The 433,262-nt window shown below is 28.9% G+C and overlaps 16 protein-coding genes, 4 long non-coding RNA genes, 1 other non-coding gene and 1 pseudogene across 40 annotated transcripts; 9 read left to right on the top strand and 13 right to left on the bottom strand.

Annotated features, from left to right (window-relative positions):
* The first annotated feature begins 6,390 nt into the window (after positions 1 to 6,390).
* LOC114939664 (octopamine receptor beta-2R) lies at positions 6,391 to 23,408 on the top strand. Of its 2 annotated transcripts, none has more exons than XM_085487588.1 (4): positions 6,391 to 6,675; positions 9,765 to 11,085; positions 16,298 to 16,553; positions 22,640 to 22,684. In XM_085487588.1, the coding sequence occupies exons 2-3, from the start codon at positions 10,091 to 10,093 to the stop codon at positions 16,542 to 16,544; spliced, it is 1,242 nt and encodes a 413-aa protein (XP_085343714.1). In that variant the 5' UTR covers positions 6,391 to 6,675; positions 9,765 to 10,090; the 3' UTR covers positions 16,545 to 16,553; positions 22,640 to 22,684. The 2 variants fall into 2 exon arrangements, with proteins under 2 accessions (XP_085343714.1, XP_085343713.1); XM_085487587.1 differs by having other exon boundaries at positions 6,392 to 6,675; positions 16,298 to 16,528; positions 22,640 to 23,408.
* LOC146720954 (uncharacterized) lies at positions 7,971 to 9,308 on the bottom strand. Its single transcript, XR_014925840.1, has 3 exons — positions 8,867 to 9,308; positions 8,718 to 8,777; positions 7,971 to 8,102 (listed from the first exon to the last, which is right to left on the bottom strand). It is a non-coding gene; the product is annotated as an uncharacterized LOC146720954 (long non-coding RNA).
* A 20,723-nt stretch (positions 23,409 to 44,131) lies between the features above and the next one.
* Positions 44,132 to 52,685, bottom strand: LOC114931330 (venom serine protease 34-like). Of its 3 annotated transcripts, XM_085487582.1 has the most exons (9): positions 52,584 to 52,685; positions 49,932 to 49,967; positions 48,332 to 48,546; positions 46,903 to 47,112; positions 46,610 to 46,808; positions 44,845 to 45,039; positions 44,623 to 44,774; positions 44,348 to 44,504; positions 44,132 to 44,255 (listed from the first exon to the last, which is right to left on the bottom strand). In XM_085487582.1, exons 1-9 carry the CDS (start codon positions 52,591 to 52,593, stop codon positions 44,230 to 44,232), a joined length of 1,200 nt encoding a protein of 399 aa, XP_085343708.1. In that variant the 5' UTR covers positions 52,594 to 52,685; the 3' UTR covers positions 44,132 to 44,229. The 3 variants fall into 3 exon arrangements, with proteins under 3 accessions (XP_085343708.1, XP_029159143.1, XP_029159144.1); XM_029303310.1 differs by lacking the exon at positions 49,932 to 49,967; XM_029303311.1 differs by lacking the exons at positions 49,932 to 49,967; positions 52,584 to 52,685 and adding an exon at positions 52,497 to 52,571.
* Positions 52,686 to 56,323: 3,638 nt separating this feature from the next.
* LOC146720953 (uncharacterized) lies at positions 56,324 to 58,327 on the bottom strand. The gene is made up of 2 exons (XR_014925837.1): positions 58,121 to 58,327; positions 56,324 to 56,639 (listed from the first exon to the last, which is right to left on the bottom strand). It is a non-coding gene; the product is annotated as an uncharacterized LOC146720953 (long non-coding RNA).
* Positions 58,328 to 63,749: 5,422 nt separating this feature from the next.
* Positions 63,750 to 65,056, bottom strand: LOC114939665 (DNA endonuclease RBBP8-like). The gene is made up of 5 exons (XM_085487603.1): positions 64,926 to 65,056; positions 64,546 to 64,747; positions 64,346 to 64,451; positions 64,134 to 64,233; positions 63,750 to 63,861 (listed from the first exon to the last, which is right to left on the bottom strand). Exons 3-5 carry the CDS (start codon positions 64,403 to 64,405, stop codon positions 63,800 to 63,802), a joined length of 222 nt encoding a protein of 73 aa, XP_085343729.1. The 5' UTR covers positions 64,406 to 64,451; positions 64,546 to 64,747; positions 64,926 to 65,056; the 3' UTR covers positions 63,750 to 63,799.
* Positions 65,057 to 65,980: 924 nt separating this feature from the next.
* LOC146720951 (uncharacterized) lies at positions 65,981 to 72,119 on the top strand. Of its 2 annotated transcripts, XM_085487586.1 has the most exons (5): positions 65,981 to 66,085; positions 69,618 to 70,226; positions 70,431 to 70,581; positions 71,357 to 71,519; positions 71,617 to 72,119. In XM_085487586.1, exons 1-5 carry the CDS (start codon positions 66,078 to 66,080, stop codon positions 71,901 to 71,903), a joined length of 1,218 nt encoding a protein of 405 aa, XP_085343712.1. In that variant the 5' UTR covers positions 65,981 to 66,077; the 3' UTR covers positions 71,904 to 72,119. The 2 variants fall into 2 exon arrangements, with proteins under 2 accessions (XP_085343712.1, XP_085343711.1); XM_085487585.1 differs by lacking the exon at positions 65,981 to 66,085 and having other exon boundaries at positions 69,407 to 70,226.
* On the top strand, positions 68,257 to 69,407 carry LOC146720952 (uncharacterized; annotated as a pseudogene).
* Positions 72,120 to 76,733: 4,614 nt separating the features above from the next.
* Positions 76,734 to 100,591, bottom strand: LOC114939095 (uncharacterized). Its single transcript, XM_029313333.2, is given in 17 exon segments — positions 76,734 to 77,750; positions 77,932 to 78,148; positions 79,323 to 79,486; positions 80,514 to 80,666; positions 81,404 to 81,604; positions 81,679 to 81,818; positions 82,421 to 82,556; positions 82,635 to 82,746; positions 85,717 to 86,054; positions 88,128 to 88,288; positions 97,244 to 97,402; positions 97,595 to 97,770; positions 99,095 to 99,246; positions 99,249 to 99,265; positions 99,409 to 99,607; positions 100,339 to 100,388; positions 100,504 to 100,591. Coding segments are annotated over 16 exon segments (2,505 nt in total). The 5' UTR covers positions 100,379 to 100,388; positions 100,504 to 100,591; the 3' UTR covers positions 76,734 to 77,610.
* A 1,229-nt stretch (positions 100,592 to 101,820) lies between these two features.
* Nup133 (nuclear pore complex protein Nup133) lies at positions 101,821 to 107,856 on the bottom strand. Its single transcript, XM_085487600.1, has 4 exons — positions 107,392 to 107,856; positions 106,849 to 107,188; positions 103,435 to 106,273; positions 101,821 to 102,796 (listed from the first exon to the last, which is right to left on the bottom strand). The coding sequence occupies exons 1-4, from the start codon at positions 107,484 to 107,486 to the stop codon at positions 102,663 to 102,665; spliced, it is 3,408 nt and encodes a 1,135-aa protein (XP_085343726.1). The 5' UTR covers positions 107,487 to 107,856; the 3' UTR covers positions 101,821 to 102,662.
* A 2,454-nt stretch (positions 107,857 to 110,310) lies between these two features.
* LOC114939099 (uncharacterized) lies at positions 110,311 to 114,461 on the bottom strand. The gene is given in 4 exon segments (XM_029313336.2): positions 110,311 to 110,465; positions 110,835 to 111,212; positions 111,214 to 112,269; positions 114,366 to 114,461. Coding segments are annotated over 2 exon segments (1,419 nt in total). The 5' UTR covers positions 112,267 to 112,269; positions 114,366 to 114,461; the 3' UTR covers positions 110,311 to 110,465; positions 110,835 to 110,846.
* A 305-nt stretch (positions 114,462 to 114,766) lies between these two features.
* Positions 114,767 to 115,437, top strand: LOC146720949 (uncharacterized). The gene is made up of 2 exons (XR_014925839.1): positions 114,767 to 115,099; positions 115,245 to 115,437. It is a non-coding gene; the product is annotated as an uncharacterized LOC146720949 (long non-coding RNA).
* Positions 115,438 to 127,906: 12,469 nt separating this feature from the next.
* Positions 127,907 to 132,467, top strand: LOC114939093 (uncharacterized). Of its 2 annotated transcripts, XM_029313330.2 has the most exons (4): positions 127,907 to 130,352; positions 131,321 to 131,372; positions 131,563 to 131,766; positions 131,976 to 132,467. In XM_029313330.2, the coding sequence occupies exons 1-3, from the start codon at positions 128,560 to 128,562 to the stop codon at positions 131,764 to 131,766; spliced, it is 2,049 nt and encodes a 682-aa protein (XP_029169163.1). In that variant the 5' UTR covers positions 127,907 to 128,559; the 3' UTR covers positions 131,976 to 132,467. The 2 variants fall into 2 exon arrangements, with proteins under 2 accessions (XP_029169163.1, XP_029169162.1); XM_029313329.2 differs by having other exon boundaries at positions 131,563 to 132,061.
* A 486-nt stretch (positions 132,468 to 132,953) lies between these two features.
* Positions 132,954 to 163,804, bottom strand: hyd (E3 ubiquitin-protein ligase hyd). Its single transcript, XM_029313327.2, has 37 exons — positions 163,565 to 163,804; positions 162,470 to 162,670; positions 160,552 to 160,873; positions 160,069 to 160,277; positions 159,745 to 159,911; positions 159,287 to 159,486; positions 158,916 to 159,184; positions 158,692 to 158,846; positions 157,514 to 157,783; positions 156,718 to 156,831; positions 156,434 to 156,609; positions 154,192 to 154,309; positions 153,907 to 154,061; positions 153,203 to 153,488; positions 152,185 to 152,319; positions 151,911 to 152,078; positions 151,662 to 151,794; positions 151,346 to 151,568; positions 150,612 to 150,850; positions 149,830 to 149,954; positions 148,143 to 148,378; positions 147,294 to 147,460; positions 146,168 to 146,502; positions 145,410 to 145,818; positions 143,625 to 143,973; positions 143,048 to 143,387; positions 141,659 to 141,891; positions 141,035 to 141,547; positions 139,464 to 139,640; positions 138,837 to 139,205; positions 138,011 to 138,196; positions 137,819 to 137,941; positions 137,394 to 137,603; positions 136,018 to 136,373; positions 135,719 to 135,925; positions 134,394 to 134,772; positions 132,954 to 133,479 (listed from the first exon to the last, which is right to left on the bottom strand). The coding sequence occupies exons 1-37, from the start codon at positions 163,624 to 163,626 to the stop codon at positions 133,267 to 133,269; spliced, it is 8,529 nt and encodes a 2,842-aa protein (XP_029169160.2). The 5' UTR covers positions 163,627 to 163,804; the 3' UTR covers positions 132,954 to 133,266.
* Positions 163,805 to 166,501: 2,697 nt separating this feature from the next.
* Positions 166,502 to 173,543, top strand: LOC114939097 (leucine-rich repeat flightless-interacting protein 2). Of its 4 annotated transcripts, none has more exons than XM_029313335.2 (10): positions 166,502 to 166,579; positions 166,714 to 167,235; positions 167,783 to 167,943; positions 168,799 to 168,925; positions 169,073 to 169,212; positions 169,980 to 170,243; positions 170,362 to 170,506; positions 171,522 to 171,647; positions 171,782 to 171,999; positions 172,202 to 173,543. In XM_029313335.2, exons 3-10 carry the CDS (start codon positions 167,860 to 167,862, stop codon positions 172,310 to 172,312), a joined length of 1,215 nt encoding a protein of 404 aa, XP_029169168.2. In that variant the 5' UTR covers positions 166,502 to 166,579; positions 166,714 to 167,235; positions 167,783 to 167,859; the 3' UTR covers positions 172,313 to 173,543. The 4 variants fall into 4 exon arrangements, with proteins under 4 accessions (XP_029169168.2, XP_085343723.1, XP_085343721.1 ...); XM_085487597.1 differs by having other exon boundaries at positions 166,714 to 167,290; XM_085487595.1 differs by lacking the exons at positions 166,502 to 166,579; positions 166,714 to 167,235 and adding an exon at positions 167,300 to 167,361.
* Positions 173,544 to 173,950: 407 nt separating this feature from the next.
* On the bottom strand, positions 173,951 to 305,965 carry LOC114939094 (TOX high mobility group box family member 4). 5 transcript variants are annotated; one of them, XM_085487577.1, is made up of 12 exons: positions 305,111 to 305,965; positions 304,948 to 305,045; positions 200,405 to 200,491; positions 192,573 to 192,704; positions 190,051 to 190,166; positions 182,728 to 183,061; positions 181,651 to 181,769; positions 181,319 to 181,454; positions 180,613 to 180,930; positions 179,788 to 179,865; positions 178,349 to 178,626; positions 173,951 to 178,022 (listed from the first exon to the last, which is right to left on the bottom strand). In XM_085487577.1, the coding sequence occupies exons 1-12, from the start codon at positions 305,151 to 305,153 to the stop codon at positions 177,956 to 177,958; spliced, it is 1,806 nt and encodes a 601-aa protein (XP_085343703.1). In that variant the 5' UTR covers positions 305,154 to 305,965; the 3' UTR covers positions 173,951 to 177,955. The 5 variants fall into 5 exon arrangements, with proteins under 5 accessions (XP_085343703.1, XP_085343704.1, XP_085343707.1 ...); XM_085487578.1 differs by having other exon boundaries at positions 178,355 to 178,626; XM_085487581.1 differs by lacking the exon at positions 305,111 to 305,965 and adding an exon at positions 265,796 to 265,987 and having other exon boundaries at positions 304,948 to 304,965.
* LOC146720948 (uncharacterized) lies at positions 256,125 to 256,689 on the bottom strand. Its single transcript, XR_014925838.1, has 2 exons — positions 256,451 to 256,689; positions 256,125 to 256,388 (listed from the first exon to the last, which is right to left on the bottom strand). It is a non-coding gene; the product is annotated as an uncharacterized LOC146720948 (long non-coding RNA).
* A 33,080-nt stretch (positions 305,966 to 339,045) lies between the features above and the next one.
* LOC114941276 (bifunctional FAD diphosphatase/FAD synthase) lies at positions 339,046 to 342,942 on the bottom strand. Its single transcript, XM_085487594.1, is given in 10 exon segments — positions 339,046 to 339,504; positions 339,596 to 339,781; positions 339,853 to 340,056; positions 340,676 to 340,818; positions 340,884 to 341,140; positions 341,207 to 341,330; positions 341,439 to 341,533; positions 341,613 to 341,694; positions 341,697 to 341,848; positions 342,809 to 342,942. Coding segments are annotated over 9 exon segments (1,374 nt in total). The 5' UTR covers positions 341,730 to 341,848; positions 342,809 to 342,942; the 3' UTR covers positions 339,046 to 339,254.
* Positions 342,943 to 346,308: 3,366 nt separating this feature from the next.
* On the bottom strand, positions 346,309 to 349,135 carry slv (sugar transporter SWEET1). The gene is made up of 4 exons (XM_029316200.2): positions 348,894 to 349,135; positions 348,383 to 348,460; positions 348,001 to 348,283; positions 346,309 to 347,826 (listed from the first exon to the last, which is right to left on the bottom strand). Exons 1-4 carry the CDS (start codon positions 348,968 to 348,970, stop codon positions 347,611 to 347,613), a joined length of 654 nt encoding a protein of 217 aa, XP_029172033.1. The 5' UTR covers positions 348,971 to 349,135; the 3' UTR covers positions 346,309 to 347,610.
* Positions 349,136 to 349,685: 550 nt separating this feature from the next.
* LOC114941274 (uncharacterized) lies at positions 349,686 to 351,446 on the top strand. The gene is made up of 2 exons (XM_029316199.2): positions 349,686 to 350,225; positions 350,347 to 351,446. The coding sequence occupies exons 1-2, from the start codon at positions 350,167 to 350,169 to the stop codon at positions 351,311 to 351,313; spliced, it is 1,026 nt and encodes a 341-aa protein (XP_029172032.2). The 5' UTR covers positions 349,686 to 350,166; the 3' UTR covers positions 351,314 to 351,446.
* A 17,300-nt stretch (positions 351,447 to 368,746) lies between these two features.
* Positions 368,747 to 374,768, top strand: ari-2 (E3 ubiquitin-protein ligase ari-2). 2 transcript variants are annotated; one of them, XM_029303707.2, is made up of 8 exons: positions 368,747 to 368,960; positions 369,653 to 370,166; positions 370,253 to 370,484; positions 370,917 to 371,034; positions 371,430 to 371,654; positions 372,303 to 372,515; positions 373,015 to 373,164; positions 373,780 to 374,768. In XM_029303707.2, exons 2-8 carry the CDS (start codon positions 369,653 to 369,655, stop codon positions 373,810 to 373,812), a joined length of 1,485 nt encoding a protein of 494 aa, XP_029159540.1. In that variant the 5' UTR covers positions 368,747 to 368,960; the 3' UTR covers positions 373,813 to 374,768. The 2 variants fall into 2 exon arrangements, with proteins under 2 accessions (XP_029159540.1, XP_085343719.1); XM_085487593.1 differs by having other exon boundaries at positions 368,748 to 368,960; positions 373,015 to 374,768.
* A 6,901-nt stretch (positions 374,769 to 381,669) lies between these two features.
* Positions 381,670 to 415,902, bottom strand: Trpm (transient receptor potential cation channel, subfamily M). 7 transcript variants are annotated; one of them, XM_029303711.2, is made up of 22 exons: positions 415,767 to 415,902; positions 413,619 to 414,483; positions 411,916 to 412,117; positions 410,811 to 410,963; positions 410,413 to 410,521; positions 410,040 to 410,122; positions 409,455 to 409,641; positions 409,052 to 409,265; positions 408,123 to 408,282; positions 407,776 to 407,912; positions 407,535 to 407,691; positions 406,931 to 407,084; positions 406,530 to 406,838; positions 401,726 to 402,275; positions 401,185 to 401,396; positions 400,939 to 401,106; positions 400,253 to 400,312; positions 398,681 to 398,893; positions 397,374 to 397,722; positions 397,107 to 397,252; positions 392,477 to 393,067; positions 381,670 to 391,208 (listed from the first exon to the last, which is right to left on the bottom strand). In XM_029303711.2, exons 5-22 carry the CDS (start codon positions 410,473 to 410,475, stop codon positions 389,943 to 389,945), a joined length of 5,019 nt encoding a protein of 1,672 aa, XP_029159544.1. In that variant the 5' UTR covers positions 410,476 to 410,521; positions 410,811 to 410,963; positions 411,916 to 412,117; positions 413,619 to 414,483; positions 415,767 to 415,902; the 3' UTR covers positions 381,670 to 389,942. The 7 variants fall into 7 exon arrangements, with proteins under 7 accessions (XP_029159544.1, XP_085343740.1, XP_029159545.1 ...); XM_085487614.1 differs by lacking the exon at positions 411,916 to 412,117 and having other exon boundaries at positions 413,619 to 414,870; XM_029303712.2 differs by lacking the exon at positions 411,916 to 412,117 and having other exon boundaries at positions 410,811 to 410,976.
* Positions 415,903 to 421,422: 5,520 nt separating this feature from the next.
* On the top strand, positions 421,423 to 421,495 carry TRNAA-GGC (transfer RNA alanine (anticodon GGC)). The gene has a single exon. It is a non-coding gene; the product is annotated as a tRNA-Ala (tRNA).
* The last annotated feature ends 11,767 nt before the right edge of the window (positions 421,496 to 433,262 follow it).

Genomic DNA, 433,262 nt, shown 5'->3' with positions numbered 1-433,262 from the left:
TTTGCAATGGATAATTTTTAATACAATTCTACATGGGTTTGCAATGGTTAATTTTTCATAGGATTCTACATGAGTTTGCAATGGTTAATTTTTCATAGGATTCTACATAGGTTTGCAATGGGTACGATTCTACATGGGTTTGCAATGGTTAATTTTGCCTAGGATTCTACATGGGTTTGCAATGATTAATTTTTCATAGGATTCTACATGGGTTTGCAATGGATAATTTTTGTTAATGGTGTGCCCTTAACTGGTCGCCTTTTTTTACCTTTTTTTAAAGGTGTTAAGAGAGACACGGCATATCGACTTCTGTTTAATTAAATATGGCTGCTCTTACATCACATTTCACCATATGAAAGCCTTATAAATGTTAGCGATCTAGTATATTATATATATATATATATACATATATGTGTGTATATACATATGTATAGAAATCTATAGCATATACATGTATGATTACACTTGTATACATGTACATACATAGCATATGATATACATATGTAAAATTTTTTATATTATATATGTACATGTAGAGGGTGTCCCAGACTTACCGTATCACACGTTAATAAGAGATTTCTGAGGCGATTTGGAGATGATTTCTCCTCAGCGAAAATGTCCAGGCACCAATAATTTTCGAGTTATAAACGATTGAAAATAAAAGCTTTTTTAACTATATTTTAAACTAAGTCTTTTAAACTAAGCCTTGTAAAAATAAATTATTAACCAAACTACATTTTTTAGTTAATTTCAAGTAAAGTTTATTTTAATAGAATTTTAATTTAATGATTAAATTACAAAGATACATAATTTCAAAAATTAGGAACATTAAAAAAATGATGACCTTTCTCGACATTTTCGCTAAGTAAAAGTCGTCTCTAAATCGCTTCAGGAATCTTCTATTAACGTATGATACGGTAGGTCTGGGACGCCCTGTATATATGTATATACGTATATACGTATATATGTATATGTATGTATATATGTATATATGTATATACAGAGTGTCCCATTTTAAAGGACGCATCTCGATAATTTTTCAACGAAGCATTTTCAGCAAAAATTTTTCAGAGAAAAGTTGCAGAGAAAAGCACAATATATATATGTATATGTATATGTATGTAAATTTTTGATAGATATATTATGAAAGATAGCATTTAATTTTTTTAATTTTATCTCTACCTCTAATTTTTAATCTAACATTTTTAATCAAATTTTATTGGTTCTTTTACGCAGGAAAGTAAATGCACTTTTTTATATATACAAAAGTTGTGTAATGTATATTATATGAAAACTCGTATGATTAAAAGCAACGGAAATATCTCAAATGACAAATTCCTGCATGCACATATTAGAAAAATAAGCATTAAAACAAAATTAAAAATAAATCTACTTTAGAAGTTTAATAGACACAAACAGCATTATTATTTAATATAATTTATTAATTTTAATCAAAAAAATTTTCTTTTAAATTAGAAAAGATTTAATAACATATTGTTTTAACCATTGCTTTCTCTTTCATTATTAAATATTATTAAAAGTTATAACTAATTAAATTATTTATTACAAGTTATAATAAAGAACTTTAAATGTGTTTGAAAATTCTTTAGCAAATAGTAAACTGATAAAGAAGAATTTAAACCTAGTTTTAACATGATTCTAATTTAATCTAATATTAGGCAAACAATGGATGATCTAACGTACACATTTACTTTTTACCTTCAATGAAAGATAGATTTTGTTCGAGAAATTGTTCACTCACATACGCAACCTTTGTTCCGCAATTACTTTCTACTTTCTGATATTTTTTAACATTTCATATAAAAATTGTGCTTATTTAAGTGTATATAAAATAATATTCATATAAACTTAATTTAATATTTACTCTTTCTTATTCTTAGTTTACAAGAGTTTGAATCTTTTTTGTTTTACATAAATTTTTATTTGTTAATAATTTTTTAAATTAATTTAAGAGATGATTACAAATCTTTTTGCAATTATTTAAAATCATAATTTAACAACAAATGTACGTCAAAATCAAGGTTATTGAGAGTTGCTCCGATAATCAAAATATTGATTTTTTTATATTATACGTATATACATATACAGCACATTTAATTTAAAAAAAATATAAAAAAGAAAGAAAATCATACGCATATGATCGCTTATACATGATATACATATGTACATATTGTAATATGCATGCAAAATATAACATTTTAAATTAATAGATTTTTTATTAAAAAAATTAAATATTTGCGATAAATTAAATATCTCAGTAAAATAATAGTTTCGTTTGTAAAATTAACGTTACAAAATAAAATTCCAATATGAAAATGTAATTTCGCACAAATCAATTTTAACATCTTTTACCCTTTATTTTTGATTTTTAAAAAAAAATATACGTTTTTTGTACTTTTGAATTTTTTTCAACTGTAATTATCAAATTCAATATTACTATATTGTTATTATATCGTTGTTATATAGTTGATTATATAATTAATATACAATTATATATAGTTAATATATACACTCCTCACAACAATTAGAGGGTCACTTAAATTTCCTTAAAAAATTGGCAAATTTCAGTCAGCTGTAACTTTGTTCCAAATAAATCAAATTTAAATTTAAAAAAAGATTTTTAAAGCTTGAAATCTCTACCTTCGACAATTTACTGCTTTCTTTAAGTTTTTGTAAGTTTGATAATTTTTACATGTAGAAAACTACGAACTGGACAAAATTAGAAATTTTCTTCTTACTTTGCGGACCTGTTCCGTGTGTAAGAAAAATCTACATTTGTCAACTCTCCGGTGTGAAAACTTGAAGTTTTCTTAATGAAATCGTTTTCTAAAAATGTTTTTCCGATTTTTTATTACTGAGTTATCGCCGATTAAATGAAAAATAAGCATGTTGACTTTACCACAATTTTAAAAAAAGGTTATTAAAGCTGAAACTTTGCTCTATCAAATGCAATAATTACCAGAATTTTTATGAAAACATATAGACTGGTTACAAATGAATGAAAATAACGTAAAAATTATCAATTTTTTTTCTTTATTTATTTTGACCTAAAAAAACAATTGTATAGAACAACAAAAATTTGTTCTTTACGTTTTATTCTACTTTTCAGTACCCTGAATTTGACACAAAATCGGCGAATAGTTACAAGATTTTTTCATGGTGGCCACTATGTTTTTATGCTGGAAGAAGTTAAATTACTTAATTTCAATAAAAAAATAGAACGTAAAGTCAATAAAAATTTGATTTCCAATGACATTACATTGTCAGTACCTACAGTTGTTACTAAGTGTAAGTGTACAACTGACAGATTCAAAACAATTAGGGGAGCGTCTAAAATTTGCAAAATTTGATAATTTAAAAAAAGCCATATCTCCGCTTAATAAAGGTCATAAAACAATGTTTCTGGGCTGATTTTAACAGGTAAATCCTTTAAAGAGAGTTAGATTTCATTATTTGTCTCGTCAAAATGTTTTCGTATGAGGCCCAAAATCGTCAAAACATTCTGGAAATTTCATGACCTTCGTAGATTCCCACTTCAAAACCAATCATAGTAGCATTTTTGGTTTTATCCCTGTTTTTTTGTGTACGGCTACGAAGTCATGAAATTTCCAGAATGTTTTGATGATTTTAGGTTTTACACGAAAAACATTTTGATGAGACAAATAATGAAACCTATCTCTCTTTAAATGATTTATCCGTTAAGATCAGCTCATAAACATTGTTCTATGACCTTTTTAAGCGGAGATATGGCTTTTTAAAAATTATCAAATTTTGCAAACTTTAGAGCGTTTCCCTAATTATTTTGATTCTGTCAGTTATACACTTACATTTACAAGAGAACAATCAGAAGTGACTCTCACCGATTTTAATGAACTTGGAATATGTATTAGAGCATTGAAAAATATTAAACCCGTATTTTTTTAGCTGCGTATCTCGACATTTATGGGGTAAAACACTCCCTTGAAAATATCAGTTTTTTTTATTTTTGAGCTAATAACGTCGAAACGGTATAAGATATAAAAAATGTTTTAAATATTGTAAAAATTTTATGGTTTTTAATGTCCTTTAAAACAGTACAATCCAAATTATCGAGAGGGGGGGGGGAATTTGACATTTTTGAAAAATTTGATTACACTGTTTTAAAGAACATTAAAAACCATAAAATTTATTTGAAACATATTTTTATATATTTTACCGTTTCGACGGTATTAGCTCAGAAATAAAAAAAATCGATTTTCTAAATGTCGAGATACGCAGCTTAAAAAAATACGGGTTTAATATTTTTCAATACTCTGAAACATATTCCAAGTTCATTAAAATCGATGAGAGTCACTTCCGATCGTTCCTTTGTTAGTAACAACTTTAGATACTGACAATGTAGTGTCATTGGAAATCAATTTTTTATTGACTTTATTTTTCACTTTTTTCAAAGTAATTTTACAACTTCTTACAGCATAAAAACATAGTGACCACCATAAAAAAATTTTGTAGCTATTCGCTGAATTTTTGTCAAATTCAGGGTACTGAAAAATAGAATAAAACGTGAAGCACAAATTTTTGTTGTTGTTCTATACAATTGTTTTTAGGTCAAAATAAAAAAGAAAAATTGGTAATTTTTACGTTATTTTTATTCATTTGTAACCAGCCTATGTTTTCGTAAAAATTTTGGCAATTATTGCGTTTGATAGAGCAAAGTTTCAGCTTTAATAATCTTTTTTTCAAATTGTGGTACGATTACTTTTAACAGAGTTATAAACAATTAAAGTCAACATGCTCATTTTTCATTTAATCGGCGATAAGAAAACGATTTCGTTAAGAAAATTTTAAGCTTTCATACCGGAGAGTTGACAAATGTCGTAGATTTTTTTACACACGGAACAGGTCCGCAAAGTGAGAAAGAAATTTTCTAATTTTGTCCAGTTCGTAGTTTTCTAAATGTAAAAATTACCAAACTTACAGAAACTTTAAAACAGTAGTGATCTTTCGAAAGTAGAGATTTCAAGCTTGAAAAATCTCTTTTTAAATTTAAATTTGGTTCATTTTCAACGAAGTTACAGCTGACTGAATTTTGTCAATTTTTTAAGGAAATTTAAGTGATCCTCTAAGGCCGGCGTCCTATGGGGCGGATTATGCGGAAGCGGAACCAGCGGATCGCCAATCACGGAATCGTTCCGATAGAACTTATCGATGAGCTCCATCGGAACGATTCCGTGATTGGCGATCCGCTAGTTCCGCTTCCGCGTAATCCGCTTCATGGGACGCCGGCCTAATTGTTGTGAGGAGTGTATAATTATATTATACAGTTACATATACGACGTGTGATGAAAAAGTACAGAATGTCTGAATAAAAATAGATTTAAAATAAAAAATACAAACTGCAATTAGTCCTCAAAATATTTACCTAAAATATTTTCACTCATTTATTTCAACGTTCTGGCTACTTTTTAAAATAGTATTAGTAATTTTTTTTTTTTGTGTCTTTAATTGCGCTGTCATGGCTGCGTCGATCTTAGAAATTGACTAAAACGCTTCCCTCTCTTTTATTATTATTTTTACTTTGGGAAAGAGCCAACAGAAGTCGCATGGTGCCAAATATGACGAAGACGAATAATCACATACAGTAATTTTGCTATCTATGTTAACGTAGTTTGTGATTTAATATTTACAACAAATTTAAAAAAGAATCGATAAAACTCAACTACTAACTGATCAAATGAAACAAGTTAAAACTTGTCACATACTATTAGGAGAAGGAAGAGGAATTTAATTAAATTGTAAGAAGGAAAACAGAAGTTTCCTCTCATTTTATTATATGGCGACATTCACTGATTATTTTGATACTTTATATTTAAAATAAGAATCAAATACATAGGATTATATTTTTCACCATGTAAAATTAGATTATTTAATTTTATGCAGACAAATATTAAATAATGTAGAAATTTAATTTAATAATTATTATCTCCAACTAAATCAACTTTTTGTATACTTATAAATAATATAATTTATTAGAATAATTATGTTATATTTTATACAGAGAATGTCTCTCATTCTCTCTCTCTCTCTTTCGCTCTCTCTCTCTCTCTCTCTCTCTCTCTCTCTCTCTCTTTCTCTCGACAGAAAGAAAAATATTTGACAGAATAAAATAATCGTTGGTTTAACAAAATATTCATATTCAAATCTCTCATTACGTATAAATTAGCTTTTTTATTCTACTTGTGTGTGTTGTTAAGTAAGATAAATTTTATCAAAAATATATTAGAATAAAGTATAAAAATAATATCTTCTCACACAAATAACGACAGGTTTTCTTCCGTTGTCTTCTTCAGGGTTGACCAATGCTACCGTCAGACTAATTGACCCAAATGTACTGCAAAAATAGTGGATCATAAATTACACGGTCTTGACGAGAGTGCACTTGACACAGCATTGTCGCTATACATGATTACTGTACAGAGAAAGAGACAGAGAAACACAGAGAGGAGAGAAACAGAATGACAAAGAGGAATGGTGGGCAGGAGGAAAAAAAGAGGACATTTCATTGAAGATTGCCAGCTCTCTTCCGACGTGTCCCCATTTTGTGTAGAAACGAATGGAAAACTGCCGTACCCCAGCTGATATTGCGAATCTTGAAGAAATTACAACAAAGTTGAAGTGGTTATATGTCAAATTGTATTATCACATAAATTTGTTGCATCTCAGACCATTTAAATTGATTCATAAGTTGTGCAATATGTCAACTTTTTATATTATAAATGTAGATAAATATTATACTTAAAGGGAAAAAACTGCAGCAATAAAAATTTTATAATATTCACATTTTGTTTTAGATTTTAACAAAATAAAAATTTTTAATAATAAAAATTTTTAATAATTTTTACAATACTTAATAATACTAATTTACACTTTTAATAATAAATATGTAAACTTTCAATTCGTCTAAATATATTTAAAATTTGATTATTTTATTTATTAATAATATTCTATTAATTTATTATTTCATTATTTTATATATCCGCGATTATATATGATATAAAAATATGAAGATGTTATAATTTTTTAATTTACTTTTTTTCCATCTATATTTTTTGTTTTTTAAATTATTTTCTGTTTGAAGTAATATTGTTACAATATTAAATGAGTTAGACTCTTTCTCTTACATAGAAATACATATACAAAAGCTAGATTTAACTATAAAGTTCTAATGAAGATTATTTAAACAAATTTGAAAAATTCAATAACAATATATCTAAAATTCAATCCAGTAAAAGAATCAAATTATTCATCAGTTTACAATTTATCAAATATATAAATAATTAATTTGTAAAACACTAAAAGAAATTAATTATTTTGTACATAAAACACTTTATCATAAAATTATATAGCGCTAAATATGTATGATAACAATAAATTTAAATAAGAAAAATTATATAATAAACAACAGACTTTATTTATGTGTGATTATTTCCAACTTTTACAAGCTTATTTTTTATACTTATAATTTTTTGTTTTTTTATTATTTTTAATTTTTGTTTTGTTTTTTATTTTTTTATTTATTTCTAATTGTTTTTTATTTTTTATTTTTTATTTTCTAATTTTTTTATTATTTTTTTTTTATTTATTTTCTAATTTAAACATTATTTTCTAATTTAAACATTAAAACTTTGTTGGCAGCAGTCGGGAGTTTTTTTTTTGTAAAAAATTTTATTATTATTTTCTAATTTTTTTATTTTCTAATTTATTTTTTATTTTCTAATTTTTTTTTTTTCTAATTTATTTTTATTATTTATTTTCTAATTGTTTTTTATTTTTAATTTTTTTTTTGTTTTTTATTTTTTATTTTTTATTTTCTAATTTTTTTATTATTTTTTTTTTTTATTTATTTTCTAATTTATTGCTGTTCTTATGCTGTTTCTTCATTCTTTTGTCTCTCTGCTTCTTCTTCCTACACATGTAAAAGTTTTTATTATGTAATATATATATTACAATGTATATAATATAATAATAATAATAATAATAAAGACACACATACACTCACCATGTGACTGCAATGTTCTATATTCTTTCCAAATATTTTTCTGCTACAATTTTTTAAATTAATATAATATAATATAAATAGAGAGATAAATAAAAAAAAATAGCTAGATAGATAGATTGATAGATAGAGAGAGACAGATGACAAAGACAGATGACAACAATATCTTATATCAAATACATAAACTTGTACGCATAATTATGGCTTTGACAAATATATTAACTTTCTTATGGCTATATAAGTTTATACATTATGTAATCACAAGTAAGTTTATATATTTGTATAGCCTTAATTATTATTACATATGTGAATAATCTTTTGTAGTAGATAATTGGCTATGTAAGTTAATATATTTGTCTGCATTGCCATAATTATTGGTGCGCTAATATCTTTGTATAACTATAAATATATTTGTATACATATTTTTAATTAATTATATAATTATTATATAATATACAAATAAGAGAAAAAATAACTATATACATTTATACAATTATATATGTGGATATTTATAGCAATGTGGCTACGTAGCAAATTTAATAGCAAATAAGTGGCTACGCAGACAAATATAAATTCATATAGCCATGTTATGACTACAACAGATTAATTATATTATTAATTATATTATATATTTTTATTAATTATTAATAACAAGACTTACTCGTTTTCTATTATTAATAATGTTTTCTTCTTCAGATATCTTCAAGCGAGTATCTTCTTCCTACATATAAATAAAGAAACAATAAATAAATAATAATAACAATATTCTAAATAAAGAAAAAAACAATAAATATAAAAGAAGAAACTTACTCCTTTATTTATATCTTCTTGAGATATATCCATAATAATACACTTCACTTAATATTGTTGTTGACAATAACACGCAACAGGTGACAGCTAACCTATCCTATCAGTCCCGTCATTATTACTTCGAGATGTATATACCAATGTCACCAACATTCCCTATCCGGATACTACAACGAATCTCATTGGTGAATCATTTTTCCTCTTAGGTTCACACAGCAGCCAATGAGAGACCGTATTGACGAAATAATACTCATTTTTCACTTTTTATTAATAGAATAAATAACGATAATAATACGCTTTAAACCTTCCTTGATTAATAAGAAACTTATGTTCCAAAGTTGATATAAAACTATGCAGTAGTTATCGAGAATTAAGGTCACGACCGATCCGGGCTCGATGAAACGCATACTTCCTCTCTTTTCGCCAACCTACGGTTGGCAGCAGTCGGGAGAATAAATAGAAAATTATGAAATGATTTCATAAAGCTTTCGAAATTTTAATTAATGCAGATTTTAATTACAGTAATTAAATCAAACAACTACAACTCAAACATTAATATAATATCAAATGTAACGTTGAAAAAAAGTAATTTTATATGTATATCGTAAAATTAAAAATATTTGATAATGAAATATTATATTCATAATAATAAAATATTTCTCGAATATTTTTCAAAAACATTTTCATGTTTACCGTTATATGATTTTATACTTTCTTATGATTCCTTTGTGTCACATTTAAATTAAATATACCTTGCAGCTGGTACACTTTAATAAAAAATGCTTTTTTGAATAATGCAATACTCATCTACTTGCTTGCATCACAATATTTGTCGTAGATTAAAAAGAATTCCTTTTTTGACTTTCCTTTTATACAAAATGCTTTCTTTTCTCATTTGCAGATACAGAAGGATGCATGTGCGCACAACAAAATAAAATTGTACCAGAAGTGAGCCGAAGCTTTTTTTACGAGGCGCCTCTAATAAGTTGATTTCGTGAATCTCGTAAAGCCAATTACGTTGACAAGTAAGGCTGAGAAAAATAAATGTGTAAGAAAGGATCGTTCTTTCTCTCGAATCAAAAATGAACGTCTGCCTCGCGCGTCGATTGATCGGGACTTCCGTCACCTAGGATCTAAAATCGCTTATCTCAAAATCACCTTCTGATTGAAGAAAAATCAACGAGTGGTCTACGCTCGGTGACGACTGGGACCCGTCATTGAGCGAAGATGACCGCAAAAACGACGTTCAACCCAACGGAGATCTCTTCGTTCGATATGACATCGATACTGGATGTTACTTCGACCGAGGAAAGTTCCTATGCCAATAACACCGAAGTGAACGCGGTGGAAATCGACTGGCCGGACGTGTCGTCAGTCATTATGAAGGTCTGCATCCTCGGCTCGATCATCACCACGGCTCTGTTTGGTAATCTCCTCGTGATGGTGTCTGTGATACGACACAGAAAGCTACGGATCATAACAAACTACTTCGTGGTCTCACTAGCACTGGCAGACATGCTTGTAGCGATGTTCGCGATGACCTTCAATGCTAGTGTCCAGATAACTGGCAGGTGGCTCTTCGGCTACTTCATGTGTGACGTTTGGAACTCCCTGGATGTATATTTCAGCACCAGTTCGATACTTCATCTGATGTGTATCTCGGTGGATCGATATTATGCTATCGTGAAGCCACTTAAGTATCCCATTAACATGACGAAGAAAGTGGTGGCGTTCATGCTGCTCGCTTGCTGGCTGGCGCCAGCCATCATCTCTTTTGTGCCAATCTTCTATGGTTGGTATACCACGGAAGAGAACAGTGTGCACAGGCACAAGCATCCGGAACTGTGTGAATTCAAGGTCAACAGAATATACGCCATACTTTCTTCGAGTATTTCCTTCTGGATACCCTGCACCATCATGATGGTCACATACTTTGCGATATTCAAAGAGGCTAACAAGCAGGAGAAGCAGATGCACAGCAGACTGGGTAATGCTATGTTACTCAGTCACAGACCAAGCAAGGATCTTAATAATTTAAACGGAGAATTGAATAGCGGCGGATCATCGAAAACCCTAACGCTGAATGAGATTAACACCGAACATTTGCATACACCCACGAAAGATAAGCACATGATGAAAATGAAGAGAGAGCATAAAGCGGCAAGAACGCTAAGTATTATTATGGGTACCTTCATCCTCTGTTGGCTGCCATTTTTCCTTTGGTACGTGGATCCAAGTGTTTGTTGGTGATCAATTTTCATATGTTGAATTAATCTTCCCTTCCTTTTAATTCCTTTCTATTATTACGGATTATTTTATGTAAAATTTATAATGGGAAAACAAAGATAATTAAAATTTTTTTTTATTTTAAAAAGGACACAAAACTAATAGTTTCTAGACATGCAGATGGCGCCACTTTCGAAAATTCACTAATCATTACTTTTTTAAATAGAAACCGATATTTTTTAAACAAAAGTTATAAGTATGTCGAGAAATATTCAACCATATGTATTAGTTAAGAGTTTTATTTATTTTTCTCTGTATTCATAAATCATCATTCTTTCATGAGTTACACAATTTTTTAATTTTGTAATATCAATGATCCGCAAACATACCTAGCCAAAAATGATATCAAATCGACGTCGATTTGACGACGAATTGACGTCGATTCATCGTTGAATCAACGTCGATTCATCGTTGAATCAACGTCGATTAGATAAATCGATGTCGAATCGACATCGATTCGACATCAATTTGATCATTCATTTCTGGCTGGGTATCGGAAGATATTTTCTGCTCAAAATAAATTTTCTTTTGTGTTTTTTAATAGTGATATTCAATAATTATTATATAATATTAAATCACTCTATAACGAGATCAAAATAGATTATCTGCCGTGAGATATAGTATAAATATGATTAAAGTGAAGGAATAATGTGAGAGCTATTGGAAAAGAATATGTTCGTGTATCTAAGAAAGTGCTTCTAGAGAGACCATACATTTGTTTTATAAGTACTTTTCGGCATCGGGATACTAATATTCCAAAAAATTAAAAAATTATATAATTCATGGAAAAATAAAAAAAACATATATATATAATACATATGGTCAGATGTTTCTATAATTATTGTTAAAGAAATATCGATTTCTATTTAAGAAAGTTATAATTGGTGAATTTTTCGAAAATGGTGCCATCTGTGAACAAATTGATATCCCTAGTTTGTATCCCCTTTAAAGTCAAACAACTTTGTACAAAATATTTTTCTGTACAAGACGTAGAAGAAAAGATATTTAAGATAGAACAGAAAAATGATTGCATGTAAAGCAACTCAGCGCAAATTTCAATAAATACTTATTGTAGTCAATTGATTTTATTATCAATTATATTAGATTGATTTTAAAGTATCATTGTGTCTGATCCCGAATATGGTATTAGTTTTCTTAGATTGGCTCTAATTTTTTAGATAATGGGTGTTCTATAAAAAACAAAAAATATAAAAAGTGTAATGATCAGACGTAGCCTATTCCCAAATCATAAGAAAATCGTCTCAAATTATACAAATATATTGTTACGTCCCTGGTATTTATGCCACGACTGAGTGTACATTGAAACGAAGGAACATCCCGTTGTCATGGAGCTGTTGTCAACGATCAGCTGTCATCAAGTCCAAGTATCGTTGTCATTGTGCGCGGATGTTTCTCTCGGCTAGATATTTCTTATTCTCCGATTCTTATTATCATTGTTCTATTTTCGCTTTCTTTAGTAAAGCATTTCTTTCCTAAACTTGTTTTATTATTTCCCGGCGCGAGTGTCTGAGTGTTTGCGTGTCACGGCAATTCGTTAATTCGCGAATTTGGACCACGGACGTAACATTTTGGGGGCTCAGCCAGAACCGAATGGCAGCGAGCCAGCGGATCGAACGGCAGCGAGTCAACGGATCGAACGGCAGTGACCCAATGGATCGAACGGCAAAGAGTCATCGAAGAAAATATTACAAAGACGACGTTAGAAGCGATGATGATGCAGATAGCGAAGCGTAAGACTGAGAAGCTTTGCAAGGAACGAGCGTAGTTAAGTCTTTTAAATAATTAAGATCGGTTATTAGAATCGCAAAAATTGTAGTCTAGCTGTCGTAGGAATGCGGAAATAAATTGTGTTAAGATTTTTGTGAATGCCCTCACGTTTCATTTCCTTTTCATGTAGGAAAATATTTGTTTAAATTGGAAGTGCTGTCATTCGGAAGAGGGTCTTGGGGAGTTCCTTCGAGGATGACGGATTCATGGAAAACCTCTTCCCCCCTCTTGTCCGAAGACCTTCAAAATACCGGGAATTGTGATAAAGGATACTAGGACATTAGTAGAATACTGGAAATCGATTGGGTTCAAGATGGCGAATCGCTCGGTAACTTGTAGCAGCAGCTCGGGGTAGAGCAGGAATATTCATCAGAGCCTTAGAGTCGACGTTGGAATGTGCGGATAATCGATGGGTTTCAGGATGGCAATTTGCTCAGAAACCTGGGCAGGAGCTTAAAATAGAGCATGGATATTCGTCGGAATCCTGGAATCGATAGTAATGCACATAGATCTGAAGTAGTCCCACGTTGGACGCCAAATGTTTTGTCCCTAGACTTCATCCCATAAGCATCCCCGGGAAATCATCGTCAAAGGAATTGACATTGCGAGCAGCGAGTTGTCAGGATGGAAAAAATGAGCAAATGGACCTTCTACGAATTTCGGATTGTGTTGAACGACTGCGAGAACGCGATGATGAGATTCGCAGGATGCAGCAGAGAGAGAGAGAGAGAGAGAGAGAGAGAGAGAGAGAGAGAGAGAGAAAGAGAGAGCTTTGCAGGATGCAGCAAAGAGTTCAACATCAATTAATACAGCTAAGTCCCTCAATAATAGAGCACTATATATCCGAATTAAGTTATGAATTTAAATCCGATGGTTGTTCCCTTGCGAAAATTCTTGTCTCCATCTGATCTGTTAGCGCAGGCTAACGTAAGGATTCTTGCAAGACTATAGCTTTAGCAGCTTGCTTAAAAGGGAAAGCGCGGTCAGTTTTAGTTGGAACTTTTAAAAAAGAACGATCAATTTGGAATGATCTTCTTGTGAAAAGGCATTTCAGAAATTGAAACAGAGATTAATCTCTTCGCCAATTTTATCTTTCCCAAAGGAACAAGGCCAATTAATTTTGGATACAGCTCGGTAAGAAATAATGGTCGAATCGACGTCGATTCGTTGTCGAATTGATGTCGAATCGATGACAATTTGACCAATCATTTCTCACTGGGAGATGCTTCGAATCATGGAATAGGTGCAGTTTTATCACAAGTTCAGGATGGAATGGAGAAGGTCATCGCTTATTTCAGTCGAGTCTTAAGTAAGGTAGAGAAGAATTATTGTATAACACGTCGGGGATTATGGTATCTGTGAAGTCTTTCCATCATTATTTATATGGAAGAAGTTCCAGATTCGGACGGAATTCATATTTCTTTGAAATGGCTCTTATTGTTTAGAAATTTGGAAAGATAATTGGCTCGTTGGTTAGAAAGATTACAACAATACGAAGTTCGAAATAATTCATCGGAAGAGACAACTACATCAGAATGCTGATGGTTTGTCAAGACGCTTTTGTTCAGAACTTGGTTGTGTTTATTGTGCAAAAGTGGAATTAAAAGAGAATTTTATTGTTCAAATAATTCTGGGAGAAGATAGCTTAGAAGAATAGCGTAGTAGGCAAATGGAAGATCCCGTTATTTTAATGTTTCTACGAGGGAAAGAGATAAATGAACGTCCTAATTTACAGGAAATTAATAGAGATATTTCCGCAAAAATCTGTTGGTCTTCTTCAAAAAATGAAGCTACAGCTGCTTCCCCTGCTGAATTGTATTTCGCACGAGACTTAAGACTACCTTTGAATTTGCTATGAGAGAGTCCTTCAGTAGATGAAAGGGATAGTTTTTTCAAAGGATATGTGCAGAAATTGAGGGGGAAGTCAGTATTCGCAGAAGTGTTAGGCAGCGTTTGAATTTTCAATCTCTTTGTTCTAAAATTCGATATGACCAGAAGGCTAGGAAAATTAATTTTGATGTTGTTTAGGATGTTTGGTTGTACAATCCTCGTAGAATAAAGGATAAATTTCCTAAATTGCAAAGCAATTGGGAGAGATCCTATAAAATAATTAAGCAGCTTAATGAAAATTTCTCAGACCCCATTATTCATTTACGGTAATAGGCAATTATTTTGTTCGGATTTCTGCTGTACAATTCGTTTCAGAGAAATCCCGTTTGACAACAAAGAAAGAAGAAAGACAAGTACAGAATAAAGGAAAGGGACGAAGATTGCCTCACCCCGCGGTTTTTGATTCGTGGTTTTCCGGGGGTCGTTGGGCAAATGCCGAGGCAGAGGCTTGAGATTCTTCTTGAAGGAATAAAGGGTCTACGGAAAGATACCTCTTTCTTGCCTGAAGATTTTGAAGAAATTTCTGGAATCAGAAGTCGTTTGGACCCAGATGTGCAGTTCGTTTACCTGGAACAGCAGTTCGGGGAGACTAAGAAGACACATCGGGGACTGTAATTCGACAGAATTCGCAGAAGAATTATTTTTTTGCCCTTCCATTGATTGTTGGGACGACAATCTTTTGAATAGGGGAACAAGTGTTACGTCCCTGGTGTTTATGCCATGACCAAGTGTGTATTGAAACGACGAGACATCCCGTTGTCATGGAGTTGTTGTCATCGATCAGCTGTCATCGAGTTCAAGTATCGCTGTCATCGCACGCGGACGTTCGGACAATTTTCTCGGCTAGATAGTATTTTTCTGATTCTTATTATCATTGTACTATTTTCGCTTTCTTTAGTAAAGCATTTCTTTCTTAAACTTGTCTTATTATTTCCCGACGCGAGTGTGTGAATGTTTGCGTGTCGCGGTAATTCGTTAATTCGCGAATCCAGACCGCGGACGTAACAATATATATATGAAATACCTGATGGCGTTGTATTCTGTAAAATAATATAAACACAAGAGAATTGATTTGATAATCACACAATTAACATATATATAGAAAAATGCTATTTGTAAATTCTATGTGAATTATTAGGATTACGTTGAAGATAAAACCAATATTAAATAATAAGTCAGATCAAATCTTGCTGCATATGTCAGTAACTATAGGTCAGATTTTTAGGGTAAAATCGTAATTTGGGCATCTATTTAGCAAAATTGTTATTATTTTTGGATTCAGCATTCTTAAAATACTTTAATTTCGTTCAAACATCCTTGGCAACTAAACAACAGTTTTGTTTTGCTGACCAATGTTATCTCTTATATTGCTTTCGAGATTTTAACTAGACTTTAAGTCTAGAAGTTGATCGATTTCCGTATTTTCAAAATTTGCATAAATAAATAATTATAATTTTATACACTTGTCAGGTATGTCACTACGGCGCTATGCGGCAATTCCTGTCCATGTCCTGACATCGTAATCGCGATTCTCTTTTGGATTGGATATACGAATTCGGCATTGAATCCATTGATCTATGCGTACTTTAATCGTGACTTTCGAGAAGCGTTCAAGAACACTCTGCAGTGCGCTTTCTGTTCGCTCTGTAAGCGAGAACCGTCGGACCTTGAAGCACTGGATTTCCGTCGGCCATCTCTCAGGTACGATCTGGTCTAACAGCTGAAGGTATGCAGTCATTTCATTGCTTTTTCTTTTTAAACTTGATTTTGCTCGTTATGCTATTGTTTATCATTCGATACACCAAAAAAAATATTTTTATGAAATTACATGATTATGCTGTATTTTTTCGACCTACCATAATTATGCAACATTGCTACTCATATGAAAGATTACAGATTATATGTAATTTCATATGAAATATATCCTTATATATTTTCAAGGTTAAAATATTCCACTGAACATAGAATTACACATAGGAAATGCTAGTAATGTATAAATACAATAAAATAATGTTATAAATAAAATAGATAAATGTATATAAAATATAGTGCTAATATAATAAAAATACTAAATTTAAAATTACAAGTTATTTTTACATAAAAATAATAATTTTATCTATATTTTACATATATTTTTACATTAATATGTATTTTTATTTTAAAAAACATGGAGAAAATAACAGTGATTTAAGTAATTTTTCCAGTTTTGAACAAATAATTTTCATATAAAAGTACATGGATTTTTTTCAGTATAGTTTAAAATCTTTCTCGATACATCAGAAATTAATTATCATTTATAATCGATGAGGATATTATTCCGGATTCTGATCAGCAATTGTACAAGTATACAAAACTTAAATTATTTATGTACATTTATATATATAATTTTTTCTTTTGTAATATTTATTTTGATTCAATCTTCAACTTGTTTTATCTTATATAATCTGTTTTAGCATAGAAGCTTTTGTCTTTCATTGTCTTACAACTTTTTGTATATAAAGATAACATATTTTTAGATTTTTAAAAACTTTATATAAATTATATTTGCATATTTTTTTACAAGTATAATACAATGTATAAAAATAATTTTTGTACTTTATATTGCATTTTATTGAAATTATTTGTATTAATTAATAAAGTATGAACGTAGAAATTTTTATCAACATTATTATATATATATCAGAGAAAAGTATAGAATTGAAAGGATCTGAATAGCTCAGATGGAAGAACAGTCGCCCGGCAAGCGAAAGGTCTCGGGTTCGATTCCCGATTCAGCGACTTTCGGATCTATATTTTTCTCTTGCATTTATTTATTTCCGTAGAGAGGTTAAAGGATTATTGAAATTAAATCTCAAATATGTGAGATTATTTCATATTTTAAAATCTTGGCAGTGACCAAGTAAAATTTGGTGTCTTGTGCACAGATATTTAATTCTAACGAAAAAATTTAGTTTCGTTGGGATAACGCACTGTCTTCCGCGATCGGCTCTTATCACCTGTCTTATACTTTAAATTTATATTTATATGACAGATATTGTTAAACTCTTAATAAAAGTATGTTAATTTCGTAAAAATTATTATTAGTTTTTATAGTTTGAATATTAATATTCATCATATATAAAAGTTATATAAAATGTTAAATGTGTGAAAACATCTCTTTATAAATGCATCAGAGTTACTTTGTTAGCTTGTTATAATTACATTCATCATATTTTATGTTCATTCAACTATTATACGATGTTTCATGGCTAATAATGAGAGATTTACATACTTAATAATAGAATGGCAAGTGCAGGACAATTATCATGAACACAAATTTATCTCAAGCATTCGCAATTCAGAGAAACGATATCATTAAACTCATAAATTAAACCTATTTCATCCGCATGAATGTACGGCATCATATATCACCATTTTCATTCTCTGCGCCAATTACTTCATTATTCTGTTCAATTACATACACTGCGTATATCTCGCACGAACTGCATTCGTAATAATCCACGATATGATGATTGAACTGACAATAAACACAAGAATAAAGTAACAATATGTGATAATTTATTTCAATCATCATATCGTGGATCATTAATTAATTATAATTAACGAATGTTACAATAAATTTTTAAATATGAATTTAATGTTAAATTTAATTATGAATGTTTTTAATATATATATTTTTCTTTAAAGCATATAATATATGTATGTAATAATAAAATATATTGTATTTAAAAAGAATTAATGTTTAATAAAAATTTTTTTATTTTAAACAACTTGCTTCATTAAATTTAATTAAATTTGACAACTTGCTTTATTTTTAATTATCGGTTGATTATCTCCTCCTCCTCTCTCTCTCTCTCTCTCTCTCTCTCTCTCTCTCTCTCTCTCTCTCCTTTTTTAAATATCATTATAATATAACAATAAACAATAATTTAATCTCACATTCCAAGATTTGTGATACATATATAAAAAATTAAATTAGTGATATTTTAACTGTAATACGAACATACAAAATTTATGATGTTGTTTCTATTGTTTATAATTTATGATTTTGTTTGTATTCTGTTTGGATTTTATTTGTATTTTGTTAACAAATAAATTAAAAATTTTACAAAACAGTATATGCAATTCTATAAGGGCAATATATTTCTATTTATATTAAAATACTGAATAAAATATAAATTATTTTATTAATTAATGGTATTACTTCTTTTTTTGAAACTAATATTAAAATTTTCTATTTTTGCACATGTGAAATTATTTAAAAAATGTAATATACACAAATATTATTTATTTATTAATTTTTATTTATTTATTATATTATATTGCATACATTATTGTATATGTATGTACATATACAGGGTGTCCGGTAACTAACGGACCAACGATCACAAATGGATTCTTTGGTCAATTTGGGAACGATTTTTCCTCAGCGAAAATGTCGAAAAAGGTCATCATTTTTTACAACTTTCCAATATTTGTCATTATGTATCTTTATAACTAAGCCTCAAATTAAAATTTTATTATAGTAAACTCTACCTGAAATTAACTGAAGAATGTAATTATGTTAGAATTTTAACTCCAAAACGTTTAGTTTTCAAAAAACCCATTTTTTTCAATCGCTTATAACTCGAAAATTATTGACTTCTCAACATTTCTGCTAAGGAAAAATCGTCTCCAAATTGGCCAGAGAATCCGCCCTTAATGATTGGTCCGTTAGTTACCGGACACCCTGTATATTATAACTTTAAAATATCTTTCTCTCGACCAAACTGGCAAATTTCTTTTATTGTCTCTCTCTATCCGTTTGACATATTTGACGTGATGTCTATTAGACACTATTCTTCTAAAACATTTTTGGATTGTAACAATTCTTTCTTTTTTTTTTTACAATTGACCACTTGATAAGGACTAAAAATATAGTCGAAACGTTGTGATTGTAAAGTAATAAAAAAAATTTGCCAGTTTGGTCGAGAGAAAGGTGTTTTAAAGTTATATATATTATATGTATATAGAGTGTTTCTAAATAAGTGCAAAAACTTTAGAAAATATTTAAAAAAAACGACAGAGGAACCAACGCAGTAATTAGAGCGCAAATATTTATTAAAATATATTTTGAAAAAACCAAACGGTTACATTAATAACAGCGAACGTTTCTGTCCTTTCTTTGGACTCTCTCTTCAGCGCAAACAAATAACTAATATATTATAAATAAAGTTAATCTACCAACAATGGAGGGATACAACCTGTCGATGACGTATATTCTTACGATTTGATTTTATAAGATTTTAATATAACTGACTTGTGTATAATTTTAGATTTCCCCTATTAATAGTACATTATGTAGCGATACTGTTTTAGATTAATTACTACGCTGGTTTCTTTACCGTTTTTTAATATTTTTAATTTTACGGAATCTTTATCTACTTATTCTTTAGAAAATGATTCTTTATCGAAATTAAAGAAGAGTTTTCTATATAAACATGTATTCCTTCGTATATAAACTCCTTCCTGAAGAGAATGTTACTTTAAAGGGAAAAATAAAAAATAGGATCTTACTTTTTTTCTTAAATTTTAGACATTTAAAAAAAATTAAATTTGATGGATCTTTTTCCCTACAAAAAAGTATATTTATAAATATTTTTTATATTTTCCTGTATTATTATAAGAGGATAAAACTAACAACCTCTATTAAATTTTTTATTAGAACTTTTCAACCGAACCGGAATGTGATCATCTACAAATATGCGTTAAAACGTTTGATTCTTTTGAAAACTTTTTTTTTCGTAAAATCAATAGATTTTCAAAAAAAACCTAATTTTTACTTTCCTTTTTGGAGAAGTGTAACTCCTCAAGGAGAGATGTAGGAATATATGTTTATATGAAAAACTTTTCTTAATTTTTAACAAAGAATTATCTTCTAAAATTTTTCGCTCATATTTGGAAACACTCTACATATACATTATATATAATAAGATGTGTCAGAGTTCAACTTTGTTTCTATCTTATATTTCATATAAATTGATACAAAGTTTTGCTCGTATATTGAAAAACAAAAAGTGATAAATGCAAGGCCAACTAATCGAGCAATTATTCGAGTTGTTCAATCAAATAACATTTATTTTATGTATAAATTATTAAGCTACAATCATTGAATATTAAAACTAACGCAAAAATACAGTCATTCTAAAATAAACGTTTCAACCGCACGCGGTCTTCTTCAGTATATTATTAAAATATAAAATCATAAAAAAATTCATATAATGTCGAAAATTAATTTTAGTTCTTTAGAGTCGAGAGTTTATGAGCAGTTAACGCGTGTTTCAATCCATCATGTGTAGGAAAAATGTCGAACCAATGTTCGCCTCGATATGATCTTTGATTTTATTCAGATCTCGAAAAGTTTCGTCGTTAATAAGCGAGAAATTAAAACGTTCCGTAGGCACTAACATCGTCCTTCTTGACAATTTTAATCACGTCTTAAAAAAGTTATTGAAGATGACACACGACAAAACCAACAATATAAAAAGACAGCTCATTTTAAACACTGAAGTTTTGCGTTAGTTTTAATATTCAATGATTGTAGCTTAATAATTTATACATGAAATAAATGTTATTTGTTTGAACAACTCGAATAATTGCTCGATTAGTTGGCCTTGCATTTATCACTTTTTATATTTCATATATTATTCTAGTAAAAATAAGAAAAAATATATTATACAATATATGAATTATAATAGTATATTAGCTAACAAGTGCGGGGGATCGTAAATCGGCCGAGAGTGCGGAAGTTTGGCGCACGAGGCGAAGCCGAGTGTGACAATCCGCACGATCGGCCGATTTATGACCCGCCCATGTTGGCTACGATATTTTGTGTGACTGGTGCGTGGAAAGGGAGCCCTTTCTAAACTCCCATCATGTGCGGAAAGGACGACTTTTCGCGCGCCAGTTTTACAATATTAATTTAAAAATGTTTTTATTATTGCATATATATATATTATCTTTTATCAACGTAATTACTAAGAAATTATTCTCTCTTGTGTTTAATGTTAATTTTGCTGGAAAAGAAATTATTATCAAATATAATTGTAGGCAAAATGAGAGAGAAATATTGAAGATGAAATGTCTGAATATAGCTCGGTGATAAAAGCAATCGCCCGGAAAGCAAAAGACTTGAGTTCGATTTCCGATTCAGCAACTTCGCCCCCACTTTCTTCTAGCCTATTCTTCTTTAAAGGGTACGGGAAGTATTTAAAATAAATCTTAAACTTTCGAGATTACTTAAACCCTTGGTATCGCGCATGTAAATTCGTGCCCTGTGCACAATCACTTAATTTCAAGAAAAATAATTTTTCTTGAAACACTATCATCTGCGTTTAAATCTTAACAGTTCGAGTAATTTAAGTTGTATTCTTTACAAAAGAGTCGTTGGAATCTTTTAGTAAAACTTTTATATATTTAATGTATTCCCTCTTTCTCAGTTTGTCACAAATAAATGTCGAGCTATAATTAAAAAAATGTAATTAAAATAAACAATTAATAGATAAAAATTGATTAGATTAATACGAAATGTTATTGGTTTTTTTGTTATGCATTATTCCGCAATTTGTTTATGTGTTTAATATTTTATTATCATTTTCTAATAAAATAGTTTGGAACAACATTTGCATATAACATTTTTTTCTATCCATTAAAAGTATTAGTAAAGTGCAATTATTTAACTTTAAACCATTCTATGTATGTGTACGTGTGTTTAAAAACTAAACGGATATTACACAAAATCTCATATGACTTAAAAAAAACATTTGTTTTCAGATACGACGATCGTACTAAGAGCATATATTCGGAGACATACATGAAGCACATCGACCGACGAAGATCGAGTGAATTTGGAAGCAGTCTTTGAGACAAAACTACGTGTTAGTGGTAAAAACAGCGTCTCTAAACATACAGTATGTAAACACACTTAACATATGTATCATATATATACATACGTACACTAATAAAAACGTAATAATATATATATATATAATTTATATATATATATATATATATATATATATATATATATAAGTTAACGTACAACAAACTTATCCCGCCTAAATCTTCCGTCACTATGCTAAATGGATGAACATGAAGAGGATAAAGAGATTCATCGTTTTTTTAACGATTGCCGGTGATAATTATGCGCGATATAACATTGCACGAAACCTCGAAATACGTATGTACATACATTACACAATTATGTCATATTGCCAAAGTTAGTTTTTTTAAGCAAGCTTTTGTAGCCAATGAGGAGTATGTCGTGTTTCGCGGGGATCAATAAAATCGTGCTCGCGGAGGAAGGAAGGAGGTTCTGACTGAATGACTGAACGTTGCTGAGCACTTTGCGAAAAGAGGCGTTCCGCTTCTATGGATATACTCTCTAGGTAGAATACCTAAAACGAATATAACTTTGAGAAGCTCGAAAACGTAAACCTGGTTGGTCCCGTATATTTCTTTAATGTATTTCTTGCAAATCGAAACTGAAGATGTATCTCTTTGAGGATATCTTTTTCTGATATAAATGGGTTTCTTCGACAAAGTTAAGTCTTTTTTATATAACATCAAATCTTGTACCTATTAAATCCGTTCTATTTTTTCAAAAATTGTCTAATTTACTGATTATTTAATATTGAGATAAATACTGTAGAATGTTTTGTAATTCTATGTTTACGACAGTAAAGAAAACTTAATTGTGTGTATGTGTAAGTGTGCATGTATGTATGAACATATATAATATAGTTAAATCAAAGATAATAAATTTTAAATTAATGTAAATGCTCATTTATAAATATAAGACTAATGATTTAAAGTAGTATAATATAAATTTTAATTTTCACACACATACACACGTATATACACATACATACATGAGGTGTTTCATAACATTGAGGATGAATTTAAAAAATACATTTTAAGACTTTTAAAAAATGATAAAAATTATTGAGCAAATTTATGTATGTCAAAAATCGCTTCATTTTTCTCAATAACAATTACTTTTATATTTTAACAACCATTATTTGAAGAAAGTATTCAAAATGATCTTATAAAGCCAAAATATAAGCTTAGCAATGTTTCATCATAGATTCTTCATCCTAGAAATATTCCAGATGTTTATTAAATTAATAAATTTGTTTAATTCGTTGGAACATTTAAACGTTGTCAAAAATATTGAATGAACTTAAATTTAAGATGATTCCTATACGGAATCCAATATACGTTTTGTATCCAATATACGTTTATTAATTTTTGTCTTCTGTATAACAAGAAGTCGTTGCACATCAAAGTTTTTAATAGAAAACTTGAAGTATAGCAAGATTACCATCTCTCCATCTTTTCTACGGAGTCTCTCGTGGAAAAAGAAACCGCGCGACATAGAAAATGTTCATTGAAAGTTTATAATTATTTTTGAATAACTTTTATTCCCTCTTTACGAAAACATGAAAATATTAGGTATCGTAAAAAGAGATAAGTAATGCAAAACAATTTTACCCTTAGAACTTGCCTCATTCATAGGCAAGATAATATACGAAGTTAGCAATACAGGACTCATTAGACTCATTCATTCTGCATGTGCATAATTCCACCTAAAAAGTTGATTTATTTTTATTCATGGTATCATTGTACATACATGATTACTGGCTTTTATAATAATATATTTTCAAGATTTTTTTCTGCCACACTTTAAATGGTACACATATAAGTCAGAGTGAGTTTAGAATTGTTACGCCCATACGAATATATTGACCATCATATGTAGAAATAATTCATTTACTATATATACGTCAAACCATTGTCAAATTTCTTTCCTTTTACAGGATTTTTAAATTTTGGATACAGCCAGAAATTTTACAAGGATCATACTGATAATTTCCAAACATAGTTTGTATATGTATATGCGCAGAATAAGATATATATTTATATTTTCTGAGGAAGGTTTACATAATTAAAATTGAAAGAGTTTAACAATATACAAAAAATCTGAAAAATTCAGTGATGACATTGTTCTAACCATACAACAGTATGATATTTTAATGAATTTTATTAGGTAATATGATCAATCGGTTTATAAAGCAATTCGCAGATGCTTTCATAAATTCCACAATTTCAAAGATAAAAATTGAATAAAATTACATATTTCCGAAGAGCGTGGAAACAATATATCCTGTAACTTCATTTTTTAGTGAATTATTTATTTAAAAAGCTTTTCACAACATTAAAATGCTTCGACAACGAGTTTAACAGAACTAACAACGAATCTGATAAATACCTGGAACTTTTGAATTAATAAAAAGGTCTGTAAAAAGTGTTGCTTATATTTGGGTATACAAATTATTTGAAATACTTTCTTTAAAGAGATAGACAGATTATTGGAACAAAAAAAAACAACTGCAACTTTAAAACAAAGCGATTTTGTTGATAAAATTTTATACATTAATTTTATTAGAGGTGTATATTAATTTTATTGTTTTTACGTTCTAAATGCGTTAAAATGAAATAAATCTCAATGTTATAAAATATTTTTTGTGTATATAGAATGTCTCATTTTAAACTTTACACTATTATATTTCGCAAACTAATAATTTTATTGAAAAATGTTTCAAACAAAAGTTGTATGGTTTCAAGGGAGACGTAAGATGTGGCAAAGATTTGACCTTGGATATTTGTTTAAAGATTACATGAAGGTCACTTTGAATTTCTTAAATGGAACCTATTATTTTTTGTTACATATTCTTGTAGCTTGTCTCTAGAGCTTTCTAAAACACTTGGTTTGCGAGATATAACTAAATTTTAAAATAGGACACCCTGTATATATATATATTTAAAATTTTCAGTTTAGATACATAATTGTTAATATCAAATTTAATTCAAGTATTGGACCCATTACTTTGTAAAATTAATATAAAAAATAAACAATTTAATGGAAAAAGCACAGTAAAAAATATAATTCTTTAGTGTTCAATATAATTTGATTCAGAAATACTTATTATTTTGAGAAAATTAAGATTAAAACTATGAAAGACTTAACATAATTTGTAATGTAATTACTGTATGTGACGTATTAGAAAAAATTTTATTTCTGTCAAAAATTAAATCTTTTTTTTATTTTTAGCTTTTATAGAAAATTTTTTGTAAATATTAAACTTAACACATAGTAAGATTAATAAATTTTTATTATTAAATGTTGGGCCTATTACATAAAAAGTGACTATAATAGTGACGAAATATATAATAAATTATATATTTTGTCTGCAAGATAGATTATTATCAATAAATCATATATCGCAATATTATATATTAATTTACTTTAATCGGATTATTTAATAATGTATGTGTGTATACGTATGTAGAAAAGAAACTTTTACTTATAAATTTTTACAATATTTGTCTTGTTTTTAATTTTTGTCTATTATTACTTTTATTAATATTTTGAATTTGTTGTAATATTCAATATTTACTAATTTAAAAATTTTTTAATTTAAAGAAATAACTAAAATTCAATAGATTGCCTGCAATATTCAATAATTTAATTTATAATTTACCCGTAAAATTTTTATCTAATATTTAATTATAAAAATCATAACTAATTTTATAATAATTATAATAAATATTTTGAAGTACTAAAAGTTCCGAGAATACAATTAATTTTAAACGCAAAATAAAATTTATTTAGCATGTCACTCAATAATATTATTAATTAATATTTATATTAAAGAGGTACTAAAATTTTCATTAAGATAATCTTTTTCGCAAAAATTTAATTTTAAATTTCTCAAAATTGTAACGTAATAGGTATAATATTTAAGCAGTTCTCAGGATTCGTAGTTGTCGTAAGTAAAATTTTTGCATGTTAAGGGAATTTTTATAGGAATTATTGCGCTTACGTATTTAGTATAACAACAAGTCATGACAGTATTATTACAGTATCGCTAATATATTATACGAGGATAAATTATCACTGTGTTATCCTCAATATATTCGTACGATTCAGCGATCTTAGAGAGACCGCTCTCTCTAACTTATTATCTAATCATTATCTATAGAATCTATTCTGTAGATAATGACAAGATTAAGTTTTAATCAACGCGCTCTATCGTCGAATAAAATGGTGCTGAATGCAATAATTATGATTCTTAGTTCCTACAAATATGTATAACTATGTAAATACTTTACTTTTTTTTTCTCATTGTGATGGCCAAACCAATTATTTTCCTGGTTAAAATATTATCCAAAAATCATACAAATTGTTTGTTTTGCAAATTCGCCACTCTTCGCGATAGCAAAATTTACAAGTAATTCATTGTTATTTATATATGTTAAATAAAAAATACTAATTCTCTTTTTTTATTTCTTCTTTCGCTTTTCCAACAAAACATGTAAATTTATTTTATTGCTAGAGTGCAGGGCAGTTACTTTACTATCCTATATAAAATAACTGTCCTGCAGTCTGGCGATAAAATAAAAAAACTAAAAAATGTTCCAGCTGCAAATCGACAGTATAACACTGTGTCACATAGTGTATGACTGTGTTCCGTTGCTGACAACTGACAATTGTCAGTTATTCTTATAGACAATTGTCAAATATTCTTATTGTTAATATAAAGTAACACGCAAGCATCAATTTTTTATCAGCCAAGTCTAGCCATCAACAAGGCACGATGAAAAAGCTTGCTTTTAAAAATGATGAACAAAACTATGAAAAAAATTGTTTTCATTATTTTAAACAAACATGGTGTTTCTTATGGATTTTTGGATGCTAATTTTGCAAGTCAATTTTCACTAGTACGTCAGATTTCCGAAATAATTAAGGTTTAATATGTAAAAAATGACTTTTTTGTGAAATAAGAGATTTTTTTATGAAAAAGGTTAACATTATCTAGAAACATGAATTATTCTCTATGAAATTTATTTTTTAATGTAGGAAGGATTTAAATACAGAGTTTTGCTTGAAAGAGCAAATATTTCCTATGATGATGAAATCATATAATTATACTCATAATTTGTAGTTCAGAGTTATCAATAGACACACATAGTATGCATGCTGTAACTTATTGTGATAGATTCCACTAAATGTATATATATTTATATATTTATATATAGCATGTCTTACATTTTAATTTAATTACCAATCTTGAATTTTTTGAAACAAATGCATTTTCGAAAAAATGTTCCAGACGAAGTTGCATGATATAAAGGGCAAATTATGATAAAATCAATAAAATGTTTTTTTATAATTTTTTCATCAAGAGCATCTTCATATGAGAAATAGTTCCTAATTATTTATAGCTCAAAAGAGAGATATTTAAATAAAAAATGTGCATTTTATAGGGAATAAATAATAATCATGATAATAATCGTGATATTTAATCAAACTTTTTAGATGACCTGTTTAAAAAAAATTCAAATATCGCAAAAAAGCCATTTTTTACGTATTAAACATCAATTATTTTTGAAATCTGACGTGCTAGTGAAATTTGACTTGGCATTGTTTTGCAAGAAATATCCAAAAATTTATAAAAAACATTTTATCTAATTTAAAATAATTTTTGACTGTACTAAACTAGTATAATTATTGTAATCTTATCTGAATCCTCCCCAAAAAATAAGCACGCGTTTTATTTATATTTTCGCTGCGTTAAACAAAAATCATTTGCACACATTTTGTTTCCATGATATTCGAAATCCCAATCTAAAATCTAGTCATGCAAATCTACAATATAATGCGATCTTTACTAATCGTTTATTAACATCGATCGTTTGCACCGATTGTTAAGTGATAGTAAATAATTAAGATTAATTATCGTTTAAAATACATATGTGCAAATATATAATTATTACAAAAAATTAACGACTGCGATAAATTAAACATTATTATAGCGTTTCTGTCAAGTTTTTACTTTATGCGATGGTACATATTTGCACTCAAACGCATAGTATAACGCAATCGAATAATATTATGTTAAATAATTAAATAAAAGAAATTGTATTTATGATATATGTTATGTACAATACACTATGGTATAAATAATGAAACGATCAAAAATGTTATTATTTTAGTTGTTTCCGGTAAGCGTAAATTTTAATTAGACGGTCTGATTTCGGTCAAAAATAAGCAATTGTAAAATAACATTGAACTCAAGCTATTGAGTTCTTAAACGTAAATATTATTGATTATAATAGTAAAATTTTTAAAATATTCTCTATATATTCGTATAACTAATCAAAAATTGTACATAACGTATCTCATCTCGTTATATTTTATTGTCATCTCGTTATATTTTATTATATTAAAATATTTATTATATTAAAAACGATTTTTTTCACTTTTAATTATCGAATATAACAATTATAACAATTGCTCATCTCTATTACTGATATTGTAAAAAAACGAACATGTTTGTTATTTCGAATTTAAATAAAAAAAAGTAAAACATCGCATCATCGGAAAAAAACCGAATCAATATGTTCGTAATATTGTTAACAAAAAATTCTTCGCAAGAGTAACTTTACAGTCTATACAAGTTTTTTTACTAATATTTGACTTGTAAAGCGTAATTATTATTATATATTAGAAAATAAAGTTTCTCTTGTGCCGGAGAAAAAACTGCTGAATTGATGCAATAATGTTTTTATGTTAAATCGTTTTCTATATCAATATAATAGAATTTGTGTAACAAATATTGTTATTACAATTTCTTTTAAAGAGATAATACGTAGTGTTTAAACTTAATTGATTCAATTCTAAATTTATTTCAATGTCAATATTGTATTTTTTATACATTTTTTATTAGAAAATACACACATAATACAATATGCTACTTTAAATTTATTTTATAAAAGTTTGTTTTAATTATTTTATATTAATAATATAAAATAACTTTTATATTAATTTATATTGTGCGTAACTATAATGTAATGATTTTAAAAGAAAAAAAGATAATATTAATTTATTATAAAAATAATAATAAGTTTATTAATTACATAGATATGTTAAATGAAACGATGATATGTTATTTGGTTTCTTTCTGTGATAAAAATTAAAAATTATCGGAATTTATAATTCATTATATGTATACAATTTGTAAATATACAGGATATCCTATGGACGAAACTGTAATTTTAAAACAGTTGAATATAAAAAATTTATAAAAATAATTAAATATTTATAGACACGTTACATTTCTATATTACTTTTATAAATTTTTATATATAAATAAAGTTGCGACTTGCATTTCCTTTTTTAAATAAAACTGCATATTTTTGCATTAATGGATGCAGATTTTCAATCTATAAAAAAACCTTAAATTAAAATATTATGCCTAAAAATTGTCAATTTATAAATTATTTTAATTTTAAGTTTGCGAATTAATTATACTATTACCTCTCTATCAACAGTTAAAATATTTTCAAAAATTGTTATGCTCGATATACATATATCAATATAAAAATATAATATAAAAAATATTTAAACTAAAAAAAAAAGAAACAAACTAACGACATATTAAAAATGTATTGAAATATACTAAAAATATATTAAATATTAATAAAATAAAATAGATGATATAAAGCTATGAAGTCACCAGATAATAATTAAAAAATGGTAATAATTCAATCGACCAATTCTGGCAAATAATTAAATTTATTGAATTTTCACAACGTTTCGGCCGTGGGTTTCGGCCCTTATCAAGTGCTATAATATAATATTAATTATTAGAAAAATAAATATAAAAATAATAAAATATATAAAAATATTCACACGTTAATACGCAACCATACCTATGTTCTTAAATCAAAGTAAATCACAACTTTTTTTAAAAAACAAAAATTCGATCTTAAAATATGACATCATATAATAACATGATAGTATAAAACGAAATAACTATGTTATCGTGTCGATTTCGAGCTCCTTATATACTCACTATTTTGATCAAACTAAACGATCTTTATTAGTTTTTCGTAAACATTATTTAGATTATCCTTGTCTTTTTGTAAATTAATTGTGTTGTCAAATTTTTTGATAAAAAACATCTCCGCGATTTCTCGTTTACTTACGTATTTCTCATGATGTAAAATTTCTGGAGTAGACCAATCGAAATCATGACCATTATCCAATTTATGATTACTTATGACTGAGTAATTACTATTGTGTAATTTAAAATTATTAGAATGTTCTTTTATACGTGTGCCTAATTGTCGTTTAGTTTGACCAATATATGATGAGGAACAATTTGCACAATTAATTTTATATACTACTCCTGTTTTTTCTTCTAAAGGTAAAGGATCTTTGACGCGTCTAATTAATGTATTTAATTTTTTCGGTATGCAGTAAACGCTTTGCAAGCCAGTAAATCGTAATAATCTCGAAACATCCTCACTAAGTTCTTTGACATACGGTAATTGTATAATACAGTCAAATTTTTTACTAACTGAATTGTCATTATCCACATTGCGATCGTCATTATTTCGTGTCTTAAGCAATTTTAACCTATTATTCACAAATTTATTAATAATATCCGACGGAAAACAATTGTTCGTCAATATCGATTTTACTTTAGAGATGTTCCTTTGATGAAAACAGTCGTCCGATAATAAAATTGCATGATCAACGAGACTAAAAATGGTATTCTTTTTGTATTTAAAAGGATGATTAGAATGATAATTAATATATCTACCCGAGCAAGTGGGTTTCATAAACCAATCAGTTAACAATCTACCATTATGTCTGATCACAGTGGTGTTCAAAAAATTAATCGCGTTATTACTTTCAATTTCATGCATAAATTTTAATCTCGGATGGTAATCATTAAAAGACGACACAATTTTATCAACACCCTTTAATGGGATGATCGTGAAAATATCATCCACATATCTGTAAAACAGCGAAGTTTTGAAAATAGACTAATGTTGAAAATATGGCATAATTATGATGACTATATTTTTTTAAGAGAAAATAAGGATAATCTTGAAAATTTTAGGGCTCATACTTCAAAATTAGTTTGCGGCTAAAGTTGAAATCGACGAGCGAAAACAATAATTTTTTGCCTATTAGAAGTTTATATTTTTATCCCAGCAAACACCAAGTAACTATTATATAACTGTTAGTTGTAATTTCCCACTCAACAATGTGAATGCAATATAACACACGTGTTATATAGCATTTACATTGTTGAGTGGAAAATTACAACTAACAGTTATATGTATAATAGTTACTTGGTATTTGCTGGAATAGTTTGAAACTGATTCGATTATTAATATGTTATTACAAGTCTTTGGTTTCTTAAAACAATAGGTTTCGGTAAGAGATTCCATTGTTTTTATACAAATTCTTGCGTCTATGACACATTAGAGGTTAAAACGCTAAATAAAAAGTAAAAGACAAATTATAAAGATTATTTTAAAAATAAAAGACAAAATTGAGTTTTGGAAAAATGAATAATTTTAAACGACAGTTACTTAAAATAAAGGACTGTCCTTTAAAATAAAGGGCGAATGGTCTTCGTAGGCATAATAAATCGTTTAAATATTTTTTTATAATATAATAAATGTACAAAAAAATTCAATGAAGAATCAACTTAATAATTCTTTTTCAAATAAATTTTCTTGAAGAAAAATTGTTTGACAGAAAACTATGAATAAAAAATTCTTAACTGATGAATTAATCGCTTTTTTGATATCCTATTCAAAAAGTAATAGAAATAAGCAATTGACATTTTCAAATATAATAAAACTATATGTTGATAAGCAGTACGTAAGTAAAAAAAAAGAGAAGACAATTTAATTTATGTAGTTACAAATACGACTTTATAAACTTAAAATAACTTTTTCTAAAATTAAAATGTTTTGTATTAAGTTTTAAAAAACTTTATTGTAGAAAATAAAAATCTATTGATACTATTAGAGTACATCCGACAGTATAAGATTTTATTTAAAAAGAAATAGAATTGTACTTTGCAACTATATTTGTGCACAAAAATGCGTTAAAGTAATGTATAGAAATGTGATGCGTCTAAAAGTTGTTAAAAATTTTATCTTGTATTTTTTTCTACATTTAGATTACATTTTATCGTCTTAAATCGTTTTAAAAATACAGTTCTCTGTTTTGTTTTGCTTACATAGAATAACTTGTATATATGTATATATACAATACATATATATATATGTATATACATATGTATATACATATATGTATATATGTATATATACATATATGTATATACATGTGTGCATGCGTGTTGTGTGTGTGTATGTATGTATGTCTGTATGTGTGTGTACTATTTCATAAGAAAAATAATTACCAAAAAGACTAGATGTGCAATAATTATATTAAAAACTTTGTTTTGTTTTGTTTTCGTAATATATTTAATAATAATGCGTATTAACAATCAAATAATATACAGTGTAGTGATAGAAGAAAATATAAGTTATAGATTAATGATGTAAAAAGAAATTAACGCATTTTTGCAATAGTCTTTTTTTATTATGTCACAACATAGTATCAACTACTATCAAGATAATACATCATGTCATTATAATTTTTCTTTAATATTTTACTTGTTTCTAATTTTCTTCTCAATTTTTTTGAAAATAATATTGCAAAAAGAGAAACGATGAATAATAAGATATTTTGTCTGTGACTGCTTAACTCTAAAAGAAATATTATTAATTTAATATTAAATCGACAATACATTTCTAGAGAAATATACTAATATTATTTGACAAAAATATATCAACGCTACGTTACGACAGACACTTTATAGGATATATAATAGAAAAATGTCACGATTTCTTGTTCGTATTTTAAAACCTGTGTCACTAAAATTTTGACAAACATATTGAATGTATCACAAGTTAACTGTAAAACAGAAACATATATATAATAATTAAAAATATGAATCTTACATTCACATACCTTTTATTACATCTTATTCCTTCATTATTTTATCTTTATCATATCATTTTGTCTTTATCACTATAAGATATTACTATTCAACTCAAGTTTAGTAATCTTCCACTAATGTAAATATAAAAATATAAGTTTTTCGAGACTTAGAATCAAAAATGCAACAGAAAAAATATTAAGAATAGAAATAAATATTAAGCATTAGGCATTGCAATACTAGGAAGACGACTTCATTAGAGGTTCCTCACTCTACAGAAGTACTTATAAAACTTTCTTCCTTTCTTTTCTTCTAATGCCTCCAACATTTTAATGTCCTAAAGATTTCAATCTCTCAAAACTCGGTAATAATAAAAAATAAAGATTTGGAAATATACATATACCAATACTAATTTTATCAACCCTTTTCTAATTATATATATGTATATATATATACACAATATGTCATAGCTCGATAGCGAAATTAGCTATTTAGCTAAAAGTCTAGGCATTTAGCTAAATGCCGCCCGTTAGGCTAATCGACGACGATATAGTCTAATGGCCTGGAAAATTCAGCCTGTTAGACGAAAAGTCGGCTTTTCGCCTAACGGTCTGGTGCTTTAGGCGATTAGAGAAATACTTGTTTTGGAGCTCGATGCGTTGTCAATTTATTGTTTGTAAATATCCCAATAGGGATATTACATTTTCTAAAGATGAAGTAAATCATCACAGAGCTCGTTGTATATTCAATTTCTCTCGTTAGTTCGCGATCAATCACAGCCATGGCAAGTTATACGCCAGTAAACCGCGATGAGTTTAACGAAAAATTAAATAAATTCTATTCAAATCGTCCAGTCAGTAATCGAACAGTGTAGAGGCAAAATCAGATGATCAACGTTATGAAAGTTCTGCAAGAAATTCAGGTTCCAAGTACGAAAAAGACAGTGTCTCATTATCATTACGCGAAGACGTATGAACTAATAGCAAAAATTGAAACGGAATCGTATGTAATATTAAAACGGAAAACTTCGAATAAACCAGTTATTTATGTAACAGCGATGGAAGATTACTACGATAATTGTTAAAAGCTCATATTTAAACAGGCCATGACGGAAGGGATAAGATGCAGTATTATATTAAAGAAAAGTACAGGATAACAAAAGTGGCTTGTGAGATATTTGTATCTTGCTGCGAGACATGTAACAGAAAAAAGGTTGCTCCAAAACGAGGAGTTGTGATAAAACCAATACTGAGCGATGGATTTAATGTTCGTAGACAGGTGAAATTAATTGATTTCCAATTATGTCGCAATGGTGAGTTCAATTGGCTACTGAATTACCAAGATCACGCTACCAAGTTGTACCTTCGACTTGAGATCCAAGCACGCAGTTAACGTTGCTAAAGAATTGTCGAAAAACTTCTTTACATGGGGAGCCCCGACTATTTTACAGAGCAATAACGGTCGAGAATTCATGGCTGCAGCAATATTAGATTGTTTGGAAAGTTTGTTTCAATATAAATTTGAACAATATTTTACACAAAGAGAAACTTTATTTAAGCAAATATGTACCGTTTTGTTCAATCATCTTGGCCCATCTTTCAGGAAGTGACATAATGCCTTTCTTCCAAAATAAAGGTTACTTACTGCCGAAGAATTGATCGAGATAATTTTTGAGGATTTCGAATGACTCGAATTTCTTGTCCCGAAGAAAATTTTTCAAAGAAAGAAATAGGCAGATAGGACAAGATCGGGAGAATATGGAGGATGAGGAAAAACGTCCCATTTTACGTCTAATATAGTTTTCTACGAATGGACATCGCGATGTGAGGTCTGGCGTTATTATGGTGGAAGACAACTCTTGTTGGCCTGTTGGCCAGTTCAAGGTGCTTTCGTGCGATAGCAGTCTTTAATTCATTCCAGCTGAAGGCTATACTATCTATGTTAGCTTATAAGCAGAAAATCGTCTGCAATGCCCTTGCATGTATACTAAGTTAGCTTATAAGCAGAAAATCATCTGCCCTTGCATGTACTGATTACGTAGAAATGCGTTGAAACGAACTTTCCGAATCACCTAATAAAAACACAAAAAATTTTACTATAGTCTTCAGATATCTTTAAACATCCATGTATGGCTCTTTACGCCTTCCTTGTGATTTTAGATTTATATTTATATTACAGAGCCGTTATTAAATCTTAGTTGTTTATACACATGCCGGCGAATAGGCGTTATAGGGTATATATATAAGCAGAAAAAGGTATAGAATCGAAGGGTCTGAATAGCTCAGATGGAAGAGCAGTCGCCCGGCAAGCGAAAGGTCTCGGGTTCAATTTCCGATTCAGCGACTTTTGGATCTATATTTTTCTCTTGCATTTATTTAATTATTTCCGCAGGAGGGTTAGGGGTTTGTGAAATTAAATCTCAAGTAAGAGATTATTTCAATTTTTAAAGTCTTGGTTAGTACACCGAGAATAACACGTGCCTTGCGCACGCTTTGTTTCCAACGAAAATTTAGTTTCGTTGTAAATGTACGTAAAAAACATTCGCGTATGGCTCTTTACGCCTTCCTTGTGATTTTAGATTTATATTTAAACTTTAAACTCTCCTCCCTAGAAATCCTCAATATGTGAATCTTTGCTAAAACAAATTTGCATTAATAAAATTACAACCATAATGTTCTTATAGAAATAGAACACATTTTCAACAAAAGTACAATGTGCACATAAATATTCTCAAGTTTTCCAATACCTGTCCGTGAATATTCTCCAACTTCTTGCTTGATATATCTTGCGAACAAAAGATTTAGAATCTTGATATTATTGAATAATTATATTGAGCAAGTATATATATATATATATATATATATATATATATATATACATATATATGTAACACAAATAAAATAGAATTCCTTATAAAAAAAATTTCGACTAATAAAATACTTCTATGTTTGCTTTCTATATAGTCTTTTTCGTGACAATACCGTGTATTATTACAACATATACTTGATAAAATATTACAATACTGTTTCTGATCCAGTAATCATCTGCGGAGAAAACGTAAATGTGAAAAAGTCCTCTCTGGTCTCCTTAAATCCAGTAATCTGACGGTAAGAAAAAAGATTGATCGAACAGCATTTAAACACAAGATGGCAATTTCTATTGAAGAAGTTTCTGTGCAAAGTCAAGATTTGTCAATTACACCCATTCAATGTAATTCTGAAATCCCTAAGCCTACTTCCTAAAGGTTAAAGACCTTGCAGGGGATGCCGGATGCCTGTTTTATCGATCGGATGATTATAGATTTTTCTGCACCGAAATCTTTTTATTAGTTTAATAAAATAATAAATGCTTTTCCACAATTAAAACACGTACAGAAACAAAGTGGGAACCTACTGATTTTATGTTAAAAACAAGAAAAAATTTAAAAACTAAAATTTCTTTATCGACTTCTATCGTCAAATCATAAAAGTTCTGCTGTTTGTACGTACAAAATAAGATAGGTTCCAACTAGAAATTGAATAAAGAAATATTAGTATACTTTAAGATATAAGTTTAAAAGCCTAATAAATAAGAAAACGGTGCAGAAAATTTTCACGCATATGTGTTGTATACGTGCATATATTTAGACATGTGTGATGCTAATCTATCGGAGTTCGGCCGTCTCTCCGGCATCCCCTGCCGGACAAGGGTGAAAGGACAATGACAATCATGTTGTAATTTTATTTATTAAAAATAGAATCTAATAACGGAAAGTAAGAAGAATCTAAATATTCGCTATCTTCTGTTGCATTTAGACTATTATGTAGATAGTCTCCGAGATCAACCTTCTATAATAATTTTTTCGTGATCTAAAATCTTAGGATTATTTCAGTCAAAATTATGATTAGTTTCCGTGATATGTTGAGACACTACCGTGTTTTGTCTCATATTGTTTTATATTCGTCCTGTGTTCTCTTATCCTAGTATGTAACTGTCGCTTAGTCTGTCCAACATATGATGCTGAACAATTTTTGCATTCTATCTTATATATAACATTGTTATTATACTCTTTTGGAGTGGTATCCCTATGAACCTTAATAATGTTATCAAGCCTATTTAAGCATTTATATCCCGCTGCAAATTCTGTATTCCGAAAGGAGTTGCAAATATGTTCAGTTAAATTTTTAATGTAAAGAATTGCTACTTTCGCATCTGGTTTTTTATTAAGTTAGTTATAGATAGTATTATTTTGACATAATTTCGTAAACATTAATTTTTTTATTCTGACCTCAAGCTTAAAGATAAAAGATAGAGGGTATTCATTTTCCAACAACGTGTCTATTACATAATTCAAGTTTTTATTATGATATTGAGAATAACAATAATACGGCTCTATCCATTAAATTATAAATTGTGCCTATTTTATAACACAAAGAATGATTAAAAAAATACGATAAATATATGTCTAAATGTGTTTTTTTTTATGGAACCAACTGTGACAACTTTATTATTTTCATTAATCATAGTCTTTAAATCTAAAAAGTTTATGGATTTATTCTCCTCTATTTCAATCGTGAACTGAATCCTATCATGATATGAATTGAAAACTTCCACGATTTTTTTAGTCAGATGTTTCGGTGCTGCCAATAATATGTCATCCACATATCTATAATAAAATGATAATTTTTCACCCAATTTAAAAAGAGCTTTATTCTCAATGTTCTGCATTACTATATCTGCGATTATTGGGGATAGTGGTTACTCCATGGGAGTTCCGAAAAACTGTTTGTAAAAAACATCATCAAAACTAAAACATGTCAAGGTCGAAACAAATTTTAACATACGATATACATCTCCTTCTTCTCGGCCACAGAGCCAAACGCGATGTTATTGCGAAAATTAAGCAAGAAAATTAAGGAATCTGAGATTTTGTATCCTATGGTTGGGATCTCAAGAATTCTCCTTGTTCCTCTTTTTAACTTTCCCTGTAAAGAAATAGGCGAGAAAAATATTGGTCCGAAAGTTGGCTAAATCGAGAATCGAACCCGTTCGCCTGGCAAGCAGAAGGTCTCGGGTTCGATTCCCGATTTAGCCAACTTTCGGACCAATATTTCTCGCCTATTTCTTTACAGGGAAAGTTAAAAGAGGAACAAGGAAAATTCTTGAGATCCTAACCATAGGATACAAATTCTTAGATTCCTTAATTTTCTTGCTTAATTTTCACAATAATCGCGTTTGGCTCTATGGCCGAGAAGAAAGAGGTGTATATCGTGTTTTATATATATTAAAAAAGCCGATCTAATATTTTTATTAAATTTCGTCATGTCCAAAAATTCCATTCTGGGGATATCCGTTGAGTTTTTAATATACGACCATCTGTTATCAATTTCTGTTAATGCTAATTCTATGGGAACGTTCGTAAACATGAGACAATAACATGAGACAAAACACACGGTAGTGTCTCAACATATCATAATTAATCATAATTTCGACTGAAATAATCCCAAGATTTTAGATCACGAAAAAATTATTATAAAAGATTGATCTCAGAGACCATCTACATAAAAGAACAACATAATGGTCTAAATGCAACAGAAGATAGCGAATATTTAGATTCTTCTTACTTTCCGTTATTAAATTCTATTTTTAATAAACAAAATTATACAACATGATTGTCATTGTCCTTTCACCCTTGTCACTCTTTGCTTAAATATATAATACCGGCGCTTTAAGATTGATGTCATTGTCTGTTTATAACTCAATAGTTATTGTCAAGGAAACGTGTTTATTATACACCGAATAATTTTGACACTTACATAAAATAATTTTTTATCATTTGACACACTGTAAAATTTATTTATTTAAACTTGGACAAACGATTGATGAGTTTGGTTTAATTATGTAGACAACACCTACATAACATTTTTAAAAAATCTGTGAATTGTTAAAGTCAATTTTTATATTATATTTATAGTTTTTGTATATTGCGGCTGAAGAAGTCTTAAGTGAAAGTACGAAACGTTCCGCTTCTAATAAATGTTACATCTGATATTTATGTCTATTTAATTTATTCTAATTTCATGCTTGAAGAAGGCTGTTGTAGGTATTATATTAATACCAGAACTTCTTATTTAATAGAATAAGACTTTATTCTGTAACACTTTCTTACTGCGTACGTTACATGAACAAAAGAGAGCTTGAACTGAATACATAATATAGATATTGTCTTTAGTTGAAAATAAAAACGAACAAATATATCTAGAGAGAAAACATGTTTGCCAACGCAAGACAGAACAGAAAAATAGTTAGTTTCTCCTAGAGTTTCTCCAAAATATAATAGTGACTAACTAATAAAATGAGTACAAAAAGTGACTAGTGATTACAAATACTCAAAAAGTAACTAAGTCTTTAATTACCAACAAAGGCCTAATAAAAATTAAATTGAATTAATTTTACACTTTGTACTAACGATTCCAGAGCATGCGTGGGCTCTGAAAGAATTGGCTACACGGTTACATCTCCGAATATTGACTTAATAATCGAAAGCGCATTTATAAAATTATTTCCTAATCTTGATACTGAAAACTCTGGTCATTGAGAAAACTGAATTGAATTTTGTCTTTAAAAATAAAATCCCTAAATCTAAGCTAATACGAGTAATAATTCTTTCAGGTTTGCTTAAGGGTCGGCAGTACACCCAGGCAAACTCCGAATTGATATTGGAGACCTCGTGCGGTGACAACGCGAAACTCCGGTTTCAGTGTTGCCAACGCCGAGAAACCAATTCTCGGGTTTTATGTAGTGGTGTATGTCTGTACACGTACATACACCAACTGCATCGCTCACGCGGACACACGTAAGAGAGACAAGGACCGATAATCACGTGTTCTCCTTGTTCATCTACCGTGCCGGTATACGCGAGATGCCGCCTGAAAATGCTTTCTGGCCTTCCGTAGCAGAAAGCAGTAACGTAGCAAAACTAATAAGCACCCACTTTTTGGAAGTATATATGGTTATGCACATATGTGCATAACGTATATATATATAACATATATATATATATATATATATATATATATATATTATATAAGGGATATGTTGATTATATTCTTGATTTCTTTTTGATTATTGATGCTATTGTATAATTTGCTCCAAATACTTATAACGTGAAAGAACGTTGAGTAATGTATAATCAATGCAAGGATGTTCAGTATATCATCCAGTATATAAATTAGAGTTCAAATATATCAATATCAATTTTTTTATAATATATATATATATATATTAGAATATAGAAAAATGATAAAAAAATATATTTCGGCGATTTAAAAATTTTTTAATATATTGAAAATATTTTTACTACATACACTATATATAAGTGTAAAATAATTCAGAAAATAAATTTAATAAAAATCTACATACCAGCTGTGTGCATGTGTGCAATTGATTTATTACTTGAAATTTATTTACGGAATTATTTTGCATTTATATATTTATAGTATGTGTAGTTGTAAAATGATTAAAATATTTTCAATATCAAATTTTTAAGTTTATCGCCTATATAAAAAATATATTTCTATGATTTTCTATATTCCAATATATTATAAAAAAATTGATATTGATATATTTGAACTCAAGTTTTTTACGTGATTAAATATTCTTGCATTGAGCCATCATACGTTACTCGTAAGTTCTTTCACGTCATAAGTACTTATGTAGCAGAGAGAAAGAAATGAGAGTTATACAATGTAACATCAATAATCTTATATATTATAATCTTATATATTATATATATATAATATTTCATTTATTTATAAAAAACATTTTATAAATAAGTAAAATATTATACAGACAATGTACAAGATGTTCAGTTTGTGCCATAACAAGCTTCAATCAATAATTATTACTCCAATGAGTATAATTCACAATAATTTTTATATAATATAATAAATATTTGAATATATAAAAATATTTTTAAAAATTTGTTTTAAAAATTAATTGAAAAAAAATATTTAAAATATTTTTTTATATTTAAAATATTCTTTTCCTCAATTAATCTTAAAAAAAATATTTTTAAATATTTAAAAATATTTAAAAATACTATATATTATATAAAAATAATTGTTGATTATTATATTGGATTATTAATTGAATGAAGCTAGAGCTTTTAATATGGCTTTTAATACTGCTTGACAAGGAGAGAGCATCATTCCATCTTTGTCTCTCTTACATCGCATATGTAGTAGCGTCCATGTAGGTACAAACACTAAAAAATATTAAATTTAATTTTTTTATTGTTTTGAATAATTTTATCATTAATATACTTATTTTCAGAACTATTTCAATTTTTATTTCATACTTATGTTTATATAAATTATAAATTAAAAACATATCAAAAATGTAATACATATTAATAAAATGCAAATACATATAGAAAATTAATTATAAAATGTCATCTTAAAATAGTTTTTATTTTTGTTCTTTATTTACATATGCATACATATACAAAAAAATAAAAATAATATGATAGCCTTTTTGCTGACATTATCTCTCAATATTTGCATCCGTGTGCTCACGTATTAGTGTTTGTACCTACATGGACGCTACTACATATGCGATGTAAGAGAGACAAAGATGGAATGATGCTCTCTCCTTGTCAAGCAGTCAGCATGTTACCACAGAAATTTCCCCTGCTCCTTATGAATCTAGTGAGAATCTTATCGTCCAGATATTTCATAAAATAAGTGACATAACTTCGTGAATTTTTTTTTAATATATTCTTTATATAATAAAGCAGTCCTCTAAAAGGCCGGATTTTACATTTTCGCTCTTAAAAATTTATAATAAATAAAATACGGACTCGCGGCTAACCCAACCTTACCCGTTCCTAGCTGTGCATTCCCCCAAGTTTATTAAAAATTTTTATTTTTATCTTTTTTTCATATAATAGCTCTTTAGAGGACTACAAATGAGCTTACTGATTAAGAATATCCTAAATTTAATAAGATTCATTCAATATTTTCGCTAATATCTGGAAAATAAGAATCCGTAATTCCCGGCCGGCCGATAGGCCTCTCCACCATGTCGCCTGCCGACCCTTAACTAATATATAATATACGATGCTTATTTCACCATATTACAGATCAAGAATCTTCTTCTATAAGAATGTAGATCTTACGTTAATGTAGATCCTCGATATTCCAGGTAAGTTGATTCTCTGGCAAAGGAATCCTTGCATTTTCCTAATTCCTTCTTTAGGTATAAATTACCAATCTAGGTAACATCTAAGTAAACTGCAGCAATCTTTATTCAAGAAACAACTATATATTGATGCAGATATTTTACATACAGAAAGTCTTCACAAAGATTTACAGAAAGATACTTTACAAAGATTGAAACTTCTTTTTTCCCTCAATGATACACTGAAATTAAAGAAGGCTTAACACGATCGATCACGATATCAAGGCTTAATCTCATCATATCACGATTTATTTTCATCTTTGGGAGAAAAACATTGTTAACTCTTTTGAATGTTCTTGTAGCTTTGCATATCAAGACCTTAATCACATACCCAGCCTGAAATGATATTGAATCAACGTCAATTCGTCGTTGAATCGATGTCAATTCATCGTTGAATCGACGTCGATCGGGTAAATCGCCGTCCAATCGATGTTGATTCGACGTCGATTTGATCATTCATTTCTGGCTGGGTATTCTTTCATTGTCCAAATCATAAAAACCAATCAAATACTCTCATTTCCTCCTTATTCTGAGTAAATCTTTTGATATAATTAAATATTAAAAACATTGTGTTTCACAACTGCACTAAAATCTTTAAAGTATTTTATACTTTTACAAAAAAACTAATATATGTAATCTTTAATTTACTAATATTTTAAATAACATTAACTGGTGTATAGGCAAATTCTGCGTAGAAGCCTAATCAAGTTAATAAAAAAGAAGAAGACAATTATTAGTTGTAATTAATAAAATAAATATTTTTAAATCAAATAATTTTTAACGACCTAACTGGCATAAAAAATATCTTTATTGTTGGTTAAACATCAAATAAAATTAAGGACGACGTTTCGACCCTTGTTTTGGGTCCTTATCAAGTCTAAAAAATACAAACAAAAATGTTTTGTTTGTAATTTTTAGACTTTACAAACAAAAATTTTTTGTTTGTAATTTTTAGACTTGATAATGACCCAAAACAAAGGTCAAAACGTCGTCCTTAATTTTATTTGATGTCTAACCAACAATAAAGATATTTTTTATGCCAATTGGGTTGTTAAAAATTATTTGATTAATTTTATTAATCACTGACGGAAAAAAGGAATTACTACTTATTATAAATATTTTACCATAATTTTTTTTTGAATATACATACATTATTAATATTTACAAATATATTTCAAAATATTTATTTTGCAAAACTCGCGAACAAAAAACGGTGATACAAATCCAAAATTTTATAAATCTTTCTTTTTCAGTATCATGCAAAACTCATTCTGCTGTGCAATATTGTACACCTACAATAAAAGTACAATAAATAAATTACAATTTTGTTCTAGTAATAAAATTATCATATTACTCTAATTCATCTTTTTCTGCCAATTCTTACCAGGTGTTACAGATACTATCCAATCAACAAAAGCTCCTGTACGTGTTTCAATACCAGGTACATTTGAACCACAACCAATACCAGCAGATATAATACCGACTAATACAAGCTTATGTGTGATAGGATTTTCCCATAAGGCAGGTCCGCCACTGTCCATCTGTGGTAAAAGAAAGGAATCATTATATCTTTGAAATACTTTTACTATTGTTCTTGAATAAATACTACAGTTTTGCACTTTTATATTATAATAATTATTTAAAAAATTGTTTTTTTACCTGACAAGAATCCTTCCCCGAAGCATAAGTACATATATTGTTATCAGTTATTTTAGGATAATAGTATTTGCATTGCATGAGATTTATTACATTTAATTTTACTTTTTGTAACGTAGTCGATTTGACGCCGGCAAATCCTAATAAACCCCAGCCTGGCGGTTGAAAATAGAATTAGAAAATAGTTAATAATAATCCATAATTGTAAAAATAACAAATACTAACCCAACACATCAACAATAGCACCTCCAAATGTGTCTCGTTTACGTTGAAATGGTAAGCAGACTGGGCCAACTTCAGCACTATATTCTATAGTACCAATAATCTTACAAACAGCTATGTCGTTATGAATTTCATTGTAATAAGAATGCATTATGCATTTGCTAACACGGAACAATTTAGTTGCCTTGGTCTCGCTACCTATTCATAAATTGATATTGTTCAAGTTTATTAATTTATAAAATTAATTTATGTAAAATTAATTTTTAAAAGTTTTATTAATTTTTAATGAAATTTTAATAACATATTTTTAAAAGACAATGTGTCGATTTTTACAATGATTGTATCTAATAGATCTTGCATTCCTGGAAAAATATATAATTCCGCAGAATTTATATGTACAAGAAGACTAATAAATATGCATAGATTCAATTACTTTGATCTTTTTCTCATAGACGAAAAAAATACATACTTTATAATAAACACCTTACCTTATATATGTATATAAAATAGAAAACAAAATAAAATATCACAAAATTGATATAACAAACTCGTAGAGAGTGGAGAATTACGCATTAATGTGTTTTTTCTAAAGAAAACAAAGTTTTCAAGAAAATATGTAGCTGTTAGTTACAATTTTGACATCATACTTTTCTTGAAAACTATGTGTTTTCTTTACACCAATCGATTCCTCTCATTATTTTATATGTAAAAGTTTTGAAGTAAGATCACATCGAAAAAGAAATATTTTGCGATATTATTTCATAGTTTATGTAAGATTATGTCAAATTAAGGTACAAAATATCTTCTAAATTATTCACATTTTAATACTATTTTTATAACTTTTTGTGCAAAATAGTGGGAGGAATTGATTTATATAAAAAAATTTTAAATAATCTCGCCTTAGCAACGTCATCCAAGATCAAAGTGATAAGATATGTTAAATAGATATTTTTAAACTCTACAACTTTTATTTGGAACATCTTTTCCAAACTGCATTGTTTATGAGATATTCGACCGTTTCCAAACTTTTAAACCACTCTACGTATTGTTGAATATGGCTCAATCAAGAAATCAAAACGTACGCCATTTATCTAATTAATTTCATTAGCAGAAAAGAACTGCGCAAACTTTTTATCGCATCTGCATCTTAATTAACCAGTTTTCTTGATTTTATAGATTTTATAGAAATTTTGATTGCAAATTTAAAATATTAAAAGCCTAAAAAATTGTAATGTTTAAAATTTCAGCTATTTATAAGTCATAATTAAATTTTTTTTAAAAGCAGTCGTATTAAAGGAGCCATATTTCCATTTTAAATTTTTAAATTTTGACTTCAGATTTGTTTTTTAATTAGCGATCGCAAAAACCCTTAATTTATATTAAATTTTAGCAAAATATGTTTTTAAAAATTGTATCACAAAAGATTAAACAATAATGCTAAGACATTTTAAATAAAAAATGAAGCATCGCATTTGCAAAAAAAATACATTTTTTGTAATAAAAAATGAATACGCGAGTATATAATGATTTAATATAATACAATATATAAAAAAAGTCATTTTTCTCCTTCTCTTTACAGATATGCATTATAGCAAATATTTTATTACGTTAAGTTATAATTATGTTGTATCTGTTATAAATTAATTTATAACAGATACAAGAAAAATTATAATTTTTTAAAGCGATATTATATTGTAATCATATGTGAATATTTGTCTGATAAATTTGACTTATTTTAAATATATTAATTAGTTATTTTAATAATTACCTATTGTTACATCGTGTTCGCCAACAACAACGCCGATTCTAGAGGTATCTCTATCTTCTACACAATGAGCTGCTGTTACTACGTATTGTTGAGATATTATAGTACAACCACAATATATCATTTTCATAGTACTATCAACGAGTCCACACATCATAGGATATTCATTTATCCCAGTTTCCGTTCCGCCTACTATTTTAGTCTAAATAATAATATGAATTATATAAAATAAATAATACTTATAAATAACTAATCTATTAATAAATATTATTTTGCGAGGTACATTATTTACTTACTACTTTTTTCCAACCACATTTGCAATTGTTTTTATCAAACGGTTTTTCTGTTCGAATTTCGCATAAAAATGTGCCTCCTTGCGTGTAATATGATGGATTTAATTTTATAATTGGATTTATTCCTTCAAGAACGAGTGTACCGTAACCACAATATTTCTGTGCATTTCCTCCACTAAATTGGATAGAAAGACTATCTTGAGTACAATCATTCTATAAAATAAAATAATAATTTATATTACAATAATTAGTAAAATATTAATAAAAATATATTAATTTTTTTCGTCTTATTTCTAGTAAGTATAATATTGTAATTATTTATATATTGTATTTGTGTATTTTAATTAAATTGATACGTTATATAGTTTTATATTTATTTTCTATTAAAAAAAAGCAAAAAGAAAAAGAACTATTTCTTGTATTTTATAATACTATAAATACAGGTTTTAATGCTAATATATATAATAAGTTTGATTTTGATGTTAAATAGTAAAAAACAACATTTAATATTTTATTATATTATTACAACTTATGATGCATTGGAAAAGTTTTATAACATTCCAAATTAAATACATTAAATTTTTTAGTCTTTAAATGGAACTTTCTGAAAATATTAAAATTAATAAGATTTTCATTATTAAATATTACCTACTACAGAAAAATTGTATTAAGCCATTGGAAATCACAAAGACAATCTGTCAAATATATTTCAATAATTTATTTAAACTAAAAAATTTTTTTATATTATTAAATGAAAAAAAATATAATTATAAAATAAATTATATTTAAAATAACGACATTAATATGAGAAATATCAACATTTTCAAATTTTTGTAAAAATTTATATATTAAATAAGTTGCTAACAATAAGTGTAAATTATTGAATATTATACAGTGGACCCAATATGGCGGGCATATAGTAAATAATTAATATCAAATAAAATAATAATCACAATTGGTGTAAAAAATAAAAAACATATTTGATGATAAAAATTTTATTAAAATATATATTAATCTTTGTAACAAAACTCTTCAGTGCTAAAAGTTTCAAAAGTTTTTAATTTAAAACAGGAAATATATGTAAAATTGTTCTAAGACGTTACATATTGTATTTAATATATATTATATAATATATACTATATAATTTAATAACATGTCTTAGTAACAATAAAGATATTTTTATGCCAGTTGGGTCGTGAAGATTTGTTTATTTATATACTATATAGTTATATTTTGTAGTTAAATATAAAATTATTTTTTTATAATTTTACAAATTTGTAAATTGTGACATTAATGAAAATATTTTTGAGGCCAAAATCATATTAAATATGGCCAAAAATTATTTTCTGTTAAATTGTGTTATGCTTGAAAATAATTTATTCCAAGTACATAGAATAAATTTTGAACAAAGTATTTATTATTTATAACTTACATTAAACGCTGGCATATTAACACTGCAATTTATTTTAGTAACATAGCGACTTTGCATTGTCCACGTGCAATGACTTTCCCTTTCATATTTATAAGGAAAACCAGGATTATATACATAATATGTTTGCCCAGCTTCTAAATTTTGAAAGTAGTTGCAGGCGGATATAATCACATTTAGCATTGAGAGAGACAGCAGGAAGCCAAATAAATCCTTGACTAATCGTAAGATAATTAAGATTTTTTATTACACTATATAACATATAAAATACTATATAATATATATATATATATATATAAATATATATATATATATATATATATATATAATATTTCATTTGCTACTTAAAACATATTTGAAGTTTATTGACATTATGTTAATAAACTTTAAATATGTATTAAAAGTAGCATATGAAATATTTTATATAGAAATTATTGTCAGAATATTATATTTTTTGACAAAATATAATATTCTAGTATTTCCTTCTATAAAAATAGCATAATTTATTTATAATATTCGAAATTTTTATCTTTCGATTTTTAGAAAACAATAACAAAATAGTATAAAAAAGATATATAAGAATATCTGATTTTTTTTAATAATACATGATAATAAATATTTTATATAAATAATGAAAAGGTTAGATATATAAAATATTTTAGGTTAGATATATAAATAAAATAAACAAATTAATATAAAGTATACATTAATTATATGTATAGTATATAATTTGTAATATACATATAGTATATATTCAAATATATAATATAAAATATATTGAAAAAATGTAAATATATTAAATATGTCACGTAATAATATAGATATAATTTTAATTTTTGTAAATTGTGCAAATTTATATAAAAAGAACATTGAAAATCTATATAATAGATCAAACATTGAAACATTGAAAATCTATATAATAGATCTATATAATAGATCAAACATTGAAACATTGAAAATCTATATAATAGATCTACAATATATAATAGATCATTCTTAAAGCTATTTGTAAAACATATTAATAACAAATAAAGATAGAATTTATTATATAATATTATAGTTTATTGGCATGCATTTTTTATTTAAGACAAATTTTTAGAAAGGATTTTTTTTGTTAATTCAGTGTAGACACAAAATATTATCTATATATATAAGCACCGTCTGTCTGTATGTATGTACGCGAACTACTTCCGCATTTGTGGACCGATATTCGTGAAACTGTTACCAAAATGTTGCAAATTTTTTGGGGGTGGCTGCTGTGGGGTTTTTTTTTTAATTTTTTAATTTTTTTTTTTTCTACAGAGGAGGGTATGTTTAATCTTTTTTTGCAATATTTCTGAACACATGGTATCAAAATGTTGCAAATTTTTTTGGAGATAACGACGATGCGGTTTTTTTAAGTGTTACACCCCCACCCACGCACCCACCCACGCATCCACCCACGCGCATGCGCATTTATGGACCAATTTTCACGAAATTAGTACCAAAATGTTGCAAATTTTTTTGAGAAAACTACTGGTTTATTTTTTTAAGTTTACCCCTCCACCCACGCACCCACCCACGCAATCGTATATTTATGAACCGATTTTTTTTAAATTGGTACCTCTTCCGGCTCTTGCCCATCGAGCTTTCTGTTTTACTGCAAAAAATGATTATATTATATAATATTTATTTATAATATTATATTATTATATATAATATTGAGGAGGGAGAGGGAGAGAGAGAGAGAGAGAGAGAGAGAGAAAGAGAGAGAGGGATTAATTTAATCTATATATATAAGCACCGTCCGTCTGTCTGTCTGTCTGTCTGTGCCCGAACTACTTCCGCATTTGTGGACCGATTGTCTCGAAATTGGTACCAAAATGTTGCAAATTTTTCGGGGGTGGCTGCTGTGGGTTTTTTTTTTAATTTTTTTATTTTTATTTTTTTTCTTCAGAGGAGGGTATGTTTTTGCGAAAAAATTTTTTTTTTGCAATATTTCTGAACACATGGTATCAAAATGTTGCAAAATTTTTGGAGATAGCGACGATGCGGTTTTTTTAAGTGTAACACCTCCACCCACGCATCCACCCACGCATCCACCCACACGCATGCGCATTTATGGACCAATTTTCACGAAATTAGTACCAAAATGTTGCAAATTTTTCTGAGGAAACTGGTGTTTTATTTTTTTAAGTTTACGCCTCCACCCACGCAATCATCCACGCGCGTGCGCATTGATGGACCAATATTTTTACGAAATTGGTACAAAAATGTTGCAAATTTTTTGGAGATGGCGACGATGCGGTTTTTTCAAGTGTTACACCTCCACCCACGCACCCACCCACGCGCATGCGCATTTATGACCAATTTTCACGAAATTAGTACCAAAATGTTGCAAATTTTTCTGACAAAGCTGGTGTTTTATTTTTTTAAGTTTACGCCTCCACCCACGCACCCACCCACGCAATCGTATATTTATAAACCGATTTTTTTAAAATTGGTACCAAAATGTTGCAAATTTTTTGAAGATGGCGACGATGTGATTTTTTCAATTGTTACACCTCCACCCACGCATTCATCCACGCGCGTGCGCATTTATGGACCAATATTTTTACGAAATTGGTACAAAAATGTTGCAAATTTTTTTGAGAAAGCTGCTGTGTGGTTTTTTAAAGTTTTATCCCACCCACGCATTCACCCACGCATTCACACATTTATTCACAGACTTTTTCGAAATTTGTACTCAAATTTTGTTGGGGATGGCTACTATGATTTTAACAAATTTTTATCATCCTATTCATCCACCCACGCACCCATGCACCCATGTGCATACGCATTTATTGACTTGGTCACACCAATAAGTAATTTTAAATAAATTTGTGTACATGTTTGTGATTGCAAAAATTTGCAACATTTTGGTACTAATTTCGTGAAAATTGCATACAAATTAAAGGTTTATTTACACGAATTGCACACATAATCACAAATACGTACACAAATTTTTTAAAAATTACTTCTTGGTGTGACCAAGTCAATAAATGCGTATGCAAATGGGTGCATGGGTGCGTGGGTGGATGAATAGGATGATAAAAATTTGTTAAAATCATAGTAGCCATCTCCAACAAAATTTAACTACAAACTTTTCAAAAAAGTATGTGAATAAATGTGTGAATGCGTGGATGCATGCGTGGGTGGGATAAAACTTAAAAAAACCACACAGCAGCTTTCTCAGAAAAATTTGCAACATTTTGGTACTAATTTCGTGAAAATTGGTCCATAAATGCGCATGCGTGTGGGTGGAGGTGTAACACTTGAAAAAACCACATCGTCGCCAAAAATTTGCAACATTTTGGTACCAATTTTTTAAAAAATCCGTTCATAAATATGCGATTGTGTGGGTGGATGCGTAGGTGAAAGCGTAAACTTAAAAAACCCCACACACATACACACAGAGAGAGAGAGAGAGAGAGAGAGAGAGAGAGAGAGAGAGAGAGAGAGAGAGCGTGTGTCTTAAAGAAAGAGGGAGGGAGAGAGATAAGGAGAGAGAGAGCATGTGTCTTAAAGAGAGAGAGAGGGAGCGCGTGTGTTTTAGAGTGAGAGAGAGAGAAAGCGTGTCTTAAAAAAAGAAAATAAAATATCTGGGAGAAAGAAATAGATAACATAGTAGTCATCCACAAAAAAATTTAAACATTTATTTTGGTATAAATTTCGTGAAAGTCGAACAACAAATGTAGAAGTAGTTCGCGGTAATACAAAAAAAGAATTAATTTTTTGTGTTAAAACGGATTTAATATAGACTATATGAGGACCGCGCAAAGCGCGGTCCGAAAAGCTAGTATAACAATAATTAGAATAAATTTACGAATAAATTTTAAATTTTTTATAAATTGTTTATAAATTCTTAAATTTACATTAGAGCAATTAGTTATAGACAAATTGATTACACATATTATACTTTTATGCTAGTTAAATTTTTCTTTACATATAATAATTTTATTGTTATAGTTGCTATCAATTTCAGCTATTATATAGTTTACTAATAGTTTATTATTATTTTTATAACTAATATTTTACATTAAATTTCAAGATTTCTAATATTTTTTTAAAAATTTATTTAAAAGTTTACTTACAAATTGTAAAAAGAATTGATTAATTGCTTAATTATTGACTTATTGTTAGTACGTACTTGTAATTTTTTCTGTAATTACTTAAATGCAATTATTTCGAGATATACTATGTATATGCACATTTTCTTATACACAGTTTGTATTACCTGCTTGCATGGTATATCTGTCAAAATATTCTGGCACTTTAAAAATTTAACTTGTTTAACTTATTTCTGACAGACAACTACGCGCTACATAGTAGAAGTGTCTGCTTTTATTCCAACACAAAGATAAAATACACCTAAATCCTGATATCTCAGGTACCTTATCTTACAGTTAATTATACTTTGCAAAGCAGATTTATTTCAAAGGCGAATATTTTCAAAATGGCATTAATGTAATCCTAAATTTGATAAAACATGTATATTCAAAATATTTTAAGTGGTTTAGTTGTTAATATATTAAAAATTAAAATTTAAAAAACTTAAAGCATAATTACATATTATTAAATTAATGCTATATTATTGAAATTATTGACATATACTTTGACGATTAATTTAAAATCCTTTTTTTATAATAAAAAAATGTAATTATTGCAATTTTTTACTATGAATCAAAAAACTTACAATTCAAGATCTCATTCTTTATTTAATCTGAAATAGACGTTAATTGATGTTTAATATTAGATTTAATTATTAACATATATATAATGTATTAGAAAATATAAAGTTATAATAAAAATAAAATAAAACAAAATTTTCTAAAACAAGCAAAAATTAACTTAATTCATTTAATCTCAAAGGATATGTCAATAATTAGTTCGCTAATTTATAGGATGGCTGTTTCTTAAAAAAATTATAAAATATATTCTTGTTCTTAATTAAATAAAGTAGAGTTGATTTATTGTAATTAATATTGAAATGAATTATTGTTGAAACACATTAAAAAGTCAATAATGATATCTTATCTCGCAGATGTGACATAAAAATAGAGCACATACTTTTTTTACATATACTTTGACATATATGATAAAATTGATGAGGTAATAACTAAAAAAATATATTTTTATTATATGTAAAGAAAAATTTAACTAGCATAAAAGTATAATATGTGTAATCAATTTGTCTATAACTAATTGCTCTAATGTAAATTTAAGAATTTATAAACAATTTATAAAAAATTTAAAATTTATTCGTAAATTTATTCTAATTATTGTTATATAATATTTTGTGTCTACACTGAATTAACAAAAAAAATCCTTTCTAAAAATTTGTCTTAAATAAAAAATGCATGCCAAATATATAAAAAAATGACAAACCTTGTATATAACAATCAATACAAAATTATATAAGAAAACAAGCAAAACTATTAAACATTATTCAATAATTATTTATTCGAAAATATAAATTAGATTAATGCCATATATGTATCTAAATATAAGTACTTATTTATTAATAAATTTATTTATACACCTAAATAATTTGCTCGTTTTTAAGTTGGCCTGTTTATGTACGTTCTACTTTATTTAATTTTATACGAGCCGTAAAAAAAATTCAAAATAATACTGAGACAAATTATTTCGACCAAAAACTGGCTAATTCTTTTATTACATGTAAATGAACACTACGTTTCGACCAACATTGTGGTTTTTTCAAGTGTTATACTTATTCTGCAATTACATTAATTCGAAACGGAGACATGAAATTATCACCTGTCATGTTAACAATCTGTCAGTAACTAACAGTAAGATTGTTAACATGACAGGTGATAATTTCACGTCTCCGTTTTGAATTAATGTAATTGCGGAATAAGTATAACACTTGAAAAGGACCACAATGTTGGTCGAAACATAGTGTTCATTTACTTTTAATAAAAGAATTAGCCAGTTTTTGGTTGAAGTAATTTGTCTCATTGTCAGTATTATTTTTAAATTGTCACTAGCGATCAACATTTATTTAAAAAAATTTCATTTACTAATTTTTTATTTTTTATTAATTTAATAAATTTAACAACTGTGTTTTTTTACGTCAGATTCTCCCCAGAAAACATTTTGCGTGCAAATACCTAGCTATTGCATACAAAAGCGGCTTATACTGCGCAAGCAAAACCTTAGCCTAGTGCGTCCTCGTAGTGATAGTAAATGCTAACACACTTTGCGCGCGATCTCATCTCGTTATAAGCATGCAAGATGAGCACTATTCAACAAACATATTGCTGTCACTATCACATCACTGGCATATTTTTGGCAATTTGATATCTATTTGCACGTGATTTGTTGGTGTATCAAATAATACATAAGCTAACCATTTGCGTGCAATATGTACGATTGAACATATCCCACAAGCAAAACTCAGGCAAATCTCGTACACAATTTATATGTATAAGACGCGCAAATTTTGTACGCAAAAATTGTTATCTGGGTCTTTATTATTTTATGTATAAAGTATTGGGGTAAAAAAATCAATATTTTACAAGATATTTCATAGATTAGGTAAAATTAGTGTCTTTAAGTAGAAAATATGTTGTAAATTTTTTTACCAACTTATCCTTATAATTTTTATGTCAAAAATTGCGAGAAATCGATCTATATTAAAAAGTTATAATAAATCCACTTAAAAAACATAAATGACTGTTAAATGAACTTAAAAAGTGCCCTTCAGAAAAAAGTCAATAGTATCATCTTCTGTTCCTCTTCAAATCAAACAACTTTTGTCTGAAACATTTTGTTGTACAATCAAAAATAAAAAAAAGTTATTTTCTATGTATTTGACAAACATATTCGTGAAATATGAAAAACCAATATAATATTCGAGTATAAACGCAACATAAAAATGTGCATTTTGAATTTAAGAGTGCAGATAATGCTTTTATTTTCCACGTGACTTATAACAAAAAATTATTGTTTAATATGAACATAAATATTTTATATTGCATCATATTTTATATTTGATATATTTCTTAATATCCTAAATATACCTATGTATGTGTTCGCTACTACTGAATAATTTTAAAACAGAAATTTTATCTTAAATCTGAAAATAAAAATGTTGAGATAAAATAACATAAAGTTACAATAAAGTTTAAAATTTTTCGGATTATGTTTATAACATTTTTTTTATTCTAACTTTTGTATAAATTGAAGAGTATCATAATACTTCAAAATATAATACGTAATTAAAATTTTAGTTATTTAGTAGTAAAAGAAAATTGGATGGTAATATAAAAAATACATATAGTTGTATAGAGAATTGTTATATCATACACTTTACTTTATTTTCCAATAATAATTATATGATATATAATTATGATCAAATAAAAATTTTCTTGAATATACAGGTATATATATATATATATATATATATATATATTAATAAATATTTTAAACATATTAATATATATAGATATTCATATATATATATATATATATATGAATAATAATTATATGATATATAATTATGATCAAATAAAAATTTTCTTGAATATACAGGTATATATATATATATATATATATATATATATATATACCTGTATATTCAAGAAATTTTTATTTGATCATAATTATATATCATATAATTATTATTCATATATATATATATATATATATATATATATGAATATCTATATATATTAATATGTTTAAAATATTTATTAATATATATATATTTATATATGTATGTATATATTATACATATATTAATATTTAATATATATTATATTAATAATTATCAGTTTTGATAAAATATATATACTTAAAACAATTTAAAACATTTTATCAATATATAAATAATAATTTATATCATTGAAAAATATAATGTTACAAAATTTGTATTTTAAGAGGATAGTAAGTGATTTATATAAATTATATAACATATTTATGTAGTAATTGATTATTATACTATAATACTGATTTATTAGTATAAGATATTTTATTTTAATATAACAGAAAGATGATTGTACAAGTTGTATTTGTATTTCTGTTGATTATACATATTATACTTTACATAATTTCGATACGAAAAATACTGTTTGAAAAATGTATAATTCTTCACAGCATCGAATGATATATTATCATACAATGGTTACAGAATATTTGCATTAATTTAAAAAAATCTGCTGATTGTATTGTATTAGTATTAATATAGCCATCATTACATTACTTCCCAGTAAACGTCATGTAAAACTTTCCACCATGCTTCCCAAACCAACGCTAAGGATTCTGTACCCTGAAAAAGAAAATAATTAACATTTAATTCCTAATTTGATATATATATATATATATATATATATATATATATGTATACATTGGTCAAAAGAATTATTGCAACACGCAATTAATATCAAAATTTCGCGTAAATTCAAATAAGCATATTTTTGCAAAAAATTATTATATTTAAAAAATTTTTTTTTGTGTTTTAAAGGGTGAAGTCTCTACTTTAAGAGTTCATTCGATTTTGATTTTATCCTCTCCCCTCTCTCCACCCCTTTAAAAAGTAAGGTGTTTTTTTTTCAAAATTTGACGAACTCTACGAGGTAAAATAAATTTTTTTTGCAAATCTTATTCAAATTTTCGTAAAATATGGACTTTTTCCTACAAATTAAAAAAAGTAAAATTTGTACGATTTTTTTGGGTTAAAGTTGGGGTAGAGTTACGGCATATCAAAGTTATTTATGCATTTTTGTGCAATTATCACCAGCATTAGCGATATCCGGCACGCATCAACGATGATTGCGCGACAAATTGCTAATGAAGATCTCCCTCACAGAATCAATGATCAAACAATTAGAAGACGTTTACGTGAACGTAATTTAAGATCGCGAGTTCGACATTTTCCTCTTTTAATGTATAGAAAAAATGTATGATCCATACATTTGGAGAGAAAAATGTCGAACTCGCGATCTTAAACGCGTTCACGTAAATGTTTTTTAATTGTTTAATCGCTGATTCTGTGAGAGAGATCTTCATTAGCAATTTGTCGCGTAACCATCATTGGTGCGCGTCGAGTATCGCTAATGCTGATGGTAAATGGAAAAAATGTGTAGGTAACTTGATATGCCGTAACTTCGCGAAAAAATATTGTACGAACTTTGCTTTTTTTTAATTTCTAAGAAAAAGTCCATATTTTACGAAAATTTGGATAAGAAAAAAATTTATTTCACCCCGTAGAGTTTGTCAAATGTTGCAATTTTTTTAAACAAAAACACACCTTTCTAAAGGGATGGAAAAAGGGGGAGAGGATAAAATCAAAATTGAACCAAAGTTTCTTAAAGTAGAGACTTCACCCTTTGAAACAAAGAAAAATTTGTTCAAATACGATAATTTTTTGCGGAGATACGCTTATTTAAATTTACGCGAAATTTTAATATTAATTACGTGTTGCGATAATTTTTTGACCAGTGTATATATATAATATATATATATGTATATATATATATATGTATATATATATATATATATATATATATATATATTTATAAAATAATTTTTTCTTGATTTTCTATTTTACATATATTTTTTAGAAATTACTCTATAATACATACATATATACACAAATTATATAATAATTGATTAATTAATAATTTAAATAAAACGCGCATTTTGAATTATTAAAAAATTGTCAAACATTGATGATTGATACAATCTCTAAAGTGAATATTAAAAAATACAAGTTATATCATTACATGCACACACAGAAAGCTTTTATACCAGTTCATCCTGATGGAGTGCAATTTTTTCGGCAGTTTTCGTATATTGCTCCTCTTCTTTTTCAGCCTCAGTTTTATTAATTTCTTGAGCCATACTAGAGATCGTGACGATCAAAACAACTAACAAAGTTAGATACATTAACTTCATTGTTGCAAACTTAAATATCCAACTAAAATATTCAACATCTAAACTTTACCTATCACATCTTCACCTCTATTTATACTATAAAAATCGTGACCAAAATACCATAAACATTATCTAATCCAAAGAATTATAAAATTTATCACGACTTTATATAACTTTGAATATATTTTTTTATTCTAGATAAAACAGTGTTTTAGTATCACTTTAATAATAGCAAACAGTATCACTGATCATAAAATTGCTTAAAGGAAATGAACACGATGTTTTATGTATTTAGATATTCACATATACATTTATGATATAAAACACGTTTCTATATTATTTATTGCGTATAATATAATGAAATAATATATTAAAGTGTATGAGAAGAATTATTTTACTAAATTTAAGAAAAAAAATGTCAATTAATTATATTATTTCTTAATTTTAATCTCTAGATATAATGAACTGTCTTTATTTTTCGATGATACGATCTATCAATGTTACTGTATGTAATATTATCACTAGAACTATTAATAATTGTTACAATAATTAAAGATGCTGTTATGTTAAGAAATATGATTGTCGGTGAATAAATTTCAAAGTAAATATAAATGATAAAGAGGAACCCAATTCCGATGATTTCGATTATAAAGTTTCATGCAAAGCAAGTAAACTGACAATGAAAAATTTGATATTGAGCACTATTTATACGGGTATCACTGTCTATTGTGACGTAACGCTTTTGCGTGCGTCCGTCAAAAGGATGATAGCCCACCGGGAGAGAGAGAGAGAGAGAGAGAGAGAGAGAGAGAGAGAGTCTGGGGATTGCACCTCTCTTAAAGAGAGAATGCGAGAGCCTCCGTTTGGCAGATTTCTGTCCGGTATCTTTCGCGTTTTGTCTTTATAACTTAACAAAATATGTTCTTATAACTTAAAAATTATTTTAAAAAATATAATTTAAATAATAGCATTAGAAAATTAAGAGTTTAACAAGGCTCTGTAATATAAATATAAATTTAACGTGTAAGTCAGGCAATAAGAGCCAAATCGCAGATGACAGTGCGTTATCCCAACGAAACTAAATTTTTTCGTTACAATTTAAAAACCTGTGCACAAGGCACTAAATTTTACTTGGTCACGGCCAAGATTTAAAATTGGAATAATCTCTATAAGAGATTTAATTCCATACATCCCCTGTTCCCCCCTTAAGGAAATAAATGCGAGAGAAAAATATAGATCCGAAAGTCGCTGAATCGGGAATCGAACCCGAGACCTTTCGCTTGCCGGGCGACTGCTCTTCCAACTGAGCTATTCAGATCCCTTCGATTCTATACTTTTCTCTGCTATATACAGGGTGTCTGTCCATAGATGTCTGAGCAAATATCTCGCAATTGGTTGAAGTTACAAGAAAGTTTAATAAGAAGAATTTGCACGGCTCTAAGTCAGCTACAAAGTGCGCGTAATAATTTTTGTTCTACTCGTGGTCCTTTCGAGTTATGCAGATTAACATAGTTTTTTTAAATGGATACCTATAATTTTTTATGCATATTTGTATAGTAGGGATCATTTGCGACAAAAATCATATGTAGTAAAAAATTCCTACTATGCATCGTTTACGAGATAATTGACATTTTATGTATGAAAGTAGTAAGTTGGATTCTAAGTATTTTTGAACGGTTTGAAATGTCAAAGAGAGTTCGGAGAAGAAAACATACAATGTTTGTTTATAGAACATTTATTAACACATAAATTGCTCGAAATTTTGACCATCATGTTCAATACAATATTCAACGCGTTTTATAATATTCCTCATTGTTAACTGCAGCATTTCTGCTGTAATGCCTTTAACAGCTCTAGTGATTTTGTGTCGTAACGCGTTGAATATTGTATTGAACATGATGGTCAAAATTTCGAGCAATTTATGTGTTAATAAATGTTCTATAAACAAACATTGTATGTTTTCTTCTCCAAACTCTCTTTGACATTTCAAACCGTTCAAAAATACTTATAATCCAACTTACTCCTTTCATACATCAAATGTCAATTATCTCGTAAACGATGCATAGTAGGAATTTTTACTACATATGATTTTTGTTGCAAATGATCCCTACTATACAAATATGCATAAAAAATTATAGGTATCCATTTAAAAAAACTATGTTAATCTGCATAACTCGAAAGGACCACGAGTAGAACAAAAATTATTACGCGCACTTTGTAGCTGACTTAGAGCCGTGCAAATTCTTCTTATTAAACTTTCTTGTAACTTCAACCAATTGCGAGATATTTGCTCAGACATCTATGGACAGACACCCTGTATATAATAATGTTGATAAACAAACGCCTTTAAGTCAGCGTGTACAAATTAAGAATTTAACAAGGCTCTGGAATATAAATATAAATATAAATTGAGAGTGTCAAACAGGCAATAAGAGCCAAATCGCGGATGACAGTGCACAGTATTGATAATGACAGTGAACAGTATTACAGAGCCTTGTTAAATTCTTAATTTGTACACGCTGGCTTAAAGGCGTTTGTTTATCAACATTATTATATATATAGCAGAGAAAAGTATAGAATCTGAATAGCTCAGTTAGAAGAGCAGTCGCCCGGCAAGCGAAAGATCTCGGGTTCGATTCCCGATTCAGCGACTTTCGGATCTATATTTTTCTCTCGCATTTATTTCCTTAAGGGGGGAACAGGGGATGTATGAAATGAAATCTCTTTTAGAGATTATTCCAATTTTAAATCTTGGCCGTGACCAAATAAAATTTAGTGCCTTGTGCACAGGTTTTTAATTTTAACGAAAAAATTTAGTTTCGTTGGGATAACGCACTGTCATCCGCGATTTGGCTCTTATTGCCTGTTTGACACTCTCAATTTATATTTATATTTATATTACAGAGCCTTGTTAAATTCTTAATTAATTTTCGATATTATGTGAAATTTTTATATGATTTTGTATTTTTTAATAATTACTGTAATATAATACTGAGGAAGACCGCGTGCGGTTGAAACGTTTATTTTATAATGATTGTAATTTTCGCTTAAGTTTGAGTATAGAATGTTTGTAGCTTTTACATAATGTTTTATGTTTAGTTTATACATGGAATAAATTTTATTAGACAGAACAACTCTAATAATTGCTCGATAAGTTGGCCTTTTTATCTATCACTAGTTGTATTTACAATATACGAGCGAAACTTTGTATCAATTGATTTTTAAGTATAAATTGTTTTATACTTAATAGGATGACTCGAAAGAAAATTGATGTATCTGCCAGAACATGTAGGTTTCCTAAACCAATTAGTTGTCAATTCAATCCCATTGCGGATATATAACTGTAGTATTTAAAAAATTAATAGAAGAATTAGTCTCTATTTCATGCGTAAATTTTAATCGTTTATGATAATTATTAAATGTACTTAAAATTTCATTTATTTATATTAGAGTTAAGTAAAATAACAAAAATGTCATCCACATATCTATAAAAAGGTCTGAACTTTAAAACTTAAAAGATTTAAACAATTTGTTTCTAAGTCATCCATTACTAAGTCAGCTAATATCGGTGATAGAGGGGATCCCATAGGGCTTCCATAAATCTGTTCATAGTACTGCTCATTAAATTGAAAACTAGTTGAAGTAAGTATTACATCAATAGCGTATAGAAACTGTTGCAAATTAAATTTAGTTTTTAAACTTATGTCACTCCAACGATTTTCAATTGCAAAAAAAAAACTAAATCTTTTGGAATATTCGTAAACAACGAACAAACATCCAAGGAAATCATTACGTCATCGTCATTAACTCTTGTATTCCTAATAATATTCACAAACGTCCAACCATCTTTAATATTTGAATCCGGTTTCTTAACAGATTTAACTAATATATCATGAATGTAACTGGCAATATTAAAGGGACTGCCCAACTATGACACAATGATTCTCAATGGATAACCGTTCTTATGAAACTTTGAGAATCCATAACACCATGGTAAATTACCATTCGTACAATTCAAAAATGTATATGTTTGATCATCAATGATCTCATTATTATGCCATGACTTTACTAACGTGTGAAGTTTATTCTTCAGACGTTTAATCGGATTTTTATTTAATTTTTTGTATGTCATCGAATCATTTAACAATAATTCCATATTAGTCACGTAGTCATTTCTATTCATAACCACTGTAACTTGTCCTTTATCAGCTTTGGTAACAATCAAATCTTTATTATTCTGCAAATATTTATTAGAAGTATTAAAAGTATTCTGAATAAATCTGTCACAATAATTAATATGCTTACTTTTAGATAGAAATTTTTGTAGTGAATTGGCAATAGATATTCCGCAGCAAAAACCGATATGTAATTGTTACATTGCTGTAATAAAATGGAATATAACAGGTAATATAACGTGTACATTACATGTAACATTCATGTTAGTTGTAATTTCCAACTCATAGATGTAACATTTTAATATAACATATTACATTGTAGTTATATTGTAATTATATACCAAATAGCACATCGATGTATTGATAAGTCAGTGCTATCTTGGGATATAATGACAATATAACTACAATATAATATATGTAATATTAAAAATGTTACATCTATGAATGGGAAATTACAACTAACATATACGTTACATGTAACATGCTTGAGTATATAACATTTATATACTGTGTTTGCTGGGTCTAGTTGTTTCCAAAGCATCCTCCGGAACATAACGACAATTCGATTCGAAATTCTTTATAACTTCAACAATATAATTTAGTCGGTCGTCCTTATCTGAGCAATGAATCGGCAATGCAAACATGTCACCTAAACTTAAGAGTTTAGATACAGTATCAGGTAACACTTTAGAGCTGATATTTATTAACCAGTTAGAATTGTCAATGCTTTCCAACAGATTTGAAAATACAATATGTTTCTGTTTCATCCTATTAAACTTTTTTATCATCCTACTTTTTGTTCTACAATTAAAATTATTTAATCGTTGTTTACTTAAACAAAAAAACTGATTTACCACCCCAGATAGCCAAACGTTCCTTGGCATAATAAGGAAAATGATTGCTTGACATACATTTCCTTTAAGTTGTCATAATGTTGCTATCACCAAAACAATGCTCATTTTGTTTCGACCAATGTAAGAGCATTATATAGACAACAGTTGCTTTCGTAAACAAACACAATGTTGTAGCATATTTATTGTTATAAAAGTTGCTACAATATGTTGGAAACTATTGTTGCAAAATATTTAGTCATATGTTTCCATCAACTTAATGGAAATATATAATTTAAAATAATACATATATATAATAATGTACTTATAATTATATATATTTTATATATTTGCGCACGTGTAATATTTAAATCTGTGTCTGATGATTTATTTTTTTTATTAAGAAAGTTTACACACATAAAATTGTTGTAATCGCAAATTATGGAATAGTAATATAAAATATTACAATAATAATTTGAAAATATAAGAATACGACCACATTAAAATGATATTTAAAATGAGAATTGAATAAAAATATAGCGGAGTAATTATATTTTTTTGTTGTTGTGCATGGTTAATGGTGTCTCAGGAATTTCTGGTTCCCAAAATCCTAAAACAAAATTATTATATATTTTACATAATTAATGTATTAATGTTTCAATGTCCTACTCTTAACAGTTACACTATTGAGTAGGACATTGAAACTAATGTTATATCTACTGTTACTTTGGTTTGCTAGGTATACACACACACACGCACGCACGCACGCACGCACGCACGCACACACGCACACACGCGCGCATACGCGCACACACACACACATATATACCAATATATATATATTAGAAACATATATATTAAATATATCTACATTATATATACCTTTTGGTGTATGTGGTCTCTCATATTTCTTCCTATGTCTTGAGCATTTATTTTTTTGCTTCTGTAACTCTGTTTTAGACAAAGATAGACTCTTGTAATACTAGAAATTATATATAAAAATAAATATTATAAAGAGATTTATAATATATATAAAAAAATGTATAAAGTAAGAGGGAACTATTTAGATTTTATTATGTAATATTAATATTTACTTTTTCACATTTCCAACAATCCCAACCATTTAACGCTGATCTCTGAGCTTTGGATCGCATGTTAATATTAATCTGCTCGTTAATGTTCTTCTTTTTCTTTTGCAATCTGTAAATATAAGATACTTTAATGAGATATTTATGTAACAGAAATTTACATTATTACCAAATATTAAATAAATAAATATTCACACATATCATACCTAGCCAGTGATGCAGTAGGTGGCTTGTTTTCTATATTGTTATCTAAATCTATTGAATTTGTTTTAACATTTTTGTTTACTGCATGCTTTTTTCGTGACTTTTTAATCCTTTCTTCGATTTTTTTATCAGTCGTGGAAATAAAAGGCTCGGACTAATCACATCATCACGTTTATTATCTTGTACTGCAGTCTGTATCTCGTTCTAAAAAAATATTAAACAAAATATTAGTAAAACAATCATGTGTATCCTCCAGTAAAAGAAAATTTCTCATAGGGAGAAAGAGATAACCTTTGAATTAGTGCAGCCTAGAGTTAAGGTAGTGCAGGAATAAAAAGCAGATCCTAAGATCTAATAATAAGTAATAATTTTATAAGTATACCTTTTTCTTTATGTGCATTTTTTAGTCGTTTATTCCTCTTGTGGCAAGATGTAACTATACTATCAATTACTTGACTTTCCACTTAAAACTGCGACGTAACTAATGTAAAACGTACTTTATGCCGCAGCCGTCTTGCGTCTTGTCGTATAAAATAGAAACACGCCTTAAACGTAGATAAAACGGCCAGTGATGCCATACTTGGGAGAGGCAACAGCACGCACACACAAGCGCGATCGTCGTATGTGTAATACACGTATGACGATCGCACTTGTGTGCGCGTATACTGTTGCCTCTCGGCCTCTCCCGAGTGGCATCACTAAAAACGGCGCTCGAGTGCTTGTAAGCAACACGTTCTGTACGACGCACACGGCACACGTGCTTGAATTGATCGAAGGGCAATTTATATCTGGGAGAAGCGAGAAAACACGAAAAATTTTCAAAAAATATAGAGGAAAGGAGAAACCACACACACACACAAATCTTCGGCAGTATAGTGTTCATTATCGAGCCTGAAAAGTTCGTTCGCGCGTGCTGTGTTTATAACCTGCCATGGGCGGATCGAATTTCCGAAGCGGAGGATACAATAGCTGCTTTTAAGAATATACAGGTAATGTAAGTAAATGACACATATATATTATTCAATATTATATTTATCAAATAATAGATAATGTACGTGTTCATATTGCTTGAACTTCTGTTTTGCTGTAGCCAGTGTATGAATAACCTCACAAAAATAGTAGTAAAATTCACATTTTTGTCACGTGGGTTTTATATAAAAATTCGTAGAATCCACGTGACAATAATGTGGATTTGACGAATTGTTTTTGTAGAAAATAAAATAAAATGCATCTGCAATTAACCTTTATTCTTGGCATTGGCTGCATAAGATTACTATTTCAGAAGCTATCTTTTCATTTTATACTAGAAAAAAAAAGATAAACTCTGAATTAATACAGCCTAGTGAAGCTAGTGCAGGAATAAAAAATAAACCCAAAGAATCTAGATGCTAGAAGTGCAAGCAATGCGAGTAAACTGAATATTGTATATGCTAATTGTGTACTTTTTATAATTGTAGAAATATGTGAAATAAGCGTAATCAAGAGTGTATCAGAAATTGTGTATCAGAAACTATTAGAAGAGATTTACTGTACGATGTCGCAGTAAGTTATTTACATTGTTGCTTTTATTGCTATACGAGCTACACTAGATTGTATTAGTTGACATAAGCTCTGCTGTTTTTTATTGCTGTGCTGAATGCACTTTGATAGGCAAGACTAGATTATCTTTTTCTCTTTATATTGAAAAGAGAAAAATAAACTCTGAACTAATAGTTCAGCCAGTGCAACAATAAAAATAATTTGTGATGAACAAATAATAAACTTTTTTTGAGTTTGAAATATATATAACTTAACAATTTCAAACAATTTAAATAAAATGACTGTTAATTTAACTTTAAATTATTTGTTTTAATTTTTATTGTATATTGTAACGCCAAATTTTTAAACAGCTACTGCAGATATATGTTTTTGTACGCATATATATGTGTGTGTTATTAAAAAATATATATAAATATATTATATATATATAACCATGTCTATAGAAATATATGTTTATAGTAAAAGCTGTTTAAAAATTTGATGTTACAATAAAATAAAAATCAAAACAAATAATTTAAAGTTAAGTTAACAGTCATTTTATTTACATTGTTTGAATACTGATTATTTATAACAGATTTCTGTATTTTTTGACATAGAAAATTTAGAGTTCATATTTTTTTATATATTAATAATTTCTTTATTAGCTTCTTTAAAAAGACAGAAATTTATTACGTTACTATTTATTTACATTTATAGAAGTTTATAGTTTTTTTATAAAAATTTATTATAGTCTTTTTTAGCATAAAACACGTAGGATAAAGAAATTAATTCTATGTGTAGCTTTTTTTCCTTAAAAAGTTAATATTTACGTATTTTATGTAATTCTATATACTTGAAAGGTAAAACAAAAGCATATATCGTTATTATATTCCTTTGTTATATATATTTTATGAATTTTACTAACACTTCTAAAATTTTTATAACAAAGAAATATGATAATAATGTATGTTTTACTTTATGTGCTTTAATTCAGTATAATCAGTATAATTTAATGCATAAAAATTTAAAACAATTATTTAAAATAATTAATTTAGAAACAATTTTAAAATATTTGCTGAATAAGGCTAGATTGTAATAATTACATGTAATAAGTCATTTTATATCTGTTTTGTATAATAGATCTGGATTTAATATAAAAATGAAAAATTTTCAATTGGAAGCTGGTCAGTCGCGTTACTATAAGCCTCTTCATATGGTATCGAGAAGGCAACAAAGATTAAGATTAGCTCGTCGAAAACAAATAATAAAAAAAACAAAATCACTTTTGATGGAGAATGATTGTTCTGAAAATATCTATGCTAAAAATAAAGTTCAACATTTTAATGACTGCAACGTAAATCATCTTATACAAGACACTCATTTTAATTCAATTGTGCAACTTTCTACAAAGGAACAATCTTCTCATTTATATACAGACAATATAGACGGGGTTAAAGTTAGAAATACTTGTAATACGGTAATATTTCAGAAGAATTTAGCAGCTGTTCTAGTTGACGCAAATCATGTTCTCGGCAATCGTATTTTAAAACTTCTAAGAACTCATGATTGCTTTACATTTTTACCTGCAGATATTAGATCATTACTTTTGACGCCACGGTACTCCTCAATTTTATATAAAGTTGAGCCAGGAGAATATTTACATATTGGGGTAAAAAAATGTTTAGCCCAAATTCTTGAAGAAACACATTTTTTATCAATTCCCGAAGTTCTCGAAATTGACATTAGTACGGATGGAGCACAATTATATAGAAATGGAAAACATGATATTTGGCCAATTCAATGCAGAATTGTTAATATTCCAAAATCTATTCCAAAAACTATAGGAGTGTATAAAGGTTCACAAAAACCTAAGAGTGCAGAAGAGTTTTTCCAATATTGTAACTCAGATTTTCATGAAATTTTTAATGAAGGTGGTATCATTTTTAAAGATAAAAAGTTCTCAATAAAACTGCGATGTTTTATCGGAGATGCACCAGCTAGAGCATTTATTTTAGGACATAAGAGTCACCGTTCTTTTAATCCATGCTCAAAATGTACAATTAACGGATTTAGTATTGGAAGATGTACGGCATTGAGAGGAATTAAGCATAGGCAACGTATACATGAAGAGTATAGACAACAAATTGATGAGGAACAATAAATGTTCAAGTCCATTATCTCATTTACCTTTTGATATGGTTAAAGATGTTGTATTTGAATATATGCATATGTGTTGTCTAGGAGTTATGAAAAAATTAATCGTGACATGGATACGTGGGGATTGTACAAAAAACGTCAAATTATCGGGAATCCAAATTAAAATTATTTCAAATCGATTAAAGATTCTCTCAAAACACTGTCCACGAGAATTTGCACGCCGCGTTGAATCACTTAACGACTATGATCAATTTAAAGCCACTCAATGGCGTCAAATTATGTTATATATTGGAATAGTATGCTTTAAAGAAGTTGTTAAGGATTACATATATGATCATTTTTTACTTTTCCATACATCCATGCGCATTCTTGTTTCATCGGTATATAATACGAATAGAAATCTAGTTTTTTCTGAAATGGCTATCGAAAAATTTGTTACTCTGTGAACACATTTATGGCTTAACTTTTTTGTCATATAATATACACGGAATTCTCCATTTGGTCGAAGATGTACTCCGATTTGGCCCTTTAGACAGTTATTCAGCATTTCCATACGAAAACAGCATGGCTTTTTTCAGAAAAATGTGTAGAAAACCACATCTTTCCTTGCAGCAAATTGCTGCAAGACATGCAGAGAAAGAGCAGTGCAAAAAGAAATTTATTGTACAGAATAATTGTATGAAAGTGTGGAAAAAACACGAGGAAGGTCCATTACCTTTTGCTGACGCTGATTCTAGAATATATGATCAATATAAATTTTTGAAAACTCCGGATATGACAATTGGTGTTTGTGCACGCGATGATTGTTGCATTTTATCAGATTCAAGTATATGTTGCGTAAAAAATATTTTGCATTATAAAAATGATTATTTTATTGTTGTTAAAAAATTTCAGCAAGTAGTAGATTTTTTCAATATTGGCATTAGTTCATCTTTTGCCGGTATTTATAAATGCTCTGAATTAACTTATAATTATGATATTATCTTATTACAAGATGTAAAAGCAAAATGTTTTAGAATGCCTCATTTTACTTGTCTCCCTAGTAATGAATTAATGCAAGATAAAATAGTACAAGATGAATTTATCGTTGCAGTAATGCAATAATAATGAATAAAACAATCTATTTTTTTATATTATTATTAATAATATTAATAATTTATTAATATACTAGAAAATATGTATATTAAAAATATGCTCTCTATAATATAATTATATATATGTAAATAATAATAAATTTGTGTACCTATCGAAAGTGATCATAAACTTTTGCCTTAAAGAATTGTTAGATATGACCTACTATATCTCATAAATCATCTTAAAATATCTGCAGGTTTGTTACACATACTTGTTACTTTATGCTAATTATCGCAATAACATTCTTATTATTCTTATCTTTTAGATCCACACGATTTTCAAAAAGGTCTTTGAAAAAGCCACCTCGATATAGAACTACTTCGAGCGAAGAGGAAATAAGAGCTAAAAAGACTAAGCGTATTAATGAAGAAACAGCGAAGAACAAAGTTTCATCTGTTATGCAGAATATCCGTACTACGTTTCAAAATGTTTCAAATAATACTGAAGAAAACACAGTATGCAATTTTGCACAAGCTATGCACCGAAAAACTGTTAATAACTTTCATTCAGTTAATGCGAATAATACAAGTATTCCGTCACGACAATTCAGCATTAATAGAAATAGTTCTCAACGTAAAATCCTGCAAGAATCAAACATTATAACAGAAAACATTAGACAACCAGCTGTTCAGCTAGGTAATATTCAAAATTTAAGAAATGATAATAGACAGCTCTTAAACAATGTACAACCACGTTGTCAGCAATCTTCTCAAAATATTACATTCAACAATCCATCAGAAGACTCAAATCATACACAAGAGGTGGAAAATACAGTATCAGTTGAACCACTTCAAGAGGAAAACAATGCACCATTACTGAGACAAGGAAATGATGTACAAATTGAAATACTTTGCGACATACAGCAGAAAATACAGTACGTTATATATATTTTTATTATTAATTATTAACAAGTAGATAATAATTCTGATTTAAATGATATATATTTATTTTTTTCTGATAGTTTGTAATAGTTTATGAAGGTTTTCAAAAATTACAAGTTTTTTTTTTAAGAAAAGATTTATATCTTGATTTTTAAACTTGACATGATATATTATTAATTATAATTTATTAATTTCAGAGGAATAAATAGGCGATTGGATTGGCTAGAAGAAAAAATCGATGGCAATATTATAAATGCAATGCTCATGAAACCGCGAATCCTCCCATTTTCAAGTATAGATACGATAAAAAGGTTCACAAAGGAAGACAGGGTTCTTTACAATGAAGTCGTAAGTTAAATTAATATTTTACAATTTTACACACACGCACATACATGCACACATATACAATATATGCATTAGGGTGGAGCGTTTTTAAGTTATTTTCGAAATTGCGAATGCCAGGGTGTGGAATGAATGCTTTTTTAGAATAATATAAAGTCCACAAAAGCTCAGTTGTCATGTGCGACTTCATTGTTAGCTTCCTAGATGAAAAAAAGTTTTTGTAAAATAATGCTTTTGAATGTTATTAAATCAATAAATTAGGATTTAAATTAATTGTTGCATTACAATTAGTGCTAATTTAGGTTAATAACGGCGGTAAAAAATTTTAGTTATCTCAGACTTGATCTTCAGATATCTAAAATAAACGATTTTGAGAAAAAAGCAAGGAAAACTACACTAGTTAAATTCGCTCCACTTTAATATGCATATATGTATGTATGGTACTCGTCATTAATTCGTTTCAAGTCCTTAGCGAGTCGATATAGGATATGTAACATATTCTATATCAACTATAGAGATCGGGAACTAATTAATGGTGTGTACGTGTATTTTATTAATTTCTTTTTATGTTTATTTTCTATAAATCATATTTATTTTCTATAAATCACCGTGATTCTATTATTACATAGAAAATTATTTTTATTACAAATCGAAGCATTTACGGAATTATTGCGTTTTATAATTATATCAAAATATATTAGACAGCATATATATATATATATATATATATATATATATAACTAGCTTAAGTTTTTATTTTTGTAATAATTAGGTTTTGTAGGTAAACTACTTCAAATTTTTAAATTGTATGACGTTAAAAGACAGCGTGCATCAATGTGTAAAAGAATCTATAACAATGCAAGTAGCAACGAAACTGACATGGTGGGGTGTTCCTGATGTTAAATTCCCATTTTACAATACAGTTTTATGTCAAGCGATTTACCGTATGTATACAGCATATATGTATATTTGTTATTCCGTTGTCATTATTATACAATATTGATTGTGATACCAAAAAATATTATATCTATTATTTTTCAGAAGCCGTAGGATCGAATCGGTACTACCTTAAACCAACCAGAAAAGAATTTCAAAAAGAAGTTGTGGCATCTATAAAAGTTGCAAAACAACGTTTGCGAAATGCCAGAGAAAGACATCCTGGAATTCAAGGGAGGCGAAGAAACTTGCAGGCTGCTGCAGATGCATTGTATAATGATGAAAACGTTAGCAATCACGAAGATGATGGAAATCAAAGCAAAGATAGCGGCGAGCACATTACATACGCAGAAAATGAAAACGATAGCGACGAGCACTCTGATGAATTATAAATTTTTCTACGTTTTGTCTAGTATATACGTATAATCTCTAAAAACTCACCTTTAAAAAAAGGTAAAAAAAGGCGACCAGTTAAGGGCACGCCATTAACAAAAATTATCCATTGCAAACCCATGTAGAATCCTATCCTATTGCAAACCCATGTAGAATCCTATGAAAAATTAATCATTGCAAACCCATGTAGAATCCTAGGCAAAATTAACCATTGCAAACTCATGTAGAATTGTATTAAAAATGATCCATTGCAAACTTATGTAGAATCCTACATTGCAAACCCATGTACAATAGAATTGTATGAAAAATTATCGATTATAAATTCATGTACAATCGTAACAAAAGTAATGAAATAAAAAAAAAATTGCGCCAAGTGAAAGTAGAAACTTGTACCAGTGGAAAATTAAAGTTGCAGACATATATAGAGTCGTATAATGAATCAGTAAAAATTTAAATTTGCAAATGTAGAATCGTACCATAAAAAAACTTATCTTTTAAAAAAAAAGATAAACAAGATGCCAAGTCCATGCGCCATGTAAAAAAGAAATAAAAAAATTTTAGTTAAAAAAACTGGGCGCGCTGCTAAGTTTCAAAATTACAATGCACCTTAAAGTAACATTAATTAATTTAAACACAAAACATATTTTAACTGTAATGAGTTTAAAAGTAACAATTTAATTTTAATATTGTTAGAATATTATTTAGCAGCGCTCCCAGTTTTTTTAACTAAAATTTTTTTATTTTTTTTTACATGGCGCATGGACTTGGCATCTTGTTTATCTTTTTTTTTAAAAGATAAGTTTTTTTATGGTACGATTCTACATTTGCAAATTTAAATTTTTACTGATTCATTATACGACTCTATATATGTCTGCAACTTTAATTTTCCACTGGTACAAGTTTCTACTTTCACTTGGCGCAATTTTTTTTTATTTCATTACTTTTGTTACGATTGTACATGAATTTATAATCGATAATTTTTCATACAATTCTATTGTACATGGGTTTGCAATGTAGGATTCTACATAAGTTTGCAATGGATCATTTTTAATACAATTCTACATGAGTTTGCAATGGTTAATTTTGCCTAGGATTCTACATGGGTTTGCAATGATTAATTTTTTATAGGATTCTACATGGGTTTGCAATAGGATAGGATTCTACATGGGTTTGCAATGGATAATTTTTGTTAATGGCGTGCCCTTAACTGGTCGCCTTTTTTTACCTTTTTTTAAAGGTGAGTTTTTAGAGATTATATCATTCATTTTTGTATATTTTTATGACCGGAATAAAACAATTATTAAACATGTTTATCTAAACTTCTTTGCTTAAAATGATGTGTACAATCATATCCTAGAATCCTGATCATTCCTCCAAAGCACCCTATTTATATAAATTTACCCATATGTGTGTGTGTGTGTGTGTGTGTACTAATGTCGAGCATTTTTTATACATTTTCTATTAAATTTAGATAAAAGTTGCAGGATTTCGAAAAAGAAAAAGTTGACACAGACTTTTTCCTGAACAGCGATTTTCAAGGTTATTTAAAGGTCACTTATATTTTCAAAATAGAATTACCTTAATTTTTCTCATATAAATCGATTCCTCGCAATATTTACTATAAAAAGTTGTAAAGGTATAATTTTTACATAATCTTACATAAACTTCGAAATATTACAAATATTTTATTCTATGAAATATTTCAGTTTATGTAAAATTATGTTAACTATCTTTTAAATTATTCACTTTTAGCCATCTTACCCTTACAACCTTTTATAGTGAATATTGCAACAAATTGGTTTATATATATAATATATATATAACATCAGTTATTATTAATTGATGTTTACATTTATTTTTAGACTTACTAGAGCTCTAATGCTCCACATTTTTTGCAAAAACTGTTTATTCTACAGATTTCAAATATGCTTTTAAATGATGATTGAATATTTCCTTTTTTTAATTATTTTTATTATTATTTTTCAATCTCAATCAACTTTTATAACTTTATGCCAGCACGATACAAATACATGTGTCTTTATTTTTTTTATTATTTTCATTATTATTTTTCAATCTCAATCAACTTCTATAACCTTATGCCAGCAGGATACAAATACATGTATGTCTTTATTATTGTATCAACTCTTGTCTTTTCCATGTAACCATGTCTTCATAGTTTGAATTATCCCTTCATCTTCTCAATCTTTCGCAGAGATTTAATTAATTAAATACACTTCACACGAAATAAAGTTTGCTGGAAGATATACAGCAAACGATAACTGTAAAAACATGATTACGTGGAAAGAACAAGAGTTGGTACAGTAAAGGACAAGTAAGTAAGTACATGTAATGTATCGTATTGGCATAACGCTATATCCGCGGAGCAGATAATGTGGCTGTAGAGGTAGTCTGCAGTGCAGCTAATGTGGACGTAGATGTTGATTGAGATAATTGTCTAATATAAAATAGAATTTAAAAATTTAGTTTAAAAAGCTGTTGCATATATAAATAAAGTTTATTTTTTCTAAATTTGGAATATGTTTAATTAATTAATTTTTTAAGTTTATGTTTAATAAATTTTTTAAGTCTGTATTCAATAATTTTATTCATTTGATAAATACATGTATGTCTTTATTTTGATATGTTTAATATAATTAGAAATTCATTATTAATTAGATATGTGTGTGTGTGAGAAAGAGAGAGAGAGAGAGAGAGAGAGAGAGAAAGAGAGAGAGAGAGAGAGAGAGAGTTAGCCAACATAACCCCGCACGCTGCCGATCATGAATGTACTAAATAAGTACACAAGACGAACAGTGAGTGAGTGAGTGAGAATGAGAGAGTTGTGTGTGTGTGCGTGTGTGTGTGAGAAAGAGAGAGAGAGAGAGAGAGAGAGAGAGGGAGAGAGGGAGAGAGGGAGAGAGAGAGAGAGAGAGAGAGAGAGAGAGAGAGAGAGACAGAGTTAGCCAACATAACCCCGCACGCTGCCGATATGGCGGAGCGCCACTATCGCCATCTGTTGTAAAACGTGCGAGATGGACAAAATTACCACTACATGCATCTTGCATGTGTTGTGTACGTGTGATATATGTGTGCGCATGTGTTGTATACGTGTGAATACGTGTAGCACGATACTACTATGTATGCGTGGTCGATGATGATAATGATGATGATAATGATGATGATAATGATGACGGGGACGTTTCTTAATAGAAATTTTTCATATTTCGACTTTGCATTTATATATCTCTGCTTACAAATCACGTAGAGCAGAAATAAAGACACTTTTATTATATAATTCGAACTCAATCTATCGATTAAGTCTAGTATAAACTCGATTGCTTCAGCCATTATTGAGGATTCGAAATATTATAAAGACTCAAATGTCCGACTCGCGTTAAGATACACGGTGTCTCCGCTACGCCCTTAACTGGTCGCGAGACACTACCGTGTCTCTTGATATATATTAGATTGCTATTAATAAGTTTGATTCTTTATTTTAAAAATTTTTTTTATTAGACATTAATAATTGATATTTTTAATAGCAATATAATATATAAATATTAATAGCAATATTATTATTAATAGCAATATAATATATGAATACCTATATGTACCTAAAAGAGGCTGCTTACAAACTTACAATTAGTGTTAGTACAATATAAAAACCAAAGCAAATATTTTATGATGCTAATACATATTTATAATACAGATTTAGAATTTATATTTTTTTAATACAAGTTTTTTTTTAGTTTTTTTTACATACGAAGTGTTAGCAACAAACATTTATTAAATAAATATATATATATATATAATTATAAACATATTGCGTATACACTTTTTTTGTTTTAAATTTATAATAAAATATATGTAAAATATATATACACAGAAATTTAATAAATTATATATGGCTTTTAAATATTTGTAGTAGTAACAATGTAATTGTAATGTCACTTCTCTTCTTTGACATTACAATTACATTGTTACGAGTATTTAAAAGCCTTATATAATTTATTAAATTTTTGTGAAAGCGAATAACCTATTAAAATCCTTAGTCTTTTATTAACGGCAACGGTTTCCTTTAAAATGTCATCAAAGTACTAGTAAATGTTTTGAAGACGGAAATTGTTTTTATGTTTTTATGTATTTCATGTTGTCCATTAGTTTCCACCAATTTTCGTATAATTCATTTTTAAAAAGCAACTGTTGCCATCAAATTGCTTTCAACTGTTGGTGCCAATAAAAAGACAGCAATTCAATAGGCAAAATCGGAAGCCGCTTTCCTCAATATGGAAAACAACTTAAGCAAATAAATTCGAGCAATTTGACAGCAACCTGTGGGCAACTGGCTATCTGGGACCTCATTAGGCAAGAAATCAAACAATTTTTTCTCTATATTAGCGATCTTATACCAAATGAAATTTAGGTTCGTGTTCAAATCTTTAATCTCCAAATTTAACAATCTAACTTGATTATTCTTAACTATAATTTTAACCTTTCGTTTCGCATAGTCACTATAAAAACTATTCTATAATATCTATAAAAAGATTTATTATATAATTTCAGTCTTTAGGTTCTTGATGTGTGACGGCACAAGGTCATATCTTCGACATCGAAGTAAAAATTTTCAGTTGATAGTTACAAGTATAAAACTTCTTCTTGTAGTTAATCCATGACTTAAATAAATAAGCAATCTCGTTGTTATATTGTTCAGAGATGTGTTGGAAAAAACAATCCTTCCGTACGTGCTCCATATTTCAGTCCAAGAGCAAAAATAAGATCAATCAAAATTAATATTGGACGCTAGTGGTGAAAATAAACTTGGCAAAACATTTCGACATAACTAGCAATTTTATTCAATACTTTCACGACGTTTCGACCATTTGGTTGTGGTCCTTATCAAGTGAAAATTCTATAACACAATATTACACAATAGTTATTAACAATGTTGAGACATACAAGAACATATTCAAATGTTAAGTTATGACCACAAACATACCCATCAATTAAAATGAGATTAACGCAACATAAAACCGATCTTATTTAAAATTAATAGTTAAAAGAGGAACACGTCCCATCGCTATGATGTTTCGTCAACGACTAAGTTTGAAACACACCACTAAACAATCTTTATTATTTTGTCGTAAATATTTGTCAAATTCTCAGTGTCTTTCTGTAGATTAACAGTATTATCATAGTTAATAAACAATGTATTCAATTGAGTCTTTCTTTTAAATAGAAATGTATATATTTATATACATACAAACCATTTTGTAATGGTCGTGAATCGATTAATCATTATTGATTAAATATCGAAAGTATGATAAAAAAAGGGATCAAAACAATTTTAAATATAAAAACCATGGATCAACGAGGTTTTGTTACTTTGTAAATCTTAATTATTTAAAATTTTTAATAACACTTTATATTATATATCCTGATTTATTTATGTGAACAAGGTTTAAGTGTAATTTCTTGTTTTAACATATTTACTTTCATCAATACACATACACACATACGCACAAATAATATAATGATTACAAAATGTTTTATACACTAATTGCAAAAGTGTAATATTCTTATTCTGAAATATATATATGATATGATTTACTATATTAATTTAGCGTTTGACTAATGTGTTGAACGTATACTTATATGTTAACTTTAATTATGCTTATTATAGAAGTTAATTTATGTAATACTTTGATATTATGTAGTAAAATACATATAAATCATACTTATGATTAGAACAGAAATGTTCAGCGTATTTATATGTGCACTACTGACACATACCAGATTTTCATAAGAAACGGTATATTTTATCATGTGAGGGAATCTGCATTCTTTTTCTATAAAAAAACGAACATTATAATTAGAAAGCACATAAAAAAATAAATATACCCGATTGAATAATATTGACGTAATAATATAATAAAACTATACATATATCTTTAAGAAAGTTACAACTTTTAAAATAATTGTTACAATTAATTCTTCAAATTTAAATTAGCATAGTTTTCCCTGTTTTACCTGTGCACTGATAATTTGTGAGTGAAGAATTGGCAGTGATTGATAGATATAACGGGCTACAAAGATGGATTAAATTAGCTTCACCGCAAGCAAATGTAATAGTGCGCACATTATTACTTATCGATTCACACGATATACTTGTATCTTCTGTAGAATTAAAATTCATGAAGCGTCGCGATGTGCATACTTTAAGATTACCCGAGCCAGATACTTCAATCTGAAAGTATATTTATTTATAATACATGTATATAGAATATACATGTATATATAATATATATGTATACATATATATATATATATATATATATGTATACATATATATATATACATACATATATGTATATATAAAATATATAAAAAATATTTATGTACAATTAAATTAGAGATAATGTATATAAAAATATATATGTATATACAGGGTGTCCAATTTTAATCGACTTTCCTAAACATTTTTTTATTTTTGTTGTTTCGTTTGCAGGAAAACAAAAAATGGAGCTACCGACTTTTTTTGAAGGACGCTTTTATTTGAAGATCATTTGTTTTTTTTTTTTTTTTTAATAGAACTACTTTTGTATAAACTAATAAGAATATGTCGTAAAATATTCACACAAAAAAATATATATCACGGCTCTGTAATATTAAATATTAAATACAAATAAGATTCCCGATTCAGTGACTTTCGGATCTATATTTTTCTCTCGCGTTTATTTCTTTATTTTATTAGGGGGATATAGAGGTTTATGAAATTAAATCTCAAGTATGAGATATTTCATATTTAAAGTCTTGGTAGAGTAAACCAAGAATAATATGTGACTTGTGCACATTTTCGTTTATTTCCAATGCAAAATTAATTTTCGTTGGAAATGTACGCAAAAACATCCGCGTATGGCTCTTAGGTCTTTCTTATTTGTATTTAATGTAAAATATTTATTTTTATTTAATAACCTTATCTCAATACTTTTATACACAAAATAATGAGAGAAATCAATTGATGTAAAGATAACACATATAGTTGTTTTCAAGGAAATGTCTGTAAATTACAACTAACATAGTTTCATAGTTTTCATTGCCCTTATAATTTGTTATGCCTGAAAATTGCGAGAAATTGATTAATATATTTAAAAAATTATTATAATTATATTTAAAAACGTAAATGACCTTTAAATGACCTTAAAAAGCGCTCTTTAGAAAAAAAAATCAGTAGCGCCATCTTATTCTGTCCTTCTTCCAATCAAACTACTTTTGTTTGAAACATTTTGTCGTATACACAATAAAAAATAAAAAAATTTTTGAAAATAATTAATTAAAAATTGAATACTTTGTATATGCATATTATGTATAATATTTTCTCTATATTATGTGAATAAAAGGTAACTTGAAAAACCTTTTACCTTTATCGTAGAAAAATGATCGCTATCGGTAGAAAAGAAATAGTTAGGATGCATTTTATAAAAAACAGTCGTATCTGGTTCAATATAATCATTGAATGAAATGGATGAAGATCCAGCAACAGTATAATCAGCTCCACATTGCGAATTGATTAAGCGCTGCGGAACTACAAATAAAATCAAAAATTGTGTAGCAAAATTATATTATGTAAAAAGTTTGAAAGAAATATTAAAACCGTACGACATATTAAAGTAAATGTGCATATTAAAAACCCCCTTTCCAATAATCTTGAACTTAACAATATACGTCAAAATCATTAGTTTAAGTAACATCCAATAGTATATTGTGTATCAAGTGCGGAAAGTTGACAATTGGTCACGAGTGCGGGAGATGGACGCACGAGCCGAAGGCGAGTACGACCACCCCACACGAGTGAACAATTGTCAATCCGCACTTTATACACATACTATTTTGTATTGCAAGTGCAGGCAAAGTGGCTGTTTTGGCGCGTTTTCTGTGCGCGAGGCGGCCGATCGCACGCCGCCATCTTGCCGCGGCACGGTGGGGGAATAGTCGGTTTCAATACATTTCCTACGGCTTGAGCCGTATACAATGACTTTTAACGCGGCTCAGCCGTAGATAATGGCTTTGAAACCGGCTTATTCACTCACCGCGTCGCCGCTAGATGGCGGCGGGGGGAATCGGCCGCTTTCGGCACAGAAAACATGCACCGAAAGTGCCACATTGCCTGCACGTGTAATACAAAAAATTTTAACCATCGCTTATTATTTATTAAAAAGTTATATATATATATATATATATATATATATAATTAATATTAATTATATAATGTACATAATTAATTAATAATAAAATTATATATACATACATATATATATATATAATAAGTTAATTATATAAATGTACAATATATAATTAATATATTAATAATTAAATTAATATGAAAAATACAATTAGTATAAAATTCATACTCAGAGAAGTCCAGATTATTGTATTTAATATTTGTTTTTCTCGTACAATTTAATAACTGTTAATAATTTTTTAATAAGCGACGACTGAAACTTTTAATTCAGACTCATGACCTTGACATATGTTATTAAAGTCAAGCAAGTTATTGAGAGTTTTAGTTTCCTAATATGAATATTTATCCAAATTAGTTCGTATATATCTACCTTTTTTTATTCTCGAAATTAAATCGACAATTGCTGTTGGAATTTCTTGCATATTATCCGTAGGAGTAATAGAAAATAAATCAGTTGCTGGCTCATTTACAAGCTCTGACCATCTGTCCTTCGATCCATGAGTTAATATAAGTAATGTAGTATCTGCAAAAATAATATCAATCGCAAATTATAATTATGTAACTGATTAAATTTGTAATAATTTGAAAAATTAATAAAATATATTGAAGATCGATAATAGTATATTGTGTATCAAGTGCGGAAAGTTGACAATTGGTCACGAGTGCGGAGGATGGACGCACGAGCCAAAGGCGAGTGCGAGCACCCCACACGAGTGAACAATTGTCAACTTTCCGCACTTGATACACAATATACTATTATCGATCTTCAATATATTTTATTAATTTTTCAAATTATTACAAATTTAATCAGTTGACAATTGGTCACGAGTGCGGAGGATGGACGCACGAGCCAAAGGCGAGTGCGAGCACCCCACACGAGTGAACAATTGTCAATCCGCACGTGATACACATACTATTTTGTATTACAAGTGCAGGCAAAGTGGCTTTTTCTGCGCGTTTTCTGTGCGCGAGGCGGCCGATCGCACGCCGCCATCTTGCCGCAGCACGGTGGGGGAATAGCCGTGTTCAATACATTTCCTACGGCTTCAGCCGTATACAATGACTTTTAACGCGGCTGAGCCGTAGATAATGGCTTTGAACGCGGCTTATTCACTCACCGCGTCGCCGCTAGATGGCGGCGGGGGAAATCGGCCGCTTTCCGCACAGAAAACATGCGCCGAAAGTGCCACTTTGCCTGCACGTGTAATACAAAATAAATTTTAGCTTTTGTAGTTTTCTTATATAAATATAGGAATTTACCTGGTACTTGCTCCATCATCTTCCTTATCTGTTCTATACAATATTCCTTATCGGCATTATTGACAATAGATGATGTATATGGAATAATCAAAATTACATCAGATTTTGCATTTCCAAAATTGTAACGTTCTTTGTTTAATTTCGCTTTTTGTAAAGACATTAATTTCTCAAGTAATTTAGGGAAATCAAAACCGCTAGTGACTGAAAAAAAAAATTTCCAATGCATACACAATATAGTGTACATTTAACATAAATTTAATTGCAAATATACATACTATTTTTATAATTTGTTATATTATAATAATTGAAATTTAAAATAGTGTCGGTAGTATTGATCATGATACTACTGTCATAACCATTAATAATTGTAAATCGACTATTATATCGACTTATTATCACATTATCCAATATATTTCTGTGAAAAAGAAGATATACATAAAATGTATATATTTGTACATTATATAATATTCTATTTCTATCTTTTTCTCTATTTTACATATTTGCATATAAACAGGATTAGGTAAGTTAATGATTTTTTTTAATTAAGTTAAGTTAGTTGCTTATAAAATTAATTTAGTTAAGTTAAAAGTTGCATAAACAAAATATTAATTTAGTTAAAGTTAAGTTAAGATTAAGATAACTGAAATTAAATCAAAAGTTAATTTTGAAAAAACATTATTTATATTAAATTAAAATTGTCAATTCTTTTAAAATTTATAATAACAAAGAATTTTTTATTTTTATATAAAAATATATTTTTTTATAATTACGATTTGTGACAAATAAACATAAAAATTAATAATACTTTAATTTAAAAATAATACGTTTGTAACTTATAAAAAAAACAATAATAGTATTCACAGATAAAAAAATTTAATTTTTGAAAAAAGTTAATAAGTTTAAGATCAAAAATAACTAGTTAAAATTAAAAATTAAGCTATTGTAAGTTAAAAGTTATTAACTCTTTGAACTAATTAACTAGTATTATCCAATCCTGTATATAAATTATATACTTACGCAATGATTGGTTGTATCAACTCGAAAGGCCATGATGTATCGAGAATAATTGTTAAATCAACAGCCATTTGAATAACACTATTGAAGATTTTTGTTTCTTCATCTTGACAGGATAAATCTTTGTTCATTGAAGACTCTGGGACAAAAATTATATGCTTTATATCTTGTGCAAAAGTATTTAATTTTACAAAATATTAGCACAATATATACTTACTAACGTATAAAGATAATTCGTCCGCCGCTTGCAATGCAAATCTTTCGATTACATTGTCGTCCATTGTAGCTTTATGTAAATATTCCTCTAAGACTAAAGAAGCGCTATATGCCTATAAATATAAAATATTAATTTATTAATATTATTATATATAATATTATTTATATTAATATGACTCTAGAATTATTAATATTATTATGTAATGTCTATTAATATTATTTTTATTTAATTTTACCCAGACAGCACAGAATATTTATAAAATATTTATAGAATATTTATAATAATTATTTTAATATTTTATAAATATTTATCATAAATATTTTATAAATGTTTTTGGAGTCTTAGATAGTGGAGTCTTCAATAGATCATAAATATTTATCATAAATATCAGAAAATATTTACGATAATTATTATGGTAAATATTATAAATATATTTATTAAATCATTGATACAGATTTTTTTTAATTTATATTTTATTTATAATAAATACTCAGTAAGAAATGAGTTAAAAAAACATAATCAACGATTTTTTAATCAAAACGATCGATTGATATAGTCTAATCTAAAATTTGGTCGATTAGATGTTTTTGTGGTTTTTTAACTCATTTATTAGCCATTTATAAAAAGTTAAAAATGTGTAAAAAATGTTTATAAGTATAACTTATATTTTAAACATATATTTTAAAATAGAATATAAAATTATAATATACACTGAATATACTTAGGCAACAGAGTAATTTAACAAATTTTACGCACACATCGATATATACATGAATTTATTTGTTAAACGACATTCTGTTGCAGAATGTAGCTCAAAAATAATTTTATGACATTTTTAATTTTAAGAAATAATTTTATGACATTTTTAATTTTATTAATTTCCGTTTTTGCCAGCCTTATACAATTCTTACGACAAAAATCAAATACAAGAAAGATATATCACATATAGCGGTAAATGAAAGAACTAACAATTTAGTTAAAAAATATTTATAAAATAATTACTATAAATATCTAAATATTTAGAAAATAAAGGCTCGCATAAATTCAAAATTAATAAAAGGAAATTACTAGGCCAACTAACGAGCAGAAAAATAGGTGTTAATAAAAAGAACTCTTCTTTATTATTAATATAATTCGTAAACGTTTCGACCTCACTAAGGTCTTTATCAATACAAAATCTAAACAAATTAATAAAAAACTTGACATTAAAACATAATATAAAAAATGTGATTTAAAAACATATGGTGTGATATCGTAAATATTTCAATGGAGAAAGCTATGTCAATTCGAAACACAGTTACCGCCGATACAATAAAATGTTCTAACGCAATTATGTACAAGTCGTTCATAAAAACTTTTTGCATAATTCCTCGTTGATAAGCGAAGGAAAAGATGGTTAAAGTTTCTTTATGAGTCATTATCTTGAAACATCCGTACAGTCAAAATTTAGAATTCAACGATTTTCGTAGTAATCTGTATTCTGTATTCATATGTTAAAAATAGTTAATCGGTATCATAGGAATCACCAACTTTCTATATAATTGTTGTTATAATATTAAAAGTCAAAGTTAAATTTTTAACTTAATCATAATATCACACCATATTTTAGTTTTTAGATCACATTTTTTATATTGTTTTAATGTTAGGTTTTTTATTAATTTGTTTAGATTTTGTATTGATAAAGACCTTAGTGAAGTCGAAACGTTTACAAATGATATTAATAATAAAGAAGTGTTCTTTTTATTAACACCTATTTTTCTGCTCGTTAGTTGGTAGTAATTTCCTTTTATTAATTATAAATATTCATTTTTACATACCATAAATATTATATGAAATATTGAATCTATGTTTTAATAATATGTTAAAGAAAGGTTTTTATAAAACATTTTAAAAATATTTATATAATATTTGAAAAAATATATATATTCATAAATATTTATGAATCTTTATCATAAATATTGTGTGCTGTCTAGGTAAATATCATTTATATTAACACTAATAATTTACAAAAAAATATTTTTTGTTTATTATTTTAAACCAGACAAAGTGTTTCTTATAGATTTTTTATTCTAAAAACAATGCCGCAAGCTAATTTTCATCAGCATGTTAAATTTTCGAAATAATTGAAATTTAATATGCAAAAAAAATAATTATTTTGCAATATTTTAGATTTTTTAGTGCAAAAGATTAAAATTATCTAGAAATTTATAGATTCCACTAAATGTGTATTTATACATATGGTAGAGGACTTTTCTACTCAGTTTGACCTGCTCTACTTGTACCTGAGGAGTAGGGCGCGAATTACCGGATACACTGTATATATGTATACACACACACACACACACACACACACACACATATATATATATATATATATATATATATATATATACAGAGTGTCCGGTAATTCGCGCCCTATCCATCAGGTACAGGTAGAGCAGGTAAATTTAAGGTACGGTCAATAAAAATGAGACATCCTATATATATAGGATGTCTCATTTTCATTGCCCATCTTAAAATTTTCGAAACAAATGCATTTTCAAAAAAATGTTCCTGATAAAAGTTGTATGATCTAAAAAGGGACAAATAAAATGATAAAATCAATTTTGGAAAAAATAATTTTTTTCCAAAACCTTTTTTTCGTGAACATCTTCATATAAGTAGTTCCCAGCTTTAATCTTTCATAACATAGCTAAAAAGTCAGATATTGAAATTTAAAAAATTAATTTTATAGAGGATAAATAATATATTCATGATATTTGATCAGATTTTTTTCAAATAAAACGTTAACTCTCACAAAAAATCTCAAATATCGCAAAAAAGCCATTTTTTACAAATTAATAAAGTTCAGTTATTTTGGAAATCTTACATGCTAGTAAAATTGATTTACTGCATCATTTTTAGTATCCAAAAATCTATAAGAAACACTTTGTCTGGTTTAAAATAATTATTGGCTGTAAACTAGTGTAATTCTTAAAAATAATTGTGTACTAAAAATGTGCACATATGTACACTACATTTTTACTGATTTGTTTCTCTGATTAATTAACTCTAAAATTTATAGTATTTTATAATATATTACCTGTTCAAACATCGTTGAATTTTCTGCAAGTTTGGTAAACAAAGTTTTTCGATTACACGCCCTAAGTGATGGATTAAACAATCCGCGAGCATTATAATACATATCTAAAACTTGCGATAGTCTTAAAGTAGATGCTTTGGAATATAAAGATTCAATTTCTTTAGCGAGAATCAATCCATCGAGATCTCCTCTGATTTCGGCTGTCGTAAATTGTAATTTTTCATTAGATTTAAGAAAATACCAACGAGGCATCGATGATGAATTCCAATTTCCATTTACACCCACACTAAGTCTTTCGTTTGTAGGGCCCTGTATTAAAGTAACCTCAGCCAAATCACCTATAGTATATACATATACTTTTTAGAATGTCATCTCGATCATATAATATTCAATATTAAAAAATTATAATATAAAATATGAGTATTATAAAAGAAAAATATACAAACAGAAAAATTATACAATTAAGAGTCGCTCTGTTTTATCAACCGAGCGATTATTTCTTTTTAGACAAGATTTTCTTTTTTAGCAGTTTGTATGTACAAAATAAGACCAGCACGAACTTGAAATTGAATAAAGAAATATAAGTGAATATTTAAATATCAATTTGGAAACCTAGTAAAAGAAAATAGCTTGTTTAAGAGGATGCTGCAGGTATGTTTTTACCGATCAAACTGATTATATTTTTCCACAATCGAGAAGTTTTTATTGCGTTAATAGAATAACAAATGCTTTACCACGATTAAAGTACATACAGAAACAAAGTGGGCACCTAACGATTTTATGTTAAAAACAAGAAAAAATTTAAAAACTAAAATTTCTTTATCGACTTCTGTCAGGTCAAAAAAATAATTGTTTAATATAAAAATTCTGAGTTCTGCTATTTGTACGTACAAAATAAGATAGGTTCCGACTAGAAATTGAATGAAAAAGTATTTAGTAAACTTTTAGATATAATCAAATGATAAATATTTTTATCGGCTCTCAATATTAAGAATAATATATGATATTTTAAATCGGCTAATAGAGCCCAAGCGCGAAAAATTAATTCTTCGGAACTGTATCTCTTGGTTTGAGATTACTAAGTTCCATATATAAATTAATCTCGAACTTTACATATAAGATACAGTTCTGAAGAATTAATTTTTCGCGCTTGGGCTCTATTGGCCGATTTAAAATATCATATATTATGTTTAGATATAAGTTTAGAAGCCTAATTGTTAGAATAATATTCAGAGATTCTCAGATCCAAATATTGAAGGTTGCGCCCTTGGGCAGTCATCTGCCTCGCTCCGGCGACGGCTCGACGAAAACAATTTTTCTTCTCAGTACGAACGAAGACGTTGAGCGAAGCACAACACCTCGGTTACTGTGTATTATACCGAATAAATATATATATACTCATACAGGAAAATTGAACTAAATTTATTCGCCAGAAATAACCAACACTAATATATAAGAAAACGGTGCAGAAAATTTTCACGCATATGTGTTGTATACGTGCATATGTTTAGATATGTGTGGTGCTAACCTATCAGAGTTCGGTCGTCATTCCAGCATCCCCTTAAAATTTTCGTGCATATATGTGTGCACATACACGTATGCACAAAAATTTTAGACAAACTATTCTCTTTTACTAGGCTTCCAAATTGATATCTAAACGTTCACTTATATTTCTTAATTCAATTCTAAGTTCGCGCTGGTCTTATTTTGTATATATAAATTGCCAATAAAAAGAATAACTTGTCTAAAAAGAAATAATTGTTCAATCGATAAAACAGAACGACAGCATTACCTTAAGGGAATGCTGACTAGGTCTGTTTTATCGACAAATATTATTTTCATTTAATTCTTTATTGGCTTTATATATAAAATGAAAAATCCTTACTAAAATTAAAGTATTTAAAATAACAAATCTAGGCTACTACATATGTATATAAAAAAACAAGAAAGTTAATCACAGTTTTTCTATCGATCTTTTACATTGGATCAACCTAATCTAAACCTGAGCAATAAGAAAACTGTAATTATTTAATTTTCTTGTTTTTTTTTTAAATACACATATAGTAGTCCAAATTTGTTATTATGAATACTTTAATATGCTAATAAAGGATTTATCATTTTGTAAAGCTAATTAAGTATGTCTTATCGACAAATATTATTTTTATTATTTAAATAAAAATAATATTTGTCGATAAGACAGACTTAATCAGCATCCCCTTAAGACACGTATATGAGACATTTTTGAGTAAATGTTGCGAAGATCTCTGAAAGATTTTATGCTATGTGGGTATTCAATCAATTCATATATTTATATAGTGTTTCAACAATATTTGACTTTAACATTAACTAAAATGGAACAACTTATATTACAAAAGCATAGAACACGAGAAAAGATATAAATATATCATTACCAGCCACGGTCGCAATCCATCTATTATCCAATGTCAATCTTGATAGATTTGCTCTTCTCTCTGTCGATTCATTAGGGAACACTTCTGAGAGTTTTACTGTCTCAGGTTGTAATCCAGCAGCTATACCAGCGATTACTGCCCCAGCAGACACTGCACCCCAGCTGTAAAAACGATGGAATTAATTATCTTATAACGTAGTTTCCAATTCGTTTGTGTGATTTCAAAGTCTCTATGATTATTTAAAAAAAAAGTAAACTCGAATCTGGACGAGATAGATTCGATGTTCCTATAAATATCTCGAAAAAACAAGAGCAATATACATATACTTCCAAGTACATTCAAATCTGAATCGAATGTAGATTCAAATGTAAATACTTATGAGAAATTTTACTTTATACATACAGATTATCCTAGGATTTAAGCTACAAATATAGAAAAATATATATGAGAAAACCAGCTAACTTTCAAGATCCAATGTCTTATATAGAATTAAGTGCAGGGTTTTTGTATTCAAACTCTGTATTATAAAGCATTTCTAGCAAACTTTATATAACATTATTTTCTTCATCAATCCTCTGGAATATTTCAGAGCTTTTAAATTTAGGACAAAATATTTCAAACAAAAATTATGGTATTGAGAGAGTCATCTCTGTTGTCTTTGAGTCTCTGTTGGTCTTTTATAATTGATCAAATATAAGTCCAAAAGGTTATTTCAAGATTAACTTTATTTTGTTTAATAGATACTATAATTTTTGTATATAAATCAATTCCTTGCAATATTTGGTGATTTGACATGAAAAATTATAAAGATAGTAGAAATACAAAAAGTGAATAACTTTATAAGATATTTTGTATTTTAAGAGGATCTTAAAGCCGTTCTGTTTTATCATCAAAACAATCATTTTTGTGTACACTTTTCTTTTTATTGATTAAATAGAATATAATATAATAAATACTTTTCTACGATTAAAGGACAAAGTAGAAACAAAGCCTGACTACTAATTTTATATTAAAATTTTTTTAATTTTTTATTTTCTTTTGTTTTTGTTTTTAATATAAAATCGGTAAATTCCGATTTTTTTTGTATTTTTTTGATTATAGACTTGACAAGGACCTGAACTAAGGTCGAAACGTCTGAATTTTGAATAAATAACTAAAGAATAACATTGCCAGTTGTGGTCGGTTTATTAACACATTTTATATTTTTATTTCTATATATTTACTTTAATTACGGACAAGCATTTATTATTCTATTTTAGAATCCTCTTATAATATAATGTAATTTTACACAAACTATATAAAATATCTTGTACAATATTCATTTTTTGATTATCTTACTTCAATATTTTTTATGCATAAAATAAATAAGAAATCAATTAGTATAAATAAAGAAACAGTTCTTTTTAAAAAAACATAATTTTGCCGCTAACAGCTAACATATTCTTTTCTTAAAAGTAAAACTGTTTTCTTTACATGGTTTCTCTTATTATTTTGTGTTTAAAAATATTAAGATAAAATCAACGAAAAATATGATCAGTTCACGAAATATATGTTATGTAAAATTATGTAACATATTAAAGTACAAAATATCTCTAAGCTAATCATTTTTTGATCATTGTACCTTTATAATTTTTTATACCAAATATTGCAAGAAAATTGATTGATATAAAAAAAAGAGTAATTTTAAAAAAATTATGTTTATCTTGAAATATAATCCTTTAAACTTTGATCCAAAGTCAAATAAAGATTATCATCAGCTAATAAAATTCAAATATATTAACTATTCTAGATTCAATATATTTCTCAAGTACAACATATGAAATATTATGTTTTATGAATTTCGAATCCTAAAAAATAAAACTTGATTATTGGATTCAAGTAAAATTTTGAAATCATATACGTACATATAGATCTTAATATTATTCCTAATTACTACAGAGATTAAAAATTGTATAATAGACTAACATTTTGTGAAAATGTACATATTTCTATATACAGGGTGTATCTGATAAAGTGCAAAAAATTTTAGGATAATTTTTTTTTAAATAAAGGAAGTTTCTTATATATAAACATATACTCTTATATTCCTCCCTGAGGAGTTACACTTTTTTAAAAAAGGAAATAAAAATTAAAAATATAAAAATGATTCTAATTATTTTAATTTTTAAAGCATAAGAGACTGTTAGTTTTAATCTTATTTATTTTAAAAACAAAACTTAGTGGATATTTTCCATTAATAAAAAGGATATTTATTAATATTTTAAAAAAATAAAAATTTATTAATTTTTATTTATTATATATATTAATATTAAGATATTTATTAATATTTTAAAAAAATAAAAATTTATTAATTTTTATTTTTTTTAATATTAATAAATATCCTTTTTATTAGCGGAAAATATCCACCAATAAGTTTCATTTTTTTAATTTACCTGAAATTTGAGAAAAAAATAAGAACTTAATTTTTTACCTTCCTCTTTAAAAAAGTTTTAGATTTCAGATACACAGCAGATACACAGACAGATACATAACAGATACATAAAATTTGAAATGTTGCTATATAGCAGATACATAGCAATACATATAAATTATGTATTAAATACATATTTAATACCGATAAATGTCCGCGCTATGGATACATAATTTACGTTACATATCAGATACATATGATAATAATATAATAATATATGTAAATATTTGATACGTATCTGTACATAATATTGCAAATACGCGTTTAAAATGTATTATATAAGTTATTTATTCATATATATACATACAGAGCGTTTTCCAGCAAGCGATACAAACATAATATGTTACATAGAGTATTATTCTATTTTTTTTCAATACCAATGAATAACAATAAGATGAAACAATTCTCAGTGTAACACTGTGTCGCTTGCTGGAAAATGCTCTGTACGCGTTTATGAATAAATGACATTTTTTTATACATTCGCCCAATGGTCCAAAATCAATCACACCACTGCTTGACGATTCTAGCAAGAAATAATCTTTTTTCGTTTCTTTTTATACTAATCGTCTCTTATGCCTTGAAAAAATATCACGGTTACTTATTTTTTATCCATAATACAGAAAATTATTTATCATGTAACTTGCTATAGAAAAATAACACATAATCATAATCAAATATGCATTAATATTGTACAATTACAACCGTATGGAAATTCTAATCATTACAAATATAAAAAAACTTTTATCTTTCACTCACTAAATTATTTTTCACATATATACCCAGCAAACACAATATATAAATGTTATATACTCAAGCATGTTACATGTAACGTATATGTTAGTTGTAATTTCCCACTCATAGATGTAACATTTTTAATATTACATATATTACATTGTAGTTATATTGTCATTATATCCCAAGATAGCACTGCCTTATCAATACATCAATGTGCTATTTGGTATATAATTACAATATAACTACAACGTAATATGTTATATTAAAATGTTACATCTATGAGTGGGAAATTACAACTAACATGGATGTTACATGTAACGTACACGTTATATTACCTGTTATATTCCGTTTTATTATAGCAATGTAACAATTATATATCGGTGTTTGCTGGGTAATTATATTTATAATATTTTAAACATCAGATCACCGCAATTACAGAAACATGCTCAACTTCTCATTTAATTTTTTTAGATTAATGGTGCTACTACGATAATACGTATCAACTACGTATTTAATACATAAATATATTTATATAGTATGCGCAGTATACCTGCTACGTATTACATATAATCTCTAAAAACTCACCTTTAAAAAAAGGTAAAAAAAGGCGACCAGTTAAGGGCACACCATTAACAAAAATTATCCATTGCAAACCCATGTAGAATCCTATCCTATTGCAAACCCATGTAGAATCCTATGAAAAATTAATCATTGCAAACCCATGTAGAATCCTAGGCAAAATTAACCATTGCAAACCCATGTAGAATCGTACCCATTGCAAACCTATGTAGAATCCTATGAAAAATTAACCATTGCAAACTCATGTAGAATCCTATGAAAAATTAACTATTGCAAACCCATGTAGAATTGTATTAAAAATTATCCATTGCAAACTTATGTAGAATCCTACATTGCAAACCCATGTACAATAGAATTGTATGAAAAATTATCGATTATAAACCCATGTACAATCGTAACAAAAGTAATGAAATAAAAAAAAAATTGCGCCAAGTGAAAGTAGAAACTTGTACCAGTGGAAAATTAAAGTTGCAGACATATATAGAGTCGTATAATGAATCAGTAAAAATTTAAATTTGTAAATGTAGAATCGTACCATAAAAAAACTTATCTTTTAAAAAAAAAGATAAACAAGATGCCAAGTCCATGCGCCATGTGAAAAAGAAATAAAAAAATTTTAGTTAAAAAAACTGGGCGCGCTGCTAAGTTTCAAAATTACAATGCACCTTAAAGTAACATTAATTAATTTAAACACAAAACATATTTTAACTGTAATGAGTTTAAAAGTAACAATTTAATTTTAATATTGTTAGAATATTATTTAGCAGCGCTCCCAGTTTTTTTAACTAAAATTTTTTTATTTCTTTTTCACATGGCGCATGGACTTGGCATCTTGTTTATCTTTTTTTTTAAAAGATAAGTTTTTTTATGGTACAATTCTACATTTGCAAATTTAAATTTTTACTGATTCATTATACGACTCTATATATGTCTGCAACTTTAATTTTTCGCTGGTACAAGTTTCTACTTTCACTTGGCGCAATTTTTTTTTTATTTCATTACTTTTGTTACGATTGTACATGGGTTTATAATCGATAATTTTTCATACAATTCTATTGTACATGGGTTTGCAATGTAGGATTCTACATAAGTTTGCAATGGATAATTTTTAATACAATTCTACATGGGTTTGCAATGGTTAATTTTTCATAGGATTCTACATGAGTTTGCAATGGTTAATTTTTCATAGGATTCTACATAGGTTTGCAATGGGTACGATTCTACATGGGTTTGCAATGGTTAATTTTGCCTAGGATTCTACATGGGTTTGCAATGATTAATTTTTCATAGGATTCTACATGGGTTTGCAATAGGATAGGATTCTACATGGGTTTGCAATGGATAATTTTTGTTAATGGTGTGCCCTTAACTGGTCGCCTTTTTTTACCTTTTTTTAAAGGTGAGTTTTTAGAGATTATATCATTCATTTTTGTATATTTTTATGACCGGAATAGAACAATTATTAAACATGTTTATCTAAACTTCTTTGCTTAAAATGATGTGTACAATCATATCCTAGAATCCTGATCATTCCTCCTAAAGCACCCTATTTATATAAATTTACCCATATGTGTGTGTGTGTGTGTGTGTACTAATGTCGAGCATTTTTTATACATTTTCTATTAAATTTAGATAAAAATTGCAGGATTTCGAAAAAGAAAAAGTTGACACAGACTTTTTCCTAAACGGCGATTTTCAAGGTTATTTAAAGGTCACTTATATTTTCAAAATAGAATTACCTTAATTTTTCTCATATAAATCGATTCCTCGCAATATTTACTATAAAAAGTTGTAAAGGTATAATTTTTACATAATCTTACATAAACTTCGAAATATTACAAATATTTTATTTTATGAAATATTTCAGTTTATGTAAAATTATGTTAACTATCTTTTAAATTATTCACTTTTAGCCATCTTACCCTTACAACCTTTTATAGTGAATATTGCAACAAATTGGTTTATATATATAATATATATATAACATCAGTTATTATTAATTGATGTTTACATTTATTTTTAGTCTTACTACTAGAGCTCAAATGCTCCACATTTTTTACAAAAACTGTTTATTCTACAGATTTCAAATATGCTTTTAAATGATGATTGAATATTTCCTTTTTTTAATTATTTTTATTATTATTTTTCAATCTCAATCAACTTTTATAACTTTATGCCAGCACGATACAAATACATGTGTCTTTATTTTTTTTATTATTTTCATTATTATTTTTCAATCTGAATCAACTTCTATAACCTTATGCCAACAGGATACAAATACATGTATGTCTTTATTATTGTATCAACTCTTGTCTTTTCCATGTAACCATGTCTTCATAGTTTGAATTATCCCTTCATCTTCTCAATCTTTCGCAGAGATTTAATTAATTAAATACACTTCACACGAAATAAAGTTTGCTGGAAGATATACAGCAAACGATAACTGTAAAAACATGATTACGTGGAAAGAACAAGAGTTGGTACAGTAAAGGCAAGTAAGTAAGTACATGTAATGTATCGTATTGGCATAACGCTATATCCGCGGAGCAGATAATGTGGCTGTAGAGGTAGTCTGCAGTGCAGCTAATGTGGACGTAGATGTTGATTGAGATAATTGTCTAATATAAAATAGAATTTAAAAATTTAGTTTAAAAAGCTGTTGCATATATAAATAAAGTTTATTTTTTCTAAATTTGGAATATGTTTAATTAATTAATTTTTTAAGTCTATGTTTAATAAATTTTTTAAGTCTGTATTCAATAATTTTATTCATTTGATAAATACATGTATGTCTTTATTTTGATATGTTTAATATAATTAGAAATTCATTATTAATTAGATATGTAAACTATAAATTCATATATAATATTTGAAAATATATGTGAATATTTAAATTTTTATCTTCTCCTTCCTCTCCTTCAATCTCTTTAATATCAATATGTGTATGTGTGTACACGCGCGCACATTTGTACGTATTTATTTAATTTATTGGATAGTTGAGAGTACTTAATTGATAAAAAATTATGACAATAATAATCCTTGTTTTTTTTTCTTATTATTTACTCAGATTTTTTTGTCTATCTTATAAGATAAACACTTTAGAGATTGAATATTTCAAGTAAACTAATTGTAAGTAAATTTCACATTATAGCATATAGATGTTTAATCATGAATGTACTAAATAAGTACACAAGACGAACAGTGAGTGAGTGAGTGAGAATGAGAGAGTGTGTGTGTGTGTGCGTGTGTGTGTGAGAAAGAGAGAGAGAGAGAGAGAGAGAGAGAGAGAGAGAGAGTAAGCCAACATAACCCCGCACGCTGCCGATCATGAATGTACTAAATAAGTACACAAGACGAACAGTGAGTGAGTGAGTGAGAATGAGAGAGTGTGTGTGTGTGTGCGTGTGTGTGTGAGAAAGAGAGAGAGAGAGAGAGAGAGAGAGAGAGAGAGAGAGAGAGAGAGAGTTAGCCAACATAACCCCGCACGCTGCCGATATGGCGGAGCGCCACTATCGCCATCTGTTGTAAAACGTGCGAGATGGACAAAATTACCACTACATGCATCTTGCATGTGTTGTGTACGTGTGATATATGTGTGCGCATGTGTTGTATACGTGTGAATACGTGTAGCACGATACTACTATGTATGCGTGGTCGATGATGATAATGATGATAATGATGACGAGGACGTTTCTTAATAGAAATTTTTCATATTTCGACTTTGCATTTATATATCTCTGCTTACAAATCACGTAGAGCAGAAATAAAGACACTTTTATTATATAATTCGAACTCAATCTATCGATTAAGTCTAGTATAAACTCGATTGCTTCAGCCATTATTGAGGATTCGAAATATTATAAAGACTCAAATGTCCGACTCGCGTTAAGATACACGGTGTCTCCGCTACGCCCTTAACTGGTCGCGAGACACTACCGTGTCTCTTGATGTATTTTCACTTGGATATATCAAACATAGGTATTGTATAAATTACTCAGCAAACACCGATATATAATTGTTACATTGCTATAATAAAACGGAATATAACAGGTAATATAACGTGTACGTTACATGTAACATCCATGGTAGTTGTAATTTCCCACTCATAGATGTAACATTTTAATAGAACATATATTACATTGTAGTTATATTGTAATTATATACCAAATAGCACATTGATATATTAATAAGTCAGTGCTATCTTGGGATATAATGACAATATAACTACAATGTAATATATGTAATATTAAAAATGTTACATCTATGAGTGGGAAATTACAACTAACATATACGTTACATGTAACATGCTTGAGTATATAACATTTATATACTGTGTTTGCTGGGTACGTATTTAATACGTCATATTTCATATATAATAAAATGTAATGTAAACGCAATATTATTACTTATTACGTATTTAATATATATTTGCAATCGGAAGATGTCGTAAATGGGTGTAACTCCTCAGGGAGAAATATAAGAAAGTATATGTATGTTTATAAGAAGCCTCCCTTCCCAGCAAACACAGTATATAAATGTTACATACTTAAGCATGTTACATGTAACGTATATGTTAGTTGTAATTTCCCACTCATAGATGTAACATTTTTAATATTACATATATTACATTGTAGTTATATTGTTATTATATCCCAAGATAGCACTGACTTATTAACCCAGCAAACACCGATATATAATTGTTACATTGCTATAATAAAACTGAATATAACAGGTAATATAACGTGTATGTTACATGTTACATCCATGTTAGTTGTAATTTCTCACTCATAGATGTAACATTTTATTATAACATATATTACATTGTAGTCATATTGTAATTATATACCAAATAGCACATTAATGTATTGATAAGTCAGTGCTATCTTGGGATATAATAGCAATATAACTACAATGTAATATATGTAATATTAAAAATGTTACATCTATGAGTGGGAAATTACAACTAACATATACGTTACATGTAACATGCTTAAGTATATAACATTTATATACTGTGTTTGCTGGGTAATATATCAATGTGCTATTTGGTATATAATTACAATATAACTACAATGTAATATATGTTATATTAAAATGTTACATTTATGAGTGGGTAATTACAACTAACATGGATGTTACATGTAACGTACACGTTATATTACCTGTTATATCCCGTTTTATTATAGCAATGTAACAATTATATATATCGGTGTTTGCTGGGTTAATTTTCGACAAAGAATCATCTCCTAAAATTTTTCGCACTTATTTATAGATACATCCTCCTGTATATACACACACACACACACAAAAATTAAACATAAAATCTACATACTTAGTTTTTATAACACCATTTTCCACAGGACATCTGCTTCTCGGTGGATATGCGAAAATCCGAGCACTTTTTGGATGATTTGGGGGTAATTCTGGATAAAACGTATTTGGATCAACCGTATCTTCTGTAATCCCATTTTTGTGATTCGTAATAATGTCGCTATATATGTATAAAAAAATTTTTTAAATAAGTACATATACTATTATTGTATATATCTGTAGATAATATTCCTATAATTACATAATAATAATAATAATAAATAATAATAATAATAATATATTAATAATATATTATTATTATTATTGTTGTTGTTGTTGTTGTTGTTATTATTATTATATTATAGGTATTTACATTTGTTCAGGCGTTAAGGTTTCTACTTCATCGTCAATATTGAATTTTGTATTAATAGAATGTTTGTTGTTTATACTTCTCGCATTTCTATATAAGTCAGCATATCTACATACTGTCCCTTCGTCACCTCTTTCAAAGATTTCGATACTGCTGGATAGCATAAAATGAAGGGTGCACTATAAAATAATATAGATCCGTTATAAATAAAAATCTATAATATATATATATAATTTTCGAAAATCATACTTTTAAAAATATAATTTTTATAAATAAAAATTATGAAAGACCAACTTACGAGCATACGAGCTTAAGTATAATATAATAAATTAAATTTTATTTATAAATCGTAAACTTAAATTCTCTTACATAAACTTAGGATTTGAACTTAAATTCTTTACATAATCTTAAAGTAAACGTTTCAATTTACTACTTATTGTTAGTCTTCCTCAGTATAATAATCTAAATTAAACCCCTACATAAAATAACATAATTATTACGTGGTATATCAAAAATAGCAATCATGACGAGCAAACTATCCATAAATATTCTAACAATAGTGTAATTTCTAAGAAGCCATAGCAAATGTAAACAATTTTAAATCTAACATTATGGAACGCTTATGTTAGTAATGAGAGAGATTTTAAACCCCTTATTCTTCGTTGGAAGGCGAGAAAAGATTTGTCCAAATTTCGTCAGTTTGAAAGCAGCAGTTGTCAATCAAATCAAATATATATGCGAGTTCCATATAGTAATCAGATGGATGAATTTCTAATAATAAAAATATGTCTTGATAATAAAAGTTCTGTCATTAGCTTCTTATTTACAGCGTGTCTCAAACGTGACTGTGGGACAAAAAATTCGATATTACACTATTGTTAGATATTAGAAATTATATTATACTATTGTTAGAACATTTATGGATAGTTCGCTCGTCATATGATCGCTATTTTTGATATATCCTAATAATTGTTATTTTATGTGGGGGTTTAATTTAGATTATTGTACTAAAGAAGACTATAAGTCGAAACTTTAAGATTATGTAAAAAATTTAAGTTCAAACTCTAAGTTTATGTAAGAATTTAAGTTCATAATTTATAAATAAAATTTATTATATTACACCTATTCGTATGCTCGTTGGTCTTTCATTATTTTTATTTATTGCGTTGCATAATACGAGCCTCTTTGCTTTTTGATAATTTTTATACTTTTATATTAATATTAATAATAATATTATTAATGTACTACTAATTGATTAATTTAATTAATATTAATATTATTAATAATAATAAATGTTAATAATATTAATAATAATAGAATTAACATATATTTTTATATTTATAGTATATTTTTATTATATGTTTTATTATAAATACGTATATATATATAATATATATATATATATGTATATATATATATATGTATATATATATATTTTATTATATTTTTAATAATATATATTGATAATTAAATAGTGAAGTACGAATTTTTATTAAGCCTTACTCTTTCAATATCACTGATTATATTGTAGGGAAGGCTATCGTCTGGAATCGTCTTTTCTGGTACAAAGCGAGCTATTTGCAAATATTTTTGACCTTGTCCAGTTGCTCTATATGGTAATATACCGGATTGCTGTTGGACAGCTGGATTTTTTCTATTCCATCTTGGCGAAATCTATATATGGATTTTTTATAAATAAATCCTCCAATGTGTATTTTTGTAACTTTAATAAATATTTTATAACCGCGAGATATATAAGTATATTTTTCTAATTTATAATTTTTGTCTTATTCTAATATTATTACAAAAAAAATTACCTATGCATAATTCCGACGGCCAATTTTCGTAAATTCCAGCCATTTTGCATGTTCTCTGTTTCAATCTTATCGAGAATTGCAATTAATGTATTTAATGTATGGGGTAATTTATTATCCTTCTCTAAAAGATATCTATTTTCGTAACATTCTCGAAGCGTCGGTGCAACATTTCGATAGGCATTATCTTGTGCGAAAGTGCCTAAAATAATTGATAATACAATTGGAAAAAGGCAATATAATATTATTATATAATTATATGAAAAAATAAATTAAAACTATAAAGTATTTTTTATAAAGAGTTCGTTTTCGTGAAAATTTAGTTTAAAGTTTAAAAAATTAATTCCATAACTTTTTTTTAATTTTGAATAATCTCTAATTATTTTATGCTGTATTTTTATTTCTATAAGAATTTTTATGACATAAAATATATATAAAATTATACATTTTATTTAGTAAAATAATTATAAATAATTTAAATAATACGGAATTAAATAATGATATAAAATTATAAAATATTTATATGTATTAGATATAAATTATTTTTTTATAAAGAAAAAATGTATTTGTTATATACATAATGTAGTACAATACAAGATATTAGAGATTATTCAAGCATAAATAAGTATAAAATGTACTATCATTTTCACAATTTTCAAAATTAAATTTTATACAAAAAATTTTGTGAAAAATGAAAAATTATTCTACACATTTTCGACTTATTTTTTATGTAGAATTCTTTCCTGATTGTATCATCAGTGTATTAATATATAAATATAAAACAAAATATATATAATATATGCCCACATATACATATATACATGCACACAAGAAGAATATCATATCATCTTATAATAACTTTTCATTATTTCTTTTTAACAACCACATTACACTGAAATTAATCACAAACACTTGAAATAATATATTTCTTACCAAGAACAAATAAAATAATCCAGGAGTATAATCTGATCATTTTGCGACCGCTGAAAATTGAAAATATAAAATGTATTCTATTGCACTGTATTTTGAATCGATATTTTTCTTGAAATCAATAACGCGGAACGAAATATTTCGTAAAATAAAGAACTTATTCAGCACCTTTGCCTCTTTTATGTAAGAAAGATCTTATCCCTTTGGTTTTACTTAACGATACTACACCACACCTTTCAAGAGACATAGTAACCATCACTATCAAAAGATAAGATACGATACGTTGTATGAGTAATAATTTACTCCCACTCACGTTTGCAGAGATGATCTTTATTAAAGAATATATCGATTTCAATTATTTGATAAATACATATATTATAAAATTGATATCATTAGTTGTTATAATTAATTATTATATAAAAAACTTATTATTTCATATTTATGATATTCATATATATATATATATATACATACGTTGCTTCAATATGTGTAAGATCAGATTAAAATTTTTTGTTTATAAAATAAATTAAAGAATTGTAATATACATTATAATATAGGTAATATTGAACAGATATTTTATTTTAAAATATAAAAAATAGTGTATATATGTAAAAATATTTTTGTTCAAAATATATAAAAGCATTTGTACAAAATATATATAAATTGTGTTCAGTCGGTTATCTCTTATCAGTATTAAAAAATAAAACATATCTTACTATATCTTAGCCAATAATGTGTGAATCATTGAATAGTATAGGAATCGAGGAGCAATAATATTCAAGTAGCAATTGAATTAAGATGACCTTTTTTCATATTATTAATAATTAGATGAATTTAGGATTAATGTCATGTGAATTACATGCAAGATTTTTATCTTTTTTTAGGATTTTTTTCTATTAGAAAATCAAAACGTGAAAAATCTATTAAAATGCTAATTTTCTAACTTAATTATTTAATGATACAATCTGTTGATATATCTTTATCTTTTAAAATAATGATTTGACATTTATATATATTATTCATTAATATTTATGTTTATATCTTCGGATATAGAATACTAAAAAGTTGTTCTTGAAATTGATTTGATGAATAAGAATGTATTATATACATATATATATACATATATATATATACACACACATATATATATATATATATATATATATATATATAAATTAATGTATACATGTATAAATGTGTATAATTGATAATTTTAAATGCATCAATACACATGTGCCTTGCATCATTTTCATATATAATATAAAATGCCACTTTTTAATATAAACGTGCAGGTAAAATTCTTCATTTTCTCTTAGAATAAAGTCTTTTCTTTATATTATGTATATATTTAATTACATTTTCATTTATATTTTACCGCATTTTACATTTCAGAAATGGAATGGAAATATTGCTAAATCAAGCAAGAATGTAAAATATACATTATGAAAATTTTTCTTAAAAAAATTTATTCATTTTATTTATTTATAAACCTATTTATATTTTATTTACAAACTAAGTCTTTAACATGTAAGAGAATTTGTTCATAATAAACTTAAAGTATCTAATTATATTGTGCATTTCATAGATGCAACATTTTATAATGTCAATTTGATATATACATATATATATATATATATATATATATGTGCAGGGTGTCCGAGAATTCGCGACCCACTTTTCATGGTCAGACAGAGCATGTTAAACTGAATAAGAAAAGTCCCGTATCATTTTGCGATGTTCGCAATAATTATTGAATTATTTATTAAAATATCTAAGCGAATAAGTGGAAAGCATCTGATCGAGAGGCGGCGTCATGCAGCGAACGGCGAGCAATGTAGCGGCGCCGAAAAGTAAGATGATACGTTTGATACTCAACGACATATAACAAATAAGCCATCCGGCATGCCCACCAAGTCCGGCCTACCCACTTTCCATCCGCTCATTCGCTTAGATGTTTTAATAAATAACTCAATAATTATTGAGAATTTAGTAAAAAGATTGTTCTATTCAATTTAACGTGCTCTACCTGGCCACGAAAGGTGGTCCGCGAATTATCGGACACCCTGTGTATGTATATATGTGTATGTATATATATATATATATATATATATATATATATATATATATATATCTAGTTTTATATATATATATATATATATATAAAACTAGATATAAAAATAATTGACATTATAATATAAATAACTATAAATGAATTTAATGTGAGAAAAGCTAAAATATATCACATAATACTGCCGCTTCGCTATTCAACATCGTTACTTTGTTATACAAAATACAAATTATTATCCTCATGAATAGCTTTTCCTCATTTAATAATTTCGATAAGCGTACTCGTATATCAATTTTATAAGAAACTGAAAGTTGTTCGAGGTAGCGAGTTCTCCAAGCTCCGATTCTTTCAGAAGCATGTCGATGCATGGTAGAAATTCATCCGCTTTTCCACCTGTAAAAGCAAAAATACGCAATATGAAATATATAGGATGTCCCATTTTAAATAATATTCTAAAATATATTAAAAAAACGTCGCATTTTATTATTAGAAAAAAATGTTTCGAACAAAAGTTATTTGATTTTGAGGAGGAAAAAAGTTGACGTTACTGATTTTTCCTGAAGGACGATTTTCAAGGTCATTTATATTTTTTTAAATAAAACTAATTTTTTATATATATAAATCGACCTCGCAGTATTCACTGTAAAAATTTATAAGGGTAAGATGGCCAAAAAATGAGAATAGATTTTTATATTTTTTAATATAATTTACATAAATTATGAAATATATCATAAAATATTCATTTTTCGACGATCTTACTTCAATATTTTCATGCACAAAATAATGAGAAGAATTAATTGATATAAAGAAAATACATAATTGTTTATAAAAAAAAGATTCCATTTAAAAAAACAAAAGACCTTTAAATGATCTTGAAAATCGCCCTTTAGAAAAAAGCCAGTAAGGCCAACTTCTTTCCCCTCAAAACCAATCAACTTGTATACAAAACATTTTTTTTCTGAAACGCGACATTTTTTTATAAAACATCTCTTCTGAATATTTCAAGAATATTTCCATATCATCGCGCTCACCCATGAAATACGTAAGATCCATCAGTTTGAAGAAAAGCGTTTCTTGCACCTGTTGCTCGGGATTATTCTCTATGGTGTCCCACTGATTTCGCCGAGCGGCGCGCGCCCAGATTTGCAATCTTAAGGACAATCTATCCTCCTCATTTTCCACGTAGTCGAGCAAGTCCAAAGCCTTCTTGAAATCGTACTCGTTGGCTATAGCGTTGTCGCTCGAAGTGTACAGCATAATCAGTTCCCTGGGTGCGAGCACCCGCAGATTCTTGATGTCGTAACCGTACATGGCGAGTACCTGCGCCGGCAGATCCTCCTGGTAAGCCACGAGAGTCAGCTCGTTATTGATGGTCCTCGTGCATTCCGCTACCTTGTCTTCCAGCTCATCCGACGCGAGCAGAGCCAGCTTGGCCAGCGACAGCATCGACTTCTTACGTACTATCAGCTCGTACTCCTGAGCCGCCAGGACCAGAAGTGTATTCGCGGCCAGCTGCAGTTCGTCGGTCAACGCCGCTTGTACCCAGGACAAGGTGGGATGTTCCGACAGCTTCTCGGTCAGTTCCGCAGTCCCACCGCGTCTGCATCTCTCGATCAGCTGTCCCTGACGTCCGTTCTTTATGTACCAAGAGAACAGGAAACCGGCGAAGTCCTGAGCCGCGAATTTCTCCACGTAGCCGTCGAGCCGATTCTTGTTGCCGGTCAACTCGCAGATCTGCACGAGCGAGGGAAAGTCGCAGTATTTCTCGGCCAGCATCGCGGCGTTGTCGTACTGCTCCTCCTTGATCAGCGGCTGTATAAGATTAGCGCGTTCCGCCTCGTACTGCTTCAAGAGCACCTCGAACTTCTCCGTACCGCGAATGCTCTCCAAATGACATTTCTTCCCGTCCAGGATCAGGTCGATCAAGCTGACCAGTTGCTCGTACAGTTCGTTCTTGATGGCGGAATCGCCGGTGCCGGTTATGCCGTACTTAAGAGTGATACCCTGCATCGTGTTAAGACAATTTCTCAAGCCATCCTTGCCCGGCGCCGCCGTCCAAGGTAGATACTCGGTCTCGTTGGAGAACTTCGCGGGAACGAAGCGCTCGGCGTTATACTGACGATATTTCACCACCTCGTACAGTACAGTCAACAGGATAGTGTTGATCTGGACGATGTACTGCCCGACTTGTTGCAGGGGTCTCTCGGATTGCGCGATCTCGCACGCGTTCTCCACCAAAGTCAGCAGGAACAGGTGTACCGTGCTCACTTCGCGGTAGAAGATATCCCGCGCCGTGAGCTCGTCGGATAAACGGGCTTCCTTCTGCTTCAATGTCTGATCCATGACCGGGTCTATGACCTCGGGGTATCTGTTTTGTAAATTGTACAAGGTCAACGCCGCGACCACCTTCTCCGAGTATTCGCCGAGCACGTAAGAGGTGGACATGATAGTCCCTCTGCAGGTGACCGCGCAGAACTTGCTCCACAAGTTGCACTTCTTCAGGAACATGTCGAAGAGATCCAACGCGTCCTGCTTACCCTCCAGTTGATGAGGTATCTGCATAGAGGTGATCGCGTTAATCGTCACAGACAGATCCCTGTGATTCGTCCATCTCGGATCGTTCGCCGGATAATCGTCGATCAGATCCCTCGCGACCTTGAGAACGAGGGTGTCAAGGGTGGGATCGACGTCCATCACCGGGTCCTCTTGCAAAGAGAAGAGCTGAGACAGAATCTCATTGCACTGTACTTTATTCTGGCGCAGACTCAGAAGGAACGCGGCACGCAGCTGCATAGTCGCATCAGAGCTGCAGTACATATCTTGAAGTTCGTCATTGCTTATGAGAGTAGAGAAGTTCTGCGCCGTATGATGCGTCTGATTCACCTTGTAACTATAATCCATACTCATGGTAGTACTGGCGTCCGCATAACTAAAATCCTGCATCGCAAAGTCCACCGGGACGATGGAGACGAGGCCGACGCTCTTTGTAAACAGCACCGGAGTCGCCGAGCAAATCGCGCCACCTAATATACTGTCCTCGCCTCCTCTCACCAGATCGATCTTATCCTGCTCGATCTCGGACGCGGTGTTGATGACGAGTACGTTGTGCTGGTTGTATATAATTGCCTCCCAGCCACATAGCACAAAGTGATAGGACATCAGCGTAAACTCTATATCGTTGTGATAGAACAATAACGGATCTATCTTGATCGGTATGAACCATTTGAATGAATGCGACAGCGTCGTGTCGACCAAAGGTAACAATCCAAGAGCAAATTGAATGACGAATGTGTCGGCAAAAGCTGCCATTAAAAGGACTATTCCTTCGTCGCACGTTTGCATATCGATGAACCACGTGTCCATACTTTGAGGGCTGGATTCCCAAATCTTTCTCTGGAACGCCTGTTGAACGATGTGAGTGATGTCTTCGTCGAACTCCATCTTTTCCTGCTCGTTGGGAGAAAAGAACCAATATTGCAAAGAAGATCCAGCGAGGATAAGGACTCTGGAGCCTCCCTCGCTTAGCGACGTGCAGGTGACCTTCACCAATTTTGTTTCTGCAACGGGTGATTGTGGCATCGCGCCAAAGATAAGGGAGGTCATTCTACGACCTATGCCACCGAACCATCCTTGGCTTGTTCGAAGTACCTGGCAGGTGATATTGTTCTTTCCATTACTATACTGCGGCTGTAATAACGCCACTGTACACGTGGTCGTGGCCAGAATACACCCATGACCTGGTACATGTATAAGACAACCCACTTCTTGTCCTGCGAGCTCAGCACTGGTCTCTACGGAAGATCCTTCGTGTGCTATACTAGCCCAGAAACGTACCACTCCTTCTGGAGAGACTGCCATGCAGCTAGGTACCTATTAAATGAAAATATAACATATATAGGGTGTCCTATTTTAACTTAGACACTTAAATATCTTGAAAAATATGAAGTATACGGAAAAACGTTTTGAACAAAAGTTGTTCGATTCAAAGGAGAACATAAGATAGTTCCATTGATTTGACCTTGAATATTCATTTGAAGCTCACGTGAAAGTCACTTTCAATTTCTTTATCATAAACCCCCATTTTTTATTGCATATTCTTGTACTTATTTCAAGAGCTTTCCAAAACACTATAATAAAGTATTTGTTCATGGAGTACTTTTTTATAATTTGAATATAACAATTTTTTGACATAAAACGTAAAATATCTTATATCTCCCTTCGAATCAGACTTTTGTTCGAAACGTTTTTCTGTATACTTTTCGAGATATTTGAGTGTAAGTTAAAATAAGACACCCTGTATATAATATTTTTTACAAAACTTTTGTGTCCTCTTTTCATTACTTAATTATCTTATTCCAAAATATATCATTATATTAAGAATACATAAGAATATAGATTCCAAGACTTAACAGCTCTCTTGCAAGGGTTTACTTTTTGTCAAGTACCTGTTGATTAGAAGGTACCCAAACTGCGATACAATTCGCTTTATGTGCCAAATCACTTTGAGGCAACAACAGTTCACGACACTGTGTTTTGAAGGTTCTTCTCTGCTTAGGATCATGAATATTGACTTTGCATTGCCATACAAGTAGTTTGCGACCATACACCAGCCAAGCCCAACCATCTTCGGACACATTAACACTGACAGTTGTGTTCCGATCCACAAATGTTAATGCCTCAGTAACTAAAACTGGCAGTGGAGAGCCAAAACTTTCTACTGTATGACTCTGTGTTCTGCATATTACTTGTATAGACTGATTTGTACGCCCTGATACACTTGTGGAACTAAAATCAATTAGAATTATATGAATAACTAGTATTAATTATATATATATAAGAAGTTTAATTTCACATATATCAATAAAATTTAAATTTTAAAAATATTAAATGTTTTTTCTCTAAAATTTTTTATTTATTATTCTTACATATAATAAAAACACATAATGTTCATATAATTATATACTATAGTATCATACTAAAAAACTTACGAACTGTTTTTCTTCAATGAATGAACCATCGAAATTCGTTTTCTAGGAGAGGATATCATCCTTCCTAATGAACTTCCTACACTGGTACGATCCATTTATTTAAGCTCGAGCTAATTATAATTAATTTTAACTTTACTTTAAAGATCAGCAAGACTCTTCTCTTCCTCTTCGTCGCTTTGAATGGCACCGGGTATTCGAGGTTAGGATCAGCAGATCTCCGACCTCTTGTGAAAAGCCGGTAAATAACGAATTAAGCGGAGAGCACACACTTTTGCATAGGCGCATAAGCGTAAACATGAGAATCTTGATTGGTCTATAAACGCATATATGCATAAGAAATTTAACCAATCGAATTTCTTACACGCAGTTTTCATTGACGCTAGAAACCAGCATCAAACGGAGATCACGTGACTAAATTGTCGCTTGTCTAATGGAGGGAGAAGTAGTGGCAAAATATGCGCGTCGTGAACCGTCGATAAAATTGAGAATATAATGGCTTACAGGCAGAAATATCGTGCATGGATAACAGAACGTGCAAGGCAGGTGAATAATGTTCAAAAAGAACAACTCTTTCTTCTTCTTCGTTCATTTTTAATTACAATTATTATTGAATTTGCGGCACGCTGAAAAAATTGAAACGGTCTGAACTTTATTCCCCACTATATTTTCTTAACGCCGAATCTAGAGAAAATCTAGTAATTTTAATTTGACGCTGGTTTCTAGCGTCCATGAAATTGCACCTTTATGCATATGCTTATGCGCTTATGCAAGAGTGTGTGCTCCCCGCTTTAGAATTTCGAAAACTTCGAACATAATTCATATAAATGTATTAAAAATTTTTATATTTATGTATATGTATATTTGTTGTATTTGTCTTTATTTTAAAATGGTTATATTATTTTCAAGGTTGGGTATAATAATTATGGTTAATTAATTAAAAATTAAAATATCTTAATATATCGCTAGTAGAATATAATTAAAAAATCAATTTTTAATCATCCAAAACTAGCCAAAATTTTGTTTATTAAATATTACAACGTTTTGATTATATGGTTGTGGTTCTTTTCAAATAAACTGAAATAAATACAATTAATACATATAACTATCGATTATTTAAATAAAAAACGTCGTAATATTTATTAATAAATAAACAACATTTTAGCTAGTTTTGGTCGATTAATTAAAAATCCTTTAATTAATTAAAATTTAAGTTATATTTAAGTCCGTGATTATGAGAGAAAAATAATATTTATTGTATTTAAAAAAAATCAATTTTTATAACTTTATGATGGAATAATTATTTGTAAGTTCAACTGTAAGGCCGGATCTACAATAGGTGTAGTAAGCTCTAAGCTTTAAGAAATTTACCAATCACAGTCAAGAATGAGGGGAATAATCGACTGTGATTGATCAATTTCTTAAGGCTTAAAGTTTATTACATTTATTGTAGACCCGGCCTAAGCCCTGGTCTACAATAGATGATTTAAGCCTTAAGAAATTGACCATTAACACATCCTAAAGATATCCAGAGGACATCCGAAATCTTCAGAATGTATTCAGGATGCTCCCCGAATATTCCCGAAATACATGTAATGTTAAAGAATTGACTAATCACAGTCGAGTATTCTCCTTATACTTAATTGTGATTGGTCGGACTTAAATTACCTATTAGACCGAGTCCACAATAGGTGATTTAAGCTTTAAGCCTTAAGAAATTGACTAATCACAGTTGATATTTTTTTCATATTCGAGTCGAGTATTTTCCTCATATTCGAGTCAAGTATTTTCCTCATACTTGATTGTAATTAGTCAATTTCTTAAGGCCAAGTTCACAACAGATGATTTAAGTAAGCTTAAGACCGGATCCATAATAAATGATTGAAGCCTTAGGCCGGATCTACAATAGATGTAGTAAGCTCTAAGCCTTAAGAAATTGATCAATCACAGTCAATTACTCCCCTCATTCTTGACTGTGATTAGTGAATTTTTTAAAGCTTAGAGTTTACTACATCTGTTGTAGATCCGGCCTTAAGGTCGAGTTGACAATAAATTATTTAAGTCCTAAACTTGAAAAATTGACCAATCACAGTCAAGTACGAAGAAAATAACTCGACTGTAAGGCCGGATCTACAATAGATATAGTAAACTCTAAGGCCTGGTCTACAATAATAAGTCGTATGTCGCAGTGGGATGTTGGAACGTAAGCAATGGTCCAATGAAGAAATTTTGTTTTCCAAAAAGAAATGTTCTCATTGGACCATCGCTTACGTTCCGACATCCGACTGCGACATACGACATATAAGCGGGGAGCACACACTTTTGCATAAGCGCATAAGCGTAAGCATAAGAATCTTGATTGGTCTATAAACGTATGCACAAGAAATTCAACCAATCGAATTTCTTATGCATATGCTTATGCGCTTATGCAAGAGTGTGTGCTCCCCGCTTTAGGGTGCATTCGTTTATGCAGCGATTAGCGCATCCACTGCGTCTATTATCTGCGAGTCACGTGACATCATTTATCGAACGATCACCTGCGTGAATTGACTGCTCAGATTGTAATTGGAGTGCGTAAATAAAGAAATTTTAAATAAATATGAATTATTATTTGAATAAATATAATAAAATTTTTAAATAGGCTGAAGGTTCTGACATATGACGTGTGCACATATAACATTTTCAGACAGTGATGACGGTAGGATTGAAATGTTACTGAATGTAGACTTCTCAGATTTTTCCAAACTAACTGGGGACGAAGTAGCTTGATAGCTAGGAATGACTGTAACAGAATTGCATCTTTATACAAAGCACATTTTTTTTTAACAGATTACTTTAAGGGGGGAGTCTGATTTAGGAGCCCAAGAAAAAGCGTTTTTTCAGCAATTTTTTTGAAAGGGAAGGAAATGATTACTGTAAGCGTAAGTTTGAGAACATATTGTACTGTATTTTAGCTTTAAAAAACAATTTTTGTTATTAAAAAGATATTAAAATTCCTCAAGTTATGATAATTTTGCCCGAGCGCCTGGAGTCTGCACTTGCTAATCGGTGCCGGTGATGGAGGTCGTGCGGTGCGTCTGAAACAGTCGAGACAAAATTTTTTTTAATTTTTATAAGTTTCTTTTCTATATGAACTAAGAAAATACCAAAGAAGTTGTCAAATTCCAAATTTTTTCGAAGTTTAAAGAAAAAATTCACTTTTTTGAAAAAAAAAATTCACTTTAAGTTGCAAAAAAAGTAGTTTAAATAATACTTTTGTCCAACTTTTTTAGTTCAAATAGAAGATAATTTAATACTGAAGCTAGATCACTTTGATTTTTTTCGATCGGACGTATATTCTTTTTGCTATCGCCGGCACCGTTTTCTACAAATCGTAAAAATAAAAACTCGAGAAAACGCGCTTTAAAGTTTTCGGTCCCAAAAAATATAAGTTTTTGGGTACTTACAGTAATTAGAGGTTACTCAGCTATCCCTGGGCCATACAGTAGTCCTTCCTCTTCTTCAAAAAACTCGTTCTGATTCAGGGTTTCCAATCTTCGGGCTGTACGAGTCTCCTTGGTAGAAACTGATGCGCGCCGGTTCTCCCGCGTTATGCGCTCGGCATCGACGGCGTCAGCAAAATTTTTGCATCGCTGACCGATGATGATATCAAGCAGCTGCATAGTGGAGAGTACAGCAAAGTAGCCCTCGTTGAAAATGCCTGCAGCTATATATGCTGCAATTTCGACGATTTTATGGCCGGAATTCAGATGTTTCGGACTTAGGCGCCACACAAGCGAATTGAACGATTCGTTGGAATTTTGAGTGTGGCCGCCTAAGCACCGCAGTCATTAAATCGTCATTAGAGAGCTCTTCGTAAATCGGACGAATGTGGTTCTCCACGGTTTCATCGATTAATCTCGTCGGATGTTTATAAGATGCAAGACTATTCGCCGCTTGAGCCTTGCGCCATTCACACCAACTCTCGGCGCCTTCTGGACAATTTTCATGCTGAGGATTTTTATCCGTGGAACAGTAGTGATCTAATGTCGCTATAATAGCTTTCTTCATGCCTTCCACTGAATCAATATTTCGGCGAATTGCCAGACCGTAGTATATTGTCAATTTCTTGATTACGCTCTCCGTTAGCCGCTTCTTTCCTCCGAGTTTCTCGGTTTTTCTTTTATTTCGTAAACGAGTACACATGCGCTTTTGCACGTGTCCAACACACTCATTTTTAGTCACTGTGCACTCGTCCCCGTAAGGATTGCTATTTAAGATACTAGTAGAAGTTTTCGAGTCGCCATCGCCGATATAATTAGTATACATAACTCCGAATTTCTCGACGGATCTGGAAAATATCTCCATTATGGAATCCACCTCCATCTTCCCTGCCGAACCTGCATGATTTGAGGAGCATGAGTCTTTATGATTCTCATACCACTCCTCAAATGCGTCTTCGTCCAAAGTATTTTTACTCATGGCACACGAATGACAATATCCACTTTTTACAATGAGATCGATTACTTTGCCACTGTAGTATCCGATGAGCGTTGTTACACCGTACAAGGAAGTATAACCGCGCTTTTTCCACGATCCATCGCCCGAAACCTTCAAATGATTCGCAGGTCTTTCATGTTCAACGTTTCTTTCTTTTTCTTCCTTGACGGCTTTTTCGCAGGTGCTCTCAAACATTGTCTTCGACGCTGCGTACAAATGCTCAACGATATTTTGGTAAGTAGATTTTGCTAAACCTGCAGAAATATCCATAAGGCCGCAGAATACGTTTATCCCTTCTCGTGCGATACCAAGAAGCCTCATAACAAAAACAATTCGTCTGTTGATTTCGTAGCCGGTATTTATCAATGGTCCTGACTGGATTTCGCGTCGACCACACATACACTGGACAATAATTTTAAATAAATAATAATCCTTAAGGTTGCCAGTAATAATTAATAAAAAACCACTCCTCAACGTTTAAAGTCGACCAGACTGGCGATAATTTATTATAAATAATTATTTGAAATACAACGTTTCGGCTGTCATTGCAGCCCTTTTCAAGTACATCTATAAAAAGTTCAATCAAAATAATTATAATTTAATACACTTATTCGCAACAAATAATTATACATTTAAAAACAAAAATGTGTTACATACCAAATTTAAAACAGTAAATCAACTTCTATGCAAACAACCGACAATGTTAACGCTTGTTTTGATAAACAATGCAAGACTGACAGAAGTAAGCACATAATAAATAGATGTTAACTGTTCGCAAGAATCTTAGTCACTAAGCGTTAAGAAAATAGAGACGAAACTAAATGTGTCTTTCGTAATTTAAATCGTCATAATAAAGTCAAATAAATAAAAATAAATAAATAGGTGGATATAAAAATAAAAATAAAAGTAAAAATAAAAACGACTTAAATAACGTCAAGAACACGATCGTAAATCCCACTAAAATTCTCCGTATCTTTCTGTAAATTAATACTTTTTCCTTGTTTTTTTATGTAAAACATTTCTGCAATTTCTCTTTTTCTTGTTTGTTTTTCTTCAGTGCAGAATCACCGGAGAATCCCAACGGAACTCATGATCGTTGCAAGTCCGATGCAAACTAACGACAGAATGCAATGTCTTGTCTTTTTTTATGTTATTTCTATGTTCTTTAATGCGCGTTTCTAAATATCTCTTTGTCTGTCCAATATAAGCCGAATCGCAATTCGCACATTCAATTTTATAAACCACATCAGTTCTTTTTAAGTTTTCGATCCCATCTTTACCTCTTTATAAACAAAAACATTAATAAAAGACTTCGAGCGATTAAATTTGGCGGTAATCTTAACTCGCCCAATCGAAATAAATTTGATACGCAAAATTGCATTGTGTTACCTTATATTAAAGATCTGAGCGAGAATATTACGCGTTGCATTAATAAAAGTGGAATTGATGCTTTATATACTGTCCCAAAAAAATTGGACACATTGATAAAAAGAGGTAAAGATGGGATCGAAAACTTAAAAAGAACTGATGTGGTTTATAAAATTGAATGTGCGAATTGCGATTCGGCTTATATTGGACAGACAAAGAGACATTTAGAAACGCGCATTAAAGAACATAGAAATAACATAAAAAAAGACAAGACATTGCATTCTGTCGTTAGTTTGCATCGGACTTGCAACGATCATGAGTTCCGTTGGGATTCTCCGGTGATTCTGCATGAAGAAAAACAAACAAGAAAAAGAGAAATTGCAGAAATGTTTTACATAAAAAAACAAGGAAAAAGTATTAATTTACAGAAAGATACGGAGAATTTTAGTGGGATTTACGATCGTGTTCTTGACGTTATTTAAGTCGTTTTTATTTTTACTTTTATTTTTATTTTTATATCCACCTATTTATTTATTTTTATTTATTTGACTTTATTATGACGATTTAAATTACGAAAGACACATTTAGTTTCGTCTCTATTTTCTTAACGCTTAGTGACTAAGATTCTTGCGAACAGTTAACATCTATTTATTATGTGCTTACTTCTGTCAGTCTTGCATTGTTCATCAAAACAAGCGTTAACATTGTCGGTTGTTTGCATAGAAGTTGATTTACTGTTTTAAATTTGGTATGTAACACATTTTTGTTTTTAAATGTATAATTATTTGTTGCGAATAAGTGTATTAAATTATAATTATTTTGATTGAACTTTTTATAGATGTACTTGAAAAGGGCTGCAATGACAGCCGAAACGTTGTATTTCAAATAATTATTTATAATAAATTATCGCCAGTCTGGTCGACTTTAAACGTTGAGGAATGGTTTTTTAATAATTTTAAATCCTAGGCCTCGATGCCCGCTTTCTTGAAACGTTAGTTTTTGCTTGCACGATCGGCAAATTGCGATTTCCGAAATGGCGAGAAACACAGATATAAATTCAATAATGCGGTAGCAGTGCGCAGAATGAATAATGACGTCATCGCAGCTTGCTATCGTTAACTTCTGCTTACTGCGGCTCGTGTCTAAGTCTCCGTCGTCCGATGAAACACTTGCAAAACGATTGCCGTGAAATTTCCGCTTTCGCGAGCAAAGCATCCTGAGCAGGACCTCCGAGATGGCTGCGCAGATAGGCAGCAGCTTTGTTTAAACGAACAACAAACTGCGCTGCAGTCGGTTGCGCAGGTGGAGTAAACGAACGACATCTACGGCATTCTGCGGCAGTCACTGCATAAACGAATGCACCCATAGCGTTTTCGAGTGAAGCAGTTTTTGAGCGATTCGGGGTCGATTAATGACGTCATTGACCAATCACAGCTATTTATTCTTCAGAGAAATGGCTGTGATTGGTTAATGACGTCATTAATCGACCCCGGATCGCTCAAAAACTGCTTCACTCGAAAACGCTATGGGTGCATTCGTTTATGCAGTGACTGCCGCAGAATGCCGCAAATGTCGTTCGTTTACTCCACCTGCGCAACCGACTGCAGCGCAGTTTGTTGTTCGTTTAAGCAGAGCTGCTGCCTATCTGCGCAGCCATCTCGGAGGTCCTGCTTAGGATGCTTTGCTCGCAGTACTGCGGACTACTGCGTAAACGAATGTAGTCTTCTCCATTGTTAAGCCAATTGAACTTGGAAACGTTGCCTGAAAATTATTTCAATTATGAGTTATGTTATAAAAGTTCAGAACAAAGAAGGTGGAGAATAACTCCTCCAAATAGATCCTACAAAACTAAAAGTAATGCAAGGTAAGTAATACAATAAAATTATGAAGTCTGTTAATTTATATTTACGATCCAATTAACTTAAAAATGCACTTTTATCAAGAATATAAATTTAAAGTAATCTGTTTAAAAAAAATGTGCTTTGTATAAAGATGCAATTCTGTTACAGTCATTCCTAGCTATCAAGCTACTTCGTCCCCAGTAAGTTTGGAAAAATCTGAGAAGTCTACATTCAGCAACATTTCAATCCTACCGTCATCAATGTCTAAAAATGTTATGTGCACACGTCATATGTCAGAACCTTCAACCTATTTAAAAATTTTATTATATTTATTCAAATAATAATTCATATTTAATATAAATATGATGGTTTCTAAATCGGCCTAAGAGCCATAGCACGAAAAATTACGAAAATTAATTATTCGGAACTGTATCTCTTGGTACGAGATTACTAAAGTTCCATATATTAATTAACCTTGAACTTACATATGGAGAAATAGGCGCAAAAAATATAGGTCCGAAAAGTCGCTGAAGCGGGAATCGAACCCGCGTCTTTCACTTTCCGGGCGACTACTCTTACCACTAAGCTATTCAGACTCTTTCGATCCTATATTTTTCATTTGACTTTTTAGTAGATGTTAGTAAATAACGCCGTGATTAGGCCAGGCGTGAATAAACTCAGAAATAAATATTTTTTATCGGCTCTCAATATAAACAATATAAATATGATGGTTTCTAAATCGACCTAAAAGCCATATAGCACGAAAAATTACAAAAATTAATTATTCGGAACTGTATATCTTGGTACGAGATTACTAAATATAAGAGTTTTAACAAGGCTCTGTAATATAAATATAAATTTAACGTATAAGACGGGCAACAAGAGCCAAATCGCGGATGACAATGCGTTGTTCTAAACAAACTAAATTTTTTTGGGGGCCGCAATTAAATTTAAAAAGCAACAAATTTCCCTTTTTTTTTCCCCTTTTTTAAAATTTTAAAATTTAAAAAAATTTTTAAATTTTTAAATTTTTTTAGGGGATTTTAATAAAATTTTTTTACTTTTTTGGGGAATTAAATTTTTTTAATTTTTTTTAAAAATAATTTTTTTAAAAACCCTAAAAAAAAAATTTAATTTTTACTTTTTTTGGGAATTAAAAAAGGGGGAAAACTTTTTTTTTTTTGGGGTTTAGGAAAAATTTTTTAAAGGGGGGCAAAAAAATAAAGGGGGTAAAAAAGGACAACCTTTTTCCCCGGAAATTTTAAAAAAAAAATTTTTAAAAATTTTTTTTTTTAGGGGGTTAAATTTTTTAAAAAATAAAAGGGGAAAACAAAAAAATGAAAGACCCTTGGGGGTTTTGGTTAAAATTAAAAAGGGGGTTTTTAAATAATTAGGGGGGAAAAAAAGGGAAAGTAAATTTTTTTAAAATTTAAAATTTAAAAAAAAAGGGGAAAAAAGGGAGAAAAATTTTTAAAAATAAAAAAGGGGGGTTTTTAAATGGGAAAAAAATTTTTTTTAAAAAAAAAAGGGGGAAAAAACCCCGGGGGGTTTGGTTTGAAAAAGGGGTTTTTTAAAAAGGGGGAAAAATTTTTAAAAGGATTTTTTTTTTTTAAAAAAAGGGGGAATTAATAAATTTTTCGGGCCCCCGGGGGGTTTTTTTTTGGGTTTTTTTTTTTTTTAACAAAATTTTTGGGGGGGAAAGGGGTTTTTTTTAAATTTTTTTTAAAAAATTTTTTTTAAAAATTTTTTTGGGGTTTTTTTAAAAAAAAACGGGATATTTTGGGGGGGGCAAAAAAAAAAAATTTGGGGAAAACAAAATTTTTTAAAGAGGGGAAAACAGGGAAAATTTTCCCGGGGGGGGGTTTTAAAAAAAGGGGTAAACGAAGGGGGGTTGAATGCAAAAAGGGAAAAGGGGGGGAAAAGGGGGGTTTTAAAAAAAATTTTTAATTTTTGGTTTTTTTTTGGGGGAAAAAAATTTTAAAATTTTCCAAAAAAAAAAAATTTTGGGGTTTTTTTGGGGTTTTTAAATAAAAATTTTATTAGAAAAAAATTTAAAAAAGGGTTTTGGAAAAATTTTATTTTTTTAAAATTTTTTAAAAATTTTGGGGGTAAAGGGGGTTTTTTAAAAAATTTTTTAAGGGGGAAAAAAAAAGGGAAAAAAATTTTTTTTTAAAAAAAAGGGGGAAAAGGGGGGGGGAAACCCTTTTGGGGTTTTTAAAAATTTTTTAAAAAAAAGGGGTAAAATGGGTTGATGGAAAGGGGGGGAAAAAAGGGAGGAGGTAAGGGGAGTAAAAAAGGGGGGGGGGGGAAATTTTGGGGGGGGGGTTTTGGGGGGTTTGGGGTTTTCAGGGGAAATTTTGGGGGGAAAAAATTTGGCCCTTTGCACCCGGGGGGGGGGCCCCGCAGGGGGGGGAAAAAAGGGGGTAAAAAGGGGGGGAAAAAAAGGGGGGGGGGGAAAAGGGGCCCTTTGGGGAAGGGGGGGGAAAAGGGTGAGGACCCCCCCGGGGTTGGTTTAAAGGGAAAAAACCCCCCCCAAAAAGGGTGAAAAAAACCAAAAAAAAAAAGGAAAAAGGGGGGTTTTGGGTAAAAAATGGGGGGGGATTAAGGGGGCCCAAAGGGATGGGAAAAATCCCCCCCGGGGTTTTAAAATTTTTGGGGGGCCCGGAAAGGAAATGAAAGGAAAAGGCAAACACAAATGGTTGAAAAATTTTTTGGGAAAAAAAGGGGGGAAAAAAAAAGGGGGGGAAAAAGAAAAAGGGGGAAAAAATTAAAATTTGGCAAAAAAAGGTAAAAAAGGGGGTCAAAAAAACGGAAAAAAAAAAAAAGTTTGGCCTGGGAGGGGGGGAAAAAATGAAAAAGGGGGGGAAAAAAATAAAAAAGGGGGGGGGAAAAAAAAAAAAAAGGGGAAAAGAATTTTAAAAAAAATTTTAAAAGGGGGGGAAAAGGAGGGGGGGGAAAAAAAAAACAAAATGGGGGGGAGGGGGGGTTTTTTCCCCGGGGAAGTTGGGGGGGGGCAAAAGGGGTTATTGGGGGAAAACCCCCCAAAAGTGTTTTTTGAAAAACTTTGGGGAAAAATACTTTTTTTGGAAAAAAAGGGGGTAAAAAAAAGGGGGTTGGGGATGTAAGAAAAACTTCTTTTTTTTTAAATTTCGAAAAACCCCCAGTTTAATTTTTGGGAATTTTTTTTTTATTTCTTTTTAAAAGGGTAAAAAAAAAAATTTTTTTGGGTTTTTCCCCTTTTACTTTTCCCTAAAAAAATAGGGAAAGGAATTCCAAATTTTAAAATTTTTTAAAAAATTTTGGGTTACGGGGTTTTAAAAGGGGTTTTTTAAAAAAAAAATTAAAATCTCTTTTTTTTTTTAAAAAAAGTTTTTTGGGGGGGGAAAAGAGATTTTAAATTTTTTTTAAAAAAAGGGGTGAAAAAAAAAGGGAAAACCCCGGGAAAAAGTGAAAATTTAGAAAAAACCCAAAAACCCCAAAAAAACCCCCCCCCCCCCCTGGGCAAAAAAAAAAAAAAAAAAAAAAAAAAAGGGGGAAAAAAATTTCCCCATTTTTTAAAAAATTTTTTTTTAAAATTTTTTAAATTTTTCAAAAATTCTTTGTTTTTTTAAAAAGAAATAAAAAATAATTTAAAAAAAATAGCCCCCAAAAAACCTTTTTTTTTTTTTAAAATTTTCCCCAAAAACCCCTTTCCCTTCCCCTTTTTGGTTTGCCCGGTTTTTTTTTTCCCCCTTTTTTTTGGGCCCCCTTTTTTTTTCCCCCCTTTTCCCCTTGGGCCGTTTTTCCCCTTTTTAAAACCCTTTTGGGTTTTTTTTTTTTTTCCCTTTTTAAACCCCCCCCCTTTTTTTTTTCCCCCCCTTTTTTTTTTTTTTTTTAAAACCCCCTTTCCCCAAACCTTTCCCCCGGGGTTTTTTTTTTTTAAAAATTTGCCCCGCCCGGGTTTTTTTTTTTTTTTTCCTTTTCCCAAAAAATAAAACCCCCCCTTTTTGGGAAAACAAAAAACAAAAAATGATACGTGGAAAAAAAGGGAAAAAGCGGGGGAAGGTTTGAAGGGGGGAAAGAAAGGGTAGGATTCGCAGCAAAGGGGGGGAGGGAAACCCATAAAAATTTTAAAAAAAAACGGAATTTAAAAAAATTTTTTTTTAAAAAGAAAAAATTTTTTTTTTAAAAAAATTTTTTTTTTTAAATTTTTTTTTTTAAAAAAACCCCCCTTTTTTTTTTAAAAAAAAAAATTTTTTTTAAAATTTTAAAACCCCAAATTAAAAATTTTTTGAAAAAGTAAATAAAAAACCCCCCCCCAATCTTTTTTAAAAATTTTTTCCGCCCTTTTTGGAATTTAAAATTGGGGGGAAAGGTTTAAAAAAAAATTTTAAAAAAAACCCTTTTTTTTTTTTTTTATTTTTTTTTTCCTTTTTAAAAAACCTTTGTTTTTTTAAAAAACCGGGAAAAAAACACTTAAACCCCATATTTTTTAAAGGTTTAAATTAAAGACAACTTTGGGGGTAAAGGGGTGTTGGTGGGCGGGGGAGGGGGGGGAAAAAAAGGGAGAAGAGGAGGGGGGGAAAAAGGGAGGGATTTGACCCAAGGGGGTGCCCCATGAATGAAAAAGTCCAAGAAAAGATAGGGGGAAAAGGGAAGAGGGGGTGGGGGGGGAAAAAAGGGGGAGAGGGAGAAGAGAAAAAGAGAGGGGGGAAGGGAGAAGAGAGAGGGGAAAGGGGGGGGGGAAGAAAAAAGGGGTTTTCCAAAAAACCCCGCACCTGCCGATATGGGGGGGCCACTCGCCATCTTTGTAAAACGTCGGGGGGGGAAAAAATTCCCAAATTTCCCTTTGCAGTGTTTGTTTGTTATTGTCGCATGTTTTTTTTTAAAAAGGGGGAATCCCTTATGTATTTCCCGATTGATAATAGATGATAATGTGATAAGAGGAAATGATGAGGGGGAGTTTTTTAAATAAAATTTTTTTCATTTTTCCCTTTTGCTTTTATATCTCTGCTTAAAATCACAAGAAAATAAACCCTTTTTATAAATTCGAACTCAATCTAATTGTCTAGATCACTCGATTGCTTTGCCATTATTTAGGTTTGAAATATTATAAAGACTCAAATGTCCGACTCGCGTTAAGATACACGGTGTCTCCGCTACGCCCTTAACTGGTCGCGAGACACTACCGTGTCTCTTGATATGGAACTTTAGTAATCTCGTACCAAGAGATACAGTACCGAATAATTAATTTTTGTAATTTTTCGTGCTATGGGTCTTAGGCCGATTTAGAAACCATCATATTTATATTGTTTATATTGAGAGCCGATAAAAAATATTTATTTCTAAGTTAATTCATATTTATTTAAAATTTCTTTACTTACGCACTCCAATTACAATCTGAGCAGTCAATTCACGCAGGTGATCGTTCGGTAAATGATGTCACGTGACTCGCAGATAATAGACGCAGTGGATGCGCAGTGGATGCGCTAATCACTGCATAAACAAATGCACCCTATTATTGTCACAGATTAATAGACAGATCGCCAAAGGCCTGCCTAAAGAAGAGACCGCCATCTTCGTGCGATAGACTTTGCCCCTTACCGACACACTTTGCCCCTGGTTCGAGTCCGTGCTAAATTTCGTAGACTTGAACCAAAGACTTTGCCCCTGGTTCGAGTCCGTGCTAAATTTCGTAGACTCGACCAAAAGACTTTGCCCCTGGTGCAAGTCCAGGCTAAATTCGTTTGACATTACCAACAGACTTTGCCCCTGGTGCGAATCCAGCTAATTGATCATGAGACCAATTTGAGAGATTTGGCCCCCGTTGTGTGTGTGTGTGTGTGTGTGTGAGAGGAGAGAGAGAGAGAGAGAGAGAGAGAGAGAGAGAATATTTTACATATATGCATATATATATATAAAATTTATTAAATATAAAAATATATTTTTTACACATAAAATGTTTTTTATTGAAATAATCACAATTTTAAATGTGATATACACTGTTCAAAAATTTTTTAATTAAATTTTTTAATTAAATTTTATTAAAGAAAATTACTTGAAATTTTTTACATTAAGAATTTAAAGGCTCCTTATTCTCTTGTAGAAATTTATCACTACGCCAATTAATCACTTATTTTGAGTATTTAAAATACTATAATATACAGTAATTTAAGTATTCGAAATAAAAGTGATTAATTACTCGAAATAAGTGATAAATTGGCGTTACTAGTAATAAATTTCTATAAGGGTTGAAATAAAGTATAAGAGATAAATAGGCTATATGTGAGCCGTATGCGAAATGTGAGATGTAAGACGCATATTGAAATTTAATTTTTCGATATAACTTTCAAAAATGTACACGAGGTACAAAAAATTAGCTTGGACATTTGTAAGACTTAAAATTGGGATTAATTCTCAATTCTATTAATTAAATTTCGATATAACACACCTTACAATCCGCGCACGGCTCACATATAGCCCATTTATTAGTGCAATTTTTAAGTTCCTTATTTTCAAAGTTCACCTTTTACGTTATCAAATATTTTTGGTACGTTTTCAAGAATTTATATTTTTACTTACCGCAGTTTCTTATCCAAATGTAAAATCTTTTATCGCAGTCTATAAAAAAATTGAAACAATTTACAATTTTATGATATAATATTATTATTATTACAATTTCTATATATATGCACATATCTGTCAAATATCGTGATTTATTTCACATTATTATTATCTATTTTAATAAAAAAAAAAACAAAAACACTTGCAACAATCAAAAATAAACCGCCTGCCGCGAACGGAAAATGCCAAGAAAGCACGCAATTTCCGCGAATCTCGTAATTTTTTTGAAAAAATCAACAATTTCAACGAAATTGTAAATTCTTCAAATCACTGCACAAGTATAATTCACAATAATAATTTGCAGTAACTACGATAAAAAATCGTATACTGAAAACCGCAAACGAAAGTGCAATGGGAGTAAGAGTAAAGTCTGTGATAAAAATTAATTTGCAATAGAAAATTAATAATTTGCAAATAGAAAAATTTTGAAATTACCGAGGATTTACAAATAATAAAGTAAAAATATTAAATAATTTATGTTTTCGAATTTGCTCGCGGAGAGGATCTTTAAAACAAGATTTTTAGAAGAGAGGACCTTTAAAATATAAACAGGCAAAAACGTTGGAAAAATTAAAGCGCGTTTAAACAGATAAACGCAATGAAATAAATACGCAATTGTTTTTACTTATCGCTGTAAGCTCACAAGCTTCTGACGTGCTATACACTTTTATATAATATATACAAGGTGTCCGGTAACTAACGGACCAATGATTAAGGGCGGATTCTCTGGCCAATTTGGAGACGATTTTTCCTTAGCAAAATGTTGAGAAGTCAATAATTTTCGAGTTATAAGCGATTGAAAAAAAATAGGTTTTTTGAAAACTAAACGTTTTGGAGTTAAAAGTCTAACATAATTACATTCTTCAGTTAATTTCAGGTAGAGTTTACTATAATAAAATTTTAATTTAAGGCTTAGTTATAAAGATACATAATGATAAAGATTGGAAAGTTGTAAAAAATGATGACCTTTTTCGACATTTTCGCTGAGGAAAAATCGTTCCCAAATTGACCAAAGAATCCATTTGTAATCATTGGTCTGTTAGTTACCGGACACCCTGTATATTGGACACGAGTTTCGTTTGTTTCAGATTCTCGAGAGTTGAAGTAGGAACATACGAGTATCATATATCGTTTGTGACTTGCCGAATGAAAGCAAGACAGAGAGCGAACAAGATGATGAGCTTAATAGCTCATAATGTTATAAATAAATAAATAAAAAATTATAACCTGACCTACTAGTTATTGAATCTTTTTTTAATAAAATATTTCATTATTATTATCATCTAAGTCTAAGTCGTTTAATTACTTTTTAGTTTTTTAATAATTAATTTAATTTATTCTAGTCATTTTTATATGAGAAAAATAATATCACGTATACGTTTTATAATGAATTAATATATTTCGGGAACCGAATTATATATTCTTAATAATATAAAAGTGTTCAAAAATTATATTTGACTTTTAATTTTAATTATTTTATAGCAAAGAGTTCCGAAATCTCTTACACACATAATGGGGATTTTTTTCATCCATATAATTCGCAATTAAGTATATATGTTAATTATTAATTTTAATAAAATAAAAATTAAAATTAAAGGTCAAATATAATTTTTAAACACAAATATATTAAATTAATTATAAAACGTATACCCATGATAGTATTTTTCTCGTACAAAAATAATTAGAGTAAATTAAATTAATCATAAAAGATTAAAAATTAATTAAAGAATTTAAACTTATATTTTATATAATAATAATAAAACATTTTATTACGTCAAACCGTCGTGAAATAATTAAATAAAATTTGCTAGTTACGTCAAAGTCAAGTTTTCTAAGCTTATAAAACATTTTATTAAAAAACAGATTCAATAAATATAAGTACATGTTATATATATACTTATATTTATTGAATCTGTTTTTTTTATAAAATGTTTTATTATTATCATATATAATATAAATTATTTAATTATTTTTTATTTTTTTATGAGTAATTTAATTTGTTCTAGTTATTTTTGTACGAGAAAAATACTATCACGGGTATACGTTTTATAACGAATTAAATATATTTATGTTCAAAAATTATATTTGACCTTTAATTTTAATTTTGTATTTTATTAAAATTAATAATTAACATATATACTTAATTGCGAATTATATGGATGAACAAAATCCCTATTATGTGTGTAAGAGATTTCGGAACTCTTTGCTAAAATAATTAAAATTAAAAGTCAAATATAATTTTTGAACACTTTTATATTATTAAAAATATATAATTCGACTCTCGAAATATATTAATTCATTATAAAACGTATACGTATTAGTATTTTTCACATATTAAAATGATTAGAATAAATTAAATTAATTATTAAAAAACTAAAAATTAATTAAACGACTTAGACTTAGATGATAATAATAATGAAACATTTATTAAAAAATAATTATAATAGGTCAGGTAAATATTTTATTTATTTATTTATTTATTTATTTATAACATCATAAAATTCTGTCCTTTCCGAAATACGCGAACGCTACGAAAAGATAAATCTCGTACATGCCGCCGGACGAGTTCATGAGCATGAGACGCTCTATCTTAGGAACGTATTAATAGTTACTGCATTGACCACTACTACGATATGGCGCTGAAATCAGTGAGAAATGCTGGTCTCTCCTTCATCCAGACCTTTGGCGATCTGTCTATTAAGGGTCGGCAGTACACCCAGGCAAACTCCGAATTGATATTGGAGACCTCGTGCGGTGACAACGCGAAACTCCGGTTTCAGTGTTGCCAACGCCGAGAAACCAATTCTCGGGTTTTATGTAGTGGTGTATGTCTGTACACGTACATACACCAACTGCATCGCTCACGCGGACGCACGTAAGAGAGACAAGGACCGATAATCACGTGTTCTCCTTGTTCATCTACCGTGCCGGTATACGCGAGATGCCGCCTGAAAATGCTTTCTGGCCTTCCGTAGCAGAAAGCAGTAACGTAGCAAGACTAATAAGCACCCACTTTTTGGAAATTGTATATATGGTTATGCACATATGTGCATAACGTATATATATAACATATATATATATATATATATATATATATATATATATATATATATTATATAAGGGATATGTTGATTATATTCTTGATTTCTTTTTGATTATTGATACTATTGTATAATTTGCTCCAAATACTTATAACGTGAAAGAACGTTGAGTAATGTATAATCAATGCAAGGATGTTCAGTATATCATCCAGTATATAAATTAGAGTTCAAATATATCAATATCAATTTTTTTATAATATATATATATATATATATATTAGAATATAGAAAAATGATAAAAAAATATATTTCGGCGATTTAAAAATTTTTTAATATATTGAAAATATTTTTACTACATACACTATATATAAGTGTAAAATAATTCAGAAAATAAATTTAATAAAAATCTACATACCAGCTGTGTGCATGTGTGCAATTGATTTATTACTTGAAATTTATTTACGGAATTATTTTGCATTTATATATTTATAGTATGTGTAGTTGTAAAATGATTAAAATATTTTCAATATCAAATTTTTAAGTTTATCGCCTATATAAAAAATATATTTCTATGATTTTCTATATTCCAATATATTATAAAAAAATTGATATTGATATATTTGAACTCAAGTTTTTTACGTGATTAAATATTCTTGCATTGAGCCATCATACGTTACTCGTAAGTTCTTTCACGTCATAAGTACTTATGTAGCAGAGAGGAAGAAATGAGAGTTATACAATGTAACATCAATAATCTTATATATTATAATCTTATATATTATATATATATAATATTTCATTTATTTATAAAAAACATTTTATAAATAAGTAAAATATTATACAGACAATGTACAAGATGTTCAGTTTGTGCCATAACAAGCTTCAATCAATAATTATTACTCCAATGAGTATAATTCACAATAATTTTTATATAATATAATAAGTATTTGAATATATAAAAATATTTTTAAAAATTTGTTTTAAAAATTAATTGAAAAAGAATATTTAAAATATTTTTTTATATTTAAAATATTCTTTTCCTCAATTAATCTTAAAAAAAATATTTTTAAATATTTAAAAATATTTAAAAATACTATATATTATATAAAAATAATTGTTGATTATTATATTGGATTATTAATTGAATGAAGCTAGAGCTTTTAATATGGCTTTTAATACTGCTTGACAAGGAGAGAGCATCATTCCATCTTTGTCTCTCTTACATCGCATATGTAGTAGCGTCCATGTAGGTACAAACACTAAAAAATATTAAATTTAATTTTTTTATTGTTTTGAATAATTTTATCATTAATATACTTATTTTCAGAACTATTTCAATTTTTATTTCATACTTATGTTTATATAAATTATAAATTAAAAACATATCAAAAATGTAATACATATTAATAAAATGCAAATACATATAGAAAATTAATTATAAAATGTCATCTTAAAATAGTTTTTATTTTTGTTCTTTATTTACATATGCATACATATACAAAAAAATAAAAATAATATGATAGCCTTTTTGCTAACATTATCTCTCAATATTTGCATCCGTGTGCTCACGTATTAGTGTTTGTACCTACATGGACGCTACTACATATGCGATGTAAGAGAGACAAAGATGGAATGATGCTCTCTCCTTGTCAAGCAGTCAGCATGTTACCACAGAAATTTCCCCTGCTCCTTATGAATCTAGTGAGAATCTTATCGTCCAGATATTTCATAAAATAAGTGACATAACTTCGTGAATTTTTTTTTAATATATTCTTTATATAATAAAGCAGTCCTCTAAAAGGCCGGATTTTACATTTTCGCTCTTAAAAATTTATAATAAATAAAATACGGACTAGCGGCTAACCCAACCTTACCCGTTCCTAGCTGTGCATTCCCCCAAGTTTATTAAAAATTTTTATTTTTATCTTTTTTTCATAAAATAGCTCTTTAGAGGACTACAAATGAGCTTACTGATTAAGAATATCCTAAATTTAATAAGATTCATTCAATATTTTCGCTAATATCTGGAAAATAAGAATCCGTAATTCCCGGCCGGCCGATAGGCGTCTCCACCATGTCGCCTGCCGACCCTTAATCTGTGTTATTGTAGACCAGGTCTAAGAGAGGATTCACACCTTGGCAGAAAACCAACCCTTGCCTTTTCGGCCAAGGTATGAATCCTCCCTAAGCTTTAAGAAATTCACCAATAACAGTCGATTATTCCTTTCATTTTTGACTATAATTGGTGAATATCTTAACGCTTAAAGTATTACACCTATTGTAGACCCGGTCTAATTAGTCAATTTCTTTAGGGCTTAAATCGCCTATTGTGAATCCGGCCTAAACTTTGAGACTAATCACAGTCAAATATTTTCCTCATATTCGAGTCTAGTATAGTATTTTCCTCATACTTGACTTATATGATTATAGTCAATTTTTTAAGGCCAGGTTCACAATAGGTGATTTAAGTAAGCTTAAGGCTGGGTTCATAAAATGAGCCCTAAAGCAAAGAATATAGACAAGTATAGAAGCACGGTTCTCGGTACCCCGCGGATCGCACAAGCTGGGGTACTTTGCTATAGTTTACGTCACGTATACTGTACTGAAATGCTCTAGATAGTACAGTATATGTGACGTAAACTATAACAAGTACACCAGCTTGTGCGACCCGCGAGGTACCGAGAATCGTGCTTCTATACTCGTTTATATATTCTTTGCCTAAACTTTATATAGATAATAATTTTTAAGACTGCTTATGTAAATACAGTTATAAAAAATGTAAATTATAAAAAAGATATAAAAATATATGTATTTATATTTTTATTTATAAATTTTGATTCTTTACTGCTTTAATTCTATTATTTAAGTATTTTTATGTGCTTTGATTCTAAACCAAAATTATCTGAAAATTATTCTAGATTTTATAGATCAAGATAATACCTTTTTTTATTTAATTTTTTCATCTAAATCTAAAATGCAGATATAGATAATATACATATTTGTATTATAAAAAGGCTAAAAAAGGCTAAAAATAAGAAGCTATAAAAAGACTAAAAATGAACAAACCCGATATTTTCGCTTTGAAGAAGCGATGAACCAATCAAAATGCAGAATCATCTCTCGCCTCTCGCGAAAATAGCGTGAAGCGGAGCAAGCCATAAAGTCGGCAGCCATTTTTAAACTGCCCGCTTATACATTATACAGTGTATAACAGAGCGTACACACATGTATAAAAAGAACATGAATAATATACATATTTTACTCCCGAGATAGAGATAATTTCGAACGAACGGGAGCCTAAATGGGACTATCGCATGACTGTCGGAGAAAACGAGAGAGGATCTAATAAGGGCGCGTAGAGGTGGAAGAAAATAATTTTCGCGATATCGCCAAGTCAAACGGAGCCCACAGTCGCGGTCGGCACCTTCGGGGAGAGGACCCATACCTCCCGCAAATTTTCATGCGAGTGCGCTGCGAAAAAACAAAAAACCGACGGACAGTGCTCGAGCGAAGAAACTCCTCCCGTAAAAAAAAATTAACAATAATGCACTAGAAGAAACTCGTTCGAAGCTGTCAAACTCTACGAAGAAGCTGAATATGTCTTCGACTCGTTATCTCATACTATTTTCGACAAGAGAGTGAGAAAGAGAGAGAGTGAGAGAGGGAGAACGAAATAGAGTGAGAGAGAAAGAGACAGCAAACTAGAACTTAAAAAATTAGCGAGAACTTCCTCTGGGTTTCAGAGAGGAATTAAAAAAAAAAAAGCGTATGCCAGGACGATGTCGGGTCTACCATGCTCGAGGACGGGTGCATCCCTCGAATGCTAAGTCCCCATAATAATGGCAGATAATGTCCACAGAAAGTCGCACAAGCTGTCGTCCGATGGTACCAGCAGGAAGGTCGCGAACCCGGTGCACCGCACCACCACGGAGACGATCCGTCTCGGGGAGATCGACAGGCCGCACCAGCCGGTCGGCCTGATCAACGCGCAGGTGACAGGGGGTGGAGGAGGCGGTCAGTGCAACCGCAAGAAGACGTCCTCCTTCCAGATCACCAGCGTCACCGTAGGCTGCCGCATGAGCAATGATGCCGGCGAGGACTCGAACGACGACCTGGACGAGTCCCACACGGAGGACAACTCCGTGGAGCACTCCCGGATTACGGACCTCGACCTGGAGACTCCGAGCTACAGCGAGGACACCTTCTCCAAGGAGGACGTCTTCTTCAACACCAGCAACGCGGCTCTCAGCACCGCCCCGGTGATCCCCACCAGCTCCCAGTATGGCCTGGCGATTGTACCTTCTGAGGGAGGCAGCGTGAACAACTCAGTCAACGATAGCAATATCAGTACCCTGGACATCACCTCTGTCACGGACAACAACATCATCAATTTGTTATCCAGTAATGTCAAGCAGGACTCGGACCTAAGAGAGGTCCACTCTCATGGGAGGAACGAGAGATTCAAGGTGGTAAAGATTGAGAGCACAGAGCCTTTCAAGAGGGGACGGTGGACATGCATGGACTACCTGGATCATACTTCGGTCAATCAGCCAACTGCGATTGGTACTCCCAAAGTGTCCGATCCCAACGAGGTGTGCATATCCTACGGAGTGACGGACAGCGGGATTGTTGTACCAGAGGCTGCAAAGCAATCTGTAGTGACTGACGATAAGGGAATTAGCATCGATGCTAATGGACCGGTGTCCTCCCATCCGGACAAAGTGCACAGCAACTCCGCACAGTCGGTTACAAGTGCGAATTATGCGGTGAACAACTCGATATCCCCCAATGTACAGCATAATCCTGCGCAGAGTCAAGCCAAGCAACAACAGCAGCCACCTGCGCAGCAGATTCCCCAATACTTTCCAGCCCAGACCCAGCCGATAGTCACCCAGCAGCAGCAACAACCACCGCCGCAGGCTGGTCAAGGGTCCACGTTACCTTCCAGCCTGCAGGCTACTCATCCCAGTAACCTGGGGCAGAGTATCCCTATCATAACTCAGACTAGTAATAGCGCAGTGACCTCCCAGCAAAATATACCTCATTCAAATGAGGAAACCTATGTGACGGTGAGCGCCCAGAATCAATCCTTGCCGGTGCAGAGTATCTGTCAACCTACCACGGTTCCTCCGACCTCCCAGACGCCAAACATCCTCGTCACGCAGCATCAGACATCGGAGGCAGCTGCCAGTGGCTGTCAGCAGCCCCTGCAGACGCAGAAACCGCAGATCGCCCAGATCACCGAGCCGCTTACTGCCATACAGGGAATCCAGGGCATGCAGAATATTCATAAAGTTCCTCAGACGGCGCAGCAGGCCTCGTCGACGATTCATCCTGCTGGTGCAACCCAAGTGATTGCGCCCACGAGCCAGCAAATACCACCCCAGACGTCCAACAGCACCGCTCCAGTGCAGATCACCCAGGTGACGACGGGCTGTCAGAATGTTGTCAGCGGACAGCTGCAACAAGGGAATATTGCATTTCATCAATCCGATCCGGAGCAGGAATCTATCTCTGGTATCGTTGCTAATGCTGCTACTATACAGTCTGCAGACGCGACTCTTCTGGAATCCTCATTGGCTGAAGTCACACAGGGCAGCGATGAACATCGTACCCTTGAGGATAATGAAAGGTATCTTCTTTCGCAAAGATATCACAAACCAACAATTATTTTATATATATATTCAATATATATAATTATTTAGTACATTATATTTTATTATATAATATATTTTTAATTTATGTGTATAATTAATATACATTATATATAGATATTCATTTTAATTATTTAATATATATTGTATATATATAATATTTAATATACATTATATATATATATATATATATATATATATATATATGTATATATATATATATATATATATACACAACAGGGTTGGGTAATAGTTAATTAGTTAAAAGTTAAAAAGTTAATAACTTAGCTTAGTTAATTTAAAATGTATTAATTTTTAACTTTAACTAGTTATTTTTTACCTTAAACTTATTAACTTTTTTTCTAAGTTAAATTTCTTTTATCTCTGAATACTATTATCGTTTTTTTATAAGTTATAAACGTATTATTTTTAAAATAAAGTATTATTAATGTTTATGTTTATTTGTCATTAATTGTAAATATCAAAATATATTTCTATATAAAAATCAAAAGTTCTTTGTTATTTGTTATTATAAATTTTAAAAGAATTGACAAACAAAATTCTAATTTAATATAAATAATTTTAAAAATTAACTTTTGATTTAACTTCAGTTAATTTAATCTTAACTTAACTTTAACTGTGAGTTAATTTTTTGTTCATGCAACTTTTAATTTAACTAATTATTAACTAAATTAATTTAAGCAATTAATTTTAACTTAACTTAGTTTACAAAAAATTATTAACTTGCCCACACACATATATATATGTGTGTGTGGGCAAGTTAATGATTTTTATATTTATATTCATTTTTATATTTAATATATATATGTATAATTATTCAATATATTTAATATAATATTTAATATACATTATATATATATATATATATATATATATATAATTTAAAAACTATACATATATTTATATTAATAAATTTATATTGTAGTATGTCAGGGACAAGCGCTGTGGCAATTGATAACAAGATCGAACAAGCTATGGTAAGAGGCTTTTAATAATCAAGCTAACCCAAGTAGTAAATTGACATCATTATACATCAAAATGACGTTATTCGATGTCTAATGACATTATTTTAACGTTTATGGCGTCAGTTTGTTACCTGGGACTATAATCAATCTTGTTAACTTAAAGTATGATAACAGTTGGAATATATAATATAATCTTTTCTAGGATCTGGTGAAGAGTCATTTAATGTTCGCGGTACGTGAAGAAGTGGAGGTGCTGAAAGAAAAAATAGCGGAACTTATGGATCGCATCAATCAATTGGAGGCGGAAAATTCGATATTAAAAGCGCACGCAACTCCAGAAACTTTGGCCCAATTAAGCCAAGCGACAGCAAAATTACCCCAAAACAGTTCAGGAAGTGGTCAATAGGTAACCATACATTGTACATAAGTTTCTATCTCTCTCTCGATACTTTTGTCAAGTAAATAATTGATAATATAATTATTGTATATAACTCTTTACGAGATTTTTAGAAATTTATAAATAATGAGATTTATTATATTATATATAAATATATATTAGCATTAGACTTTTTTTTAAGTAAATTAAAGATAATGGATTATTTTTTACTATTTCAGTTTACCATATAGGAAAAAATATATTTAAACTATAAAAAAAACTTGAATTTTTTTCTTTTTTAAAATAATAAATCATTTCGAAAATATATATTGTTATAACACTCTGTGCGAAAAAAAGAAACATATACCAAAACTAAGCAGCGCTACAAACAGAGTTTATATAATTTTATATTAGAAACATGATTTCAATGCTAAAGGAAAAATAACAGTACAGCGAAATAAGCAGCTTGACATTCCTAGATTATTTTTCTTATTGTTTTAACGTTTAGTTAATTTAAATTACAAATATCAAATAAAAACACATGTGTACACATACACACAATGTAATTAACAAGATAAAGAGATTAATATTTAATAATATTTTGCGGTATTATTTATATACAACTGTTTACTTGTTAATAATTCTCTAGCTTCTGTGTTGAGACTGAAATACATATTGGTCGAAAATCTTGTCATCCTGTTGAATATTAAATCTCACATTTTATAATCTGACATTCATTTGTAGTCTTTTAAGTTTTACATACATACATGTATGCATTTCATATATATGTATATACAATACATAAATTTTATATATATATATATATATATATATATATATATATATACATACATATATGACACACATGTATATATGTAACTATATGTTAACTTTATTCAAAAAACTTACTATTAATATACATAAAAAATTCAGTTTCTCAAAAAAACGTTGTCATTATTTTATGTTACATTTTAAAACTGCATAATAAAAATATTTTTATCACAATGTGAAAATTATTAGCGAAATGAAATAACTTTTATGTGAAAACATTAAATAGAATACATGAAATAATATAAAGACATAATTAAAATTACGTAACATAACAATTTGTTAGATTATTATTATTATTATTATTAAATCTGCTTTGAGTAGAAAATGCGAAACGTATATAAAGTAATATACATGTATATAAGGTAAGTAATTAAAAAGTCCTCGTATAATTTTAGAGAAAACTTTATTTGTTCACTATAAAGAGAGAAAGAGAGAGAGAAGAGAGAGACTAAATAAGACATTTTATATAATATAAAGTTCTCTCCCTATTTACGAAGATAACTATTTCTTTCAGGAACAAAAAAAATCATACGCATAATTACACCTTTTATAAATTTATAAATGTTAAAAATTTTTTTCTAGAGGGGAAAAAAATAACAACATATACAACTCCGGTATCTTGTATCATCTCATCAACAACTGTCTGAATCTCCGTCTTGCATTATATATAACACATAGTCGACGCAAGATATTATAAATTCATACGAATCCGAAATTTTTTGATTTAATAGCGAGAAGCAGCTTGTGCCGTAACACATGACGAGAGCTGTACAGCGGAACATATAATCGGGAAATACATGTATTCGCGGTTGGCAGATGCGCGTCGTCCGCCGGCCGAATTGTTACGGTCGGCATCGGCTGGAAACCGTCCTCGCTTGCGGGCAGCGCGGGAGAACCAGTCCAAAAATATACCTATGGACATACATATGAAGATATAAATTATATTATACAATGACAATTTATTTAATTACATCAGTTTACAAAAATTCTCATTATTTTAACCATGTTAGGAAGGTTTTAAAAAACTTCTGGCTTCTCGCCAATCATATTGAAATTGTGACGTCAGAGGTGAAAAAACACGCGCTAAAAATTCTTAGATGCCATTTCGAAATAAAAAAATATTTTACACCGAATACTGCGAGAAATCCATATACATATGTAAAAAATGGAAGTTTAAAAAAAATAGATTGACTTTTAAATGACCTTGACAGATAGGATCTTTAAAAGACTTTGAAAAATGCACAAGATCAAATCAATCTTATATCTCTCTCGAAGTCGGAAAACTTTTACACGAAACATTTTTTTCTAAAATTCCATGATTTCTAAACATTTAAGGCTTCTGAATCCTCATCCACCATTGAAATTGTGACGTCAGAGGCGAGAAAATTCGGGAAAAATTTTTAGATGCCATAATAATAATCCAAATATCTTTTCATTTAAAATTGGCATTTAAGAATTTTCAACGTGTGCTTTCTCAACTCTGACGTCACAATCTATAACATAGTCGGGGCGAGAAAATCGAAAAGATAACAAAATAAAAAAAAATACATTTTATAGAAGATGAACAATACATGACATCTGATCCAAATTTCCAGATAACGTTAATATTTTTCACAAAAAAAGAAAAAAAAGCCTTTTTTTAAATTAAACCTCGATTATTTCGAAAACCTGACGTGGTGTTGAAAAATTGGTTTGCAGCAGTTTTTTTAGCACCCAAAAATCTATAAGAAACGCCTTGTCTGCTTTAAAATAATGAAAAAAAAAAATATATAAATATATAATATATTTGTAAACTAGTGTAATTAACAGTGCACAAAAATTCTCACCAAGTCCTGCCTCTCTACGTGCGACATTTTCTCAACGATGGACCATAACCAACGTTTAAACTTCACCAATCGTTCCGTCGACTCGCCAGATTCGTCATTGAATGACGTATACGATATCAGAACCGACACGTTGATATCCCCGACTCCGTTCAGGAGGAGTCTCAGGTCTTCGGACGTCAGACCATCGAACGCGCCGTCGGGGAGGACGTCGAACACCCCGTCGCGCATAGCATGCAGAGCCTTCTCCTGCACCTTGATCATGCGAACTTCGGCGTATTTTCGCACATAATCGTACACATTGTTCGCAGTCACTTCAATGTCGCGGCCGTTGGATATCAGCTCGATTGAACCGCCGCCTTCCTCGGGACACAAATCAATACTGGAATGCAAAAAAGAACATTTAAATTACATATAAAATTACTTGTAATTCTCTGACACAATTGATTTTATGTTTGCTAATTTGGGGGATCCCTCTCGATTTCTGTTTTATCGACGCAGTCGTATATTTTCGTAATTCTATAGTATATCTTTTTTTTAATTTGATAGAATTCTCTACAATTGCAATACATGCATAAAAAATCCCAGGAAAATTCGATTTGATATAAAAAATGAGAAATAACAGTTTTTTTTAATCTATTTTCATCTCGATTTGACATCTCGAATTGCAGACGAACTGTCAACCTCATCACAATATGTGCTTTATACTTGTACGACTAAAAATGCACATTCCCTGAGATTAGAGGACACGAAAGAAAGCACTGTTATCCTCTAAACCTAGATTAGAAGTCTAATAAAAATTTGTAATTAGAAATACGATTCGTACGTATGTATGCATGCGTTGTGTATACGTGCACATGTTTTGGATATGTGTGTTGCTACTTTGTCGGAGTTTGTTATTTGCTGAAATCTTATAAATAAATTCCACGATTTTTTACTTTTCTTCAAAATTCCAAGTAAAATTAAAGTATTTAAAAAAATGTTTAATACAATTTTGAATTAAGTATATTTTTGTTATACATAATTTTTGTAACAAATAAAATATTTTTAATGATAATAATATATTATATTTTATAATAAAATATATTTTTTAATATACTTTATACAAACCTAATAAATTTTATATTCGTTAAAGATATCTTTGAAAATAAAATCAAAGGGGCAATTTTTAAAAAAATTTCCTTTTAAAATAAATTCTATGAGTATTCCAGAAGTTTTCCAGGTAGAAAAAATTCCCTGAGAATTCTAGGTTTCCCAGGTTTTTCGCGGGAGTATACACCCTGTATAATTTTCAAAAATGTTTGATACTAGAATATATAAAATTATACCTGAATGTAAGATCCAACGCCGAGAACAAACTATTACTGTCCTTCGTTTCAGCATCGATGACCAGTTGTCGCAGACTTTCATAAATAACAGAATCGAAAAATGCAAGATCGTGAAAACGTATAGGCCTTCCTAGGATATATTTAATTACATGACGATTTAAAAATAGTGGGCAAAGCTCATTTTGTAAGAGGCACAATCCTATAAGTCTGAAACGAAAAAATATAAAACGAATTTCAATTTATTATATGCGTCACAATATATTTTTTCAATATATTGAATCGAGCACTTGAAAACTCACCTTCCTACATTCCTGAACGCGTTTAATCGTTCGTAGCTGCCTCTGCCCTGTCTTGGTGTATAAAAGCCGCGTTTACCGGGGGAATAAAAAAGCGGAGCATTGTCCTCGGTGTCGTCTAAAATGCTATTTTCCATTTTCTTCTTATTCGCTGCGCAACGCTCGGTTAAGCTGAATACATCGAGATCTAGCATTTCACTGGTCAGGTCTTGAGTATGACTGTGAATCAATTCAAATGCCTCTTCCACTTTCAGCCGGAGAGCGTCCTCCGAAGCCAAAAGCATCAGCAGTTGGGCCGGTGACAATTCCAACAACATACCGGTTATCTTTTCAGCTAATGCTGGCCGTAAAGCGTGTACCTGTTAATAGACAAAAAAAATTATAAAATGAATATTACTAAACAAAAAGTTTTTAACATAGAAGAAATGTTCCCTATTCTTTTCTAATAATTTTATAAATTATTTTTATAAATTTTTAAAATTACAAACAATAAAATAGTTCGTGTTTTTACAATGCAAATAGTAATATCAAATACAGGACCAATGTACGAGCAAAGAATCGAGTGTCATATATTAACACTGAGGAAGACTAAGTAAGTCGAAACGTATGTATATGTATTTTATATTTAGTAGACATTATTAAATAGTCAAACACTTCTTAGTAACATCATTTTTATGACACCCAATTCTTTGCTCGTACATTGATCCTGTGTTTGATATTACTATTTTTATAAATTATTTATAAAAAAATTTATAAATAATTTTACTTTTTATACATTTTAAATATTTTTAAGAACGTAGATATTTGAGAATCGCCAGACAGAATTTAAAAAAGGTAAAAATCTTCTCTCGACCGTACTGGCAAATATTATTTATTCAATCACAACGTTTCGACCCTTTTTTGAGTCCTTATCAAGTAATTTGTAAAATTAAAAATAAAATTATAATTCTAAGATGTCAAGAACGAACATAGTGTCGATTTGACAACACGTCAAGACTCTTAGACGAGTTATTGGAGACTGTCTCTAATAACTCGTCTAATAAGAGTCTTGACGTGTTGTCAAATCGACACTATGTTCGTTCTTGACATCTTAGAATTATAATTTTATTTTTAATTTTACAAATTACTTGATAAGGACTCAAAAAAGGGTCGAAACGTTGGAGACTGTCTCCAATAACTCGTCTAAGAGTCTTGACGTGTTGTCAAATCGACACTATGTTCGTTCTTGACATCTTAGAATTATAATTTTATTTTTAATTTTACAAATTACTTGATAAGGACTTAAAAAAGGGTCGAAACGTTGTGATTGAATAAATAATATTTGCCAGTACGGTCGAGAGAAAATTTTTACCTTTTTTAAATATTTTTAATATAAAAACCTTAGGATACAATCTGTCGCCGAGCTGCTGTTGATGCATGGTCAAATGATCGTTATTAGGATGATTGATTGGCAAGGGGTGAGTGCTGGACGACGAGCTACCAGGTGTGGAACTGTTGTTTCCTTCAATCGTGTTGGATGGATGGAAGGAACGAGCGTCGAAGGATAAAGTGCGGCGCGTCTCGCGACATTTTCCAGAAGAACGCGTATTCTGAAATAAAATTGCGTATGTAAAGATTAATTAACAAAACACCTTGCATATACAATTTTTATAAAAAATTATATAAAATTACATAAAAAATTATATAAAATTTTATTTAAAAAAATCTAAAAAATTATAAAAAATTATAAAAAATATTTTAAAATTATATAAAATTATATAAAAAATTTATAGAAAAAAATTAGAGACTAGTCTTTTCGACATACTTGTCGTCTGAGATCGCGATCGCGATCCCTGCTTTTCAGTTTCTGCAAAACATTGTATTGCGTGTATTTCGATCCCACTTGTGCCGGTTCAAGATTCGGAAGTTTTTCATTTGCTAGTAATGCCTAAAAAATAATAATAATATAAATCCTGATTAAGAACTTGTCTTACGCTAATTTCATCTTTTTATAAACCTCAGCAATTGCGGTATAAAAGCTTCGAGTGACACCGGCTCCTTCGCCAGGTTCGTCCTTGAAAAAGACCTTCACTCGATTCACTGCCAAAGGCGGAGTGTTTGAAGCTCTTCTATTATATATATTATACTGCGTATTCAACTCCTTCATTGTCTGCATCAATAATTGCGTTCTGTCTCGTTCCACCTGGCAAACGATGATGATAATTGGTATTCGATAGTGTACACAGGATGTCCAATTTTAATCGATCCCCAAAAACTTTTTTATTTTTTATTGTACAACAAAAGTTGCTTAATTCGAAGAGACAAAAGATAGTGCTACTGACTTTTTTTCTAAAGAGCACTTCAAGGTCATTTGAAGATCATTTACTTTTTTTAAACGAAACTACTATAATTTTTTTTAATGTAAAATCGATTCCTTGCAATTTTTGACATAAAAAGTTATAAAAAAACGTGACCGCAACGAGAATAAAATATAATATAAAATATAATATTTTATAAACTATTCAATTTTTGGCAATCTTATCCTTACAACTTTTTATGCCAAAAATTACAAAGAATCGATTTATATAAAAAGTTATATAAAATAATTTATATAAAAAAAATAGTAGTTCCATTAAAAAAACAATGACTTTTAAATGACCTTGAAAAGTGCTCTTTAAAAAAAATCAGTAGCGTCATCTTTTATCCTTTAAATCAAATTCAAAAAAATTTTTGATGGTCGATTAAAATTGATGACACTGTATAATACAGTTACATAAAGTTTAAATTTATACGTGGCATAACTATACATATATACTATGTGTGTTCACCAGACAAATCGTTACCTTGATAGTGATATCCTTTTGCTGGGAATTTCTCAATTTCTCCATATCTCTACGGAATTTGGCCTCCTTCACGGGAAAGCCTCCCAATTCGGACACAACGGAACCAGCCTCCAGGCCTACATCCTCCATAAAGACTCGTCCGAAGAGATCCAATGCCAATCGCCATCGTCCCAGTAAGATGTTGTGCGAGATATTCGTCCCGATCGACGACACCGCTTTCGCGGAATCCACCGGACTCGTCTCGACGGTCTCGTGAGCCGATATCTCGTGACTCGTCGCGGCCGGGTCGACCTCCTCGGAGACGTTTTGACTGTCGATGGTTGGGACAACCAATATCTCGGGCGCGCCGATTTTACTCGTATTCGATTCCTTCGAAGAATAAATTTCCAATTAATATTAGACATAATAAAAAATAGGAAATGGGATAAAAAATGACAATGTATTGACTTTTTATGTCAATAATTGCAAGGAATCGATTTTATATTAAAAAAATTATAGTAATTTTGTTTAAAAAAGCAAACGACTTTGAAAAGTGCTTTTTAGAAAAAAGCCAGTAGCGCCATTTGTCCTCCTTTAAATCAAACAATTTTTATTGTACAATCAAAAATAAAATTATAATGTCCTTACCGAGACTGTTCCAGCTCTGACTATGACGCTTCTATTATTTTTGCATACATCTTTGCCTTTGACGCTCGCTGTTGCGTCACTTTGATTATTCGTAGACACTATAATAGGCGCTCTATCAATTTGTTCCGCTACGAGAAGGTGTCCCTCATTAGGATGATTACAGGATTTTAACTTATCCTGAAATTTTATTGTATTAATTTTATTAATTCACACACATACACACACACATATATCGGATGTCCGATGACCCGCGTTTTACACGTTAATGGGAGATTCCTGAGGCGATTTGGAGACTATTTTTCCTCCTCAGTGAAAATGATGAGAAAGGTCATCATTTTTTTAATGTTCCTAATTTTTTAAATCATGTATCTATGTAACTAAGCCTTAAATTAAAATTCTATTATAGTAAACTTTACCTGAAATTAACTAAAAAATGTAGTTTTGTTAATAATTAATTTTTACAAGGCTTAGTTTACAAAAAAAACTTTTATTTCCAATCATTTATAACTAAAAAATTATTGGTGCATGGACATTTTTGCTGAGGAAAAATCGTCTCCAAATCGCCTCAGAAATCTCTCATTAACGTGTTAAACGCAAGTCACCAGACATCCTGTATATATATATATATATATATATATTGGGTGATTTATTTCAATCTTAATAGGCAAAAAAAATCGTTGAATTTTAAGAAAAATATATCAGGCAAAAGTAAGGGAATATAATATTGTGACTTTAATTGCCTCTTTTGATGTTTTTCAAAATTATTAACTATTATTATTAATTATTATAACTGTTATTATGAATTAAAACTATTATCATTAACTATTAATTATTATTAAGATTAACCTAGTTTTTTAAATAAAATCACCCTATCTTTTTTTATATTCGACATAGAGTAATAAGAGTAGGATAGTCAAAAAATAAATAGTTTACGAGATATTTTATACTTTATACTTTATTTTGATATAATTTTAGAAAAATTATAAAATATTCATTTTTCGATGATTTTACCTCAATATCTTTACGCGTACAATAATGAGGAATTAATTGTTGTAAAGAAAACACATAGTTGTTTTTATGAAAAAATATAACTATTAATTGCAATTTATATATTTTTCTTAAAAGCACTTGTGTTTTCTTTACAATAATTGATTCCTCTTATTATTTTATGCATGAAAATTATTGAGGTAAAATGATCGAAAAATGAATATATTGTACGATATTTTATAATTTGTTTAAATTAAAATTATCGAATTGTATAAAATATCTGATAAACTATTTATTTTTTGGTCATCTTACTTTTATAACTTTTTACACCAAATATTGCGAGAAATCCATATATATATATATATATATATATATATATATATATATATATATATAACGGATCAGTTCCTTTTAAAAAAACCTAGGTTGACCTTTAAATAACCTTGAAAAAATCTAAGAATTTTCAGCGTGTGCTTTCTCGTCTCTGATGTCACAATCTAACATAACCGAGGATTCAAGAGCTTTAATTATTCAAAATAAAACCTGATATACTTTTCCTAAAGCTCTCGTTCGTAAGATATTACCATATATTTGGTAGGATTTAATTCTCCAGTGGAGTTTCTTCTCGATTCTAAAGTAGCAGAAGCGGAAAGCGGTCCCTGCACAACCTGACTGAATGTCGGAGCTGTCAGGTTGTTACGATTATCGGTACCCCTTGCGGAAAGACCCAGTCTCGTTGGCAGACCTTCCAAGGAATTCTGACCGCATCCACCTGCGGCGGAACAAGCTGGCTGCCTCGGGATGCCGAAGAGATCTTCGCGTCTCGAGTGCGGCTGCAATAAATGCGGCTGATCGGCTAACGGAAGCGCTTCGCCTATCACGGTGTCGAATGGATCTAGAGGCGGGCAACCAAGGCACAAGGTAGAATCTGATCTTTGTAAGAAGGGATGTTTCCTTCCTTTCGGCGGCGAGTTGCCGTGATTTCCAGATCCGCATATGGGTACTTGAAGTAAATCCGGATAATCTACAGAGTCTGTTTCCATGGCAGTCGGTGCTGGAGAGTTGTATTCCTCGCCCTCGTCATTATCATTTTCATCCTGCGAATAAAGAATTGATATATCATTATCAGAATTTTTTATTTATTCGAATCTAATAAAAAAAATTAAATTAAATTAAAAAAAAATGGCCATAAAACTACTTTAACACACCTGATCATTCCAACTGGAATAAGTGGACGATTCTTTCTGAGTCTCGCTTCTGGAAGAAAGAGGCTCCGAAAGAGAGCGCATATAATATACAAGCGCATCAAATACATAAGCGACGTGTCTTAAAGCCGAGACGTCCAAAACCGGTAAACTGTCTCTGTGTTCGCTGTTGTGAGCGCGCATTAAAGATAGGCAATATGATAAGAATTCACGCCTCGCCGAGTGCGCATCGCCACCTAAAATATATTGTAAAAAAAGAAAATATATATATATACATATATATGTCGGAACACCCCCAGTTATTTTGAAAACATGACATTTTATAAAAAAATATTTCAGAAAAGTTGTATGGTTTCAAGTAAGATAGCGGCAAAATTTTGACCTTGGATAGTCGTTTGAAAATTATACAAAGGTCACTTTTAATTTCTTAAATGGAACCTACTAGTTTTCACTGCATGTTCTTATAGTTTATCTCGAGAGCTTCTAAAACATTGTAATAAAATATTTTTCTCATTTTATGTAAAAAATTGTTGGCTTCAAGCCTTATAACTTAAAAAGTACTTAAGAGAAAAGTATTTTATTATAGTGTTTTAGGAAGCTCTCGAAATAAGCTACAAGAATAATTAAAAATGTAATTAAAAAATAGGGGTTTCATTTAAGAAATTAAAGTAACCTTCAAATAATTATACAAGGTCAAACCAATGACACCATCTTATGTCCTCCTAATATAAAAAAAAACTTTTGTTTGAAACATTTTTTCGTATCTCAGTTTTCGAAATATTTGCCTAGAGCAATTAAAATGAATCACCTTGTATATGTCCTATTTTAATGTCCCACCCCATATACATTTTTATTTTCGTAGGAAAAAATGATTATAGAAAAAAATGTTTTAGACAAAAAAATTATATTTTGTCAAAAAATGATTAACTTCGAACCTTTATAATTCAAAAAGTACTTAATGAAAAAAATTTATTATAAGGTTTTAGAAAGCTTTTCAGATAAGCTACAAAAATATGCAATGTGAAGTAGGTGGTTTCATTTAAGAAATTGAAGATGGCCTTCGCATGACCTCCAAGCAACTATTCAAGGTCAAATTAATGGCACCATCTTGTCCCCCTTGAAACCATACTACAATTTTTGTCTGAAACATTTTCTTCTACAATAAAAAATAAAAAAAGTTATTTGGAGTGGGACATTAAAATGGAACACCCTGTATAGGTGTACAAAAAGTGCTGAAACCTCTTAATTTACAAAAACTATGCATTTTTAGGCATCTCAAGGGATCTCTTTTCAACACTTTTTGTACATCCAACACCCTGTATATCTTTAGTCTGATATATAAAAAAATATATAGCGATGTTAAAGACACTTATAACTAATTACAAAGCGAACCTTCGCGTTCCCTACTGCTCCTCGGAGGCTCGCCAACGCCTGCAAAACCAACGGTGAGTCGCGTTGAAGCTTGAGGAGTGGAGATATTCGAGCTTGTAGAGATATTGCCACGGGGGTTCCGACCTGTATTTCCTTGCAGAGTCAACGAGAGCGCGGCTGTGTTCAATAAACCGCTAAAATTACCACCGGACAACGACGGGGTGTTATTGAGAGGGTGTTCGGGATGAGTCGGATCCGCGCTACGTGTCAGAGATACTCCAAATCTCAATTGCGCCTCTGTAGCGTCCATTACCGTGAGCAACCAGTCCCAAGTAGGCTTCAAGTGCGCTTCTAAATACGACTGTGGACGAGAGAAAAAACAATTTGCGTCACAAGGCCAAACCAAGGTCACACTTTATGACTTGGCTCTCTTTCTCGTCAAAGGCTACTGATAAACTTAGGGATCGAAAAAAATAGATTTAAGTCTACTTGAAAGTAATTCTAAAGGATTCAAAACCATGTAACATACGAGCCTCTTCATGACACTTAATTTCATCGCTAGTGAGAACTGAAATATAAATTGGAGCTTATGGAATACCTGTAAACTTAGAGCGTCCTGAAAGGTGATGTCTATCAATCGTGGCAGGGTGGGCGCTAGATTCTTATAATCCTGCATAATGACTAACAGATCGGCGATTTGTCGAATAACAATTCCGAATGCTCGCGCCAGACAACTTGCGGTGGTCCCCATGGTTATAGGTTCTTGCGCAGTTGCGACGGCCGATGTGGCAGTGGTACGTCTTAAAGATGCGGGGTCAATGAAGACCAGATTACTCCCACCTGTTACGCGTAAACCCGCTGTGCGCGTATTCGACTCGCGATTGCGTATCGCCCATTGCATGTACACAGGTGCAAGATTGTTACGATGCAAATGACCGGACGATCCGCTGAAATAATGTATGCAAGCCATTATTATACATACAAAGTATGCATCTCATTTTAAAAGAACCAGGCAAATGTCTCAAGAAATATTAAGGATACGGAAAGACGTTTCAGCGAAAAATCGTTTGGTTCGAAAAGAAACATAAGATGGTGCCATTGATGTCACCTTGGATAATCGTCACCTTCAATTTCTTAAATAAAAAGCCTTATTTTTCAATGCATATTCTTGTAGCTTATTTTAAGAGCTTTTTAAAACATTATAAAAAGATGATGTCATATTGATATGACCTAGAATAATCATTTGAAGGACACATAAAAATCACCTTCAATTTATTAAATTGAAAGCCCTGTTTTTCAATGCCTATTCTTGTAGCTTATCTTAAGAGGTCTTCAAAACACTATGCTAAAGTTTTTTTCCGATAAGTATTTTTCGAGTTATAAAAATTGAAAAAGATACACTATTTTTTGACGTAAAATACAAAATATCTTGTAAAACATTCTGTTTTCGGTAATCTTACCTTAATAGTTTTATGCACAGAATAATGACACCAATCAATTGGTATAAAGAAAACGGCATAAATGTTTTTTTAAGAAAAAATATGTTGCAAATTGTATACATTTTCTTAAAAATGTATAGAATTAGCGTTTTTTTTACACCAATTGATTTGTCTAATTATTTTATATATAAAAGTATTAAGGTAAGATTAACGAAAATTAAATAGAGAATTTTTGTAATATTGTCTTTCACATGCGCAATTTTGTCTTTCGATCCAATAACGAAATTTTAGCGTTTGCTGTATCCGAAAGACGGCATTTGTTGCAAAGCGAATAATAATATAGCAATTTCAAGAGGAGACGTTTCTGCCGTAGATGAAACGGAAGGTGGAGAAGGTACAAGGAATTTTTTTATTTATAAAAAATACTAAAAAATATTAATAATAAGATGGTATCATTGATGTGACTTTGGATAATTATTTACAGGTCACATGAAGATTAGAACTCTAATATTTTACAAGATTATTTATATTTTATGTGAAAAAAATACTGTAAACTTCAAGCACTATAATTTGAAAAATACAGAATAAAAAAAAAATACTTTATTATAGTATTTTCATTTAAGAAATTGAAAGTGACTTCATGTGACCTCCAAATAATTATCTCGAGTCACATCAATAGCATCTTATCGTACTTCAAACAACAACTTTTGTCTGAATGGTTTTTCCGGATCTTTCATATTTTTTGAGATATTTGTCTAGCTCAAAATTTAAAATGAGACATCTTGTATACTTTTTCCCTTCCCCATATTCAGGATACATCATTCTTTCGTTCCGATTGTTCACGAATCATCTTATATGGTACCGTTATTATATCGATATACATATATGTATAGTAAATGTATAGTAAGAGATGCTTGATAAAAGATATTGGGAATAGTTTTTACCTTCTGCGTTCTAACTGTTCATCACCAATTTGGAATTCCTCGTTATCTTGCTCGTCCGTTTCTCCGGCTTCGCTTTCATCGTCCTCCTGTTGACTCGACTCTCCCGATTCGTCTTCGGGAAACAATAATATCGAGCCCATTCCGCCGTCGGAGCCAGCAGTCGCACCAGTCTGAACGCTACGTTGCGCGGACGCTGCGTCCTGATTGCTGTGATTGTCGTCCGAATCGGATTCAGTTTCCGCTTCCGCCAAGAGATCCAGTTCCGTATCCGATTCACCATCTCCGGCCTGTTCCTCACCTACACCGCCGACATTCGAATCTACCTCGCCAAGTGGTTGACCAGCAGTGGTTCCGGAAACACCTGATTCCTCGTGTTCACTAATATCGCCATCCATATCCATGGGCATTTCTATAAAATAAGCATAATAAGTTTCGAGAGAAAAAGTAATTATCTTGTTGATTGTGTTAAAATTTAATCTTGAATTTAACTCAGGTCATTTTTTCAAGGTCATTTAAAGGTTAACTTAGTTTTTAATTGGAATGATTCTAATTTTTATCAAAAAAATTATGATATATATATATCATTATAATTTTATATATATATATATTAAAACGCATTGAAAAATAGGGCTTTCTATTTAGGAAATTGAAGGTAATCTTCATGTGACCTTCAAATAATTATCCAAAGTCACATCAATGATACCATCTTATTATTAATATTTTTTAGTATTTTTTATAAATAAAAAAATTCCTTGTACCTTCTCCACCTTCCGTTTCATCTACGGCAGAAACGTCTCCTCTTGAAATTGCTATATTATTATTCGCTTGTTGCGTTTGTAACGCTGCGTCTAATGATTGTGAACTAACACCGCTGTGAGGTATCAGAGGCTCTATGGAGAATAATTCCTCCGAGCCATTTATCACTTCGATGTGGGAACTTGTTAACGTAAACGGCGCGGTTGGACGTGCTACGCCTAATCTGACTGGTGCTATTAATGAATCTGCTGTCTCGCATAGTTCCTCCACAGCCAATTTGATCAGTGCTTGGAAAACTTTTCGACACTTCATTAAAGGCTGCGAGGCTTGATTCGTGCTGTAAAAAATATTAAGCAATTTTTTCAATATATTTTTATACATATACACACGCATTAATTATAAAAAATCTTAATCTTTAAAAATATTTGAAGAAAAGAGAAAAATTTATATGTACATAGATATATAAGTCTTAAAAGAAATACGATAAAATATACAAACTGTCCCTTTTTTAATTAATATAATCAAAAATCTCTGAATTATAACTGTTTGTGTAACAAGAAAATATTTCATACAAAAATTAAAGAATTTCGAGAGAGAAAAAATAATTATCTTGTCTTGAAATTTAATCTTGAATTTTAGCTCAGGTTATTTCTTTCAAGATCATTTAAAGCTCAGCTTAGCTTTTTTTTAATTAATTCCTTGCATAAAAATATTATAAGGCAGGATGGCCAACAGTGAGTTTGAGATATTTCGTATTTTAATTTGACATAATTTTACATAAACTACAAAATATAACTACATAAATATAAAATATTTAATTTTTCTTGATGATTTTAATGTCACTACTTTTATGTATAAAATAATGAAAGGAATCAATTGATATAAAGAAAACAAATAATTATTTTTAAAAAAAAATATTATAGCTACTAGTGTCAAATGATATACATACTTGAATTGTGTAAACTTATATTAAAAAATAAGTTACAATTCAAGAATATCAATTTTTTTCAAAATTTTTAATTTTTATCAAATATTTTCTTGTTATATAATCGTAGTTTGAGATATTCAACTATATTAAAATTAAACCGAGACATCATGTATAAAAGCATAAATATTAAAATATTTTACCTTCGTCTTTTCGTCGTGTTCGGTGCCATTTCTATAGTGAAAATAACAAATATACGTGCTACAGATCTCACAAATCGACGCGCTACGTTATTTGCCTCTTCCTGTCGTCCAGGCACAGACTCATCTTGCAATTCCCTGATCAGAGTAGTGAGCAACGTATCCAGCATCTGTCAATATTATAAGATTCGTTAAGATATTCTGCATAACATCTACACAAATAAAATACCTATACTAAAAAAAAATTGCAAGTTGCTCGATTTCGCTTTATACATATAGGGTGTCTCAAAGGAAATTGCTGAAACTAATCAGCTGTCATTTTTTAATGCATGCAGTTATTGAGAAAACAAAAAATGTGTTGGAAGAGGAAAGTCTGTAAATTTTAATGGATGTAAATAAAATTTTTGTATACTAGTTTATTTTATTGATAAAAAGTAATGGAAAAAGTGCTAATAATTACATAAACTAATGATAAATGTTTTCAACAGTGCCAGATTTAATAGCAGCTATTAAAAGGATCGTCAATAACATTAAAAATGACATATTAGAAAAAGTTTTTACGAGTTTTCGTAAAAGAACAGAATTTTGTACAAATTCAAATAGTGCGCACTTCGAAAATATTTATCATTAGCTTACTTATGTGATTATAAGAACTTTTTTTCAATAAAATAAACTAGTATACAAACATTTTATTTATATCCATTAAAAACTGTAGACTTTCTTCTTTTCAACGCACTTTGTTTTCTCACACACACACACACACACACACACAAAAACTATATGCTATATTAAAAAATAACTGATTATTTTCAGCAATTTCCTATGGGACACCCTATATATCGTTTCACTTACTTCGGCGCTACATTTAATAAGTAAGGAATGCGTAAATTTGTCCAGCAATGCAGTACCACTTTGCCGGCATAATTGTCCCTGATCGCCGAATAACTGATTGGTTCCATTTTCAGAAACACCTGACATAATCATACATTGAACGGCTGGCCAGTCGTTCAATAATCTCTCAAGTGCCTTTCGACTAAATCGAGGAGGCTCTAAATCGTGATCCGGCATATCTGAATCCGTACCTAAACCTGTTGAAAAAGTTATATGTGTTTTTTTTAAGTTCATCGATTACATGTATTCTACAAAAATAAGACAATTTTAAACAGATATATTGTTCGTCAAAATTTATGTACACTGTTTTAAATTTTTATTATACAAAGTATCCCACTTTAATTAATAACATGATCAAATATTGAAATTACTGGCTGCAATGAAAAAATATGTCATACAAAAATTAAATTTTGAAGGAGAAAAAGTGGATAATCTTGTATTTTAACTGAAGAACTAAAGATTATTTCTCAAGATTATTTGAAGGACAACCTAATTTTTTTTTTTAATGAAACCATCCTAATTTTTCTTCATATAAATCGATTCCTCGCAATCTTTGGCATAAAAGTTATAAGGGTCAAAAAGTAAATAGTTTAAGAAATATTTTATATTTTTTAATGACAATTTTTCATGAACTATAAAATATCTCGTAAGATACTCTTCTTCAATGATTTTGCCTTAATACTTTTACATATATAAAATATGAGGAATTAATTGGAAGAAAATGTTTGTTATAGCCATAGTTTCATCAATATTTGATTATATTAATTAAAATGGAATATTCTGTATATTATGAACATTAAACAAGGATAATCATTTAAAAATGTTTTTCATGGAAAAAAATTGTTATACAGGATGTCCAATTTTAATTTTACAAGGAATCCAATTTATATAAAGAAATTGAGGTAGTGCCATTGAAAAAAACCTAAACGACCTTCAAATGATCTTAAAAAGTGCTCTTTAGAAAAATGTAGCGCCATCTTCTCCCTTCTAATCAAACAACTTTTGTACGAAACATTTTGTACAATTAATCAAAAACAAAAAAAAACTTTCTGAGAGTCAATTTAAAATTGGATACTCTGTATAAAATTTAAAAAAATACATATGATTTTAAATATTTTTACTTTAAAAATATTATTATAAATATGTATATAATAACACACAAGGTATCCCCCCATTTTAATGTCCCATCCTAAATAAATTTTATTTTTGATTGTAAAAAAAAATGTTTTAGACAAAAGTTGTATGGTTTCGAGAGGGACATAAGGTATGATTACCGAAAAATTAATATTTTACAAGATATTTTATATTTTATGTCAAAAAATTATTAACCTTTATGACTCAAAAAGTATTTAATGAAATAATACTTTATAGTTTTAAAGCTAGGGAGGGAAAGCTCTTGAAATAAGCTACAAGAATGTGCAATGAAAAATAGAAGGTTCTATTTAAGAAATTGAAGGTGACCTTTATGTGACCTTCAAACAACTATTCAAGATCAAACTAATGGCACCATTTTATATCCCCCTCGAAACCATACAACTTTTGTCTGAAACATTTTCTTCTATAATCAAAAAAGTTATTTGGGATGGGAGATTAAAATAGGACTTCCCCCCCCCCCCCCCCTGTATAATGAAAGTTGTAAAAAATATACCGTCTGACGTCGGTGCTTTACGACTAGCCGAGGTTGATCTTTGTCTAGGCGCTGATCTAAATTGGCGTTGTTCGACCAATTGTCTTCCGACCGTTTGCACCAGGAATAACAAAATACTCTCACCTCTGATGCAATATGAAACATAATTTATTATTTAAGTAAATTATGTAACATTTATGCACCATGTACAAGGTTCCCATAGAAAATTGCTGAAACTAATCAGTTGTCATTTCTTAATGCATGCAGTTATTGAGGAAACAAAAATTGTGTTGAAAAGAGGAAAGTCTGCAGTTCCTCTAATAGATATAAATAAAATATTTATATATCAGTTTATTTTATTGATAAAAAGTAATGAGAAAAGTGCCAATAATCACATAAACTAATGATAAATATTTTCAATAGTGCTAGATTTAATAGCAGTTATTAAAAGAATCGTCAATAACATTAAAAATAACATTAAAAATGACATGTTAGAAAAAGTTTTTACGAGTTTTCATAAAAGAACAGAATTTTGTACAAACTCAAATGGTGCACATTTCGAAAATATTTATCATTAGTTTACATATGTGATTACTAGCATTTTTTTTCATTTTCTTTTTTCAATAAAATAAACTGGTATACAAACATTTTATTTATAGCTATTGAAAACTGCAGACTTTCTTTTTTTCAACACAATTTTTTCTCAATAATTGCATGCATTAAAAAATGACAGCTGATTAGTTTCAGCAATTTTCTATGGAACACCTTGTATATATAATTCATCAAGGATGAATAAATTTTACCGTGAATTAATTTTCGTGGCGAGATCGGTGCTGTTTACGAGACGACACAACAAATCGTATCTCGCACCTTGATGACCGGCGATCAGAGCGCGACATTTACATTTTTCCCAACAATCACAATACGCTGTGGGAGATGTTATCTTGAGCTTGCAATCGTGGCCTCGGTGGCAGACACGAGCACATTCGGTGCAACAACACAAGGATCCCGTCAAACCGCAAGTTCTACATTCGAAGATGTCCTTAAGTAAAAAAAGTTTAATTTAATTAATAAAAAGATTTTTCAATAACAGGGTGTATACTCTCAAATCTTATAAATAAATTCCATGATTTTCCAGGTGTATTTTTCTTAAAAATTCCAAGATTAAAATAAGATTAAAGTATTTTAGTTCAATTAAGTTTATTTTTGTTATACATAATTTTTTACCATAAATAAAATATTTTTAATATAATAATATAATATTATATTTTGTAATAACATTTTTTAATATACTTTATATAAACCTAATAAATGTTATATTCTTTAAAGATATATATATATATATATATAAAATAAAATCAAAGGGGCAATTTTTTAAAAAATTCCCCGAGTTCAAAATAAATTCCATGAGTATTCCAGGATTTTTCAAGGTAGAAAAAAAATTTCCTGAGAATTCCAGATTTTCCAGGTTTTTCCCGGGAGTATACACCCTGAATAATTATAATTTCTTTTTTTTTACATGTAATATTTAAAATACCTGATTAATATGTTCAGCTCCGGTCCATGTAAAACTACACGTGTCATTGCAACAGGTAACAAACAGCGGAGACAGATCCGGACTGGCATCAGCTGGCAGTATCATGGCTGAAGTATCTTTTGCGTCTTTGCCTACTTTTTGTATAGTGTCCAATAAAATAAGAGCTGCATGATATGCACGAACAGATACAGCAAGCATGAGCGGAGTTTGTCCTTGAGCATCCCTTTATACAAAAAAAAATATGTATTTATATATTAAAAAAATCGTTGATATGAAATGAATAAATATATTTTTCCTTGAAACTTTAATCACATACTTTGCTGTTAACAATTCCTTCAAGTATGGTACTAAAATATTATTTTCACACATATATTTTAATATAAGGAGTGCATTATGTCTCCTTTCAACAGAATCTATAATGTATGTATTATTTGACGTAGTCCCGATATCTAAAATAATAACAGAGAGATTAGAAAAATTTAATTAATTGATTATAATAATAGAAAATAAATTATTATAATGCAAAACATTAAAATTATAATGCAAAATAAATTTAATTACTTACTAGATTTATTCATCATAGATATGCTAGCAGCACCTATGCTTAACAAACTGTCCTCTTCTCCAGATGTGTTATCAAATGCTTCAGGTGGCCAACTTAATGTTGGAATTGGCTCTTCTATAGGTGCAGAAGTGTTGTCCACAGTGTTCGATACTAACTCACGTTCAATGACTTCAAGAAAATGAAATAAAATATTAAATCAAATGTGCAACATGTCGAAAAAAATACGATTCTTATTGTACACAGGTAGTATTAAAATTATTGTTAAATCTTTTACCTTGTTCAGTTTCTTTATTGGAAGTTGGCGAACACTTGTTGACGCAAGCATGAAGTATATTTCTATTGCCATCACAGCGTTCTTTTAATATCACTTGGATTTGTGAATTTGCATTCGAATATGTCAAATTGTTCTCTATAAAATAAAAAATCTCATATTACACATATACACATTTTTCTATGGAAAATGTTCATTGCACAGAGAACGTAAAAAATAAATTACACTACTTAAAAAAAGGGGGGGCACTCTTTCTATCCTAAAAATTATGTTATTTTTCAAATCAACAAATTAAAGTAAACTAAAAATTAAATATGCATTTTTACACATTTTTAAAAATCTTTCCGTCCTATGCTTTAAAAAAAAGAATACGTTCTTTAAAATTATGTATTTTTAACACACTAAATTTCAATAAAATATTTTTTTTTCGAAATTTCTGCTCCAATTTTATAAACTACTATATTTTTCCTACAAAATCCTATTTAAAAATTTTTCTGATTTTTTTAAAAATCAAGTCACACAATTTTGTAACTAAATTTCTATTTTTCAGAAAAAGATAAATATAAAAATTTTGTAAAATCGACAGCGCGTTAAAGTTACGTTAAGCTTCAAAATGCTTTAATTTTTTTATTATAATCATTTTTCGCTGAGTATTAGCATCATTCCTAAAAACAGGTTTACTTTCAAAATTATGTAACTCAGTCAAAAACAAAATCGTAAGAAAATTTAAAAAATACAACGTTTTGTAGTTAAAATGTTGTAGTTTATGAAATTTGAATAGAATTTTTCGAGAAAAATTTTTGTATCAAAGTGTCAAAAGTACGTAATTTTAAGGAACAAAACAATGTGTCCTTTTATAGAGCAGGAAAAATAAAAAAATTTTTTCAAGCTTTAAAATACTTTTTTAATTTTTAATCTACGATGATTTTTCGAATTTCAGAATTTGAAAATAGCATAAATTTTGGGATAGAAGTTTTTTAAATATTGTATATATAAAATCATATCTATTTATTCTACTTACTTAGATCCTGTTCCAAATTACAAAATACTTGCTTTACACTCTCGTAATCGCATCGCAAGATACGTGGCATGAGCAAAAGATTGTCGAATGCTAACGCAATAACTGCAACCTGGTTCTTCAAGTTAGACGAATTGGAGCAGCTAGAAATGGGAATGGTTGCTGCACCTATACAATTTACTGGCACCAAATCCAGCCAGTTTGGGTCACGTATGGCATCAGCGCAATCTTTTGCGATGGGGTAAATGGTGTTATTACCATCTCGTAAAATCATGGAACACTCGATATTCTGAAGTAGAAAAGTAATTATTTTTTTGCAAAAAATAAAATATAAAAATAAAATATTAAAAAAAAATTAAAAAAGAATATTGAAATTATTCTAGCAAAATATTAGACTTATATTATTTTAATCGCAAAGTACTAATTGTCAACATATTTCTCCTCTAGAATAAGAGAATATTATTCTAGTAGAATATTCTTCTATTATTTTAATCACAAAGTATTAATTATCAACATACTTCTCCTATTCTAGAAAAAGTATGTTGACAATTCTACTATAGAATAATATCTTTGTGATTAAAATAATATAAATTTAATATTTTGCTAGAATAATTTCAATAATATTCTTTTCTTATTTTTTTATATTTTATTATTCTATAGTAGAATAATATTCTACGTTTTAATCGCAAGTACTATTATCAACATACTTCTCCTGCACTTGTAAGATTGATATTTTGAGGTTGCAGTCCCAAAAATGACGAAATATCGGATGGAATATAGCGATCTTGAACATATCTTCCTGTACTTAAATTATATACGACATAACTCAGTTTATTTCCACTTTTCAATATAGCATGAATGCCTGTAAATAGATTTTTTTTATTAATCTATATTTCTATACATTTTATTTTAAGGATCCTCGCCGCGATCATGACGTCACAATTCCACGTCGCGCGGTGAGGAGTCAAGAGCCTTAATAGCAATAATAGTACCTTGTCCATCGACAGATATAGTCAACAAACTATCATTTGAACTCTCCATTATGTTAACCCTTCTGGGTGTTCTCTGGAAACAATCTGGAGCCCGTGGATTTAACGATGATTTAATTACCTGTAAAAATACGTATTTAAACGTATTTAAATATATATATATATACACCCACACACACACACACACACACACACACACACATATATATATATACACTGGTCAAAAAAATTATCGCAACACGCAATTAATATCAAAATTTTGCGTAAATTCAAATAAGCGTATCTCCGCGAAAAATTATCGTATGTAAAAAAAAATTTTTTTCTTTTTAAAGAGTGAAGTCTCTACTTTAAGAAACTTTCCTTCGATTTTGATTTTATCCTCTCCCCCCCTCTCCACTCCTTTAAAAAGTAAGGTGTTTTTTTCAAAAAAATTGCAAAATTTGATGAACTCTATGAGGTAAAATAAATTTTTTTCGTAAATCTTATCTAAATTTTCGTAAAATATGGTCTTTTTTCTACAAATTAAAAAAAGGAAAGTTTGTATGATTCTTTTTGGTAGAGTTACAGCATATCAAAGTTATCTATGCATTTTTGTGCAATTATCACCAGCATTAGCGATACCCGACGCGCACCAACGATGATTGCGTGACAAATTGTTCATAAAGATCTTTCTTACAGAATCAGTGATCAAACAATTAGAAGACGTTAAAACGTGAACGTGGTTTAAGATCGCGAGTTCGACATTTGCCTCTTCTAATGTATGAAAAAAATGTATGATCCATACATTTGGAAAGAAAAATGTCGAATTCGCAATCTTAAACCACGTTCATGTAAACATCTTCTAATTGTTTGATCACTGATTCTGTGAGGGAGATCTTCATTAGCATTTTGTCGCGCAATCATCGTTGGTGCGCGTCGGGTATCGCTAATGATGGTGATAATTGCACAAAAATGCATAGATAACTTTGATATGCCGTAACTCTGCCAAAAAAATTGTACAAACTTTGCTTTTTTTTAATTTGTAAGAAAAGTAAATATTTTACAAAAATTTGGATAAGATTTGTGAAAAAAATTTATTTCATCCCGTAGAGATCGTCAAATTTTGCAATTTTTTGAAAAAAAAAAACACCTTATTTTTAAAGGGATGGAGAAGGAGAGAGGATAAAATCAAAATCGAACGAAAGTGTTTTAAAATAGAGACTTCACCCTTTAAAACAAAAAAAAATGTTTTCAATTACGATAATTTTTCGCGGAGATACGCTTTTTTAAATTTACGTGAAATTTTGATATTAATTGCGTGTTGCGATAATTTTTTTTACCAGTGTATATATATATATATATGTGTATATGTATGTATATATAGGGTAATATTCATTTTAATCACCCTAGGAAAACTACGAGAGATACAAAAAATTAAACAAATTTTTAAACAAAAGTTTTTTGACTTTGAGGGGGACATAAGATGGTGTCATTAGTTTGACCTTGTATATTCATTTGAAGGTCATGTAAAGGTCACCTTCAATTTCTTAAATGTAACCTATTTTTTATTACATATTCTTGTAGCTTATCTCGAGAGCTTTCCAAAACACTATAATAAAATATTTTTTTCTTAAGTACTTTTTGGTTTAATTTAAAATAATTAAATAATTATTTTTAAAAAAGTATGTAATTTACAACAATGCAGCTGCGTGCTTTTTGTAAAAGTAACTATGTTTTCTTTACACCAATTGATTGGTCTCATTATTCTGTACATAAAAGTATTACGATATGATTACTGAATATTTTACAAGATATTTTACATTTTATGTCAAAATTGTTAACTTCAAACTTTAATAACTTGGGATAACGCACTGTCATCCGCGATTTGGCTCTTATTGCCTATCTTACACTTTAAATTTATATTTATATTACAGAGCCTTGTTAAACTCTTAATTTAATAACTCAAAAAGTACTTACATAAGAGGAAAATTCTTTATTATAATGTTTTGGAAAGCTCTTGAGATAAGCTAAAAGAATATGTAATTAAAAATTGTCTGTTCCATTTAAGAAATTAAAATTGACCTTTACGTGACCTTTAAATGATTTTACAAGGTCAAATTAATATATCCTTCTCAAAGTCAAAAAACTTTTGTTTGAATCATTTTTTCGTATCTCTCATAGTTTTCAAAATATTTGCCTGGGACAATTAAAATGAATCACCCTGTATATATGTATATGTATAAATAAATAGGCATTAGATTATTACCTGTAGCTCGTCTTTACGTAAAAGTCTACAATCTGCTAATAATTTCATTGGCTCTTCTGTTGTAAAATCTTTAAAATCTGATGGACTGAAATCCTTTTCCTTAATTTCCTTCTCTTTTGAATCTCTCGAAAAGAATTTAACCGCTACGTAGCAACCATCAACCTTTATAACTTTCCCTATTAATATAAAATAATATGAAATATATTATATGCAATTTACATTAAACTTTCAATTTTTTTTAAATATTAATATTTTATTGATAGCTGCAAACGAAATAATCATACCAATAGGTACGGTTTTCACATCTTCGACAAAGACAACATCTTTCAATTGCCAATCCTCTTCATCCTTTCTCTCAAATTCACCTTCACTTCGAGGTGTTATACGTTTCTGCCGTTCTAAAGAGATTGCAAAAGAATTTATTGCTAGATACATAAAATTTATTTAAATATTAAATATTTATTTATTTATTTAAAAATTTATTTTTCTGGGCTTAATAACCGAGACGATGGATACAAGATTTGTATTACTATGTGGCATCTCTTGTATGAAATTTTGGCGAATGCATTCGTTCTTTTACTTCTATTTTTAGGCTTACAACACGGGGTGTTATTTAAACATAATGTTAAACGTCGTGACTTCTTTTACCTATATATTAATTTTTTATTTGTATGATTCACATTATTGACATTGTTTCATTATAGTTATAAGCGTTATATAATTAAATATCGCGCTGAAGGTCCGAAATATTGGACCAAAACGTTCGCGAAAAATTTTTACTTAATAAAGGATAAGTGCGAATTACTTCGCTTTGCTCTTTTGGCCTTTTACTCTTCCTTGTTTATTTAAATATATATATATATTTTAAATACATAAAATTATATTTAAATATTAATTTAAGATATAAAATTATTATTTAAGTATTATTTAAAATATAAAATTATTTAAATATACTTATATTAATTTATTTAAATTATTAAATTAATAATTTAAATAAATTAAATAAATTTCCGCAGCTTCTTTTACAATATTTACAAAATTATCTAATTTTCTGACATTTAAATAAATGGAATATCTTACTGTGACTTGTTGTAATGCTGCCAGTATCGCTGCAAGTACTCGAAGCTGGTGACGGTGGTGGAGGCATATCAAGTCTGTCAGCAGTTTCTTTATGATTCGGTTTGTTCACAACTGTTGTGCTTCCGTTTCCATTGGACTCGCGTTTATCAGTGTTTGCGTTAGAGACATGCGAACCAGCAGGTAATATTTTAAATCTACAAGTAGCATCTACATTCCACGCTGCTGATAACAACTGTCCCACTTTTGGTACACCATTAGCTATTGTGAATCCTTAAAAATAATTATTAAAAAATGAATTATATCTTTAAAAATGAAATTATTATAATGTATAAAAAATTGTTTAAAATTAATAAATACATATATTTTGTTCATGAAATTGATAGATCATTTATAAAATTGATATATATTCATATAAAATTTTTAAATATATTTTTAGATTCAATTTTAATCAATCACCCCAAAAACTTTTTTATTGTACAGCAAAATGTTTCAAAGAAAATTGTTGATTTAAAGGAGACAGCAGATAACGCTATTACTTTTTCTGAAGAACGTTTTTCAAGATTATTTGAAGGTCATTTCTTCTTTTTTAATGGAACTACTATAATTTTTTTTATATAAATCGATTTCTCGTAATTTTTAACATAAAAGATAATAAAGGTAAGATTAAAGCCAAAAATGAATAGTTTACGAGATATTTTATACTTTAATCTGACATTAAAGTACATAAACTATAAATATCTCGTAAAACATTTATTTTTTTGACAATTTTATTATACAATACTTTCATACATAAAATAATTAAAGATATCTACGAGTGCAAAAAAAATTGTTTGTAAGAAAAAGTGTGTAGTTACTAGTTGCAAATAACATATTTTTCTTATAAACAACTTGTTTTTACATTAATTGATTCCTTCCAATTTTATGCATGAAAGTATTGTGATAAGATTGAATAGATTTATATAAAACAAAATTATAGTAGTTCCATTTAAAGAAACAAATGACCTTGAAAATTGCTCTTCAGAAAAGTCAGTAACGCCATCTTCTGTCCCACTTCTGTTTATAAAAAATAAACTCGTTTTTGGGAGTGATCCATTAAAACTGGATACTCTGTATATAATACTTAAATTATATATGTACATTTGAATTGTTTGTAAAATATATACGGAAGTTTTTTTTACCAATAGCTCCTGGTTGATAAACTGGACTATTTTTCATGCATACATGTGTCCCGTAACTGATGTCGCTTGATAAAACAGTAGATGGCCTGTGCTTACGCGATTTTGCTTTGTATTTTTCCCAGAGTTTCTTACGTTGTGCAAATGGTAAAACGCCCCTGAAAGGAAGACATTTAAAAATCTTTATAAAAATAAATAAATAAATAAATAAATAAAGTTATACGGACCACCAATACAATGCACCACTTTCGAGTCTCGCGACAGTGTACAAAGCACATGTATAAAGCGATGCAATTTTATCCAAAGTAAATTCAGTGAAAGCCTGTGCTGGATGCTCAAGACGAGAAGCAACATGGCCTAAGAGTTCATCAAGCCAAGTCGCTACTTTGCCAGTCTCTGTACTAACGGAACATCGAATTGCCGTAGCGGATACATTAACCACTTTTTCTGTTGCCAATGCCAATGAAATAGTTTTCGGATGGTGCACATTCGGATTCTGTAAAAAATATCAATAATACATATTTTGCAAAATATGTAAAAAAAAATATATATATATAAAAGAAGATATAATCGCATTGTTAAGAATTCGACAAGTTACATCTGCATTTTTATACGGCTCCGATTCTGTCCATTTCCATTGATATAACTGTCCCGATGCAGAAACTGCAATTAGTTCGCTATAAAGTGATGCGATTTGTACAAAACGAGGTACCGGATCGCTGCTGCGATCATGCCACCACTCTAATTCTTCAGATATCCACAGAGGGCTCTGCGAAGCTAATTCCTTCTTCTTATTATCTACAATATAATCAAAATACAAAATTACTAGTCCCATTTGATAGTATGTACACACAATACTAATGACTCAAATAGCAAACTAAAACGTCATTAAATGTCAAAATAACGCCATTTCTACGTTTAATGACGTCATTTTATCGTTTAATGACGTTATTCGATGTCTAATAATGTCATTTTGCCGTTTAATGACGTCATTTGACGTCAAAATAATGTACATTTGCTAACTGGATAATAATTTTGTACAATTTTTTTAAATACCTGAATCCTTTTCCCACGAATCTTTCAGAGCAGTTTCCAACCAACGTCGCGGTCCATAATATTGACGATCTCGCCATCTGCTAAAGCTATCGCGATCTCTGTCTCTTTCATGGGATGAACGCTCGCTTTCTCTGTCGTTGCCTAAACGTCTCGAAGAACTTCCACGACTGAAAATAATAGAATTTTTAAAAATATGTATATATGAGATTTTTAATATTAAAAAATTGTATTCTATATTTTCATGTAAAATCATCTTCCTAGTTGTATCATTAATTATGACAGCCATTTAAGTCTCATCAAGATAAATGTGAAAAAATTAATTACTGTCTTATTCCCGTGTATCCAAACATATCTTCGGAAAACATAGAATCAGCATCGATTATAACTGAGTGCTCATTGCTAAAGCCACCATCCAGTAATGATATAAGGTCTTCTGGAACATAACTGTCTGCTGCATCTTCTGCATCATCACCTTCCTCATCCTCTCGTGACAGAAGGTTATTTACTGCTAAGTTAACATCTAAATTTGTACGCTATAACAATAATATCATGATTAGTTCATTATCTCCTTTGTTACCATCTCATCTTCTTTTGTATAACAATAAGTGTAACAATTTTGTAAGATTTGTATAACAATAACAATAAGTGTAACAGTTTTGTATAACAATAATAAGTGTAACAATTTTGTATAACAATAAGTAACGATTTTGTAACAGTTTTGTATAACAATAATGTAACAATTTTGTATAACAATAACAATAAATGTAACGATTTTGTAAGTTTTGTATAACAATAGCAGTGTAATACCTGTAATTCTCTGATAATCAAGTTACGACTTTTTCCTTGCAGTACTACTTGTGCCTGAGATATCAGATCTTCCGGTACAAATGGCGCTGGCACAGATGGAATCGGGCGTGAACTGCCGCTGCCTCCCCCGCCCATAATTACTCCTGGCGGTCCTATGCGACTACCAGCACTGCTCCCTCCGGCGCTGCTGCCTCCACGAATCGCAGAACTGTTACGCATTATCCGTGCTCGGGAACGTGACATTCCTGTTCTACTACTACTGCTACTATTTCCATTTCCGTTTGGTGTAGAATTTGAATTTCCAACATGATTTTTACTTGTACTGCAACAAAAACATATATATTATATGTATTAAAATGGGACACCCTAATATATAATATATATATAATACATATTATACATATATCATACATGTAGAATTTTTTTATTTTTGATTGTAGAAGAAAATGTTTCAGACAAAAGTTGTATGGTTTCAAGGGGAACATAAGACATATGATTACTGAAATCTGAAATTTTACAAGATTTTTTACATTTTATGTCAGAAAATTGTTAACTTTGAACCTTTATAACTCAAAAAATACTTAATGAAAAAATATATTTATTATAGGATTTTGTATATTATAGGATTTGTAACTTAAAATAAGCTACAAGAATATGCAATGAAAAATAGATGGTTCCATTTAAGAAATTGAAGGTAATCTTTATGTGACCTTCAAGCAACTATTCAAGGTCAAACTAATGGCATTATCTTATAAGATATATATATATATATAGTACATAACATTAGATATTAAACAATATACTTTTATATGTTTCATGTTTTATATACATTATATACAAATACATATACATGTATATAGATGTTTTTCAATAGCTGCAATAAACTTAAAAAGATGATAGCTCTTGTTAAATTGAATAACTCAAAGTGTCTACTCAAATTTAGTAAAAATTTCCCTGAGAATTTTATTATCTTCCAAGTATTTTTGTTTAAAATTCCAAATAAAGTGAGAAAAATTGTATATATTTTGAAAATTATACATATTTTTTGCAGTATTTTAAAATAAGTTTCTCTATTGTATGCATTTTCTATTAATATTATAAAGAAAGTACCAAGAATACATTTAATATTAATTTATTAACTGTAAATAATTAATTTGAACAATATATAAAATATGCAAAATATTACGAATTTATATATAAATAAACACTAAGTATATATATGTAGAAATATAAAATAAAAATATAAAACAAGAAATAATTTATTATAAACATCTTAAGAAACACTAATATATTTAAATATTAATAAAAAATTGAATTTCTATAAAACTTACATGAGACATTGATACTAAAAAAAATTTTTTTCAATAAAATCACAAGGAATTAAAAAAAACACTGAAATATTGCAAGGATATGTTAGACATATGTATTTCTTAAGTACTATTAAAAATATTTAATATACAAGGCCTTAAAAAAACTAACCTTAAATCCTTTATAAAAAATTCTATTTGTAATTTAGTAATAAATGCATTATTTTCTATTTTAAAAAACGGAAAAAAGCTAAGTGACATTGTAAAAAATAAAACATCTTAAAGAACACAAAATATTTAATATCTATTCTTTTAATGTACACATACAATGTTGCAATACAAGAATAAACAAATCAGACACAATTTTAGAAAAAATTCTCCGAGTCTCAATAAAATTCCAATAAAAAAATATCCAGATTTTTTAATGTAAAAAAATTAATCCCTAACAATTCGCGGTTTTTCTTAAAAATAGACACCCTGATCATTTTTGTTACATAAGCAAGTATAGTAACACTGTAAAATTTTCCAGAAACATCCTGCATATATATATAGATTTTTCAATTAAACTACTTTTATTTGTTTTTAAATATTATGTTTCTTTCTTTACTTACTTTCTATTAGGTTCATTTTTACTCAAGTCCAATCTATCAGATAACACTGTAAATGCAACTCGACATACTCTATTGTCCTCTGTAAGAAGAGCGATATGCGTTGGTCCTACCACAACACGCTTTATCGATACTTTTAAGCCATTGAAAGCTGATGGTGTTACAAATCCATATCTATTGATTTTATCTGCTACTTCTCTCAGCCTAAAACAATAGAAGTATAAAATATATAATAAATATGTAAATTGAATAGAATATATGCAAAAATGTTAATTTTAAAATATAATTATTTTCAAACTAGAGAACTAGAAAAAAAAAAATATATATATATATAAGTATATAAATATGTATAAATTATTTTGATCTGTATAATTTAGACATATTAAAATAGAAACATAAAATGTAATAAAAATGAGTTTTAAATTATTTTCTTAAACTAGATAATTAAAATATATATATATATATAATATATAAATTATTAATTTTGATCTGTATAATTAATACACATTAAAATAAAAACATAAAATGTAATAAGAATGTCAATTCTAAAATAAAATTATTTTTTTTTTTTAACTGAAGTCCTAAAATAAACTAGATATAATTTTGATTGGTGTAATACAATTAAAGCTAAATTTTTTTTATAAAATATATACTTTCTTCGCTTTTTTCTCTTTTATAATAATATATGACAATGTATCTCAGTCATTAAATTTTCAATAGGAGCATTAATTATTCATTAATTGCCATTACATAGATTATAATCCTAAATTAATAGCCATATAGCTTCGTTAAAAAAGTATTTAATATGCAAGCATTAAAACAAATTACATCACATTTATAGATTGCCATGAGAAAGTATAGCATTATTTAGTGATCGAAGACGATGATGTACGTTCATATACGTGCATATATGTAAATATAAACGCGATAAAGTGAGAAATAGAAGTAATTGAATACACGCGTACGGTGTAATTATTATAATATATGTAAAAGGAAATATCTCTCGAAACGCTGAAAAGGAGAGAATGTACATACACGATATATATGAAAGAGATACGCTTAATGGAAAACCGATAACGGACGGATTATTTCTCCTACCTATCGATAAGTTGGTCGTCCGTTCCCGGCAAAGGATGAACAACGAAGTGTATCGAAGTCATAATGCCTTAAAATTCATATGTGCCGAGCCGACTGATCGCCCCGATAATTGTCCTTTTTACTGTACACAAAATTTCACTAAACGACAGCAGAATTGATATTCGGCCATGTTTTTGCTCTGTTGTTCCGTGTTCTCAAACGTAGATTTGTAGCACGAGACACTTTACGCGATCCTAAAGGCAGCTTTTCGCGCTTGGCGGAGTTAGTGTCCTTTCTAGGGACACTAGGCGGAGTATTTTCATGGCGGCATTAAGTCTGGCTCACAGTAAGCGATTTAAGATCCTGTACATAATAGAGAAAATATTAGGAATAAATAGGTGCGTTTTGGTAAAACCAAGGTCCGTAAATGGACGACAGGAGGGGAAGGAAGGTCGTCGCATGAGCCGCTATTTTGGGACCACTAAGTTATGTGTGTTGTATGTCGGTGTGTGTCATACGAAGTGTTAATGAAAAAAAAAACTATAATTGAACAGCTGTCTGGTGGCTGGATTGGGGCGTCATTTTGGGGCCCATGCTGAAACATCTTCTTCTCTATTATAGCTGCTTAGGCTTCCAGAGAAATAGACCTATACACCATTAATTGTTCATATATATCGGTTAAAAGTCAAATCGTGTTCACAGTACGGAACACAAAGAAACAAAAATTTTTTTTCAGACAAAACACGTCTAAACGCGTCAAAGGGCGAACTCCTTTATAATGCTGAAACCTTAGAACATATATACCTGGAAGGGGAATTGCTATTGTTCTCCATGGTAAAAATCTGTGTCCAAGTTGGGTGCGAGAGAGAAAGATAGCTTTTAACCTATGCTCGCAATGCGCAAACGTAGATGACGTCACGGTGACGTCACGCTCACCGCGCCGTTTGAAACTGGAAATGTAATTGGTGCTTTCGCTAATTCGCGTTTGCGCATTGCGAACGGAGGTAACAATCTACCCTTCTCTTTCCTTAAAAACATGGTTCTCTCTCGCACCCAACTTGGACACAGTTTTGCGTTCCTATTCCCCTTCCATATCTATATGTTCTAAGGCTGAAACAATGAATGCGACCATAGACATATAGAATAGACTGCGCCATCCGCTCTTAAAAAATGGTCGTCCAGAGTGAGAGAGATAGAACGCGAAGACGGCCATCTCTATCCTTTTCTATTCAGTACCAATCACAACACTAAAAAGAAATGGAGATTGGCCGTCTTCACGCTCTGTCTCTCTTTTTGACTATTACATTTGGTGCACGGATGGCGCAGTCCATACTATATGTCTATGAATGCGACGACCTTACTTCCCCTCCCGTCATTTATCTACGGACCTTGGGTAAAGCTACGTCTACATTAGTCGTAGAATCGTAGATCGTAGAAAATTGATCCAATTTGTCGATTATTCTCCTCACATTCAACTGTGATTGGATCAATTTTCTATGTATGATATACAGGGCAGGCCATTTTAATCTTCGGGCTAAAATTTCTCAAAATCCAAAAGTTTAAGACAAAAATGTTTCAGATAAAAGTTGTATGGTTTCAAGGGGGACATGAGATGGTGTCATTGATTTGACCTTGAATAACCATTTGAAGGTTACGTGAAGGTCAACTTCAATTTCTTAAATAGAACACTATATTTTTTCTTGCATACTTTTGTAGCTGACTTCGAGATCTTTCCAAAACATTATAATCAAATGTTTTTTCATGAAGTACTTTTCGAGTTATAAAGCTTCAAAGCAGTATTTTGAAATACGATATACGATAAAAAACAAACTTTAAATAGTACCTTAAAGGCCGTTCTACAATGGAGTATCATAGGTGGTAATCGTAAGAAATTGACAAACCACAGTCGATTATTTCAAAAATAATCGATTGTAATAGGTCAATTTCTTACGACTACAGCTTACGATACTCCATTATAGAACGGCCTTAAAGCGGGATCTACAATGGCCTTAATTACACGGCACCCTTAATCGTGTTTAATAACATCCGTAGTTGTAAGACTGGCCAATCACAGCCGTTCCCCTGAAGAATGGAACGGCTGTGATTGGTCAGTCTTACAACTACGGATGTTATTAAACCCGATTAAGGGTGCCGTGTAAAAGGCCTTATTGTAGAAAAGCACTTGTGTCGTACACAGTGTGAGTATAGGTTTGTTCGCGTCGCATGCCCCAACATGCTCCTTCTTACTCCAATGCGCTCGTATTGGTGCGCTCCTCGAATTAGACCAATACGAGCGCATTGAAATAAAAAGGAGCAAGTTGGAGCATGCGACGCGAACAAACCTTTTGTGTCGCCTGTGTTGCTTGTTGAAAAGCACCCATTGTAGACCCCGTTTAACACGATACAGGCCGCGCGGCAAAGCGGAGGGAGGAGCGAACGATGACTGTGTACGAATCATGTTCGAAAAATGTTCGTGTATCGTGTTACAGTAGGACGTCTCTTCTCGTCGCACGCTTCTATTCGCGTAGATTGGCCGATCTTTTTTAATAACTCAATAATTATTGCGTAAACCGTAAAACGGTAGAAGACTTTCCTATTCGGTTTAATTCACTTTACCTGCACATGACGGTTGAGGCGACAATTACTGGACATCCTGTACTACTGTACTATCTATAGCATTTCAGTACAGTATACGTGACGTAAACTATAGCAAAGTACTCCAGCTCGTGCGACCCGTGGGGTGCCGAGAACCTTGCTTCTATACTCGTCTATATTCTTGTATTTTATACTTTTGGGCGTCGATTGTGTAACTTTTTCTAAAGTGAAAATGTGAAAAATTTCTTCAAATCACACATCGATTTTCTTTTAAAATCAATGCGTGATTGGCGAAAATTTTTCACTTTTCACGTTTCCACTTTAAAAAAAAATCACACAATTGATCCCCTGCTGCCATTGTAGACCCCGCTACTGTGAATACCGGCCTATGAATACGGGCCTATGTAGACAAGCCTTTAACGGAGCTGCATAGCATGACGGGTGAGACGCCGTGGTGGGGAGCCGAGAGAGCTATCTTAACCTTCTCATATATATATATATATATATATATATATGTATATATATATATATATATATATATATAAAGTTATATATATATATATATATAACTTTAGATAGACGTAGGCGCGGCGAGACGAGGAAACGCGGCGCGGAAGGAAGAGAGTGGTTGTGGGCTTTTGCGTGTGTTCTCCTCGTTTCGCGTATATTCCCGCAACACGGGGAAATAGCGCAGACATACGCGAGCGAGGGGTGTACCTCGCAACCTTGCGCTAAATTCGAACGCGGAAGAAGAGGAAGAAGAAGCGCTTAACAAGAGCCTCTACCCGTGTCACCTGCGTGTCAGATCCCGCCGGTTGCCGCGAAATTCCGAACGAATACGCCTATACATCTAGAGGAAGAGTCTCGTGTCTCCCTCGCGACTCGCAATTGACAGTATTTAGGGCCTCTCGCCAGATATGGTTCCAGCGGATTAACACGTTCCGTGATTACGCAGATGGTCACACGGTGACGTCGAGCGAATAAGTTGCCCGTGATTATTTCTGTTGTATTTATAGAGCGTACTCGGGTATTTATTTGTTTCCTCGTTCGAGTCCGAAGAAATTATGTACGTCCACGTTGGCTGACATGTCCTAACCGTAAGTGACTCATCTGTAGCGGATGACAGGAAGGCGATGAAATAACGATGAAATGGTAGTTGTAAAAATTGGAAAAAAAACAAGAAAGTTTAACATATTCGCGAAATTCCGCCTAACGAAGAAAAAGTATCTATATATATTATTCTATTATATTCATATTTTTTATACATAATTTTATATATATTTATTTAGTATGTTTTTAATATATTTTTTATTTTGATATACTTTTATATCAACAATTATTGCATTTGATTTTTCATTCTTGCAAAAATATATAAATATATGCATGAAAAAAAATCAGATTTTATTTCTATGCAAAAATAAAGTTTAAAGGAAATAATTATTTTAAATTATTATATGTTAATATTTTTTATCAAAAAAATATAAAAATATATAAGTTAAAATTGTTTTAAATTTAAAACAAAATTATTAAATTTAGCATGGATTTATGATATCAACAACTATTATTTGTAATCATTGTATACAAATATATTTAGAATTTATATATTTATATAAAATTGTTTAGCTAATTATTTTTATCTGTTAGTGTGTCATTGCGTATCGATTTTCCTGATTAAATTCGTTACAATTGGAACACAAGTTGTAAGGAAAAAGCAACTCAGAATGGAATCAACTATAGCTGGTCGAAGGAGGACTGCCACAAGGCATTCTGCGGAGGATCAAGCATTGGATCAAATAGCTAAGGAGGTATGATTTTAAAATTAAAATACAGGGTGTCTCATAGGAAAGTGCTGAAACTAGTCAGCTGTCATTTTATAATGCACGCAGTTATTGAGAAAACAAAAATTGTGTTAAAAAGAGGAAAGTTTACAGTTTTTAATGCATATAAATAAAATGTTTGTATATCAGTTTATTTTATTAAAAAAAGTAATGAGAAAAAGTACTGGTAATCACATATGTAAACTAATGATAAATATTTTTGAAGTGCACTATTTATACAAAATTCTGTTCTTTACAAAAACTTGTAAAAACTTTGTCTAACATGTCATTTTGAATGTTATTGACGATCCTTTTAATAGCTGCTATTAGATCTGGCACTGTTGAAAACATTTCTCATTAGTTTATGTGATTATTGACATTTTTTCATTACTTTTTATCAATAAAATGAACTGGTATACAAACATTTTATTTATATTTATTAAAAACTGCAGATTTTTATCTTACCAATATATTTTTTACTTTCTCAATAACTGTTTGCATTAAAAAATGACAGTTGATTAGTTTCAGCAATTTCCTTTACAACACCCTGTATATGAAACTGTAAGTAACAAAAATATATATAACTTTGTAAAGTGTAATATGCATGAGTATATATAAGATTATATTAAAACATATAAAGAGTATTGGTTTAAATAATAATTAAATATTTTCCAGTAAGAATAGCTAACAAATTATTTTAATATAAAAAATTCATGATTAATTTGTTTTATTTATATTCTAATGAATATACGAATAAAGAGAAGCTTTAATAATATGGTGATGTATAAATAATGAACGTATATATTTTTAATAACTGGCTGGATTTTTTATATATACTTTTAGGCAGAAGCAAGACTTGCTGCTAGGAGACAGGCAAGAGCAGAAGCCAGAGAAATCCGAATGCGTGAATTAGAGAGACAGCAAAAGGAAGCGGAGGAGAATGCTGACAGGGTTTACGACATGTGTGCAGGTAGATTTAACATGATGAATAAAAAATTAGTTTCATATTTTAAATTTTTTATTAATTATTTACAGACTTACAGAACTACTTTCTTTACACATACACATATTAATCTTTTATATAATAATTTATTTGCAAATATTTATCTAATTATAGCTGATGTGAATAGAACCATGAGAATAACTCCAGATCCAGTACGTACATCACGACTTCTTACAAATTCCAATAATTTTCAATCAAGTCGTAGATCTTCAGAAGATTCATTAGAAGATGCAGGATTAAGTAGAGATATTAGGGTATGCTTATAAGTTTTATTAAAGGCTCTAATAATCAGGGTGGAGAAAGTGATTTTGTGAAAGTATCTAGTTACAGTTTTTTCACTGAAAATATAACTAGCTAACAGTTACTGACTCTGAAAAATAACATGTTACAGTTATTACAACTCAAAAAGTAATGAATCGTTACTTTTCAGTTACTTTTTTTGCAATGACTATTATATTTTAAATATAATAATTAATCATATATATATATATATATGTATATATATATATATTTCAAGCTTTACTTAATTATATATTATATACTTAATTATATGCTATATTATTTTATATGCAATAAATTACAACTGTTTTAAATTTAAAATGAAAATATATTTAATATATTAAATTAATAATTTGTAGTAAATTAACTTTTTCTTATACAATAATTAATATTATTTACTTAGAATAAAAATTATAGGATTCAGATATTTCAGTTAACAAATTCATAAAATTTTAGACAGTCATAACTTTTCGATAAAATTGTTAGCCTACATTTTAAATAAACTAACTATTAAAACGTAACTATTAAATTAGTTACTAGTTATCAAAAAATGTAACTTATTTAATTACAGTTATTAAATTACAGTTATAGATGCAGAAAAAGGAACAAAATTAAGTTATAGTTACTAAAAAAATTTAACTGTAACTTTGTTACAATTAACGAGTTACTTTTCAACCCTGCTAACAATAATAATGTGATAATGATAACAATAATAATAATATACATTTCTTCATTACAATAGCTGGAATTAAAAGAATTTGAAGAAAAATTCAGGAAGGCAATGATAGCTAATGCTCAATTAGACAACGAAAAATCATCTTATGTCTATCAAGTTGATTTATTAAAAGACAAATTAGAAGAATTAGAAGAAACAACTGTACAATTACGTAGAGAATTGAGGGAAAAGAATCGAGATGCGGAGCAATTAAAACGAGTCAATCAGAAAATAAAAGACGATTTAAATATTTGTCGGGCACAATTATTAGAAAGAGATACACTTATACAAGTATGTATAATTATTGAATATTACTGAAATAGCACATGTAATATCGTTTATGAAAAAATTTCTTATGTATAATACTTATATCTCGTCTAAGAAACTTAAAATATACTTTATAATTTAGGAAAATGGCTTAATTATTGTTGACAATGAAGAAAGTGAAGATGAAGATAATGAAAATATGGAAAATAGATCATATTGTAAAAAAAGGGTACTAGTCAGTACAGAAGCTGCAGAATTATTGGAAACAGCTGGCAGAGGTTCCCTAGGTATATTGAGTTATTTATTGTTAAATAAGATGTAATATTAAATATAATATAATAATTTCTGGTTAGAGAGAGTTTTCATTTGAAGGTAATTTTTTTTAATGGAACTACTATAATTTTTTTATATAAATCAGGTCTCCTACTTTTTGACATAAAAAGTGAGGATAAAATAGCTAAAAAGTGAATAGTTTACGAGATATTTTATACTTCAGTTTTACAATTTTTCAATTATGAAATATTGTAAAATATTGATTTTTTAACAATCTTCAACACTTTCATGCACAAATAACGAGAGAAATTTGGTGTAAAGAAAATATATGTATAGTTGTTTAAAAAAAGTATGTAATTTCCAACTAGCAAATATTATGTACTTTATAAAATTCTTATCTCTGATTGTCATAAAATAAATAAAAATAAATAAAGATAAAGTCTTACAAACCGATATTTGCAATCTTTTATCTCGAGAATATTTCATATAAAAACAACAGAGAGATAAAAAGAATCTAAATCAGGATCAGAGATATTTTAAAATTGCTATATTTTTATTATTGAAAAAATAGTGGAATAAAATAATTTTGATTCTTGATAAAAACCGGAATTTTTATAAGCGCAACAGCTTAAAAATAGAAACATTCATAATAATTATTTCTGGAGAAAAAATGTTTCATGTAAGTCTATAAAAAATAATTTATGTGAAATTGCTAAAAATAGTTTGAATGATCTATTTACCGTTTTATTAAAGAGAATCTAAGTAAAAATAAAAATTATTTTCTAAATTCTAAAGAGATGAAAGAATTTTTTTCTATCTGGATTTTTTAGCAGGAAATAATATTAGAAAAATAATAAAAGAAGTGAGACTGAATACTTTCTAATGCATACAAAGCTCTTGTATTTGCTTATCATATCTGATCTAATAAAATAAGATTAATTTCTATATAATGTTTATATCTATAACTAAGATTAATTTCTATATAATATTTATATCTATATAATGTTTATATCTACAACTTTGTTTTAGATGTTCGATTAAGGAAATTTGCTTTTGAAAAAAAGGAATTGCAAGATGAAATTCGACATTTAAGATTGGAATTGGAAGACACTAGAAATCGCGTGAGATCCGAAAGATCATCTGGCTCAGTATTAGGTTACTATTTGTTTATATCTGTTTTAAATAGATTATATATAATTGTTCATATGTGTATTTTCCTATGAATCATAATATTTTATTTCTATTATTTGAATTTTTGTAATTTATATTGATTAATGTACCTGTTGCAGCAGGTTGCTTATCAGAAAACGATGATATTCAGCGTGAAGCAAACAAATTGTTAGCAGATTATAAATTTAAATTACAAAAAGCAGAGCAAGATATGTCCACACTACAAGCAACAGTAGCTAGATTGGAAAGTCAAGTAATTCGTTACAAATCAGCTGCAGAAGCATCTGAAAAAGCAGAAGATGAATTGAAAGTGGAGAAAAGAAAGTTGCAAAGAGAAGTATGAATATTGATTTTTATTATGAATAAAAGATCTGTACATATATCAAAGTAAAGACAATTTACATATATTAGATACATAAATCAAAAATCATAAATTAAAAATTTTTAATAATAATTTTAATATTTATTTTATTTTAATAATTTTCATAATTTATTTTAATTATTTTATTTTAATAATAATTAAACATTTTTATTTTCAGGTAAGAGAAACGCAAGCTCGTGTAGAAGAATTGGAGACTGCAAACACACATCTTCAAAAACGATTAGACAAACTTAAAAATGCAAAATCGGCCCTTTTGAAGGAGCTTTGACAGAGTGATGTTTGCAGAGATGTACAATGAATGTCGTTTTACTTATATCTTGATTACATGTGCCGTTGTTGCCTCGATATTAATACTACTTAACATTTTGAATTGTAGTTTACAAAGGCAAAGATTGTGTATTATCGTTAACATTTCACATTTGCAATGAACGTCATTCGGACATAGAAAATTGCTACGAGAAAAAGATTCTTTTTACAGTCAAATTTTTGATACCAACTTTATTACTCTCGCATTATAGGAATAGTCTTGCTTTAGTGAAATAACAAGAGGACTTTTTAATGCAATTTATATGTTAAATTTTTCTATAAATTTACAAGGAGTTATGAAGCTAATTCACAACTTTTATATAAATGATAAATAATATAAATAGTGTATTTGTTCCTGTTTTGTTGCAATAAATTTATGAAAATTACTTAAAATTACTTAAAATTATATTTATATATATTTATATATATATATATATATATATATATATATAAAATGTGTGTGTATTATCTTCAAGTATAAAATATTTATATAATGAACACAAAATGACCAATAATGCAAAATGCTTTTTGCCAGTATTTCAGTGCGATCTATATATTTGTGAAGGAAATATGATATACACACGTTTAGGATAAGAGTATGAAATTCCAATTTCTAAACTAATGTAATTTGTATATTAAATCGAATTACATCTCTAAATTTCAAATGTACCATATGTTAATTGCCATATTTTCAATGTAAAGAATGGTAAGGGTCAGTTAGAACTGCGCAGTGTTGAGCGAGTCGAGCAATTCGCGCATGTGCAGTATAAAGTATTTAATATAATTGGATGTTTTCCATTTTAGTGACACAAATTTGAAGGTATCACTTCATGTACAGCGGGCTACCTAGCAGTTTGCTGCTATTGGTTGAAGATTTCTTACCAGATGATGCAAAGAAAGATTTATATGTGATACAATTCGGTTATTGATATGCTGAAGAATTCAAATTCGAACTGAAATGATGTCATTTTGATATCTATAACGGCATTTTGACATCTATGATGCTATTTTAATGTCTAATGACGTCATTTTGACATCTATGACGCTATTAATGTCTAATGACGTCATTTTGACATCTATGACGTCACTTTGACGCTAATGACATCAGTTTGACATCTATGACGTCATTGTGACATCTATGATGGCGTACGCTTACTACCAAGGATAATAAACGAGAATAATCTTAAAAGATATTTGTGTGCAATTCCTACCGCATTTTTGTCTTATTTTTATTTTATTTATTGGTTTTATTATTATTCTTTTATTAGAAACTTAAGTTTGAATCAATAATTAATAATATTTTAATATATAGTCATCGATAATTTTTTTTTAAGTAATAATACATTTCAATATATAAAAATAGATAATATACTATTTAAATACATTTTTGTATATAAAAGCTATTAATTTAAAAAGAATATTTAAAATATTAATTTTTTTAGAGTTGCTATTATTAATTAAATTTATTACAAGATATATTAATTTATTCATGAAATAAATTTCTTATGCATATGTATGTACATAATATGTGTATAGTTAAAAAATGACATTTGTTAAATATGAAAATGGAAGGATAATAAATATTTCCATAAACATAATGTTGGGACTGAAATTGTTTAATCATATCTTTGTACATAAAACAATAAAAATTTTACATAAATTTATTGGAAATTACTGTGATATATATATATATATATATATATATAAAACACAGTATATGATGTATAATCTAGCGCTATAATATATGCTTGATACTTTCTAAATTTATTTTTTCTGATACAGATTTATATGATTATGATCAATATTGCAAAAGTTGCATTGTTATTTTTTATGTCAAAATTTGAGCTCCTTGCATACAAATTTACATAGAAACATAAAATATAAGACATGAGATAAATGTATATGTATTACAAATAAATGACCTAACAAATCATATAAATTCTGTTGAATTATGGTGAATTATATCAAAGTTTTCTAGAACCAAAACACTCCAATATGTATTCCAAATTTATATTTCTATGCAAATTTCTGTGCTTTATGCATAAACAATTAAGGATTTTTCTATATTTCTCAACGTTTATTCGCTAATTAACGCAATAAACATATTTTACAATCTTATTATCTAAATTTTAGGACTGTTTGAGTAATTAATATTTTCTATCTTATTGAAGCGATTAATTAAGTGTACTTATCTGTTCAACCCTATATGTGTACATACATACAAACGACATACATGTATGCATACACACTATACACACGCACACACGTTTTATAATAATAATATACCACAAGATGTATTATTAATATAATACAATATCTATATTATTTTTACATTGTAACTTACAAGTCTATAGAATATATTTGTATATTTACAAGAATTTTAAACAATATAACTAAGAATATAAAAAAAAAACATTTATTAGATCATATAAAAAAATCAGATATATTGTCTAATAGGCATATATATATTCGCGTGAAAAATTATTGTAAAATTACTGTTGAATTTAATATATGGAAGAATATATATATATTTTCTGCTTTATACATAAAAATGTTTCATATCGGTTTATTTCAAGGCCTGCATTACAAATGCATTTTAACCAGAGAGATTATACACTTGTAATTATTAATTTTGATGTTCGAATTCAAGAACAGTAAATGGATATAGTTAGCGTAATGCTTAGTTGTTTCATTGCAACTGACCAAATCCCTGTATCCATCAAAGTAATTTCGAAATTTCGAGGAGATTCTTGACAACAAGATATTCTATTTTTTGTATATTTAAAAACTTACAAATCTAATTTTTTTCTTTTTTTTATTTGTAATAAACCATTACAATAGTAATCAACTATATATCTAATGTAAGCAGCAGTATTTTTTTAGCAAATAACGCACAGACATTAATAAAATAAATATATGTAATGATGCTATTAAAATGATCAAAATTATTTCACATAATGTAACATTAATATATGAATTTGCACTTATGTGTTGTCTGCAGTTGTTTTGATATTACATTTTTTTGCTATATGAAATGTATATATGAATAGATATGAAAATGGGTGCATTATTGATTGGTTCTTTATAATCAATATAAAAATAAATTGTGTAATAAAATTCTGTTTTACAGATTTGTATAGGTCTAAAAATGCACAGTACTCCAAGTAAAAAAGTATAGTCAGTTTGAATTTGATGTAATAATTGTAACATCATTTGATATCAACATCAAAAAATGACTTTTGTTACTCAGGACTAAATTTTTATAATTGTGAGAATTTTAATAGTATTACAATAGTATATTTATCTGTAAGAATGTTATATTATATGATTGTAGATGCTTTGTGTGTTTATCAGTTAATTTGTATTTCATGAAATAAAACAATAAATTTGCTCAAGTGAGAACACAAATGTAAAATAAAGCAATTTCTTATACTGGCAGAAAAAAATATGTAATGCAACACACAAAATATGGGAATCTAAAATTTTTCTCTCAAAAATTACACATGTCAAACACAATGAATTTTCAAGTTATACTACAAAAATGGTATATTGTTAATTATCAGATAATCAAGAAAATTTGTATGATTTTTACAGAAAACAACAAAAAGCCACATAAATTTACAGTTAATATAGTTAATAAACAAATAATCATTACAAGTGAGATATGTGTAATAAAAAAATGTATATTTTTGTATGCGCAATATCTGTTTAAACACCATATAAATTAAGACTCCTAGATTCTTGGATTTAAGAATTTTTAGTGTTTTATTTCTGATGAGGAACCAGCCTTGAAATTTTACTGCTGCTTTCATTTGCTTGTACTGCGTTATATGTTAATTATATATTATTATGATTTTTAAAAACTTAGAAACACAGTTAATTATATTTAAAAAATTATGTCTTGTGTGTTTATTTTTCGCCAATAAATTATAAAAGAAAAATTATAATATTACCCAGAAAACATTTTGCACGCAAATACTGTCATTGTATACAAAAGCGACTCATACTACGCAAGCAAAACCTTATCCTGGTGCGTCGTTATAATGATAGCAAATGTTAGCACACTTTGCGCGCGATCTCATCTCGTTAATAAGCATGCAAGATGAGCATATTCAACAAGTATTTTGCTGTCATTATCACATCACTGGCATATTTTTGGCAATTTGATATCCATTAATCCATTTGCACGTGATTTGCTGGTGTATCAAATAATACATAAGTTAACCATTTGCGTGTAATATGTACGACTAAACATATCCCACATGCAAAACTCAGGCAAATCTCGTGCACAGTTTATATGCATAAGACGCGCAAATTTTGTACGCAAAAATTGTTATCTGGGTATCTTTTTAATTATAAAAGAAACATTTGTACAATTGGCACATCTTGGTTATATAGTAAGGAATATCTGAAAGTATAAAAAATGATGGTTATCACTGACTTATAAGTGTTGTGCGTATACATACGTGTGTGTGTGTGTGTGTGTGTATGTGTGTGTATAAACGCACTTGTTTCTTTTATTCATAATTATTCAAGTTGCAATATATACTTCTTACAAATGAAGACCAGAGAAATTGGCCAGAGTAATGCGTTTCTGAATAAGGCTTTTCAATAATATACATCCCAAGTTTTCTTTCTAGAAGAAACAATTTTATTTTTACTTCATATATATTTCTCTGTCTCTCTCTCTCTCTCTCTCTCTCACTCTTTATTTTTCTTCAGCTATATCCTTTTTTCTCTCTTTTTCACTCGTCTTGCTCATTGGCACGCATGTACAGCACAAAACATCTGTATATTATTACTATATATTTGTATATTATTATCTATCAATCTCTTTTAGTGTTGTATTTGTATTCCACAAATAGCTTTGACACTCGAAAAAGTTGTCATTTACTAACTAACTTATATATATATACATGTGTGCATATACTTACATACATATACAAACATATATACATATATATATACATATAAAAAATATGCACTTTTCTGTATAAGATCTAAATTATCTTGTTCTGTCTGCAATTAACGAAACTATTTTTCCTCAGGCGAAGGAATATAATGCATGTAACAGATTTCTCACATTACAATATGCATATCTTATATTTTACCATTTATTTCCATTTTTTAAATGAGATCATATATTTTTTCTTCTATTATATATGCATTTACATACATACATACATACATACATACATACATACATACATATATATATATATATATATATATATATATATACACACATATATAAGAATGTATAATTTTATTAAAAAATGGAGATAGTGTTGAAATATCAAAAAAATATACACATAAAAAATCTATTACATACTATCATATGTTTTTCTTTTAAAATTATGAAACTGTTTTGAAAACATTTTTTTGGTAACTGCACACATATATAATAGATAATTTAAATCACCAAGTGCCTACTTGTATACATGTTTACATATATATGTGTATGTATATGTGTGTGCATATATGTGTATGTTTAAATATCTATTTCTATATATCTTTTGTTTAAATATCTTACTTTACAAATTAATAGTAGGCCATTATTGTTGTCAGGCCATTTATTAGTTATGTGCCATCTTTTGCAAAACACTTATTTAACTGTAGAATAGTTCTGCTGAGGATTTTGATTTGAAGATACCCATGTGTTAAATACATCTCTGAAATAGATAATAAAATATATATGAATATGAAATATAAAGAAAAAAAAATTATAGATCAGAAGTATGCAAATAATCTATAGATCAGAAATATATTGCAATTACTCTGAATTTATCATAAATAATATATAGAATAATATATAGAATAAAAATATATGTATAATATATTATATATATATAATATGTAATAATAATATATATATATATATATATATATATATATATATATAATATATTATTAAAACTGTTCATAACAAAATGATATTTTCCAAAGACAAAAAGTACAAAAATTAATCTAAAGTAGATAAATTGAATGCAATGCTCACGCAAACCTGCAATGGCTGACCACACATTCGTTACTGCAGTATTCATCTTCCCATTCATTATTAGATATAGCAGGATTGGGGCATCCTTGATGTATACAAGGTGGTGGTCCTTGCCCTGTCATAGCTACCTGTGAAGGATTTACTGGCGACGAACAACTCGATAAAGTTTCAGATTTCATTGATAGATCCTCTTTTATAAATTCTGCTCTAGATGGACTCATATGTATTATTTGTTGCTGTTGCTGTTGTTGCACTTGCTGTACTTGTTGTTGAGGTACCTATAATTACCATTATAGAATATTATAAAATTATATAAGTATATTAATTGTTTTATCAATATACATCTAAGTAATAATATTATTTATTATTTATGTAGATATATAAATATTAAATATTTTAATATAATCTTAACTAATGTTCCATAATTTTATTTTTCTTTGATTGAATTTAGGGTATCATCGATTTCAAAACTTTTAAAATGAAAAAATGTTTCTTTAGAAAATATATATAAAATATCTATACATTTTTTTTAACCAAAATCTATTTACATTGAAAAATTACTTTGAATTATGATTTCGTGAATTTCTTATAATTTTTGGTCAATTAGAATTTATGTTCTGTTCAATTTTAGCCTTTTGATGTTTCGCATTAATGTTGGAATTGTGACGTCAGAGGCAAAAACAAATACACGCTAAAAATTCTTAGATGTAATTTCGAAATAAAAAGAAATTAAAAAAGCCATCCGAAGTAGGTGTTCCATCAAAATATCTTGTTACTTTAAATGGCATCTAAAATTTTTCAACGTGTTTTTTCTTCTGATATCACAATCTAACATGGCCGCAGCGAGGATGTCAAAAGTCTTAACATGAGTTTTATTTTAATTATAAACATTAACATAACATTAATTATAAACAATTATGAACATTTTAATTATAAAATTTTCGAAGATATATAAAAACAGGCTATCTTTGTATTTAAACTCTGTTTTTTTTTATTATGTCTTTCGAAAATAATATTATTCATATAATATATAAAAGTTTGTAGACACATTACATTTTAAAATCATTGCACATTTTAAAATCATTAACAAAATTTTAATCGTAATCGTAAGCATAAATTGACTAATTACAATCAAGCATTCTAGTAAAAGTTAGGTATATTTTTCAACAAGTTTCCCAGGTAGCAAACTTAAATGACGTCAGTTTGCTACCTAGGTTCACAGTGTCACATTACTCGACACAATAAAAACTTAAGGCTATTGTGAAAGAGTTTCTATAGTAATAACCATAAGGCCATAAGCAATAAATCAACTAATCATAGTCATATTATGTTGATAAATGCTCGACTGTGATTGATCGATTTGCTTAGCGACAATACAAAAGTACAAATAAGAGGAACATGGAATAAAAAATATCCATCAATAAAGCAAATATACTAACCTGCATGTATTGTTGTTGCATGTGCTGCTGTTGTTGCTGTGCCATGTGTGATGGTACCATTACATTGCCCATTAAAGCCTATAAAAAAAATAAAAATATTGATAAAATATTACAAAAAATATCTCGTAAAATATTCATTTTTTAATGATTCTTATTTTAATATTTTTTTTTACAAAATAATGAGTAAAATCAATCGTGTACAGAAAACATTTTTTTTAAGTATGTAATTTGCAAGCACTTATTATATATTGAAGATCACGGATAGACGTATATAAACAAATATTGTGTTTTTTATTTATATATACATAATAACAAGTACAAGTGATTTGCGACTCAATTCAAATCGCGATTGTTCGATTTCGATAACCAATAGGAATCGATACTAGTTTATCATAAATTGGACTTTCTGATACAAAATAAATTTAGAAAAAAATTTTTTTAAACTAAAATATTTATTAAAATAAAACTTCTCATTCTTAAAAACGTTCGAGAAACTAAAATAATCACAGATCTTAACAGATTTATGCTTTCTTTACAAACTATTCTAACAATTTGAAAAACAAAATTAACGCAAGTTTCTATATATAAATAAAAAAAGAAAAAAAGCGTGAAAAAAAGTTTTATACATATTATGCATAATTGTAATGACGATTGCTTTATTTACAAAATGAATAATATGCTAATAAGAATATTTATGTAGTAGAATTTTTGCCTGCAATATTTCTTCTACAAAAAAGTGTATAATCTTATGGAACATATATTTTTGTGTCTTTGTGATACATGTTTTTCTTTCGGAAATTCTATTCTACATTTGTTAAAAAATACCTGTTGTTGAGGATTTCCTTGCATCGCCAAATGATGAGGTGATTTTTTATTAATAGCCATCTGCTGCTGCTGCTGCTGCTGTTGAGGCGACGAAGGTTGATGTTGGGGACTATAAATTTGATACGTGACATTTCCTGGCGCATTGTTACCGGCATAGCCTGGGTATCCGCTATATTGCATTTGCTGCTGCGGCTGTTGTTGCACTTGTTGTTGCTTCTGTTCATTTTCACCCGCGCCTTTGCTCACCAAAGACGCTCTGTATGCTGCGAGAGCTTTCAGGTATTCCTTCTTAGCTGCTTCTGTTTTTTTCTTGTAATACTAGACAAAGATTTAATAATGTTAACTTTATGAAAAATAAAAAAAAACATATTGTTTCTTTTTCTATTTACATCCCTAATAGTACAACATATTCGAAAGATATTCAGAAGATATCCAGAGGACATTCGAACATCCTCAGGATGTTCTCTGAACGTCTTCGGGGCGATATGTGCGCTGTTAGGGATCTCTATCAGTGATACATAAAAACATGAGGGAGGGAGAAAGGGAGGGAGAGAGAGAGAGAGAGAGAGAGAGAGGGAGGAGGGAGGGAGGGAGGGAGGGAGGGAGGGAGGGAGGAGAGAGAGAGAGAGAGAGAGAGAGAGAGAGAGAGAGAGAGAGAGAGAGAGAGAGAGAGAGAGAGAGAGAGAGTTAAAATTGTAATACTTACATTTTTATGCTCAACTTCCAATGCGTCCCACATTGATGCAACGATCTTAGATACTTCACCAAAACTGGCATTTGGATGTTTTCCTTTAATCACTGCTTGAGTGTCTCTGAAGAAAAGGGCGTATGCCGATACTGGTCTAAAAATTATAAATGTCGATATATTAAATTTAGAGAAATAATTGTATTTAAAAGCTCCTAAATTTTAATACTATGTTGTTTTAATTAATATATAATTATAACAATACAAGAAAAAAATGACGTCAGTTTGCTGCTTGGGCGATTACAAAACAAAGTATATCAATTGTATAAGAACCAGAGAATTTTGTTACTTACTTTTGTGGTTCGTTAGGATCTCTTTTCTTTTTTTTCTTTTGCGTTTTCGCTTTTCTTTGATTTTTAGCTCCAGCATCAGCCGTTTCTGGCGACGGTGGCTCACGCTTGACTACCGTAATCTGGAAAACAAAATATATTTAACAGGCTACATTTAAGAGAACACGTATTATTCAACGCATTTCTTTTAGCAAAATGCTAAAAAACTCTTGAAATAGTTATTTATCATTTATTCCATATTCAACTATGGATATTTTATGAATCATGACCGACACCAAAAATTCCTATTGAGGATTTTGAAAGTCCTAACAATATACTTTATTTTGGTGACAAGAAAACTTCTTTAGCACGTTGCATATTATAGCTAAATATAATGACAAAGTTCGTGAAAATAGTTTTTTCTTGCAAATTTAATTGCATGTCTCTTAAAATTGTGACGTGATGGAGTAATATTGAAGACAGATTCGTGTTCAGTGTCCAAAACACTATAAAATACGATTAATTTTGTGCCGGTGTTTGTTTTGTTCAATAGTGTTATATGAGTGAATAATAATACTCAGTGTTGTGCTTAGATGATTTTAAAATTAGCTAGATGAAGATGAGATAAAAATATGTAAATTCATCTTAAATAAGATGAAGATGATTTTGTTTTAAATATATCTAGATTAAAGATAAAATTATATGGCGTTTCATCTAGATAATTTTCTAGATAATAATTTTTAACATTGTTTGTGCAAATACAGTTATAAAAAGATATAAATTATAAAAGGAATATAAAAATATATGTATTTATATTTTTATTTATAAATCTGTATCGCTTACTGTTTGAGTTCTACTATTTAAGTATTTTTATGTGCTATGATTCCAAACCAAAATTATCTGAAATGTATTTTAGATAATTTAGTAAAAATAATATTTTTTTCATCTAAGGTGCACACACAAATATAGATAATATATATTTTTATTATCTATATAAAGATAAAATGACGCCAAAGTTTCATCTAGATGATCATCTATATAATTTTATTTAGATAACAGCAAACACTGATAATTTTTAATATTATGTCTAATTTGATTTACCATTCCGGAATGCGGAGTGCTGTCATCGCTATCTTCACTGGTTGTAGTATTGTTATTCGTTTCTGATATATTATTCACTTGCATAGCACTTGGGCTACCTCCGGTCGGACTTCTATATTGCATTTGTTGCTGCTGCTGTTGCTGCTGCTGCTGTTGTTGCTGTTGCAGTTGCTGCTGGGAATGCATGTATTGCATGTGTTGCATCTGAACTTGCTGCTGTTGTTGTTGTTGTTGTTGCTGCTGCTGCAGCATCAACAATTGCTGACCGCTATGTTGCTGTTGACGCGAGGAATTTATTGTTGCGTATGAATCTTGGGAGGTGCCATATGCTGAACTGTGAACAGAAAAATAAGAGAAATTTTGCATTTTAAATATTTTTTCCAAATGCAAAAAATTTTTATGCGTTTTTATGCAGAATATTAAGAGGAATCGATTTATATGTATAATAGTATATTGTGTATCAAGTGCGGAAAGTTGACAATTGGTCACAAGTGCGGGGGATGGACGCACGAGCCGAAGGCGAGTCAATCCGCACTTGATACACACGATATTTTGTATTACAAGTGCAGGCAAAATGGCTTTGTGCGCGTTTTCTATGTGCGAGGTGGCCGATCGCACGCCGCCATCTTGCGACGGCACGGTGCGGGAATAGCCGCGTTCAAAGTCATTGTCCACGGCTTCAGCCGTGGACAATGACTTTGAATGCGGCTCAGCCGTAGGCAATTGCTTTGAATGCGGCTTATTCACTCACCGCGTCGCCGCTAGATGGCAGCGTGGGAAATCGGCCGCTTTCCGCACAGAAAACACGCACACAAAGTGCCACTTTGCTTGCACGTGTAATACAAAAAAACATGGTAGTGATATTAAAAAATTCAAGGTGATCTTGTCCTAATTGTACGTCACTCAAGGTCCAAGTAATAATATTTGTAAATAGATATTTTTATAAACCCTACCAATTTTTATTTGATACATTTTTTTCTAAACTATATTGTTTATGAGATATTCGATTTCTAAACTTTCAAAATGCATATATTTATATATAATAATTATGATGGCAAAAAGTAATTTACACATATGAAAAAATGTGTTTTTATGGACTAAAAATAGAGCTAGCCGAACAAGGAAAAAACTCTTTGATGAAGTATCAATAGGTTAATAGATACAACGATACGATGCAATAAATAAACAAATGTACTTATGTAATCGCAAATCGATAAGGTGACATTGAAGAAGTAGCATAATTTTATTCATAACTGCGTGCAACGTAATACGTTTTATTATAAAAGCATTCAATGTTAACACGCATTATTATAAAAACATTTTATCATTGTAAATCGAAATTAAATTCAATATAAAATTTCATTTTGTCAATAGTTATGGTTTAATGCGAGTAACATATATATGTATTAAATATATATTAATTTTCAAAAACTTATGTTATTATTTATGTTATTACGTACTTGTATGTTCTTTAAAAAAATTGAAATGTCTTTTTTAATTAAATTATATGTATGAATTATTCGCGATGAAATAGTGTGTTAATTTTCAAATTTGAAAAATATTTGTAATAAAGAAATATTAATATCTTACAAATTTATCATATATTTTTATTTTTCAATAACTTTTTTCATATTTTTCTTTAAATAAAGTGTAGAATGCTTATTAATAGAATTTTTAAACAAAATGTCTAAATTTTTCAAAATTTTTCTAATATTTTTAAGTAAAGTATGTTAAGTTAAACGTGCCAGATCCAAGAATTCATTATTGTAAACTCCAAATGGGTTCATTATAATTAAAAAAAAAACAACGAAATATAAGTTAATAGAATGAAAAAAATGTTAAAATCACCGAAGAGTTCAAGCATGTTTAAAACTTTACAAAAAAAATGGCAGAAAAATATGTTAGTCAAAATAAGTTTCTTTTTCACAAACAAAATTTAAGAAAAATAATTTGAGAAAAAAATATAAATGTTTAAATATTCTTTTTTTGTTAGCGGCAGGCCGTAAGTTATAAAATTTGGACATGAATTCGGAATGTCTAGTATTAGCATATTCAGTCCATTTTCCGGATAATATAATTTATAGACAATCGAATATATTAATTATGCAAAACTATATTAATGTATTCAATTATTAATTAATTATTAATTCAAATTGATGTTATTACAGTGGTATCTAAATAAATAAAAATGTCTTTTGGATATGGTGTGCTATTAGGAATACTTATTAAATCATTGTTTATTAATGTGTATGTGTGTCAATTCTTTAAAGTTTATATATCGTATAACTATAAAAATAAAATTAAACCGTTTTATTAATAGAATATTCAGAATAATGGAATATTCAGTGGTTTATAAAGCTGTTTCTTTACATGCTATTTCATTCTATAAGAACGTGATTATTAGTAGTCTATGAGTCATGTTGTGCTTAAGATAATTGCAGATAACTCTCGGCAATATATTCGCTTCGATTCATGGCCTTGACGATAGAGTACGTATAAATCAAATATTTTTATTTGATATATTTTCCTCTCTCTCATCGATTACAGCATATAAAATGCAGTATAATGAATAATTCGACAAGCATAGTATATGCACACTTGGTAATATAGTAAAGTTAGCACCTCATTTTTGAAATTTTAAATTTGTTTTAATACTATGTAAAGATATCTCTGAAAAAAACGCGAAAAGTTAAAAAGCCTTTCTGCCATCTTTTATCTCGGAATGTACGTTAGTTTGCTAAGAAAAGAAAATAGATGTCGATGATGACTGAAATTGCAGTCATAAGACTATGTAATGATATGATTTTCATGAACGTTACTCGGTTAAGCTTAAATTAATGTATGGTAAATTATAACCTTTTGCATAGATATGAGCATGCGCGTCTAAAGCACATATCTGCTATTCATTTTGTTTATACAGGGTGTCCCATTTTAATGTCCTACTCCGAATAACTTTTTTATTTTAAAAGTTGTATGGTTTCGAGGGAGGCATAAGAGGTATAATTACCAAAAACTGAATATTTCACAAGACATTTTACATTTTATGTCAAAAAATTGTTAACTTCAAACCTTTTATAATTTAAAAAGTACTTAATGAAAAAATACTTTATTATAGAGTTTTATAATGTTCTTGAAATAAGCCACAAGAATGTGCAATGAAAAATAAGTGGTTCCATTTAAGAATTTTTAGATGACCTTCAAACAACTATTCAAAGTCAAACTAATGGCGCCATCTTAGATCCCCCTTGAAACCAGACAACTTTTGTTTGAAACATTTTCTACTATACAATCAAAAATAAAAAAGTTATTTGGGTGGGACATTAAAATAGGATACTCTGTATAACCAATGATTTTCCTTCATTTGTTTGGAACAAGGAAAGGTGACTCTTTGTATCGCGACAAATCAATAAAACAGTAATTAAAGATATAATTAAGAAATTAAAATTCTAGATAGGACACTTTTCAAGTAGAACAGAATAGTTAAAATGATGTCATTTGGACTCTAAATATGATCAATATGACGTCAAATTGACATTTTGACTTTTTTTCTACTTGAATTTTACAATAATTGTGTAAAAATAATTCTGCAAAACGTACATCTTTTGCTAAAGTAGAATTTTGTAATTATAAGTTATGTTGCACATTTCATGTATTCTATCTTACATTTTTTTTGTGAAATTTTAGATTTAAAAATGTTTAAATAATAATTATATAATTTTTTATACTGTAATGATTTTCATAATAATTATAAAATTAGTTTCTAAAATGTATTTAGCAATAATTATGCTAAAATAATTCTCACTAATACCACAGTTATGTTAGCATTTTTTTTAGAGAGAGAGAGGTGTCAATTTTATATATGAAGATTGCTACATATTACAAAAATTAAATTTAGAATCAATAACTTCAAAATTTGAATTTAAAATAATAACACAACATTATATTACATTTTAAAATTAAAATAACGCTGAAATTTTTCTGTATGTTTTCCTATCTAGGATTCTCAAATAAAAAAAAATTATTATTAAGAAAATAAAAAAGAAACACATCGAGTTCTTCGAACTCTCGTTATTTAAGTTTTAATGTATTTATGGAATAATATAGTTTGTTAACGCTTAATGTAATAAATTTCTATTGAGGTCACGTATATCGTATATTACGATATTAACTTTATCGAATTTCTTCTTCACTTTGTGTTACAGCGAAATGAACATTTTGACTTTTTTATATAATGTCCAATTTTTTCGAATATAACGAAATTAAACGAAAATACTTTTTGCGAAAAAGATATAACATGGGCAAACAAAATGTCAAGTTTCGTATGTAACAAAAAAACCAGACGGAACTGTTTCTCACAGATTTTAATGACCTTTGGATATGTTATAGAGCAGCTAAAATAAGAAAATCTATTTTTCTATATAGCTATTCTCGTATGTTTTGAGAAGTTGAAAGCAATATTTAAAAAAAGGATAATAAGATTACAACATAAAAGTTTGTAAAAAATTAAATAATAATAATGCCATTTTTTATTCCGAGACAGTTTTCGAGGTATAAAGGGCTAATCACAGAGACTATATTTAGATTGTTATCTGTTCGTAAGTCGCGTGTGTTCTAGATTAGTATATGATTCATTCATGAACAAACGAGTAATTAAACGTAGCCTTGTGATTGTTTAAACTTCATAACTCATTTTAAATGCTTATATCTCAAAAACTAGTGCTTATAATAAAAAATCATAAATATTTTTCTCAATTCATTTTTTGCAAACTTATACATATATTACGCGCAGTGATCCAAAAATGAACTAAAACATTTTTGTGATTATTTTTGTCTCATTTTATATATGTGACTAAAGATTAAACATATTTCCTGTTCGAAATAAATTTATTGTGCTCCATCTATTGTGTCCTCTGGCTTTATTATTTGTCTTTTTTATTTTATAAAAAAAAATAATTTTATATTTCAATATGAAAACAATTTTATAAAATATTAATTTGGTTTTCGGTCACCTTTATGCGTATGTATTATTAATAAGAACCTTTTACAAGAAGCAAAATGTATACTAGGATCTATCGGATTATAAGTTAATTATTGTTTACAGTGTATTTTAATGCTGAAGATGGCCAAATGTAGGCCGAAACGTCCAATCAATTTTAATAAATGCATGAATCTTTCGCACGACCATCTTGTGTTGGCTCTTAGCCCCTTTTTTCTCCTTATTTTATAATTTCAAATTTTCTGTCACGCTAGTCAATTTCTTAAATCAATTCTATATATATAAAATAAAAAATTAAAAGTTTTTATCGCTTATTATATCTGTGATTGCATATTCACCAATTATAGCCACTTGTTCAAATTCCATTTAAACTCTATTCAAACTTAAGAAATAAGACAAGACGGCTTTTTTTGATTGTCAAAATGTCGCGGATATCTTCTGTTTCACCTAATTCATAAAGTTACGAGCTGAAATTTAATTAATAAAAAAAGTAAATTTCTTTTTGTTCCTTTTACACATTTTTTTGTATTAATAACCCCAATTTTAATATTATATCAATATAGATATATTAAAAAATACACGTAAAAATTTAATGCGCACAATCGAGATTTAATATATTAAGTCCTTTTATAAAAAAGACTTGTAAAGTCGATTCTCCCATGTATTGCCGCTTTTTCGTGTTGCTGATTGGTTGTCTCGATTCGCATTGTGTGTTATATTCATATCAAACAGTTGTCATTGCGAAGGTTAATAGTTTGACAGTTGCTCAAAATAATATATATCAAATCAAAGCACATAAAAGGATTTGATGTATATAATAGTTAAAATCTGATAAATAAGTGTTTATTAATTTTGTGATTGAGTAGTTTCGATTACAGTTTCTCAGTTAGAAAGGGAAATAGAAATTTGGTAAATTAAAATTATGTATACATAGAAATTTAGTTAATTTAGATTATGTACATAATGGAAATTCAAGAATTAAAGTTATGTACATAATAGAAACGCAACGAATTAAAATTATTTATATAATAGAAATTCGGCGAATTAAAATTATATACGCATAATAAAAAAAAAGAATTAATTTTATGTACAAAATAAAAATTCATTGAATTTCCATTATGTACATAATTTTAATGCTTGAATTTTCAATATGTACATAATTTTGATTCGCCGAATTTCTATGATGTACTTAATTTCGATTCACCGAATTTCTATTTCCCTTATGTGTATAATTATTATTCTTTTTCTACTATATGTTTTAATTCTCGAATTTCTATTATATACATAATTTTAATTAACCAAAATTTTATTATGTACATAATTTTAATTCTATATTTTCACTATGTACAATTTTAATTCGCCGAATTTCTGTAATGTATATAATTTTAATTCACCGAATTTCTATTATGTACATAATTTTAATTCATTTATTTCTATTATATACACAATTTTTATTCGTGAATTTCCATTATGTTTATAATTTTAATTTGTTGAATTTCTATTATGTACATAATTTTAATTTCCGAATTTTTATTATGTACTTAATTTTAATTTCCAAGTTTCTATTATGAACATAATTTTAATTCATTGAATATCTAATTTCTATTAAGTACATAATTTTAATTCACCGTATTTCTTTTACGTAAATAATTTTAATTTGCCCAATTTTTATTATGTATATAATTTTAATTTGTCGTATTTCTTTTATGTAAATAATTTTAATTTGCTTTCTATTATGTACATATAATTTTATTCTTGAATTTTCATTGTGTTTTAAATTTTAATTCGCTGAATTTATACTATACACAATACATAATTAAATCTCTTGTAGAGATTATTCTAATTTTAAATCTTGGCCGTGACCAAGTAAAATTTGGTGCCTTGTGCACAGGCATTTAATTCTAACGGAAAAAATTTTAGTTTCGTTAGGATAACGCGCTGTCATCCGCGATTTGGCTCTTATTGCCTGTCTTACACTTTAAATTTATATTTATATTACAGAGCTTTGTTAAACTCTTAACAATACATAAGTATTCTTGAATTTCTATTACGCGTTATAATTTCAATTCGTCAAATTCCTATTGTGTATATAAATTCAACTGGCCGAATTTTTAAGGTACAATTTCACTTATTTACATAAAAGAAATACGGCGAATTAATTATGTATATGTATAATAGAAATTCGGGAATTAAAGTTATATACATAATTGAAATTCAGCGAATTAAAATTATGTACACTCGCGGAATAAAAGTTTGTTTAGTGCGCGCGAAACACGCGCTTGTGTTATCTAGTAATAATAAATTGGAGAATTTGGAATTATATTTACCTGACATTTATCGATTGCATCGAATGATCTTGCTGTAAATAGAGTTGTTGCTGATATCCACTAGTATCCAAATTTAGATTATCCGGCGATTGCTGCATAGCATTACCCTGCATTATCTAAAATGATTTAATATATATAAAATGTTAATATTTTTTTATAATAACATTAAAAAACTAGAACATACTTTATAAAAAAAACTTTTAATTATAATTCGATCTTTAATTTTTAACTTAAATATTCTGTATATAATATATAAATAACTAATATAATTATTTAAAATAAAAGTTTTTCTGATTAATATAAATATCATAATTAAAAAATCAGAAAATCTAAGGAATGAAAAATCATTTCTTGCCGCAAAAAAATATCACGAGAATTAATTTCCTCCAAGTTTTTCTTACCGATAAAGATCATAAAAATTTCTACCGTGTTTGAATATTTCTTTATCTCTTCATCTCGAAGTTAAAAGGAAAGAGAAAAGATCGTCGCGGACGATGCATATATCTAAAAATAATGTCTTGAATGTTACATGAATAATGCCCGAACGCGGAAGTTGTTAAACAGCCGATACATCATTCCGACATTCGTTTTTTCCAACGCAATGGCGCATGCATATGCGTAGACATTATTATACAGGGTGTCTTTTTTAATTTAAAATTCCTATTTTTCATTACATGTTCTTGTAACTTTTATTTCAAGAGCTTTCCAAAACACTATAATAAAATATTTTTATTCAGTATTTTCCGAGTTACAAGGCTTGAATTTTAATTTTTATATTGATCTTCAAATGATCAAATTTGACCCTAAGGTCAAGATCAAGCGTCATCATCAGATAACCATCTCTAAACCGTGCAACTTTTGTCTGAAACATTTTCTTTCTTCTAAAGATAGATTAAAATGGAACACCCGGTATATGCGTTTTTAAACTTAGTACACATCTACACACATTGTCTACATGATGTTCACAATCCACGAACTGTGTACTGACAATGTTTTCCATTTACATTTACTCGTCCTGTGCTTTCAGTCAAAATTTAAACTCGTCTGATTTGAGAATATCAAAATTTGACGTCATACTGATTAAATTTAGAATTCACAGAAGTCCGTCCATTTTAATAGGTGTTTCTGGGCTTTCCTCAGAGATGAGATATGTATATAGGGCATTGTAAGAGAATTGAAAATTTATATGTGCTAGTGTCCAAAACACCCGCCGATCAAAGTTATGACGTCATCAATGTTGGCGTAAAATGTATCCATTTATGTCTGTTTACACAATGTTCTCCCGCTTGCAATAAACTGATGATTTTTTTATTTTATGAATATGACTCCCAGAATTCTTGCTTTTGTATTCATCCTTTTCTAAAGATTTTTTTTACATTCAAAGTATTTATCTCGTAAAGAAGGTTTTGGGGTCGGTAGGTTATTGTTTGGGATCTAGGATATGTTAAATACCTTTCAGAAGATATATTATATATAGATATACTTTCTGAACATAATAATGTGACGTATTTGTTATTTTGGACAGCTCTGATGGTGAGCCACTAAACTATTTTTTTTTTTAATTACTACTATTATATTATCTACAAAATTATATATGTTTGATGACTGGATCTGGGGGGCCCAAAACGGGTTAACTTCTTTGGTCAATTTGACATCAAATTGATATCATTTTGACTTTCTTGGGTCTTTACTACTGACCTTTGTGTGGTCTGGATGAAGCCTGGATGGAATCAAAATGACGTTCCTTTAATTTCACTTTAGGGAATAGAAAATAATCAACAGATGCTAAATCGGGCATAAATAAGGATGGTTGAGAACAGTAACATGTTTCTTTGCAAGAAATTGCCTGACAATCATCGAATTGTAACAAGTTGTCATGCAGTTTTTTGTAAAGAAACACGTTACTGTTTTTAGCTACTCCTCTTATTCGTCAGATTGGACACCTATTGATTATTTTCTGTTCCCTAAAGCAAAATTGAAGGGACATTTCGATTCCATTTCAGCCAGAAAAGCATGACAAGTAAATTACACACAGTGTATTTCAAGACAAGAATTTCATAGAAGCATCCAAAATCGATGTACAACAGGATGTGATCAACTATATAAAGACTAGATAAGAATAGGTACTTTTTGAAATTTATTAATTAATGTAGTCCTAAATTTTTTTGGCGCGTAAGTGCATTTTTTTTGGTGTGTAAGTGCATACTAGGTTTAAACTTATTATTCGTTAAAAAAATATCTTGTATGAGAAAATTTGTTTGTACATCTCAACTATAAGAATACATCTTAACCTACAAACTTTCCCAGACAATAAAAACATCTAAAACTGAGACGTCTTAAAGGCATCATTAAGATGTCTTTTAGATATGATATTATAATATGTTTTAGGATATTTTTTAGACGTTTTATGTCCCGTTTTTAGAATTGATGTTGTTTGATTGTGAGTGTTGCATACAAGAATGCATGTAGATATGTGTACTGAGCTGTTTGGCTGACTTTAACAATTATTGACTCGAATATACCTGTGGCTGACCATACGCTTGCATGGAATCGTGTTGTTGATGTTGTTGTTGCTGTTGTTGTTGCTGATGTGAATGAGGATGAATAGTTGGTATATCAAAGTCCTCGTCACCAAAACTCGGTGTATGAAACGTCTGAAACAAATAAATAAATATATATATAGCACAATTTTCCTTCTTTAGTGATACTTAGAGATACTATTAACGAAAATATATTCCTTTTAGTTCTTTCTTCTTAACGTTTCTATGTATAAAACAACCTCATCTATGATTGAAAGAGAGATAAAAATAAGAATTCCAAGAAAATATATTTCCTTTTCAATTAAAAAAAACTCAACGTAAAAAAATAGAATCAAAAAATCAACTGTGTGACTATCCTTTAACGAATAATAAATAGCATTATATCCTTCAGAATCTCTTTTAGCAATTTATTCTCTTTCACAAAAAGGAAGAAAAATTAATTTATTACAACGCACGCGTGGTAGAAAGAATAAAAGTTTTAAAATAAATTTAATAGCATGAGGAAGACAATTTTCCTTTGTGAAGAAACATGCTTGTATCTCGATTGTCGTAGTTATTGTACAAGAGAAATAGAAATAAGATGCGTCATAACTTTAAAATTCTAATTTTTATGATAAAGTAAAAATAATATATATTTTTCAAATTTATAGTCTTATCATATTCGTAAAAATTTTAAAATTAATAAACAAATTAAAATTTTATAAAAATTTTGGTTTTTTAAAAACATTTCAATTTTGTCATCTTGTTTCCACACATATGTGATTACTTTTAATAATAAGTAAGATAATGAGAAAAATAAGTCAAATTAAGTTAAAAATAATTTTCTTTATATTATAAAGAGAAGAATTTATGATAACCTTGTCGTATTATGTTGACATAATATTTAAACACATAAGTAAAATACAAATAAAAATAAAATAAAAAATATTATTTATATGCCTTAGAAAAAAAATTACTAAAACATTAAAACAAAAACAATTAATTACATAAGTATATAATATAAAATTAAATTAAAGATTTAGAAAACAGAAATAATTATTAGTTAAATAGGAATATTTAAAACTAATTTAAAATCAAATATTATATTGGAATCAAATATTGCATTAAAAAATATTTAATTTTTATATGGAGTGAGCTTAAAGATTACATTATATAGGTACGTATTAATTTTTACATATCTAAGTAAGATACATATCTATAGAATTTAAGATATATATTTTTTTACATATTGGATAACAAAATCCACAATTATTTTATTTTAAAAATAAAAAAATCGATAAATTGTATATGATAAGATTTATCTACACAGATGATCACAGAATATTACGCATTAAATAATCATGAGTAATCACATTAACAATGCATATCAGCAAATTAACAAATATATAATCTATAATCTGCAAGTATGAATGCGTCACCTTATTGTCAATACATACATATATGATTCACCAGCTTACTCTACACTACAGTGATTGTAATCATATTTATTTTTCCATATCAAAAATATCATAATATAAAAAATATGGAAAATACGTTATTAAATGCGTTTTTTAGTTATAGAGTGACTTTGTAAAGATAATAAAAATATTTACTATAATTTTCTATGAACAAACAAAAAATTACATACAGGTACATTTAAAAAATATTTTTCTATTTATTAAAATGTACTCTATTTTCATCGACAAATCAAACTACAAGAAATTATTTATTATTATTAAGTTTCTAATAAGTATCGACTTCCCATCTGTTAACTTCAAGAAATAAAAAAAGCAATTTGTTAATTTATTTACTTGATCATCTTACTCTCTTTTCATCTATTCCATCTGTGGCCTCATTTTATTTTATTAAACATCCACATTATTAGAGTATTGTGCCTGTAAATGACGATTCAATAACGTTGATTTAGAATCTGAGTAATTATATCATGTAATTCACGTGATCATGTGATGCAATAGAACGAAACAAGTCGTTGTTGTGCATAAACTGGATTTATAGATGCCATTAACTATTTTATTACAACCTATTCCGACGATCGTTTATCGCGAAATTCATTTTATGTTTACGTGCTCGTGACACTATTATACTCGCAATACTAAAACAATAGTGAACATTATGATCCAATTCGTGTACACAGTGTTCTAATCATTATGTCAAAATTGCAATAATCGCAAAGATCGAGCATTCTTGATTATTTCAACAAAAAATTACACTAGTTTATAAAAAATTGTTTCTTTTTCATTATTTTAAATCAAATAAGGTTTCTTATTATAGATTTTTAGATCCTGAAAATGATATCGCAAGCCAATTTTCACCACAGCACGTCAGATTCCAAAATAATTGAGATTTAATATACAAAAAATAACTTTTTTACAATATTTGAAATTTTTAAATGAAAAACGTTATCTGAAAATTCTGATCAGTTGCCATGAATTATTTGTTCATCTCTTATAAAATGTATATTTGATCAGACTTTCTAGATAACGTCAACTTCTTTTACAAAAAAATCTTAAATATAGCAAAAAAGTCATTTTTTATACATTTAACTTTAATTATTTTGGAAATCTTACATATACTCATGAAGAAATGCATATACTAGTGAAATTTGGTTAGTTTAGTTGGTTTGGTGTTTCTTATGGATTTTTGGTATTCAGCTCACTCAAAAATTCATAAGAACACTTTGTCTGCTTTAAAATAATTTTTGTCTGTAAAACTAGTGTTATTGTTAATGAAACATCTAGGGGTATTTTATTATGTTTTTCATTATGTCAAAGTCATTTTTTACACAGTTAGGATCAGTTTCATTATTTCCGGTTAACTTAATCGGCTGATTAAATTTAAGAATTGGCCCAATTTAAAACTGTTCAACTTTATCTACATTTATAATAAGATGTCTGTGCAGTTGACAATTCTTAAATTTAATCAGTCAATTAAGTTAACCGATTAAAATTAAGATAATAGAAGATGGCGAAACTGGACTCTATCCCAATTATTTTGGAAATCTTAATATTAGTGAAATTTTGATTATTTAAGAACATTTTGTCTGCTTTAAAATAATTTTTGGCTGTAAACTAGCGTTATCGTTAATTGTCTAGGGACATTTCATTGTGTCTAATATCGTTCGACACACTTTATGCTTTATCGTCGCCTGTTTTTTGCTTCGGCTTCTAGAATGACATTGAATTTGTAAAGCATATTAAACGCACAGGTAAATGTAGCAAAAAAAGGATTGCGATAGTTCGGGACTATTGGTTAGGAGTACGAAAGACGAAGAAATATCATCTTTCGTTGTCGTTGTCATCCTTGTCATCGTCGTTTTTCTTTTCTACGCTGTGAACTAAACTCGTTCCGCCATCTCGTTAAAACTTGTGCGCGACTCTCACAACTTGGCTCTTCTTCTTCTTCTTGAAGAAATATTATTTAGATGGTTTCCTAGTTATACAACTCACGATGTCTCAGCCTCCTCTTCTATATAAATTACATATTATTTCAATACAGATTGCGCGATGAATTTTTTTCTCTGTATATACAATGTTCGAATAAAAGTAATATTAAACTAAAACAAAACTTTAGTTTACCTAATACTAATAATATTGATCTAATTGTACATTTTATCAAAAATATCGAAAATAATCTGAAAAAACTTCCAGTCGTTGATCGCAAGACCATCATTAAAAGGTCTAATAACATCCTTAAATCTATTGGTACATATTCGTATCCTAAAAGCAAAACCAACAAAAAATTAACATATTTAATTATTCCATGATTTACTTACTAGATGGAAAAATAACAATTACATTTTAGTACAGACATATCGTTCATTGTCATTTAGTGAGGGAACATTACCGAGAGCTTACGGTTTACCTAAAATCCACAAAGAAAATTGTCCGTTTAGACTAATTGTATCCTCTATAAATACTCCTTTATATCAGTTAGCACTTCACTTACACCAAATTATGAACAATTGTTTCCCTGTCTGTAATAGCCACATAGAAAATAATTTCGAAATGGTTAACAAAATTTCAGATATTTACATCCATAATGACTACAAATTATTATCTCTTGATGTTATTTCACTTTTTACTAACGTACCTATCGATTTAGCTCTCGAGTGTTTCCAATAAATGGCAATATATTGAAAATAATTGCAATCTCCCTAAGTCTGAATTTTTAATTGGAGTAAGCCTCGTATTAAATTCTACATATTTTACATTTAACAATGTTTTTTATCGACAATCCTTCGGCACACCAATGGGTTCTCTTTTATCTCCTATCATAGCTGATATTGTACTGCAAGATTTAGAAAATAAAGTTCAACTACTCTTCAACTACTAAAGGTTTGTCCACCCATATACATCAGATACGTAGATGATATAATAATGGCTGCTCCATCGGATTCCATAGATCACACATTAAATTTATTTAATTCTTTTCACAAAAGAATCCAGTTTACTCTTGAAATTCAAGATATTAATAAAATTAATGTTCTCAACTTAACATTGATATTAAAAAAATAACATCATATATGATTGGTATCATAAAAAAACGTTTTCTGGTAGATATCTGAACTTCCTTTCTCAACAGAGTCAAAAACGAGGTACGATAATGGGGTTGGTGGATCGAGCCTTATCAAATCCAGAATTTCACAAAGAAAATTTAGAGTTAGTAATCAAAATATTACTCGAAAATAACTATCCTCTGAAATTGATTTTTGACATCATGAACCAAAGACTAAAACATTTAATAGAACAACGGAATATTCTTACAAACAAGAATGACCAAAATTTAAAGGTCTCGTATTTCTGCATTCCATTCTTACCGACACTCACTGAACAATATAGAAACATCATTAAAGATATGAATGTTAAACTCTCTTTTTATAGTCTTAACAAATTGAATAAATATATTAAAGTACATAAAGATCCTATTCCTAAGTGTTCAAATACCAATGTTATATATAAGATAGACTGTAAAGATTGTAATGCATCGTATGTTGGTCAGACTAGTAGGAAATTATCTACTAGAATATCAGAACATCGATCTAATATACATAGAAACGTAAAAAAATATGTAATCACTGACCATAGATTAAAACATAATCATGAATTTAGTTGGGACGATGTAGAAATACTTGACAAAGAATCACAATATAACAAAAGATTGATTTCAGAGATGATATTCATAAAAAGGCAAAATAACAGTCTTAATTTAAAAACAGATATTGATGGCTTGCCAGTAATTTATGACGATATAATACATAGACTACCTAAGATATGAAAGTTAAAAAACATAAACTAACTATTTTCTCCGTTGTGTGGTCGTCTCTCTGAGAGATAAAAATCATTCGTTATTGTAACCTCGAGCAATCAACATCTGAAAGCCTTCACGTCACAATATAATATCTTACTCGATTTAATTGTAAGTCTATTTTTATTAATTTACTTATCTTTCAATGTTAATATTTCGTATACAATGATTTTATAGACATATTAACAATTGCTGTTATCGAGATTCGCAACCGACCTCCTAACCGAACAATTAGCGAGAGATCTGTTTCGCGACAATTACATAGAATGACGATTCAAGGAATAGAATATATAAAGATGCTCATGCTTTAAAAATGCGTTGATTTCGTTAAAAAAAAAAAAATAGCTTGACGTAGTTTTATGCGAATAACTGTGTTTCTGTATAGTTTTATTATATTGACAGTTATGAATAATTGATTGTTAATTTCTATTAATCTTTAATTTTAAATGATGCACTGAAGAAGGTTGAAAAAGGCAACCAAAACGTTCGAATTTATTTCTGTCTAATATTTTATGTTATAAATCTTTTTCCACAAATAAATATTAATGAAAGAACTTAATTAGCTCTTATTGCCTTTTATATGTATATTAAAACAAAACATTTTGCAATATTTAAAAAAATTTTTAGAAATAAAAATTAATTATTATAGCTATTAGAGTATCGACCACTGTTATTATTAAAAAATGCAACTAATAGTTGCACAAATTTTATATTTCTTAAAAAATAGCTACATGTATGTTTTCTTTATACCAAATGATTTCTTTCATTTTATGCAAAGTATTGAGGTAAAGTGATCGAAAAATTAATAATTTATGAGATATTTCATAGTTTATATAAAATTTTGTCAAATTAAAGTATAAGATATCTTGTAAACTATTAACTTTTTGGCCATCTGAATATTGCGAGAAATTTATTTATATTAAACAATTAGGGGTAGTTCTGCTAAAAAAACTAGATTCACTTTCAAATAATTTTGAAAAATTGGTTAAAATTCAAGATTATCAACTTTTTCCCATATCAAAATTTTTCAATTTTTAAAATATTTTCTCGTGAAAATTTCTAATTTCAGAGATATTCAACTAGAGAGAATATTCATTATCTCAAAAATTAGAGTCAATTAGTTACCCTAAAATCGATCTAATATAATTGACAATAAAATCAGTGTTGATCTGTGTAATCAATTCTCTTGCTATTAATTATTCTTGGGAATATTAAGATACTTCGATCAATCTTTGCTATGTGTTTAATATCGCGCAAAATTAAAACGTAATTTATTAAACAACACTAAACAACAAAATTGCAATTTGATAGTTATTTATCGCAGATTGGCCATTACCGGACGCTTAGATTGGATTAGACGACAGGCAACTGATTGAATGCGTTTCTATATTCACTAGGTCTCTATATATGTATGCTATTCTATTCTCATATCTATTTTTTACACAAAGATATATTTTTTCTATCTGCAGACCTAATTCTAAAGTTATCGTAAAAAATTTGCACTATGAGAGCAGATTATTTCCCATGACATAAATCGCGGAACCAGTCATTAAATTAAATTGTAATGCTAATCTGGCTATGTTTAATCAGACTAGTTTAATAACTAGTTTAAACGAGAAGAGAAATCAGAGAGTGTATATAGATAATAATAGAGAAACACTTTATCTGAATTTTTTTAAATTATAATGGCACCTCTATGTTATTAAATTTTAAAGGCGCATTATTGCCATTGGAGCGGTTTTTGAAGGAACTAAAGTGCATATCATTAAAAAAATCAGTTCATATATATGTGTGTGTATATATATATATATATATATATATATATATATATATATATATATATAACTCAAATATAATACAGATAATAATTCTTAAGGTTCGCCAGTAATAATTAATAAAAATCTCTCCTCAAAATTAAAAGTCGACCAAACTGGCAATCATTTATTATAATTAGTTAAAATACAACGTTTCGACTGTCATTGCAGCCCTTTTCAAGTAAATCTATAATAAATTACATAAAAATAATTTTAATTTTAATACACTTTATCGCAACAAATAATTATACATTCAAATACAAAAATATGCTACATACCAAATTAATACAGTAAATCAAATTCACTGCAAACCACCGACAATATTCACCATTGTTTTGATGAACAATGTAGAACTGACAGAAGTAAGCAAGAAATAAATAGATGTTAACAGTTAGCAAGAATCTTAGTCACTACGCGTTAAGAAAATAGAGACAAAACTAATGTGTCTTTCGCAATCTAAAACCTCATAATAAAGTCAAATAAATAAATAAATAGGTAAAAATATGCAATGACAGCCAAAACGTTGTATTGTAACTAATTATAATAAATAATTGCCAGTTTGGTCGACTTTTAACTTTGAGGAGAGATTTTTATCAAATATAATAAACAAAAAAAGAAAATAATTAATATAAAGTTTAATTATGTTAAAATAAATAAAATTGCCAACTCTTATAGATAGATAAGCGATTAACTTACTTGGTCAGACATGTTGTAGTTGTCGTGATGGTATGATGCTTGATGATGCTGTGAAATGTTCAAGGATATGTCGAGATTGTCGTTTCTCTGCAACAAACAGAAATCAGAATTATTTAATTAACTATGTTTATAGTTTATTTTTATATATTTAATATTCTTTGCATACACGTCGTATTTTTATATAACACATTAAAAATTTTCTTCTACAAATCATATTTATCATATTATATATAATCATGTATAAAATAAGGAAAGTAAATGAAAAAAGATAGCATATTTTTACAGTTTTATTTTATGCACGCTTAATGCTATCAAATAGAATTAAGAGTAACAAAATTGCACATTGTTCCTATGTGATAAGAGTACAATAGAGATGCATCCTTTCCTTAAAATGTGCATGTTAAGTCTATTACTCGAATATATCGAAATGTTGAAGCCTCTTTATTCCGATGCTGATTGGATGCTGGCGCGTTGCGATATATTCGTGGTTAGGGTAGATGCGTAGCGTTCGAGCGCCTTGTAATGTAAAAATGATGTGTTCTATTATGTACATAATTTGAATTCCCAAATTTCCATTCTATACAATTCGATAAATTAAAATTATTAAAAATCTTTCCTCAATGGTAAAAATCGACCAAACTGGCAATCATTTATTATAAATAATTAGTTAAAATACAACGTTTTGGCTGTCATTGCAGCCCTTTTCAAGTAAATCTATAAAAAGTTACATAAAAATAATTATAATTTTAATACATTTCATCGCAACAAATAATTATAAATTCATATACAAAAATATGTTACATACCAAACGTAAATGCATAATAAATTAATACAGTAAATCAAATTCACTGCATACCACCGACAATATTCACCATTGTTTTAATGAACAATGTAGACTTGACAGAAGTAAGCAAGAAATAAATAGATGTTAACAGTTAGCAAGAATCTTAGTCACTACGCGTTAAGAAAATCGAGACAAACTAATGTGTCTTTCGCAATTTAAAACCTCATAACAAAGTCAAATAAATAAATAAATAGGTAAAAATAAAAATAATTTAAATAGCATCAAGAACACGATCATAAATCCCACTAAAATTCTCCGTATCTTTCTGTAAATTAATGCCTTTACTTTGTTTTTTTTATATAAAACATTTCTGCAATTTCTGTTTTTCTTAAGGTAGTAGATATTAAACTGACTACACTGGCTGTCTATTAGATTTGTTAAACTATATTTATTGACGTTTCGACCATACGGGCTGTGGTCCTTTTCAAAATTACAATAGAAGCATTAATGAGTTACTGCATATCGTTATTGACATTTAAAAGTACGCTCCGGTGAGACTTAACTTAAGATCGGATGGTAAATTAACTGCGTTTCACTTGTGTCATCTTGCCACGACTGAACACACTGTACTTATTTAACAAATCTAATAGACAGCCAGTGTAGTCAGTTTAATATCTACTACCTTAGTATTTCATTCCTGGCGAACGAAATTTAATATTTTATTTTCTGTTTTTCTTGTTTGTTTTTCTTGATGTAAGATTACCGGAGAATCCCAACGGAACTCATGATCGTTGCAAGTCCGATGCAAACTAACGATTGAATGCAATGTAGTGTCTTTTGATATTATTTCTATGTTCTTTGATGCGCGTTTCCAAATGTCTCTTTGTCTATCCAACATACGTAGAATTACAATTCGCACATTCAATTTTATACACGACATCGGTTCTTTTTAAGTTGTCTATCCTATCTTTTCCTCTTTTTATCAGTGTGTCTAATTTTTTTGGAACGGTATATAATACATCAATTCCATTTTTATTAATGCAACGCGTAATATTCTCGCTCAAATCTCTAATGTAAGGCACCATACAAGTTCGCGTATCAAATTTATTTCGGTTTAATGAGCTTAGATTACCGCCAAATTTAATCGCCCTATGTCTTTTGTTAATATTTTTGTTTATAACCATTAACGGGTAACAATTATTACGAAGAATTCTTCTGACTATATTAATGTTTTCTTCGTGAAACATAAGGTCAGCGAGTACAATAACCCTATCCACTAGGCTTGTGATCACACTGAGTTTATCTCATCGGATGATTCGATAGAAAATTTATATATCGATCTAAAAACGTAGGTTTACGGAACCAATTAGTCATTAATCTGCCACCAATACGTATAACATTCGTGTCCAAAAAACTCAGAGAACAATTGTTCTCTAATTCAGATGTAAATTTAAGTCGAGTGTGAAAACCATTGAAAATCCTAAGCATATCCTCCATTTTTCCTTTCGGAATAATATGAAAAAATATCATCGACGTACCTAAAATAACAAGAGGATTCGAAATCCAATTGACGCAAACAATATGATTTCAAATCGTCCATAACCATGTCGGATAAAATTGGAGACAAAGGAGACCCCATAGGAGAACCGAAAATCTGTTCGTAAAATTTACTGTCAAAACGAAACTAGTTGACCGCATAACAGTGTCGATCGCGTGTAAAAACTGTGCAAGGTTAAATGAAGTAAATTGTGAGATGTCCTCCCATCAGTTTTCTATTGCTATCTTAATTAATTCCCACGGAGTGTTGGTAAAAAGTGAAGTCACGTCCAACAAAATCATAACCTGACTATCGTCAATGTTTTTATCTTTAATAATTTCCACAAAGGACCAACTATCCTTGATATGAGATCGAGGTTTCTTGACTGCATTTTGCAGTATCTCACTCAAAAAGGTTGCAATGTTATAAACAGGACTTCCTACCGTTGAAATTATGATACGGAGAGGGTAACCTGCTTTATGGATCTTTGGTAAGCCATAGCCCCGAGGCAAATTACCATTCGTACACCTCAAATGTTTGTATGTGGTCTCATCTATGAGTTTATTGTCTAACCAAGATTTTAACAAAGAAGTAATTCTTGCGTTCAGTGCATTTAATGAGAGGTGTTGCCTTACATTAGAGATTTGAGCGAGAATATTACGCGTTGCATTAATAAAAATGGAACAGTCTCTCATAACTCGTCTAAGAGTCTTGACGTGTGGTCAAACCGAGACTATGTTCGTTCTTGACATCTTAAAATTATAATTTTATTTTTATTTTCACAAATCACTTGATAAGGATTCAAAGAAGGGTCGAAACGTTGTGATTTAATTAATAATATTTGCCAGTACAGTCGAGAGAAGTCTTACTTTCTTTAAAAATGGAATTGATGTATTATATACCGTTCCAAAAAAATTAGACACACTGATAAAAAGAGGAAAAGATAGGATAGACAACTTAAAAAGAACCGATGTCGTGTATAAAATTGAATGTGCGAATTGTGATTCTACGTATGTTGGATAGACAAAGAGACATTTGGAAACGCGCATCAAAGAACATAGAAATAATATCAAAAAAGATACTACATTGCATTTAGTCGTTAGTTTGCATCGGACTTGCAACGATCATGAGTTCCGTTGGGATTCTCCGGTAATCTTACATCAAGAAAAACAAACAAGAAAAACAGAAATTGCAGAAATGTTTTATATAAAAAAACAAAGTAAAGGTATTAATTTACAGAAAGATACGGAGAATTTTAGTGGGATTTATGATCGTGTTCTTGATGCTATTTAAATTATTTTTATTTTTACCTATTTATTTATTTATTTGACTTTGTTATGAGGTTTTAGATTGCGAAAGACACATTAGTTTGTCTCGATTTTCTTAACGCGTAGTGACTAAGATTCTTGCTAACTGTTAACATCTATTTATTTCTTGCTTACTTCTGTCAAGTCTACATTGTTCATTAAAACAATGGTGAATATTGTCGGTGGTATGCAGTAAATTTGATTTACTGTATTAATTTATTATGCATTTACGTTTGGTATGTAACATATTTTTGTATATAAATTTATAATTATTTGTTGCGATGAAATGTATTAAAATTATAATTATTTTTATGTAACTTTTTATAGATTTACTTGAAAAGGGCTACAATGACAGCCGAAACATTGTATTTTAACTAATTATTTATAATAAATGATTGCCAGTTTGGTCGACTTTTACCATTGAGGAAAGATTTTTATTAATTATTACTGGCGAACCTTAAGGATTATTATCAATTAAAATTATGTATATAATAAAAATTCGAGAATTAAAGTTATGTACATAATTGAAATTCAGCAAATTAAAATGATGTACCCTCGCGGAGAAAAAGTTTATTTGGCGCACGCGAAGCGTGCGCTTGTGTTATCTAGTATATATTAAAATTGCAATAATATAATACAATTATTAATATAATTAGGGGTAACATGTGGCTTCGCATTGGAAGTAGCGAATTGCTAGGCGAAAGGTCCCACGTTCGATCCTAAACACTCCATATGCCTCATAAAAGGTTTTTTTTTTAAAAAAAAGGATTGTGGAGAAGGTAGTTAAGGAGAAAGAAGAGAAGATGGGGAAGAGAGGAGGAAAAAGGGATTATAGTTGTAAGGTTAAAAGGCCTATAGCCAGGTTAAAAGGAGTTAAAGAAATATTGTAAAAGCTTCAGATTCGTTCTCTTGTAAAAAACCGCCTTTGTAGATTCAAGGGGGGATCGAATAAGCATTATATTATTATAATTATTGCGCAATAATTAATAAGAAATTAATTTAAAAAATACATAATTGTGGGCGTATTTACTCCATCGAATTATCATCTGTCGAGCACCTCAGCGTAATGCGACATTGATAACCAGAGAATGCACGATGGAATTTCAGAAAAGCATTTATTCGTAATCAAGATAGTTGCAAGTGAGTTATGCCGAAGGGTAATGTTTGACATTTCATAATAACAGCCAGATGTTAGGAAGGCGTTACCGCGTTTCACCGAATACAGCAGCCACGGAACGAGAACAATGCAATGGACATAGTTATGTCCGTTCCACTCGAGGAATTTAACATGATGTGTGTGTGTGTGTGTGTGTGTGTCGTATATAGAATTTTAAAAAATATATCTCTTTAAGCCAAAGGAATATGTCGGAGCAAAATAGTAATCAATATAACTCTCATTAGTTTTGAATTTTATTTGAATAATTTATCGCTTGCTTCTGCTTTTATGTTTATAACTAAAATAATACAAAACAACGAAAATAACTGAATCATCAATTATCATTTGTATTGGTGTTAAGTATGGTATAAGAGAATATGAGTCATTGAATCAAGAGAAAGTTACATGTTTTAAACATGTCTCTCTCATAAGGTTTTCATATTATGTTACGTAACAACAGAACATATAGAGAATATATAATCTTTATTAATTTAAAGATGTTAAATTCTGTTTTTTTGTACATCGCTATGCAATAATGAATGTGAAAGTGCGAATTACATGATAAACTTCAAGACATCATAAATAGTGCTTAAACTATTAATATGAAATATAATGTACTCTGAAATAATTTACTTCAGTTTTTGTTGTTATATAAAATAATGCAGCATAACAGTATATTTAACGTTGAATTATTAATATTTTATTGATTATTAGTTTATTATTAGTGCATAACAATTATAAACAAAACAAGTCAAAATTGCAACATTTAGTTAAGGCTCTGATGTTGCTAACTTATTTATCATTATTGTAATTCGCTATCGTTTCATGCGAAATATTTCTTATCCTTTGTTTCTTTTATAAAATTACTTCTTATTTCTTAATTGGGTAATAGATTATTAATGATTAAAATTTATTTTTATTTCGTTTTAATCATCAATTTAAAAATAATTATCAATATTAAATCAAGTATAATAACTTATTGTTAGTAAAAACGTAATAAAAATAATAACGAATTGTTGTTACAACGCGACTCAACCTTAAATAACAATAATGGGAACAATGAAAAAAAATAGAAAAAATATTTGTGACTTTGTAAAATGCAAAATTATACCAAATTATACAATAAAGAATGCATTTATGCAGTGACGTTTGAAAAGTATGTGTCATGCCGTATTGAACAGTGGAAAATATATGCACACCCAAACGACTGTGCACATGAACGGCAATAAACAAATAACAAATAAATATTGTTTCCTACTACTAAGAAAAAAATGTATATATACTAATAGCGGCCATTTTGGTATTTCTTTTATAAGTCAAGTACTTGTACCTACAATTATTTAATAATAACGTTTATTATTAAATAAAAACATAATATTATTTATAAAATAAACAGCAAATTGGGTACCCTATAGAATAACTCTGCTGGGTTAACCGATTTCTTAATACATTCGAACCTCTTAATAATACATGGTTCGGGGCTGTAAATGTGATAGTGAGGTTGGATTAGGTTATATTCCACTTCGCTCGCAACCATGAAATTCCGTAATGCGGTATCATTTTGTCCACACATTATTACATAAGTACATTGCCGGGAGAGAACTTATGATAACATTAACAATGCGTCCACAGATTCGTGTTGTTATACCGCTGTCCCCACTTATCCTATTTATGTTCTTGTATCTAGCATGTACGAAAAGGATTTTGCGCGCTATTTTGAAGTTCACTATTAGAGGTTTCAATGTAGACTTAATATAAGTTTAGTTTAATTGTTTCATGCAAATGTCTTATTATTCCTCATTATGTATTATACATATATATAAACGAAGATATTATCCAGTCTCAATTACACACACATATACATAGATATTTTTTTGTTGTTATAATTTCTGTCACAAGATTGCGCGAGTGTTTTGTGAACAGTTAGATTAAATAATTACTTCGTGAAACCTTTTTTTTTCTATCAAAATAATAGTTATTTATCGATCAATCATCAGTGCAATATTTCTCTCTGAGTTTTTACTATTTTTATTATTTAAAAAATCAATCTATTCCGTAAATGGATCTTGCGTACGTAGAATTTTTTCTATTTTATAAAGGAACAATTTATTTTGTAAATAAATCTTGTTAAGAGTCAGTTTTATAAAAAGACATCAAAGGTATAATTAATTTCATAAATAAACTTTTCATACAGATCAGAGTTAAAACACTTCTGAGAGACGATATTGATTTTTATTACATTAAAGTTATCTTGCATTTAAGAGTAGGTTCTATTTATAAAGATATATAATATGATTAATTAATTTAAGTTTATTTTTATCTTCTCTATAGTCATATAATATAATCATTTTATAATAACACAATGTTTTCTTGCTGCTTTTAAACAAATATTCTATTGTGCAAAAGTTTATTCTGTAAAAAAAAATCTTGCGTACAGTTTGTATTGCTTCTAGAGAAATATTTTCTGCATATGAATCCTGCGTACAGATTAGCAAGAGAAAGAAAAAGAGAAAAGAATGAAAAATAGAAAAACAAAAAGAGGGAGAGAGAAAAGAAGATGGAAAAGGAGAAGGGATGAGAGGAAAAAGAGGGAAAGAGAGAGAGAGGGGGAGGGAGGGAGGGAGAGAGACAGAGAGAGGAATGGAGGGAGAGGAAGAGAGAGAGCGAAGGGAGGGGGAGAGAGGGAAAAGAGGGGGGAAACGGAAAGAGATAGAGAGGGGATGAGGGGGTGGAGAAGAAGCAATAAAAGGGAAGGAAGGAAAGAGGGGGAGAGAAAAGAGAGAGGGATTGAAAAGAAAAGAGAAGAGATTCTTAAATAAACTTTGCGTACAAATCAGCAAAAACATTTCTAAGTGATGCAATCTAATTTCATTCTTTCTTATCGATTTTATGTTTTTCTAATTTGTCTTCAAAATAAAGTACTTAAATGTATAAAATGTATTACTAAAATTACATTTAACTGATTTATATAAATGATTTATATAAATATGTCTACAACATATTTGTTTACAAATAATATTATAATTATTATTTTATAAATCACATTATTTAGATTATAGCAATTATATATGCAATTTACAAAGTAGATTTTTCTTTTATAACAACAAGAAATTGTACATAAGATTCATTTATAAAATAGATTGTTATTTTACAAGCAGTAACTACATAGAATTTAGTACAAAGAAATATTCAACAACTGATATTTCTGTAAACAATATTTTAAGTTAATTGATTTTCTACTGATCTACACAACATTTGTTCACAGAATAGATTATTCCTTTGAAAGTACCGAGATCAGTATATATACAATTTGTTTATAGAATAAACTTCACAAAATAGTCTGTTCTTTCAAAAGCAGCAAGAAAACATTATTACAAAATAATTTTATTGGCAGTACAAATATATAATCTGCTATTATGTATGAGATAACTCGTGCGATATATGCAGGCTATGTTTACGAAATAAACTGGTCCTCTAAAAATAACAAGGACTGTACAGGATGTATTTATAAATATTATATGTTTAGCAGCAAGATTATACATAGGATTATACATAGGATTTGTTTATATAACAAAATAGTCCCCTAGAAATAAGACTTATATGCAAATAGATGCATTTAATATTTCAGTTTTATCTGCATTATATTCATAATTAGAATTTTCTTAGAATTTTGATAAGATATTTTGCATTTTTTATCTTTGCAACAAAAATGTTGATATTTATATAAAATAAATCGGCTGCAGACTAAAAAAATTAATACTGTCATAAAACTTTTATTAAAATATATTTTCATACATACATATTTTATATCATATAGTTTCCATGATATTTACTCAAAATCAAGTATACTTCGAATTAATTTTGAAGAATTGTTTTAACTCTTAAATGTACGAAAATGTTTATATAAAAAATACGTATTTTTTATTTTTAGTTGCCCTACATTCATAGTAGCTTATCAAAATCGATAAGGAACAATTGCAACTGTTTCTTTATTAATTTAGTGAATTTTCTTTGAATTCTTCATTTAACAATAACTTTTGAATCTTTTTTAATGTATTACACAGAAAAAACATGTTCTCAATTTTTGTCATCATATATCTTTTGTAATTAAGCCTTAAATTAAAATGCTATTATACTTTAAACTCTATATAAAATTAATTGAAAATTATATTTTTGTTAATATTTTAACTCTACAAAGTTTAATTTTGCAAATAGTTTTTTTCAATCATTTATAAAATCATTGGTGCATTGACATTTTCACTGAAGTAAAATTGTCTCTAAATTAGCTAGAGAATTTGATGATGTGCTTCAGATATGTTTTTTTTTATTATACTCTGTATATAATAAGATAATGTATTGCTTTATTTGATTTCTTATATAAAAAATACTCTAAAACTCACCAAATATAACATTATAGTAAAAAATTTTCTCGAAAAAATAGATATTAAAAATATTTATGGTCTTTAGTGCAATTAGTTTTTGAGATATATATGTATGTATATAAGGGGCTATAAAATGCATCAGCAAGTATGCACGAATGCGAGCCTGAATGTGTATGCATGTATGAAATGTGTAACATGAGATAAAAAGGCTCCAAATAAAATAAAGCGAAGTTGAGAAAAAAAGTAATCGCAGAGAGTCGATCAAGCTCGGGCAACGTAAAATCCGAATATGCCACATTAGAGTTTATTCTTATGAAATAAATAAAGTTCATAATAAAGTAAGTTACAATTCTAATCGCATATAAATGATTTTACATTGTGAGGATTCGTCTGGAATTAATTCAAGTTTATAACTTTTGGGTTTACACCGAAACGATGTTGGTAACAAAAAGTGAACGAAGAAAAAAGTTATGAACAGAAAATAATAATCAAATAGGACATTTTAAACAACGCGTAGTTGAAATGATATGTAATAGAGGATTAACATTGTTTTTGAAAGATGTAACAATGAGTGAAACAACAATCATGAGGAAAGAAGTTGATTTAATGTTCATGAACGATAAATAAAACAAAATCTCGAAGGAATAGGACTTCAGATTACCGGAAGTAAAGCAATATTGAAGGAAATATTGCGGATAGCATTAGTGAGAAATGATTCAAAGAGTACGCCATGTGCCGACGGAAAGCAGACCAACGGAAACGCAACTTAGATCATTAAAGAAAAGAAAAATAGGAATATGACGCTGATAAAGACGAAGAAATAACGTAAAAGAAAAATGAAGATAAAGACAACGAAGAAGACAAAGACGAGGCAAGATGCTAACGTAAATGCATTATTTAAAGATGAAATATAAGCATTAGCATTAAGGATTCCGTTTACGGAAATTAGGCCTTAAGGTGATTGATGCTAAAGCGATATTACGAGCTAAACTTAAACAAGTGTTGAAGAAAGGCGACAATAAAACGCAAGAGAAAGTAATGGTTAAAAAAAAACGAAAACAGAAATAGCATGTAGTGCCCAGAGGCAAACCTGGGTGGGCGCAGAATATCTGATCCTTCGGAGACGGTAACCCGATATTATAGACAACCGACGCTTATGTTTAAAGAAATTGAGAATGTTCTTGAAATCTTCAGCGGAGACAGTGGCAAACAATGTAAAGACGATGGATTATAGTTTTGAAAAAGCAACGAAATGTGCAGTTAAACGGAAAATAATTTGTGAAGTAAAAAGATTTTTACATGAATTTGCAAAAGTATTTGCCAATCAACTTTAAAATAAAAGCAGTAAATTAAAAAAATTAAGAAGGAACCTGATCTATGAATTTTCAGAAATTTTTAATAGCAAGTAAATTCATCGGACACTTTTACTAACAGAGAAAGCCAGATGAAATATACCAGGTATTTATCGAAAGCTAAAGATAGCCAGTCATACAAATATTGGAATTGGATACAATATATGTATAATAGATGGTGTATTAGATGACGAATCAAGTAAATCGGTTCTGTATGATGTAACAATTAAATATTTCAGTATTACGAGACACAAAAAAATAGCAACACCAAATCAAAGATGACGACTACAAAAATATAGCTGAATAATAAAGCCAAGCACCCTAGCTAAATGTGAAGAAGGAAAAAGCTGAAAGATATTTTAACTGTCAAAACAAAGACCATTTAAGTATAGACTAACCGAACAAAGCAAAAGGAACCAGATGTTTCAAGTACGGAAATTTCGGTAATGTGGCATTTAAGTGTATCTGGCACTGACAAAAATAACGGAAACAAAAGTTTGCTTTGATGCGACAAAAGAATACTATGCTCAGTTTCATAAAAGAAAATCGAGCCTCTGGTGAACAGTAATGAGACATAGCTAGAATTGTAGGGCATCAAAAAAATATTAAAAAGTTCCATAAGCAGAACCTTGTAACAAGTCCCCTGCTATCCGAATTCTCTGTCGAATTGTACCAAAGATATTGAATAATATGTCTAGAATGTATTTGGTACAATTTATTAATCCGGCTGAGTCCCTAGACGCGATCTATGCCATCATATTACTGAACATCAGAAACTGAAATTTTATTTTTGTGAAGGCGATGCCTCTGAAGGAAAGAAAATAAAACTTCAATTAGACAATTAAAATCTTCTGTTTCGTACTTCGTGAGTGCCCCCCTATTAATTAATATAGTATGACTCATAATTTTTCATCCTGGATCTAAGCTGGGCATAGTCCTTTGAGCGCTAAGAAGATGTATAAGATGGTTACGATTTGCGGTAAAGATGAAGATCTTTGCCGCATGTGATGGCTGTTAGATTTATATTTAATTCATTTTAGATTACACGAGACGCTTCTAGACATTTCCAAGTTAGATCGAATTTCGGTTCTGTTCGACAATATCAGTTCAATAAATAATCAAATATTGGGACGATTCAAAATATATGGCATATATTATTGATATAGCCTTTTCAATCGTCTCCTTATTAATATGTCTATCTATACTACTTTATTGTAATAATACCTAATATCAAAATATTTAAAATGATTGATTCTACTTTCTCTATCATTGTTTCCTTCCAGAGCTATTGTTCCTTTTTTCTTCTCTGTTCTTATCCCTTTATCTATTTCATGTCTTTCCTCCTACTATCATAACATAAATTTTATGCTGTGTTGAGAAAGTTTATATTGCAATATAATTTGAAGCCATTTTTGTTTCTTTTTATAATGTATTGGTACAATTATACCTCTCCTTCAGCTTCTCGAAAAAACTTTATTATTTTCTTATTATATTCATATCTTCCTCCATCGTTTTTTCTTCTTCTTCTAGAATTTTCTTTATTTCTGGGCTAGATTTTGTTTCTACAGATGTTGTTTTCTTTCTTGTAAGTGGTCTGATGATTTTTCTTGTTTTTTCAAAGTTTTCCAAAAATTCTCTTCCTGCTTCCAATCTATCCTTTTCTTCTCTTTTTCTCTGAATTAATGTCTCGGCTGTTCCGACCATTTCCTGCTCTCACAATTACATAATCTAAAATTGTCTCTCTGCTTTTCTTGCTTCCTTCTTTTTCCTCTTTCGTCGACATTCGTTTTTTACCCCTTTTTCTGCTCGCTTGCGTTATTCATTTTTTGAATTATCGATTTATCGACTGTCTATACATGTCTTTTATTAAAATACTACTTTATTTCTTGTTTCAAAACATGAAAGAAAAATAACAATGGAAAATCATGAAGATGTCGCTTCTTTTCTTATCTCCTATCTTTTTTTACAGTATTAATAAATGTCATTGATAATTTTCAATCATCTGGTAGTCTTTCCCCTCTTTCCTACCTATTCTCTTTGTCATTATTTCTGACAGAAATTTGAATTACTTAATAACTTTATACTCGCGTATTTTATATCGTGTATCTTACCCCTCTTGTATTTCTTCCTTTCCTTTTCATATTTATTCGCTGTTATTTCTCCATCTATGATTTTTCTCTTTGACTACTTCTTTTTTTGTAGTTCTGTTTCTTTCTGCGGCCTTTCAAGGAATACTTTCAGAAAATACGTGGCACTACTAGTTTCCGTATTTAATTTTACCGTACAATATTATATATATATATATATATATATATATATATATAAATTAGTAAATCTTACGTAATATCTCTGTTTATGAATTAAAGAGATGAAGATACTTCTATTGTAATATAAATTCAAATTATCCAAAACTATTACAAATTATATCGTTTCATGCGTTATGAGATCCGATAATTTTAAGATATTTTTATCCGACAATTCGTGTATTTTTCGTAAGTTTTTTTCTCGATTTCTTCTGAAGCTTTTTTATTCCCTCATAGTTTCCTATGATATTTTTCCTTTATTTTTCTTTTCGTTCTCTTATCTTTTCTTTCTCTTGTTTTATGGTACGTACATATTCACATTTTATGTGTGTATTTATTTATACATATACAGTGAATGCCAAAATTTCCGAAAGTTAAAAATGTATCTCGAAAAATACACATTTTAGTATAAAATATTTTAAGGTTAAAAATGTAGATAAAATATTTAACCTTAAAATGTCTTTAAAAATCTATATCAAAATAAACATAAAATATTTTTAATGGCAGTATCCATTTTTATTGTAATATTTTTGCAATCAATCTCAAGATTTTTTTCAAAACATTATAATATGTTTTTTTCATTAACAATAAGTACTTTCTGAGTTATGAGATTTGAACCTTACAATATCGCCAGCATTAGCATTACTTAAAGTATACCACGTGAAGGTTGTCCAGTCGGATTTACACCTCTTATGTACGTGTGTGTGCACTAGGCATCAGTAGGTGATTAAAATATTTCCGACGTGTATGGTGAGGTAAGTGACCTGCTAATGCCTAGAATTACCACAAGATGGCCATGAAAATTTATGTATTATTCACAATCAAAAAGTTACTCTTTCATTATAAGCAGAAATTTTTAAATATTTCTCTGATTTAAAGATTCAAACATTTTATTGAATCTTATAATAGTATTTATTTGTCTTTAAATTTACAATGTATTTAACTGAAAAAGAGAAAATTGATTATTCTTATTATGTAAAGATTTGATGATTATATTAAGTCTTACGAATCAGTTGTTCACTTGTTTAGGATGATAAATATTCTAATTGTGCTAATTTTGAAGCCTATATTTTATATTTTTTGAAAAAATGGATTTAATAAGTTAAAGATAAATCAAACTACGGAAAATTAAAAATCACAACCAACAATAAACTTTTAGTGATTCTGAAAATATTTGTGAAAGATCTTCATACGTCTGTTTCGAAAATAGTTCAACAAAATATTATATAGCAAACTTTCGGAGAATCCTAAAGAAAAATAGTTATTATCTGTATAAAATTCATCAAAACATTTCATCAGCATATATAACGATTGAATGGCTTCATTTATTCTATGAATTCTATATCGTCCCTTGACGTTCACGGTACGCCAAGTTTTTTTTCCTACAAATAATAATGAAGGACAGTAAGATCCGGGATAAATAATTAATCAAATCGTATTTGCCTATCCATTTAGAAGTTGGGAAACATAGTGTTTAGTACTGCACAAACAACTCTTGATGTATGCGACGGGCATCCATCTTGTTGGAACTACATGTCTAGGCGCAAAGGAAGAAAGATTTCTTAATAAGGCAGATCTGTCTCTATGAAGGCTGAATATTTATCACTGTATAAATTTTCTTCAAAGAAAATAGGATTACAATTTGATTTCCAATAATGCTGCACTAAACATTGATTTTTCAAACATGTCCATGATCCATTTCTCTCAACTAGTGAGAATTTACTTATGATCAATAACGACTGCAGTTTCCAAATATTGATCCATCGTTTTTAAATGTACAATTTGTCAGAAACAAATTTTTAGGTGAATGATTGCTATTTTATTTAATTCAAAATAAAAGTCGAAAGTTATAATATTATTTATATTTAATGCTTCAATTTTTGTTTTGCATCTAATTGAAAATTATCTGAATTATGTAAAGTTTGATGTAATTTATCGCAAAAGTCTTATTAATTCATTAAAACTACTTTAGAAAAAAAATCAATTATAAATATCAGAACTTTGGTTTTTTATTAATAAATATAAAGGAAAATATTATGTTTTATTAAATAATAATTAAAAAGTGCACGAATTTTTAAAACTAATTCTTTTTTTTATTAGAAAACAAATTTTTTACATCTCTGCCTACATAATTTTGTTGCAGTTTGTCAAGTAATAAAAAGCTCCGCTTAGCTTAGAGTGTTCGAGAGTATATGTGCTTCGAGTTATTAGATACGATGAGTTAATTGCGTTAAACTCGCGTGGAATGTCGCGTGCATACATCATTATGAGATCATGACTCAAAATTGCGGAGAATATTTATCGCTTTATAGTAGCTATTTATATAGCTGGGGCGATCAATACTGATTGTCTTCAGTTTCGTTCATAAAAAAGTAATAAAAATCAATTGAAGTTTAGCGATCCAATCCTTCACTCTTTTGATAAAAATTGTTATACGACTTGCCATAGGAAAACACATATGATATTCCACAAATACATGATTCTTAAATATAATTTCAAATATTTTGTTTTAAATATTTGTTTAAAAAAATAATACAACTCTAATTGTTCTTTAAAAAAAAATCAATTACGACGGAAAAAATTCAAACAAACAAAATTCCGTGATTATAAAAAAAAATATTTTTATTATATATTTATATTGTAGTTTATCAATAATATAGTGCGCGATATGTATGTATATGTACATGTTATCTTAACTTTCTAAAAACAGATTAATTAATTATTCTGTTTACAGATTCTAACGTTCCTTATTGCGGTAATATATAATCTACATAACTTATATAGTTACTCGCTAAACTATAATAATAATCCTCAATCATAATTGTGAGATGAAAGCTATAATTTTATATAAAGCTATAATTTTAGATCTTATGAAACATAGCGTTACGTAAAAGAAAAAAATATTTTCAGGGTTTTTTTCTCATTAACTTTCCTTTGTCTCATAGAAAATACTCGGTATTGTCATTAAAGTCTATATAAAGCTATTATATTGATCAAATCAAAGTCATCGAGGAAGAATAAAGAAATAATATCGAGAATAGAAAAATATTACTTATAAAAAGCGACAGGCGAGATAAAAGTCAGCATTAATCATTTCGCGTTAATCAACCAGCAGGATATTACGACACATGGTTATGTCAAAAAAAGTTAATGTCGTGGTCCGTTCGTATAAATACATCGTGTATCTGTGTTGTGTATAAAAGAGAGAAAGAGAGAGAGAAAAAAGAAGTGAAGAGAGAGAGAGAGAGAGATGGAGGACTGAAAGATGGTTGAAGGTAGAGGGAGAAAAGAAAACAAAGAAGAAAGGGAGCGGGGAGAGGAAGAAGGGGGAAGAAGAGAGAAAGAGTGAAAAAGAGAAAAAATACAAGAGGAAGAGAAAAAGAAAGAAAATGAGAAGAGAAAATATAAAGAGCTACAATCGCATGCGTGGGCGGAATATATTTCAATATATTAGCGTATTTTAAAATAAAATATATAATCTTAAGTATTCAGAAGAATGTATGGAATATTTCCCAATTATGTCAGACTTAGTTCCTTAGCTACATACATAATGTGTGTTTGTGTGTGTATATATACATGTATATATATATATATATATTCGATGTATATATGTTATACGATATAATATAAAAAAGTTGTCGAGAGGATATGGATCTAATAATAAAAAAGAATTAATGGAAATGTTTGGAAATCAAAATGTTGAAAATAACAATTACTAGGAAAAACATAAACTTGTGAGCCACAATTTCGAGTCATAGCGTGTTCTTACGATGAGAAACACAATGGACACTTTACAGCCTAGCAACAGCGAATCTACCTGCGTGTATAACCGTTTTAGATGTAAGGGGTTCCATTGTGAAACCATTTCTCTCTCGACCTGCCTGCTGTTACTCGTTTGTTGGGAAAAGATATTCTTTATATTTTTTTTTCTTTCCTCCCGTCTTTCAATTTTATAAGTTTTGCTTTGTTTGATTTTGTCTCGTTTCAAAGACTCGTAAACTTCCATTTTTAATATATGTATATATGAGAATTATATATTAGATTTTGACAAGTGACATTTCTGACAAATGAGTTTCTATATATATATATATATATATATATATATATATATATATAAATGAAAATACATATAACTTTCTACTATTACTAATCAACTTCTCACATATAACTTTCTACTTTTACTACTATTATTAATTTTCAATTTTTTTCGATAAAAAAATGAAGAATCGACCAATGCTATATACTTGAATTTATAAGTACTTTCTCTTTCTTTTTTTTAGATAAGAAGTAAATTGCTAAAATTATGTGCATCATCTAATAATACCTAATTACACGATATTATCATAGAATAATCATTTTGACATAATACCTTGTAATATCCCTACTAATAATTCTCTTAATGTTTGTTAATAAAAATTTCCATACTTATTCTTAATATCATAATGCATTTAGCAGTTTTAAAAATAATACCTTATAATATTTTCCAATGTCTAATAATATTTTATATAATAATATATATATGTATATTATATAATTTTGATCCATCACATTGTATCAATAATCTATCATATAATAATATCCATTCATGTTCATTAAATGTCTACTATTGTTCTGTATTCCTATTAATATTACTACTATCCATCAATTCTATCAAATAACATCTAGTAATGTTTTAAAAATAATATTTACTGTAATCAAAACAAGTAGTGACTTGAATTTATATATCAAAATGTCTTCAGCAGCTTATCCCTCAAATATTATTCATTCCAATTGAGATAGAGTATCATTTATCTCTTTCTATACCCTCTTTTCTATCTTCTCTTACCTTCTATTTTGTTTTCAATATGAATAATTATAAGATGTCAAAAAGCTAAATTTTATTGATAAAAGAACGTGTAATATTTTTTTAAGTATATAGTTATAGTTAAGTATATAATTATAGTATATAGTTATAATATATAAATAATAAAACACAATTATACAACTATAATTGTGCTCTACTATGTTGTATAAGAGTATAATTATATACTTGCGATATACATATTTATAGTTATATAATTAAATATATAGTTACAGTATATTTATATAATATAGTAAATAGCTATAATACAGTTGTGTAGTTATATAATTGCATAGTAAGAAATATAGTAACAGAGTAGAAAGTTGGGATAAGAAAATTGGGATAAGAAGTCAAAGTTTGATCATCAAGTTTGATCAAAAGTTAAGTTTAGCGTTCGGTTTATATATCCACACCTGTCCATGATTCAAAATCGTTATGCCGCATGTTGCTGCAGACGGGGAAAGGTGGTCGAGGGGTACCCATGTTCCAGATGGTGAGATCCAAGACCAGTTCTTAGCATCGTCAGCGATTCGCTTCAAAGTAAGTTTTCATCAACAACAAAGCGCTCCGCATTTCGTTCCATTCTCATTTCTTTTTTTAAATTACGATCGATACAATACATTACGAGAATGTCGAGTTTCTTAAGTTCTTAATTGTAGTAAAAGCATTAGAGCAAATTATTCTTCTGGACAATATGACGATGACATCATCCGACATCATCACGTCATATTATAAGCTCTCTTCTTTCTCACGTTATTTTCTCGCGAGAAATTTTATACCGAGTTTTATACCGAAATGGACAAAAAAGATTTTAAATTCTCTTTCTTTTAACATTTCAAATAATCAATTATTCTTTACAATCAAAGGTCGGATAAATATAGGCCCAATTCGCGTATACTAAATGCGATTTATAGTCTATTTATTTAATAAACAGTCGAATGAATCTACTTAAAGCATATTGTCATTAATTTAATTTTTTTATCATTATTAATTGCGCGACATTGCTGTAAGAAATTATAAAATACGCCATGAAAAAATTCATTAGTTAAAAATTCAAATAATGTTCTAATTATTTGTCAGCGAATCTTATCTTTCGATGGTAATTAATCATTTTAACAGAATAAATCCAATTTAGTTTTTGAATTTGAAAATATGTAATAAAGATAATTTCTTTGAAACAAAAATTTACAATTTAAATGCAATAGCTAACAAACAATAAATTAAATATTTATAGAAACATACAATGTAAACGAGAATGAGATAAGTTGAAAGAAATACAACTACCGGAATAATGACTTTTATATAATGATTCTTTTTCCTAGTTATATTTATAGTTTGACTATTTAAAAATTATACTTGAAATTTATAAAAAATACAACTTTTGTTAATTTTAAAGATCTTCAATATCTATTTTAGAATTGGTTAGAATTATTTAGAATTGTTTTCTTTTGCAATGATTTTTCTTCCACTAGTTTATTTAAATTGATTTCATAAATAGCATTTAGATCATTAAAAATAATATTAGAGATGTATTGTAATGAAAATACAATATATCTATGCGAATGTGGCTTCTAACTTTTTATAAGTTAAGTTTTAAATACAGAAAATAATATTTCGTTTGTTTGTAATAACAATTTCGTTTGTAGTTGATTGATAAAAAAATACAGCATTTGAAAAAACATGATTGTCATCAAACTATAAAATAAAAAATACTGAGATGTAATTTAATTTAAAATTATTTATAATTATTTTCCTTTAGCTTTTTCTTTCGTTTAACTGTTTATTATTAATTATATATCAATTATATTTTATGTTTACAATTGACAAAAATTGCTATTTTATCGATTTGAAACATATATCTCAAATCCGCTTGTGACATATTTTTTAGAATCAATCACAACTGTGTTTGTTATTTTTCTTTCGTTTAAACAATTCAAAAGTGTGACAGTATATTTATATTTAACAGAAAAATAAAACTGCCAATTTTAAATTTTGCATTTTTTGTCAATTCCAAATATATTGTAACTTTTGAGCAATTTAAACAAGTTATAAATGTAAAGAAAATCATTTGTTAAAAAAATCTTCATGAGAAATATTTTTTCAGAAGATCCAAAGATGAATCAATGAAGAAGTACAGTCAAGCTTTTTAATTAATAATATTTAATTAATAATTTATATAATTTTCATTAATTAATAATTTAAAAACGAGTAATCATGTTTATTATTTTAAGAACGAAATAAATGTTAAATAAAATTGAACATCATGTTATCAACATTTATTTCTTCGTTGAATTCATATATTCTTATCATGAAACAATATAGAAACATGTATATGAATGAATTTTGTTATCTCTCCAATGTAACATTTCAAAATATAACAATTCTAATAAAAATGTTTAAATTTACTTTTGTATAAATTTTGTCTTTCCTCTCAAACAAAAAAGAAAAGCAAATATATTGTTACATTAATATGCGATTATTAATATAAATATTATTTATACATTAAAAAATGCTATTTCGTAGTTCATCTAATCACAAGTATATTATTGTCATAATATTTTCTAGACAAAGAAAAGATCCTAGGAATAAATAACATCCTTTTGAACACGCAAAATGAATACTTTTGTTCCTTTTTGGCTGACTTTTTGCTGGAAACCGCAAGGACAAACCGCAAACTGCCTCAGAATTTAAAATAACTCCAGTTTCGACCTCGTTACGAGATAATAAAAACTTATCATTTTTTTCTGTATTATATATATGTATGTATGTATGTTTGTGTGGATATGTTTGCGTGTATATGTGTGTTTGTATATCAGCACATGCTTATGCGCGTTTCCATCATTTTCTTAACAAAATTCAAGATAGTATATATTATTAATAATTCCTAATTCAGCGACTTCGGATATTTTTCTCGCCTACATCTCTTTAGGGGTCAGAGGGAAGGATAGAAATTAAAAATCTCGATTTGAGATATATATCCTGAATAAGACTTGGCATTGTACCAAGTACCAAGGAAGCCTAATAACCAGTTTATTTCAATATACTATAGCATATATAAAGAAGTATTTATGCAAGAAAGGAATGTATGTAAATAGCAAATATTAGATAATAAGCAATTTTTATAGAAATATGATTTACTGCGTGATGTAAATTTGCCTATATGTATAATTTGCTTTTTGCATATATATCTGATTACATTTTTGTAATCATTGTACCGTTTCATGTACTGCCTATTATACGGGGTGTCCGATATTATAACTGCTGAACTTGTGTGCAAGTAGATTAAATCGAACTATTTTTGCAATAATTAAAGAAAAATTAATTAAAAAAAAAGTAGACATCCCACTGTTACACTGTTACACGATTGCTAGGAACCGCAATACATAATTAAACTTGACTATTAATGTCAACACTTTGTCACATGTCTAGTATGGATCTTCTTTAATTATCTTCTTTAATTGTTCATTAATTATTGCAAAAATCGTAAAACAATAGAGGATTTTCCTCGGTTTAATCCGCTCTACCTGAAACACGAGAGATCCGGCAATTATTATCGGACACCCTGTATATATGTCTGATTACAATTATGAATTTATTTGTGCATTAATTCGTTTAGCTCTTTGTTGAATTAATAAACGAAAATATTTAGTTTAAAATGTATGCGCATTCTTAAAGATGTGTGATATAAAATACTGTTTATTTCGATATGATCTTCATTAAGATAACGCAAAATGCATGAGTTTGATTTGCATCAGCATTGCGTTGCAAATTTATACTGCTGTAAGGACATTCCCGAGTCACATTATACATATGCAACGGTAAGTAGTCGCGTTATACTAATTAAGCCGTTTCCATCCGAGCAACTTGCTTACAGGCACATATGGATAAGTTTTTTTATTACATTTTAATTTACAGATCAAATATGTGATTTATTATTAGACAGATGAAAAGATATTCAATTTAAATTTGAAAAACATTTATGACAGGAAAGCAATCAATCCAGCAATTCACCTTTAATTACGTGTTCTAAAATAAAAACTCGCGTATTTTATTTATATACATCTATACTCTATACCAGTGATTTTTGACCAGTGTTCCGCGAAATTATGAAAACACGGCGTATCTACTTAGGAAAAACTACTATAATTTTTAAAATTTTAAGAATATTATTTTTTAAATTTAAATATTTTTATTGTACATATAATCTATATTGTCATAATTTTTAATAAAAAAAGTATGTTCATGCATATTTTTGTTATTAGTTTTATAACCTTAATGATTTTGGTATTCTGCAAATTTTTCTTATAATTAAAAGTGTTCCGTAACTTGAAAAAGGTTAAGGATCATTGCTCTATACTAATATATAAAGAGATAAAGTTTGTTCGGTACTATAATTTTTTAATTTGATGAATATTATTTTTTTAAATTTAAATTAAAATTTTTTTACTGTTATATAATCTGTACTATATAATTTTTAATAAAAAAAATATGTTCATACATATTTTTGTTATTAGTTTTATAACCTTAATAATTTCCGTAACTTCAAAAAGGTTAAGAACCACTGCTCTGTACTAATATATAAAAAGGTAAAGTTTGTTCCATTGTTCGAGGTAATCTCGGAAACTACTAAACCGATTTGAAAAAATCGTTTACTGGTGGATAGTTAGGGTGCCGTCATACAACGTCTATACAAGCCGAGTACTAAAAAAGAACATAATCGAACAAACGCCAGTAGTTATTAATTAAGCCATAACTTCAAAATGAAGTAACAGAATCGTTGGTATATATAAATTGTTTTCTACAATCGATCGTTCATTTTTAATCATTTACCTCGTCATTTACTAATCATTCAATTTAATCGTCTTTATAAATCAATTAAATTATATTGAAATTTATTACAAACAAAACTGTCAATCGATAATATCAGTAAAAAAAAAGAAAAAAAAGCAAAAATTTTTTGCAACTTCGACTCGTAAAAGTAACAATCGTTCGTATATATAAATTTGTTTTCTAATCGATCGTTCATTTTTAATCATTTACAAATCATTCGATTGAATCGTCTATATAAATCAATTAAATTATATTGAAATTAATCACAAACAAAACTGTCAATCAATAATGTGAGTAAAAAAGGAGGAGAAAACCAAAAACTCCGACTTGTAAAAGTACTCCGGGAATTACTGCCTTGCCATTGCGTTTGTTGTAGATCCTTGAGATGGCGCCACATAGCGCATTGAGTAATTCGCTAATAATTGCTAGAAGATTTGTGTCTCACAATATATAATATAAGCACAGGCACATAATGACTTCTCTTTTTCCAACGTTGTCCCATTTCAAATCGTGCCACACTAATCGCGCTGATAAAATATTAACGTTAAAACGCTACGTCACTTACCGGTGCAAAATCCGGCTTGTTGTAGCACGTGAGATATAACCTCGTTCGCGCACTCACTAATAAAATCGAGTCTCAGGAAGAAACGCGTTTAGAAGAGGCACACTCGAATCCATATATCCGTAGGTATATAGGTTAGAGAATTTCTTGATTATACACTTATATATATATATATATATATATATATATATGTATGTGTGTGTGTGTGTGTGTGTGTGTGTGTGTGTGTGTGTGTGTGTATACGATCACAACATCACGCGTGTATCACTCACTATTGAGGCAACAGACAATGAGTAATAGACATTGTGAGGTTAGGACAGCATGAACACGTAATATAATATATGTATGTAATGCGACGCGTGGCGCGATATAGCACTTTTTTTATTTCTAAAAATGCACTCGAGAAAAACGATAAATAACGGCGTGACAGGACGCACAATCGTCGCGATGGTCGGCGCGGCAATGATTCCGGGTACATTGGCTCGCTGCAGTCGGCGATGGTGGGGGACCCAAGTTCCGCGACAGGGGGAAGACGGTACTACTACGCGCGTGTTGGTTGGAGGGATCGGCGGTACGGTACAGAGAGGGAAAAGAATTCTATAAGCGAGAGAGACCGTGTGCGAGAGAGAGGTAGCAGAGAGATACATAGTAAAGTGGTGGCTGATTTGGAGGAAGGGGATATATAGGATAGTTTCTAAGGGGAGCAGCGGAGCGAGCGCGTCTCGGAAGGTTGGGGCAAACGGCCGTTTGTATAATTTTTTCTCTTTTTGAATAGCACATTTTCAATATACTGGCACTGACGAAGTAATATTAAAGACAGTCAGCCCTGGGTAAATTTCTGTCTCTACTGATTGTAAGTAGGTTCATCATGGGTTGATAATCATGCGACAATAAATAACTAATAAGAACGTTTTATCCACTGGATTTTCTAAAGGCAATGTTCAGATATAAAGTAATAAATTTATTTTACAACATAAAATATGTGGAGTATCTCCGCGCTGACTCGAGTCGTGTGTTAGTTTGAATTAATGTCTTGATTTGGTCATCATCAATGACCGACGACCTGCCGGAGCGATGTTGGTTTTTAACATTGAAAACATCACTTCTAATAACCGACTGAATCACTTCTGTACGCTTTGCACCACCTTCATAAACTTCACAAATTTTATTTACGTTTGTACAGTACTTTTCTTTTTCCGAAAAATAAAACATCAGATAGTCATAATATATTATTTATTTATTTTCCTTATTTTCCTCCATTTCCATTATTTTTGTATTAAAAGTTAACAATTGCAAAACCATGCACCAAAAGCAAAAAAGATGCGTTGAAATGTTACCTTTTATATAGCGGGAGATGTTAATACCATCTATTGAAAATCTACACGAACTTTCGTTACAACCTAATAGTAATAATATTATAATATAGTGAATGATGCTGTTACAGTGCCTGATGACACTTAAGATTAGATAATGGTGATCCATTGTATCTCTTCACTCTTGTAATTAGCTAGGTGTTTGAATCCAGCCTGGAGCCTATTCGACCCTTGCTATTTCTAGGTTCTGGAGGACTTATAGGATTTCCAGAAATGAAGTTTTACCCAAAAAGTTTAATAGATATAAGTATACGCTTTATTCTACATTGTGTGAATATGGAATTTGAACGAAGAAAACGGGAAAAGAATTATAAATATAAATTCAACAGAATGGTGTTATGACTCACACATCTCGTGAAACTATGATAATTTTAAGAGATCTTTCTTCAGATTGCTTATTACATTTCCAGATCTTAATAGGAATCCTGACCTTACAACTTCAGACTACTTTTTCTGATGTTATCTAAAAAGAGTTTATTTTTAGATATTTATAGTAAGTTCAACAATTTATAAATGAATAAAACACATTATTGAAGAAATAAACAATTGATCACCTGCAATTTTAAGTAATTAAAATAATGATAATGCTGTAAAAAGTTCAAATTTGTGAACGGTCTGTAGGCGGCAATTAAATAGATATAATTTTCCATAGCTAATACAAAGTTTACAGCCAAAAGAAATCAGAAAGTGACTTTTAGCTTATCCTGTATCGATTATAAATGTTAAACTGTTTATCGACCTGTTGTAATTTCATAACATAATAATAAATCATGTTCAAATCATAGATATAATTGAATGCAAAATATGAAAAAGGTCACGATTATCGAATAATAAAGTTTAAAATATCTTGTTATAGAACTTATTACTTTAAATTTAAAAAAATATAATATTTATATTTATCTCATTACTTTAATAATAATTGATGAAAAGCGCATATACGACTTCAAATACATGTCAAGTACATGGGAATAAGCGAAAGTGTGTAGTCTTTTAATGCGCTTGCGCAATGTTACAAATTATTACCAGCGGAAATATTTATCTCACGCGTAGCATGTCATACCATATCGCGTGCTGCCGTGAAAAATCTTCGTTGTAACTGCTTGGCTAGTAACGCGATCGCTTACGTCGATTAAGGCAACATGTGTTCGAGGAGTGTGTAAACACAGTCATATATTGTGCTTCAAAGTATAAAAGCAAATGTACTTTAATGTCTACTATATATATATATATATATATATATATATATATATATATATATATATAATATTATACGTTTACATGAACACACACTATACTTTTATTATATATATATATATATATATATATATATATATAATAAAAGTATAGTGTGTGTTCATGTATCATACAGAGAGGGAGAGAGGAAGGAGGAGAGAGTGAGGGGGAGGGAGGGGAAAGAGAAGGGGAAGAAGAGAGAGCTTTAATTAATTATATGTTTACTACAAGTTTACATACAAGTTACATCTTTATTTAACAAATTCTTTATTTTGCCTACAATAAAGTTGATATATGTAGTCACATATACTGAAAATATTGATTTATATATAGTCTCCCTCTCCCTCCCTCCTCCCCCCTCTCTCTACTGATTTATGTATTATAAATTGATTTAAAAATTCAGTAATTTAATGATAAAATGTGCGATTTAAAAAGTATTTTATTTAGATGATTTTAAAATAATCTAGATAAAGATAAAGTAAAAATATGTAAATTTATCTTAAATAAGATAAAGATGATTTCGTTTTAAATATAATCTAAATAAAAGATAAAATTATGTGGCAATTTATCTAGATAACTTCCAGATTACTTTTAAGACCGCTTATGTAAACACAATTATAAAAAATGTAACTTAAATATAAAAGGAATATAAAAATATATCGTACTTTTACCTTTAAGTTTTTATCGCTTACTGCTTATGTTCTACTGCTTAAATATTTTTGTGTTATAGTTCTAAATCAAATTATCTGAACAGTATCCTAGATAGTTTGCTAAAGATAACACTTTTTTCATCTAAGATGGAAAGATATAATACATATACAGATATAAAGTATATTTTTATTATTTATATCAAAACAAGATGACACCAAAATTTCATCTGGATGATCATTTATATAATTTTATTTAAATAACAGCAAACATTGGTAATAGAAATTTAATTATTCTTGCTATCCAACGGTTATCCTCTTGATCTAATTTTCACAGAAATAAAACGCAGATTGAAAAATCTCTCAACTAAGAAATTTAACAAGCCTAATAATAACAATATAACAGATACTAATAATATTAATACTAACATTAAATATTTTGTCATACCATATATAGAATCAATATCTGAGAAAGTTGCTTCAGCAATAAGAAGACCTAACGTAGTGGTAGGATATCGTTGCATTAAAAAATTGAATGACTTCATAAAAGTTCATAAGGACAGAAATAATTGCCCCACGAATTCTAACGTTATTTATAAATTGAATTGCAACGATTGTGACGCCACATATGTCGGACAGACAAAAAGACAGTTAGGAACGAGACTTAAAGAACATAAAAATAATATTAAATTAGACTCTGCTAGACATTCGGTTGTCACGGAACACATTCTAAACGAACAACATACATTTGACTGGGACAATATTAAAATTATGGATCATGAAAAGAATTACCATAAAAGACTAATATCTGAAATGATCCACATTAAAGAACAGAAAAATGGAATTAATTTAAATAAAGACACCGAATTGTTAGACAGTAGTTATTTTGACATACTTAGTAAATTTGCTGAATCATAATTTAGAAAAAACATTGGTAATAAATAAATACATCACGCTCTCTATTTTGACATTTGTTATTCAGACTTCGCAACACACACTTGAAATATCGGGAAAAAGGACTTGTTAAAACGACAATGTAAGTTGAAAGATTTTTTAATTTTTTCTGACATTGATTTAATTCGCGTATTACATCCGCAGCATGTTTAAATGTCGCATAACTTGGCATCTCAGACCAACCGCCTTGCATATCTATTGGTCAACAGCGAAGAATCGTTTTAATTTTATATTTTAATATTTAACTAACTTTGTATTTTTAACATTTAACTTTGTATTTTAATATTTAACTTTTATGTATTGATAAAGACTGTAGTGCAGTCGAAACGTTTACAATTTATATCGTTTCTGTAACGAAATGTTATTTTAATTATCTAACTATTAATAAATTTTTACACCTTATTTATTTGCTCGTTTAGTTGGCCTACTATATTTGATTTTTTTAATTGTGTTAATTATTCTTCATAAAAAATCCATTGATTTGCACTTAATAAGAAATGAAGTTTTTGCAAAGAAATAAATGAACAATAAATTGTAAAAAAAATTTAATTTATTGTCACCAATTCTGTGAATCACTTATTACAAAAATGAAATAAAATATAAAGATTATTCTATACGAACAGTGCATTATAAAAATATATTTTTTATATTCAATAAGTATAACAAAATAAATTATTGTAATAAAATTGATTAGATTATGGAGAAAATATTAAAATACTATTACCGCGCGTATAATTTTTTTATACGCATGCGCATTATATATATATATATATATATATATATATATATATATATAAATTATAATATATAATTAATTTCAAAAATCATTTAATAACAATGATATGGAAATAACAAATTGCGCTAAATTTTTCTTCGAAAAAATAATTGACAAGAAAAATGTGATGTACAATAGGAGAAATAAAATAAGAAATATTATTAATTTCACAAATTGTAATAAATTACATTTATAAAATCCTCCAATGAAAAGAGACAAGAAAATATATTTTCATTGTAATGACGAAGATATTTTAGATTCTTAAACTTAATTAGCTTATTTATTTATCGTTCCGGATTCAAGTGTGTTTTAGAAATATTCGATATCATGTGAATACCTACATCTGTTAGCTTAGATAATGCTGACAGCACTCGGAAGAGAGGGAGGATGGAGAATATGAATGTAGGCAAATGGAACCGAAGGGAACAGAAAGAGAGAAAAAAGTGGAAGGAGAAACGGAGAAGAGAAAGAAAGAGAGAGAGAGATTAGTCATGTTTTATTATAAATACCCCTCCTTCCTCCCTTCTCCCTTCTTCCACCATCACGGCCAAGAAGCCGGTTGAGCAAGTTTTATCTTGTCTACAATTATGCTTTTAGGAGAACTAGTCTTTCTTGTTATCGATCGTTTACTTTTTTTATAAAGGATCGACCTCGGATGTTATTAGCTCTTGACTCGTTTTTTACATGCTACTTATTACATCGTTTATGTGTTCGAGTATGCTGAACATGTGAATATACTATGCGGACGCATAGAGAAATATTCTTGGATACTATAAGAAACTAGGACACTACGAGAGGGGAACTAAGATGAGTGGAAAAAGGGTTGTTAGATGGAGTGTTTATAAAGAGATGTTATCCCTGTGTGTTTAAAATATTAATTTTAGTGACATTTCAATTGCACTCATGTTATACTCTACTATTTTGCGACATATATAGCTAATACGAGATTATAAGTATAGACAGACAGACAGACAGAGAGAGGAGGGAGAGAGGGAGAGAAGGAGAAAAAGGGGGGAGAGGAAGGAAGAGGAGGGGAAGAAGGGGAATAAAGGGAAGAAGGGAGAGGGTAAAATGGGGGGAGGGAGGGAAAGAAAGAGGGGAGGGAGGGGAAAGGGAGAGAGGGGAGGGTGATGGTAAAGGGGGGAGGGAGGGAGGTTTTAGCGAGAGCGAGAGGAGAGCAAGAGAGAGAGTGAGAGCAAGAGAGAGAGTGAGAGAGAGAGAGTGAGAGAGAGAGAGGGAGAGAGGGAGAGGGAGAGAGAGGGGGGAGAGGAGAGGAGAGGAGAGGGAGAGAGAAAGGGGGAGGGAGGAGAGAGAGGGGGGGAGAGAGAGGGGGGAGGGGGAGGGAAAGGGAGGGAGGGAGGGAGGAAGGGAGGGAGGGAGGGAGGGAGGGGGAGAAGGGGGGCGGTTGCGCAATGCAGATCTGTGATAGTCCGCATATTTTAACAGATCAGAAAGTTGTTCTGAAGATAAAGGGAAATCTGTTATACGCTTTGTGCGTGCTTTTCTTGACGATGGGTGTGTGTTTTATGTACAGTATAGATTGATTAACGATACGTTGCAACTTGAGTATACAACTAGCATCTATTTGCATCGCAAAGCGGATTTTATTTTCGATATAATCAGTAATATATAAAATATGTAATTTTTTTATACAAATATTTCCCAGATTGAGAAATTCAAGAGATCTCTTCTAGGACGTTATTAATAGTGACTGAAAGAATTTGTGTCAATTATAATTTCTAAAAATAACCGAGAAAAAATTTAAATACGAAGTAAATAAAATAATAGGTATATATAAGCTATATAAAAAAAAAAGATCCTTGAAAACGTAACTTGAAACAATAAAGCGAGCATTTTATCTTGAAATGATGGAATATGATAATTAGAATTATATTTGCATTGCATTTGAATTTTTTGAACAGAGCTAAAATATAGTATTAATAAATCTTCTCTTTCTCAAAATGACATATTATTTATTCTCGAATATCTCGAAGTATTGTTGCCTTTAATTCGCGATGCCGATTGGTTCCGTCATAGCGTTTACTTCGTGAGCGGCTGTCATTGCATATTTTGACAGTTGTATGTATCGAGGGGTTAGTGTAGTGATAGTGATGTATATTAAAGGATTTGGTGTAAAATCTGATAAACAAGTGTTTATTACTTTTGTGGTATAGTGGTTTTGACTACAGTTTCTCAGTTGGAAAGGGAAATAGAAATTCGGTGAATTAAAATTATGTATATATAGAAATTCAGTTAATTTAGATTATGTACATATTTCCATTATAAGATATAATACCGAATTTGAAATCAATATTTACTAATATTACAGATGTATTATCTATGTTAAATATAATAACAAAGGAAATCGATAACAGTAATACTAACAACAAGATTTTGAAGATGATTGAAAAATTAAACAATAATATAGAAATAATGAATAATACAAACACAAAATCGCTATGTACGATTAGTAATAATATTAATACTGAAAATAGTTATATTCCGAAAGAAGTTTATAAAACCTTGATACTAATTTAACGAAACTTGTAGAAATAGATGGAAAGTACAATTCTGGAATTCAGTCACTAGAATCGTGTCAAATCGATCTTTCTTTCGAGAGTAATAAGAAAAATGATAGTTTCGTGAATTTAGAAAATAAGTTGGATATTACTAATATAAAGTCTAGCACAAAGATTATATCAGTTAAAAAATATACTCCTGTGTTGAATAAGTGCACTGACAAGAAAGTAGAGAGACCTTTGAGGGAATACCTGGATTTAAAATCACATATAAGCTGTTTGCTAACACCTAATATTAAACGTTTTAATTGTTCACAATCAAATAACGATAATTTGCATTCTGAATCTGACAATGCAAAAGCTTGCTTGTCGGGTAAAATACTTGCAGAACTTTATAATTTATATGATAATTAGATACTCAATTTTATGCATTATATCAATCGATTGCTTTATTTTAGGATTATTTTTTAAACACTAAATATTTCCCTTGACTAATATTTTTATATTAATATTAATAGCATAAATGTGCAGAACGAAAATGTTATTCTGTTCTTCTTTTGTTTATAAAGCTGTGTAAAGGAGAATTTTAAATGTAAATGAAAAAAATTCTATTAGGTACAATTTCAGTTATTTGCATAATAGAAATACGGCGAATTAAAATTATGTGCATAATAGAAATTCAAGAATTAAAATTATGAACATAATGGAAAATAAAAAATTTAAATTATTTATATATAAAAAAAATACGGCAAATTAAAATTATGTTCATAATAGAAATTCAGCAAATTAAAATTATGTATATGTATAATAGAAATTCGGAAATTAGAGTTATGTACATAATTAAAATTCGGCGAATTAAAATTATGTACACTCGCGGAGTAAAAATTTGTTTAGCGTGTGCGAAACGCGCGCTTGTGTTATCTAGTAAAATAAAAAAATTGTAAAATTAATATCGAATGCAAAAAAGTAGCACATAAACATATATATATATAAAATATTTTTTTCATCAATATTATGTCATTAGCTTTGCAGACTTTAATTTATCTCTTTAATATATCATGTTTGATAAAAACGGTATATCATAAAATTTATTTCTGAGATATAATGATCTCAGGTGTATCGAGAGAAAATCTAAGGAGTTAAGCGACAGTTAGAGAAAGTAGACAAGTGGAAAGTAAACTCTCTTTCATAGTCATGCGAATATCGTTGCATTAACACGTATGTATATAAAATATACTCCACGACAAAATTGAATCACTTTGAATCTGTCGAAATAATCTTTTCTTTGACGTGCATGCGACCTCAAGATTGCAATTTTTTGCTCATTTTTTGCATCTGACTTGGAAGTGATACCATCTACATAAGAATCATCGAGAAAAGAGCTGAACAGCGTTTCAAAGCTGTTTCAAGCATTAAAATTCTTTCTCATGAATATCGTTCTATGATCATTTTTCCCAAAGTTACATACATTAAAATTTCATAAATTTTGCGATCAATTCAAAATGATGCTTTAATTTTAATAAAGAGTGTAGTTATTTATATAATAATATCATTATCACAACAAAATCTTCACGGAAGAAAAAATATGCTAAGTATATAAAAAAATTTGTCATTGTATGCAAATATGTCTTTGTAACAATTTTTTTGAGTTTGAAAATAAAATTTAAAAATATATTTAGAAACATGCTGCTCAAAAATAAATATAAAATCCCAAGCCAAATATAAATAATATATAAAGCAGATTATCTGATCTGATACAAAATTTATCAAAGAATCACTCTTGTATTTTTAAGAATGATTATCTGCACAGAATAATTTAGACTCGTCATTAAAAGGATTAAAATGACAAACAAAACTTGTTTACAAATATAACTAAAGAATTTTTAAAAAAAAAGTCGAATTTTTAATTTTTTATTCTACTACGAAAAATAAAAATATACTACAATGTATAGTTTTTTTTTTTAAAATTTTTTTATAAAAACCCTTTAATCACAGTTTAAAAAATGGGACGTAAAAAAAAAAAAAATAAAAAAAAAAAAAGTGTTTTTTTTACTTTCGGGGAAAATGGATTAAAAAAAAAATTAATAATTTTTTTTTATGTTTTTTAAAATTTTAATTTTTAAAATTTTTTTTAAAAAAATTTTTAATATTTTTATAATAATTTTTTTGGCACACAAAAAAATTCTCAAAAGTTTGTTTTCCTTTTTAATCATAATTTTAAAGAAAAAAAAAATTTTTATTTAATTTAAAAAATTAAAAAAATTTAATTTTACATAAAAATTAAAAAGGGAAAAAAATTTTTTTTTTTAAAAAAGGGGGTTTTTTAAAAAAAATTTTTTGGTTTTTTTTTTAAAATTTTTATTTTTTTTTAAAAAAATTTTCCAAGGAAAATAAATTTTTTTTTTTTAAATTTTTTTAAACAAAAAAATTTTGGTTTAAAAAGTTTTTTTAAATTTTTTAAAATTTTTTTTTTACCCCTCCCCCCCCCCCCATTTTTTTTTTTAAACATTTTTTTTAAATTTTGAAATTTTTTTTTATAAAAAAAATTTTTTTTTTTTCCCCCTTTCCCCTTTTTTTTAAAATTTAATTTTTTTTTTGTTTTTAAACCCCCCTTTCCCCCTTTTTAAACCCCCAAATTTTCCCCTTTTTTCCCCAATTTTTTTTTTTTTTTTAATTTAAGTTTTTTCCCTTTTTTTGGGTTGAATCAAAAAATTATTACCCAAGGTTTTTTCATGTTACAAAAACCCAGCTGTTTTTCCGCGCGAAATTATTTTTTTAGTTTTTTTTATAGGAGTTTTTTTTTAAAATAAAAATTTTTAAAAAATTTTTTGGGGTTAGAAAAAAAAATTTTTTTAAAATTTTTTATCAAAATTTTTTAAAGGATTAAAAACCCCTTTTTAAAACTTTAATGTATGTATTTTTTTTTAATTTAAATTTTTAAATTTTGAAAATTTTTTTTTTTCCGGTGAAAAGAAAAAAAAAGGAAAAAAAAAAAAAAAAAAGGTAAAAAAAAATTTTAAAAAAAAAAATGTACATTGGTATTGAAAAACAAACAAATTGATTTGGGGGAATAATGGCTTTTTTTTGGGGTTTTTAAAAAAAACAAATTTTTAAAAATTTTTAAACCCAAAAACAGGGGGGGAAAAAGCACTGGGGAATAAAAAAACCCGGGCATAAAAAATTTTGGGGGAAACAAAAAAATTTTAAAGACTCCCATTTTTTTTTTTAAAAAAAATTTAAGTTTAAAAAAAAAATGTTTAAAAGGAGTTGGGGGGGATATTTTTAAAATTTTTAAAAAAAATTAAAAATTTAATAAACAAAAGAGGGAAAATTTTTCCCCGCGTTTTAAAAAAAAATCTTTGGGGACTTTTAAAAATTTTTTCCTGGGTACAATTTTTAAAAGGAAAAACATTTTCTTTTTTTAAACCAAAAAATTAAAAAAAAGGGTTTTTTTTGGGGTAAAAACCTTTTTTTTTTAAAATTTTTTTCCCCAAACCCTTTATAGATTTTTTTTTCTATTTTTTAAAAAAATTTTTTCTTTTTTTTTTTTAAAAAAACCTTTCGACATGAAATTCCCCCGAGTTTTTTAAAAAAAAAAGGTTTTTTTTTATTTTTTTTAAATTTTTTTTTAAAATACATATTTGGGGTGGGGGGGAGGAAACTCTTTTTAAAATTCCAAAAAATTCCCGGGGAAAAAAAACAAAATTTAAAAACAATTTTTTTTTTTAAAAAAAATTATTTGGATTTTTAAAATTAGATTAAAATTTTTTTTCAAGAGGGGGGGAAAGCTTTTCTTCCCCATAAATTTTTTTAAATTTTTAAAAAAAACAAAATAAAAAACAGGGGAAAGGGGGGGAAAAAATTTTTCCCAAAAAAAACCTTTTTTTTGGGGAAAAAAGGGGAAAAAACCCCAAAAAAAACAAAAACAAAAAGGGTTTTAAAAATTTTAAAAACAAAAGTCAAAAAAAGGGGAAAGGGCCACAAAAACACAAAACAAAACAAAAAATTTTTTTTTAAAGAAAAAAAATTAAAAATCGATATTTTTCCTACAATTAAAAACCCAAAAAAATTTCGCAACTTTTTTTTTAAAAATTTGAAATATGTTTTTTAATTTTTAAAAAATTTTTTAATCCACTAAAAATATATGTAGGGGAAAAATTTTTTTTAAAAAAGATATAATTTTTTTCTTTTTTTGAAAAAAAATTTTTTTAAAAATTTTGATTTTTTTTTTTAAAATTTAATTTTTTTCGTTATAAAAAAAATTTAATGGACCCCCCAATATATTCAATTGAAAAAATTTTAAATTTAGTTGCTGGGTAGAAATAAAAAAAAAATTTTGGGGGTACAAAAATTTAAAAAAATTTTTTTTAAAAATAAAAGAGAATTACAGAGAAAAAAAATTTTTTTTAATTTTAAAAAATTAAAAAGGGGGGGTTAAATTAAAACATAAAAAAAAAAGCTAAAATAAATTTTGAATTTTTTCAAAAAAAAAATTTTTTAAATATCAATTTACTTTTGAATTTTTTTTTTTTTTTTTTTTTGGATTTTTAAAAATTTAAGTTTTCCCAACTAAAAAAATTTTAAACGATTAAATAAAAAAAAAAATTATTTGCAAAAATTAAAAAGAAAAAAAAATTTTTTTTTTTTGGAAATTTGAAGATTTTTAAATTTAAGGGGAAAATTTTAATTACGTTTTTTTTCCCCTTTTTAAACCAAAAATTTAAATTTTCTTTTTAAAATTTTTTCCCTTTTGGGGAAATTAAAAATTTTTAATTTTTTTTATTTTTTTAAATTTTAAAAAATTTTTTGAAAAAAAAAAATTAAAAAAAAAATTTACCCCAAAGGGGGCCCCTTAAAAAAAAAAAAAATTTTTAAATTTTTTGGGAAAAATTTTTTTAAAAATTTATTTTTTTTTAAAAAAATTTTTTAATTTTAAAAAAATTAAAAGGGCCCAAATTTTGGGGAAAAAAAAAAAAACCCAAAAAAAAAAAAAAAAGGGGGTTGTAAAAAAAAAAAAATAAAAAAATAAGGTTTAAAAAAAAAGTTTTTTTTAAAAAGTTTAAAATTTTAATTTTTAAAAAAAATTTTTAAAAAAAAATTTTAATTTTTAATAAAAAGAAAAAAAATTTTTTTTTTGGGGAAAAGGGGGTTTAAAGGGGTTTTTGGGGGGAAAAAAAGGGGGTTTAAAAAAAATTTAGGGGGGATGGGGGGGTTTTATGGGGGGGAACCGCCCCCTAAATTTTTTTTTGCCCTTTTGGGCCCCTTTTACCCTTTTTTTTTCTTTTTTAACCCCCCCAATCCAATTTTTTTCTTTTTCCCCCCGGGGCCCCGCCCGGCGGGGGAACGAGGGAAACCCTTTTTTCCCCCCCCGGGCCCAAAACCCCCCCCCAAATTTTTTCCCCCTTTTTTTCCAAAGGGAAATTAAAATTTTAAAAAAATTTTTTTTTGAATTTTTTAAAAAAAATTAAAAAAAAAATTGGGGGGCCAAAAAAACTAAAAAATAAAAAAAAAGGCAAAAAAGGGGGGGGGGTTTTAAAAAAGGGGGAAAAAAAAAATTTTTTTTTTGGGGGGCCCGGGGGGTTTCCCAAATTTTCTTTTTTTTTAAAAAGGGCCCCGGGGGGGTTTTTAAAAATTTTTGGGATTTTTCTTGGGGGCCCTTTTTTTTGGAAGGGGGGGGTTTAATTTAAAAATTTTTTTTAAGGGGGAATAAAAAAAAGGGGTTTTAGGGGGCCATAAAAATAAAAAGGGGGGGGGAACGGGGGCCCCCGGGGGGGGGGGAAAAAACCCTTTTGGGATCCCCCCGGACCAAAGGGGAGATGGGGGGTTTTTTTTAAAGGGGGGGGGAAATTTTTTTTAAAAAATTTAAAAAATTTAAAAAAATTTTTTTTTTTTTAAAAATTTAATTTTTAAAATTTTAAAATTTTTAAATTTAAATTTAAAATTAAAAAATTTTTTTTAAATTTTTAATTTTTTTAAAATTTTTTAAAAATTTTTTAAAAAAAAAAAATTTTAAAATTTTTTTTGGGGGGTTTTTTTTTTTTTTTTATTTTTTTTTTTTTAAAAGGAAAAGTTTTTCTTTTGAGGAATTTTTAAAAAGGGGTCCCTTTTTTTTATTTTTGACTTTTTTTTATAATTTTTAAAAAATAATCTAAAAAAAAATTTAAATTAAAGCAAAATTTTTTTAAATTTTTTTTTGGGTTTTTCTAAAAGTTTTTTAATATTTTAAATTTTTCCCCCAAAATTAAAACGACAGGTAAAAAAAACCCTTTTTAAATTTTTTTTTAATTTTTTTTTTTTTTTGGTTTTAAAAAAAAAAAAAATTTTTGTTTAAATTTTATTTAATAAAAGGGGGTTTTTATCCTTTTTAAAAGGTCGCTAATTTTTTCTATTAGGGGGCCCTTTTGGGGGTTTTTGGGAAAAAAAAACCACCTTACAAAAAAACCTTTTTGTATTTAAAACAAAAAAGAGAATAACTTATTGGGGGTGGGGGTTTTTCAAAAACTTACATGAAAGGGACAAAAAAAAAAACAGTATATAGATATTTTCCTAATTGAATTTTTTTTTGGAAATAAAAAGGAAAAATTTTTAAAGGGTATCTTTTTAATGGGCCCCCTTTTTCCATTTTTCACAAAATCACAACCCCCATTTAAATCAAAATGCATTTTGATCAAAAACCCCCTTTAAATGTTACAAGTGCCAATAAAATTGAATATTATGGATGTGCAAATATTAATGATGATATAATCGATTAATTGTAATTTTCTTTTCATAAATATGTAATATAACATGTGTGTGTTATATTGTAATTATATTCTACATAGCAAATGGTAGCTTCAACTTAATTAAATGAATAATAAAATGTATTATGGAAATAATTAAATTTAATTTATAAAATTTGAATATAAATTTATACGGAAGTTAAAAAATTAATTAAATTTATTTCGTGCTTCAAAATAAGCAGTAAACGAACAATTTTTTCATTTATTCTGGTTAATTCCAATAATCTCTAAAAACTCACCTTTAAAAAAAGGTAAAAAAAGGCGACCAGTTAAGGGCACGCCATTAACAAAAATTATCCATTGCAAACCCATGTAGAATCCTATCCTATTGCAAACCCATGTAGAATCCTATAAAAATTAATCATTGCAAACCCATGTAGAATCCTAGGCAAAATTAACCATTGCAAACTCATGTAGAATTGTATTAAAAATGATCCATTGCAAACTTATGTAGAATCCTACATTGCAAACCCATGTACAATAGAATTGTATGAAAAATTATCGATTATAAATTCATGTACAATCGTAACAAAAGTAATGAAATAAAAAAAAAATTGCGCGAAGTGAAAGTAGAAACTTGTACCAGTGGAAAATTAAAGTTGCAGAAATATATAGAGTCGTATAATGAATCAGTAAAAATTTAAATTTGCAAATGTAGAATCGTACCATAAAAAAACTTATCTTTTAAAAAAAAGATAAACAAGATGCCAAGTCCATGCGCCATGTAAAAAAGAAATAAAAAAATTTTAGTTAAAAAAACTGGGCGCGCTGCTAAGTTTCAAAATTACAATGCATCTTAAAGTAACATTAATTAATTTAAACACAAAACATATTTTAACTGTAATGAGTTTAAAAGTAACAATTTAATTTTAATATTGTTAGAATATTATTTAGCAGCGCTCCCAGTTTTTTTAACTAAAATTTTTTTATTTCTTTTTTACATGGCGCATGGACTTGGCATCTTGTTTATCTTTTTTTTTAAAAGATAAGTTTTTTTATGGTACGATTCTACATTTGCAAATTTAAATTTTTACTGATTCATTATACGACTCTATATATGTCTGCAACTTTAATTTTCCACTGGTACAAGTTTCTACTTTCACTTGGCGCAATTTTTTTTTATTTCATTACTTTTGTTACGATTGTACATGAATTTATAATCGATAATTTTTCATACAATTCTATTGTACATGGGTTTGCAATGTAGGATTCTACATAAGTTTGCAATGGATCATTTTTAATACAATTCTACATGAGTTTGCAATGGTTAATTTTGCCTAGGATTCTACATGGGTTTGCAATGATTAATTTTTTATAGGATTCTACATGGGTTTGCAATAGGATAGGATTCTACATGGGTTTGCAATGGATAATTTTTGTTAATGGCGTGCCCTTAACTGGTCGCCTTTTTTTACCTTTTTTTAAAGGTGAGTTTTTAGAGATTATATCATTCATTTTTGTATATTTTTATGACCGGAATAGAACAATTATTAAACATGTTTATCTAAACTTCTTTGCTTAAAATGATGTGTACAATCATATCCTAGAATCCTGATCATTCCTCCTAAAGCACCCTATTTATATAAATTTACCCATATGTGTGTGTGTGTGTGTGTGTACTAATGTCGAGCATTTTTTATACATTTTCTATTAAATTTAGATAAAAGTTGCAGGATTTCGAAAAAGAAAAAGTTGACACAGACTTTTTCCTAAACGGCGATTTTCAAGGTTATTTAAAGGTCACTTATATTTTCAAAATAGAATTACCTTAATTTTTCTCATATAAATCGATTCCTCGCAATATTTACTATAAAAAGTTGTAAAGGTATAATTTTTACATAATCTTACATAAACTTCGAAATATTACAAATATTTTATTCTATGAAATATTTCAGTTTATGTAAAATTATGTTAACTATCTTTTAAATTATTCACTTTTAGCCATCTTACCCTTACAACCTTTTATAGTGAATATTGCAACAAATTGGTTTATATATATAATATATAACATCAGTTATTATTAATTGATGTTTACATTTATTTTTAGACTTACTAGAGCTCTAATGCTCCACATTTTTTGCAAAAACTGTTTATTCTACAGATTTCAAATATGCTTTTAAATGATGATTGAATATTTCCTTTTTTTAATTATTTTTATTATTATTTTTCAATCTCAATCAACTTTTATAACTTTATGCCAGCACGATACAAATACATGTGTCTTTATTTTTTTTATTATTTTCATTATTATTTTTCAATCTCAATCAACTTCTATAACCTTATGCCAGCAGGATACAAATACATGTATGTCTTTATTATTGTATCAACTCTTGTCTTTTCCATGTAACCATGTCTTCATAGTTTGAATTATCCCTTCATCTTCTCAATCTTTCGCAGAGATTTAATTAATTAAATACACTTCACACGAAATAAAGTTTGCTGGAAGATATACAGCAAACGATAACTGTAAAAACATGATTACGTGGAAAGAACAAGAGTTGGTACAGTAAAGGCAAGTAAGTAAGTACATGTAATGTATCGTATTGGCATAACGCTATATCCGCGGAGCAGATAATGTGGCTGTAGAGGTAGTCTGCAGTGCAGCTAATGTGGACGTAGATGTTGATTGAGATAATTGTCTAATATAAAATAGAATTTAAAAATTTAGTTTAAAAAGCTGTTGCATATATAAATAAAGTTTATTTTTTCTAAATTTGGAATATGTTTAATTAATTAATTTTTTAAGTCTATGTTTAATAAATTTTTTAAGTCTGTATTCAATAATTTTATTCATTTGATAAATACATGTATGTCTTTATTTTGATATGTTTAATATAATTAGAAATTCATTATTAATTAGATATGTAAACTATAAATTCATATATAATATTTGAAAATATATGTGAATATTTAAATTTTTATCTTCTCCTTCCTCTCCTTCAATCTCTTTAATATCAATATGTGTATGTGTGTACACGCGCGCACATTTGTACGTATTTATTTAATTATTGGATAGTTGAGAGTACTTAATTGATAAAAAATTATGACAATAATAATCCTTGTTTTTTTTTCTTATTATTTACTCAGATTTTTTTGTCTATCTTATAAGATAAACACTTTAGAGATTGAATATTTCAAGTAAACTAATTGTAAGTAAATTTCACATTAATGCATATAGATGTTTAATCATGAATGTACTGAATAAGTACACAAGACGAACAGTGAGTGAGGGAGTGAGAATGAGAGAGTGTGTGTGTGTGTGCGTGTGTGTGTGTGAGAGAGAGAGAGAGAGAGAGAGAGAGAAAGAGAGAGAGAGAGAGAGAGAGAGAGAGAGAGAGAGAGAGAGAGAGAGAGAGAGAGAGAGAGAGAGAGAGAGAGAGAGAGAGAGAGAGAGAGAGAGAGAGAGAGAGAGAGAGAGAGAGAGAGAGAGAGAGAGAGAGAGTTAGCCAACATAACCCCGCACGCTGCCGATATGGCGGAGCGCCACTATCGCCATCTGTTGTAAAACGTGCGAGATGGACAAAATTACCACTACATGCATCTTGCATGTGTTGTGTACGTGTGATATATGTGTGCGCATGTGTTGTATACGTGTGAATACGTGTAGCACGATACTACTATGTATGCGTGGTCGATGATGATAATGATGATGATAATGATGATAATGATGACGAGGACGTTTCTTAATAGAAATTTTTCATATTTCGACTTTGCATTTATATATCTCTGCTTACAAATCACGTAGAGCAGAAATAAAGACACTTTTATTATATAATTCGAACTCAATCTATCGATTAAGTCTAGTATAAACTCGATTGCTTCAGCCATTATTGAGGATTCGAAATATTATAAAGACTCAAATGTCCGACTCGCGTTAAGATACACGGTGTCTCCGCTACGCCCTTAACTGGTCGCGAGACACTACCGTGTCTCTTGATAATTTAATATTTTGAATTTTCTATTGAATTTGTATCAGATATCAGACATTAAACTAGAAAAAGTCATTACATTTTTTATCTTACGTTATCTTGTTTAACAGCTACACTAAATTTTTTATATCTGTTTTTAATGGAAATTTGAATAGGAATTTGAAACTCTATTTCATTGAAATAACTAAGGAGAAGAATAATTATAAATTTATTTATTACATTTAAATACCATATATATACATATATATATATATATATATATATATACTGGTCAAAAAAATTATCGCAACACCCAATTAATATCAAAATTTCGTGTAAATTCAAATAAGCGTATCTCCGCGAAACATTATCGTATTTGAAAAATTTTTTTTGTTTTAAAGGGTGAAGTCTCTACTTTAAGAAACTTTCGTTCGATTTTAATTTCATCTTCTCTCTCTCTCTCTCCACTTCTTTAAAAAGTAAGGTGTTTTTTTTCCAAAAATTGCAAAATTTGACGAACTCTAAGGAGTAAAATAATTTTTTTTCGTAAATCTTAATCAAATTTTCGTAAAATATGGACTTTTTCCTACAAGTTAAAAAAAAGCAAAGTTTGTACGATTTTTTGGCAGAGTTACAGCATATCAAAGTTATCTATGCATTTTTGTGCAATTATCACCAGTATTAGCGATACCCGACGCGCACCAACGATGATTGCGCAACAAATTGCTAATGACAATCTCCCTCACAGAATCAGTGATCAAACAATTAGAAGACGTTTAGGTGAACGTGGTTTAAGATCGCAAGTTCGACATTTTCCTCTTCTAATGTATGAAAAAAATGATCCATACATTTGGAGAGAAAAATGTTGAACTCGCGATCTTAAACCACGTTCACGTAAACGTCTTCTAATTGTTTGATCACTGATTCTGTGAGGGAAATCTTCATTAGCAATTTGTCGCGCAATCATCGTTGGTGCACGTCGGGTGTAGCTAATACTGATGATAATTGCACAAAAATGCATAGATAACTTTGATATGCTGTAACTCTGCCAAAAAAATCATATGACTTTTGCTCTTTTTAATTTGTAGGAAAAAATCCATATTTTACGAAAATTTGAATAAGATTTACAAAAAAAAATTTATTTTACTCCTTAGAGTTCGTCAAATTTTGCAATTTTGAAAAAAAAACATCTTACTTTTTAAAGAGGTGGAGAGAGAGAGAGAGAAGATAAAATTAAAATCGAACGAAAGTTTCTTAAAGTAGAGACTTCACCCTTTAAAACAAAACAAAATTTTCAAATACGATAATGTTTCGTGGAGATACACTTATTTGAATTTACACGAAATTTTGATATTAATTGCGTGTTGCGATAATTTTTTTTATTAGTGTATATATATATAATAGAACCATTATAATTTAATGTGTACTCTCGTGATGTTTTATTAATTTCAAATTATTTGCTGTTATGTATCATACATGTCATATGTGAATGATAATCGCGCTTAATACACTTTTTCGTTTTTTTTAAGAAAACAGAAATAAGTAAATATATTTACTATAATAAAATTTACGAATTGTATTGATTAAAAATAATGATTATTTTAAGAGATATTTTAACACCATTAATTTGTTAGTTAGCTCATATGAACTAAAGAGATTCAACTATTAGAAATTATAAGATATTTCTGGATATTTTTCTTTTTTTACAATATATAAAAAAATAACACAAAAAGAAGAATAAAAGAAAAGAAAATTGACTCTTAAAAAGAAGTTTTTAAAAAATAAATTTTCTTTTAAAATTCTTACATTATTATTAAGACAAATAAGGAAAAATGAGTTTATAGTTTGTGTCGAAATTACAGAGTACTAAACAAGAACAAGACGAAAGAAAGAATAAACAAGAGAAAAGAAAATTGCCTTTTAAGTCAAGTCTTTAAAAAGTTATACTTTAGTAATCTTACATTGTTATTTAGATCAATAAAGAAAAACGGTTGGCAATCTAAAAAGTTTTGTAGTTTGTCTCAAAAATATATAGTGTAGGATAATATAATAAAGTGTAAATATAATAAGGTATATGAGCTCTGTAAGAGAAAAATATTAGATATTAGTGACTATAATTGTAAAAAATAATTATTGACTGACAATGAGATTTTTCTATTTTGATCATTATTATTGCTATAATATTGATAATAATAATAATAATCTTATACACATAATTACATTTTTAGTAAATGTAATGGTCTTAATTAATATCTTCCTAATTTTATTATTTGCTGATAGTAATAATTAAAAAAAAATAAATAATAAATGAGGGAATAAATATTTTCATAACCATATTAAGTTTATTTAACTATATTTTTATATTTATATTACAGTATATATATATATATATATATATATTGTAAAAATAAAAAACAACTATTAAAGTATATTTCTATAATGCATAGAATAGAATTTATTCTTTTAGCATTTATAAATAACAATTTATATCATTTTTTTGAAAAAAAGACTAAAAAATAAGATGTGTCAAATTATTTATAAAATCATGATTATAATATCTGATTATATTTTTATTTGCTGTTATATTGGCATATTTATAATAATTTATATAATTTCTAATATGAAAGTATTAATTATTAAAATATTAATTTTTTGTCATAAACTGATGTAAAATTTTTATAAAATGCCGGTATTAAATAAGATTAGAAACATATCTTTTAAAAACATAGTTTGCTTTTCACATATTCCTCTAATAAAGATTTAAAAGATTAAACTGATTACTCAGAAATTGGCCGGCTAAGTGGAAAATTGTTTTACTGTCTATATTTGAGACGTAAAAATAGAAGTTTACTTAAAATAATGATTCCATATAAATTATTATATAATTTTTTGAATTATAATATTTATAATATAATTACGATATGGTACTGATATTAAACTAATGAATTATATAAAATAATTAATAATAAAATAGATCTTTATAAGTATAATCTATAATATCTCTGATCTAAAATATCTTAAACTATACTATGTTGTTTATTCTATACAGTTCATAAAATTTATTCTCCAAATCTAACAAAATATTGTTTTTATTCCTCGATAATAGATCTTATATAAGATGCTTTTAGTATAAGTGGTCACCCCTTTTATTATCTTCTTAACTAAAGCAGATAGATCATAACATAGACATTAAGTTAAATTAAAGGATTTTAACTAAAATTATTCTGAATATAATGATCACTCACAAAATCTTTTACACTTATCTTTTTTTTTAGAGAACTGAGAGATATGCATATTTTTTTTACATAATATGGATATATTATTATAATAAAAAATGTGTAGTGCTTAAAATAAATACAAGGATGTATGATCTGACAGGATTATTTTAGAAATTATAGTTTTATATAGTTAAAATTTTTTTTATTTGATTCTAACTTTTCCTATGATACGAGCAATTCTCCCAACTCTTTCATTTACAATTAATACGTCAGATTGTAAATAGAAAATTAGCTAGATGTTGGAAACGACTAATAAAAATGCTAACAAACTATGATTCTAATCCAAACTTATTTAGAGGTAGCTCGTCCAAAGTCAAATCCAAAATCAAATTAGTAAGTTTGTGTGTAACTTGTAAATCCCTCAAAATTAATTTTCATAAATAACAGACTGAAACAATCTACTTTGAAGATGCTATTTACTTTCTCATAATTATCTTTGAAGACATAATTAACTTAACTATTTTTCTTTATATAAGTACATTTATATATAGTACATTTATATATAGTATATAAGTATACTTAATAGAAGTATTCGTGTATTGAGGTTTCTTGTTTTTTAGTTTCTTAGAAGGTTGCCTAAATGTCACTTTTTAGAAAATATTATATATTTTAAATTTCATTATAAAAGGATATTTTCCTGTTTTTTATTTTTTTTTAATTTTTATTAATTTAAATTTAAATAGTGAAAACGGCATTATAAACCTTTACAATCAATATCATTCAAACAACAAATCTTCTAAATTGCACTACGACTGTTAAAATTAAATCCACGTATGTATGTATTCCATGCTAAAAAAATACTTCGGTGTGAAAAATAAAATTATTTTTATACGAGCTTTTATTTATCAAATTAAATAGTATATTAGAAATATTATAGTTTAATCTTAGGAATATTCTAGACTATGTGCTTAGAAATCTATTTAACTATCTTTGCATTCTACATCATAATAAAATAATAAGTTAGAATATATATGTACTAAGTTAGGTTAGTCTTATTTCTCCACTACACTAGTTAAGTCATATATATGTATACTAAGATTTGTCTTTTGAAATTCCAGTGATGATTTATATACCTATTGTTTGCATAATAAAGACTTCATTATGTTATCAGATGTTATTATGTTATTATCCTAACAGATGTTATTATGTTATTATCCTAAGTGCTACATGAAATGCTATGCATTCTGACAAGTTGTACAACATTATTTTTTTTATTGATTTTAGTAAGAGCCTGAGAAGAATATATATAATTTTTCAAGTGCAATTTTGCAAATACAATTTTGAAAACGATGCCATTTAGGCAACTTTTGCCTCTAGTATTTATATTTCCTCTAATAATCTGTTTCTGTAACGAGAAAGATTGATACTTTTGTGTATCTGATATTGTAACAAAAGTATTATATATGTCATATTTATTTTTAATAATAATTAATAATTTTACTAATAATTATAATAATTTTTAATAATAATTTTTAATTCTTTAAAACTAAATCTATCGGATCGATAATCATATTTTTAATGAGAAATTATTTTTCTCGTTCTATATCAAACACAACTTACCATCTTTTCTCGCAATGATTTAAATTTCTATATATAGCAATATATGTTACAGCATTTTACATAATTTGAAGAAACTTGATTGAAAATAGATGTTAGACTCACGATTTCATGACTCGGTATATGAGTCATTATTTAGTGTACAAATCGAACTACCAACTTGCATTCATATCTACACCTGTGTCATATGTTGAGATAATACGATATATGAGAATGAGAGTAGTTTGCACAATTAAATAATATTAATATTAGATATTGAAGACATTAAAGAAATGCGAATCTTTATTTTATATTTTGTTTTAAAGAAAAAAGATAAAAGAAAATTTGATTAGGAAGAAAGAAGAAAGTTTTTTACATAATAAATAAATATTATGTAAATATAGGGTTAATCGTTAAAAATTACCATTTTTGATAAATTTTAATTTTATGAATTTTATAGAAAATTATTTATTTCGCATACAAATAAAAGAATTATTTGACTTCAAAAAGAAAAAGAATTTTAATGATAATTATTGAATAAAAATAAAAATTTTTTTATGATTATTATTTCGAAGAAGACATAAAGAATTTTGTTACAAGTAAAATTTTTGAAGCCTTCAAAGTCATTTTTCTTTTTTTCCTTAGAACCAAGTTTTTATATTTAAAATATTTTTTAAACATATTTTAAGATTTATTAGATGTAGTAATTTTTAATGAATCATTCTATATCTCAATCTCTATATCTATCTCTCATTAATATAATAGAGATGTTACATTTATTTTTTTATACTACTAAATAACACAAGCGCACGCTTCACGCGCGCTAAACAAACTTTTTCTCTGCGAGGGTACATAATTTTAATTTACTGAATTTTAATTACGTACATAACTTTAATTCTTGAATTTCTATTATATACATAATTTTAATTCAATGAATTTAATTCATCGAATATTCGATCGAATATTTTAATTCGATGAATTAAATTCATTGAATTAAAATTATGTATATAATAGAAATTCAAAAATTAAAGTTATGTACGTAATTGAAATTCAGCAAATTAAAATTATGTACCCTCGCGGAGAAAAAGTTTGTTTAGCGCGCGCGAAGCGTGCGCTTGTGTTATCTAATTTTGATTAAAAAATAATGCAGATATAAATGACGCTACAGTATTATATTAATTTAATTCATCGAATTAAAATTATGTAACCTCGCGGAGAAAAAGTTTGTTTAGCGCGCGCGAAGCGTGCGCTTGTGTTATCTAGTTTTGATTAACAAATAATACAGATATAAATGACGCTACAGTATTATATTAATTTAATTCATCGAATTAAAATTATGTACATAATAAAAATTTGGGAATTCAAATTATGTACATAATAGAACATATAATTTTTACATTACGAGGCGCTCGAACGCTATACGCACCTACCCTAACCACAAATATATCGCAACGCGCCAGCATCCAATCAGCATCACAGAAAAAAAGGCTTCAACGCTTCGATATATTCGAGTAATCGACTTAACATACACTTTTTAAGGAAAGGATATATTATTTTATAAATTAAAAATTGAAAAGTCTGTGTAAATCTATAAAAAAAGTTAATTACAATATATTCCGATGTAAGTAAATATTAATATAGTCTTTGAAAAAATATATCATGGTTTTATATTTTAAAACTAATTTGACATTTTAATTAATTCTCTCATTCAAACTGTCAAATTATGCAATTTTCGCTTAATAATATTGAAAAAGTAGCAAAAATCTAAATACTTACTATTTTTTTTAAGATAGAACTAAATAGCAAAAAAGGAAGGGGGAAACTTAAAAAGACTTTTTAGTCTCGAAAAAGTCTTTGTTATATCACGTTTATATTAACAGAAAAATAAATAGCTTGTACCATATAAAATAGAAGAAAACATTGGCCACCTTTCGATAAGCACCGAGTGATTATCAACAGTGCAAACAAATTCGAGCAAAGAAATTTGTAAAATCAACATTTGCTCGAGGTCTTGAAAAACACTTTAATGGATTCTTGAGCAAACGCAAGGCAACATAGCGATATTCGACCTTGTGAGTTGATTCTACCGTTTATTATTCGTTGATTATGTATATATGATAGATGTATATAGCTGCACAGTAATATTGTCTTTTAATTCCTTTTTCTTTCTTTTCTGGAACAATATGATTTTGAAAACAATTATATATAAATTGCAAAATAGATTTATACTTTAATGAGTAAAAGTATATTATTCAAGAAAAAAATTGCCCCATGAATTGCATCTCTTGTTTTAGAATGAAGAAAGGAAAACGCAGTTAATCCGATCTTCTTCTAAAAGGTTTTCCTTTATAGATGGAGATGGAGAAAGAGGATGGGGACAAGAAGAGACAGAGAAAAGATGAACACATACAAAGCGGATACATACAAAGGAGAAAATATAAAATGAAAGTTGAGAAGAATATAGATGTAAGAGAAAATAATCTGAGAGAGAGAGAGGAAAATATAAAAAAATTTTGCGAACAAATAACGCTAAAGAAAGAAACAAGATTAAGATACGTTTTTATATACAATATAAACACATTATAAAAATTGCAATTATTGCGTCCTACTTGTCTCGAAATCTATTTATCTTTACATCTCTCTTTTTCACTTAAAAAATTTATTCACATTTATTTCATCATAGATTTTAATGAAATATTTCTATAATATAAAATAAGATTTTATCAGTAAAGTAAAACTTCAGAGGAGAGAACTTTAGTCTTAACATAAAGTAATGACTCCTAAATAACTTATTTTTAAGACTAAGAATAAATTGCAATGGCTCTCTTGTAAAAAAAACATAATTTAAATTACCTGAGCGATTAATAGGGGAGGGCCCCGATAGCCTACAAATCAATTGCCAACAGCATCATTTGCCGACATCTCATTTGACAACATCTCGTTTAACTATAAAAAGTATTGCTAACAGATCGATTCCCTATTCGTACTATTACACACAAATGAAAAATGAAGAGACGGACATACGTTTGCACACATAACAGTTTTGCGCACAAACCGTATTGCACACAAAAATTACTGCCAACAGCTCGATTGCCTACAAGCTCTATTACGCACAAACCGTATTGCACAAAAAAATTATTGCCTACAGATCGATTGCCTACAAGCTCAATTACGCACAAATAACAAAATAAGAGACGTAAGAAGTAGACTCACTCCCGATTTTTTGAAACTCAAGTATTCTTACGTATTTTGATGCGCTGATTACGAATATCTTAGTGAAAATTGGCGACTATTTGATTTTTATGATGAACATAAAAAACCATTAAAAAAATTAGTATTTTAGGATTTATCTTAGTAAATACGGAAAATTATAATAAATATTTTTGACAAAAGTTTTAGATCTTACAGAAAACGTGTGGAAAAGTGTATGCGTGTAAACAATGAATTTTGTCCCTTTGCGGAGGGCTCCACTATTAAAAAACTAGACAAATAGGTTTGCGTGGAACCTCGCTTTGCGTGAAAAGTTGCAAACCCATGTGGAATTGTATATTGCAAAGTGCTTAGATATAAAAACGCAGATACAAAATTTAAATTCCATCGTTTTTGTTGAAAACTATTACAGTAAAAATGAATAAGACATAAAATGTTTATCTCTGTAAGATCTAAAACTTTTGTCTAAAATATTTATCATGATTTTCCGTATTTACTGAGATAATCCTAAAAAACTAATTTTTTAATGGTTTTCCATGGTGTTCACCATGAAAATCAAATAGTCGCCCATTCTCACTATGATATTTGTAATCAACGCATAAAAATATGTAAGAATACTGAGTTTAAAATAATCGGGGGTGAGTATATTTTTCGGAACTTCATCGAGGTCTTCCGTCTCTTATTTTGTTATTTGTGCGCAATAGAGCTTGTAGGCAATAATTTTTATGTGCAATATGATTTGTGCGCAAAACTGTTATGTGTGCAAACGTACGTCCGTCTCTTCATTTTTCATTTGTGTGCAATAGCATTAATAGGCAATCGATCTGTTGGCAATACTTTTTATAGTTAAACGAGGTGTTGGCAAATGGGATGTCGGCAAATGATGCTGTTGGTAATTGATTTGTAGGCTAACGGGGCCCCCCATTAATAGTTATAATAATTAAAGTAATAATTAAAAGAATAATAGTGCATAAGTTTCAAGGAAAATTATTTTCCTCAGCTATTATTGTGTTATGTGTGTTGTGTTGTATAGAAGTGGAAATTTTAACGTTTAAAATCTTTTTTGTATTTAAATTGCGTTTATTTTTAAGTTACAATTACCTAAATTTTGTCTATGCTTAATAAGAAAAATTAAGTGTATCTTTTATTTTTAACAAATGTAACACTTTTTCTTGCATTAAATTTATATTATTTTTAACTTTTTATTTTTATATTATTTTTATTTTTATTCATTCATGTTTTCAACATTTTTTCTATAAAAATACATATATTTTGTCACTTTTAAAATCATAAATTTATCATAATATAGAATTATTATAAATACTAATTTAGCAATTATATATTACAAATAATTTTGATAATCAATGTTATAGAATCGATAAAATTTTGTCATACTTAATTTTCATGAAAGTCCCTAGGAGTTCTTGGAAGTCAAAACGTAAAATTTTATTTTTTCTGTAATTTGCATATGTATTTTTTCTATATCTGATAACTATATCTTACTTTATATTATAACTATCTATTTTCCATTTTATATATTTCTTATTGATCCTTACTAAAAATAAAAAAAATCTGAAAAGAAACTTATATAACTTTGGATAAATTAAATATATATTAAATTAGATTAAATTTCTTTAAAGACAATTTTATGTTTGCAACTTATTTTTCGTTTGACTCTTATTAGTCTGTTACTATATAGTATTAATATATTCATTTTATATAACAATCATATACATATTTTTGACTAAATTGAGCCAAAATTTATTAATGTAGGATCAATAACGCAAATTAATCTTTCTCTCTCATGCGCGCATGCAAGATTCCCATATCTCTTAATTAGCACTGGTTCTTAAATTGAATATTTAAAATTGCATATTTATATAAATATATTATATATATATATATATATATATATATATATATATATCATACATATATTATATCTATAAATTCATTACATTTAAATACCATCTAATCGATTTATTATCTAGAACACAGATTCTTCTTTAATGCTTTATTAATTTTTAAAATTATTTATTGACACAATATTGTAAATTTTAAAAAATCATGTTTTTAAAGTTATTTTTCCGCGTCTTTTAAAAAAAATAAAAAGCAGAAAAGATGTATTATGTGATACAACTATTTATTTAAAGCAATAATGAATACTTGTAAGAAGTATTAAATACTATTCATTTATTGCTCATACTAAGAAAAATGTTTAATTCAAGAAAATTAAAATATTAAAAATTACAAAGTTTTTGAAATTGTGTTATTACACTATTGTTCAAATTGCATTGATGTGATTTGTATATAATGTATAATAATTATAAGATGTCAGCTTTCCTTTATTTACAATAAATAGATTTGCACGAATAGAATAAAATAAGAATAAATTAATACAATTAATTAATATAATTAAGAATAAATAAATACAAAGATTAAATAAGAAAAAAAAAATTGTTTTTTAAATAAAAAATTTTTTAAACATTACATTTTTTTAGTATTTTTATACTTTATGAAATTAATAAAAGAATATAGTTTTGTCTGAATTTATGTCGGAAATGCGCACAATACTAAAGAAATAACACTAAAGAAAGGAAAAAAATAAAAGTAAGGAAAATTGCTTCTTAGATTGAAAGTTTATAGAAAATTACTTCTTTAAATATTTTATTTTTAATATTTATATAATACATTATTATAGAAATCAATAAAGAAGAACAGTCTTTTGTCAGAAATATTTTAATGTAGGAAAGGCTCAAAATAATTTTACTTTTTAAACCTAACAAAATATTTTTATTGAATATACAATATATGTATATATTAATACGAGTACTATTTTGGTAATATACATTCCTTAAAATAATTAAGGACTTAAAAAATTGTTCAAAAAACCGGTAAATTTTAAATAATTATAATTTTCCTCCGATTCAGCCAATTTTTTCGGACCGATATATTTTTCTCGTCTTCATCAATTTAGGAGGGAAAGAGGAAAGAGAAATTCAAATCTCAATTTCGAGATTGTTTCTCGACTTGGCGAATGGCTAAGCATTAGTCTCGCACAGTGTATATTCTTTCTATCCTTGTTATTAGTATTTGAGCGATCTTATTAATTTACCTTGTAATTATAATTTTGTTTCGAAAAATGAGAATTTCAATTTTAAAAAAGGGTTTTGAAGCTTGAATTTCTACTTTAGAAATTTCTTCAATTCTGATATCTTTTACATACAGAAAACGACGAACATAACGAAATGGAAAATTTTCTTCTTACTTTATAGACGTGTCGCATGCGCAACAAGATTTAAATCTAACATTGAAAAAATTAAAATGATGAACAAAAACATAAGATTGCTTAAAAATTAATCTATAAAATTAATTTGTAGAGTAATAAATAAGATTTCTGTTTTGTGTTCAAAAATATTCCATTTTAAATAATGTAATTTTGCTATTCTTGTATTTTTATATTTTGAACGTTATTTGGGCTTGTAATATATTCTTCAAATAAATTTTTTAGAATTTTAATTAATTTGTATTTTTTGTATTTTTAATTAATTTGTTTATATAAAATTAATAATTTGTTAATAAAAATCAAAATAACAAAGATAAAAATTATAAATTAACATTTTATTGCAATTGTTACCGAAATAATTAAAACCAATGATTTAAGACAAATATAAATCAAACAGATCTTTATATAAAAAGTATGTATAATTTAATACAAAAAAAATATACATCATTATCGATAAGATTTGAGATTAAAACAAAAAAAAGAGAATGCTAACAGTACGTGGTGTTCCCAAGCGGTCACCCATCTAAGTACTAACCATGCTCAACTTCAGTGATCAGACGAGAACTGGTGCTTGAACAACGTGATATGACCGTTAACAAAAATAACGTTCTCGGTTTCTGTGAAAATGTTATACATAATTTGAGAATTTTAAGACTATTGTATAGATAAAATAATGCAAAACACAGAAATTTTATTTTTTATTATCTACAAATTAATTTTTAAGCAATCTTAGAAAATTTATGTTATTTTAATGCCTTAACCCGAGCACGCCAAGTTTTTGTTCATCACTTTAATTCTTTCAATGTTAAATCTAAATCGTTTTGACTATACAAGATGATAATATCATTCTTAAGAATGCAAGGATGATTCGGTGATAAATTTTAAATCAGATCAGATAATAATCTGCAAAAATTAATACATTATACTTGACTGTGAGTAGCTTTTTAATATACATATATGTATATGTGAAAATAGTACATGTATAAGATCAAGTTTACAAGGGTATAATACTGAAGGAGAACTCCGTCCTCTATAATTTTGATAAAACTTCACAATTTTGTGTATTTTTAGGTATAAAATAAGAATTTGTAAATTAACGTTGATTGAATTCGGATATTAGACATAATTAAATCGTCCATTAACAAGTTGAATTTCGGTTAAATTGTGGAACCAGACCGAAGTCAGAAATAGATTTGGGTTAGGTTAGATTATATCTTCCGGAAGTGGAGCCATCCACGTATGTACTTAAGATGAAGCGAAGTTCATTCTACACCTAACTTCAGGATTGTGTAATGCACATATTTTAGATTGGCTAGAAGCTAACCTTGATACGTGGACGCAATGAATTTCGCTTCTCCTACTTCCAGAAGATATCTAACCTAACCTAACCCAAACCTTTCCAACACTTTCTATAACAAATACAATGTACACAAACATCACTGATCCTAATCTTACTTTATAACACTTCAAAGAAAAATAAGACATTTAAAAATACATTTCATCCTAAATATTTTTTTTCTACGCCTTTTACAAAAAAATGTTTCGTGTAAAAGTTATTTGACTTTAAAGCGGAAAACACGAGATAGCAATATCAATTTGTTTACAGATGGCGTTATTTTCGAGAAATTTACTAACCATCACTTTTTTTAAATGGAAATCAATTTTTGTTTTTTTAAACAAAAATTGTGGGTTTTGTAGAATCAAATACAACCATATGTACTATTTAAGGTTTTCTTGGTATTTCTATGAGTAATTTTGTAATTTTTGAATTAATGTTCTAATGTCACAAAGTACTTATAAAATTGATATAAAATCTCCCTCTAGAAGCACTTTCATAGATATACGAGTATATTCCCTTTTTAGTAGCTCTGAAGTTATTTCCATGCAATAATCTTATCACTTTGATCATATCTACTATCTTTCATGATAGGTAACCCATTTTGATCTCATTAAAATGATTTATAATATACTGCCCAGACAGCACACAATATTTATCCTCTTTTAACTATTAATTTTAAATAAGATCGGTTTTATGTTGCGTTAATCTCATTTTAACTGATGGAATTCTCACTTGATAAGGACCACAACCAAATGGTCGAAACGTCATGAAAGTATTGAATAAAATTGCTAGTTACGTCGAAATCAATTTTGCCAAGTTTATTATATAAACATTAATAAGAATATTTGTCAGTCAGCTCTCCTATTTTTTAAACAGATTTATTATATAAATAGAAAGATTTATTATATAAATATTTTGAAAACGTTTTATAAAAATCTTTATTTAACATATTATTAAAACAGATTAAATATTTCATATAATATTTATGGTATGTAAAGATAAATATTTATAGTAATTATTTTGTAAATATTTTTTAACTAAATTGTTAGTTCTTTCATTTACACCACTATGTAACGTGTCTTTCTCGTATTTGATTTTCGTCGTGAGAATTATATAAGGCTAGCAAAAACGGAAATTAATTAAATTAAAAATGTCATAAAATTATTTCTATTTTTGAGCTACATTTTGCAACAGAATGTCTTTTAATAAATAAATTTACGTATATATTGATGTGTACGTAAATTTATTTGTATTGCCTAAGTATTTTCAGTGTATATATTATACGTTTATATTTTATTTTAAAATGTCTAATAAATTACTTATAAATATTTTTTACACATTTTTAACTTTTTATAAACGGCTAATAGAGTTTGAAAAACACAAAAACATCTAATCGACCAAATTTTAGATTAGACTATATCAACCGATTGTTTTGATTAAAAAATCGTTGATTACGTTTTTTTAACTCATGATTTCTGAGTATTTATTAAAGAAAATATAAATTTTAAAAAATCTGTATCATAGTGATTTAATAAATATATTTATAATATTTACCATCAAATTTATCGTAAATATTTCTGATATGTATGATAAATATTCATTATCTATTGAATCTGAGACTCCAAAAATATTTATAAAATATTTATGATAAATATTTATAAAATATTAAAATAATTATTATAAATATTCTATTGTATAAATATTTTATAAATATTCTGTGCTGTCTGGGTGTATTAACACTAATAATTTGAATATTACTATCGAAAAGCATAAAATAAAAAACATAATTAAACAATCATATATAGTAGGCCAACTAAACGAGCAAATAAATAAGATGTAAAAAATTTTTTTTATTAATAGTTAAATCATTAAATTAACATTCCGTTACAGAATCGATATAAATTGTAAACGTTTCGACTGCACTACAGTCTTTATCAATACATAAAAATTAAATATTAAAATATAAAGTTAGATGTTAAAAATACAAAGTTAGTTAAATATTAAAATATAAAATTGAAACGATTCTTCGCTGTTGACCAATAGATATGCAAGGCGATTGGTCTGAGATGCCAAGTTATGCGATATTTGAGCATGCTACGGATATAATACGCGAATTAAATCAATGTCAGAAAAAATTAAAAAATCTTTCAACTTACATTATCGTTTTAACAAGTCCTTTTCCCCGATATTTCAAGTGTGTGTTGCGAAGTCTGAATACCAAATGTCAAAATAGAGAGCGTGATGTATTTATTTATTACCAATGTTTTTTCTAAATTATGATTCAGCAAATTTTTTAAGTATGTCAAAATAACTACTGTCTAACAATTCGGTGTCTGTATTTAAATTAATTCCATTTTTCTGTTCTTTAATGTGGATCATTTCAGATATTAGTCTTTTTTGGTAATTCTTTTCATGATCCATAATTTTAATATTGTCCCAGTCAAATGTATGTTGTTCGTTTAGAATGTGTTCCGTGATAACCGAATGTCTAGCAGAGTCTAATTTAATATTATTTTTATGTTCTTTAAGTCTCGTTCCTAACTGTCTTTTTGTCTGTCCGACATATGTGGCGTCACAATCGTTGCAATTCAATTTGTAAATAACGTTAGAATTCGTGGGGCAATTATTTTTGTCCTTTTGAACTCTTATGAAGTCATTTAATTTTTTAATGCAACGATATCCTACCACTACGTCAGGTCTTCTTATTGCTGAAGCAACTTTCTCAGATATTGATTCTATATATGGTATGACAAAATATTTAATGTTAGTATTAGTATTATTAGTATCTGTTATATTGTTATTATTAGGCTTGTTAAATTTCTTAGTTGAGAGATTTTTTAATCTGCGTTTTATTTCTGTGAAAATTAGATCAAGAGGATAACCGTTGGATAGCAAAATGTTAATAGCTTTCTCTATATTTTTTTTGTGAAATTGCGGATGTGATAGTAATAAAGCTCTATCTACCAAGTTATAAATTGTTCCTATTTTATGACAAGTCGGATGATTTGAAAAAAATGAAAGTAATCTACCTGAGAATGTCTTTTTGTGATACCAATCTAAATAAATTTTGTTATCTATTACTTTGATCATTATGTCTAAAAAGCTTATACAACGATTATCCTCCTTTTCCAATGTAAATTGTAGTCTATCGTTATAATTGTTGAATTCGTTCAAAACATATGTAATATTGTCAGCGGAAGTGCATAAAATAATGTCGTCTACATAACGGAAATAGAAAGTCATTTCGCAATTTAAATTACTAATTACTGATGTTTCCAAGTCCTGCATGACTATATCGGCAATGATCGGAGAAAGTGGGGAACCCATAGGAGTCCCATAAATTTGTTTGTAAGTTATGTTATTAAAAGTGAAAAATGTAGAAGTTAATATAAATTTTATCATACCTATGAATTCATTTTTGGGAATCTTTGTGTGTGACTCTATAAAATGCCATCTATTATTGATACCGTTTAATGCAAGATCTACGGAAACATTAGTAAATAATGAAACAACGTCCAATGAAGCTATTATGTCGGTATCTTGTATTGTTTTCCCTGATAGAGGTTTGGTTACTATATAGTTGGCCTACTATATATGATTGTTTAATTTTGTTTAATTTATACGAGCCTTTCATTAATTAATATTAATAAAATAAAAAATCCTACAATCAGTAGAAAGTGTTTGCGGGATACTAATATATTTCAAAATTACAATAATGTGTAACTCATGGAAAATATAAGAAAACCCTTAATTAATATATAATATATATAATTGGATTGATTTCAACGAGATGTATATACCATTTCCATTTTAACCCAAGAAGAATAAATAAGTCAAAATGATGTCAATTTGACATCATATTGATCAATTTATATCAAATTGATGTCCAATTTGATCAATATGACAATAAATTGACATTGCATTTTAATTTTTTTATCTCCTTGGAATAAAGTACCTAATGATCTAATCATATGTATTAATTAAGGGTTTGCTTAATTTTGCACGGATAAATATAAAAAAAGCAGGAAATAAGGAAGAAACAATGAAAAAGGAAAGAAGAAAGATGTGTAGGAATTTAAAGAAAAAGATGTTTTTTATGGCCGCGAGGGAAACGAGACAGAGTAACCAAAAGAAAATTTTCTGTATAGTCAAGTTTTCTAACCTTACACGTACACACACATTGCCGATTACATCAAGAAGCAAGCAACAAGTGGAGATCTGAAATACTACTACCTCTCTTCCGCAAATTTTCTCTTCTACCTTTCGAAACTTTTGTATACTGGTCTTCTTTTACGCTCTATTTCCAAGACTTTTTCCTTCTCATTTTTGGTTTCTAGCTTTCTCGTTTAATACATTTATATGTTTAATACGTTTCCGTCTCATTAAATTTTTTGTAACAGATCTGCTTGATTTCCAAATTCCAACAATTTAAAACAAGTATTATATATGAAAGATTCAACAAATGTAACATAAAAACTGTAATGAAAAAATTAACAGAACATAAATACGAGTATAAAAAGAATAAAATACTGTATTAATTTTTCGTCAAATAGTATTCATAGCAAAAATTTGAAAAAAAAAGAAATTGAATCCGTTAACATTAATCAATCTCTAAGAATTCTCTATCCTCTTTTTTCTTTTCTATTTGTAATACTTTTCAAAGAGTTAATTTATGTTAATTTATTGTTTTGGATAATTATTTTATTCAATATATAACATATATGAGGATCGTAATTAGATTATTAAATATTTATAATCATGTAATTATATATATATAATTCTGTAAAAATATAATTGATATTGACGAGGAATAATATTGTTTATAAGAAAAATGCCGCATCATGATAAAATTAATTAATAAATCGCATAATTTAAATTGTATTATTATTTAGTATTACACAATTTAAGAAACAAAAAGAGAATTACCATTTTCTATAGCTTTTTTCTAAAGTTTTGATGCATAGATAAATTATATAATTTCAACTTGCTTCATAGTTATTTTGAGATACAAATACAAGCATCTAAAGTTGACCAATTATACATGTATATATACGCAGGTACTTATTTTAATCGACTATTACTAAAAACTTCTTCATTTTTTATTATATTATATTAATGGAATACTATAATTTTTTACATAAATTGATTCTTCACAATTTTCGACATAAAAAGTTATAACAGTAAGATAGTCAAAAAATGAATAGTTTACGAGATATTTTATATCTAAATTTGACACTAAAGATACATAAACTATGAAATATTTCATAAAATATTTATCTTATCTCAATACTTTTATGTATAAAATACTGAAAGAAATCAATTGGTTAAAAAAACGTATAGTTGTTTGCAAAAAAAATATGTAGCTACTAGTTAAAAATTATATACTTTTTCTTGCAAATAACTTTCTTTATATCAATTGATTTCTTTCATTATTTTATGCATAAAAGTATTGAAATAAGATAATTGAAAAATGAATATTTTATGCAATATTTCATAGTTTATGTACTTTTGTGCACGAATGTACAGATGTACCGATATATATACAGGGTGTCCCGCAACGTGATGTCTACACTGAAACTATATGTATTCTTAGTGTCATTCTAACAATAAGTCAAAAAGTCTTAATACACATATGCCCTAAAGTCGATTGTTTTAAAGTTGTAGCGAGAAAATGCAAAAGCAATTATTTACTTACTTATTTATTTATAATTTTTAATTATTATTGACACATTTATTTATTATTAATTTTTTTACTATGACAATGCAGGTAATTGTTTTTCATAATGCCAGTCACAAAAGTTTGATTTTCGATTGCTGTTTAGCGTACGGAAAGAGGCTTATTTCTTAACGATTCAATGTATGACTTACTTTACCGCACAAGTGCGAAAAAAGCATCTTTATGACTTACTTTATCGCACAGTTTATAAAATAATTAATTATTATTTAATATTATCATTCAATAAATAATATTATCATCTTTAATAAATAATACATATCTTATTTTATGCAATTTTGTTTTTTTACTGTAACTTTAAAACAATCGACTTAAGGACATATGTGTATTAAGACTTTTTGACTAAGAATGACACCAAGAATACATAATAGTTTTAGTGTGAACATCATGTTGCGGGACACCATATAGATATATGGTGAGATGAACGGATGGATGAATATATAAAAATTCTTATGACATTATAAGTAGAGAGTAAAATTATTTTGTTGAAAAAATATTATTATGTCAGAACAAAGTTGTGTTTCCAATATATTCAAATCCATAACATTACATTATTGCATGAAATATGATGGACGAATGTACATAGATTTCTAAATTTTGTTTAACAAGATATCATATTTAAATATTGCATCTATTATTAAATAAATTGATTGTTGACAAGTCGTTATTTTGTTATTTTAAGAGATGGATACATGAAAGAGAGAAACAAAATAATTAAAAAATTATATTAAAATGATTAAAATATTAAATTCTGTAAAATAAGAAGAATAAAAGAGAGAAAAAATATTTATATTTTTTTCTATTTAAACAAATAATATTTTAGATGTAGACCATTTAAAAATTTATAATATTATTAATAAGTTGTTTATAACTGTCGTTTGGATTTTAACTGTCGGATGACTGTAACGCTATACGATTTCAAGTAACAAATACATATCATTTGATATCCAAATAACGTCAAAATGACGTGCGTTTGCTACCTGGGAGATACATGTATTATATATCGAATATTTGATACTTTGAAATTATATTATATATTATATGTTTTCAAACATGTGCGTAATAACAAGAAAAAAGTACTTTACTTTCCTTATCTATATTATCGGATCGAAACATAAAAAGCCGACATCGCTTTTAACGTAATGGCTTATATATTAAACTATAAGATGTGTCATCCACCGACATCTATCAAGTTAAACATAATAAACATAATTTATTAAGTTAAAGCGTATTCATAAAGCATAATAAATCGCACAAATAAAAATAAATTGCGCTATATATCGTAGTTAGTATTATTATTAATGGGCTTTGTTTCTCTTCCCTACTTTCAATGAAAAATATCTTACAATTTATTATATTAATATCAATCGTTGTGAGATGTAATATGTTAAAAAAAAATCTTTACGATTTATTTCGTTGCAAACCATCATTAATTTTTTTAGAAAGTGTCAAAATTCAGAATGAATTGGGTATGATGGATTTTATTAGGATTTATTGCCTGTATTTTTCTATTGTGCAATATAAAATTTAATGTTTAATATTTATTCCTATTCCTAATATTTCCTCTATTGTGCTATGATCCTCAATAATCATTTTTAAACTCAAATGACAATTGTAGAAGTTTTAAGTGAACAGATGTAACATAAGTCTTTTTTACCACTATACGACAATTTTATTTTAGATTTCATTTTTACCACTATACGACAATTAGAGAAAGAAGACTGATTAAATTTCTTATTCTCTAAGAATGTTTTTTTTTGTAATAAAGTTACCCGTTTCATAGCATTAGAATATTAAATTGTAAATTATAAAAAAGAAATAAAAATATATTTATATTTTTATTTATAATTTTTTATCGCTTAATGTTTAAGTTCTACTAATTAGGTATTTTTATGTGCTTTGACTCTAAATCAATATTACAATTATCATTATTGGTCAATAAAAAAATCCTTATTGGATGTGATAAATTGACTGCCAATACAATGAAGTTTTCATGATATTGTTACTGGATAATAGTACAGACTTATTGATCATTAATTTTTAAATCAAACACATTTAATGTTCGAGATATTTGAATTCTATGCGGAATAATTTCTCATTTAAAAAATTTATTTTGTGCAACCGGCGCGCGAAAAGTCGTCCTTTCTGCACATGATGAGATTTTAGAAAGGGCTCTTTTTCCACGCACCGGTCACACAAAATATCGTAGCCAACATGTGCGGGGGGTCATAAATCGGCCGATCGTGCGGATTGCAAAACTTCCGTACTCTCGGCCAATTTACAATCCCCCGCACTTGTTAGCTAATATACTATTAAAGCACACAATATGGGGTTTTAATAAAATCATATGCATTTCCATATTCCGCATAAATAGTACAGAGTTAATGTTTTCTATTTCAAAATCAATGAAATAGTTGAGTTGGTTTTGTCACATGGTTAGTCAGTTTATCCTTCATTTGTAGGGCTACATAAAAACACTATTTTGTTATTAATTCGACATTTACAGGCATTGTCTTATCACATATGTAGGTCAAAATAGAACATATATATATTTAATGTGACTATATAATATATGTAATATGTAATATGTACAGTGTTGTGCTTAGATGATTTTAAAATTAGCTAGATGAAGATAAGATAAAAATATGTAAATTTATCTTATTACGTGGCACTTTATCTAGATAACTTCCAGATATTATTTTTAAAACCGCTTTATGTAAACACAATTATAAAAAAAATGTAAATTATAAAAAGGAAATAATAATTTTTATTTATAATTTTTATCGCTTAATGCTTAAGTTCTACTAATTAAGTATTTTTATGTGCTTTGACTCTAAATCAAATTATCTGAATATTATTCTAAATAATTTAGTGAAGATAACACTTTTTTCATCTAAAATGCAGATAGATATAATTTTATTATCTATGTAAAGATAAGATGACGCCAAAATTTCATCTATAAATGATTATCTATATAATTTTATTTAGATAACAACAAACACTGTGAATATATAATATATGTGAAATACCCTCACATATGAGAGATATGCTAGTTAGATTTTACGCAGTATATTCTGGATAATGTTAAAAGTGTCTGACATTTTATGATCTAAAAATATACTATATAAATACATTTTAAGATCATAACATATGACACGGTTAGATTCGACCTGAAATAGGTATATATTATTTCATAAAGTTTATTATGTAACTTCTGAAAAAAATTAATGTATACTGAAATATAAAGTGATGGGGATGATGATAATTACATAAATTTGCTTCTTCTATGTTTTACAATTTTAATTTTAATTTTTTCTTAGAACCAACGACTTATTGAGATGTGTTATTTTATTTTATTTAGAAGATACATTGTACATAAACAGTGATTTTTCCGAAATATACATTAGATGAATCTCTATTAATAAATGATATACTTTTATCGCTCTATATCACATTTCACGTTTATATTATCACATTTTTAATTGAACTATGACTTATATATCTGAAATGTGAGATGAGTCAGCGAAGCAAAAAAGAATGCAAAGACTTGCTGATAAAATAATAAAATCATCAAATTCCATAATTTTAATAAAACAATTGTTTTGCTCTTGTTTTGCTTTACTAATATATTAAAATATACTAATATATTATAATGAATGCTTTAATATCTATATGCATTTTACTATATATACTATAACACAATGTGTATAATATTACACTTTATTCTTATTTCGCGTATTATCAATCATAAAAAGTCATTTTAATTTCCTGATTTCTTTTTATTCTGCCTCTATCTCTCTTTTGCTCTTTCTGTTCTGAGCGAGAATATAAAAATAATGAAGGGACAAAACTAATAACTCGCGATCTACCGAGGAATACGTTCATAGGCAAGGGCCGTAAAACAGAGAAAAAAGCGATGAGAGGCATGCAATAAAAACAAGAATGACGGGCGTAAAACAGCATAATGGAATTCGAGCTAACTCGTCTCCCTCCTTCCCTCTCTCTCTTTCTCTCTCTCTCTCTCTCTCTCTCTCTTTCTTCTCTCTTCTAACTTATATAGTAAATTGTCGTTCATATCCAGTATTATCGGACGCGTGATATCGAATATTTGTCTTTTTTTATCTTTTCTTATTTCAAAGAACTTATACGAATTGAAATCATGAAATACTGTTTTGTGTGTGTCGTTGCAAGCATATTAAATGATATTTTCTTGGCCTATATATCTTTATATTTTTTTTCTTATATGCATTTCTTTTGAATTTTTTTTACGATGTAAGCATTAATAAAAAATTACCAGGAATAAAAGAAATAGCACGGAATTGATATTTGACAATAATGTAAAATGCTCATCAAACTAAAACATGTAAGATACTTCTTACATTTTAAATTAAAATTTACATTGAAAATTTTGATAAAAAAGGAACAAAAATAAAAGAGTGATTAAGTATTTTTGTGTAATAAACCTATTAGATTTAATTAAATTTATGAAAACTTATGAATCAGATCACTTTAATTAGAAAGGAATTTAAGCTATAAGGAAATTATCATCTACTTTTGTTTTATCAGATTTCCTTCGTAGTCTTTAAAGTGAAAGCTATCGTAACTTATCGCTCGTTATAATTATTGCAATTTAAGAAATTATATTTTATATTATATGCATTATTGCTAACATAAAATCACGTGCATTAGTAACAAATAATTAGTCTATTCAAAAATATTTTTTATTAAAATAACTTGTACATGAATATATTTACGGATACACAAATTTTATGGAAAAATAACAATATTTACAAGAAATAATGGAATTATTATGTTAATTAATAATAAATTAATAAATTATTATAAATAATTAATCTACATTCATATAAATAATTCTTAATCTAGATGATAAAATTAAATCTAAACTCAAAATCCGCTAATTGTATCTTTTGTCAGATGCTTGTATTTTATCTAGCGTTAGATAGATTACTCGAACGTTGACTTTATTTTATGCGTCATAACCATTTCATTCGATCTTAAAATAGAAACATATAATAGAGAAACATTGTGCCTTCAGGAGTAAAGCAAACTTGATCGCCTATTTAATTTGATTTTTATCTCCTCCTAAATTCTTGCTCCTAATTTCTTTTACTTCATAGTTTATTCTATTCAAAAGGACAGACAGAGTTTTCGAAATAAATAATTCCATAGCATTACTATGTATGATATACATACACACGTATGAAATAAGAGTTTACTTCATGATATAGATATATCTCGGATATATATTCATAGTCGATGACTCTCGTGGTAGCGACGACGCTATGTAACAATGGTAACCGGTTTCTTGCACTGTTCACTGCCTTTTTTCGATTTGCCACTAATATGCAAGTCATCGATGGCAAAGATATGTACCTGAATAGCCTTTGATCGGGCGAAAATAAAATAAAAATGGATTATGCAAGTGAATTATTTAAACGGTTTTGATTTGACGTATAATAGTTGATCGTCAGCGATCATCATAGGTATATTCTACGAATGAGATGAAACGGAACGGGTCGAGAGAGTGTAGAGGCAGAAGTAAAACTGAAAAAGATCTTGTGCAGTGCACGAAACGCACATACACACTCACACATACACACACACGCGCGCGCGCGCGCGCACGCACACACACACACACACATACTGAGCTCTATGATATTAATGCTTATTCAGTACGAGCGAATGAATAATGGGCTGCTAGTGAAATACGAGACATAAATATTGTATCTGGAGCGTTATATATTACCTGTATCGAATATATTATCCAGCGTGCTCTCTGTTCTCTGCTTCGCTAGCTCCTATCTGATTGAGATTGTTGCCATGGAAATGGTTGGACTTGCTCATTTGTTTGCGTCGTGGCAGCCATTTTCTGGTCAGTATCACCGAGTCAATTGTGTTTGTTACGTCAGTAAGCTTCTCTCCTTGTCCTCGTTCGTCCCTTCGTTCGACACATAGATTTCTCTTTTGTGCATAAAGTACGAATCTATTTTTTTTTTGTTTTGTTTTTATGAACGACGCTTTATAATACTTCCTCCCCCTCCCCTTCCTACTTATCTGCTGAATTTATATACACTTCATATCACCGATGTAACGCGAGAGAATTCCTTATTGATTTACCTCCGAGCTACACGCGATAAAACAGGAAAAGAAGCAAGAGAAGTATTATTTTGTAAAAAGATGTTCTCGCAATATATATTTCAATTTCGGTATTCATTATAAATGAAAACGCGACTATACCTTGCAATGTTATATTGTACTCCACGATTGATCGATCACAAAACGTTCGTACAATTTGTGAGAGTATAAACTAAGTTATGAGATTATTACATATTCGACGATTTTTTTACCGTATATCTAAAGGGAGTTCAATCTGTGATTCAAAATAGAAGTTATTTGGAATTGAATAGAAGTCACATTATGAGGATAATACCGGACGAAAATGATTGAAACATATATAAGTGTTAGCATTACAATTTTAATATAAAATATGGAATAATACCACTATGTTGCAAGCACTGCGTTCCTTTGAAATTGCAATTCTAATATAATATTAGCTTTTCTTTACGAATAATAAAGTTACTTTTGATTTGTTGCCAGAATATCAATTAGTCTATAATAGACCTGACCAGCCTAAAGATCAAAGTGCATTAGAAAAAATATTAAGAATAAGATCAAATGTTAAATATTAGACCTATTGCGCAATATAAAAGTTCAAACTATATAGGAACAGGAAATATAAAATATCCAATAAAAGCAAGAAATAATATATATTGCTATCTCCTTCTATTAGTAGATATTTTCCTTATTCTTGTTACTAGTACTTTTGCTACTTGTAGAAAAATAAAGTTACTTTCGATTTGTTGCCATAACACGAATCAAATAGATCTAATCAGCCTAAGGGACCAAAGTACAATAGGATTAAATATTAAGAGACTTATTGCATTAGATTTATTGCATATAAAAGTCTAAGCAATGTAAGAACAGGGGAATAGAAGATAGAGAACCAATAGAAGCAGGAAATAATATCTATTGCTACCTCCTTCTGTTGGTAGATATTTTCTCTGCTTCTATTACTTATGCAATAAGCCTAATGCTTAATATTTATCCCATTCCTAATATTTCCTCTACTGTGTTTTGGCCTTAGTAAGCCTGATCAGCCCAATATCAATTTCCGTAATGATTTAATATCCTCGTAACTTAATATCACTTACTTTTGCAAAAATGTTTTTGCGCAAACCTACTATTCTGTTTTCCCATTTATTTACCTGCCTCTGTCGGTCTTACATACCGATTCCTCCTATCTTCGCATATTCTCTAGTACGACGAAACGTAATCATTTGCAATCCCGCATAGAACCGCTCTTTGAAACTTCCTCGAAGGAATTTATTAAACTTTGACTAAGTCGCTTTACAAAGTTTCACCGTCGGGGGGAAGTCGGCGGGGGCCGAGGCCAAGACTCCGGGGTAGGGGCAGGGTTGAGAGAGTTGGAGGGGCGGCCGATCGAGCTATGACGAGAGGAAGCGGTAAGTGCGAGGGTGTCGAGATAGAGAAGAAAACCGACGATGAGAGGCATAGGCAAGGAACGATAGCGACGGGATGAAGGGAGAGAGAGAGAAAAGATGGAGGTGCTGGGTGGAAGTGGAGGAGATGGAGGAGAGGAAGAGAAGAGTAGGAGAACTGGAAGTGAAAGAGGAGGAAGAGGAGGAGGAGGAGGAGGAGGATGAGAGAAGTTACTTTCCCGGAGAAATAAAAGTTAATAGAGTTCTCTACCTCCTCGTATTCCACCTCTTTCACTGCTTCACCATCGTACAACTTTCACGAAAGTTATTATATCTTAATTTACTATTGGGCATTATCTGGAATTTCTCCGACGTTTCCATTTTAATGCGCCGCAGGATATAAGCAGAAAGTATATCGTTCTTTCGTATGATTTGAAAGAAACAAAAGTAGTTTTATCATGCTGCTTTATTGTTCCACGGCTATAAGTATATTTGAAAAACGAAAAGGTAGGGATAAAAAGGAATGGAAAAAAGTAGTCAATGTGTGTGTGTGTGTGTGTGTATCTGTTATATACTCAAATTAAGAAAATCTTCGTAAAAAAGTCAAAGGACATTAATATTACATCGTACAAATGACATTCACTCTTGGAAATCGATATTGCACTAGGCAATATCGAATCTTAAGTTCTAAACTCATTGTCGGATGTTTCCAATCTTACGTATTGAATTTTAAAGAATATTATAGAAAGACTTGCAACAATTTTATCAGTCAATATAAACGCAAGTTGATAGATTTATTTTATTGTCAAAATTGTATTATATATATATATATATATATATATAATTGTGCGTTGCAAATAGAAAATGTGCGGTTATAATTTTTTATTTTCTCGAATTATTTTAATTTTTATTTAAATAAGCTGCAAAAAATAAAACTTAATTATGTAAAAACGTAAGAAAGAAAAGTTACAATATGACACAACATCTAAAAGTTACATTATTTGAATGCCTGTAAACATTTGCTAGACATTTTCTATAAATAAAATATTTACTGAATAAGAAATGAAGCATTTATCCGCTTGATGTTTTCCAGTAAGTTCTTTAGACCATAATACTGTAGCAAACTTTTCATCAAAAACAATTACATTAAGAAAATACAATCACTTTTAAAATAATATGGACGGAATAATGTAGATGGAATCTTTTGTATCAAAAATTGAAATTAGCAGACAGAGAGGGAGAGGAAGGGAGATTATGAGCACTTCGATTTAATTATTATTATTCAGTTTGTTTCATTCAATTATTTATTTTTCTGTATATAAAGATACATAATGTATCTGTATATATAAAGATGTCATACAGGGTTTTTTTTTATGAACTCATTAAAATAATAATGACGATAATAATTTCGTGCTTCGTGCACATGTACAAAACAAAAAATTAAATTTTCGTGGTATTTGCGTATGTATGGTACATAACATACATTCGCGTTGGGCTCGTACAGCGAATCTTATCTTTCTTATCATTGAAATAAATTGTACGCTAATTGAGATCTAAAAAAATTGGATGCCAAAATTGACATATTTATTGAAAACTTACAGAAACATATGACAAAATATTATAATAAATTATTTAAGTATAAAAATTGTTTTAAAATAAAATTATATTCGTAAATTCTTTGCAAAAATTTACACAGTATGAGCGCATCTTGATATAGATTGTAATAAAATTCATTCTTAAATAATATATGCTTAGAATGTGAGACACTGTCTTATAATATTTGTTTTATTTTATGTTTAAGATATTTTATATTAAAGTTTAATTTTCGTAATTACATTGAGAATAAAAGATAGACCGAAAGTTTAATTTTGATTGCCTTGGCTTATGTTGTCAAGGTGATAATTCTAAGTAAAAGAATTATTGATTTATATAATTTTTTTTTTATTATTAATCACACAAAATTATTAATGAATAAAATCGATAATGAGTGTGATAACGTGATAATTTGAATTTTATCGAGCATCAATTTTATATTCGTTGTATATTCACATATACTATAATTTAAATAAATATGTGGGTAAAAAAAAAGCTTTGCATCTCTTCCTAGTTTTTCTAAAAAAATCTAATCTAGTTTAAACCTAAATTTAATTGAACCCAAAGCTAATTTTAATTTTAAATCAGAAATATATTTTAGATTATAATTTTTTCAGAGTAGCAATGCAAGAGGGGTGGCGAAACTTCTCTCCCTGTCTATAAATTTACTTTCTAATAAATGTACAGATAATAATTTATATTTTGTATATAATTTTTTATAATTAGCATAGATATAAAAAATAATTGCGTCTATATATATAGAATTGAAGAAATAATAAGATTGTATTGATAAGATGTTAAGTGAAAGACTGATTAGTAAATATGATTACAAAAAATTTATTTGTTATTATTTTTGTATATAATATACATATGTATATTATGAGAACATAATATTTTTTAAATTATTTAAAAATTCTTGATTTTAGTTTTAATTATATTTAGTTATATTTAGTTATATTTAGTTATATTTAGTTATATAGCAGAAACTATAAATAAAATCTGCAATTTCTAGTCATTTAAATCAAAGATTAACATAAATCGATATTTATGAAAATTTTTAATATTTAATCCGATTTCAGTAAATAGTTAAATTAATGCTATACAAGTGTTATAAAATTGAATATTACAAAGGTGCATAAGTATTATATCGATAAATAATAGATTAATTGTAAACTTCTTCACATAAATATAACATATAATGTAATATACATATGTCTGTATTTAATATTAGTCCCACACATAGCAAACAATTGGTTCAACTTAATTAAATGAATAATAAAATAAATTATACAAATATAATTAAATGTAACAACTGAAATTAATAAGGGCAATTTCAAATATAAATTTTTTAACAAGCTAGTAAAAGCCAAACAAGTAAATTTTGCACTGAAATTGATTTCTTATACATAAAAGAAATTCTTGGTATAATACCAAATCATTAAATTAATTAATTAATAATTAATAATATCCAATTAAATAAGTTTTATTGAAATCGATGCATTACTATTCACGTTTGGCTCTTGAACTAGTATGTTGAAATTTAAATTGTAAATTTGTAATTAAATTTAATTTATAAATTTTGAGATATAATTTATATGGGAATATTATCTACTTTGTCTAAATAAACAGTTGTATTTACAATTAGATAATTTAAAAATGAATTAAATAAAAATGAGATAAAAATATTTAAATTTATCTTGAAATTAGATAAGATAAAAATAATTTTGGTTTAAATATACCTAAATAACAGATAAAATTATATAATAATTCATCTAGATAACCTTCAGATAATATTATTTTTATGACCGTAATGTAAACACAGTTATAAAAAAGTATAAATTATAAAAGGGATAATAAAAATATAGATTCATATTTTTACTTATAAGTTTTTATCGCTTATTGCTTAAATATTTTTATGTGTTACTTTAAACCAAATTATCTGAATATTATTCTAAATTATTTAGTAAAGATAACGTTTTTATCTAATTGTAAGATGCACACACACACACACACACACAGATATAGATAATACATATTTTTATTATCTATATAAAGATAAAATGACGCCAAACTTTCATCTAGATGATCATCTATATAATCTATATCATCTATATAATCTTTTAGATAATAGTAAACACCGTAAACAGTAAATGGATAATTATACACTTACAATTAGCCACCGATTTCAAGTTTAATATCCTGAATCTACAGTTGGATTTTATATCAGATATTATAGAAATAATTATTACACTTACATCAGTAGACGTGCTTTGCAGATTTTATGTTCACTTTTAACGAAAATTTGAATATGAGAAATTATGTTGCATAACAGTAAGCGAAGAAACTATCGAATCAAATATTAAAAGCTTTTACGCGATATATATTATATATGGGTTATTCCACGTCAAATCGGTTACCCTTTGCTCAAAATTATACTGAAGTAAATTTAACTTGTAAAATACCAAAATTTAGCTTAAAACTTGAAAGTTTTTAGTTTTTAATATACCGTCTGGCAATTTTAAAAAGTTTCAAGTCAACCTTGACTTTATTGTCAGTCAAGTAGAAAATAATAAGTTTTTTTCTTATTCAAATCTCTATTATTTTTTACAAATAAAGTATAAAAGTAATTTTCAATGTAATTTTAGCTATTGAATCCGAATCTAAAAAAATAACAAAATTATTTACATACTTATGCATTTACATTAATTAACATTATGCAATTACATGTCCTGTAATATGATAATAACACTATAATAATGTACTGTACAAAGTATACATTGTAATTTAGTAAAATAAAAAAAAAATTTTTAGATATGTAATTGCACAATTTTTTTAAATTTTTAGATATGCAATTTACGAAATTTAAATATATTTTATTTGAGATTGCGTTGATATTGGCAAATTCTTCAGATTTTGGTTTATTTTATTTACAATCAGAGTTTTCAAAGTCTTCATTATTTTTTCCAATGAAAGTACATATTTTCTTTTGCATATTATAATTAATATTAATATGTATTCAACCATGTATAATATTATCCTAAGATGACCTTATATTTCTAAATTTAGAGTTAAACAAGAAACAAAATGCAAAATTAATTTTTATTATTATTATTATTTATAATATAGTATTTAAAATGATACTCTTTTTATTTGTGCAGCGGTAACAACAAGATGACCTATTATTGATTATTTCTATCAATAATATTTCTAAAATTTCAATAGTTTGCTAAATCTATCGCACGATAATAAACATCAATCATAATTTCCTGCGTCAGTACAATCAACATATTCGTTTACATATGATCAGTAGAAACTGATTTATCCACTAATCTATCAGTTTATCGATGAATATTTTATAATACATTACTCGAACGAAGAAAAAATTAATGATTTTTATTTACAATTTATGGGTACCTCGTTTTCTGTGAACGCTAATATAATTCAAATATTTTATAAAATTGAAATATATAGAAAATATGAGGTTTTTGAAATATAAAAGTAAAATTATATCACTAAATATGTGTCTGTTAATGTAGTATCAACATCACAATAATTTGTGATCTTAGGAAATGCATTTGTTGTTAAAAGGAGTATTATTTTTAATATGTATATTAATAATAATAAATAATTTAACATTCTGTTATGTTTTCTATTTAGCTCTAACAATAAATTTTTAAATTCAATGTTTTAGAGTCATATTATTAAATATTATAATATAAAAAAATTACGTATTTTTATTTGAAAAAATAATAAGAATCTTGAAAAAAATAACCTTAGAATAAAAATTTTTTGTACATTATATATTTATTCTATGAAACTAAACACTATGCTACAATTAACTTATTCTTACAATATATATTTACATTGCAGTTATTGATGTAACTAAATTAAATATAATTCTATAAATTTGGATCTAAATTAAATTTTATTATAATTGTTGAGTTAATATATACTTTGAATAGTACCAATTTTTTAAATTACAATTTTTATTTTGTTAATTTGTATTAATTATAGTAATAATTGTTAATATAGTAATAATTGTTTCTATAAATTGTAAAGTAATAATTGTTAATATAGTAATAATTGTTTCTATACATTCTTAATTTTTTTGTAATAATTTCTAATTTTTAATTTTTCTATTGATTTTTAATTTATTATTATTTTTAATTTATATTTGTAATTGGACACAATTTTTTTAATATTATTATTTTTGTAGATTAACATTATTTCGTAAATGATAGCTTTTTAATTAGCGTGTGCATTTAACACTTTTTTTTACTTTTTTAAATATACATATGGGAATAATGTCGCTTGTCTTATATTTTTTAATTTAAGTCTCAGTCTATCTTAATCAGCTGCGGCAAATTACAATAAAACAAAAATATATTTAATATTAATGTAATGAAAATACATATTAATATAAAAAACGGAAAACAACATTAGAGCCAGATTCATGTCTCGTTTTATTCCTTGCAATCCACGCTGTCTTATACAACACACGCATTTTCATTATGATCATATATAAAGTGAAAGTAGTCAAACAAGATTATTTCAAACAGTAAGCGGAATATAAAATATACGAAGGATTCGGTCGACAATGAGAACTATGTTTTGCATCTCGGCATTATTCATCTTATTTGTTTTATATATGGTATGGTTCTATTTATACGAAGCTTATTTGGATTTGCGAGAAGATAAGATAAATCGAGAGTGTTCTTTAGATTTTCTATATATAGTAATAGCAATATCACCGAATAATGTCGCAATATTCGACAACATACAACGTTTCGTATTTGATAATTTCTTTTTTTTATTTTCATCCTTTTCAATTAATATTTTATCCTTCTCAGCTACCTTTCTCTGTGTCTGATTTATCGCTATAAGTTATAATATTTGCGTCACTATTGTATAATAAAAAATATGTTAATGGTTGCTATAAAGGAGATATACAGCGTATGTATATATATGTATATGAGTATACATGTATATTATATGTGTGTGCGTATCTCATATATTATTCCACGCCATATACCCAGACTATATAAACTGTGCAATATATATCATCCGTACTTCCCCTCTTTCCGCTATGCTATGTCCCGAAAAACACTTAATGGTCTTGCGGCAAGTTTTAATGCGATATACGGAATATTTCCATGTATCAACTACTGGTTCGTTTTTACTCGATACGTCTTGCGACAATCATTTACGACATAAGTGTAGATTATAAATGTAATTATGCATGCATTTAAATTTATCAAAGCTGATAATAGCAATATTATAATTGAAAACTTCAAAAAAAATACAGTAACACACACACACACACACACACACACAATGCACATTTTCTTCAAAAATCTCGTAAATTTGTCAACATGGCTGACAATATTCATCTTCCTTAAATTAGTTAGATTGAAATTCTCTATTGAGAGATTTATTGTGATTTGTAAAGATAAAGTATTTGACACTCTTGTCTATTATAACCACATAATAGATATGGAAGTCTCTGATAGAGTACGTTTACACGGCACCCTTCATCGGGTTTAATAACATCCGTAGTTGTAAGACTGGTCAATCACAGTCGTTCCATTCTTCAGGGGAATGGCTGTAATTGGCTAGTTTTACAACTATAGATGTTCTTAAACCCGATTAAGGGTACCGTGTAAACGTACTTATACTTCATATAGAATTCACTACACAACATCGAAATTACTTATGCATTATTCATCTCTATAACTCGATTCTATGTTGGTTTAACCACCATTTTCGATACGTATAAGATAGACAAAACTCTAAGGCCGTCCTACATACGTTGTAAGATATAGAATCCGCTGTCGTAAATAAAATGCCGAATTTTTTGGGACTATTTGTTTCTAATTACCAAGCAAACTTCAAATTAATAAGATTGATTTCTTAATCATGATTATCGGGGCAAAATTATATCCGTCAAAGTTATCAATTTTACCTAACTGTGAAAGGAACATAGTCTTAAAAAAGAGATAAAGAAACAAACAGAAAAAAATAGAAAGAGTTCTTATCCAAAACCAACACGCTGTATCTTTAAAGTATTTTATTAAACACCATATTACAAATAACCAAAAATCATATTAGAAAACTATAACTACGAACTATAAAATCTAACGATCATATAGATAAAGCCATTCAAGGCAACTGACCTGACATCACGCTACTAGATAAAAGTAACAAAATAAAAGCGTACTCTACACTCACAACTTCATACAGGCACTGATAAATGAAGCAAATATACAAATTCCTTAATAGAAATTAAAATATAATGGCGTACAACACAGTAAGAGTCGTCCCCATTATCAACTGTTGAAAACATCCCAAAGATACTATATGACAGTCTTCACGCATTAAACATCTATCCATCTACTTACAGCCAGATGCAAAAAAACTGTTATTATAGAATAGTGCTAAATTTCTATTATTATCTGACGCCTGAATGCATTTAATCTGGCAACCAATGCAAACAATACCTGGAAAGCAAAATGCGCGCAAATTGTTAGCAGATTGGCGACAAATTTCTACAAAAGTTGTTAACAGATCGGCATCCGTTATTTCCGCAATTTGTTTACGATTTGCTAACAGAACTTGCTTATAGAATCTGACAGCATATTGATGACAGAAACCGAGAAAATCTTGAGATTAAATTGTGTGCGCATAGATCCTGTTCGGTTTCTGCTGACAAACTGACCTAAAGTCATGTTAGATTCTGTTGTTAATCTGCTGTTAATCAGATTTTGTAAGCATAGTTCTGCTCGATTTTTGGCACCAATTTGTTAATTACATCAGTAATAATTATTTCTGCAACAAATCTGTAACCTTTTTTATGACAACATTTGATATACACTTGGTATGATCTGATATCGGCAGACTTTGCTATCTAGATAAGTAACCCCAGAAATGAGGAAAAATGCAAAATTTAAAAAACATAATAATAATAAATTCTACATCTGGTATTTAAGGTTCGCTCCAACTAAGAATAGTATCATGGGATCCTCCTATCGTAAGAAGCGATTAACAGAAGAGCAGCTGTCTGCTATTCTTACTTGTCCCAACCAAACTCTTCCCCTGCCCTTATCTTTTCTCTTCCCTTTTCCGAACACAAGAGGCTTTACATGAGTTCAGGAGATTACATTACTTAAAACAAAAGATACTCTAATAGAGTAATGTGCAATATAATTTGGAAAAAATAATGGCGTGAACAAGATTAGTCACGAAGTGAAAGAGATGTCGCATCCAGCAGGGTAGCTAGTAAGATAGTTCAAGCCTTCCATATTGAACAATAACATATAGGAAGAACAATCAAATCAGTTCTAGACGCTGCAGACACACTCAAAAGAATAAGTAGATGTAAAGTAATACCAAGAAATTATATGGTTATTATTATGAATTATGAGACTTGAAGGTGGTATATTCAAAGGATCTGGAGAGAGTGAAACTCACAATCAGATGTATTTCTCAATATGACTCCCAACAGTCTGACAAACCAGAGAAGGTTTTTATAAGATGCCAACCAAAGCTTATTGAAAGGAAGCTTAACAAGATAAAAAAAAGATGTATGCAAAATACAGTAGAACCAGCGAAACACAAAGACAACAATAATGAAAGAATAAATCTAGCTTCTCTAGAACCAATAGAAAAAGTAACATTAGAAAAGAAAATAGAAGAGTAAAACAGATGAAGTTAAAAGTATGAATAGGAAAAATTGCATGGGGGGGTTTAAGAAAGTTAATTAAGCTTATGAAAACAACAAAGACCCAAATTGCCAAAGCAAGCAGAATCCTGACTGACATCACGAAAAATACTGTTTATAATAATTATAAATATGTTATAGATAGTAGTGATAGCAAGAGAAATTGAAAATAAACCAAATAATAATAGCAAGAAAGAATATCAATGGAATAAAAAGATGCAGAATGCCATAAACTACAGAAAATAGAAGTTTTTGAAGAGTACAAGAAAGGAGTGCCTAGATATTTTTAAAAACTAAAAAGATTCTAACAATAAGTAAATAAAGGTCTTTATATGTGAATAAAATAAAGCATCGGGATGCTAAAATATAGATAAAATTACAGATCAAAAGGAGATATAAAAAGGAAAATGACCAATATCAACAGAATAAGCTCTTCAAAGAGAATGCTAAAAATTTTATCGCCAAATGTACCAATGAAATTTCTGATTAAAGTAACTAAATTCTTTGCGTAAAAACTTGACAAGAGTAATCAATTGATAACTGATATCTAAACCCTCAATGAATACGAGAGTGGTCAACATCAGGAAAACTTTCTCTAAAGATTAAGATATCAAAAACTATCACCGTATAGAACTATTTACCTGTGTGTGAACTAATAGATCATATTTCTAACATGATTTAAATCTCTTCAAGTATATGCTTCGAATACATATTTCGTCTCCTGATTTGATTGATCATATTTATCATCGCTTAAATCTTTTGATAATTGATCTTAATAAATTGTGCCTAACTATTGCAATAATAACATATAATCAAGAGGGGCGCTTTATCTTTGTCCATGTTTACACAAAATATCTAGAAAATATTTGGAAATATCCGAGGTCACACAGTATCGACTGTTTTACCATATACCAAAATCATCAAAGTACACCAAAAAATGATGTTTCCAAACTCAGCATTAGCATTATCCAAAATATATAAGGTTATCTGATCGGATGTATATCTCTTGTGTGCGTGTATCTGTGTGCATATGATAAAAAATAGAGATCAGGATCCATTATAATTTGTCATTTCTATAGTATTTAATGACAAAATCCTCCATTACCTGTGTTCGTGAATGTGATGAATATGGTCACAAAGACTGTTAAGAAATAATTTAAACATTGCTAATTATTTTAATAAATTATTTTAATAAATTATTTTATTAAATATATTTAAATTAATATTCTTTTACAATTTGACAGTCTACATAGAAATATAACAAACATAAAAAGTATTTAACATATTTTTAAAATCTTATGGTGCAATTGAATTTAAATCATCATATCTTTCAATTCATCAATGTTTGCAGGTTTTGTTTCATAGACCTTACTCTTTAAATTCTCAGTAAAAAAGTTTAGATGGTTGCATATAAAATTTAAAAAAGACATGATAAGCATTTAAAAAATAAAGAATAGGCATTAAGTCTATGCATCCGTCTAAAAAATTGATATTACCGAGAAGAGTTGTTTTAATGTACATTTTATTTCCATCCAAAAACACATTTTAATCGACACACGCAAATATCTCTCATAAAGTACATAAGCAAGATGGAAAAAATTTTTTATACATAAGTTATAGGGTTCAGAGGGGGACACTTGATGGTAACCTTGATTCTGATCTTAGAGTCTAATTTAGGGGTCATTTTAAGATCAACTTGATTTTTTTTAATGGAACCACCAATTTTTCATATGTATTCTTGTAGCTGGCATCAAGACCTTTTCAAAACACTACAATAAAATATTTTTTCATAAAGTATTTCTTGAGTTATGAATTTAAAAAATTGTATGCTGTGCGTAATACGACAATATTTTTAATTCTATTTCTACTTTTAACATTACCCAAAAACAACTACGTGGATGTAGTAATAGTTTTCTATTCCCTTTGGAGTGTTTGGATTGCTGGTGATATTTGCTGCCCGACACCTCACGTCTACCGTGTTACGTGCAGCATATATGATTTTTTAAGTCTCATATCTCGAAAAGTATTTTATTATAGTATTTTGAAAAAGTCTTGACCAGCTACGAATATGATATGGAAAATTGATTTCATTTAAAAAAATCAAGTTGACCTTGACATAAAATGATTTCTAAATTGGACTTCAAGGTCAGGGTCAAGATTACCATCAGGTGTCCTCTGAACCTTACACAACTTTTGTATAAAACATTTGTTTCCATCTTGCCTACTTTACGAGATATTTGCGTACGTCAATTAAATGATTCACCGTGTATATGCATATATATATATATATTTTTGTCTGATAATTATTTATTGATTTAAATAATTAACTAATTTTAGATAAGATTTGCATACTGATAAGCACATCAATTTGCGTGATATTGTTATCTCTAAAAGTGTGTCAGCCTGAAAAAATTAGATTACATGAATATCGCATCAATCTTCTCACATTCGTTATCATTATTGTAATTGTACCAATGTTTGCGGAATTATTAGTATTAGAACATGATTTGCAAGTATAAAAACATAAGTAAATTTATTGCTAATCTGCTAATACAAATACAAACGCGCAAATTTGATTTAAGCTCATGGCAGTTTCAGCTTTAGATTAACAAAATAATATGTAAATATTGATTCTACACGCCTATAAATATGCGAATTCATATAAACGACGCATAAGTGGATTTATATAAATTGTTATTAACTGTGATCATCTTAGATTTTGCGTAATAAAAACCTGATTTTAGTTTTGTGGTATCTCTTTGTTTATAGCTATAGTCATAACTCAAATGATTCCAGATGTGACACAGAAGATGAGGCGACGGCACGGTCACCTCTAGAGATCCTATAATAAGAGTCTAGCCATAAGACAATGTGGGCAAAATTCTGCGAGAGAGAAAGATATATATTCAACATTCACTATCCTTCTCTTTCCTACCTAACCTCTTCTAACGCGCTGCTGACACATTCATCGTCCACATAATTACGGCAATAAGTAATTCTCGTCTTTGTGAAGATGTTTAACAAACAAAAAATTATAATATTTAGTTCTAAAAACATTTATTTATTTTTATTTATATTACTGAAATATTATATGTTTATGCTAAGGTTAAAGTGATTCAAATATAAGCAGGAATTGCTCAGATCTAGAGGACCAATTAAAATTACGGATATCATATATGGCTTGATTCTTATCATAGGGTCTCTAGTCATCTTTTTAAGGATCAGATCCAATTTTTTCGGATATTGATTATACTTATATCATATTCTGCGCGCTATTTCTCAATTTCACTTGACCACCAATAGTACCGTGTAACATTAATGGAAACTCTGGTATTCAACTCCGACTGCTGCCATCCCTTCCGTTGTACTCGCTGTTTCTCATTTCCCCACCTTTTCTTCTCTCCCTACCTCGTTCTTCCCATAACTTCAACAATTCCAATAGTCGTTAATCTGTCGGAAACTTTCGGAAAACTTGCCGTTATTGCAGGTAGATGGGCGGGACCGCGTACGAATTGGATGAGAGAAGAAGAGAGAGTGGGAGATGAGAGAAAGGTAGAGAGGAGAGGAAGAGAGGCGCAGTGGGGAATTGGAGTCTGACTGTGTAAGGAAGAGGATGGTACAGGAGGGTGGTTCCGGGTGCTACCCCTCTCCCCCCTCCCTTCAGGATGGGTGTTATAGGGGTGCAGGATGGTAAGTTAAATAAACTTGTTTAGTTTCGCGGAAAGTTCTGCGCGGCCATTGTATTCGACTGCCGTGCTACCGAGTTTGCTGCGAAAGTTTCGGATAGGAACGAACTCACTTCCCCATTACGCTTTATTTGCTTGTTTTACTGGTCCGCTGCATCGCTCCATGCCGAGCCAAGCCGAGTCACACCGCCGAGTTATCCTTATGACATTAGATATGTACGAATCAATCTAAATTGTATGAATCAAATATACGAAATCTCAAAAAATTTCCCTCATTTCATTCAATAATCTAATCATTTTGTATGCACATTACATTAGCCCAATTATTTTTCCTAATAGCACAACATATCCGAAAGATATTCAGAGGACATTCGAACATCTTCAGGGTGTTCTCTGTCTTCGGGATATGTGTGCTGTTAGGATTGAGATATTAACAAAAACATAATAATGATCTCAGTGTGTGATGAAAGTTGTCACTTAAACAGATTTAGATCAGCTTAGCAACCAAATTGTTCCGATTTCTTTTTTGAACTGAAAAAAATTCAAGGTCAAAGGAGGATGTTAAAAAAAGTCGATTTTCCGACTATCGATGGAATCTAAAATTTGTATATATATCTATGCAAATCATATAAGATGTAAAAATGATGGTCTTTTTTCCTAGAGACCTGGGGAAAGTATTGAAAATCTATCAAAACTATTGAAAATAGCGTCATTCGATCAATCTGAAGACAACTAAAATCGACGACATGGATGAATTTTCAATCAAACCAAGTTCTGGTTAAACACTTATCAAATAGTTTTTGAGATCAATAATGTTTTAATATCGGGATCGTAAAATTCAAGATTGCGGATCCAATATGGTAAATCAGTATTGAGAAACTAAATTCTAAGATGTAGTTACTTCCGAATAAAAGATCTGATTCCACATTCAAATACATTATGTTTTTTAGTTTTTTTGTTAAAATATTTTTGTTTCATTGTTAAATAAAATTCTTTAGTTTTAACATAGAAAATATTAATAGTTCTCATATTCTTCATGTTAGAACTAAAGAATTCTATTCAACAATGAAAAATATTTAAATAAAAAAAAAACTAAAAAACATAATGTATTTGAATGTGGAATCAGATCTTTTATTCGGAAGTAACTACATCTAGTTTCTCTCAATATTGCTCATCATATTGAATCCGCAATCTTGAATTTTGCGATCCTGATATTAAAACATAATTGATCTCAAAAACTATAATATTTAATATGTGTTTAATCAGAAGTTGGTTTGATTGAAAATTCATCCATGTCATCGACTTTAGTTGTCTTCAGATCGATCGAATGACGCTATTTTCAATAGTTTTGATAGATTTTCAATACTTTCTCCAGGTCTCTAGGAAAAAAAGCCATCATTTTTACATCTTATATGGTTCATAGATACTCATGGAACTCGAATTTTAGGTTCCGTCGATAGTCGGGAAATCAACCTTTTTTAATATTCTTTTTTGAATTTTCTATGAGAACGACTTAAAAAGATGAACATTTTCGCCTCAAACATTCTTTAGGATTTTCCAAATGAGAGTAACGATTTTTTGAAATTTATCTTTTTCGGACTTTGATCCTAAGTAACTCCTGAATGGGTCAACATATCAATCTCCGATTTACGCTAAAAAGTTTCTTTTTATGCCCTTTCCAAGGATATAAAACAATATGAAAGGTTCCATTTGAAATTTTTGTGTTGGGATCTCTTTGGAGCACCCTCTTGGGAAGACAATCCTGGACAACCATCTTAAAAGGGTAACCCCTCGAAATGATCAAACTTTCGCGGTTTTTTATAAATTTGAGCAATTTTCAAAATATAGAGGGCGAGGACAGACTTTATAGACCCTGTATAATATAATATATAATTATTTAAATATTCACATAGTCCCAATCTGTTTGAACAGATCTTGTTAAAAGTCTACTACAAATTGTTATTAGTAAAAAGGTTACTACAAGAACTATTTTTACCAATTAAGTCGGCAAAATCTGTATTTTTCAGACATTTAAATGAAATAGTAATGTAAACCAGTATTTAAAAATGTTTAATATTTAATTTGATAGTTCATTCGCTTTGCGATGTATTTTCTTGCAACAAATTTCTGTCAGAAGTAGATATAAAGTTTACAAATTGCAGCTATTATTAAAAGTTCAAAGCGTAATTATTTCTATCAATTTAATTAATTTCTGATACAAGCCCAACATAAGATTCAGAATATTAAACTGAGTGAAATAAACAAGATAAATGGAAAGTTATTCATATTTATTGCTTATTTGAAGTATAAAGCAAGAGTTAAATTCTTAAATATATTATATCTCGAGTTTTAATTAAATTTAATTAGTTCATTATTTATATGTATACTTTATTACTAATTTAATTAAGTTAAACTAGTTGCTGTGCGAGATATAACTACAATTTTATTGCACATATAATATTAATATAAATGTGTTTACTGAGATCGAATTAATTTTATGGCCATTCCTTCAATCTAATAACATTTCATTTTTTCTTCTCCAAAAAAAACATTAAAAAATAATGATAGATATTTCAAGAAAGACCAAACGCACCAGAAAATATAAAACAACAGAATTATAATGTAACATATATGTCACAATAAAACCAGAAATAAGAAAATAAGTATGTGACTCAATAGTTCAAAGATTATAATCAATGTAAATCATAATAATCCGAACATTTTTTATAATGTATACATATAGCCTGTATAACATGAAAAAAGTTATAGACATATTGCTGAATCATGTAATTGAAAAATTGCTGTATTGACATAGATGTATTATTAAACCTGGCTATATAATTAGGTATCATTGAAACGTGCTTTTTGTGATAAACGAACTCAATTAAATTCATTTACATTATATAGTGCAACAAAATGAAATATAGTATTGTCTATTATGATTTATATTTTATATGCTATTAAAGTGTTCCATTTTACTATATTATTATTACAGATTTTTGAAAATAATACAACATTTTAAGTCTTAACCATGCTTATTGCTTCAATGTTGTACATATAATTTTAATCTCATTTATGTGATTCTTTGTTTAGTAGATTTTTAAATACTGAATTATTTTCACTTAAAATAAAATGCTAAATGTTTTATTAAAAGTAAAAGCGCAAACAAGACAGCAAGAAAAAATATTAGTTTTTCTATAAATCCAAACACTTATTAGATTAATGAAGATATTTTCAGAAAAACTGTTTTTCAGAAACAAAAGTTTCTTATTTTTTCGCATTGTATGCGCGCATCTGAATTAAAAAGTAGTACGTTCCATTTAAAAAATTCAACTTTCAATCCGGATAACCCACTTCCGGTCAGTACTGTAAAATGAAAATATTTTGCCATTCGATAGCGTACCTTTTATTTAATCACAAATTTTTGAGTTTTTTTTTTATAAAATTCACCTCTCTTTATTTTAAGGGATAATACATATGAGTTCAGAAATTTAAGTAATTTAAGTAATTTAATTCGTAAAATTGTGTCTCTACAATATTAGTCACAATTTACAAGATTGCAAAATTACTACAATGTGATTAAACTGTTCCGTGTTGTACGAAAACATTTCATTAAATAAATTGATAATGGACTTGATATTTTTCTCTTGTTTTTCTTTTGTTAACTTTAGATAAATTCACAATTGTAAAATAAATTGTTATTGTTAACTTAATAATTGATTCTCATATTTATCCTAAATTGAATGCTATAGATTACATAACAGCAAAAACGCAGCATGAGATAATTTAATGTATATATTAACATATATATTAACTCAATTATACATATATTCACACAATACACATGCACATACCATATACGTATGTATACATACACAATACATACAACAATTTATGATTTTTTGAACTTTTATGCTATAAATTCATTTAATATAATCTTTATGAAAGATCCTAAATTTTTAATAAATAAAATTATTGCAATTATATTGTAGATAAAAGTGAAAAATCGTATGGTAAAATATAGGTACAAATATGTAGTTTTGCAAATTTATTTTAATAATTTTTCAAAAAGAAGAGAGAGAGAGAGAGAGAGAGAAAGAGAAAGAAGTTACATTATCTTATTTCAAACATATATTCTATTTTCTCACTTAATTTACTTTCAAAAAATAATTTAATATAATAACTCAAAAAATAATACAGTAAAAATTACCTTTTCAGAAAAAATAAAAAAAATTAAAATGCATCTATTCAAAAAAATATTACTTCTCATTGGTGAAAACCTTTTCGTGCATGTAAAAAAGAGAAAAATAAGCGAAATGATTTTCATCAAAAAACAAAAGAATTCTATTAATTTGCAAAGGGACACAGAAAACTTAAATGATATGTATGATACTATTTTGAATTTATTTTAGATATCGGTATTTGTTTTATTAATTTTTAATTTCTCCTTTTTATTTTATTTCCGTTTTTATCTAAGTAGAGTTTATATATAATTTGTTTTTATCACCTATGAAGTGTTTTAGAACTGTCCTTTTGTTTATATATTTTTTGCTTATTTAAAATTTTTTTTTTATTCGGTCGACTTGTATTTCTCTTTTTAATTGTGTTATTTATTCGAGATATTGTCTTTGTTCGTTTTAATGTTATATGTCAGAGTGAGCACTTCGGTTCGTTTATCACTGATATCTTGTCATGTTCTGATTGTTTACAAAAAACGGACATTATGATCATTTAGTTTTTACAACTTACTTGTAACAGGTATTTTTTGACACTATTATATGTATGATTTTCCGTATTCAATTTTTACTGTCATTTTCATTTTTTTTAACTGAGATTTATAATTTAATTTGTAGCCTGAAGAGGACCCAATTCAGAGTCGAAACGTTGCGTCTTTTTCAATAAAAGATTTTTCACCTTAGCCAGTGTTGGTCAATTAATTCCTTGGTATCTTTAAAACCTTTTCTTTTACAAAATTATAATTTTCGCCATTTAAGAATGAAAGTTATGCATATTATAAAATTAATTTTTTATTATGTTTTAATATTAAAATTGTTTAATTAAATAAAATGCAAAATATAATTATGTATTTTATTTAATATCGATAAATATGATCTCAGACAGCACACAATATTTATGATAAAGATTCATAAATATTTATAAATATATATTTTTTTCAAATATTATATAAATATTTTGAAAATGTTTTATAAAAACATTTATTTAATATATTATTAAAACATAGATTAAATATTTTATATAATGTTGATGGCGTGTAAAGATAAATGTTTATAGTAATTATTTTGTAAATTTTTTAAAATTAAATTGTTAGTTCTTTTATTTGTTAAACTACTCTACTGCCTTAACTATATATTTAGTGTATATTATAATTTTATATTCTATTTTAAAATGAATATCTAATAAATTATTTATAAACATTTTTACACATTTTTAACTTTTTATAAATGGCTAATAGAGTTTGAAAAATACGAAAACATCTAATCGACCAAATTTTAGATTAGACTATATCAACTGATTGTTTTGATTAAAAAATCATTGATTGTCTTTTTAACTCATAATTTCTTACTGAGTATTATTTTAAAGAAAATATAAATTTAAAAAAGATCTGTATCATAATGATTTAATAAATATATTTATAATATTTACCATAATATTTATCATAAATATTTTCTGATATTTATGATAAATATTTATCACGATACACACTTCCTCCTTCTCGGCCATAATAGAGCCAAACGCGATTTTATTGCGAAATTAAGTAAGAAAATTAAGGAATCTGGGAATTTGTATTCTATGGTTGGGATCTCAAAAATTCTCCTTGTTTCTCTTTTAACTTCCCCTGTAAAGAAATAGGCGAGAAAAATATTGGTCCGAAAGTTGGCTAAAATCGAGAATCAAACCCGAGACCTTCCGCTTGCCAGGCGAATGCTCTTCCAACTGATAAATATTTATGATCTATTGAATCTAAGACTCCAAAAACATTTATAAAATATTTATGATAAATATTTATAAAATATTAAAATAATTATAATAAATATTCTATAAATATTTTATAAATATTTTGTGCTGTCTGGGATGCAATTAAAGTAATTGAAGGTATTAAATTTAATACAAAAACTTGGTGCTGTTCTGTAGAATTATTTTCACGTATTTTAATTTGTACTTTAATTTATATATTTTAACATTTTAATTCAATACTTGAAGATATATATTAATAATAATTTTGTATCGTTTAAACATTATTATTTATGACCATAGTAGCATCCGTTTTTTTACATTAGTTTTAGATATGTTATTCAATATATCATTGGTATTGAGTTAGAATACTAAGAGTAAGAGTAAAAACCGTTCAGGTTAAAATTAAAATTCTAAAATAAGAATAAGTGGCATCAAACCTGATTAATTAGCGGAAGCCTAAGCAAAGATACAAAGAGAAAGTACGAGACAGAAGAAAGAAGACGGTGCAACGTGACTGTTCATGCTGCAGGTGGTAGATGCTGCGATGGTAAAGTGACCTTGGCAGTCAGGAATCCGGTCTGACAACATGGATCGACACAAACCACTGGCGTAAGAATTCCTTCGTTCATCCGTCTATACGTCTTCTATCCATTTATTCGTCCGCGATAGGACTATCTCACAATTGATATGTACGGACATGTACGGATAAATAATACGTTCCTAACTTATTTTGAACTAAGCTCTACTTTTTAGTTTTTTTTTAATTATGCGGATAAAAATATTTTATCAAAAGCCTTTGACAGAATACATATATGTATATGATTCTGTAGATATGAGAGATTATAAGAAAATTACATATTCACTAATACTCAGATCGATCGAGGTATAATTTATATTAACGTATATAAATTTCATATACAAAATGTTTATGTAATTTTTATTTTTTTTATTACAACATATATAAATTTTATATATAAAATGTTTATGTATTTTTTTTTATTACAATATTAATAAGAATAAATTTATATGTTATAATTTATGTGTATAAAAATAATTTATATGTTACGTATATTTTATTTTATGTAACTTATATATTTATAAATATAAATATATAATTATTATGTATTATTTTTTTAAATATCCTCTTTTATATTGCATGTAAAAAATATATATATACATATATATACATATATATATATATATATATATATATATATTATTATTATTAGAACGTAAAAATATTAATTATTATGTCATTACAAAACATTATAATATATATGACATTGCAATATTGCATTTCAATATTGTATTACAATATTGCTGTAATATTATATTGCAATATTATTGTAAGCGGACATTTTGCAACATTTTTGCAACATTTCAATCTTGCAAAGAAATATTTCTGCAATGTTGCTGCAATATTTCTGTGCCGTATATGGGTTATATTTTATATTTTACTACCAAATGTCGACAAAACTACCACATGACTTATGTTCTAAATATTAGTGAATAGATAATTTATTTCACGTAATATATATATATATATCTTCACAATTAATTGTTGATATATATATATGTATATATATTTCACATCCTACCATTTGCATACGTTATAGCAGACCGGTTAATTCCATCTCTTTCGCTATCGTTCGTATTCTACTTATCATCCGGTTTTTTATAGAAATGTGTTACGACTTACCGAAATTTCGAACGTAGGTTTACGTGACTATATAGTTATGTATACACGAGTTGACCTGAACGAAAGGAAACAAATGAAGCACGCGCCTAACCTGTGTAAAGTTGAACGGCCTTAAGGACTCAGGTGCGTGCACCAGATGTTTGTCGTTCTGCGAATAAATGTACGAACGAACGATATGAATCAAGCCGATATTAAAGAGTTGGAAAAAGAGAGAAAGGTATAGGAAAAAGAAGTGAAAAGAGGGGAAGGGGGAAGGGGAGGAAGAGAGAAGGAAATAATAAAATATTTAATTTAGAAAAATAAATCAGTCAATCAATATTGCAAAATTAATTGCATTATAAAAAATGAAAATTTTAATGCTAAGATTAACGAGAATTTGTATTTGGAATGTTTGATTATCACATAAATCATATTGAAAACATTGAAATTAGAAAATTAAGTAATCTACACATATATCTATTAACTATTTTTCAGATTTATATTAGATACATTTTTCATCAAATCTATGCCCCTATAATAATCATAAATGCCATAAATATATCGAGATAAAATCGACAATCTTATAGCAATAAAACTTTGAAATATAGATCATCATCATCAAGCAGTGACGATTTATTCATGAGACTGCGATAAAGTTTGATATTGACTGATTCGTTACAAGTAATAAACTAGTAAACTATTAAGAGATGTGAGAGAGAGGGAGGGAAAGGAGGGAGAGAAAGGAGGAAGGGAGGTTGGGAGGAAGAAAAAGAGATGTATCATACAATAATAAACATAACTTTCATAACCTTATGTGAGATGCGAGTGCTAGTTAGAATTAAAATACAAAGTAAAATGGACTTGATTGACCAACACTGGCTATAGGTGATAATTCTTTTATTCAAAAAGAGACAACGTTTCGAATTAATTGGACCCTTAATTGGGTCTTCTTCAGGCTGTTATTTGAATTAGAGTGATGAAATTAAATGATCATAATGTCAATTTTTGGTGTGAGATCGGAATGTAACCAATTTAACCATGATATTTAATAACAAAGGAAAGAAGTGTTCACTTTGAAAAGAAAGATTATCAAAGTGAACACTTCTTTCCTTTGTTATTAAATATCATGGTTAAGTTGGTTACATTCCGATCTTACACCAAAAATTGATATTATGATCATTTCATTTCACCACTCTAATTTAAATAACAGCCTGAAGAGGACCCAATTAAGGGTCGAAACGTTGCTTCTTTTTGAATAAAAGAATTATCATCTATAGCCAGTGTTGGTCAATCAAGTCCATTTTACTTTGTATTATAACTTTAAAATTAAAAAAAAAGTCAGATTTAAAAATAGATCGAATTGTTTTTAATGCCGAGTTAATCGTTAATTTAGAATAGTTGATTACGATCAAATATGCGATTTTTTTCAGATTTAAGACATGCAAGGAATTATGGAAACCGGATTAGCAAACAAAGGATTTCTTTAATAATTGAACAGTGAGAAAAAAACGTGAAATGAAGGATAAATCATTGATCACGAAATGGTATAAGTATGCATAATAATGCTAATTAGGGCGTATTATATGATATCCACATGTAGAATATATTTTACTTAACGACTTATAATACTTACTAATTATTCAAAGAGAATGAAACGAAAATACATGCATTTATATCTTACTCACTTCTACATTAAATTTAAATCGGCAAATATCCATATAAATCGTTTTCTAAAAAATTATGTTTTTTAAATGAAGAACTGAAAGAGCAGAGGAAAATGATATTGTAACAGAATTTTTTATGTAATGTTCCATAATACACAAGCAATATCCTATATAATATCCTCTAATACTTAAACAATATCTAATAATACCCACTCTTTTCAAGTAATGCCTACTGAAACTAAAACAATATCTTGTAATGCCCTCCCCCTCCCGAGTCCCTAACTTTTATTCCTCAATATGAGAGATCCATAAAAAAAGAATTATTGTATTGTATCGTGTTAAGCTAGGCGCATACTATCAACCTTTTGTCGATTGATAGTTTAGTCGAGCAATAAAAATATATTATTATATTTATATATGGTATCGGAAATAAAATAATACTGAATTAATCTTAAAAGGATTAATCTATTACACAAGCCTGCATGGTTTTGATGTTTGAATAAATGAAGAAGTTTCTTACGTAATTTTGTGCGCTGAATCCGAATCCGGCTTCGGAATTTGCTCATCACGTCAGGTTTTGGAGATAAATGAAGTTAAATGTGTCAAAAATTATGTTTTTGATTATTTTCGTGTATCCAATTTAGAGACACTAAATTTTTTAAAAATATTTTGAATAAGTCATCGTATAGTACTAGTTTTTCTCTTCAAAATCCTTTCGTATCTTGGATACGTTCCATTTGTAGTTTCAATATCTTTAAAGTAATGCATCTCGGAAACAAAATATTGTACAAAGATAATTAAAAAATATTTTTAAAAAATTTAGTGTCTCTAAAACAAATACATAAAAATAGTAAAAAAACATCATTTTTGAAGCCTTTAACTTTATTTATCTCCAAAACCTGACATGATGAGTAAATTCCAAGGTCAGATTCGGATTCAGCACACAAAATGACATAGGAAATTACTTTGTATTACATGTGCAGGCAAAGTGGCACTTTGTGTGCGTGTTTTCTGTGCGGAAAGCGGCCGATTTCCCACGCCGCCATCTAGCGGCGACGCGGTGAGTGAATAAGCCGCGTTGAAAGCCATTGCCTACGGCTATTCCCGCACTGTGCCGCCGCAAGATGGCGGCGTGCGATGGGCCACCTCGCGCACAGAAAACGCGCACAAAGCCCCACTTTGCTTGCACTTGTAATACAAAATAGTATACTATAATATACTATTACGTACCTATATATCGATGTGTACGTAAATTTATTTGTTAAACTTCTGTGTTGCTTAAATATATTCAGTGTATATTATAATTGTATATTCTATTTTTAAATAGATGTCTAATAAGTTACTTATAAAAATTTTTTTACACATTTTTAATTTTTTATAAATGGCTATAATAGAGTTTGTAAAATACAAAAACACATCTAATCAACCAAATTTTAAATTAGACTATATCAACCGATTGCTTTAATTGAAAAATCGTTGATTATGTCTTTTTAACTCGTAATTTTTTACTGGATAATTTATTAAAGAAAATATAAATTTAAAAAATCTGTATCATAATGATTTAATAAATATATTTATAATATTTACCATAATATTCATCGTAAATATTTTCTGATATTTATGATAAATATTTATGATCTATTAAATCTAAGACTCCAAAAACATTTATAAAATATTTATGATGAATATTTATAAAATATTAAAATAATTATTATAAATATTCTGTGCTGTCTGGGATGTGTGAAAATAAAATTCAGATACAAGCAAAGGAGTTCAAAATCTAAGTTCTTCGCTTGAATATTGATAACACTGGTTCATATATCTAGCAAGAACTTTTTAAACTTGTATTTTAATAGTATCGATACATGCTCGTTTATCGATATATATGGGACAATTTGTTACTGATTTATCATCATACAAAGATCGATAAGATCGGTATCTCGACCGCCTTCTTTTCAATATTTTTCATAAAGTAATAAATCACGTTGAATGTTTGATGTTTTTCATTATATGCACTTTCAAAAGATAATTTGATGAATCTTAAATTAATGCAAAAGCCATCGTGGACAAATCAGAACTTACATCGTTTTATTAAGTCTTAATTAAATAATTCAATTTAATAGCACAGATTATTTAGACGCGTAATTTTTAAAATATTACATTTATTTTCTCTAAAAAAAATTTATTAATAATACTATGTTAAGTTTGTTATATAAAATTTGAATAAAATTTTATTATGTTGCAATTTTGATATTTTGACTATTACATACATATGTGCATAATTAATCAATTATATACATTGAATATCATCTCCTTCTGCTTTAAATAACTTTAAAAAACAAAGAATCAATAAAATTGATTAGACTTTTCTAAAACAAATAGTGTGACAGCGATTAAATCATTCGATGATACAATTTTAATGTTCAAATGACATCATCACATACAGACACACATACACACACACACACATACACACACACACAATAATGTGCTAATATAAACTGAGAAAATATACATACCATTTTACTTCGTTAACGCATGGCATTTACTTCGGAAATGAAATTTTGATTGAGATTAAGAGCTTACAATTGACGCATATACGGCTGGAATTCGCCAAAGGAATTTAATTATCGATGAATAGCGAAACTAAAATACGTAGATAATTACTTGTTACCTCGCGCGCACTCGTGCGACTGGAAATAATGTAGCTGATGAAATCAAGCGCACTCGACCAGCGCGTTTCAACGTTTTCATTTACATTTAGGGGTTGACATGTTCGTTTCTTTTCGAAACGAAATTTGTGTTCTGAAATAACGCATTATCAAAAATAATTGATGAAGCAAATGAATGGTACGAATTTTTGAATTTTGAAAGCAATTCAAATTTTTATTCTACTAATCACCTTCAATTTTTTAATAATTATTCCGAAAGTAAATCAATTTCAAGAGAAATATTCCCATTGTACAAAAAGAAAAAATAATACGCAAACACTAATGTAAAATAATTATAGATACATCTACAATTTAAATATGTTTTATATATTTAGTTATGTTAAACAATTCAAATATAGTAGGCCAACTGAACGAGCAAATAAATAAGGTGTAAAAATTTATTAATAGTTAAATAATTAAATTAACATTCCGTTACAGAAACGATATAAATTGTAAACGTTTCGACTGCACTACAGTCTTTATCAATACATAAAAGTTAAATATTAAAATACAAAGTTAAATGTTAAAAATACAAAGTTAGTTAAATATTAAAATATAAAATTAAAACGATTCTTCGCTGTTGACCAATAGATATGCAAGGCGATTGGTCTGAGATGCCAAGTTATGCGACATTTAAACATGCTGCGGATATAATACGCGAATTAAATCAATGTCAGAGAAAATTAAAAAATCTTTCAACTTACATTATCGTTTTAACAAGTCCTTTTTCCCGATATTTCAAGTGTGTGTTGCGAAGTCTGAATAACAAATGTCAAAATAGAGAGCGTGATGTATTTATTTATTACCAATGTTTTTTCTAAATTATGATTCAGCAAATTTTTTAAGTATGTCAAAATAACTACTGTCTAACAATTCGGTGTCTTTATTTAAATTAATTCCATTTTTCTGTTCTTTAATGTGGATCATTTCAGATATTAGTCTTTTATGGTAATTCTTTTCATGATCCATAATTTTAATATTGTCCCAGTCAAATGTATGTTGTTCGTTTAGAATGTGTTCCGTGACAACCGAATGTCTAGCAGAGTCTAATTTAATATTATTTTTATGTTCTTTAAGTCTCGTTTCTAACTGTCTTTTTGTCTGTCCGACATATGTGGCGTCACAATCGTTGCAATTCAATTTATAAATAACGTTAGAATTCGTGGGGCAATTATTTCTGTCCTTTTGAACTTTTATGAAGTCATTCAATTTTTTAATGCAACGATATCCTACCACTACGTCAGGTCTTCTTATTGCTGAAGCAACTTTCTCAGATATTGATTCTATATATGGTATGACAAAATATTTAATGTTAGTATTAATATTAATAGTATCTGTTATATTGTTATTATTAGGCTTGTTAAATTTCTTAGTTGAGAGATTTTTTAATCTGCGTTTTATTTCTGTGAAAATTAGATCAAGAGGATAACCGTTGGATAGCAAAATGTTAATAGCTTTCTCTATATTTTTTTTTGTGAAATTGTGGATGTGATAGTAATAAAGCTCTATCTACCAAGTTATAAATTGTTCCTATTTTATGACAAGTCGGATGATTTGAAAAAAATGAAAGTAATCTACCTGAGAATGTCTTTTTGTGATACCAATCTAAATAAATTTTATTATCTATTACTTTGATCATTATGTCTAAAAAGCTTATACACCGATTATCCTCTTTTTCCAATGTAAATTGTAGTCTATCGTTATAATTGTTGAATTCGTTCAAAACATATGTAATATTGTCAGCGGAAGTGCATAAAATAATGTCGTCTACATAACGGAAATAAAAAGTCATTTCGCAATTTAAATTACTAATTACCAATGTTTCCAAGTCCTGCATGACTATATCGGCAATGATCGGAGAAAGTGGGGAACCCATAGGAGTCCCATAAATTTGTTTGTAAGTTATGTTATTGAAAGTGAAAAATGTAGAAGTTAATATAAATTTTATCATACCTATGAATTCATTTTTGGGAATCTTTGTGTGTGACTCTATAAAATGCCATCTATTATTGATACCGTTTAATGCAAGATCTACGGAAACATTAGTAAATAATGAAACAACGTCCAATGAAACTATTATGTCGGAATCTTGTATTGTTTTCCCTGATAGATTTAAAAGATAGCCTTTCTAGAGCGGACAGTTTTGTGAATAACAGTTTTGATATATGCAACATTCTATCAGGGAAAACAATACAAGATTCCGACATAATTTTCTTAAAATTGATACCAAAATATTGCCAATTTTTTGGGTAGTGCGACGATATAGTTTTTTTAATTAAATTTTTTTTTAAATTTTAGAGGAAACTCCCTCTATGCTTTTGCTATTAGTCATTCAATTACATTTAATGAAAGTTTATCCAAATAACTGAGCAAAGTATATATTAATGTTTCTGTGACACGATATATATAATATTCGCTTTCTATATAATAAAAACAGTACTGTTAAACCGGCAGAAATTTTATGCAGAGTCAATGCTCAGTTTGATAACATTCTTTCAAAAATTTAAGTATAAAATTAGACGAAGTCTTTTAAGAAGAAATAATAATATAGAAAATATAGTAGAAAAGTTATTTCTGCCCAACTATTAAATTTTACCAAGTAAATTAAATTGCAGGTCAAAAATTTTTATATCTTTAATATTTCTAAATTATCTGAATGAAACAATTAAAAATATTAAACATAAAAGTATGAGAAAACTATGTAGAATAAAAATACAATTTTTGTAATTTATCTTTTAAAATATTCAAGAAATTATTTTTATAATCTTAAAACACACACACACACACACACACACACACACACACATATATATATATATATATATATATATGTGTGTATATGTATATACATATATATATCCCAGACAACACAGAATATGTATGATAAAAATTTATAAATATTTATGAATGTATATTTTCTTCAAATATTATATAAATATTTTGAAAATGTTTTATAAAAACCTTTATTTAACATATTATTAAAACATAGATTAAATATTTTATATAATATTTATGGTATTTATAGTAATTATTTTGAAAATATTTTTTAACTAAATTGTTAGTTCTTTTATTTACCGCTATATGACGTATCTTTCTCATATTTGATTTTCGTTTTAGATTAGACTATATCAACCGATCATTTTGATTAAAAAATCATTGATTGTGTCTTTTTACTCGTGATTTCTTGCCGAATATTTATTAAAGAAAATATAAATTTTAAAAAATTTATATCATAATGATTTAATAAATATGTTTATAATATTTACCATAATATTTATCATAAATATTTTCTGATATTTATGATAAATATTTATGATCTATTAAATATAAGACTCCAAAAACATTAATAAAATATTTATGATAAATATTTATAAAATATTAAAATAATTATTATAAATATTTTATAAATATTCTATGCTGTCTGGGATATGTATATATATCAGTCAGAGATTATTTCATTTCAAAGCTTATGTTAAAGTTAACACTCCACTTTTAAAAATCAAAAGTTATATCAATTCTACTTGCATCTACAATTATAATTCCTGACTGATTTCAAAAAAAGATTTATTAAAAAATTATTAAAAAATTAATTCAAAAATATCTTTAAAAAATGATATAGCTTCTTACTTTCTGAAAAACAATTTCGACCAAAGAAGAAATCTATAATTTATCAAGAATTCTATTTCTGTTATGTATATGTGTTTTAACAAAAATATGAGCTTTTGTATATTTTTAAACAATTTTTTAATCTCATGAAACTTTATTTTCTCATTTTTACATGTCGTTGAAACTTTATTTTCGAGAAATACTACATTGTGCTAGTTATGTCTATCGTTTTTTTGGTGATTCTCGACAAGTTTTCACATAGTTCCAATAGTTCCATGTTTTAATAATAGTTTCATATCTAAAATATTTTTGAAGCAAATATTTTTTTAATCTCGCTGTTGATATTTCATTTTATTTTCGAGAATTATGTAATTTAACTATTTCCATCGAGCCCGTGTTTGTGACAATTCTCAATAGTTTTCATATATTTTTCCAATACATGCATAGATATAGTTCCTATATATATATATATATATATATATATATATACATATATATATTAAAATGTGTTAGAATACTATATATATATATATATATAGTATTCTAACACATTTTAACACATAATATAGATCTTTACATACCTTTAAACGGTGATATTTGAAAACTTTTATGTAATCATATATTTTATTGTACAAAAACACTATGCACATTTAACATACATATATATTTGAAAAAGATATTTGAAATAATAATCTACGTGTATAGTTATAATTTTTTTACATGTCTATAACTATTTATAGTTATTTAAAATTATTTATTTATATTTATAATTTTTATATTTATTTTATATTTATTTTGTATTTATATTTATAATATTAAAATTATTTTTTGTGTTTTAATCTTAGTTGTTTAAAATTATTTATTTGCATTTATAATTTATATATGTATTTATTATATTTATATTTGTATTCCGCACAAATACATTTCTTGTTTTCCTGGTTTTGATTTAATTTCAAATTCAAATTATCTTACTCGTTCTTCTTTATTTATTCAAATCAGTCGATAAAACTTTAATGACATTGCTTGCCGCTCCATAGCTAGAATTATAGAATAAATTATTTGTGATAATTATTCGATGCATAATTTTAATTTTTGATTCACATAAATAAAATTACTTGAGACATAATTGCATCTAGAATTGAAATCATTTACTATCAAAACTTATCGTATCAATATAATGACTTATTTAAGAAAAATTAATAACGAAAATCATTTTCATAATCTAATTAACATGGCAATAGAAACTAATCACCTAATATTTTTATAAATTAATTTTGTTTCAACATAAACGTCGTTTTTTCATATTTATTGAAATAAGAACCTCAACTTTCACTAGATATACATTTGACATTAATATAAATTCAAATATCGAAATGGCTGGTAATTTTATATAATTTATAAATTACATTAATTATTATATGTGTGAGTATATGCAATATCATATAATGGAAATACATTACAATGAGCCATGAATTTTCTATAGGCAATGTGTTATTAATTTTTATTGTTATACATTATTTAAAATTGCACAAGAAAAATAGTCTAGAAAAATGTTTTAACTTCACATAAGAACCTTTATGACCAGTCGAGAGAATAATTCTCTGCATAATTTTAAATAATAATATCAATTACAAAAGTTAATAACACGTTGTCTAGAACTTCTGATATACGTATTTTAGTATTTATGTCTACTTTACATAAAATGTAGATTATTTATAACGATGGATTTCTAACCGCAGGCGATATTATTTCCAAACATTATAAACCGCCGGCAGAATAAAAAGATACTATTATGCGAAGAAGATGACGCATACATTGCATAACCCAGTTTCATCTAAAATACCAGCTTTACGAAATGTAATTTAATAAAGACACAGCACACAGTTTCTTATGGCAATAAACTTTTGTATAATATTGTAAGCGAATATTTTGACTTGCGCTCAGCGATAATAAAGATCTCTAGAATCTACGGAAAAGATAGCTGGTAATTAAAACAAAATCGTTTTAATTATCACAGTAAATATTTGTGATATATTTTCATTATTTTATCTATACTCTCGATAATTATTATTTTAAAATCTTGATACAATAATAAAAATAATAATAATGATTCAGCATTATATATATCTTACAATTTTTATTATATTGTAATAATTTTAAAATTATTTCAAAATGTTATAATTACGCGGCAATTTATCGACAAAGAGAAAGAAAGAAAGGAGAAATTTTGTATTCAGTATATAATATTACTACGTTATATATTACAGTATATGTGTTGTGTGTGTGTGTGTGTGTGTGTGTGTGTGTGTGTGTGTGTGTGTGTGTGTGTGTGTCTAAATACGTAACGCACGCGGAGAAATTCAATTACCTACGTTCGTTAAAACAAATTTACATTGTACTACCGCGATTGCGGATTTTAATTTGTTCTCTTCAATACGTAGATACAAATGTATAAATACGTCCGCCCTCTCACGGCTCTCGCTCGCATGCGTGCGCGCATTCACAATACATACTCATCTTGGTTTCGTGTTGTATGTATATACGTGTACATACTCTTTTATGCCCTTTCAATCTACGTTTATTCATTCTTTTATGGATACCAACCGGGTTCGCCTTTCATTTTGTTTTAACGGAGGAGGAGAGAACCGAATGAAAAGTTGAAACGGCCAGAGGAAAAGAGTAGAAATAAACGAGCGACAGAAAGAGAGAGAAAGAGAGAGAATGAGAGGGAGGAGGGAGGAAGAGAAAGAGAAGGTAAGAGGAGCGCAGAGGAAGATATATACAGAGAAGAGGAAAGGGAAAGCGAGGTTCGAGAGACGAATGAAAAAGGAGATAAGGAGAAAGGGACGAAAGCGGATGGCAGGTTGTTACTACTTCAGTGTGGTAGGGGTAAGGATAAAAGAGGGAGAGGGAAAGGTTCGCTTGTGGAGGTGGAAGAAGCGAGTATATAAACCTCTAGAAATGCATTAGGTATCTATCTACGGGCGATATTACCCAGGGAAAAATTCTGCTTCTCAAAGGATCGTCCCGAGTGCTTTTTAAAGTAGATTTTTGGAACGAGCTTGTCCGATATCTTTCTTAAAAGGAACTTGCATTGGAACAGGGAAAATTGCACTAATTCGATGGACACGATGGATCTATCGATTTAATCGCCCTCCAACGTCGTAAGGTGTTCATGTTTCGATTTTCAAAATCTATTCCTTCTTCAGATCAAAGTAACATAAAGGCTATGTATAGTTGAATATTTTAAATCAAACCAAATATAAACGGATTCTATCATAATAAAAGCATTTAAATGATAAGAGGTATCAAAAGATGTACAATAATTAATGAAACATTGAGAATTATTGTGTGATGTAAAAATTATAAAGATAGATTATTAGTTTAAAGTTTTCTATGCGTGAATAAATAATTTTACGTAAATAAACGTCCTTCGTAAATAAATCATATTAATATTCTATTGCTTTATGTATAGTAAAAGATCCGATGGATGGATGAATACATACGATTGGAAACATTGATCGTGCGATGCCAGACACAATGGTATTCTATGGAAGAGATTTAATTTAGACGAACGTTTCAAATCTCTCTCAGATTGAACAGGGAATATAAACGGTGTATGGTAGTGGTAGTAGTGCTGATTGCGATAGTAGTGGGTAGCAATAAAGAGAAAGACAAAGTAAAAAAGTAAAGAAAGTAAGAGAACTTTTCGTGATGCAGGGATAAAGAAGAACAAAAACACAAATCACGAATACGGCCAATCCATTGAATATAATAAGGAATTAGGAAGTTATTATAATTTTTTTTATTATTAAGTATAAAGTGATATTTAAAAGTTCTCGAAATATGTCATTAAAAACAAATTGCACTCACTCTGAACCTTATTCACCAACATCATCTTCCATGTAATCCCCTTGAGAATGTAATACATCGATCTCAACCTTCCTGCTATGATTTGAATGCATTCTGAAAATCCTTTGTCAGAATGTTGATCACTACCCATGATTCAGATATTCTTTATGTAATCAAACATTCGATCCTTCATCTTGAGTTTCATTTTGAGAAGAGGAAGAAATCGGAAGAAGTCAGAAAAAAAAACGTTCAGAGAAGCACACAAAAAATTAGGTCCTTCATCACGACTTTTAATACGCTACTACTTAATACCAATTGTGACATAATTTTTGGTAACACATGGCAGTTGTCCTCCATTCTTTTTATATGCTAGATTTAGCCTCCTAAGATTTCTTTCTCTTCTAAAAAATTAAAATCAAGAAATATCAAAATATTTGACAATACAAAAGACGCAAACAGAATCGCGGACGGTGATGAAGTTTGATAAAGAAGGATTTTTAAAATGCATTTAAACTATGGCAGAAATGTTGGGAACGATGTGTAGCTCTCAAGGAGACTATATTGAAGGTGATAGTAATGAATAACATGCAGGTAAATGTAATTTATTTCCTTAACATATTTCGGAAACTCTTTGGTACTCGTATATCTATAGTATGTGCACGTATATACAAGGTATCCCAAAATACCTTTTACAACGTTCGTGAGCAGATAGGACACAGTAAACTGAAGAGAAAGTTTTATACCAAATATAATCTGAGTGAATGAGCAGGTAGAAAGCGATAGGCCTAGGAATCGGTAAGCATATAAGATGATCTATTTGTTTACATCGCTTAATAACAAAAATATCATCTTATTTTTTGGCGTGGTGACATTGCTCACCGCTCGCTGCATGACTCTGTCTTTTGCACAAATAATGCTTCAATTAATTATAAGTGACGTAAACAAGTAAGTCATCTTACATGCCTATCAATTCTGGCCTACCGCTTTTCACCCGCTCATTTGCTTAGATATTTTGATTAATAACTCAATCATTATTACAAATATCACAAAATGGTATAAAACTTTTCTGTTTAGTTTACTGTGCCTTACCTACTCCCGAGCGTTGGTACAAGTGCTCTTGCGGGACACCGCATACACACACAACATGCATTATATAAAATTATATAATGTATTATATAAAATTATATAATGCATGTTTGTTTTATTAATTATATATTTGACAGTCAAATATTTGGACATCACAGGGTTTTAGAAAAAAAAGGAATTGGGCAAAAATTGTAGTTTTACGGGGAACATAATATATATAGTGACTAAAGGCCATGGCACATAGAAAAACGTTAGCAGTAAGACTTAAGGTCGAAGCATAGGCTTTTGCATAACGCATAAAAGAATCAACTAATCAAAGTCCTTCATTTTCATTCTGAGAATGGAAATGAAGGACTCATCTGATTGGTTGAATCTCTTATATCTTATGCATTAAGCGTTATGCAAAAGTCTGTGCTTCGGCCCTTAAAATTTAAGCGAATCGACCACGGTCCAATAGTAAGGCAACTAATGACCTTAATATTTGACTGTAATTAGTCGATTCATTCAAGTTTTAACTTTTAAAACTGTAACACTAAGGTCATGATTGCCTTAGGCCTGGTCTACAATAAGTCGTATGTCGCAGTCGGATGTCAGAACATAAGTGATGGTCCAATAAGGAAATTTTGTTATCGAAAAAGAAATTTTCTTTCCGATTTCGCTTACTGCCATCCCCACTTTTTTTATTTCATTGCATCTAGATTGCGCGCGGAGACATAAGACATTCAACCTCAGGGATAATGTTTGAATCATACACAGTGCGTTGGCGCGTATCACCCCGTGCGCTATTTTTTATTATTATGTTATTACAATTACATATTACATTAAAGATAACATTAAAATGAAATACGTATGTTAATTGCACATATGTGTGCGTGTATATCGGGGTCTGTATATAAACTTATTATATATGTAATAAAACATATTTCCAAATATAATATTAATATTTTTGTTTAATATAATTATTATATATTGCAATGAAACCAATAGATGGTATATATTTAAATTTAATGTCAATAGATTTCCACATCACCTTATTTAAATCTTTTTTTTCCTATATATTTTCGAATCCTCATTTACAAAAATAAAATACATTAATTCGAGTGCACGATCTTCATTAAACAATATATACAGGGTGGGGCAATAACTATTAGGACCTTAAATATCTTCGAATGTATGAGGCCCAGAGAAAGATTTGTGTAACAAAAATTGCACGATACGAAGGGGGCTATCATATGGCGATAATAATTTTTGTCCAGGTGAAGGCGCTTCGAAGATACCAAGGTCATCTTCATTTTTTTAAATGGATCCGATATGTTTTTTTTCTATAATATGATAGAGGAACTCGAAACAAGTTCAGAACTCACGACACAAGATCATTGAACAAGATTTAAAGTAAAGAAAAATCGATAGAAATATATTTTTATTATTAAATGAAATTCACGTTTACAAAAGATGTTCGAACGGATACATCGTGCATGATTGATTGACTTTTATTTTCATTTTATTTTAATCTTATTTCAACCCATTTTCATGTCTAGTTTATCCTGAGAACTTGCTCAGATGTCTTTCATCGGACCTATATTTTTCTCGCTTATTTTCTCCATATGTAAGTTCGAGATTAATTTATATATGGAACTTAGTAATCTCAAACCAAGAGAGACAGTTCCAAAAAATTAATTTTTGTGTTTGGGCTCTATTGGCCGATTTAAAATATCATATATATTATTCTTAAGATTGAGAGCCGATAAAAATATTTCTCATTTTAAAAAATTTTTTGTCAAAAAGTACAATTATAAGAGTATATCTACTAACAAAATTATAATACTTTATAGTAAATTAAATAAATCAAGATTGCCTGAGAATTCTACAACAAAATTCCTTTCCCACATATTAAAGATTGTCAAATATTAAAATAAATGTTTCACATTTAAAATAACTTTGTAAAGTGATAAGTCATGTATGGTAAATCAGCCGAGAAACAAAATGAATAAACAACCTATGTTTATTTAAAAGAGTTTTTTCAAGTTGTTATTATTTTGTCATATATAGGATTTAAATTTTTCGTGTCCTTATGTAAATTAATTGTATTGTCATGTTAATTTACATAAGGACACGGAAAATTTAAGTCCTATATATGACAAAATAATAACAACTTGAAAAAACTCTTTTAAATAAACAGGTCGCCTCATTATGTTTCTCGGCTAGTTTATCATACATGACTTGTCACTCTATAAAGTCAATTTAAATGTGAAACATCTATTTTAATATTTGATAATCTTTAATATGTGGGAAAGAAATTTTGTTGTGGAATAATTAGGCAATCTTGATTTATTTAATTTACTATAAAGTATTATAATTTTGTTAGTAGATGTACTCTTATAATTGTACTTTTTAACAAAAAATCTTTTGTGTATACTTGTAGCTCACTTGAAAAGGACCGAAATCAATGGTCGAAACGTCATGATCTACTTTTATGTAACCATAGCCAGAGTTTGGTCGTATATGAATAAAAATAATTTTTATCATTACTGGCAAATAAAAAACTTGTTTATTGGATATACTGAATAATACTTAGGCAACAGAGTAGTTTAACAAATAAATTTACGTACACATCGATATAAACGTAAATTTATTTGTTAAAAGGCATTCTGTTGCAGAATTTAGCTCAAAAAGAGCAATAATTTTATGACATTTTTAATTTTATTAATTTCTGTTTTTGCCAACCTTATATAATTCTCACAACGAAAATCAAATACGAGAAAGATACGTCACATAGCGGTAAATGAAAGAACTAATTTAGTTAAAAAATATTTACAAAATAATTACTATAAATATTTATCTTTACATACCATAAATATCATATAAAATATTTAATCTATGTTTTAATAATACGGTAAAGGTTTTTATAAAACATTTTAAAAATATTTATATAATATTTGAAAAAAATATATATTCATAAATATTTATAAATCTTTATCATAAATATTGTGTACTGTCTAGGAGATAATCATTAACCATTCAAAGTAACTGGCGAAATAAAAGATTTTATCTTTATTAATTAATTAAAAACATACTCTCAACGAAGTATGCTTTTACATTTGCTATCCATCTGATATAAAATATTTTAATTAATAATTATACACATACACACACGTGTGCGCGCGCGCGTACAAAGTCTCCTAAAAAGACAAGTTGTCTTTTTAATAACAGATTCTCTCTAATCAAATTGAAGAGAATTTTTTTAGCGAAAATGTCGAGATAGTAATAATTTCCGAGCTATTTGAGAAAGGAGGGTTTTTTTACAAATTAAACTTTATGAAGTTAAAAGATTAACACAATTGAATTTTTTATTTAATTTTAGGTAGAGTTTATTTTAATAAAATTTCAATTTAAAACTTAAATACAAAAATATACCAATAATGATAAAAATTGGAAACTTGCAAAAAATGATAATTTCTTTATACTTTCCTTGAGAAAAAATGTTTTTAAATTGTCCAAAAATTTGGAGGACATCGATAGTTTTTTAAACGGTGTAATATCTATAATGTGATACTCGCAACTTATTGTTAGAGCAAGCCTTAATAACATAGAGTCTTATAAATTATAAAATAGAATATATATATATATAAAATATAGATTCGCAATATTATTAAAATTTACACTTTTTTGTTAATAATCCTTGAAGAACCTACTGATCTCGCTTTTCCTTTGATTATCGATATTCTCTAAATTAATAATAATTTGTTTCTTTAATTTTTTTTAAATTTAGAGAACAAATTTAAATAAAAAATTGATCTTGATACTAATTATTATCAAAGATTTCGACTTACCTTGTAGGAATACTGGTTATACATTCTGCAAGATTCAAGATCGTTATTGAGAATGGAATAACCAGCATCCATACTGACCCGATGTTTCTTCTCGCCGCCTGGAACGAGTCTTTGTGAATGAAAAGCAATCTATCACGCACAGACACAGTTTGACAACTAGTACCGAACAAACTGATCGCAATTGCACCGACTATACCGTCGCTCATCGTATGATTTTGCTGCAACACGATGTCAACCTCGTCGTATCACACTCCGAGAGAGAATCGGTTTAACTCGCTTCAGTGTATTCACCAATCGCGACTCGCGTAGTAGCTCGTAACGCGAATGTGATAATTCATGACTCGCGCGAATAATATATATCCTGCTGACCGCGATTTGGATCGAAACTTGCGCGAAAGATCATATTCGAGAGATCTAGGTGTTTTCGATTATCGAGACATTTGAATGTCTTACCGCGAAAGTGGCTTTTTCACATTAAGTATTAGGAATTTATTTTTTCGAAAAAAATATGACAAAGTCGAACAAATTGTGTCAATCAGAAGCACCGAAAGCGGAAGCGATTGACCACTATGTCGATCGTGTTGACGATCTTGATGTTACGCACGACCAAAAACCGAATTGTTGTAATATGTCGCGAACGACACCGTCACTGGTCGACAGGTGCTACAATAATGTAAGCATCGAATGCGACTCTCGTGATTTGTACGAAAAGGAGCGACCACACTAACGGTCATGAACGAATGAGCGAGCGAACGAACGAACGGCAGTAGTAGCGGCAATGGCAAACTGTATGTTTGATGGTTACACTTTCGTGACAAGGAAGATCCTTTGTTGTTTCACCGCGCGAGCGCGGGCACGCGCGCGAGCGCGGATCGTAAGGTTAGGCTATGCACCCTGAGCCTGAGCGCACGGATTACGAACGTTGTGAATCAAGGCGTTACGTTAAGATTAGGTTAGGGTTAGGTTAGGTTAGGTTAGGTTAGGTTGCGATTAGGGGTTAGGTTAGGTTGCGTGCATCGCGCGCTTTGCGTGCTACCGTGATAGTGCCGCGGATTCAAAGCGAGGTGGGTCACCTCACCATAAAACTTAGCGTTGCTACTTGTTCTATTCAACGCTTCTCTTTCTCTTCCTCTTCCTCTTTCCCTTTCCTTCTCCTTCCCTCCCTCCCTTTCTTCCTCTTCCCTTTCTCTTTCTCTGTCTCCCTTAACCACTCAATATATACGCGCAATCATCTTACTCTCTCGTGACTACCCGTTTCTCCTACTCACGCGGGATTCGCAGAGCACGAGCCTACTTCTTCCCTCCTTCTCAATGCGCGACTCCGACAGGAACGCGTATGGCCCGCGTCGCTCAACAGAAATCCTTAGAATCATGGATACTACCCTTGTACTTTTTATAACTTTACTGTCTTTTTGAGCTTATTGAATAAACTCGACGCGATTTGCGATAGACATCGATTTATCTATTCAGGTAGCAAGAGCATATCATTTTCTTGTCATATGATGTCATTTTGATGTCAAATTACGTCATTTATATGTTCAATTGCTATATAATGTGCATTTGCCTTTTGGGCAGCGATATAAAATTTGAAGTCTTATCTTTTACGAATTAGTATATTCTATAATTATCTGTTTCAAATTTATCAACTGGTTCAATCTATCAAGCACAAATTTATTTGACATAATATAAAAATAACCCGATAATAATGTCTCGATTTTTTCCTAGATAGCACCATATCCAAAATTGATGCATAAGATATTATTAAGGATTCTTTAAGACATCTTTAAGAAATCTTATGATATGATATTCCAAAGATATCTTAAAAACATCTTAAAGATGTCTTATGCTCCAATTTTGGACATGCTGTCTGGGTTTTTTATTCAAATTACGTGCGTGATACATATATGAATTTAATATGCGATTTAAGGATGATTTAAATTTGATTTTATTTTATTAATTTTTTTCACATCTATCCTTTTCGACTTGTACCATACTGATCGACTATTTATCGTATAGTAGCAGGAGCGAATGAGATTAGAATTAAACACAAAAGTAAAAGAAGTTACAACACAGTCTCATACAGTAGGCAGAATCAATATAGAGTGTTATGCAAATAAGATGCAATTGTGTCATTGGATATTTAGAATGTGTTGTTTAAGAATTTCTCGTTATTAAAGTGCGTGTCATAACTGGTTAGAAGCTAACTGTGAAGAAGAAATATAAAACATATCATAAATTATATTCCTTATTGTTAACATCGTACAAATAAAATCAGTCAAACAGTAGTAGTCACGTGGTTTGCACGTGGATCTCATTCATGAAACATGCTTATAGATCGTAGCCGGAGTAACGCCAACAGCAGTAACAATGACTGGCTGTTGTCGCTGTAGTAGTAATAATGTTGGTAGTAGTGATGAGTAACAACATCGAAGATATGATCGTGGTGGTGTTACTAGATAGCAAGTAGACAGGCAGACAGTCTAGCAAGGTGGTTAACCTGAACTGGTTGGCAAGTCGAAGCAAGTCAATGGTGGATGTCGTAGAGTGGAGTTTGTAGTAGCATACGTGTGTTGGTTTACGCCCCAAGCGAACTATCTAGCCAGCCAACCAGCCAACCAATCAACCAAGCGAAGTGGAGAGAATATGAAGATGAGGGAAATCATGAAACTATAGTATCAGAAACATAGTATTTTTTACTTCCTCTTTTCGATGTTTTCTTCCTCGAGATTTCTTAAAGTCTCTCTTATGACATATCCATTATCTAAGCCATTGTCTAAAGATTACAACTTTAAAATTATTCTTATATTTTGCTTCATTTCTTCACAATCTGTGCAGCCACTCTATTCTTTTGCTTTCATCTATTTTTTTCTTGTAATACTCGTTCACTCATGTCTGTATGAGTCCAATTAACTCAACTAACTCAACAAACGCAAACATTTTCCAGTGATCAGTTTTATTAGAACAATATGCTTAATCGAGTTTGACTTTATCATTTATTAAATGTTTTAAATATAACCAAATATCCAAATACTAACTTGTAACATTAATAATGATGAATGCAAATGGGATTAATATACAAACAAAATAAAATTGGGATTTCTACTATGATTCCTAAAGTTGATTCTTGCAAGCTACAAAATCGATTGGTTGGAGTAGCAATATATGCACATTATTATTGTGTATATATTTGTAAAAAATTTAACTACTAATTTTTATTAATTTATGCATATTTTTATGTAATCATTAGTTTATTAGTTTCGTCATAACAATTGTAATCACTAAATTTTTAACATACATCAATAATGTAGCAATATAATATAGTAATACAATTAGCTTTTAGCTCCTATCATTACATCAGTATCATGTTTGCGTTAAGCATTTGTGATCGAATCACAAATGTCGCAATTTTTTACCGCGAAAGAATTTCTCGCTATTGATATTACATCTTTTTACAATTAAATTGCGTCTTTAATATACTTTATGATTATTATACAACGGAATAATTCTGCTAGTATCTTGATGCTTGGTCAATGGTACATATAATAGCAATCCTACAAAGTACGCATTATGCATACGTTCTTAAAAACAGCATATGTACATTTCAGACTTCCGAGTCTCGTTGAACGCGCGCATATCCCGTGGGAATCAATATCCGCACGTCTCCCAGTCTCTCTCCTCTATACCCCTGTTCCCCTTCCCCTCCCCCTCCCCTCTGGCCCCTCATCGACCATCTCGCTCATCCGCTCTCTTTCCTCCGGTACACGGATCTACCCCCTTGCCTATAACCTCTCGCGGGTGCTGCACCTTCTTTAGTACCGTGTACTGTGTACCACCCCTACGCGGAGTGAAGCAGAGAGAAACGGAATGGAGCGGTGCGGCCATCTGCCTCTGATGAATGTGATTTAAAGAGGGAGAGCAAAATACGGCCACCTGCCTTTCTCCTTTGGGTACCTCCACAACTCTCTTTCTACCACCCTATCCACCTTCCCCCGTGCCAGACTCGTGCGATCCCTCTCTACCAACCCCTTCCATTACCATCTCCTATCTTCTATCAACTTCCACCACGTCAACCTACCTACCTACCTACCTACCTACCTACCTACCCCTTCTTCGTTTCTCTACCCTGGCAGCTACATCTCACCCAAGTCGACACACAACTACAAAACATTCAATTTGAACGTAAAGTTAAAACGAAATGGATTTTCCAGCGCGAGTACAGTCGCTGTCAGAAACTCTCGCGCCCAATCTCTCTACACGTAGTATTCGAGATATATGAGATGGAATGTAGATAAAATGCAGATAATGAGGAAGAATTCGTTTCTGTATACTTTGCATATTGCATATTACTTTTTGTATATTCTCTAATCAAAATGCTTTTGAATTTATTCTTGTTCGCGAGTATTCTGATGAGTAATAAAAATTTAGAACATACACGATACAAATTTTATTTCTATTTGTTTTTTTAATGTTTTAGTGTTCTTATCAAATTCTTGCTTTTTGCGCTTTCGCTTCTCTATATTTTTATTTCATAAATTATTGATCGCTTGGTATTATCTAATTTTATCATTTCTCTTTCCTTGTTCTGAAGTATAAACTGTTCGATAAAAGAATAGGAATTTAATAAGCTTTTTTGTCAAAACGTTTTAAGATATTAAATTGTTGATAGGTATTCTTTTTTGAAGCAAAAAAAGAGAAAAATTCGAGTTGTTACAAAAAATTACTCCTTACATTTTATTGTAACATCAGAATACCTCTGTCATCCATAATTTAAGTTATAAAATAAAATTATGGAAACTATCATATTATGAAGAAAAAAAAGGAATAGAAGGTGATTGTATTATACAAAGATGTAAAAAATAGTTGAACATTGAAGTATTGCATAATTTTATACATATATAATGAAACGCAGTAAAGTTTCCTCGACAAAATAATTCTGAGTCGAATTAAAATAAAAACAGATTCGTAGAAAAATCTGCACTCTTATGAATCGCAAGAAATAAATTATGCATTTGACTAATGATAACTCTCTTCTGCACTTTTGCTTTTTGATTTACCCAAGAAATTGAACAAATCTAAAAAGATCGAAATATAGGAAACATACATACATATTCAAAGACAAGAAGTACTTCTTTCATTGTTATTTTTTCGTACAAAATATTAAATTTATTAGATTAATTTTTTTGCTTAAGCTAAAGTAACATTAAAGAACAAACTTCTGAAGAACAAATAAGTTATGGATATATAAAATATGCATGTAAGATCTTCTGAATGAATTTCATGAATTTTCATAATATATTGATTATATATATATATATATAGTAACAAAAAAATATTGACTAATAACATGATGTTTTAAAAATTTAAATTTGAAGTAGTTTGACTCTCTCAACGAGTTTTTCGCCAGTTTTCTTCACTATAATGCTGAATCAACCTCATAAACAATCGACCATGGTCACCCTCAACCTTATATCTTTCACTCTTGCTCTTAATAATGTTCTTATTTCCCCTCCCTCTCTTTCCTTCTCCTTCACCCCTTCCTTTTCTCTATTTCCCTCCTCTTTCCTTCTTTCAAATACGATTGAATTTCTTACAGAAAATTGACTCTTTGTTTCTTTCAATTTTACGTAGTCTGATTGATCAAGTGAAAAATCAAGGTAATATTATTGTTGATAATCGATAAAAAGAGCATGTTGCAACTAATATATTACATGTTTTATTAATTATATACCTTTTGGAAAAATGTCAAATAATATTAATAATCTAATAAACAACAAACACATTACAGAATATTTACTAGCAAGCGTTACGTATATAGCAATATAACACAAAAAGGATAGACCTAAATGCACGATAAACCTCATGGACGATGTTCAATGAACGCTATTACTATCATCAAAAGAGGCATTTCTCATTCAATTAACCGTTTTTAATATCATAAAAGAAATTTCATCGTTGCAGATACTTATCACATGCGCTAGCACTCAATAAAGTAACTTTCAGATAAATACTCGATCAACGGAACATTTATATAAAATATGCAAAATATATTTAACTTATATTTCCCGCTATTGAAAAATCTCTCAGACATATTTGTTCAAAAAATAACTATTACGCCGTCAATAATAATGTGAGAAAAATAATATTTACCCTAAACGTCATATCGAAGTTATACTTTTGTCAATGTATTCATTTACGTATACATATATGACTGGAGAATAAAAAGAGAAATATGTAATCACGATTAAAATCATCTAGTTGCATTTTCAAACATATTTTATATATACACGCTAACACAAAAACGTTTATAACATTTAAATTTTTAAATAACTGTTTCTTTAGCTACTTAAGGGAATCCTAAACGCCGTTGTGTTTTATTGATAAAACATCATTTTTGGGCACTCTTTTCTTTTTGTTGGTTGAATAGAATAATAAATGCTTTTCTACAATTGAAGTACATATAGAAATAAAACGCGAATTTATCGATTTTATATTAAAAAACAAAAAAAAATTTTTTTAAATTAAAAAATTAAAAATTTTGTTATTCTTAACATAAAATCGATAGATTCGCGCTTTGTTTCTATATGTACTTTAATCTTAAAAATAAAGCATTTATTATTTTATTTAATCAATAAAAAGAAAAGAGTACGCAAAAATTGTTTTATCGATAAAACAGGACGGCGTTAGGATTACCTTAAAGAAGGAAACCACTGTAGAAGCCGGAAAAATGGAAGTTCTTTTATGAATTTTTTTTTAAAAATCCTATATAAGAACACTATAAATCAAATTCGGTTTAAATGAGTAAAATACATTTTTCCCACACAACAAAAATCTTTCATAGATCTTTGCAAAATTTACTCAAAAATGTCTCATATACATCTTAAATACGTGAAAATGTCCGCTATTTTGTTACAATAATACGTTTATGGAAGGTTGCAGAAACGTTTCAAATGCTACGTTTTCTATATTATGTTTTTTAGATGTTCTAACGATGTTTTAATGTTATTTGGAAACTGTTTTACAACTTTGAAACGTTTCTGCAACATTTCTATTGAGTTTTATACTGTGTGGGTTTTATATATTATATTTGAAAAAATTAACCTCAAAAATTTCTCATTTTATGACTAACTTTCTCTCTCTCTCTCTCTCTCTCTCTCTCTCTCTCTTCTTTCTTATTTTATCTTTCTTTGTCAGAAAAATAATAGATATATATATTATCCAATGCCTTATTTTTGTCTGATGTTTTTCGCGGATTCGTTTTTTTATCTCAACGAATCACGATCAGTTCTTTGATAAATTAATATGCATGTTTGTCGTCCTTGTCATTAGTTGTCTGTAAAATTTACGATCGTTTCTTGTTTCATGATTTATAAGCTGAAATTGCACTTGTAAATATCGAATATAACAATCAGATATCACGAGAGACGGTCGTAATCTAATTTACGAGTCTGCTTTTGTGATTCGAATTCATCCTCATCAGAGTATAGTATTTGATTTTGTTTGTATACGTTAAATAATATATATTTCCAATAATATATAAATATATAATAAATATATCGACTTAAATTAAAGCATTGATAGATAATTTAAAACTCTGTTCTGGAAGAATTATTTTGACATATTTATTTGCCTTTATTATGATAAATAATGAATGAGTCACAAGAACGTAAGAAAAATACATTATAAACAATAAGAAAAAATATCATGATAAAATATATCAAGCATAAAATTTCTATGTGGAAAATTAAATAAAAATAAAATAACAATATATATATTATGTCAGTAAAAGTATACCAAGATATGTCGAGAAAGAGATATACCTGTATATATATATATATATATATATATATATATATATATGTATATCCTTCATACAATATAAATTTTATTGAAGAATCAATATATCGTAAAAGATAAGAAAAATCACTAAACACAAGATATTGCTAAGGACAAGCGAAACAGTAAAATCAAATTTATAAAATAATCATAAGTTGATTTTCAATCCTTCTGTAAAAATAAAATGTAACGTAGGTTGAGAAAAAAACAAAAACTTTGCAAGCATAGTTGAGACAATGTAATGTATGAATTCAGATGTGGAAAAAAATTAAAAATATACGATGTCAGGCAAAAAAAAGCAGACAGATAAGAAAAAGAGAAAGATTGAAGAGAGCTTATATCCAACTGACGATTTCTCGTGATTCGATCAGCTTTTTAAAGATATAGTTGCCTATATTTAAATTATCATGTAAATTAAGACAAATATCTTTTTAACTGGCTTGAAAAATCATTTTTGTATAGAATTGTTTTACATTTGATAATTTTTTCAGAATAAAACATTGAAATAAAGTATTCCATTTTAATAAAGCTAAAACATTATTGAGAATGAAAAAAATGTTTTAAAAAAATTTTTAATTCTTTATATATCTTGGTAAAATCAAATGCATTTAGGATATTCTCTGTATATTTCATATGAATACTCAGTATTCACGACCTGATCAGCATTTATTTAGTTCTTTTCATTATTTTATCGATTCGTGAATAAAGACAGAGGAAGTAAAATAAATTGTATCACATTGGAGACAAAGTCAGACTGGAAGAAGTAGGATAAATTGTATCATTGGATAAAAGAAAACTTTAGACGAAAGATGAAAAAGAAACTGAAGGAGAGCGGGATAAGCCATGGTGAAACAGTAGAATGGAAAACGGTGATACGTATAGTTTGCGAACTTTCCGGATTCGAAAGTATGCTTTTCAATACACGAAAGTTCGTGCAAATAAAAGCTTCGGGAAATGTATAATATTATGGAATAAGTGAAGAAAATTTCATAAGTCAATAACATCCCCCATGCAAACTCCTCTCAATATTAAAATCTCTCATCTATTTAAAATATGTAATATACATATATATATTTACACACTATATGTATATTCTTTTACCCTTTATATATATATATATATATATATATATATATATATATGTATATATTTATTTATTTATTAATATTATACTAAATTTCATGTTTCTATATTTTATTACATGATATTATAAGGAAATCCTTCATGATTGTCTCTTTTATCGACTAATTATTATTTTCGTACTTCTAGTTTTTTGTCGCCTTAATTTGACAAAATTAAAAAATGCTTCTCTATGATTGCAATACATACATCAATGATCCCAGGAAAGTTTAATTTCATGAAAAATGAAAAATAATTACGAAATCAGTTTTCCTTATCTACTTATTTTGTCTTTACAAATATGACGTCTCGAATGACAGACGAACTGTCAACTCATCATATTATGTGTTTTATATAAAAAAATTTTCCTTTTTTTTTGTAAATATAAACACAAAATCCCTGTGATTAAGATACACAAAAGAAAGCACTATTATCTTCTAAAACTAAATTAGAAGTCTAATATAAAAATATAGTTTGTATTACGATTCGTACGTATATTTGCGTGCATTGTATAATAGAGCGAAAAAAAGCAATACATATTTACGTTCAATAAACCTATAATAGTATTACACGTAGTAAACTGTGATTCCATGTGTGCCATGTATACATGGATTTCTAATACATGTTTAATCTAGATAATTTATAATGTGAAATTCAAAATTATTCTTCGAAAATCAATCGGTAATTATTAAAGGCGCTACTATTTTATCGAAGTTCGTTATTTGCTGAGTAATTCTCTTAATTTCTATTTTCAAGAATAGGGAAGTTCTATAATGATTGTTATTCGCAATATATGTAGAATGACACAATAATTGTTTTCTTATCGCCTTCGTACAGTTATAGGTGTACCGTAGCGCTCTCTGGCTTCTTATATCATGAAACGTTATTGTACTAGCCAGTATATATCTACAGTCAGAAGCAGCTCTGACCTACTTTCCTTTATGGCGCTATTTCATAAAAGTTTCCTATAAATTGCATTTAGCAACATCGACCGCGCCGCTAGTGAAGTCGTTCTGATCTCGCAACAGACCGCGTTTTCTTCGATAATACATGATATATGCCATACGTCACGCGTCATCGTGTGTGATACAGGATACGCGATACAACGATAAAAAATAGATACTATATAAAGAATATTGAAGAATATATACTGAAGAAAACAGTTATAGATGTTGTATGATGAAATAATAAAATTATGAGATGCGAAAGCACGTATGAACCAACTTTATATATATATATATATATATATATATATATTATATGCATAATAATCAATTATTAAACAAAACACTGAAAAAAATTTCTAAATAAATGATATTAACGAAATTAAAAATTTAAGTTTATAAAAAATTTTCCACGTTTTAAATGCGCAATTTCAAGAACAAAAATCAAGCCAAGGTAAGTGCTATATCATTTCAGAATACTCATTTCAAATACGTTCACATTTAAACTTTTAATTTTTTCAATGGCGCGCTTTGCAAGCTAATGAGCAGAGTAATGCATTCATTGCTAATGGAGATGGATTTTGCCAATATACAAGGTTGAAGAAACAATAAAACAACTTTAACATAAACAAGATCACTCAACAAACCTAAATATGTATAACGTTATTGTGTATTATCATAACACTAAAGGATTATTTCTTCCGTGATTATTGAAAAATAATTATTTCCAAGTCATTTTTCATGTAACAGTTCATATCAGAACGAATTTAAATATAATATCCTCCACCCCAATAAACTGTTGTAATATAACATTAAACCCCTTTCCTTGCAAATTAAAAGAAATTTATCGTTGATCTTGGAATAAAAGCTAAGCATAAAACAAAAAATATTAATTAAATAATTTTGCAGAAACCCTCTCATCGACATCAGGATCCTAGTAGTTAGTATATCTACATGATATAAAACTATAATATATACCATACATATTATTTTGTAATGATACAACAATGCTGTAATAAAACATTATTACAATATAATATTGTTACTACTTTACATCCTTTGCTTGCTATGACAAAACCGGCAAAATTATATTTAAATCTTTTATATTTAAATCTGCCACATGCATAAAAGTCTATAAAAGACGGGTATAAAATTTATATACTAACTTTTTCTATTTAATTTTTAACATAGTCCCAATTAAGACTTTAATCAATTTCAATAAATCATTTGTAATTGGGAAAATAAATATGGGACATAACGCCCATTTCACCCGTTTAAGGTAAAAAGTCGGAATTTAATTTTTATAAAAATAAAATCTCGACTTTATATTGAATACATTTAATTTTATTATTTGTTTAATTATATTTTGCACAATTGTTAATCCTAACTTTGATGTAACAGTGATATTACGTGTTATATTACATATTACATTTATGAGTGGGAAAACTAATACAAGTTACGGAGGAAAGGAGCGCCTTGCTTTGAAATATTAGGTTTGGTTGTATAGCTTATCTCATTCCAGGTTAGGTTATCTCATTTTTCTCTTACGCATGCAATAACTTCCTCGGTGCAAAATTTATATGCAATATTTATCTGTAATATTCACATCCTATGTTGTATTTATATACATTACAAACAGTTTTAATGTTTAATTAATATTTTATTTCTATTCATATTTTTGTAAATACATTAAATAAAGTTAAATGGAAGAATAATGGAATTGATATATCGCTCTTATTAGTAGTCTGTACCTTTTGTTAAATAATGCTTTTTTAATGCTCTTGTGTCATTATTGATTTATGACATCAAAGCGAAAAGTTATAGTTTTTTCTTGCAAAATACATTGAAATAAATAAATTTTAAATATTACTATTTATGTTCAATAATACTGTTCAACAAAAAAAAGTTAACCGAGACTAGTCGTTTCTTATTTGTTTTGAACGCTGAATATAAATCCAGTTTCCAAATTATTCCATTACGTCACAATTTTTAGAAATTTTCAATTAAAGTTGCAAAAAGAGCTATTTTCACAAACTTTGTCATATTATATAGAGCTACAATATGTGACGTGCTAGATAAGTTTTATTGTAATCAAAATAAAGTAGATTATTAGGATTTTCAACCCTCAAAGGGAATTTTTGATGTCAGTTATAGTCAATAAAATGATTAAATGGAATGTATTGCAGAAGTTAGCTGTGATTTAAATCATTGACGAATTATCAAGCTTTCAATTATTTAATCTTAGAGATTTTTATAGGTCATTAAATACAAATCCAATGTCAAAATTGTCAAATTCAAAATAATGGATTTATAAAAAATGCTAGATTTATAAAAATATCATTTGTCATTAACGACGTGCACGCAAATTCAATCTTAAAATTACCTGTTATTATAAATTGCGATATTATATAATAGTTATATGAACCCTAATTACAATGTAATAATACATCATCATTATTAAACTCACAATCAGACAAATTATTCGCATTCTTCATTAATCATTCAATGATTGATGTTAATTTTCGGCGCTAATTGTCAGAATTTTTGATATAACTTATTCATATCAACTTAATATAAATTAATGCATTTTATAGAATCAAATATCAAATTTATATTTCCAAAATTCACAAGGCAACATATTATAACAGATAAATTCTCAAAAAATTAATAAAAGTATTTCTGACTTTTCCCAAATAGTAATTTTTATAATAATTTAAAGATGATCACGCTAGCTTTTTTTATTGTAAATGTACGCGATAATTATAATATTAAAAAAAAGATACCCTTTTATATATAGAAACATTTTCATTTATTGTAATTTTATTTCGCCTTGTCTGAGCGCATAAAATGTCAGTCTTGTTATACGTAAAATACAATAATCATTTTCCGTTTAAAAACTATTATAGCCTCAACATGTTTGTTTTAGGATTTTTGTATTAAAATGTTCTAAAGAATCTGCTTAAGAGGAACACCCTGTATACGAGGTTCTTTACACCAAGTAAACAATTTTTTTCTTGTTGATGAATTTATGAGTTTGTGACACAGGAAGTAACATTCGATGGCACAAGTAATTGTATATCGCGTAATATAAAGTCAGTAAAGTCTATTGCTTGGTTAGTCAAGGTCATCAGAGACATTCCATCAAGTAATGTTGCTTACAGCAGTCATAAGCAATAAAATCACTTTAACATAACTTTACATAAATCATTTTATTTATATATAGATATATATACATGCTAACATGTGAGTTTAAGAAATATATATTGTTTGATTTGATATTTTTGGAAAAACGGTTTTTTCAAATCAAAATATTAAACATTTTGAATTTTTCTTCATATATGTTATTGGGATAATCTTTTTTAAACTTGATTCAAAATAATATTCCATTTATACTCTTGTATAGCCTAAAATGTCGATTTAGCATATTCAAGATTGCGATGGCATACCGGCGCACTTTATGCAGATGTACATATTTTTCATAGTTAATATTTTGTGCATTATTTGTTCAACAGTGTAAGGATTAAAAAATAGTAGAAAATTAAAAACACACGTAATGAAATTTGTGGAATAAAGCAATCAAACAAAATAAAAAGAAATATATAAAACAGTCCATTATATACAGGGAACAAGGAAAACATCATAGAAATGACTGAACAAAATTTTTTCAACAGAACCAAAACTTTCAACAAAAAAATTATTATCCTGAAGATTAACTTAGAGACTCATTTCCTTTATTAATATTTGCTTTTTAAGAGTGTTAAATATAATAGTTTTTTCTGTAAACGAGACTACATATATTAAAATAGAGCTGTGTATTGCTCATTAGTATACAGTCACAATAACTTTATATATAGAAAATTCTTTTGGTAGTCTTAAATTTATATAATTTATTAATTTATAAAATTAATTTTTATAAATTTTATTAATTTTTGCTTTCTCATAGAGGAAGCTTTGTTCTGGTAAAAAAATTTTTTTTCAGATTTCTATACCAATGTGTTTAGAATGTTCCTAAACATCGAAAAAACACATTTTTAAAAATGAGTATGCATGTACGGATGCATGTGTACACCCACATTTGTATTTTTTTATATCTCAAAAATTATTTGACTTGGAGCGCTCTAATTTGGCATACAAGTAAAGTAAAATAATAGTTTTATTTACTGTGATTTCTAGAAAAATTCATAAAGTATTTCATTTTTTTATAAAAGTTTGAATTTTTTTAGAAATGTCCGTGGTTGTTCTAACTTTCGTAAATTTTAAAATATCTTGATAAATTTTTTCATATAAATTATCATCAAAAGATGGTTGGTATTGAATTTGACGAGGTTCGGTGAAAGGGTTCATTTTTTATAACATTTTTAATTTTTTAAAAAATGACTTTTCTTGCTCTAACTTTTATAAATTTTAAAATATGGGGATAAATTTTTTTACATGAATAGATATATCATTTAAGAAGGGTTGGTATTAAGTTTGACGATGATCCGTGAAAAAATTTATTTTTTATCAATTTTAAATTTTTAAAAAATATGCATTTTTATTTTTGTAAATTTTGAAATATTGAGCAAATTTTTTTTTATATAAACAAAGTATAATTAAAGGACATTCGGTGTTGAATTTAACATGGATCGGTGAATAATAAAATTTTGAATTTTTAAAAAATCAAAAATTTTCAGATTTTACTAAATAAATATAGGAGAGTGAGTACATACATACACACATACACATACATCTAACTTTTTAAAAATTGTTACTTTATGTAAAAAAGTGCAAATTTGAACCTTATTATAAAATTATCAATTTTATTCAAAAAATTTTTTCTTAATAAATTAAATTTTAAAAAACTACCAAACATTTTAAAAAATTGTGCAAATTGACATTTGCACATTGCTTCTTTGCCGTATCAATTCAATTATGACTTCCTCATAGAGGAAGCCATAATTGAATTAATATGACAAAGAAGCAATGCGCAAATTTAAATTTGCACAATTTTTTAATATAATTTTAATATTATTTTTTAATTCAATATCAAAATCGATTTTTACAATAATTTTTTGATAAATCTTGCATGGGTGAGAAAATATAGTTTTGTAAAATTCATATATAGAAAAACACCAATGTACACTGTTTCAATCATTTCATTCTTTTCCTTGTAAGCTTTTCCTTTATAAAGGTATGAACTTTATGAATGACCCTCGTATATATATTTTTATATAATAAGAATAATAAAAAAAAATTAAAAGAATAATTTTTGTATAATATTATATAATTAATATATATACAAGATGATTCAAAACAATCATTTGTCCTCAAAATTTCGTGTTTTTCCGATTTAATTATTTTTAAGACAGTATTTTAAGACAAAATTTTTTCTTTACCAAAAGAGAAGTTTAGTTTTTAAATTATAAAAAGATATAATTAGCGAATTACGGGACGAGTGCGAGAAGTAAGTATAGGTGAACGACGCAACTTTTTACTTATTATCCGATGCGGGTGATTACGCTCGCTACGATCAACTGTTTGCCACACGCAAGGGGTGTATGTGTACGTGTATGTGTGCGTGCGTGTGAAAACGTCTCAAAAGTAAACAAAAAATCATTGTTATAACGTTATTATAATGATTTTCGTTAACATAGCAAAGTATGTAGTTTTTAATATTGTATGCAACATCATTATGGACAAACTTTGACATCGATTTAGAGGTTTCAGTATAATGTTGAAATAATATTTTCTATGTCATTACAAATAAATTGCATTAAATGTTGTTTAACATTTTGATGTTTCTCATAAAATTAAATTAATAATTAAAACAACGTTAGTTCAACATCTACATAACTTAATTTATAATATCACAATATTAATTTTAATATTAATTTTTGTTACAAAAGCAAATAATTCATTATATTTTAATAATCTTATAAATCCAAAAGTAAAAAGTGTTTTAACTTATTTATTACAGTTTGCTTTTGTCAAACAATTTGTGGATCTTTATTGAAAAATTCATACAAAATACTATAAGATAACCTCTATAATCTAAAAAAAAAAATTAATCCTTTAATTTAATTAAAAATATCGACAAATATCTTTTTACTTAGGAGATATCAGCATTATTAATATTAATGCTAAAAATACATATTGGAAGAAATACTTTCTTCTTATACTCTCTTTCGCGCAGAACACTTCACTCGCAAAAACTCACTGAAAGATCATATGGGTTCACGCATATGGCACACTAGCACGAGTATTTCGAAATCGAAGAACGAATAAACGTGTTAATAATTTAACATATAACAAACAATTTAACTTATGTTTGTAAAATATTTTAAAAAGATTTTGAGAGCAATGTTTTATTAAATAATATTTTTTAAATATTTATAAAACATAAATTAAAATATTTTTTAAATGTTATTAATATAAAATATTTTAAAATATTTTATATTATTTAAAATTGATTAAAATATATATTTTAAAAATATTTATAAAACATTATATCGTAACGTTCAGAATATGTTTATATGAAATCAACATTTTAAAATGTTGATTAAATGTTTCTTGCTTACTGAGGTATATATGTGTGTGTATACGCGTCTGTGTACACATGTTACACGCATACACACACACATACACACATCCCCATCGCATATAGCAACTGCTGATCGGAACATTCTGTATAATACTAATAAATTTTGCTACGAGAGACGGAATTTAAAAAAATGTTATTTATATATATATTGATCGAATCATCAGACAACTCATTTTGTCATTGAAACAAGTCTCGTCATCGAAACTTGTCTCATTCGAATTATCATGAATAATCTCTGTTGAACAGTACTTTGAACAAAATATTAGCATTGAACACATCTATGAAAAATTGAAAAATGCGGAATTAATAATCGTAATAATAAAAAAAAATTAAAAGAATAATTTTTGTATAATATTATATAATTAATATATACAAGATGATTCAAAACAATCGTTTGTCCTCAAAATTTCGTATTTTTCCGATTTAATTATTTTTAAGACAATATATTTTACCAAAATTTTTTCTTTACCAAAAGAGAAGTTTAGTTTTTAAATTATAAAAAGATATAATTAGTTTGTCTTTTCTGGCAATATTCGTCTATTGTTTCTATATCCATCACGCTTTTTCCACTCTCTGCTTTACTTTTGCCTACAACTCTCTTAGAAACTCACCCTTTTTTCAACCTCTCTTCCTCTCATCGCAACCTATCAACCTTCGTATCTACTCTGTCTTGCTTCTCTTTGTATAAGGTATATATCTCTGTATACACACATATATATACATATATATGTATATATATATATATATATATATATATATATATATATATATATATATCTATCTCCACTCTTGTGCATATCTGACGCGTCTCCTCTCGGTCACTTTTTCCAATATTCAGCACCCTTCGTTTTTCTTTGATTTTCTATTGTTTCCTTTCTCGTTTTTATTGTTTTCTTCTAACTTACTGTGATACTTTTCTCTAATTGTCATTATAATCAACGATTTACTTTAAAAAAAAAAGAAGACGAAAAAATATAGAAAAAAAAAGATGAAAACAGGAGAGAGACAGAGAGAGAGAGAGAGAGAGAGAGAGAGAGAGAGAGAGAGAGAGAGAGAGAGAGAGAATGGGAGAAAAAATAATACCAAAACAAAACAAGATGAAAATAAAGATAAAAGAAAAAAGGAGTAAAAAAACAAGAAAGAGAAAAACGAGAAACATAAAAGGAAGAAAAAAGGGAAAAATCAGAAAAAAAGAAAAAGAAGAGTGGAAAATAAAAAATAAAAAAGAGGGAAAAAGAAAAGAGGAGAAGAAGGAAAAAGAAAAAAAAGAAAGAAGCGGAAAAATAAGAGGAAGGATAGAACGAAAAGAGGAAGACAGAAAGAAAAAGTAAGAAGGAGAAAAAGAAAAGAGAAAGAAAGATGAATTAAGAAGACAAAAATGAGAGTAAGTGAAGTAAGTGGAAAAGAGAGAAGAAGGGGGAGAGGGGGGAGGAGAGGGAAAGGGAGGGAGAGAGAGAGAGAAGGAGAAGGAGAAAGGAAGAAAAGGAAAGAGAAGAAGAATAGAGAAGGAATGATAAAGGGGACATATAAGAAGTGTGAGAAAGAGAAGAAATGAGGAAAGGAGGGGAAAAGGGAAAGATCAAGAAGCCAAAAAAAGGAAAAAAGAGGAAGGAAAAATGGAGAAGAAAAGAAGAGAGAAAGAGAGAGCTCGAAAAAGTAATTGCCAGAGAAGGTTATTGCAATTTGAAGGCGTTCCGTTGTTTCCATATTCTTCCCAGAACGCGCCGCTTCATCTCTACCCATCGCGTCCCGCTCCCATCCCACCTTAGCATCCCGTGGGGGTACCTACCCGGGGGAATCAATAACCGACGTGGGAGCGCACGAGGGGTATAGTGGCAGAGCAGAGAATCGCAGGATTGTGGGGTTGAGGGTGGCACGCGGAGCAGTGGAGCTTGACTCCGCCTCCGGCACGCGACCAGCACGCGACCATCGTCACCATCGTCGTACCTCACTTCTCGCTTTGCCCCGTCTCGTCGCCTCACCACCGCCATTCGTGGCCACCACCCCTGACCCGGATCCTTTGCTTCCCTCTGATGTCTCTGCCTCTCGCTTGTTCTCTAATGACATGTCATGTTTTTCTTCTGTTCTCAGATGGACATCTTAGAATCCTTATACTACCTGCGTTCTTAGACAGTGAAGCTACTTGTCGTCATACTTTTCGATAAATAAACAGATTAGACAAGTTGAAACATAAAGTTTGAACGATCAATATCGGTATACCCACGAGCAATCGATATAAAATGTTTCTCACGTATAGTCATAAAAAGTGAAACTATATCCTAATTTATTTATATCTAAATTGCTTCGTTCTGTACAAACTTTCGATACAACTCTTATTTTTACTTTAACAGCTTAACATTATTCTTCATCTTGTTATTACTTATAAAACCCGACTATATATGTATCTATAATTGACCAAATCTAAGGAATAAAAAAAGGTTGATACGTAAAGCCAAAATAGATGAACGATTAACCGATTTGTTTTTGTTTTATTTAACATTTTCAATGATAAAAATGATATGACTCTATATTATGATCGCCAAGTGGAATGTAACCTAAGAGCTAAAGCACAATACAGAAAATATTAAGAATAGGAACAAATATTAAGCATCAGGCCTATTGCACAATGCAAAAACACAGGCAATAAGAACAAGGAATAGAAAATATCTACTAATAGACACAGATATATATTAGTATAAATAACAATAGATATTATTTCCTGCTTTTATTGATGAATATTTTCTATTCCCTATTTCTATTGCTTGTACTTTTTGTATAGGTTTAATACTTAATATTTTCTCTATTGTGCTGCGGCCCTAAGTGAAGCAGGGAAGACGAGTGGGAAAATAGGTAGTAGTGAAGAGGGGATAAGAGTAGTAGAAAGGAATCGATAACAGCGTAGCACGCGATCAAACGTTCAACTTGACTAAATCGTGTTCGGATTGTAGCGATTATACTTAAATCCTTGTTCATTCACTTCTCTTATTATCAATCGCTTCAATGAAAATATTTTCGTTTGCACAAATTTTGATTTGTACATTGTAATATTCTCGACTATTGTTAAACAATGCGCGACGAAGATCGCGTTTAGATTGTACTTATCGATATAGTAATTTATATTATAGATTTTCGATATTGACGGTGTATATCGGAACATGCTCAAAATAATATCAGAGTGTATGTTTTAGCGTGAGTTTTTAAAGTCCGTATCAGTGACTATATATAAAGATTGAGAGTTGAAAGATAAAATTGGATCAATCAGAATAAAGAAATTTTAGAATTTTTTACTCTGATTAAATTACTTTAGTCAAATTCCAATCTTTAATTTTCAATCATGCATAATCTAGATGTTTAGATAACATGGATTTTTTAAGACCATTGCACTGTGAAAAAGTATTAATTGTAATAATAAAGGAAATCGACCAATCACAGTCAGACATTCATACTACGTTTGAGAATATATGTTGTGTAATTGATCTAAAGCAATTTTTGAAAATATTGTATTATACAATACGAAATTCAGTGAAAAGAACTTATAATTATCTTTTATTTCCTCTCTGCCTCTCCTCCCTTTCCAACCTAGTAATCATCGTATATAACTGAATATATTACATTTTTCATATACCTATATATATGCTGCAAAACGTATTATCAGATAAACTTTTGATAGGTAGGCAATACGTATACGTATCATAAAATTTATGAAATCTAAATTTTTCAAGCACGTGTATAAGTGTGTATCCATATGTTCTCCAAATCGTAAAGCGATTTAGAAAGCTTACTCACCAAGATCAGCGCTGGTAATATATTTTTCGAGAAAAATCTCCGCATTGGAAAAATATCGAAATATATATCATAAATAACAAAATATTTAGTATTCGATTTATTGTTAGAAGCTACACAATTCTTTTGTTCTTTCGATCAGTTATATTATCTTATAATATATATATTAATAGACTGCAGTTTCTAAATAAGTGCGAAAAATTTTAGATAATTTTTCGAAGGGAATTAAGCTTTTCCAATCTGTTCCACAAGAAAGTATAGGATATAACTTCATAAAAAATGACTGTAACGCCATTTCTTTAATACTGTCCGCAAGCATAAAGCATCCTCGCACTTTTGCATAGGCGCATAAGCGTAAGCATGTAAAAGTGTGTGCTCCCCGCTTAATCCAGGATCAACAATTTTGTAGTTTATTGAATCAGTTCAACTACAAAGCATTCACTGTTAATCGCTCAACTTTCAATTCTGTCGTGCTGCTATCTTTTTCATGTACAAAAATTATCGCTGTTTAGTTCAGCGACAAAAGTTGTTACGTGATCATTTTGTTGCTCAAATAATCGGTTTCAGCGGCACGTGAAAAGGCCTTCATTCAAAAGAACCAAAACTATCGTATGCAGTAGCTGCGTTATCGATGAAAAAGTTTCAGGTATTTGTGCAGAAGTGAGTGAAACGTTTTAAACAGTTAATAAACGTGGATGACTTGCCGGAGAGGGGAACAACACGTGTGACGACGGAAATGCAGGATAGAATGATCATTCGCCTTTATAAACAACATCCTTCTCTAACATTACGCCAGGCCCAAGTTTTGCTCCGTAAGAAGGATGTAGACATTGGAATCAATACTATTAGACGTCGATTATACGAAAAAAAAAATAAATAAATAAAGTATCACTCTACTATCTAAAAATCTCTTTTGTCTGAAAAATACACTGTAAAATGGCTGGGCACGCGAGGATTTGAACCGAAATTGGGACAATGTGATTTTTACTGACGAAACTTCCGTCTGGTCTCTCCTAAAAAAAGACCTGGTCAACTGCAGATAGTAGAGTTGTTCAATGTACCATTAAACATATCCGATAAAAGTCTATGTTTGGGAGTGCTTTTGCAAACGTGGTTTTGGTTTTCCTCTTCAGCACAAAAAACATCAAAGAATGCTTAGTACTTATCAAAAATGCTTGCTGACGTCTGCTAAGAAGTTTTTTTTTGGTAATGACACGAACGAGTGGTTGCTTCAAGAGGATAATTAATTACCCGAAACACCGAAGTCGCGCGCGTCTTCGTAGGCAGTGGACAGACAAAAATAATATATTATTACAATAGATTGGCCAGTATCATCTCCAGATACCAATCCCATTGAAAATGTGTAGTTTTATACATAAAGTTTAAGCTTCGAGGAAAACCTATCTTCACTTTAAAGCAGTTGATAACCAGGATTCGGAAGCTATGGCGCTTTCTGCCACGCGAATATGCGGAAAATGTTGTGAAAAGCATGGACAGAAGATGCCAAGCAATAATCGACAACGCAGGCGACTGAACTTTTTATTATATAATTGCGCAATAGTTATTATGCTCTAGTTTAAAATGGAAACAAAAGTCTTATTCTGAACTGTGCATTTTTCAGATACTGCCTTATACGTTCTTGTGATTTAAATATATATATACTCCTATATCTCTCCCTGAGGATTTAACTCCTCCAAAGGGAGAGGTAAAAATTAGATTATTTTTTTCTTAACAACTATTGCTTTTACGAAAAAATGAAAGAAATAAAAGTTTCTAAATAAATCAAGTTTTCTAATACGTATTTCAGATGATTACATTTCAATTCGTTAAAAGTTCTCATAAAATATTGAATAGAGATTGTTAGTTTCATCCCTTTATAATGATATAGAAAGATTTAAAAAATATTAATAACTATCCCAAATAGCACAAAATATTTCAGAGACCTTCGCAAAATTTATTCAAAAATGTTTCATATATGTCTTAAATACGTGAAAATGTACACTATTTTGTCACAAATAAGTTTATAAAAGATTGCATAAAGCGGGGAGCACACACTTTTGCATAGGCGCATAAGCGTAAGCATAAGAGTCTTGATTGGTCTATAAATATATGCATAAGAAATTCAACCAATCGAATTTTTTATGCATATGCTTATGCGCTTATGCAAAAGTGTGTGCTCCCCGCTTAAACGTTTCAAATGTTACGTTTTCTATGTTATGTTTTTAAATGTCTAATGACGTTTAGTGTTAGTTAGAAACTATTTTGAAACTTTGAAACGTTTCTGCAACATTTCTGTTAACTTTTGTGTTGTTGGGATGTATTCTTTTTATTAATTTTTATTAATTTTTTTATGATAAAAAAACTATCAAATTTTATTTTTTTAATTTGTTCAAAATTCGAGAAAAATATTAAAAACTTAATTTTCACCTTCTTTTTTAAAAAAAGTATTAGTCCTCATAACTCCTCAAGGAAGGATGTAGAAATATGTATGTATATATGTATTATATGAAAACCCCCTCTTATTTTCGATAAAGAACATATATCATCTCGTAAAGTTTTTCGTATTTATTTAGGGATGTCTTGTATATCTGAAATATTATTTAATATTTATATCTTTGATATTATTTTTATGATAAATAAACAATTCAACAGCTAAGAAATTTCTGATATGAGAACAAAAAAATGTGAGGAATAATTAACAAGATTTATGAATTATCAAAATAATGAAGAGATTATTAGTAGATATATAATATAAATTTGAAACAATCGTTAACACATCTATTTTGATGCGTATAATCTGAAATATCTGAAAAACCCACTATATACAGGAATCCCAGGAATTGTAGTAAACCTGTTAATAGTAGATTTTTGAGATCATTTTAAGTTAATTTTTTCTCCGCGAAAATGTCGAGATAGACTAACATTATTTGCATGTTCCCTTTGCCATCATATATATCTTTGTAATTAAACCTTAAATCAAAGTTCTATTAACAGTAAACTCTACTTAAAGTTAATTGACGAATGTAATTTTGTTAATATTTTATTTCCACTTAATTTGCGGAAAATCATTAATTATCAATCTCTTATAACTCGACATTTATTGGTACTTCGACATTTTCGCTGAAGAAAAATCGTCTCCAAATGATCTCAGGTATCTGCTTTTAACAGGTTTCATTAACTGTTCAGTTAACTGCTTTTAACGTTCGCTTTGTATTTGTATTTAAAGAGTACTTATGTTTAATTCTTTTTTGTCACCTTTTATTGTAATTCATTATTAGACATTAGATTAAAGAATATTATTTTTATATATGACCTGACTTTCAAACATAATTTGAATTTTTATATTTACTGCTCTTAACAGCCTTTTACCAAATTTATTAAAAAAATTATGCTAAGTAAAAATAAAAACTTTTTAAAATATTTTAATTTTATTTAATTAACCAAAAAAGTTATAAAATAATTTTTTTATTTCTTACATCCTAAAAAATAATATAAAAAATTTGCAATAATTAAAAAAATTAAAAATAAAAAAAATTAAAATAAAAAAATTTTTTTAAAATTATATAGAAATTAAAAATAAAAATAAAAAAATTTTTTAAATAAAAAATTAAAAAAACTTAGCACTGCTAAACTTTAATTGAAGGACATTCAAGCGAAGAAATACATTAATTTTAACATATTGTTTGTTTAATTACGCAGTGCTAAGCTTTTTAATTTTTTAATTTAAAAAAAATTTTTTATTTTTTAATTTTTTTAAAATTTTTAATTTCTATATAATTTTTTTTTAATTTTTTAATTTTTATTTTTTTTATTTTTAATTTTTTTAATTATTGCAAATTTTTAATATTATTTTTTATAGAATGTAGAAAATTAAAAAATTATTTTATATAACTTTTTTGGTTAATTAAGGGGATGCCGGAGCGACGGCCGAACTCCGATAGCATCACACATATCTAAACATATACACGTACAGGTATACACATACACATGATAGGTTAGCACCACACATATCTAAACATGCACGTATACAACACATATGCGTGAAAATGTTTTTAATATATAACTTTTTTATTAGACTTGCAATCTCACTTTTAATCGTTTACTAATAATTCTTCATATTATCTTTACCACGTATACTATATTTCATGCACAGATAAACTGCAGAACTTTTTTATTAAATAAGTATTGTTACAAACTGACACAAAGAAGTCGATAACCAAACTGTAATTTTTTATTTTTATATAATTTATATATGCAATCATAGCTAACGCGGTCCGTTTTTATAAGTACAATACTTTAATCGTGGAAAAGGATTTATTGATCAGTATAATCAACAAAAAGTTATTTAAAAAAGTTATTAAAAAAAAACTAAATATTCGCATTCGGTCGGTAAAAACATACTTCCGGCATCCTCTTAAATAAAATTAAAATATTTTAAAAAGTTTTTATTTTTACTTAGCATAATTTTTTTATCAGATCAAGTGTAAAAATTGCGATTTCTCTTACATTGGACAAACAAAACAAAAAAAATTATACGGGGAAAAGATAGAATTCAAAAATTGAATAAAATTGAAATAGTGTATCAGATCAAGTGTAAAAATTGCGATTTCTCTTACATTGGATAAACGAAAAGACACTTGATTACACGTATTAAGGAATATAAAAATGCATCAGAGCAATTATTCGGTTATAAGTAAGCACAGGGCTGAGTTTAATCATGAATTTGATTGGAATAATCCGACAATTTTTTACATAATGAAAAATATACTAGGAAAAGAGAATTAGCTAAAATGTTTTACATATAAAAAGTTAATAACACTTTAAACGCGCAGAAGTATACGGACAACTTAAATATTATTTATGACAAGGTTATTAGATTAGTTTAAATTATTAGTATTATTATTTGAACACGCTCTGTACTGACGAGACACAACGCGCGCGCGTTTAATTTTATATATTTTTATATTTGTGATATGTTATAAGTTTTTTCTCATCGCTGTACTTGTTATGTCATCTCAATTATTACGTAACAATTTTTTGCATATATATTTTTTGATATGTTTGTGATTTAATCTTATTTTATTGCATTAGTATTAACGTTTGTATGTAATTATTTTTCCAGTGCATTTGAAAATGACCTAAATCACAGGTCAAAACGTCATGTTATTTTGATTTCAATAAAGAAATTATTTATCCAGTATTGGTCGTTTTTTATGATTACATACTTAATTGTGGTTTTACATTTATACTGGCGGATTAATACATCATATCTCAAATCAATTAAGACAAATTCCAAACATTTTATAATTTTTTTATATTATTAATTTTTGTAGGATAGGTTTTTAGGGACGTTACGCGGACTTAGCACCTTTTTTTACCTTTTTTTTAAAAAGGTAATTTTTTTAGGGATATCACTTTTTCTTGTACTATATATTTATTTTTTTTAATTTCTAATGTTTAATATCTATCTACATAAATTGATATAAAAAAAGTTATTCATATACGTAAATATTTGGCATGAGTATAATTATATCATTTAATTATTTATTTCAATAGGGGGGTCAAGAGGTTTTTGGAAAGAAAATCTCAAGTAAGAGATTATTTCAATTTTCAAAGTCTTGGTTAATACACCAAGAGTAATATGTGCCTGGTGCACGATTTATTTCCACAGCAACATCCGCGTTTAGCTCTTCACGCCTTCTTACGATTTAGATTTATATTTATATTACAGAGCCTGTTATTGAATTTTAATTGTTTATACACACGCCGACGAATAGGCGTTATATAGAGTATATGTAAGCAGAGAAAGGTATAGAATCGAAGGGTCTGAATAGCTCAGTTGGAAGAGCAGTCGACCGGCAAGCGAAAGATCTCGGGTTTGATTCCCGATTCAGCGACTTTCGGATCTATATTTTTCTCTCGCATTTAATTATTTATTTCAATAGGGGGGTCAAGGGGTTTTTGGAAAGAAAATCTCAAGTAAGAGATTATTTCAATTTTCAAAGTCTTGGTTAGTACACCAAGAGTAATTTGTGCTTTGTGCACGATTTGTTTCCACAGCAACATCCGCGTTTAGCTCTTCACGCCTTCTTACGATTTAGATTTATATTTATATTACAGAGCCTGTTATTGAATCTTAGTTGTTTATAATTATATCATGCAACAAAATCTCAGAAAAAGGAAAATAAAGCATGCATTTAAAAAATATTAATTACATAAAATCAAAAATTACTTACTCTGGAGCAATCTCTTTATATTTTATAATAATGATATCAATCACATCTACATTTAGCAGATTCTCAAACATAATCGAACAACCAAAAAACTTGACATGACTTGTTGATGTCTTATTTTTTCTCTGCAGAAATTGATTCCACACAGATTAATTTGCTTGCATCAAGCCGAAGCAAAATAATAGTACATTACGTCTGTAATTTTATTTCTCTCAAACAAATTTATTATATTAACCCATACCTATCAAAACTAGATAATTAATTGTCAAAACCAAGTAATCAATAAATCAATACATCATAAAACATTAGCGCCTTCTTTCGTTAGTTATATGAACCGTACATCGCTCCTTACAATCATATGTTTGCCGCAACGTTTCTTAATGAAAAATTTTGACATTTCAACTTTGTATCGTAATAGCTCCGTTTAGAGAGCACGTAGCGCAAAAATAAAGACACTTTTATTATATAATTCATACTCAAGCTATCGATTGAGCCTAGAAATAACTCAATCCATTCAGCGGTTATATGTGAACTGAAAATATTGAGTACTCTCAACTATTCGACTCGCGTAAAGAGGCACGGCGTATGTCTTGTTGCTTTTTCTGACTTAAATTAGCACAAGACACTACCGTGTCTCTTGATTAGACATAGATTTTTGTCGGCTTGGATAAAAAGCTTAACTGATATACAAAATGTTCGAAAAATTATGAAACATACAATACGAAATATCTCGATAAATGTAACCCACACAGCACAAAACTCAACAGAAATGTTGCAGAAACGTTTCAAAGTTCCAAAAAAGTTTCAAGTAACACTGAAACGTCATTATAACATCTAAGAAACATAACATAAAAAAGTAACATTTGAAACATTTATGCAATCTTTCATAAATATATTTGTGACAAAATAGCGGACATTTTCACGTATTTAAGACGTATATGAAACATTTTTGAATAAATTTTTCGAAGGTCTCTGAAATGTTTTGTGTTGTGTTGGAAATAAATTTTACCAAAAAAGTTACAGACAAAACCCACTAAACATTAAACAAATGTAGGGGATGTTACAATCCGACAATAATCCCAGCAAACACACTATATAAATGTTACATACTCAAGCATGTTACATGTAACGTATATGTTAATTGTAATTTCCCACTCATAGGTGTAACATTTTTAATATTACATATATTACATTGTTATATTGTCATTATATCCCAAGATAGCACTGACTTATCAATACATCAATGTGCTATTTGGTATATAATTACAATATAACTACAATGTAATATATGTTATATTAAAATGTTACATCTATGAGTAGGAAATTACAACTAACATGGATATTACATGTAACATACACGTTATATTACCTATTATATTCCGTTTTATTATAGCAATGTAACAATTATATATCGGTGTTTGCTGGGATATTACAAATTTGAAACGTTTCATAAAAACGTTTATGAAATGTTTTGTAAACATTTTAAAATAACATCCCACACAGCACAAAACATTTCAAAGACCTTCGCAAAATTTATTCAAAAATGTTTCATATACATCTTAAATACGTTTCTATGTTATGTTTTAGTGTTACTTGAAACTTTTTTGAAACTTTGAAACGTTTCTGCAACATTTCTGTTGAGTTTTGTGCTGTGTGGGATTTCAATTGCAATATTTATACATCGTTTCAAAAATACTACATTTTGGCTGTTATTTCGATAATTTGTGATGTCAAGAAAGAAATGTTTGGCAACATCCGAGAAACATTTAATTTGGGATGTTTGCTTTCTAACGTTTAGAGACATTACAGCTATGTTAAATTTGCGAAATTGTAATGTTTATGGAACTTTTATATTTTAACATTTTATAAACATTTTATTTGGGATGTTTGCTTTCTAACGTTTAGAGACATTACGGCTATGTTAAATTTGCGAAATTGTAATGTTTATGGAACTTTTATATTTTAACATTTTATAAACATTTTATTTGGGATGTTTGCTTTGTAATTTTCAGAGACATTATAGCTATGTTTTTGCGATGTTCATGAAACTTTTGTATTTTAAAGTTCTGTAAATGTTTCATTTGGGATGTTTGCTTTATAACGTTCAGAGACATTACGGCTATGTTAAATTTGCGATGTTTATGAAACTTTTATATTTTAACATTTTATAAACATTTCATTTGGGATGTTTGCTTTGTAACATTCAGAGACATTACAGCTATGTTAAATCTGTGATGTTCATGAAACTTTTGTATTTTAAAATTCTGTAAACGTCATTTGGGATGTTTGCTTTATATAACGTTATTCAGAGACATTACAGCTATGTTAAATTTGTAATGTTCATGAAACTTTTGTATTTTAAAGTTCTGTAAATGTTTTATTTGGGATGTTTGCTTTGTAAAGTTTAAAAACATTACTGCTATGTTACAATTAAATTCAAATTTTTAAAAATAATCATCCCACACAGCACAAAAGTCAACAGAAATGTTGCAGAAACGTTTCAAAAAAGTTTCAAGTAACACTGAAACGTCATTATATATATAACGAGGATATATATGTGATATATATATCCTCACAGCACAAAACTTAACAGAAATGTTGCAGAAATGTTTCAAAGTTTCAAAACAGTTTTTAAATAACATTAAAACATCGTCAAAACATCTAAAAATATAAGATAGAAACGTAACATTTGAAACGTTTACACGATGTTTATATGAAAGGTTCTACATGCCCCTTTACAACACAAAATAAATGTTAAAATATTGCATAATATAAATATTTTAACATTGCGCCATATTATAAATATTGCAGCCATATATATTGTGCAAATATTATAAGTTAATATTTTATTGGAGCCATTGTAAAATATTACTGTTTTATTATAATGCACATAGTTCCGTCATTTACCGCTAATAAAAGAGGTAGAACATTCATGCATGGTCACCGACATGTTTTATATACGAGGGCAGTCCGATAAGTACTTAGCCTCATCGCCCGATGGTGCCAGTATCGCAAGAGAATTTTACTATTGTGTAGTACATTCTCATAGACGGCTACTGTCAAAATTTCAGCCGAATGGGACTTGTAGTTTTGTTTTGACCGCGTGTGGAAAGCGGGCGTGTCCGCGGATTTTAGAAAAATGGAAAAAGAGCAATATCGGTCGGTGATTCGATTCTTGTTTTTGGAAGGGAAATCGCGCAGCAAAATCAAAGATGTCGAAATGAAGAATCTTTGATTTCGCTGCGCGATTTCCCTTCCAAAAACAAGAATCGAATCACCGACCGATATTGCTCTTTTTCCATTTTTCTAAAATCCGCGGACACGCCCGCTTCCACACGCAGTCAAAACAAAACTACAAGTCCGATTCGGCTGAAATTTTGACAGTAGCCGTCTATGAGAATGTACTACACGATAGTAAAACTCTCTTGCGATACTGGAACCATCGGGCAATGAGGCTAAGTACTTATCGGACTGCCCTCGTATGTTTCTAAAATATACCGGCAAACATCACACTGTTATGATGTGATGTTGCTGTAACATAACTTAAGGATATATCTGACAATGAGCTATCTAAAAATAGTACAAAGTAGATGAAACTTTGAGAAACTCTTTTTTTATTATTGATAATGTATTTATAAAAAAATTCAATTGGATTTACTAAACCATTAAAGAGTAATTATTATTTTAATTTAGACTGATTTTACAGCTGTTCTTTCGAAAAAGTGCGATTTTCTCGAATGTAATAAATAAAATAGTAAATAGGTAAAAAAAGAAATAATTATTATGTTAATTATTGTCGATTTTGTACGTATTTTTACGAAAAAATGCGATTTCCTCGAATATAATTGGTAAAAAAATATTGAAAAAATAGTACCAATAATTTCATTTTTTTTATACATATACCATAAATCTTGAATTATCAAAACTTTTTGCAAAACTAGTTTTTACAACACGGTTTCAGAAAAATTAATTATTATCTGTAAAATTTTATTATTTTTATAATGATTAAATTATTGAACGTGAAAGTGCGACAACGTTGCAATCAATTGAACGTGTCAAGTAAACCTAGTCTTTAAATTCTATACGGGAGAGTAAAAAAGTCATGTCATAAAGTCTCATTTTTTTGTATTGTCTATTTGCGGCATAAATAATTTTGAAGTCTTAATTTTTTCTTCTTCTCCTTTCTTAGCTTTTTGTTTTAATTGTCCACATTTTTGTTGTGCAACTCTCTTCCGATACGTACTTTCACTCACAATTTTACCTTTCCATCGATAAGTCTTCATGACTTTTGACATCTCGACAGCGTGTAACCTCAAATCAATCTATACTTTTTTTTTGACATTTTCTCTGTACTCTACAAAGTGCATTGCTAATTACTACCAACTTACAAGCCACGTGTTACGACGTTGCCGCGTTAAACACGTAAAGTGTCAAACATAATATTAATAATAAATAATAATTATAGTTATTGTTTAAATAGTATATATTTATCTTTTTTAACTATATTCTAATTAGTTTTTTTATTTTACATTAATGAATAATGTTGTTAAATTAACAAGAAATTTATTTTATAAAGTTGAATTCAGGACATTTTCACTGCCAAAAGATTTATTACGGAAGATTGAAAAATTGCAAATAAAGTTAAAAAACTGTTGACAAAGTGAAAAATAATGTTTTAACAGTAAATATATTATGTTAGCTATTCATTTATTTTAGTTATCACTGGATTTAGTACACGTAAAGTGTAAATATGCAAGTATTCCGGATTTAGAGCACTTTTATCAACAATTGTACCTCAGATACATCCTTAAACGTAATTTTGTTTAGTGGGAATGTAATGTTGCTGTAACATTCTTTAAATAAAATTTGTTTAGTGGGAATGTAATGTTGCTGTAACATTCCTTAATAAAGTTTGTTTAGTAAGTAGTTCCGTCATTTATCGCTATGCGGCGTACGATGTTTTAACTATCTCGCATTTAAATTTCATTCAGAGAATTATATAAAGCATGCAAAAGGCGACTATTACAGTTATTTTTATTAGTTTAATTTTTTTATACAATCTCACAATAGGGATAGTTAAACTAATGTAATTATTTAAAAATCGATCAAATGTTCGAATGAATAAAAAGATAAAAAATTAAGAAATAAAGAAATATTTTGCAATATTTTATAAATATTATATTTATGTTGCAGAAAACATCAGTATCATTGCAGAAATATTGCATATGGTTTGGGAGCGTTTAATCTCTGAAAGATATTTGTTGAGTTGTGCTATATGATTCACGCAATATCAATAAAAATGTTTCATATACATCTAGAAAATGTTACAATTGAAATGATTCATATAGAACATAATTGAGATAAAAAATGTTTAGTCCCAATGATATTACATAAATAATTCTGCGATGTACACTGAAATGTTTCTCGAAGGCATTTAGATTCTTTAAACGTTTCAGGAACGTCGCGCAAATAAAACATCCCATATGTAACGTAAAAAAAGTAGAACATTCAGAATTACCGACATGGTTTATAGATATTTCTACGATATACCGGCAAATATCACATTGCCACAATGTGATATTGCTGTAACGTTTCTTAAGTGCAATTTTGTTTAGTGGGAAGTTGTAAGAATTTAAGAAAGTCTATATCTATTGGCCTTATCAGTTTCATATATTTGTATCTGAGATTTATTTTTCATGTACAAAACATGAGAAGAATCAATTGATGTAAAGAAAACACAGTATGTATTTTGCACTTAACAGCTACATATTTTTTCTTAAAAATAACTGTTTCCTTTGCATCAATTAATTTCTCTTATTATTTTATGTATAAAAATATTAAAGTAAAATATCAAAAAATGAACTTCATATAGTTTATGTAAATAAGATTATATAAAATATAAATTTAAAGTATAAAACGTTTAGTAAACTATCTACTTTTGTCAATTTTTGATGTAAAAAGTGATTTTATTTTAAAAATGTAAGGTAATCCCCCTTGTCCTGAACGACGTCACTCAAGGTCAAATATTGATAAAAAAAAAGGTCAGTAAATAGAAATCTTCTGTCTAAGATAGTGTGTTTTAACCTGATATGAATGAAGACATCAGAACAAGGATAAGTTTGAAGTAAAAAATCAAGTCAAAAAATAACACAAAACAATTTAATTCCATTACATTTTTTAACATGTAAGAAAAAGTGTTCAAAAATTCGCAAAACATCGACTCAATGTATAAAATATCATTCACTGTTTATATATATGTATATGTGTATATATATATATATATATTTTTTTATACATCAAAATATAATTTATGCCCATAGAATTTTCCCTTCTCTTCACTTTCTGTCCGCTTCAAAGTAAACGTGAGTACAGAGGATCCGTGAGAGGAAACGCGCGAAAGAAGGGAAGAGCTAGTCGAGAGTGGTTGGGTGCTTGCTTGAGTGATGGCGGCAAGAGTGAGAGAGGAAGAACAGAGAACTGTTGAATCGGAAAGAAAAATACAGTCGCAAATCAAACAAAAAACATATTCTTTTTATACGCCTATTTTGCGTAAATATTTGTTCTGGAAATATACATTCGTTCCCTTTCTGCTATCTCCAATACTATATCAGCCTCTTTTTCATATAGATGTATATTTTATCGTTTTTATTGTTCGAAAACTATTCTCCCCAAAAAATTATTAATTTTTTACTTTCGTGATTTGTATGAAAATCAAACGATGCCAATAGTGTACACAGTCATCAGTAAACACGTCAGCGCCACGAGAGCACTTGTTCTAATTTTGAAGCTCCGACAAATAAAAGTGGAAATAGTTTAACTTGCAATGAAATGAAATTTCAAAAGAATGAAAGATGGTAAAGGAGAGGAGGCTATGAGAATGTTTCTCTTTCCAATCAGCCCAGCTTTTCTTCGACTGAAAAATGTGTAATACGAGCTCCGTAGTTCGCTCATACCCTCGAGAAGTACCTCAGTCTCTCACTCAGCATAGTTTCTCTCCCACATACTCTAGTGCTTCTCTCTTCCATATACATTCCAGTTTCGCTCGGGTGGCTAAGCAGACATATCGAAAATGCGCGTAGACAATACTAAGTTGCTTTTATTCGCGTACATTGTTCTTGTGAATATTATATCCGGTCGGAAATATTTTCAAATTTCGAAAATTCTGGAATCACAGGTCGCAAAATGATTTAATATTGCCATATTATTCATAATATAATAATAGTTTCCCTCTTTCTCACACTTTTTGTATCACTCTTTTATCTTTCCTTCTTTATTTTTCTTCTTTATTCTTCTCTTTCCTTTTCTTTCTTTCTCTTTCTCTCTCCCCTCTCCCCCTCCCTCTCTCTTTATTCCTCCCTCCCTTCCTCTTTCCCTCCTTTCCTCCCCCCTTCCTCCTTTCCCTCGCCCTTTTTTCTCCCTCTCTCCCTTCCCCTTTTTCTCCCCTCTCTCTCCCTCCTTGCCTCTTCCTCTCCCCCTCCCTCTCTCTCTGAGGACCGCAACTGTATGGTCGAAACAGTGTAATAAACAAAAATTTTGGTTTGGTCGATTAATATATTACTGTTATACCAGTAATTTTTTCGTATTGTACTTTTTTTCAAAAATATAGTTACGTGCAATTATCAATATCTTTTATATCATGCATACTACTGAATTTCGATTACTATAATTTTGCTCTAATACACATATTTATTGTTATAACATTATTGTAATTTTTATCATACAATTTAATTGTTTGTACTTCTGATTATATCGCTTATTATAAGTTTTAATTGTTTTACAATATTTAAGATGTAATTCTCCTTGCCACTTTTTCTGTTAAATCTCCGGTTTATATGGTAGATACAACGACGCAGCAAAAATCGATACATCTGTATTCGTCCATTTATGCAAAAGATTATGGATTTGCAATTGGTTCACATTATTCATGCTATTATAGTTAACTTTATCTTCGTCAACTTCTTCGACTTTGCCGATTAGCAGTGTTCGTAAATGCGGTTGCATAAATTTTAATTTATTTATCCTTTCATCGGGCGCAGCTTCCACAACATATACTGTTAAATTATATCTAAGAAATACATAATTCATTGTTTAGCTTTCATAAATTGCACAGTTATTGCATAATATTGATTTAGATATTGGTTAAATTTTTTTATTACTTATTAATAATTTCCTTGTTGAATTCTTCTAGATTAGTCGATTGTTTCTCTTTAAAATAAACCACTTGTAATTTGTTGTTGACATGCAATTGAGTTTTAAATAAGTGAGCAAAATGAAGGACGATACTTGATTCTATACTGCCATCAATATGTATTGAAACATGGTCGAGATTTTGACACAATTGTCTAAACAAATGGAAATTATATTCAACATAATATCATAGTGCATTTAAGTCTAAAATGCATGATGTTTTTACCTAAGCTTTTCGAGTGACTGCTCGTAAATTGATCGCCGTAAACAACCTTGAAGAAACTTATTATATTTGGCAATACAGTCTTTATGTGGCGTTCGATCAAAATTTACGAAAATATTTGTAGGACTTAGCTCGTAAAATCTTTGTTTTGCTTTTTTGATATCACTTTCGTTATCACTTTCAATAGTTACGTACGCTTTAAAGTATCTACAAATATATTTTATATATAGTATATTACATCTATAAATATGCACGCACCCGTATATATATATATATATATATATATAGATAGATAGATAGATAGATAGATAGATAGATAGATAGATAATATAGATCGATATATACGTATTTCATGTTTATATTCTTTTCTTTAATATCTTAAAATAAAGTTTACTAAGTTTTGTTACAAATAAAAAATATAATATAGATATAAGGCTCCGAAAAATAAATCACTATACAAGTACAAGGACTTTTAGCCAAAGCAGGGTATATTAGTGTTCGAAAATTGATTTATTTAAATACAATTGACAAACGTTACGATCTATATTAGATCTTCTTCAGTATATTAAAATCACAATAAATTAATTTTCGAGCACTAATACCCTGCTTCAACTTAAAGTCCTTGTACTTATACAATAAAAAATATAAATTTAAATCTATATAAAAAAAAATCATATCTGCTTATGATACATCTATAATATAGTTCTAAGGTTTTTAAAAACTTTTCTACTTTTAAAAATTAGTCAATGTACAATTAATGTAAAAAATAAAAATAAAACCTTAAAATATGTTTTATTTATAATATAATTTTCTAACTCTGCATTACCTGCAATTGTTGACAGGATAAGAACCAAATGTAACATTGGGAAATTCTTTTACTACAGTTGATAAAGCATTTACAAATATGTCTTCCCTAGCATTAATAAATACTTCTTCTTTTATGAATTTTGTATTTGTTGATAACAATTCCTGAAATAAAGTATATATACAAATTAAGAAAAAATATTGTCAGTAATTTCATTAAAAATATTTACCTTATACAAGTTTTGGAAAGATTTCTCAAAAAATACAGGAGAACCAGGAAAGACATATACATTTTCTAATTTAATATATAAATAAGTAATTGATTTTTCCATGCTTGGATCTGAACCAAACTTTAGAGATGCTTTCTGAGGAATTTGAGCCATTTTATAAGCAAGTGATGAAGCATTGTTAATCCCAAATTTATATTTTATTATATCCACTAATGTAGGATGATAGTGTAATGTATCATTGAAAGCTTTAGCAAGACCTACAGATTATAATACATTAAAATAATTGTATATAATTATTACATTTATTATTTATATATAATTACCTTCATACGTAACATCATCATGCGTTGGTCCAATTCCACCAGATGTTATAACATAGGTATAGTTGTTGGAAGCATCTCTAATCTCTTTTAAGATTTCATCAACATTGTCACTTATAATAGAGATCTACAAAAAGCAAATTGTTTATATTAAAAGATAAATTATAAAAAAGTTTTTTCTTCATATATTCACAAAATATATTTGCTAATTTAATTGTAAAAAATCACCACTTACCTTTTTCACTTTAACACCACATTTATACAATAGATTACACATGTAATAGGAATTTGTATCCTTTACTTGTGCTTTTAATATTTCATCTCCGATGACTAGAAATTTATAAATTTCATTGGAATAGTTGTAAAAATGTTAAGAAATTTTAACGCAACAATGTTATTATGTATTCACCAATTATACTTGCTGTAGGATGTCTTGGAATTGTTGCATAATACTTTAACGACACTTGTGCATACATTAAACAATGTTTCATGTATGAATGTAAAGAAGACATTGGAAACTTATCATTATTTCTTGAGAAATGCTAAGTTCAACTCAATCTATTTAATTTTTGATAAAAAGGCACTTGAGCAATTGTTTCTTTGCATAAAAACAAAGGTTTGAAAAATAAAAAGCCTCACTCAATGCTAAAAAATTTATTAAACATTAAAAATTTTCACTTTTTTTATTTATTAGGATATTTCATGTGTCGTCAACCGAATTTCTCGATTTTTTTACACGCTTTTAGATCAAATACTTGAGAACGTGATGCGTTAATTTTGAAGTTGCAGGTTAGAAAAGTTACTGTGCGATATGAACATGCGCTGTGTAACGAAGAGTGAAATTTGAATAAAAATAGGTACACGTGATAAGTAACATAAATTACACATAAAAAGTAACATTAACTTCATAGATTAGATAATAAATCTTAGATTATATTGTCGAAATCGTTCGCGTTCCATCTTCCATGAACAGATAGAATGGGCTAAAATGAGTATATGATAGAACAGTTCTTTATTTTGCTACCAGTTTGCGTTATTACTCAGGTAGCAATAGAGTTCCTCTAGTAAGAATTAAGACAATCCGCCATTAATAACTAACTGGTACACAGATTAATAGACAGATCGCCAAAGGCCTGTTTAAAGAGGAAACCGTCATGTTTGCCTTTTACCGACACACTTTGCCCCTGGTTCGAGTCCAGGCTAATAAAATCCTTTGATTTTACCAAAAAACTTTGCCTTTGGTGCGAGTTCAGGCTAAAATCTTTTTATTTTACACGTATAATCAAAGGATTTTAGCCTGAACTCGCACTAGAGGCAAAGTTTTTTGGTAAAATTAAAGGATTTTATTAGCCTGGACTCGAACCAGGGGCAAAGTGTGTCGGTAAGGGGCAAAAATGACGGTCTCCTCTTTAGACAGGCCTTTGGCGATCTGTCTATTAATCTGTAACTGGTATCGTATACCATAAACATTATGTCTATGCGTATACATACATACATTATATACTAATACCATTACATCACTATCACAGATTATCTGTGTCACTACCACATATCTCGAATAACTTTGTCTTATCCTTTGTTTATTTTTGTCTCTTTATTACTCACTTCTTGGCTGTAACTAGTGGAACCAATCAGGAATCGACCCCTTGTTGCTTAAGGCCAGGTCTACAATAGGTGTAGCAAGCTCTAAGCCTTAAGAAATTCACTAATCACAGTTAAGAATGAGGGGAATAATCGACTGTTAGGCCGGGTCTACAATAGGTGTAGTAAGCTTTAAGGCCGGCGTCCCATGGAGCGGATTATGCGGAAGCGGAACCAGCGGATCGCCAAACACGGAATCGTTCCGATAGAACTTATCGATGAGCTCCATCGGAACGATTCCGTGATTGGCGATCCGCTGGTTCCGCTTCCGCGTAATCCGCTCCATGGGACGCCGGCCTAAGCCTTAAAAAATCCACCAATAACAGTCGATTATTCCTCTCATTCTTAACTGTGATTGGTGAATTTCTTAAAGCTTAGAGCTTGCTATATCTATTGTAGACCTGGTCTTATTGGTGGATTTCTTAAGGCTTAGAGCTTACTACACCTATTGTAGACCCGGTCTAAAGGGATGCTGGATGTCTATTTTATCGATCGGATGTTATAGATCTTTCTGTACCGAAAACTTGTTATTAGTTTAATAAAATAATAAATGCTTTTCCACAATTAAAATACGTATTGAAATAAAGTGGGAATCTATAGAATTTATATTAAAAACAAGAAAAAAATTAAAAAACTAAAATTTCTTATCGACTTCTGTCGTCAGATCAAAAAAATAATTGTTTAATATAAAAGTTCTGCTGTTTGTAAGTATATACAAAATAAAATAGGTTCCAACTAGAAATTGAATGAAAAATTATTAGTAAACTTTTAGATATAAGTTTAGAAGCCTAATAAATAAGAAAACGGTGCAGAAAATTTTTACGCATGTGTGTATACGTGCATATGTTTAGATATGTGTGGTGCTAACCTATTGTGTGTATATGTGTATACATGTGTATGTTCAGATATGTGGTGCTAAACCTATCGGAGTTCGACCGTTACTCCAGCATCCCCTTAATTCTTACTCGAAGAACTCTAGGTAGCAAGCATACGTAATTTTGACGTTATTGGACGTCAAAATAACATCATTAAACGTCAAAATGACGTCATTTTGACGTTTAATGACATCAGTTTACTTTCAGGGTAATATATCTATAAATTATCATTTTGTTCCCGAAAAAGCTGAGTCCTTTCTCCTTTTACGCATTTGATTTTTTATTTCAAAAATAATCGATTGTGATAGGTCAATTTCTTACGACTACCACCTACGATACTCCATTGTAGAACGGCCTTTACGCATAAGGCTGGATCTACAATAAGTGTAGTAAAAACTCTAAGCTTTAAGAAATTCACGAATCACAGTGCAGAATGAGGGGAATAATCGACTGTGATTGATCAATTTCTTAAGTCTTAAAGCTTACTACACCTATTGCAACCCGACCTAAATAAATAAATCTGCTAAAAATTAGGCCGGATCTACAACAGGTGTAGTAAGCTCTAAGCTTTAAGAAATTCACCAATCACAGTCAAGAATGAGGGGAATAATTGACTGTGATTAATCAATTTCTTAAGGCTTAGAACTTACACCTATTGTAGACCCGGCCTTATGCTCTATTGAATGCGTACATGGTGTTATAAAAATTACACATAATTCTTAAAAACTGTTTTTAAGAATTTGTGAAAGTAATTAAATTCATGGAAATTTTTTTATTAATAACTTTTTAATAAATAATGAGCAATAACTGAAACCTTCAGGAGAGAGAGAGAGATCTTTATTATATGCGTCAAGAGGGGGGGTTAAGGTCATTAGTGGAAAGCCCCCTTTTTGGTATATTTACTTACAACCTACACAGCACAAAACTCAACAAAAATGTTGCAGAAACGTTTCAAAGTTTCAAAAAAGTTTCAAGTAACACTAAAACGTTATTACAACATCTAAGAAACATAACATAGAAAAAGTAACATTTGAAACATTTATGCAATCTTTCATAAACATATTTGTGACAAAATAACGGACATTTTCACGTATTTAAGACGTATATGAAACATTTTTGAATAAATTTTGCAAAGGTCTCTGAAATGTTTTGTGCTGTGTGGGAAAGGTATCCCATTTTCAATGATAATTTCAAATCTTTTTTAACAATATGTATATTTTAGAAAAAAATGTTTTAAACAAAAGCTGTAAGATTTTAAGAGGAAAAAAGCTGGCACTTTTTTAAAGGGCGATTTTTTAGGTTATTTAAGTTATTTGTTTTTAAATCAAATTACCTTTATAATTTTCTTGTATAAATTGATTCCTCGCAATATTCAAAATAAAGTTATGAGTATGGTCAAAAAGTGAATATATATAGTTTATGTTTACACACAAGATACATTTTATACTTTAACATAATTTTATATAAATCATAAAATATCTCATAAAATATTCATCCGTCATCGATCTTAATACTTTTATATACAAAATATGAGAGAAATCAATTAATGCAAAGAAAATACATGGTTGTTTTTAAGAAAAAATATGTAATTTAACTAGCTATATATTTTTTGCATCCCATTGCATCAGAAATATCTGTTGAAAATGAAAACTGTATAAAAGCAAATTTTATTAAGTGTGATGCAATTCGCCATTTCATTTATTTTTATATTCTGTTATAAATAAAACATGTACTCATATTCAAAACATATTTCCAGTTAATTAATTCATAATAAAGTGGATTTAATCGATCTTAAAGCGATCAAATCTACTGCAAAAATGCTATTATAGTATTTATAAAAATATATAAAAAGAGGTACAAAAACTAATAAACTTTTAAGGAAATTTACTATACAAATATATTATATTATACAGGATGTCCCGCAACGTGATGTCCACAGTAAAACTTTGTATTCTTGGGATCATTTTAAATCAAAAAGTCTTAATACACATATGCCCTGAAGTCGATTGTTTTAAAGTTACAGCGAAAAGACGAAATTGCATATAATAAAATAAGTATTATTTATTGAAGATAACAATTTTATTTATTGAACGATAATATTATATAATAATTTAACTACTTTATAAACTGTGCAGTAATGTAAATCATAGGGCGGTATTCATAGTCCGTTCTTATATTTAAGATTATCTTAAGACCTCGTTCAACCAATCAAGAGATGCTATGCGGCCATTTGATTAGTTGAACGAGGTCTTAAGGGGATGCCGGAGAGTTTTTTAACGACTAATTCAAACGATCAGCCGTAATTCAAGCCAACAATTATGTGTTATACTGCGTTTTTCATATTATAAGTCTATATATTTTACATGTATGATATAAGTTCGGTCTTTCCAAATTATTTGATTTATGGATATGTTAGCAAAGCGATATTTGTATTGATAAAGACTGTCGTGCAGTCAAAACGTTTACTAATTATCATTTGTATTATTTTCATGACTTAGAATAAATTGTTAACATTTAATTAATCAGCTCGTTAAGTTGGCCTTATAACTTTTTTTCTGTTTTATCGACAAAATGTGAGGTTAGATAAAGTATAAATAGATTATTATTTTTATTGGCAGCTTGTACATACAAAATAAGACCAGGCCAGTTTTGGCATTAGATAAAAGAATATAAGTGAATGTTTAGATATCAATTTGGAAGCCTAGTAAACGAGAATAACTCATCCTACATTTTCGTACACACAAAAAAATATATGTAATTTAACTAGCTACATATTTTTTTTCATCCTATTGCATCAGAAATATCTGTTAAAAATAAAAACTCTATAAAAGCGAATATAAGTGTGATGCAATTTGCCACAAGTGCGAGAAAAACACCTTTATGACTTACATTACCGCACAGTTTATAAAGTAGTTAATTATTATATGTTATTGTTCAATAAATAAATTATTATTATCATCAATAAATAATACTTATTATATGCAATTTCGACTTTTCGCTATAACTTTAAAACACTCGACTTTAGGGCATATATGTATTAAGACTTTTTGACTTAGAATGATCCTAAGAATACAAAGTTTCATTGTGGACATCACATTACGGGACACCCTGTATATATATAAATATACAGTATTACTAGTATTTTATCATATATATAAAACAATTTAATTATGTATAATTTGAGATATAAATCAAACAATATAATCAAAAGGCTCGTTAAATTTAAAAATAAACACTATAAACAACGGCTAATACGAGCTGCAAAAGTTAGGATGGTAAAAATTAATATTCTTTCTGTCACTTATATACAATTTAATACGGGATGTTTCTGCACATACTTGTGCTTCTTCAGCCACTCAATAATCATTCCTTCTTACATCAAATTATCATTATACAGTATTTGTGGTCTATAAAGTAAAATAAAACACATCTAGGATCCTAGATCGTGTAACGGTGAGTTTTTGCGTTGGATGAATTTTTTATTTTGTCATGGAAGTTGGACGTATTAACTATTTGTGTGTTTTAATGATCGAATGAATAGTGTTTTATTTTACTTTATAGATCACAAATACTGTATAATGATAATTTGATGTAAGGAGTGATTATTGAGTGGCTGAAGAAGCACAAGTATGTGCAGAAACATCCTGTATTAAATTGTATATAAGTGACAGAAAGACTATTAATTTTTACCATCCTAACTTTCGCAGCTCGTATTAGCCATTGTTTATAGTGTTTATTTTTGAGATATAAAGTTATAAATGAAAATAAAATAAAATAAAGATACACAATTTTATGAAAAGTTATTAATTTATAATTAATAGTATATCTTACACCATTAACACATATATATTAATATAATTACTTTTCCAAGTAGAAACTATAATCAATATTTTATATAAAATAGGCTTGATCTGTTCGTTTACTTGGATAAATCAAAAACAAAGAAAGTTGAAAAGCTGACAATACACAGCCCATAAAATTTGGTATTTGTATAAATTGGTCACCAAGTAGACATCCATATGTAAACCATTGACAAGACACTATCATAGAAGATACTATGACTGGAAATGGCAAACTATCTGTGCTTTTTACTTTTATTACATGTACCTATAATAGATTTATAGATTTGTTATTAACATTTTAAAATTTGTTACAAATAAATATTATATAACATTAAAAACAAATTGATTTTCCTCTAAATAAACTGTTTTATTATCCAATATATTTAATTTAAAATTTTTAAATGTGCGAATAAAAGAATTTATTCCTCTCCATACTTACAAGTGAAATCAATGGTGATGCAAAAAATAATACTGTCAGACTGCAACTAAGAAATCCTACATATTTTGCAGCCAAAACTTTATCCTCTTGATAAATACTGTAGAAATATATAGATAAAACAAAGCATATTGCTACTATAAACTGCTTAACAGTAGTCGATCCTTTTACACTGTATGAGATGTAAATTAGCATATAGCATATTTGCAATACTGTCCCAAAGATATTTACACATACAATAAACCAATCTCCAATAAGTACTCCATATCGCAACCATAAGCTACAACTGTAATAATAAATATGTAACTAGAGAAATTTAAATCACTGTTTGTATAGTGTCTTAAATATTATATATATGTATTTTTTTATTATAATATATACATACGACATAAAACATGTCATAAAGGCCAAACTTGAGCTATCTCCAGTTGTACCATTTCTAATATATTTCTTGCACACTAAGCTATAAAAAAATTTTTAGTTTTATCTTGTGTCTTCAAAATCATTAATTATTGCTATACAATATTATTGCAATATCTTAAATAAAATCAGATGATCAATAATACAGGTAAATATTTATAATTACTGATAATAAATTATTAATCAATATTTAATGCACAATCATAATGTAAATTACATAAAATTCAAATAAAAAAAATATATAATTATGTGAGAAGAAATACAAGAAATAAAATAGATAGTTTGCTGTTTAACATCATAAAACACATTTGTTTACAAATTGATAAAAATATATAACAAACATAGTATAATCAGACACAATTTCAAACAAAAAAAATTAGAAATTACTCCCATAAATTCTTAAATAAAAAACAATTATAAAAATACCTCATAAACATAATTATATTAAAACTATATGTAAATTGTGTTTTACTTACACGCCAGCCAAAAACTGTAAAACCGTACAAATTGAAGCGCAAAATGCAAGAATATCTTTGATCTCTGCCAAAGTCATAATTTATAAAATGCATTTCACATATGTTACAATTTGATTATTTTATTTTATACTAAGATTTAGTTTGCACTCGATTGTTTTCAACATTTGCATACGACGACAGATACAAATGATAAACACACACACAACACACAAGAGAAAAAGGTGATTATCTCATAGAACTCGTATATCTAGAGTTGCCTCCTGTACACTTTTTTTGGTTGGTTTCTTAATGGTTAGGTCGGATCTACAACAGGTGTAGTAAACTCTAAGGTGTAGTAAACTTTAAGAAATTTACCAATCACAGTCAAGAATAAGGGGAATAATCGACTGTGATTGATCAATTTCTTAACTTCTCTCTGCTATTAGACCCGGCCTTAAAGGCAAATTTACATCGCCCATACACCACACTTTTTTTGTTTGCAATGTTCGTCGTTCATATAAAATATATAGATAGAGCTCATTCCACAGTATATTCTACGAAAAGGGAGAAATAGTCCAATTGGATGCATGCAGTTTTCATTGACGCTAGAAACCAGCGTCAAACGGAGATCACGTGACTATATTTGTCGCTTGTCTAATGGAGGGAGAGGTAGCGACAAAACTGCGCGTCGTGAAACCGCCGCTTTATTAATTATTAAGCGGAGGCTACAATGGCAGCAGTTAAGCGGGGAGCACACACTCTTGCATAAGCGCATAAGCATAAGCATAAGAAATTCGATTGGTTGAATTTCTTATGCATACGTTCATAGGCCAATCAAGATTCTTATGTTTACGCTTATGCGCCTATGCAAAAGTGTGTGCTCCCCGCTTTACTCTTGTACTCTGTACTCCTACTGCCATTGTAGACCCTGCTTAAGCAGTAAGCAGTACGAAATAGGATTCGCTCATTTTGTCGGGAGTAACGCGGGGAGTAAAGGGCCTTCTACAATGGAGTGTCGTAGGTGCTTTACCTGGAAGGGGAATAAAGGATCGAGCCTGTGACCAAGTTGGGTGCGAGACAGAACCACGTTTTAAAGAAAGAGAAGGGTAGATTGTTACCTCCGTCCGCAATGCGCAAGCGCGAATTAGCAAAACGGCGCACAGCGTTAGCGCATTTTATTGTTTGTAAGAGAGGTTAAGATTAGGAAATGACGGTGTCACCTAAAAAGTTATATTTCAAAGTTATATTTAAAGTTAATTTCAAAGTTTTATTTCAACGTTATATTTAAGAAAAAATGCCAGGCCCATATTGTGTCTTATGCGGTAAACGTGATAAATCGGTATCTTATCATGGGTAAGTAATACTGTAATATTTTATATAAACAGTAAATTATGGAATTAAATATAACTCTCTCTCTCAGTACGATTCTTGTTAATAATAAAAATTTAATATTAATTTTATTCTTTCTCAATAGATTTCCGAAAAACGACGAATCTCGTAAGAAGTGGCTGGATTTTTGTGGCATTGATAAAAATGTTTTAAGCACAGCTACTAAACTGTGTTCAAATCATTTTGAAGAAGACAAATTAATTCACAAATCGAAGAATACGTTTCTCAAGTCCAATACTCTGCCAACTATTACAAGTAAAAAGAGGAAGAAACACCAATGTTTAGATAGCAGTCTGAAAAAATCAAAAAATTCGAAAAATATCAGTGAAGAAATAGTCAACAATGGAACTGTCAATGATAACATCAGTGAAGAAATAGCTAGCAATGGAACTGTAAATGATAAAATTTATCATAATAATGGAACTGCCTTTAACATGACTGTCAACGATGGAATTGTCATTAATGATGGAGTTATTACCAATGGAACTGCCCATATAACTGTGGATGATAGAATTATTGATGAGACTATAGACAATAAAATTATTGATATGACTGTGGACAATGGAATCGTCAGCAATGGTGGAATCAGTGATGAAATTGTCGACAAGACAATCTATTGTGATAATAACATCATCACTGATGAAACTGTTCATATGGGAATCCATCGTGATGATGGAATCATTATTGATGAAACCGAGACACTAAATTCTAATACTTGCCTAACTGTGAATCGTCCATCTACATCTCCAAACTCTGAAAGAAGTTATTGTTTCCAAACACCTGTCAAAAATTTACATGACCCTCGTTTTGTTGGTGCCATTAGAACGCCACATCTTGCCACGCCAAGGAAAGCTCGAAGAGCTTTGGAAGTAGCGAAACGAACAATCGAAAAACAGCGAAGAAAAATCAAAACGTTGCAGCAAGCCAAAATCAGATTAGTTAGTCGCATAACAATAATAAAAGGATTAATCAAACATTTAAAGCAGAAAGATTTATTATCCGAAACAACAGCTGAAAATTTAATGGTAACTCTTGGCTATGATAATAATTAATAATAATTAACTTAACTTTAACTTAATTTTAATTAATTGAATTTGTTTAAAATTAATAAATTGTAAAAAGTATCGCTCTATTGATTAGCTTGTAGAAAATTTGTAATAAATGTTTGAATTGTACAAAAATTAATCAATTTGTAAAAAGCTACGATTTTTATATATCATGACTTTTTTATTTTTTATTTGTATTTTGGTTATATCGCGCGTTACGTTCGTCTCGCGGGGCGCGATTACCAAGGAAGTATGATACGAGTCGGGAATTAATAACGTGAGGCAGTAATTGTAATTAACTGAGTATATTCTTGAACACAACTTTAAATGTCGATACATGCATATACGATCGTTCGGATTTATAATGTGCGTCCGTACGCGGCGACTGTCAAAAACGGAATCTCTCGCATGTAACAATGTTTTACCTATCTCTTGCCTCAAAACGCCCTTCGCTAGGCTTCGAGAGGCTTCGCGAATTTTCTATATGTTTTACTTGCTTTGTTTCTGTACTACTCGTCTTTCGTCTCGTCTGTTATATTTATTTCTATTTATTTATGTCTCGGTGACCGTATTCGTATACGTGTTTATCGCTCGTTTATTTCAGGGACGTATGTGACGATGTAATCGCCACAGTATATTTAAATTAAGTAATTAATGTACATATAAGCTCCGATTTTTATAATACAATTTTTACTTTTAATTGTATATTTAGAATGATCAATGTGAAGAAAAGCTTTTATTTTTATACATCACGATCTGTTTTCTTTTTTTATTTGTACATTTAGGTTGAAGCTCCAACAGTATTAAATGAGATTTTGAAACAAAAAAAAGGTTCGAAAAAGAAATACCCTGCAGAACTAAAAGCTTTTGCCCTTACGCTGAATTTCTACTCGCCCAAAGCGTACAAATATATACGTAAAACCTTCAAAAATTTTCTTCCAGATCTTTCAACAATTCGTAAGTGGTATTCGGTATTAGATGGTCGACCTGGATTCACTCACAAAGTATTTGAAGCATTAAAATGTAAAGTTTCTAAGTCAAAAACACCTATTTTTTGTAATTTAGTAGTAGATGAAGTTGCGATTCGACAGGGCATAGTATATGATGGTAAACGGTATTACGGACTTGTAGATTTAGGTATACATATGAGTAACGATACAGATGTTCCTCGACAAGCAACAAATGCATTAGTATTTATGGTAGTCGCATTGAATGACCACTGGAAAGTTCCCGTTGGATATCTTTTGATCGATGCTCTAAATGGTAAAGAAAGAGCCAGCTTGTTAGAAAAATGTTTCGAATTTATTTATAAAACTGGAGTAATATTGCATTCGGTAACATTTGATGGTGCAATCGTTAATTTGAGCATGTGCACTGCTTTAGGTGCAAATTTTGAATTGGGAAACAATTTTAAGCCGTATATTGTTTACAATATAACAAAAGAAAAAATTTTTTGCTTCTACGATCCATGCCACATGCTCAAATTAGTGCGAAACACTCTAGGTGATAAATTAGTTTTATATTACAAAGGCAAAACTATTTATTGGCAAAATATTGTGTCCTTACAAAAATTACAGAAAACTGAAGGTTTAAAAGCTGGTACAAAGCTAACAAAAAGGCACATCTTGTATAAGAATTCAAAAATAAACGTAAAATTGGCTGCCCAAACACTCAGTGATAGTGTTAGTACAGCTTTGAAATTTTGCAATCAAAACTTTCCTAATCAGTTTACAAATGCAGAAGAAACTGCTTCATTTTGTTCTATATTTAATGATGCCTTCGACATATTAAATGTAAGATCAAAATTCTGTAAAAAAAAAAGTGCAATATGCCTCTTACCAATGAAAATTATAATGAACTTAAGAATTACGCAGGGATTATTATAGAATATATAAAACAATTGCAATATTCTACAAACGATTCGATTTTAAAGAGTAATCGAAAGACTGGCTTTTTGGGATTTATCATTTGCTTAACAAATATATTTGATTTATTTGATATATTAAAAGAAAAAGGTCTAAAATATTTACTTACGTACAAAATAAACCAAGATTACTTGGAAACATTTTTTAGTGCTCTACGTAGCAGAGGAGGTTTCAACAACAACCCTAATGCCAAACAATTCGAAAGCAGTTATAAACGCCTGCTTGTTAGGCATGAAATTGAAGCTTCTGAAAGAGGGAATTGTCTAATAGATGATGTGCAAATTTTATATGCATCATCAGCAAATAAATCAAATATAATAAGCGATGGTATATTCACGGAAGCCAATGATATGTACTAATGTATTTGATCATGATTATTTGTCTACCTTATGGTCATTAAGTTCTTATATCAAAGATGTGGTCAAATACATCAGTGGATTCGTAATTAGAAAGCTTTTGCGAAGTAATATTTGTGATACATGCTCTATTTTTTTAACTGCTGAATCTACTGATTCAATATTAATAACTTTAAAAAGTAGAGGAAAATTGATTTTTCTATCACAAGATATGATAAAAGTATGCGAAACTATTATTCGAGAAAACAACCATATTATTTTTAAAATTAAAAATATTAAAAATGTGTTGGTCATGAAATTATTTCAAACTGTTTGTCATTTAGTTTTTAATGATAATAAAATGACGGAACATATTATGGAACAAGATATTTTAAATAATCATAAAACTGAATTAATACAAAGTATTATTAAAATTTATATAAATTTGCGTTTGTTTCACGAAGGAAAAAGTGCGACTGATATTAAGCAAAAAGATTTTATTAGACAAAAATATTCAAAATTAATACACTTTAAACACCAATAATATATACATATATATATCTATAATATATACATATATATATATATATATATTTATCAAGTATCAGGAATGGGAGAAAAGGCGGAGGGAATAATGATGGCGGATTTAGAGGTAGGAAGAGAGAAGTGGAGGGTAATAGGTATATACATTAACGGGGACATGGAAAGGAAAATGGAGGAAATGAAGGAATGGATGGAAGAGAAAGAAGAAGACAAATGGACGATTTTAGGAGGAAATTTCAACGCAAGGACAGGTAGAAGGGGGGGAGTGATAGGAGGAGAGGAGGAAGAGGAAAGAAGATCGAAGGACAAGAAGGTAAATGAGGATGGGAGGAAGTTGATAAAAGAGCTAGAAGAAGTAGGATGGGGAATTTTTAACGGAGGGATTAGAGGGGATAGGGAGGGGGAGTACACATATACAGGAGGAAGAGGGGAATCGGTGATAGACTATGTGGTGGGAGAGGATAGAGTAAAGGAAAAGATAAAGAGAATGGAGGTGGGAGATAACATAGAGTCGGACCATCACCCTTTGATTGTAACGTTAGAAAGAAGAGGAGGTGCTGAAAAGGGGAAAAGGAAGGAAGGAAAAGGAATAAGAAAAAAGGGGAGATGGACGAAGAGGGGAGGAGAAAGAATAAGAGAGGAAATAGAATGGGGAGAGGGGTGGAAAGAGGGAATAGAAGAGGAGCTAGAGGAAAAAATAGGAAGGATAGAAGAGGAATTGAGAGAAGGAGAAAAAGAGAGTGGAGAAGGAAAAAAGAAAGGGTGATGGGATGAGGAATGTGAGGAGAAGAGGAAAGAAGTGAGGAGAAAGCTAAGGGAATGGAGGAAGAAAGGAGGAGGAGGAGAAGGATACAGAAAAGAAAGGGCAGAATATAAGCTAATGTGTAAAGGAAAAAGGGAGGAGGAGAGGATAAGATGGTACAAGGAAGCGATAGAGGCAAGAACGGAAGGAGAGGTATGGAAAATTATAAACAGGGAAAGGAAGAAGAGAGAAGGAGTGAATGAGGAGATAAAAGCGGAGGAGTGGAAGGAATATTTCATGGACTTATTGGGAGGGGTAGAGGTTAAAGTTGTAAGAGGAGGAAAAGAGAAAAGGGAGAGGGATGAGGAGCAGGAGATAAGCAGGGGGGAAGTAAAGAGGATATTGGGAAAATTGAAGAAAGGAAAAGCAGCGGGGGATGATGGGATACCGAGTGAGGTATGGAAATATGGAGGAGAGAGGGTAGAAGAGTGGGTATGGGAAATGTGCAACAGAGTCTGGAGAGGGGAAGGATGGCCGGAGAGGTGGAAAGAGGGGATAATAGTACCACTGTTAAAAAAGGGAACGGGGAATAGGGTGGAAAACTACAGAGGGGTGACTTTGATGCCAACGTTATATAAGGTGTATGTGGGGATTCTAACAGAAAGGTTAAAGGAGGAAATAGAGAGGGGGAATATGTTGCCGGAGAGTCAAACAGGCTTTAGGAAGGGAATGGGGGTGATTGACAGTATATATGTGCTAAACTACCTGATCAATAAAAAAGTGAAGAAGAAGGGAGGTAAGGTAGTAGCGGCCTTCATAGATCTGAAGGCGGCGTTTGACTCAGTGGATAGGGAGGTGTTAATGGAGGCGATGAGGAAGAGGGGGGTAAGCGAAGGGTTAAGTAGTAGGATAGAAGAGGTATACAAGGAAACGAGGAGTAAAGTAAGAGCGGGGAAGGAGGAAGGAGAAAACTTCTGGACGGCAAGGGGTGTGAGGCAAGGTTGTCCAATGAGCCCACACTTGTTCAATTTGTTGATAGCGGATATAGAGGAAGTGCTGAAAAAAGGAGGCTGGGGAAGGAGTAAAGTTGGGAGGGGAAAAAGTGCACTGCTTGGCATATGCGGATGACATGGTGTTGTTGGCGGAAGAGGAGGAGGGGATGATACATATGTTGGGGAAAATGGAAAATTACATGGATAAAAAAAGGCTAGAGGTAAATGTGGATAAGACAAAAATAATGAGATTTAGAAAGGGGGGAGGAAGAATGAGGAAAATGGAGTGGAGATGGAAAGGGAAAAAATTAGAGGAAGTGAAAGAGTTCAAGTATCTAGGATATAAGTTACAAAGGAATGGAGGGCAGGAGGCGCAGGTGAGGGACAGAGTGAGGAAAGCAGGAGCGGTGATGAGACAAGTATGGGGTATGGGAAAGAGAAGATTTGCAGGAGACTGGATGAAAAGAGTATGGTTAATGGAAAGGTTGGTGGGAACGGTGATGGAGTATGGGGCGGAAATATGGGGGTGGAAGGAGAGGAGAGAAGTAGAGGCAATGCAGGAAAGATGGATTAGGTGGACGTTAGGAGTAGATTGGTGTACGCCGGGGTATATGGTAAGAGAAGAGATAGGAAAGGATAAATTCAGGATAAGAGCAGGAAGAAGAGCGATAGGGTATGAGAGAAAATTAGAGGAGGGAATGGGAGGAAGTTTAGCGAGGAAATGCTATGAGGAGATGAAGGAGAGGGTAAAGGAAGGAAAGGAGAAAACGGTGTGGGAGGAAGAGAGGGCAAAATTTTTTGAAGGAAGGGGGATAGAAGAGAGGGAGATGGAGGAAAAAAGAGAAAGGGGGGAGGAAGTATATGAGGGATGGGAGCAGAAGGACAGAGAAAGGCAAAAGGAGGAAAGATGGGAGAAGATAAGAGAGTCGAGATACAATAGATGGTATGGAGAATGGAAGGAGGAGGGTTTACCGGAATACTTGAGAAAGGGATGGGGGGAAAGCAGATGGAGAAGGATAGTGAGGTATAGAATGAACAATGAAATGAGGGGGGCGAGATACTGGGAAGAGGAGGGGAAAAGAAGATGCAGACTATGTGGGATGGAAGATGAAACTTGGGAACATGTAATAGGAGAATGTGGGGGAGAGGGGAATAAGGGAAACTGGTGGGAAAAAATGAGGGAAATACTGCAAGAAGGAGGAGAGGGAGAAGGGTGGATGAGGGAATTAGAGAAAAAGAGGATGGAGGGGAGGGTGGAAGGGGAAGAGGAGGAAGGAGGTATGAGGAGAATGTGTGAAAGTATGAATGAGGTGTTGGGGAATGTATGGGGAACTGGAAGCCGAGGCGAAGCGAGGAATAGGTTAGGGACAGCTCTTTCTCTCTCTTAATTAGTAAATAGGTAGATTAAGTTAGAGATAAGATAATTGTAAGATAGATGTAAGAGTAGAATGTAAGAGTAGTCTATAAGTTAAGATTGTAAGAAATTTGTAAGGTTTGGGTACGCTCCTCAAAAGCGCCTTTAATCCCTGAGGGGGCAAATAAAGTATTGAATATTGAATATATATATATTTATCGAATGTTATTTTGTTATTCTGTTTGTAAAAAATAAAGTTTATAATTATTTATCACTGTATGTACACTGTCCGACATTAATACTTATCAGTTATTCAATCATTGTCAATTGTATCTCAATTAAAAATTACATTTACAGTTTTAAATGGCGCGGTGAGCGTGGAGCGTGACGTGTGGCGTCATCCGCGCTTGCGCATTGTGAGCATAGGTTAAAAGCTATCTTTCTCTCTCGTACCCAACTTAAACACAGATTTTTACCATGGAGAACAATAGCAATTTCCCTTTCAGGTATATATATTACAACTACCACCTACGATACTCCATTGTAGAACGGCCTTAAATCGGATTTAATAACATCTATAGTGGTAGAACTGGCCAATCACAGCCATTCCCTTAAAAAATGGAACGGCTGTGATTGATTAGTCTTACAACTACAGATGTTATTAAACCCGATTAAGGGTGCTGTGTAAAGCGGGGTCTACAATGAATACGTTTACACGGCACCCTTAAGGGTCGGCAGGCGACATGGTGGAGACGCCTATCGGCCGGCCGGGAATTACGGATTCGTTCATCCCATATATTAGCCAAAATACTTAATGAATCTTATTAAATTTACGATATTCTTAATCAGTAGGATTGTCTGCAGGAAGACAAAGATCGATTTTTTGGAAAAAAGATAAATATAAAATTCATAATATAACTTGGGGAGATGCGCAGCTAGCAGCGGGTAAGGTTGGGTTAGCCACGAGATCGTATTTAATTTATTATAAATTTTTAAGAGCAATAATGCAAAATTTGACTCTCCCTGCTTTATTATATAAAGAATATATTAAAAAATATTTCACGAAGCTACGTAATTTCTTTTTATGTAATATTTGGGATGAACAAATCTCACTAGATCTATACTCATGGGGAAATTTTCATGGTAACATACTGACAGCTTGACAAGGAGAGAGTATCATTCTATCTTTGTCTCTCTTGCATTTGATATGTGTAAAATCAGTATAAATACAAAAACCAATATATTACGCACACGAATGAGAAATATTTTACATCTGCTCATTATATATAAAAATATAAAAGTAATGCAAATTAAATTTCACATTTATTTATAATAGTATTGTGAGGTAGTAACACATGGAAATCTTATAAGATGAATGCTGTACATCGATTAGCGTAATATTATGATTTCAAGTCGCAATAAATGATTTTGCTAATATATTATTTTGAATAAAAATTTTATAAAAACAAATAAAAATGAAATGAATAAATTTTATTCATTCTTTGTTTTTTTCTATTATTTTTTCTATTATTTGAATAAAAGGTGTATCGTATATGTAATAGATAAATAATAATTTATATATATATGTATTACAATTATTTATATATATATTGAAATTAATATATATATATATATATATATATATATATATAAATTTCAAAACGTAATTACATATTTATATAAATTATCTATCTATTTAATCTATTACACACGATACATCTTTTATTCAAATAATAGAAAAAATAATTAATAGAAGAAGAAAACAAAGAATGAAGAAAATTTATTAATTTCATTTTTGTTGTTTTTATATTTGTTTAATTTTTATTCAAAATAATATTAGCAAAATCATTTATTGACTTGTAATCATATTATGCTAATCAATGTACAGCATTCATCTTATATGATTTTCATGTATTAACTGCCTCATAATACTATTATAAATTAATGTAAAATTTGATTTCCATTACTTTTATATTTTTATATATGGTGAGCAAATGTAAAATATTTCTTATCCGTGTACGTAATATATATTAAAATATAATTATTATATAAATAATTAATTAAAAATATATATAATAAATAATTTATTATATTCATAAAAAAATTTAAGTAATAATTTTTTTCAGCATCGCAAGGTCGGAGCAATAACATAGTCTATATAAAATTACACATTTTTATTTTATTGTAAAATACAATAAATATATATATATATTAATTTTTTTATCCTTATTTTTTATAATTTTTTGTAAAATATATATTCATTCTTTTGTAAACTTATATAGATTCTTTATCTTATATTGATTTTTTTATATATTTTACTTATTTATAAAATATATAATATATAAGTTTATATATATGCGCACACATAGATATGACAATAGCGTTATCGTGATTTTTTTCGATTATTGAAGTTATATTGAAGTTATATAATCTCTCTCTTATCTCTTTCTCTCTGCTACATAAATACTATTATAACGTAAAAGAACTTACGAGTAACGTATGATGGCTCAATGCAATATATAATATTCAATCACGTAAAAAACTTGAGTTCAAATATATCAATATCAATTTTTTTACAATATATTAGAATATAGAAAAATTATAGAAATATAAGGCGATAAACTTGAAAATTTTTAAATATTGAAAATATTTTAATCATTTTTACAATTACATACACTATATATATATATATATATATATATATAAATGCAAAATAAGTCCGTAAATAAATTTATCAAGTAATAAATCCGTTGCATGCTTGCAGCTACATATGCACACACAAATAGCTGGTATGTTGATTTTTATTAAAAATTTATTTTCTGTATTATTTTGCATTTATATAGTGTGTATGTGGGTGGGTGTGTGTGTGTGTGTGTGTGTGCGCGCGCGCGCGCGTGATGTAAAAATATTTTCAATATATTTATAAAATTTTTATTGCCGAAATATATTTTTTTATCATTTCTCTGTATTCCAATATATTATTAAAAAATTGATATTGATATATTTGAACTCTAATAATTTACTGGGTGATACATACTGAACATCCTTTGCATTAATCAATATTACTCGACATAAGTTCTTTTATGTTATAAGTATTTAAGGAGCAAATTATACAATAACATCAATAATAGAAAAGAAATCAAGAATAACCAACGCATATTCGTCAATCTATGATTGCTATACAAGCTAATAATAATTTATATTCGTTCTCTTATTCTTGTCTCTCGAAAAAGTATAAGCAATAAATTATCAAATCTAACAAGTACCCGTGTCTAACATTGTAGACTAATTTACTTTCAATTATGCTACTGTTATTATTTATCATTAGACAATTATAAAACGTATATATATATATAGCATTACAAATTATATATGTATATGTTTTATAATTTATTTTATATTTTATTATTTGACAAGTTAAATCTCTCCGAATCATAATTTGCGCTTACATCTTAAAGACGAAATGCTGTAACTCTCTGATATTCCAATCTGTATTTTTGAAAAGGACCACATCCCGTATGGTCGAAACGTTAAAATAAATATATATACAACTTTAATTTGAGGCCAGTGTAGTCAGACCAAATCTATAACCTCTGTTTTATAATTGTCTAATGATAAATAATAACAGTAGCATATATAATTGAGAGTAAATTAGTATATTTTATATATATATATATATTTATATATAAATAATATATCCACATATGTGCATAAGCATATATAAAATTTACAAAAATGGGTGCTTATTAGTCTTGCTACGTTACTGCTTTCTGTTACGGAAGGCCAGAAAGCATTTTCAGGCGGCATCCGCGTATACCGGCACGGTAGAGGAACAAGGAGAACACGTGATTATCGGTCCTTGTCTCTCTTACGTGCGTCCGCGTGAGCGATGCAGTGGTGTATGTACGTGTACAGACATACACCACTACATAAAACCCGAGAATTGGTTTCTCGGCGTTGGCAACACTGAAACCGGAGTTTCGCGTTGTCACCGCACGAGGTCTCCAATATCAATTCGGAGTTTGCCTGGGTGTACTGCCGACCCTTAAGGGTCGACAGGTCGGTCGGCCAAACTCCGAATTGATGTTGGAGACCTCGCGCGGTGACAACGCGAAACTCCGATTTCAGTGTTGCCAACGCCGAGAAACCAATTCTCGGGTTTTATGTAGTGGTGCATGTCTGTACACGTACATACACCATTGCATTGCTCACGCGGACGCACCGTAGAGAGACAAGGACCGATAATCACGTGTTCTCCTTGTTCCTCTACCGTGCCGGTATACGCGAGATGCCGCCTGAAAATGCTTTCTGGCCTTCCGTAGCAGAAGGCAGTAGCGTAGCAAGGCTAATAAGTACCTACTTTTTATAAATTTTATATATCCTTATGCACATATGTGCGTATATATATATATATATATATATATATATATATATATATATTATATAAGGGATATGTTGATTATTCTTGATTTCTTTTTGATTATTGATGCTATTGTATAATTTGCTCCAATAACTTATAACGTGAAAGAACGTACCGTTGAGTAATATATAATCAATGCAAGGATGTTCAGTATATCATCCAGTAAATTAGAGTTCAAATATATCAATATCAATTTTTTTATAATACAATATATATATATATATATATATATTGGAATATAGAAAAATGATAAAATATATTTCGGCGATTTAAAAATTTGTTAATATATTGAAAATATTTTTACTACATATATATAAGTGTAAAATAATTCAGAAAATAAATTTAATAAAAATCTACATACCAGCTGTGTGCATGTGTGCAATTGATTTATTGAAATTTATTTACGGAAGTATTTTGCATTTATATATTTATAGTGTGTGTAGTTGTAAAATGATTAAAATATTTTCAATATCAAATTTTTAAGTTAATCGCCTATATAAAAAATATATTTCTATGATTTTCTATATTCTAATATATTATAAAAAAATTGATATTGATATATTTGAACTCAAGTTTTTTACGTGATTAAATATTCTTGCATTGAGCCATCATACGTTACTCGTAAGTTCTTTCATATCTGTATATATATATATATATATATATATATATATATACACTTATATATATATATTATATATATAATATTTCATTTATTTATAAAATACATTTTTAATTCATATTCAACCTGAATGATATTTTCTATATGTTTATGCTATCCTCCGATCTATCCCTAACAAATTAGGAGGTGTAATTGCATTATTATCATCAATTATTATCTTATATTTTTTACCTCTAATTTCTATAAAATTTAATTCATTATCATTTTATCCTTTAAATCAATATTTATTTTGAATTTTCATTAATATTTTTATTCTATTAACATGAGCAGGAGCTCAACCTTTTATCATTATTAGACAAATTTTATCATTATGTTACTTTCTTTATTTTATCTTATTACCTTTCCTAATAAAAATTTGAGATTTAATTATTTTTAAATAAATATTTTAAAATTTATTATTATAAATAAATTTAAAATATTAAAAATAATTATATTTAATATTTAAATTTTTTATAAATTACTATTAAATTAAGTTAATAATCTTGAATTTAAGTTTATGTTTTGAAAACATATTAAAGAAATTTTAATTTTCTATTAACTTTTAAACATTTAATTTATTTTACTAAATTATTATTAATAATATTAATTTAAATCCAAAAATTAATAAAATATAAACCAAAATTATTGGTAAAATAATTTTCCAACATAAATATATTAATTTATCATATTGTATTCGAGGAAGTATTCCATGTATAAAAATTACTATTCTACATAAAATATTAATTAAAATAAAAGTTAAAATTATTGAATATTTTAATAAATTCCTAAATATATAAATTCTAATTAATCTAAAAAAATAATTATTCCATATTCAGATAAAAAAATTAATGTAAACCCACCCCTAAAATATTCAATATTAAATCATCTGACTCACTTTCGATAAAATCTATAGGACTTCGATTTAATTCAGCTAAAATCCTAATAAACACTATAATAAACAAAGGATATAAAACTACTATATATCATAAATAAAATTGATAATTAATAAAATCAAAAAAAGAATATCTCTCTCTTATTAATATAATAACTAAAATAATTAAAATAAATCTTACTTCATATGATAATATTTGTGAAACTGATCGTATTGCTCCTATTATTGAATAAATCGAATTAGCTGATCATCCCATAAAAATTATAACATACCCTCTAATAGTTATAAAAACAATTATTAATAAAATAGAATAATTTAAAAAATAAATATTAGTAATGTAAGGAAATACTAATCATATTATTATTAAAACAAATCTAATTATAGGACATAAATAAAAAAAATTATAATTAGATTTATATACATAAAATAATTCTTTATTAAGTAATTTAATAGCATCACTAAAAGATTGAAATAATCCTATAAATCCCACCTTATTAGGTTCTTTACGAATTTGTACATATCTTAAAATTTTTCGTTCCAATAAAGTTAAAAAAGCTACCCCAACTAATATAATTAATAACAAAATTAACAATCTTAATATATTTAACGCACTATAAAAATATAATCTTAAATTTTGACAAATTATTACTTGTATAACTTTTTTCTATTATACATCATTAAAATTCTAAATTTAATACACTTAAATTTTGCCAAAGTAATTTTATTTATTTATATATATTTGATCAATTAAATTTATTCATTAAAAAAAATATAATTTAAAAAAAAGTCCTTTTGTACAAAATTTTCTTAATTTTATTATAGATAGAAACCGATCTGGCTTACACCGATCTGAACTCAAATCATGTAAAATTTTATTAGTCGAACAGACTAAAATATTAAACTTCTTTATTTAATTTTTATTTTATTTCAACATCGAGGTCGCAATCATTTTTATTAATATGATCTTTCTAAAAATATTACGCTATTATCCCTAAGGTAATTAATTTTTATAATTATTATAAAAAAAAAAATTTTCTTAATTTAATAATCAATCCTTTATAAAAATTTCATTAATTAATGTTAAAATTATCTTTAAATTAAAGTTCATTTTATTTAATTATCCTCCCAATAAAATATAATCATTAAAATAAAATTTATTTCCTTAAATAAAAAAATTATATTAATTTAATAGGGTCTTCTCGTCCCATAATTTCTTTTAAGAATTTTAACTTAAAATTTAAATTTTAAATCTACAAATTAAAACAGCTTTAATCAATTCCTTCATTCCAGTTTTCATTTAAAAAACAATTGATTATGCTACCTTTGCACCGTCAATATACTGCGGCTATTTAAAAATCACTGAGCAGAAATAATTTTAAATTATTATCAAAAAACCATGTTTTTGTTAAACAAGTAAATTAATGAAAATTAATGTGTATATGCATTACAATATATTCAATACAATATTCTCTTAATTTGAACGAAAATTATAAATAACTTATGCGTAACATATATTTTTGGACTCCTAAATAAAAAATATATTATATTATTTGCAAAAAATAAGATGAAATATTTTTTATTCGAATAGTCTCAACTGCTCTTTTAGCTGAATGTTTAGAAGCAATGAAAAAAATCGAGGATCTACGAAAAATTTAAGTACATTTCTAAGATTTTTTTATATGATATAAAAAAAATATATGGTATATAAATTGATTTTTTAATTTTTTTATTAATTTTTAATTACACACACACACACACACACAAATAGATTCTTATTATTTAAAATAGTTTTTATTTTTGTTCTTTATTTACATATGCATACATATACAAAAAAATAAAAATAATATGATAGCCTTTTTGCTGACATTATCTCTCAATATTTGCATCCGTGTGCTCACGTATTAGTTTTTGTACCTACATGGACGCTACTACATATGCGATGTAAGAGAGACAAAGATGGAATGATGCTCTCTCCTTGTCAAGCAGTCAGCATGTTACCACAGAAATTTCCCCTGCTCCTTATGAATCTAGTGAGAATCTTATCGTCCAGATATTTCATAAAATAAGTGACATAACTTCGTGAATTTTTTTTTAATATATTCTTTATATAATAAAGCAGTCCTCTAAAAGGCCGGATTTTACATTTTCGCTCTTAAAAATTTATAATAAATAAAAGACTCGCGGCTAACCCAACCTTACCCGTTCCTAGCTGTGCATTCCCCCAAGTTTATTAAAAATTTTTATTTTTATCTTTTTTTCATAAAATAGCTCTTTAGAGGACTACAAATGAGCTTACTGATTAAGAATATCCTAAATTTAATAAGATTCATTCAATATTTTCGCTAATATCTGGAAAATAAGAATCCGTAATTCCCGGCCGGCCGATAGGCGTCTCCACCATGTCGCCTGTCGACCCTTAATCGAGTTTAATAACATCCGTAGTTGTAAGACTGGCCAATCACAGCCGTGGTACAAGGTGCCGTGTAAACGTACTCATTGTAGACCCCGCTTTACTCTTGTACTCTGTACTCCTGCCGATTTTTGTTCAATAGTACTGTGGTTATTTGGAAATGCAGTATGACGTCCAGTAATTTTTGCAATCATATTTTTACTATTATTTATACATATTATATACAGGCAGATACAGGATGTTCCATTTTAATGTATCATATTAATATATTATACAGGGTGTCCGGTAATTCGCCTCAACCGTTGTGTGCAAGTAAAGTGAGTTAAACCGAATAGGAAAGTCCTCTACCGTTTTGCGATTTTCGCAATAATTATTGAGTTATTAAACGAAAAAGATCGACCAATCGACACGAATAGAAGCGCGCGACGAGAAGAGATGTCCTACTCGATTTGTTCGCGTTGCAGGCCCCAACTTGCTCCTTTTCACTTCAATGCACTCGTATTGGTCCAATTCGAAAAGCGCACTAATACGAGCGCATTGGAGTAAGAAGGAGCATGTTGGGGCATGCGATGCGAACAAACCTACTACTGCAACACGATATTTCATACGCCTTTTCATACGCAGCATGCTGCAGCAGCAAATCAGTCACGTGATCAAAATTTATTAGAGCATATTTCTTTGTTCTCTTATTAATTCAAGGTTAAAATTACGATTTTTACTTTTATATTTTCAAAATAATTAATTTTATTTTTAAAAAATCCATTATTTAACTAATACAATGATAATAATTATTAGAATCAACTAGTTGCGTGTTCTTTTGCTTTACTGCCTTTGCTGTTCGTTCAATTGAACTTCACCAATAGTAACAAACTGTTGCGACAGCATGCTGCACATGAACCTATACACGGCGTGCGGCAAAGCGGAGGGAGGAGCGAACGATGACTATGTACGATTCGTGTTCAAAAAATGTTCGTGTATCGTGTTACAGTAGGACGTCTCTTCTCGTCGCGCGCTTCTATTCGCGTGGATTGGCCGATCTTTTTTATTTAATAACTCAATAATTATTGCGCAAATCGCAAAACGGTAGAGGACTTTCCTATTCGGTTTAACTCACTTTATCTACATACGACGGTTGAGGTGACAATTACCGGATATCTTGTATATTATTCCTACATCCATGAGATATATATATATATATATATATATATATATATTGATATATATATATTTATATCCTTTTTATAATTTATATTTTTTTTATAACTGTGTTTATACATAAGCAGTCTTAAAAATTATTATCTAGAACATTATCTAGATAAATCGCCATATAATTTCATCTTTTACTTAAATATATATTTAAAACAATATCATCTTTATTTTATCTACGATAAATTTACATATATTTTTATCTTATCTTTTATCTAGCTAATTTTAAAATCATCTAAGCACAACACTGTAATATAATATATATGTGTAATATAATATATATTACATATATATATATATGTAATATAAAGTATATTTATATTATACAATATATTGTAAAATCCTTAGCAGGCGAGGAGGCATTAATGATGCAATACTGTAATTTATTTTGGGTGGAGTTCCGAATAGGTAAACCCTCCTATTTTTTTGAAACTATACTATTTTTTGTATTTTTGAACGCTGATTACGAATATGATAATGGAAATTTGCGACAAGGTCATTTTCAAGGTCAAAACTCAAAAAACTAAAAAAATATAATTTTTTAGACCTTATTTCAATAAATATTGATATAACAAAAAAAGTTTCAAATGAAAGTTGCAGTTCTTATAAAAATACATCATTTATGTTCTATACATTTTTTTGCGTAAAAGTGATAGTTTTTGAGAAAATCGATATTAAAGACCAAAAACGGGTAAAGTTCCGAAAAGTGCTCACTTCTAATTTTTTTAAAACTCAGTATTCTTACGTATTTTGATGCGCTGATTATGAATATCATAGCGAAAATTGGCGCCTCTCTCATTTTCATTGTAAAAATTATGAAAAACCCATAAAATTTATAGTTTTTAACTTTTTATCTCAATAAATACGAAAAATCATGATAAATATTTTAAACAAAAGTTTCAGATCTTACAGAGAAAAACATTTATATGTCCTATTACTTTTTACCGTACAAGTGAGTTTTCAACAAAAACAATGGAATCTAAATCTTATATCTGTTCTCCTTTCTAAGCATGTACTTTGCAGTACATATACGATTCCACATGGGTTTACAACTTTCTACGTAGAGCGAGATTCCACGCACATCTATTTTTCTAGTTTTTCGGTAGTGGAACTCTCCGGAAGGGGGGCAGAACCACTGTTTCCACGCATACACTTTTCCACGCGAAGCGAGGTTCCACATGGGTTTGCAACTTTCTACGCAGAGCGAGGTTCCACGCAAATTTATTTGTCTAGTTTTTCGGTAGTGGAGCCCTCCGCAGGGGGGGCGGAATCCACTGTTTCCACGCATACACTTCCACGCGAAGCGAGGTTCCACATGGGTTTGCAACTGAGATATGTTGTTTTCGGAACCATGGCCGTTTTTAGTCTTTAACATCGATTTTCTCGAAAACTATTTTACGCAAAAAATGTATAAAACATAATTAATGTATTTTTATAAGAACTACAACTTTTATTTAAAACATTTTTTTGTTACATTAATATTTATCGAAATAATGTCTAAAAAGTTATATTTTTTCAGTTTTTTTGAGTTTTAACCTTGAAAATGATCTTGTCGCAAATTTTTATTATCATATTCGTAATCAGCATTCAAAAATAAAAAAATAGCGTAGTTTCAAAAAAATCGGAGAGTTCACCTATTCGGAATTTTATCCTTTATTTTTATATAATATAGTAGTTTTGTTATTTTTATAATATTTTGTTATATATTTTATTAATATTACAATTTTATTAATAACTGCATTTCTAAAATAATTATCTTTTTATTTCTACAGTACATATTTAATAAAAATAATAAAATATAAATATTTTACTTTTTCAATAATTTTCCAATATTTACATTTCGAAATTTGCGCGTTATTCAACTAAGAATATGGCGGTACGTCACGTGACATTCGTAACATCTGTCAAAAAGGTGACTGAGTGACTCTCGCACATACATATACATACATAACTGGTTATACTGTGGTCTTGGTCTTACTTGTTTATGATCGTGTGCGTAGGCCTTTATACCATTAAGTCCGGTGTAAACTGCAAGTCTCCGCGATCACTACGAGAGGAAAAATTTAGAAAGAAACTCTTTTAAAGCACCCTTGACAAGCCGCACATGAATCTCGTAAAAACAAGCGCATAAATGTATTTCTCTTGATAATCGAGGAAGGCCTGTAGCCGACCAAAGGTGGGTCGTTAAACGAATTTTCCTCCGCAAAATTGTCTGCCAATTGCATTTTGTTTGCGACGCGATTGTCGCGGATTCGGCATCGTTTATCGAAAAATCATGTTCGGGCGATTAGCGAGAAAAAAAAGATTTCACAGGAAAATCTCGCTTTCAGGGCCGAACAAAAATGAGAATTCAAAAGCTTTCTTTTATATGAGGTGCTTCGGAATTACATTTCACACGTTGTATAATATATTCTAATTTTACTGAATATATACAACGTGACATCGTAATTTTTTCAACACATGTGAATAATTACTTCTTCGAAATTTTATCCAATTGTTTTTTTACACTTAATTCCTCGGAAAATTTTTTCCACAATTTTGTCATTTTAGCGGGATTTTGTTTTAAAAAAAAGATACGTTTCTGTCAAATAATATTTAGGACTAATTTTATCTTTATATTGTAAGTGTTTCAAAGTATTATTAAATGTATTTACATCAATCTTTAATAATTCTAAAAAAACGTTAATAAGTATATGGATTTAATAATATTTTACAAAATATTGTAATAATATACATGTATATAAAATAATATATTACTATAAACTTTTTAAAATACTGTAACATTCTAATATTGAGCGATACTTGATTACATGAAAAGAATGTACAAGTTTGACAATGAGGCTAATGTGCAAAATATTTTCCTTTCAGATGTCGAGTGAAAATGACAGTGAGATGGATTGTTCGGATTCAGACTGTGGTGATCCGGGCTATGAAGATTATTACAATATTCATCAATGGGGTGGCGAAGTGGATAACGATGTCGATCCTGAACAAAACAGAAGAGACCCAGAGTACGCTGTATACGACTGTTTGCGCGTCGAGGAGGTAGAACGACTCCTGAACGAGAGTGTAGAAGTGTTAAGTAATAGCCTTCATGTAACGCCATCTTTAGCTAAAGTATTGTTACATAAACACAATTGGGCGTTACAAGATATTGTCACAAAGTATCGTAGCAATGCTTCCAGTTTATTGATTAATTCGAAGATTAAACCTACTCCAGAACAAGTGCCAGGATCAAAGGGTCAGAAAGGCGGTGTGTGTTCAGTTTGTGTTACGGTTTCTCCCGCAGATAGGTTTTCTACACTTACGTGTGGACATTCATTTTGCAAAGACTGTTGGTGTATGCATTTTGAAGTACAAATAACTCAAGGTATATCTACAAGTAAGTAATGTTGCTTTACTTTGTTGTCTTATTTTTGTTATGCTTTTAATTAAAATTTATTAATTTTCTCTCCTTTCTCCACATAGGTATAAGTTGCATGGCACAAGATTGCGATGTTCTAGTTCCAGAAGATTTTGTCCTTTCTTTACTTGCTAAGCCTAACATGAGAGAGAGATATCAGCAGTTTGCCTTTTGCGACTATGTCAAATCTCATCCGCAACTACGATTTTGTCCTGGTCCAAATTGCCAAATAGTTCTGCGTTCGAAGGAACAACGAGCAAAGAGAGTCATGTGTTCATCATGCAAAACTGTATTCTGGTAAACGAGTGCGGATATTTATTCAGGGTTGAGAAAATTATTTTGTGGAAGTATTTAGTTACAGTTAACAGTTACCCAATTCTAAAAAATAATAAGTTACAGTTATAATAACTCAAAAAGTAACAAATTGTAACTTAAAAATTTATTAATTAATTTTGAAATAAAATTAAATTTGAAATAAAAATATATTTAATATATTAAATTAATAATTTGTAATAAATTAACTTCTAACACAATAATTAATATTATTTACTTACAACTAATGCTATGTCTATATATATATATTTTTTTTTGTCTACATTAGGTCTAGTTTTTTCAGCCGAACTGACTGTACTAATTCAGAGAAAGAAAAGGGATAAACTCTGAACTAGTGCAGCTAGTTCAGTTGAAAAGGATAGACCTTTTGTTACATTAAAAATGTCATTGCTTTAGCTTCCGATGTGGTATGGATTACCATGCACCTACCGATTGTGGTACAATAAAAAAGTGGTTGACAAAATGTGCGGATGATTCCGAGACAGCTAATTACATTAGTGCTCATACCAAAGATGTGAGTGATTCGGAAACAATTAGAAATTAGAGATAATGCATTTACAATGTTGCAGAAAACACCTAAAGTTTCTGATTCCTCGCCGCGACCATGTTAGATTGTGACGTCACACGCTGAAATAGGTGTCATTTTTAAATATTTCGATGAAACACTGCTTTAGATGGCTTTAGCACAGTTTAGCACAAAAGGATAGTTTTCGAGATATTTGAAGAGTGTACTAAAGTCATCTGAAGTGTTTTATCGCAATGTATCTTTTTATTTCGTAATGACGTCTAAGAACTTTTAGCGCGTGTTTTCTCATCTCTGAGGTCACAATTCCAACATTGTCGGTGAGAAGCCAGGAGCCTTATTTTTAAAAATTATTTATCTTTTAAAAAATTATTTATATATTTTAGTGTCCAAAATGTCATATTTGTATAGAGAAGAATGGTGGTTGTAATCACATGCAATGTTACAACTGTAAACATGATTTCTGCTGGATGTGTCTTGGAGATTGGAAAGCACATGGTAGCGAGTATTACGAGTGTTCGCGATATAAAGAGAATCCGAACATCGCACATGAAAGCGTTCACGCGCAAGCGAGAGAAGCTCTCAAGAAATATCTTCATTATTACGAACGAGTAAGTTCTGTCTCTCTGTCTCTTTCTCAAACTTTTTATTTTGGTATATTCTTTGCAGGGTTGGGTAATAACTTAATATAAATGATAAAGTTAATTAATTAAAAGTTAATAAGTTAATAACTTTTAACTTAGCTTAGTTAATTTAAAATGTATTAATTTTAACTTCAGCTAGTTATATTTGACCTTAAACTTATTAACTTGTTTTTGTTATCTCTGAATACTATTATTGGTTTTTTATAAGTTATAAACGTATTATTTCTAATTAAACTATTATTAATTTTTATGTTCATTTGTCATCAATTATAATTATTAAAAATATATTTTCTTTCCATATAAAGATTAAACTTTGTTATTTTTTTATTATAAATTTTAAAAGAATTAAACAAAATTCTAATGTAATATAAATAATGTTTTTAAAAATTAACTTTTGATTTAACTTCAGTTAATTTAATCTTAACTTAATTTTAACTGAGTTAATTGTTTGTTAATGCAACTTTTAACTTAACTAAATTAATTTTATAAGCAACTAATTTTAATTTAACTTAATTTCAAAAACTCATTATCTTATCCAGCCTTGATTTTTTGTGATTAGTGAATTTTTTCGCAAAATTTGAATAGATAAATATTATTGCATACATATTTATTCAGTGGGAAAATCACAGCAAATCGTTGAAATTAGAGGAACAAACGTTAGAAGGCATCAAGATGAGAATCAATAATAAGGTGATGAATGCAAGTGGCACATGGATAGACTGGCAACATCTATTCGAGGCGGCATCACTCTTAGCGCGTTGTCGTTACACCTTGCAATACACATATCCATATGCTTATTATATGGAATCCAGTCCTCGCAAAGAATTGGTAAGATCTCACAAAAATATACACTACCCCTCCAAAAAGAGAGGGGAACACTTTTTCTATCTTAAAAATTATATTATTGTCAAACTACTGCAACTCATCCGAAAAAATCATCGTAGATTAAAAATTGAGAAAGTATTTTGAAGCTTGAAATATCAAATGCGCTGTCAGTGATTTTACAAAATTTTTTTATTTTCCTTGTTCTGAAAAATACAGATTTAGTTACAATATTATGTAAAAAAATTGTGGAAAATTTTTAAAAATAGCGTTTTGTAGGCGAAATATTATCATTTATGAAACTTGAGCAGATTTTTTCAAAAAAAAATTTTATTGACACCCAGAATGTCAAAAATACATAATTTCAAGACACAAAACAACATGTCCTTTTTTATATAATTTTTAGAATAGGAAGTGTTCCTTTTTTTTTTAGTAGTGTATGTGTTAACTAAAGTATGTAATACACGTAATGATAAAAACTGAATTATCCTATTATATATAATAGTTCGAGTATCAGCAAGCTCAATTGGAAGCAGAAATAGAGAATCTCTCGTGGAAAATTGAACGAGCGGAAACGACGGATCGGGGTGATCTAGAGAATCAAATGGATATTGCGGAAAAGCGTCGTGTTACCTTATTGAAGGATTTCCTCGAGGTATAATTGTCCGAGCGCTAATTTTGTATTTTCAGTCTTAAGTCTAACACAAAATTAGATCACATTTGTGATCTTTTCTATTTACAATCGGATAGCAAGGTGCAAAATACGTACGCGGGCGCCTATACATATAAACACTTATATATTTACAGATCCTATATTATAGTATATGTTTATATATGTATATATATATATATATATATATATATATATATATATATATGCACAATGCCACTACACAAAATTTGAAATTGTATAGAATTGTTTAATTATATAAATATCTCAATAATAATATTTAAAAAGAAATTTAATTTATCATACTTGATGAGATCATAATTATCATAATTATAGAAGTGAAAATATTTTTGTTTTATGTAGTAAGATAATGTGAGGTGTAATTATAATAATTATAAAGAAGTGATTCTTTTTCTTTAAGTATTATCGATACAGGAGATAATTTAACCATGTCATTTGCTCTATGCTACAATTTAAATATGAGAATTATGAAGATTTAAGAATTATTATATATTAGCGTTGATTTGCGTGTTATATCCAAAAAAATTTTCAGATTTTACCGAAATATTTAAATTCTAATAATATTATTTTACATTTAAGGCTCCTGGATCCTCGCCGCGACCATGTTTGTGACGTCAGAGGCAAGAAAATACACATTAAAAATTCTTATTGTTACATAAAAAAAATGTTATCTTTATTAAATTATCTAGAATAACGTTTAGATAATTTGATTTAGAATCGTAACACATAAAAATACTTAAGTAGTAGAATTTAAGCAGTAAGCGATAAAAACTTACAAATAAAATATGAATATATTTTCTATTTTTGTTTTATAATTTACATTTTTTTATAACTATTTACATAAGCGGTTTTAAAAATAACATTATCTGGAAATTATCTAGATGAATATCGTTATATAATTTTATCTTTTATCTAGATATATTCAAAATCATCTTTATCTTATCAATCTAACAATAAGATAATTTTACATATTTTTATCTCATCTTTATCTAATTAATTTTAAAATTATGTAAGCCATCTGAAATAGTTTCATCGAAATACCTTTTTATTTCGAAATGGCATCTAAGAATTTTTAGGGTGCGTTTATTCTGCTTCTGACATCACATTCTAACATCGTCAGAGGATCCAGGAGCCTTAATGCTTATTAGATAAAATCGAAAAAATATTAATTTTGTCGATTGATTCGTCGATATTTCGATTAGCTTGAAAATATTTTTTTTAAATGCGTCATAAAAAACTTGTGAATTTTTAAAATTTTCTTATTCTGTATTCAGCAAAATACACGCATTATGCAATTTGATAAGAGGCATTGTACGAAAAGTATCAATGAAATCGGAAAATGCTTGTCTTCACTGCTATTCGCCTTTCTTCAAATCTTATTCTAAGTATTGTTAATTAATATATTTAAGATACATTTATGTGTCCATTGATTAAAAGCAACCGCCTAATTTAAGTACTCTGGTGCCAAGAAATGATGGTATCAATTTGCTGTGTATATATTAAAAAGAGAAAAAGTAAATGTGTACGTGAAGAGAAATAAAGAAGGATGCGACGTGTTTTTTATTAAACTAGAATTTTAAGGAGTACATGTGCACAACGATCAAAGATATCTGTAACACATTTAGCCATAATTAAATTTACATTTTTTTAAGCTATTTAAAAAAAGGGAAACAGGATTTACTCTACTATTATAACTTTTAACCGCGTGATATAAATGCGAGGAAATAGGTGATTATCCAAAAAGCTGGAATTAAAATTTTCTGCGAAATACTGTATAAAATAATATAACATGATATTTTAAATCGGCCAATAGAGCCCAAGCACGAAAAATTAATTCTTCGGAACTGTATCTCTTGGTTTGAGATTACTAAGTTCCATATATAAATTAATCTCGAACTTACATATGGAAAAAATAGGCGAGAAAAATATAGGTCCGAAAAGTTCTGCTTCAGCGACTTTTCGGACCTATATTTTTCTATGGAGAAAATAGGCGAGAAAAATATAGGTCCGAAAAGTCGCTGAAGCAGAACTTTTCGGACCTATATTTTTCTCGCCTATTTTTTCCATATGTAAGTTCGAGATTAATTTATATATGGAACTTAGTAATCTCAAACCAAGAGATACAGTTCCGAAGAATTAATTTTTCGTGCTTGGGCTCTATTGGCCGATTTAAAATATCATATGTTATTCTTAATATTGAGAGCCGATAAAAATATTTCTCATTTGATAACATAATATGTTTGTCACAGTTAAAAGAGAAATGAAAACTTTTTCAAGAAATTAAAATTCACGTGCAACTAAAGAAAGTTATGTTGCACAAGATGATATAAAAGAGAAGAATATGATGACGAGACGATTTTCGCGACTCAAAAGATTGAATTAAATACGAAACCAAGGTCTCTCTCAAAGATTTGTCTCTCATCTCTACATGTCTAATCTTTCGAATGTGCAATGGGAAGTAATTACTATTGTATAAGAATATTAAAGTATTTGTAAATTAATATTAATAATAATAATCATAAATCATACAGAACAATTTATTCAATTCAATAATTTTATTAACATATTTATTGTTTATTTAAGGCCCTTGCTTTCTTCTTTCTTTTCTTAGTACTACTACTATCTACCATCCCAATAATCATTACTATGTAAAGGCAAGTGTAGGTAACTAATTTTGTTAAATGGCCGAGGAAATAATTAAGTTTTCTTTTGATGAATGAGATAAGAGAGGATCTATCAGATTGATAAAGAGGGCAGAACCAGAGTTTGATATCCTAGGAAGGAAAGGAAAAGCCACATGCTGGAGAAAAAATAATTTTTAGGGATTAATAATTTTGAAAATTATTTTTTCAAAAGAGTGATGGCAAAAAGATCTGTTTTTCGCCCATTTTATAGGGTCGAATTTTGGGATCTCAAATTTCAAACTTTTTTTTATGCCAAATAGTACTATATGATGAGACATTAATCCCAGAGAAATTTCAAGATAAGCATAGGCACAGTTCTTTAGATATGAAGAGGTGAAAGTGATAATTTTTCATATATAGAACTAACTAAAAATTATCACTTTCCTCCTTGTATCTCCGCAATCGTGCCTATGCTCATCGTAAAATGTTACTGGGATTAATGTTTTATCTAATATAATACTATTTTGCCATGAAAAAAAGTTTAAATTCGAGGTTTTAAAAATGGGCAAAATTTGCCATCACTCTTTTATTAATGTGATTAAATAGGTCTTTTTACCATAAAACTTTTGTCTAAAATATTTTTTAATATCTTGAATAATTTTCGAAATGAAACTTTGGCGTCATCTTATCTTTATATAGATAATCAAAATATGTATTATCTATATCTGCACCTTAGATGAAAAAAAGTATTTTTTTTGTAATTTAATAAAGATTATCTTTATTAAATTATCTAACATAATTTTCAGATAATTTTGGTTAAGTATTATAGCACATAAAAATACTTAAATAATAGAACTTAAACAGTAAGCGATAAAAATTTATAAATAAAAATATAAATATATATATATTTTTATATCCTTTTTATAATTTATATTTTTTTATAACTGTGTTTATACATAAGCAGTCTTAAAAATTATGTATATATTAAAAAGAAATAGAGTGCAAAAAAATAGAAAATAGAATGATTTGTTGAAGAAATGGCTTAAGGAAGATTATATCTCAAAAAATGAATATTATAAATTACGTTCTAGTGATTTTCTCCTTCCAAAAGCGTACGGATTATCTAAAATCCATAAGGAAAACTATCCAGTTAGAATCATAGTTTCATCGGTTAATACAGCTTTATACTCGCTGGCTTCGTTTTTACAAAACATCTTACAAACTAGCCTACCTAAAGCTAAAAACTTGTACAGCATGTTGTCTGGTAAAAAGATTGATGAGAACGATAAGATGTTTTCTTTAGATGTTGTTTCTTTATTTACGAACGTACCTCTAGATCTTGCGATTAATAGGATTAATGATAGATGGGATTACATTGAAACAAATACTAGAATACCGAAAAGCGAATTTATATGTGGTATAAAATTCATATTGACTTCTACTTATTTTACATTTAATGACATAATTTACAAACAGACTTTTGGGACCCCTATGAGGTCTCCATTATCACCAATTATAGCTGACTTGGTTATGCAAGATCTTGAGGATACAGTTCTTCAAGCGTTAAATTTAAAATGTTTGTTTTACTTCCGTTATGTAGATGACATAATATTAGCTACTTCTATGATTAATATGACTCAGATAGTTAATAATTTTAATAACTATCATGATAAACTTAAATTCACGGTAGAACAAGAGGTTAACCGTAGCTTGAATTTCTTGGATTTATCACTAAAAATTATTAATAACACAATATACATTGATTGATATCAAAAAGAAACCTTCTCAGGAAGGACTTTATCATTTTTTTTCTAACCACCCATTATGCCATAAAATTGGAATAATATACAACCTTGTGGACAGATGTTTGTTGTTATCACACCCACAATTTTTTAATAAAAATTTGGAGTTAATCATTAATATACTCACAAGCAATGGTTACCCTCTTGATCTGATTTTTAACAAAATTAATCATCGGATAGAACACCTCATATCTAAAAAAAAGCATTATAAAAAGACAAGCTAACATAGAAGGAACAGAAATTATAGAAAAGGAATCAGTTAATAAAAAATTCTTTGTCATCCGTATATAAATAGGATCTCAGAAATGATTGTCTCCTCGGTAAAAAATACAGTGTATAGTAGGATACAGATGTCTCAACAAACTTGATAACATTATTAAAGCACAGAAAGATAAAACTAAACATCCATGCAATTCGAATGTTGTTTATAAGATCAATTGCTATAATTGTAATGCATCTTATGTAGGCCAAACGAGGGGGCAATTACAGACGAGATTAAAAGAACATAAAAATAATATCAGGTTGCACTCAATGAAATATTCAGTAATTTCTGAACACATAAGAAATGAACACCATACATTTAATTGGGATAACGTAAAGATTCTGGACAACTAAATAATTATTATAAATAATTATTATAAAAGACTCATCTCTGAGATGCTACATATTAAAGAACAAAAAAATGGGCTAAATTTAAACAAAGATACTGTATTACTCAGCGAGTCTTATTTTGATATTTTGGATAAATTAGCAAACAATAAATAATAATAAGACAAATAGGACATTAACGGTTTAAACATAGGTATTAGATCATATATAAACACGCACATTCTTTGATTAAGTAGAGTTTGAAATGAGGTGTCTTTTTATATTGTTGGTCTTGTCTTGTGTCATCTTCAATAACTTTTTCAAAAAAAACGTGGTTAAAATTGACAAGAAGGACGATGTCAAGTAAGCATATTGCTAATTGTTAAGGATATATATTTTAATTTTTGACATACGTTAATCGTCAATTTTTTATTAATCGCAGCGCCTACGGAACGTATTAATTTCTCGCATATTAACAATGAAACTTTTCGAGATTTGATTAAAATCAAAGATCATATCGAGGCGAACATTTGTTGGATATGACGGATTGAAACACGCTTTAATTGTTTATAAATTCTCGACTCTTATTGAAGAACTAACATTAATTTTCGATATTATGTGGAATTTTTGTATGATTTTGTATTTTTTAATAATTACTGTAATATAATACTGAGGAAGACCGCGTGTGGTTGAAACGTTTATTTTATAATGATTGTAATTTTCGCTTAAGTTTGAGTATAGAATGTTTGTAGCTTTCACATAATGTTTTATGTTTAGTTTATACATGGAATAAATTTTATTTGATAGAACAACTCTAATAATTGCTCGATAAGTTGACCTTTTTATCTATCACTAGTTGTATTTACAATATACGAGCGAAACTTTGTATCAATTGATTAAAAATTATTATCTAGAAAATTATCTAGATGAATCGCCATATAATTTTATCTTTTATCTAGATATATTTAAAACAAAATCATCTTCATTTTATCTAAGATGAATTTACATATTTTTATCTCATCTTTATCTAGCTAATTTTAAAATCATCTAAGCACAACACTAGTTTTTAGGATAAAAGTAAGGTAAGAAAAACAGTATTTTAAAGGAGTACTGGATTTTAGTCGAGTTTGTTCATCGACTTTCGAAAGACCAAGTTTTCAATTGATCTGGTATTTAAGATAATTGCATGAATGCGAACAAATTCTGAACAAACATCTTTTATTTAATTCTTTACAATGAATAAGACAACATTCGTATGTGTGCAATTTTAGAACAAGTGTCGCAAAAATGATCGCCAATATTTAGACGGAAAAGATGACAAAATATATATGTGATAGGGTAAAGCAATAATCATAATACGGAAGAGAAGATTTTAAAAATAAAAACAAGACATTTTGTTATTTCTTTTTTTTCAAAAATGATGTTTCTCTTAAATAACTCGAGAAGCACATTAATGAATCAGTATCGTTGTCTATATTGAATAATTCCCTAAAATTTTTTATTGGTCATCTTTCTCGTACTTGTCATCATTCCCTACTTTCACTTGAGACAAAAGTGCATATATATTATATATAATTATATGTAATTATATGTGTGAAATATCTATATGTTTTTTCTATGTATATATATATATATATATATTATACATATAAAATTATTATCTATATATAGTATATATATAGATAATAATTTCAGTATATAAATAAATAATAATTTATAGTATATATATATATAATGAAAAATAAATTATAGTATATATATTAAAATGTCCATTTTAAAGGAAAAAAATTGTTCACTTTGAACGTTTATAACTCAAAAAGTACTTAATAAAAAACATTTTATTATAGGGTTTTGGAAAACTCTTGAGCTACAAGAATATATGCACTTGGGAAACAAATCCATATATAATTATATTTAAATATATATAAATGTATATAAATATATATAATATATAATTTATATATAAATATATATAATTGTATAAAATTATATGTAAATATATACATAATCTCATATACGGTTATATATGACAATATATAACATTATATATGATTATATATAACTATATATATATAATTATATATAAATATATTTGATTATATATAAATATAATGTTATATTTAATTACATAAAATTATATGTAAATATATATAATCTCATACACAGATATGACAATATATAACACCATACCAAATTATATAGAACTATATATATAATAATGATTACAGAAAATTTGTCCATATATAATTATATGCAAATATATTTGATTGTGTTATATAATATATAACATGTTATGATCAATTTTATATAAAATTATATGCAATTATATACATAGCATTATATGCAATTATATAAAACTATATGTATATAAAAATTTTCTCTCTTTATATGTATATAAGATCAAATATAATTTTAATCTAATAGGAAAATTTTAGTTTTGTATACGAGTCATTCTATGTCAATCGCGGACTATCTCTGCCGAGAATAGATTACAATTTAAAAAATTTTTCGAGGATGCAAAAGCTAAAAAAATATAATATTTTGAATGCCGTATGCTAAAAATTGCGATATATAATGGCGGATCCAACATAAAAATTACCTTAAAATTTTTAATGAAATTAATCAATTTCTTATTACATATTCATGTAGCTTATCTTGAGTTTTTCGAAACTATAATACGTACTTTTTTTATTCAGTTCTTTTTGAATTATACTTGAAGTTTATATTTAGTATTTTGACATAAAATATGAAATATTTGTGAAACTTTCAATTTTCAGTAATTTTACCTTAATATTTTTATGTATAAAATAATGAGACCAATTAATTGGTGTAAAGAAAACACATAATTGCTTTAAAAAATATATGTTGTAAATGATTTTTTATGCCGTCATTATGTATTTTAATTTTTAGCACACGGCATTCGAAAGATTATATTTTTAATAAATTATGCACCCTAAAAAAAATTTTAAATTGTAATCTGTTCTGGGTAGTGACTCGATTGACGTGGAATGACTCATATATATTTATTTATATTTGATTATATGTATACATTAAGCAATGCTTGAGCATGATCAGTATTTAGATAGGTGATTGCGCTTGGGAGCATTATTATTTTGTATAATAATATATAATTATATATATTTATATATAATCATATATATTTATATATGAGCATATTTCATTTATATTTATATATAAAGTCTTATATATATATATATATATATATATATATATATATATATTATATATGATTATATATGGACTTTTCTTCCCGGGCAATGAAAAATAAGTGGTTCTATTTAAAAAAATTGACGGTGACCTTCAAACGACTATCCAAATAAGTGAAGTCATTGTTACCATCTTATGGCCCCCTTGAAGCCACACAACTTTTGTTTGAAACATTTTTCGATTTAATACAGCGTTTGGGAGATATTTGAGTAGGACACTCTGTATTTTATATATATATATATATATATATATATATATATATATACACATATGTATATGTATGTATATACATACCCTTTTGTTCGTTTATAAAAGAAAAATAGGAAAAATAATTTTTACATTGTTTTTCTTTAAAAGAATGCGATAAAATTATATAAGATTCTATACATTGAAAAATACATTACGCAATTACACATGTAATTATATATATTTATGTATATAATAATATAAGTATGAACAATTTTTTTTTCAAATTAAAATTTTTTTCTAAAAGAAACAATGCAAAACATTATTCTTACTATTTTTTTATATGTGAAGAGATTGTACAAAAGAAAGGACAATCTATGGACATATGAGGCGCGTTTTTAAAGTGAAGTCCGTTTTGAAATAAAAAAAGATCTTAACATATAAAAATGATTTATTATAGTCAAAAAAATTCTACAGGTTTATTTTATTTTTCTACATTCCTATACTGATTCAAGACATAGACGTTTACAATAGAATTAGGAAGTTGTTAAAACAATATAAAAAATGTGTGGAAGTCAATGATGGGGTTAGTTTTTTGTTCCTGCACTAATAAACTATATAGTGCACACTGGTGCAATAAGTTAGAGCGAGACAAAATATACATGTCTCATTCTAACTTATTGCACCAGTGTGCACTAGTTCATTAGTGCAGGAATAGTAAACAAACCTATAATTATGTGGAAAAATGAAGTAATAAAGCTTGTAGAATTGTTTTTACTATAATAAATTGTTTTTGTTCTTTTTTTTCAAAATGGACCTTAAAATTAAATGTGCTTCGTATTATATATATATATATATATATATATATATTTATAATAAATAATTGAATTCTTGATGTTGCCAGTCAATAATTAAAAGGATAAATAATTTTTGCGATCAATACTGGTCAATAATCACCAATGGTGATTAATTATATAAATATTTATTAGCCAGTATTGGTCGCAAAAATTATTTATCCTTTTTATAAATATATTTATATTTGATATATATGGACTGTTTCTGAATAGTTTATATAATATTTAGTTTTAGTTAATCGACAGGTAACGCTTGTTTGATTTCTTCTATTTATATTCGCTGTTAAATTCAATATACTTCGCAATTCAAAATTGTTACAATATTAATACGACATATTTATGCGCTCTAATATTTTAATTTTATATTTACTATGACTAGTATTCTGATTTCATATAAAATATCCAACAAAAATTTTCGAGAGAGAAAAAGAATACACACACACACACAGATATATATATATATATATATATATATATATATATATATATATATATACAGGGTGTCCCATAATTCGCGAACCACCGCGAATGGGCAGATAGAGCGTGTTAAACTGAATAGAAAAGTCCTGTATCATTTTGCGATATTCGCAATAATTATTGAGTTATTAACTAAAATATCTAAACGAATAAGCGGGTAGAAAGCGGTAGGCCAGACTCGGTGTGCATGTCGGATGACTTATTTGTTATATGCCGCTTAGTATCAAAAGTATCATCTTACTTTTCGGCGCCACTACATTGGTCGCCGCTCGCTGTATGACGCCGCCTCTCGATCAAATAATGCTTTCTACCTGCTTATTCGTTTAGATATTTTAATAAATAACTCAATAATTATTGCGAATATCGCAAAATGATACAGGACTTTTCTATTCAGTTTAACACGCTCTATCTGCCCATTCGCGGTGGTTCGCGAATTATGGGACACCCTGTATATATATATGTATATAACTATACATACATAAAAAATAAATATATAAATTTGTAAAGTATAATATGTAATATAAATATGTATGTAAATATGTATGTATATATAAATATGTATGTATATATGTACCTCGTATATGCGTAAAATATGTGTAATACACAAACACATACATATTTTAAAACAATTAATAAAAAACGGCTAATAAGAACCACACGCTAGTTGAGGATGCATTTGTAAGATTATAAAAAGAGAATTAATATTTAGATGTTATATATGTATATATATATATATATATATATCTTATGTGCATACAATATATATATTTATATTTATAAATTTAACGTATAAGACGGGCAATATATATTTATATTTATATACTTTATTACACGCAGTTTACACACACATATACACACTTATAGGGTGTTTTTCCAAAACCACACCAGAAAAACTATATGTAATTTATTACAAAAACTTAATTTTTCTTAAAAATAATTATAGGTTTTCTTTACATCAATTGATTCCTTTATTTTGTACGTAAAAAAGAAACATATATTAATAAATATTATTTATATATATATATATATATATATATATATATATATATACACACTTTATATACGAGAGATTTTATTGTTTATATAAAATTATATTAAATTAAAATATAAAATATCTCGTAAAGTATTCAATTTATAATTAGCCAACTCTTATATAACCTATATATTAAGAAATTAATTTCTTTTATATTAAATACAAATAAGAAAGGCCTAAGAGCCATACGCGGATGTTTCTTGCGTACATCTCCAACGAAAAATTAATTTTCGTTGGAAATAAACGAAAATGTGCACAAGTCATATATTATTCTTGGTTTACTATCAAGACTTTAAATATAAAATATTTCATAGTTAACAATTTATTTAAAAATATAGAATGCTTCCAAACACATTAAAAAAATCTTTATTAAAAATTCAAGATTATCAACTTTTTCGCTTCTCAAAATTATATAAATTTTGTTTAACACATTTTTCTACATGTATATATATATTAGTATATATTAGTATGTATATATATATCATACCCTCTCTCTCTCTCTCTCTCTCTCTCTCTCTATATATATATATATATATATATATATATATATATATGGTATATATATATATATAATATATTAGTATGAAATCGGTATAGAATTTTAATTTTTAAATCTAAGAAAAATACATACGAATGGAAAAATTGGATACTTGCCATGAATTTTTCATTAGAAGAAAAAGTCAATTCCAAATTGATAAAAATAAATAATTATTATGTGTATCATTTATATATACATCATGCACACACGTATACAGGATGTCCTAGAACTGGCGGAAAAGTTTTTAACGGCAGATTCCTGGTATCATTCGGAGACGATTTTTCCTCAGCGAAAATGTTGGGACACCAATAATAATTTTTGAATTATAAGCAGTTGAAAATAAAGGCTTTTTTTGGAAACAAAACCTTGTGGAAATAAAATATTAATAGAACTACATTCTTTAGTTAATTTTAGGTAGAATTTGCATTAATAGAATTTTAATATAAGCTTATATAAAGTTATATAAAGATACATAATAACAAAAATTGGGAATATGCTAAAAATGATGGCCTCCCTCAACATTTTCACTAATTGTAAGGAAAAATCATCTCCAAATGATACCAGGAATCTGCCATTAAAAACTTCCGCCAGTTCTGGGAAACCCTGTATATATTTATGTATATATACATAATTCAATTATAATTTTTCAATTATCAAATATGTATATATTTATGTATATATACATAATTCAATTATAATTTTTCAATTATCAAATATGTATATATTTATGTATATATACATAATTCAATTATTATTCGACATTATTTTGAAAATTTGATTTTATATTACTGACTTCTAAATATCGTTTGCGAACGCATCACAATAAGAGTTAATTAAAATAGTTCAATATATATAATTATACAATAGTATACATAAAACATGATTAAGCTAAGCAAAAATGTAGAAAATATAGTTTTTCAATATAATCGAAATAAATAGCGACCTAATAAGTTCAATTAAGTAACATTTAAGGTACATTAATATTAATGTTTAAATAACATTAAATATATATATATATATAATATAAATAACATTAAATGTTTGTTGAACATTAAATTCGCCACATTTTATTATGTCGCGAACATTAAATTTGCTCTTCTTAACTTTTTAAAATTATAATATATATATATATATATATATATATATATATATATATATATGTGTGTGTGTGTGTGTGTGTGTGTGTGTGTAAAGTGGACAAGATAAAAACGTTACACATTTTTATCTTCAAAAATATTATTTCTAAAGAAAAATGTTTCAAATAAAAATGATCTTTAAATGACCTTGAAAATCGCTTTTTAAGAAAAAGCATCATCTTCTTTTCCTCTCAAAATCCTACACCTTTATTTAAGACATTTTTCTTTAGAAACAAGAAAAATTTGTTAACGCTTTATTTTGTCCGCTCTATATATAATTATATTTTTCCATATATTTTAAGGATATAGATATATATATCAAAGTTTTAATATTTGCAATTGTACTAACGCAGACTGACTTAGTTCGCTAGAACTTCTGCGTGATATGGTTTGCTTTTAAATGGTCCGTGAAATATCTGACATGGTCAGTTGAAATTGCGTTGTTATAAGGCCCTAAACACACCTTAAAAAATTATCTTCATTATAATAGTATTTGGCAGTAAGGATAATATAAAATTACAGTCCCTTTAACTTGCCTTAACTTATTTGTATATAGAATGATTACAATAAATCTGTATTTCACAACCCTCTAATTCTTTACGGCGTGTTTACATACAATTATAAATGAATACATCGAGACCATGCATCAATTATTACGAGATGTTATTTATATTTGCTAAGTACTTATACACATAATTTTTTGTTGCAGTATTTATTCTACAATATTATTTGTAGTCAAATATAATAAATTGCATATACGGGGTGATTCATTTTAATCGCCCCGGACAAATATTTCGAAAACTGTGAGAGGTACAAAAAATGTTTTTTGACTTCCAGGGGGATATAAGATGGTGTCATTGATTTGATTTTGTATAATCATTTGAAAGTCACCTTCAATTTCTTAAATAGAACATACTAATTTTTATTGCATATTCTTGTAGTTTATCTCGAGATTTTTCCAAACCCCTATAATAAAGTATTTTTTCATGAAATATTTTTTGAATTATAAAGGTTTGAAAGCTAATGACACCGTCTTATGTCCCCCTCGAAGTCAAAAAACTTTTGTTTGAAACATTTATTTGTATCTCTCATAGTTTTATTTGCCTAGGGCAATTAAAATGAATCATCCTGTATAAAATCAAAGTTACAATCTATCGAATGGAAGGATTGATTTTGAATGTACAAAGTCTATCAAACGATTGATAGTAGTAAAGGCAATACACAGCTTTTTTTCTAGGAACACAGTACATTATTATATGACTTTCATGTAATTCGATGTACTAGAGATAATTTCTAAGATGCAGTAAGCAACCTTAGAGCAAAGAAAATTGCACATTTAATACTTCTATATTATCTACAATAATGTATTGAAAGATCAATGATAATTACACATATACATATATATCGTTCGTTATAGAAAATTAAGAGCATCAATATAGTAATATAATGTAAAGTTCGATAAAAACACACATTATTGTACAGTAAAATGCATAATTGCTTAATTTACTAAAAAAATTTAACTATTTAGGCCACACATGCGAAATTAATTTCGCATATTATGAGCATACAAGCCCGTGTGATATTTCGATTCTAAGTCAAAACTTGAAGAAGATATCTTGTAGCTGTAGCTTAAATTTTTGTATTGCAAGAGAAGACCCCATTGAAGATTATAATTATTATATTATAATCTATATTTAATTATATTTATTATATATATATACAATAATGATTTATGTTATATATGTATTATATACGTATATATTATATATATACATATATATGTCCCACATAAAAATAATGGGGTAAAATCATCAAAAAATGAATATTTTATGAGATATTTTATAGTTAATGTAAAATTATGTCACATTAAAGTACAAAATATCTCGTAAACTGTTTACTTTTTGGTCATCCTACTCTTCAAACTTTTTATGCTAAATATTGCAAAGATTTATATGCAAAAATTAGTGGTTCCATTTTTAAAAAATGAGGAAGCCCTCCCTTTTGTTTCTAAGGCTCCTCACCGACCATGTTGGAATTGTAACGTCAGAGGCGAGAAAACACGCTAAAAATTCTTAGATACCATAATAATCGAAATATCTTTTTATTTAAAAATGGCATCTAATAATTTTAAACGCGTGCTTTCCCGCCTTTGACGCCATAATCTAACATGACCGCGGCGAGGACTCAAAGGGGACTCAGGAGTAAAAAATCGCCAACATTTTTTTATCCATCAAATTTTCAGGCACCTTGTCCCATTTAATTAAAACAAATCAAGTTAATCTTGAGCAGTAGCGGAGAAAACAGCTTGTAATTTTTTATGCGGGCCCCCCCTTATATAGATTATAAGAAATTATATATATATATATAGGGTGTCCCTAAAGTCCGTTACCACCTCTAATATTTCGGAAATGAATCAAAATTTCGAAAAATCGCAAAACACGTGTTTGATCATTTCAAGGAACTATTCTTTTAAGGGGGGTCGCCCCTCAAGAGAAAAAATGCTGTTGATTCAACTAAACGTCGACGTTACGGGCTGCCATCAACATATGCATTTGATTCATCAGTATTTTGTTAATTCAATGACATTATTAATCAAATTAAGATGTCATGCTTTTGTTTATACTGACGTACTGATGAATCAACTGCATATGTTGATGGCAGCCCGTAACGTCACGTTTAATTGAATCAACACACACACATATATATATATATATACACATACTATATATATATATATATACATATATATATATATATATATATATATATATATATATATATACATACATATATATATATCAAGTCACGGCTTCAGCCGTGGGCAATGACTTTGAACGCGGCTATTCTCGCACCGTGCCGTTGCAAGATGGCGGCGTGTGATCGGCCACCTCGCGCATAGAAAACGCGCACAAAGCCACTTTGCCTGCATTTATAATACAAAATATCGTGTGTATCAAGTGCGGATTGACAATTGTTCACTCGTGTGGGGTGGTCGCACTCGCCTTCGGCTCGTGCGTTCATCCCCCGCACTCGTGATCAATTGTCAACTTTCCGCACTTGATACACAATATACTATTTCATTAAGTATTTTTAGAGTTATGAGACTTAAAAGTTACGAAAGTTATGAAAAGTTATGAAAAAATATTTTCTTATAGTGTTTTGGAAAGCTCTTGAAATAAGCGATAAGAATATGTAATAAAAAATAGGAGGTCTCATTTAAGATTTTCAAGAGGGGTCGCCCCCCTTAGACCCCCTTGAGGGGCGACCCCCTCCGACCCCCTTAAAAGAGTAGCACCTTGAAATGATCGAACACGTGTTTTATGAGTTTTCCAAATTTTGATTCATTTCCGAAATATTAGGGGTGGTAACGGACTTTAGGGACACCCTGTGTGTGTGTGTGTGTGTGTGTGTGTGTGTGTGTGTGTGTGTGTGTGTGTGTGTGTGTGTGTTGATTCAATTAAACGTAACGTTACGGGCTGCCATCAACATATGCAGTTAATTCATCAGTACATCAGTATAAACAAAAGCATGACATTTTGATTTGATTAATAATGTCATTGAATTAACAAAATACTGATGAATCAACTGCATATGTTGATGGCAGCCCGTAACGTCGACGTTCAATTGAATCAACAGCATTTTTTTCTCAGTATATATATATATATATATATATGTATATATTAGAAATTACATATATATAGGGTGTCTTATAATTTGCGAATCACCTTTCATGTGCAGATAGAGCATGTTAAACTAAATAGAAAAGTCCTGTATCATTTTGCGATATTCGCAATAATTATTGATTTATTTATTAAAATATCTAAGCGAATAAGCGGGTAGAAAGCATTATCTGATCGAGAGGCGGGGTCATGCAGCGAGCGGCGAGCAGTAAGATGATACTTTTGATACTAAGCGGCATATAACAAATAAGCCATCCGACATGCCCACCGAGTCCGGCCTACCGCTTTCTACCCGCTCATTCGTTTAGATATTTTAGTTAATAACTCAATAATTATTACGAATTTAGCAAAACGGTACATGACTTTTCTATTCAGTTTAAACGTGCTCTACTTGTCCATGAAAGGTGGTCCGCGAATTATGGGACACCCTATATATATATATATATATTTGTGTGTGTGTGTGTGTGTATATAATTTCTTACAATTGTTTTAAAATTGTTCAAAATTTCAATATGTATTGCTAAACAATTGAGCATGAAACATCAAATGTTTGGCATGAAAATAATTATTCCAAGCTTGTACATTCCTCTTCTCCTTCAACACATGGTTTCGGAGGCGGGGGCAGGTACGGTACTTAAATTCTTGCCGTTCGCATCGGCCGCTTCCGGTCTCGCGAGCGTCTGTTCGATCTCGCGAGCGACGCTGATAGTCGGCTGCGGCCGGCGAGGGTCCTCCTCGATCGCGGAGGCTCGGCGCAACTGGCGATGCTCGCTGGAAACGTTGAAGAAGCAGACGACGGCTTCGTCGATCTGCACCTCGCTCGCGACACCAGCCGACGCTGCCACATCATCATCGTTCGCGCAGTAACGTCGCTGGATCAGGTCCTCCATCTGCTGGTAGTCGCACTCCTCGGCGTTGCGCAGGTGCTCGTTCTCGATCTGCCACGCCATCTCGGGATTCGACATCTCCGACATGCGCGAAGGCGGCGGCGAGATCGGCGGCGTCCTCGGGGGACTCAGCAGACCGCAGTAGCTCTCGAGCTCGTCGGTGATGCTCGTGTACTCGGCTCGCATCGTCAGCAGGATCGACCTTTGGGCACTGGCAGTCGAAGGGATCACGGCGACCCGGGGCTCCGCCCAGGTCACTCCTCTCTGGACATTGGAAGAGGGAGGCAGCAGTATGACGTCGTCCGATTCCGAGCGGGTCTTGCTGTTTTGCCTGCACGTGGTGCTACGCTCCGCGGAGTCCTGTCGGAACATCCGCTCGGCGGAATCCTGCCTGACGTCCGACGAGGCCGGGTACTCGCTGCTGGCCTCTTTACTGGTCTCTCGACTGACCTCCTTGCTCTGCTCCTTGCTGGTGGTCTCTACGCTAACCTCTCTGCTCACCTCTCTACTAGTGCTCATTCCTCTTTCGGACAGGATCTCCTTCTTGCTGCCGGTCGCTTCGCCCTCGAGTACATTTTTGCTGCCTTCTGTCTCCAAGCTTACGGTCGTCTTCACGTCGTCGTGGGCGTTTATACTCGCGGAGGAATCGTGTCTGCTGAGATTGTCGCGGGAAGTCACGATCTCAGATATCTTGTCGTCCTCCGTTAGGTGGCAGACGTTTAAGTAAGCGGCGTCGGTGAAGGAACGCAAAAATTTCTTGCGACGCGCGGACGTCGGTAGTTGCGTGTGAGAGTCTGTTTCGGAGAAGGCCTCCGAGCGTTCCGATATACGACGCTGCCGAACGTTATCCAGCGCCTCTAAGCCGGACAATCCCTCGTTGGGCATGTACGTCGCCATGAAACGATGAATTACTCCGAGATGAGCCACGGTCTGCTGACTCAAATCCTCCAATTTGCGGATACGGAACTCGACTGCCTAAATGAGAAGATAAAAATGTGGTAATTTTATATAATTAAATAATTTATATTTTATATTTACTAAATAATATTTATACAGGTATAATTACCGAAAAAAACTGAATATTTTACATTTTATGTCAAAAAATTGTTAACTTCGAATCTTTATAATTTAAATATACTCAAGGAAAAAAAATACTTTATTATAAGGTTTTGAAAAGCTCTTGAGATAAGCACAAGAATATGCAATAAAAAATAGAAGTTTATAATAAAGAAATTGATAGTGACCTTCAACTTCGAACCTTTATAATTTAAAAAGTATTTAATGAAAAAATATTTTATTATAGGATTTTGGAAAGCTCTTGAGATAAGATACAAGAACGTGCAATAAAAAATGGGGATTCATAATAAAGAAATTGATAGTGAACTTCACGTGACCTTCAACTTCGAACCTTTATAAGTCAAAAAGTACTTAATGAAAAAATACTTTATTATAGGAAACTTTATTATTTGGAAAGCTCTTAAAATAAGCTGCAAGAATATACAATGAAAATAGGTTGTTCTATTTAAGAAATTGAAGGTGACCTTTATGTGGCTTTCAAGCTACTATTCAAAGTCAAACTAATGGCACCATCTTCCCTCGAAATCATACAACTTTTGTCTGAAACATTTTTTCTACAATCAAAAATAAAAGTTATTTGGGGTAGGACATTATAAAAGAGGACGCTCTGTATATAATCGAATGTTCTATTTTGCCACCTCCAAAAACTTTTTTATTTCTAATTATACATACAACAAAATACTTCAGACAAAAGTTTGATATTGGTGACAGAAGATAGAACTACTGACATTTCTCTGGGCTGCATTTCAAAATTTATTCCTTGGAGTGGAATAGTTTTTCTTTGTTCCGATTGGTTAATCAAAAGCTACTCTATCTCAAGAAGTAAATTTTAGAATATGAATTTTATACAATAAAATGTTTTAAACAAAAGTTGTTTGATTTAAAGGAGGACAGAAGACAAGCGCTATTAATTGTTTTCCAAAGGGCGTTTTTTTATGGAACTATTCTAATCTTTTTTATATTAATCGATTCTTTGCAATTTTTGGCATAAAAAGTTATAAGGGTAAAATATATAAAAGTATGTAAAAGATCCTCTTTCAATTTTTGGTAAAGAATCATTTAAAATTTTTCCCTTATAAAAAAAAAAAAAAAAGAAGAAGGATAATTTTTAAAAGTTAATAAAAAACATGCTAAAATATATTGATTTTTAAGAAGTGACAACATACCTGAAGAGATGCATTTTGATTGCTTTCCTTCTTATCGATATCCTCAATCTTTTGATGCATATTTTCCACTCGATCCGTCGTAACTTTCACACGCTCCTCCGTGGACATTTGTAACTTGAGCTCTTGTTCACGGAAGTAGCCCTCCACGCAATCCTCTTCGAAGTCATACAACCGTTCCATGTCGTCGGCCTCTAAGAACAATTTCAAGCCATTGTCGCAAGTCTCCCCAGTGCCGCTTTTGCCTTGCGTAACGTGTCTGAGACAATATCTCAGCACCAAATATATGTGGCAGACCACTATAAGCGGCGGCGGCAAAACCGGCTTCTGCTCATATTCCATAACGACGGTAAACCGTTGGAACATCCAAACTTGATGAGCTATAGCATTTACCTCATTGAAAATATTGTTAAATACCGCGATTAAAAGATTTATCAGCAAAATATTGGCGACTAAAAGATACACGGACATTACAGCAGGTGTGATCCAACGACCTGTAAGGCACGGTATCATTTCTGGTTCTTCCCCACAAACAGGATCTATAGAATCGGCGAACACTTCTCCGTACAACATAAAATACGGCTCCTTAAATATCTAAAAAAAAATGATCATATATGTATATATAATACATGCACAGTATATAGGGTGTCCCAGACCGCCTGTACACCCCTTTTCTTTCAAAAACAAAGCATTTTAGAGAAAAACGTTTCAGATAAAAACTATATAGATTTGAGAGGAATATAAGATGGTGCCATTGATTTGACCTTGAAAAGTCATTTGAAGGTTATGTGAAGATCAACTTCAATTCATTAAATGGAACTATCTATTTTTCATTACATATTCTTGTAGGTTATTAAGAACTTTCCAAAACCCTATAATAAAGTATTTTTTCATGGAATACTCTTTGAGTTATAAAGGTAACAATTTTTTGGCATAAAATCTATATATATAAGTACCGTCTGTCTGTATGTATGTACGCGAACTACTTCCGCATTTGTGGACCGATTTTCGTGAAATTGGTACCAAAATGTTGCAAATTTTTCGGGGGTGGCTGCTGTGGTTTTTTTTTAAATTTTTATTTTTTTTCCTCAGAGGAGGGTATGTTTTTGCGAAAAATATTTTTTTTCAAATTTCTACGCCAATGTGTTTAGAATGTTCAGAAATATTGCAAAAAAAGATTTTTTTAAGGTTAATGATTTTTTTTATACCTTCACCCACGCGCCACCCACGCACTTTCACATTAATAGATCGATTCTCTAGAGATTATTATAGAACCTAAATTTTGAAAATTTTTCAGAGATGGTTAATGTTTTTTTTTAAGTTTTACATCATCACCCACCCACCCACGCACTCATACATTTATTGACCGTAAGTACCGTCTGTCTGTCTGTATGATCGCGAACTACTTTTACATTTATGGACCGATTTTCACCAAATTGGTACCAAAATGTTGCAAATTTTTCGGGAGTGGCTGCTGTGTGGTTTTTTCAAGTTTCCATTCACCCACGCACTTACACATTTATTGACAGATTTCACGAAATTGGTACCAAAATTTCGTAAATTTTTTGGGGATTACTACTTTGTTTTTTTTTATTTTACATCCACCCACGCACACCCACCTGCGCACTTACACATTTATTGGCAGATTTTCACGAAATTGGTACCAAAATTTCGTAAATTTTTTGGGGATGACTACTAGATGTTTTTTTTTTATTTTACATCTCCACTCATGCACCCACCCACGCATTCACGTCTTAATTGACCGATTCTCTTGAAATCGGTACCAAAATTTATTAAAATTTTGCAAATTTTTCTAGGATGACTATTCGGTGGCTTTTTTAATTTTACAGCCCCACCCATGCACCCACCCATGCATTCATGTCTTAATTGATTGATTCTCTCGAAATCGGTACTAAAATTTTGCTAATTTTTCGGGGATGGCTAATATTTGATTTTTTTTAGTTTTGTTCATCTACGCATGCGCGCATTTATGGAATAGAAAGGCTTTGAGGACCGCGCTTCGCGCGGTCCGAAAAGCTAGTGTAAAATATATATATATATATATATAACTGGTAAAATAGTTCAGTTTCCGGTAATCATACCTTAATATTTTTTTTACACGGAATAATGAGATCAATCAATTGGTGTAAAAAAAACACATGCTGCTTATAAAAAAAGTATATGCAGTTGCATGTTGAATATTACATATTCTTTTTAAAACAATTATCTGTTTTTTTATACTAATTGATTGATCTTATTATTGTACAAAAAAGTATTAAGGCGTGATATAAACATTGAATATTTTACAAGATATTTTACATTTTATGTCAAAAAATTGTTAGTTTCAAACCTTTATAACTCAAGGAGTACTCCATGAAAAATACTTTATTATAGGATTTTGGAAAGCTGTTTAGATAACCTACAAGAATATGTAATGAAAAATAGATAGTTCTATTTAAGAAATTGAAGTTGACCTTCACCTTTAAATCAAAATCAAATCAATGTAATCAATATATATATATATTCCCCTCAAAACCATGCAATATTTGTCTAAAACATTTTTCTCTAAAATGCTTAGTTTTTGAAAGAAAAGGGGTGTACGGGTGGTCTGGGACACCATGTATATATATTTGGGTGTTTAAAAAATTTTTTTTATTTTCGCCGCATACCAGCTAAAAGTTAGCTAGTGGGGAGATAATTACCCTAACGTGTCAACTCTAATTGATTTTATTTAATGGTTCCATATTCGCTTTGAAATTTTCCCATTTAAATAACACGGGTAATGTTGTTTTTCTTAATAAATTTGAGTTATTTTTATCAAAATCAATTAAAACAATTCAAAATTCGGTCTCAGTAGTTACTGGGGTGCGTTCCGTATTAACGTCTGACACGTCGGAGTGTCAGTTAATATGGAACGCACCCCTGTAAATAGTGTTGATAACTGCTAAAACAAAGTAAACTAAGGACACAGTGGAAAAATTAATAAAAAATCATTAAAAAAATTAAAAAGGATAATTTTTGGATATTTTCAATTTTTATCTATTTTTAACATAAATACAATTTTATGATTTGAATAATTATTTCTTATCTTTTAATTTGGACAACGAGCAACAAAATGTTTTTTAAAAATATAAATATAATAAAATTTTTGTTTTACAATTTAAAAGTTTTATTTAATAATTATAATTAATTATAATTATAATTAACTTATTATAAATATAATTATAAATTAATAAAAATAATATTAATTATAATTTATTTATTGCATAAATAATTTATTTATTACATAATTAATTATAATTATTACATAAAACTTTTAATTTATATTTTTTAAAAACATAATTTTTCTCTTTTCTCAAACTGAAAGATGAAAAATAATCATTCATATCATAAAATTGTATTATTTAATTGTATTATGTGTATTAATTGTATTATGTTAAAAAATAGATAAAAATTAAAAATAATCTAAAAACCGCCTTTTTTAATTTTTTAAACGATTTTTTATGAATTTTTCCACTGCGTCATTAGTTTACTTTGTTTTAGCAGTTATCAACACTGTTTATAGTAACTACTGAGAAATTTGAATTGTTTTAATTGATTTTGATAAAGATAAGTCGAATTTGTTGAAAAAAACCGCATTCCCGTGTTATTATTATCTCCCCCCTAGCTAACTTTTTAGCTGGTATGCGGGCAAAAATAAAAAAAAAATTAAACATCCTAATATATATACAGAGTGGGCCATTTTAAAAAATACGATCAATTTTGGATCGTGTCCGGATCTTGTCTTGACTAGTTGGATCATGCTTGGACTTTGCCCTGATTGGTCGGAGCATGTAAAATAAGACTATCGGAAAGTGAATATTTTAAGAAATATTTTGTATTTTTATCAAAATGTAGTAACTTTCGAGCTTTATAACTCGAAAAGTACGCAATGGAAAAACATTTGACTATAGTGTTTTGGAAAGTTCTCAAGGTCAGTTACAAGAATATGTAATAAAAAAATAAGGGATGCCATTTAAAAAAATTGAGGTGACCTTCGCGTAATCTTCAAATGAATATCCAAGGTCAAACCAATGGCACCATCTTATAGCCCCTTCGAAACCATACAACACATATCTGAACCATTTTTTGATATTTCGCTTAGTTTACAAGAAAATTGATCGTATTTTTTAAAATGACCCACCCTGTATATATATATATATATATATATATGTATATATATATATGTATATATATATATATGTATATATATATATGTATATATATATATATATATATATGTATATATATATATGTATATATATATGTATATATATATGTATATATATATGTATATATAAAATAAATTTAAAAAATATTTATACTAATACTATACTACATTATACTATATTAAACTAGATATTAGATAAGATATTATATTATATTAAACTATATGTATATGTAGGTAAACTATACTATATTACACTATATTATACTATATTAAAAACCTATATTAAGTATATTTAAAAATATACTATATTTAAAGTATAAAAAATATATACAAAAAATGTAGAGATTTAAGAGTATTTAAAAGATATAAAAAAATTTATGATTTAAATATATAGAAATTTTTTTAACAATATTATGTACATACGTCTCGTATTATGCCCCATTTGGGCTCAGAATCTTGATTCAATATAGCTTGTCTGGTTACACCGAAACTCATTAGCACAACTAGCAAAAGCACCACGAAGTATATCATGTTTTTCACCATTTTTCCCATCATAGTCACAAGAGGACCTATAAAAATAAGTAATTATGTATTAAAAAAAATAAAACAAAACATTATGTATTATACATTTGTAATAAAAATTAAAAAAAACGTAAAATCGAAACACTCTTAGTTTGATATTAAACATACCGAAATATTTGTTGACACCAAGGATATTGAGTATTCGTAAATACCAGTAGATACAATCAACGCAATATATGACGCGACCTACATCGAAAGTTGAAGGTCGCAAACGTAAAACCAGTCCAATTTGGAAAAATATAATTGCAGCAGCGTCACATGGATTCCACATGTTCCAAGCCCACACGCTAAATTTATGTGAGAGTTTTGCAGGTTCCGAGATCACTATTTCGCGTACTTTTTCGCATCCAAGAGTACAGATGTAAGCGATTGCGTATATTTCTGCTAACGATGGATGTGCCTCCATTTTTATCAGAATGCAATACGAAAAGAATAGCAAAAAGATAATATATGCTATCTGTAAAGGAAAATATTTATAATTTATTTTAAAAACTATTACTATTATATATTATACCATACTACATACTATATAATATATTACATTATCTACTATATATATTGTACACTTGTAGTACATAGTAAGTATATATAATCTATATTATAGTACTAGAGCATAACAAGTAATATGTACAGGGTTAGGTATTAACTAGTTAATTAGTTGAAAGTTAAAAAATTAATAACTTTTAACTTAGTTTAATTAATTTAAAATGTATTAAATTTTAACTTTAATTAGTTATTTTTGATCTTTAATTAATTTTTTTCCTAAGTTAAATTTTTGTTATCTCTGAATACCATTATTGTTTTTTATAAGTTATAAACGTATTATTTTAAATTAAAATATTAATTTTTATGTTTATTTGTCATCAGTTGTAATTACCAAAAAATGTTTTTGTATAAAAATTAAAATTTTTGTTATTTTGTGTGTGTGTGTGTTATTATAAATTTTAAAAGAATTAACAAACAAAATTCCAATTTAATATAAATAATATTTTTAAAAATTAACTTTTGATTTAACTTTAGTTAATTTAATCTTAACTTTAACTCTGAGTTAATTTTTTATTCATGCAAACTTTTAACTTAACTAAATTAATTTTATAAGCAATTAACTTTAATTTAACTTAGTTTTTAAAAAATCATGCAAACTTTTAACTTGACTAAATTAATTTTATAAGCAATTAACTTACCCAACCCTAGTAATATAGTATTAGTATACTATAGTAGTATAGTTTTATAGTATAGTAAGTATTAAGTATAATAATAGTACTATATTAAAAAAATAGTACTATATTTAAAAAATATGTAAACATAACACATTGTATTTTTTACTGCAACTTATTTTGTAGTAAATGTAAATGCACGCCAATAATTAAAAAATTCTATGTATTTTTAATAGTAAAAAATATCTTTATACTCACAGCATTTGCCCAGAATTTTGTAATCGGAGCAGTGTAGAATTCATATAGTTTCTTTCTTAATCTTAATGGCCTAGTTGTTTTATTATCATAATATTCAGATTGAAGACCATAAGAGCGATATATTACATCGTCGTTGTCAGTTAATACTTTCCCATTCTCTTTAACAATTGTCTCCTTGACTATTGTTGTATTGTGCTCGTTGCTAATTAAAGCCTACAGAAAAGAGTAAAAAATACATGTATATTATTTAGAACTATTCAAATATATCATTTATATATTCGGAAGAATAATTACATACATAAAGTTTAATAAATTTCTCAGTGCAGAGTCGAATAGATATTAATATCAAAATATTTGATGAACAGAAATGAGAGATTTAGTTCTATTTAATTGTAATCATTCATTCAGAAATGTGAAAAAATAACAGTTCTATCGTAGGCAAATTTGGACAAAGAAGAAATTCTTAAATGTCTGTAAGAGAAATTATTTTATAAAATATGAAATCGCTAAATATGCATGTTTGTAACATAATATTACTAAATATTTACATACATATCAATATTTAAAGAAAATTAAAACAAAGATTCTCAATTTATTAATAAGTAAATTTAAAAAATTTTTAATTTATACTCAGTGTATACTAAAAAATTGAAATAAAAACTAAGTTAAAAAAATTTTATAAATTTTCAATTTTCAATAAAATTTCAAAATTAAATTGTGATATTACACTTTATAATATACATAAATAAAATTTTAATAATATATTTTAGAGAAAAAAATAAAAATTACGTCTGTAAAGAAAAGATCGATATTAGAAATATTTGCAATAACTTATTGAAATATTTATGTACATGCAAAGAAAGTTGTTTTGTAACATATTAAACAAGAGTATTATACATTAGACTATAATAAAGAACTATTGTACAATTTATAATTTCACAAATATATTAATATTTTTGTGTGTATTCCTAAGTAGCAAACTGACGTCATTAAATGTCCAAATAATATCATTTTGACATCTAATGATATCATTCGATGCCACAATGATGTATACTGACTACCTAGGATTATTTACAAAGATATATTTACCTTCAAATATTAATGAACAAATAGAAACTAATTGTAAATACTAAGTTGTAAGAATTACATTTAGAAAGTATGTAAATAATTACTAATAAGTAATATAATTAATATTAATATTGGTCTATTTTATTTCTAGAATCTAGAATATACCTAATATTGGAATATTATGTACATATGCATATATATATATATATATATGTGTGTGTGTATGTATGTATATATATTATATATTGTATATGGAAGTTGTAACACACTTTATATGATATTATCATAAAAATAATGAATTCTTAACATTTGAAGGAATTTCATTGTGTTATTATCTATGTAGTACAAAGTGAATGTTGCATGTACATGAAAAAAACTACATGATTGTGAGAAATGACTAATAAAAAATGACTAAAAATAAATAAATAAAAGATAGCTAAAGAGTGCACCAGAGAATGTGATTATTGTATAGGATACACTGCGTTCAGACCGATATAAATATACCTTTACGCCTTGTTGGTTGATGGATTTGTTGCGTACGCTCAGGCTCCTGCGCAGACGTTTCTAAAAAATAATTAACACGCATACCCACATAGTCTATATGTTACAAGCGGTTCAATGCACCTTTAAGATAGAGAAAATTAATTATGTATGTGAAAAGTATACCCCTCAATCCAGGCATTATAATGGTACAACAATGGAATGTGTGAATAACGCAAGTATGACAAAGTATAAGCAAAGGAAAAAAACAATATTACATTATTTCAATGAATAATCGATGATAGAATAACATATTCCATTAAAATAAAAAAAATATAAGCCAAATGGAGAGATTATGCATTAATATTAAATTGTGTTACCTAAATAAGTATTTACAAATATTATGCATGTTTTTACATAATTTTGGGGTGAAAATGTTTCAATAACAATCTTATTATTTATTTCATTATATATGTTTTTAATATTTAAAGCAAAAAGCTGTTAATATTTAGCACTTAAAGTATTGTCAAGTTTGCATAATCTTTCAATTAATAATACACAATGGATTAAATTTAAATAGCATGCTTTCATCGTTATTAAGTCATTGCAATCTTTCAAAATAGTCAGGATGTAGTTGTTAACTAAATACATCTGAAATTTTTGGACAAATAATAACTGTTATACTTTTGTAAGGTAAAAAAAATAATTACCTCTACATCTGGCCCTGCGGGTGTACTCTGTTCAGAATCGCTGTCTTCTTTCTCATCTTCTAGGGCAATCAAATGTTCCTCTTGCGTCTGAGGCATCAGTTGCAGTTCTTCTCTACTCTTAAATTCTAATCGCGTTATGTACAGAGGACAGAATAATCCCATAACCACCTAAGAAAATATCGAAATGCATGTTTTATAAATATTTGATCAATCGATTACAATTAAATAAGTTCAGAAATTAATTACTTTCAGATTCGTATTTTTACGTGTACGAAGACCACCCATCCATAAGTCGGCTAGAATAATTTGGCTACAAGGATGCGCTAATAATTGTCGATGATTCGCTGTAACTGCGAGAGACAGGCATGTCTGCCCTGACCAATTTTGAAGTTCCGAAGTCAATAACTGTTGTGTCTGATCATCATCTTGTCGATAACAATAGTCCAATAATTCGAGTGCTATAAAAAAATAGATTCGATATGATTTGATAACATTGATTATATAAAATTGATTTTATACAAGGTGTTCCGTTTTAACATCTTTTTTCAAGATCATGTGAAGGTTAATCTAGTCTTTTTTCAAGGTTTTGTAAAGGTCAATTTAGTTTTTTTTAAGGTCATGTAAAGATAAATCTAGTATTTTTATGGTCATGTAAAGGTCAATTTAGTTTTTTTTATATAAATATTTTCCTCGCAATTTTTTGATATAAAAAGTTCTTCTAAGTATATATTTAAAATAGGGCACCTTATATATATTTTGAAATAAATTTCTACTTCTTCATTTATACCTATATTTTCAAACTCTTTGCCATAACCGCGTAATTCGTCATAAACTTCGGTTTCCAGATCATCCTCAGCCGCTTCATGCGCCATCGCCTTGTACAGTTTCAGGGCAACAAGAGCCTTAGCCAGGGCCTCCTCCCCATGTTGCCACATTAACAGAGCCATTTGCTGACGCTTTGTCAATACGGCCCAAATGAGCAGTTCGTTGAACGGGTAGTCGAAGAGAGGCGTGTCGCGATGAGCCGGCAATGTTTCCGCGAGTAGACTCATGGTTAAACTGTCGGATTTTCCACCGGAGCCCGTATTGCCGTAGCGTGTATTGCAATTCGGAGCGCAGCTGTTCCGATGCATGTATTGCTGATTACCGCCAGATTTCTTCATCACCTTGGTATAAATAACGCGAAACCTTCTACGCGTATACTGTGCTCGATACGCTCCACCCATCAATTTGTTGATCACGAGACCGATGTCGTGCAGGGTGTACATGTAACCTCGTGGAATATTCGGCCGTACATCGCGCAGGATGTAGCCCAACGTATTTGATGGGCCTTCTTTCTAATTAAACAATTAAAAAAAACAAAGCTTGTCAATATTATAATACTATAAACTATATATTATACAGTTACAGTATAATATATAGTTTATAGTATATTGTATATATATATATATATATATATATATATACACATATATGTATACAATATACACTACAAGTTAGATGTACTCCAAATAGTATAGTATATATGGTGTATATATATTAGTATATACTATACATAGTACAGTATACACTACTATATACTAGTATATACTAGTATGTACTAGTAGATATAGTATACTATAGGTCTGTTTTTTTCGGCTGAACTGGCTACACTAGTTCAGGGGTTGTCTTTTTTGCTTGACATTGGAAGGAAAAAGATAACCTTTGAACTAGTGTAGCTAGTTCAGCTGAAAAGAACAGACCTTATATTAGTTACTGGTATATGCTACTAGTGTAACTATACTATGTATAGTACATACTAGTATATACTATGTATGGTATACACTATATACAGGGTGAGTCTTTTTAATCTTAACGGGCAAATATTTGAACATCACGGGGTTATAGAAAAAAATGTTTCATACAAAAGTTGTAGAGTTCAGAGGAAGACATAAGATGGTGCCATTGATTTGACCTTGGATAGTCATTTGGAGGTCATGTAAAAGTCACCTTCAATTTCTTAAATGGAACTACCTATTTTTCATTACACATTCTTGTAGGTTATCTCAAGAGCTTTCCAAAACCCTATAATAAAGTATTTTTTCATTGAGTACTTTTTGAGTTATAAAGGTTTGAAGTTGACAATTTTTTTAACATAAAATGTAAAATATTTTGTAAAATTTTCAGTTTTCTGTAATCATACCTTAATAATTTTTTGCACGGAATAATAAGACCAATCGACTAGTATGAAGAAAACAGATAATTGTTTAAAAAAAATGTAATATTCAATATAAATTTAACGTATAAGACGGGCAACAAGAGCCAAATCGCGGATGACAATGCGTTATCTTAACGAAACTAAATAATTTTCCGTTAGAATTAAATACCGGTGCACAAAGCACCAAATTTTACTTGGACACGGCCAAGATTTTAAAATATGAAATAATCTCATATTTTAGATTTAATTTCAATACCCCCTTTAACCCCCCCACGGAAAATAAATAAATGAATGCAAGAGAAAAATATAGATCCGAAAATCACTGAATCGGGAATCGAACCCGAGACCTTTCGCTTGCCGGGCGACTGCTCTTCCAGCTGAGCTATTCAGATCCTTTCGATTCTATACTTTTCTTGTTATATATATTAAGATTGGTAAACAAACGCATTTTTAAGCCAGCGTGTATCAATATAAGAGTTTTAACAAGGCTCTGTAATATAAATATAAATTTAACGTATAAGACGGGCAACAAGAGCCAAATCGCGGATGACAATGCGTTATCCTAACGAAACTAAATAATTTTCCGTTAGAATTAAATACCGGTGCACAAGGCACCAAATTTTACTTGGACACGGCCAAGATTTTAAAATATGAAATAATCTCATATTTGAGATTTAATTTCAATACCCCCTGCATTCATTTATTTATTTTCCGTGGGGGGGTTAAAGGGGGTATTGAAATTAAATCTCAAATATGAGATTATTTCATATTTTAAAATCTTGGCCGTGTCCAAGTAAAATTTGGTGCCTTGTGCACCGGTATTTAATTCTAACGGAAAATTATTTAGTTTCGTTAGGATAACGCATTGTCATCCGCGATTTGGCCCTTGTTGCCCGTCTTATACGTTAAATTTATATTTATATTACAGAGCCTTGTTAAAACTCTTATATTGTAATATTCAATATACAGCTGCATACTTTTTCTATAAGCAATTATGTGTCCTTTTTACATCAATTGATTGGTCCCATTATTCCGTTCAAAAGTGTATTAATGGTATGATTACCGAAAACTAAATAGGTAGTTCCATTTAAGAAATTGAAGGTGACCATTACATGATCTTCAAATGACTATCCAAGGTCAAATCAATAACATCATCTTATGTCCTCCTCTGAACCGTACAACTTTTGTATAAAACATTTTTTCTATAACCCCGTGATGTCCAAATATTTGCCTATTAAGATTAAAAACTCACTCTGTATAATATATGTATACTACTGTATACATAGTATAGTATATACTATATACAGTATATACAATACTATAATGTATATGTATTTATAGTATATAATTTATAATATATACTGTAAACTATATACTGCAAATAAAGTATACTATAGTATGTAATACTTATAGTGTATAATAGTACCTACTTATAATATAATATAATACTAGCTTTTCGGACCGCGCTTCGCACGGTCCTCATATAGCCTATATTAAACCTGTTTTAACACAAAAAATTAATTCTTTTGTCTGTATTACCGCAAACTACTTTCACATTTGCTGTCCGATTTTTACGAAATTTATACCAAAATAAATGTTTAAATTTTTTCATGGATGATTTTACTATGTTATCTATTTCTTTCTCCCAGATATTTTATTTCGCACTGCGTTTGGATATATTTAAATATTTAGCTTTTTATTTTTATTTTCTTGTTTGTTTATTTTAATTTCTACACAATTTCATATTTTGTGCGTTCTCGCATTGCGTGCGCGCATTTATGGGGTGACGTGGAAACTTAAAAAAAAACCACATAGCAGGCATCCCCGAAAAATTTGAAAACTTTTGATACCAATTTCGTGCAAATCGATCCATAAATGCGTGCGCGCATCAGTGGATGCGTGGGTAGGATAAAATTAAAAAAAATATCTAATAATCCTCTCCCAAAAATTTGCAAAATTTTGGAATAAAAGATAAAAATATGTATTGAATCTTTAAATAAATCCACGAACGCGTGAGTGGGTGCGGATGTGTGTAAAACAAAGAAAAAACTAATAACAGACATTCCCAAAAAATTTAAGAAATTTTAGTACAATTTCTTAAAAATCGGTTCATAAATGCGCGCACGGGTGGGCAAAATTTAAACAAAAATATCAAGTAATCATCCCCTAAAAATTTTCAAAATTTTGCTACTAATTTTTTGAAAATCGGTCTATAAATCCGTATATGCGTGGGTAAAGGTGCAAAAAAAAAAAAAAAAAAAAAAAAAAAAAACTGACGTGAATGTTGTACCTAAAAAAAACCATATAACAGTCCTCTAAAAATTTGCGAATTTTGGTGCCAATTTCGTGCAAATCGGTCCATAAATGCACGCGCATAGGTAGATGCGTGGATGGGATAAAATAAAAAAAAAATATTTAGTAGTCATCCCCGAAAAATTTGTAAAATTTTGGTAACAATTTTTTGAAAATCGGTAAATAAATGCGCATACGCGTGGGTGGTGCGCAGATGGGGGTATAAACCTTAAAAAAAAAAAAAAAACTAAAAGAAAACCATATAACAGCCATCTCTTAAAAATTTGTTAAAGTGCGAAATTTTGGTACCAATTTCATGAAACTCGGTCTACAAATGTGTGGGCGGGCAAAACTAAAAAAAAACCACAGAGCAGCCTCTCCGAAAAATTTGCAACATTTTGGTACGTTTAACAAAAATTGATCAAAAAATGCGTATGCGCAAGAGTAAATGCGTGGGTGGGCGAAATTAAAAAAAAAAAGAAAAAAAAAAAAAACATACAGCAGCCCTCTCCGACAAATTTGGAACATTTTGATACCTGTTTCAAGAAAATCGGTTCACAAATGTGAAAGGAGTTCGCGGTCAGACATACAGACAGACGGTGCTTATATATCTTTATAAAATTATATATACTATAAATTCTCTATATAACTGCATGCTATATAATACTTATATACTATAAATATACTAAATATATACTATAACAATACTATAATACTATAATAATTACTTGTAATATTCATAGTTATTCAAAAAAGTAATATTTATAATCTAATTTTTAATAAAAATTATAACATCAATTATTTTTTCTAAATATAAAATGTCCACTAAAAAAGTAAAAAAGTATATTAAGAGAAATAAATAAGAATTTCGAAATACGTAGATTACACAAATGTTTTTATATTATTTAAAATATATGATATATATTATTTTTGTTTTTTAATAACAATTTCTCTTTTAATTTCTATTTAAATAAATTGAAGGGAAAACAGTTTTACCATCAATATAATCAATAGTCATTGATAATATAGAATATCTCTTTTGTATCCATATTTAAATTGTTTACTGAGAAAAATTGTCGATAGAGAAATAAAGTTGACCTACTGTATTATACAGCTCCTCGAGACGGGGTATCGATAAAAATTTCCGCATGGACACACCATTTTCCAGTAGAAGTTTCACAAAGTCTATCCTGTCATGCTGAAGCGCCTGCATCATAGCCTGTTCTAAAGCACCAGGCGGCCACTTTTGGCCGTATATAAAAATTTCACTTCGAGCAATATCTACGCGATTCCATATTAACGAAAGGGACAGCTGTTCAGCCGGTGACAATTGTTTTGATTTAAACAAAGCTGTCAAGATAGTTTGATCGAGTTCCTGTGGTCTATCTTGCGAGATCCTGAATACAGTGATCTGTAAATATAATTTTTATTCGGATAATTTTCGGTCTTTATATGACCAGATATAAAAATATTTATCTTATTTATAAGAGAAGATGTAGATACCAAATGTTTTTTTCGTGTACATTGCAAGAGTTCTGAACAGAGCTGACTCGCCTGTTCGGCGGAAACTTGAAAAGTGCGTTTAATAGTTTCTAAAACTTGTTCCTTGACGCCCTCCAAAGGCCCTTCTCCATCACCAGTCTGCCCATCTCTCCACCTATATAAAAAAATGTATTTCATAAGTATATACCACAATAAAAAATATATCTTACTTTAATATATAATTTTCAGGGTGTATACCAAATCTTATAAATAAATTCCATCATTTTTCAAAATTCCAAGTACAATTAAATCACTTAAAAAAATTTTTAAATAGAATTTTAAATTAAGTATATTTTTGTTATACATAATTTTTTAACATAAATAAAATATATTTTAATATACTTTGTATAAATGTAATAAATTTTATATTCTTTAAAGATATATTTATAAAAATAAAATCAAAGAGGCAATTTTTAAAAATATTCCCTGAATTCAAAATAAATTCCATAAGTATTTCAGGATTTTTTAAAGTAAAAAAAATTTCCTAAAAGTTTCAGATTTTTTCTGGAAATATACACCCTGAATTTTTTTTAAATAGTTGTGATAAATAAAAGCACGTCATTACTTATGCATAAAAGCGATCAGATCAGCTGCACGTCCTGAGCCATCACAAATTACTACTGGTACAGGTGGATCATCCGTCACATATTCCAAAACCGCACGGATTGTATTTGTTCCGCCTTCGATAACCAAAGCTACTACAGGTATACTGCTGTGCGTATCTGAGAGCAACAACAAAATCAGAAATTCTTAGATATTAGAATGGAAATTCCACGTTTTATAGATCCTCCAAACAACACACTTACATGGTTGCAATTTTAAATTTGAAATGTATTTTTCTAATTTTCTACGAAGAACAATTTCTGCACCGTACCGAGCGCCAGTACCATTGTCCACCAATAAGAAGTAGGCATGTCGATTATTTAACACTGTGTATTTGGTCCTGCAAAAATCAAGAGAGACGTGTTTTAATATTTCTTAAACAGTACAAACATTTTTAAGCGATACATCTTTTTTTTAAATTCCCTGAGTTCAAATCAAATTTCATGATAATTCCAGGATTTTTCAAGGTAGAACAAAATTCTCTGAGAATTTCAGGTTTTCCAGGGTTTTTCAGAGTATACACCCTGTATGTTATATCGCAAACTCTCACCATGGCGAGGAGACACAATCGTATGATACTTCTCCACCGCGACTGATCAACTCGTGACTCTTGTCCAAAATTCCCCAAGGGGCAATTCCTATGCTCACCACTCGACCTTGTCGTTGAGAACGTTCCAACAATAAAGCATCACCGACTTGTCGCGTAACACCTATCATTGGAATAAAAATAGAAATAAAAATATTAATTTTTGGATACAATGTCCAATAAAATAAGAAAATTTGTAGAGCCAGCTTTTTAAAAGTTCCTTTATTGTACACGTTTTTTAAATGTTTTCTATTTATATAGTTGAAAAATTGAAAAAGTCGAGAGTGTAGTTTTTCTAGTATTTAATATTGATTTATTAATTTATTATAAATATAATTTGGACAATAGCAAAGCGCCAATGTATCGTAATATTTAAATACTAAAAAATATATGCAAAAATATAATATAAAATAAAAATAGAAAACAAAAAATAATTTATTATAAACGTCTTAAGGAATTATTAATTTATTTAAATTATTTATTAAATTATTATTTAGTTTGTTTATTAAATTATTATTTATTTAATTATTTATTAAATAAAGAAAGAGTTACTCTAATTTATTTAATTATCTATTAAAAAATTGAATTTTTTAAATAAAAATTACATAAGATCCTGATATTGAAATAGATAGGCAATAAAACAGATCACCAAATTTTAATAAAGACAAAATATGTTAGCTGTTAGACATGTTTCTTAAGTTAAAAACTAATAAATTCTAAAACTAATAAGTTCTAAATAAAAGTCAAATTAAAAAGGCATTTTTTTAAATTCCTCGAATTTCAAACAAATTCCTAAAAATTTCCTGATTTTTCAAAGTAAAATAAAATTTCCTAAGAATATACACTCTATTAAACTTATTATTCTTTCCATAAAATTACTAAAAATTATATACCTGTATTGGTTCCTCCCGTGAATATCCATGCTCCCGTTGTTTTAGCGGCTTTCAATAAGCCTTTACGTAAAACCTTCTTCAAACTCGGCTGAAGCTCGAAATTTGATCTACCACCATGGACCGTAATTAACAATTTGGGCAAGCCTAAATTCCATTCTCGACATAAAAGCTGAACAATTGGTTCCGGTCGTGTATCATGAGCCAATCTTACGTACTGCAAATAATATTATATGTCAATTTCATTCATATATGTATAAAATATATTTAATATGTGAGAGAACACATATTAAAAATTCTTAGATTTCTTTTTATTTCAAAATAGCATCTAAGAATTTTTAGTGTGTTTTCTGAAGATTCAGGAGCCTTAATAATATAAAAATAATATAAAAACAAGAACAGATACTTGTGCTTTTGTAGGATGCGGGCCACCCTGAAATTCTATAGTGCCATATGCATCGGTGGGGAAAGCGCGAGTATTTTTTCCTGGAAACCACTGTTCACGATCTTTTTCTCTGGTATTACTGAGAGTGTAACTTTGAACATCTGCCCCAGTTCCACAATGATGAGTGTATGAATTGCCACAGCAACATCTATGATAATTATATCTTAGTATAAAAATACTTGATTTTTTGAGATTATATCTACATTAATGATTAATTTTATATTTTGTTTATTATTGCATATGTTATAAAAGTTATAATATTACACTATTAAAAAAAATAGGGAACACCTTTCATATCCTTAAAATTGAATTGAAATTTAAACTTTGGCAAAAAATCATAGTAGACTAAAAATTAAAAAAGCATTTTGAAGCTTGAAGTTTCAACTTTAACGCGGAATCGATGATAAAATACAAAGTATAAACAATTGTTTATTATATATAAGATATTAATATATCAAAGAGCTATATACTCAAAAAATTGTATAATTTATACTTTATAAATATTATTTTTCTTATTAAATTCAACCTTTCATACAAAATTTTTACCTATGCTCATCTTCCACGCTCGGAATAAACTTTGCACATTCTCTCTTTTGAAATGTAGCCTCTATCCAATTGCGTTCAGTTGTCTATAATTTAAAAAAAATATATAAATTGTAGTTATAAATATAAAAGAATATTATAAAAATATGTATACTTATTAGCTATTGTTGTTATTTAATATAATTATCAAATTGTATCATGATAAAATAATAATAATAATAATAATAATAATAATAATAATAATAATAATAATAATAATAATAATAATAACTGCTAAAATATTAATATTAAAATTGCAATAAATTAATCTTTTAGAATATGTGATATCTTTAACAGAGGATAATAAAAGAAATATTCTTAATAACAAAAAATATACCTTAATTTTTTTCTTTTTCACTTTTGGAGTATTTGCACCACAGATAATATTTCCAATTGCCATCTTGGCGTGTGTGAAATTTACATTCACATTAACTTAAACAATACAACTAAAAATTCATAAAAAATGCAAAAAATCATATATAAGAAAAACTAGAAACTTATCAATATAGTGTGCAAAAGATTCATATATTTAATTTATTGCACATACAAAACATACTATAAAATTTATTATATAATATGGTTACATATATACATATACTAAACTTAAAACATTCAAAAATGTTGTTTACTGTATAATAAAGTAATAAAATAGTGAGTAATATAAAACTAAAAAATAAATATTTACATGTTTAAAGTTACAATTACAAGATGAGATTATATGTAAATGTTACTCACCAATCGACAAGATTTATTTTTGACAATCATCTTTAATTCATAAATAACAATGTAAATTGTGCTTAATTTACTGTATTTTATATTTGATTGTCACAGTTATATTAGAATTCTCATCATTTCTTATCCTCTCACATTCATATAGAGAAACCATGTCTAAAAAAGAAAACTAAACTTATGAATGTATCAAAGACGATGAAAGCTGTTATTCTATAATAAGAAATTATAAATGGGAATTATTTATTACTTTGCAAAAATTCATAAATACTTGATAGAATGAGACTAAACTTTCAGAATAGACATTGATATACTTATAAAATAATAGTAAAATAAAATATATAAACTTGTAAAAAAATAAATAAAGTATAATAGTTTATATTTATAAACTTTTACAATATACATAATATAAAAATTATTTCATATTAAATAAAAAATAATTATGATTATAAATAAATATAGATTATAAATAATATAAAAAGTGACACATTTAAAAATGTTGATTCAAAAGTACACAAAACATAATTTAATATATGTAACATATAAGTATCTTGAATCTCTTCATTTTTATTCTATTCATTTTTATTGTAAGTATTGTAATATTGCGATGACTTATACCACAAGTTTTATCACTAACAATAAAACAATTAAATTAACATTAAATGCTTTTAATTTAAATGTATAATAAATTGAAAATAAATTGACATTTGTGAGTCACTTGAATAATATTCTGATTAACTTAATCATTAAATAATAGATTTGTATTTTTCGCCAGAGAGAATTTAAAAAATAATAATTAGTTCGACCATACTGGCTCTTATTAATAATTCGTCTTTATTAGATATGAAGTACACTACGTTTCGACCTTAAATTTAGGTCCTTTTCAAATGCTAAAATTATAAAAAATCAATAGTTAGTGACGCAAAACTAAAACTAAATACAAGTCAATTCATGCAGGGAGAGACAACAATGTACTTACTTAAAACAATTCTAATAAGCCACATTAAGCTATAGAGATATAAATTATGATATGTTAAGCGCTGTGAACTTTAACATGTCGCTAAGACATTCTGTCAACTACTGATATAAGACGCTAAATTATTCTAATGACCTTATCATAAATAGAGTTGAGATGTCACCCATCCTGGCAGATATGGTGATGGATGATCTAGAGTCTCATTGCTTAAATTCATTGCAGTTCGCAGTTCCGGTTTATTTCAGATATGTCAATGACATTTTTACTGTTATACCACGCAATAAATTAGATGAGATGTTATCGGTTTTAATGCTTACCACCAATGGTTAAAATTCACCTATGAAATAGAATGTAATAATTCCATCAATTTTTTAGACACAACAATTATTAGGTGTAGTAAAGGAAAGTTAATCACTAATTAGTTTAGGAAGCCCACTTTCTCAGGGAGATACATTAACGTCCTTTCAGCCCATCTGTTTAAAAATAAAATTAACTGCATAAACAATTTAGTGGACAGAGCCATCTTATTGTCAAATAAAAAATTTCATAATAATAATATAAATATAGTAAAACAGATTTTAACTAATAATAAATTTCCATTACTTACCATTTATAAATATATAAAAAAGACTACAATTTTAAAAAAATAAGAACACCAATAATAATAGCAGGAAAAATAGTAATATTAATAACTTAAATGATTGTACATATATTGTGTTATCATACATGGGAAATTTCAGCGACAACATCTCTTAATCACTTAGAAAAAAAGGACTAAGAGTAGTATATAAATTACAGAAAAAACTAATTGTAAGTAGCCTTATCAAAAGAGATAAGGATACCACTCCTAAATTAAATAAAACAAATGTCGTTTATAGACTGGAATGCATTGATTGCAATGTTTTTTACATAGGACAAACAAAGAGACATCTAAATACTCGCATAAAGGAACACCAGAACATTAAAAAGCATGAATCGAATCTGTCGGTTGTTAGCAAACATAGAATAGAATGCAATCACGATTTCCGGTGGCTTGACCCTTGTATTTTACATACTGAAAAACATAGACGTAAGAGAGAGATTGCTGAAATGTTATATATTAAAAAGCAAACAAACACAATCAATCTTCAAACTGACACAGACAATCTCAATTCTGTTTATGATAAGGTCATTAGAATAATTTAGTGTCTTGTATCAGTAGTTGACAGAATGTCTTAGCAACATGTTAAAGTTCACAATGCTTAACATATCATAATTTATATCTTAATGTGGCTTATTAGAATTGTTTTAAGTAAGTACATTGTTGTCTTTCCTTGCACGAATTGACTTGTATTTAGTTTTAGTTTTGCGTCGCTAACTATTAATTTTTTATAATTTTAGCACTTGAAAAAGACCTAAATTTAAAGTCGAAACGTAATGTACCAGTATGGTCGAACTAATCATTAATTTCCTTATTATTTTTTAATCATTAAATAACCATCAGTAAAATTTTTAATGACGATATAATTATTATATATACAGAGTGTAAAATTGAAACTGAGTAAAAAATTCATATAAAATATATATATATATATATATATATATATATATATATATATACACATATGTAAAATTCATATGTATACAAAAATGTGTGATTTTTATGTTCAATCATATTTGAGTTGAAACTTAAGATTAAAGTGTATAATTTGCGATTTTTAACAAATAGGTAATAAAACAGTAAAATAATCTCATGTATCGTTGTTGACATTTCAACTGTCACTCAATGTATGTGAAAAGATCAAACAAGGATAACAATGACATGAAATGACAGTAAAAAAATGGTTCTTTTTTTATACCTGTATTTCCTTATTTTTTACTTCTGCTGCTTCAAAAAAAAAAATTGCGAGCACAAATATTTATTTAATTTCGAAAAATATGTGCAATTAAATTCACGACCAAATGAAAAAAAGAGATCTCATTCCTCAAGTTGGATCATATGATATAACAGAATTGTTCACATATATTCACTGCAAAAAGGGTCAAAAATTAAGTGATCGCGTTCACATAACACTTGTAACATACGTTAAATGTATTCGCACAAATTCGTGGATTTCGATAAAGATACATCGAAGAAACAAACTCGGAGCATCAACGAGAGAGGTTATTTTTAATGCACTTAACTCCTTGCGGGACGCATCACCACACACACGTTTCCTTTGTTATATATAATAAGTATATACTTTGATAAAATTATTTTCTCGCGGAGGGATTTTATTAAGGGTCAGCAGGAGTCACGAGCAATCTCCGAACTGATAATGGAGACCCCACATGGTGATAACGCAAAACTCGAGGGACACAGTAGCCGAAAATCAAGATATATATAAGATTTTATTGTGCGCATACGCGAGAAATCCAACCAATATCATGACAGCTGATAACACGTGTCGTCAGAGTAATCACGTGTTCATTTATAAAGTGGTATTCATAGGGTGCATTCGTTTATGCAGTGACTGCCGCAGAATGCCGCAAATGTCGTTCGTTTACTCCACCTCCGCAACCGACTGCAGCGCAGTTTGTTGTTCGTTTAAGCAGAGCTGCTGCCTATCTGCGCAGCCATCTCGGAGGTCCTGCTTAGGATGCTTTGCTCGCAGTACTGCGGACTACTGCGTAAACGAATGTAGTCTTCTCCATTGTTAAGCCAATTGAACTTGGAAACGTTGCCTGAAAATTATTTCAATTATGAGTTATGTTATAAAAGTTCAGAACAAAGAAGGTGGAGAATAACTCCTCCAAATAGATCCTACAAAACTAAAAGTAATGCAAGGTAAGTAATACAATAAAATTATGAAGTCTGTTAATTTATATTTACGATCCAATTAACTTAAAAATGCACTTTTATCAAGAATATAAATTTAAAGTAATCTGTTTAAAAAAAATGTGCTTTGTATAAAGATGCAATTCTGTTACAGTCATTCCTAGCTATCAAGCTACTTCGTCCCCAGTAAGTTTGGAAAAATCTGAGAAGTCTACATTCAGCAACATTTCAATCCTACCGTCATCACTGTCTAAAAATGTTATGTGCACACGTCATATGTCAGAACCTTCAACCTATTTAAAAATTTTATTATATTTATTCAAATAATAATTCATATTTAATATAAATATGATGGTTTCTAAATCGGCCTAAGAGCCATAGCACGAAAAATTACGAAAATTAATTATTCGGAACTGTATCTCTTGGTACGAGATTACTAAAGTTCCATATATTAATTAACCTTGAACTTACATATGGAGAAATAGGCGCGAAAAATATAGGTCCGAAAAGTCGCTGAAGCGGGAATCGAACCCGCGTCTTTCACTTTCCGGGCGACTACTCTTACCACTAAGCTATTCAGACTCTTTCGATCCTATATTTTTCATTTGCCTTTTTAGTAGATGTTAGTAAATAACGCCGTGATTAGGCCAGGCGTGAATAAACTCAGAAATAAATATTTTTTATCGGCTCTCAATATAAACAATATAAATATGATGGTTTCTAAATTGACCTAAAAGCCATATAGCACGAAAAATTACGAAAATTAATTATTCGGAACTGTATATCTTGGTACGAGATTACTAAAGTTTCATATTAATTAACCTCGAACTTACATATGGAGAAATAGGCGCGAAAAATATAGGTCCGAAAAGTCTAAATAGCTATTAGTGATAAGAGCAGTCGCCCGGAAAGTGAAAGACGCGGGTTCGATTCCCGCTTCAGCGACTTTTTGGACCTATATTTTTTGCGCCTATTTCTCCATATGTAAGTTCGAGGTTAATTAATATATGGAACTTTAGTAATCTCGTACCAAGAGATACAGTTCCGAATAATTAATTTTTGTAATTTTTCGTGCTATGGGTCTTAGGCCGATTTAGAAACCATCATATTTATATTGTTTATATTGAGAGCCGATAAAAAATATTTATTTCTAAGTTAATTCATATTTATTTAAAATTTCTTTACTTACGCACTCCAATTACAATCTGAGCAGTCAATTCACGCAGGTGATCGTTCGGTAAATGATGTCACGTGACTCGCAGATAATAGACGCAGTGGATGCGCAGTGGATGCGCTAATCACTGCATAAACGAATGCACCCATAAAGTTCGTATTAAGCCTGATCCATAAGGTCGGGTTCACAATAGATGATTTTTAAATCCTTAGGCCGGATCTACAATAGGTATAGTAATGTGGCGCCTTTCCATTTGGACAAACGTGGACGGACAGTTTACGAACGTACTAGCGCCATTATACACTGCGTTCATATATCCCGAAAAGTACTACAGTAAAACCTCGTTTATCCGAGGTAATGTGGGGAAGGGGTAGTACCTCGGATAAGTGAAAACTCGGATAACACGGAATAAATAAAAAAAACTCGAAAGCTTCCCTTATTTTTGGTATATTTAAAATGGTAACAAGAGAATTTAACCACATTAACATATGAAAATGAAAAATTAACGAACGTGGATTAATTTTTCGCGTAACAAGCATTACATACTTACATATTACAAACGTGGTTTAAAAAAGTCAGTGATAGAGCACTGCTTCAACCTGCTCATTCGTTTTTTAGCTGCAATATCTCGTCATCGTTTCATCAATAAGAGATCACTTGCAGTATTTTCCGGCTGTTCCTCGATATATTTGAGAGCTAGTTCAAGCGCATTTAATCCTTCTTCGTGGCTGATTACCGGACTTTCTTCCGCCTCGCCGTCTTCTATATCATCCGCGATCTCTTCTCCAGAATTTACGAGTTGGCCAATTTCGTCGTCTGTAAATTCTTCTTCACAATCATCACCATGAACCCATTCCTCAGTATCGTTTCTTTCGATGTTTTCACAACCAAGAATCTGCTCCATAATGCTATGCAGATCTACATCGTCTGCTATTTCATCGCTTTGATTGTTAGAACACAAGATTTTTGCCCATGATCTTTCAAGCGTAAGCCTTTGGACAACATCCCAAGCTTGAACTGACCAGTAAATAACACTTTTCATATTTATTGCTAGCAAACACTCTTTAAGGGTACTACCCGCGGCGCTTTTTTCCAGAATTTCTTGCAGCAAAAAACGTCGATAATGACGTTTGAAAGTCTCGAGTACGCCTTGATTCATTGGTTGTCCAATGGAGATCACATTCGGTGGAAAAAATTTTACAATTATATTTTCACTTCTGAGAACCGACTCGTTCGGGTGTGATGGAGCGTTGTCGAGTAACAAAATAGCTTTTCTTGGAAGACCATTTTTGTTTAAAAATCTCTCAACCGAAGGGACGAATTGTTCGAAAAACCATTTTTGGAAAAGATCGCGACTCATCCAAGCACTCTTTTGATGCACGTAGTATAATATTTGGAGGATTATTCTTTTATGCTGTTATTTAATTTTTTAAAGTTATTTTATATTTATTCTTTCAGATATTACACATATAACAGAACTTAGAAATACATATATACATTTATTAAAATTTTATATTAATGTTATAGTACTTAATATAAATTTATTTTTTATAAATATTTAACATATATTTGAAAAAAGAAGAATAAAATAAAATTTCAAAGATAAATGATAATTACACAATGTCATGTTGATATCAATATACACGTACAATATAAAATATACATATATAATATAGAGTGAAACTTATTACCTTTATCATTTGTACGCACTGTACTTTTTAACATTATACATTTTTAACAGCCTTATTGTTACTAAATACTATAAAATAATTATATTAAGAAAAGTATTTAAAAATCAATTTTTATTATTTTAAATTTTCTTTGTCATCACCTGCGTCTTATTAAAAGCTTTAATTTACTGACAAGTAACACTACCCAAGTGCCACTCGCCGATTTTGATATACTTAGAATATGTTGTAATCTAGGTCAAAATAAGAGACACGTATTTTTTTATACGTGCCCATACGGCCGTTAAAGTGGTGAAAACCCTCTTGAAGAAAAATAGGTTTTTATCTTTCTGAGCAAATATCGTCGAAACAGTAGGAGATATAAAAAAATTTTTAAACAACATTTTTATGGTTTCTAATGTACTTTAAAACTGTGCAATCAAATTTTTCAAAAATTTTATATTTTTCAAAATTCTCCTCCCTCTTCTCAATTTTTGAAAATTAAAAAATTTTGTTTATAGTATAACTTATAGTATATTTAACAACAAAATCAATCATATATGATAAAGTTGTATTCCGAAGTCGCAGTATTCAGAAATACCATATAACATATCAATTTGAAGTACCTCTGTATACCGCTATACACGCCTCTGTCCGCCTTATGACTCTTACTATTCATGGCGATAGCTTTGTAATTTCACAGAGACTACCATAAAAGACGGGCTCTTGAAGGATTTATTTGAAAAAATAAGTCAAGTTCTCGCTCTCTGTCGAACCCAGGAATAACCAACGTGGAGGTGACAAAAAATCAATTAAATCCTTCAAGAGCCCGTTTTTTATGGTAGTCTCTGTGAAATTACGAACAAAGCTATCGCCATGAATAGCAAGAGTCATAAGGCGGACAAAGCGCGTGTATAGCGGTATACAGAGGTACTTCAAACTGATATATGGTATTTCTGAATACTGCGACTTCGGAATACAACTTTATCATATATGGTTGAATTTGTTGTTAAATATACTATAAGTTATACTATAAACAAAATTTTTTAATTTTCAAAAATTGAGAGGCGGGAAGAGGATTTTGAAAAATATAAAATTTTTGAAAAATTTGATTGCACAGTTTTAAAGTACATTAGAAACCATAAAAATGTTGTTTAAAAATTTTTTTTATATCTCCTACTGTTTCGACGATATTTGCTCAGAAAGATAAAAACCTATTTTTCTTCAAGAGGATTTTCACCACTTTAACGGCCGTATGGGCACGTATAAAAAAAATACGTGTCTCTTATTTTGACCTAGACTACAACATATTCTAAGTATATCAAAATCGGCGAGTGGCACTTGGGTAGTGTTACTTGTAAGATGGATTATTCACTATCTATTTTATTTGTCATCACTTGTGTCTGCTTCAAATATGTCTATTTTTTTCTTGAAAGCTGTTATATCCCTAAAAGATGTAACTATTAAGAAATAACTACTTATATTACATCCGCTTGACGACGGGCACTGACCGCGTAAAAACGCATGCGTTGCGGGATACACGCGGAACCGAAATTGCTCAATGTGCAAGCAAAGCGGAAGGACTTGGAATTTACTTCGCTTGCACCTAGGTCCTTGACCGAGAGGGCCCGTTGCCAGGCACCCCTTTCGATCAAGAAACTTCCAAAAAGCGATACTATAAAAACGGAGCAGGAGACGCGCCCGGCAGTCGCTCTCGAGTCGTTAATTAAAGCAACCTCGCTAACTGCGTGCGATCTATAACATCTTATCGCAGTCGCGCGCGCGTTTTGCGAAGTCATAGTTAACTAGTGCCGCTAAACTGATATACGTAACGTACAAGTGTAACATTGTGGAACTAAAGAAAACGTCAAGTGGTTAATTCAAATAAAAGTTATTTAATAGTGAAAAAGTGAAGTGCATTCATTCAATCATCCCGATTCAAGCCTTGACGCCCTGGATCCTCATCCTAATTTGGTGCGACCCCTTGTGCCTTACCCGAGGCACATAACACGGCGCATGTTGGGATTCCGGGTAATGAGTTGGCTGACTTTCTAGCTAAGAGAGCTGTAAGGAAGGGTGCTTCTTGTGATTTTCTTGTTCCTCATTGTGACTTTTATTTCTTCGTTCGTAATGTTTATTTGCTTGCTACTAGGGGCTGTCTCATGCGTCAATCCGGTTTTAAGGGCACGCAATACTTTCAATTCTATTCTAACTTTCCATCTAAGCCGTGGTTTGCTGGGCTTGAAATTGGGAGAAGCGCTATTGTCGCTTCTATTAGAATTATATCTAATCACTACAATTTAAATTCCAGCCTATTTAGATGCAACATTGTTCAATCACTTGTGTGTGATTGTGGGGCTCCTGTTCAGAATATCGACCATGTCCTGTGGTCCTGTCCTCTCTATGAAGAGCATTGTCGTTTGCTGCTCTTATCGATTGCGACGAGACTGGAATTGCCACCTCCTTATAACGTTTTTAACATACTTAAGAATTCTCCTAAGGTGATATCTCCTATATTGTCCTTTCTCCGTGAAAGCAATCTAATTATTTAATGAAAGTACTCTGGACTATATCTTAAATCTAATTAAGAGGAAGCAGCGTGGTTCGCGCCATTGTCAATAAAGGAAGAAGAAGAAGAAGACAAAAGCTTGAGACGTTCTTTTTATATCGTATTTTATTGTGATCGAGAGTTCTATAGATAGTATTAAAATATAATTGATCTTACGAAAATTTTAGTGTTACTAGAGATATTACATATAGCCGCCCAAACACTACGCGAAAAGATTTATTACGCGAGACATTTTTCTTACAGATAGTAGTATAATTATGTATCTTTTACATGCTACTTTTACATATACGAAATGTATTAAGTAGAAGCACATTTATGTATCATATACATAAATTAATTACATATCAATGATACTTTTCAGATACTTTCTGGTTATATAACACGAAGTATCAGTTACATGTGTGTTTACTGGGATACGTCACATAGCAGTAAATGAAAGAACTAACAATTTAGTTAAAAAAGATTTACAAAATAATTACTATAAATATTTATCTTCACATACCATAAATATTATATAAAATACGATATACACCTCCTTCTTCTCGGCCATAGAGCCAAACGCGACCCATACAGCACAGATTATTGCAATTATATTGCAGCAACGTTGCAATGTTGCAAGTTGCAATGCAACATTATAAAGACATTGCAGAGATATAAGTGCACACAATTCCAGCACACTTGTAGCAACATGACATTAATATTTCGGAAATATTGCATGTAATCCAAATTCTATAATTTATATATTGTAATAGATATAAATTAACTACAACGTATTTTCATTAATGATTTATTTACATTTATATACCTGCATATGCAACATTAGTTTATGGTTGCAATAACAATGCATTATTGCAAACTCATAACATATTGCAATATTGTTGTAATATTTTGTTGCAATCTTCCAAAAAGCGGACATTTTAACATTGCTGCAATTCAACAGCAATGATGTAGCAACATTTTGCAGTGAATTTGCAATATTGCAATATTGCGGTGAAAGATTGTTGTAATGTTTTTGCAATCTATCGGTGCTGTATGGGGATGTTATTGCGAAATTAAGTAAGAAAATTGAGGAATCTGGGAATTTCGTATCCTGTGGTTGGAATCTCAAAAACTCTCCTTGGTCCTCTTTTAACTTCCCCTGTAAGAAATAGGCGAGAAAAATATTGGTCCAAAAGTTGGTTAAATCGGGAATCGAACCCGAAGACCTTCCGCTTGCCGGGCGAATGCTCTTCCAACTGAGCTATTCAGACACTTACGAAACAATACATTTCTCAATGCTTTCAATCTCCCCCCTCTCCCCAAAGCGTCGTAATTAGGCCCAGACGTGAATAAACAATGATAAGAATATTAAGAATATTAGATCGGCTCTTTTTAATATAAAACACGATATACACCTCCTTCTTCTCGGCTTTGAGAAATGTATTGTTTCGTAAGTGTCTGAATAGCTCAATTGGAAGAGCATTCGCCCGGCAAGCGGAAGGTCTCGGGTTCGATTCCCGATTTAGCCAACTTTCGGACCAATATTTTTCTCGCCTATTTCTTACAGGGGAAGTTAAAAGAGGACCAAGGAGAGTTTTTGAGATCCCAACCACAGGATACGAAATTTCCAGATTTCTCAATTTTCTTACTTAATTTCGCAATAACATCGCGTTTGGCTCTATGGCCGAGAAGAAGTAGGTGTATATCGTGTTTTATATTAAAAAGAGCCGATCTAATATTCTTAATATTCTTATCATTGATTATATAAAATATTTAATTTATGTTTTAATAATATGTAAGACAAAGGTTTTTATAAAACATTTTCAAAATATTTATATAATATTTGAAAAAAATATATATTCATAAATATTTATAAATCTCTATCATAAATTTTGGATTTGTTCTTTATTGCTGCACTGGTAAATAAATACAATAAGTTAAAATGAGACAAATATATTTTGTTTCACTCTAACTTACTGCACCAGTGTACACTAGTTCACCAGTGCAGCAATAAATAAGACAAACTCATTGTGTGCTGTGGGGAGTGTATATTACCAAAACAGTATTAACATATACATATATTAGATCCAAATTCCGCCGAGAAAGGAATCGCGATAGAGCCGGGCTCGAGGATCGGTGCGTAGGAGAGGGCTGTCGAGAGAATATCCGAGAACCGAGTGGAGCATATCTCGACACTCCGGAGCAATAATCTTTCACGACTTCTAATTAACTGTATCCAAATCCTGTACTGAGACTTTCTGTTAAATATATCTTAAATATTAAGCAAAGACATAACATTATGTTAGGTTTGAAAAATAAAATTATTTTGATGAGCTTTTCCTATATTATATATTTCTGATAAAAACTGTTCTTTTATGAAATGCTGTTTTGCTATTCAATATATCAAAAGTGCCCATACAGCACAGATTATTGCAATTATATTGCAGCAACATTGCAATGTTGCAAGTTGCAATGCAACATTATAAAGACATTGCAGAGATATAGGTGCACAAAATTCCAGCACACTTGTAGCAACATGACATTAATATTTCGGAAATATTGCATGTAATCCAAATTCTATAATTTATATATTGTAATATATATACATATACCCAGCAAACACCAAGTTACAGCTATATAATTGTTAGTTGTAATTTTCCACTCAAAAATATAATACGTGTATTATAACAATTATATTGTTGAATGGAAAATTACAACTAACAATTATATAACTGTAACTTGGTATTTGCTGGCTATAATACTATAATAAAATAATTTTTTGCAATATTGTACAATAAAAGATGTTAACGATAATCAATAATTTTATTATCTTCCAAAAAGCGGACATTTTAACATTGCTGCAATTCAACAGCAATGATGTAGCAACATTTTGCAGTGAATTTGCAATATTGCAATATTGCAGTGAAAGATTGTTGTAATGTTTTTGCAATCTAACGGTGCTGTATGGGAATTCTCTTAATTTTAGGAAAAATAACATTATTTATTGTTAAAGAATAAATATTCCTGCTTTTTAAACCTTATTTTGTTTCTTTTTAACAATTATTTTTACTCCTCCATGCTCTTTTCTCAGTTAACTTATCAGATATTATGTAAGTATGTATATATACATGTTTATATATATATATATATATATATATATATATATATATAATATATGAGAAGTCACCACACTTGGCCACAAGCAATAGAACTGGCCAGATATCTTTCTGTATTTGTAACAGCGTCCGAACTGCATCATGGGTGACACGCTTGGTTCTAAAATAGACTATATTTTGAAAACCAAAATCTGCCCATCTTGGCCTTGGAAGCGTTTTAAAGGGGAAGATTTCTACTTTTTTTAAAGATTTTTTTGAAGAAAATAGAAGATGTCTAAATTTGAGAAAAAAATTGATTTTTATTTTGTTTTTTGAAAATCTTATATAAATTGTTAATGAAAGAAAAAACTAATTTTACAAGATTAAAATACGTAAAAAGACCTTTCAAAATCACACTTTATTTTTTAAAATCAAAGTAGTCTTCTGAAATTTATCAACGTTTGAAGTTGGACATAACGGCCAAAATGATAAAAATTTAAGTCCCCGTTAACACAGAGCCTGTATGGTGTGGGCCAAACAACTTGAGAAATAATTTTACTTTTGATAGGACTACACTTTCTGTAAATTTCAGCGTAATTGAAAAACTTTGAAAATTTGGGTGGATCACTTCATAAATAATGTCCCATATATAAAGTATACAATAAATAGTATTTCATTTATTCAAATTTATTGAATATTTTATCTGTCTGATTTCTGAGGAATCAGTTCAGTATGCACTTTAATATTTGAATCCCTGTATTAGGATTAAGTCCAAAATATTAAACTGATGTAAAGATGCAAGCATGATACTTTTAGTCTTAGAGCTAGTTAATTACATCAACCTTTATGTAATTCTAACTAAAATTTAAGTACGGAATAGATAGAGGATCGCGCGCCGCATAGCGGTAGATAAAGCAACTAGCGATTATTAAATAATATTTTTTATAATCTTTCTGGAATGTAGCTGCAACATTCTCATGAAATATTACATTTGCATGTTTCTGTAATGTCTCTACAATGTTACATTGTAACTTGTAAGATTGGAACATTATTATGTAAATGTAATAATCTGTGCTGTTTGGGTTAGCTCATTATATATTTTTGTTAAAAATATTCAGTGCATATATATTGGAATGCAAAGATATATTGCATGTGCGTATGTATACTGTAAAAAAGGAAACCACAGAGAGAGTATCTATAAGGGTGCTCTCACATATGGCGTAACTTGCGTTAAGCCATGGTGGAAGTAACAAGGTGTGTTCTTGCGCATCAGGCATTTCTACTGACCAATAAGAGAGCGTGACAAGATTCCGCCATCTTGTATAATTTAAATGGATATTAAAACGAAGACTCGGGCAAGAAAGGGTTTTAATGAAAGATCTTTCGTGTATAAATATAATTCTGGTGAATATATTTAAAAAATATAGTAAATATAAATAAACAAATATAACAGACACATAAACACGTATAAGAAACAATAAAGAGATAATAAATATATGAAAAATATAATACAAATAAAATATATTACTTTGTATTTGTAAATTTTTTCATTTTTCTTTTTTGTTTTATTATAGCATTTTCTGCCGAAATTTTTAATTTGTTAAATTCCATTTATCACCTGTCAGTATTATATACATACCGTTGTTTGGGTTGACGTTTTCTTTGCAATGTATTTTCCATTTCGCAATCATTTCTTGATTTTTTGGAAATGAAAAATATCTTACATTTTTTTTATTTTGCGACGTATTTTTACAGTTTTTGAAAGAACACGACGGCATTATAAAATTGTGTATAACCTGTGTATACCATGACACTATTTCGTTTACTTTTATCGTCGCGTTGCTATCGGTTGGCAATTGTGATTTTGCAAGATGGCGGAAACTTGGTGCTGCGCAGAATGTGACGAAAATTCGTCGAGAAGATAGCACACCTTGTTACTTCCACCATGCGTTAAGCGTAACCTGCGTATTCTAGTGTAATCTAGTGATTTATTAAAAGATACGCCGTGGTTACGCTATTCTGAAGGACGGCATTCACAAAGGGCGTATTGCGCGGAACGTGTAACTAATACAACCAATCGTAGATTATAGTTTCCGTTGTATGTTTTAACAGAAATGCTAAATAGGACTTGTGATTGGTTTTCATAACCTACGCGTCCCGAATAATACGCTTCATGGGGAACCGATGCTTTGGGTTTCGTAAAGCGCGCATATTTAAAATGGCTGATAAGGTGGCAAGATAAACGAATAAGTAGAAGACGAGAAGTAATCGATGCAGGACAGCTTAGCATTTTGCAGCATTTTTAAGAAAATAATATGTAGAAAATAATGCATTAAGATGTTCATATTGCTCAAAATTCTCAAAAATTTATACATGTAAAACAAGAAATCAATATATGTTAAATCCTAAAAACATCATAAAAATAAAAAGGTCAGGCCATGTTCAAAAGAAGGTACTCAAAAATTTAAACCTTTAATAATTTAAACGATCTAATAATAAATTATCACGAAAAGTAACTGATATGTTATTCAAGGTGCCAGTTCAAAGTGAACATACGTAAAGTGTATATTATCTAAATTTAGTAATAATATATTACCATAAAAAGTAACTGATATGTTATTCAAGGTGCCAGTTCAAAGTGTGAACATACGTAAAGTGTATATTATCTACATTTAGTAATAATATATTACCATGAAAAGTAACTGTGATATTTTATTCAAGGTGCAAGTTCACATTGAACATACATACATATAAGTAAAACTGATTACAATTTGATTCTAGAAAATAAGTGCGATATGTTATTCTTAGTGCACAAAATATAATAATCGTTTATAGAGATTTGATTTGAAATTCATACTAGCCCGTACAATGAAAAATAATTGCTCGTAATTCCAGAGTACCAATTTGTTAATGACTCAGAAAAATAACATGGCGGCCTGCTCTCAAAAAACTTTTGATGGATAGAATAAATAATTGAAATAAGAGTTGTGAAAATTGTATAAATTAAAAATCTCCAATCTTTTTTTAGTAAAATTTCCCGTTAATGACCATCATTAACCTAGGCAAGGTGGCATATGTGATTGGGATTTAACATTATCAGTAATTTATTGAACAGACAGAGAAAAGTTTTGTTGTATGCATCGGTTCAGTGTTTGAAATAACTTTATCATCTTTGTCTTCCAAAATTTTATGCACCTTTTTTTTCATTGCTGGAGCACAGTCAACATCATCTTCTGCTATCAGTAGAATTTCATCGCTGTCGATTTTATCGAGCATTGCTGTGTTCAAAACCTTGCACAAATAACATGTGGGCAATAAACAAATTGTATCAATCGGTAATTGATTCATATAAGTGCAAAGTTCATTTAATCTTTCGTCGCAACTACTTTCTTTAAAATTGATTTTTCTAGACTGAAGAACATTGATGTCAGAATCCGTTACTAAACCTATTCGTATTCTAGAAAGTATATCACGATATGTATTGTCGCATCTTTGTTGCATATTAATCAAAAGTTCGTCGTACTCGAACAATCTCCACAAATCACATCCACCCATGGTACCTAAATACTTCTGAATCTCTGATCGAGACATTTTAACAAACGAAAATTGTCCTTTTACAGGAGGAAGCTGCAACAAGTCCCCAAACAGGAGAATGTGTTTTCTGCCAAAGAAACCATCATCTGTAGCTGTCGTATCAAAGATTTCACATAATCGTAGATTGATAAACATAAATGTCACATTTGAAATCATGGATACTTCATCGATTATAAATAATTCGACATTCTTTAATTTGTCTCAAAGTTTTCAAGACCATGTCTGACAATTGCGTATATTTTGGTGTAGATTCATGACTAACGGGTAGTTGAAACATTCTATGGATTGTCAAGCCATCGATATTGAATGCTGCGATACCCGTGGGAGCAGATATGGCAGTCGTTTTTTTCAAATTTATTCTGATCCAATGTTTAATTGTTTCAATTAGAAAACTTTTCCCTGTACCACCCTCGCCACTTACGTACAGTCGCAGAATCTGATTCTTATCTTGTAAAACTTGGCATACTCCATCAAAGACTCTTTTCTGGTCTTCGTTCAATTGCGACATCATTAGCGATAAATCAATCGGGTCGTCAATCTTACCAAAATCTTCCAGATCTTTCATCGCGTCGTCAGCTTCTATCGGATTACAATCCAGTTCATCGTCATCGGATTTGTCTCTGTCTGCTGTTTTCAGATCATTTTCGCGCTTCTCGATTAATTCAGCAACGTTCTCAAAAGCTTTCTGTATTTCTTCGAGTCTTTCGTGATATTTCATTGCCTTCGTTAAAACAGACTCTGAATTTTTAAAGGCATCCGTGTAAGTCTCGAATGTATCTTTGAGTTCACTCAAATCTCTCCATGGTTTGAACAGAAGAAGCAGCGAGTAAAAGTATTTTTTGGGCTCAGTTTTTATATTAAATCGATAATGGTTAATTAAATAACCCTTTTTCGTTTTTTTTTTAAATAAACCCGATGCCAGTTTGTAACACTTGACTTCGTCATTATTTGGCATTTGTTTCGTAATTTCCCAGAATCTGGCAAAATCGTACAAATTCAATGATTCTAATTCCTGAGGTCTATTTGGATAATAATCATCGATGAGTGACCAACAGTAAATATTCGTAGAATTTTCATCGAGAGCTTTAATTTCATTAAATGTTTTAACTTTTCTATTTCTCACCTCATTAACATCGATCCATTTGACCATGGTATCATTATCCGTACCGTACAAGGGATTCCCTAATAGTGTATCCGCAGCTTCTAAAGCACCGTATTCTCTGTTATTAAATGAACGCATTGCAAAATTCCACAGTTTCGATGCCAAGGACTTATTCGAATCTATCACTTCAAAGTCTGTATTGCATTTTTCCGACTTTGTCGTGTATTTTGTTAAATATGAGTTTAAAAACTCTGATTTTTCTCCAATAAATTGTATGTCCATATTTCCCTCCCAGGCTAATTTGATAGCCGGATTATAATCGTTTATAAACCTTTCCGACTCCTTGCGAGGAAGATCGTACAATCTGCTCTTACTGCGTAAATTTTTTCTACCGACTATCGAAGTGATAACGTCTCTTAAAACGAAATTCTCAGTAACCGGCCGAGGAAAATCGAACCGACACTTTCTGTATATATTAATTTCTGTTTTTTTCGTACGCATGCAACGTACGAGTTATGTTTATGATTCTGATCACTTATTACCGTATCGTACAACGTTGGCGAAACATTTTCATCTGGAATTTCACACGTTACGTATTTTCGAATAAACGTAGCAACTTCTTCATCCGGCGATTTTCCTATTACTGGAGCATCTTTTATTCAAATCATACAATGCATGTGCTGAATACCTCTACTTTGATATTCCAATCGCCAGAAGTAATGAATAACCTTTCCTATTGGATTATCGGACGAACAAATAAAATCAATCATGACTTTGAATTTTATGCACATGAATCTAGAAGTACTTACAGGGTCGTATGCGACTAGTTCGCTGATGCCTAACTTTTCTTTATCGAGATTCATATCTCGTAAATATTCACCCAAATCGGACCATTTCCATTCACTAGGACTCAAAGTCAAAAACCACGTCGCTGGACCGTAATGCAAAGTCATGCATTTTACATTATTGGACGATTGTCGCCAAAATTGATCCGTATTTCTCAGTTTTGCGAAAATACTCATTAAATTCGATTCTAATTGGTAACCTTTCAATTCGTTCAAGTATCTACCAGCAGTGTATCTCTCTCGTGGGTTAGTAACCATCATCGTATAATAGATACCACTTTTCAACTGTCGGTAGTTAGCATCATTGAGAAGGAAGAACAGATACTGTAGATTCAACCTGAATCTACTATGTTTCGACATCAATCGTGTTCTAATAAATAAATATTCCGGCAATGCAAAGTTTCTATCTTCTCGTTGTCCATTGACACCATCAGGATATAAATCAAGGAAACACATGACATCCAGATATTTATAACGATTATCCATTGGAAAATCTTCAATTTTCATCATTTGATAAAGCTTCAATGCAGATTCGTTATCGATTCTTTTCGCGTGTATTGGGTATATTGTATACTGATCGTTAATATCCGAATCTTCAGTGATTTGTGTGAGGAAAGCCCTACGTTTTAAAACGATTTGATCATTATTATTTTTGTTTTCCTGTACATTTTACAAATTCAATGCTGGTAATTTCTCAACCACCTCATTTATTTCGTCATTGTCGCTTTCGTCATCGACAATCCGATATTCTGTTTCCTGCAACTTTTCATTTAATAGATCATCAGATGACGCCGGAAGACGAATTTTCGAGTAATGAGGATTATTTTCGTTCAACCATTGTAAAGCCTTATACACTTTATTAATATCTACCAAATTTTCCCAAACCACTTTAGATTTCTTGGGTATACCTCGAACGAGAATGTGCAACTCGTGATTCAAATTTATAGGATCTTCCGGAGGACATACCTTATCCAATGTTTCTTGTAAAGGTAGAGGCAAATGAAATGTTCTACCTTTTACTTTGCGGATCATTGTCTATGCGGTATGTTTGTTCGAAACATTGCCCATCAATTGCACTACTGGAAAGCTGCTCATTCTCTTGATTAACATTTTTTCGTAATCACTGAAATCTGACAAAACATCTGGTAATGGTTTTACCGCAAGATTATTCAAAATGCAAGTAGAAGGCAACACGCCTTTTTGAAATTTACCCAAACAAAGCTTACAAACGAATTCAGTATTATAACTGTGTTCTGTTACGTTTGCTATCAGATCTTTCCAAAAAGGTCCGTCTATTGTTTTCCTCAGCTTCTCGAGCTTAGAAACGTCTTTTCTCAAGCATAATTTTTCGCAAGAGATGCAAGGGATACGTGGTAAATCCAACAATCGCTTTTTCATGACTTTAAATGCTTCGTAATTTTGCGAGAAAATTTTTTCCTCGTCCAAACAAACATCAGTTACATTTTTTGGATAAAATCTTGCTTTATTCTTAAAATCATTGGAAATTTCAACTAATTTATCCATATTGATGAATCTCAAAGATAAAAACAGTTGACAAAACTTATTATAATTGTCGATCAATTTGTAAACATTTCTTCGAATATTCCTCACAAAAAGAAAATGAGGTGATAAAATGTTTATCGTTGCAATGTATGACTTGCAAAGATTCGGATTTGTATAGCATTCCGGAGGATGTCCTAATCTGCTACTCGTACGTGAAACGGAACAATTTTTTAGCTGCGCTATGAATTTAACATTCATTATCTTTTTCAAAGTACCTTCTTCAAACAGTTCCAAAAATTTTACAAACTTTTCCATGGAAGTATCATTTATGTGGCATTTGTTCTCATCACAATGCCACATTTTTAACTTTTTACCATTGTTATCTATTAACGGCAAAACATTTATTACTCCGTGAGGAGAGGATTGTCTCATTATAAGTGGTTGCTCAAACTTTTTCCTTTGCTCGTAAGCAGTTTCATAAAAGTACGCTTCGGAAGACGAAGTATGTTTGGATAAGCTACAACGAGCAATTATTTTTCATTGTACGGGCTAGTATGAATTTCAAATCAAATCTCTATAAACGACTATTATATTTTGTGCACAAAGAATAACATATCGCACTTATTTTCTAGAATCAAATTGTAATCAGTTTTACTTATATGTATGTATGTTCAATGTGAACTTGCACCTTAAATAAAATATCAGTTACTTTTCATGGTAATATATTATTACTAAATTTAGATAATATACACTTTACTTTTATGTTCACTTTGAACTGGCACCTTGAATAACATATCAGTTACTTTTCGTGATAATTTATTATTAGATCGTTTAAATTTTTAAAGGTTTAAATTTTTGAGGACCTTCTTTTGAACATGGCTTGACCTTTTCATTTTTATGATTTTTTGGAGATAGGGTGAGAGAGGACGAATGAGGGTAAGAGAAGACGAGATAGGCGAAAGAGGGTGAAAGAGGACGAAATTGGGTGAAAGAGGGCGAAAGAGGACGAAAGAGGACGAAAGAGGGTGAGGTAGGACAAAAGAGGGTGAAAGAGGACGAAAGAGGGTGAGAGGACGAAAGAGGGTGAAAGAGAACAAAAGAGGGTGAAAGAGGACGAAAGAGAGTGAAAGAGGACGAAAGGGGGTGAGAGGGAATGAAAGAGGGTGAAAGAGGGTGAGAGGGAATGAAAGAGGGTGAAAGAGGCGAAAGATGGTGAAAGAGGGCGAAAGAGGGTGAAAGAGGACGAAAGAGGATAAAAGAGGGCGAAAGAGGGTGAAAGAGGACGAAAGAGGGTGAAAGAGGACGAAAGAGGGTGAAAGAGGGTGAGAGAGGACGAAAGAGGGTGAGAGAAGACGAAAGAGGGTGAAAGAGGCGAAAGAGGGGTGGGAGTGGGGTGGGGGTGGGGGCGGGGGGCTTGATGTGGGAGGGAAAGGGATGGGTGGAAGTTAAGGGAGGTGTGAGTGAAAGGTGAGAAGAGATTTATATATATATATAATCCTGATGACGTCAGCGGACAGAGAAGAAGAAGAAGAAGAAGAAGACGACGTTACTTCATTTTTCATGAAAAACGTCACTTTTTGACCGCTTGTATCTCCAGAACGGCTTGACCGATTTTATTTTTTCTTGGCTCAAATTACTCGTGGCGATGCCGCCTTTCAGGTTATATTACGTGCAATTCAACATTTTTTATATTTTAGTAGTTCTACACCCCCAAAAAATGGACTTTGATGGTGCAGGATAAGGAGACTTGTAGTGTCTTTTAAGGTCTTTTAGGGTTTGAACATGGCCGGAGACACTACCGCGTCTCCTAATATTAGAGAAAGAAAAAACATTTCAAATGCAAAAAGTACGAAGACTTACTAATATACAATTTAACCTTGAAATTTTGTATCACATGTCGTGAGCAGTAGATTGTTTAGTATAATTGAACGCTATTAATCTTTATATAATAAATTAGATTTTTGTTAACTTATTTGATTATTCTTGTTCATCTTATTAGAAATGTATAGGTATAGATGGATTAAAATTGACTTCTTCTTCTTCTTCATATGTTTCAAAAGAACGCACAAATGGAGTTATGTAGTTTTCTTTTACAAATACGCATTAGCGTTTCTTCCGCCAGAAATTGCATTTGGCGCAACGATAATAGCGTACAAAGCATAAAATAACTAGATAGAAGCTAATACTGAAATGAGACGATTTAATTGGTCGGCGTAAATTATCTCGATTACGCGTACGTAAGTTACGCCTCATGTGACGGCACCCTAAGAGAGTATCCAAATAAAACGATTTTGGAAGACATCATAGCAGGTAAATACAATTATTACTTTCTTAATTAAACGTACTTATTTTAAGATTGTATAATAGTGATATATTAATAATCTTGAGAATAATATATATATATATATGTATATAAATATGAACAGTTAATTTATTGACCAAAACTGACTTATTTTATTATGTGCAAACAAAAATTACAACGTTTCGATCACTGCTTGTGATTCTTTTCAAGTAAATTGAAAAACTTGTTTGGCTGAGTTAGATTTTGAGGTTCCCCATTTCTATAGATATGTTGATGACATTTTTGCTGTTCTTCCCAAAGATAAGATCAATGAGATGTTAATTATGTTCAATAGTTATCATCCTCGTTTTGTTTTTACATACGAGATGGAAGAAAGCAACATGTTAAATTTCCTGAATACAACGGTCATTAGAGAGAATGGCATCTTACTGACGAATTGGTATCGCAAACCAACTTTTTCAGGACGATACATTAATTTCTTTTCTAACCACCCGCTCAAATATAAAATTAATAATATCATTAATTTAAATATAAATATAAATTGAGAGTGTCAAACAGGCAATAAGAGCCAAATCGCAGATGACAGTGCGTTATCCCAACGCATTTATTTCCTTAAGGGAGGAACAGGGTATGGAATTAAATCTCTTGTAGAGATTATTCCAATTTTAAATCTTGGCCGTGACCAAGTAAAATTTAGTGCCTTGTGCACAGGTTTTTAAATTCTAACAAAAAAATTTAGTTTCGTTGGGATAACGCACTGTCATTTGCGATTTGGCTCTTATTGCCTGTTTGACACTCTCAATTTATATTTATATTTATATTACAGAGCCTTGTTAAATTCTTAAATCATTAATT

Source organism: Nylanderia fulva, unplaced genomic scaffold, assembly GCF_048542155.1.
Source record: "Nylanderia fulva isolate GAGA-0341 unplaced genomic scaffold, ASM4854215v1 Scaffold58, whole genome shotgun sequence".
Classification (NCBI taxonomy): Eukaryota; Metazoa; Arthropoda; class Insecta; order Hymenoptera; family Formicidae; genus Nylanderia; species Nylanderia fulva.
The sequence above is the reverse complement of the archived record's forward strand: the minus strand, read 5'-3'. Positions and strand labels throughout refer to the sequence as shown.

What these genes read in the sequence shown, in the direction of transcription:
- LOC114939664 (XM_085487587.1), top strand. Translation starts at nt 10,091, where the DNA reads ATGACCGCAAAAACGACGTTCAACCCAACGGAGATCTCTTCGTTCGAT. An exon ending in TGGCTGCCATTTTTCCTTTG is followed by an intron (nt 11,086 to 16,297) that starts GTACGTGGATCC and finishes TACACTTGTCAG; the next exon opens with GTATGTCACTACGGCGCTAT. An exon ending in TTCCGTCGGCCATCTCTCAG is followed by an intron (nt 16,529 to 22,639) that starts GTACGATCTGGT and finishes ATTTGTTTTCAG; the next exon opens with ATACGACGATCGTACTAAGA.
- LOC114931330 (XM_085487582.1), bottom strand. An exon ending in AATGTGGTTGGAAAAAAGTA is followed by an intron (nt 46,809 to 46,902) that starts GTAAGTAAATAA and finishes ATTATTATTTAG; the next exon opens with ACTAAAATAGTAGGCGGAAC. An exon ending in TGCTATTGTTGATGTGTTGG is followed by an intron (nt 44,775 to 44,844) that starts GTTAGTATTTGT and finishes TTCAACCGCCAG; the next exon opens with GCTGGGGTTTATTAGGATTT.
- LOC114939665 (XM_085487603.1), bottom strand. Translation starts at nt 64,405, where the DNA reads ATGCGATCCAAAGCTCAGAGATCAGCGTTAAATGGTTGGGATTGTTGG. An exon ending in ATTGTTGGAAATGTGAAAAA is followed by an intron (nt 64,234 to 64,345) that starts GTAAATATTAAT and finishes TATAATTTCTAG; the next exon opens with TATTACAAGAGTCTATCTTT. An exon ending in GAGACCACATACACCAAAAG is followed by an intron (nt 63,862 to 64,133) that starts GTATATATAATG and finishes ATTTTGTTTTAG; the next exon opens with GATTTTGGGAACCAGAAATT.
- LOC146720951 (XM_085487585.1), top strand. Translation starts at nt 69,574, where the DNA reads ATGCTAATTATCGCAATAACATTCTTATTATTCTTATCTTTTAGATCC. An exon ending in GACATACAGCAGAAAATACA is followed by an intron (nt 70,227 to 70,430) that starts GTACGTTATATA and finishes TATTAATTTCAG; the next exon opens with AGGAATAAATAGGCGATTGG. An exon ending in GGGTTCTTTACAATGAAGTC is followed by an intron (nt 70,582 to 71,356) that starts GTAAGTTAAATT and finishes TAGGTTTTGTAG; the next exon opens with GTAAACTACTTCAAATTTTT.
- Nup133 (XM_085487600.1), bottom strand. Translation starts at nt 107,486, where the DNA reads ATGGATCGTACCAGTGTAGGAAGTTCATTAGGAAGGATGATATCCTCT. An exon ending in TCATTGAAGAAAAACAGTTC is followed by an intron (nt 107,189 to 107,391) that starts GTAAGTTTTTTA and finishes AATTGATTTTAG; the next exon opens with TTCCACAAGTGTATCAGGGC. An exon ending in GGGTACCTTCTAATCAACAG is followed by an intron (nt 106,274 to 106,848) that starts GTACTTGACAAA and finishes TTCATTTAATAG; the next exon opens with GTACCTAGCTGCATGGCAGT.
- LOC114939093 (XM_029313330.2), top strand. Translation starts at nt 128,560, where the DNA reads ATGGCAGATAATGTCCACAGAAAGTCGCACAAGCTGTCGTCCGATGGT. An exon ending in ACCCTTGAGGATAATGAAAG is followed by an intron (nt 130,353 to 131,320) that starts GTATCTTCTTTC and finishes TTTATATTGTAG; the next exon opens with TATGTCAGGGACAAGCGCTG. An exon ending in ACAAGATCGAACAAGCTATG is followed by an intron (nt 131,373 to 131,562) that starts GTAAGAGGCTTT and finishes AATCTTTTCTAG; the next exon opens with GATCTGGTGAAGAGTCATTT.
- hyd (XM_029313327.2), bottom strand. Translation starts at nt 163,626, where the DNA reads ATGACTTCGATACACTTCGTTGTTCATCCTTTGCCGGGAACGGACGAC. An exon ending in GAACAGTTAGAACGCAGAAG is followed by an intron (nt 143,974 to 145,409) that starts GTAAAAACTATT and finishes ACATTATTTCAG; the next exon opens with CGGATCGTCCGGTCATTTGC. An exon ending in GCGTTGGATCTTACATTCAG is followed by an intron (nt 134,773 to 135,718) that starts GTATAATTTTAT and finishes TTTGCATTCCAG; the next exon opens with TATTGATTTGTGTCCCGAGG.
- LOC114939097 (XM_085487595.1), top strand. An exon ending in GATTAAGTAGAGATATTAGG is followed by an intron (nt 169,213 to 169,979) that starts GTATGCTTATAA and finishes TCATTACAATAG; the next exon opens with CTGGAATTAAAAGAATTTGA. An exon ending in ATCATCTGGCTCAGTATTAG is followed by an intron (nt 171,648 to 171,781) that starts GTTACTATTTGT and finishes TACCTGTTGCAG; the next exon opens with CAGGTTGCTTATCAGAAAAC.
- LOC114939094 (XM_085487577.1), bottom strand. Translation starts at nt 305,153, where the DNA reads ATGAGCGACGGTATAGTCGGTGCAATTGCGATCAGTTTGTTCG. An exon ending in ACTACAACATGTCTGACCAA is followed by an intron (nt 192,705 to 200,404) that starts GTAAGTTAATCG and finishes TATTTGTTTCAG; the next exon opens with ACGTTTCATACACCGAGTTT. An exon ending in TGCAACAACAATACATGCAG is followed by an intron (nt 178,627 to 179,787) that starts GTTAGTATATTT and finishes TGGTAATTATAG; the next exon opens with GTACCTCAACAACAAGTACA.
- slv (XM_029316200.2), bottom strand. Translation starts at nt 348,970, where the DNA reads ATGACTTTGGCAGAGATCAAAGATATTCTTGCATTTTGCGCTTCAATT. An exon ending in TTACAGTTTTTGGCTGGCGT is followed by an intron (nt 348,461 to 348,893) that starts GTAAGTAAAACA and finishes ATTTTTTTATAG; the next exon opens with CTTAGTGTGCAAGAAATATA. An exon ending in CATCACCATTGATTTCACTT is followed by an intron (nt 347,827 to 348,000) that starts GTAAGTATGGAG and finishes AATCTATTATAG; the next exon opens with GTACATGTAATAAAAGTAAA.
- LOC114941274 (XM_029316199.2), top strand. Translation starts at nt 350,167, where the DNA reads ATGCCAGGCCCATATTGTGTCTTATGCGGTAAACGTGATAAATCGGTA. An exon ending in AAATCGGTATCTTATCATGG is followed by an intron (nt 350,226 to 350,346) that starts GTAAGTAATACT and finishes CTTTCTCAATAG; the next exon opens with ATTTCCGAAAAACGACGAAT.
- ari-2 (XM_029303707.2), top strand. Translation starts at nt 369,653, where the DNA reads ATGTCGAGTGAAAATGACAGTGAGATGGATTGTTCGGATTCAGACTGT. An exon ending in TCATGCAAAACTGTATTCTG is followed by an intron (nt 370,485 to 370,916) that starts GTAAACGAGTGC and finishes TCATTGCTTTAG; the next exon opens with CTTCCGATGTGGTATGGATT. An exon ending in TTAGTGCTCATACCAAAGAT is followed by an intron (nt 371,035 to 371,429) that starts GTGAGTGATTCG and finishes TATATATTTTAG; the next exon opens with TGTCCAAAATGTCATATTTG.
- Trpm (XM_085487614.1), bottom strand. Translation starts at nt 410,475, where the DNA reads ATGGCAATTGGAAATATTATCTGTGGTGCAAATACTCCAAAAGTGAAA. An exon ending in TGAAAAAGAAAAAAATTAAG is followed by an intron (nt 410,123 to 410,412) that starts GTATATTTTTTG and finishes TTTAAATTATAG; the next exon opens with ACAACTGAACGCAATTGGAT. An exon ending in CACGGGAGGAACCAATACAG is followed by an intron (nt 408,283 to 409,051) that starts GTATATAATTTT and finishes TTCCAATGATAG; the next exon opens with GTGTTACGCGACAAGTCGGT.